General features: G+C 41.0%; 3 protein-coding genes and 1 long non-coding RNA gene across 10 annotated transcripts in view; 3 read left to right on the forward strand and 1 right to left on the reverse strand.

Annotated features, from left to right (window-relative positions):
* Positions 1-9,386: 9,386 nt before the first annotated feature.
* LOC142099560 (inter-alpha-trypsin inhibitor heavy chain H3-like) lies at positions 9,387-131,732 on the forward strand. Its single transcript, XM_075183107.1, has 21 exons — positions 9,387-9,852; positions 31,633-31,650; positions 36,520-36,686; positions 37,805-37,909; positions 50,323-50,485; positions 56,535-56,645; positions 57,049-57,174; positions 58,712-58,828; positions 62,979-63,147; positions 66,526-66,651; positions 76,421-76,602; positions 103,330-103,515; positions 109,133-109,272; positions 114,939-115,099; positions 117,310-117,369; positions 118,532-118,567; positions 122,369-122,482; positions 125,915-126,119; positions 127,573-127,745; positions 127,983-128,094; positions 131,514-131,732. The coding sequence occupies exons 1-21, from the start codon at positions 9,760-9,762 to the stop codon at positions 131,638-131,640; spliced, it is 2,691 nt and encodes an 896-aa protein (XP_075039208.1). The 5' UTR covers positions 9,387-9,759; the 3' UTR covers positions 131,641-131,732.
* LOC142099561 (uncharacterized) lies at positions 118,555-188,764 on the reverse strand. Its single transcript, XR_012678572.1, has 3 exons — positions 188,676-188,764; positions 172,343-172,442; positions 118,555-119,573 (listed from the first exon to the last, which is right to left on the reverse strand). It is a non-coding gene; the product is annotated as an uncharacterized LOC142099561 (long non-coding RNA).
* On the forward strand, positions 187,729-433,983 carry LOC142099559 (inter-alpha-trypsin inhibitor heavy chain H3-like). Of its 5 annotated transcripts, none has more exons than XM_075183103.1 (21): positions 187,729-187,848; positions 192,495-192,512; positions 346,494-346,660; positions 348,099-348,203; positions 358,973-359,135; positions 369,964-370,074; positions 370,484-370,609; positions 374,709-374,825; positions 376,407-376,575; positions 378,897-379,022; positions 392,157-392,338; positions 400,041-400,226; positions 403,323-403,462; positions 414,098-414,258; positions 417,330-417,401; positions 418,373-418,408; positions 420,638-420,751; positions 424,966-425,170; positions 432,213-432,385; positions 432,624-432,735; positions 433,742-433,983. In XM_075183103.1, the coding sequence occupies exons 1-21, from the start codon at positions 187,756-187,758 to the stop codon at positions 433,878-433,880; spliced, it is 2,715 nt and encodes a 904-aa protein (XP_075039204.1). In that variant the 5' UTR covers positions 187,729-187,755; the 3' UTR covers positions 433,881-433,983. The 5 variants fall into 5 exon arrangements, with proteins under 5 accessions (XP_075039204.1, XP_075039203.1, XP_075039207.1 ...); XM_075183102.1 differs by lacking the exons at positions 346,494-346,660; positions 348,099-348,203; positions 358,973-359,135; ... (14 more) ...; positions 432,624-432,735; positions 433,742-433,983 and adding exons at positions 202,537-202,703; positions 204,173-204,277; positions 210,110-210,272; ... (14 more) ...; positions 275,399-275,510; positions 291,316-291,557; XM_075183106.1 differs by lacking the exons at positions 346,494-346,660; positions 348,099-348,203; positions 358,973-359,135; ... (14 more) ...; positions 432,624-432,735; positions 433,742-433,983 and adding exons at positions 202,537-202,703; positions 204,173-204,277; positions 210,110-210,272; ... (14 more) ...; positions 275,399-275,510; positions 291,296-291,500.
* Positions 433,984-477,252: 43,269 nt separating this feature from the next.
* The window catches only part of LOC142099563 (inter-alpha-trypsin inhibitor heavy chain H3-like), a 185,038-nt gene continuing 114,790 nt past the window's right edge, over positions 477,253-547,500 (forward strand). For 2 of the 3 annotated variants that reach the window (XM_075183114.1, XM_075183116.1), the window contains exons 1-9: positions 477,253-477,385; positions 486,199-486,216; positions 498,309-498,475; positions 502,243-502,326; positions 523,993-524,155; positions 524,801-524,911; positions 525,466-525,591; positions 529,672-529,782; positions 537,993-538,161. In XM_075183114.1, the coding sequence (XP_075039215.1) occupies positions 477,293-477,385; positions 486,199-486,216; positions 498,309-498,475; positions 502,243-502,326; positions 523,993-524,155; positions 524,801-524,911; positions 525,466-525,591; positions 529,672-529,782; positions 537,993-538,161 (1,042 nt within the window). In that variant the 5' untranslated portion in view covers positions 477,253-477,292. The remainder of the gene's footprint in view (positions 477,386-486,198; positions 486,217-498,308; positions 498,476-502,242; positions 502,327-523,992; positions 524,156-524,800; positions 524,912-525,465; positions 525,592-529,671; positions 529,783-537,992; positions 538,162-547,500) is intronic. The other variant, XM_075183115.1, reaches the window with a different exon arrangement.

Consider the following 547,500-nt stretch of genomic DNA (forward strand, 5'->3'; position numbering starts at 1 on the left):
CTCCCTTCCTCCCTTCCCTCACCCTTCCCTCTCCCTCCCTTCCTCTCCCTCACTCCCTTTCCTCATCCTCCCCTCTCCTTTCCCTCACACTTCCCTCATCCTCCCCTCACCCTTCCCTCACCCCTTCCCTCTCCCTTCCTCCCTTCCCTCACCCTTTCTCCTTCCCTCACCCTCCCCTCTCCCTTCCCTCACCCTTCCCTCTCCCTTTCTCCCTTCCTCCCTTCCCTCTCCCTTCCCTCACCCATCCCTCTCCCTACCTCCCTCCCTTTCCTCACCCTTCCCTATCCCTTCCTGTCCTCACCCTTCCCTCACCCTTCCCTCACTCTTCCCTCTCCGTTCCTCCCTTCCCTCACCCTTCCCTCCAGTCCTTCCTCCCCTCTCCCTTCCTCCCTTCCTCCCTCCCCTCTCCCTTCCTCCCTTCTCCTCACACTTCTCTCTCCTCCCTTCCCTCACCCCTCCCCTCTTCCCTTTCTCCCTTCCTCCCTCCCATCTCCCTTCCCTAACCTTCCTTCCCATTCCCTCACCCATCCCTCTCCCTTCCTTCACCCTTCCCTCTCACTTCCGTCACCCTTCCCTCTCCCTTTATCCCTTCCTCCCTTCCCTCACCCTTCCATCACCCTTCCCTCACCTTTCCTCACCATTCCCTCTCCCTTCCCTCTCCCTTTATCCCTTCCTCCCTTCCCTCACCCTTCCATCACCCTTCCCTCTCCCTCACTTCCTCCCTCCCCTCACCCTTCCCTCTTCCTTCCTTCTCCCTTCCCTCACCCTTCCCTTCTATTCCCTCACCCTTCCTCTCCCTTACCTCACCCTTCCCTATCCCTTCCCTGTCCTCACCCTTCCCTCATCCTCCCCTCTCCTTTCCCTCACCCTTCCCTCATCCTCCCCTCACCCTTCCCTCGCCCTTCCCTCACCCTTCCCTCTCCGTCCTCCCTTCCCTCTCCCTCCCTTCCCTCACCCTCCCCTCTCCCTTCCTCCCTTCCCTCACCTTTCCCTCTCCCTCCCGTTCCCTCACCCTCCCCTCTCCCTTCCTCCCTTCCTCCCTACCCTCTCCCTTCCCTCACCCTTCCCTCTCCCTTCCTCCCATCCCCTCACCCTTCCCTCTCCCTTCCTCCCTTCCCTCACCCTTCCCTTTCCCTCACTTCCTTCCCTCATCCTCCCCTCTCCTTTCCCTCACCCTACCCTCATCCTCCCCTCACCCTTTCCCTCACCCTTCCCTCTTCCTTCCTCACTTCCCTCACCCTTCCTTCCCTCACCCTCCCCCTCTCCCTTCCCTCACCCTTCCCTCTCCCTTTCTCCCTTCCTCCCTTCCCTCACCCTTCCCTCTCCCTTCCCTCACCCATCCCTCTCCCTTCCCTCCCCCTTTCTCCCTATCTCCCTTCCCTCACCCTTCCATCACCCTTGCATCACCCTTCCCTCTCCCTCCCTTCCTCCCTCCCCTCACCCTTCCCTCTCCCTTCCTTCTCCCTTCCCTCACCCTTCCCTTCCTATTCCCTCACCCTTCCCTCACCTCACCCTTCCATCTCCCTTCCTACCTTCCCTCACCCTTTCCTCTCCCTTCCCTCACCCTTCCCTCTCCCTACCTCCCTCCCTTTCCTCACCCTTCCCTATCCCTTCCCTGTCCTCACCCTTCCCTCATCCTCCCCTCTCCTTTCCCTCACCCTTCCCTCTCCCTTTCTCCCTTCCTCCCTCCCCTCTCCCTTCCCTAACCCTTCTCTTTCCTTCCCATTCCCTCACCCATCCCTCTCCCTTCCTTCACCCTTCCCTCTCACTTCACTCTCCCTTCCCTCACCTTTCCCTCACCCTTCCCTCTCCCTTTCTCCCTTCCTCCCTTCCCTCACCCTTCCATCACCCTTCCCTCTCCCTCCTTCCTCCCTTCCCTCACCCTTCACTCTCCCTTCCATCTCCCTTCCCTCACCCTTCCCTTCCTATTCCCTCACCCTTCCCTCTTCCTACCCTCATCCTTCCCTCTCCCTTACCTCACCCTTCCATCTCCCTTCCTCCCTTCCCTCACCCTTTCCTCTCCCTTCCCTCACCCTTCCCTCTCCTACCTTCCTCCCTTCCTTCACCCTTCCCTCTCCCTTCCCTCACCCTCCCCTCTCCCTTCCCTCACCCTTCCCTCTCCCTTTCTCCCTTCCTCCCTCCCCTCTCCCTTCCCTCACCCTTCCCTTCCTATTCCCTCACCCTTCCCTCTTCCTACCCTCATCCTTCCCTCTCCCTTACCTCACCCTTCCATCTCCCTTCCTCCCTTCCCTCACCCTTTCCTCTCCCTTCCCTCACCCTTCCCTCTCCCTACCTCCCTCCCTTTCCTCACCCTTCCCTATCCCTTCCCTGTCCCCACCATTCCCTCATCCTCCCTCTCACCCTTCCCTCGCCCTTCCCTCACCCTTCCCTCTTTGTTCCTCCCTTCCCTCACCCTTCCCTCTCCAATACTCCCTCCCCTCTCCCTTCCTCCCTTCCTTCACCCTTCCCCTCTCCCTTCCTCCCTCCCCTCTCCCTTCCCTCAACCATCCCTCTCCCTTTCTCCCTTCCTCCCTCCCCTCACCCTTCCCTCTCCAATCCTCCCTCTCCTCTCCCTTCCTCCCTTCCCTCACCCTTCCTTCTCCCCTCACTCCCTTCCCTCATCCTCCTCCTTCTCCTTTCCCTCAACCTTCCCTCATCCTCCCCTTACCCTTCCCTCACCCTTCCCTCTCCCTTCCCTCACCCTTCCTTCCTTCCTTCACCCTCCCCTCCCCCTTCCCTCACCCTTCCCTCTCCCTTTCTCCCTTCCTCCTCCCTCCCCTCACCCTTCCCTCTCCCTTCCTTCTCCCTTCCCTCACCCTTCCCTTCCTATTCCCTCACCCTTCCCTCTCCCTTCCCTCACCCTTCCCTCTCCCTTACCTCACCCTTCCATCTCCCTTCCTCCTTTCCCTCATCCTTTCCTCTCCCTTCCCTCTCCCTACCTCTCTCCCTTTCCTTACCCTTCCCTATCCTTTCCCTGTCCTCACCCTTCCCTCATCCTCCCCTCTCCTTTCCCTCACCCTTCCCTCATTCTCTCCCCTCACCTCCTTCCCTCTCCGTTCCTCCTTCCCTCACCCTTCCCTCTCCAATACTCCCTCCCCTCTCCCTTCCTCCCTTCCCTCACCCTTCCCTCTCCCTCCCTTCCCTCTCCCTCACTCCCTTTCCTCATCCTCCCCTCTCCTTTCCCTCACACTTCCCTCATCCTCCCCTCACCCTTCCCTCACCCTTCCCTCTCCTTCCTCCCTTCCCTCACCCTTTCTCACCCTTCTCCCTCACCCTCCCCTCTCTCCCTTCCCTCACCCTTCCCTCTCCCTTTCTCCCTTCCTCCCTTCCCTCTCCCTTCCCTCACCCATCCCTCTCCCTACCTCCCTCCCTTTCCTCACCCTTCCCTATCCCTTCCCTGTCCTCACCCTTCCCTCACCCTTCCCTCACTCTTCCCTCTCCGTTCCTCCCTTCCTCACCCTTCACCTCCAGTCCTTCCTCCCCTCTCCCTTCCTCCCTGTCCTCCCTCCCCTCTCCTTCCTCCCTTCTCCTCACACTTCTCTCTCCCTCCCTCCCTCACTCCTCCCTCTCCCTTTCTCCCTTCCTCCCTCCCATCTCCCTTCCCTAACCCTTCCCATTCCCTCACCCATCCCTCTCCCTTCCTTCACCCTTCCCTCTCACTTCCCTCACCCTTCCCTCTCCCTTTATCCCTTCCTCCCTTCCCTCACCCTTCCATCACCCTTCCCTCACCTTTCCCTCACCATTCCCTCTCCCTTCCCTCTCCCTTTATCCCTTCCTCCCTTCCCTCACCCTTCCATCACCCTTCCCTCTCCCTCACTTCCTCCCTCCCCTCACCCTTCCCTCTTCCTTCCTTCTCCCTTCCCTCACCCTTCCCTTCCTATTCCCTCACCCTTTCCCTCTCCCTTACCTCACCCTTCCCTATCCCTTCCCTGTCCTCACCCTTCCCTCATCCTCCCCTCTCCTTTTCCCTCACCCTTCCCTCATCCTCCCCTCACCCTTCCCTCGCCCTTCCCTCACCTCTCCTTACCTCTCCGTCTCTCCCTCCCTTCCTCTCCCTCCTTCCCTCACCCTCCCTCTCCCCTTCCTCCTTCCCTCACCTTTCCCTCTCCCTCCCTTCCCTCACCCTCCCCTCTCCCTTCCTCCCTTCCTCCCTACCCTCTCCCTTCCCTCACCCTTCCCTCTCCCTTCCTCCCATCCCTCACCCTTCCCTCTCCCTTCCTCCCTTCCCTCACCCTTCCCTTTCCCTCACTTCCTTCCCTCATCCTCCCCTCTCCTTTCCCTCACCCTACCCTCATCCTCCCCTCACCCTTCCCTCACCCTTCCCTCTTCCTTCCTCACTTCCCTCACCCTTCCTTCCCTCACCCTCCCCTCTCCCTTCCCTCACCCTTCCCTCTCCCTTTCTCCCTTCCTCCCTTCCCTCACCCTTCCCTCTCCCTTCCCTCACCCATCCCTCTCCCTTCCCTCTCCCTTTCTCCCTATCTCCCCTTCCCTCACCCTTCCATCACCCTTGCATCACCCTTCCCTCTCCCTCCCTTCCTCCCTCCCCTCACCCTTCCCTCTCCCTTCCTTCTCCCTTCCCTCACCCTTCCCTTCCTATTCCTCACTCTACCTTCCCTCACCTCAACCCTTCCATCTCCCTTCCTACCTTCCCTCACCCTTTCCTCTCCCTTCCCTCACCCTTCCCTCTCCCTACCTCCCTCCCTTTCCTCACCCTTCCCTATCCCTTCCCTGTCCTCACCCTTCCCTCATCCGTCCCCTCTCCTTTCCCCCACCCTTCCCTCATTCTCCCCTCACCCTTTCCTCTCCGTTCCTCCCTTCCTCACCCTTCCCTCTCCAATACTCCCCTCCCCTCTCCCTTCCTCCCTTCCGCTCACTCTTCCCTCTCCCTCCTCTTCCCTCAGCTGCCATCCCTCTCCCTTCCTTCACCCTTCCCTCTCACTTCCCTCACCCTTCCCTCACCCTTCCCCTCTCCCTTCCCTCTCCTTTCTCCCTTCCTCCCTTCCTCTCTCCCTCCCTTCCTCCCCTCCCCTCACCCTTCCCTCTCCCTTCCCTCTCCCTTACCTCACCCTTCCCTTCCTATTCCCTCACCCTTCCCTCTCCCTTCCCTCTCCCTTACCTCACCCTTACATCTCCCTTCCTCCTTTCCCTCACCCTTTCCTCTCCCTTCCCTCACCCTTCCCTCTCTCTACCTCCCTCCCTTTCCTCACCCTTCCCTCTCCCTTCCTCCCTCCCTTACCCTTCACTCATCCTCCCCTCTCCTTTCCCTCACCCTTCCCTCATCCTCCCCTCACCCTTCCCTCACCCTTCCCTCTCCGTTCCTCCCTTCCCTCACCCTTCCCTCTCCAATACTCCCTCCCCTCTCCCTTCCTCCCTTCCCTCACTCTTCCCTCTCCCTCCCTTCCCTCACCCATCCCTCTCCCTTCCTTCACCCTTCCCTCTCACTTCCCTCACCTTTCCCTCACCCTTCCCTCTCCCTTCCCTCTCCCTTTCTCCCTTCCTCCCTTCCCTCTCCCTCCCCTCACCCTTCCCTCTCCCTTCCTTCTCCCTTACCTCACCCTTCCCTTCCTATTCCCTCACCCTTCCCTCTCCCTTCCCTCTCCCTTACCTCACCCTTACATCTCCCTTCCTCCTTTCCCTCACCCTTTCCTCTCCCTTCCCTCACCCTTCCCTCTCTCTACCTCCCTCCCTTTCCTCACCCTTCCCTCTCCCTTCCTCCCTCCCCTTACCCTTCACTCATCCTCCCCTCCTCTTCCCTCACCCTTCCCTCATCCTCCTCCCTCACCCTTCCCTCACCCTTCCCTCTCTCCGTTCCTCCCTTCCCTCACCCTTCCATCTCCAATACTCCCTTCCCTCTCCCTTCCTCCTTCCCTCACCCTTCCCTCTCCCTCCCTTCCCTCACCCTCCCCTCTCCCTTCCCTCACCCTTCCCTCTCCCTTTCTCCCTTCCTCCCTTCCTCCCTCCCCTCTCCCTTCCCTCACCCTTCCCTCTCCCTTTCTCCCTTCCTCCCTCCCCTCACCCTTCCTCCCTTCCCTCTCCAATCCTCCCTCTCCTCTCCCTTCCTCCCTTCCCTCACCCTTCCCTCTCCCTCACTCCCTTCCCTCATCCTCCCCTCTCCTTTCCCTCACACTTCCCTCATCCTCCCCTCACCCTTCCCTCTCCCTTCCTCCCTTCCCTCACCCTTCCTCCCTTCCCTCACCCTCCCCTCTCCCTTCGCTCACCCTTCCCTCTCCCTTTCGCCCTTCCTCCCTTCCCTCTCCCTTCCCTCACTCATCCCTCTCCCTACCTCCCTCCCTTTCCTCACCCTTCCCTATCCCTTCCCTGTCCTAACCCTTCCTCACCCTTCCCTCACTCTTCCCTCTCCATTCCTCCCTTCCCTCACCCTTCTCTCTCCAATCCTCCCTCCCCTTTCCCTTCCTCCCTTCCTCCCTCCCCTCTCCCTTCCTCCCTTCCCTCACCCTTCCCTCTCCCTCCCTTCCCTCACCCTCCATTTCCCTTTCTCCCTTCCTCCCTCCCCTCTCCCTTCCCTAACCCTTCCCTTTCCTTCCATTCCCTCACCCATCTCTCTCCCTTCCTTCACCCTTCCCTCTCACTTCCCTCACCCTTCCCTCTCCCTTACTTTACCCTTCCCTTTCGACTTCCCATTTCCTCACCCATCCCTCTCCCTTCCTTCACCCTTCCCTCTCACTTCCCTCACCCTTCCCTCTCCCTTCCCTCACCTTTCCCTCACCCTTCCCTCTTCCTTCCCTCTCCCTTTCTCCCTTCCTCCCTTCCCTCACCCTTCCATCACCCTTCCCTCTCCCTCCCTTCCTCCCTCCCATCACCCTTCCCTCTCCCTTCCTTCTCCCTTCCCTCACCCTTCCCTTCCTATTCCCTCACCCTTCCCTCTCCCTTCCCTCACCCTTCCCTCTCCCTTACCTCACCCTTTCATCTCCCTTCCTCCCTTCCCTCTCCCTTCCCTCGCCCATCCCTCTCCCTACCTCCCTCCCTTTCCTCACCCTTCCCTATCCCTTCCCTGTCCTCACCCTTCCATCACCCTTCCCTCACTCTTCCCTCTCCGTTCCTCCCTCCTCACCCTTTCCTCTCCAATCCTCCCTCCCCTCTCCCTTCCTCCCTCCCCTCACCCTTCCCTCACCCTTCCCTCTCCCTTCCTCCCTCCCCTCTCCCTCCCTTCCCTCACCCTCCCCTCTCCCTCCCTTCCCTCACCCTCCCCTCTCCCTTCCTTCACCCTTCCCTCTTACTACAAGTGCTTTGGGGTGTCCCGTATTCCCCAATGTTTTACACTAGTTTTTCTGGCTGTCAAAAAAAAGTCATATTTGTCAGCAGTATCTATTTAATACAATATTTTGCACTACAAGTGCTTTGGGGTGCTCAACATTCCCCAGTGTTTTACACTAATTTTTCTGGCTGTCAAAAGTCCTATATATATATGAGAAATGAGTTGCTTCCCTGGTCTCAGAAATAAAGATTTCCTTTACCAAAATATACATAATATAAAAAATAAGTGCATTTGCAATTATATAAATAAGCGCCCTGCGCTATTTCCTTTAAATAAATTTATAGCATAAGTTATTTATAAAAGATCCAGTGACAATTAGGTTACAACAGTTCTGTAGAATACACTTCAGAATGTTATTTTAATATTTATAAACAAACTCTTTGCATCTCAACATTCATTTTTGGAATAGGGGGGCCTGAGATTCATTAAGGAAAAGTAAGCAAGTAAGACAAAACCAAGTTGCATTGGAGGGGGAGGTAAATTTAAAATGTGATGGCAGATTTATGTTTGGGGTAGGGCATGTCCTAGAGTAACTTTAAGTTCCAGTGTACACAAAAACTAACAAGTATTTGTGTGCTACATGAAAAAGCAGGCAGTATATCCTTGTATGCAAAATAATAAACTTTATAGCACCCCTTGCATTACAACATGGTTTTGTACAGAAAACATAAGTAAGAAAACTTACTCTATTTTTTGCTTAACTTTCCTTAATGATTCTATACAGTTCGTAGTCTATGTTGAACTTACTGCTTAATATCCGTAGGTGTTCGAATCTCCATATAGCAATTTTTTTGCGCTTCGTAAGAGACTTGCGAATCGATTCATTTTGGTACCTATCTGGAGATCCGTTGCTTGGTGCATCGGTCATCACCTTTCTCCCGGATTTTTACTTAAAATGCACTGCACAAGTTGCGAACAGTTTGCGCCCGCTAATGAATCAGACCCTTTGTCAGTAATGTATTTATGTCAGCTTGTTTGCTGTTGGCTGAGGTGTGTGACATCATATTTTCTTCCAGCACTTTCATGTAAAGGAAATGTATCTGGTGTGGACTTTTTTCCATTGTAAGTATGATGGGCAAATCTGAAGAATTCAGGTTATTCATATGTGCACCTCCTCCCATTTCCTCCCATACAACCCATGATTTTGCCGCACATTTCAAAGAAAATATATTGACATATTTTGAAAAGATAATTCCTCATGCCAAATCCCACATACCAAACCAAAATATCATTCACTTCCTAATTCACCCTTAGTTCTTTCTCTCCAGAAACCAAGGACGAAGTCTCTGCACTCCTTTTATCATCTCACCCTATAACCTGCTCCCTAAAACCTATTCCCTCCCACTCCCTCACCACATGCCCATCACTAGCCTGTGTCTCCAGCCTGTCTTCTCTACTGCTACATTTCCATCCTCCTTTAAACACATGCTCATCTCACCAAGAAAACATCACTCAAACCAACCTCTCTTTCCTACCTTTCTCTACCGACCTAATTTTAACCTTTCCTTTGCCTCCAAACTACTCGAGCATCTTCTGTACGACTGCCTATGTCACTTTCTCTCCTCTCTCTCCATTATTGACTTTCTGCAATCTGGCTATCGCCCCCAACATTACACTGACAACGCACTCAAAAAAGTGATCAGTTTTCTACTTGCAGCAAAATCTAAGGGTTATTCCTGTATAGTCAACTTCCTGGACCAATCTACTGCTTTTGACACTGTTGATCAGCCCTTTCTCCTGCACACTTTTCACTCCATTGGCCTTCATGATACAGTTCTTTCCTTTTTAACTTCCTACCTATCAAAAAGCTTCTTTAGTGCCTCTACTTTGGCACATTCTCCCTTGGAATTCCTTTCCACACCCAATCAGACTTTCCAACAGCCTTCAAATCTTTAAATGCTTTCTAGAAACCCATGTCTTTATAAAAGCTTTCTCCTCCCCATATCTTTACTTATGTTACTGTCATAATGCATTTCAATTTTTTCCTTGAGCATCTGGGTCTGTGAGTAGTGCCCCTGTGACCTGAGCAAGTGTGACACCCAAGGGTCATGGATATAGTTTTCCCAGAACCCAAGTGATTAAATTGAGGACTCAGAAATCCCAAGAGAAAAGAATAAGAACCAACAGGAAATGGAAAACTGTGGGTTTTACTTTAAGGCTATGTGTCTGATTAAGTCATATTCTGAATTACTGCCCTTCAAATCTGAATATTTTCGGGCTAGCTGCTGTGTGATCGAGGATTTCTGAGTTCCAAGACGGAGGCTCTGGAACTCAGAGAGAGAGGAGAAGCTTTAATATTTAGTATATTTTGTATGTCACTCGGGATCCTTTAGCAAGATTCTTCTTACTCACAAATTTAATAGGAGTGACATGCAACAAACGTATCCCTGTTGATGGGGACGTGCAATATTTGACCTTCTATTAATTACATACTTTCTGTTACTATATATACTCCGTTGTCAGACAGACAAGGCATTTCCAAAATGGGTCATTTCTTGGAGAGTTATATTTTGTTGTTTTATGTTCTGTCTTCAGTTTATGGTAACTATCTGATTGAAGGACTGAGAAACATCCAGGTCAGTATATTTGTTTTTATGTACAGTTAACATTGGAATGCAAGTTCCAGAAACACTTCCTGTTTCTGCAGAGGTGCATATAAGCATTAAACATCACGTTAGGTATAGGAACAGCAGAGAGTACAGCAGAGGGGAAAGTTTACAGAGGGAGAGGATGATACACAAGAGAGCATAAAGGTTTAACACAGAAGGAGAAGGTAGCAGAAGGGTTAACCTGTAGGGTAAGAATAAAGTAGAAGAAGTGAACTCAAGGGTAGAGGACAGTAAAAATGTAAAGAGAAAGGTTAACATATAGTGTATATAACCTTGGGATTAAGATTGGAAAAGTGTAGAGAAAAGCAGACAGGAGACAACTGGTTAACAAAACGGGGTCAGGACATCATACAGCAATAATAAGGGGGTTTACCAATACTGAATGTGATCAGGTTTTGACAATCTGTAACTTTGCAGCTGTAGCAGAACTATAAGTTCCACGATTTCTTGTCATTACTAGTTACACATTCCATAACAGCAGGGAAGCCACAGTTTGCCTATCTCTTCCCTTCAGATGTATTTCCCCTTAGATTTAAAGCCCGTCAGCCAAGTTCTCATAGTTAAGGATACATTTAATGGTCTATTTTGATTTATATTTTGAATATCTGGAGTCTACCACTGCCACTGGAGTTCCCTGAATAAGTCTCTTTTCTATAAAAATTACAGGCTACTTAACCTCAGTGAATTACAGCCCATTTGCTAGATTTAAATGCACAAGTTGAATTTTTCACACAATGCGCAATAAAATAAGAAAAATGTGACTCCCAAAGGGTTGTGGATATAGTTTTCACGTTCTCAAGTGATTAAATTGAGCACTCAGAAGTCCCAAGGGAAAAGGAAAAGAACAAGAAGAAAATGGGTAATTGAAGTTCTACTTTAGGGCTATGAGTCTTATTAAGTTAGAGTCTGAATTACTACCCCTTTGTCTCTATATATTTGCACTAGCCCAGCTGCTGAGTGATCAAGGGTTTCTGAGTTCCAAGAGAGAGGCTCCAGAGTGCAGACTGTGAGGAGAGGTTTTAAACTTTAGTATATTTTGTATCTCACTCAGAATCCTTTAACAAGATTCTTCCTACTCACAAAGTTAATATGGGTGACAAACAGCAAACGTGTCCCTGTTGATGGGGATGTGCAATATTTGACCCTCCATTAATTACTAACACATTTTCTGATACTATTTATAATACTCTGCTGTCACACAGACAAGGCATTTCCAAAATTTGTAATATCCTGAAGGGTTATATTTTGTTGTTTTACGTTCTCTCTCGGGTTAATGGTGAACATGTGATTGAAGGACTGAGAAACATCCAGGTCATTATATATGTTTATATAAACAGCAACATTAGAATACACATTCCAGAAACACTTCCTGTTTCTGCATAAGTAAAAATATGCAGATATTCTGCACATAAACATGAGACATCACATTATGTATTAGAACAGGAAATCAGAGAGTACAGCAGAGAAGCTTACAGGGAACAAGAGGGTACCCAAGAGAGCATAAGGAGTTAACGTAGACTGAGAAGAAAGCAGAGGTGTTAATCTGTAGGGAAAGAGTAAACTAGAAGAGGTGAATGCAAGGGGTCTGATTCATTAAGGAAAGTAAAGCAAAGAAAATATCTTTGCACATTTGCAAAACCATGTTGCATTGGAGGAGGAAGGTACATTTAAAATGTAATGGCAGATTTATAGTTGGGATAGGGCATGATCTAGATCAACTTTCAGGGCTAGATTTACTAAACTGCGTGTTTGAAAAAGTGGGGATGTTGCCTATAGCAACCAATCAGATTCTAGCTATCATTTTGTAGAAGGTACTAAATAAATGAAAACTAGAATCTGATTGGTTGCTATAGGCAACATCCCTACTTTTTCAAACCCGCAGCTTAGTAAATATAGCCCTCAATGTAAAAATAAAGCTATGAAGTATTTGTGTCCTACATGGAAAAAACAAACAGTATTTGACTTATATGCTGAGACGCTCTGCAGTTAGCTCCGCGTGCCGACATTTGGTAGCAGCCTGGCGTGTGTGCAAAATAGAATAATTAATTAGGTACACTCTGGGGGCCTAATTACAGTGTCCATGTTTGCTATTGGCCAGATCTGGTATTTAAGGCAGTGTGCTTGGCCTGTCTGCCGGTTATAGCGTTCATGCTGTGGATTGCTGACCTGCTCTGTGGATACTTTGCTGAACTCCTGATTAACCTCTGTTGGGACCTCGGCTTGTTCTGGACCCTGCTTGTTTTCTGATTGTCCCTGACCTCTGCCTGTATATAGGATACTCCTTCCTTACAACCTGCCCTGACCTTTTGACCTGTTCTTGACTATCCTGTTTGGACCTGTGACCCTTGGACTGTTCCTGGTTTGTCTCTTGTATTACTGTTACTCCTCCCATCTCCTGCGTATGGTTTCTGTACATAAGCTCCCACTATGCTAAGTTTAAGACAAGGGGATTTAGAGTACCTGTGAGCGTAACAAGCTGTATAGGAAAGGTGGCTGTTAAAGGCGAAGGCCTCTAATATCTGTTCTGGGAATTCATGTCAGTACCGTCAGCCGTAACAAGCATATAAAAATAATATATTAAAGAGATATAAATAAAAAATAATAATAGAAATAAAAATTCTTATAAACTTACAGTGGGTATAGTTTGAAAGTTATAATGTGTATATGTTACGGTGAAACACCGAAATTGGAGAATGTCGACTTTCACCAGTGAATGTCAACATTCACATAGTCGCTTGGTGTATGTCCGAAATATTTGTTAAATATCCTTATTTCTGACTTACACCGGTGAATGTCGACATTCACCATGCACTAATGGTGAATGTTGAACATGTTCGAGATTCATATTTCTTTCTCTGTAGTTCAGTCGCAATTGTCTTCTCGTTTACTCGCAATTAATGCATTTTACTTTTCAAGAAAAAGATCACAATCCACTCCAGTATCCATTCTGTATAAATTAGGGTATCGGAATCACTCATTCCACCAGAACACGGGATTTGACAGGAAACAACCTGTCGCCTATATGTCGGCTCCTCCCTTTTCGTCCTTCACCAGAGCATGTCTGTGATTGTCGACATACACCAGTGAGGGTCCGAATGTACAAGAATGTAATGAAATATTCGATCTTTCACCAACGTATTTGGTGTTTGTTGACATTCACTGGTGAAAGTCGACATTCTCCAATTTCGGTCTTTCACGGTAACATATATAAAAGAAACTGGATAGTACACATAAAAAATATACATATACATATATATATATATATATATATATATATATATATATAGCAGCGAATGTCTTACAGTACCTTTGGGGTTCTTTCCATGTGTGGTGAGAAAGTAGTGAGAGGCCCTTTTTTGTATTATTTAAATGCTCTCTATTATCTTTTTCAATTTTTCTTTTAGTTCTTCCTACATACCGGAGGCCACATGGATACTCCACCATTTATATTAGTCCTTTGCTGTTTCAGGACATATGATTCTGGAGTTTGATAGTTCTTCCGTTTGTATTAGATATAATTTCTATTACTGGTTTTGACACCCTGTACAATTTCTGAATTTTGACTATTTATTCTTGCTTCTTGTAGAGGAACGTATCTGTTAGTGATACTCTTGTATGATGAAGGTAATTTCCAGGTCTTCATTCTGTGTTTTTTTCTTTGTATGTTAATAATTTGTTTCTGTCCATTTCACTTTTTCTAGGGCTTCTGTCCCCTTTTTTCCTTGTTGTTCTTTCCATAAACTTAAGTTTACGGTTCTCCCCTTGGATAACAAAAGTGACTGTGTGTGTTCATCAACTTTGCGGTTTTATGTGATTCATAAGTAGCTTTCATATAACACTTCTCTACTCACTCAAGCAGCCCCTGCAAATTAAATAATTAAAAGGGAGCTGTGATCTGCGGAAAGTAAAAAAATATCTTTAGGAACTACACTGTACAAAACTATAAATGTCACATCAAAGTCCAGCCTCCTGTTCCTTTAGTACAAGTCCTTGTAGTTAAATAAATGTTTCAATTTCTTTATTTAGTAACCCTTATTTTAATCATGATAGTGAGTGAAAATTGTGGGCCCGATTCTTCAAGGAACATAAATGACGATTTTGTGCATATAATCCGCAGATTTGATCTGCGCATGCCCAGAACCGGAACGTACGTGACTTAATGTAGCAACGTTCAATTCATCTTCGTACGCAAAGAACATTTACTACAGCTTATGATTTCTGGGAGGGAACGGGGCGGAAAAGGGGCATTTACCCACAGTCAATGTACCATAATGGAGTGCCAAACTCAAGCACACATAGCCATGTCCAATTCAAGCTTTGGACATCTGAAAGGTACTTGTTTTTCTACAGTATCTCTTGCTCCAGCTAGAGGGCTGGTCTAAATCCTGATTACTAGTGATGATAGTCGCAAATGCATGCTATAACATGTGTTTGCAATCAGGAGCAACTATAAAAATATATTTTGTGTTCAGTAGACAATAAGAACTTCCTAATAAATGTATTTCATGGAAAAAAATTAGATATAAAAAAGCTTATTTGATTAAACTGTTTTATCACTAATGCCTATATTTTTAACAGGTAACATTAATTGAACAGGTTTTTTTTCTGTGCGTCCTTCTGCGAATTTATATTCAACATTCAGTTGCACTTTGTTTTGTTATTTGTACTTTCCGATATGCCGTGTCCTGTTTTCTCCTATGCACTATGCATGGTGCTGCGGACCCTTTGTGGATCCATTTAAATAAAAGATAATAATAATGATAACACATAGGTATTGGACATATCCTGCAATGTCTCCTTGTTGAATTTAGGTGTGCGTATGCCCGAATTCCAAGCACGTTGCACTCAATATGCGTGTCTTGATGAATCAGAACCTGTCACATCATAATGCTTGAAGTGCACCTTAAAAACAGTATTCTCTGCTGAAGTGCAACATGGAGGTGCAAAATGAGTCTCATTACTTCATCTGAATCTTCTTGTGACCTCAGTCTTGATTTTGCAGGGCTGGCATTGTTAAAAGTAATTACTAAATTATGAAAAATGGACAGCATGCTCCCTTCCACAAATCTTTAACAGTCACCAGCCTGGGCTAGTGTCCACTGTAACAAGGAAGCCATGAACAATGAGTCCCATTGCCAAGGTTAAAATTGGGCAAAGGTTGTTGGGTGCAGGACTGGTGACTCCGTCAAGGGGGAAAAAAGTACTGGGGATCATCTTGATACATCTGGGCTGTGGTGACCAGGATAATTGAACCCCTGGTGTGCAGTCCATTTTACAGTACATTCATTAAGAAGTTAAGATTTGTGTGCAGTGGCCATTTCAATAGCTGATATGATGAACTAATGATAGAAAAGATGGCCAGAATGGTTAAATCACACTAAGTTACTCAGTGATAGAATGCCAGCTAACTCATATGCACTCAGCACCATCTGCTATAAGTAGAATTGGAGGCTACTGAGCACCGATGAGTTGCCAGTGTTCACAGCACCCTCTTGGCAGACAGTGTTATGGTGTTATTTGTACCAATAAGTTTGCTCCTAAATAAGTGACATAAGTAATATTATATTTTTACAACACCCCTTTTCCCCAGAGTGTCTTTGGGAGATTTGTGTTTTTCTCTTTCTTCACTAAATAGGAAAGTTCACCTTGATATCTTCTATGCAGTGACTCCACCTTCAGGATTTAGTAGTTTCTTTTTTTTGGCAATGTTGAGTGAATCTGCAGCACCAGAGGGGGATTAAGGAAACCTCTGCTCACCTACTTACGTTCTCAGACACGCCAATGAAATCTCAAAACTCCAAACTGGTCTTTAGAAGCCACACTGGCATGTTTATTTGCTGAAACGTGGACTACTGAACTTTTTAATCTAATTTTATTAATAAAAATATACTTCACTGTAGAAATGGTTAATCTAGATATATATATATATATATAACAAAATAAAGAATTTACGCTTCAGACAAGGATTGACAGAGCAATAGGCTAAGATAGCAGCTAAATATATATGAATAACTAAAACCACATGTGACTGGATCACTTATAAATAACATCTGGTATAAATTTATTTAAAGGAAATAGCGCAGGGGGCTTATTTATATAATTGCACATGCACTTATTTTTGATGTTGTTTATATTTTGGTAAGGGAAATCTTTACTTTCTTAGACCAGGGTAAGAAAATTTGTTTTTTCTGTTTTAACCTTTCTAGAGGAAATGTATTATTTCTTAAGGTATATATCTGATACAATAAGCCTTTGTGGATGGAAGTCTTTTGTGTATTGTAATGTGGGGAACTGGCTTGTTTGAGGTTTGTGAAGTTCTGTGGGAATGTGTATTCTGAACTGTGTGAAGAAATGCCCCATATGTTAATTAGATTGTCGGAATGCCTAGGTGGAGTTGGTGATATCAGCAGTTGGCGCTACTGAGTCGAGGAGTCTAACATGCCCCTAGTTTTCACCAGGGCCCCCCGCAAGAAGGTGAGGACTTCGCTGCAAGGGACGTGCAGGCCGCTGCCCTCAGTATCAGTCAGCTGGCCAGGTAACAATTGAGGCAGCGGTGATGGCCCACCAGGATGCAGGATGGAAGAATAGTCAGCAAGCCGGGTCAGAACTAGAGATACGAATATAGCCAAATCAGAAGCAGGAGAATGGTCAAGAAGCCGGATCAGAACCAATATTCACTCTAAGCTAAAATCAGGAACCAAAGGAGAAGTCAGGCACAAGCCGAGGTCAGAATCCAATAAACAGTAACACAGGAACTAACACTGGAGCAAGGCTGAAGACCAAATACTCTGGCAAGCAAATGGCCTCAGTGAGTTCCTTAAATAGAGGAGAGGGATCCCTGATAGGTGCATAAACCGGTGGGAAAACAGCAGCCAATCATTGGCTAGTCGCAGGGCGATGGAGAATGGAATCTTGCGCATGCGTACTGATGGCAAATGTAAACAGCGTTATGTTGCTAAGTAATGGTTGCCAAGCTCGGCGTACGCATGCGAATAGAACAGCAAGCGTATCTAAGCAGCGGGATGCCGATTCAGCAAGGAGACAGGCGTCCATCTAGAGGCAGATACAAGACGGCGCCTGACATAGATCTTTTGATGTGTGAAGGTCCAACATTGAAGGCAGGACATCACAGCATTTCTAGAATTTCATAGATAAGTGTAAATATTGTTGGATTTGCAATGCATGTAAATCCATGTTTTGGTAAACAAGTTACATCCTGATTCTAAAAATAGCTCAGACTTCAAGGGGGCTGGCTTATCCAGTGAGGCTGTGTTCAAATGTGTACAAAAACAGCACTGTTTTGTATTAAAAGTTGCTATTCTTGTTTCATCTGACCTGATCACTGATACCTTTAACCAGTGAGGAGCAAATAAACATCATTGCTTCAAAGATATGCTTGAAAATATCTTCCATGCTAAAAATCCTGTGACCTACAGATTAGACCCAAAATCTAATCTGTTCCCAACTGTTTCTGAGGTTTGGACCTAGCTTTTCTGGTGCCACCGCTCTGCCTGCTATCCTGCAGCTCTGGTCAGTGTGATAGGCCAGGGGGATCCATCCACATCAACCCTGATCCATAGTAAGAGGTCAGGAGTACAAGCCCAGGTACACCAGCAAGCGGGTACCCTAGCAATGACAGTTACCCAGAAGAAGCCTGGTACTGGATGCCGGATAAGGAGTCCAGTGGTGGCAGCATTGTAAGCCCCTCCTACTGTGGCAAGTGGGGGCACTTGGGATAACGTAAGGGAACGGTGGCAAAGTAAGCTCAGCCGGTTCCCAGCAGCAACAGACAGGGTGGCATAGGCGGTCCATCCTGTCACACCACAATTTGTACGTTTTCCCTCTTCTATGCTCACACTAAGAGGTACCTTCCCCACTTATCTATGAGTTGGCTGAAAGCATATACAAACTCAAATCACATAAAAAACTTTCTAAGATAATACACTATTATCACATTCAACCATGCTTTAAGCAGAGTAATAGAAAACATGCAATATATTGTGAGAAAACAGATATGAATGTTCACGTCTTTAGTATTTGTGACAAAGGTGTCTGTTCTTATTGGTTGTTTCTGGATTGGAAATGCACAAATACAAAATGTACGATTAAACCAATAACACAGTTCCTCTGGGTCACTTAGCTGCCAAAGCACATATTATCTTCTCCCGGTAAAACATTTTTCCTGGATATTTTACAAACAACGCCCTTTCTATTTCACATAAGGTAAATCTAACCTAAATGCAGAGGCATGTGTAATAAATGAGGAATGTTCACTCCTTTTTACTGTGATGCTGCAACTCACTGTCTCTTTCACTTTAACTTGTGTCACATTTCACACTTGTTATGTTCCCACTGAAATAGATATGCTTTTAGTGGTTTTATCACTCTTTCTCTTTAGTATCTCAGTTCCAAAGTTCCTATCTAAATCTCCCTGCACAACACCCTTGATACTAAAGCATAGTCCTGCAAAAGGGTTTTTACAAATAAATCTTCAGGTCTTCCCACCAGTTCCCTGTCTAACTAACAACAACAAAAGACTCAGTCCTTTCGAGTGTATAGCCTAGAAATTGGTTGCTACTTACTTAACTGGTCTCCAACTTCCACTTGCAGCAGGCACCCACTTCCACTCCACGCCAAACAATCTGTTTATCAGACGCCGTCCCCGCGCCTCCTCGCTAAGCAGGGATGGACGTCTGCTTTCGTCGGAGCGCCCCGTTGCTAAGCAATGGGGGCGCTTCTTCCGGTGGCGTGGTGCGCATGCGCGCCCGTCGCCATAGCAACGGGACGCACTGTTGAACTTCCTGTCGTCGGTCAGCGCTTCTGACCGCCGAACCACTGCCCACCAATGAGGGATGACCACTTCCTATAAATAACCTGCTCTGACACCACTAGGGTGCCAGAGCAACTAGTTATCTAGCCTCTAGCGTTACCAGTTATATATTATATATATCCTGTCTGATTCTCGTTACCGACTCGGCTCTCTGACCTCGCCTTTGGATCCTCCTATTTGTCCTGCATTGTATTCTCCGGTTTGACCTCGGCCTGTTGACTAGTCTTCGCTTCCTGATTTCGTACCTTATCTGCCCGTTTGGTTCCTGACTCCAGCCTGTACGAACACGAATATCTCCGCCATCTCGCAAGTAGCTACCTGGGAGGGCCGCGACCTGCACGTCATTCGCCGCAAAGTCCAAACTTCCTTGCGTGGGTCCCTGGTGAAAACCGGTGGCGTGTTAGACTCCGCGCCTCCTTGTGTAGTCGTGCCAATACTTGCAGGTGCTGATACCTTCCTCGTGAAAGCTTGCTCTGGCCATGTCAACCGAAACACCTGGCGAACCATCTGCTCGAGACCTTCTACTCCACCTGGCTCACAGAGTTGAAAAACAGGAGTCCAAGCAGGTGCAGTTGCTTCAATGTATTCAAGGAGTCGCAGCGTGCCTCGAGTCCCTTCAGGCTTCAGTGACATCTGCTCAGGCCGTTCCCGTGATGACTTCGGTTGCCGCTGCAACCTTATCTTCTCCTGTTGTGGCGTCCTCCGCTTCATTAAAACTTCCCCCGCCAGACAAGTTTGATGGGGAGTCCAAGAGATGCAGAGGATTCCTAAATCAGTGTCTTATCCACTTTGAGTGTAATCCAGCATCCTTTCCCTCGGAACGCATAAAGGTGGCCTTCATTATATCCCTATTGTCCGGACAAGCTCTAGCCTGGGCCTCTCCCCTGTGGGAACGGAATGACCCAATGTTGTCTAACGCCTCTTCCTTTATCGAGGCCTTCCAAAAAGTTTTTGATGAGCCCGGTCGCGTATCTTCAGCTGCCTCCAGTCTCGTAAACCTCCGCCAGGGATCTCTGACAGTTGGTCAGTACGCAATTCAGTTCCGCACCCTGTCCCCCGAGCTCAGATGGAACAATGAAGCTTTAGTAGCGACATTTTGGCAAGGACTGGCAGATCGAGTCAAAGATGAATTAACCTCACGAGAACTTCCTGCGGATCTGGACTCCCTGATCTCTCTATGCAATCGCATAGATCTACGCTTTCGGGAGCGTACTCTGGAACTTTCCGCCACCAGACGGACTTCTACTCGCCTTGCTCCCCTGTTCCAGAACCCTGCTCCTTTGGAGGAACCAATGCAAATCGGCCGTTCCCGGCTATCCCTGAAGAACGTCAGCAATGCTTCAAGCAAAATCTTTGTTTATACTGCAGGGATCCTGGTCATGTTATATCTTCCTGCACCAAGAGACCTGGAAATGCCCCCTCCTAGTCGGTGGCAGGGAGGCCGACTTAGGAGTTGGGGTTACTACTCCCTAATCTGCTTCTGGCACTGATTGCCTCATGCCCATCTTCTTGGATACTCCTGTCAGCCCCTTTGAGACCTTAGCCTTTGTGGATTCTGGCTCTGCCGGGAAATTCATCTCTGCCACACTGGCATCGCAACTCCAATTATCTACACTAAAATTGCCTCAGCCGTTATTTCTCACCGTGGTGGATGGGAATCGGATCTCTAACGGGTCGGTTTCCCATATCGGCTCTCCTATTCGGCTGACGGTAGGGGTGCTACATTCTGAAGTCATTGAGCTCTTGGTTCTCCCTTGCTCTGTGAATGCAGTCATTCTAGGATTACCTTGGCTCAAGCTTCATTCATCCCAATTTGATTGGAATCGTGCGATGGTTACCTCTTGGGGCTCCCGATGCTTCAATTCCTGCTTGTCTGGCCTAAAACCTGGCCAGTCCTCTTTCCCTTATCATTTGACGTCTCCTCAAATTGATTTACCATCTCCATAGAGACCCTTCCTCCTCACCGCCCCTGGGATTGCGCTATCGAACTACTACCAGATAAACCGCTCCCTAAAGACAGAATCTATCCATTATCTCTACCCGAGAATTCTGCTATGGCTTCTTATATATCTGAGAATCTACAGCGTGGGTTCATCAGGAAGTCTACCTCTCCCACTGGCGCAGGATTTTTCTTTGTTGAAAAAAAGGATGGCACCTTACGTCCTTGTATTGATTACCGGCGATTGAATGCCATCACCATCAAAAACAGATACCCGTTGCCACTTATCTCTGAACTCTTTGACAGGATCGCTGGATCAAAGATCTTGACTAAACTGGACCTGCGGGGGGGGACGTATAATCTCATTCGTATACGCCCAGGAGACGAGTGGAAGACCGCTTTCTGTACTAAAGAAGGTCACTTTAAATATCTAGTTATGCCCTTCGGATTGCTCCTGCTTTTTTCCTGTCTTTTATTAACGAGATTTTCAAGACCTCCTCTACGTTTCGGTGGTAGCTTACCTAGACGACATCTTAATCTTCTCCTCTGACTTGGTCAACCATTGTTGTCATGTAAGAGAGGTCCTATCCCGCTTACGCGCTAATAAGCTATACTGCAAGCTCGAAAAGTGTGTTTTCGAGGTGCCACAGATTCCCTTCCTGGGCTACATTGTGTCGGGAGCCGGTCTGCAGATGGATCCTGTAAAGTTATCTGCGATTCTGAAGTGGCCAAGACCTATGGGACTAAAAGCTATTCAGAGATTTATTGGCTTTGCCAACTACTACCGACAGTTCATACCACAATTCTCCTCCATCATCACGCCCATCACCGCCCTGACCAGAAGGTCAGCTAACCCTCAGGTTTGGTCTCCGGAGGCTGTCTCCGCCTTTGAAGTACTTAAGAAAGCCTTCTCTTCTGCTTCTGTGCTTGCTCAGCCCGATCAGAACAGACCATTCCTAGTCGAAGTTGATGCTTCCTCAGTTGGTGTCGGGGCAGTTCTGTCGCAGGAGTCTATTTCTGGGAAACTACTCCCCTGTGGTTTCTTCCCTAGGAGGTTCTCCCCCTCCGAGTCTAACTACGGCATTGCAGATAAAGAGTTACTAGCAGTGAAATCTGCGCTTGAGGATTGGCGTTATCTTCTGGAGGGCGCTCTCTACCCGGTTACTGTCTTTACCGATCACAAGAACCTCATCTACCTTCGGTATGCCCAGTGTCTAAATCCCCGTCAAGCCAGATGGTCCTCATTTTTTGCTCGGTTCAATCTAAAACTCACCTACCGTGCTGGTACTCTGAATTCCAAGGCTGATGCTCTCTCTCGCTCTTTTGACATCTCCGATACTCCACCTATGGTTGAACCTCCACCAGTCATAGAAACTTCATGTATTGTGGCTATCACTCGTACACCCCCTGTCGGTTGCTCCTTTCTGGAACCACACCTACGCCTGAAGGCGCTGCGTTGGGCACATGTCTCTAAATTTGCTGGTCATGCCGGTACGGAGAAGATCCTCTCGCTGCTATCTCGCCATTATTGGTGGCCAACTGTCCGTACAGATGTTCTGGAGTTCGTAGCCTCTTGCACTACCTGTGCCCAGAATAAGGTACCTAGGCAACTTCCCGCAGAACTGTTACAACCTCTTCCGATTCCTGATCATCCATGGTCTAGCATCTCGATGGACTTCATCACTGATTTGCCTCCCAGCAGTGGCTTCAACACCATTTGGGTCACAGTGGACAGATTCTCCAAGATGGCCCATTTTGTTCCACTAAAAGGTCTTCCATCTGCATCCAAATTAGCACAAGTCTTTATCAAGGAGATCTTTCGCCTCCACGGTTTTCCTCAGGAGATAATATCTGACCGTGGCGTCCAGTTCATTTCTCGCTTCTGGAGGGCCTTTTGCAAAGATCTAGGTATTGCCCTTAAATTCTCCTCTGGGTATTACCCACAGACCAATGGCCAGACAGAGCGGGTAAATCAAGACTTAGAATTATTTCTCCGCTGCTTTTCCTCACACAACCAGTCCAATTGGAGTCTTCTGCTGCCTTGTGCTGAATTTGCCCATAACAATCATAGTCATTCTTATTCTGGATATTCTCCCTTCTTCACTGTGTATGGGACCCATCCTATTCTCCCCACGTTTTCTTCCCCATCTCCCACAGTTCCTACCGCCCATGCCATGACTCAAGATATGGCTAAACTATGGGTTTCCACGAAGCAGAACCTTCTAAAGTCCGGACGTCATTATAAATCTTCCGCTGATCACCATAGAAGACTTGTGCCGGTCCTCCAGGTTGGGGACAAGGTGTGGTTGTCCACTCAGAATCTGAGACTACGGATTCACTCCATGAAACTGGCACCCCGCTTTATTGGTCCTTTTTCGGTGATTCAAGTGATTAACCCAGTTACTGTTAGACTCCAACTGCCTCCTGCGCTGAAGATCCATAACACCTTCCATATCTCCCTCCTTAAACCCCTGGTACTCAACAAATTTTCTCATGCCACTTCTGTTCCTCAAGCTATTCCAACCACTATGGGGGATGAATATGAGGTTAGTAAGGTCCTTGCTGAACGCAAATTCCGAGGACGTTTTCAGTACCTGGTGCATTGGAGGGGCTTCGGACCGGAGGAGAGGTCTTGGGTTTTTAAAGAAGACTTGCATGCTCCACGATTGTTAGCCGCCTTCCATAAGCGGCGCTCATTATCCGATGTTTCCCCCAATTGTGAGGAGGGGGGTACTATCAGACGCCGTCCCCGCGCCTCCTCGCTAAGCAGGGACGGACGTCTGCTTTCGTCGGAGCTCCCCGTTGCTAAGCAACGGGGACGCTTCTTCCGGCGGCGTGGTGCGCATGCGTGCCCGTCACCATAGCAACGGGACGCGCTGTTGAACTTCCTGTCGGCGGTCAGCGCGTCTGACCGCCGAACCACTGCCCACCAATGAGGGATGGCCACTTCCTATAAATAACCTGCTCTGACACCACTAGGGTGCCAGAGCAACTAGTTATCTAGCCTCCAGCGTTACCAGTTATATATTATATATATCCTGTCAGATTCTCGTTACCGACCCGGCTCTCTGACCTCGCTTTTGGATCCTCCTATTTGTCCTGCATTGTATTCTCCGGTTTGACCTCGGCCTGTTGACTATTCTTCGCTTCCTGATTTGGTACCTTATCTGTCCGTTTGGTTCCTGACTCCAGCCTGTACGACCACAAATATCTCCGCCATCTCGAAAGTAGCTACCTGGGAGGGCCGCGACCTGCACATCGTCCGCCGCGAATTCCAAACTTTGTTTGCGTGGCTCCCTGGTGAAAACCGGCGGTGTGTAAGACTCCGCTCCTCCTTGTGTAGTCGTGCCAATACTTGCAGGTGTTGATACCTTCTTTTTGACACTGTTTCTCTTTCTCTTCACCTCTTCCTCTAATCTCCTGCTCCCTCCCCCTGGTACTTCAGTAACCAGCTCGGCTTCTCTGCTCAGACTCTTTCGCCTTCTCTCTCTGTCTCTTGTCTCTTTGCATGGCTCACACTGGTTCCTTTCTCCAGTTGCAAGCTTCACCCACCTTCTTCTTCCCAGCATGAAATGCTCTCTTTCCCGCTCTGCATCATCTATGTGCAACTCTGAACGGCAACTCACACTTTTAAGTGTATCGGGAGATGTAGTCCACTGCCATCAATGCAGCATTCAAGTGCGCAAGCGTGTACTGTCCGGGACGCCGACACTACATATACATCAGATATCTATCAGATTATTACATATTAAACTACATATGAATGATGAATATGTATTCTGCCAACAATACAATTAACCATGAACTGTTTGAGGGTTTACGATATTTAGATGACATGTAAACAGGGCCGGACTGGGACTAAAAATCAGCCCTGGCATTTCAAGCATATAGGCCCATCTCTGTTGATGAGCATGGAAAAAACTGGGTGCCGCTAAGGGCGTGGCCACATTATGTTGGGGGCGTGGTCAAGATGGGGCATTGATACATACATTACATACATTATAATAAAACATTACATTTATCAGGCCCTCCCTATCATGCCACCCCTCCACCCCAGAAGAACATTACAACACCCCCAGTCCACTGTACTTATCTATGCTTCTGATGCTGCTGACATACATCAGGATGGAAACTTCCTGTAGAGTGAGCAGGGAAACTCTTAGGGCTAGATTTACTATCAGGCGTGTTTGTAAATCCGCCGACTTTCGGCGGATTTGGCGGCGGTTTAGCCATCGCCGGATTTACTAAGGCTAAACCCGCCGTCCAAACGGGCAAAAATGATGTTTCCAAACCCGCCTCTGTATACATCGCCATGACGGTTTCAACAATGTTCAACATACAAACAGCCGGATTTACTATTAGGGGGTTTATAAAGCCGCCGGAAAACCGCCATTCAAAAGACCAAAATGAAAGCGCTGCTTGTGAGCGGCGTGATGGTTCAAACAGTGTGCTGTTTCAGGTATTTTGCCAATCAGACCATAAGAGAAAGGCCTATTTCATGTCCAATGATTGCTCCATTAGGACTGTGTATAGAAAATGGGCAAAGTGTCATGAAATTTCAGGCTACTGTTTTTTTTTTTTCCATTATTTTTTCACCCAGTATGATTGCATAGTAAAATCTCATTTCACCTTTCCTTTTCTAGTTGTTTTGTACTTTCCAAAAAACCACTAGAATACTGTTGCCTCAAAGAAACTAGGATGGGAATTGTTGCATTACATAGTTAACCCTTATTTTAATGCTAATGCAATCCACATGTGAAAAATGTTTTTTCTGCCTGAAGCAATCACAGACAATCACCGTCTATTGCCCAGCAGTTAATCATGATGCTTACAAAAAGGGCCCCTCATTATTTGGCAGGTGTGGGTTTGTTGGAGAATGGCTTTTGCAGGTAATGTGGTGCATTCTTGCCAGTGTATGTTTGCAGCTTTTTACCTGATGGAGGCAGAAAGGCGCCAGGAGGAGGAGGATGAACAGCAGTTGGCATCTGTTCCGCGGAGCCTGCAAAGACCCCGCACTCCACGTGCATTTTCAGTGCGTTTGAATCTGGAGTCTTTGGCTGATGTGGAGGTAGTACAAATGTTTCGCCTCAATCGTACTAACCTCATGGCACTGTATGAGCAAGTGAAGGATGATTTGGAGCCTACAACCAGCCGCTCTAATGCAGTGTCAGGACTACACAAACTACTGTGTGCAGTTCACTTTTTGGCAACAGGTTCCTTTCAATCTGTGTCCTCCAGAGTGATTGGCATAACGCAGCCGACATTTTCAAGGCATTTTGGACAGGTTTTAGGTGCCCTTAAAAGAGTGTGCCCTAGCTATATCAGCTTCCCCAGACAGGAGTCACAGTGGCATGAGCTCAAGGGAGCTTTCTATAGGGTCGCAGGTATCCCTAATGTAATGGGTGCAATAGATTGCACTCATATTGCCCTGAGACCACCTCACCACAGGGCAGAGGTTTTTGTTAATCGCCATCATTACCACTCCCTGAATGTGCAGGTTGTCTGCGATGCTAACCAGCGTATATTGAGTGTTGTTGCAGGCTATCCTGGGTCATGTCATGATGCCTTTATCCTGAGACAGTCTACCCTTTATGCCAAATTTGAAAGTGGTGAAATGCCGGAGGGATGGCTTTTGGGTATGTACTTTGCATGTTTTATATATCCCTTATCCTTGCTCAAATGGACTCACATATGCTAACTGCTGTACAACATGCTCAAAGTAAATGGGAGCTAACATTTTACTTTTATTGCAGGAGATTCAGGATATGGGTGTCGCTCCTGGCTCATGACTCCTCTGCTGCATCCTCAGACTCCTGCACAGCACCAATACAATGAGGCACACATAACCACTAGAGGTATCATAGAACGTACGTTTGGACTCTTGAAAACCAGGTTCAGGTGCCTTGATAAATCTGGTGGGGTGCTTATGTATGCACCTGAAAAGGTATCTGAGATTGTCCTGGCTTGCTGTCTGCTGCATAACCTGGCTTTACATCAACTTACCCCACCGATTATTGCAGTAGACAGTGAAGAAGAAGGGGTACGTGTCACATCTGGTGATGTGCAGAGCACAGAGGGCGGAAGGGAGATTAGAGACCGTCTAATTACAAACTACTTTACGTGTAAGTACATAGTATGAAAAACATTTTTTGCTCAAAAATGTGTTTTATGTGAGTGCAATTTTAGTATTTTATTGTAAATTTTTTGTACATTGGAACCTTTAAAAACAGGATAGTGTGTACTCCTCATGTGGTAAATATGAACATCCCTGGAATGTGACAGTCAGAGGTCAATGTTTACATGAAATTAGTGCATAGTTGTTAAAAAATCAGAATACTCTTGTTTAATGTGCAGAAAAGAAAGACTGACACAATAGAAATTTAACTGCATTTATTGCAGAACACAATAAATAAAAACGTATAATCGTTATAGAAACTTGACAAAACATTAATAAATAACAAACATTGTGCTAGCGATGTCTTTTTGCAGGCATATCGCTATGCTTGGTGCCACTCTCTCCCCTCCCTCGCCCACCCCTGGTGCGAGCACCTCTCCTTGGAGGAGTACTCTGTAGAGATGTGGTAGGCGTGCTAGCGGCACTGGTGGAGGCCGATGAAAAAGGGGCCGGCAAGCGGGCAATCAGTTCCTGCTGGAGTTGGCCTGCCAGCCGGATAACGTTGGCATTCCCCTCGCGAATGGAGGAATGCATGGCGTCCACAGACCCAGACATTTGGGCCAGCTGCACATTTGTCTGCTCCAAAGCGCTCGCCAGCCGGTTTATTGCAGCAGGGATTTGGCTCGTGGAGCGGTGTATTCGCCTCAACTGGGCCGCAATTTGTGACATGTGCCCAGTTTGCCTGTCCATGAATAATGTCTGTTGCTGCTGGAATGCGCCAATAGACAGCGCCATTTCTCTGGCTGGGTCCATAGGTGCAGGTGCAGGTTGCTGGTGTGATGGTTCAGCAGGGCCAGGTGAAACTTCCTGGAGGCCAGACACAGGGGCATCCACTGTTACCAGGGTGATGGTTGTTAGATCCTCTGGCTCAGGGGACATTTCCAGGGACTCCGCCTGAGGTGGCTGGTATGAAGAGGGCCCTGTGTATGAAAAATGACGGTAAGTATATAGTATATAATATGTTTGTATATTGCATTCTGAACACTGGATAGGAAAGAATAATCTTTAGCAACTACAGATTCTTTCACAATGTTTGCATTCCTGATTTCTAGTCCTATGCTACCTGCTTACGGATGCACTTATTATCCTTTTAATACCCATTATCATTAGGACTGTGTAGTACATGCTGGGTTATTTTGACTAAAGTGCATGCTATCAAAAGTGGAGATGTTGCCTATAGCAACCAATCAGATTTTAGCTGTCATTTTGTTGAATGCAATAAATAAAGTAAAGGTATATTCTGATGGGTTTCTATAGGCAACATATCAGTTGAGTAAAATGTAGCCCTAACTTCTCATTGCAAACAATAAAAAGAAAAAAAAAAACAACATTGACAGCAACATTTGCACAGAAAATCAAGTAACTCCATTATTTCTCTCCTAAACAGAAATCACGCACCTGCTTGCTCGTCTGTGCCCGAATCTCTCGCTGAAGGTGGAGGTGTAGGTCTGGCACTGGGACTGAACTGCGGTCCTGGCGATTCTGGATATATTAGAAAAAGCATACAATGTATTTCCAGAAAAAAAAAATAATCAAAATATACTGTTTATTGCACAAATGTGTTTTCAATTTTTTTTTTTTTCTATGAGAAAAAAAAACCTTTACAAACTATTAGAGGCAAATATACACTTTGAAAAAGAAAACAAAAAATAAAAAAAAAAACGTTTGCAAAGAGAAAAGCAGTTTTAAAAAGAGAAAAGCAGTTTTAAAAAGAGAAAAGCAGTTTTAAAAAGAGAAAAGCAGTTTTAAAAAGAGAAAAGCAGTTAAAATACTGTTAGGGTAAAAAAAACAAATAACTCACCAACTACTTGGCCAAAAGAGGGCGAGTCGGTGTCCTGGACATTTATGCCCTCTACAATTTCTGCCGGCATTATCTGGCGCAGCTCCTCCTCGTACGTGGTGTACTCCATACGAAGTGGGGGGCCACCACCCGTGCGCCTTGTGGACCTCCTTTCCTGGGCCATTTTTTCCTTCAACCTCCTCTTAATGTCCGAAAATCTCTTGCGGCAGTGCGCCACTGTCCTCTTTAGTGGGCCCACCGCGTTAACAGCGTCGCACACTCTCCCCCACAATTGGTGGCGCCGCCTTAGCGGAGTCCGGGCTGCCAGGTTCCCCAAGATCACCTCGTAGCAGGGAATGATATTGTGCACCAACACACAATTCTCATCATGTGAGAAGCGCACATTCCTCCCTGTCTTGGTCTTCCTGCTCTGTCCTGTCTCCTCAACCTCTCCCTCTCCCTCCTCTGACCCCTCAACCTCCATCTCCCTCTCCTCAGCCTCTGCTCCCCTCCTATCTCTGGACATTTTTACCCAGAAGACAGAAAAACACAAAACACTGAAGGACTTACAAACACAAAGAACAAACTACACTACCTACAGACACACTCTCCACACAGTCACACACAAGTAACACAGACAGAGGACAAGTCAAATACAAAAAATACAAGACAGAAAATAAATGAGAAAATAAATGTACAAAACAGGAAAAAACCACAGGACTACTCACACTTCAATCAGATATCGCTCCACCAATCCACCAAACACCAACTCTCAGCAAACCACTATCCTCCAAACTCCTCTCACAAAACTCCTCTAAACCCTATCAGAGAAAAAAGTGTCAGGCCAGTGGTTTATATAGGGCTTGTGATGTCAAATCTCCTGAGTTTGAAAATAGCCAATAGTAACAGGCCAGGAGACAGGTGTAATTTTCAAAAAAACCGCCTTTACACAAAAGCGCCGTCATTTAAAGCAAAAGCGCCATGTTCTATTCAAAGCCGCCGGCGGCTTTGAGCATTACATCCCGCCGTTACATCGCCGGCGGCTTCAAATTGAAGCTGAAATGCGCCCATTAGTAAATCCGGCTGTTTGCAATGCAAACACGCCGGAAAACCGCCGCGATGCATGGCGGTTTGAAGCCGCCATGCATCACGCCTGATAGTAAATCTAGCCCTTAGTCTCACAAGATTAATAAATCTCATGAGACTTAGAGCTCCTCGGCTTGCTCTGCAGGCTGTGTCCTATCCAGGGACTGGGAGTAGCTATCCGCTCCCTCCTGCTAACCAGAGCTGGACTTAGTCTCAGGGGGCCCTAGGCACTTAAGACAGGGGGCTCCTATGATGTAATATGGTTATTAGACACATTTTCAACAAGTACATAGGCAATACTGTGAGCACTACTATTAGGTGCACACAGTTCTGCCTTCACAAGCAGTACAATGTGAAGTAGGACATACCTCCCAACTGTCCTTGCACTCAGACCAAATCCTGACTAAGCGGGACAGTCACCCACCAAATTCAGAACAGTTGGCAGACTGTCCTGGTCTCTCTTACCTGTCTTGTCATTGTCACCACTTGTGGCTGCTGGTGTCTTTAGATCAGTTGCTGCTTGTCTGGATCCTGGAATGTTTGGGGCCCTATTTGGAAAAAAAAAATGGGTACATGAAAGTTAGAAAACTCCAAACAGCTCCCATGTTAACTCAATATAGCACCCACGTTATAAAATTAGGCCTCACTCCAGCCCCAACATTAAAATAATAGTATTCCCATTTAATAAATAAATCTATTTCCCTCCCTCCAAACAACCTCAGCAAGAAATTAAATAGCATTTATGTTTAATAAAAATAACCATTTCCCACAAACATCCCAGGCATTAAATAGTTCATAATCACATTTAATAATTAGACCTCATTTTCCCCAAACAGCCCCACATTCACTTAATAGCACACATTATAGTCATAAACTGTCCTCCACACACATTATAGTCATATACTGTCCCCACACACATTGGCCATTTTTATTTCCCCCCTCCTACAGCCATTGCCCCCCCCGCAGACATTTTCAATCACCCCCTCTTCCCCCTGCAGACATTTTCAATCACCCCCTCTTCCCCCTGCAGACATTTTCAATCACCCCCTCTTCCCCTGCAGACATTTTCACTCACCCCCCCTTCCCCCTGCAGACATTTTCACTCATCCCCCCTTCCCCCTGCACTTTCACTCGCCCTCCCATTCCCCTGCAGACATTTATTGCCCCTCTCCCCCCGCAGACATTTATTGCCCCCCTGCAGACATTTATTGAACCTCCCCCCTGCAGACATTTATTGCCCCTCTCCCCCCTGCAGACATTTATTGCCCCTCTCCCCCCCTGCACACATATTCTGTTTCTCTCCCCCCCCACCCTGCACACGTATTCCGTTTGTCTCGCCCCCCTCCCTGCACACATATTCCGTTTGTCTCCCCCCCCTTCCTGCACACATATTTCGTTTGTCCCCCCCCCTCCCTGCACACATATTCCGTTTGTCTCCCCCCCGTCCCTACACACATATTCTCTACACTTACCTCAACACTGAAAGCTGCCTCCACTGCAGCTCGTCCTACGCGGGGTATCACAGGGAGCCGGACCGGCCCAAACTGCCATTGGCCCAAACTGCCATCGGCCCTTCTGGCATTTGCCAGAAGTGCCAGATGGCCAGTCCGGCCCTGCATGTAAATGAAGAATGAAGCATCTACCAGACTGCAGACTACTGCTAACCAATTGCTCCACTGGAACACTTTCATATTTTCATGTTTAACCCTTTGCTAAACTTCCACCTTAAATTATATCAATATACTTTGCTTTTCAGAGACTCAGTTGAAATAATACTCCAAGAACATAATTTGTATTGTCAAAACCTTTCTAATCAAGTAATTTTAACCTGTATAGTGTACAGTTTTATAATTGGTATAGCTGTCTGCTTTAAGAATGTTATTTACTGACATTCAAAAAGTGTTGCTAGAATTACATATTTTTTCTTTTGTTTACAGAAAAGAAGCACTGAAAAGGTAAGACAATTTTTTTCAAGATGGAAATGCCTAGGTAAGGATGCAGAATGTATTTTTGTCACTATCTACCTGTCTGTCTGTCTGTCTGTCTGTCTATCTATCTAGCGATCTATCACAACATTTTGGGAACACAATTGCTCTATATTGTCCTACAACTTAATATAGATGTAAATCTGTTTTTAGGTGAATTACAGCTAAGCACATTGCTTATATGCTGCATATCAGTGATCTCCCCCTAACAACCCGCTACACATGGAATGACCCCATAGATGCACATTTCGAGCACTTAAATAAATTTTAAATATCTTGTTTTCCAAAACATAATCTAATTTTTTCATCTTAGTGAAAAATTATCTGCATTAGTCCAAAGGTGCAGAGAGAAGCTGAGGGACAGGTACAGAGAACTTGGGCCTCTCTTGGGAACCTAGCAGTAGTAATGATGTGAGGGTGGGTGGGGTTTTGGCTCATTCTACCCATCCACTGCCACAGTTGAGACATATTGTTGGTGGGAAAAAGTGAAAGCATGGTCTGCATGGATTTTTATTGGTCTGTAAATTCCAAATCCATAGGCTGCACACACAGGTAGCTCTCAGTCCCTCTGCATTCGTGTGACTAATCCGAACTCAGCAAGAAATTGCAGCTCTTGGGAAGGATGTGTTTAACGGGACACCACTAGTGCTGACATTCCCTCACCTCCAGGCCAAGTAGCAGCTGAACCCCCTGCACCCATGGTAGTACCTTCACTGGCAACAGTGATATCAACAACAACAACAACAACAGCTATATAGTTCCGTACATTTCCCAAAGTGGAATGATAAACAAGTGCCATAATATATAGAGCAGACAGTTTCTATAGATTTCATTTTGAGCTGCAGAGCCAATAGTGCCAAAAAATGAACTGTTCATAAGTCCCAGAAACAGACATTTGATACCAGAGAGACAAAATGTTGACATTCTAAAAGAAAATATGAATTAAAACTACTGAACTTGTTTCATTGAGGTCCTCTGGATGCAACATACTTACCCTAATCATCCAGAAGGCCTCCCGGAGACCCAGACTTTTGAATCTATCACCTCCTCTATGTTGAATGTGTTCTATCCCAATTTAAATTAAACCCACAGTACTTCCTACCATTTGCTGAGGAAAAGTGCCTGGATACACTGTGCACACTAACTTTATTTAGACTTTTCCTCCTATGGTTTGTGGATTGGGTTCTTAAAGATTGAGCAGTCTGAGCCACGTATTGCAGTGTGCAAGGAAACTGCAACATATAGATGATAAAAGTGGCTATGCTACCTTCTTCCCCTTGTGTGTTCTGACTTTCTATGACTCATTGTTCTCTGTGTCTTGCTAACCTCTTTTTATTTTGTCTGTATCGCACCTTGTTTTCTTTTTCCTATCTTGTGTGCATGGCTGGGATGGATTGGCAGCTTTATCTTATTTATGCTGATTTTACAACCTGGTATATTGTGGTCAATGTAACATTTTAATACAATATTAATAAATAAATAATTATATACGTCAATCCCTTACTATTTACATTATACAAATACACAAGGAAAGTAAAACACCTGTCTTCTTTTGTAGGGCCAACTATGAAACTATGTCCTATAACAGTCTGCTGTGGCTATCGTTATGCCATTGGCTTTAAGCAATGTTGGGTGTTTTCATTTTGCTGAGTGAAGTGACAATTGAAACGGACCTCTTCACATCCCATACACAAATTAAAATTGTGAATCATTATTATAATACCAACAAGTTAGAAACAAGCTAATATACAATTCTGTAGCAAGAATATTTGCTTGGAATTTTTTGTCATACAGTTTACCGCCCCCCAAATCCTGCAGTCTATGAGAGCCGCTTCTGTTTCTCTCATCTCACACCTCTAACTTTGCTGTAATACCCTATCATTACTATGTACAGATTTTATCATGACTGTCATGATAACAAATAGAAATCTGTCACCAAATGCTGGTTAGTTGGATCCTAATGGCTGACTCTGGTGACGGATTCCAAAAGTCCTGATGATTTGAACGAGGTCAGAAATAAACCTAAGAATAAATATAGTTCAGTACACAGGTGCCAATAGCTGGAGAAAGGCTTCAGCTGTAGCAGTTGTCAGGAGTCAAGTGAAGTCAAGTTAGTCAAAGGGTCAGTCCAGAATTGTGGTCAGTAGCAAGCAATGGCAAGGTTTGATAGCAATTTTCAAGGGGTCATGGGTTTAATCCGGATTCATGGTCTAAGTCAAACAGTAGTTAGTATACTGGGTAGTTAAGAGTACTGCTAACCAAGAAAGCTGCCAGATAGAGCAGCAAGGTTGGTGCACAGCCGGTTTAAAATAGACAAAATTCAGGGACCAAGGAGGTATCCAGGAACATAATTACCTGGCAAAGCTGGAATGAATAAGAGTTACTTTTATAGTGCCTGTGAGCTGTCAGTTGCCACTTGATGACTTCAAACTGAGAATCCAGAGCTGTGCAACACAGGAGTAAAATGTGATCCCGTGGATCTAGGCACAGACAAGTAGCATCTTTTCAGTTTTAGGTGCTGAGATATAGCAGCAATGCAGTGATAAGAGGCTTGATCAATAGGGAAATTATGTCACTCCCTCCCACCCAGAACACTGCTGCTGACCATGACAATGACCTTTTGAAGTGTTTCTATGTCATTGTTGTTGAGATGAGCAGTTCGGTTTCTATTGAACCCAACAGTTCCAAGTTTTACCAATCTGAGTCAGAACTTGGATTGATCATTTGTCAGAAAATCCTTGGACAAAAGGGAAGCTTGGGCCTAAAGAAAAGGAAAAAGGATTCCAGTGACAAGAAGCGGTATATGGAACAGTGTGTAGGGTCATTGATATAACTGAGAATGTCCACAGCTGGATCAGACGTTAGAAATGTTTATGGACAGAGCAAGTGTCAGTGAGCTGGGAGGGTAATGTTCAACATGTCTCTCCACTGGCAAATTTCCCTCCTCTTTTAAACATGTGCTCACCTTACCACTTTTAAAGAAACCATCTCTCTATTCATACTCTTCCTCTAACTACCACCCTATTTCTCTCCTCTCCTTTGCCTTCAAACTACTTGAGCCTTGGGATACAACTGCCTGTCTCATTTCCTCTTAGTTCACTCCATTCTTGACTCTCTGCAATCAGGATTCCACCCCCAACATTCCACTGAAACTGCTCTCACAAAAGTAATCAATGATCTCCTTATTGCAGAGTCTAAGGGTCATTTCTCTATACTCATCCTCCTGAACCTCTCTGTTACATTTGACTCTGTTGAACACCGTCTTTTCCTACACACCCTTCACTCCATTGGCTTTTGTGACACAGTTCTTTCCTGGTTTACTTCGTACCTATCAAACCGATCCTTTAGTGTTTCTACATTTGGCATATCCTCCCCTCCACTCCCACTATCTTCTGTGGTCCCACAAGGCTCTGTTCTTGGCCCTTTACTTTTATCATGGTACACCTCTTTCCTTCAAGAACTAATTCACTCCTTTGGACTCCAGTACCACCTCTATGCTGATGACACCCAAATCCAAATCTCTTCCTCTTACCTCTCCCTTCTGTACTAACTTGTGTAACCAACAGTATTTGTGCTATTTTCACATGGATGTCCCAACTCTATCTAAAGCTTAACATGTCCAAAACAGAAGATATCATCTTCCCTTCTCCCAGAGTCACTACCTCCCCGCAAATCTCCTTCACCGTCAATGCATCAGCAGACTATCTTAAGATTTCTACGATGACTATCTCATGCCAACCATGTCACATAATCTGTAGCTGCATAAAAATGCTAGTCACCAATGGTGACTTTAATGTTGGTGGCTGGCAATGCTTCTACCTTGCAGTAGTCACACACTCTCCCCACCAATAGCTACAATTGTATTTCCACTACCTTATATGTATCAATTGTTACCTACACCACTTAGATTATCATCTCATTTGATAGAGACATCTTTACTTCTGTTTAATTTTATTGCATATTATTTATTTGTATTATGACTCCCTAGTGCTATGTAATGTGCTGGTGCTTTACAACTGAAAGATAATTATATATTTTAGCCATTTTTTTAAATAAAATCAACATTTTTAGATGAAATTCAAAAACGGAAACAAAACACAACACTGAAACACATCAATGGTTTTGTAAAGAATACCAAAACCAACCACAGGGTGGTTCACGTATGTCTTCTATAGTATACACAATGGGGTTTATGTCTGTGCTTTGCACTTCTTCAAGGCTCAGTGGGTACACTTCTTAATTCTAAACATTTGTCAAAGTTGGAAGGTCTCGTAATGTATTTATCCCACTTTCTATTTTGTACAGTGGCAAACTAGGTGATGGACTTGTAGTGGAAGACACAATTGGGTTCAGACTCATCTTACTTATTTACCTTAACTCACTCTATGGGGCCTGTGTGGGCTATATAGCTCACTGCTGGACTCCACTACTTTGTGTATACTGGACTTAAGGAACAAGCAATTTTTAAAAAAATGTTGTTCATTGTGATGACTAAAAGTATATTATTGTTATTATTATTATTATCATTATTATTATTATTATTATCATTAGTAGTAGTTGTATGAGTATTAATACTTTATTACATCCATAATAATCACTGCATTTGCCTAGTCAAACATACTTCACTTATTTTTAACTATGGTTAAGAAAAGGTGCACATATTTTTATTGACCAGTGATGTCATTCTGGAGGGGTAACATGAGTAAAGAAAGTGAATTGTTACAATCACAGACAAGTAAACACCTTCCCATTCTATACAGAAGGCCCACAGATTATACTGTGACTTTTGCATATGGTATTAACTTGTTTACATTCATTTACCTGTTTTGTGTTATTTAGCTGGTGGATGAAATAGAAGTCTACAGTATAGATATCAACTGTAAAGTGATATCTCGCTTTGCCCATAATGTCATCACCAGTAGAGCTGTTAATCGAGCCAACATATCAAAAGAAGCCTTCTTCGATGTGGATCTGCCAAAATCTGCTTTTATAACTAATTTCAGCATGTAAGTAATGCAATTGTCTTATCTGTGTTTGTATGTATGTTTGTGTGAATATTACTGGCATAGTTAAGCAAAAAAGTGTTTTATGTAAAAAATGTACATTATTGAAGCCTGTAGGTAGATAACCTTTGATGCCCTAAGACCGGCTCCTTCCACTTGCCACAATTTTTCCACAGAGTATTCTATAGCTTCCCTATTTGTGTTACAGAGCAAAATATAGTTTCACTATTCTGCGCAGTTCATCCCACCACAGTTATTAGGGGTGTTTTTCTGCTAAGAAAACTTGATATTTTACTCTGCATGCTTAGGTAGAGAAGAGCCTCCCTAGCATGTTATTGTTACAGCTAACTATCATGAGCTTGTAGAACCAGATGGAGAGGTCTTCACCTATAGCAGCCACCTTTCCCGTAGAACTCGTTACGCTCACAGGTACTCGAATGCCCCCAGGTCTTACACTCAGAGTAGTAAAAGCTTATGAACGTACCACAGCGCAGGATAGCGGGTGATGATAAACAAAGCGTGGCCAGGAAAACAGGCCAAGGTCTAGGATCCGAAGCAGGTATTGTGGTCAGCAACAGGCAAATTGTCAGTGCTGGCAGCAATCAAAGGAAGTCCAGAAATGAAGTAAGGGGTCAGGGAAACAAGCAAGAAATCAAATTCCAGGAAATAAAGCCAAGGGTCATACACAGAAAACAATTCCAGTGATTTAGCAACACAACAGGAGCAGGCAAGCTAACAGGAACTGAGCGCTATAACCGGAAGGGAGGCTGGGCCAGTCACAGAAGGAGATACAATTAGCCCTAATCAGCTCATAAAGCTGTAATTAATCACTAGCTGGTGCGCACGTGCTCAGCTGTCAGTTTAGCCGGGCTATGGTGGTGGAGGAGATAAGCATCCCGGCTGTTGCGCTGGTGACAGCCGGGACGTGTGGGCGGAAATGACGTGCCGGTCTTCATGGTGATGACCGGGGCGTGAGAGGCAACTGACAGCGAGCCGCGTCGGTCTGTAGTGTAGCAGCGGCTCGTGACAGTTATTTTTAGAAAGTGCTTAATGAAACACATTTCTTTGCCAACAATTAGCATTCTATATATGTAAATGCTCACTGTGTCAATCTACTGCAGGATAATCGATGGAGTAACATATGCCGGGGTAATAAAGGAAAAGGAAGTCGCTAAGAAACAGTATGAAAAAGCTGTTTCGAGGGGACAGACAGCTGGACTTGTCAGGTAAACCTTTATGGGAATATTGGAGAGCGGGCTATCCGTTTTGTTTTGTTACTACTAGTAAACATTTTAAAATGCTTTATGGATGGTTTAGGTTCTTTGCTATGCAATGAATGTACGATTTATAAAATTCAAAAATAGTAACAGATAGAAGATGAAATACAGACTATTGTACATATCCCAAGATGATGTGATTGATGCTTGACCATAATGTACAGGTTATGCCAACATTTTAGAAAGAGAACAAAATGAAACATAAGTACTTGTGACTATTCTAATATATGACGACTGGGGCAGTAGAAAAGTTTACCATCATCTACACCTCATATGTAGTCATACAAGATTAGATGATTCATTAACTGCCTGGCATTATAGGGATTAAGAAAAAGAAAAAAGGACAGGTGAAGGGGATATGAGTTACCATACGTATAGAGGAAAATGAAAGATATATAGAAAAAAGAGAAAATGTTACATAAAGTGGAATATTGCAGACAAGTGTATTAACCCTTTATAGGGTACATTTTTGGTCAGTTTTCATGAGCCACCAGGGCCTTTTAAAATAGTATTAGGTAAAGTGAGACAATTAAACTTAGCTGAGGTTAGGATACAAGTACTATGTGGATGTCTATTCATCCATTTTGTTTATCTGGTGGCATAATCAGGACCTTCTAGAGTAAGAAATTCATCTAAGAAGAAAATAACTACTTAAACTGCTCAAAATACATAATAGCACAGTACATTATATGAAAATTTCATCAGGGAAAGTGGAGAGACTGATGCAAGAAAGTTCTTTGACGGAGTATTTGTTCACCCAGGTTTCCAAGCATGGCATATATTAATCCTATCCTAGTATTATCTACCAGTAAGTGAAGATAAAGTATCTGCACTCATATAATCTCACCCTATAACCTGTCCCCTCGAACCTATTCCCTCCCAACTTCTCTGCTCCCTCTACCCCTCTGCATGCCCACTTCTAGTTCCCGTCTTTAATCTGTCTCTTACCACCAGCACAGTTCTCACCTCTTTTAAACATGCGCACTCATCTCACCAATTCTAAAGAAACCATCTATGTATCGAGCATCTCATTCCAATTACCACCCTATTTCTCTCCTCCCATTTTCCTCCAAACTACTTGTGTGATTGGTGTACAACCGCATGCCTCTCTTTCTCTCCTCTCACTCCTTTCTCGACACTCTGCAGTCAGGCTTCCAATCCCAACATTTCACTGAAACTCTCTAAAAAAATTGATCAATGAACACACACAACGAAGTCTAATGGTCACTTCTCCATTTTCATCCTCCTGAACCTTTCTGCTGCTTTTAACACTGTTGATTTTTCTCACTGCACACCTCTTCTCTTTGGGAACTAATTTGCTCATTGGCCTCAGTACCACCTCTATGCTGACGACACCCAAATCTCTTCCACTGTTTTCTCCCCTTCTTTACTCTTGTGTAGCCAACTGTTTTTCTGCTGCCACCATATGGATGCTACACTACTACCTATAGCTCCAAACCAGAATTTATCATCTTCCCTCCTCCCAGAGTCAACACCTCTCCTCAAATATTCCACACTGTCAATAACACCATAGTGTCCTCAGTCTCTCATGCCCACTGACTTAGTGTCACACTTGTCTCGACCCTGGACTTTATTCCTCACATCCAGACTCTCTCCCAGTCCTGTCAATTCCTCCTTTGAAACTTGCCAGAATACTCCCTTTTCTTACCCAAACTACAAAAACTTGTATCCATTATCTCATCATCTCCTGTCTTGACTACTGCAACCTCCTGCTATTTGGCATTCCCTCACCCATGTATCCTCACTACAATCCAAACTAAATGCTGCTGCAAGACTGCTCTTCCTCTCTCATCGCTCCACATCTGCAGCACCACTTGGCAAATCCCTACACTGGCTCCCTGTGTGCGCCAGAATCCAATTCAAATGACTCACCCTTGCCTACAAAGCCCTAAATAACACCATCCCTTCATACATCTCATATCTCATATCAAAATATTCCTCGCAAACTCTTAGATCTACCTCTGACCTATGGCTTTTCCCATCTGTAGTAACCTCTTCTCACTTCCACCTTGAAGACTTTTCCCGTGCTGCTACCAGCACATGGAATTGCCCAATCAGGCATTCCCACAACCTTCAGATCCTTAGACACTCTCTGAAAACCCATCTCTTTTTTAGAGCTTACTTTTCTTCAGATAATATACCCTCACAACTATCCCAATCTCCACTCTGAACCACACTCATTCCACTTGTTTCAACTGTGCCCACTTCACTTAGAATGTAAGCTCTCTCATGAGCAGGGCCTTCTATACCCTTTGTCTTCACGTCTGCTTTTATTTTGTCTACCTTTTATGTACATATTTTTATGTTTGTCCTGTTTTCCCTAGTGAACGGCACTGCACAGCACTGTGGCACTTTACAAATCTACCATAATAATAATAATAATAATAATCATAAGTAGAATAAGAATGTAAAATCTACATAAAACAATAGATATATGGTTACAGGGCCTCTTTAATAGATTAGTGGGTCCTGGGCAAAGACTACTCTAGTATGCACCCAAAGTCATTTGCAGGACATCACTTTTTATCCTAAAAAACTCAGAAGAAGACTAGAGTCATATATAGTCCAATTTGCCTTAAGAGGAAAATTATTTCCTGAGTATATCCTGGTAATTGAACAATTCTCTGGATCAACATACTATTCTCACACTTCAAACTGGGAAATATGATTCCTGTTTGTCAGTCAGGATTCGCAATGGCAGAGTCGAGGTGAAGTGTCTAATGGACCACTCATTCTTCACCAGAAACCACCGCAAGGAGGTATGGACTTTGCTGCTGGGAGCCCACAGGTCGCGGCCCTCTAACTGCCACACAATGTGAATAGCTGGTAAGACCAAATCAGTAGTCAAAAGCAGGTCACAAGCATAGGTTCTAAATGAGAGACAAATTGCAGACAGGGTCACAGGCACAGGTTTAAATTGAGAGACAAGCCGAAGTTGGGGTCACAGGCACAGGTTGAAATCGAGAGACAAGCCGGAGTCGGGGTCACAGGCACAGGTTCAAATCGAGAGACAACCAGAAGTCGGGGTCACAGGCACAAGTTCAAATCGAGAGACAAGCCGAAATCGGGTTCATAGTAAAATGTTCCAATTGAGAGGCAAACAAAGTCAATTTACAAAAGTTATTAAACGGCAGCAAACAGCAGGAAAAGCTAGAGCATGTTAGACCTGACACTTCGGCAGTGATTACTGCACAGAGTGGGGTTTAAATAGTTGAGGTGGTTTGTTATGTGACTGGGATCACATGATTGAGACCAAGAATTGGTGCAAGAGATCACATGAGTACACAGTATAAATGAGCTGGAAAGTCTGGCCAGAAATCACATGACTTAAATTTCAGAGAATCAGGAAGTGATAGAAGCAGAGAATGCAAGCCTGCATGGAAACACCCGGTGCTGAAACTGTTAAGTAAAAACATATACTGGTACTTGTGTGCGACAACTATATTGTGCTATCAATGCCAGTAGACTGGTATATCATTGTAACGCCAATGTCTGTGATGACCAGCACATGTGCTACTGGACGATTCCCGGCTGTCACAGAATTACATCTCCCAGCACACCTGGGGATAAGATCTGACATGCTGCCATGCAGAGGTGGTGAAGAGTGGGAAAGTGAGCAAGGGATGCTCGGTAGAAGAAAGACGGAGCTTGCAACCAGAGAGAGGAACAAATGTGAGCAAGGCAGAGATACAGAAGACAGAGAGAGAGGAGAAAAAGTCTGCCAGTGCAATAAAACAGAGTTGGTGACTGATGCACCAGGGAGAGAGAGTAGGAGAGTGAAAGAAGAGGTGAAGAAAGGGAGAAAGAGAAGAGTGGATGCAGCTGCCAAACTCCATACCTGAGAGGGGTCATGATGCCAGTGGAATTTGGAGACTAGTGAGACATACGAAGCAGATCATTTCTATATACTTGAAAGGACTGAGACTTTTGTTGTTCTTAGTTAAACAGGGAACTGGTGGGAAGCCTTGAAGATTTATGTGTAAAAACCATTTTAAAGGACTATACATTAGTATCAAGGATTTAATGCAGGGAGAGATAGGAACTTTGGGACTGAGACACTAAACAGAAAGAATGATAAAATCACTAAAAACAAATCTGTTCTAGTCGGGCCCGGCGCTACCATTAGGCAGCGTTAGTCAGCTGCCTAGGGCGCCGGGCTCTGGGGGGCGCCACTGAAATATTTCATATTGTGTAATGCTGTGCGGCAGCCATGGAAGGTAAACTCAGTAGCCACCACACGGCATTATACAATATGAAATATTTCAGTGGCGCAAATCCATGGTTGGGGTGGGGTGAGTGATCACCGCCTGTCCCCCGCCGCCCCCCGCCCCCCTCTAACGATGGGACGCTCCTCTCCCCTCACTGACTGTTGGGAGGGACGTCATCTTCACGTCCTTACAGTCAGTGTGCAGCCGGCAGAGAAGAGCAGCATCATAAAAAGGTCCAGCAGGTAAGTAAACGGGTGGTGTGCTGCTGCGGGGGGAAGGATATTTTTGAGCAAGGGGGGGTAGTGTGCTGCGCTGCTGCCGGGGGAGGATATTTTTAAGCAGGTGGGTGGTGTGTTGCTGCAGGGGGGAGGACATTTTTGAGCAAGGGGGTTGGTGTGCTGCTGTGGGGGAAGGATATTTTTGAGCAAGGGGGGGTAGTGTGCTGCGCTGCTGCCGGGGGAGGATATTTTTAAGCAGGTGGGTGGTGTGTTGCTGCAGGGGGGAGGACATTTTTAAGCAGGGGGGGTGGTGTGCTTTGGGGTGGGGCATTGTTAGCAGGGGGGACATTGTTGAGCAGGGTGGGGGCAGCGTACTCTGGGGGGGTGCCTTGTTTAGCAGGGGGTGCCTTGTTTAGCATTAGGGACATTTTTGAGCAAGGTGGGGGCATTGTTTAGCAGGATGGGGACAGTGTGCTGTGGGGGGTACATTGTTAAGCAGGGGAGGGCTGGTGTGCTGCAAGGGGGAGCATTGTTTGGCAGGGGAGGACTGGTTTGCTGCAAGGGGGGACATTATTATCCAGGGAGGACGGTGTGCTGCGGGGGGCAGTGTTTACCAGGGAGGTGCTACGGGGGCCACATTGTGATGCAGGGGGAACAGTGTGATGAAGGTGTTAGAGCATAATATATAGAAAAGAACTCAAATCATCACAAAAAATTGTCTGTTATTGGCTTACTGTGTCAATTTTTTTTTTCCAAAATCTAACACCTGTATACCTCTCCTCTAGAAATTGTGTGCTTGCCACTGGGCAGCAGTGGAGTTTGGACAGTGTTCTGCATGAAACATCACTGGACAGCATCTGGACTGCTGGTGGAGGTAAGGCTTATCTTGTTTTTTTTATTATTTTATTTTTTACAAAATCAAGTTTGTGGATCTGGGAACTAGGTATTTGGTGTGTGTGTGTGTGTGTGGGGAGGGGGGGGGGGTTGTAGTTGGAAACTGTGCCTAGGGCACCGAGACACCTAGCACTGGCCCTGGGTGTGGCTTCTAAAGACCAGTTTGATATTTCATTTGTGTGTCTGAGATCATAGGAAGGTGGGCAGAAGGTTCTCCCTCTGGTGTTGTAGATTTACTCAACATTACCCAATGAAGATTCTACTGAAGCCTGACTAAGGTGGAGGCACTGTGCCGAAGATATTAAGTTGAAGATTGATATTCTGTAAAAGTAAAGTACACACCCTCCTTCCCAAACACGCTAGGGCTGCTCCATCATATTTTGTTAGGAAACTGGACATTCATTTCTCACATTTTTCTACAATACAATAATACTGTTTAGTGTAGGAGAATTGTAAACAGGAAACTACTTGATGGGGCTTCTAGGTTAGGGATGACAAAACAAATAGCTCAATCCTTAGGCATTAAGGAAAGTGGAGTGTCAGAGAACAGGCTGAGGTTGATGGCAGGCAGCAGATAGTTCAAATTAAATCAAAATCCAGGGTCAATAGGGTGGAGATGATAGAAAATTCAGGACAAACTTAGGTCAAGCAGAAAAATCCACAGCAGGCAGGTACTGCTGGTTGTAGTGACCAAAAGTCAATTATTTGGCTCTGGTTGTATAGCAAATGATTGCTTAAATAGCTTGTGATTTGGGAAGCTGGAGGTGAGTGGAGTGCAGAATCCGTGCTGAGCAGGGGATTAGACAAATTGGTAAACAAAAGTGATGCCGAGCATGTTTAGGAACTAAAACAGATCAATATGGTGTGGTGGTTAACATCGGGGCAATAGTGGCCCAACCAGGTCTGTCAGTCAATGAGCCCATTCGTTTACACCATTCCACTACATTGTTAGTAAATTCCACCCAGTGGTCAGATCTTGCATTGCTTTGTATCCCAAGAGGGAGGGGAAGGTTGTCACAGGAAGAATGGAACAGCTGGAGCCCCTGTGACATCACAAAATAGTGAAATGGGTTACAAAATGGCCCCTATATGGGATTCTGGTATTGACTGGTCACTATCCTAAGCACGTTTATTACAGACTTTATGGCAGGGGAACAGCAGGCGGCTTCTGCTGAGGTCACACTCTTTTAACCACCCTTGTCGCCACCCAATTTCCCCTTGTCACCAATAAACATGGACTGTGCCCCGGGGGTATTGGCTCAGGAAGGGACCCACAACTGGGGGATTTTTAGACATTGAAATGGGGACTTTTCAATGTCTCCAAATCATCAGTTTGGAGAGTTGCTGTGGATTTTCTCAGGAGGAGAACTTGTACTGGGGTTTAGCTGTCGAGCTCTATCAGTGCCAGAGAAAACTGTTGGACTTAGAAACCTTAGGATTCAGATTGGGTATTGAACTTTATGAGAACTGATTCATCCTTACTTCATTGGGAGATGTGTGGCAGGTCCTGTTCCAGTGACATTTTCCTCTGCTCCCCCAGCCAAGCTAGCAGTCAGTGGGCGCCTGTGCACATGCGCAAGTTTGCTATTTAAAACCTTGGCTTCTTATTCATTAGTTGCAGGGAGCTTCTCCCTGCACTATTTAAGGCACCTGTCTTGAACCAATCCAGGGTGCATCCTGATATTGTCATCTATCAAAGTAATCCTGGTATCTGTCATCTCCAGAAATTACTGGTAATATCATCTTGCAGGGTATTCTTAATACAGTACATCTATCCACGGTACCCGTGGTTCCTGCATTTCATCTGAGTGCTTCCACGTCTGAACTACCTGACCTGCTACTCATGCCTTGAAGCTGTTCAGAGGGCACGGACCTGTGTGGTGCTAGCAGAAAAGCCATACCTCCATGCGGGAGTTCTGCCTGTAAACCTACACCAATTTATGCTCTGCGCCTTGACTGCAGGTAAAGCCAATTCAGGCTGATTGTCCAGCATCTACTTCCAGTATAGCCGTGACACAGTTTCTGTAAGTACCAGTTCTTGTGGCAATGCATGCCACAGTTTCAGCGCTCTTACAATAAATAATCCTTTTCATACCTGGAGATTAAATGTATTTTCTTCCAGCTGCAAGATGTTACTTTGCTTCTTCTGAAGGGGCCTTAAACTGAACAGATTGCCACAGAATTTTCGGTATGCATAATTAGTAGATTTATACACTGCATCCTAGTCCCAGTTATATTTATTTTCAATAGATAAGATTACCAGGGGATGTGATATTATTCCTTGATCTTCTCTAAAATAATTAAATATAATTAATGTCACGGTTATCTCAAATTCCCCTTGTTAATTTATTTACCCTTCTTTGCACACTCTCCACTTTTCAAAACATGTTTTTTGTGGATTGTTGTACAAAATTGAACCACATATTCACCAGTGCCTTATAAATTGTTAAAAAATAATAAGCATTTGTCTCGCGACCCCTGCTGCCGCTAGGCTTCACCAAAGTTGTTCCGACCAAGCAGCTACTCCAAAATAGTGGCTCCGTGGTTGCATCACTGCCTACATCTCCCAGCTGTCTAGTCTGTTGGAGAAGGGGAGAACTGAGGAGGAGTGCAGGAGCCCATTGGCTTGGATTAAAAGAGTAGAGGACATATATAGAAGGCAGGACATCACTGAAAGGAGGCCATATTGGATAAGTGTGGAGCGAGAGAGTGGATCCTGCAGAGAGAGATGAACCTGTCCAGGATATCAGTCTCAGTCTGAGTCCAGCCCGAAATGAGGACTGGAGAGAGCCAGAGTATATAGAGAGTTACTGAGATTGTCCAAAGTGAGGGACTCATTTCACAAGGGACCTGTGGCAGTAAAATTCCGGATGAGCCTAGTGAAGATCAAATATTATGAACATTCAGGGCTAGTCCACTGGACAAAGAGGGAGTCTCCTGCCTTGGGATTTGTGCTTCAGAGTTTACTAACTAAGCTGTGATGACCTCTCAGCTCCTTGTGTTATTCATATGAACTGCTATATTTATATTTAAGAGTTGTGCTAAAGAAGTTTATCTAATGCACTTCTTTTGTAATAAAGTCAAATCTATCTCATTGTGTCGATCAATTGCTTTTTCATCTAATCCTGTTCTACCAAGGTGATCAGTGATTTCTGACATGCAAACAGGTTTAGTTTGTGCTTGTTGCCTGTCAGGGTGTTAGTTCTGTAGGAATATATAATATAAATAGTGAGAAGTGTCTCATAGTAGTGCGCTGATGGATAACTTTTATTATTGCAGTGATTGAGAGTTGCATTGGAGATTAAACTGTATATTGCTGTGTATTGTCATAGATCTGGTTAGGGGTACTGTCTCCTGGGGTAGACGGCTGCACTTTACACACAATCAGACAAATATGTCAAGCCAGTCCAGTGCTTTGGTTTAAATAGCCTCAGCTAGTTTTATTCACTAGCATGTAAATAAAAAAACATAAACAAAATCTTTGCCTGTCTGGCTTCTAACTAAGACACAACAACTCCCTCTCTAAAGTGAAGGACCTACAGTCAAGGCCAAAAGTTTTGAGAATTACACAAATATTATTTTTCATAACGTCTGCTGCCTCAGTTTTTATGATGGCAGTTTGCATATACTTCAGAATGTCATGAAGAGTGATCAGATAAATTGCAATTAATTTCAAAGTCCCTCTTTGCCATTACAATGAACGTTATCCCAAAAACAACATTTACACTGCAATTGAGCCCTGCCACAAAAGGATCAGCTGACATCAGGTCAGTGATTCTCTCGTTAACACAGGTGAGAGTGTTGAAGAGGACAAGGCTGGAGATCACTCTGTCATGCTGATTGAATTAGAATAACAGACTGAAAGTTTTAAAAGGAGGGTGGTGCTTGCAATCATTGTTCTTCCTCTGTTAACCATGGTTACCTGCAAGTTACTGTCCTGGTATCAAACACAAAGTTTTATCCCTACAACAATGTAAAGAAAATGTAAGCTTTTGCATGTGGGTGTAAAACTATGTATGCAGCTTATACTTTAGGTGGAACACCTTTCTGCTGCAGAATATTATCATGTATAAAAAGAGGCATAAACTGAAGAAATGGTTACACACCCTCACTCCACTCTGAGTGGGTGTTGAAGATATGCTGTGTTCACATTACTCACTTATGATGGTGCAGTGTCTTCACCCACACTGAACTTTATAAATATGGGTAGCATGCTTTAACAATAGACGATTTGAGAGACTCCCATGAATCTACACAGATCTCTCAGTAATAACATGACACAGCATTTAATAAAAAACACTGTGGTACATTTATTAAAGAGAAGGGTAATTGGAAAGTAGATTTTAATTTAACCAGTGGCATAGCTTGAATAGTTTGTAACATACTGTGACAGAAGCACTGGGAAAGTACTAAATGGCAGGTATATAAGTCCTGAATTTCTTTAATTTGTGTTAAAACCCCAGGGAGATTGTTTTGTTTTTGAAACGTTTCTCAGTTTGTTTCAGCTATTGGAAAAGCTGGTGTAAGGTTTCCCTGGGGTATGGATGTAGAGAGAAGGGTGGGTTCTATTCACAAGGCCCATTCGAGGTCTTCCAAGTTACCAAGGCAATCAGGAGTTGCACCTGCATGGTGCTGGTAAAAGGCTGCAAGTAAGTTCAATCCCTCTCTCAATACCTGGGGAGCAAGTCAGATCATCATCATCAACATCATCATCAACATTTATTTATATAGCGCCAGCAAATTCCGTATCGCTTTACTGCAATTTGTGCAATTTATGTGTATAGATTCTGGCCTACACAATCTCAATACAATTATTGTATTACAAGACAATAATAATAAGAATAACTTTATAGGTATTGTGACGAAACGGTGACCCTCTGGACTGAGGATTTTATATTCATCATCTGTTTCTTGCAGTTTATTGTAGTTTTTGATCCTTAGCCCAGTCTAAGTATATACACCAGAGCATTGGTGTATCTTGTATATTGTTATTTCTTGTTATTAAGTAAATTTGCTATTACCTGCAATATTGTATGTAATAAAAATTTAAAGATTGCTGCCATATTGTGTAAAAAATAACAGGACAGCAGAAGTCATATTGCATGACAGGATGGAATGTTGTGTTAGCTAAGGTATTTGAGTTAGCTAAGGTAATTACCATTTGTCTCAAATGTCCATTGTTGTGAAGTGGGGCATAGATCTGGACTATTAGTAATCAGAACAATATCTGAATGACTGTTAATATAGCTATCTGGCAGCCCAAGTTAGCGATCTAGTTTAACAGGTAATCTAGGAGCTAATTAGGTTAGTACTTCCAGATTATGTGCAATGGGTCCCCACAGTACAATACAGACTAAAATAGCATTGGAAAATGTATTAATATGTATCAATATAAATATCAGTGTATCAAAATGTATCACAGACAGATTGTATAACACTAGAGATACAATGTGTCAAATGTTTTAATGTTTCACGCAAACATGAAGTTTCATTCCCTGGTGTTATATTGTAACCCTTTCTTAAGTGTATCCAGCCAAATAGTTAGACAGTATGTCTAGCAGTTAAACAATTTAAGTGTACACTGAGAGATCCCTGCTGAAAGGGGGAGGATTGAGACATTTGAGCCCACTCCCTGTGAAAACAGCCAGGCATATAAGGAAATGAGAATGCCAATAGATTCATTTTATCTTGGAGGATCCTGGTGTACAAGAAATACAAAGGATTCTGAGCCAGGCATTGAGTGCCTCCGGAAGAATCCCTATCGGCCAAGGTATATGTGAGCCAGTAGACCAGGCTGGGGGATACAGTACTGTCTAGAAAAACAGTAGTGGTAATACTGCGAGAGAATAAGACTCTGAGATTGTTACTTTGGGGGGCTGACTGCAAGAGGCTGCTGGAAAGTACACACTACCATTTACCCTGTACTTTTGTGAACATCTATGCTGTTGTGCTGTCCTAATAAAGCCTTATTTTGGATAAATAAAAAAATAAAGCCTCATTTTGTCTACATCGTTTTTTGAGTTGTACCAACAAATTTTCACCCATGACTTCAGAGTGTCATTTCACAGTGTTTCTGGATAGCTGATAATCCTTAAGAGCCAAAACTATTTCACATTTATTTTTAAAAATCTGGAACAAATTTTCAGTTGTATCTAAAATGCCTATGGCACCATTCCGCCGTCCTGGTCACCTAGAATGAAGCATCTGTTACAGCCTTTTGTTCCAGATTTAGTAAAAAATCACTTGTTGGCCCGTAAGTTGAGAGATCAATTTTTTAACCCTATTCTGTAGTTAACCTTTAGCTAGAAAATGTCTCTTATACTTTTTTGCACAGTTTTAAGATGCTACTTAATATTCCAGTTTCTTGTGAAGAGCTACATTTGTATTGCAACGCAAACATATTTTAAATTTGAATGATATCAAAGACTAACGTACTGGGTAAGAATTTGTTTTTTGGTATTGGGTTCTCCTGTTCCAAGTGTTCATATATATGACACACAACAGTTTGCACATAAAACCTGCTGTCACCCATGATCATAGTAACAAGTTAACTTACTTAATACAGTTAGTTAAATAAATTACATAAATATAGTAATTGTAAAATATTTTTTAGGGTTCACCTGTTAAATAAAGGGGTCTCATAACTACCTGGGATATCACTGGGAGATTGAGATTTAACCTATTTTCTACTCTCTGCTATCTGGGCTCCCTTACGACAAGTTTAATGGTGTATTCCCTGTCCGAGTGGTCCCAGGGAAATTGCCCTTTTTGTACATTTATTAAAGCAACTCTAAAATCCTCAAAAGATGCCAGTGTTCAGCACCACTTTACTGACCTATGTCCACTATTTCTATGAGGATGCAGTATCATCATCATCATCAACATTTATTTATATAGGACCAGCAGATTCTGTAGTGCTTTACAATTGGGCAGTATGCTGTCATCAGTGTTATACTAGATTAAATGATATATTACTTAGGATCTATGACATAAGAAATTAATAATGGGTTGTTTTTCATAGGGCCTCTGGCAGAAAGACAGAGAAGTTTACTGTGTCAGTCAATGTGGCGTCACAAAGTAAAGTTACTTTTGAGTTGATTTATGAAGAAATGCTGAAACGTCAGTTTGGGAAATACGAAATGTTCATCAAAGTTCAGCCGAAAACACTTGTCAAAACCTTCCAGGTACAGTATATGCTATACAATTTTGAAATGAAAATATATCATAAAGTAATGTTATGGAACCCAAATTGCAGCTAGACTTCAGTGGCCTCTTAGTGGCCACATTTTCAAAATTATAGAATGTTTTTTAGTTATTAAGAAGTAATTCCAATCTCTAATGGGTGGGAGTACTGTAGTTCCTGATTCACAAATCAAAAAGATCCACAGTCTGCAATATTCGTATGGGATATTTAATCCTGAAACCTATTTTTCAGAAAGTTCAAAATGCCAGAAAGGAAGAAAAGAGTATTGTTACTATTGTTCTTTGATTTTGTCACTAAGTATTCAGAAATGATCTCCAAGGGGATTGTAGAGTTGGAGGTACCCCTATTTTATTTGTGCAAAATATGCATTTCCATACTGTGCACGTCAACTGTAAAGCAGTCCTTTCATCCCCCAGTGATAATGCAGGGACAATATTCCAAATAGAGCTAGGTAGTTTACGTGTCTGCACAGTATGTTTCAAGTACAGAAGCCCGCAGTTTACAGGGTATGCCCATGCATACACCGTACATGCATTGTCACAAGTGTGCTATGTGCTGTATGCATCCACAAATGTGTGATATCATTATTCATATGTGGACACATGGTATCAGTTAAGTGCCAGACTGGTCCTTTGCTCCATGTGGTTTCTTTTTCTTGGTCACATACACTTCTTAAGCACCCATATTTTTCCCCTTCCCCACTCCTCTCTTTCTCCAGTCTTCTTCTTTCCCTTCCCCATGTTAATGACTACATGTGGGTTATTCACTACAGGTGGAAAGTGGCTCATACTGAGGCAGCAAAGTGGTTAATGGTTGCAAGTGGGTCAATGTTGATACTGAAAATGAGTTAATGCTATGGCTACATATTGGTGCATATGGCATTTATGGAGGACAGTGTGCTAATGGGACTAATGGGACCATGATGTTATATACCAGGAGCAGAGCAATGTGTCTAGGACAATAGTGATAGCATGTAGGGAGTGGTGAGCTAAGTGGGGATAGTGTTATATGTGATATGGGACAGTGATTGTGATTTGATATGAACCAATGAGAATATGTGGTAGGGGAGTGAGATATCATATACATGGGAGCAGAGACGTTGTTATATTTATGGTTATTGGAAGCAGTGCGATTACTGGGAGAAGTAATATTCACTGAAGTCATGGTTATGGTATGTATATGTGAGCAAGGATTCAGCGGTGGTTGTTATATTTTAATGCTACTATTGAGTGATTGCAGAGGTTTGTGTGATGTATGGATACTTGGGGCTCTCTCTATCTGCTATTTGCTCCCTCTCTCTCATCTGTCCTGCCCAGGGCCAAATTTACCACTAGGCAACCTAAGCACTTGCCTAGGGCTCAGCGGTCCCCAGGGGGCCCAGCAGCAAGGCGAGTGTTGGGGTATGCCAGCCAATAAAAAAAAAATATTGTGTCCGAGGGAAAAAAAACAAATAAAAAAAAAAATCACATGATTGCAGCGGCCCCCGGCAGCCTCCTCCCCTCCTCCCTGCTCTGTTGTGTTCCACTGGATTTCCGGTGTGAGTCATGCCATGTGACGTCATCACACCCGACATCATATTCAGAGAAGACTCATTGTGGAACAGAGAGGAGCATAGCACGCGACGGGGCAAGAAAGAAGACAAAACAGAACAGAAGATGAGAAAACAGAAAAAAAGAAAACAGAAGAGAAGAAAGCAATAGAAAGGTATGCAAACTAACGGAGGCACAATGGCACACTATGATAAAGGGTAAACAAGTTGTTTCAAACACAATTATGAAGGAACACAGTGGTGATTTAAAGGGACACAAAGGTGATATGAAGGGGCACCATGGTGATGTGAAGGGGCACAGAGGTGATATGAAGGGGCACCATGGTGATGTGAAGGGGCACAGAAGTGATATGAAGGGGCACCATGGTGATGTGAAGGGGCACAGAGGTGATATGAAGGGGCACCATGGTGATGTGAAAGGGCACATAGGTGATATGAAGGGGCACAGAGGTGATATGAAGGGCCCCATGGTGATGTGAAGGGGCACAGAGGTGATGTGAAAGGGCACAGAGATGATGTGAAGGAGCACAGAGGTGATGTGAAGGGCACAGAGGTGATATGAAGGGGCACAAAGGTGATATGAAGGGGCACCATTGTGATGTGAAGGGGCACAGAGGTGATGGGAAGGGGCACCATGGTGATGTGAAGGGGCACAGAGGTGATGTGAAGAGGCACAGAGGTGATATGAAGGGTTTACAGAGGGGATATGAAGGGGCACAGAGATGATGTGAAGGGGCACAGAGGTGATGTGAAGGGGCACAAAGGTGATATGAAGGGGCACCATTGTGATGTGAAGGGGCACATAGGTGATGTGAAGAGGCACAGAGGTGATGTGAAGGGGCACAGAGGTGATGTGAAGGGGCACAGAGGTGATGTGAAGGGCACAGAGGTGATATGAAGGGGCACCATTGTGATATGAAGGGGCACCATTGTGATGTGAAGGGGCACAGAGGTGATGGGAAGGGGCACCATGGTGATGTGATGGGGCACAGAGGTGATGTGAAGGGCACAGAGGTGATCTGAAGGGGCACAAAGGTGATATGAAGGGGCACCATGGTGATGTGAAGGGGTACAAAGGTGATGTGAAGAGCACAGAGGTGATGTGGATGGGCACAGAGGTGATATTGTGAAGGGGCAAAAGTGGCAATGAAGGGGCATAGTGTTATAATGGAGGGACAAAAGGGACAATGAAGGGGCAAATGTGTTATTGTGAAGGGGCACAATGTGATGATAGAGGGACAAAAGTTACAAGGGGCACATCCTTGGATTTATGCAAATTATTCAGCAGCACTAACTCACCCCAACAACACCTTACAGTGACAGAGCGGTTTTAGCAACGGTTCCTATAGAAATTGTTTTGTAGTGCTATACCCTTTCTGTATTGTGCTGCGGAATCTGTGGTGCCTCATAAACTATGATAGAAGGTTATGTACCTAAACAGATAATGTGTCATCTATGTTGAACTACTATATGTTCAACATGCTATAACATTAATGTAAAAGAAAGCGATACTATTTGTCAGTTGCAAGCTAATTACTAGTCATATAAATCTGCAAATATGTGTTTGTGAATTAATTAATAGTTTTAGCATGGTATGGCTCAGACGAACTCTGTGTCTAGCCAGGGGTTAAAACTGAGTTCGGGGAGAGTAAATTACGTTATCTATTTGATTTATTTTCTAAACTCTTCTGCTCTACCCATGAGGTAATAATGGATAGAGAGTTCGAGACACCTAGTTACAGATGCGTGTCCAATAATAATTTATGGGTCATAAAACTAAAGCTTGTGAAATCTCTAAGTATCAATAACATCAGTGATATCCAAGAAACAGACCCCTTACATTCTTGATAATTCTGTGATATCAGCATCATCATCATCATAAGCAGCAGCTATTTATATAGCACCACTAATTCGGCAGCGCTGTACAGAGAACACATTCACATCAGTCCCTGCCCCATTGGAGCTTACAATCTAAATTCCCTAACATACACACACACACACAGACAGACTAGGGTCAATTTGATAGCAGCCAATTAACCTACTAGTATGTTTTTGGAGTGTGGGAGGAAACCAGATATCTGTGATATATCAGGAGATCTCATATGGGTGACTGAGCAGCTCGAATACGTTTAAATGAAGGGGAATAAGGACACAGGAAAATGTCATATTTTCTCAAATATCATACCTTCAGGAACCATGTTTGGTATACAAATGATGGGAAACTTATGACCTGTTGTGTGGAGGTAATATCTTCTTTGTAGGGTATTCTGATAAATTTAGGCCAATGTAAATAAACCTTGACCAAAAGTGTTTGAAAAGAAGCAATAAAAAACTAATTTGTATTTACACACACTTTCTAAGGCAACGGTCGGGACGCTTTCATTGTGCAGCGCTGCGCTCTGGCATTTAGGACAGCATGAAAGGGGCCAGCTGGATAATTACCTCCCCTGGGACTGCCTCTCTCCCATTGGGCCATGCTGCTATTTAAGGCAGGAAGGGGCAAAGCCTTCCTGCCGGTTATAGTTCCTGCTTGCTACATACTGAGCCTCCTGTGTCCCTCACTCTCTGTTTGAATTCTATTCTGATAATTGTTGCTGACCCTTGCCTTGTTAACTGACTACGATTGATTGCCTGTGCCCCTTGACCTTCTGCCTGGACTCTTACGCTGCTGTTCTGCCTGTGACCTCTGACCACGGCTTGTCTATTGGATACTCTGTCTGCTGACGGCCCTCGACCCTTGCCTGGACTTCATTCTGCCTTTCTGGGTTCTCTCCAGCCGGTACGCATCTCATGACCCTCTGTTAGTCTACAGCCAAGTCTGTCCCCACCACTAGGGGCAACAGTGAATACCAGACTCTCAGAGCAGACTCCGGGTTTTGCCGTACCGGTTTGAGGGGTTCCTAACACAGAGAAGATAATTTGGTTTATGATAACTCTTATAAAAGTAAATAAGTTTAAAGGGAGAACCAAAGGCTTCCTGTGTAAGACTATCAGCTCTTTACAAAAAACCTTGGTGGTGGCATAATTAGGTAAGGTAGAGCTAGTGTGTGGGATAGACAGGGAAAGCTTTAATCACTTTTAAACAGACAACGTGGTTGTTTTTGATTAACCCTTTGTCACACACACATCACACATACTCAGGTGAGTGCTGGCTCATGACACTATTTCATACATATATATATCTGAATTGTGATTACAGTTTTTATACAGCTTTGATACAATAACTATTATACAGAGAACTCGGTGAGGGTTTTAGATTAATTAAAGTATTGAAAAGAACTGAAGATTCTTATTAGGAAAAGTGTGAGAGGTGGATGTGTGATTTTCATGACTATCTAGGAACAATATACAGGAATACAATGCACATAATAACATATTTAATATGCACAACTCTCCTATTACATGCACTGGAGATGCGTATACATGATTATCCAGATTTTGTTGCAAATTTCAATTGCCACCACTTACAACTGGAAAGACAGTATAGGGGAAGAAAAGTGGTGGGTGACTGTAGGCAGACTATTGTAAGGGTGTGTTCATGTAATTGCGACTTGGATGCAGACACACACATGCCAGATACCCTATCTCCTGCAGGTACTGGAAGGAACTATATGCAATGATGATGATGACAATCATCAGCACTATATAGCAGCTTTTGACTAGCTGATTGCAGATTGACCCCACTAGCGGATTTATTAGTGTGGCTGCTGTGAAGTTGCAGCTGTATATTCATGTTACTAAATTGATATTTCCACTTGAACTTTGGCAAGAAAGATGATTCCCATTTGCTTTTTATAGATGTTTGTAGTTTAATGTTACTTAATTTAAGTTAATTAGTATTTATGTTTGTATTTAATAAAATTTTAAATGGTAAACATGACTTTCACATTTTTATAATGACAGTTTAAAGACAATAATCTATTTTGCATATATAATTCATTACATGATTACATTGTGTACAAATAGAGTAATGCGAAAGTCGTCTTTATTACTGTTAATCCACATCTACAGTACGCTATAGTGGTACATAAGTTTCCACACTTCTTGTTCCTGAAGAAAACACATATGCTAGGGTTGAAGTGCTAAATGCATCATGAAAAGTGTCTGATAAATATGTTTTTTTCTTGATTACATCTATTCTACTAATGTTAGGGGAGCAAATGTGTCCAACTATTCATCAGTCCCCAAGTGTTTCTTCCTACAGTTACTATGAGGAACACTTCTAAACTAGCGAATAAGAAAGGGGATTCCAGGGAAGTGTTTGTAAAAGCAAAGGTCAATTTTTAAATGTTTGGAAAATAGTTTCCATTATTGTGTTTTCAAAATAAGTATTGTTTTTATTTTCAATATATTTTCCCTTTATATCAATAAAAATTGAGTTTATATTTAAATTGGTGTCACTGAAGAAAAAGGAGAACACATGATAAATATAACTTCTTTAAACAAGTAACATTTCCATTCTCTGTATCTTACATTTCAGATTGAAGTTGATGTACATGAGCCACAAGGCATCAGCTTTTTAGATGCTCAAGCGTCTTTCATAACAAATGACTTGCTGCCAGCCATCAAAACATCTTTTTCTGGAGACAAGGTAACATCTTAGTCTTTACAGGAAATATAATAAATCATTTACCTGTTGGGAACTTCCCTTATAGCTTCTTTTATTTTGTGTGTAATTTTGATACTTTTAGGTTTAGACACAACTTTACTTTCATTCATAATAATCTAGATGGGTCATGGTGGATATTTTCCCATAAATTATATTGTGACACACTTGGTCAGGCTTAGACAATCTGTCAACAGCTGTTGTGGATGATGGGTCTTCTAGATCATCAACAATTAGAGAGCCATAGGTTGCATACCTGCTATCGAAAATTTTGCATAACATCCTACTTGTACAGAGCGTATGGCAAGTTAATCATTAAATTGCACATAGTAATTGTTTTTATGGTATTCACAAGTAGATGATTGAGTTATTTATATTTTGCTTTTAGGGCCATGCCTCTTTTAAACCCACGATAGATCAGCAACGTTCTTGTGCTAACTGTTCAACTACTCTACTGAATGGGGACTTTACTGTGACGTATAATGTTAATAAAGAATCTCCTGGGAGCATACAGGTGAGTTCTATTTTTTGGAAAGTTTCAGATTTCCATAAAAATACATTCTGTCAATAGTTTAATTCATGTCAACATGAGAAAATGCAGTCTGATTGTAAATAGAAAGCATCAAAATATAATTACTAACGTAGAACTAATACTAGGAAAAGCGAGGACCTGAATAGGGAGGTGCATAGTTAAACGTCGGGCTTGTGTAAGGCACACTGATTGTTTATCCTAAAGGGTTAAATTGGTAAGTTTTCCTGGGCCAATGAGGTGGCTGGGGTGGAGTCTGGAGACTTGCTGATCCAGTGTGAAGAGGTGTGCTCTTTCTTTCTTCTCGTGGAACACCCGCGCTCCCACCCCTGTTTTATGTTATATGTAGTTTATGTTAGTACGTGTTATGTGTTCTAACCGTTCTTCTCTTTCTGCATTCAGTTGAGGCACAGTAGGCGGAAAAGCGGTGCAGGCAGCGGTTAATACAGGGCGCAGTTAGTTGGGTTCGCCGCAGGAGTCATCCTCCCTTCGATTCTGTCTCTTTAGAGGGTCACCTTTGTAGGTGCCCTGGGTATCATTTTAGTATGACTACCCGTGAGGCCAGAGGGGGTGGAGTCTTTCTGACGTCGTATGGTTTGTGTAGGGATATTTGGGCCGGCTGGCCACCCCCTTTTAAAATATTCTGATAAAATTCATTTTGACTGGTAGCCTGCCTGGATCCACTTTCGTTGCCACCTCTACAATTTCTAACTAATTAATAAACTGTGACCTTAGTTCGCCAAAATTTATTACTGTGTCCGTGTGATTTATTTCAGGTTCATTATGTGAGTCATTATTTAAAGGTATTTAGGGTTTAGAACAGTGTGATGGAATCAGCTCATTGGCGTTTAATATATTACTGTTGAAAATGAAAATGGATGATATATTTTAGAACTTTGAAGCAAAGCTGTTATCTTGATACATGCTTAAGCGATTGGAACTTGAGATGAATATAAGACAAAAGTACAATTCACCATTTATTTCTGTTCATACTGTATATATATTAATGCTTTAGAATAATTGCACTTTTTGTGTTTATCCAAATACAACCCAATGATGATTCTCACAAACCAACTACAACTTTGTAACATGGGGTAGCCTATTTAAGAAGGACTGCAGTTGTATCTGTACTGCTGCAAACCACTGATTGCAAACAACATCTCAGGATTGCTCCCATCATCGGCCCTATCATTAGTGGTAGACTTTCCCCTTACTCCTCCCTGCAGGGAACTTGTATTTGCTGCTGGACTTCACTGGCAGAGCAGCAGCGGAGTGCTATAACCAATGACACTGCCACTTGTTACTGCACCCAGTAGTGACAATGCAAAGTGACCATTCGGAGGAAAACCTCTCTGTGATGTCAGTACCAGAAACAAATATTAAGTTCAGCAAATGTGGCCACAATTGATTAGTCAGTCGGTTGCCGTATTATATCCTTTTAGTATTGCCTTTTTATTGTCTGTGCATTTTGTTTTTCTAGCCAGAATTAAAATATATTTGTAATGGTTATTTTTTATTTTAGATTGTCAATGGATATTTTGTTCACTTTTTTGCGCCCACTAAATTGACTGGTGTACCAAAAAATGTTATTTACGTCGTAGATAGAAGCGGATCAATGGCGTATACAAAATTGAAACAGGTAAGATAAGCACATTGTTACATTAATTGTAGTGTGTTTGCTGTGACATTAAACTTTTCAGGACAAAGAACTCTTATATTTTTAGCACTTACAAAAGTGTGAAAGAGGTGCCCAAACTGCAAAGTATCTTTTAGTGTGCCTACTATTTACTACAAACATACTAGAATATTTCATTAGAAATTGCTTATCTGTAATGGTAACACAAACAATAATCTCATCTTTCAAGTAAGAGAGTGATCAGAAACACATGGTATGAATTTTTAATAAACTTTCTACCATGTACTTCTGATTACCACCTTATTTGACATCTGAGATTATTATTGATACTACCATTAACTATACTTCACCATTTATTATGTTTGTCATTATTATCATTGTCATTTATTTATATTGCTGTAGAGAGAATATTTAATCATCCACATCAGCCCCTACCCCACATTCTAAATTCCCTACGATACAAACACACACACACATAGGCACACATAAAAACACACAAATTAGGGCTAATTTTGTTAGAAGCAAATAAACCTACCAGTAAGTTTTAGATTGTAGGAGGAAACGAGTGTGTGGCCCAAGATCAAAGTTATAATTATATCCATACATATTTGGGAAAATTCCTATGGAGCTTCATATTGGGTCATCTTGCTTGACGAACTATGTCAAATGCGACCTTTCATAGCAGCAAGATGCCATACCTTCCTTGGCCATCAACATAATGTAATTTTATTGCTATCTACTAAAAGAGATGGTTCCTACCAATGCATTGGCACCATACCAATTTTTGCTATATTCCATAAGCGGTTATAGTATATTTTTGAACACTGAATAGAAACATTCTGGAAGAAAGAAGACCACAAACCATTTAAAGTCTGATTGGTCAGCCTGAGGTCTAACCTGCTCCTATGTCACAAAGGAAGGGAATATGGACAGAGGGAAAATGGTTATTTAAACAACAAAAGATATTGAAAATTCTTATTTTCTGGGAAATTGTCCACATTGTAATTTCCTTTCCTTGGGGCACAGATTAGGCCACAAAGAACATGAGTATAGTTTTGAAGTTTCTGTGTTTTATTTACATTTTATTTTAAAACTGTTTTGCATTCATATTTCATTGTTATATTGTCAGTTGTTATAATTTTTTATTTCAATAAGCGTTTTGACTTTCTTTTCATATTGATCCCATTTACTAAAGTTCTGTCTTTTTGTGCTATTAAAGAATGCATGTATCAGAAGTTCTTGGCTTGTGTAAAGGTACATTTCTGCAGGGAATTGTTTAGTTTGCATTGTTAAATTAGGTTGTGATTGTGCTTTGAAAAGAATGTCAGCTTTTAAGTTAACTGTTAGTGGTGGTATTTTTTTATATTGAGTGTCAAATAGATTTTCAGGGGAGTGGTTATTCAATTTTAGATAACACAGGGTGTTTTGTATTGATTAACCCTTTTACACACCCATTTCATGCATGCCCAGGTGCTTTTTATTTTGTCATGGGTACAATTCCACTCCACAAAGGGGCATAAATTTTGCACAAGCTGTGAGCACATCCTATACTTTTAATTGAGCCCATTTTGCTCCTCCATTTTATAATTCCACACAGAAGCGCACTTCTATACACACTCTGAGCATTATAGCCAAAAGCTTCACATAGACCAAATTTCAACCTCTAATAAAGTTCCCATGTTTAAAGTAAAAATCAATAAATAATTAATATAGATTGCATGCTCTACTCCCCAGATCCCCAGCAAACCACAGTGCTAGACAGCTTTGGCTGGGTTACTCTATAACAATGAGTCCAAAAGCATGGAATGCCCCTACCATAGTAAAAACCAGAGCCCACTGGTCAGCTAAGGCCTGGTGCCTCTATGGAGGGGCAAAAAAATCTGTTTGATACCCACAGAGGCAACCAACCCTTCTCCAGACACGTGGTTTTTCCAGATGCCCCAAACAATCTGAAAGAGAATTAATCAGAGAAAATGACTTTACCCCAGTCCTCAGCAGTCCAATCCCTGTACCTTTTACAGAATATCAGTCTGTCCCTGATGTTTTACCTGTAGAGAAATGGTTTCTTGCTGGCCTTCTTGACACCAGGTCACCCTCCAAAAGTCTTCGCTTCATTGTGCGTGCAGATGCACTCACACCTGCCTTCTGCCATTCCTGAGAAAGCTCTGCACTGGTGGGAGTGGGCTCACTCACAATTTTGCCTAAGAACACAGCCATGAATAATGAATGGTACCAAAACTTCCTCCAAGAGCACCTTCTCCCAACCATCCAAGAGCAGTTTGGTGATGAACATTGCCTTTTCCAGCATGATGGAGCACCTTGCCATAAGGCAAAAGGGATAACTAAGTGGCTCAGGGATCAAGACATCAAAATTTTGAGTACATGACCAGGAAACTCCCCAGATCTAAATCCCACTGAGAACTTGTGGTCAATCCTCAAGAGGCGGGTGGACAAACAAAAACCCACAAATTCTGACAAACTCCAAGCATTTATTAGGCAAGAATGGGTGGCCATAAGTCAATATGTGGCCCAGAAGTTGATTGACAGCATGCCTGAGCGAATTGCAGAGGTCTTCAAAAAGAAGGGTCAACACTGCAAATATTGACTCTTTGCATACATTGAATGTATTGTCAATAATAGCCTTTGACACTTATGAAATGCTTGTAATTTTACTTCAGTATACCATAGCAACATCTGACAAAAAGGTCTAAACACACTGAAGCAGCAAACTTTGTGAAAACCAATATTTTTGTTATTCTCAAAACTTTCGGCCATGACTGTAGTACACGGCTGTGTAGTACATAGTGCCTCATGAGATTACATCTGGAAATACCTTTATCAATTTACAGTTTAACTGTGTTCACCAACTGCAAGGTATATTTATATATACTGTTCCCTGCATACAAGTTACTTCACTGCATTCTGTGTATCCTGTATTACAAATAAACTAATGTTCCTGGTTAAGTTTGCAAACGTGCGACCTAACATTCTTCTCACATTCCGCTGACACCTAAAACAGACATCGGCCCATATGTTTTGCCAATAGGTTATCCCAATAAAATCAATTTGTTTCACAATGCTTCATAAATACATTTCACTTCAAAATAACCACATTTAACTGCTGCTACCACACTGCATAAATGATACAGCTGCTTATTGTTTGTGATAAATTGACCACATGGCATTTTGGTTATGTGATGGTGACTGTTGTGTTGCAATTGAATCCTTTCTGTTCATTTTACTGATGCTATTGAGGGGGGTGTGGAATGGATTAATGGCACCACCAATGCCAACAGAGTTTAGAACTGCAAAATAACCCCGAAAACAATAATAGCCAGGCGCGGGCTGGCAGGTTTTGGCCCGGGGAGCGTACAGGCGGCCGCATCACGTGACACGCGATTATTTCATCCACCGGGGGGGGGGGGGGGGGGCGGTGGCCGGCCCGAACAGCCTCTAGACTGCCCCCCGATCCAGCCCGCCCCTGATAATAGCGCAAATAGGGAATGGCCGGACCCACCGCCTATATAGTGTAATCCAGGCGGTGGGTCTGGCCATTGCCGCTTCAAAATCACCATTTCCACTGTGTCTATTAGAAATTACGTAATTTCTTTATGTAGATATGGATGACAGTCGCATTTTTCATTTGTACATGATTAAACCTGCTGGACAGAGGAAGTGCTGGTATATGGTAAGTCCATATTGTCATCTTGCCGCTATTATTGTTTTCCGGGTTATTTTGTAGTTCTGAACTCTGTTGGCATTGGTGGTGCCGATGACACCACTACCACCTATTGAGGGCATTTTTGATCATCCTAATCAGGTCTGGTTTGCAAATTGTTCCGATTTGTGCACATTTTCTAAACTGAAATTTGGGTTTATTGTTTCACTTACAAACAATCCACAGAGACATTCATAAGAGTGATAAACACATATGACAGCAAATGGTGGCAAATGATGGAGCTCTTGAGTATACATTGAACAGGGAGGGACGGGGATCTTGAAAAAGTTCTTCCTGAAGTCCCATAAATGAAACGTGAAGGAAAAATTGTCTGGTACATAGCCATTATGAGAATCATCTTAACTTTATATACAGTATATGGCAATTACAAGGCTTTCTACTTTCTATATACTTAACATATGCATCTTAATTTAGACAAAAGAATCACTGCTTACAATTCTGAACGACACTGCGGAGTATGATTACATAAATTTCATACTGTTTGACCATGCGATTAAAGTGTGGAAAGATTCCTTAGTGAAAGCGACTCCAGAGAACCTTGAAGAGGCCAAACGGTTTATCAACTCTATCGATAGTGGTGGCTGTAAGTAATTTTATCAGTTAAAAAAATTATTTCCCTCTGCACAGTCACTGTTGATTAGTTTTAGAGGTTTATCACAAGATATGTGTAAGTTATTTCATTTCTGCATAACGACATATATTTGTATTTATACATAGACATGGAAGTCTGATTCTCATATTAAGGGGTTGATATACTGGAGTATGTATATATAATGTTTGCTGCCCTAGACACAGTAAATAATTGTGTTATACATTGTGTACCCTGAATGCTCACATTGCCTGGCCAAAACCCCTGACTTCATTGTTATGAGTTGTTATCACCAGAAACTGTAGCTTTAATCACCGCGGCGGCCCTAAATCTTCTTCTACAATATTAACTTTGTGAACATCTACTTCAATGGGTTGGGTACAATTACCTGGCACTTATAACACCGACACTTATTTTAACAACATGAATTGTACGATGGTGACATGACCAACAGTAACTCTAGACTTACCTCAATAATGACAAGTCAAGTATCCAACACTGTTCTGCTAAATTCCGAAGGCATTTAATCGCGGCACGGCCTTTTTAAGTAATTTAAAATGACGACCATCATATTAGTGTTTTTAAAGCAGCAATGCCGGTTCCCAATCCCTAACCCTAACCCTAACCTGATCACTAACCTTAACCTGATCCCTAGCCCTAACCCGATCCCTGACCCTAAACCTAACACTAACACTTAACTTAGATGAGACCCGGCATTGCCGCTTTAAAAGTGATAATATGACAGTAATATGCAGCGTTCTATTGCCAAACCTTCAATAATACGAATAGGCGAATTTACGTCTGGCTTGTCGAAATTGAATAATTGGCTGAAGTCATTTTAAATTAATAAATATTGGTTATTATAGAATGCTGTGCGATTGCGATTCATATGCACCAGCTAACGAATGTTAAAAACGCAATCTCATAGGAAGACACAGCAAATACAGTGACATTCACACGTACATTTGTAAATAGTTCACTATTAATAAAGTTCCAACACACATAATTTTGTTAGTAAGACCTATTTATACAAAGATAAATCTACATTAAAGGTATATATGGTTCAGGTCCAAAGAAATGTATGGTGTTTGGTCTTATATTAATCCACCTTTTACCAGCTGAAAAGCCGGTACCATCGGAGAAGTGATCATACATAGCGATCGCTATTTATGATTAATATAAGATTCATACTCAAAAATACTTTGTCAAAAGGATTAGTTCAAACCAGCTTGAATCTGTTCCCTCAGGCAAGACATGTGTTCAGCAAATGAAATGACTTGCCCCCACCTTTGGAGAGGAATCCTTTGAACTGATCTATGATCTGCATTGTACTTGACTATCTTACACCCTAAACCAATGAAGAAAGAGTTTAGTTTATCTTTGTGTACATTGTGACATCATCACTGTTTTTTTGTTAACTCAAACTATATATAAGCAAGTGCCTGGTTCAGTAACAGCCTCTTTGACTGCAAACTTCAAGATTGAAGCTGTACTTGGATCCAGGGGAGCTTGTGTAAAGTATTCGGTTATACTGTCTTGTATTTTGTTATACCTTCTTATACTTCATCAGAGTTTGCATTAATTCTGCTATATTTTGCTATTAAATCTCGTTGTAGGTTGGAACCACCTTAATAGCATTGGACAATATTTATTGATAGCGATAATACGGACATAACAGGCTGCAGCCATTTTTTTTAAAAACTTTGGAAAGCTCTGATAATTGTGCTCTGACTGTTTTTTCTTTGTTATAGTACCCTTCATGAAACCCCAATGCATGCTAATAACTTAGATTTTAAGCTTGGATAGTTGAGCCCCAGTCCTCATCCAGATCCGTATAAGTTTGTTGATCTTTACCAGTTAGATATGGCGCCAGCCTCTCAGCCCAAACTGCAGGAGCCAAATCAGTACTTTTTGTAACTCTCTCAAAAGTTGTCTGATGCTTTTGCTGTGCAGCGGCCACATTCACAAGGTCTCTCAAACTTCCTCCATGTTAATTTGTTAATTTCTACGTGGGTTAGGAAGTGGAAATTTGCCTTCCTAAGCATCCTCCTTCTGATACAAGCCACCTTCCAATGACACACACACAAAAACGTTTTGTTCTTATTTTGCACTTTTCTTCTAAGGATGGCAAAGTAGTTCCCAACACAATATCCCATACCATTTTGCTAAGTTTAACAGTGACCAACTCCCTATTCACCAGCAAACTTGATTGGCATCAATCTCCCTGCATAATGGATAATTGAGGCTTAAAAACTACACTTCTCTGGTTTGAAGAACAGCTGACACTCTCACCTTGTCTTTTTAGAGGAGGTCTCTTCAGGTGCTCTGTTTGATCAGTCTCACTGCAGCCACACCATGTCAGCTGCTAACTGTGGGAGAAAATGCATCCAAACCACCTGAAAATATAGTTGAATCACACTCCTTACTTTGTCACTCATATATCCTCCACCTGTATATCTTTAAGCTAGGTGCACTGCTGTACAAATCTGATCCCTTGCCTTGCAGACAATCATCTGAATACCTAACTTTTCTCTTAATGTCGTGTGGCAAGTACGTTTTCAAACAGCGCTCCGGGTTCAGTAAGCCAGTGTAAGGGTGGGTCCCAGGGGTTATGAATGAAGAGAGAAGGACGGGCTCCATTCAGCAGGCGCATTCCAGGGCGTTCAACCTACTAGACACTCTGCTAGTAATCAGGAGTTGCACCTGTAAGGTGTTGTTAAATAGCCGTGAGATTGCTTCCTCAGTCTCTCACTACCTGGGGAACAGGTCAATTTGTTACCAGTAAGTGCTTTTGTGTGTGTGGGACAATAGGTATTTTTGTATTATTTAGAAACCAGACAGGCTAGGACTTTTTTATGTTTTGTTTATTTTTTGGAGCTGTTAAATAAAACTTGATGTGGTTACTTGAATGAAGGCACTGGACTGGTCTGATATTGTTTGACTGATGTATAGGTAGTGCAGCCATTTACTCCAGGAAACGGCATCCCTAACCTGATCTTGCGACAATATATATATGTGTATAAGCATGTGTGTGTGTGTGTGTTTGTACGTGTGTGTGTGTGTTTGTGTGTTTAATGTGACTAGTGCAATGTCATACCTTTGTCCCAAATAAACCTGCTCTCTCACTTCATACTCCACACAATAGATTATAGGTGTCATACCCTGAATAAAAGTGCTTATACTTCAGCTTGGAAGGCACTATCCTATATATACCTTGATATGTTCACTGACATACATTTTATTCAATTCATAGTTAAAGCACTTTTATGTAGCGTTTCAGGTTCACTAGTACACCAATTGCTGCTTATAATGAACCTATACAATACATATCAATTTTTGTAATTAATTATTGAAACATATTGTTTATTCCAGCAACAAACATTAATGATCCTCTACTGAAGGCTGTTGAGCTATTGAATACAGTTCATAAATCTAAAAAGGTTCCTGAGAGAAGTGTTTCCTTAATTATCCTGCTTACTGATGGTGTAGCCAACACAGGTATGTAAAATACTGCAATGATTTTTTTCTTATTCACTACATTTCTAAGTTCACAACAGTAATTAATTTTTCTTTTTATCAATTTGTGGCTGGTTATTTGTATCTTAACGATACGAACGTGTATGGCAGTTCAATAACTACAACTTTTATAGCCTATTTCTAAAATATAATTTCTATAGAGACTTTTTCAAAGACCTTTCCTAGGACTAGGAATCCTTATACAAAGATATAAAATGCTTTTAAAACACAGCACCACTTATTACAAGGTAGTTTACTAATCCAATGACAGCCATGACATAAAGCAGTAGAGAGTAACAATCAGCAGCAAGTTAGAGACTTGCAGCATTCCGCAAAGAGTAGGAGGAATGTTGAGAAATGACACAATTATGTAAACCCTAATGCACACCATCTTACTCAGTTGTGATATTACTGCTGCCCGGCTACTAAAGTTGAACAGCATATGTAAAATAAAAAAATAAGTAAAAAAACACCAGCTTAATGAGGTGGGAGTTCTAACCCAGGTCATCCCGGTTGCGGAGGATACAAGAGGGGATTTTTCTAGCAGGCCTCAACTGGTGCAGTGTGGTAATACCAACCTGAAATGTCCTTGGGGGATTTGTCCCATTCTACTACTTAATTTATTCAAATATTCACCTGGATACACTGGCTATTGTGTCAGATAAAAGGGGCCCAAAACAATACCTTGCCTAGGGTCCCATTGAGTCTCAATCCAGCTCTGGCACAGTAGTTTTACTTTCAAAACCAATATCAGAACCACACCAAGACCGTAAATTAGCTTAGTTGGCGGTATCCCCACCAAGAGCGTGAACTCTCACATCGGTCCGATTCAGACTCCGAGCATCTTTCCGGTACGTGATTTTCAGCTAGAGGGCAGGTGTAAGTGCCAAGTGATAGAGCATATTTTCAATCAATTGCAACAGTAAAAATGCATTTTATGTACAGTAGGCATTAATAACATCCTGATAAATGTATTTCATGTAAAAGAAAAAAACAACAACTTTTTGTAATGTTTTTTCATTAATGATTATATTATTAACATATGTTAATGTCTTTGTTAATTTAATATTTTTTCTGTGCATTATGATGGGACTTTATATATACATATGCATTGTATGTATGCTGTAGTAGTTTGTTTTGTCTTCCTGCACACGGGAAGTGCCGTTTAGGCAGAGCGTACTTTCTCCGGTATTCAACTAGAAATATAGCTTGCAATCTTCTACTTGTTGAATAGGGTCATATCTGCTAGAATTTTGCGTCCGTTTTTAAACAACAGAGTTTCAATTCCTTAATGAATCAGGCCCACTATATTCAAAGATTTCTTCGCCTCTTAGAAAACCCTAAAATAAATGCGCTAGGTTTGTTTGCGGTGTCATTTTCTGGTTGCAATAGCTAGCTGAGAAGATACATTTTAGAAATCTTAGAGCATCTGGTGATATTTCCCCTTTCATACAACAAGGAAGAAAGAATGTGAAACTAGTTACTTGCTATATTTATCAGCTGTGGTGGTGACAAACTATAGACACTGGACATGTATGATGCAGGTGTTTGTTGAGGCAGAGGACTACATCATCATCATCTATTTATTTATATAGCGCCACTAATTCTGCAGCACTGCACTGAGAACTCATTCACATCAGTCCCTGCCCCATTGGAGCTTACAATCTAAATCCCCTAACATACACACACACAGACCGAGAGAGACTAAGGGCAAACCTAGCAGTATGTTTTTGGAGTGTGGGAGGAAAATGGAGCACCTAGAGGAAACCCACGCAAACATGTGGAGTACATACAAACTTCACACAGATAAGGCCATGGTCGGGAATCGAACTCATGATCCCAGTGCTGTGAGGCAGAAGTGCTAACCCCTAAGCCACCGTGCTGCTGACTACATTGATATATGGGCATGTAAACTGCATATTATACAGAATACATAGTCAACATTTATTGGGGAAGTCAAATCTTCAACAGAGTATGCATTATTGTTCCCAATACAGTATTCATATTTTTTTATTTGTTAAATGTTTGCAACATAACTAGTGAATAGGTATTGTGATTGTGAATCTTATGCAATGGAGTAAATTTCAGGGTTATCTATTGATGTTAATTTTTATGAATGCTAGCATGTCATCGCTTTTGGACATAAGCATATAATTGTCAAGCTCATCCAGCTTTTTCTCGCAGTATTGCAGCAGATCACAGTCAAGTTGCAAGTACTAAAGGGATAGTCTTGTAGGCCATCACCATTTTGTGTGCATAAATTATTAGATTATGTTGCTGTTGAGAATATATGCATCATACCCATCACAATAGATTTCTCTGTTCATTTGAGATAGTGTGCATTTTTTGTAAACATTTTTAAAAGTTTATGTGCCCCTATTGTGTCTCTAACATAATAATTTTTATCTGTGGGGTAAGTATTGTTTGGCAATACTCAAGCACTGAATCCATATTGAAGAGTTAAATTTGCACATTTTACATATGTGGCCTGGGGCAAATAGTTGCCTCCTTATGTGATACGTTATACATTTAATGGAACGTGGCTGAAGTAAAGTAATCAATAAATCTATCTATCCATATATATAAAACAAACAAGGATACTCTGCATTCTCCTAACAGATAATTAATGCTGTACTAACTACTTTTTATATTAAAAACAGGGAATGTTAGTTCCACATATTGCAATATATCTTAAGCTGACCAACTCACGCCAAAGTCTTCCCATTCTGGTCAGTCCTAACATAATCAAATGCTATGCTTTTTTTATCTGTGCTAAAAGCTTACCTACATACAGCTTTTGAAGGTAAGTATTTCCCAAGCACTAGCAGCCATGGGAGACCTGAGACTCACCAGACTCAAGTTGCAATTAATTAATGTAAAGAATGGTGTTGCTGAAGGCTAGGAAATGTGTGTGTCTGCAAAGCACAAGTTGGGTGTGGTAGGGTTCTGTGCATAAGCAAAGAACAAGAGACTTTAAAGAGAAATGTTTATTGAGAATTTTTTTCAGTGTAAAGTGGATGTTTTTGTGTTGAAACAACAAGAAGCATGCAAATGTGTTTGCAAAAATAATGAGCAGAAGTTAAAGGAGAAAAAAACAAAAACACTTTTGCCTCTGCAAAGGAAAAGTTTGTGACGTATGCTGGGTGTTGTAGTGCCACACATCTTAAGTCAAGTGAGGTGCTCCTTCTATAAAGAAAGTGCTTTGTTCGTATAAAGATAAAATTGGCTTCTTCTCAAGCTACAATGGGCAAGAAAAAGCAGAAGCCTACTGTCTCAACCCAAAAAGAGTGCATACAGGTGTGTCAAAGTGTATTAATGGAGAGAGACAAAAATCATAACTTGGAGCACGTTGGTGTGGCGGTAGTTGATGACCCTTTACGCTAATTTGAAAGAGCAGGATGTTTCTGATAAAGACTTACTACAAACTGTTACGGCCCAGCAGACAGCCACTAGGCAACCGCTGTTACAAGATGCTGCAGCTATGTCTGATAAAGGGCTAGATGCACATTTGTTAGGACTCTGGGAAAAGGCTGTGAGGCAGTGCCCTGAAAAGGAGGACATGCTTAATGACTTTCTACAAGCTGCTATGGCACACCACTCTGCTGTGGTCCAGCCATACGCCCTAAGTCAACAGTGGGTACAGGATGCCATGGCTCTGGAGGAGACCCAGAGGCAACAACAGGCGTCTAACGCAATTCAGCAGGCAGCCCTCAGACAACAACAGTTAGACTTAGAGGAGTCTCAGAGGAAACAGCAGCAATTTTTTGAAGCCCTCAGTAAAAAGTGAGCTCTATTAAAGCGGAAGAAAAGTCTCAGGAACAAGCCATAGAAACGCTAAAACAAGAAACAGAAATTGCGGAAAAAAGGTTTGATGCCGCACAAGTAGAATGTTTAAAATACCAGCAGCGTATGGAACAAATGAGAAGAGAAATAATTGAGCTACAAGATAATCTGAAAACAGAGCGGGGAAAAGCTCTGGTAACTGCAAAGACAGTGGCCCAGCATAAAGAAAAAGGGAACGGTGAAATACCGCAACTTCAAGCTAAGATGCAGAAGCTTGAAGCAAATATGTTACTGTTTCAAGAATCTAACTCTGAACTAAGTGAGAAAAGGGAGATGTTGCTGGCGGAAAAGAACTTGCTTGAGAAAGAGGTGTTGACGGGCCGGGGCCAAGCAGAAGTGTCAGACAAACGGGTGCAACAGCTTCAGACAGCTTCAGACTGCAGTAACGCAATTAGAAACCAGGTTGAGAGCATCAGTGCAAAATGTAGAAGAAGCCAACCTTCAGAAAGACCAGGCACTTCTCAGAGAAAAGCAAAAGGAGGAAAGATTGAAAAGATGACGCAGGCAGTAGCTAAAATAACTCAAGAAGCTGCTACGAGGACATGAAAAGAGGTAGAAAATGTCAAAAAACTTTGTAATGTGCAGATTTCACATTTAACAGATGACCTCTCAGCGCTGCAAATGGAATGTGGAGAGAAGCAAAGCCTTAATGAACGCGCCTTAAGAGAAAAGCGAGCTGCAGAGGAAGAGCTGGAAAAGGTGTATCAAGAATGCCTGGTGAATGAGAGAGATTATAGAAAGCAGGAGGAACTACAGCAGAGATGTCTGATTGCAGAACCCAGTAAAGATGACCTCAAGATAAGTCAAGGTCAATGTCAGAGTACAAAAGAAGAAGCAGTAAAACTGAGGGATGAGAAGGAAAATCTGCAGAAATAACTTGATGCCAAAGTCACAGATATACAAGAGAAAATTAAGATCATATCCCAGGTTGAAAATGTTGGAAAGCAATATAAGACTCAATATGAAGAATTAAAGATTCAGCATAATAATATTCAACCATGCACAATTAGAAGAGCGAGCTTGTCAAACAGAAGTACAAGAATTAAGAGAGTCCCATGTCCAGACTAAAATAGAGATATATGCACTGGCAGACCAACAAGAGTCAATAAGTGGAAAAGGAAATGAAGATAAAGGTCAACGGGAGCAAACCTCAAAAATTCTAGCAGAGTTGTCCACAGTTCAAAAAGAACTACAGTACACTACTAAATCTATTCAAGACAATGCCAGCAGAATACAAACTGTTAAGGATAACTGGGAAAGGTTTGCCTATGGCTTTGAGACACCTTCCACTTGGGTTTCAGGAATAGAAAGGCAGTCAAGTGATCTAGGATTATCCAAGATTTTACCTGAGCCTCAAGTTACAAGCACTTAGGAAATTAAGAATATGCTTCAAAAGGTACCGCAGACTGCGATTACTACCGACTTGCCTCAGCAACAGTTAAAGGAGTTGCAAAGTCAACCATGTCTGAAAGCGGCGTTCCTGTCCTCGTCTATGGCTCCATTGAAAGGAGTACAGACCAAGTATGTAGCTACAAAAGAAATGAAGAATACAACCCATCATCATCATCATCATCATCATCACCATCATCACCACCACAGGGAGAACATACAAACTCCACACAGATAAGGTCATGGTTGGGAATTTAACTCATGACCCCAGTGCTGTAAGGCAGATGTGCTAACCACTACGCCACCGTGCTGCCCAAATGAATGTTTTTAGAATGTTTTTTAGTTATTACAGAGTAATTTCAATCTCTAATGGGTGGGAGTACTGTATTTCCTGATTCACAAATTGAAAAGAGCCACAGTCTACAATATTTTTATGGGATAAATCTTGAAACCTATTTTTCAGAAAATTTCAAAATGCCAGAAAGGAAAAAAAGAGTATTGTTACTGTGATTTTGTCACTAAGTATTCAGAAATGATCACCAAGTGGATAGTAGAGTTGGAGGTACCCCTATTTTATTTGTGCAAAATATGCATTTCCATACTGTGCATGTCCACTGTAAAGGAGTTCTTTCATCCCCCAGTGATAATGCAGGGACAATATTCCAAATAGAGCTAGGTAGTTTCCGTATTATACAGAGAACTCGGTGAGGACTTTAGATTAATTAAAGTATTGAAAAGAGCTGAAGTACGAGCGGCCATGGTCGGGAATTGAACTCATGACCCCAGCGCTGTGAGGCAGAAGTGCTACCACTTCACCACCGTGCTGCCCACCAGCCTCTAGTTCGGAAACGGCGATCTCAAGTGGATTCTGGTAAGACTGTTTCAGGGGAAAAGGGTGCTGGGCGGTGGAATGAACTGATATGTGCAGAGACTGTAGGCTCAGAACCTGGAGATTGGCCAGTTATGCCAAGGAGGTTCCGGCCTCATAAAAGATATGGCAGAAATGTGATTACCTGTTTTAGATGTGGTGGCTTAGGCCATATTGTTGCTAACTGTTCACGTACCTTTGAATCTATGCAATGTAATTATGCTTATGTACCTCATAGAAGGTCTTTATATGCCCAGCTAGCCTGTAACACAGACAAACAGGCTGACAAATTGATGTGTGAAGTCACCATAGAAGGTAAAAAGGTAAAGGCTCTGCTAGATTCTGGCAGTATGATTTCCCTTGTGAAAGCAGAGTTAGTGAGCCCCTTAAAATGTCAAAAGAAAAATGTTGGTATAACCTGCAGTAAACATAAAAACACAGTATGGTTTTGGGGTAGTCACTGTGGGACTAGTTCCTGGTTTAAAATTTGACGCAATATTGGGGAGAAACTTTTCCCACTTCTGGAAGCTATGGGAGACCCACTTGGTTGCAAAAATAAATCTACCAGCCCCGCGTGATAATATTACTGATACAGTGGTAGCAGGAGTGTTCCCCAAGTCAAATGTGTTCTCTCTATCCAATGTGGTTGGTGAGTCAGGAAATGACAAGGGCAGCAGTAGAGTACAGGATTTTGTACCTCCTATTGAAGGGCGAAATATGGTTGAACCTGTTGACTGTGTACCCGGGGTTAAGGTAATGAAAAATGTTTTTGCCTTAAAGTAATTAAAAGATCCCACCCTGGTAAGGGCCAGAGAAAGTGTGAAAATTATTAATAGGAAGCCAGTAGAACCTGCTAATAGATTGTCGTACCCCCACATGGCAATAAACCAGGGGTTATTGTGTCAGTTATTTAAAAGAGGAAAATACATTTTGGAGCAGTTGGTAGTTCCTAAATTATATAGAAGAGCAGTGTTGAACTGGGCTCATGGTTCCACAACTGCCAAGCATCAGGGAGTAGGAAAAAACTTAGATAAAAGTTTACAGCAGTTCTTCTGGCCAGGGGTTTGAAAAGATGTCTTTGATTGGTGGTCATCCTGCCCTGAGTGTCAATGCCATGTTTCCAGGCCTCAGTGTAAAAGTCAGCTGGCAACTACCCCAGTTTCCCCTCTAACCGTTGTTCCTTTGGGTTGAAAAGGATCTGTAACCAATACACTTGCACTCAGTTTGCAGCATAAAGCTAAAACGTTTGTGGAAAAAACTAGAGGAGCATTTAGGGTTACAAGTGTTCCACCCGCAGATTGAAACAAAGAGGGGGATATGTGACAGAGTCACTGGAAGGAGGCTAAATGGGAGAGGTATGTGTCCCAGGCTTCCTGCATTGTCTACTTTAAAACACCAGGGAGAATATAGATGTGTGTGAATAGCTTCCCACAGAGTGTTTCCATGTGGTAACAAACCATGGTAAGGGTCCCTGGTGTTATGTATGGAGAAAGAGAAGGGAGGGCTCCATACATAAGGCCTAGTCTGGGTCTTCTGGTCTGCCAGTCTCAAAAGAGACTGATCAGGAGATGCACCTGTGAGGTGCCTGTGAAAAGCCAGCTAGAATAGGCAATCAGTGTCTCAGACCTAGGGAGGAGGTGAGTTGCCTCCTGAGACACTCTGCTATGGTGTTGACTGTGTGTTTGGACACAAGGTCCAACACCAGAGAGAGAGGGTCTTGCTAAATGTATTAGCCAGACGGCTAGGATTTTGTTTATCATCATCACCATTTATTTATATTGCGCCACTGATTCCGCAGAACTGTACAGAGAACTCACTCAGATCAGTCCCTGCCCCATTGGAGCTTACAGTCTAAATTCCCTAACACACACACACAGAGAGAGACTAGGGTCAATTTTGATAGCAGCCAATTAACCTACCAGTATGTTTTTGGAGTGTGGGAGGAAACCGGAGCACCCGGAGGAAACCCATGCAAACACGGGGAGAACATACAAACTCCACACAGATAAGGCCATGGTTGGGAATTGAACTCATGACCTCAGTGCTGTGAGGCAGAAGTTCTAACCACTACGCCACCGTGCTGCCCCGTGCTGTTTATATTTTGTTTTGTTTACAAGCTGGTGAATAAACTGGCTGTGGCTGTTATCCTGAAACCTCTGGACTTGTGCTGCTGCTGTTCACCAAGGAGATAGTACCTATTCCCCTGTTAATACTACAATATATATATATATATATATATATATATATATATATATATATATATATATATAAATGCGTGTGTGTGCTTTAACTAGTTAATACAAGTTAACTGAAGCCTAACAAAGAAGGAGATAAGACACATTCTTGTGTCTCACTCTGCCAAGTTACATGAGAACTATATCAAAACATTTGTATTGTGGACCCCTTTAAGGTCGAACTCTTTATAAGGGGGAGTCCAAAAACAGGGTGTGTTACTATAATCTGATAAGTAACAAGAAGGGTATATAAGATTGAGTCAATGCAGTATTTGCCTGTTCAGATTCTTGATAGAATGTTGTACCCATGCTTGCATATCTGAATTAAGGAGCTCAAATTTGAATATTTTCCATTTTTGACTTCATACTGATTTGTAAAGTTATAGTTTATATTTATAACAGATAGTTTGATTGCCCTTGTCATTTTGTAAACATTTTGTAAGCTTACTGGCCTATATGACACTGATATTGCCTTTAGTATTCAAATTCCTCTCTAACTAAAAACATTTACAGAATGGTGCTTCAGATCTCAAGAAAACCAGCACAGATTCAGCAATAGCTCTTAAGCCTAAGAAAATGCATAAGTATATTATACTCTATATAACTGAATGTCTAAGTATATTTTACTCTATATAACTTACATTAATCTACTCTAAGTCCATTCAAATCGAAAATTAGGGGGACAGCCATGGGAACCAGGTTCCCCCCAAGCTTCACAAGTCTCTACATGGGCCTCTTTGAGGATCAATATGTAGCGAGGTAGCCGGTTGGGGCGAACCTGGTTCTCTATGGCCGTTATATAGACAACCTATTTTTTGTTTGTGATGAGGATCGTGAATCGGTTTCTGTATTAATGTCTCACTTAAATGGTAATGATTTTGGGCTCAAATTCACTAGTGTACATAATTCTATACAGATCAGTTATTTGGATTTAATATTGTCTGTGAGTAATAACAGTATTCTCACTAAAATGTACAAAAAAGATGTGGATTCTTTTAACTATTTGCATTTCGAGTGGTCACACGAGGAACTGGAAAACCAATATTCCGAAGGATCAGTTCCATAGGGTGCGTAGGAATTGCACGGAAATCGATGATATTAGGATACAGGCACATATATTATGGTGCTATACATATGTGCCATTTAAAGGCTTGCTTTTATTAATGGAAAACTGAAATGACAATATATGCTGGAATACTGAATGTTTAAAGTATTGAATGTTTTTATATAGATATTTTATACATTTTTTTTACATATATACATATATATATATTTGATTATCAGTAAAATTATTCCGATTTATATCAGTGCTTCTAGAAATTTCTTGTGCTTAGTTTAATTTAAATACCATATATGTGTTCTAAAACATTATACTTCATAAAATGAAATATAACGAAGATTACTTTTCCCCTCTAAGGTGTATCTAACCCTACAAGAATCCAGGAGAATGTAAAGAAAGCCATTCAAGGGAAATATACCCTGTACTCTCTTGGATTTGGCCATGGAGTTGATTATGCTTTTCTAGAGAAATTGGCCTTGGAAAATTCAGGGATTGCTCGACGCATTTATGAGGACTCAGATGCAGCCTTGCAATTAGAGGTAAGTTCTTGATATTTTTATATCTATCTATAGTTTGCTTTATAGGTTTATAAGTGGGTACTGTGGTTGGATAAGCACAAAGACATATTACATTGAATATTAGATCTTGCTGGGCATACTTAGTGTATATATATTACATCCTAATAAGAAAGGCAAAATCATGCACTTGGTGTTCAAAAACTCAAAGACTGAATATAGAATTAATGGCTATAAAATATTGACTACCAAGGAGGAAAGAGATCTAGGAGTCACTATTTCAGGAGACTTAGAGAAAGGAAAACAATGCAATCAAACAAGGTGAAAGGCCAGATGGATGCTAGGTGGTATAAAGAGAAGATTTAGTAGCAGGAATAGAGGAGGTGATGCCACTATACAAGTCATCGGTGAGACCACACCTCGAATATTGGACCTGATTCAATACTGAACGCAACTTGACAATAAGTTGCATTTGAAAATAGAGCACGGAACTCACATCAGAAAACATAAAAAGATAGTTGTTTCATTTCATGATCAAAATTGTTATCACCATAATAATTTATAGAAACATTTCAAATAATATATATATATATTTATAGAGATGAGCGATTCGGAGAAATCCAACAGTTTCCAGATTTGGGGTTCCTGGTGAAACGGAGTCATGAATTAGTTTTGCGTGCCAATTTCAGATCTCAAAATGAGGCAAACATAATATCCAGGAAAATATTGATGCACAACTCAGAAAAGTTTATATCTTCTTTATATAGCCCTCCCTTATTTGTATCATGTGGCATTTTAGAACAGGCAGCATGAAGGGAGGATATTAGCTGCAGTGCTCTGGTCTGAAAATAGCATTTAAAGTACATTTAAACTACAGTATATAGCCTTAAGGTGAAGGAGTGACAGAGAAAATAATGGAATAGTTGTGTTTATTTTAAAGCAGTTTTGTAAGGATCAGTCAGCTAGAATAGTTTGCTGTTAGTTTTTAATTCAATTTGTCAGAGAGGTTATATGGAATAGTGGTTATTGGTTGTTATTAATGCACATATATAGTACAAGTATATAGACTGATTTAGATATCATTCTGAACTAACAAGTATATTTAGTAGAGATTTAGATTAGATTTATTTCTTTTAAAATGTTAGGTCTTTCTAATGAAAGTAATCTTTAGTGAGGCAGTGACAACTGTATTAAGTGGAAAAAAACTGGGTGTTTGTGTGTGAGGGTCAGCAGCAGAACCCCTCCAAAAAACGTCTATATTCCAAATTTCTTTGAATTTTTCAATACTTGTGAAGTTGTTAAGGATAATTTAGTGACATCTCTAGTGGGGAAAAAAGGGTGTTTGCATGTGAGAGTTTATTCTTGGCATATTTGACATTTAGCAACCACATGAAGAACATTATAGCGGCTGAAAAAAAATGTCACCTGCCATGCCACAAACTGAAGCAAGCCCATTAGATAAATTAAACACCCCCCCAAAAAATAGTGTAAGATGCAAGATATAAAAATATTGAAACACTTCAAAGACCAAGCACATATTACATTTTGAACGTTACAAGGCATCCATCATAGGCAGTAAAGCAACAGTAACAGGCAGAGGTCATTGGTTGGACAGTGGTATGAATGAATAGAGTTAGACAATTATAAAAGTAAATAGATGAAGGTAGCCTGCATCTGTACTAAAAACTTCAAAGAATAGTACTATGCACTTCTCGATGGGCAGAGCATTCATCGGTAGCCAAAAGCAGAGCTTTCAAATACCTTGTTTTGCTTATATGTTACGAGTAAGGTAGATCTGTGTCGCAATCCTGCTCTTGTGAATCAAACAAGGGGACTTGCTTGGTGGGATTCAATGTATGGGTCTGTAAGAAAAATAAATTAATTTCATTAGATGAATTGAAGAACAAAAAAAGATTAGTGTAAGGAGCAAGAGATAAAAATGTTGAAGCACTACACACACTAAATTTGGAATGTTAGCATGAATCATGGAGAGTGAAGAGGCAGTAACAATCAGATGTAATTAGATGGACAGAGGCATCAGTAGATATTTAGACAAATAAATACCCAATTATTAAGCACTACTTAATTTGCTGTCACTATAGCAATAAATATTGATGATGATAGACAAAGTTGGCCTGCACCTATACTACAAAATTTTAAAGACTAAGCACACATTACATTTTGAACGTTACAGAGTGTGAAGATACCAGGTTTTCTGGCCCAATTCTACCTACTTCACTCTGGTTGGCCACCCATGGGTGCCTTCCTATGCCAGGGAAGTATACCCAGTACCTTCTAAGATTCGTATAGTCACTCAGGCAAATGCAGTTAGAAAGTACAACAGTACATTTATTGTAACAGCAACAACTCACTAGGATATTATGTACACACAGTAAATAAATGCCAAGCAGGTTTACCACATCATCAGTCCCTTACCCCTCTAGCTTAAGGAGTTACAGTCACCTGGCTGTCCTGACCTGATGACCCATGAATCTGCAGATGTATTTCACTGGTAGAGCCACCAGCCACCCTGCAGTTTCAGCCATCAATTCCCAGAAGGAACATCACCCCCCCCCCCCTTCTCCTAGAGTGGCTCCTTATATCTAGGGTCAAATTTACACAGTCTTTTCTCCTCCCCGGCCAAACCCCTGGGTCTTTCCTTGTTAATCATTGGTGAGTACTGGACTAGGGTGTTGGAGAGGGGAGCTGTACTTCCATAGAAACTCCCCTGCCAGATTTTAGACCAAACGTCTGGAGTAATCTTGTGAGAACAATGGATACTAAGTAGCCTTCCCCCTCACCTGTATTTTGCAACCTGATCCCTACACATAACCCACCTGGCTTCACTTTAAGGACAATGAATAGCAACCTTACTGCCACATCAACAATATACAATAAACAATGTACATATTTACAATGAACTACAATGTCCCCTTATCCACATGTAATTAGACACTGCAGTTGTACTCTGTTGAGCTGGGGAATAAAAGCAAGGGCTATAAAAAGAGTTTGTTATAATCCACATTATGTGAGAAACGAGGGACAAGCTGGTTAAAGTGTTACCAAACTCGTTTTGTCACACAGGACATCCATCATAGTCAGTGAAGCTACAGTAACAGGCAGAGGTCATTGGTTGGACAATGGTATGAATGAATATAGTTAGACATTTATAAAAGTAAATAGATGAAAATGGCCTGCACCCATACTAAAAACTTCAATGCTAGTACTATGCACTTCTCGATTGGGCAGAGCATTCATCGATAGCCAAGAGCGGAGCTTTCAATTACCTTGTTTTGCTTACATGCTGCAAGTAAAGTAGGTCTGTGCCGTAATCCTGCCCTTGTGAATCAAACAAGGGGACTTGCAGGGTGAGGTGCAATGTATGGGTTCTGTAAGCAAAATAAATTTATTTCATTACATACATTAAAGCAAAATAACATATTAGTGTAAGGAGCAAGAGATAAAAATGTTGAACACCACGCACACTAAATTTGGAATGTTAGACAGCATGAATCATGGAGAGTGAAGAGACAGTAACAATCAGATGTAATTAGATGGACAGAGGCATCAGTATTTAGACAAATAAATATCCAATTGTAATGCAAACAAGAGAACGCAGATATATATGTCAGTTACAATGTATATCTACATCCAGTTACCATGTCCTGTTTGAGATTAAAATGTCAATCTCTATTCATCCTTTTGGCTAAGCTAGTATGGTTGGTTCGGGAAGACCTCAATGGGTGGGTCTCTTTGATCTGATGCCGGAAGGACGGTGGTGTTTGGAGCCTGAGGTGCCTGTGCCTCTGGGGGACAGGGCCCGTAAGTTATCTGAAAATGCAGTGGTGGTGGTGAAACTGGAACCCTCCCCTTGCACAATTCCAGGGTAAAGGGGACTGCCCAAGTCTTGCGGCGGAGGCGGTCCTGAAGACCCATGTATATAAATATGGAATGCATATAAATATGGAATGTATAAATCTTATATATATTTTATAATAGTGAAGTAATATGTAAAACAGACAGTTCAGATAGGCCAATAGTTTGCCTTCATTTAAATGTGTATAAATGACATTGATGCAGATTTGGTTGCTAAAAATATTTGTTTTGACAAGACAATGCAACTAAAAGTCCACATTGTAAGAAATTAAGAAGACAGAATTTGGCACTGGCAAAGAATACATGTATAGATGGAGATATGATGGCTGATGATTTATGCTATGTGATGGAGTTATAGAACCATATAGACAGGTAAATTATTTTTTTAATTGAATTGGAGAAGGCAAACGCAACAATGGCAGAGTTTCAAAATCTTTCATTAAGACAAGAGTGAACACAAGACTCAACTATGGACAGTGGCATTACTAGACATTCAAAAGACGATGAGAGGACACATGTTCAATGGTGCAAGTCAAGTTAGTATTGTCCTTGGGCCACCCACTCACCCATATGTTGAAAAGGACATGCACATAGTTTAACAAACCAAGAATTTCAGTGATAGTGACTACCGCTTTTGTGGCTAAAGTGCTTGATTTGTTTGGATCCCCACAAAAGCCATCATTTTGATTGTTGAACTGGAGAATAGATAGGGATGTTAACAAATAAACCATGGGCATTTGGATAACAATGGTCACTGGTCATCTTCATCAATGGTGACAAATGACAATGTTATCATCACCCTCGTCATCCTTATCAAAGATGTCTACATCAATTACAATTTCATTTAAACAAAAGAAGATACACCAAGTAGATAACTGTTGTGCAGCATGTGTGACACATTGGAGAGGGTCAACAGCAATACTGTGGTTAAAATTGGTGAAAATTTGTACCGTTGTGAAGAGATTATTAGAAAATAGACTGTAAATTACTGGTAATGCTGTAAATAGTAATATAGAAATAGCACAAAATCCCATAATTTTACCTATTTTTCACAATTTTGAAATAAATCCAGATACAAAACCAAAACCTTTCATGATTTTGTAGCAAAACGTGTAACAAAACCAAAACACATACACGTTTTAGAACCAAAATCACATCCAAAACCAAAACACAGGGGTCAGCGCACATCTAATATTTTACATTGTTTATATAACTAAAGATGCTTTCAATACATACTGTACATACAATGCATTTTTATAGACTAACTTGCATACAGTTGTTCTGTGCTAACTAGTGGCATGCATACATGTCCTTTTTAAATCAAAGGCTATGTTGTGACAGTAATCACTATCAGTCATTTCCAAAAGCTTTGTAGTCGGCGCAAATGATACAGCTGAATCCCAGAACTTGAATTGACTGCATCTGCGTACATGGTCTATGTTAGTCCACCCCTTCCCTCCCCTGTCCCACCTCTCAAGTCGTAGGCAGTATCAAGTATCATTGCGTTCAGACATGAATTGCATAGATTGGCGTAAATTCAGTTTTTGAGCATCTGCAGAGCTATTTCACACACGATACACTATGCAAATAGATGTACATCCGAACATGAATCAGACCCATAGTCTTCAGTTCTAAAGGCCATGGGCCTGATCCATCAAGGAATGCAAATCCAAATATGTGCCGTATTTTGCATAAAATTGGTCTGTGCATGCCCAGAACCAAACTATACACCAAAGAATGCAAGTGCATGCACTTGATCTGTGAACACAAGCGACACTTACTAGCACCTACGATTTGAAGGGGAAGGGAAGGGGTGATTGAATAAAGTACAGGAAAGACAACGTACAGTATATACCTCTACCAAGCAGATACGGGTAATTCAAGAAGAAATAGGCTCCTTTTCATCTTTGCACCTGCTCCAGGTCAGGTGTAAGTGAGTGATGACTAAGCTCGGCATTCACTCTAACAAATCTAATGGCATGATTGTTAATTTACCTAAATGTCTGACACCACTCATCTCATCACATAACATTAAAACATCCTGGCAGGTGGACACCATCGTGTTATTTTGATTCAAAATAAAAAGCTAAATAACATAAACTGCTACTGCCTACTGAATAGGTAGAACTGTTGCCTATGTGATGCAGTTTATACATTGTTGCATACATTATAATTTTTTGGGTGCATGTTTCAAGAAATGTCATTAGTCGCCTAGTGGTTGATTCCTTATTACTGTTACCCAAATGTCCTTAGCTTGTGTTCTCTGACTTAAAAAATAAAAGAACATTAGATTTGTTTGGCGAAGAAAAGATCACAAAATTTATTGAAATTAAATCAATTAAAGTGGTCCTGCTTTTATTCGCCACCAATCATCTACCAGCCATTACAAATTATGGCAACCAAACAAAAGCATACTCTGAAACGCCTAGTTAGCGATGCCCCACTTTCCCTTGTTTGGCTCAGCAGCTGGGACCTGCCCACCAAAAGCAGTGCCCCATAACTCACCAAGGGGAAATGTTACTAACATAAACCTCCCTTTTGAGGAAGAGTGCACCACTACCACCCAAATGCGTTATTGATGGCTGCTGATTGGCCTGCTTTTCCACTAAAGCTGCCTGAAAAGAAAACATCCCATACAAACGTCAAAACACACTGTTTCTGCAGGAGGCCCACTGGTTATTAATTGCCTGAACCACCTCCAGTTTATTACATCAAAACAAAATGTTCCTATCCTACAACCATTCCCCCCACAACTCGACAGCCGCTACGATTGAAAATAATTCCAGAAAGAGCAAGTTCTTTGTGAGTCCCTCCTCATGCCAAACAAGAAGTCAAGGCTCAGCATTGCCATCCAGGTAAGCCTTGAAGCTGGCAGACCCAGCCACGTCAGTTAACAGCTACAGGTCACCATTAGTTGTGGGATGAGTAACCCACAAACAAACCCCATTAAAGTGACAAATGAAAAACTGTCATATCATTAAATCTTCCTTCACGTCCCCGGACAGCCTGATAAAGCAGTGAACCTTCAACACCCCAACCGTAGCAATCTGCAGCTTTCAACAAACCATCATGCCCATCGGTCTGACTATACAGGAAAAAATGCAGAAAGACCAAGATGGACTGATCCTGCTTTAGAGTGACTTTTTTTGCTCAAACAAACGCCTCAAGGAGGCCTGTCAGTTTAGACACATTGTCCATAGGCAACCTGCAGCATCCTGCCTGCGTGTCAATTTCAATCCCCAAATATAACAACTTATGAATTGGACCCTCAGTCTTTTACTCCACTATGGGCCCACCTAGAACCGTGAACAAGGCATTTGTAGAAAACAAAACAAAACCAGTTATCCAAGCCCCATGGGCCTATCAAAAAAAAGTTATCCAGGTAATGGACCACACTGTGGTGCCCCTTACTAGCCACTATACACCAGTGAAAGAAAGAGCTGAAACATTCAAACAATATGCACGACACAGTACAGCCCAGGGCAAACGCTTATGAGCATAAAACCCATTGTCAAGCTGAAAACCCATAAAATCAAAGGAATCAGGATGCAGGAGGAGAAGAGGAACAGTCGATTTCACAACTAGCTTAGCCATCAGCTCACCTTTTCCAAAACCTTTAACCAGCACCAAAGCGACTTCAAATGGTTGATACACAACCTTGTAGAGCCATCAGTCGCATCATTCACAGACCACCCTGGAGGGTGACACAAATGCTGGATCAAAGCAAAACTTTTGGGCACTATCCCCACAGGAGACAATATTAATTCAGGGATTGGGGGGCGCTGTGTCACTCACCGGACTGTGAGTGCTTCTTCCCGGACATTTAGGAACCGTGGCCGTCCTCCATCCTGAGGGTCTGCGCATGCGCAGCCCTTTCCTATACTTCAGTGTATGTCCCTTTAACTCAATTGGCAGATCAGGCAACACTCCCTATATTAAGCACCTGTGGTCAACACCACGTTGCCTGATCTTGGAGTCTCATTCCCCATGAGTCTCTGAAGGTGTTCCTATGTCTCCTCGTGTATTCAGCGCTGCTGATTCCTGTGGTTTCCAAACCACTTCTACCTCTGTGGTTTCCAAACCACTTCTACTACTGTGGTTCCCATACCACTTCTACCATCAACTGTATCATCGTGACTGTTGGCTGATTCCTATCCGCTGCCTCCGTGCACTACAGTCTTCTATACCACTTCAACGCTATCATATTCCATTGTGACTGTTTGCTGATTCCTATCCGCTGCCTCCGTGCACTACAGCCTTCTATACCACTTCAACGCTATCATATTCCATTGTGAAGGTTTGCTGATTGCTATCCGCTGCCTCCGTGCACTACAGCCTTCTCTCCACATCCACTCACCTGTTCATCATCAAGTCTGTGAGCTGATTCCTATCCGCTGCCTCCGTGCTCTACAGTCTCCAGCTTGCAACTCGTCTGTGTTCATCATCGTGACTGTTGGCTGATTCCTATCCGCTGCCTCCGTGCACTACAGTCTCCAGCTTGCAACTCGCCTGTGTTCACCATCGTGACTGTTAGCTGATTCCTATCCGCTGCTCCTGTGCACCTCAGCCTCATCTCATCTCTCCCGTGTTTCCTCGAGACTGCTGCAATTATTACCATCTGCTTCTCTTCGTGATCAACAGCTCCTGGTCTACTCTGCTCTCCCGTGTTCCATCGCTATTGGTACCTGTTGGTTGCTACTGGTTACCTCCGTGTGTCCGCAGAGCCCTGCTGCTGCTGTCAGCGCTATCGTCCATCCGCTGCTGATCCGCTCTCCACGCCTTCCTGTGTCCGGCTGGTCTCTACCCTCCTGTCAGCATTGGATTCGTATCTCATCAGCTACTCCTCTGCTAGATCATCTCCATTTTCCTGGGTCCTCCACGAGTCCAGTTCCACGTTCTACTGTTTCCTGTGGATTCGTGTCCCTGTTGGTCTACTTACCTGTGCGCTGCACCTACTAGACTCTTCCTCATCCATCCAGGGACTTCTCATCCTGCCGGCCTCCTGCCGCTCAGGGATCGCTGCACTACTATCTGACTGCCTACTTCTAAACCACGGTATGCATACTTCTCATTGACTGTGCTGGTGTATTGCATACCTTGCTGGACTGTCTTGGTTCTCCTCTGGAGTCTGCTATCCGCTGAGTCTATTGCCATCATTGACTGTGTTATCTTGTGCTGGATTACTTCAAGAGACTTTCTATATTTGCAGACCTGTTCAGTCATTTATATATATTGTGCATATTATTGTGGATCGTGTTTAAGGTGCCCGTGTACATCCTGTGTTGCAGTCTCTCCCCGTACACCTCCTCACATATATATTCAGTGGTACAACTTGCTGAAGGCAGACCACTGATCCCTGTTTCCTGTATCACCTGTTCCAGTATCCTCTCACATAGCAGTGGTACAACTTGCTATCGCAGACCACTGACTACCCGGATACCTCCACTTGGATTCCATTCCTTCACTCAGACAGCGGTACAACTTGCTATCCGTAGACCGCTGACTCTCATCACCTCCTCGTTGCTGTTGGACATTCCTCCTCACTATAGCAGTGGTACAACTTGCTATCGCAGACCACTGACTACCTTCACGTGTCCTTGTCCATACAGTTCCTCGTGTATTAATACCTCCATATTACCAGTGCTGCTAGTCATAGACTTTCCTGAGCATCTCATCATCTACCATTACCTGTTCCGTGATCACCCTGCTACCAGAGTACTCTATTACCATCTACATTGCTCTGGTAAGCCTACCACCTGGTGATCCCTGGGTAAAGACTCCTAGTGCCCGTGACAGTAAGATCAGGCCATGACAGACCCAGATACGGAACCTACCGCCAAAGAGATGCTGCAGCATCTGGTCAGCCGTGTGGAGCAACAGGATGCCCGCCAACAGCTGTTACTTCAGTGTTATCAGTCATTAACCTTCCAAGGAACATCTGGACAGACTGTGACAGCTACTCCTGAGGCTCCTGTGCTTTCCTCCGTTTCCCCAGTGCCATCCCAGGTGTCTACAGCTTCCACGCTTCACCTGCCTACTCCGTCAAAGTACGATGGAGACCCCAAAACTTGTAGGGGTTTCCTGAACCAATGTTCAGTCCATTTTGAGCTCCAACCTCAAAATTTTTCTACCCATCGTTCCAGAGTGGCCTATCTTATCTCTTTGTTTTCAGGACAAGCCCTGGCTTGGGCCTCCCCTCTGTGGGAAAGAAATGATCCAATATTACAAGATAGTGCCAAATTCATTTCTACATTCCGAAGTGTGTTCGATGAACCAGGTCGTGTGACCTCCGCTGCTTCCAGCATCCTCCGCCTACGACAAGGATCTCATACAGTAGGCCAGTACGTCATTCAATTTAGGATCTTAGCCTCTGAACTTCAGTGGAACACTGAAGCCCTAGTTGCCGCCTTCTGGCAGGGGCTCTCCGATAAAATTAAAGATGCACTGACTACTCAAGAGCTTCCTTCATCACTTGAAGATTTGATCTCTCTATGCCATCGTGTTGATATGAGATTTCGTGAAAGAGAGGCTGAGAAAACAACTTCTGCTAAAGCACCTCTTCGTTCTAACCCTCAATTTCGTCCAGTTTCACCCTCTGTGATTCCCATGGAGATAGGACGTTCCAAATTATCTTCCGAGGAGAGAAAACGAAGAGTAAAGAATAGACTCTGTATCTATTGTGCTGATTCCACTCATATTCTCAGCTCTTGCCCTAAGAGATCGGGAAATGCCAGGCCCTAACTAGTTCTGGAGAGGTGAAGTTAGGGTCCCTGGAGTCCTCTCCATCTTCCATGAAATCTAAAGTCTGCGCTTTTGATGTTACGATTTCCTGTGCGACCAAAACCTTTGAGTCACAGGCATTGATTGATTCCGGAGCAGCAGGAAATTTTATTTCCAAATCGTTAGTAAATCAATGGTCTCTACCAGTGATCACCTTAAAAACACCCATTACTGTGACGGCTATAGATGGATCACGTCTCATCAATGGTCTCATCACCCAGAGTACGTCTCCAGTAACACTTCAGATTGGTGCCCTGCATCATGAAGAAATATCGTTTTTAATCCTTCCTGTTACGACAAGTCCGATTGTCTTAGGCCTTCCATGGCTTCAGTGTCACTCTCCCCAGATTGACTGGCGCACCCCTCAAGTCACGTCTTGGGGGCCTGAATGTCACCATCGTTGCCTTTCCCAAGTTATTCCTCTCAAAGTACAGCAATCTTCCATCTCATCTACCTCACCGGGACTCCCTCCTCAATATGCTTCATTTACTGATGTGTTTGATAAAGCTCAGTCTGAACGTCTTCCTCCTCATCGTTCTTGGGATTGTCCGATCGACCTTCTACCTGGCAAGACTCCCCCCAGGGGCCGGGTCTATCCACTTTCGTTACCTGAAACTCAAGCCACATCTGAGTACATACAGGAGAACCTCCAGCGTGGGTTTATTCGACCTTCCACCTCTCCCGCTGGAGCTGGGTTCTTCTTCGTCAAAAAGAAGGATGGATCATTACGCCCTTGCATAGATTTTCGTGGACTCAATGCCATTACTATCAAGAATCGGTATCCCATTCCGCTGATCACTGAGCTATTCGATCGCATCAAGGGAGCCCGTATTTTTACTAAGTTGGATCTTCGTGGTGCCTACAATTTAATCAGAATCCGTTCCGGTGACGAATGGAAGACAGCGTTTAACACCAGAGACGGGCATTACGAATATCTGGTAATGCCTTTCGGGCTGTGTAATGCCCCCGCTGTTTTTCAAGGCTTCATCAATGAGATCTTTCGGGACTTATTATATGTATGTGTCGTCGTCTATCTGGACGACATATTGATCTTTTCTCAGGACCTGCCTTCTCACCACCAACATGTGGCAGAAGTCCTCTCCAGGCTACGAAAAAATTCATTGTTCTGTAAATTAGAAAAATGTTCATTCGAATTGCCCCAGATTCCATTCTTGGGGTATATAGTTTCCGGAGTTGGCCTGAAGATGGATCCAGACAAGGTGAATGCTGTACTACATTGGCCCCAGCCAACTACTCTTCGTGCTATCCAGCGTTTTTTAGGTTTTGCCAATTACTATAGACGCTTTATTCAAGACTTTTCGTCCATTGCATCTCCTATTGTGGCCCTGACTCGGAAAGGGGCTAATCCTAAGCAATGGTCGCCTGAGGCTCTTCAAGCCTTTCAAACACTCAAAGAGTCCTTCTCTTCGGCTCCAATCCTTCGACAGCCTGATGTGACACTCCCCTTCTTTCTAGAAGTAGATGCCTCTAATGTGGGCTTGGGAGCCATTCTCTCCCAACGCTCTGAACAGCAAAAATTCCATCCTTGTGCCTTCTATTCTCGGGGTCTTCTGCCCGCAGAGAAGAATTATACTATCGGGGACAAGGAGTTACTGGCTATCAAAGCGGCATTAGAGGAATGGAGATACTTATTGGAAGGAGCTCGCCATCCGGTGACGATCTTCACGGATCATAAGAACTTGTCATATCTTCAGTCTGCCCAATGCTTGAACCCTCGTCAAGCAAGATGGTCTCTTTTCTTTTCCCGTTTTGAATTAATAATAACCTTCAAACCAGCTGCCAAGAACAAAAAAGCTGACGCTTTATCTAGAGCTTTTGTGACGTCCTCTGATATAGAAGAGGTTTCCAACCATACCATTCTAGACCCCAAATGTATCTCACTGGCTGCTTCATCCACCAAAACGCTACCATTTGGGAAGACCCTCGTGCCTCCTACTCTAAGGAGGAAAATCCTTTCGTGGTTCCATGCCTCTCGCTTTTCTGGACACGCCGGTGAACACAAGACCTTTGAGATTCTCTCTCGAAGTTACTGGTGGCCTTCAATGAGGAGAGACGTCAAAGAGTTCATTGCTTCCTGTGAATTATGTTCCCAATTCAAATCCTCCCGCAGAACTCCAGCAGGGTTGCTGCGACCACTACCCATTCCGTCCAAACCGTGGACCCATATTAGTATGGATTTCGTTACTGATTTACCACCTAGTAAGAATCATAACACTATTTGGGTGGTGGTGGACCGATTTTCGAAGATGGCTCATTTCGTCCCTCTGTCTGGTTTGCCTTCTTCGTCTATCCTGGCTGAACATTTCATTAAAGAGATCTTCCGCATCCATGGATGTCCGTCTGAGATTGTGTCAGATAGAGGAGTACAATTCGTTTCCAGATTCTGGCGAGCCCTTTGTAAAACCTTGGGCATACGATTAGCACTCTCATCGTCTTACCATCCGCAATCTAACGGACAAACTGAACGTGTCAATCAAGATCTTGAGACTTTTATAAGGATGTTCTCTTCAGCCAATCAAGACAACTGGGTAGAGTTGCTTCCTTGGGCTGACTCATGGTAATAACATGTACCATGAGTCATCATCCAAAACTCCATTTTTTGTGGTTTACGGTCACCATCCGTCTTTTCCGGAATTTCCTGCCCTCCCGCCCACCCAAGTCCCTGCGGTGGAGACTGCTTGTCAGACCTTTAAAAATATCTGGTCTCAGGTCAAAACCTGTTTAAAGAAGACATCTATCAAATATAAATCTTTCGCAGATAAGAAGAGGCGGGCTATTCCACCACTAAAAATTGGAGATCGTGTCTGGTTATCTACTAAAAACATTCGTTTGAAGGTTCCATCTATGAAATTCGCCCCTCGTTTTATTGGTCCATATAGGATCATTCAAGTAATCAATCCAGTATGTGTGAAACTTCTTCTTCCTAAGAATCTTCGGATTTCTAATGCCTTCCATGTGTCTTTACTCAAACCTCTTATTATCAACCGTTTCTCAAATCCTCCCTCAGCTCCGCAGCCAGTTCAAGTTCATCAGGAGGAGGATTTCGAAATTACTGAGGTACTAGACGCAAAAATTTCGCGAGGAGTCCTCCGTTTCCTCGTTCATTGGAAGGGCTTTGGTCCTGAGGAGCGCTCTTGGATCAAAGCTGAAGATCTTAATGCTCCTGCCCTTTTGAAGAAGTTTTATTCCAAAAATCCGGACAAGCCCGGTTCCAGGCGTTCTGTGCCCACCTTTAAAAGGGGGGGTACTGTCACTCACCGGACTGTGAGTGCTTCTTCCCGGACATTTAGGAACCGTGGCCGTCCTCCATCCTGAGGGTCTGCGCATGCGCAGCCCTTTCCTATACTTCAGTGTATGTCCCTTTAACTCAATTGGCAGATCAGGCAACACTCCCTATATTAAGCACCTGTGGTCAACACCACGTTGCCTGATCTTGGAGTCTCATTCCCCATGAGTCTCTGAAGGTGTTCCTATGTCTCCTCGTGTATTCAGCGCTGCTGATTCCTGTGGTTTCCAAACCACTTCTACCTCTGTGGTTTCCAAACCACTTCTACTACTGTGGTTCCCATACCACTTCTACCATCAACTGTATCATCGTGACTGTTGGCTGATTCCTATCCGCTGCCTCCGTGCACTACAGTCTTCTATACCACTTCAACGCTATCATATTCCATTGTGACTGTTTACTGATTCCTATCCGCTGCCTCCGTGCACTACAGCCTTCTATACCACTTCAACGCTATCATATTCCATTGTGAAGGTTTGCTGATTGCTATCCGCTGCCTCCGTGCACTACAGCCTTCTCTCCTCATCCACTCACCTGTTCATCATCAAGTCTGTGAGCTGATTCCTATCCGCTGCCTCCGTGCTCTACAGTCTCCAGCTTGCAACTCGTCTGTGTTCATCATCGTGACTGTTAGCTGATTCCTATCCGCTGCTCCTGTGCACCTCAGCCTCATCTCATCTCTCCCGTGTTTCCTCGAGACTGCTGCAATTATTACCATCTGCTTCTCTTCGTGATCAACAGCTCCTGGTCTACTCTGCTCTCCCGTGTTCCATCGCTATTGGTACCTGTTGGTTGCTACTGGTTACCTCCGTGTGTCCGCAGAGCCCTGCTGCTGCTGTCAGCGCTATCGTCCATCCGCTGCTGATCCGCTCTCCACGCCTTCCTGTGTCCCGCTAGTCTCTACCCTCTACATTGCTCTGGTAAGCCTACCACCTGGTGATCCCTGGGTAAAGACTCCTAGTGCCCGTGACACGCTGAAATGGGCCACACATCCTACTCAACTGGACTTCATGTGACACTTTGGTTTTATCCACTTCTGGTATCTGCTGGGCTTGTTTGATTGTAAGGAGAGCTGTACCAACATACCCCCTTAAATGGGCAGCAAGAAGCCCACTGAAAAACCCTGCAAGAACCGTGCAGCACTATTTTGTGGATACCAGCCCAACCACTTAGACAGCTCATCCAACATCACAGGAGAAAAAGCTTTAATGAGGGGTTTCACAAGACCCTGCACTTTCAGATGGCATCTAACCTGTATGTCTAGTACAATCTTTCCTGGGGTGGCCATCTCCACACCAGGCACAAGAATGCCGGACTAAAAAGCACATTTTAAACTCCTAGGTGCTAATTTGGGATTCTAATACTTCTATATTTAATTATCTTTATGTTACTATTTCTACTTTTATTTCCTTATTATTTTTTATTATTCTTTTTTATTTTAGATTCTTGTCGCTCTCCAATAAGGAGGATATACCACCTCCCCTAGTAGAAAAACAAAATAATAATAAACAATCAGGGGCGCCAAAACATAAATAAAATTACTATACAAATATATAATACTATAGAATATGGCAGAATTATACTCAAACCCACCTACAAGAATGCTGGAAGCCACAGTCCGAGCCTCTGACGCAATATCCATTGTGAAAAGGCAAAATACTGTCCTCTGGAATTACAATATGTGCCAGGCATCCCTTGCCCCATGATAATTCTGCAAGCCACACCATCAGGCACACCACCTCTATGCTGCATAACCTCCAGCCACAGCTCAACACCCTTGCAACCAAAAGCCATTACATGCATTCCATCCTGCATTTTACGGAAAACTTCATCATATTTCCGCCACATAATTCCCTTGGATTGCACATACATTCCCCGTATCATGTAAATGTACATGTTATTTTTATTATTATTTTTATTTTCTCATATATTAGTAAGGCGCCACAGTGCTCCGCAACGCTGTACAGTAGAGAAAGCAGTAATACATAAAAACAGGGACATCCAAGGTACACAAAAAAATACAGTCATGAAAACAAAGGGTATGAAGGACCCTGCTCATTAGAGAGCTTACATTCTAAGTGGAAGAGGGCACAGATGAAACAAGAGGAGTAAATGTGTGGAGATTGGGATAGTTGTGAGGATGCATTAGTGTGAATAGTGTTATCAAGCATAAGGTCACCTCTAAAAAAGAGATGGGCTTTCAAAGAGCATCTAAGGATTTGAAGGCTGTGGGAAAGTCTGATTGATCGTTGTAGGGAATTCCATAAGTGGAGACCAGCACGGGAGAAGTCTTGCACGCGAGAGTGAGAGGTGGTTACCAGAGATGAGACAAGGTGCAGGTCAGAGGTAGATCTAAGAGGGCGGGAGGGAGAGTATTCCGATATGAGATTTGAGATGCATGCAGGGGTAGTGTTGTTGAGGGCTTTGTAGGTAAGGGTGAGTTATTTGAATTTGATTCTGGAGGACACAGGGAGCAAGTGTAGGTGTTTGCAAAGTGGTGCAGCAGATGTGCTGAATAACATTCATGTGCTCCTCCGGCCTTATCTCCAAATAGCAGGTGGCAAAGACCAACTCCTGTGACACCAACTGCCCACTGTGACCTGCAGCCGGTCTGACCCCTGAGCACCCGCAGGATCCCACCATGCCAGGGCCGTGGGAGCAGGAGCAACTGGGACAGAAACCGAATGGCAGGCTGGGAGGGGTTAGCATGCAGATTGGGGAGGAGGAAATGTGGGCCTGGGCAATGGAACAGGAGCGGGCAACTGCAGTTAGGGGTGACATGGCAACTGTAGTTGCACAAGGTCAGGGTGGGAAAGGAATGGTGAAAGGGCGAAGGGGGGGAGACACACTGGAATGGGGGGTGTTACCAGGCTGGGCTGACAGGGCTGGGAGTGCAGCCATACAGGAATCAGGGTAAGCCTGACCAGGAAAGGGAAAAGGCTGAGCAAATGGGGAAAATCATAGACTGAAGAGGGGAACTCATTGTCCAGAATGGCAAAACCTGGGCTGTGTGGGGACCAGCCTTACAAAACACACGGGGCCTGATTCATTGAGGAAAGCTAAGTAAAAATTGAGTAAGTAGTCTCCTGCTCAAATGCATGTTACAATGCAAGGGGTGAAAATTAGTTTTCTGTTTTGCACATAAGGAAAATACTGTCTGTTTTTTCATGTAGCACACAAATACTTGATGACTTATTTGCACACTGAAATTTAAAGTTGATATTTGTGTGCTACATGAAAAAACAGACCGTATTTAACTTATTTGCAAAATAGAAAACTAATTTTCACCCCTTGCATTGTAACATGGTTTTGTCCAGGAGACTTCTTACTCAATTTTTACTTAACTTTCCTTAATGAATCAGGTCTCCGGCCACTGAGGACCTGGGAAAGGGGACACAGGAATATTGGGACCAGGGAAGTAAAATCTGGGAAACCAGGTATTGGGCGGGAGCACAGGGTATAAGGCCTTGCCTAGAAGGGGTTGGGTGGGGCTGGAGTTGGGGCCTGGAGGATAGGGTGGGGGACCTGAACAAAAGAGGGCCCATCGCACTGAGGGCCGGGAACACCAAGGGTTGTGGAGCAGCGGAGGCTGGGGGCAGTGGGGAAAGGGCCGGGGGGGCTGGAGGGAAAAGGGGCACAGGGAAAAGCCGAGCCAAAAGAATAGTTGAGTAGGGCAGCTAGGACAGGTGTGGGAGGGAACTGGGCAGGATATGGAGAACACAATGTGTAGGACAGGCTGGGACAAGAAGGGCAACCTGGCAGGGAAGTATGAGATGCGAAAGCTAGAGTCCTCCAGTGACAGGGGGGGACTCCAACGCAGGGCAGGACAATGATGGGGCCAAAGAACCTGCTGCAAGGGGATGGGAATCTCCCACACTAACACTAACTGGGTGAAGACCCATAAAGGCAGACAGCTGACCCCCTGCAGTGGAGCAAGCAGTGTGGAAGCAGCAGGGGAGAGGAAGTAAGACCCCAGTGATGGAGCTGTCCTCCTGACATGTCTGTGGGGTCTCTCAGTTTGTCCTGAAGACAAAGCTTAAAGTCTTGCCACCTGTGTGAACTGTTCAAAGTGAAGAAAATTGCAATGTATACTGGCAAAAACATTTTTAAAAAACTGTCGGATACATATATGTAGATATAAATGTATTGGGCCTAATAGTCTCACAATAATTACAGACTACTACACATCCATAATCAATATTTTACACTTAAAACAGGTTGCAATGTAAGCTTGAAATATTTAAATTGCTTTAACTATTTATAAAAGGTTTTAGCTTAGGTATCCCCCTGCCTTGCACAACATTTATGTTTGACAATTTTGAAAGAAGGTGGTGATTTTAGTAATGTATGTAGAACACAATACCGTTATTTGACCTCAGTCACAGACCTCCGAATAGGAGCCATGATATTGATATGGCTTTGCTGTGGTGGATAGCTTTCAGTTGGTATGGTGCAGCCTATACATCACCAGCTGCACAAGGATTTCCACCTTGCTTTAGATAAATTTGGTTGCCGACGCTTGGTGGAGGTATATTAGTTTTGCCCATCCCTCTCTTCATCAGAAGACATTTAAAATATACAGTCAATATCGGAATACCTGAAAAATATAAAGATAGACAAAGATACAACCTGGATCACAAAATTGATTGCCCCTATAGCTTTATATAGTGTCTGCAGAGGTATCCTCTCATGGCATTGGCTATGTGTGAACGCCCAGGCATTGTAATGGCCCTAATTGCCTGGATATGGCTCACTATTGTGATTAAATGACAGATGCTCCATTATGGACAGGTGAGAGGAAATCAGCCATTTTAAATATGATATAGAAGTGATCCATGACTTACATGCCTGCTCCCACAGATGGCATGAGAGCCATCTGATTAGTGAGGAGGATGTTGAAAAGTCTCATTCACTTGAAAACATGAGAGCAGCCAGGGTAATGGACAACTGCCTTGGTCTTGCTGCTCATTACATAAGTAACGAGCAGCAAAAATGCAACCTACAGGGCTTAACGAGGGAGCAGGCACGCCATTGTGCAGCTGCAGATGCCGCTGGAGCAACCTGCGGAGGATGCAACCGCAGCTCCTGTCTAAGCTAAGGGGTGAAATTGCAAGGCGTAAGTTCTCAATTAAAAAAAAACTTTTGTATGTAGAAGGGAAAGTATTGTATATAGTAATGTGACTTTAATAACCTTCATAGGGCAATGTACAAGGCCTTCTATGTAATAATGGTGTTTCAGTATGTGATTACATTCACTTTAGGATTCTGACGTTTCCAAGTCCAAATGCATGTGGTTTTTATTTTGCAAATGGTGGAGTAATGGTCCATGTGAGGCTTTTGATAATTAACATTAAAACCTAGCATTATATCTATGTATCTATGTATGTGGGAGAGAGATAACATTTAATAAATGACTATGGGCCTGATTTTTTGAGGAAAGTAAAGCAAAAAAATGTGTATCTTTGAACTTTGGCAAAACCATGTTGTAATGCAAGGGGTGCAAATGAGTTTATTATTTTGCACAGAAAAATACTGGTTGTTTTTTCAATTAGGGCGCAAATACTTGATAGCTTTATTTTTGCACTGACCCCTGCAAAATAATGAATTTTGATTGTAGAATCTAGTGATATATTTATTATCTTATTTTGCACCATAAAAGTGTAGACCTTAGAAATAATTTCTTTACTAAATGTTTCTTTGCCAGGACTAGGCAAATATTGCCATACTACAAGTGTCTGACACCATGGGCCTAGTAAGTGTTTGTTGCCAAGTAATACCCCTTGGCAACAAACACTTTGTGTAATGTTGTGTTAAAAATTATTTTTTTTATTCGAGGTGCAGAAGATATCCTGCCTCTACATGTCCTCTTAGCTGAAATTAAAAGTGTTTAGGAATAATAAGGTGAATGAGGATGATGAAAGAATTGCACGCCTCTGCATTCCTCTGTCAGTAAGAAGTAATAAGGTAGTATGCCGCGGCCTAAGGTGTCTTTGCTTGTAAATCACGTAGAGGAGCAAATAAAAACACATTTCTTGCAACATGAATTCGAATTTACGTCATGTAAGTGAATTACTACCGTATTCATCGAGGAACTTATTGCCTAGTTATGCTCAACCTTAAATACAGATGTGCTTATGCCTCATTTACGTGCGTTTAAAAAAAAACGTACATTGCGTTCACTTTGCATTTCTTAATGTATCAGGCCCTATGTCTACGGAATTACATAAAAAAAGAGATTTTGCAAAGAAGGGTTACTAAAATGGTGTTTCACAAAACTTATCAGGAAAAAAAAGGATCTAACCATGTGTAGTTTGGAACATACAAAGGAGATAGGTATCTGATTGAAACATTCCTCCAAATAATAGAAATAACAAGAGAACATGCAGTAAACCTGGAGGGTAGCAGGTTTAGGGAAATTTGAAGAAGACTTCCTTCACTGAAACAATAGGGGATAGGTGGTACATGCTAATATTGTATGGTAATTGAAATATCCGTGGGATAGAAATAAGGCTATCCGAAATCTGAAAAAAATTGAGACTCTGGTTAAGTCAAAAGATGGTAGGATTTGTGTATGCACGATTTACGTGCATTTTTTAAAAAAATACAAGAGGCCTGATTCATTAAGGAACTAGGCAATAATTTGAGTAAGTTTTCTGGACAAAACCATGTTGCAATGCAAGCGGTGTAAATTAGTTTATTATTTTGCACATAAGTAAAATACTAGCTGTTTTTTCATGTAGCACACAAATATCAACTTTAAATTTCAGTGTACAAATAAGCTATCAAGTATTTGTGTGCTACATTAAAAAAACAGCTAAAGAAACGTCTCTTGAATACGGGTGTAGGTACGCTCCGCAAAATCAACACGCAGTATTGAGACAGACACAACACACTGTAGCATATGAACAGTAAATATGTGCTATATCAAGTCTCGGCAGAAAGCACAGAAGAAAAAAAAGTATTCAATTATTGTCATCTGTAATATAGGGCCTGATTCTTTAGCGATCGGATCTGCCGTTTTTTGTGGATCTTACGAAAATCTTATCTGTGCATGCCCAGAAAAGGGAGATAAGAAGGAAATTCCGTTGCGTATGCTAAAAAAAATTTCAAGTTAAGATGAAAATCCATCATAACTGCACCTAAGACGTTTTCTGACCACTTAAGATAAAAGGGTTGGGAATTTGAGGGGAATGGGCGGAGATCCGAAATGAGTTAAGAAGAGTAGACGTTTTTTGTACTGACTTAAGAAGAGTAGGCGTTCCCTCCGTATCCGTCGGATAGTTAAGAAAAATTGCAGTGAGTTTTATCTTAACTCCTCGCTGAAACTTAAGGAATCTCAGGGTCATGTTTAAATCCAAAGCAGCTACAGTAGCAGCGCTGAGTAACAACAATACACTGTTCTAAAAGCATTGTTCATTTAAAACCCTCACAACTAAATATGCACAACATACATCTTAATACACGTCACCTAAAATTTTTTTTTTTTAGGGGGGGGATTTATTTTATATTTATATCAAACATTAAACATTGTGTACATTTTGTTAAAAGCGACCTCTTTTTAATTACAACCACCATTGTAATAAATCGCACTGTAAAGTGGCTGATGTGTCAACAGTTAGTTGCTGATATTTGTTAAAAACAGATAACAATACGCTAGTAATGATATAAAAGTATAACAGCTTAATTTATGAAAATGGTACGGACTTAAACCAAGCATACGCTTCCATAAAGGACACATAGGAAATCCACTCAAACATGGGAAGGATATATAAACTTCAAAGAAAAAAGGGCATTGGTGAGGATTCGAATTCAGGTTTCCACTGTTGAAAGGTGGATTGTCTAACCACTACGCCAACATGCAAGTGGAAACAATATGTGCATGAAATAGACTAGAAGGATAGGCTGACAAATAAACAGTTTTACTTTAATAATTCTAATTAATGATACTTTGAAGTATTATAGACATAAATCCTTGGTACATGCACAATTTAAATATTTGGATATGGAAATTCAGTCATCTATAATAATAATTATAATATTATTATTAATAGGAATTTAAATTGATTGTCTTCTTTTTTTTGGGGGGGGGGGGCACTTAGGTTGTTTCAGCTTTCATCTGTGGATGATTCCTTTGTCTTTGCAATCAAGTTATTTTGAACAGCTGCTTCTCTGTGTTGTAGCTGCACACAATTTTCAACATGCAATTTTGCCATATTCCACAAAATGTAGCAGGAATCAAACTCAAGAACCTACTGATGAAAAGTGGATTGTCTAACCACTACGCCAACGTGCAAGTGGAAACAGTATGTTCATGAAATAGAGTAGAAGGGATAGCTGAGCATCAACTTTTCTCATAACAAACAGTTTTACTTTAATAATTTTAATTAATGTAACAATCAATCATATTATTATTATCAATTCTACAAAGAAATATTTGAGCCTAAATCCTTGGTACATGCACAGTTTAAATATATGTATATGGTAATTCCCAACACAACACATGTATTACTGCCAACATGAAGGTTTAAGGATAAACATAAAGAATTACACATAACCATTCTCTTGTTTTCCAGCATTAAAACTGTGTCTTCCGTAAGTTTAAATTGTAAATAGCCGTGGATGCGGATGTAACGGATAATATTTCGCAATCATATATATATGCATGACACTAGCCATAGTAAATGATAAAACATATACTAGCATACTCTTCTATAAGTGAAACATTAGAGTACATCCACAGAAACATGGGGATATAAAAAGTCAGCACAGATACAGGCATGATTCTGGTTTCCAACTCATGACCCTGCTGTTGCAAGCTCATGTCTCTAGCCAGTAAGGCATACTTCAGATTGAAACAAACATACAACACAACACAAGCACTATTGGCATCCTAAAGTGTTAATGACCATAATTAAATGAACAATTGCACACACTTTCTTAGTAACAGACATAAGGGTTCATGTTTTGTTTTATAAATATTTAGTTAAGAAAGTCTATGCTAATGCATATCAGAATAATTCACTTTTAGAAATAAACACAATTTTTTTTAAATCAGTGTCGTGAACATAGAGAGCTTGCAGTTATTTATAAGGGATAATTCATAACTGCAGTGTAAATAGGTTGTAGCAATTGAATCCATTGATAAGTTAGTGTGACATGGTTCTCTTAGAAGCTGTTAGATTAAGGGGTTTTTGTGTGCGTTAAACCACCCAGAGGGGGCTGGTAGATAAGAGTAGCACCTTATACTATTTATGGCAGGACGCAAATGTGAAAGCCTTTGAGGATATCTCTTGCAAGACAATGAAATCTAACACATGTATGGGAGGCCCCAGACATGCCGACTGCAGAGACAGGGTTGTATGGTAATGACAGATTCAAGCTGAATAAGGTCACAGGAAGGGGGGGCTGTGGGTCCTGTAGCTTGGTTTTAAAACTGTATTGAAAATGTAACTCGTCGTTCACTCTGAGGGAGTCAATTCGATATTGAAGAGGTCCCATTTTTCCTGCTTCTCCCAGCAACAGAACCTGGATTATAAGTGAGGTATCAATTCTGTGTTTTATCCTTTTTATTTTATAAGAAACAATTGCACTATATTTGTCTGTCTTTTTTATTATATTTTTATCTTAAGCATTGTGGATGTATTTTCCATATTAAATTACACTTAATAAGTTCAAGTCTCTGTGTTCTTACGAATTCACGCGACAGTTTGGTCCAGACGCTACCTAATTGAAACTGTGCAAACCTTGTGGTTCATGTGAACTCTGATTAACGTAACTTGTGCTAGATTAATGCTAGGGAGAACCGAAGGCTTCCTAAATAAGAGTGTCAGCTCTTGTCCGAAAAACCTTGGTGGTGGTAATTAGTATCGCAAAGCTAGTGTGTGGCATAGATAGGGAAGGATTTAATCATTTTAGACAGACCAGGTGGTTGTTGTTTGGTTAACCCTGTGTCACATAAGCGTCACGCAGACTCAGGTTAGTGCTGTTCGTGACAATCAGTATAAAAGGAAGCAACAGATTTTTGCAACCAGCATTGCATAGACCCAACATCAGATTGCGTCATCCGATACCTCAGTGGTCCTATACACCTGCATATACTTGTCTCATTACAATCCACTATAAAAGGCTGCCCCATGCACACAAAGTTGGTTAGGACTTTATAATGTGTTTTTCTGCTGTGGATTTGTATAAACTGTATAACCTGGATGTGTTTCACTCTCTTAACCATAACCTCCTAAGACATATACGACTTACTTAACTTATCTAAGAATAACAACACTGAGACTTATGAAAGTGGCTAAAGAAGGTCACAGTTTAGTAATAGTTAATTGAATAGGTGGCGGTGAAAGTGCACTGTGAGGCAGCTAAATCAAACTGATATTTGGAACCAAGCATGGATGGCTAACGGCCTAATCCACTTAATGGAATAAATCCTTAACTACCTGGCTAGCGCTAAATCTGATGTCAGAGTGACTATGCCCCCTCCTGACTACACAATGACCGCCCTCAGAAGGGGGCCAAGGGATCCTCACCAAAAAGGACCATGAGTCACTTTACTCGAAGGAGGGTAGCACCTGCGGTCAATCAGCGATAACGCTGTAACGATCAGCCGCTGCCCACAGTGACTTCCTACCATGCTGGCTTTCCTTAGGGGACTGGTAGCCCGCCGCAACCTAGCCAACGCATAAACCAGCTAAATGACTGTAAATCCTCTTAATAAAAATAACAACCCTCAGGCCTGATCCTAGAAAAATGTTTTGTCAACTCCACTGGACAAATCTCCATATAAACGTGCAGATACATGTGTAACCATGAACCTTTACCAGCCTGGGGGTAAATGTATCAAGGTCCGATTTTTTCATCGTGTTATAACCGCGGCAAAATCTCGGGCCTAGTTCCCGGAAAATGCCCAGGTTCTTATGCCCAAATGTATGAAAGATAGAGTACAGGTGTGGGCCTAGAAGAGGGATGGTGAGAGGGCATTACCTGAATCAGCTTTTTTTGGCAACAGGGTGGAACCATGAAAACTCTTTTGCTTCCCCCTGTTGCTGCTTCTGGATGGTGCCTTCAGCAGTCTTCTGGTTGCATCCCGCAGCTCTCCAACTCTGCATTGTCTGTCGCCATCTTATTTCGTCTTTTCCTGTCTCTGCTGGCTTTTTCTTCTTTCCCGGCTTTTACTTCCTAAACCGCACCATCCAGAGTGCCATGAAGGTCTCTCTCCGCCGCCAAATCACTGAATCTGCGCTGCATAGGATGGCTATTATGCTATTACCACCCTTTACACAGTTCACACAGGACAACAACCCTCTGACCCCACTGACCAACATTGCTGTATGATTGGATCATATAGCATACTAATCACTTTTTACTTTTGCAATATGGCTGGACCGAAATGCAATATGTAAACTTAATCTCATGTATCTAACTCCCATTGTCCCATAGATTGTAAACTTGTGAGGAGGACCTTCTCACCTCTTTGTCTGTATTACCCGGTATTGTTTATTACTGTGTTTGTCCCCAGTTGAAATGCACTATGAAATTTGCTGGTGCTATATAAATAAATGATGAGGATGATGATGATAGTGTTTTGTGCTTGAGAGCGAGCAGTAGGGTGTTCTCTTCGTTGACTCTGACAAGTACAACCTCCCAAAAAATATAAAATTTGTTTGTTAAGAAATAATTATTAAACTGCCTTGTATTTTTGCCATTACTCTGTCACAAATTTTAGCCAGTCAGTTTGCTGCAGTGTTTGGCCAAAATTGGTGAAAATTTGGAAAGTTGTGAAGAGATCATTAGAAATTAATGTTAATGCTATAAATAGTACTATAGGAGCAAAACAGCTCAAAATCACATAATTTTACCTAATCTTCATAATTTTTAATTAAATCCAGATCTAGAACCAAAACCTTTCAGGATTTTTGGGCAATACTAGTAGCAAAACCAAAACACATAGACGTTTTACAACCAAAACCACATCTAAAGGCAAAACATGCACACATCTCTACTTTTAAATATGTCAGTCTTTCCACCGTGTGCATTTTCAGTTTCCATTTTCATCAAGACCCTGCTAAGCATAAACTAATTTTCTGAGGGTAGTGTCAACAACTGGGAAGCAGACATGTACCTTGAACTGTGCTAGGTGGACAAGTAAGTGCTTGTGCAAATAAAAAGGCTGTTCAGAAATTAGCCATAGCATTCAATTAATACCTTATCCTATTTCCTTTTATTTTTCTTCTAGAATGCAGCTGATCATTGTTACAAGTGGTGATTTTTTTTGTATCAAGCTTTTTATTACATTGTTTGGCATGCACCTGGAAGTGCAATATGAAATACAAATATGAAGGTGCAAATGGATCCCATTAAAAGTTTAGGTTGAGACACAAGGATGGCCCATTTAAATTATTTCTATAATGTCACTCTGTATAAGATAATATAATTTCTGAACTGCTCCACAAAAGAGGTGGAGTTCTTTGGTGGGAATACCTTCACTCCAACCAACTTTTCCTGTCTATCTATGCAAATGTCTGCTCCTCCTCAAACACCACCATCCTGCGTCATAAACCTATGTATATGTGCAAATAGAGGCACAAGGCTGCTTTTGTACTGCACAGCGGACATTTTGTACTTCATAGGTGACCTCCAATATCTTGAAGCAGTGAGTCCAGTGTCAAACAAATTTGTTAGGGGAAGGTCTGCATATACATAATTGTACTTAATGTATAATACAGGTGCCATCAATGAACTAATATTTTTTGTTTGTTTATTTTTTTGATCATTTTGGACCTTAGGGATTTTATAGGGAGATTGCAAACCCAACATTGCTAGATATTGAGATGCAGTATCCAGAGAATGCCATAACTGACCTCACTCGGAACAACTTCAAACATTACTTTGAAGGTGATGAAATTGTGGTTGCCGGTCGCTTAACCAATAATGACTTGGACTCATTTATTGTGGATGTAAAGGCACAAGGGGTAAGTACAAATCTGTGCTGTGTTTGGCAGAACACATATTAATGTATGTGACTAGATGCACAATAAAACAATAGGATACATATATTAATTTCCCTCCTTGATTATTGTAATGATTTATGCTATACAAGAAGAGCCAAAAGACTGGCACTTAAAATTACTTGTTGCACTGAATCATTGAGTTATGCTTTTTCTTATATTTTACAGTGATTGATAAAGTGGTTAGCATACTTTACAAACCTTTTTCTAGTAGCTAGTGTAAAATATAGACACCATTCTCTGGTGGCTTGTTTATAATAAAGAACCCATTCTCAGTTGGTTGGCGTACAATATAGGTCCTATTCTTTGGTAACTAACATACAATTCATATCCACATTTTGCTGTCTAGTGCACAATGCAGATCACATTCTCTGTTGGAAAGTGTATAATACACACCATTTTTCTGTTGACTTTTGTACAATACTGAACTCCCCCAGGGTGCCAGTGTACTATATTGAATCTGAATCAGGTGGCTAATATGTACAATACAGAACCTCCTTCCTGATGACCAGTGTACAAGCTAAAACTAAGGTGATCGGTGTACTGAAACAAGGAGAGGACTCCTTGTGGTCATTGTACAAAGCCGACTACATTTCTGGTGACTAGTACAAATCAGATCCCTTCCTGGTGGATAGCATAGTATTCTGGAGACGTTCATTTATATTTATTTATATATCTATATATATATATATATATATATATATATATATATATATATATATATATACACATATGTATATATCTATATATCTAAATGTATGTATATATATATGTATGTACATATATATATATATATATATATATATATATATATATATAATATAAAAGCCTAGTGGCGTGTGTTAGTCTGTGTGTGGGAAAAAAAACAAGCTGCAGCGCCACCTGCTGGGCTGAGTTATGCACTGACCTACTAAATTCTTTGCATTATCTAATATATAAAAGTAAAAGCCTAGCGGCGTGTGTTAGTGTGTGTGTGTGTGTGTGGAAAAAACTATTTTCTCAGAAAGGGCTCATCCAATTGACCTGAAATTTGGTATACTGACATTACTTGACAAAAAAATTAGAATAGTAAAGTCAGTTAACTTCCATCATTCCCCCTTCCTCCCGTGGGAGGGGTAGTAAAGGTAGTAAAGGCTAAATTTACGAGTTGAGGGGTCAAACTCATTTTCGTGCGGTAATTTTACCTCATGAACACACATTAAAAAGGGCGCTTGCGTCGGGAAGTAACGCTCTTCCCCTGAGGAGGCTTGGGCTAGGCCCAAATGCATGACAAGAACCTTTTTAAGACCATAAGTAGCTTGATTTGACTAGAATGCATGAGTATCATGCACGGGTTAACTTGTGTGTATATATATATATATATATATATATATATATATATATATACACACACCGTATATATTTTAAGGGTGTGCACCAGGCACTTTTAGTGTTTTGGGTTCTGATTAGCTTGAGGTTTTGGGTTCTGATATGTTTTGGCAAAACACCTGACGAAAGGTTTTGGTTCTGATTTAGGGTTTTGGGTTCTGATTTATTTTTAAAAAAGCATAAAAAGTGATAAAATCTAGTTTTTTGTTTGTTTTCACTCCTACGCAATTATTAACCTCAATAACATTCAATAACAATCATTTCCACTAATTTCCAGTGTATTTGGAACACCTCACACCTCACAATATTGTTTTTAGTCCAAAACGTTGGACCGAGGTAGCTTTCTGGACTGCGTAGTGGAGTGGCCCCGGTACCTAATTTGGTACCGGGGCCACTATAAAAAAACCTTAACTGGTCTCAATTCCACTGCACAGCTATCTGGACTGCGTAGTGTAGTGGCCCCGGTACACAATTTGGTACCGGGGCCACAATAAAAAAACCTTAACTGGTCTGAATTTCACTCTACAAATGGCTGATCCTACATCCTCTGCAGCATATACAGGGTGTAGTTCTAACACGTCAATACCTCTTGTTTTTGACGATGACAGGTCATTTTAATAAATTTTGTATTTGGCCCCAACATTGAATGTAGTTTAATATCTGATACGCATCTATCTGGACTGCGTAGTGGAGTGTCCCCGGTACCCAATTTGGTACCGGGGCCACAATATAAAACCCTCAACTAGTCTGAATACCACTGCACAGATGGCGGACACAGGATGCACGTCTAACACCAACATAGCAGTTAATGCCGCAGTTATTTTTTTTTGGAACTACAAAAAAAAAAACGAAGCAATAGAAATGGCAGTTCGTCTTTTTTAGAAATACAGAAAGAAAGAAAGAAAGAAAGTAGTAATAGAAATGGCAGTTCCTCTTTTTTTGAAATACAGAAAGAAAGTAGTAATAGAAACGGCAGTTGCTCTTTTTGGGAACTACATATAGAATGAAAATATCAATAGAAATGGCAGTTCCTCATTTTGGGAACTACATATAGAATGAAAATATAAATAGAAATGGCAGTTCCTCTTTTTGGGAACTACATATAGAATGAAAATATCAATAGAAATGGCAGTTCCTCTTTTTGGGAACTACATATAGAATGAAAATATTAATAGAAATGGCAGTTCCTCTTTTTGGTACCTACATATAGAATGAAAATATCAATAGAAATGGCAGTTCCTCTTTTTGGGAACTACATATAGAATGAAAATATTAATAGAAATGGCAGTTCCTCGTTTTTTGAACTACACAAACAATGAACGTAGTAATAGAAATGGCAGTTCCTCTTTTTGGGAACTTAACAAGAATTAGAGCATTTTTTTTATTCAGAAATGATGAGTCTCTCTATTAGAGTGTAATGCCCCTTAAAACTCCTTTAAATAAAATAGTACGTATTCTAGGAGACCCTGTTTATATATTTAAATTGGTTCTGCAAAAATATGCATGATGATCACTGTACAGAGATCTGTAATAGAGCAGCATTTAAAGTGGCCTGATTAAAGGTCATGTAAGATCTTAAAGCACTCACAATTATATAGATACTGTATTCTCGTTAAAGACGCTGCCTAACGTGTATAAAAGTTGGCACTTATATAGCGCTTGCTTCACTGGGTGATGTGAGCAAGCGGAGTGTGTTAATATGTAGAGACCCTATCTAAACAATAATATTATAGAACAAATAGCAGCGCTGTATACGCTGTGTGTAGGTAAGGTAAGGATCTGAAATACCATGACACTCTGTTTAGCCTAATCCCTGACAATGTAATATCACGGAAAGCCTATTTGATTATCAAGGCCAATGGCTAGCTTCTGCTAAATCAGACAGAGTATGCAGCGCACGTCTAACACCAACATAGCTGTGCCGGTGACATGGCCTGCAGGAATATCTCTGATGGAGATAGAACTAGGCCCCAAAGAGCACATAATGCCAAAAAAAAGAGTTGCAAGATGGTATTGTCCTTGGGCCCTCCGACCCACCCTGATGTTGTTGAAATAGGACATGCACACTTTAACAAACCAATCATTTCAGCGACAGGGCCTACCAAACTACTGTGGCTGAAATGATAGGATGTCCCTAGGTGGTCAAGATCCTTACCCCTGCTTATTTGAGCTTTACATAAGCTACATATGGCCATACATTTGTTGTCCGGTTTCGGATAAAAATAACTCCAAACAGAAGAGGTGGATTTTTGGGTCTTCTGACCAGGCATGACGATGGGCTTTTTCATCCCATGGACAACAACTGTTTCCCCCCCTGGTGGCTCATTTATGATAACCACATCAGCATCCTCCTCGTCAAGTTCCTCCACTACGCAAGCTACATCAATAGCCTCCTTGACACCTTGATTATCCAAATCTGAATCTACACTGTGGGTCATCCTTCCAGCATATGCAGAGGGTGTGCTGCAAATGGTGGATGGAGTCACCTCTTCCCGTACAGTGATGGGAAGGTCAGGCTTCGCAACCACCAACACCCTTGGACTCGCCTTGGGGATTTGTGATGTCATCTGTTTAGAAGACAGAGTTGTTTGCTGTTTTATTGTTGTTGCTGACAGCATAACTCTTACATTTTTTTGAGGGGGGGGAGGAGGAGGGCTTAGATCCTTGGGTGAAGCTGAACCACTAGTCCTGAACACGGGCCAGGGCCTAAGCCGTTCCTTGCCACTCCGTGTCGTTAATGGCATATTGGCAAGTTTATGTTTCTCCTCAGATGTTTTCAATTTTCTTTTTTTGCTAATTTTAGTCAACTTTGGGTTTTTGGATTTTACATGCCCTGTACTAGGAGATTGGGCATCGGCCTTGGCAGACGACGTTGATGGTATTTCATCGTCTATGTCATGACTAGTGGCAGCAGCTTCAGCATTAGGAGGAAGTGGTTCTTGACCTTTCCCTACTTTATCCTCCAAATTTTGGTACTCCATTATATGCAGCACAAGAGAGCGTACCCCTAAACCACACACACTGGGCAAAGCCTTTACAAATTATCTGCGGCACAGGAGAGTACCACTGGACTGTAGTTATACAGCAGTACCTATTTTTAGTGACAGCTGGAAGAGTGAACGTAATGTGACTTTGAATTGAAATAGTACTACCTATTTTTTGTGACAGCTGCAAGAGTGAACGTAGTGTGACTTTGAATTGAAATAGTACTACCTACTTTTTTCAACCTAATTTTTTTTTTTTCGTATAATTTTTTTATTTTTTTTATATTTATTTTTTTATAACTTTTTAATACATTTTTTATAACTTTGGAATAATTTAGAAATAACAATGCCCTTAGCAGAACAGAGCACAGGACACAGCACCACTGGAATCAGCAGGACACAGCACTGCACAAAGCACCACTGGACTCAGCAGGACAGAGCACAGGACACAGCACCACTGGACTCAGCAGGACAGAGCACAGGACACAGCACCACTGGACTGGACTGAGCAGAACACAGCACAACACAGCACGAGAAATCACAGGACAGAGGACCACCTAACACACCCTCCCTCTTCCCTGATCAATGCCCGAGTGAAGATGGCGGCGGCAAGCGGGGAATTTAAAGGATCCGGGTATCGCGAGATCCGACAGCGGCATTATGAGTCAGAGCATCGTTTTAAGTTTCGGAATCGGCGGGAATACCCGGACATCGCTCGGATCTGACTCGGAATCACACTGTTCGGGTGGGCTCGGATTCCAGACATTCGAGCCCGCTCATCCTTAATATATTTGTACAAATTTGAGATGTTATAGAAAAATTTATTTCCCTGTGCAAACTGGGTAAGGTAATGTTAGCATTTACCACTGAGACTTTCAAACCGCATCTTTGTATTGTCATTAGGTGTAAGTATACATACTTTTACATCTGATGTACATATGGAACAAATACAGTGTGCTTTGTACAAATCTTCAGAAAGGTCCGACTCAACATACACACTTAAATCTAAATGGTTAGACGTGACTTTGCTTGGGAATATGAGAGTTTCCTGTGTTTAACGCTCCGTGAGGAACACTGACCAGGAAAATCTATGAACATTGTAGATATGTATACAAGTGTTAGGACAGGTATAGCAGTTACACTACAGCGTTCAGAGGCACAGTTTTATATTCCACTGACCTTAATGAATGTTTTCTGTACTATTCATTTTTTTTTTTTTGCTGGAATAGGCTGATAAATCTCTGAAATACACTGAAAATGTTTTACTTGAAAAAAAGGACAGTGTGCGAAAACAGCAGGAATACATCTTTGGTGACTTCACAGAGAGACTCTGGGCTTACCTTACTATACAACAGTTGCTGGAGAAACGGTATGTAAATAGGTGAAATAGATGATAACTACCAATGTGGGGGCTTCACTCGGTTAGCAGCCAAATATGTATCACTGAAGATCCACTGGTACTTCAAACATTAACATATACAACACACAAATGTATACATACATGTGGCGCTGCCTCTACGCACAATGGGTATGTACTTTGAGGGTGGACGTGTCTGGTAAGGTCTCCCAGACAATTGATATGGGGTGCCCTTCACATACACTGCTGGATGATTGTGGATAGACAAATACAGTACATGTCCTTAGCAGTTATCTGAAATACAAGGTATTCGCATACCCAAAAAAACGGAGATGATAGTGCAATCTGTTTAACATATATCATCAAACAACATGTAACTGAGGTATCCAGATAAAATCCCATGTGTAGATATATTAGACGGCACCCTGATTCGTGACACCTCCCTTTCGGGTGTATGCTTACTCAAACACAGCTGTAATCACGCCCTCAAGTATTGAGTGAATTTTCCCTCGCCATCACAGTTCTCACTGACGAAGTATCTCACCCGGAAAAAAATGGAAGAAAACAAATCTAGCGTATTACCCTTTAATTAAAAACAATGTGGGTAAAAACATAGACAGATGGACCCGTACCAGGGAAAGGAGGTATAATCGCATTCAACAAGGTAAGTGTTTAGCATCAAAGTCCTCTCACCACCGCGAACTCCACCGATATCCCCCACTCTGTCGGGTCTCACTGTCCTCCAAATAAAACCCATTATTATTTGATTCAGATAACAGCTCACCAGTGCCAATAGCTCCCAGGAAATTTGACTTAGAGAGGATTGTCTTTTCAGCATCAAGCTGTGGTGAGTCTTCCATGTATGCTCTGGATAGCGCATCAGCTTTCCCATTTCGGGATCCAGGTCTATAAGAGATAACAAAATCAAAACTATTTAGGAATAAACTCCATCTGGCTTGTCGCGGAGAAAGTCTTTTCGCAGACCGAACAAACTCTAGATTCCGGTGGTCAGTAAGCATGGTAATTTGATGTGCAGCACCTTCAAGCAAATGTCTCCATTCAGTAAATGCAGCCACAATGACAAATAGTTCCTTATTTCCCACATCATAATTTCTTTCTGAAGCAGTCATTTGACGAGAGAAAAAAGCGCATGGATGTAATAACATCTTCTCTCCTATTCTCTGTGATAATATTGCCCCTACTGCTGAATCTGAAGCATCTGCCTCAAAGATGAAAGGTAGTTCTGGGTTGGAATATATTAATATGGGATCTGTAGTAAACTTTGTCTTAAGCAGAGAAAAAGCCCCTTCAGCTTCTGGAGACCAATGGAAAGACGATCCCTTCTTGGTTAGTTGAGTGAATGGCGTCACAATCTTTGAAAAGTCTTTAATGAAACGTCTATAGAAGTTGGCAAACCCTACAAACCTTTGTACCTCTTTTACGTTTCTTGGAGCTGGCCAATCTACTATAGCCTGGACCTTGCTAGGGTCCATTCTCAAACCTTGAGGTGAGATGATATAGCCCAAGGACTGAAACTGTGTTTGGTGGAATTCACACTTCTCCAGCTTAATGTCCAAACAGTGTCTGCAAAGACATTCCAGTACAGTTCGAACCTGTTGCTGATGCTCCTCTTGGGAATTTGAGAAAATTAGTATGTCATCGAGATAAATGACAACAAATTGGTCAATTAGATCTTTAAAAACATCATTCATGAAATGTTGGAATGTAGCAGGAGCATTGCACAGTCCAAAGGGCATCACCAGATGTTCAAAATGTCCATATTTACATCGAAAGGCAGTCTTCCATTCATCGCCAGATCGTATGCGAACTAAATTGTATGCCCCTCGTAGATATAATTTTGTGAAAATTCTTGCTGAGCGAAGCCTCTCCAGTAATTCTGAAATAAGTGGGAGTGGATAGCGGTTCTTGATTGTCACTTTATTCAACGCTCTATAGTCAATACATGGTCGTAATGAACCATCCTTCTTTTTCACAAAGAAAATAGGTGCACCTGCTGGAGACGTAGAAGGACAAATAAAACCTTTTTCCAAACTTTCATCCACATAATTTTTGAGGACCTTTAACTCTGGCTCGGCTAATTGATAAATACGTCCAAAGAGTATAACAGCCCCAGATAACAAATCCACAGGACAATCATAGGGTCTGTGAGGTGGTAATTTGTCAGCATTCCTCTTACTACAGACATCAGAAAAGTCCTTATATTGTGGAGGTAGCTGGTCCAAAACATGAGGAGGGGAATTATATAACTTGCTCACCTCTTCAACGGAGGATTCAGGTTTAGTCTCCAGAACATATGTTTCTTGTGAAAAAGAAATAGTCTTTGATTCCCAGTTAATGGATGGATTATTTGCAGCCAACCAAGGAATTCCCAGAATAATAGGAAACTGGGGAGAAGAAATCAGTAAGAATATCAGAGTCTCATGATGGTTTGGCTCAATTACGAGGTCCAGGGGTTCGGTTTCATGAGTAACTGGACCAGAGTTCAAAGGAGAACCATCCACAGTTTCCATTAATACTGGTATCTGTTTCTTTCTAAATTCAATCTTATTTCTCTTAGCAAACATAATGTCCATAAAATTGCCGTTTGCACCAGAGTCCACCATAGCTGTACTGGAAATGCAGTATGCACCGATCTGGAATCGAATTGGAATTGAGAAATGTGAGTTATTATTCTCCTTATTCTTCTCAGTTGATGCTAAAGAGGAGAGACAAGGAATAATTGCATTCACATGCTGAGGAATGTCGGAAATCACAGACTCCTGGTCTGAAAAGTCTGCATCTGCTAAGCTAGCCACTGTCTTCTGAGGTCTTCTAGGACAATTTGAGACATAATGTCCTGGTTTTCCACAATAAAGGCACAAGTTCTCTTGACGTTGTTGCTCCATTCTCTCATTGGAACTACGTTTGTGAAGTGTGTCTACTTGCATGGGTTCAGACTCAAATTCTGTAGTGGATTTTACCTCAGAATTCCCATAATAGTTTGAAGTTGTGGGTTCTCGATAACCGGGGTATGTCCAGGTTAAGGCCTTCCTTTCTTGTCGTCTCTCAATCAGACGAGCATCAATTCGAATGCAATGGATAATGAAAGGCTCAAGTTCAGTTGGTGCCTCTGCTCGGGCTAATTCATCTTTAATGGTCTCAGAAAGTCCCCTACGGTAGACAGACAGCTGTGCCTCAGAATTCCAAGTAGTATCAAGGACCCATCTTCGAAAGTCTGCAGTATATTCCACAACTGAGCGTCTCCCCTGAAGTAATTTCAATAATGTTTTTCAGCAGTATCTTTCCAGTTCGGATCATCAATGGTTTGTTTCATTACTTTGAGTAAGTCATCAAATTTCTCTAATATTGGACTAAAAATTTCAATATAAGGAGAGGCCCATGCAAGGGCAGTGTCCTTTAGTAGTAAAAGCATACACCGACTTTTCAGACTGGAAATGGGACTCATACAGTTGGAAATGCAGCTGGCATTGATTGATAAATCCGCTGAACTTTTGAGGGTCCCCTCCAAACCGGGCTGGTGAGAGAGGGAGAGCAGCAGGGGATGGTGAAGTTACAGGCACTTGTGGTGACCCCTTCTCCAACTCTGAGATACGTTCCTCATGTTGAGACAGTCTAATTATAAATTCCTGGTAACCACTATGTGCGTCACGGATTTTTTGTGAGATAACTTAAAACTCTTGATTAACCTGTGATTCAAGAGCCAAAAAACTGTCCTTCAGGAATTTCAGCTCTGCCTGACATTCAATTAGCACGGTGGTTAAACTTGCCACGCACCGCTTAACAGGTATATCTTCGGCGGGATCCATTTCAAGGCTTGAGTATCCTGTAACGATACTGGTGGTATTACCTGAAGCCCAATAGCCGAGTAGATATTCAGAGAGTAGTCAGATGTTTTTCCGGGTCGGTACACAAGAGGGTAGTCAGACGTTTGCCGGGTCGGTACACAAGCAGGTAGTCAGAGATGCAAGGTAGAGGAGCAGGTAGCAGGAGCTGAGCAAGCAGAATACTCAAGCATAGGTCTGAACCAGGAAGTGTCATTAATAGGCCCAAACAGGAAACAGAGTGAGAAAGGAGATGTACATATTTATTTTAGTGTTATTTGCAACTCAATTATCGTGCTGGAGTGAAAGGAAGTATAAATATAGCGTTCATTTGCAAAGAAATGGCCTTGTGCAATACCCACCCATGCACGCCAGGGCCACACACAGGAGATGGTGACAGGGGATTACAAATAAAGAGTGCATATTGATCCCTACATACATTAAATATAATAGAGTACAGTTAAACAGGTTATTTATATGTGTGTATATGTATATCTATATATAGACATATATATATATATATATATATATATATATATATATATATATATATATGTATGTACATATATAAATATATATATATATATACATGTAAATATATATATATATATATATATATATATATATATATATATATATATATATATATATATATATATATTGTTATCCAGGATCACACAGTGGACTTTTTAAGTGGAAACAATATTTGAATATTTGTTTAATGAGACTCACAGATCCAGTTATATATTTTTTTAAATACATCAATCTTTAAATAACTCCCAATGTGAACTGAATATATTAGAGATCAACTCCCTAAAGAATAGCTTGTCAAAGTATATTGATAGTTTCCATGCAGCCACATGAAAATAAACTGCCTGCTTAGATTAATGATGCTACTAAAGTTACAAGGACATATGACTATCACTGTCAAGTTTGGTGTGTACATACTAAATAAACAACAAAAGGAGAGGGTTATTTGTCACATTATACAACTTCCATTGATACATTTTGTCTTAAACAACTAAACACTTAAATAACAGGTATTTGAACTATATTTTAAATTGCAGTGTCATTGAGAAGTAAACATGTTTTAGAATATGTTATGTAGCACAAAAAGGGAAACATAAATATGTTCCCTGTCATATACATTTTGCAAATTCTAACTATTTATTGAATAATAATACCATTTTATATGCCTGATCTTTGCTTTTCACATTTACATAATTACATGGTTCTGTTTTGTTTTTTTAAATTGGTTTTGTTCGTTATCTTATGTTCAGCTCCTAGCATTCCTACAGTATGATTTATTTGTGTGTATAGAAATGTTCACTTCCAAGGCAGGATTTGGGACTGTAATTATATTTTAGGCATTTTATGTTCCATTTTTACATTTGGTTATTAATGGAGTTGTAAAATCTTTTTGCATATTTTGGGATTTAAATACAAATGTTAATTTATTTTTAGTCAAAGCTATATATTTTATATTAAGTAATAATAGTTTTATTTTTTATGGCAATTTGTGTTTATAATGGATTGGTACTGCAATGGGCACCAGGTCCACCCTTCGCTACACAAATTTATTTATAGACTATCGGGACTACAGACAAATGTATAAGCACTTGGGATATCAATTGATAAAAAACATTGTTTAACTTTTAACAATACTATAATTGTACTAAAATGTCTTTCACTGTCTGTCTCTCGTAAAAGGAAAAACATTTTTACCAAATGTTAATCGTTTATAGAGGCATTGCTGTAGAGGGTACATTATAATATATATAGCTGTGATTATATTTGTTCAATATGTGTTTCTAACATTATTTTGTTTTATCCAAGAATTTATGCTGATCCATCAGAAAAAGCAAACCTAACAGCACAGGCTCTTGACCTCTCCCTTAAGTTTAACTTTGTGACTCCTCTAACGTCAATGATAGTTACAAAACCAGAGGAGAAAGAGAAGGAATCGGAAACATTAATCGCCAATAAATTTGTGGATGGTAGGAAAATTCATTATGACCATAGCAAAAAAATACAGCAAATAAATCGCTTTTTAAAAAATTAATTAAAAAAAATAAATAAATAGTTTTTCTTTTAAAAACCTAATATAAATGCATCTCTGTAAATGCAAAAACATTGTGTACCATATATTCTGGTGTGTGCAAAAGTTAATGGAACAAGTTAAATTTTTCTGTAAATAGTAAAGGAAAGAAAATCTACAATAATTGAATTAGGATGTAGTCAATACATGACACCTTTTTTGTTTATGTCTGTGTGTTACATACCACTCTTGGTTCCACTGCCTGCGATGCTGAGCACATATTCAAATTGATGAGTCCCTTTTTACTGTTGATCTACAGGAACTGGCAAATCCTTATTTTTATAGCATCTCTTTAAAATATATGCACTTTCAAATACATCATCATTGGCCTCATTTCTTTCTCACTTGAGGAGCATTTGTGTCTCTCTGGATGACACTCTGGATGTCTCTCTGTCTCTCCGAATGAATTCACGGGCCTCATTTAGAGTTTGGTGTAAATATATAACTTTTGTCTGTATTTTGAGTTGCACGTATATTAACTCAACCCTAATATGCTATTATAACTGCTTTCTAGGGTGCCCAGAGCTGAATGACATTGTTCTCAATTGAAAAGGAGGTTTTACAAGCCACTCAGCCAATTGAAAGTGCTTTCACATAATAGCCACTTGTAATTGGCTGAGGATTGGGATAAAGTCATTTTCTGTTATGAATCCTCTTTCAGATTGTTTGGTGCATCTGGAAAAAGCGAAGCCCCCACTGGGATACCTCCATTACAATCATCTATCATGTCACCAATGCTGATATACCTACGCCTCCTGTATAAGACTACCAAGATTTAACATCTGTGTGGATCAGTTGGACCTTACAAGTATATTTGGGACTGTTGTTGCTTTAGGAACATATTTGGGATGCTCATTCTGGACTATTTTATATTGAAGGATGATATTTGATTAATTATATGATATATACTTCATCCGACATTGATGTTTGTTTAGAAGTGTTGATTGATTACCAGTGTGTTTTTCCACAAGATTGCTGCGTCAATAGGTGTGACACTCAGGTTGAAGTATTAGGATTAGAACCTTTATTATTTATGGTGAAGTTTATTAAAAAGAACAGTTGGGACACCAACTTCAGTGTTTTTAATTGTATTACCTCTGGACTAAGTCATGGAAGACAATTCTCATAAAAGTATGTTGTGGAAAAGTTTTAATTTTAATTTCAATTTAAATACATGTTTTTTAATCTTTTGTGTTTTATTTACTTATTTACTATATATTAGTATCCTGGGGTATGGGTCTTAGTGACCCGGATTCTATTACACTGGCACCACTGCAGAGTTGCCACTCCAGGTTCTCGATTTTTATTACCATTACCCTGGTATGAAAGGCCCAAAGGTGCCATGAAGATCCTAGTGCTTTTCAGAGTAGGTTTGGTAGTTTCTTGGAGCGAAAGGCACACAGTTGGTAGTAACGTTGTGCTGAGCAGGCTTTGTGTAGTTCACATTATGAAATAATGCTGCAGGGTTCTCTCTGTGAAGAATCCAGTGTTTGTTGCTGGTTAACACTTTTAAAGGGCGGCACTGTTCTCATTATTGCCCTAATTAGCTGGAAACAGTCAAGACTGTATAGCGCTTATGATGAATATTGACCCTATGGCTGGTTACTCACTAATGTGATCATTATCATCATATAAATAACTAGGATGCATCTCTGAATGGTAAGCTTAATTTTAGTGTGTTGACGAACACTGTACTACACTTTCACGTGAACACCCCCAATCTGCATCTTCAGGAGAAAGGGACCACAAGTGCAAGATACAGATAATTACATTTAGGTACAAGTTTTGGCGCATGCTCTGTGTGTCAAATCACGTTTTTAAATGGCGCAAATGGACTTATGTCCAACTCTAAATGAGACCCCATGTGTTTATTTTTGCACAGACATTTTGTGAGATAATTTACACTCAGAATTATTTTGATAACAACCAAAGACACTCATATAGCTCATACATTTGAACTATAAAACTGTTTGTATGGGCTTATAAAAACAGTCTATGTTCTAACTTGTGAAAGTTGTTTAAAAATGTATTTATTGTTAATATTGATTAACAACCTCCCTGTTACATAATCTTACAGTTTGATAATCTTTATTTTATTGGTGATTACAGGATATTCCTCTGTGAATGTACCTTCTTCCTCAGTAAATGTACCTCCTTCAGCATCACAGAGTAAGGTTTTACTTCTTTAAATATTATAAAAATTATATTATTCTTGTTCACTCTATGTTAGTGAATTACATTTGTTTTTTGACGTCGTAAAAAGTTGCAAAGTTAAAAAGGGTAATTTCCTGACTTGTAAAATTATACCTGGCATCGCATATGTTGTGTCACAGCAAGAGCCAATTTGTGTGTAAATGCACCTATGATTAAAGTAGAAAATTGATCTGCATGACATGTAGAGTTGTATGATGGGCTGTAATCGAACAATTTGCCAAGACTTAAAAAAGCTTTATGAGAGTGGTCACCAGTGTGCGCAAGGCAGTAAAATAGGTACATTAGCACCTAAGACTCAGCATACTCTGATTGTCTTCATAGGCTTCCCAGCTCTTCTGTGGCTAGAGCTAGGAAGAATGAATGCAGACTCTTTTTGCTCAACCAAGTATTTGGCAGTTGTGAAAGTGGGTACCACTAAACACCTGCAAATATGGACTGCCTCTTGGCACTTGGACCGCGTTAGATTGATCAATAGTTACTCCACTCTGTGGTCCACGATGTCTCTTCTCTTCTATGGCTGCTCTTCTCTATAATATCACTTTCCTCTATGTCAGCACTGCCCTCTCTGACTGTACTATCCTCTATGTCAACTCTCTCCTCTGACAGTATTTTCCTTCATAGCAGCTCTCTCTTCTATTCCCACTATCCCTACTCTGGAAGTTCTATTTTCTGTGACAGATCTTTCCTTTATAGCTGTTCTCTCTACTCTGGTAGTACACCCCAGCTTCTGTCTCCTCCCTTGCACCAAAGCAGCCTGTCTTGGCTGGCTCTAACGTCCCATTGCTTATAACACCTCGGGTATACTTGGGGGAGGTTGTCTCCAGCACAGCTCCCGCGGATGGACAAGACCACCCCAGACCACAAATTCCTCCTCCTTTCTCTCTCCGCTATAGGGTCCTGGCTCTTTAGTGCTAGTCACTCCCGGGAACGGGTGTTACATAGACATCAAGACTTTTTTTAATGTTTGGATAATCAAATACCATAGAGTAGATGTTAAAATTCTCTTCTGTCTCAGAAACTATAGCATTGGGTTTATAAATGAAAACATTTAATCAGACTATTAGTATAACTTATTACATTGTAATACATTTTGATATTTTAATATTCATTTTAACAGGTAACAAATATCAGTCATCTTCTTCATCAAACTGGGGTAAGATATTCCTTGTTCTTAAAAATAAAAATCACATTTAATCTGTATGTTAATTTTGTATCTGTGGTTGTTGATATTTGGTGTCCTCACAATAACAAACATAAATAATTGCTATTGCAACTTGGCTCTTACTACAGGGGTTGTTTACTGAATAACAAGGATCAATATAGTGATGTCTAATTAGATGGTAAGTATAAATCCTTTTGTGCAGTGTAGGGAGTTGTGATTAGTAGGGATTGATGGTGTTTGCTAAGTAAAGAAAAACTGCTTTCGAGACTCCCTCTTAACTGTCTTGCATTAACAGAAAATAATTAACCCATTCAATACATATTAATTAACTGCCCAGTGGTGGGCACTCTAATCTCAAATGCCTTGGTGCCATAAAGACATGAGATAATTTTGCTTGGATGCTCCCTATAATGCATTAGGCAATGGTACAAAATGAACTCACAGCCTAACTCTGGGGAACCTATTCTTATCCTTAGTAATGTAGTATATGGAAGAATAAGAATATGATATACCCTATGATTACTAGCCTAGTGTTTTGGGCAGTAGTCAAGGTAACCATTGGGGACTATAATATTAGCTGTATAAGGTGTAATTTAAACCCACCTGCATGGATGTTTCCATCCACCATGCTGTCAGGGGTTTGAGAATGTGTATGTTGGCCTAGGGGCTACGAATCCCCTGACTAGTATGCCTGTGTAAAAGAATAAAAAATAAACTATCCATCTTTACTTAACAAAATATTGTAATAGATCCTTAGCATATACCACACTTTGCATACACAACTGATTCTCTTCAGTCTCATTTTTTAACCCAATCGATCTTGAACAAAAGCCCTTGATGATCTGTTTACATCAGTTGTAATTAAATTTGTAAAGAAAAAGCAATGATTGAAGTCTTTGATTCGAAAATGAAAAATGCTCTTATTTCAAGCACCCAGACAGACTTCAAGAGATAGTTGGAAATGGTGCCAATGTATTTCTCACTGTTTGCGATGAATCTAATTGATAGAAAAAAAAAATTACTAATCAGATGCAAGGAAAATGGTATTAAGTATTTCAAACATTTTTATTATTATTATTGTTTATTTATATAACACTACTATATTATGCAGCACTGTACAGAGAATATTTATCATTTACATTAGTCCCTGCGTCATTGGAGCTTACAATCTAAATTCTGTAACACACAAGCATTCACACTCTAGGACAGTGGTTCCCAAACTTTTGCAGTTCGCGGCACCCTTAGAGTCTCCAAATTTTTTCAAGGCACCCCTCCAAAATAATTATTGAGCAGTCCTGTTTTAGAAGTAGTTGGGTCAAAGAATTGTAATAAGTATTTAGGTCAGGACAGAAATACTTATTTAGTTGTATGCAAAAATGCCCCCTCTGCATCCAGATACTCTGCCCTCAGGCACTCTGCCCCCTCTGCATCCAGACACACTGCCCCCTCTGTCACGCTGTCCCCCCTCCTCTGCTCTGTCACGTTGTTCCCCCTCCTCTGCCCTCTCTCACAATGTCCCCCTCCTCTGCCCTCTCACACGCTGTCCCCTCCTCTGCCCTCTCACGCTGTGTTCCCCTCCACTGCCCCTCTCACGCTGTGTCCCCCTCCTCTGCCCTCTCACGCTGTGTCCCCCTCCACTGCCCCTCTCACGCTGTGTCCCCCTCCACTGCCCCTCTCACGCTGTGTCCCCCTTCTCTGCCCCACTATGCCCCTCCTCTGCTCTCTGTCCCCCTCCTCTGCCCCGCTGTCACCATCCTCTGCTCTCTGTCCCTCTCCTCTGCCCCGCTGTCCCCATCCTCTGCTCTCTGTCCCCATCCTCTGCCCTCTGTCCCCCTCCTCTGCTCTCTGTCCCCCTCCTCTGCTCTCTGTCCCCATTCTCTGCTCTCTGTCCCCCTCCTCTGCCCCGCTGTCACCCTCCTCTGCCCCGCTGTCACCATCCTCTGCTCTCTGTCCCCCTCCTCTGCTCTCTGTCCCCCTTCTCTGCTCTCTGTCCCCATTCTCTGCTCTCTGTCCCCATCCTCTGCTCTCTGTCCCCCTCCTCTGCTCTCTGTCCCCATTCTCTGCTCTCTGTCCTCCTCCTCTGCTCTCTGTCACCATTCTCTGCTCTCTGTCCCCCTCCTCAGCCCCGCTGTCACCATCCTCTGCCTCGCTGTCACCATCCTCTGCTCTCTTTCCCCCTCCTCTGCCCTGCTGTCCCCATCCTCTGCTCTCTGTCCCCATCCTCTGCTCTCTGTCCCCATCCTCTGCTCTCTGTCCCCATCCTCTGCCCCACTGTCACCATCCTCTGCTCTCTGTCCCGCTCCTCTGCTATCTGTCCCCATCCTCTGCTCTCTGTCCCCATCCTCTGCCCTCTGTCCCCCTCCTCTGCCCTGCTGTCCCCATCCTTTGCTCTCTGTCCCCATCCTCTGCTCTCTGTCCCCCTCCTCTGCTCTCTGTCCCCATCCTCTGCTCTCTGTTACCATTCCCTGCCCCGCTGTCGCGATCCCTCTCACTCTGCCCCGAGCCAGGCGCCAGCCATTAAAAAAAAAGGAACACAGAAACTTACCAATCCGTCAGGCGCCAGGACCCAGCAGCCTCCTATCTCCCAGCAGCTTGTTACTGACGTCGATATTCAGTGACAGCTGCGGGAGAGAGGAGGCTGCTGGGTCTCGGCGCCCGGCGGATTGGTAAGTTTCTGTGTTCTCTTTTTTTTTTGTGGCTGGCCCGCGACACCCCAGTGACAGCGCCGCGGCACCCCTGGGAGCCGCGGCGCACAGTTTGAGAACCACTGCTCTAGGATCTATTTTAGTCAGCAAGAACACATGCAAACATTGGGAGAACATATAACTTCACACAGACAGGACTCTGGTTGGGAATCAAACCCATAATCAAGTGCAGTGAGGCAGCAATTCTAACCACTGTGCCACTGTGCTGAACTTTAAATAGCTGTTTGTTTGTTTTTTTACTTATGTTTGTAATTTTGTGTAACCTGGACAAAGATAAGTAGTTTTAAATAACCGAATGCCAGTAACAGCCACAGTTGTCTTCTTTGCACTAGACATGGCTTTGGGGATTCACATCCATTCAGCCACAAGAACATTAGTGAGTTCAGACACTGATGTTTGACAAAAAGACTGGCTTGCAGTAAGCGATCCAATTCATCCCAAAGGTTTTTGATGGGGTTGAGGTCAAGGTTCTGTACAGATACAAGAATAGAGAATTCCAAGTTTTCCTTTAGATTTTATTGTTTTGATTCACAAATTTTGAAAATCAAAGCACCCACATAGTACAATTAAATATGTTTCATGCTTGAATGAGGATACTGTTCCCTTAATCCTGAAAAATGAAATATTGAAATATGAATGCAGAGGAATCAGGATCTGGTTATGTGAATCACATCATCAAGGTCACAGCAAACTTCCCAAGAATGAGACATAGGATATGGTAGGCTGACCTAAAAAAAGGGAGTGTCCTGAACATTCCAGGAGAGTAGGCAAGAATGGTAAAGAGCAGCTGAGATGTAATGTATGCTTAGCTACTTGCTTTCAAGTCCAGTTATGGACATTTGTCTCCTATTATTCTTATGTTATTTACACATTGGTGAATTCAATCACGCAAACATATGATGTGGTGCAATTGTGAGTGAGACAAGATCGAGAATTTCTACTGCTTTAAAATGGAAAATACATTTTAAGACAATAAAAAATCTTTTGGTCCCATATAACAGACTAAACTTCCCCACAATTAGGTGTATGGTCGCATGCTAAGTCAGGAAAGAAAAGATGTTTTATGTTATATTATATTTGTTGACAGTTGATTCAGACCCTCATTTTGTGATAAATGTTCCACAAAAGAAGGATGCATTGTGCTTTAATATTCAAGAGGAGCCTGGTGTGGTGCTGAATCTTATTGAAGACCAAGAACTAGGTATGCAATATCTTTATTATAATCCTCTTTATTATAAATTATATTGTGTCATGCAACATTTTATAACAGTGATAGGAAAGCTGCATGCAACATGATATAGACATATATATATATATATATATATATATATATAAATTACCGATGAAGACTATAATATTTTTCAAGTCAGACAAAGCACGGATTGTTCTGCTTTTCAAGATACTTTGTGCAGTGCAGTGAGAACTTTGTAAGAAAGGCAGAAGCAGTGAAAGGAGCTACCAACTGATTTGCAACATTTTGTGTGTTGGTCGGATCAGAATTAGAAGTAGAGAGATAAATTTTGCATTCTGACCAGACTTGCTGCATGAAACAAATGTATTACAGTATTGAGCTTGGTTACCATCGTTCATTATGCACATGTGCTGTAGCAACCAATGTCAGTTTAGAAAATGCAGACACATTTTTGTCTACAGCAGTATGTGCTATTAATTAGAACACCTTCTATATTACAAATTAGACAATTTATAACAGATATCACATCCTGTATGATTCATAGCACACAATATAAAATCTTTATTAGACAGTACATCACACAGATCTTGCAGTATATAATAAATTATGATATAACATATTTTTTATATATACACTCTATACAGTGCCTGATCAGCCAATAGGCTGACCAGGCTGCAGCCTGGGGCGCTGGAGCCAGGGGGGGCGTAGCGATGCCAAGATGTTTTTTTTTGTTTGTTTTTTTTCTAAATGTGGCAGCCGGATTCATCGGGACTGCCCCTGGTTTAAAGGAGCGGTCCCGACTGTCACTATCACATGGTACAGTGTGGCCGCAGGCGCTTCTTACTCTGGTCACGTGAGATCAGGACTTCCACATCTCACGTGACAAGAGTAAGAAGCGCCCGCGGCCACACTGACAGGCGGCTAGCAACGATCGCTGCCTGTCATACACAGCGCTGAAGAGAGGAATCCACAGCAGGTAAGTCCGTTCTAATGTCTCGGGGGGAGGGGCAGTAGATGGGCAGGTGAGCAGGATAAAGGTGGCAGGTGAAGTGGCTGGATAGGGGGGGGGGCGCTACAGCTGAAATAGCCTAGGGCGGCCGGAACCCTTAATCGGGCCCTGACTCTATATAAGCTCACAGGAAAAATCTGTGGTTGCTGGATGACTGGGAGGGAAGGGCTAGCTAAAGCAAACCACATTTCTCCCCTCAATTCTCCTTTTTCTTACCCAGTTCTATTCCTTGTCCCATGTGCTCTCTCCTACATTCTGCAGTTCTGTCTTCTGTTCTTTCCTTTCTCCAGCTCTTGATTCTCTCCCAGCTGTTATGGCCGCCAGTGCGTCATAAACTTGTAGAACTAGCATAAAAGTTCTTCACCTATAGCAGCCGCCTTTCCCGTAGAGACTGGTTATGCTCACAGGTACTCGGATGCCCCCAGGTCTTATACTCAGTGTAGTACAAGTTTATGGTCACACGGCAGCACTCAGGAGTGGGAGGTAATACACGGAGTAGGGACAGGCCAAAGGTCTGCGGTCTGGAAAAGAGATGGTAATGTCTGACTGGCCTAACAGAGCACAGGCGGAAACGTCAGATACAAGCAGGGTCAAGGCCACAGGCAACGATGCAAATCTGGGTAACAGGCAGAAGTCAAGACAGCAAGCGATGGTTCAAGTCCAGGTAACAGGCAGAAGGTCAGGGCAACAAGCGATGGTTCAAAGTCCAGGTAACAGGCAGAAGGTCAGGGCAACTAGCAGGTATCAGGATCCAGGAAACAGGCAGAGATCATACACAGAAATCAATTCAAAGGTTTTCACCAAACAGAGCACAGGAGCAGGTCAGCAAACTGGTAACAGAACGCTATAACCGGCAGGGAGGCTAAGCCTTCCCTGCCTTAAATACTGAAGGGAGACAATCAAGGCTTAACCCTGAAACTATCCCCAGGACCTGGCTAATTAATTAAAGAGTAATTAATTAGCCCATAGGCTGTTTCTTTTACTCGGCGCGCGTGTCCAGCTGTCAGTGTTGCCGGGGTGCAGCGCTGTATCAGAAAGCTTCCCGACTGTTTTCTTGGCAATGGCCGGGACGAGGGGAACCTTAAATGACGTCTCAGCTGTTGCCATAGCAGCCGGGAGGCTGGAGGAGAAAGCAAGCCGCGGATCGCCACGGCTCGTGACACCCGCTCTCTCCTTTCTTCCACCTAGTTGCTCGCTTGCACTTCTTGCCACAACTGGTTCTCTATTTTCTTTTTTAATCCCTCTGCTATTCCTATTTTCCTCTCAGTCTATTTTCTCTTTATCTTTCTCTTAATTGTGGGTGCTGTGATTGGCCTCACTTATCACCTTTTAGTAGGATGGTAAAGAGAAGTACTGTTTTAAAGAAATTCACAAATCTAGACAATCACAGCAGCCACAGCTACAGGACGGCAAGCCTATCAGTTCTGGTTAATTAGATGTAGACCACCTTTGCCACTGCATCTCTGCAAGCTCTTAATGATTGGTTCCATCACTGTTTCATAGACTAACTGCGACTGCTTTCATTAGCTTAAACAGCTGCAGTTAGGTCTTGTCCAAAAACCAAGTCCAAGGGGTCGGACCTTTTATTTCGGGGCTGGGCCCGATTAGTATGCTTAGCCCACAGTCAGGTGAAAAAAAAATAAACAGTTTTTTAAAAACATGGGAAAAATATGTATCAAATACAACGGCCGGCCCCTCAAGGTCACTGGCTTATCAGGAAAGTCCCAGTAAAGTCTATAGCCAATCGGCTCTTGGGTATGAATGTAACAAATTTTTTATATGATCAAATTATAAAAAAACAAAACAAAAAAAAATCCTTAAGATAAAGAGAGCATATTAAAATATTTATTAAACATAAATAAAAATATTTAACTTATGAAATCAACGTATTGTGGTAATAAGAAGATGATCTATAAAAAGTGTTCCTAATTTATTAATTGAACTGGGTGAAACTACAACAAACTAAAGTGAAAAGAAAAAAATATATTCAATTATTAATTTTGTGAAAGTACATATTGATAAACTCAAGCCAATAATAGCAAAACCAGCATACATACAAATACATATGGCCACACACTGTTCATTGTTAGTTTTGTATCTTTTATGACTTTAATAAAGAACTTACAAATTTTCAATAAACCTGGAGCTTAATATAACTCTTGAAAGAACCTCAGATCTGCACTATACAGACCCAACTATCTCTAGAATGAAAACCCACCGACAACCAGACATATGGAGAAGATATTCATATGGAGAACAGATCAAATCCACCCTCGTAGGTCTTAGGGTATCACATAACTTTATGATTCTATAATACTTATTATTTTTCTGAAGAGGTTTCTAATAGTAATTAGTAATCACACAATACAGTCACATACATCACTCCTTAAAGACTTGTCCTGATACTAGTGTCAGTATATTTTATTCCTTAGGCATTGCAGTTAATGGGGAACTTATTGGAATGAAGAAAACAGGCAACAATGTGACAACACATGCAACCTATTTTGGAAGATTGGGGATTATAAACAGAGAGATGAGACTAAGAATTGAGGTGACCACTGAGACAATCATTATCTTGCATCATAAAAAGAGGGAAACTTTCACATGGGAGACAATAACATCCATAAACAAGAACGGGTAAGGAACTGAATTTTATGCAGAGTTAATTGTTCAAGTCAATAAATAATCAAATCTGTATAAACACATAAGGTGATGTCAACGAGAGAACAAAGCCACTCGCTCTCCAGAGTGTATTGTTGCAATATTAACAGTCATTTACAGAAATACAAAACTACTGGCCCATAGCTCAACATAGGCCTAATTATCCTGATTATATGCAACGCTCATGGAAAATGAGCATCATGTTTGTGGAATCTTTAGGGATGAAACATTTTGCATTAGAAACTTTCCTAACTAAATGTGGGCAACATAGATAAAGTTGTTTTGTAATTTGTGCTGTGGGATCCGCTATTTAAATGATATTTCCTGTTTATCAATTGGCTGTAGAAGCAGTCCTTGGAGGTTGTGGGAAACAAAGCCTCTGTCCATAATATCAATGGGATGCTTTTTGTACTTTCCAGATGCACTTTATATTTTTATCCTGTGCACTTTATATTATTATAGTGTTGAGTGTATTAAGATCATGATACAATCAAATTACATACAATTCCATTAAACAAAATAGGAAATATGTCCCTGCCCAAATGATCTTACAGTATAAAAGCTGTAGAGAACACTTGATACATAAGGTAGCAAAATAAAAATTATAGCTGGTGGTGGGGAAAGAGCACGTGGCTACTGTAAGGCAGAAACATTTTCGCTAACCAATATTAAAGTCATCGTTGTGAAATGCCATTTTTTGGCAGCTTCCAGTGGTTTGAAAATCAGAACATCCACTTTATACATAAAAGTGCATTTCTAACAGTGCATTAAAAACATTTAAACATACACTAACTCATGATTTATTTAACACATAAATGAAGCTAAACAGCATTTTTGGTAGAAAAAGGTTAAAATTACATAGTTATATATATATATATATATATATATAGAGAGAGAGAAGTGGAAAATAGTGGTTGCTATAGGCAACAACTCCAATTCTTCAAACCCGCAGCTAAGTAAATATACCCCTTTGTGTCTTACTTTTGCCTCTGTGCTCCTTTCCCCAATGCTTTCAGCTCAGTAAATATGCTAATATGTATAATAAAAGGGCATTTATGCAGAATTAGTGCACAGTGCTCAGATCATTGTGCCTCTCCCAGAGCACTTGGAATGCCAATGATCCATCCATTGTCCGGTGCAAAAATATAGTTGCTCTGCATTTCGCTGAGCACATCAATGCAATATTCTGTATAAATAGGAGCATAGTTCACACATTTTTTTGGGCTCATCCGGGACATTTGCATTGTGCCACCATTTTGTAAATGGCCCATAGTTTCTGTTGAAGAAAAGTATGAAGAATAGTGTTCCTTTAAGAAATCCAAGCCAAGATAAATTGAAGTCTACTCCTCAATTCAAAGTATGAGATTTTCTGCACTTTATCAAAACCATGTACAGTGTTGTCATACACTATTTATATTAATTCTTTCAGGTTTAATTTGATAATCAACAAGAAAAATAATGTGATATTTTCATTTGGAGAAGGGGCGACATTTCTTATTATTTTGCATGAAGTTAGGAAGGACCACCCTCTTCACAGAGATTTCTTAGGATTTTATACTTTGGATGATCATAAATTTAGTGCAAGAGTTCATGGACTACTAGGTAAGGATTTGTATTCTGTACTATAGTGGTTTTAAAAGTGTGTGGTTGTGCCTGAAATTCATTTGTCGCAGTATTAAGGAGGAGGGTATTTTTACTGCTTTTTAGTTTATTATATATTTTTGATAATTACAACAGACTTATAATCTGTGTTATGCATCATGAATTAAATACAAGTTATCCTGGCTTTTTAAACCACCCATTTACTGTATTTCAAAATAATGTTTAATGTTGTTTTAGGACAATTTTTTCATGGCATAACTTATAAAATTTCCAATGTCCACAAGACTGACAATACTGAAAAACCTGATGCAACAATGGAAGTGAAGAATAAGCTGCTGACAGTGACAAGGTACAGGATGATTTGCTTGTATATTTTTACTCTAAAATTACATATAATCTTTATTAATAAAATTTAAATGCAACATGTTGGTTGAGCAAGTATGTGTCTATTAGTAATATTGAAGTGCAACAATTTGAATATGCAAATTCTTGCTGTATCACTGTTTTGCCTTGTGGGTGGTATAGACAGCACCGGTGCTAGGGTCCTTGGCGCCCTAGGCACAGTGTGAAAATCGGCGCCCCCCTCCCTTTAAAAATCGGCGCCCCCCTGTCAAAATTGCCGCTGCGCTTCCCTCCCCTCAGCTCCCCATGTCTTTCTTTAACTTACCTGCATGAAGCTGCTCCTCTCTGCTCTGTCTTCTCCCCTCCACTCACAGACACTGTCGGGCCGTGATGATGACATCATCACGGCCTGTCACTGTCAGTGAGCGGAGGGGAGGAGACAGAGCAGAGAGGAGCAGCTTCATGCAGGTAAGATTCATAGCCTCTTCCCTCCTCTCCTCCCCGTGGATTTCCGTTTTAAATGACCATAGTCATTTTTTTTTTAATTTCGAGGCGCCCTGCAGAGCCCGGCGCCCTAGGCAATTGCCTAACCTTGCCTAATGGGAGCGCCGGGCCTGGGTATAGATGTATACCCTCAAGAACAGCTACCTGTAGAACACTATTGGGACTCCAATCCGGGTCTAGCTCATTCTCTCTAATGTAAGGATTCTGTAGGTTAGTCAGTAAACAAGTATCCCCCACACGTGAAGATTTAATAATGGTAAAGTTCTTGTAGAGCAAATAAAGCAGTGTACATTTACCATCTAGATGCATTAATCATTGTGCTTCCAATATACACAAACCAAATGCACAAAAACAGGTGCATTAGATCATAGCATATGCTCTGCTGGGACTCATTTGTGGATGTTCATAATTAATCTTTAATGTAATGATTTGTTCCCTTAAAGGCTAACTCCACTCAAAACTAAAAAGTAGTTTTCAGTGCTATTGGGTGACTTAAAATGAAATGCTTAAGTTTATTCTGTTGTAATAATGCTTAAGGTTAACAGCAATAATGTGGGTGAACCAGCAGAAACACTACACTTACTGGGGAGTAAAAGTTGTCGAATATGCATTGCATTAGAACACATACAGTATGCATTGGTTTGTAATAAATTATATGAAATGTGTACATAGTAAAGAGTAAAATATTTAAATCTTAAGATGTAATTCTATAGATGCTTAATCACAACCTGATAACAGTACCTGCTGTGCTGTTATATAAATTGAATAGCTATGTTTATGTTACCAGTATCTACATTAAAAATATGTTAGAGCAGAATATGTGAAAAGGAGTTAACAGAACCTCTGCATTGTGTGAATTTAAATTTAAATGTTATATTTCGGCACAATTACTATTTATTTGCTGAATTTAACAAATTGTAAAAATATGCTGAATGTGGTATGTGCAAACATTTGGGCACCCTGTCAATCAGTTAGGGAAATTACACTCAATCACTAGGACGTATCTTAAGATTTGAGGACTCCCCAGTGTTGAGAGTCCATCTACTCTGGTACTGTGCAGTGAAGCACTGTTTAGCATTTTGGTTCTAGAACTGAAAGCTCAAATGGAACATTACTGCATGTTTAACCCCTGTGCATGCTCAGAAAAGTAGAGCACCAGGCCCCATAACAGCTGCATGGACTGCTGTAGCGGCAGCTTTATGATTCAATACATGTGAGCTGATTTTCATTCAAAAGAATAGAGATGAGCTGTAGGAATGGGCCATATGCAAATTCTCAGATATAAGCAATAATTATATTTATTTGTACATATTTTAATTATCTTGGGGTGGAATGGGAGAGGGAAGATGTGGTCTGATGTAGGGCAAGTACATAAAGAGCTGCTAAAGGGCAGGTGCAAATACAAGCAGATGATAATGACTTGGCATAAATCAGTTGCATATACTGTTGACGCAAACCCGGAGGGATCTCGAGATGTGTACAGGTCTGCATATGGACAGAAACATGCCATTTTTGCATGCCCATCTTACAAATAACTGTGCATCAGTCCCATTATCAGTATCTAAACACCAAATTAACTATATTGTAAAGTATATAGTCTTTATGTGAAAAATATATGGAAAATTGAATGTGTCTTGCTGGTTAATATGAAAAATAATGTGCACAATGTTACCAGGAAATTACAAATGAAGGGATAATTTTAATGGATTTAAAGTAGAGAAACTATTTAAATGTATGCTTTTTCAATCCTGGAAATTGATATTGAATAAAAAATATTTCACTATCCTGCACCCCCCTTTGTGGTCTTTATTTGTTTCAGACTGGACTATAAAAGGAAGGGTGTAAAGAAAGGGAGTAGAGGACTTTTTGCATGGACTAAAAGCCATTTTGCTGAATTGTAAGAGTTTTAAGCTGTAAGAGGATAGCACAACTGAAAATATCTCCTGCTATTAAAGACAGAAAACTATTGAGAATCATCATCATCAGTTATTTATATAGTGATACTAATTCTGCAGTGCTGTACAGAGAACTCATTCACATCAGTCCCTGCCCCGTTTGAGCTTACAGTCTAAATTCCCTAACATACACACACAGACCGAGAGAAACTAAGGTCAATTTTTTTAATAATGACAATTAACCTACTAGTATGTTTTTGGAGTGTGGGAGGAAACCTGAGCACCCGGAAGAAACCCACGCAAACACAGGAAGAATATACAAACTCCACATGGTCAGAAATAAAACTCATGACCCCAGTGCTCTGATGTGCTAACCACTAAGCCATTGTGCTGCCCTATCAAAGATCACATGGTACCAAAGATTCAAAGATCACATGGAATCACAATAGTAAAATGGAATCACATACATTTCATGTAAAAGGCATGTTGATTAATCTGTATGGCAGCCAGAGGCTTATACTAGCCCAACCACAGTGTGCCAATGCTACCACTTAGAGCTGGATGATGAGCAAATGAAGGCCCTGCTTCTATCTCCAGCCATACCCACATTATTATCAGTATGCCAAACCTTTTGCCATTATACCCAATTGCACAAGCCTCAATTTCGCTGAGCCAACAGCAGCTATTGTCCCCTTCCCATTTCCTTACAAAACCACCACAATTAACATTCAGATCTCCCTGGCCAAAAAGAATGCCTGTGTTAGATTTCTAGTAGTCCAGCACTGCTACAAAGCCTGAGACCATATCATCATCAACATTTATTTATATAGCACCATATAGAAAACTTTCATAGTGAGAAAGGAAACCTTTAAAGATTGTGCAATTTTATAGGATACCATTACTCTGAAATAGGTCAAGAGGGAAACGCTCAAGATATTCTAGAGCAAGGTACTAATATCCCATGTTTTATACACTTTTTCTGTTGTTAAGTAATGTTTGTTAATAACCTTTACTATTGTAATTTTAGGCGTGTACAAATGGACTACAGGAAGGACAGTTTGGTTCCCTGCTGGCTTGTTCATTCCAATGGAGAAGGGCTGATTGACGGAAGCCATAAAGATTATATTGTACCTGATATCTTCAGCATCGCTTAAGAGAAACAATATATTGGAATCAATCAAGTAGATCCAGAATAATTCATTATTCAATGTATTGTATTCTTCTTATTAAATAACCAGTACATAAATATTGGTGTGATCAAATGAACTACCTTGAAGTGCACCTGCTTTACCCACATATAACCACACCAATATGTTATTTATCTAGATTTCTATTAAGAAAGAAAGCGGATCTGTTGTGTACACACAGTAAGGTTCATTTGGAGGTAGATGCAGAAAAGTCAGCTTGCATGCATATGTTGAGTGTGACAAGTGTGTATGCTTACTACCCACTATAGCGTAAAGATGTAGTTTTACAGTGTTAGTAGTAAATCCTGAAGGCTCATTACCCTATTTGTAAACATTATAGTTTTCAATGTAAAATGTAATGAAATACAAACACATCCACACATGTTGTTTATCCTTTAAAAAATCAAATTGAAATCATCTTTCCTGCAGCAGTCCAAATAGAAATGTCAATTAAATAATCTCCATGGGGAGGTCTAAAAAGTAGGCATACTCAGTAGAATAAAGCAGAATTTTGCATCTTCGAGTTGGACCTAAATTCTGAGGGCCTGAATTAGAGTTGAACATAAAGTTGCCCTGCCTGCGTATGAGCAAAGATGCATCTGCACACTCTCTTTTCTATTTCTGTATTTTCACTTACATGTATATTAAAATATATGTGCAACCTTAAATCCAGCATATAGATGTGTATGAACAAAGATGCGGCAGTCATCAGCTCCAGAACTTGCAGAAGGTTTATGTAAGTGAAAAACTTTGATCTTGTAGCTAACATATTTTGTGATCCTTGGAACTCAATATAAGATGCATCTCAAAAGGATATGGTTAACTTGCGTCTTGGCATTCTTACAGTAATGTACTTGCACATGAACACCCTTCATCTGCAACTTAAAGCAAATGGAGCTAGGATGTGCAAGATGAGCTCAGTTCTAGGTACAGACGCAATATAATGTGGTAAATTCGCGGCAAGGCACACAAATGCACTTATGTGCAAATTTAAACCAGACATTAAGAGAAGTTTTTAGGCACTTGATTTACCTGCCAGTAGCGTAGCCATGTCTATTAGGCCTAAGGAAACAAAAGTAAGTTTAAAATAGTGACACACTTTAAAGCATACTTACCAACTTTTTTCAGTTGGTGTCCGGGAGCCTCTCGGTGGCAGGTGGGCGTGCGGGGGGCAGGGCTCCAAAATTGCGTCATTTGGCCCCGCCCCCTGACGTAATGACGCAGAATGCGTCATTTGACAGCGGGGGCGGGGCCAAATGCCGCGCTTCTCAAGGGAATCGCGCCATTTTGGCCCTAATTCGGGCACATGCGGGAGATTGCCACATTCCAGGAGAGCTGGCAAGTATGCTTTAAAGATGGCAGAAAAGACAAAAGAAGGGACAGTGTCCTACCTTCACCTTCATAAACAAGTGGTGTAAAAATATTATCAGGCAAATTTCTTATACAATAAACTACTTATTATTATTCAGTAAACTACTTATTATTAAACACATTTATTGTATCAGATAATTATGTGTTTTAAATGTGATGCATTTAAACAAACACTCACCCTTTATGCTGTATAAACTATACATGAACAGTACTTAGTGCCTATGCCCTACCTACTTTACCTATGCACCCCAAACTATTTTTATCTTTGCCTATTTGTCAGGAGTTAAAGCCAGAAATGCCACTCTGCCAGACCGCATCTGTTCTAACTGAGCTAACTGGGATGATAGATGCTTTCCTAGGTTCTGTGTCAAGATTCACCAATGCTTGGTTTATTGCTAAGGTTCTAGAAATCTACAGCCCCATTCAATGATTTATTTTATAACCCTTTCTGTTTACCAAATTATGGCATCTAAATTACTGAGGAAAGCGAACAAAAATACATTACTGAAAAACAATAGCAGATTAAAGCATTGTGTCTGAATAAGGGTTCAAAGTTCTTTTTCATAGTTGTAGATAGCTGTTTGCATGAAAAAAACATTAAAAATATTATACAGTGTAGGCTTTTAAGCTTGAATATGTTCCAACCATCTGAACTATGTTTGAACCTGTTTGCTTTGACCATATTTGGCTAAAAAAAGTTTTTTTCCAAAGTCCAAGAATGTATTGTGAATTTTTGAGCTTTAGTGCTGGTTCGACAAATTGATTCAAGAAAAACAATGAAACAAATGTGAACAATATAAGTCACTATATGAAAATGTTCCAAACTAAGTGTCACACTGTCCAACCATGGGACTAGACAGGTGTATAGCTTAGTGTTTAGCACACTAAATGCAACCTCATCGTGCCACCAACAGCTCCATCGGGTTAAAAATAGCCCATTTGTACCAGTGAACCCCAACATACCAGATATAGTGTCACCATGCCATCAATAGCCTCACCATACTACACATAGACCATCACGCCTCCAGTAGTTTGATCGGGCACATAAAGTCCAATATGAGCCATATACAATTTGCAATCTCACTCCGCAACTCATTTTATGTGTTAGACATCTCAGACAGATACCTAAGTGTTGTGATTGGTTATAGCATTAAGTATGAGCTTCCTATAATGTGGTCAGTGGGAGTTAACTAAACTGATTGGCTACTTTTCACTATGGGAAGAAACCAGCTTGTCCTTTCGACTAATCACACAATTATATATGATAGTTTCTGCTAAAGCTTGTATGCTGTTTAGAATTATGACCTGATTTGAGTTGTGACCAGTATTACATAGAGAATATAACACAATGTTCATTGATAATGATATTTCTAAAGTAGTCAGTGATCAGATAAGATATAACGACCGGAGAGACATATCAAGACAAATCATCATCTCTTTAAAATGTTTAAGTCATGTAGACATTTTAGCACTGAACACTAATACAAACAAACTGAATTGGTGTGAAGGATGGAGATACATAAAACTGGTGACTGATATATATATATATATATATATATATATATATATATATATATATATATATATATTGGACTTGCTATATATAAGCAGCTGCACTTTTTGTTTTTTATTGTTTATTCATTTTCCATCATATTAGACATCAACAGATAGCCAACACTATTGTGGCAGTTAATGTGTGAACCATCAACTTGCCACTTATATAATCACAAGTTAACCCGTGCATTATACTCATGCATTCTAGTCAAATCAAGCTACTTAAGGTCTTAAAAAATTTCTTGTCATGCATTTGGACCTAGCCCAGGCCTCCTCAGGGGAAGAGCGTTAGTTCCCGACGCAAGCGGCCTTTTTAATGTGTGTTCATGAGGTAAAATTACCTCACGAAAATGAGTTTGACCCCTCAACTCGTAAATTTAGCCTTTACTACCCCTCCCACGGGCGGAAGGGGGGATGATGGAAGTTAACTGACTTGACTATTCTAATTTTTTTGTCAAATAATGTCAGTATACCAAATTTCAGGTCAATTGGATGAGCCCTTTCTGAGAAAATAGTTTTTTCCACACACACACACACACACACACACACTAACACACGCCTCTACACATGTGTGTTCATGAGGTAAAATTACCTCACGAAAATGAGTTTGAGCCCTACCAAATTTCAGCCCTTTTTGAATTTTTTTCCCCACACACACTAAGAATTTAGTAGGTCAGTGTATAACTCTGCCCAGCAGGTGGCGCTGCAACTTGGGTTTTTTTTTTCCACACACAGACGCCACTAAGCATTTATATATTAGATTATTGTTTGAGTGGCAATTTTATTATTATTGTTTGGGAGTTTTATGATTTTATATGTTTTATATATATATATATATATATATATATATATATATATATATATATATATATATATATATATATATATTGAAAGGAAAAAAGGGCGCTTCTTTAAATGAATGAAATGTGTACAAGTGTATAAAATCATTTGAAACGGCAGCCAAGGACAAATAGGACCAATGTGCAAGTGCAAATAAAAGAAAAATGTTGTCCGGCGCTCAGAAACAAACAGAATTTAAAAATCACTGTGTCAGCATAAACATAAAGGAGAATTTTGTGCACAATATAGCTATATTGGGTTAATGTATATTTAGTGTCTATTGAATGTTGAATGTTCATTTTAGCACTGCGCAAGAGTGAAACACAAAATCCAGCATCAACAAATATTACAAAGAACAAAGAAAGATATAAATGTCCTGTGAAACTGGACATAACTGTTGCAAATCATAGTTGCAGTTCTTGCATGTCCTTGGAACTTGTTAATAAAATTAAAGCCTATTGTGACTTGCAAAGCTGTAGGCCTGAACCCTGAACAATATTTTTAGGAACAAACCAAGTTAACTCTTTCAAATCCCCTCTTTTTGTTCAAAAAAAATCACCACTAACCTACCTCACCATGAATGAATTCTCTCATAGCAACCCACAATTTAGGAATCCTAGTGTACTCCCAAACCATGGGATCAATAGATCCATTAGTGATGCTATACGGTTATCAATCATATATACCTATCCTCTGTCCCTTTTTCACTTTTCAATCTGACTCTCACATATAATATCTACACCTATATTCAAAAATACCTACACACTCCTGCTTAGCTATTGCAATTTAAGCAAAATTGATTAATCAGTAATACGTCAATATATATGTGAGTTGCAATTAATTATTAAACAGCTTAAAGTCTGTAATGTAATCAGGTCATTATAAGCATTTCTTGTTTCTATTACTAATCTAGCTAGTGTCTCGCATGATCCTCTTAAAACTGGGGAAGTAGAAGTAGACAGACAACAAAGGTGGATGTAATTATGATTAGGATAAAACTGGCAATAATCAGCATATCAGACATTAGGGAACCCTAACCTTGAACCTTTTATGACATTCATTGGTTTAGCATAGCTAATTGCAAATGTGAAAACAAAAAGTTCATTTGAAAAGTCTCTTAAAGCACAAAGTATTCTTGTAGGTGACTGTTGCAATGCAGACAGGTAAGTGATACAATAAATGGTAAAGCATGAAAAGTCAGCAGAGTATGGCTGTTATAGCAAGAAGTACTTGGACTCTGCAGTCTCGAGGCACCGGATGCATCACAGGTAGCAGGACTCCAGGTAACTGGGTAGGCACGTGGCACCGGATGATCAGCAAGTCGAGATAGGGTAGTTGTCTGCGAAGATAGTGGAGATGACACACAGGGTGCAATAGTCTGTCGACCGATACACAGGACATACAGGAGACAGGATGCAATGGTCTGCCATGCGTTACCACTAGATAGTGGAGATGACACACATGATGCAATAGTCTGCAAATTGATACACAGGAGATACTGGAGACAGGATGCCATGGACTGCAAGGCGTTACCACTAGACAGTGGAGATGACACACAGGATGCAGACTGTAGGTGCAGTATTGCTAGAGGTGCAATGGAATGCAAACACTGTAAAGCAGGAGGGTCAAACAAGCCAGGGATCAAAGCCTGTCTGTCCACCATGATACCAGGGAGAAGCAGGTGCGGAGTCACAACAAAGATAAGTCAGGGGTCACAGGAAGAGATACCAAAACGCAGGGACAAGCAGAGGTCAAAACCAGGAAGTCAAACAAGGGTAACGCACAGAAAAGGCTGCTGGGAGAGGCAAGTTTATATACGCCAGGGACAGGTCCTTAGTCTCCTGGAGTAATGGGCCTAGCTCTTGCAGGTAGGGGAGATGTCCAAGTAACACAGTGACTCCTTTGGTGGAACAGTGGAAGGCAAAAGTCCAACATAGTTCTTGGCAGACAGGAGCTGCAGGAGGCAGATCGTGATAGATGCCAATTAGGATACTGTTCAGTGGTATAGTTAGTAAAAGATGAGATTTCTGTCACAAGCCCTATAACTGCCTCAGCTAAAGCTTTGGCAATTTGCTTCTGTTGAGCAAGCAGCACTTTGCAGTTAGTAGTTTCTTTATCAGATAGATTCCCAATTTAATTAGAATGAAACAAACAAGTCATTACCAGTGCATGAGTCAATGATTACAAAATACCTGAAAACCATACTTCAATACCCTTAAACCAATTAGCAGAGTTTAACCATGACATCCAGTCTAATTTCTCTAAATCATGCTCTGGATCATCATATTTTTTTCCTAAACTTGTCTTTTAATCTTGAATTTCCTCAATATGGGCAGCAATAGGATCACTGAAATTATCTAGAATATATGAACAGCATGTGAGGCCTACTATTAAGTACATGTCCCCTTGGGCTGCTGTAATATATTCAAGTGCCAGCTGATGTCGCCTAAGTACCTTAACATGAAAGCACAAAGGGTCAGTCTGAATTTCTAGAATATATAGGATCTGGTTTGTGACATTATCAAATAATTTTGTCAGATCCTTTACTTTGTTTGCATTTTTAACAGATCATCTAAAAAGGTTAAATGAATACCCCTGCTTGGTATATCAGGGTTAATAAACTAGATCATGGGCTTTGTATTTTTACAACAAACCAAGGAGCATGCATCCATCCTAAAAATCACCAGAGGCTTTCCAGCCCTTGTTAACACTTAGCTCCTCTGATGACACAGGGTAACTAGAAAAGGCATTATTTGTCATGAAATAGGAGAGTGAGTGCATAAAAAAGAGTCAGAAAATGTTCCTGTCTCTGCAAGTATATAGTGCATTTAAACAAGTCTATTGTCCCATTCTAGACTCAGACACAAATGCAAGGTTAACATTAGCAACAGGAAATACATCATTACTCTCCTTATTAATTTTCTTTCAGTGAGGTGCGCGAATCCAGGTATCTTGTCCAGCCACCTCAACAGAAGTTGGCCTGGTCAGGAGAATTTGATATGACCCCTTTCTCACATGATTCCCCATACACACCAAGTCACCTAGTTGGAGGTTATGAGTCTCATCAGATAGGTTGTGATCTGGAATAGAAGCATATACCTTGTAGTATATTTGAGTTTGTTCCTGTTGCAATCTTATCACATATTCATAGTCAAATCTGCAAGTTCATGCTGCAATTGCTGAGCAAAGTAACATCCTGTCCTAGAAGAAGTTCCATAAAGGATCTCATAAGGATTTAACTGTACTTTTTGCTATGACTATTTCTTATTGAAAAGAGAGTTAATGGGAGGCATTCTAAACAGTTTTTCTGAGTTTTAGCCGTTAACTTCTACAATTTTAGCTTGATAGTGCCATTTAGTCTTTGTACCTTACCACTACTTTTTGGGTGATAGGGGATGTGGAGAGCCCAAGAAATGCCTAGATCTGCTAATATGTGTCCCAATACTTCTACAGTGAAATGTGCTCCTCTGCCACTTTCTATTACCTGTGGGATACCATATCTGCCAACTATTTCTGACATCCTTTTTTTTTCAACGGTTCTGGTATTTGCTATTCTACAGGCCAAGGTTTTCGGCCAACTGGAGAAGAGATTCACACACACCAAAACATACTCGTACCTTGCAACTTTAGGTAGCTGTGTAAAATCAATCTTTAGTCTTAGAAATGGAAAATGAGCTTTGGGCATGGTTTTAGCAGGCACTGGGACAGTTTTGCCAGGATTATGCAAAGCACATATGATGCAGCTTGTAGTATAAGCTTGTGATGCCTGGATGAAGCCTGGTGCTATCCAGTATTTGTCTAAGGTGTTTCCCTTCATGTCCCTTGAAATATATGCCTTACCATGCAAGATCTGGGCCATTACTGGGTAGAGTGAACAGGGCAATTCTCCTATTCTGTCTTCTCTTTAACAGACGCCTGTTTCTGCATTTGGTTTAGTATGTCAAACTCAAATGTCTCAACTGTCACAGTTAGTATAATAACTATACAGGTATTAAAGGCGGTTTCCTTGGCTGTGTATTCCCTTTAACCTCTAGTTTATTGTCTCGGTATGTGTCCCCATCCTCACCACAGCCACCTGCCTAGGTAACTGAAGAGCAGCAAATAATGACCAAATGTGATCAACATTTTTGATTGGTTTCCCAGAGGACCTAATAAAGTCCCTGCTCTTCCAGATACCACCATAGTCATGTGCTACAAAGAATACATAACGAGAGTCTGTGTAAATGTTAACCATCTGTCCTTCTGCATATACAAGGCTGCTGCCAAAGCTTGCAGCCCGGCTTCTTGCACTAAGCTGCTGGCTGGCAACGCTTCCTGTATTAAAAGTTTCAGTTTCTGTGGTTACTGAATAACCTGTGCGTGGTACTCCATCTACATCTACATAATAACAAGAACCATCTACAAAATGCTGTAAATCAGCAATCAGAAAAAATTGAGTATCATTTGTATCTCCCCTTGCTCTGCCTACCTGTTCAATATCCCATCTTCCTGTCTCAATTTCCCCCTCTTTTGGACCCAGCGATAAAACACTGTTGCCACTGGGTCCAAAACTATGCCTCATTTGATGGCGATGTTGAAAGGTGTAAGTAAGGCTACATCATATTTTGTAAGCCTTGCAGCTGACAAGTGTCTGGTTTGGGCTTGATTCAGGATCTCTGTGACAGCATGAGATACCTGAATGATTAACGGGTATCCTAGTATAATGTCTGCAAATTTATAAGTGTGGCTGCTACAACTACAGTTCGCACAAAAGATAGCAAAAGAGAGCCCATCTGATTCGAAATGTAAGGAATAATATCTTAATGGCTTCTGCTTGTGTCCGTGTTCCTGGGTCAACACCCTTTGAGCATGACCTGAATTTTCATAACAAAAGAGTGTACATGGCTTGCTATAGTCCAGAAGTGTCAATGCAGAAACATGGATACTAGTCCGTAAAGTCTTAAGTCTTTTTCTCTAAAACACAGTGTCATTACTCAGCAGAGTCTATATCACTTAAATCCTTCTAGTGTCTACTTATGTTTGCTGTGGCTGTGGCCCAAAACATATTCCAACCCTCTATTCATTGGCATTTTAATAAAATAAGTAGATTAGCATTTGCTCATCAGGGATTACAATAATGCTACTTTGTCAGTTCTGTTATTCCCTTTGGACAACACATCCATGTTTGTAGTGTGTATTTGGTATTTAATGATGCTTATAACTTTTTGGAAGCATTAGTACATTCTATAGTTCTTATACCATGTTAGCATGTGCAATGGGTGTGTCATTTGATGTTAGGAAATTCCTTATTTTACATAACAACTCAAAATAAAGATTTGTCATATGTTGGGATACCCAGTGCAGGTAAACTGCATAGTGTTTGTTTCAGTTCAGTAAAACATTCCTTTTTTTTCTGTATATATGACTGGATCTGGAGCTGTGCACTTTGTGAGGTCCTACAGGTGGGCTGTTATTTGGGAACCTGGTGAAAGACAGTGGCCGATATATGTAACTTTTATTTCTTAGGTAGCTACCAAGGTATGTGAACAGTTCTTGAGCATCTGTAAAAGCAGTTGCAAAATTAGGTGAACAAATAAGAAGGTTATCAATATATAGAATCAGAATTAAACCACACTTGGAAGACAGGGCAACACAGTTATCAGCTATATTCTGATTAAAATGCTGAACTGTTGATGAATCTTCGGAAACGTTTGGCTTAAACAAATTGCACACGTCTGTAGAGGAAAACATAAGCCTTGATTCCCTTTATCTAAGGGAATAGAGAAAAAATGCATTCATTAACAAGACACAATTATGAAAAGAGAGTCCCTAAAGACGAATGCACTTGAGCAGCATACTTGTGTGTTTTTTTAATAGCTTGCACTTACCATTTAGGGTTAAATTTTCCCTGGACCAGGCCGCCAATAGGGGAAAAAGTGGGAGGGCTAGTCAGCTCATATATATCCCCTTGTAAAGAATCCAGTTCAGTCTACTTGACTCAGTGCACCCGCTGGGTCACAGCGAAGAAATGCAAGGGCCTCTGACCAGAATCATGGGGTGGCTTTTCAGACCGTCACTTCTTTCTGTTGATCTTGGCAGTGACAATCAAATATCACCAGGAGTTAGGGTCCACCAAGGTCAAACTGCTGATACCTGCCACGGAATGCCTAAGAAGTCCCCTCTCCTAGGTACAACAAGATTGCCTCATACTCCAAAATTTAATACAATCACATACACTCACACAATTAATTGCCTAGTGACAATTAAAGAGAAACAGAAACCTGATTACTGAGACTTACTACAAGATCCAAGATTTCTGTGAGGCCTGACAAGTTATCAGATACAGGAGGACAGAAAATGTACAACGTAGACAAAGTTCTACGCACTGTGGTATTTTGTACTTCTGTCGTCCGGTGGCTAACAGAGCAGCTGTCAGTGCCCCTAGGAAAGTCTGGATATCTCAGTGGTACCTCCATTGATTATAGCGATATTTCTTAAGTAGTCAGTGATCAGATAAGATATTTCATAATGGCCAGAGAGACATTAAATAAATGCACAGGTGGGGTGTAGTATATGCTCTGAGTTTATCAGGACAAATCATCATCTATTTATAATGTTTCAGTCACATAGACATTTTAGCACTGCGCAAGTGTGAAACACAAAATCCAGCATCAGCAATATTACAAAGACTAAAGAAAGATATACATGTCCTGTGAAGCTGGACATAATTGTTACAAATCACAGTTGCAGTTCTTGCATGTCCTTGAAACTTATTAATAAAATTAAAGGGCATTGTGACTTGCAAAACTGTAGAACTGAACTCTGAACAATTTTTTTTCTGAACAAACCAAGTTAACTCTATCATCATTTTTACTGTTCCAGTCAGTTACAAGTACTCAAATCTCTTTGTTAAAAAAAGAGATTATCCCAAAATAGGGTAAATGCCTTCAGTTCTTGTGCATGGTTCAACTTCACATGAAGACCAAATGTGCCACAATGCTTTGTTTTCTTGCTCCCCTCCATCTGTAGTGTGTGCTAGTATAGATGCAAAGTATGAAATGGCCAAGAAGGGTAATATAATTAAAAGGGGCAAACTTTACTTACATGTATATGTTGACTATCAACGTATTCTATTACATAACAATAACAGTGATAAATGATATCTCCCATGGAGAACTGCTGCAGAGAGGACCTGCCTGCCAAGAGTGGGAAAGAGAGGTGCCAAAAGGGAGGGGAGAGATGAGAAAGAGAGAGAAGAGGATGTAAGAGGAGATGTGGAGCTGAGATAAAGAGGGATAGAGATTGCAGGAGAAAGGGAGTGAACAGAGCTCAGATGGAAAGTGTCTGGAGACTCAGAGGGAGGAGATAAGGAGAGTTCTTTCCTTGCTTGTGTACTGCTATTTATTAATATCTGTATCTTTATAAAAAAAATACAAAAAAGGAATAACTGCTCCATTTGCAAGTGTGGTTTTTACATAAGTTTGTGACTCTGTGCATATGTTAGTGGTAGACAGTTACATGCATTTTCCATGATATACGCCCAGTTCAACTCAAACACAAATAAACCCATCATACGTTCTTTCTTTCATGTAGAAGAGTGTGGATTTAGCTCATTAAACACAATCCAAAGTCATTGTTCAAAGTTGACAAAATATGTCAAAAATGTAGAGGAAATTGTAAACTGAGTAAATTGCTTAGGATCCTTTGTATATTATGTTCCAATGCCTAAGGGACTGGAGGTGGGTGTGTATTTTGACGTTACTTATTTGATTTGCGAATATCCCGTTTTTACTTAAAGTACTATACGCAACTTACTATGAGGAAAGATAAGATCTGTTTTTTGATGAATCAGGCCCTCTGTGCATATTTTAGTGATAGACAGTTACCTGAGTCCCCCCTGGTGTTTGTGGCTCCAGACATTCCCTAATAACACATGTCAAGACTCAGGTGCAGGCACTGGCAGCTCCAGAAAATATAAGAAGAGTCTGATATACATTTACAAACACACCACCAGGGCAAGGGAGTTTTACAATGGAGGCACTGATGAGATTTTGAGTCTAACATTCAGAGTCCTGTTTAGCTGATCAGTGCCATGATGAGATTGTGACAGGAGGAAGCACATGATTGGTGCAAACAGCTGGGGAAAGCTCCTGAATGTTATTTGATGGTGGTGATCTGTCTGTAGTTACAGATGAAGAATTTTATGGAGCAGTAGTTTGCAGACATGTCAGGGATGCAAGCAAACAATGTCCTTGAAAGACTTTGTGATGGCCAGTTGGTAGGACAATGTGTACTACTGGAGGGTCAAACCCAGTTAGAAAGATAATTGATTCCCGCCATCCTTGCCGGTGGTGGAGTAGACATTGGAACATAGTCTTACCCCAAAAACAAGATGGAGAAGCAGCAGGAGATGTGGGAAGTCAGACTCTGAGGTCACCTGCAAAGAGGCAGTGTATAGTAAAGAGTTTGCGTGAGCCTGCAATGGAAACAATACAGGCAACTCACCAGAGCAATGACCCAAAGTAGAGGGAATTTGGAACTACAAAAGATGCTACTCATCTCCTGTACAAGTTTAAAAATGCTTTTTAAGAGCTGAGGGAAAAGTTGTCAAAGTACATTTATCGGTTGGATAAGTTAGTATACCATATTGTGGAAAGGGCAGGATGACCATGCAAAAAAAGATGAGAGTCGTATGTGACAATTGCTGTGTGGTGCATTGTCATTGGATCCAGTTGCATTGAAGTGATTATACAGGAAAGCCATCTCCCTCTTTTAACCAATTGATTCATGAGATGAAACATTAAGAAGCTGTGGTTGAGGCCAGAGATAGTGGTGAAAAAGAACAAAGCAGTAAGCTGGAAGGAGGAAGCCACTGAGAAAAAGAAAGCATTGCTATGAATCGCACATGAACTAGAAGAACAAATAGACAGTCTGTTTGTTCTTCAGTAGGCCAGGAAGGCACCAAAGTCACACCCTTGACAATGACCAGAGAGAGAGAAGAAGACAGTGGAGGTGACCTCAGAAAATGCTATAAATGTGATTGAATAGGGCACATCGCCCAACAATGTCCAACATAATGGAGCAGAGGAGAGTGACCACAATATACTCCATGATGAGAAAAGCCACCAGTGGCCACACTGGCCCCCTTAATGCCGTCAAAGGTAAAACTGTAGGGAAATTGTATGCAATCTGAAGTCAGTTTCCACATGGCCTTGTAGGCCCAGCTCCTCGTGTAAAAGATCATTGAATAGAAAGCAGTGCAATGCCCTGCTGGATAGTAGTTCACAAAAGTCCATTGTGTTTGAGAAATTGTATTGGAAGTATCTGTCTGAAGTGAAGATTCACCATTTGGGTCCTCAGTGAACAAAGTTAACCACACCTGGGGTACATCACTGAATTTCTAAGAATTCCTAAAGATGTGGCTGGAGTGGGGAGCGGGCAGAAAGTGGTGGTGTTAGTATACCTAGAGACTGGGTAAGAAAACAGAGGTGTACAGGTCATCAAAGGGGGCAATACTCACTTGTTCCATACCCTAGCCCAGTGGTGGTGGGAAGCTTGAGAGAAGGATTCAATATTCAAATATTTATTAGACACAAAACAGACTTATAAGCTGCTTTTTCTATTTATGTTGTATATTTTAACTCCAGATTTCATAATAATGTTTTTTAATATTGTTTATTTGATTTTTTGATTTTTAATAAATAAAACTTCTTTAATATTCTGTTGAGTGGTATCTATATGTACTGAAGAGAAAGTATTTTGCGCTCCTACTTTTCTATAAATTCCCTGGATATTATGCCTGCGATGGGATGGTGTGCTCCATGGCTAGCAGAGTATTTAGGGTTGTGTGGATAGTCAGAACATGGCAGAACAATGATGGCATGTATAATACAATATCGAAATGGAATATATAACGAATTTATCATTATACCAGTAAATCAGGTGTAGATAAGGTCCTTATAATAGGAATGTCACATGTAAATAACTTTTTCTAGTAAGTAATCAATTGAGTCTATTTACATTTGTCTGAAAATAAGCAAGTTTAGCCACTGTTGGATGCTTTTCCAGTTCCCACTGTACTAATAACAGTTGTTCCAACAAAGTAAATAACAGCTTGCCCAGTAAATATTTGAAGTTCCTCAGGTCCTTTTGTGGTCACACTATGCTATTGATAATCCAAAAGGGCAAACATCAGCAACTCCCCTTGAATCCTCCATCAGTGTGCATGAGTGTGTGAAAAGAAAGAGCCTAAATTAAAAGGAACACCCCCCCCCCAACACTTTATTGAATACAACAAACTGGTGATAAGAACTAACTGAAAAAATATCCAGTGATTTCAATGTCTTTTCAAACCATCTCTTGTATTGTGAGTGGCAGTTTGTGCACACTTGATCTGTGTGTGTTCCAACCTTATTATATTATATGCGTAAAGTTTACAGCACCAGGTATCCTAGTTCTCTGGAACATGGGCATTTTCAGAATGATATGGATGTAAGCATCTTGGCAGAGTAGCGGCTGATAGTCATAATTAATATAAACAGTTTTGACCCAGAAAATCAATGTTGAATCCTGTGGGTCTTCAGTGTATCAGCTCATACATCCATCTGGTTTCAGAGCGGTTTATGGTTTTGAGGAAATAACCTCCCCTCCCATTTGTATGCACTTTTCGTATTGCCATGAAATTCAGAGTAGATGGATCACTGTTTTGTGAATGTTTGTAATGATAGGTTGTGGTGACGTACTCCTTTTTTTATGTTCCTTATGTGCTCCCCTTTAGGGGTCTAATTGTTCAGCCCACATATTGGAAATGGCAGGGGAACTACAGAAGGTAAATTACCTATTGTGTGTCACAGGTGAGAACATTTCTCACTTCATACTGGGATCCTGTTGCTGTTAAGCGGAAAGTGGTGATAGGTTTTGTGCTTTTATACCAAGCGGTTCTGCAGCCACTGTATATAGACACAATGTCGACATAAAGGGTTAGATTTAAACTGGCAATACAGTGAAAAAAACAAATGGCAGTAAATATCTTAAAAAAGGCGTGCCCTCCCCAAACAGCTTAACTGAGCCTAGTGCTGCCGGCCTAGGCTCGTACTAGCAGCATCAGGTGTAAAAAAAAGTGCGGGGTCCCCCCGATTTCACGATTAGCAGCACTAGGCTCTGCCAGCCGGGATTGGTGGCACTATAGCAGGAAAACCCACAGCATAGGGTCCCTCTGCCATAATGATAAACCAGCCCCAAGTTGGTCAGCATGGGCCTGGATTCTCTAGAGGCTCGGCACCACACAAAAAAAGAAGAAGCACTTTTTTTCCCTCCTAGAGGTATCATGCCCTGTGCTGAAACACTAGGGGTTAGATTTACTAAGATGCGGGTTTAAAAAAGTGGGGATGTTGCCTATAGCAACCAATCAGATTCTAGCTTTCATTTATTTAGCACTTTCTACAAAATGACAGCTAGAATCTGATTGGTTGCCATAGGCAACATCCCCACCTTTTTCAAACCCGCAGCTTAGTAAATCTAGCCTAGGTCTCTTCTCTGGGTAGTGGGTTTGGTGTAATAGTAATTAATTTAATGTAACAAACCATTTTGTCCATGATGCACTGCAGGTTCCAGAATGGCCAGGCTGCCATTAACTGTCTGGGCATTCTGGCGCATATTTCACATATTTATACAAGGCTAATTTTTTTAAATCAGTGATGTCCCGTAGCATCAACCGTGAAGGTGGTTTGCACATAGGTTAATATATTGTTATCCAAATGCACCTCAAATTTAGCTCCATATAGATAATCAATCAGTTTGTCTACTATGGCCCATTTGAGAGCTAGGAACTCCAATTTTGGACTAGTAATTATGTTTAATTGACGATAATCCTTGGCTGACATAATATATAGCTCTCTGTTTCCCAGGGCTGGTGTTAGCGTGTCTGGCGCACCCCTGCAAAAAATAAATTTGTGCCCTCCTCTTTTATAAATTATTTGTTCTTTCAGTAATGCTTTTCTGCTTTCAATACAAATCATATAATAAACATTAATAAAGAGGGTAATACAAATAAATACATCAAACAGCGAGAATTTATTGCTATATGAATAATATAAATGAAGAATATATGTTCTTTGTAATAATATTTTACATTTTTGGCAAATTAATTTGGTTAGCAGTATAGAAGACAAAAATGCCCCTTCTTTCATCACACCGCGCCCCCTTCATCATCACACCATTCCCCTTTCATCATCCTACTGTGCCCTCCTTAATCATCATACTGCGTCCCCTTCTTCCTCACAGCGTATCATCCTACTGTGTCCCTTCTTCATCATTACACTGTGCCCTCCTTCATAATTACACTGTGCCCTCCTTCATCATCACACCGTTCCCATTTCATCATCCTACTGTGCCCTCAATCATCACCCTCCTCATGTAACCTCATTTATTATTTTACTGTGCCCTCCTTTATGTCTGTTCTGCCCTCCTTTATGTCCTTTCTGCCCTCCTTTATGTCCTTTCTGCCCTCCTTTATGTTTACTGTGCCCTCCTTTATGTTCACTGTGCCCTCCTTTATGTTCATTCTGCCCTCTTTTATGTCTATTCTGCACACCTTTATGTCCATTCTGCCCTCCTTTATATCCATTCTTCCCTCCTTTATGTCTATTTTGCCCTCCTTTATTCTTTCCTTACCTTTCTTTGATCTTCTCTTCCTCTTCTGTCTTTGTTTCTTCGGTGCCTGCTGCTCCCTGCACGGCTCCTCGCTCATTGTGTCGGCACATGATGATGTCACGTCCGACCCTGTCAGTGAGCAGAGAGGAGGGCGCCGGAGCAGCATGGCTGCCAGCAATTTTATTTATTGTTATTTTGCCGGCGGACTAGCGGGGAAGGCAGGTAGGGGAAGGGCCTCTCCAGCATGGTGCCCCCTGCCTTGCTTACCCCACTTACCGCGTTCCGCCGGCCCTGCTGTTTCAGCATACTGGTTTGGCCACTCCCAAAGATCGAGTTCTAGATGTTGTGATATTTTTGGCAGATCCTTTAAGACCGGGCTTCCAACCGGTGTATCAGATGTTGGCATGTCTGGCTTTCTGGCGTATGGGCATCCACAGACTGATATTGTGTACGATACGCTCAAAATCGGCAGGTGCGTGCCTTAATGACTCAGCCCCTAGAAGCCAGGCCTAAAACTTTCAAAATTACATTTCAAAACATTTTTCTCTCCTTATTAAATTATTTAGCGGTATACCCCACAGATGTAAAGCAGCTGTTATTAACTTTGTTAGGGGTTGCAGGGCGGGTTGCGCGTAGTTTCTAAACTGTCTGCCTTATGGTTTCAAGATAAAAGATCCTATGCTTAAATTTTATATTAACTACATAATACATTACTATATAGTTGCAAAGAGAGAGTGTCTGATTCATTAAGAAGCGCAAATAGCGATACGTGGCTTTTTTTTTGCGCACAATTACTCTGCTCATGCTCAATACCGGACCATACACTAGAGAACAAAGTAGCTTCCAATTCATCATTGAGTGTAAAGGGCACTTACTACAGCCTACAATTTCACAGGCTGAATGGGGAGAGGAATGGGCGTAGGCACATAGTCAATGTACAGCCAAGCACAAGCACAAGCGCACGCAGCAGTGTCTGTTTCAAGCTTTGGGCATCTCAAATATACATGATTTTCACTCTTATCACTTGCACTAGCTACAGGTCTGGTGTAAGTGCCGATTACTACTCTGTCAGCTGTATATGCATGCTAGAACATGTGTTTGCAATTAGGAACAACTGTGAAATGTATTTTACATACAGTAGACATTAATAACATACTAATAAATGTTTTTTGTGGGAGCGGATAAAAATTCATTTTTTCTGTGCGTTCTTTTGTGACTTGATATTCCACATATGTATGGGACATATCCTGAAGTCTCTTGTCTGTTAGAGCAGAGTGGACCTAGACCTGTATTCATCAGCAGACATATCTTTACATCCGCTCCTTGTTGGATATGGACATGTGTATACCCGATGTACTTGTGTTTTATAAAAGAACGCACTTTGCGTGTTTTTGCTTTTTGGTAAAGAATCAGACCCAGAAATGCTTGGTTTTGGGAAAAAGCAAAACAAAAATCACTTAATAATAAAGTTATAAAAGTTCTATGTATGTAAATGTAATAGCGTATGTTACATAGCTGCCTACTCTGCCGAATTTACGGGGCTTCCTCCTGGACCCTCCAGATCTTTATGGTGGCGGGGGTTAAATGACATGATCAATTCATTAAGCCCTGCCCTCGCTATATAATGCTGAGCCCCACCCCCACACGCCCACTTCTTCCCCCCCCCGAATCTCACGGAGACCAACTTGCCAAAGTTGGCAAGTATGGTATGTTAAATAAAATAAAAAAAATTAAGTATTAAGTAAATTGTACACTAAAAGCCTACATTAATATTAGAGATGGTCACTGACCCCCGTGTTTTGGTTTTGTAGTCGGTTTTGGATCTGGATTACCGTCGTGTTTTGGTTTTGCAAAACCGCCATTGCGTGTTTTGGTTTTGGTTTTGTTTGGTTTTGTTTTGCTATTTTGTTGGAAAATCAGTGTTTTTGGGCCTAAAATAACCAAATTTAGTGCTCCACCTGTTTCATGGATAAGAAATCTAATTGTAAAGCTAATAAATTATCAAAAAAATAGTTTAATTCCTGGTAGGTAGGGCTTCATTAATTTTACACACAAAATAGATTGTCTTCCTCTCCATCTATGCATATTGGCAATGCAGCCATCATATTTGGATGTATATTACACCCTACACTTATAGTTAAATATGTAAAGAAATGGAAAAAGGCAGTTTGGTTTCTGTCTCTATAGGCTCCCCTCCACTTGTCGAAAATACCAAAAAATTCAGCCGTTATAGACTGTACAATATTAATTGAAATGGACAAAGCCAGTTTGGTTTCTGTCTCTATAGGCCCCCCTCCACTTGTCAAAAATACAAAACAATTCAGCCGTTATAGACTGTACAATAATAATTGAAATGGAGAAAGCCAGTTTGCTTTCTGTCTCTATAGGCCCCCCTCCACTTGTTGAAAATACAAAAAAATTCAGCCGTTATAGACTGTACAATATTAAGAGAAATGGACAAAGCCAGTTTGGGGTCACTCTGTCTATGACACCCTACCCTTAAGGAGAAATTGCCCAAACAGCAGCCTTTCAAGACGCTACGTGATATGGAAATGCCATAAGTCCCTTTCCTCTTTGGGGGTAGATTGCACCCTACACTTACATAGAAAGTTTTAAAAAGATGTTATCGTCATCATCTTCAGCTTCATCCTCACCCTCATCAGTGTGTACGTCATCATCACAGACTATCAATTTATCGCCGCTTGAATCCGCCATTAGAGAACAGTCAGTGCTTGGATGTCTTTGATGGTGAAGGCCTTCCTCGTGGAAGATGTAGTTCATTTTTATAAACATAATTTTCTCCACATTTTTTGAAAGTAACCTTCGACGGCGATCACTGACTAAGTTCCCGGCTGTACTGAATACTCGTTCAGAGTACACACTGGAGGGTGGGCAGCTTAGGTATTGCAAAGCAAGTTTGTACATGGGTTTCCAAATGGCCTGCTTTTCCTCCCAGAAAGGAAAGGGACTGTCTGACATTTCCATATCAATTACCTCTTGAAAATAATCCTCCACCATCCTTTGCATGTTTATACTCGTATTGGATGGAGTTATGGGCAAGGTGACACATTTTTTTGAAAAATCCTTCAAACCAGCCTAGATGTTAAATTGATCTGGTCTGCCCTCTGCATCTTCCCTGCTTCTTTTTGGGAAATTTAATTTTTTACGAGCAGCAGCAGCTTGAGAAAGTGAAGGAGGACACGTCGTCAAGTCGAGGCCCAGTTCAGCGGCCAATTTGCTGAGCAATAGCTCCTTGCAAAAGTTCACATCTCGCTCATTTACAAGTAAAGACTCAATGTAGGTCTTAAACCTTGGATCAAGCACAGTGGCCAAAACGTACTGATCCGAGTTCAAGATCTTAATAACTCGAGGATCATTGTGAAGCGAATGAAGTACTTGATCGACAAGGCCACCATACTTTGCTGAATTGCTTGCTTTCAGCTCCTCCTTCAGTTTCTGAAGCTGCTTTTCCAATAGTCTAATTAAAGGAATGACTTGGCTCAAACTAGCAGAGTCTGCACTCACCTCACATGTCACAACTTCAAATGGTTTCAGCACCTTGCACAGCACTGAAAGCATTCCCCACTGTGCAAGAGTGAAATACATCCCCCCTCCTTTCCCAATGTCATGGCTTGTGCAATATGCTTGGATGGCTTTGCGCTGTTCCTCCATCCTCTGAAGCATGTACAGGGTGGAATTCCACCTAGTTACCACCTCTTGTTTAAGTTGGTGGCAGGGCAAGTTAAACTGCTCTTAGAGCTGCTGTAATCTCCTACATGCTGTGGCTGAATGCCTGAAATGGCCTGAAATTTTACGTGCCACCGAAACCATCTCCTGCACCTCACGGTTATTTCGTAGGAAGCTCTGCACCACCAAGTTGATGGTGTGAGCAAAACAGGGAATGTGTTGGAAATCACCCAGCTGTAATGCTCGCACTATATTGTTGGCGTTATCAGAAATGACATATCCTGGGGAGAGTCCAAGTGGTATAAGCCATGTATCAATGACATCTCTTAGTTTGCGTAACAAATTGTCAGCTGTATGCCTGTTAGTGAAGCCGGTGATACAAAGAGTGGCCTGCCTGTGACAAATGTTACGTAGTGGTGTACATGCTGCTGCTGTTCCTGCTAGTGAAGGTGAATGACCAACCCAGTGGGCTGTCACAGTCATATAGTCTTTGGTTTGCCCACTTCCACTTGTCCACATATCTGTGGTTAAGTGGACAGTGGGCAGAATGGCATTTTTCAGCACAATCTCTTCATTTTTACACACCTTTTGGTATAGTTGTGGAATTGCTTTACAGGAAAAATAGTGTCGCAATGGAATTCTGTAACGCGGACACAAAACTTCAATTAACTGTGAAAAACCAGCTGCGTTTATTGTGGAGATTGGACGCAGATCTAACACTAATATTGCAGCCATGGCGTCTGTGATTCGCTTGGCGACTGGGTGACTGCTGTTATATGTGCTTCGCCTAGCAAATGATTGTTTCACAGTTAATTGCTGAAATGTAGGACTGCTCATTTTCTTGACCTGCCTCTGGGCTGACGATTCACCCACAGCAGCAGCAACAGCAGCAGCAGCAGTGGGACTAACGCTTTCTTCAGAGGAATCAATAATAGCGCAGGAGTCATCCAGCCTTAATAAGTGGGATGCCGGGCTAACTCCGAGCGCTACTGAGGATATTGATGAGGAAGAGGGTGTATTTTGTAGCCGTCAGGATGTCGGTGACCGTAGGGTTTTAGCTGATGATGGAGTGCTTGTAATTTTTTTGGAAGAACTTTCAGCTTTTCCCAACACTTTGCCATGAACTCTCGTTAAATGGCGTAACATAGACGAGGTTCCAAGATGTTTAAGGTCCCCCCCTCGACTGACTGTGGCTTGATATACACTACAAATGGCTATACAATTGTTGTCTGGATTTGGGTAGAAATAATTCCACACATAAGAAGTGGATTTTTTTGTTATATGCCCAAGCATAACAATGGCCTTTTTCTTGTCACGTGCCAGAACTGCTGCCACTGGTGCAGGACTTACACAAATAACCTCATCCGCATCAACATCCTCATTAGCGCCCTCGTCGCCTACACAAATCTCCCCCTCATCCTCTTCTAATTCCAAAGTGGCATCCTCAATTTGTGTATCACCGGCTACACTCGGGCTATTAAGGCACACATCAGCAGAATGCTCACGATTAGACATCCCACTGTTGGATGGACTCTCCACAGGGATTGGTGTCATTTGTGAATCAGAGCAAACATTATCCTCTAGTGCCTTACTGTTATCTTGCAGCTCGGCTTTGACGCGTAACAGTAGTTGTGCACCAATTGTAGGCTCTGTAACTTTTTGGGATCTGCCACTAATAGCGAAAGGTGAAGGCCTCATTCTCTCTTTGCCACTGCGTGTGTAGAATGGCCTGTTGGCAATTTTTTTTTATTGGCACTTAAATTTTGCTCAGTTACACTTCTTTTTCGCTTCAACACAGTAAAAAAAAATTTGGTGTGTGTTTTTTGGATGGGTTTTGGGTGGGTTGCTACAACGTTACCAATGATGACATCATAATAGGGGAGGGCTCTCCCCTATAAATAACCAATCAAGCCATACCATCGACTTGCCTAGAAAAAGCATCTAGCGAAACGCGCGTCGGCGGACGCCGCGTTTGCTACTCCTCTATGATATTATCCTCTGGCAGTTTCATTTAGGCAGTATGTGCTAATCCTCAGTTGATAATTATTAATATTGACTCCTCCGATGCAGCTTGTCCACCAATTGTATAGGGCAATAATAGCGTTGTGTGAATGAAAAAATTTTTTTTTACGTATCCATTTCTCACAAGTGCCGCTCATAGGGAATAACCCATAAACGGATGGTCAAGGGCATATGTTAGCAGCCCAAAGAAACATACTGCTAATAATCACTATATTATAAGGAAATTCTAGAGTATAGTTTAGCTCTTTGTCCTGATACCACAAGAGGACTAGCAGTATCGATCACGTTCATATGAAGGGCATTATGGACCTAATTGGCAAGGCTTCATATTAATGTAGCCTGTTAATTAAGCCTTAAGTGCAGTCAGCGCATGCCTGCAACTAACTACAGGGCTTATACTTTTATTACATTGGGGCTCCTAAATATTCTAACAAGCGGGCTCATTAGAATCAAACCCACTGTGTCTTGATAGGCTTATGGCACTGGTTTCAATGGGAGTGAAGTCACATTACACCTTCAAAATATAAAAGGTTAAGTGTAAAGCATGGTCCAAACAATAAGTATCCAGGGGAATGAACAATCTATGGAACTAACATTACAATATTCATGGTCCAATAAAACAGTTTAGTTTCCTGGAGTAGTATCGCGGTAGGACAATTCATTTTGTCCTTTTTATCAGTTAAACACTTTTCAATTTCACTTATTATTTAACTTTTTATATTTCGCTATTTGAATGTTTTAAAATAAACTAATAAAAGAGTATTTAACAGAATTTATTATATATGCAATATATGATATGTCCATTTTGAGTGCCCTAATTGATCATTTCTTTCCCTCTCTTTACCTGTGTTCTAAAGTTACTTAATGATCAGGTGCACCTATCCTCATGATGTTCAGTTAAGCTAATGGAGCTAGATAGATACATACATCAATGAAGAAGTGTATGGATTACCTGGTGCGGTTTTTCTCTTCTTTACAGTTGTAATCAAGTTTCGCTTTGGAAAATCATGTCTGCTATTAATCTTTTGAACTTAGACCGCTGGCCTGCCAGTTGTATCTAGAAGTCAGACACTAAATTTGTGTGTTCTGGCTTTCTGCATGGTTTCCACCTGCCTATTGAGGTGTCGGTGGGGACTTCTGTGGTTAAAAATTTGAAGTCTGTCTTTTTGTTTACTGCTGTCTTGGCATCTTCCACACTGTGAAAATTGTTCAGGAATGGTTTGAGGAACATGAGAAAGAGTTCAAGATATTGATTTGGCCTCCAAATTCCCCAGATCTCAATCTGATTGAGCATCTGTGGGATGTGCTGGAAAAAACAAGTCCATGGAGGCCAATCCTCGCAACTTACAGGACTTAAAGGATCTACCGTTAATGTCTTGGTGCCAGAAAAAACAGGACACCTTCAGTGGTCTTGTGGAGTCCATGCCTTGATGGGTTCAAGCTGGTTTGGAAACACAAGGGATATCTACACAATATTAGGTCGGTGGTTTTAATTATCACTGTGGCATGGAACCTCATCACTTGCACAAGTGAAAATGGCAAAACTTTATTATCAATAATTTACACTTCTTTACTTCACTCCCAATAAACTGCTTGTGTTACTCTCATTCATGTTCCATGTAATGCTAGATAGCAAAGGACTGCTTTATTCCAAGTGAGAAATATTTTTCTCTTTTCTAAAACACATTGGTAAGACACGAAGAAAAGTCTTCATGTCTTACTTTTGCCTCTATGCTCTGTCCCACAATCCTTGCAGCTCATTTAAATATGTTATTATGCATAATGAAAGCACATTCTTGCAGAATTAGTGCACAGTGCTCATATCCTTGTGCCTCTCCCAGAGCACTTGGAATGCCGATGAACCATCCATTGTCTGGTGTAAAAATGTAGTTGCTCTATACTTTGCGGAGAACATCCATGAACTTTGCTGTGGAAATAGGAGCATAGTCTACATAAACTGTTGTCACAATGGCTCATCCAAGAACATTTACGCTGTGCAACCATTATGCAAATAGCTCATAGTTCCTATAAAACGTGTTAAGAATAATGTTCCTTTAAGAATTGCAGGACAATTTAAATTGAGGCTATTTCTCAATTAAAGTATGAGATGTTCTGCACGTAAACAAACACCAGTACACTGTTATCATACACTATATTACAAAATACTAAAAACGTTAGTTTGTCACAGTATTAAAGAGGGTGGCATTTTTTACTGCTTTTTAGTTTATTAAATGTTTTTAATAATTACAGTAGATTTATAATCTTTGCTATATATCAGAAATTAAACACAAGTGGCCCTGTTTATTTTAATCCAGTTATTTTATTCATCAATAAAATTTTATGTTTTCTAGGACAAACTTTTCGTGGCATCAATTATTAAATGTCCAATGTTCTCAAAGACTGACAATCCTGAAAAACTAGATGCAACAATTAAATTAAAGAAATAGCTGCTGACGGTAACAATGTACAGGATAATTTGTTTATATTGTCACTGTAAAGTATAATCTTTATTGATAAAATTGGAATGTAACATCTTGATTGTGCACATATGTGTCTGTATTACTAACATTGAAGTGTAACTACAGATATGCAAATTCTTGCTGTAACATTGAGTTGCCTGGGGCTTGGTATAGATGTATACTCTCAAGAACACCTACCTTTAGAACACTCTTGGGTCAGCCACTCAGCTCTAACTCAGTCTCTCTGATGTAAGGCTTCTGTGGGTTAGTCAGCAAACAGGTGTCCTCACACATGCAGGTTTAACATCAGTACAGTTCTTATAGTGCAAATAGAGAGTGTACATTTACCATTATTGAAATGGATATTGGACAATATATCTTCATGAAAATAAATGAGATAAGACTCTATTTACATTGTCCGCTTTCCTGCACAGTTCACTGCATTACTTTAGGCATTGTAGTTACTTGCCAAAAGAGCTGACATTCTTGTGTAGTGGATCTACGACTGCCACTTTCTTGTCTCTGCACAGTTGCAGTTATCCCAGTTTACTCGCCCACAGTGGGGTACCAGATCACATCCCACCATCCTCAGCTACATTTACATTTTTACACTGGCATGTGGAGTGTTAGATCTCATGGGCATCTCTAAGTGGGGAAATACCCACATTCACACTTCTAAGATCCCAGACAGGATAGAATAGGCATTGACAGTGCTCCTTATTTCATATTTTTTACTGTCTTTTCACCAGTTTTTATCTCAGAGTTCCATAGCTCCCTCACTAAAGCCTCCCCTTCTTAATAACCCAGTTTCAAACACACACAGCGCCTGGTTTACTCAGCATCACTCAACAATGTGTGGTTGAAAGGAGGCAACCCTTGAAAATTAGCCAATCACTTATTTCCTTCCCTCCAATCCCTATGCAACTGGCCTTGCATTTTTTTCCAGGTTTTACAATACTGGTACGCCAACACCAAGACCTGCATAACCAGCTTGCAGAGGTCTTCACCTATAGTAGCCCTTATAGAGCATGAGTTTTTCACAAATACTTGGGTGCCCCAGGTCTTAAGCTCTAATAAGTGCAGGCTTAGATTGACAAGTATCGTTCAATTAGGATGTGACAAGGGGAGTCCCAAGGAGAAAAAGCACCAGTGTCTAAACAAAAGTCCAGAAAGAATAGTGCCCAACAGAAGTCAATCCAAATTCAAAGTCAGGGCAGACTGAGTTCTAGCAAAGTTCAAAGCCCAATCCAAATCTCATGGCAAGCAGAGTTCATGTGAAGTCAAAATGCAAACCTTCTAAAAAGGACAAGTGTTGGTGTTGCCCATAGCAATCAATCATATTTGCGCTATAATTTTTCAGCACAATCTTGAAAATGATAGCTATATTTCAATTGCGTGAGGTTTGATAAACCTACTCTTGTCAGGAATCACACTGGAACTTCTAGATTCAAACAGCCATAATGATTTGACTTTACCTGTCGCGGAGATGCAGAGTTTAACAAAGAGTAGGCATTCAACATGGACCCCTGCAAAAGGGTATGGGTTTTGTTTCTATTGCTCCTAAAATCACAGCCTCCCATATAGGTATCATTCATGACTGACTGGCAGACAGAAACAGACATGAATGCTATGGAATATAAAAGAGAATGAATAGCCTAAAACTAATTGACATGGATGAAACAACTAGGAACACACTGTCGTGAATGGAATAACCATGAACACACTGTTATCACAACACTAGTGGGCCAGATAATATAATCATATCCATAATCAGGTCTATTATTGAAGACTGAGGCATCACACATATCTATTGATTAGGTATGTTGTACCCTGTTGCATTGTTAACTTTGCTTGGAGCCACTCAAATAGACTTATGACAGCCCAACAGATTCTGAATATGCCTTATTTAAAAGAATATAGAAGTTTTTAAAAATTTACAACACATTATGTTTCAGGAGCTGAGAGATCTCCTACTTGAACTATTATTAGCTAAAGCAGACCCACACCTTACAGATCTCAGTTACTTGGACACTGTTCATGATGTAATCCCAGTGGTGACAAATTCTTCACTTAGATGGACAATAGAAATGGGTATTCAATTTATCTGATTCTAAATTTTGCCCAAATATCAAATATTGCTTACTGGTTAATTAATTTTTGAATTGGTCCTAATTCCCCAAAAAAATCTGCAAATAAATAACACCTACTGGAGAATCTGGTAATTCGGTCCACATTTACAAAGCAGCAATGTCTTGCAATAGACTACCGCTGAAACAGAGCTGCATTATCATTATTTCCTATTCCTATTTTCCCACTGTTTAAACTACAGCAAAAAAAAGTAATTTATAAAATTAGCAGCAATACACATCTCCAAATTCTCAAAAAGCCCCAACACTGGACAGCTTCAGCTGGGTCATGCTGTAAAAGGGTGACCTCCTGCTATAATAAAAACCAGACACCGGTTAGCTCCCTGTGCCTCTACAGAGAGCACATAAAGAAACAACACGACCCTCCCCTTTACCAAGATGCTGCATTTCAAGAAAATGTAAATGCATTACTAAATACCTGGTCCTCTCTAGGCTCCCTGGCGGGGGCCATTGTGGTGCGCTGGCTCTATCAGCATCTGATAATAGTTGTAAGAACACCACTGTACAACTGAAAAACTGGGGCAGAATGAGAGAGGGAAGAAGTGCTCTAATGTAGGCTGAGTAAAGAAAGGGTGTGTTCACGCAAATGCGGCTCATACAGATTTGCAGAAACACATTTATATACCTTTTAGGAGGTGTATCTTTTGTACCTGTAAAAGGCAGGTGCAAATACATGCTGATGATGATGATGACTTGGCATAGAATGATTGCATAAACTGCTGGTGTGGAGCAGAACGTGTCTCAAGATGTGCTCAACTCCGGTGGTAATTGTTTTTACGATTACCTCTATTCCGACATGGAGAAACCCTACAATGCAAATCCGAAATTATGAAAAATCGATTGGAAAATAAACAGACTTATCTTCAACCCGACGCTGGAGATCTCCGATGGGAGCACCGTGCTGACAGCAAGTGATTCTGATTGGGGAAGTGTTCGGCACTGCAGGCTGTCGTCATCGCGACGTCTGTCCATAGAAATTTAAAGTGGCAATGTGGGGACCCCTAAGGTTAAGTGTTTAAACACTTAACCCGACATTGCAGCTTTAAATAACGCCAGCCTGCAGTGCCGAACACTTCTCCAATCGGAATCACTTGCTGTCAGCATGGTGCTCCCATCGGAGATCTCCAGCGTCAGGTTGAAGGTAAGTCTGTTTATTTTCCAATCGGTTTTTCATAATTTCGGATTTTCTTTGTAAGGCCTTCTCCATGTCAGAGTAGTGGACATTGGTAAAGCGTTCCCAACCCCTCAACTCTGCATATGTGTGTGGAAATATGCTATTTTTGCCTGCCCTTTTATTTGTGAAATGTATGCCCATTTTGTAAATAATTCTGCATCAGCCCTATTATTAATATCTAAACTCCAAATTAATTATATTATAAAGTCTATAGTTCTTACGTGAACTAAATACTATTGAAAAGTTAATATATGTGAAAATTATAGCTTTGAAAAGTTAATATATGTCTTACTGGCTACTATGAAAAATAATGTGTACAATGCTACCATGAAATTACAACTGAAGGGATAATTTTAATGGAGATTTCAAACAGGCAGGCATTTTGTTGTAACTGAAACCAGTATCTCTGCTGTGAACTAGAGGTTAAAATTATTTGTGGACATTTAAAATAAGATAAAGGCTGTGTTGCTCACTGGACAAACAGCTAAGTCCAAGGACCTTAAATGTATTTAACCCAGAATAAAGAGAGCTGCATGGCGAACTTACTGCCCACGTTAATGTTACATATTGACATAATTCATCTGTACAAAGTCCATCTAAGTTTCTGAGTGAAGCCAGAGACAATTACTGAAATGAACATTGGGCTTTGTAATACAGAATGTATGTGTAATAAATGATTTTTGTTGGATTGAAGCTCTACAAACTTTGGTGCTTGTCTGTTCTAATCTAAGAACTTTGTATATTTGTAAATTGTATATTTACTATTTTAAATTTTTGTGTGTAGTGTGTGATCCTTTCCTGGGACATATACTGTATACAGCATCGGACTGGCCCACCGGGATACTGGGAGAATCCCCAGTGAGCCCCAATGCCTTAGGATCATACCCTCTTTTATTTGTAGGCGGAACCTGGAGTTTTATCCATAGGACTGGCCTGACTCAGAAACTACTAGGGTCCATGAAGAAAATGGGGACGCGGTGCAGAATGGACAATTCCTGGTGGCTGGATTCTTCCCAGGAACCTGCCACCCTTGTACACGTGCGGCAGCACGGATCAGCCCATCCTTTCCCTTCTCAATCCCCATTTTAGGTAGAGTAAAAATGAATAATCTCTCAGAAAAGTTAATGCGGGCGGAGTGATCTCGCAGGGCGCAATGCCCGTGTTATGACTCACCGGGCTCTCTGTCAAAGTAACTAGATAAAGAGATAGGTAGATGGATAGTTAGTTAGAGATAGGTAGATAGAAATGTTAGTTAGGGATAGGTAGGTAGGTAGTTTGATAGGTATTAGATAGCCACTTGGGTGTTTAGATAGGTAGTTAGTTTAGTTCTTAGATAGATTAGGTAGATTACTTTAGGTAGATCAGATAGGCAGATAGATTAGATAGGTCTTAGATTGGGTCAGTTAGGTCTGTTCTCTGTCAGAATCTGCCCTCATTCAGGCTGTCATTTCTATGTAATGCACCAACTGGCCAGCCTGTTTCTCTGAGCTCACTCACCTGGCTCCTCATTATCACCTACAGTTCATTGGTTCTGCTCTCCTTAAATAGCCGGCTTATCCTCTGCAGGATTGCTGGTAATATGTTTACCATAGTGTTCTGCTCCCTTGTGTTTTCCCTGTTACCTATTCCTGTTGTTTTTTGCCGGCTCGTGGTATCACTGTGTACCAGACCGGTTCAGTTCCTGTCTACTCTTCATTGGATTCCTTGTGTACTAACTCGGCTCTGCTTTGACTCTTCACCTGTGTGGATTTCCTGTGTACAAGACCTGATTTGGTTCCTGACTTTTCTACTGTCTACTCACCAGTTCCAGTCAGCTATCGCCAGGACCCCGGTAAAGTCGTTCTCCCAGGCATGGCTCCGGCGTGACCTGCAGCTCCTCTGCTCATCATACCTGTATTCGGAGATGCAGCCACTTCAGCATCACTGCGCTCAGATTTCAACAATCTCCCTCTGGCTCCGGACTCAACCTTGCCACAGGCACTTTTGACTGTGTACATATTATCACTGTGTGCCTGTAATTGTAGTTACCCCTGGCAAATGCCTAACAACTTTTTCCCCTAAATCTCCAGACTCTCACCGGTACTGTGGGTTGTAGTTAACCCTGGCAACTGCCTACGTTCAGTTTCATCATCTTTACCTATCACTGCAAGTTCCATTCATTTCCAGGCAAGCACCGGTACAGAGGTTGCTGTGTATCAGGGAACTTCTCTATCAGCTGTTCCTTTATTTATTCCAGTGGCCACGAGTGATATATCAGTCTTGACACCATCCACTCAGTGTCTCACCTGACTCCCTCCTGCACTTCCTAATCTATGGCCCCGGTAACTCTATTCCTGGGTTCTCCCCAGCCAGTGCACATCTCGCAACCCTCTGTTTTTCTGCATCCAAGTCTGTTTCCACCACTAGGGGCAACAGTGAACACCAGGCTTTCGGAGCAGACTCCAGGTTTTGCTGTACTGGCTGGAGGGGTTCCTAACAGCCCACCTGCTACTTAGCTAGCTATACTGCACTGGTCTGCATTGCAGTGCTGTTGAGCACCTCATTTTAACAAGCGTCATGTGATCGGCTCCTGGCAGTGAGGTCACGATGAAGTCAATGAGAGGAGCCAGGCAGCCAAAGAAGTCAGAAGAGAGAAGTAGAGTAGTGGACAAGAGGTGAAAAAGAAGAAAAGGTAAGTACATTAATACAGAGAAAATGAGGCTAAAGGAGACTACAGAAAACTGGGAGTGGAGGAAGAAGCTACAGAACTTTGGGGGGGTTGATGAAGCTATAGAACTTGGGGGGGTGAAGAAGCTACAGAAAACGAGGGGTGATGAAGCTACAGAAAACAAAGGGGGGTGAAGAAGCCACAGCAATCTGGGGTGGGTGTGAAGAAGCTACAGAACTCTGGGGGGCTGAAGAAGCTACAGAACTCTGGGGGGCTGAAGAAGCTACAGAAAGCGTTGTAAATTTCTGTAAATTTTCTAGTAGAGAATGAGCATTAGACAATAAGGCTTTTAAAATTAATAGACAAGTATGGCGCTTATACTCTAACAGATGAACAAAAGCATATAAATTCAAAAGCAGATAGTCACTATCAAATTGCCGAAATCGATCCCACTCAAGTCCAGAAAAGTATTGTCCAGTACAATATCCTCAATATTCCTGAATTCAAAGTTTTTGGTTCATAGGATAATAATATTTGTCCCAGTATTATGTTCTCCACCGATGTTCATCCATACAAAAAGTGCAATTCTCTTTAATCAATGCATATGTAGCACCAGTGTGGTATTAAATTTAAATTAGTCACCACCATGTGTAATAAATGACCTTTCATTAGGTAATACACTTACATAAGAAGAGACTTCTTGTCCAAAGTCAACATAAAAGCACGTATGGAACTCTTCAATAATTTTCACATTGATCTTTGGATTTTATCTCAAAGAGAGCAAAAGAAGAGAAAAATGCTCCACATAGTGCATTATCCAAAATAATTCTATTTAATGTTTGCACACCATAAAAACAAATAAAATGAGTACATGAGAGGATTGTCGCAGACGGTCCCGATAAAGCTGGACCCTTACCCTGTGTAAGATGGTATCAGGCGTGTAGGGAAACCTCTCTCTCCCTCTCCATAGATTAGAAAGCCGGCTGGTTACCGTTCCGCGCTCCACAACACTCGGGTTTTGGATTCCAAACAATTCCAGGTAATCCGCGGCTTTCCTCCCAGTCACCACCTCTGCCACCAACGCGTTTCAATTTTACAAAATCTTTATCAAGGCTGTGTGGTGAATACAATCAACAAGTCTTTAAAAACACTTCCATCCAATCAGGGCTTCCCAAATTAGCATAGAGTTGCTATGGTGACCCGTCCGAGCTCGGGTTATTATACATAAGAATGATGAATCCCGAAAACTTTATGAATGCCTTCTTAATTATTGACATTCAACTAACATAATAAATCACAATGAATAATAAGTTTATACATACATAAAACATCTAAATGATATAAAAACTTTGTCCCGATTGGCCCAATGTTACCATGGCAACCCGTTTAAACCCGGGTTTTAGCATATACAGTGAAAACCAAATATTTGAATATATCCTCTCAAGGAGGGTGTGTACACAGTATATTTAAACAAAGGACTTAAAATAGGGAACAAAACTGTATAATCATTGAGCTTATATGTTCCTGAGTATTATGTTCCTTCCTAATCTTATTCTCGTTCCAATTGCTCCCTTCAAAAGGTAAGTAAAAAATATATGTAATGGCTTATATATCAGGAAAAGAGGGGGAGGAAAATAAATACATAAAACATATAAAAGGCATTAGTGTTTAGAGTTTTTTATGTACATAGTACAATATATGATGTAACCTAGATGATTATGTGGATTTTTGAAGGATTGAATTGTTGATAGAAATGTGAGGAATTATTCTTTCCGAGATCCTTCTAAGTTGAGTAGTATAGATCTAATGGGTTACCATGGTAACCATTTGTGGACCTACATATATATATAGAGGAAGGCAATACACGAGTTTTAGTGTTTAGAGTTTTTTATGTACATAGTACAATATATGATGTAACCTAGATGATTATGTGGATTTTTGAAGGATTGAATTGTTGATAGAAATGTAAGGAATGATTCTTTCCGAAATCCTTCTAAGTTGAGTAGTATAGATCTAATGGGTTACCATGGTAACCGTTTGTACCTTTTCCATTTATTGGTACTATGCCTTTTATATGTATTATGCATAATACTCAGGAACATATAAGCTCAATGATTATACAGTTTTGTTCCCTATTTTAAGTCCTTTGTTTAAATATACTGTGTACACACCCTCCTTGAGAGGATATATTCAAATATTCGGTTTTCACTGTATATGCTAAAACCCGGGTTTAAACGGGTTGCCATGGTAACGTTGGGCCAATCGGGACAAAGTTTTTATATCATTTAGATGTTTTATGTATGTATAAACTTATTATTCATTGTGATTTATTATGTTAGTTGAATGTCAATAATTAAGAAGGCATTCATAAAGTTTTCGGGATTCATCATTCTTATGTATAATAACCCGAGCTCGGACGGGTCACCATAGCAACTCTATGCTAATTTGGGAAGCCCTGATTGGATGGAAGTGTTTTTAAAGACTTGTTGATTGTATTCACCACACAGCCTTGATAAAATTTTTGTAAAATTGAAACGCGTTGGGGGCAGAGGTGGTGACTGGGAGGAAAGCCGCGGATTACCTGGAATTGTTTGGAATCCAAAACCCGAGTGTTGTGGAGCGTGGAACGGTAACCAGCCGGCTTCCTAATCTATGGAGAGGGACATAGAGGTTTCCCTACACGCCTGATACCATCTTACACAAGCTAAGGGTCCAGCTTTATCGGGACCGTCTGCGACAATCCTCTCATGTACTCATTTTATTTGTTTTTATGGTGTGCAAATATTAAATAGAATTATTTTGGATAATGCACTATGTGGAGCATTTTTCTCTTCTTTTGCTCTATTTGAGATAAAATCCAAAGATCAATGTGAAAATTATTGAAGAGTTCCATACGTGCTTTTATGTTGACTTTGGACAAGAAGTCTCTTCTTATGTAAGTGTATTACCTAATGAAAGGTGATTTATTACACATGGTGGTGACTAATTTAAATTTAATACCACACTGGTGCTACATATGCATTGATTATAGAGAATTGCACTGACCCACGGTAATGTGATCTTTTCATTTTTTGTATGGATGAACATCAGTGGAGAACATAATACTGGGACATATATTATTATCCTATGAACCAAAAACTTTGAATTCAGGAACATTGAGGATATTTGCTGGACAATACTTTTCTGGACTTGAGTGGGATCGATTTTGGCAATTTTATAGTGACTATCTGCTTTTGAATTTATATGCTTTTCTTTATCTGTTAGAGTATAAGCGCCATACTTGTCTATTAATTTTAAAAGTTTTATCTATATACATACATAGATGGGTTGTATGCCAATAGACAGGGGCAGCTAAATACTAGTCAGTGCAGACATATCCACAATTTTATATAATATTAGACAATAAGACTTTGTGTTTGTTGAGATTTTAAAAATACCTGGAAGTTCATTAAAAATGTTTACCACATTGTTTTGCTTATTTTTGACTTTCAGACAATTTTTTTTAATCTTTACTGATTGTAACATATCCTCTTCCTTATTAACGAAGCCCATAATTTTCATTGTCACAGACTGGGGGCACTACTGTGTGGCATAATACGATTTGGGGGTACTACTGTGTGGCATAATATACTTTGGGGGTACTACTGTGTGGCATAATATAATTTGGGGGCACTACTGTGTGGCATAATATAATTTGGGGGCACTACTGTGTGGCATAATATAATTTGGGGGCACTACTGTGTGGCATAATATAATTTGGGGGCACTACTGTGTGGCATAGTATAATTTGGGGGCACTACTGTGTGGCATAATACAATTTGGGGGTACTACTGTGTGTCACAATATGATTTGGGGGTACTACTGTGTGTCATAATATGATTTGGGGGTACTACTGTGTCATAATATGATTTGGGGGTACTACTGTGTGTCATGAACAGAAGGAAACACATTGAGAATGTCACGACTGAGGTTTTTTGCAGATCCCCCGCCTCACTATCGAGGGTGGTGGAGGTCGAATACAATAATATTCACAGGATAAGTTCACGGTTTACAAGCATCAATGATGACACAAGAGAAAGTAGTAGTGCTCCAACGTAGTGTATTGAATATTAGTACAATAGGAATATATATATATATATATATATATATATGAATACACAGCAATTCATAGTAATGCAGACAAAATTCACATATGCATCTTCATAGTTGGTAGCCCTTGGCAACAGCATGAGATGAGATACAGTTCAACGCAGTGATGATAACCAAGAATACTAGGATCCAATAGAGAACCATACAGCAGATGAATGTTAGTCACTGGTACAGAATACAGTCCAGACAGAGTAGTGTATAGAACTTAGCTGATCCGAGAGTAGAGATGACTCAACATAGCAGTTGGTTCTGGAATCGCTGATTCTATTTAAGTAAAGCAGTGAGCGTTAAACATCACCCAAGGACTTGGATGAATACCGACACATGCAGTAGAATGTTGCCTAGAAGTAGCAGAGACGTGAGTAGTATCTGAATCATGCGTAGAACTACAGGTAACAGGATTCGTTGTAACTGCAATGTTAAGGTTGATGTAGTATGGAGCAACTGAACAGAGACAGGCAACTTGAGCCCAAGTACTAGCCACCGGCACAACAAGTAGTTCACAATAACAGTCCAGTAACCAGGTAGTAGCAGAGTAAGGATAACCTGTGTCAGACATGGAACTACAGGTGACAGGTGACTTGATAGTAGCTCTAACAGTGAGATGCAGCGATCTTAGCCAGCAGATGAACAACAGTAGTAGATTCAGCAAGCAGCGTGGAACTACAAGTACCAGGTATAATGGCTGTAGATGTAGAAGTCCAGTACACAGGTAACAGCAATAGTAGATTCAGCAAGCAGCGTGGAACTACAAGTACCAGGTATATGGTCGTAGATGCAGAAGTCCAGTACACAGGTGACAGCAATAGTAGATTCACCAAGCAGCCTGGACCAAGGCAAACTGAGTAACACGAAGAACAGGCCATGAGCCTATAACCATGGGAGGTTAATATAGTGCTCCAGGACCAATGAGGTTTAGGGAGAGGTCCAGATCACAGTAACTAGGAACACCTGAGAATGTAATGTCTCTGAAGCAGAAGCAAGCAGAATCATGGTTCTTAAAGGGGAAAGTCACAACACCGGCACCTGACTATGGGACCGGCCTGTGACAGAGAAGTAGAAGTGCCATTTTTTATTTTTCTTTAGATTTTGTATGTTCTATAATTAAATTAAGAGGACAGGGTAACAGGCTTCAATTAGAGAACCAGGGATGGTATTATGAAATAGGTGAGGGAGTTTGTTTTGGAGAGAACAAGTAATGGAGAAAGATGATCAGAAAAGAGCTACAAACCATCTATAAAGGCCATCATTGCGCAAGTTAAAAATTAAGCCATATATTGTTCACACCATATAAATTTGGAAATCTACCCTGATATATACAGCAATCCTATTGCTTAATGTCCACAGATCATAATGATCTGTTCGTCCCCTACTGACCTCATCACATGAGGCATCACATGAGGCATGTACCACAGGCATGTGAGCTGTCTCACGTGTGCAAGCAGCAAGAAAGTAGACCGAAGACTCTGCAGCGCTGGAATGAAATAAGGTAAGTGTGGAGAGAGTGTGGGGGATGATTTCAATGTAGTTTAAGTGGGGGCGTAGGCTATTAAATTAATAGTGTCACAAGGTGATGACAGGGAGGACTGGCAATTGCTACAAGGTGTGCTGGAGCACATGGAACTGGGTCCAATTTGTCTTCATAGTATCCTTTCCCTCTATAAGAACCCAACTGCGCGTATTAAGATTAATGGCTCTCTCTCTGAGCCATTTTCCATTTACAATGACACACGTCAGGGATGCCCATTGTCCCCATTTATTTTTGTCTTATGTATAGAGGCACCTGCCCAGTCGATTAGATGATATTTCTGGGGTGTGGGTGACGACAGAGCACAAATTGGCTATCTTCGCAGATGACCTATTAGCGACGATAACCAATCCCTTAATCTCACTACCCAATTTAATGTTTGAATTTGAAAGGTTTGGGACACTGTCCATTTTTAAAATCAACTATACAAAATCTATGGCTCAGGACCTCTCCATCCCACCGCTCGTTGCGGAAGGTTTTAAAAGCTCATTCCCCTTCACCTGGCATCCCTCTCAAATTAAATACCTGGGGGTACTGCTATCGGAAGACCTCTCCATTTTATACAAAATTAATTTTGTCCCATTGATCCCCAAATTTCGAGCAAACATTGGCCGTTGGCATTCTTGGGGCTTCTCATGGCTAGGGGGGATAAATATTATCAAAATGAATATTCTTCCAAAGATCTTATACCTTCTCCAAACTCTCCCAATACATATGCCTTACCGATTCTTCTTAGATCTACAAAGATTGGTACCCAAATTTTTTTGGGCTGTTAAGCCACCTAGGTTTTGCCATGACATTTTATATAGGCGGAAGACTCAGGGGGGCTTTCAGCTCCATCATTTTGCTCAATATTATCAGGCCGTACTTCTAAACAGGTTGTTGGAGTGGACTAGAACAACACCCTTTAAGCAGTGGACTCATATTGAAGAACAGGCAATGGGGGTCTCCACAACTATATTTCCCTGTTTGCCCAAACTTGCACACAATTCACATCCTACAATTGGGCCTATTCTTTAATGCTGGGCCAGACTCAGAACTTTAAGATTTATATCATTCCTACTATCGCCTCTTACTCCTCTGACTGCCAATCCTGACTTTACACCTGGACTCACACCAGGGGCTTTTGGAACTTGGTACACAGACAAGACGCTTTGGAGTGGCCATCTGGTGGTTAATGGACGAGTACATGCCTTCTCTCTCTTACCAGACAGTCTAGGCCTACTTGCTTCAGAGTTTTGGTCATACCTGCAAATTAGACACTATTTACAATCGAGAGATGTTATGGAGGGTGCGAGTAGGTCTGACTGGCTTTAAAGAGTTGTGCTACGTCTCCACCGAACCCAAACATACCATCTCAAAGATATACCAAATACTCATTGTTAACTTATACTCCAAATTACATGTTTATGCCAGAATTGAGGAGAGAAACCTATGAACAATTTTGGACCAAAGCTTTCCAATACATGATGGCGAGCTCCTCTAGCCTCTCTGTGGTGAAGATGCAATACAAGGTCCTCTCCCGTTGGTACAGATGCCCTTCTCAACTTAGCAAAATGCACCCGGATGTCTCGGTGTCGTGTTGGAGATGTGGTTCTGGTCCAGGAACCACCTTCCACATATGGTGGTCCTGCCCTGTGATAGCGACATTTTGGAGTAAGGTGAAAACTGTTCCAGAGAAGATTTTAGGCACCTCAGCCCCAGAAGGACCAGACTTCTGATGATTTAGTATCTCAAATCTACCACTTTATCAATACAAAAAATCCTTACTTCGGCATCTGTGTAATGCCACCTTAGCAGTTCTCCCAGTCCACTGGCGGTCTCCTGTGCCCCCTGACATAAGGGAGTGGTTTAGACGGATTGACCTTTATTGGCTTATGGAGGACATATACTTCTCCAGCCAAAAGAAGGTCACTGAATACACAGCAATTTGGCTACGGTGGCTTGAATTTAAAGAATCCACGTCTTACCCCTCTGTTATCGACTCAACTATTCTCCGTTGAGATCTGAATGTTGAAAGATGCTTATGCGAGAGGTCACGTTACATGTAAACACTGTGGACACTATCTCTTTTATCTGGGCTTTATACACCTCAAGGAGTTACCCCCCTCCCCTATCCACTCTTACCTCCCTTCTCTTTAACTTTTCTTTGTCTTCTTTTATGTCTATATCATTACATCTTTATATAATTGTTCTGTATTGTATATTCGTAAAAAGTGAAGCTACTTTACTGTGGCTTAGATTATGAATCTTATCTGTGACTCTAAGTTTGAAACATGCCTTACTTGACTTGTTATATGTACTTCATGTTTGTACTAATTTTGAAGATTTAATAAAAAACAAATTACACCAAAAAAATGAATAGTGTGCAGGAGATATTAATTTATTGGTGGGGTGACGGTGGTGCCTATGGGATAATTTTATGTGGTGTGGTTTTGGGTCTAATAATTTAATGTGTGGTTAAGTCTGTTTGTTCAGTGAGAATACTTATCATTTATTGTTGGAGCTGTTTAGGGAGGGTAATAGGTTTATTTATTACATGCAAATACCAATTATTTAATGTCTGGGCTGCTTGGGGGGATTATGTGTATTTGTTAAATGTAAATACTATTAAGTAATGTCTTTGGGGGGGATATGTTTATTTAGTAAATGTGAATACTATTAATTTAATATCAGGGCTGTTTGCCTAATTATTAAACATGGGAGCTATTGATTTAACATTGAGATGGGTTGGGGAAGGGGGCTAGAGTGCCCTCATTGCTAAGCTTTCCATATTTAATGTACCTATCCCTTTTTCCAAACAGGACCCCAACATTCCAGGGTCCAGACAGCAACTGAGTTTAAGATATCAGCAGCAGCAGGTAGTGAATGCTGCAAGAACAGGTATGAGAGAGCAGGACAGTCTGGCAACTGTTTTGATTCTAGTGGGGCAAGTCTTTGTCCCGATCTAAGAATTGGGGCCCAGACTATGCACTCTTTATATGCACTGCAATCTTATTTATACTACACTATGCCGCTAGCAATGTCCTTCATAGGCTAACCACTCTCCCTCTGATGTCTGATCTCACCTCTATGGTGGCTGGCCACACCCCCTCTGTTGGGCCCCTATCTTGAAGTCCCCTGGTGGACCCTGCATGTCCCAGTCCGACACTGACTGTATACTATTTATAGTTTATTTATTTATATGACTGTGTGCTAAATTCAGAAGGAATGTGGACCTGTTGTGTACTTACTCTAGGGTTGATTTATGTAGATGCATTTGCCAAACGTAAATCAGGCGCATCAAGTATGTATACTTACTTCTCACAATAGCGTAGTCTAACAGTGTTAGTAGTAAATGCTAAAGTTACATTACCCTATTTGTAAACAATACCTTAATGTAGAAATGTGTTGGTTTTGTTTCTAAAACCATCTTCATGTTTTGGTTTTGACCAAACATTGCATTTACATTACTATATATATAATTGACATTCATTTACAGTCATTTACAGTTTAATTTCTAATGATCTCTGCACACCTTCCCAAATTGTAACCAATTTTGACCAAAGGCTGCAGTGAGCTGGCTGACTAAAATTAGTTACAGAGCAGTAGCACAAATACATGGCAGTTTAATAAAATATACAATACCTATGAAACATAGTGGCACAGCAGTGTCATTAAAGTATCTGTATGCCGAATGCAGAAAATGCACCAACCTCTCATTTTTAAAAAAATTGTTTGCCAAGTTTATTGTGCATGCAAAGCATGGTGCATGCTGAAATTCACCCAGTCGTAATACACACACAATGTTCGCTCTGTTATCAGCAATGAGGAATCCTGAGGAGAGTCTTAGTGGGGTGAGCCATTTTGCTATGACATTTCTGAGTTTTCTCAACAGATTGACACTGGTCTGTGAATGATCTGGCATTGGGTGCTAGCACTACTATGCTGAAAAGATGAGGCATTGTGACTGGCGACATTGTGAATGTCGCCAATCACACTATCAACATTGTCAACCTGTCAGCACAACGGAGGTGTCAGCATTTAGGCTGCCAACATGTTCATGTTGACAGGTAAACTACAGACATTTCCATTGTCGGAATTATGACTGCCATCGGTTGAATTATGCAGTCTAGTTCATGCTGTCACCTGCGCTTGATTTCCACCTTGAATGTGGTAGTGGAAGAGAGAGAAAAAAGTTGTGGCAAGAATACACACTCATTGAAAAATAATCTAAGCATAATAAAGCATGTAGATAAGATGAGGTGTAAATAAAGAAATAAATTACAGCACTACATTTTCATACAACATGTATAATTGTATAAAAGTCTCCCAAGGATCAAGGTCAATATTGTATACTTCCTGGTCTGCAACCTCAACCTCCCTCCCAAATGACACCCCACACATTCATGACAAAACCCACAGATGGATCAACAATGGAAATAAGCTTTGAGAAGCCCAAAAATTCTTTTCATGACTGACCTGGTGGAGGTATGTGTGGAATTGTATGCAACTTGTTGCTCTGTGACTGGACTCAATATAGGAAGGAGGAGCTAAGGTCAGAATGGGTAGGCATTGACTCCTAAAAGTAGACAAAACACATTAACAAAAACCTTCCTATGTGTGTGTTTGAATGTAATGTGTAGAATTACAGATGTAACAAAATATGTACAATATATTGAAAAATAACATGCTTTTCCAAAGGTTAGCTGCAAAGTAAAATTGAGCTTCAAATTCATGGAGCATTGTGGCAACTATAGTGCTGTAATACTTATATAGCCATAGTCATGTTTATTAACTTTATGAAACAAAAATAATAATTTCTGCCATATGATTGATGGTCTCATAACAGTCATGAGAGTTATTGGCACTCACTGGAAATTTGGCAACAATACCATGGATGAGGAGAGATGTATTTATAAAGCATGGAGCATGGACATTGATGGAATGAAAATGTATCCAATTCTGAAAAATGATAAATTTCTTGCTAATAGTAGCAGGGCTACATAGGCTACACCCACTGACTCTAGGACATACAAAAAAATAAACATTGTTAAAAACTTGCTCTTTTAAAGGAAAAAATGGTTTATTCCTCCAATGGCACATAAATAAAGTTTGTCATGTGCATTAGGAATGCCTGCAGTACACGTTAGAGTACCTGACTGAAAGCAGTAACATGAAATGGCATAGTACTCATTTTGTATCAGATCCTAAAATTTGGCATCCTATCTGAAAACAGAAAGATACAGTACGGTCACTGTATAAGTCAACCAAATCCCTCTACTAAATTGTTGACAGCCATAATAGTGAGCATGAATTCTTTGTATGCAGATAAATATATATCGGAGCCGGAAAATATGCTGGACAAACAAAGATGCCACGGTTCGAGCACAAGGTAACCTGGCCAGAGGAATGAATTGGGCCATCTTGCTGAACCGGTCTGCAGTCACCCAGATGGTATTATGGCCTGACGACCAGGGTAAGAGTACAATGAAATCCATGGTTAGGTGTATCCATGTTTTTTCGGGAATGGAAAAAAGCATCAATTGACCTGATGGGCAACGGGCGGATTATTTTTGGGGCAGACCTTACACGAGAGAACAAATTCCCTGATGTGAGCAGATAAGGAGGGTCACCACACAACATGGGACAAGTTCTCGATGGTTTTGGTAACACCAGGATGTCCAGAGGTTTTACTATCTTGAGACATAGAAAGAACTGCCTTCCTTAGGTGTTCGGAATGAACAGTCTCTCAGCAGGGGTCTCCAGAGCTGCCAGGTCCTGAAGTTTACGGAGAGTCATGCTCAGGTCTTGGGCCAGGCCTGTAATGATGAAGGAGGCACAAACTATTGGTAGAGGTTCAGTGGCAGGATGGTGAAATGAAATGAAACTGTGGGACAAGGCATCAGCCTTATTGTTTCTTGACGTAGATCAGAGTGTGATGACAAACCTGAAGTGAGTGAAAAATAGACCCCATTGTGCTAGTCTAGAATTCAATCTCATGGTAGACTCTATGTACAAAAGGTTCTTATGATCGGTGAAGACAGAAATCACATGGACTGCCCCATCAAGCCAGTGTCGCCATTCTTCTTCGACGGCCTGTTTAATATCCAGAAGCTCCAGATTGTCCACGTCATAGTTGGTCTCCACAGGGGAATTTCTGGGAAAGATAAGCACAAAGGTGTAGTCTATTATCGCGAGAATCCTACAGGGATAAAATGGCATCTGTGACTCCCCATTGAGGTGTTTACCTCGACCACAAAAAGGTGATCAGGATTCGATGTCTGAGAACTGGAACAGAGACAAAGGCGTGTTTAAGGGACTCGAAGGACGCCACGGCAGAAGGAGGTCAGTTGGCAGTGTCTGCCCCTTTGCAGGTTAGGGTAGTAATGGGAGCCACCAGAACAGAAAAGGAATGGCTAAATCTTCTATAATAATTTGCAAAGCCCAAGAACCTTTGGATAGCCTTCAAATTAGTGGGAAGCACCTAGTCCTAGATTGCTTGGACTTTGCTGGGATCCATTGAGAACCCACTGAAAGAGATGACATACCCCAGGCAGGAGAACTTGTTGACCTCAAACTTGCACTTCTTAAGCAAAGAGATGATTTTGACGGAGCTTGAGGAGTACTTCTCTGAGGTTCAGGTGGTGTTGTGCCAGGGATCAGGAGTAAATCAAGATATCAGCTAAGTAGTCTACAACAAATTTGCCCAGGAAATCTCAAATAATATTGTTAATCAGGACTTGGAATTGTAACGGATTTCTGGATGTACTACAATCTAATATAGCTGGCTTTCCTGAGGTGTGGAGTCTAACGATCTCCCCGGTGTTCACCAAGAACCACCGCAAGGCGGGGTGGGCTTTGCTGCCAGGAGTCGCAGGTCGCGGTCCTCAGGTCCACCCTTAGATGTAGTGCAGCGTAATAGAGCAGGAGTAGTGTGGTCAAAGGGCCGGGTCGGTACACTGGAAGGCAATGCAGACGGTTCAGAAGGCAAGCTCAAAGTCAATCAGGCCAGGTCGGTACACGGGTCACCAGAGCAGAAGCGTAGTCAGCAAGCCGGGTCGGTACACAAGGACTGGAGATCAAGAATAGTCAAAACAGGCAGGAGTAATACACAGGAGTCAGCAGAAGTCTAGGAGTCAGGATTCCACAGGGAACATTAGCCAAGAAACAATAGATGTTGCTCTGACACTCACCGAGTGTCAGAGTGAAGATTTTATGCTGGCAAGTTTGAATTCCCCACCCCCGGGTTGCGGTCATGTGACTGCCGAATCCGGAAGTGTGACATCCGGACCAGTGGCGGAGAAGGTGAGTCCGTGACAGGGATACAGCAGGCGCATTACAGAGACCAAACGGCATAACCAGATATTTGTAATGTCCAGACAGGGTGTTGAAAGCTGTCTTCCATTCGTCACCCTCTCTAATACGAATGAGCTTGTAGGCCTGCGAATATATATTTTGTAAAAGATCATGGCCTCCGTAAGTTAGTCGAAGAGGACTGAGGTGAGAGGCAGCGGATAAATGTTCTTGATAGTTACCTTGTTCAGACCTCAGGCTACCATCGGTTTTGGAGACAAACAAGAAACCAGTTCTGGCTGGTAACTTAGAATGTCTGATGATGCTTTTTTGTAAGTTCTCCTCCACATAAATTTCCATAGCCTCTGTTTTCGGAACAGAAAGAGCATAATCTTTGAACCTGGAATAAGGTCTATGTTGCAGAATATTCTCAATGAGGAGGTAAAGTAAGAGCCGCCTTTTTCGAAAAGACATCCTAGGACTTCCGATATGGAATGGGAAGCTGCTCAGATATGGGCTGCAGGACCCCGAGGGGCGGGGTCAGGCAGGCATATGAACAGGATGGACTCCAGTGTATGATTTCCCCCTTGATTCAGTCAATGAGGGAATTGTGACCCTGGAGAGAGGGGTGCCCCAGGATCAGCAGACTTGAAAGACAACTGATCAGGTACAGAGACAGGGTTTCAGAATGGAGGGTGCCTACCATGAGTTAGAGTGGTGGAGTCCTGGAGGAAAGCTTGGCACCGGTCAAAGGATTCTTGTCCAGACCACAGACTGATCACAGAGTCAAGCTCGACTGATGGAACACCTAAGATCTTTGTGAAATCCACATCTAGGAAGTTTCCAGCTGCACCACTATCCAGAAAGGTGGAAGCAGAAGTAGAATTAGCACCAAAGGAGACCTGAGCAGGCAACAATAATGAATTTTTGGAAGAGATGATCTGAAGATCTAGATGGAGTTCTCCCCCATTCATTAGGCCTGATCTTTTCCAGCCTTGTTTAGGTGAAAAAGGTGGCCCTTGTCTTCTTGCCCTTTCTTCTTGCCCTTTCTTCTTGAGAGAAGTGGTGCAACCCAGCTGTATGGGTTCTATCATATCCAGGGGTAAAGGAATTGAGTCTGAAGGAGTAATGGAGTATGGTGCTTACTTTCAAGCTTTCCTTGATACACCTATCGATCTTATTGGTGAGCTGCATAAGGCAACAATGAGTCGCCGATGCGATCTTCACTGTAATCCTGCCGGGGTAAGCAGTGTTGGGATATCCAGCATTGTAAAATATTACCCAACCCCTTAAATCAGCCTCAGGAGGCTGTTAATTAATTAGACTTCACTGCGACTGTCAAACTACTAGCCGGGACAAGGCAGCAATGAAAAGAGCCTTGGCAATGGCTGGGATGATGAGAACGGAAGTGACGTCTCAGCTGCCAGGACGACAGCCTGGACATGGCCATGGACAGGAGCAGGCGAGACATCGCGGCTAGCTCATGGCACACCTCCACAATCACAATATTGTGATGGACATGATTGTACACTGTGCAGACAGCATGAGAATGCTAAAGGAATTCTGCTGTAAGTGCTGTTTTCCTTGTACATGCCGCAAGTGGCTGATAACATCACAGTGCGGACACCAATGTGTGGAGCTTCTCCACATGTTAGCGATGACATCATAGCACATATGATGTGTGCCTGACTAAGTCTCAGGGGCATAATTACTATGCGGCGATTCTTTAGAACTGCCGATTCCCGACGCTTTGAAGGTATTTTCTTCAAACTGCAATTTTATTAAAGACAAAACCCGAAGGCCTTTGTCATTAATAAACGTGCCATGTAAAAAATGCCTTCAAATTGCTTGGAAACAGCGATTCTATTAACCGCCGCATAGTAAATATACCCCTGAGTCTAAATGATCTTGAAATACTCCCCTTCAGGGTCTGACTATCCAATAGGACAACTAGGCTGCAGCCTAGGACACAAGCCTTTTGGAGGGGAACAACATTTTTGTTATGTAAAATTGTTACAGGAAGAGGTATAAACTGAAATTCATTTTAAAATATAAGAGAATAGTTATTCTCCAAAAAAAATAAAAAATGAAAAAAATTGTATTAAAACTTTAATCTTGTTGTATTCCTGAGTCATCAAATTTTATAAACAATGATTTTTGTTTTTCTTTCTTGAAAAACATTTATTAGGGTGTACTTAATGTCTACTGTATATAACAGACATGTTTAAAGTTGCTCCTGATTGCAAATACATGTTATAGCATGCATATGAGACTGACACTACTAGGACTCAGGACTTAGACTAGACATCTAGCTGGAGCATGATATACGTCAGAAATCCAGCTTACTTCTGCGTTGCTTTAACCTGACTTGGACATTGCAGCATGGGAACGCCCTTACTGTAAATTGCCTCCATGCATCTGCCCATTCCCCACCCCATTCCCTCCCAGAAATAGTAGGCTGTAGTGTCACTCACCGGACTGTGAGTGCTTCTTCCCGGACATTTAGGAACCGTGGCCGTCCTCCATCCTGAGGGACTGCGCATGCGCAGCCCTTTCTATACCTCCAGTGTATGTTCCTTTAACTTAATTGGCAGATCAGGCAACCTCCCTATATTAAGCACCTGTGGTCATCACCACATTGCCTGATCTTGGAGTCTCATTCCCCATGAGTCTCTGAAGGTGTTCCTGTGTTTCCTCGTTTATTCAGCCCAGCTGATTCCTGTGGTTTCCAAACCACTTCTACCTCTGTGGTTTCCAAACCACTTCTACTACTGTGGTTCCCATACCACTTCTACCATCTACTGTATCATCGTGACTGTGAGCTGATTCCTATCCGCTGCCTCCGTGCACTACAGTCTTCTAACCACTTCAACTCTACCTTGTATCATTGGGACTGTTAGCTGATGCCTATCCGCTGCCTCCGTGCACTACAGTCTTTCATTCACATCCACTCACCTGTTCATGATTGTGACTGCCAGCTGATTCCTATCCGCTGCCTCCGTGCACTACAGGCTTCAACCTGCAACTCGTCTGTGTTTCATCATCGTGACTGTTTGGCTGATTTCTATCCGCTGCCCCCGTGCACTACAGTCTTCAACCTGCAACTCGTCTGTGTTTCATCATCGTGACTGCTAGCTGATTCCTATCCGCTGCCTCCGTGCACTACAGTCTTCAACCTGCAACCCGTCTGTGTTTCATCGTGACTGTTTAGCTGATTCCTATCCGCCGCCTCTGTGCGCTTCAGTCTTCAGCCCTTGTCAACTCTCCCGTGTTTCCTTGAGTCTGCTGCCACTATTGCTACCCGCTACTCTCCGTGATCAACTGTTCCAGTTCAACTCTGCTCTGGTGTCCCATCGTTACTGCACCTGCTGGTTGCTATTGGCTACCTCCGTGTTCCCGCAGAGACCCGCTGCTGTTACTTCTCAGCGCTACGCATCCATCTACTGCTGATCCACTCTCCACGCCTTCCTGGGTTCCCTGCTGGTCTACCTACCTGTGCGCTGCACCTGCTAGACCACCGCTTCACCCATCCAGGGACTTTGCATCCTGCCGGCCTCCTGCCGTTCAGGTATCTCTGCACTTCTGTCTGACTGCCTTCTCCTGAACCACGGTATGCATACTTCCCATTGACTGTGCTGTGTATTGCATACCTTGCTGGACTGTGTTGGTTCTCCTCTGGAGTGTACTATCCGCTGAGTCTATTGCCATCATTGACTGTGTTATCTCATGCTGGATTACTTCAAGAGACTTTCTATATTGGCAGTGTTGTTCAGTCATTTATACATTTATATTGTGCATATTACTGTGGATCAAAGTCAAGGTGCCCGTGTATATATTGTGTTGCAGTCTCTCCCCGTGCACCTCCTCACATATATATTCAGTGGTACAACTTGCTAGTGGCAGACCACTGACCCCTGTTTCCAGTTTCACCTGCTCCAGTATCCTCTCACATAGCAGTGGTACAACTTGCTAACGCAGACCACTGACTCCCCGGATACCTCCACTTGGATTCCATTCCTTCACTCAGACAGCGGTACAACTTGCTATCCGCAGACCGCTGACTCTCATCACCTCCTCGTTCTGTTGGACATTCCTCCTCACTATAGCAGTGGTACAACTTGCTACCGCAGACCACTGACTACCTTCACGTGTCCTTTGTCCATACAGTTCCTCGTGTATTACTACCTCCATATTGCCAGTGCTGCTAGTCATAGACTTTCCTGAGCATCTCATCATCTGCTATTTCCTGTTCCGTGATCACCCTGCTACCAGAGTACCATATTACCACCTATACTGCTCTGGTAAGCCTATCACCTGGTGATCCCTGGGTAAAGACTCCTAGTGCCCGTGACAGTAAGATCAGGCCATGACAGACCCAGATACGGAACCTACCGCTAAAGAGATGCTGCAGCATCTGGTCAGCCGTGTGGAGCAACAGGATGCTCGCCAACAGCTGTTACTTCAATGTTACCAATCATTAACCTCCCAAGGAACATCTGGACAGACTGTTACAGCTAATATTGAAGCTCCTGTGCTTTCCTCCGTTTCCCCAGTGCCATCCCAGGTGTCTACAGCTCCTACGCTTCACCTGCCTACTCCGTCAAAATATGACGGGGACCCCAAAACTTGTAGAGGTTTCCTTAACCAATGTTCAGTCCATTTTGAACTCCAACCTCAAAATTTTTCTACCCATCGTTCCAGAGTGGCCTATCTTATCTCATTGTTTTCGGGACAAGCCCTGGCTTGGGCCTCCCCCCTGTGGGAAAGAAACGATCCAATTCTACAAGATAGTGCCAAATTCATTTCCACGTTCCGAAGTGTGTTCGATAACCCAGGTCGTGTGACCTCCGCTGCTTCCAGCATTCTTCGTTTGCGACAAGGCTCCCATACGGTAGGACAGTATGTCATTCAATTTAGGATCTTAGCCTCTGAACTTCAGTGGAACACTGAAGCATTAGTTGCCGCCTTCTGGCAGGGGCTCTCCGATAAAATTAAAGATGCACTGACTACCCAAGAGCTTCCTTCGTCACTAGAAGATTTGATCTCTCTTTGCCATCGTGTAGATATGAGATTTCGTGAAAGAGAGTCTGAGAAAACAACAGCTGTCAAAGCACCTCTTCGTTTAAACCCTCAATTTCGTCCAGCTCCATCCTCTGTGATTCCCATGGAGATAGGACGTTCCAAATTATCTTCAGAGGAAAGGAAACGAAGAGTAAAGAATAGACTCTGTATCTATTGTGCTGATTCCACGCATATGCTCAGCTCTTGCCCTAAGAGATCGGGAAATGCCAGGCCCTAACTAGTTCTGGAGAGGTGAAGTTAGGGTCCCTGGAGTCCTCTCCATTGTCTATGAAATCTAAAGTCTGCGCTTTTGATGTTACGATTTCCTTTGCTACCAAATCCTTTGAGTCACAGGCATTGATTGATTCCGGAGCAGCAGGAAATTTCATTTCTAAATCACTAGTGAATCAATGGTCCCTACCAGTGATCACTTTAAAAACACCCATTACTGTGACGGCTATAGATGGATCACGCCTCATCAATGGTCTCATCACCCAGAGTACGTCTCCAGTAACCCTTCAGATTGGTGTACTACACCATGAAGAAATTTCGTTTTTAATTCTTCCAGTTACGACAAGTCCGATTGTCTTAGGCCTTCCATGGCTTCAGTGTCACTCTCCCCAGATTGACTGGCGCACCCCTCAAGTTACGTCTTGGGGGTCTGAATGTCACCATCGTTGTCTCTCTCAAGTTATTCCTCTTAAAGTACAGCGATCTTCCATCTCATCTTCCTCCCCGGGACTCCCTCCTCAGTATGCTTCATTTGCCGATGTGTTTGATAAAGCTCAGTCTGAACGTCTTCCTCCTCATCGTTCTTGGGATTGTCCGATCGACCTTCTACCTGGCAAGACTCCTCCCAGGGGTCGGGTCTATCCTCTCTCGTTACCTGAAACTCAAGCCACATCTGAGTACATACAGGAGAATCTCCAGCGTGGGTTCATTCGACCTTCCACCTCTCCCGCTGGAGCTGGGTTCTTCTTCGTCAAAAAGAAGGATGGATCATTACGCCCTTGTATAGATTTTCGTGGACTCAACGCCATTACTATCAAGAATCGGTATCCCATTCCGCTGATCACTGAGCTATTTGATCGCATCAAGGGAGCTCGGATATTTACTAAGTTGGATCTTCGTGGTGCCTACAATTTAATTAGAATCCGTTCCGGTGACGAATGGAAGACCGCGTTTAACACCAGAGATGGGCATTACGAATATTTAGTAATGCCCTTCGGGCTGTGTAATGCCCCCGCTGTTTTCCAGGGTTTCATCAATGAGATCTTTCGGGACTTATTATATGTATGTGTCGTTGTCTACCTAGACGACATATTGATCTTCTCACAGGACCTGCCTTCTCATCACCAACATGTGGCAGAGGTCCTCTCCAGACTACGGAAAAACTCGTTGTTCTGTAAATTGGAAAAATGTTCATTCGAGTTACCCCAGATTCCATTCTTGGGGTATATAGTTTCCGGAGTTGGCCTGAAGATGGATCCAGACAAAGTAAATGCTGTACTACATTGGCCTCAGCCAACTACTCTTCGTGCCATCCAGCGTTTCTTAGGTTTTGCCAATTACTATAGACGCTTCATTCAAGACTTTTCATCCATTGCATCTCCCATTGTGGCCCTAACTCGGAAAGGGGCTAATACTAAGCAATGGTCATCTGAGGCTCTCCAAGCCTTTCAAATCCTCAAAGAGTCCTTCTCGTCTGCTCCCATTCTGCGACAGCCTGATGTGACACTCCCCTTCTTCCTAGAAGTAGACGCCTCTAATGTGGGCTTAGGAGCTATTCTCTCCCAACGCTCGGAGCAACAAAAATTACATCCTTGTGCCTTCTACTCTCGGGGTCTTCTGCCCGCAGAGAAAAATTATACTATCGGGGACAAGGAGTTGCTGGCCATCAAAGCTGCATTAGAGGAATGGAGATACTTGTTGGAAGGAGCTCGCCATCCGGTGACGATCTTCACGGATCATAAGAACTTGTCATATTTGCAATCTGCTCAATGCTTGAACCCTCGTCAAGCAAGATGGTCTCTTTTCTTTTCCCGTTTTGAATTAATTATAACCTTCAAACCAGCCGCTAAGAACAAGAAAGCTGACGCTCTATCTCGAGCTTTTGTGACGTCCTCTGATGTAGAAGAGGTTCCCAACCATGCTATTCTAGACCCCAAATGTATTTCTCTGGCTGCTTCATCCACCAAAATGCTACCATTTGGGAAGACCCTTGTGCCTCCTACTCTGAGGAGGAAAATCCTTTCGTGGTTCCATGCCTCTCGTTTTTCTGGACACGCCGGTGAACACAAGACCTTTGAGATTCTCTCTCGTAGTTACTGGTGGCCTTCAATGAGGAGAGACGTCAAAGAGTTTATTGCTTCCTGTGATTTATGTTCTCAGTTCAAATCCTCCCGCAGAACTCCAGCAGGGTTGCTGCGACCACTACCCATTCCGTCCAAGCCTTGGACCCATATTAGTATGGATTTCGTTACTGATTTGCCACCAAGTAAGAATTACAATACTATTTGGGTAGTGGTAGACAGATTTTCGAAGATGGCCCATTTCGTCCCTCTGTCCGGTTTACCTTCCTCGTCTACTCTGGCTGAACATTTCATTAAAGAAATCTTCCGCATCCATGGATGTCCGTCTGAGATTGTGTCAGATAGAGGAGTACAATTCGTTTCCAGATTCTGGCGGGCCCTTTGTAAAACCTTGGGCATACGATTAGCACTCTCATCGTCTTACCATCCGCAATCTAACGGACAAACGGAACGAGTCAATCAAGATCTTGAGACTTTTATTAGGATGTTCTCTTCAGCCAACCAAGACAACTGGGTAGAATTGCTCCCTTGGGCTGAATTCGCCCATAACAACATGTACCATGAGTCATCATCCAAAACTCCATTCTTTGTGGTCTACGGTCACCATCCGTCTTTTCCAGAATTTCCTGCCCTCCCGCCCACCCAAGTTCCTGCTGTGGAGACTGCTTGTCAGACCTTCAAAAATATCTGGTCTCAGGTCAAAACCTGTTTAAAGAAGACATCTAACAAATATAAGTCTTTCGCAGATAAGAAGAGGCGGGCTATTCCACCACTAAAAATTGGAGATCGTGTCTGGTTATCTACCAAAAATATTCGTTTGAAGGTTCCATCTATGAAATTCGCCCCTCGTTTTATTGGTCCATATAGGATCATTCAAGTTATCAATCCAGTATGTGTTAAACTTCTTCTTCCTAAGAATCTTCGGATTTCCAATGCCTTCCATGTGTCCTTGCTCAAACCTCTCATCATCAACCGTTTCTCGACTCCTCCCTCAGCACCGCAGCCAGTTCAAGTTCATCAGGAGGAGGATTTCGAGATTACTGAGGTATTGGATGCAAAAATTTCGCGAGGAGTCCTCCGTTTCCTCGTTCATTGGAAGGGCTTTGGTCCTGAAGAGCGTTCATGGATCAAAGCTGAAGATCTTAATGCTCCTGCCCTTCTGAAGAAGTTTTATTCCAAAAATCCGGACAAGCCCGGTTCCAGGCGTTCTGTGCCCACCTTTAAAAGGGGGGGTACTGTCACTCACCGGACTGTGAGTGCTTCTTCCCGGACATTTAGGAACCGTGGCCGTCCTCCATCCTGAGGGACTGCGCATGCGCAGCCCTTTCTATACCTCCAGTGTATGTTCCTTTAACTTAATTGGCAGATCAGGCAACCTCCCTATATTAAGCACCTGTGGTCATCACCACATTGCCTGATCTTGGAGTCTCATTCCCCATGAGTCTCTGAAGGTGTTCCTGTGTTTCCTCGTTTATTCAGCCCAGCTGATTCCTGTGGTTTCCAAACCACTTCTACCTCTGTGGTTTCCAAACCACTTCTACTACTGTGGTTCCCATACCACTTCTACCATCTACTGTATCATCGTGACTGTGAGCTGATTCCTATCCGCTGCCTCCGTGCACTACAGTCTTCTAACCACTTCAACTCTACCTTGTATCATTGGGACTGTTAGCTGATGCCTATCCGCTGCCTCCGTGCACTACAGTCTTTCATTCACATCCACTCACCTGTTCATGATTGTGACTGCCAGCTGATTCCTATCCGCTGCCTCCGTGCACTACAGGCTTCAACCTGCAACTCGTCTGTGTTTCATCATCGTGACTGTTTGGCTGATTTCTATCCGCTGCCCCCGTGCACTACAGTCTTCAACCTGCAACTCGTCTGTGTTTCATCATCGTGACTGCTAGCTGATTCCTATCCGCTGCCTCCGTGCACTACAGTCTTCAACCTGCAACCCGTCTGTGTTTCATCGTGACTGTTTAGCTGATTCCTATCCGCCGCCTCTGTGCGCTTCAGTCTTCAGCCCTTGTCAACTCTCCCGTGTTTCCTTGAGTCTGCTGCCACTATTGCTACCCGCTACTCTCCGTGATCAACTGTTCCAGTTCAACTCTGCTCTGGTGTCCCATCGTTACTGCACCTGCTGGTTGCTATTGGCTACCTCCGTGTTCCCGCAGAGACCCGCTGCTGTTACTTCTCAGCGCTACGCATCCATCTACTGCTGATCCGCTCTCCACGCCTTCCTGGGTTCCCTGCTGGTCTACCTACCTGTGCGCTGCACCTGCTAGACCACCGCTTCACCCATCCAGGGACTTTGCATCCTGCCGGCCTCCTGCCGTTCAGGTATCTCTGCACTTCTGTCTGACTGCCTTCTCCTGAACCACGGTATGCATACTTCCCATTGACTGTGCTGTGTATTGCATACCTTGCTGGACTGTGTTGGTTCTCCTCTGGAGTGTACTATCCGCTGAGTCTATTGCCATCATTGACTGTGTTATCTCATGCTGGATTACTTCAAGAGACTTTCTATATTGGCAGTGTTGTTCAGTCATTTATACATTTATATTGTGCATATTACTGTGGATCAAAGTCAAGGTGCCCGTGTATATATTGTGTTGCAGTCTCTCCCCGTGCACCTCCTCACATATATATTCAGTGGTACAACTTGCTAGTGGCAGACCACTGACCCCTGTTTCCAGTTTCACCTGCTCCAGTATCCTCTCACATAGCAGTGGTACAACTTGCTAACGCAGACCACTGACTCCCCGGATACCTCCACTTGGATTCCATTCCTTCACTCAGACAGCGGTACAACTTGCTATCCGCAGACCGCTGACTCTCATCACCTCCTCGTTCTGTTGGACATTCCTCCTCACTATAGCAGTGGTACAACTTGCTACCGCAGACCACTGACTACCTTCACGTGTCCTTTGTCCATACAGTTCCTCGTGTATTACTACCTCCATATTGCCAGTGCTGCTAGTCATAGACTTTCCTGAGCATCTCATCATCTGCTATTTCCTGTTCCGTGATCACCCTGCTACCAGAGTACCATATTACCACCTATACTGCTCTGGTAAGCCTATCACCTGGTGATCCCTGGGTAAAGACTCCTAGTGCCCGTGACATGTAGTAAGTGTCGTTTGCAGTTAAAGCTGACGTCAACGTGGCTGCATTCTCTTGTGTACTGTCTGGTTTTGAGCATGCACAGAGTGATTTTGAGGGTGATACGCACAAAATTGGCCAATTTCTTCATCACTCAGGCCCAATGAGTCATCCTGGGCAGGCGCACTGCCACACTCTAGGGTCTGGAAGAACCCGTATGGTCTGCTTGGGTTGATGCTACCCTCCAAGAAGCACAGAGTCTAACAGAAAGGGAGGTATTTACGCGGCCCCCCGCAAGGGAGTTGGGAATTTGCGGCTCCCTAATCAGGTTAATGCAAGGCGTGTTGAAAAAGGCTGGTTCTCAAGGAGGGTCACAAGCGAGATGAAAACCAAATCACACAAGTAAGATGGTTGCTGATAGGAGTAATAATGTGGAATATATTCTGCTGGTAGATGAGTCACAGAGGTCCTGTGGAGCTTGGAAGCCACTAGGGACAGGATCATGAGGAAGTGCGATGATCTGCAGGTAGATAGCAAACAGAAGCACTGATGTGCAGGAGATGGAGACTGGTAGAAACACCCTGCAGTAGGATGATGCTGTAGCACCGGAGAGCTGTGAGCAGGTGTAGGTCGTAACACTCTGCAGCCGGATGACATTGTAACACCATACTTGCTAACTCTCCTGGAATGTCCGGGAGACTCCTGCATTTTGCGAGAGTCTCACGGACTCCCGGGAGAGTGTGGCAATCTTCTGCATCTGCAGAATTCTGCCCACTTCCTAGTGAAGTGGGCAGAATTAGGTCCAAAACGCAGCGATTCACCGGGAATCGCGGCGTTTGGCGAATTTTGGAGCCCCGCCCCCATCACACCCATATTTCCTGGGAGGCTCCCGGAAGAAAAATTCAGCAACTTGGCAAGTATGTGTAACACCAGAGAGCTGGAAACAGGTAAAGGTGGTAATACTCTGCAGCAGAATAATGCTGAAACACCAGATAGTAGTCAGCAGGAGAACAGGAGCCAGACTGGAACATGTCTAGACAGAAGAGGAGACTTGAATATCCGGCACTCAAGTAAGGAGACAGGTGATTTAAATAGACAGGCAATCAATCAGGTGAATGCAAGGCATGTTGAAAAAGGCTGGTTTTGCACATGCGCAGTCCAGACAGGCAAGATGGTGCCCACCAGAGCAAGCGATGGAGACCCGCTGAGAGAGGAGAGTGGCGATCAGAGGTAGGTGGGAGTGCCAGACCCCAACCAGGTGGTCAGCGGGTCCTATGCCTGACACGCAATGTTTATAAGTGAGTAGTTGAGACAAGGATGCAGGTGCAGGTGTGACAGCCCCCATCCCCTTCACATCTTTACACTCAGTATTGCTCATTCATGCTTATGTTCTGCTATACAGTTTTGATTTTAATGAAAACTAAATGAGTAACAACATGTGCCATGATTCTTTTAAAAAGCCAAGTGGAGCTGAGTTTTGAAAACACGTGAACATAATCATTGCTGGGGGGGCATGAAGGAAACCAGAATTTAAATTAAGGATGACTTCACTTGTCCCTACCACATATTACCCTGCAATGGAAGGAGGACGGGGGGGGGGGGCGCTAGGAGCTTACTAGCCTATGGCAGGTTAAACCCTTAATCAGGTCCTGCAATCCCTTCAACGCTGTATGTGTGCAAGCTAACTCAGCTGCTAAGTGATCAAAGGTGTCTAAATTCCAACAGTGAGAGAAGAGACTATAACCTTTAGCATCTTTAGTTTTCACTTAAGATCCCTTGGTATCTCTCTATCATACATAAAGTTCCACAAGAAACCAGACACATGGTATTGTTTGCCCCTGTTCCACATTAATTTCAAATTAATTGCTGCAGTTGCACTGAAGACATTTTCCCAGAAACTATATGGCATATAGTTATATGACATACATATTCCGAGTAGCATATAATATATGCTGCTAGGAAACAAAAAGCAAGATTTTTATCACTCCCAAATTTAATAGGGGCTGGTGTACAAACTTTTCCCTGTTGTTTGGATGTGCAATATTTGAACTTCCATTAATTATTAACCTATATTTTGATACTGTTTATAATATTCTGTGGTCAGACAGACAATTCATATCCAAAATGGGTCATTTCCTGGAGGTTTATATTTTCTTGTTTTCTATTCTGTCTCTGGTTAATGGTGATTATCTCATTGAAGGACTGAGAAACATCCAGGTCAGTATATATATTTATATGTACAGTTAACATTGGAATACACGTTCCAGAAACTCTTCCTGTTTCTGCAGATGTGCAAATAAGTATGAACCATCACATTATTGGGTCAATGCATCAAGCTAATTTTCCACTTAAAAGATGCGAAAATGTCTGTTTCTGCATGTATGTTTGCTATGCATTACATGCCTAACGGAGGAGATTTCACTGAAATCTCCTCCGTTTAGGCCTACACCATGCAGCATTGAAGTCCCCATAGATTGATAATCTTCGCATTGCATAGACAGGTAACGCCATCACAGGATGGTGTTACCTCTCATTTTTTATGGGATTCTGCAGAAGCTTCTTTGACTTCGCAGAATCTGGTATAGTGTTACAGCTGTGCGCATGCATATAAATAAAAATGACAGTCACGTTAACCTCAGTGAATCACAGCCCATTTGTTAGATTGAAATGAGCTAGTTGAATTTTCCCACAATTCACACAATGCACATAATATTCGAGGCACACCAGATACACACTGCAAAACACCTCAGTTTTGCACAAGTGTGCCTCAATGATCTGCCCAATGCACATTAAAGTGCATTCCTGCTCTCCCCACTCAGAAGCAGCCTCTGCAAATTAAAAGGAAGCCATGATGTGAGGACAATATAAAAAAAAACCTTTAGGAAGTGCACCATAAATTATAAACATTGCATCAAATTCCAGTCTCATATCCAGTTCGTATCAGCCCTTTCAGTTAAATAAATGTTTCTGATCTTTTCCAGTTAACTCTTATTTTAATCATGAAGGTGAAAGGGCATTGTTACATTACATTGCTTGAAGTGTACCATAAAATGTCATTCTCTGCTGAAATGCAACATGGAGTCTGATCGATTTGGCTGATTCCAGAAATGTTTCCTCCTAATCCCAGTGACGGTCTTGATATTACAGGACTGGCACTGGATAAAATCATACTTTTAAAACCTTTCCCCCAGGAGATCCCAGAGGGATGGTTATGTGACATCTGCAGGAGTGGTCATCTCCATCGCATCACCATGACCAAGACACCTGTGAAATGGCGAAAATAACTGCATTGCATAGCGGGGGGGGGGGGACTTAATATCACATCATCAAACCCCGTCTTCACAAGGATCAGCGAGTTCCGGATGTCCTCAAGGACTCCCCGAATTTTGGGAGCTTCACAGATATTCCGGGAGAGTAGGCAAGTATGAAGAAAATAAAGAAATAAATACATCATCATCACCATCATCATCAGCAGCAACTATTTATATAGCTTACATACATATATGAAAAATGAACAGCATGACCCCTCTCACAAATTCTTAACTGGCCCCAGACTGGGCTAGTTTCCACTATAACAAGGATCACAAGCGAGGTTGGTCAGCATAGACCTCATTGAGGCAGGCACAAACAAAAGCTCTGGGGTTCATCTTCATCCATCTGGGATGTGAAGGCCAGGATAACTAACAATATTGGAGCCCTGGAGTGCAGTACCATTATAGCAAAATAGTAAAAAAAAAAATAATAATAAAAAAAATAAAAATAAACTTCAGTTGATAAAAGAGTTCCCAAACTGTAATTATACAAACATATTTTCTTTTTTTTTCCAACATAGTTTTAATGAAAACAAAAATCCTATAAACAGTGACCCACCTGCACACTACCATTTTCCGACGCTGACTGCTTGTGATTAACTGCCCACTGGATACCGCTTATGATTGGCTAGTGAAAGGGGAGCTCCAGGGTTTTCTGCCTATAATTATTTAGCAGAAATATATTTGCAATTTAAGGCAGGCATTTTGCGCTTCATAAATCATCTCCCATCACTTAAACTAAGAGAAAAAATAAGTAATATGCCTTTTCAACTCTTATGCCATTTTACAGCACATCCATTAAGAAGTTAAGATTTGTTTGCAGTGGCTATTTCTATAGCTGATGTGATAAAATAAAGCATGCATAGATAAGAGGGCCAGAATGTTGAAATTACACCAGCTCACTGACTTCATAAGCGGAGTGGTGAAATACCAGCTAATGTGCACTCAGCTATTAGTAGAGTTGGAGACTGCTAAGCACAGGTGAGTTGTCAAAATTCACAGCACCCTCTTGGCAGAAGGTGCTATGGTGTTATTTGTACTAGCAAGTTTTCTCCTATATAAATGACATAAGTATTATTACATATACATTAGATATCTATCAGATTGTTCAAATTAAACTACATGCGAATAATAAATATGCACTGAGCCACCAATACAGGTTTCCCTGAAGTATACGAGGGTTTATTATATTTAGATGACATAACATAATAAGAAATCTTGTCATGTACTTTTAGCCTGCATACTGTATGTACTTTATGATTGCTATAGCTCATACTTGCCAACTCTCCCGGAATGTCCGGGAGACTCCCGCATTTTGCGGATCTGCCTACTTCACTAGGAAGTGCCCACTTCCTAATGAAGTGAGCAGAATTAGCTCCCAAACGCCGCGATTCCCCGCACATTTTGGAGCCCAGTCCCCATCACGCCCACCTCTCCCGGAAACCAACTTTGTCAAGTTGGTAAGTATTAGAGATGGGCGGGCTCGGTTCCCCGACAACCGAACTCACCCGAACTTTGCCTATCCGAGTACCGAGCCGAGTAGGCTCGGTACTCTCCCGCCCGCTCGGAATTCAAATCCAGGCCGAATGTCATCATGACGTTGTCGGATCTCGGAGCTCTGTTTTCGCGATACTTGAAAATTATAAATACACGCCTCCACAGCAATCCATCACCATTTGACAGAGGGAGAGACCAGGGTGTAGTCACAGGCTGATTAGAGCAGGGACACACAATACAATTCTGATTCCAATTGTGCTAACAATCGATAGAGAAGAGAGGAGGATAGAGGAGTCTATTTTTTCAATATTTGACACTCAAAGTGCTTTTTGTGTGTCCCTCATTATTTGGCATAAATATTTGTGGCTGTGAAAAAAGAACTATATTGCAGCACATTAATAAGAAATATATTTATATATTTAGCACTTCCATTTGCTATTGGGGTGTCCCCCATTATTTTGCAGAAATGTATCTGGCTGTGAAAAAAGAACTATATTGCAGCACATTAATAAGAAATATATTTATATATTTAGCACTTCCATTTGCTTTTGGGGTGTCCCCCATTCTTTTGCAGAAATTTATCTGGCTGTGAAAAAAGCACTATATTGCAGCACTTTAATAATAAATATATTTAGCACTTCCATTTGGTTTTGGGGTGTCCCCCATTCTTTTGCAGAAATTTATCTGGCTGTGAAAAAAGTACTATATTGCAGCAGTGCCAAAAACAATTTGTAGCACTACAAGTGCTTTGGGCTCAGAATGGATTCAAAGCAGTCCACATATGAGCAAAATGAGCAACCAGGTTCTGTCACCAGTCCTGATGGTAGTGTTCCCAGTACGTCATCTGGGAAAGGCGATGTGAAACTACACCGTCTTTTGAAATCATCCAAAAAAACACACACCCAAATAATTTTTATGGTGTTGAAGCGAAAACGAAGTCTAACTGAGGAAAAGTTAACTGCCGATAAAAAAAAAATTGCCAACATGCCATTCTACACACGCAGTGGCAAAGAGAGAATGAGGCCTTTGCCTTTCTCTATTAGTGGCAGATCCAAAAATGTTACCGAGCCTACAAGTGGTGCACAACTACTGTTACGCGTCAAAGCCAAGCTGCAAGATAACAGTAAGGCATTAGAGGATAATGTTTGCTCTGAATCAGAAATGACACCAATCCCTGTGGAGAGTCCATCCAACAGTGGGATGTCTAATCATGAGCATTCTGTTAGTGTACCCATAAAGAAGGGCCCTTTCAGCAGTTCTTCTGATGTGTGCCTGAACAGCCCGAGTGTAGCCGGTGATACACCAATTGAGGATGCCACTTTTGAATTAGAAGAGGATGAGGGGGAGATTTGTGTAGGGGACGAGGGCACTAATGATGATGTTGATGATTATGATGCAGACAGATACCAAATTGCCTTTCTCAATCTCTATTTATATTCTAGACTCTATAATGGCTGAATAGTTTTCTATTTTTCTCCTATTGGAGAGGGGGTCTGGTGCAGACAGATACCAAACTACCTTGGTCCATTTATTTTTACTTTCTAATTCCACAGTCTATGCAGGCTTTTTTTTTCTATTCAACTACAAGTGGAGGGTGTGATATACACCTAAAGACGATGGCTACATTGCCAATAATCAAAGATGGGGGAGATAGACAACCAGGTTTGTCTGTATAATTTGCAGGCAAGTGTTCGCATTAAGGACGGCCTACCAAGGATTAAACTGTTTTTTGGATAATTTATTAGCTTTAGAATTACCTCACTTATCCAAGAAACTTTTAGCACTAAATTAGGTTATTTTAGACCAAAAAATTGTTTTTTTTTTTAAAAAGGCAAAACAAAACCAAACAAAACCAAAACACGCAATTGCGGTTTTGCAAAACCAAAACACGAAGGTAATCCAGATCCAAATACAAAAACAAAACCAAAACACGGGCGTCAGTGACCATCTCTAGTAAGTATGCTATAGCTGTATGTATTAAGACATTTTTCTTGCTGACATTATAAATGTGTTGCTAAAATTATTTATTTTTTCATTTTTTTCTTTTGTTTACAGAAAAGAAGCACTGAAAAGGTAAGATACTTTAGATTTAAATGCCTCTAAGGTAAAGAGACATAATTAGTCTGTCTATCTATCTATCTATCTATCTATCTATCTATCTATCTATCTATCTATCTATCTATCTATCTATCCACCCATTGCAGGCAAACAATTGCTCTATTATCATATATATCTCATTTTTTAAAATGACATTGTTTCCTGTGTGTATAACAGTTAAACACATTTCTTCTATATACTGTATATCAGTGATCTCCCCCTCAGCAGCCTCCTAAACAGAGAATAACCACATAAATTGACATTATCCAGCCCTTAAATCTAGTTTCATTTTGTCCCGCAAACGAAATCACATTTTTACATCTGGATGAATAATTAGACACATTAATCCAAGGGAGCATAGAGAAGCGGTAATGATGATGTACAGCTATGGCCAAAAGTTTTGAGAATGACACAAATATTGTTTTTCCACAAAGTTTGCTGCTTCACTGAGCCCCAGTGCTGGGTGAGGGGAAACATGAAGGGGTGACAACATTCATGGTAAACTCCATGGAGGCGCCAATAGGGCTCTCCATAGGAGCAACTGCGGCAGTAGTAAAATTAAACAACAGAGGGGAGAAAGGGGAATAAATGAACAGTGAGAGCAGGTGATAAACTACAGGGAGTGGTGTGGGGGATAAAATAACAGACTAAATAACACACACTAAATAGCAGCACAAAGGGGTTAAAATATGTGGAAAAACACAGGCAAAAAAAGGCAGCAAAGGGCACAAAAAAGGCAGAGAAGCCTAGACAAAGTAAAGGCAAAAGCAGTGAAGGCAAAACAGGGACAGAATGAAGGAGCACAGTGTACTTATTCACAGCTTTTCCTGGATCCAAGAGGCCAAATTCACTTTTCCATGGAGCTTTATAGCCTGCCCCTTAAGCCTTCTCACTGTGACGCCCACAATGGGCGCACCCAAAATCTTCCATTGTTTCTTAACCATTTAGTAAGGTCCAAACTATTTATGAACACAAATCTCAGCTTTTAACTTTCCTCAGGCTTACTTCTATCCCTTAATTATAATACTTCAATTGAGATTCATCTATCTATGATATGACACAAGTATTGGTTTTCACAAAGTTTGCTGCGTCAGTATTTTTAGACCTTTTTGTCAGATGTTGCTATGGTATACTGAAGTAAAATTACATGCATTTCATATGTGCCAAAGGCTTTTATTGACAATTACATTAAGTTTATGCAAAGAGTCAAAATTTGCAGTGTTGACCCTTCTTTTTTAAGACCTCTGCAATTCGTCCTGGCATGCTGTCAATCAACTTCTGGGCCACATACTGACTGATGGCCGCCCATTCTTGCCTAATGAATGCTTGGAGTTTGTTGAAATTTGTGGGCTTTGTTTGTACACCCGCCTTTTAAGGATTGACCACAATTTCTCAATGGGATTAAGGTCTGGGGAGTTTTCTCGCTATGGATCCAGCTGCAGTATTTGTCCGAAAGTGTATGAAAATAATATTGTGACCTGTGAGGTGGTCAAAATTGACTGCAAATGACTTAAATTAGTGTTATTGAGGTTAATAATAATGTAGGAACGAAAAAAAAAGAGCAAAATTATGTGATTTTAGCATATTTTAGCAATTTTTCTAAAAAATACAGATCCAAAACCAAAACCAGTTCGCGGGTGTCAGTGAGCATCTCTACTTTACGTAGTTACCTATGTAAGCAGAGTCAATCAATGCAGCAGTAATTAACTGATGGTTACCAAAATTTAACTGAAGTTGCAAAGAGATGTAACAATGAGGTATTGTCACTGTAGTGAGAATTAATTTATTGTGAGAGTGTAAGAAGAGATGACACTGATCCCCTCTCTTCAAGAAGTTGGGGTCATCTTCATCATCAACATTTATTATAAAGCAGCAGCAAATTCCGTAGTGGTTTACAATTGGGGACAACCATGGTAAGATACAATATTGGGTAATACAGACAAAGAAGTAAGAAAGCCCTGCTCTCAAACTTACAATCTATGGGACAATGGGAGTTAGATACATGAGGTTAAGTATAAATACTGCATTTCGGTCCAGCCAAATTGCAAAGGTAAGAGTGATTCATATGCACACAGCATTGTTGGTTAGGGGATCAGAGGGTTGTTGCTTTGTGGAAATTGTGTAAAGTGTGGTAATAGGGTGACCTTGTGAGGAATATTATAAGCTTGCCTGAAGAGGTGGGTTTTCAGAGAATGTTTGAAGGTTTGTAAATCAGAGGAAGTTTAATTGTGGGAGGGAGGGAATTCTATAGAGTGGATGCAGCTTGAAAAAAGACCTTTAAACTGGAATGGGAGCATGTAATGAGTGACACAGATCTTGTGCATAATGGAGGTCTCGAGATATTTTGAGATATGTTTGTGCAGTTTTGTTGATGGTGCCTTGTAGGTTAGTAGAAGTATTTTATATTGGAGTCGGGACAAAATAGACAACCAATGTAGAGACAGAGGGGCTTAGCAGAGGAAGAATGATTTGCAAGGAAAATCAATCTAGCTGCTGCATACAGAATAGATCGTAGGGGCGAGAATCTGTTTTAGGGAAGACCAGTAAGGAGGGAATTGCAACAGTCAATGTGGGAAATGATGAGTGCATGAATTGAAGTTTTTGTGCATGAATTGAAGTATCTGGTGTAAGATATGTGCGTATTCTGGAAATGTTTTTTAAATGTATGCAACATGACAGCAGGCAGAGTAGGAAGATAAGAAAAGAGTAGATACTTCATCTTCATTTGTGGGATCAAATGAAGAGAGGGCGTCAGAGGGTGCTGGAAAGAAATTGAGCTGATTCCTTGTCAAGGAAGTTGCTACCATTCATAGTCTGATCTTGTCCTTGAAGTAGGAATTATGATCCTGGGTACTGATAGGGTTTGAGGTGGGAGGGTTGAGAAGAGATTTCAATGTGTTAAAACGGTGTTTGGGGTTAGAGGCCTGAGCAGAGATGAGCAATTGAAAGCACGTTTATTTTGCAGTGTCCAGAGCATTTAGAGAGGAGTGATCGTAGTATACTGTATGTGAAGAAATCTTTAGAGCCGGTGATGTTCTGCTTTCTGGCAAAGTTTTTCAAGATTTTGTATTACTTTAGTGTGCCACGGCTGACATTGAAGTCGACATGGAGTATGAAGAGTTGCTGAAGCCGCTTGATCAAAGGCTGTTGCTAGGGTTTGATGAAAAGGAGGTATTGCCATATCAGGGGAGGAGAATGTAGAGATTGTGGAGAGATTTCCACCTCTGTCCAACACCCTGTTGGACAAAGGTGGAATTCTGTTAAAAATTAAAAATAGATTTCTGTGAATATTAGGAGAAGCTTGGTAGCGTTTAACAGCAGATAGGTTAAAGTAGTGGGAGTGAGTGGGAGAGTAATTTCCATGGTTTTAGGGTTTCTTCCCCAAAGTACACACTTGGTTCAAAATAGCTTAAGATCAGGTAGCAAGGAAGTGTCTGGGAAGTGTTCTTTTAAAGTGCATGTGAGTTGTCAGATACCCCGTGATGACAAAATTTTCAAACTGATAAGAGGGTCCATAGCTGTGCCCATGTGCAAAGTAGGAACAAGTGCTACCATGGATCAAGGCACAGGTAAGCAACATCTCTTTACCCTTAGATTGTACGCTCCCTTGAGCAGGGCCATCTCTCCTCCTGTTTCCTGCACCTTTTACTCTGCTCTCCAGCTTCCTTTCCCCCCACCCCTCTGGGGGTCTCCCCGTCATCCGCGCCCTTCCTCTTGGGCTCCGGCGCCTGCCGGTCTTCCCTCCCCCCTCTCTCTAGCTGTGCTCTGAGCTTACTGAGTTACTGTGCTTATTGTTTACTGTATTTTGCCGTCCCACCTTGTACTGTACTTGTTTGTCCCTGTACGGCGCTACGGACACTGAGTGGCGCCTTATAAATAAAAATTAATAATAATAATAAAATAGGTGCTGCGATAGAGTGGCAATATACTGCGATGCATAATAGTGGGCAAGCAATGAGAAAAGGCTTGCCCGAATAGGCGAAGTGCGGCATGTCACTGCCAGCCAGAACACTGCTACCGATTGTGACAGTTACCATTTTTAAGTGTGAAAATTACCTTGTTGCTAAGACGGACAATTTGAATTCTATTGAATCCAACAGTTCTAAGTTTTACCAATCTGTGTCAGAACTTGTATTGATTATTTGTCTGAAACTCCCTGGATGCAAGGGAAGCTTTGGTCTGAAGTACAGGTGTAAGGATTTCAATGGTGAGGGGAGGAGTAGGGATCAATGAGCAGGGTCACAGATGATCATTTCTGCAGCTGGAGCTCAGGTTAGAGACGTTGGTGGACAGACTGTGGGTCACTGAGCACATTAATGGCTGAGAAGCACAATAATATGGAAGTTTGTAAAATTAACTAACTGCCAACCTAATGTACAGCCAGAAGCAGAGGATTGGTTGCAGACAGGAAGTGGATGGTAGATTGAACTGAGCATGCTCCATAGAATTTCATAGGATACAAGATATATAGAAAGAGACAAACAATTGCCGATATGACAGCACCATATTCACAAGACCAGGGATCAAGTCCTGTGTAGTCCTTCTGTATTTTTATTCTCAGAGTATACAGAGGTCACCATCTAGGTGTGTGTGACACTATTAATATGAGATTCAACTCAGATCTGTAATGAGGCAAAATGTCACTTTCCTTGGACATCAGAGTCTTGCAAGCTTTGAACCCTGTATTGGGTATATATACAACTCCCTCCACGTGATGGACATCATTTAGTGTTGGACAATGGGTGGGAGAAGGTCTAGAGCTTAGAGCACTGCAGCAGAGAGCACTGTAAACTAGCCAATAAACAACTTTAAAATGAGTAATATTATTATTATTATTTGTATAGTTACTTAATTAGAGAATCTTAATTAATTTAATGGGAATCACAGGACTAAAGACTGGAAGTGATAAGTTATAGTTCGAAGAGCTATCCCTCTGTTTGCTATGTAAGGTATAGAAGAAGGGTATTGTATCTCCTACTGCATAATGGAAAGTGGTACCATATGTCACGAGCCGCGGCGGTACTCACAGCCGCCGCGGCTCGCTTCTCATGCGCCCCAGCGTCCCGGCTGTCACCTTGACAACCGGGACGTCATTTCCTCTTCCTGTCCGGCCGTCACCAGGGCAACGGCCAGACGCTAGTACATTAGCGCTGCGTCCCGGCGGTGCTGGTAGCCGGGCGCATGCGCATAGCAGGCAGCCTGTGGGCTGATTCTATTAGGCTTATTAACAGGCCTGCAACTGTGTAGGTCAGGGGCAAGCCCTGATTGGCCCTGCTGGATACTAGTAAATTAGCCTGCAGGAGTGTGTTCAACTGCTGATTGGTCTGTGTCTGTATTTAAGGCAATGAGGTCTGCTGCCTCATTGCCGGTTATAGCTTCTGTGCTCCAGTCTGCTGACCTGCTTGTTCCAGTTCCTGTATCCTGTTATCTACATTTTGACTACCTGTGTTTGACCCTTGGCTTTGTATTGGACTTGGCTTGTGTTTCCTGTGACCCTGATCCTTGGCTCGTTTACCCGTTCTGCTTCTCTGCCTGTGACCTCTGACCTCAGCTTGTTCATCGATTCTGATACCTGCTGCCGGCCTTTTGACCTCTACGTGGACCTGACTCTTCTTGCCTGGGTTCTCCCCAGCTGGTACACACTTCACGACCCTCTGTCAGTCTGCAGCCCAGTCTGTCTCCACCATCAGGGGCTCCAGTGAACACCTGACTGACAGAGTAGACTCCGGGTTGTGTTGTGCCGGCTGGAAGAGTTCCTAACATTATAACCGGCCCACTCACGGAGACAAGATTAGGATGGATGCAAGTGGATCCACACCGTCTCCGGCACAAACCCTAGCAGGCCATGTTGAGTCTTTGTATCAGATGATGCAGGGATTGGCTGAGCGTATGTCTGTTCAAGAAGAAGCCACAAAAGCTTCACAATCTCCTCCAGATCACATCTGTGAGCCCAAAATGAATTTACCGGATCGGTTCTCCGGAAATAGAACCTTGTTTCAGAACTTCAGGGAGAGCTGCAAGCTCTATTTTCGGATGAGACCCCGCTCCTCCGGTTCAGAGCAGCCACGAGTTGGGATTATTATTTCCCTTCTACAGGGTGACCCCCAGTCCTGGGTGTTTTCTTTGCCACAGACCAGTCCGGCCATGCAGTCCGTAGACTCCTTCTTTGAGGCATTGGGTTTACTGTATGATGACCCGGATCGAGTGGCCTCCGCGGAAGCTCATCTACGGTCCTTGAAACAAGGCCGACGGTCGGCAGAAGAATACTGCGCGGAATTCCGTAGATGGTCACCTGACAGTGGATGGAACGACCCTGCCTTACGTCAGTCAGTTCCGTGTCAGCCTATCCGAACAGATTAAAGATTCGCTGGTGCAATACCCGTCTCCTAGCTCTCTGGAGAATCTGATGCACCTCTTCATTAAAATTGACAGGAGATATAAAGAGCGGAAAACTGAAAAGGAAACGTCATCACCTCCATCCACCTTCGTTCCTCTCTCCCAGGATGGTGAGGAACCAATGCAATTGGGAGCATACCGTCTTTCCTCTGAGGAAAGAGACAGGAGACGGTCACAAGGCTTATGTTTATATTGTGGCGCAAGAGGCCACTTCTCCCGTTCTTGCCCAAAGAAGTCGGGAAACGAGCATGCCTAGGGAACGAGGGGAGAGTTCACTTAGGTCTACAAATTGTCTCCCCAAAAAATGCGGTATTGGTTCCTGCACAGCTCACGTTCAGTGCTTGTTCTGTGGGTCTGGCGGCCTTCATTGATAGTGGAGCTGCAGGTAACTTCTTGGACTTCGAGTTTGCCCGCTCTGCTGGAATTCCGCGGGTTAAACTCAAATCTGCCATCACGGTATGTGGCTTAGATGGTGCTCCATTGCCAGGCGGTAAGGTTACCTGGGAGACCCCGCTACTACAATTGAGGATTGAGGCTCTCCACTCCGAATCTATAGTCTTTCATCTCATTGAATGCCCGTCAGTGCCTTTGATTCTAGGTCATCCTTGGCTATCCTGTCATAATCCTGTCATAGATTGGGCAAAAGGAGAGATTATCCAGTGGAGCTCTCATTGTTCACAGTCCTGTTTGACATTACCTCTACGTGTGGATCGGTCCATTCCGGAGCAGCTTCCCTCCCAGTATCATGACTTCTGGGATGTCTTCTCTAAAAAGGCTGCTGATATTCTACCACCGCACCGGGAGTTCGACTGCGCCATCGAGTTAATTCCAGGTACTAAACTACCCAAGGGACGTTTGTATTCTCTCTCCGGTCCAGAGACCAAATCCATGCAGGAATACATTGATGAAAATCTGGAGAAAGGCTTCATCAGGCCATCTAAGTCTCCAGTAGGGGCTGGGTGCTTCTTTGTGTCCAAGAAGGACGGTGGACTCAGACCATGTATCAATTATCGGGGACTGAATATGATTACGGTTAAAAACACCTATCCGCTTCCTCTCATCTCTGTACTCTTTGATCAATTAAGAGGAGCAACGTTCTTCACAAAAATCGACCTTCGTGGTGCTTATAACCTCATACGCATTAGAGCAGGTGATGAGTGGAAGACGGCGTTCAACACGCTCTCGGGCCACTACGAATACTTGGTCATGCCGTTTGGCCTTAGTAACGCTCCTGCTGTGTTCCAGGATTTGATTAATGAGGTATTACGTGAGTTCCTGGGACACTTTGTTGTTGTCTACTTAGATGACATTCTCATATATTCCAATTCATTGCCGGCACATCGGAGTCATGTCAGACAAGTCCTACAGAAACTACGAGAACATCATCTCTACGCGAAACTTGAAAAATGTGAGTTTGAGGTTAAGAAGGTATCCTTTCTTGGCTATATAATCTCTTCAGAGGGTTTCTCCATGGACCCCACCAAGGTCCAGGCAATCCTGGATTGGGTACAACCCAATAACCTCAAGGCGGTCCAGAGATTCCTAGGATTCGCCAATTATTACAGGAGATTTATTGGCGGTTTTGCTGACATCGTGGCTCCTATCGTTTCCTTGACTCGCAAAATGGGTGATCCGGCTGTTTGGTCACGGCAAGCAATAAATGCATTTAAAACCTTAAAGGAATCTTTTGTGTCCGCTCAGGTCCTCAGACACCCGGACCCAAAGGTACCATTTATTCTCGAGGTAGATGCTTCTGACGTCGGTGCTGGAGCTATCTTGTCACAAAAAGATCCTCAGACTCACCGCTTGCATCCATGTGCCTTTTTTTCCCGCCAATTCTTCTCAGCGGAGACCAATTATGACGTGGGAAATCGAGAATTGCTAGCAATTAAATGGGCCTTTGAGGAATGGCGACACTGGTTGGAAGGCGCTGCACACCAGATCTCCGTTATAACGGATCATAAGAATCTGCAGTATATTCAGTCAGCTAAACGTCTAAACCCCCGTCAGGCTCGGTGGTCACTGTTCTTCACCCGATTTAACTTTATTATCACTTATCGTCCTGGTTCTAAAAATATTCAAGCGGACGCCCTGTCTAGAAGTTTTCTGGCACATCATGCCCCAGTCACTAACCCAGAGCCTATTGTTCCTGTATCCATGGTCCATGCCGGATTAACTCAAGATCTGAGCTGTACCTTACAAAGGTTTCAGAAGTTGGCTCCTGACAACACTCCGGTAGGACGGTTGTTCGTCCCAGTTCATTTAAGGAAGAAAGTTCTTGCTGAAGCACACAACAGTCGGACTGCTGGACATCCTGGCATCTACAAAACACTAGAGATACTTTCCCGTACCGTATGGTGGCCGTCTCTGTCTGCCGACGTCAAAAGTCACGTCCTGTCCTGTGAAGTTTGTGCCAGGAACAAGGTTCCCAGGACTTCGCTTGTGTTTCCTGTGACCCTGATCCTTGGCTCGTTTACCCGTTCCGCTTCTCTGCCTGTGACCTCTGACCTCAGCTTGTTCATCGATTCTGATACCTGCTGCCGGCCTTTTGACCTCTACGTGGACCTGACTCTTCTTGCCTGGGTTCTCCCCAGCCGGTACACACTTCACGACCCTCTGTCAGTCTGCAGCCCAGTCTGTCCCCACCATCAGGGGCTCCAGTGAACACCTGACTGACAGAGTAGACTCCGGGTTGTGTTGTGCCGGCTGGAAGAGTTCCTAACACCATACAAGTGCCTACTATATCTGAAAATAATTATATTTAAGAGTTACAGTGGTTATTATTAGTTATGGTGACTCTTTTAGTCTTTTACAAATAACTTGTAATGTTACCTTTGATATAGCGTAGTTGATACAGCAGCAAAACATTAGCTATGCAAACACTAAAAGAAATTTGTGACATGCTAAACAAAGTAATCAGAGAGCAAAACAAGTTATTCAAATCAAGAACTATCTTGTCGTGGTATAGGAAAGAAAAATATGAATATAATGACAATGTGTTGCCAATGACTCGATATATTAAACGGTTTTGCCTTGACTGAGCTGGCAATGTTTTTCTAGGAAAATTTAAATGAAAGGACAACATTAATGACACATGAATTGTTCTTACTTTTTCCACTCTTCTGTTGAAAATTTGCATAGAATATTTTGGTGAAACCAATAAGCAGCAGTAAACATTGTCAATTGTTAGAAACTACATTATAATTTGTTTGTTTTTTTGTGTTTTTTTAAACGTTAATAACCGCAATATGCTTTTTTGTGAAAAAAGTATTCAGAAACATTTAGTTTAAAATAATGTGTTCGCAATTCAATTTGGATCATAGATTGTTGATGAGGCAGAGTCCTTTGCAAATTCTCTAGCAATGTGCCGTCATTCACTCACCAACATTAACATCAACTCCTGTCAAATCATAGACCTGTACAAAAGTACTAAGATTCAGCATAGCGATCAGTGAGGTCATTCTGTAAGGGCAACATAAGTAAAGAAAGTGTTACAATCACAGACAAAAGTAAACCTTTCAGTTCCACATAGAAAGATTATACTGAGACTTCTGTAAATGGTAATAATTTCTTCACATTAATTTAACTGTTTTGTGTTATTCAGCCTGCAGGTGATATAGAAGTCTACAGTATAGATATCAATTGTAAAGTGATTTCTCGCTTTGCCCATAATGTCATCACTAGTAGAGCCGTTAATCGAGCCAACATATCAAAAGAAGCCATCTTCGATGTGGATCTGCCAAAATCAGGTTTTATAAGTAATTTCAGCATGTAAGTACTGCAAATGTCTTATATGTGTGTTTATGTGTGTGTGTGTGTGTGTGTGTGTGTGTGTGTGTGTGTGTGTGTGTATACTATAAGCATGATTAAGGAAAAAACTTTATATAATAAAGCACCTTGAGTTAAGCTGAATTTACATCATTGAAGCCTGTGATGTCCTAAGACCCACCTCATCCACTTGGCACAACTATTACACAGAGCATTCTATAGCTTTCCCATTTGTGTTACAGAGCAAAATATAGTATCACTACCTTACACAATTCATCCCAACCTCAGTTTAAATTCCATGAGTTAATTTGATTTGAGTTTGTAAAGTAAGTTTCTCCATCTCAACATGGCAACCAGCAAAAGAGAGCATGTGATGCTTAACAAAATGAAAATTATTATTAGTTCTAGAAAAAAGTAAGAAACACAGAACAAAACTCTTTTTATGTGCACTTGCCTACTCTCCGAGAATGTTCGGGAGACTTACAAATTTCGGGTAGTTCTCCCGAATCACCTGGGAGTGTCTGCCTTTCTCCAAATTCTTAGTGAAGTGGAGGGGATGAGGTCTCAATAATGCAATTCATTTGCAAATTGCCTCATTTTGGCCCAGCCACCACTGCTCTCTAAGACAATTGCATCATTTTGACATGGGAATCAGGATCAAAATGTCGCAATTTGCTGAGTCACGTCCCAACTGTTCTTTCCACTTGAGATTTTTATAGTTGGCAAATATATCTTAAAGCAAACCATGATGATTTGTGTAAAGAAATCTAAAGCCTTAAGCTATAAAGTTATTATCAGAAAGTACTTTATAAAACAGATCACATTTCTTTGCCATTTATTAGCATCTAATATCTAAATGCTTAGTGGCGTCTGTCTGTCTGTGTGTGTGTGTGAAAAAAAAACAACCAAGTTGCAGCGCCACCTGCTGGGCAGAGTTATACACTGACCTACTAAATTCTTAGTGTGTGTGGGGAGAAAAATTCAAAAAGGGCTGAAATTTGGTAGGGCTCAAACTCATTTTCGTGAGGTAATTTTACCCCATGAACACACATGTGTAGAGGCGTGCGTTAATGTGTGTGTGTGTAAAAAACTATTTTCTCAGAAAGGGCTCATCCAATTGACCTGAAATTTGGTATACTGACATTATTTGACAAAAAAATTAGAATAGTCAAGTCAGTTAACTTCCATCATCCCCCCTTCCCCCCGTGGGAGGGGTAGTAAAGGCTAAATTTATGAGTTGAGGGGTCAAACTCATTTTCGTGAGGTAATTTTACCTCATGAACACACATTAAAAAGGGCGCTTGCGTCGGGAAGTAACGATCTTCCCCTGAGGAGGCCTGGGCTAGGCCCAAATGCATGACAAGAACCTTTTTAAGACCTTAAGTATCTTGATTTGACTAGAATGCATGAGTATCATGCACGGGTTAACTTGTTTTATATATGTAAACAGTGACTGCATCAATCTATTGCAGGATAATTGATGGAGTAACATATGCCGGAGTAATAAAGGAAAAGGAAGTTGCTAAGAAACAGTATGAAAAAGCTGTTTCAAGGGGACAGACAGCTGGACTTGTCAGGTAAACCTTTATGGGAATATTGGAGGGTGGTCTATCCATTTTGTTTTGCTACTAGTAGATATTTTAAAATTCTTCATGAACACTTTAAGCTCTTTCCTTTGCTATGAATGTATGAATGGGGAACATTTCTTCAAGATGAGCATTAGTTTTTCTTTTAGTTCTTATTTTCATATAACATTCAAAGGCAGTAACAGATATAAGATAAAATATAGATTCCTGGACGTATCCCAAAGTCCTGAGATTGATGTTTGGCCATAATGTACTCATTACGCTAACATTTTAGAAACAGAAAGTGTGAAACATGATATATATCATGTTTCTATTCTAGTATACGATGGCTGGGGCAGTAAAAAGTTCACCAGCGTCTACACTTCATTAGTAATTATACAAGGTTAGATTATTTAATAACTGCCTGGTATTATGGGGATTAAGGAAAATAAATAAGGACAGGTGAATGGAATAAAAATTACCATAAACATAGAGGAATATGAAATATATATATATCCATGAGCCATCAGGGCCTGTCAAATTGGTATTAGGTATAGTAAAACAATTCAGTTAAGCTGAGGTTAGGATACAAGTATTGTCTAGATGTCTGTTTATCTATTTTGATTATCTGGTGGCATTATCAGGACCTCCTAGAGTAAGAAATTAAGCTAAGAACAGGAAGAACTATGTTATCTTCTGAAAATACATAAGTAGGGCAGCACAGTGGCCTAGTGGTTAGCACTTCTGCCTCACATCACTGGGGTCATGAGTTTGATTCCCGACCATGGCCTTATCTGTGTGGAGTTTGTATGTTCTCCCTGTGTTTGCGTGGGTTTCCTCCGGGTGCTCCGGTTTCCTCCCACACTCCAAAAAAAAATATACTAGTAGGTTAATTGTCTGCTATCTAAAATTGACCCTAGTCTCTCCCTCTCTGTCTGTGTCTGTGTGTGAGTGTGTGTCTATAATAGGAAATTTAGACTGTAAGCTCCAATGGGGCAGGGACTGATGTAAGGGAGTTCTCTGTACAGCGCTGCGGAATTAGTGGCGCTATATAAATAAACGATGATGATGATGATGATGATGAACAGTACAGTACATCATCTATAAACTTGCCCCACAGATTCTGAAAGAGAGATGGATGCAGGAAAATTGGTTAAAGGAATATACACTATATGAACAAAAGTATTCGGACACTTGTACACTACACCAACAAGGATTGTAATGACATTGTATTCAAAGACATATACTTAATTATAAAGTTGGTCAACCTTTTGCAGTGTTAACAGCTTCCACTCTTCTTGGAAGACTTTCCACAAGATGTTGAATTGTTTCTGTGCAAATTTGTGCCCATTCATTCTGTAGAGAATTTATGAGATCAGGCACTGATGTTGGGCGAGAAAGCCTGGCTCGCAATCTCTGTTCCAGTTCATCCCAATGGTTATCAATGGGGTTGAGGTCAAGGCTATTTGCAAACCATTCAAGTTCTTCCACACAGAACTCATCAAACCTTGTCTTTGTAGTTCTTACTTTGTGCACTGGGGCACAGTCATGTTGGAATAGAAAATGGCCTTCCCCAACTGTTGCCACAAAGTTGGAAGCATAGTATTGTCCAAAATGACTTAACATACTGAGCAGAGCCGGATTTAAACCTCATAGGGACCTAGGCAGGATACTGTTTTTGGGCCCCCTCCCTGAAACAATCCATAGCACTATATTTTTGCAGCCTACCATATACCCCTATAGTTACGTAGAAGTGAAAGCATGTGCCGCCGCATGCCTACCATATACCCCTATAGTTAAGTAGATATGAAAGCATGTGCCGCCAAAGGAGGTGAGGGCGTGGCTTGCATCTTTGGGGGCGTACCTAACATGTGAAAAGAGCAAGGCCACCCTGCTGCAGAAAAAAGGCACCCCTAAATAATTACCAAGCAGTCCCGTTTTTTTAAGTAGTTGGGTCAAAACAACTTAATAAATATTGAAGATAGGGCAGAAATACTTACTTAAGTTGTTTGCAAAAATAATATGCATAAATCCAAGTATGTGCTCTTGTCACTTTTGTCCCTCTATCATCACACTGTGCCCCTTCATTGTCACTTTTGCCCCTTCACAATATCCCATGTGCCCTTTCACCATCACCTCTGTGCCCATCACCATCACCACCTCTGTGCCAATCACCATCACCACCTCTGTGCCAATCACCATCACCACCTCTGTGCCCATCACCACCTCTGTGCCCTTCACCATCACCACTTCTGTGCCAATCACCATCACCACCTCTGTGCCTCTTCACCATCACCACTTCTGTGCCCTTCACCATCACCACTTCTGTGCCAATCACCATCACCACCTCTGTGCCTCTTCACCATCACCACCTCTGTGCCCATCACCACCTCTGTGCCTCTTCACCATCACCACCTCTGTGCCCTTCACCATCACCACCTCTGTGCCAATCACCATCACCACCTCTGTGCCAATCACCATCACCAATTCTGTGCCCCTTCACCATCACCACTTCTGTGCCCTTCACCATCACCACTTCTGTGCCAATCACCATCACCACTTCTGTGCCAATCACCACCTCTGTGCCAATCACTATCACCAATTCTGTACCCCTTCACCATTACCACCTCTGTGCCCTTCACCATCACCACTTCTGTGCCACTCACCACCTCTGTACCCATCACCACCTCTGTGTCAATCACCATCACCAATTCTGTGCCCCTTCACCATCACCACCTCTGTGTCCTTCACCATCACCACTTCTGTGCCAATCACCATCACCACTTCTGTGCCAATCACCATCTCTGTGCCCTTCACCATCACCACCTCTGTGCCCATCACCATCACCACTTCTGTGCCCCTTCACCATCACCACCTCTGTCCCTCTGTTGTTTTATTTACCTTTATATTGCCTTTCTTCTCCGGCGCGCTGCTCCTCCTCGGTCAGTCCAGATTTAAAAAAAAAAAAAAAAAAGAGAGTCACGTGATCGCTCGTCGGGTCCCGGCAGCCTCTCCTCCTCTCTCTATCACTGAGACACTGAGAGGAGAAGAGGCTGCCGGGACCCGATTCGCGGCACCCGACCCCCCCTCCACCGATTCGCGCACCATATACTGGTAATTGGACAATTTTCTGTATTGTGCTATTAAAGCCAGTAGACTGGTATATGATATTTTGTTTGAGCAAAATCCATTGCTTTCTGAAATTTTTCTACTGTGAGTCATTATCAGAGGTGGAACCAGACTGAGGTACAACAATACTGTTTATTGCAGGAGAACTGTAAATAAGTCCATGATCTACAATCATTCCTAGATCCAATTCCATTATAGATTCACCCAATTGTGTTCCACCTAAAGTGTAAGTTACATGCATAGTTTTATGCAAAAGCTTACATTTATCCACATTAAACTTCACTGGTCATGTTGCAACCCAATCTCCCAATTTATCAAAGTCCCTTTGAAAGGTTAAGACATGCTGTTCCCGTTCCTTGTGTTGCGATTTGCCTCTTTAGTGTACTAGTGCTACCCACCTGGTGCATCAGTGACAGTGCCCTTGTTTTGTTTACAGGCTTCAGCCTCTGCAGAGATATCTACACTTTTTTGTTTGTCATCCTCTCCTCCGCCTCTCCCCTTTCCTTATATTTAGCCATGGGCAAGTCCAGTCAGTCCACTGCTATGGCGGTTCTCCTAGAGAGGTTTGCCAAATCTTCTACACTGGTCAATTCTGGTGATACCTCAGGCACTTCTCAACAATCTCCATCCCCTGCCGACCTTGCAATATCTCGTCCAGAGCCTGAAACTTTGCTTCATTAAGTGTCGCTGGCTATTTGAGCATCGGAGAAACGTGTGAGTGACTGTATTGTAGAAGTCCAAGCAGTTCTATCCTTAATCCGGCAAGATTTCCAGAAAATGACAGAAAGCGTGGGTGAGGCCAAACATAGGATTTCTACTTTAGAGGTTGCCCCCATGAAAGGTGAAATCTCCAGTCTCATTACTCAATTTAATGTTTTCGAACAAAAGCTTATAAAAGAAGGCAGGCACCGTAGGAATAATATATATTTTGTTAGCCTGTCTGAGCATGCTGAGAGCTCCAATCCAAAAACCTTTCTGGCACGCTGCCTAACGCAAATGTTTTGGAGAAAGTCGTTTTCACAGCAATTTGCCCATTGGCTGCCTGTTTAGCCTCCACAACCTGGTCCTTAACCTCGTACTTTTATTGTGAAATTTCTGCACTACAAAGACAGGGATACTAATATGAAATTGTCCAGGCAACAGGGCCCATTAAAATTTGAAATCAGACTGTAGCTGTGTTCCCGGACTTTGCCCTGGATGTACCAAAGAGCCGTGCACAAGTTATTCAAGTCAAGAAACGTTTTCCAGATCTTCAGCTTCCGTATTCCATGTTGTTTCTATCCTGGCAGCAGCAGACAGAGCCCACTTTTTCTTTCTCCTCAAGATGCCATGGACTGGCTGGACCACTGCTCCCCTTGAGAGGGTTCGGCATGGACAGTGAAATGATTTAACCGTGAGCTGTTTCATGTGGGAAGTCTGTACTATGTACTAACTGTTAATGGTTACCTGTGTTAAGTTGAGTGGGGGAAGTTTGGACGACTCTATACATGTGAGGATGCCCCATTCAGACGTTTAAGCATCACACTCTGTTTAATTACTTGAGGCACCAGTTGTTCCTATTGTGCTGCCCTAATGCTTCTGATGTTGCGTGCATGTCTACTTCACTTACCAGAATTTCCTTTAATGAGGAGAGGCACATGCTCTCTGGCTTCTAAGAATGATCTCTTTTGCCTCCGATTTCTTGATTAGTTACCCCCAGGGATTTGCCATCACTTGCATTAGTTAATTTAATTAACATCTGATAAGCTATTGTATTGTTGTAGCTTGGGTATGTGGTTTCCTTTGTTCTTTTTCCTAAGGGGCACTTTTGGGGGTGTTTTTCTTTTGTTTCTTGTTTTGTTTGTATTTTCTAACCTTCAAAACTTCAATAAAAAATTTGTTAAAAATAAAAATAAAAAAATGAGGGATATTCCTTTGTGACCTAATCAAAATATTTTTTATTTGGCCCAGGAGATGTTAGGATTGCTTTGGCCAAATACTTTTTTTTTTTTTTTTTAAATAAATTGTATAAAAAATTTTACAGACAAATTTGAATGGAAATAGGAAGAGAAAAAGAGATAAACAATGTAGTCACCCATAGAGTGGAAGAGAGTCAACGTCAAAGCATCCCAGGCAGCAACCCTGGTAATGAAAACCTAAACCAACAAAATATCACAGATATAGTAAGACCACTATTATTGTGACAGTAAAAAAGTAAGAAAAAAAAAGAGAAAAAGTAGAGAGGGTGTGAGAGAAGGGATAGAATAGGAGGGTAGGTTAATACAAGGGAAAGAAAAAATGAAAAAGGAGGGGTAGGGGTCCAGGTCAGCGACATAAACATACCAGATATTGGGTTCATTGTGGATTCATGAACAACAGTGGGAGACGGAAACAATTAAGTATCGGCCTCATAGTGCAAAAACCAAGGGCTCCATAATATGCATTCAATTTGTTAAGGTTAATGATGTCTGTAATAGCACAAATAGCTTTAATAAGAAGATTCACCTCTTAAATCAACAGGTCTCTTATCTTCTTAGACATCAGCGGAAAATAGAACCGGATTGTCTCCTTATCCTTAATCTGGGCTCTCTAACTAGAAAGTTTAATAGTCATATCCACTATCTCTATGAGTTGACATCAACATGCTGTGTATTGTCATCTGTGTTGTATTGGATGAAATGTTATTTTACTTATGAACTATCACATAAGAAATTAATGATGGGTTATTTTTCCTAGAGCTTCTGGCAGAAAGACTGAGAAGTTTACTGTGTCAGTCAACGTGGCATCACAAAGTAAAGTTACTTTTGAGTTGATTTATGAAGAAATGCTGAAACGTCACTTTGGGAAATATGAAATGTTCGTCAAAGTTCAGCCAAAAGCACTTGTCAAAAACTACCAGGTCCAGTATATGCTATAATTTTTTAAAACATAAAATATATCATGAGGTAATTTTACATCCATTTTATTTCTTTATAATATTATTCCTCTTCATGTTTTAAATTATAAATAGTAGAGGAAACTTGCATTTAGGCTCCAATGACCCCTTATTTGCCACTTTTTCAAAATTATAGAATGTTTTTTAGTTATTGCAAAGTAATTTCAATCGCTGATGGGTGGGAGTGCTGTAGTTTCACAAATCAAAAAGAAGCACAGTCTGCAATATTGGTATCATATATTTTGGAAAATCTGATATATCTGGAAACCTATTATCTAGATTTTTATTTTTTTAATAAAGTAATTTTTCTTGAGGTAGAAAATGCAACACAATGTAATAAAGCTAGTCAAAGTCATGCAAAAATATGTTACATAATGAACTTTGTCCAAAATGTATAAACAGCAAACAGTATAACCATTTTGCGCAGCCAGCTCTTAAATCCAGATGGCTAAAATAGAAAACAGATATCACAGATAGAGGCATGTGCCGTCATAGATTGAGGTGTGGATGTGTCATTGGGGTGGGGACAGTGCGAGGGATCACACAATCCTCAACAATCAAGGGATTATCAACACCAATACTCAACTCATACTATGTCGTGTGATGGAAGCTTTTCCAGAGTTGCATTCTAAGAGCCTGAGAAATTAGATCAGTCAGACTTTCCCAAGTGTCAAAAACTAACCGTTTTACTCTGAATTCCTTCCGTAAGGAGGTCTCAATCCAGTCCATGCTGAATATAAGATAAAGCTTTTCCTGAAATATTGCGAACACAGGAGGAGTATTCTGGACCAGACCTGCTTTTCTTGTCCACAGCCGAGATTGCAAGTAATAATTTTCTGCATCCTCTACCAATCTTACAGTCCGGAAGGAGAATCCCAAAGATCGCTCATTCTGGGGTTAGAGGTGCAAAATTCACCAAATGCGCTACAGAAAATCTCCAGATCTGGGTCCAAACACTTCATTTAGTGTCGTTAATCTGCATTTGGACCAGTAGGTAGTGGCCAACAGTGTCTGCGACCATGTCCAGAACAGTGTATTCGAGGTATCTTGCGACTATTATGGATCCCCTCTAGACTTGGTGTCATAGAGGACTGAAATACAGTCCCCAATTCAGCCAGCATGCAAAGTGAAGCCATCTGCTTCTTTCCAATGGGTCTCCTGCAAAAAAACACTTAAGATGGACAATGACTTTCTTATGTTTGACGGGGGAGTTAATGTCACTGTTATTCCAAGAAACCAGAGAGAAGCTCTGTAGAGGGGTTGAAAGACGGTCTGGATGCGAGGACTGCATGGCAAGCCTATCCCCACCAACGGGTAGAGTATGAAACAAACAATGTGTGAGGAGACCATAGAGTCTCCTCAACATCTATCAATGAGTAGTGAAAGTGTAGGGTAGGGGCCACATGCCTCTGTGATTAACATATAAAATATTGGACATTTAGTAACATTGTGAAGATTTATGTGGGAAACACTATAATGCAATTGTTAAACTTTAAACCATTTTCTAAAATTTTCCTACCCCAATCAAATGACATAAGATCTCTATTCTACTATTTTGTGTTCATTTTGTGTCTTAGCAGCAGTACCTCTGCTCATCAGAGGTGCTGCTATTGTGCCTGTTGTGCTCCTAGTACCTTAGGAGTTAACACTGTTCACTAATTATTCCATGCACCTGGGTGTGTCTCATTCCCCTTATATATATCTGTCACTCCCAGCACACATTGCTGGTTATTGATGTCATATCCTGTGGTTACACCCTGTGATTCTTCCTCCTGCATTGTTCCTGTAATTCTACTGCATTAGGATCTCATCATTCATTCTGCTGATCTGTTTCATATGTGAACCTGGGACTTACCTGTGCATTTCCCTGTATATGCTGCCTGGAATCTTCCCTCACCTTCCATTTACCTGCAACTGCTGAATATCTGGTATTTCTGCAAACTTATGATTTCATCACCTGTTTATATTTGCCAGCAATAAACATTGTTTGTTTCTTCACCTATTCATGGCTCTTTAGCTGTATTTCTACATTGTATCGTGACAGTATAACCAGCCCAAAAAACAGCTTAGGAGTCAGGTGAAAGTTTTTTATTCTGGGACCTTTTTGTTCTGCAATTCATTGCTCGTTTACTTTTGGAACATGTCTGCTTTACCAGCTTTTGAATTGCCACAGCTACAGGCTTTACAAATGGACATAATCCTGTTACGCTCCCAGCTGGCTAAATTTTCCATTTTTCTTATGGACCCACTCAGGAGACTGTCAGATTTTGTCTCTCCTAATTCAGAGCTGCTGATCTGTCTCAATCCACCTTCTCTGCTGATGAACCTGTGCAAATAGCACCTCTTAAAAGTGCTTCTACACATTTGCTGTTTTCTAAGAACTATGGGGTAACCAATTCCCAGTTCACAGGTGGTCCACGCCCCCATCTGACCGAAGAGGAGCAACAACGCAGAATAACAAACAAGTTGTGTCTCTACTGTGCCAGCAATGCACATTTCTTGCTGGACTGTCCTATCCGTAGACCACGTCAGCTTACGGAACCATCTTCTGTTGTTTCCTCTCTGCATTCCAAATCTGTTTATGCTCCACCATTCCTGTTCTCTGGGAAGAGACCCAATCTGCCAGCTCCACCCGCCTGTCCTGAGGCGCCAGCTCCACCCGCCTGTCCTGAGGCGCCAACTCCCTCTGTCTCCTGTTGCGAGGTGCCAGCCTCTGTCTCCTGTTGCGAGGTGCCAGCCTCTGTCTCCTGTTGCGAGGTGCCAGCCTCTGTCTCCTGTTGCGAGGTGCCAGCCTCTGTCTCCTGTTGCGAGGTGCCAGCCTCTGTCTCCTGTTGCGAGGTGCCAGCCTCTGTCTCCTGTGCCGAGGTGCCATCATCTGCCTCTTGCTCCAAGGTGCCATCATCTGCCTCTTGCTCTGAGTCTCCTGCCACTGTGTCCGGTCCTGAGTCTCCTGCCACTGTGTCCGGTCCTGAGTCTCCTGCCACTGTGTCCGGTCCTGAGTCTCCTGCCACTGTGTCCGGTCCTGAGTCTCCTGCCACTGTGTCCGGTCCTGAGTCTCCTGCGACTGTGTCCGGTCCTGAGTCTCCTGCGACTGTGTCCGGTCCTGAGTCTCCTGCGACTGTGTCCGGTCCTGAGTCTCCTGCGACTGTGTCCGGTCCTGAGTCTCCTGCGACTGTGTCCGGTCCTGAGTCTCCTGCGACTGTGTCCGGTCCTGAGTCTCCTGCGACTGTGTCCGGTCCTGAGTCTCCTGCGACTGTGTCCGGTCCTGAGTCTCCTGCGACTGTGTCCGGTCCTGAGTCTCCTGCGACTGTGTCCGGTCCTGAGTCTCCTGCCACTGTGTTTCCGGTCCTGAGTCTCCTGCCACTGTGTTTCCGGTCCTGAGTCTCCTGCCACTGTGTTTCCGGTCCTGAGTCTCCTGCCACTGTGTTTCCGGTCCTGAGTCTCCTGCGACTGTGTATCCGGTCCTGAGTCTCCTGCGACTGTGTATCCGGTCCTGAGTCTCCTGCGACTGTGTATCCGGTCCTGAGTCTCCTGCGACTGTGTATCCGGTCCTGAGTCTCCTGCGACTGTGTTTCCGGTCCTGAGTCTCCTGCCACTGTGTTTCCGGTCCTGAGTCTCCTGCGACTGTGTTTCCGGTCCTGAGTCTCCTGCGACTGTGTTTCCGGTCCTGAGTCTCCTGCGACTGTGTTTCCGGTCCTGAGTCTCCTGCGACTGTGTTTCCGGTCCTGAGTCTCCTGCGACTGTGTTTCCGGTCCTGAGTCTCCTGCGACTGTGTTTCCGGTCCTGAGTCTCCTGCGACTGTGTTTCCGGTCCTGAGTCTCCTGCGACTGTGTCCGGTCCTGAGTCTCCTGCGACTGTGTCCGGTCCTGAGTCTCCTGCGACTGTGTCCGGTCCTGAGTCTCCTGCGACTGTGTTTCCGGTCCTGAGTCGAGTCTCCTGCCACTGTGTTTCCGGTCCTGAGTCTCCTGCCACTGTGTTTCCGGTCCTGAGTCTCCTGCCACTGTGTTTCCGGTCCTGAGTCTCCTGCGACTGTGTATCCGGTCCTGAGTCTCCTGCGACTGTGTATCCGGTCCTGAGTCTCCTGCGACTGTGTATCCGGTCCTGAGTCTCCTGCGACTGTGTATCCGGTCCTGAGTCTCCTGCGACTGTGTTTCCGGTCCTGAGTCTCCTGCGACTGTGTTTCCGGTCCTGAGTCTCCTGCGACTGTGTTTCCGGTCCTGAGTCTCCTGCGACTGTGTTTCCGGTCCTGAGTCTCCTGCGACTGTGTTTCCGGTCCTGAGTCTCCTGCGACTGTGTTTCCGGTCCTGAGTCTCCTGCGACTGTGTTTCCGGTCCTGAGTCTCCTGCGACTGTGTCCGGTCCTGAGTCTCCTGCGACTGTGTCCGGTCCTGAGTCTCCTGCGACTGTGTCCGGTCCTGAGTCTCCTGCGACTGTGTTTCCGGTCCTGAGTCGAGTCTCCTGCCACTGTGTTTCCGGTCCTGAGTCTCCTGCCACTGTGTTTCCGGTCCTGAGTCTCCTGCCACTGTGTTTCCGGTCCTGAGTCTCCTGCCACTGTGTTTCCGGTCCTGAGTCTCCTGCGACTGTGTATCCGGTCCTGAGTCTCCTGCGACTGTGTATCCGGTCCTGAGTCTCCTGCGACTGTGTATCCGGTCCTGAGTCTCCTGCGACTGTGTATCCGGTCCTGAGTCTCCTGCGACTGTGTTTCCGGTCCTGAGTCTCCTGCGACTGTGTTTCCGGTCCTGAGTCTCCTGCGACTGTGTTTCCGGTCCTGAGTCTCCTGCGACTGTGTTTCCGGTCCTGAGTCTCCTGCGACTGTGTTTCCGGTCCTGAGTCTCCTGCGACTGTGTTTCCGGTCCTGAGTCTCCTGCGACTGTGTTTCCGGTCCTGAGTCTCCTGCGACTGTGTTTCCGGTCCTGAGTCTCCTGCGACTGTGTTTCCGGTCCTGAGTCTCCTGCGACTGTGTTTCCGGTCCTGAGTCTCCTGCGACTGTGTTTCCGGTCCTGAGTCTCCTGCGACTGTGTTTCCGGTCCTGAGTCTCCTGCGACTGTGTTTCCGGTCCTGAGTCTCCTGCGACTGTGTTTCCGGTCCTGAGTCTCCTGCGACTGTGTTTCCGGTCCTGAGTCTCCTGCGACTGTGTTTCCGGTCCTGAGTCTCCTGCGACTGTGTTTCCGGTCCTGAGTCTCCTGCGACTGTGTTTCCGGTCCTGAGTCTCCTGCGACTGTGTTTCCGGTCCTGAGTCTCCTGCCGCTGTCTCCAGTTCCGAGTCTCCAGCCGCTGCCTCCAGTTCCGAGTCTCCAGCCGCTGCCTCCAGTTCCGAGTCTCCAGCCGCTGCCTCCAGTTCCGAGTCTCCAGCCGCTGCCTCCAGTTCCGAGTCTCCAGCCGCTGCCTCCAGTTCCGAGTCTCCAGCCGCTGCCTCCAGTTCCGAGTCTCCAGCCGCTGCCTCCAGTTCCGAGTCTCCAGCCGCTGCCTCCAGTTCCGAGTCTCCAGCCGCTGCCTCCAGTTCCGAGTCTCCAGCCGCTGCCTCCAGTCCCGAGTCTCCAGCCGCTGCCTCCAGTCCCGAGTCTTCAGCCGCTGCCTCCAGTCCCGAGTCTTCAGCCGCTGCCTCCAGTCCCGAGTCTTCAGCCGCTGCCTCCAGTCCCGAGTCTTCAGCCGCTGCCTCCAGTCCCGAGTCTTCAGCCGCTGCCTCCAGTCCCGAGTCTTCAGCCGCTGCCTCCAGTCCCGAGTCTTCAGCCGCTGCCTCCAGTCCCGAGTCTTCAGCCGCTGCCTCCAGTCCCGAGTCTTCAGCCGCTGCCTCCAGTCCCGAGTCTTCAGCCGCTGTCTCTGTTCCTGAGCTACAGTCTGCTCCAGAAGAGTTGCCTGTCCATGCGGTTAGGCCCGAGTTGCCTGTCCATGCGGTTAGGCCCGAGTTGCCTGTCCATGCGTTTAGGCCCGAGTTGCTACTCTATGCGGTTCGGCCCGAGTTACCACTTGGCGCTGTCTGCTCTGAGGCTTCTCACAGCGCTGTCTGCTCTGAGGCTTCTCACAGCTCTGTTCCCCCCGAGGCTTCTCACAGTGCTGTCCCCTCCGAGGCTTCTCACAGTGCTGTCCACTCCGAGGCTTCTCACAGTGCTGTACCCTCCGAGGCTTCTCACAGTGCTGTCCCCTCCGAGGCTTCTCACAGTGCTGTCCCCTCCGAGGCTTCTCACAGTGCTGTCCCCTCCGAGGCTTCTCACAGTGCTGTCCCCTCCGAGGCTTCTCACAGTGCTGTCCCCTCCGAGGTTTCTCACAGCGCTGCCCCCTTCGAAGCTTCTCACAGCATTTTCCCCTACAAGTCTGCCGCCCAGTCCGGGCTTGCTCCCAAGTCTGCCGCCCAGTCCGGGCTTGCTCCCAAGTCTGCCGCCCAGTCCGGGCCTGCCCCCAGGTCTGCCGCCCAGTCCGGGCCTGCCCCCAGGTCTGCCGCCCAGTCCGGGCCTGCCCCCAGGTCTGCCGCCCAGTCCGGGCCTGCCCCCAGGTCTGCCGCCCAGTCCGGGCCTGCCCCCAGGTCTGCCGCCCAGTCCGGGCCTGCCGCCAGGTCTGCCGCCCAGTCCGGGCCTGCCGCCACGTCTGCCGCCCAGTCCGGGTCTGCTGCCAAGTCGTCTGCCACGTCCGAGCCATCTGTTGCTGAGGGTGCCAAGTCTGAGCCGTTGCCTTTCTTTGAGGGGCACATTTCCCAACTTTGTGCCCTTCTGAAATTTGCTGCCTCTTATATGTCCTCCATACCAGAGCTTGTTAACAACCCTAAAGAACGGGTACTGTTCCTTATTTCGTATTTAAAAGGAGAAGCTTTGGAATGGGCAAATCCATTTATTGAAGCCCAAGATCCCATCCTGTTTGACTTACAACGGTTTGTTGAGGAAGTAATCAAAAAGTTTTCTCCAACCCCTGCAGTGCCATCCTGTGGGTCACCTGTGCTTTCAGCAACACTACCCAGCACTACAGTCCGAGAACTACCCTTGTGCTCCACCCAGTTGGCGCAGGTTCCAACTCTAAGGAAGTCTTGTAAGAGAGGAGGACGTAAGAAAAGAGGTGGTTCTGCAGTGCTTGAACTGGCAGCTGGCATGGCCTCCTTTGCCCTTTTACCCATGGATGAGGACTTTTCTGCCGGGCCCCCAATTCTGGACTATGATTCTGATGAACTCAGACATTTCTGGTAATTGGGCGTCTGGAATCCGCCCTTAAGAGAGGGGGTATTGTCACGATCTGCCTGCAGCATACTGCTTTGCATGGTAGCTCCTAACCTGGACTATCAGACTTTACTATTTTGTGTTCATTTTGTGTCTTAGCAGCAGTACCTCTGCTCATCAGAGGTGCTGCTATTGTGCCTGTTGTGCTCCTAGTACCTTAGGAGTTAACACTGTTATTATTCCATGCACCTGGGTGTGTCTCATTCCCCTTATATATATCTCACTCCCAGCCCACATTGCTGGTTATTGATGTCATATCCTGTGGTTACACCCTGTGATTCTTCCTCCTGCATTGTTCCTGTGATTCTACTGCATTAGGATCTCATCATTCATTCTGCTGATCTGTTTCATATCTGAACCTGGGACTTACCTGTGCATTTCCCTGTATATGCTGCCTGGAATCTTCCCTCACCTTCCATTTACCTGCAACTGCTGAATATCTGGTATTTCTGCAAACTTATGATTTCATAACCTGTTTATATTTGCCAGCAATAAACATCGTTTGTTTCTTCACCTATTCATGGCTCTTTGGCTGTATTTCTACATTGTATCGTGACATACTCAAGGTGACATGCAAGGAGATGTGCAGGTACAACTTGGTGAGCCAGGAGGTGAAGTGAGCGATGAAGGTGACGCTTGGCCACAGCCGGGTCATCAAAAATAAGTGCTCAGCCATTGTCGAACAAGTCTGAGTTTGGCCGGGTACGATAGTGCAAAGTGTCTATTGTTTGCTGACAGAAACTTGCAGACTAGTGTAAATTCTTTATGGTTCTGTGCAAGCATGGCCGAACAGTCCTGAAAAATCAATAAGCTGCTGTAATTAATCACAGTGTTTCAAGCGCTTAAAAGCTATCAAGATTTTTTCTTTGTATCTAAAATTTAAAAATCTTGTTATAACAGGGCGAGGCATAACATTGACATAGGAGATCATATACTCTGCTTCCCCTACTGAACTCATATATTTTAATATTTTTATATTTCTATTTTAGTTTCAGTTTTAACTATGATGTATAAAAGTTAATTTTTATAATGAGTGAATGTTTTTTGACTTACCATTTGGGTGTCACATGAGCAAATCTTTCCATTTTCCTTTCTCTTCCTGTATCTGATTACATTTGCTGAATCTAATTTATTGCAATAGGTGTGCCTCTCACAGGTAGTGTTCTCTCTTTTCTTTGTGTTATTGAGTTCTCTAAGCTATTGTGGTGCATAGGTATACACACTTGCTCCTGAGATAAATGCATCATGAAAAGCATCTAACCGTTTTTTCCACATGTGCATCTTTTCCTGCTAATGTTGGGGAAGCAAAACCATCCAACTCTACATTGACCCCCAAGAACTCGTTCCTACAGTTCATAGGAGAAACGCTAAATGAGTGCATAGAAAGGGAGTTTCCAGGGTAGTTAAGTGTTTGGAAAATAGTTCCCATTACTGTGTTTTCAAAATAAGTATTAATATTTTCAATATATATTCCCTATACATCAATATAAATTGAGATTATTATTAAATTGGTGTCATTGAAGAAATTGGAGAAAAATATGATAAATATAACCTCTTTAAACTAGTAACATTTCCCTTCTTTTTATATCACTTTTCAGATTGAAGTAGATCTACATGAGCCTCAAGGTATCAGCTTTCTAGATGCTCAAGCGTCTTTCGTAACAAATGACTTGCTACCGGCCATCAAAACATCTTTTTCTGGAGAAAAGGTATTATTTACAGGAAGTAGAGTAAATCAAACTTCAGATTTACTTGTTGGGAATTTCCAACATAGCTGCTTTTGTTGTGTGTGTAATTTTGATGCTTCTAGTCACAAGTTTACTTTCCTGCATAATAATCTAGATGGGTCATGGTGGATATTTTCTGATAATTAATATTGTGACACCCTTGGTCAGCCTTAACCACCCTGACTCTCCATCTGTTTTGGATGCTGGCTCTTCTAGACGATCAACAGTTTGCAAGCCATAGGTTGCATACTTGCTATTGAAAATGATGTATGTAAACCTGTGGCAGATAATATGGCAAGTTAATCCGTAAACTTAACATACTAATTGCTATACTGAGGTTTTGATGGTATTCACAAAAACAGTAGATAATAAAGTTTTTTATATTTTGATTTTAGGGTCATGTCTCTTTTAAACCCACATTAGATCAGCAACGCTCATGTCCTAACTGTTCAACTACTCTACTGAATGGGGACTTTACTGTCACGTATAATGTTAATAAAGAATCCCCTGGAAACATACAGGTGAGTTCTATTTTTTGGAGGAGTTTCAGATTTTAATGAAAATACATTCTGTCAACAGTTTTTTTTTATCATTAATCATTTTTATTAAGGTTTATCAAGCATTTTTGTCAATAGGTTAACTCATGTCAACATGAGAAAATGTAGTCTGATTGTAAATAGAAAGCAAACAAATGTTCTTACTCATGTAGAACAGTAATATATTAGTATATGTATTATAAAAGCAGTCTGTATCTGACACTGGTAGTGATAATGGATGAGATATTTTACTTTAGAGTAAAATATAATTTTAATATATACTAAAGTGTTTTGAATTTTAGATTAATGTAAGGCAAAAGTACAATACAAAAAGTCACCATTTATTTCTGTGCATGTAAACAATATAAAGCTTATATAATTGCACTTTTTGGGCCTGATTCATTAAGGAAAGTAAAGCAAAAAATGAGTAACTTTGAACCTTGACAAAACCATATTGCAATGTAAGGGGTGCAAATGAGCTTATTATTTTGCACATACGGAAAATACTGGCTGTTTTTTCATGTAGGACGCACATACTTGATGGCTTTATTTTTACACTGACATTAAAACTTGATCTAGGACATGCTCTACCCCAACTATAAATCTGTCCTCACATTTTAAATTTAGCTTCCCCTCCAATACATGATGGTTTTGCCAGGGTTCAAAGTTACTCTTTTTTTGCTTTACTTTCCTTAATGAATCAGGCCCTTTGTGTTCATCCACATAAAACCCAATGATTATTCTTGCATCCCAACTAGAACTTTGCAACTGAGACATTAAAACATTTAAAAATGAAATGTGTTTTGTTGTGATAATCCTCCTGTGATAGGATGGACCGCCTATGCCACCCTGTCTGTTGTTGAGGGAACAGGCTGGATTTACTTTGCCATCGTTCCCTTTCTTTATCCCAAATGCGCCCTTTAAACATAGTAGGAGGGGCTTAAGCTGCTACCACCACTGGACTCCTTAGCGGCATCCAGAACTGCGTCTTTCTGGGTAACTGTCACTGCTAGTGTATCCCCTTGCTGGTACCCATGACCTCTTGCCTTCAGATCAGGGTTGCTGTCAATGGTACCACTGGCCAAAGCTACAGGTAGCGGCAAAGCGTTGGTACTGGAAAGCTGGATCCAAACCTCAGGACAGCCGGAAAAGGATTAGACTTGGGTTTAATCTGTAGGTCACAGGAAATACAGCAGGGAAGAAGTAGTCGTCAAAGCAGGTTCTTGAAGCAAAAGATGGTTTATTAGCTCAAGTTGCCCTAACAAGGACAGTTCACATGCCAGTCTGTGGTACTAGTGATCTTTCCAGAAGTATAGATGGTACAATAATGATACATTTCAGTAGAAACCAGTGCTGTTTTATACAGTATTGGACATAGCCTAACAGGAAGTAAGTCAGCCCCCTGAACTCTTTGCTGGCCCCAAGAAGTCTGACTTATTTTTAGTATCAGGATGCAATGTTTCCTAAAAATTGATTTAATGCAACTTTTACTTAAAAAATGTACACTTATTTGTGATATCCTACATCATGTGCTGTTTACAATGTTCAGACAGGTTCTAACACTCTGGACAAAAGGCCAATCAGGAACACCAGTAACGACCTCCTTTGGTGCATTTAGACTAAAAAGGGCATGTTGGTTACTCACATAAATAGAGTTTATTAGCCTTAATGAGGACTTCCTCTCGAAGATACACAACAGACAATCTCAACAAATGCTTATTGCATCTGAGATCAAAACCTCAGAAATGAATGCATTTCCTATACAAAATGCCACACGATAGAGTAAAATCAGCACATTGCAATAATATAAATAAGCGCACTGCACTATTTTCTTTAAATAAATTTAAACCATAAGTTATTTATAAGTGATCCAGCCACACCTTCTCTTTAGCTACTTGTTACCACCGGGTAGATTTTAGTGAAAGATGAAGGGTTTCATTCAGAGTAAGACATGTATCTGTTTGTGTAGCATATCTTTGCTTTTTTCCGCCACGAGCATGCTCAGAATGTGTTTGAGCAATTGTGTATGAACTCAGGCTGAGAAATAGCTGCAGATACAGTTAAAATAGTGGTTTTATTTGTGGGTGGTTAGGGGCAGGTGTAAGTAATGATAATAATGATGACTTGAAGTTGCAAACTGCTTATACATAGAGGTTTGTGAATAATTACTGGCTGCAAAATGGTCTGAGGTGTGTCTGTTGTCAAGCAGATGTATCTGCTGCTCAATCAGACCTGAACATATCTTCAAATCTGAGTATGTCATACATACGTATACACTTGAGTGCAAATATTTCTATTGCAAGTTATGAATACACTTGTATTCACCTGTTAATATCTGAACAAAAGAAATAGTGAAGGTTATTTACAAACGTTATAATTTATGCAGTGCAGAGTATTTTTGAAATTGTACATAGATTTGCAGGTTACTGCAAGTATAAATGCATGCCCCTTACCATATGCCTTACTTTGATGTTCTACAGGAAGCTATATGAAGTTATGTAAACTTTTAATGACCATGGCCCAAAAAGCAAAAAGTCATCACAAATCATTGGCTATTACCATTTCAGAAACCCCCATTCATTTTTCAGTGGACACTAAGGAGCCTGGATTACTTTAACCCATTTTTAGGGTTTTTGTTTCTTACAAATTGAGGGGGAAAGGGGGCTCAAACCAGTACCTTTCATAGTTCCCCATGAGGTCTTAATCAAGTTCTGTGCCTTTGTATGACACATACAGTATGTATTGCATATATTTTACTGCATTTTACAAAAAATATGTAAAAAGACGATCTGGTCCATTTTAAATACTGTAATTGAAGCAATATTTCCATAGACAAAGTCAAATATGAAACAAATACAAGTATGCTATTAAAAAAAAAAAGACTACAACATTAAAAGAAGAATCAAAAAATAAAATAAAGCCATGTCTTTCAAGCCTAGGTTTCCATTTTTTGCCCATTGGATTTTTTGTATCTCCCTCATCCACGTTTGCAATTGGTGGCTAGCGCAGAAGGTAAAACCCACCATAAATCTGATGGCTAATTTAGAAATAGACTGAAGTCATGGTGGCTATTGTTAAAAACAACCACATTCCAGATGTCATTACCTGTTTTATTACATTGATTGCTCCCCGTTTCTTGCCCATTGCTCAGCTCAGGGACTCTATAATCTGCCCTATCAGACTTTCCCTTGCTCCTCTCACAGTGAACTTGCATTTGCTGCTGGAGTTCAGTGACAGAGGAAAAATCAAGTGCTATCACCTATGATGGTGAAACTTGTTCTTGCACCCAGTATAACCTTTTAGTATAACCTTCAAATTGTATGTGTTCAGATTTTTTTTAAAAAAACTTTTTATTATACAGATTTTACATATTACATTGAACCATACAATTATGCAGACAAATATACACTGTACAAATTGGATTTTTACAATGTTTTAGAAGAGAAAGAAATATATAGAGGAAGAAATAGCGTGCCAGGGGCAAAAAGGGAGGGGCAAACATGAACGAGGATAAGATAAATGTATGGAAGGATGTAAGAGAGGGAAGAGGAGGAGGAAGAGGGGTGAATTGCAGAATATGACAATAGGTGTTCAAGCACTGATAAAATGCTTACAATCACCATTCAATAAACCATATTACATTTCTGGTTTTACAGATTGTGTGCAATGTAACATAAGACCTTATGAGAATAAATTAGAGTAGGAGAAGAAGAAGAAGAGCAGAGGGGGAAAGGGGAAGAGGGGTAAAAGAGTATAGTGAAGCAAAGCCTCCGAAACCTTCTTTTAAGCGGAGGTGTACAATTGGTACATTATAACATAACATAACATTGACATACTATATAACATAGCATACTTTCTCCCTCTGGATCTGTTACATCACAACCGTCTCAGTAATGACCATTTAGTACCCTCGAATACCCGCATAACGTAAGATTGTGAGTGACTATCCAGTGTTTCTATATACGCACCCCACTTTGCATGAAAATTGTTAACCCTCTTCTCCAAATCAGAGAAGGTAGCGCGTCTATCAAAATAAAGGGTATCTAACAATTCTGTCTTCAATGCCTGTACTTTTGGAGACGTATGAAAAGTCCACCTGCCAAGATAGCTTGTTTAGCTAATGTGACAACAACTGTTAACACGGGGATAATCTGAAGATCCCTCAGATTATTTTTCCACATATCAAAATATGTATTCAGATTTAAAGTGTAAATCTGTGCAATTTTTCTTTTATTAACATGAATTAAGATATTTTTGTTATGGTGAATTTCATTTTAGATTGTCAACGGATATTTTGTTCACTTTTTTGCACCAACAAAATTGACTAGTGTACCAAAAAATGTTATTTACGTCGTAGACAAAAGTGGATCAATGTCGTATAGAAAAATGCTACAGGTAAGATGAGCACATTTTTACATTAATTGTAGTGTGTTTGCTGAACTCTTTCTTCTATTTTAGGTACTTGTGTATTATTCTGAAAAGAGGCACCCAAATCTTTCAGTGTCCTTGCTTTTTCCTATGTGTACAAATATACTAGAATATATAATTGAAAATTGCTTATCTGTAATGGTAGTATCAGCAAAACTCTGAGCTTTAAAGTAAGGGGGTCACCAGAAGTATATGGTATAAACACTTTATAAAACGTATACCTTGTACTTCTGATGACCACATTGTTTGAGAGCAGAGATTATTGTAGACACTAACACTAGAGATACTTTACCTTTTATTATTATTATTATTATTATTATTTATTATTATTAATAATTATTTATTTAATTACATTGCACCACCATATTATGCAGTGCTGTACAGTGGAAATTAAATCACCCACATCATTACTTGCGCCATTGGAGCTTACAGCCTAAATTCCCTACCATGCAAACACATATACAGGTTAATTTTGTCAGATGCCAATTTACCTACTGGTATGTTTTTGGACTGTCAGAGGTAACTGGAGCAAGTTGACGAAACCCACACAAACACGGGGCAAACATAAAAGCTTCACAAAGATAGTGGCCTGGTCGAGTGCAAATGATGATGATAAATGTGTTCAATACTAACCATTGTAACACTGGCAGTCCCTGGAACATGAGACTCATCTGATAATATTGACTTGAACTATATGGGTTGGGTACGAATTAATGACAGTGAAAATAACGACAACCAATAGTAGAGATGGGCGGGCTCGGTTTCCCGAAAACCAAACCCACCTGAACTTTGGGTATCCGAGTACCGAGCCGAGTTGGCTCAGTACTTTCGCGCCAATTCGGATTCCAAAACGAGGCAAAACATCATTGTGATGTCGTTGGATCTTGCGAGTTTTGGAATCTATAAATACTGCCCTCCACGGCGATCTAGCGCCATTTGAGAGAGTGACAGAGAAGTGGTAGGACAGATTATAGAGCAGTTGGGCAGGCAAAGTGATAGAAGAGAAAGAGGAGGGTGGTAGCAGTGTTAGAGAAAGCTCCATTGCTGAATTTGTTATTGCTGAAATACAAATATACCAGTCCTTGCAGTCTTTTTTTCTGAATTTGCACTAATAAGTGTAGGGTCAAATATACACCTTTATAAAAGAGCTGCGTTGGTAATTTGGTCATTGCTGAAATACTAATATACCAGTCCTTGCAGGCTTTTTTTCTGAATTTGCACTAATAAGTGTAGGGTCTAATGTACACCCAAATAGAAGAGCTGCGTTGGTAATTTGGTTATTGCTGAAATACTAATATACCAGTCCTTGCAGGCTTTTTTTCTGAATTTGCACTAATAAGTGTTGGGTCTAATATACACCCAAATAGAAGAGCTGCGTTGGTAATTTTGTCATTGCTTAAATACTAATCTACAAGTCCTTTTTCTGGATTTGCACCAAAAGGTGTAGGGTGTTATCCAAATGGATTCACAGCAGCACACATATGAGCAGGAACAGCAAGTAGCTGCTGCCAACAGTCCTGATGATAGTTATCACTGTACGTCATCTGGTAAAGCCTATGTAAAAGTACATAGTCTTTTGAAGTCATTAAAAAAAACAAAAAAAAAAACACCTTTTACCGTGCTGAAGAAAAAAAGAGCTGTAATCCAGGAAAAGTTAACAGCTGATAAAAAACAAATTGCCAATATGCCATTCTACACATGTAGTGTGTTTGTGTCGTTGCTCTGTCGCTTAACATCCATCCACCTCGCTGCAGTATTTGGCTGAAAGTTTATGAAAAGCATATTGTGACCTGTGAGATGGTAAAAATTTAAAACCAAAACCCGAAGGTAATCCAGATCCAAAACCAAAGCCAAAACACGGGGGTCAGTGAGCATCTCTAACCAATAGAAATACACGAGAATGCCTACAAGTGCATTATCGCAACAGCTGCATAGTAGTTGCTATATAAAACAGACGCGAGCTATGTCTCCACATAATAGAACGCCATACATAAAATCCTTACTAATTTTAAATAACAATAGCATAAATGACTACAATAAAGGTGAACGACAGTGCTAAATGTTTACATAAAAAATGCCTACTGAGAAATATTACCTACAAATATAAAAATCACAGCAAAAATTTATCCGACAATAAATATTACCTACACTACATAAATGCCTACCAAAATAAAAATAACTCAGAAATACTAACTACAAAACCGAAATTACTACTAAATATATTCCTACATCCTTTATTAATGACAGAAAATTAATGTCTACACATATTTTTTGTAAACGAACCCAAATTGATAATCTATTACTATAAATAAAAACTCCATTTACTCACACAAAAAAGGTGTATGAAAACGGTAAGAGTTAAATCGATTTCATTAATAGTTATGTAATTCCATATGTACCCAATTACTACATTATATATTAGCTTCATCAAACATTACAGTCTCTGTATTTTTTTTTAACATATTCAGTTTATTATTGACAATTAAAGGTGTTAGGGCCATAATAGTTTAACATAACTTTGAACTTAGATGAACATATATACCTTTCTGGACCATGCTTGCTATTACTATATGTTGTCATGTATTCTGTAGCCGTGTTTGCTACTAGCCTTTTCTGTCATACTCACAAAGCATTGCGCCAGTTAGTATGTTTTTAATACCAATAATCGGTCAGATGTTTTGTTCTGTTCATAATTGGTATTTAATTAGACCTTAATCTTTTGTTCTTGGAGCAACTGTTATTATTAACCAATATTTTATTTTAACTGCTACCGTTTATAATGTATAATTGTCTATGTTTATATTAATTCAGATGTAAATTAAAACAAATTGATGTATACCTTGTAATGTATGTATTTTAAAGAATAAATATAATTATTTATTATTTATATATTCTCAACCATTTTTATTCATATTGTGCAATACTGTTATATAGATGTTACTATAATTCTTTCTTATTTTTACATTAACATTTTTTTAACTGTTTCACATACAACCAATTATTTATTATTTGAATCATAGTTCATTTCCTCACGTAAGCATTGCACAGACATTCTTTTGTATATGTGGTAATTTATTGTTAATTTATTGATATTGTCATTATCAAAAACAGTAGGTTTAATGTTGTTAATGTAAAATTCACAGATCACATCCATAGATTGGCCAGATAAATCTGTTCTTAATTCTTCACTTCCACTGTATTAAATATTATATTTTCATAGTCAAATCTAATATATATACTCACCCTGGTTGTCGTCCATTATGAATTTATGTTCATATTCTTCTACATGTGTATTGATTAATCCTTTAACGTAATCTTAAAGACACTTGCCTATTTGCTGCGTATTTTCTTCTCTATAAGCAAAAAAATGAAAACACACAATTTAGTTGAAAATTAAGGAAAGTAAGTTGGTCATTAAATACTTTGCATCCACTGTATTTTATAGATCCTTTCTATTGGTGAAATTCTCATAGGCCTGAGGTAATTCTTATTCAGCACCCTCCTTTTCTTGGCATACAACATGTCCTTTATTTCCTAGGTATAAAAAGGTCACAGTTAATATAAAACTAGCATTAAAAAGTAGTTTGTAACATGGGGTCGTGCAGTGCTCAGACATTGCTCTAAGTGCATACTTATGGGCAATTTGCGGGAGAGCAGCTTGATATCCAGACTTGTTTGAAAACCACCTCAGGCACACGATTTCCTACAGGAAAACAACATTTTAAGCAAAAAAACACCAATCTCCTGTTCATTTTGGTCGCGCAGCGGTCAACATTGCTCATGCTCAGACATTGCGGGCAATTTGAGGGAGGGAAGCTTGCATTAGATATATTTTATTGACACAGCCAACTTGTTTATAAGTGGTAGGCGATCCCTCTTAAATATGTCATGAGGTCCACTGCATCCCTCTGGCCGATGAACTTTGTAATGCAATTTCCCGTTCTTTTTGATCCCGTCGTGGCGGTGTCACCTTCTGAATTTAGGCTTTTGTGGTGTTTTGCTCTTTAATGAAGTAGGTGATCAGTTTGTACACACCTAACTTATTCTCGACCAATATGCTGTTCCATTGTCAACCTTCCAATTTATTTGTTCGCGGGATGCCCAACCTGTTATTTTCATGCTCTGACCACATTCTGGGAGAAAACAATAGTGCTGTTCTTGTAGATTGTCTGCGAGTTCTTTTGCGTCGTCTACCAAGAACATAATTTTCTTCAAAATATTTTGCCATCATTTCTGCATTTTTTGGTAAATGTCTTTTCAATTCTTAAAAGGCATCTGAGATCTCGTTCTTTGGCAAAAAGGCAAGAACTTGCAAATGCTTCATGCGGAGTGCAAAAGCTGGGTCAGTGCCATACAGCTGAGCTAATCCTCCTGTCTGTATGCTACGATAAAGGCTCTGACCCAGGTGAAATAAGCAACATTTATGCTGGCAGGTACCAAATTCTAGCTGAGTGGCATTTATTTCAGCTATCTCGAAATCGGTGAGGATATATTGGGGTGTCAGGTCAATGTCAAATTCCATGGCATAATCCTGTAGTTCTTGTAGAAACTTTTGATAGCACTCCTGGCTTTTACTGGAATGTAATCCATAGACCAGTGGCACAAAACATCTGGGGGTAAATGTATCAATCTGCGGGTTCTTCAACACCCGCGTGTTCAACCTCTTCCGCGATTAAATTTCAAGCGGCGCTGCATTGTAAAGGGTTAACTTCCCTTTACAATGCAGCGCCGCTTGAAATTTAATCGCGGGTGTTGAAGAACCCGCAGATTGATACATTTACCCCCTGGTGTGTTCATTAGTACCAACCATAGCATGGATGGTGTATATCTGCCTAAATAATGTTGGGCATGTTTTGAAGGTGCCATCCATCACCCAATATGCGGCCTCCTGTAGTTTTTCCAAATTGTCACGTGTTGCAAACAGTAAAATAAGTTCGCTGCCAAATGTGTTGTCCTGCCCGAGAAATTGCTCTCCATCGATTTGTTTTAAATTGTCGGGGGCATTTATATCATTTATAGACGTTGGCTGTGCCTGGCATGTCAGCGAGTCTCACTCTCTTCACGGATTGCCTGAGAGCAGATCGATTTGGTATGTTGCTTGTTGATGGCATTTCACCTGTGACATGCTGAATGATCTGTGCCGGGCTCTCCATCATATTACGTGCCCGTTCCCTGATGTTGTGTCTTGCTCTGGCAACATCAGTTCTTTCTGCCCTCGCTGCGTGGTTTTGTTCAGTGTGTGAGATGAGTTTGTGGCTATTGGCAGATTCTACGGTGATGGCCCATGCACGACAACTTCCATTCTCAAACTCGTTATAACGCCAATAACACCTTTCTCTGCGCTGTTTGTTCTTGGTGAAAAGAAATCCATCGACGTTGAGTAGATTTCCACCTTTCTGAGATGGCACTAGGGAAACAGATGCAGTCGCCATAATTTCGGTAGTAGTATAATCCGCTTCTAAACAAGTTCCTAGAAATTGCAGAGATTTGACACAAAGGTGGATAACAGCAGAATGGAAAGCAGGTATCCCAAAGGGGTATTGTCAGACGCCGTCCCTGCGCCTCCTCGTTAGGCAGGGACGGACGCCTGTCTCCTCCTGAGCACCCCGTTGCTAAGCAACGGGGACGCGTCTTCCGGCGGCGGGGTGCGCAGCCGCGCCCGTCGCCATAGCATCGGGACGCGCCTCTGGACTTCCTGTCGGCGGTTAGAGCGTCTGATCGCCGATCCGCTGCCACCAATGAGGTCTGACCACTTCCTATTTATACCCTGCTCTGACACCATTAGGGTGCCAGAGCAACTAGTTTATCTAGCCTCCAGCGTTCCTGTTACTCATATAGTATCCTGCTTGTTTGACTTCTGTTACTGACCCGACTTCCTGACCTCGCCTTTGGATTCTCCTTTTGTCTTGTCCTGCTACTCTGGTTTGACCTCGGCCTGCTGACTATTCTCTGCCTCCTGATTTGGTACCTTCTCTGCCCGTTTGGATTTGACCCTGCCTGTACGACTACGGATTTCCCTGTTACCTCGCAAGTAGCTACCTGGGAGGGCCGCGACCTGCACGTCGCTCGCCGTGAAGTCCAAACTCCCTTGCGGGGGTCCCTGGTGAATACCGGCGGCGTGTTAGACTCCGCGCCTCCTTGTGTAGTAGTGCCAATACTTGCAGGTACTGAAGTCACCATTGTGACAGTTTGCTCTGGCTAACGAACCCTCTGCATGAGACCTTCTACTCCACCTGGCTCATAGAGTTGAAAAACAGGAGGCTGAGCAGGCGCAGTTACTTCATTGCATTCAAGGAGTCACTGCACGCCTTGAGATCCTCCAAGTCTCTGTGACTTCAGTTCAGAATGTTCCCGTGCCTACCTCCGCTGCTGCAGCCACCTCCTCCTCTCCTGCCGTGGCGTCCACTGCAGCTTTGAAACTTTCCCCGCCGCATAAGTTTGACGGAGAGCCCAAGAGATGCAGAGGATTTCTGAATCAGTGTCTTATCCACTTCGAGTGCAACCCTGCATCTTTTCCCTCTGAACGCATCAAGGTGGCATTTATTATTTTCCCTATTGTCCGGACAAGCTCTTGCCTGGGCCTCTCCCTTGTGGGAACGAAATGACCCGATGCTTTCCAACGCCTACACCTTTATTGAGACCTTCAGGAAGGTCTTCGATGAGCCCGGACGCATATCTTCAGCTGCCTCCAGTCTTTTTAACCTCCGTCAAGGATCTCTGACAGTCGGTCAGTACGCAATACAGTTCCGCACCTTGTCCTCTGAGCTCAGTTGGAATAATGAAGCATTGGTAGCGGCATTTTGGCAAGGACTGTCAGACCGGGTTAATGATGAGTTAACCTCTCCGGAACTTCCTGCTGATCTAGATTCTCTGGTCTCCCTATGCAACCGCATTGATCTACGTTTCCGTGAGCGTACTCAGGAACGTTCCGCTTCCAGACGGACCTCCACTCGCCTTGCTCCCATGTTTCAAAATCCGGTTCATCAAGAAGAACTGATGCAAATCGGCCGATCACGGCTTTCTGCTGAGGAACGTCAGCGACGCTTCAAACAAAACCTTTGCCTGTATTGCAGGGATCCTGGTCATAACATATCCGCATGTACCAAGAGACAGGAAACGCCCCCTCCTAATCGGTGGCAGGGAGGCCGACTTAAGAGTTGAAGTTATTACTCCCTATACTGTTTCTAGCAATGACTGCCTCATGCCTATCTCCTTGGATACATCTGTCGGCCCCTTTGAGACCTTAGCCTTTGTGGATTCCGGCTCCGCCGGAAATTTAATCTCTGCCACTCTGGCATCGCAACTCCAATTAGCTACAATAAGATTGCCTCAGCCGTTATTTCTCACCGCGGTGGATGGGAATCGGATTTCCAACGGGTCGGTTTCCCACATCTGCTCTCCTATTCGTCTGATGGTAGGGGTGCTACATTCTGAAGTCATCGAGTTCCTGGTTCTTTCTCGTTCTGTCAACACTGTCATTCTAGGATTACCTTGGCTCAAGCTTCACTCACCCCAATTTGATTGGAATCGTGCGATGGTTACCTCTTGGGGCTCACAATGTTTCAAGTCCTGTCTGTCTGATCTAAAACCTGGCCAGCCCTCTCCCTTGTCACCTGACATCTCCTCACATTGAATTACCATCTTCATATATTACCTACCAAGATGTGTTCTGCAAAGCCGCCGCCGAGATCTTACCTCCTCACCGGCACTGGGATTTCTCCATTGAATTATTACCTGATAAACCACTCCCTAAAGGCAGAATCTATCCTTTATCTCTTCCCGAGAACACTGCTATGACTGCCTATATATCTGAGAATCTACAGCGTGGATTTATCAGGAAGTCCACCTCTCCCGCAGGAGCGGGATTCTTCTTTGTTAAAAAGAAAGACGGCTCCTTACGGCCTTGTATTGATTACCGGCGATTGAATGCCATCGCTGTTAAAAACAGATACCCGTTGCCACTCATCTCTGAGCTGTTCGATAGGATAGCCGAATCCAAGATCTTTACTAAACTAGACCTGCGGGGGGCCTATAACCTCATTCGTATACACTCCGGAGACGAGTGGAAGACTGCATTCTGTACTAAAGAGGGTCATTTCGAGTACTTAGTGATGCCCTTCGGACTGTGCAATGCCCCCGCTGTTTTCCAATCATTTATTAATGAGATTTTTCAAGACCTTCTCTACATCTCTGTAGTAGCTTATCTGGACGACATCTTAACCTTTTCTTCAGATTTGGTCAGCCATCGTGGTCATGTAAAAGAGGTCCTGTCCCGTCTACGAGCCAATAAGCTGTACTGTAAGCTCGAGAAATGTGTTTTTGAGATGCCACAGATTCCCTTCTTGGGCAACATCGTGTCGGGAGCCGGTCTGCATATGGATCCTGTCAAGTTATCTGCAATCCTCAAATGGCCTAGACCTATGGGTCTGAAATTCCAAGGCTGATGCTCTCTCTCGTTCCTTTGACATCTCCGACTCTTCATCCACTGCTGTACCTCCACCAGTGTTTGAACCTTCCTGTATTGTGGCCATCACCCGTACTCCCCCTGTGGGTTGTTCCTTTCTAGAGCCTCATCTACGCCTAAAGGCACTACGTTGGGCCCATGCCTCCAAGATTGCGGGTCATACAGGTACAGAGAAGACCCTCTCGCTGTTATCACGACATTACTGGTGGCCAACTGTCCGTACAGATGTTTGAGAGTTCGTAGTTTCTTGCTCTACTTGTGCCCAGAATAAAGTGCCAAGGCAACCCCCCGCAGGCCTGTTGCAACCTCTTACTATTCCTGATCATCCATGGTCCAGCATCTCGATGGATTTCATCACTGATTTGCCACCCAGTAGTGGCTTCAACACCATTTGGGTCACAGTAGACAGATTTTCCAAGATGGCTCATTTCGTTCCTTTCAAAGGTCTTTCATCTGCATCCAAATTAGCACAAGTCTTCATTAAAGAGATCTTTCATCTCCACGGGTGTCCTCTAGAAATAATCTCTGACCGGGGCGTTCAGTTCATCTCTCGCTTCTGGAGGGCTTTCTGCAAGGATCTAGGTATTGGCCTCAAATTCTCCTCTGGGTATCATCCCCAAACTAACGGCCAGACTGAGCGGGTAAATCAAGATCTGGAGTCTTTTCTGCGCTGCTTTTTATCACACAACCATTCTAATTGGAGTCTTCTGCTGCCTTGGGCCAAATTCACACACAACAATCATATCCATTCTTCTTCTGGATTTTCCCCCTTCTTTACTGTGTATGGGACTCATCCCACTCTTCCCACGTTCTCTTTCCCACCCTCCACGGTTCCTGCCGCCCATGCCATGACTCAAGAGATGGCTAAAATATGGGCTTCCACTAAACAGAGCCTCCTCAAATCCGGACGTCATTATAAATCTTCCGCTGATCATCATAGAAGAGTTGTGCGGGCTCTCCAGGTGGGGGACAAAGTGTGGCTGTCCACCCAGAATCTGAAATTACGGGTTCACTCCATGAAACTGGCACCTCGCTTTATTGGACCTTTCTCAGTGACGCAAGTAATTAATCCAGTTACTGTTAGACTCCAACTCCCTCCTGGGATGAAGATCCATAACACCTTCCATATTTCTCTCCTTAAACCGCTGGTCCTCAACAAATTTGTTCATACCTCTACTGCTCCTCAAGCCATTCCAACTACTATGGGCAATGAATATGAGGTTAGTCAACTCCTTGCTGAACGCAAATTTCGAGGTCGGTTACAGTATCTAGTACACTGGAAGGGCTTCGGCCTGGGAGAGAGATCTTGGGTCTTTAAAGAAGATTTACATGCCCCTAGACTGTTGGCCGCCTTCCTTAAACGTCGCTCAGTACCTGGTGTTTCCCCCAATTGTAAGGAGGGGGGTACTGTCAGCTGCCGTCCCTGCGCCTCCTCGTTAGGCAGGGACGGACGTCTGTCTCCTCCTGAGCGCCCCGTTGCTAAGCAACGGGGGCGCGTCTTCCGGCGGCGGGGTGCGCAGGCACGCCCGTCGCCATAGCAACGGGACGCGCTTCTGGACTTCCTGTCGGCGGTTAGAGCGTCTGACCGCCGATCCGCTGCCACCAATGAGGTCTGATCACTTCCTATTTATATAGAGTAGAGTTTTGGATCACCGCACTCACTATAAGATTTTACCCAATATTAATACACATATCCCTATAAATATCTCCTAAATAGGGTCTCTGGATTGGTAATTGGGGTGTAACCTTGAAACTCCAGGTGTAATCTGAACAAAAGGAGAAAAAGGCAAAGTTTCTGAAATAAGGTGCACTAAATCTTCTAATTGATAATATCGATAATTGCCATCCTATAAAACATAACTTTTATTAGGTAGTAAATTAAGAGCGAAATATACTAAAATATAGCAATTAAAATCCCATGGATATAGATAAAAAGCTGGGTACACTCAATATCTATCAATCCCACTATAAGTTATATGGTACAGAGGTATAATAGTGTGATTAATATGAATAAGTCAGATAGTAAATAAAGAAACATACGCCATAATAAGCAATTGTTATGTCTCTAATATAATGCCTGTTAAATAACAGGCTATACAGGCTTGATGATGTCCAGCTAGCAGATAGAGGTTGAAACAAATATCCCAATTACCTCTTATATAAATCACAAACGCTGGTACGTAATCCCTTCTGACTAAATCCTGCAGATCAACATTCAGTTGATATGCAAACTACCCTGCAGCACACTCAATAGCGTAACATGAAAAGTATATCAGAAACGCTATTGCAGAATAATTGTTGCTAGTATGCAATCCCTTCTGACTAGTTCCTGCCGATCTATAATCGGTTGTTGTGCAGACTACCCTGCAGCACACTCAATAGCGCTGCATGGTAGATGTCTCAGAGGCGCTAACATAAATTGATAATAGCTGTTATGGGGAGTGTATTGCTAACTGGCTGCTAGGTTTCCCCTCTAACTCTGGGCTTATAGGGGTAGTTAAATAATCAGACTGCTCTTAGTACAAACATCAAGTGTTGCCAGCTAATACGCCTGCTAAGCAACGGGGACGCGTCTTCCGGCGGCGGGGTGCGCAGATGCGCCCGTCGCCATAGCAACGGGACGTGCTTCTGGACTTCCTGTCGGCGGTCAGAGCGTCTGACCGCCGATCCGCTGCCACCAATGAGGTCTGACCACTTCCTATTTATACCCTGCTCTGACACCATTAGGGTACCAGAGCAACTAGTTTATCTAGCCTCCAGCGTTCCTGTTACTCATATAGTATCCTGCTTGTTTGACTTCTGTTACTGACCCGGCTTCCTGACCTCGCCTTTGGATTCTCCTTTTGTCTTGTCCTGCTACTCTGGTTTGACCTCGGCCTGCTGACTATTCTCTGCCTCCTGATTTGGTACCTTCTCGGCCCGTTTGGATTTAACCCTGCCTGTACGACTACGGATTTCCCTGTTACCTCGCAAGTAGCTACCTGGGAGGGCCGCGACCTGCACGTCGCTCGCCGCGAAGTCCAAACTCCCTTGCGGGGGTCCCTGGTGAATACCGGCGGCGTGTTAGACTCCGCGCCTCCTTGTGTAGTAGTGCCAATACTTGCAGGTACTGAAGTCACCATTGTGACAGGTATATAGCAAAATCCGTTCTCTGTAAAAGAGTCAGGCAAAGCACAACACAAGCTTATTCAGTAGTAAGTGGCGATGTGAGAAACTTGCAGATGTCAGACTGTATGTCTCTGCAGTAATTTACTGTTTGTTATTCAGTTAGTTAACACTTGTAACAGATACATTGTCAATTGTCATGTCAACTTTATTACCTTGTAAATTTGGTGACATGTTTTCTGTTTGTTAATACGTGGAGACTGTATGCCACAGACAATAGCACTATCTTAACAAACAATGTGGGGAAGTAGTATAATTAATTTTACTGTTGAATCAGATGGCATATATGTTTGTAATACAACGTTATTCCATATGTAATAAATGTACTTTCTACAGTAAATTTAACGTTGTGTTTTTATTTATTATTAATTACAACTCTTGCAATTTTTAATTTCACAATAAAAGACACATTCATAACACTGGGGGGTTACTGACCATGTTATGTTAATGAATGTTACTATCAATGTTATGTATTGTGTATTAGGTGATTTTTATACCTGTGTTTTTTTTAAAAAATACATAACTATTGCAAGTAATGCCCGTTCTTGCAGGGCACACTATAGGATTTATACTGTTTAAATTTGATTACTAGGTAGGTAATATACTTTGGGATTCAGACTCTATTTATAAAGCGATTGTTTCCCAACTTATGTCATAATGTCCTATTTTTTACTTTAAAATATATATTTGTGTATTGTTAAAAGTTTTTATTGGCAAATTTACAACGTATATTACACTATTTATCGAGTTAACCAGTAAATTAAGCAAAAATTGACATTCTATTGTAATACGGATGTTAATATTCACTGCAACCACATTAACCATAGACCCCTTCATAAGTATTTTAATTAATTGCATAGAAAAATTTAATTAGAATGAATTCAGACAGTGTAATTGCAAAACATAAAGTTTTTATTAGAAATACAATCATTAACAATATATAGTGAAAAACCACTGTTTGCAATATACAGTATATGAACATCATTTATTTTATGACGATAATAATGTACAATGACTTTGGCCAATTTTTTGGGGGAACGTGTTCAAATGGTTGATAAAGCTTTGTTGGATGCTATCTAGGTCACTCTCTTTTAATTTCAACTACTGCATGTTTCCTTCATGAAGATATTCAGTCAAGGTTTTGTTTTCACGGTGAAGCTGACTTTGTAACATCTGTTAAATGAAACTTGTTGAAAACATCGGTTGAAACTTAGATTTAGAAATGCTGTTTAATTTACATTTATTCATTGTGTATCCTGAGAGTTGAAGAGTTTATCTTACAAAACACTTGAGTATACAGTCTGTAGTTGAATTTACAATGTCTGTCAATAGATTATACAACCCACTGTAAAAAAAAAAAAAAAATACTATACATGTCCTAAAAGTTAATTAAAGAGGGAGAAAAAATAAGAAGGCTGTTAGAGTCCAGATAAGGGTGAAACAGTCACAGAAAGAAATAGAGAAAAAAATAATTTATAAAGAGGACCAAAGTAGAGATATTTGTTGGTTGACAATTCTAATTACTTGATGTTCTGCTGTGGCGCAGGGCAGGCGATTCTTCTGTCTTCAACTATGAGGCATGGTTGGCAACTGGCACTGTTACAACATGAAACCTACAAAGAGTGGCCTGGGACCAAATGCATTTTTGCAACAGGAAAAGAGGAGGGATAAGGCAGAAACAAACAAAGAAAGCCATGGTCAAGGAAAATACAAGATAGAGCCAGTAAAAGATATGTCGGTTGACAATTCTAATTACTTGATGTACTGCTGTGGCAGGCAATTCTTCTTTCTTCAACGATGAGGCGGTTCTTTGGTGGAAGTTGCTTGGTGTTCACTTTCTGTTTCATCTGTGTGCATAGATGTTTCCGGAGTTGGTACCCAAGCAGGTTGGAAATGTGTTGCAGTACTTTCTTGGGCATTTCTTCTCATCATTTCATTCACCAGGAGTTGCAGATTTGTGGAAACTGCAATGCTCGCTGCAACCGCCTGTTGCTGCGTTATCCACATTTAATTCACAGTTGCCCACATTTGATGCTGTGACATTTACATGTTCCTGAGTGCTGTAGAATGTTCCATTTGATGCATTACCTGAGTCAAAAGTGTTTGGGCAAAGAGATTCTGATTGGCCAAAATTTGTCTCTGATTGTCCAAAAGCATGCGAATCACCAAGGAACAAGTGGCTTGGTCCTGTGAAGTTGCATAGTCACGCCTTTCTTTTTCAAGCTGTGTTGGTTCAGGTGAGATGTTAGGAACTTCAGCATGTGATGTTGGTGTATTCACCCGTTCTGCGGTTTCTTCAGTTGTGTCCGTTGCCTCAATTATAGAGGGGTCCACCTTTTCAGATTGCATGGTGTCCTGAAACTGAACTGTGGCTTGCTCAGATTCAGTTTGAGTAGCGTCCTCTGCTTCTATTGATGCTTGGTGGGCTTCCATTTCTACTGTATGTAAATCTTCTGTTGGATGGACTTCAGTGGACACATTCGCTAAATAATATTATGCTCAGGTAGTTCCTCAATAAACAGTGTTCTTCTCTTAGCTGATAACAGAGAGGACAAATCATCATCATCACCATTTATTTATATAGCGCCACTGATTCCGCAGCGTTGTACAGACTCACTCACATCAGTCCCTGCCCCCATTGGAGCTTACAGTCTAAATTCCCTAACATACACACACAGACAGACAGACTAGGGTCAATTTTGATAGCAGCCAATTAACCTACTAGTATGTTTTTGGAGCGTGGGAGGAAACCGGAGCACCAGGAGGAAACTCACGCAAACACGGGGAGAACATGCAAACTCCACACAGATAAGGCCACGGTCGGGAATAGAACTCATGACCCCTGTGCTGGGAGGCTGAAGTGCTAACCACTTAGCCAACGTGCTGCCCAAATGGTAAACTATTAATTTCAATTTGTGGCAGGACATGTGAAAACATTACAGGTTTAACGGTAGTATGTACTAAATTTTAATACCTTGCACAGAGTAAACTGAGGAAGCTGACGATTCTTCGTGTGCAAAGACTTCACGGTTTTCTTCTGAGTCATGGACAGACTCCTCAATTAACCCTGAAGTTGGGGTATCTGAAATTATAACTTAGTTCAGTTCATCGCGCAACTTCTCCTGCCTTTTCTTCCAGTCGACCTTGTGTCTCTTCTTACCATCAGGCAGTTGGGAGGTCTTTGCAATCTTCGCCTTGGTACTACTCCGGCAATCATGAAACCGCTTCTTACAAGTCTCCTCATTGCGAGGGATGCCACGGACCGCAGACACAGCTTTGTCGATGGAACGCCAGATCTTCCTTCTGACATGGTGGATGGTTTTCATACCCTCTTTGCCAAGGATCTTGTCCTTGAATCGCAAAACCTAAAAAAAAAAGAAATATCAGTATTTTTTAAAACTTTCTTTTTCAAATGTAGCATTATACATTATAACACAACACTTATCTTCAGTGTTACATTGTGGGTGACACTTAAGGTATTTTATGGCAGGGGGGGCGGAATTTAAGTACATTTAAAAAGATAGTTGTATTTACAAATGTACATGTATACAAACAGTCAAGATTAGCTAGATAGACATGGGGTGAATTGATACTTGACTGAACAGATTACAGATAGAAAACAGCCCTATTGTAAGCAGTGTAACAGCCATAAAATTAGTGTGCACAGCTCTAATTTAGACAGAAAAGATACAAAAGATGCAGGTCATCTCAAGAGCTTTTGTTTGAAGTAATTGTTTCTAATACAAATTCCATTAAATGTTAACCCCCCCATAAAATAATTTTATTTATATATATATATATATATATATATATATATATATATATATATATATATATATATATATATTATACTATGCTATTCATACCATGTTTTTAGCTATGGTGAAATTAAACAACATGATGTAAAAATAAAAAATATTAAAAGGGAGGATTTTTAGTGGTTTGTGTATTTAAAATGTGTAGGGCCAATATTTAGTAGCAGTCAAATTAATAATAAAATACATTGGGGGGGGGGATATTAGTATTTAAGGCGTATTTGGGTGTGGCTCACAAGCCAGCCCATGCTACATGTAAGCCCCTATACCTTGGAGGTGAGTGCATCTGGTTGTAACATCATTTTAATGGGGTTCAAAGTATATAGAAATATAAGTTGCTTTTACAGTGTACATGGATGGAAAACGATAATTAAAGTAAACATATGTGAGCATTAATACCGAGGTGTTTTCAAGTGTACATTTTGCAAGAAAATTATTACTATTACAGGTGACTGTTTATATGAACATTTACATTGGGCCTGAGGGGTTAGGGGAATAAAGGAAAATATCACTTTTTTACCTGAGAAACCAAGACTTTATTTTCAGGCTCGCTAAACCGTGGGCCGCGATTTAAAGTGCTGGGCCCCTCGTCACCGTCATCATCCTCGCTTGATTCCTGGTCCCCCATGTCCTGTTCCTCTTATGCCTCTGGAATGGCAGATGTTGATGGAGCTGGTACGGGTTCGGGACTCTGACCCACTGCTTCCTCTTCACTTGAGTCTTGAAGTCGTCGGTCTTCCTCGGCCTTGTCCTGTGAAGAAATACACCTCCTACGATCCCTAAACATACTGTGAGATTAGAGAAGTACAGAAGAAAAAAGTATTTGTGCTTTTAAAAAAGCAGTTTTTTATCCGTAATTCGATGGCGAATGAACTGCTATACAAACTCTGCACCACTGGTAAAGGAATTCTGGAACCAGTAACCGGGTCAGCAAAGCCAGATCCACCACAACAACCAGCAAGCTCATCAGAATCGTAAAAAAAGTGGCAGCGTGCATTTTCGCACTCAAGATTTTTATAGCAGGGGTTTCGAGGCGCGAAATGTATCAATTTTCTGCTAATCATTTTCATTTGATAGCATAATATTAATATATTCATATTTCTGTGACATCATCAGTGTATTAGGAGTTTAAGTTACTATTTTTTTTTTTTTAACAACCGTGACTTTATTGACAAGACCATTGCAATGGCTTGTTTCAGTACCTGTTCTTTTATTTGAACAACTATGACTTTATTAACAAGACAATTTTAATGGCGTGTTGTGTTTAATGGACGGTTTCATTGATAATTGTGTTTTGACACCAGTAAATATAAATGAGCATCAAATAAATAGTATTGACATATGTAAATCATGGGTGCGTTTTTGTTTGTTAACTATCAGCATAGTGTTCAACCATTTGCGTGTGTGGATATTTTACATTTTAAAATATTATACATGTGTTTATTAATGTATGTAATGTTTTGGTTGATGTTTAATTTATTTGTGTCAATATTTATGTATGTCGTGTTCATTGATATTTCTTTATGTAGGGATCGGAATTAGGTAAGTCGTGATTTCTATAAGTAGGTGTTATTCCGGATTGTTCATTAATTTGGTCGTGTTCATACATATTTTGGTTTTTCTGTAGTTATTTGGGTGTGTTCGCAATTATTTAGGTCGTGATTTGTTTTGATAGCTGTTTTAATATTATCGTGTTTTATTTGTGTAAGTATGTTTTGATATAGATTTTTTGAATGTGTCATGATTAAATATGTCGTGATTGTCATTTGGTAATTGTTTTAAAGTCATTATTTTTGTACTGTCTTAATTTAGTTGGTCGGGTTATGAATCACGTCTAAATATTAACGCTCGCTATTTTCGTGTCTGAATTATTGTAGTTGTGTTAATCAGCGTAGGGAATGTGACTACCACCAAACTATATATTTGATGTATAGATAGATAGCTAGATAGATAGATAGATATTACAAGGATTGCTGCTTTATCAAACCAGGACTAAGTACCAATGTGGTTTATAATCCATTTTTTATACACTTAACCTTTGGTTCATTTAGGAAGGGAAACAGACAGAAGCAATCATTGTATGAGAAATCATTTGCATTAAAAAAGATTCCCAGAGAAATGCTTTTGATCAGTAAGGTTTCATATATATCCCAGGTATAATATAATTAATATGCATTTTTCAGTGGGTAGAGGTTAAAAAATCTAATAATCTGCTCATCAGTAGTGTAAAATGTACATAGAACATTTTGAGGTTCTGGATGGTACAAGTTTGTAAGGGCAGTTTCTGCAAGGAGTAAGTATAATTTTACACTTCATGATAAACTTTTACATATAGATCTTTATAAATAAATATATCCTTAACTAATACTATACTTAACTAATGTATCTATATTTAGACAAAAGAATCTCTGCTTAAAATTCTGAACGACACTGCAGAGTATGATTACATAAATTTCATAGAGTTTGACAATGAGATTAAAGTGTGGAAAGATTCTTTAGTGAAAGCGACTCCAGAGAACATTGAAGAGGCCAAAAAGTATGTCAACTCTATCAAGTCTCGTGGCCGTAAGTAACTTTATCAGTTAATAAAATTATTTCCTTATACATAAACTGCGTAACCTGGATGTGTTTCACTTTCTTAACCATAACCTCCTAAGACATATAGCACTTACTTAACTTATCTAAAGAATAACAATACTGAGACTTATGAAAGTGGCTAAAGAAGGTCACAGTTTATTGATAAATTAATTGAATAGATGGCAGTGAAAGTGCACTGTAAGCCAGCTAAATCAAACTGATATTTGGAACCAAGCGTGGATGGCTAACGGCCTACTCCACATAACGGGACAAATCCTTACTGTCTGGCCAGCGCTAAATATGACATCAGAGTGACTACGCCCCCTCCCGACTACACTATGACTGCCCTCAGAAGCGGGTCAAGGGATCCTCACCAAAAAGGACCATGAGTCACTTTCCTTGAATGGGGTAGCACCTGCGGTCAATCAGCGATAACGCTGTAACGATCAGCCGCTGCCCACAGTGACTTCCTACCAACTGTGCCTGCTCTGTGGCGTAGGAAAAAAACAGGTTAAAACTCGCCCAACATGGGAGCAGGGCAATCCAAAAAGGGGCATGGGTGGGAGGGACCTCGAGAAGTGAATGAGAAAGGGCATGTGACATGCTAGGACTTATATAACAAAACTCCAGGCACTCCACTTCGTCACTCATTGGTCAGCCTGGGATGTGGAAATTTAACTCCTGCAGGTAAAGTTAACTTCACTTACATTACCCATGTATGCGTTTAAATACTTTTGTCCATATGGGACTCTATTTTCATAGCCACTGTTGATTAGTCTAGGAGGTTTATCACAAGACATTTGTAAGTTATTTCATCTCTGTATAATAAAGTATATTTATATTTCTTTGTCCGTTTGACATAGGCATGGAAGTCTGATTCTCATATTAAGGGGATAATATACTGGGGAATGTATATGCCATATTTGCTGCAAAGGCACAGTATATAATATTGGTCTACATTGTGCACCCTGCATGCTCACATTTCACTGGCCAAAGTCCCTCACTTCATTGTTGTAGTTTGCTATTGCCAGAAACTGTAGTAGGAATAACCACAGTAGCCCTTCATCTTCTTTTACAATATTATCTTTGTCAACAGCTACATCAAGAATTCTGGCTCTCAGATCCCTACTCACATATGATTACAAACTGTAACTGACCTCTGATCACATATGATGTCCTGCTCTGGCTCCCACACCTCTGATCACATACAACGACTTGCTATGGCTCCCTGACCTCTGATCAAATATGATTATCTGCTGTGACACCTGACCTTTGATCACATATGACTACCTGCTGAACTAACAAGTGATTATCCTTTAAATGTTCTCTGAAATCCCACTACTTTAATAGAGTCTACCATACTTCCACCTATACTATTCACACTGGTACACTGGGCCTGATTTAGAGTCGGACGCAAGTCCTTCTGATCAGCGCAATAAGCACTTTTGGCCAAAGATCCATCTCAGTTTGCACTCCGACTGAGATGGATCTCCCCGTTGCACCTTTCTGCGTTTAGATAGGTGGAACAGGGAAGGTAGTGGGCGAGCCTAGCAATGTAAAGTTGTGTTCATGCACTTTACATGCTATTTTGAGTTGAAAGCAACCGCAAATAGGTCTCTAGGAGATGTATCTTTTGCGGGTGCTTTCAACTGGCACAAGAGACCTTGGTGTATTAAAAAATATTTAAAAGTGTGCACCTCCTCCCAAACAGCATAACCAACCCTTGTGCTATGTGTGTGTGGGGGGGGAGGCACACATTTTCTTTTTTTTCCATTATTTTTCTTTATTTAATTATCTGCTTTACAGGGCGCTGTCCATGATACACTTGCGCACCGGCCCATAAGGCCGATAAAGAAGCATGCTTGTGCAATTTGCACAGTATTCTAAGTCGCACGGATTTACAGATCCATGCCACTTTAAATACTGTGTAAATTATGGGATGCAATTTACACTTACAATTTCAGTGTAAATTGTGTCCAACTCTAAATTAGGTCCCAAATCTCCACTCTTAGACACACTCACTCCTCTTGTATGTGTTCTGCCATTTTATCACTAACATGGTCGTTCTCTTCTTTTGTCTTCATGTCTGCCTATATTTTTACTACCTTTGTATGCGCCTATTTTGTGTATGCTCTGCTTTCGCCCACTGTCCAGCGCTATATAGCACTGTGGTGTCTTACAAATCAACAACAGCAATTAAAAAAAACAAAAGAATAATAATAATAAAAATAATAATACACTATCCTGCCACCCTTTACTGACACTTTGCTACTACCCAGTGGCAGAACTACCGTGGGTGCAGGGGTGAGGCTGCTACAGGGCCCGAATGTGAGGGGGGCAGAGCAATGCTGGTGTCTCCACTCCAAAGCCCCAATGGGAGATCCCCTGAACCCTTGGAACCCCCACATCAACCCCCTGTGTGCCTCAGAAGAGGCATCCTGTCTGCTGTTTTTAGCACAGAGAGTGAGCCCAAGAGGTTACTGCAGCATTGCCAGGCCAATTGCACTAGCTATATAATGCTAACACCCCACACTATCATTAAAACTTTTCAATGCTTCTGCATAAGCTACACTGCCATTCCCAGACATTAATTCTATTTTGCAACCTACAGTACACATTACAGGCACTATATGTATAAAACATAAGTTTTCCTCAAATGACAAGCTGCTTAATTACTACTGAGGAAGAAGTGACTTTCAAATTTCTATTTTAATAATTATTTATACAATTTATAACTTCACTGTTGTCTGTGTATCATATGTTCCATTGCATACAGAAGCTAAGATAAACACACACAAAAATGTTTTAGTTTTACACTATTATTGCACACATATAAATACACAGTCATATTGGACACATATTTACATGGACTCACATAATTGAAACATGCACTTGTATCAACAGGAAAGACCTGGGGGTGACCTTCAAGTTTGGAATGCATTATCCTATATACTGTATAAGTAGATATGTACATTTGAAATAACCAGTATTTGTAACTAATTATTGAAACATGTTGTTTTATTCTAGTCACAAACATTAATGATCCTCTACTGAAGGCTGTTGAGCTATTGAATAAAGCTCATGAATCTAAACAGGTTTCTGAAAGAAGCGTTTCCTTAATTATCCTGCTGACTGATGGTGAAGCCAACACAGGTATGTCTAAATACTGTAGTGCTTTTTCTAATTCAATACTGTTTTAAATTAAGAACAGTGTCTAATCTTTCTTTTTACCAATATCTGTTTATGGCTGGACAGCTATATCTTGACGATGTGGACATGGACACTAGTTCAATAACTAGCAACTTTTATTACCTACTTCTAAAATATAATTTCCAAAGAGACTTCTTCCAAGACATGTTCTGTTTCCAGCTTCTAATTAGATGTCCTCATACAAAGATGCAAAATGCCTTTTAAACTATTTATTGATTGGCCTGCACCACCACTTTTTACATGGGTAGTTTATTAAACCAATGTTAGCCATGCAATAAAGCAATGGTGAGTAGCAATCAACAACAAATTAGAGCCTTGCATCAATCAGCAAAGAGCAGACGGAATGTTGAGAAATGGCACAGGTAGTATGTAAACCCTAGGGCACAGCCTCTTACTCCATTGTGATGTTACTGCTGCCCAGCTGCAGAATTTGGACAGTGTGTGTAAAAAATAAATAAATAAATAAAGTAAAATAAAAAAAATAGCCACCAACCTAGTAAACCAATTGGTATAGTCAACTGGATACACTGACTACTATGTCAAATTAAAGTGTCCCAAACCAGTATCTTCCCTAGGGCCCCATGGAACCTCTCATCCAGCTTTGGTACAGCAGTTTTACTTTTGATAAAACAAGTGAGTGATTTTTTAAGCATTTGGTGACTGTATGCAATTTCTGAGCCAAAATTTGGAATGTAAATTTGTTGGTGGTGATGATCAGATATGGTTTGAAATTTTTTTGGACATTTAAGCACCTCCCAGTGAAAACCATGTATCGCCATATTTACTTTTTGGTTGTGAACCTCATTCTATGATTTTTTGAAATGTGCATTGTCTTGTTGACATTGATAATAAACTCTCTATAGGGGTTATTTATGAACCACAAAACGTTACTTTCATTTGCAAAATTCCATCCATTTATACATAAAATGGCATAGATCTGTGGGCCAAGATGATGTCTGTCGGAGTGCAACAAATTACTGGAAAAAGTGGGGGAGATTGGAGACATTCCCTACAGATCAAGATTCATAGATTAAGCACAGGTGCACCTTCTTTTGCACCCACATTCAAAACATTTTTCCCTTTCCTAGCCTCGCCTGGGCAGGGGGAGACATGTTCTTCTGTAAATTGATTAAATTTTTCAGCCACTTCGGAGATGATGATGATTGGTTCTCATACCTGTACTTCTAATGGGATCAATTTGTACTTTCCGTTTGAACTTATACAGAAAAGTGAATTTCTATTTTCACTTTGACCAAGGTAATAAATAGCTTCAAACACGCAAAGTGACATGAAGTAAAGCCAAAAAAGTTTAAATTAATGAATTTGGTGGAAGAAGGGGGATTTTGATGTACTGATTCCATCAAGCACATTTTCAGGTGCACTGCAAACCCATACAGCTAGATGGAAAATACCCACCCAGTGAGCAGTAAAAGCTTTATAATGCTACTGGACAATTATTTGTATATAGGGATTCTGTGTTTTAGTTTTACCTGCAAAAACGACATCAAGTGCTTTCCTGGCATTTTCGTCGAGTTTTTAGTTCAGTGATGCGGTGAAACTTGAAGAGGGCAGAACGATGACAAAACGGGTCCTAGAGGTTCAACACCTAATCTGGTTGAGCAGGTCCCTGGTTCAAACAATCCTCTCTGGCACTGATAGAGTACAACTACTCAATATCAGCACAAGTGCTCTCTTTCCAAATTGACCAGCATCAACAACCCCTCTCTCCTCAGGGTTTCCCTTTTTGCCCCTGCCTAAAATCACCCAATCCTTGCCCCTTTCCTTGGGCAACCCCCCGGGTCATTATTCATTTTCATTGGTAGTGGATGGAATCTGGGTGGGAACAGGGGTGGAGGTAGAATATGACCACAGCAATAGCCCACCTACTGTTTCCCTGCCATCAAGTCTGGTTTGGGACATGCTGGGACAATGGTCAGTTTTCAAAATCCCACCTCATGATCTTAGATAGAGTCCAGACCTACCTGTTCTTAACCACTTCCACTGCTTTGTGATGTCACAGGGTCCCCTGCTTTTTCATGCCTCCTCTGGGCTGCCTCCCCCTCTCTCTTTGTTCACCAAAACAATGCTGGATCTGAGCCCCAGGTGGCATTTAAAAACTGGGTGGACTGATGTCGCCCAAATGGCCCACTGACTGACAGACTCAATGCATTATTTCCACTGTGGGGCCCAGTTTCTACACAGTTGCATAAATTTGCATTGTAGTTGTGTGTTTTTAGATCTTGTGAATGTCTTTCCAATGTCATCTATGTATGCCCTTAACCCTTCTTGTGGATTCAGCTTCATTCTGTCTGCTGCTGAACAGACTTCAGCCATTAACCCTTTATGTGGATTCAGCTCCTTCTGCTACTTCAGTATTACTATCTGCTGCTGTACAGATTTCAGCTTTCAACCCCTTGTGTGGATTCAGCTATCTTCAGCATATCCCTCTGACTCACCTACTGGCAATTTGGGGTAGTGGGTTACTGCTTTGAGTCTTCCAACTTCTAGAGCCACCTCTGTGTCTCTGGGTACGGCTTACAATTCCAGGCTTGACACAGGTTGTGAGATCTGAGTTGCCCGAGGCCAGTTTCAGGCTTATCCAGTTCAGGAGGTAGCCCCCCCTGATAATCTATTGCCTGAGTTTTGAGCCTTCCCAATCCCAGTTTTGGTACTCTTGGGGATTACTGAGTCTCTGGCCGTGGGTTCAGTTTCTCTGTTCCTACGTCCATGTTCCAGTCCACCAGGTCCAGATTCCAGTTGTTTATTCCAGTACGGAGTCCAGTTCAGCATTTCTCCTCCTGTTATCTGGTAGACACAAATAGAGCACATCCTCCGTCTATGAGCAAGAGCTTCATCTGGCCTCCTAGTTTCCACTCCACCCCTGCCACAGCTAGTCCCAACAGGGCCATCTTTCCAGCTGGACACGATGGGCAGGTGCGCGGGTGCCCAGCGGACAAGTGGGCCAGAGGGAGTCCCAAAAAAAAAAGCAAAAATCAGTTGTGTGCTGGAGGTTGTGCTGTAGGCTTTACTCTCATGCAATCAGCACTTCATCCATCTGCCACTCTAAGAGAAGTCCCTTCTGCCAATAAAGAGGCAGTTTTCCACCATAGCCAGCTTTTCGCATGTTCTAGAGGCAGTGGATGGTACACATGTAGCCCTGGTCCCGTCAGGTGAGAATGTTTCTATTTATTTGAATAAAAAGCATTTCCACTCGATCAATGTCCAGGCTATATGTGACATACCTCTCCAGATTCGATGCCTTGGTGCTAGATGACTGGGGAGCAAACATGACTCCTTTGCATTCAGGCATATGGTGCAGATTGCAACAGAGGCAAGGAGATGTAAGGCCAAAAAAACAAATTAACTGTGTTCCCTTACCATTCCTTGACCTCAGTCACGGATCAACTAATTAGAGCCACGGCACTGACCTGCACTGTGTCGTCCGCCTAAATGTGTTGATTAGCTAGGTAGCTACCAGTTTGTATTATGCAGCCTATCCACAACCAACTCGATTATTACTTCCACCTCATGTTGGCTAAAGAGGAGGCATGTTATCATTTGATAATGGAACTCCAACAGCAATCCAAGATGCTGAACAATCTCAATAGCTTGAATCACAAAATGGCAAGACACAAGACTGGTCTCTCCAGATTATTATAGTGTCTGCAGAGGCGTTCTCTCCTGCTGCTAGTTGTGTGTTAACGCCTAGGCATTGTAACGCCCCAAATTGCCTGGTTACAGCTCACTTTTGTGATTGAATGACATGTGCTCCATCAAGGACAGGTGAGGGGAAATAAGCAATTTTAGATATGGCATAGAAGGGATCCGCGACTGACGAGCCTATGCCCACACATGGCTGGTCAGCCAATATTTGAGGATAATGTTGAAAAGTCTAATTTATTTGCAAACATGAAGGAGAGCAGCTTCACCAGTGTTGAGCTCCGTGCCCTCACAAGCACAATGGACAGAATACTGGGTCCTTCTCCTAGTACATTAGTAACAAGGAAAAATATGCAGCTATAGGGCTGCAAACCTTTGCCAGCACCACAGGAATGGCAGCAGGTGCTCCATCATCCAACTACAGCGACGATGAAGTGACCTACGCATTAGCTAATAATGAGGCTGAACAGAAGGTTTAATTTCACACTAATATATACTTATGATTATAGGTATATCTGACCCATTTAGTTTAAGACAAAGCTAGGAAGAAGGCTCAGGAGGAGACGGTCCTTTCCCCACCCTCCCACCAATCACTTTTGCCATTCACTGAACAAAACCTTCCCCCCCCCCCCCGCGACCAATCCCTTTCCCTACTACCAAATAATCCCTCTCCTCTCACCAATCACTCCCCCCCCCACCAAACCCTTACCCCATTCACTGAACAATCACTTTCCTCACCCCACGACCAATCCCTTCAGCCACCCTAGGATTCTGAGTTGGTAGGAAGGGACCACTTATTGTAATAAAGGTGTCCCAAACAGAGCCTCAACTGGAGGTAAAAGTGGAGGAGCCTGGAGGAAAGGGACATCCCAGGTCTCTGTAGAAGAAAATGATTGAATAATCTAGTATTATATTAAATATTTTGTTTTGCAGCATACAAGTGTAAGCTTTTTTTTTTACTAAATATGTCTTCCATTACTGTCTGACACCATGGACCTAATAAGTGTTTATTAAAAATATATAAATTGTGTGTATGTTTTTTTTATAAGTAAATAGTATTGTGATAGAGGGAGGGATATGTTCTATATGGGTTTTTAATGTCATAAAATATCATGTAATTACACCTTGGAACAGTCCAAGTTGATGTAGTAATGCATGATACCAAGGGTTAATATGAAGGGTTTGTATGACAATTATGTCAGGAGACAAGAGTGTATAAAGTAATAAGGTGAATGAGGGTAAGGGCGGTATTGCACCCTTGTGTGTTCTTCTGTCAGTTGTTAATACATATACATGTAGTGCATAGAGGTACGTCAGCTCAAAAATCAGATGGTGGAGCAAATAGAAATGCACCAGTATGTATGTTTGATTTTATGTCACGAACGTGAGTTGCTCCCGTATTCATCAAGGAACATATTGCCTACATACACTGGACCTTGACTACGGACATGCTTATGCCTGATGTACTTTTTAAAAAAATGCACATTATGTTTGTTTTGTGTTCCTTGATGGATCAGGCCCTAGATCTAAAGATTTCCTCATCTCTGACGAAACCCCCCAGGCATATGGAGAAATGTGTTAGGCTGTGTGAACATCTGTTTACAATAGCCAACTGAGAATATACATTTGGGAAATCTTAGAGAATCTGGGGGAATGAGAGACATCCCCCACTTTCATACAAGAAGGAAGAATTTGAAACTAGTTACATGCTAGTTTTACCAGCTGTATGGGTCATTGTTTTCCAAAAATTGCAACTTATACACACAAGACATGTATTTTGCAGGTGATTGTTGATCTTTGAGTACATGGAAAAATTAGCATGTTAAATACAAATTATACACAATACGTAATCAATATTTTTGGGGGCCGGCAAATCTTTAGCATTATACGCATTATTGTTTTCTGTGCATAAATGATTAGGTAATGTTAGGTCTCCTTCTCAAATAATGTATTCACCAATCCCACCAAAATAGATTTCTGTGTTCAGTTGGGAAAGTGTGTGCATTTAAAAAAAAAAAAAAATCAAAAATTTTGTACAACTATTGATTCTCCAACATAAGTCTTAATAATTTCTCACTATAAAAGTATAAAGTATTTGGATAAGCATTGCTTGACAATACTCGAGCATTAGTTAAATTTGCTCATTTTACATTTGTGGCCTGGGTCATACAGTGTTGCAATCAAATTGTTTCCTCTTTGTGTAATGCTTTTAATGCCCTTGTCATGTTATAAACATTTTGTAAGCATATTGGCCTGTTTGACAATGATGTTGCATTCAACTTTTTCCCCAATAAAAACATTTTCAAAGTAGTATTCAGATGTTAAGGAAACCAGCACAGGTGCAGCAACAGTTCTTAAGCCTAAGAAAATGTCTAAGTATATTATACTCTCTATAAATGTGTTGTGTACTCTATGTCAACTTTTTAAATAATATATATTTGTTCTTAAGATTATCCGTCATACAATGGAATAGAACTAAGATACTTAAAATATCTTTTCCACTCTAAGGTGAATCTAACCCTACAAGAATCCAGGAGAATGTAAAGAAAGCCATTCAAGGGAAATATACCCTGTACTCTCTTGGATTTGGCCATGGAGTTGATTATGCTTTTCTAGAGAAGTTGGCCTTGGAAAATTCAGGGATTGCTCGACGCATTTACGAAGACTCAGATGCAGCCTTGCAGTTAGAGGTAAGCTCTTGATAATTTTTATATTTATCTATAGACTCCTTTTTTTGTATATGTTTACAAGTGTGTACTGTGGGTACATTGTTATATATTATGTACTGAGACCAGGGCCGTAACTAGGGCTGTGCGACAGGGGCGACCGCCCAGGGCGCAACGCTGAAGAGGGGCGCAATTTAGCAATATTTTAGGTTCATTTGGTTAAAATTGAGGGCTAGGGGGGCGGCATTTGTCTTTCTCGCCCCAGGCGCTAGATTTCTAAGTTACGGCTCTGACTGAGACTACACCCTCATTTTTGCTTTTTAATGGTGTATCTGAGCAGACACTTGCACGACATGCAAATAACTGCGATTAAGGTACAGTCCCAATTTATTTTATTTTTTTCATTTCTCTATTACATTTGTTGATGTATGCATAGTAACATGCTTCCCATGTAAATTGCACCTAGATGGTACCAATGATCACATCTTGCAAGCTGGGCATAACTATTTTTGCCTTAGGAAACTCCACAACCATAATCAGGCACAGATAATTAAATGTGCACTCTCCAAACCTTGCTTTTGTGTTGCAAGTGAGGGAGACAAGACTAGTAGTGAGAAGGTGGAAAAACCCAGGGTATAAAAGGATAATAGTTAATATCAGATACCGACTATGGTACAGAGATAAACACAAAGGGCCTGATGCAGTGTTGTTCTCAAAATTGTTAATAAATTATGCTACAAAACAGCACACGCAAAAATAGCATATTTCTGTCTATATTTAGAGCTGTAAGATAACGAGATGTGTCTGGCTGCTCATTGGCAGCAAATGCACCTGGTTTACGTCATCATCATCTGTTCTTGTATGGCAGGTGCAAAATATACACACGTCTTCTTTGTAGGATATGTATCCATTCTGTTTGTGAGCATGTACAGTGTGAATTTGCACAATTTACGCTATGCAAACTGGCATAGGTTAAATTCAGCTTCAGGCTGAATATGGAAAATTAACAAGACAGGTGAAAACTAGACAAGGAGTAATGTAGAAGATATCACAAGACATGAATACAGATCACTATGGGATTGCAGCTTATCGTACTTAGATAGTTAGCATTGTAGCTATATTATATCAAGTAGTGGCCATATATTTGCTTTAGTTATATAACATTTCCATTCGGGCTATTGCAGGGAGGAATATTCTCTTTTGGTTTCTGAAGGGATAAACAACAGATGTGGAGGTGTTTGTATTTAACTACATTTTATATGGAAAATGCAACTTCAACATTTATATCAAAACGTACATTGACAATACTGTTGTGTATATGAGAAGTCATTACATTATTAGACATGTATAAAAATAGCAATTAGTAGTAACTACTACTAATGTTGTCAAACCACATGTCTATTTTATCATGGGAAGTATGTACACATGTTTGTATGATTTTTATATATATATATATATATATATATATATATATATATATATATATATATATAGATAGATAGATATATAATGACTTGAGCAACTTATATTATTTTTGAGCTGGCTGCATCTTTAAATTCATATATCTCAACAAATGTTCATAAACATGCTTTTGTTGGTGTGCACCTTTTCCTATGTACGCTTGGTGTGCAAATGTTTCCAACTCTTTATAAACACTTATGGGCCTGAGTCATTAAGGAGAGCAAAGCTTAAAAAAGGAGTAACATTGGAGTAACAAGACCATGTTGCATTGTGCATTGGAGGGGGAGGTAAATTTAAAATGTGGGGTTAGAATTATAGCTGAGGTAGGGCATGTCCTAGGTCAACTTTAAATTTCAGTGTAAAAATAAAGCTAGCAAGTATTTGTCTGTTAGATGTAAAAACAGCCAGTATTTAACTTATCTGCAAAGTAATAAACTAATGTATTGTAACATGGTTTGTCCCAGAGAACATTTACTCCTTTTTTTGCCTTACTTTCCTTAATGACTCAGGCCCTTATATGCATACTTACCTACTTTCTTCAGCTCCCTTCCGGGAGCCAGCCAGTGGAGGGGGGCGTGAAGGGGCGGGGTGGCCGAAATCGCGTCATTTCGGCCCCGCCCCCTGTGACGTCATGACGCAAATTGCGTCATTTGACAGCGGGGGCGGGGCCAAACGCCGCGATTCACCGGGAATCGCGGCGTTTGGGATCTAATTCTGCCCACTTCACTAGGAAGTGGGGCACTTCCTAGTGAAGTGGGCAGAATTCGGGAGATTGCCACACTCGCCCGGGAGTCCGGGAGACTCTCACAAAATGCGGGAGTCTCCCGGACATTCCGGGAGAGTTGGCAAGTATGCTTATATGTTTATCTTTGAACTTTAGTATGTTTCAATTTTGTTATGTGACTTATGTGTTATGTGATTTGTTTGGATGTTTAGTGAACTTTGATCAAAGAGTTTTATACACCAAGAACTATCACTAGGAAACAGATAAAAAAACATTTTTTTTTACAGTTTCATCCAGCACTTAAATGTGGCCTACCTTACTTGCAGCTTGTTGGAGTTGTTGGTTTGACCTATGATACTGTAAAGTTACCATATGCTCTTGAAGAAACAAACAATTGATTTATTTTTAAGGGCTAGGATATATGTCATACCTACCAACTGTAACAATTTTGGTGGGATGTCCCGATTCACCCCAGAATGTTTTTTTTACCAAATATAGCCATTTGTGGACAATGTTTCACAGTGGCTTAGTACTTAGCACTTTTGCCTCACAGCACTGGGGTCAGGAGTTCAATTCCCGACCATGGCCCTATCTGTGTAGAGTTTGTATGTTCTCTCCGTGTTTGCATGGGTTTTTTCCAGGTGCTCCAGTTTCCTCCCACACTCCAAAGACATACAAGTAGGTTAATTGGCTGCTATTAAATTGCACTTAGGTCTCTGTGTGTATGTTAGGGGATTTAGATTGTAAGCTCCAATGAGGCAGGGTCTGATGTGAATGAGTACAGCGCTGCGGAATTAGTGGCGAATGTTTGGGTGTGACTGGGTGGACTTTACATGGGGCGGAGGCAGGGCTTATTTTGTCCTGCTTTCGGGATTCTGAATTTTGGGAACTTTGTATACATGAAGTTCATGAAGTATTTTTGTGTTCGCCTGTAAAAAGGTTTATGTTGGTAAAACTAAACTTATGGTTAAGAAACATATTTGTCTACATCATTTGTTCATCAAAAAGCTCTACATAGCTCTGATATGACTTTGGATAGGTCCACTTCCCTGGTGGCTCATCACTTTGCAGGGCATAAAATTTTACATTTAAAATGTTTGCCAATAACACTAGTTTGCAGGAATTATGACCTGCAAGCTATATTTGTTCTAGGCAATAGGACTGCTAAAGCTCAAAGGTCATGTGAACGGTCACATGGGTAGGGCCATGCCCTCTAGTGGTTACATATTTGAAAGCTTGCTGCTGGCAATCCAAGCCTATACATTATTTTCATATATCAAGGAAGGAACAAAGATAGTAATCATGTGTGCAGGGAAAAACACACTATTTTTTTTTAATCCTTTGTAAATGTTTGTAAACTGTAACTCATGAAGTTAAAGGATACATACAGGCACTCTGTCCAATTGAAAGAATCAACCAGACATATATGCATGAAAAACAAATCTTATCCTTCCTTGACAAAACGTAACTATTCTGCTTAAGGAATTTGATCTGTGGAACTCGTGGGTATATTAACTTTCGATGTTGGAACTAAGACTGTAATGATTAAAAAATGTCACTTTGAGTCTTTAGTCATGGTTTTCTGAGTATTCTTATGGCCCCTTGTTGCGCGCAGTGGGAATAACTGAAAAAACAATATTACATGTTGTCACCCATTACTCCAGAGGAAACCACAGACCTAGCAATAGATGTATTGGTGGGCAGCCTAGGAGCTGTTGCTTGGTGGCAGTCCTATTCAGGGCCAGATTAACCCGGGGCATTCTGGGCTAGAGCCTAGGGGCTTCGGGCATCTGGGGGGCCCTTGAAACTATTTTATCTTGATTTGATTTTTTTCTATGTACTACCTGCATCCCCGCCCCTGGCTCAGACTGTCAGGTCATGGAGAATGGTAGGTAACAGCAAATGTTATGCCTGCTGTCACTCTAGTGCTTCTGCTGTGAACAGTAATCTCCTTACTGTGGAGATCTCCTGAGAGTGAAACTATGAGACAGTCATAGTCTCACTCTCATGAGATCTCCTCAGTAAGGATCTTACCGCACACCACAGAAACACTACAGGGAGTGACCAAATAACGCCTACTGCAGCCTTCAGTGAAGAAAGGATGGATCTGGACCACAAGAAATAGGAGGTAAGCGCTCTGGGGTGGGGGGAGTACAGGAGGAACGGAGCAGAGCTATTATATTATGCTGTATAATAAGTACCCTTAGCCTCAATTCACTTAATCCAGCCCTGGTACTATTACTATTATTATTATTATTATTATTATTATTATTATTATTATTAGAACAAATCCAGTTTGCAGGTCATACATTCCTGCAAACTAGTATTTTATTCATCGGAAGGTGTGGCCGTCCCAAGTACACATCTTGAAATGGTCTCCAGCGCTGGGAGGGTTAATACCTGGCGGTGTAGGGGATAAAGCACTGGCCATAGGCGCCACGGGCCTAAGAGAGTTTTTGAATGTATGTTTCAAAATAAAAAATTTTTTTTACATGTGTGCTGTGGAGCTGGGGAAGGCATACCCAATGCCAAAGCAAGGAATGGGTTAAATTCCAGCACTAGGTACCGGAGAGTGTAGGGACACCTACTTAGGTGTATTAAGTATATTTTAATAAAATAAAAGTAAAAATGTATATAAATAAATGAATGTGCATAGGCACTGCTGCTCCTTAGTTAACCGGCGTTCAGCAAGGGCTAACACCGGCACTAGGCGCCGGGAGGGCAGAAATGTACATGTGTATATAGTAAAAGAAATGCAGTTATCTGGTGCTGAGGCTGCAGGAGCAGCCCTGATTCCCCTTTACCCCCTAGTAGCCAGTTTCAGTGACTGTCGTAGATACTTCCACAGCAGCCTCCTGGATGCAAGTAGATCCAGGAGGTGCAGCTCCTCCTGGGGGACCCAGGAGGCTAAGCCGCATAGCTAAGCTCAAAGATCTTCAGCTAGCAACAGGGCAGGGACTGCTGCTCTGGGATCTGGATGTTCTTCCCTTGTTTTATTTTTAGCCAGGAGTAAGTACCAAAGACTGTCCCTGGAGGTAATTTTCAGCGGGAGATTTAAAAGATAAATCTCTCGCCCCAGACAGGAAGGCACCAGGGAGGAGCATTAGATGAGCCCCTCTCTCCCTGGCAGCTCGTGGACAGGGGGAATGTACACTTCCCCCTGCCACCAGCTTCTATAAAAAAAGGTGTTAATCTCTCTGGGCTGATACATGGGCAGGCTGCATAAATCAGGCCAGATTGGTTAAAGGGACAGGGGGCTGGATTGCCTCCTGCCATGGTAAATCTCAAAAACTGTATAAAAAGATCACTGGTTTACATTGAAATGTATTATTGTTCCATCTGACTTTCTGATAACTGGTACCTTTAACCAGTGTGATCTGTACTTGTCAGGACACTTGAGCAAAATAAACATCACTTGCTTCAATACCTGCTTGACAACTTCTTCCCTGCTGTAATTTCCTGTGACCTACAGATTAGATCTAACTCTAATCCATTTCCGACTGTGCTGAAGTTTGGACCCAGCTCCTAGTACCACCACTCTGCCCGCTACCCAGCAGCTCTGGTCAGTGTGATAGGCCAGGGGGGATCGATCCACAGCAACCATGATCTATAGGAAGAGGTCCGGAGTACCAGCCCAGGTGCGCCAGCAAGCGGGTACACTAGCATCGACAGTTAGCCAGAAGGAATGCGGTTCCGGAAGCTGTTAAGTAGTCCAGTGGTGGCAACAGCTTAAGCCCCTCCTACTGCGGTTAGAGGGTGCAATTGGGATAAAGAAAGGGAACGGTGTCAAAGTAAGCCCAGCTGGATCCCAGCAACAACAGACAGGGTGGCAAGGGTGGTCCATCCTGTCACAGGAGGCTTGCCACTTAGTAACAGCTGGTAGGTACACTGCCACGTCCCTGCTTCCAGCAACGAGTGGCCTCTTAACTAATTAGTGTGTCCTTTCAAAATAATATGGTATCCACCTGGAGTCTGGGTCAACCAATACTGCAATTTTAGCTGTAAGAGCTAATGTCAATCAGATTTATACTACTAGAGAGTGCAGAACCATAAGATTTAATTGTAGACAAGCTAGGCTTGCATCATATTTATTGGCTATAAAGTCCGAATCTAAATGCTGAACGGAAGAAATGTGTTCCGAGTTCACTTGAGCATGTCAAAGATCAAATTCTCTGATTGTTATGTAGCCCTAGTGCGAGGACTCAGGGATGCATTAAATCAACACCTTTGTGGGTGACGCTAACACTAAATCTGTTAGCAATCTAGTAATGTTGCCATCCACATGCAATTAAAGTAGTGTCCCCAGCAGATCTAGGGTGCCCTAGAAGCAGTACTTGAGGAACTTAAAGGTGGGACCCTTGCGGAACTGACTGATCAAGGAAAGCAGACTCTCAATGGCCATACTGGGTATACAAGAACTCTCTGCAATACCCACTCCTATCTAATTTTGTGTAGGACTTTTAGAAAAAAGCTGGTGGGGGAAAGGCATAGGGATGCATCAGGTCCATCCATTTTCCACACTTGCTTCCACTATATTCTCTACAGAATTCAAGGGACTTGTGAATTGGAAGGGTTGGGGAAAATGATCAAATCTGGACTTCTGAAGGTATGTACAATCTATCTTTTTAATTCCATTATGGGAAATTCGGTATTAAGGTCATGAGTGTCACATTTTGTTTGAATGGGATAACCTTGAAGGTAAGGAAAGGATTTTTAGGTAATGATGAGTAATTTGAATTGGATTCTAGAGGACACAGGGAGCCAGTGTATGAATTTCAAGGACTGAGAAGTAGGGCTGGACATTGAACTGTGCTTGGTTGACAAGTAGGTGCTTGTTGAAATAAAAGGCATAAATTAGCCTCCGTATTCAGCTAATACCTTACACAATTCCTTTTCTATTTTTCTTCTAAACTACTGCTCATCTTTATGGCTTCAAGTACTGAGAGTAGGGAGGGGGGGCAAGGGTACTGTCTTACATGTGGTGATTTTATGTGTGTAAAGCTTTTTATTACATTGAAATGCATTTCTCCAAAGTGCAATAAGGAATGCAAATATAGAGGAGCAAATGGTTCCCATTAAAAGTATAAGTTTTACAAAGATGGTCAGGTCTTCGCACTGCAAGGAACAACCCAAACAATGCCCCTCTCCATCCATTTATCTTATTTTTATAACCTTACTCTGCAGAAGAAAATCTAATTTCCGCACTGCTCAAAAAAATAGGGACATGGTGAACCTACTCCACACTTTGCTGGTAAAACCTTCATTGCACCCCACCATTCCCCTCTGCTTGTGCAAACATCTGTTCCTCTACAAAAACCACCAAAGACCTCCTATATCTTGCCCTTAAACAAATATATTAGTGGGAGGTCTGCATAAATTGTTGTACTCATTGTATAACACAGATGCAATAAATCAACCAATACTATTTTTCATTTGTTTTTTTTGTTCTTTTTGGACCTTAGGGATTTTATAGGGAAATTGCAAACCCAACATTGCTAGATATTGAGATGCAGTATCCAGAGAATGCCATAAGTGACCTCACTCAGAACAACTTCAAACATTATTTTGAAGGTGAAGAAATTGTGGTTGCTGGACGCTTAATCGACAATGACTTGAACTCATTTATTGTAGATGTAAAGGCAGAAGGGGTAAGTACAAATTGTGTGCTGTATTTGGCAGAAAACACACTCCTGTCGATAAGTGACTAGATATACAACAGAACAATAGTGTACATATATCAATTTCCCTCCTTGATTAATGTAATATTTTATGCTGTACAAAAGAGCCAAAAGACTGGCACTCAAAATAGGTTTAGTTCCTGGGCATGCGCAGAACTATTTCAAGAAAGATACACTTTAGAAACGGACTAATGTCCAAACATCAATCAGGCCCTCAGTCTGCAAACACATCCATAACTCTACATAAGGCCCTATGACCATTCTGTAAATTACCAACAGATTGCAGATGTGTACATAGAACCAGCATTGCAAATCTGTTTGATTTACAAAATTCTGACACTAAAATACATCAGCTCTGTTGCGTCCTTAAGTATGTGTCATGCTAGTAGTAAAAATTCTATACAAAGATCACTGTAATTTAGTGAGATGATTGATCAGTGGTTCAGTGGACCAGTGGTCGAAGTAGGGGTGTGTACAGTGGTATGCCATACCGCCACCCTCTCCTACTTCCTTCATTGTAAAACTATCAAATTCCATTCACTTACATTCTCATAACATTTTTCATACCGCCACTTCTAAATTTCTATACTGCCACTTTTAAATTTCCAATTTGACCACTGTGTATGAACATATCACGTGTTCCAAGCACATTGAGGTAGTATGACCAGGAGAATCTATGCACATTGTAGGAATTCATCTAAGTGTGAGGACAGGCATAGAATATACACTACAGCATTCCACTGTATAACTTTGCACACCACTGACCTTCATGGATGTGTTCCTTGCTATTTAATTTTCTTGTTTGAACAGGCTGATAAATCCCTGAAATATACTGAAAATGTTCAGCTCCAAGAAAAGGACGATGTGCAAAAGCAGCAAGAGTATATTTTTGGGGACTTCACAGAGAGACTATGGGCTTACCTCACTATACAGCAATTGCTGGAGAAACGGTATGTAAATCAATTAAGTACTGCAGATTGGCGCTGATGCTGAGTTGGGCGTACACTTGTTTGTTTAGCATAAAATATGATTTTTTTGTACAGTGCATATGCGCAAAAATGTTGTACACTTACATGCATATCGTGGCTTATTTGCATTTCACAATTGCACCTCCTTAAGACTGAAGACTCAGAATGGGGAAGGGAATGGACAGTCTACTGTAGGCAGAGTACAGTAAAGGTGATGTTGTGTAATTGCAAGTAAGGTGGACCCACACAGAGACTCATGTACTTTTGTCAGTAGCTGTATCATTTGCAGGTGCATTAGGACTTGTGTAAAAACACATTGATAATGATAACAGTCACCACCACTAGCTAGCCGCTTCTGAATGGATGATTGCAGATTCATCTCTGAAGCTGATAGTCAGGGCCTAATCAAGGCTTCAGGCCAAGCTAGGCTAATACATTCGTAGCACCCTTGGACATTCCATTACAGTTAAAAGGTGAAAAATAAATTGTCCTTATTTTAAAATCTGGCTTACTTTATTCCTACCACCAACATTGTTTAAGTTTGTGTGTTTTTTGAAATTTGTCTCCACGTGACTTTTTAAACAGGTTACAGCAATCTTTGTCACTCGTTTGGTTTTCATTAAAATCAGAACTGTATAGCAGAACGGAGGTGTGTAAGAGTGCTACTGGGTGTGAAGGTGGAAGGGAGAGGCTGTCGCACTTGGGGCTGCTGCTGTCCCTGTCTCTCCTACTCACACATCCTCAAGCAATGACCATTGCCATGGGAATATGTCAAGATTAAAACCTTACCACATCTTTCTATCATGTTTTATTTTTACTTTGGGGAACAAATATTCCCCTAAATTTCAAAATTAAGTTCAGCTTAGACCTCTCCCTGTCACACCTCCAAAGATCTTGCAGCACACAAAAGTTTTCACTTTGTGCTACTTTAATTCTTTAATATATATATATATATATATATATATATATATATGTATATATGTATATATATGTATGTATGTGTGTGTGTGTGTGTGTGTGTGTGTGTGTGAAGTACCCAGCGTGGCTCGGGTTTAAATCTTTCAACATTTTAAAAATAATTAGCAGATAGGATGTCATCCAAATCCATCCAGTGGATGGCCCAGAACAGGGTCCCTGTGTCAAAGTTCTGCCCAGCGTACATCAACGGGAGGTCCAAATGGGTCAAAACCACTCCATTAGGCATTCCAGAACAATTGCCACCCCTCTGTAAAGTCTTCATCCAAATCCATCTGGTGGAAGGGGCAGAACAGGCTCCCCAGGTCAAAGTTTTGGCCAGCGTACATCGACAAGAGGACAGACTGGGATCCCAACCTCTCCATTAGGGATCCCAGACCAATTGCCAGCCTTCTTTGAAGTTTTCATACAAACCCATTCAGTGGAAGGGGAAGAACAGGCTCCCCGGATCAAAGTTCTGCCCAGCATACTTCGGAGGGAAGTCCGACCGGGACCCTAACCCCTGCAAAACCCGGCCAGGAGCCAACCGGACCACCTCATGTTGGTTTCATCCCAATTTGTGCAGGGGTGTTGGAATGCATAACCAGACAGACAAAAAACAAACAGACCAATGAATTTTAATATATATATACACATAAAAATATATATATATATATATATATATATATATATATATATATATACATCATTGGTCTGTTTGTTGCCAAGTAAAATGCCCTGCAGACAAAATAAGGTTTGCCCCCTGTTGTTGTATCTAAATAAGATATAGTAATAATAAATGAAATACCCTTTATCTAATCCGTTAAAGAGGTCTGCGGTGGTTTACTTGATATATTTAAATGTTATGGTATTAAAATAATACTCACAAGCTAGTGAGGACATAATTATATCCATACTATGTCTAAGGCAGAAACCCAATGGATTTATAGTCTCCTAACAATTGATACTACATTTTTGAAAATATTATTCAGGATTATTGCTTTAGATAATCATTTCTTATTAATCCTGGAAAAACATTTACTTAAAGTGTAGGCTAGGCAGTTTGTACTCAGCAGTTTAAATAGACTATAAGAGAAATTATTTAGCAATTGGTGGTTACTATTATTGTTGTTATTATTTGTATATATTGAGACTGACATTCATATTAAATTATTTTTTATGATTTGTTAAATAACTAGAGAAATAGGGTAATATGAGATCAATTTAGGCATATCCATATTATACATATTCACAGAGACCAGCTTCTAATTTTAATATGTATTTATATATTTATATAACTCCATTAACATTTTTATGGGAATAGCTTTCTGGGACAATTCTGTTGGGCATTCAAGCTAAGCAGTAATTGGTATGATATATAATTGGATGGGAGACTATGATGGTTTGTTAGTTTTTATGCATTGTGGAGAACTGATGCTATAGTTAGGTATAGGTAGGTTATTTTTATGCACAATTAGGATTTTAATATCTGAGTTAACGTCTTGGTTTGACAGCCGATGCCTCCTCTTTTACATCAGGATTACTGTTCTCTAATTTTACCTACTTTTTTATTTTTTATTTATGTTTTGTTTTTTTTGTATATTTCCTAATTATATTGGTTATGGAACTATTCTTACAACAATCAAAATAAATTGTGATTTGTTCAAGTACATTAAGGATATTTTCATTTATACTTGTATTTTTAAGCATTTAAAGACCTTATTTAACTATTTTACTAATGTTTTTGTATTATTTTAATAGTAATATTATTTTCTGAGTTGCATAATATTATATAGAATGTAAATATTTCTTGTAATATTACATTGTTTGTTGCAAATTATATATATTTCTGATGTTACATTATCTGTTGTAATAAAAGATCAAAAGTAAATTAATTTAAATTGAGTTTCTTGACTGGTAATTGGAGTCCCTTGAAGACATCATAATGTTCCAACATAACACTATACTTACTTACTTACAATTATATAGGCATTTATATATACTGTTTTTTGTTATTCAGAAGCGGACTGATTTTGTTAGTTTTTTATTGTTTGAGTTTGTAATAAATGTTTTTTATTATTATTTAAAAGGCAGCAACATACTCACCCCTTTATAACTGGGAACAAACACAGTAAAAAAAATAAGACTGAGTATTAACAGATAGACAAACTGGTAAGACGGTCTTGATAACTAGCTTGCAATCTATAGAAAATAGTAGTGATACATGAGGTTAAGTGCCACGTACTGCATTGTGGTCCAGCCAGACTGTAATAAGAAAGGTGAAAAAAGAGCTATATTATCCAGTTGCATACCAATGTTTGTTTGGAGGTCAGAAGGTTTTTGAGTATAGAAGGAGAATTAATGCAAGATTTATCTCTGATTGTTTAAATGGTTTGTAATCAAAAAGAATAGCCTAGGGAAGTTAATAAGATTGCCTAGAGAGGTCAGTTTTCAGGAACACTTGAAGTTTTGAAGGCTAAGGTAAAGTCTTGTTTTATGAGAGAGAAAATTCCACAGACTTGATGCTGTCCAAAAAAGTCCTATAATCGGGTATTGGAGCAGGTAATATATGCAGATGAGAGGCGCAGATTTTGACAAGATTGAAGAGGTAGAGTTGGGAGATATATTGAGACAATTGTACAAGCACTGGATATCAATTAATATCTTAAAATTGTACTAACATGTTTTCACTTTTGTCTCTCATGTAAGAAAAACATTTTTTTATCTAATGATAATCTTTTATAGAAGCATTAAGAGTAAATACCTCATTAATTGCTGTAGAGGGTACAGTACAATTTAAATAAATGTGATTATACTTGTTCAATATGTGTTTCTAACATTGATTTGTTTAATTCAAGAATTTTTGCTGACCCATCAGAAAAAACTAATCTAACAGCACGGGCTCTTGACCTCTCCTTGAAGTTCAACTTTGTGACTCCTCTAACATCAATGATAGTTACAAAACCCGAGGAGAAAGAGAAGGAATTGGAAACATTAATTGCTGATAAATTTGTGGACGGTAGGAAGATTAATTATCACTGTTAAAGAAAAATACAAGAAATAAAGACCTTTTACAACCAGGAAAATAGGTTGCCTTTAAGTAATATATAACATAATAATATATATATATATATATATATATATATATATATACATATATACATATATACATATATATAATATATGGTGTATATATATATATATACATGTGTGTGTATATATATATATATATATATATATATATATATATATATATATATATATATATATATATATATATATATATAGTGTGTAGAAAAGAGGAGGTAATAAGGTTCATTGTACTGTTCATAATAAAAGACAATATCTACAATAATTTAATTAGGGCAAGGATGTAGCCAATACATAACACTAATGTGTGTGAGTTACATATCACTCTTGGACCCTCTGCCTGAAATGCTGAGAACATATTTGAATGACTGAGCCCTATTTTTAAAGCATGTTTTTTGCACACTGATTAAAGAGCACTGTTCATCATTGGCCTCAATGTAGTTTCCTTGTTAGTCAAGGAGCATTAGGGTTTCTCTGTTGAGGAATTTATGGACCTCATTTAGAGTTGGACTTGAAGAGGTACCATTTGCACACATGTAAAAGTGTGTCTCCACACTTGCATTTTTAAGTGTGTATTTTGACAGTTGTGCATATCTTAAATAAACCCTAATATGTTCTTATAATTGCTCCTTAGGATCACCCAGCACTAAATGGCTTTGTCTTCAATGAATTAGGAGGTACAAAAGCTGCTCAGTCAATTGTAAGCGGTTTACCAGGCTAGCCGCTTGTAATTGCCTGAGTGGTTATTGAAAGTCCCCCTCAATTGAGGATGAAGTAATTCAGTGGTAGGGTTATAAACAGAGCAGATATTATTGCATATTACTTTTTATAGTTTTTTATTTCCTCTAAAATAAATTGAAAGGCAATTCTAATTGGAGTATGTTGTGGAAGAAGATTTTTATATTTAATTTCGGGAAATCTTTTTACATTTTTTTAATATTATATTATGTTTTATTTACTTATTATATATCAATATACTGGGGAATGGATATTAGTGACCCTGATCTCATTATACTGTTATATAAATTGTCACTCCAGGGTCCCAATTTTTATTACCATTAGCCTGATATCGAAAGTTCAAGGGTGACATGAAGCACCCAACGCTTATCAGTTGGTGTGTTAGTCTCTTGGAGAGAGGGGTACACATTATTTTTGTAGTGCCCACCCATAGATTCTATAAACTTGTACTGAACACTGGTTCACATTATGAAAGGTATACTACGATCATACGGGTTTCCCTGTTACAGTGTGAAAAGCCCAGCCTTTGTAGCTGGTTAACACTTTAGAAGGGTGACCCTTTACTCATTGTCACTCTGCTTTAGTGTTTTGTTGTGATGGTTGTTGACTTTATTGGGGGGTTATGCATTTTATCTTAGCAGTACAAAATGTGACAATTTGTATCACGTAAATTCCACCAGACTAAAAATCTAACTAGGACGCATCTCGAAAAGTCAGGCTTATCTTCAGTGTGCACACCCTTGCATGTGAACTACATTCATGTGAGTGCCCTCCGATCTGCCTCTCGAGGAAGAGAGGACCTCAAATTCAAGATGCTCCAAATATAGGTGCAAGTTTTGGCACATGCTCAGTGTGTCAAATCACATTTTATATGGTGTAAATGTGTTTATTTAGGCTAAGGCATTTTGTGAGAGGGTTCACACTCAGCATAATTTTTCCAACAACCCCAGACAATCATAAAGCTGTACTCAGCTGTGCTACTTTTTGTATGGGCTTATAAAACAGTCAGTATTCTAACTTATGAATGTTGTCTAAAATGTATTTATAGTTAATATTTAATAACCACTTTTCTGTTACATAAGTTTACCTTTTAGTTATCTTTTTTTGTTGATTACAGGACAAGGACAAGCATATTCCTCTGTGAATGTACCTTCTTCCTCTGTGAATATACTTTCTTCAGCATCACAGAGTAAGGTTTTACTTATTTAAATGTGATAAAAATAATGATATTCTTGCCCATATTAGTAAATTCAATTTGTTTTGTGAAGTAGTAAAAAGTTGTAAAGTTAATAAGGGTAATTTCCATGCAAAATTATACCTGGCAGTGCATATGTAGTTTTGTGATGTCAAGAGGCAATTTGTGCATAAATGCATCCATGTATAAACTAGTGAACCGATCTGCAGGACATTTAGAGTTGTATGATGTATTGTAATCCGACTATTTTTCAGCCCCTTAAAGGCTTTATGAGGGTGGTCCCCAGTGTGTGCAAGGCAGCGAATTAGGCACATGTGCCCTTAACAATCAGGGGTTCTGACTGCCTGCTTAGGCGTCACAGCTCTCCTAGTTTAGGGCTAAGCAAAATGAATACGGACTATCTTTGCTCAACCAAGTATTTGACAGAGTAGTGAAAGTGGGCACCGCTGAACACCTGGGCTAGATTTGGATTCCGCTGGACCTCTGTACTGATAAGTAGTTACTCTTCTCTGGTAGTGCTCTCTTCTATGGCATCTCTTTGCTCTATGGCCAATCTATATCCTCTGGCAGTGCGCCAGTGCTTCTCTCTCCTCCTTTATATCAAACCAACCTGCCTCAATGGACGTGAATGTTTCTTTCACTTTTGCACCGGGCCAGACCACAAACTCCTCCTCCCCTCTCTCTCATCTTCGGGGTCCCCCAAATGCAGGTAAGCACCAGTTACATAAACAGCAAGACTTTTATTAATGTTTAGAGGAATGAATACTATACCGTAGCTGTTACAATTCTCTTCTGTCTTAGAAAAGATAGCACTGGATTTATAAATCATCATCATAATCATCATCATTTATAAATGAGAACATTTAAAAAAATATATTCTTTTTATATTTTTATACATTTTAATATTTTCATATTCATTTTAACAGGTTCTAACTATCGGTTGCCTGCACCATCAAACTGGGGTAAAGTATTCCTTAAATTTAAAATATAATATATTAAATACATTTAATTTATATATTATTTTTGTTTTTATATTTGTTGAAGTTTGATGTCATCATAAAAAACAGCATTAATAATCGCTATTGCACCTTGGTTCTTACTATCGGGTTTGGTTACTAAATAGCAATGGCCAAAAATAATGATGTCTGGCGAAATAGTAAGTTTAAACACTATTGGTCAGTGTAGGCAGTTGTGATTAGCAGGGAAAATTGGTGTTTACTAAATAAAGAAAAACTGCTTTGGAGACTTCCTCTGAACTGTCTAGCTTTGACATAAAACCATTAAAACATAAAAAAAACTCATTAATAAACTGCTTCCATAAGGACCTAAGTTGATTTTGATTGGACGCTCCCTCTGGTGCATTAGGCAATGGGCACAAAAAGTCTCCCAGCCTAATTCTGGTCAACCTATCTTTAGTAATGTAGTATGTTGAAGAGTTATTCAAATACATACCTTCCAGACTTGAACTAAAAGGCTTCCCTCAAGCCTAGTGTTGGGGGTTGTAGCCAAGGTAACCATCGAGGACTATAATATTAGCCCTCTAGGTGTCTTTTAATCCCACATCCATTATTGTTCCATCCTCCAAGCTCTCAGGGATTTGAGTATGTGTATGTTGGCCTAGAGGCAACAAATCTCTTAACCAGTATTCATGTATAAAAAAATGAATAAATAAACCATCCATATTTACTTTATAAAATATTTTATTATCCCCTTAGCACATCCCACACTCTTCATTGACAACTGTTGCTCTTCATTCCCATATCAGTACGATCCCAATGAGTATTGATTAATAGCCTTTCATCCTCCATTTACATCAGTTGTAGTTAAATTTAAATAGAAAGTAAACAATAATTGAAGTATTTGGTTCTCAAATGTTGTTCCAAAGAAATCCAAATGATTTGAAAAGGAAAATGCCCATATTTTAAGATCCCAGATTCAGGCTTCAGAGGCATAGATTTGTTGCAATAATTAAGCAGTTAGTGGGAAATGGTGCAAAACTATTTCTCATTTTTTCCCCATCAATCTAATTGGCAGAAATAATCTACCAATCTGATACAAGGAAAATGGAGTTAAGCATTTCCTTAAAATTGAAATTTTCTTTTACCTTTCTTTGTAATTATGAATGACCTGATCATGGATATGTAGTTTTGAATATCAGAATGCCAGTAGCGGACACATTTGTCTTATTTGCACTAGATTGGTTGTTTTATTTGCATTCAGTTGGTTGATATGGGTTAGAGAACGTGCAATATGACCTATGTGCTGTTATCAAATAGGTCTGTTAAATAATAGTCCTCTGCTGGTCTCTAGGCAGCTTTTCAGAAGTATCATGAGGAAATGCTAAGGACATGGCACATATTATTTTTTTGAAGAAACTATATCTCAGAGAGCCAGATAACTAAACCAGAATAACACTGGCACCTCCACATGCACATGGCTGTCTAGTGTTTATGACAACCGGCTGATGGCTACTTGCATAGTAGCAACCAAGATTTCAATACTTATCAAACTGTAATATAAATACTCTCGCACTGCATAGCAAGAGTTTTGTGCCAATGATATCAGGATAGTCTTTCTTTATATTTTGCTGCTCTATTTCACCAGTATAACAAATCAAATGCCATCTACATGGCAGAGAAGAAAATGTTTCATGCTTGTAGTAGTATACTGCTCCCTTAATCCCGTAAAATCAAATTTTCAAGCATGAATACAGAATGCATTGTTTGATCTTTGTATTTACTCCTACCTGCATCACAATCGACCAAAGATAAATCACTCCAATTAATGAGTTAAGAACTTCAGAGATGGATTAAAAAGTTCAAATAGCAAAATAAGGTACTTGCTTTCAATTTCAGTTATGTATTTTCCAACATCTTTTGTCATGTTCTTGCCTTTGGCTTCCTGGGTCCTGGATAATGCAAATGCTGTGTACACATTGGTGAATTCAATTGCACAGACATAAAAAAAACAGTACACATAGAGAAGCTCTACTCCTTTAAAATGGAAAATAAATTTTATAATTATAGAAAATATTTTTGGCCCATATAATAGAGTAAATTTCACCCCAATTACGTATATAACTGCATACTAAATAAAAAAGGAAATAGTGTTTTATGTTATATTTTATGTGTTGACAGTTGATTCAGACCCTCATTTTGTGATAAATGTTCCAAATAAGAAGGACGCATTATGCTTTAATATTCAAGAGGAGCCCGGTGTGGTGCTGAATCTTATTGAGGACCAAGAGCTAGGTATGTTATAGTTTTATTATAATCCTCCCTTTTCTAAATGATATTGTGCCATGTAACATTTTATTTAAGGAGTCAGTTGACAGATATAGTTTAGAATTAAACCCACTTATTATTCACAAGTCTGTAGTATGACTTACTTCATAAAATTACATTATAATATATTATATTATATGATATATCTTACATCTTACATTCTGTATCTTATAGCATATCTTCTACCTTTTAAAATATATACCATATAAATCAAATATTATATCTTATAACTAATATACTATACTATATATTAATATATTTTAACTAATAATAATATGGTGCCTTGTTGTACTAGGGTTGTAAGCTCCATTCTGACCAGTGAACCTTGAATCCTTATATATAGAAATACCCAAACAGAGAAACAATGCTTATTAAATAAACCCTTGTTCCTATAGAGTTCATATTATATTAATCTCTTCCATATTTGGACCATAGGGGTGCTCTTGAGAAAACTAATATAGAATACAAATATACAAGGAAAGAAGAATGAACTTTGAAAGGGAGGTACTCAGTAGAGCTCCACAATTAATTTATATAAATAATATTGTTAAAAATGATCTTTTATTAATAACATATTGAAACAAAAATCGAAAGAGATATTGTTCTTTCTCTTTACAACAATAAGCTAAAATGAAATATTAAAAACATGTGAAAGGAGTTTTTGTGAATTGGGGAAAAATGACAAATGTGAAAATTTATAAAAATTAAACAAACGCCCTCATCAGCTAGGTGATATCAATATAATAACTGGATAGTCCACTAATTTACCTCTCATTATAACATTTATAAGGTGAGTAACTTTGAGAAAGAATCACCTTTTGTAACTGTTCTATATTCAATTACAGAGTCTCATGTCATATTGATTTCTGTGTATTCCTCATATGTTGTAACATCTAAAAGCATATTGAATTATTTGGTCACTAAGCTGCAAAAATATAAAATTGATACAACTATTGTCATTGCTGCAAACAGAATGTAATTGTTTGGGTAGTGAGTAAATAGTAATTCCAAGTAACAATTATCCACTTGTGTATTTTATTTTATCAGATATACAGAAACTTTCTACTTTAATTATTATCCAATATAAATATGTTTTTCTCTCTTGTAAATCACAAGTGAAAGTCCAATTGTCTTATTATCTCTTGAATATATACAAATATCTTCATAGTATTAAATTGTCTCCTCTCATCAAGGTTCCTAAGCTACTCCCTTAGTACAGTTCAATACTTTTATAGACAAGATAGACATGAGGACATATATTTTATATTTTGGTGGTAGCGGCGGGTTCTACTTGGCTAAACTCCATGAGAATATAGAGACATGTGCTGTACAGAGAACTCACTCACATCAGTTAGTGCCCCTACCAGTATGTTTTTGGATTGTGGGAAGAAACCGGAGCACCCGGAGGAAACCCACGCAAACTCCACACAGATAAGGCCATGGTCATTAATTGACCTCATGGCCCCAGTGCTGTGAGGCAGAAGTGCTAACCATTATCCACTGTGCTGCCCACAGTGATAAGTATAGTGGAAAATTGGGAATTCAAAGTAGCACTAAAAAAAATTCTGAAAGTGACCTCATGTGGGTGGGACTAAATTTACTTTGGCGTTATCACACTGTTATCCCTAGCCACATCAGGGTAGGCGAGGCCAATGCAGTATGCAATGGTAAGCTATGTAACATCAATGGTCGACGGAGACGGTCACAGTAGGTAAATTTAACACAGAAGTAGGCCATGTATTATATTGATTGGGAGAGCAAACATAAATAAGCAGGGTCTACACACTAGTAGGTGTAGTACATACATTGGCTATGTGAATAATGGATCTTAATCCAGCAGCAAGGAGTCTCCAGGCTTAGCAGTGAAGTGACAATAGTTGAATATGGGGAATCCTTGCTGTTGCATGAAGTCTGACCACCGTAAGATATATAATTCTTACTCATCCACTGTCAATCTTTCATTCCTCCACAAATCACATTGCCTCTGCCTACCTGTACCCAAAAGTTTAGGATGTGCCAGTCATGGTGGTCCCCAAGAAGAGGTACCACTTTTTCAATTCCGTCTGTAATTTCCTGAGGGCAGGGGCTGCTTTCAAAGCAAAAAAACACTTATGTTTAAGTATAGCTGTGATTAAGTAACAATGAACACTAGCATCAACATATCAACAAATGCTTTTTTGTTGGAATTAAATGAAAATACTTCCATGCATGCACCATGCAAAATGCATTGCAAGTAAGACAAAGCAGGTGGTATTATAATGTTTTGTGTGATACTTTGGCGAGTACACTGAGATCTAGAACAACTGGTGTACACTTTGTAAGATAAGCAGATGCAGTGTAAGGAGGTACCAAATGATTTGGGGTTTCACATAAATGTAGAATTCTACAATACTCTTATTACGCAACTCTTAATATTCTTATTACACTTACATAATACACTATTAAATAATGAACGTGTTTCTAATAGTAATTAGTAACATCACTCCTTAAAGACTTATCCTGATGCCAGCTTCCATTTATTTTTCTTCCTTAGGCATTGCAGTCAATGGAGAGCTTATTGGAAACAAGAAAACAGACAACAACGTGATATCAAATGAAACCTATTTTGGAAGACTGGGGATTGTAAACAGAGAGATTAAACTGGGAATTGAGGTTACCACGGAGATGATCACTATACTAAATCATAGAAAGAGGAAAACATTCACATGGAAGAAACAAATCTCTGTAAATTACGAAGGGTAAGGTAGTGAAGTTTACTCTGTCAATTGTTCAAGTCAATAAATAATTAAATCTGTATTAACTCATAAGGTGAAGTCCATGACAAATCTAAGCCATTAACTCAAGCTCTCTCTCCATTGTACAGTGTTGCAATCTTAATAGTAATTTGCAGAACTACAAAACTGCAGCTCAATTGATGGCTATTTGTTTAATGTAATGCTCATAGAATATGAACATTATAATCTTGCCACTTTTAGAGGTGTAACCAGTGATCGAAGTGGGAGTGTATATGGTGATATGCTATACAGCCACTTTTCCTACTGTCTTCATTGTAAAACTATCAAATTCCATTCACTTACATTCCCACTACATTTTTTATACCACAACTTCTAATTCTCCATACTACCACTTCTAACTTTCCACTTCGACTACTGGGTGCCACATTTTGCATCTTGTGATGAGAGGACCATTGGCCAAATCGGGGCATGTGGGCCAGACACTTTATTTTGCACCCACATATAGAAAGTTGTTTAGTGTTGTGGGATCTGATACGCGTTTTGCCCTAGTTGGACTTACTCATGGATAATAGCAGCAAATGTCAGACATGGACTATACTTGGTATCATGATATAGTGGTGTCAAATTAACATATCTATAATATGATTGGTTCATTGCTTAATGAACCAATCAATAGGACGAAACACGTTGGAGTACATATTGGACCATATTAGACCAACATCCACAACATCCACACTACTGTATCATCTTTGATCTTTCATTTCTATGGCCATTGAAAGTGATTGTGGTTTATTTCTGCTACGAACGCATGCACATGCGCATGCGCACCATAGACTTTTCACACTGCCGGGAACTATACACCACATCTATAAGGACAAGTCGGCGTGTGGCTAACATCAGAAGAGTCATTCTAGGACCAGAGTATCCGGGGAATCAGCTGAAGAAAGGGGTAAGTTCGTGTACCCATACCCTCAGACCAACTATTTTCGCCCATGTTCCCTCCTTACATACACCAATTTCTTGGACATGAGAATTGGATTTGAGTGACATTTCATCAGTTGAGCACACATGGACTTTCTTTGTGCTCAAGAACTGTTACCGCTGATTCCACTTCACTTATCTATGTTCATACGGCATATTTAGCATACTTGGACTATTTGTTTTGCTTACAAGCTGCTACTATTTAGTTTATCCATTGATTGGATTTATTAGGATAGCGATTTTTCACTTTGTGGCAACTCACACTCATAAAGCGCATGGTTTTGTTTTTTGGATTATTGTTCATTTGATTATTGTTCTTGCTATGTTTTTTCTCCGTTTGCCTATGTTTTTAACCTCCAGAGTGACCACTCATTTTTGTAACATTCATTTGTTTATATAGATTTACACCATTTTCAATACAACTCTTTTACATCCAACAGATATCTCACTAATTATTTTTCAGAGGGCAATAGTATCCTAGTATTGCGCCGAGGAATCCATTTTTCTTTCCAGACTATTAGGAGATTGGGATTTTTTCTCCTTTAGAGACCCCAGTTTCCCCTGGCTACGTACACGTTACACAAGGAAACACAGGTCTCCCATTTCTTTTGTTCTGATCTGGCTGAAATTCTATTTGTACATTTTAAACCATGTACATTTCCAGCCAGACCTACAAAGCTGTAAAAGGTCATGCAGAGGGTTTCTCCAGGGGCAGTTCCAAAAACCGGAATGTAGATATGCTCCTCTTCATGCTCGACGCAGACAATTAGGTGTATTTTGCGCAAAATTAAGTGGTCTGCGCACCTGGATATTTTGTGATTCTTAAATGACTCTTAATAGGTAACAGGCAGTAACACAGTTAGGATCAAGAACAAAGCTTACATGACATACCGAATCTATTCGTGCGCAACTGCACCAGTTTTTTGAGCAATGTCATGTTCCATCTTTACATCCAGAGTGTACAATCATTGCTGTATGGATGCTCATACTTTGCACAAGTGAAAATGACAAGACTGTTTTAGCATATTTGCCTCACCCTCATCATTTATTTCAACTTCTCTGTTTCACTCCCAATATAGTGCTTGTTTTACCCTCATTCATATATTACATAATTTCTGATAGCAAGGGACTACTTTATTTCAAGTCTATATCTACAGGGTTTTTGTTGTCTTACTTTTCCATGGATCAAGACACTATGTAATAATTTCCTGCAATGCACTGATTTTCACTGCTTCCACTATGGTATATTGCAGTGCACATACATGCACTACACTGTAGAAATAGGAGCATAGTTCACAAAAACTGTTGCGATCTGTTGTTCCTTTAAGAATTGCAGGACAAGATGAATTGAGGCGATTCTTGAGTTCAAAGATGTTCTGTACTTTATGAAACTCCTGTACACTGTTGTCATACGCTATTTATATTTATTCTTTCAGGTTTCAGTTGATAATCAACAAGAAAAAGAATGTGACCGTTTCGTTTGGAGAAGGGGCGACATTTGTTATTATTTTGCATGAAGTTTGGAAAGATCACCCTCTTCACAGGGCTTTCTTAGGATTTTATACTTTGGATGATCATACATTTTCTGAAGGGGTTCATGGACTACTAGGTAAGGATTTGTATTCTGCATTAGTTAGTGGTTTTAGAAGTGTATGTTTGTATGTAGTCTGAAAATTTGAAATGAATTGCACAGAATATTAAAGAAAAGGGCATTTTTACTAGTTTATTATATGGTGTGCATTAGTGCCATAAATGTAAGAAATCAAATACAAGTTATCCTGTTGTTTTGAAATCCATCTATTATATTCCAAAAATAATGTTTAATGTTTTTAGGACAATTTTTTCACGGCATCAATTATGAGATTTCCAATGTTCACAATACTGAAAATCCTGAAAAGCCAGATGCAACAATGAAAGTGAAGAATAAGATGCTGACTGTCACAAGGTACATGGTGAATTTCACTGTAAGGCTGGGTACACACTACCAGTGGCGGATCCAGGGGGGGGCGATCGGGGCATTCGCCCCCCCTAGCAGCAAAAAGCTAGGTCCCAGCCGCCGATTAAAACGGGAGGGGCGGGGCTAAGCGCGGGGGGCGGGGCTAAATGTGGGCCAGCCAATCAGAGTGGTTCCAGCCGGCGACCACAATGGGAGGGGCGGGGCCAATCGCTGGCGGAAGGCGGGGCTAACGCAGGCCAGCCAATCAGAGCAAAGGAGGGGGCGTGATTATGCAAAATCGCCCCCCCTAAACATAAATTCTAGATCCGCCCCTGCACACAACAGTAAATTTCTCCCAATGCAATATCGTTAATGATTTTACCAACGACTGAAAGTCCCAATCTGCATGTCGATTCACACTAACACGTTACAAGATATACCGTCAGATATGTGCTTTTCATCTGTCATAGCCACTGGCTGAAAAGATCGTGACTCTGTAAACTCTATGGAGATCTGCCTACACTGCTGGTTGTGAATGCCTACACACTTCACAATTTGCCCAACATTGTTCCATTGTTTATAGATCTTTTTAGTCTGTTTATAAAATCAAATCAAATGATACGATAGGCGATTGTGTTGTGTTTCCAACGCACAAAGTGATTTATTTTAGCAGATGTAAATAGTTAACAATTCAATACATTATTATATTAAGATACAGTACAGAACAGCCAATACCAAAAGATACATACATACCGCTGCGCTAACCACGGGCACCAGTGGACAGTAATTCACCCTTGAATACTGTGATCAGAGTAGACTGAGACTAGTGGGGGTCCTTAATAAACTTTTGTATATCAGTATTGAGAGGAAGACAGGTCTTCAATAATACTCGCCAATCGTTATAAGTTGACTCGTACACATTACCATAATATCTAATAAACTTCTGATATTTGGTCAAATCCTTCCTAGGATCAGGGAAATCAGCCAAAATTGAAAATATTTCAGACTTAGTCCATGGATCATGCTTTGCTACATGTTTTAAGGGAACGTCACCATCTCTGTCCGCTTTCCCATTGGGAACTGCTGTTGTGCAGACAGGATGTAAGTCTACCAAATCACTATGTTCTGAACTAGTTGCTGAAATTGCTGCTGCAGTACAATGGATGTCTCCCCCTGTGTTAACCTTTACATTATTTTCACGACTTTCAGCTGCTGCCCCTGCTGGTGGGATTGTTCCTTTTCTTTGTCCTGAAACATTACTTTTAACATTACTTAAAACAACATACAAGTTACTAGTTACAGTTTTTACATTTTTGGTACTGGCTGTACTTTCCGCCTAGACCGAATTTGTCTGGGGTGTGCTTGCGCTCAGTTCTCCACGCTTTGCAATGCACACTTCCGGAACGCTCATTTCCGCTGTTCGCACACTTTTCGCCACACTTACTTCCGCTGTGCATTCGCTGCTCTGCCACATGTTACCTTCCATTTGCCACAACTTTAAACAATCCTCATGTTTATTTCTCACTTTCGTTGACTTAATCAACCACACTTTATCTGTTACGTTATTTAGTACCTCTGCATTAAAACTGCCTATTGTTGGGAAAGGCCTAACACAATCTTTGGTCATCTCGACCCACGTGTCGCAATACGCCGTTGGGTATGCCCCATACTTCTTACACATGAGAAACCTTGCTGAATCAATAAGGACTTCCTTAGGCAGTACATTGGCCATCTCTAGCGTATGCTTAGCACCCATGTTGAACAGTACCTTCTATGCGGAACACAGATACACCGCAATGCTCTTTTCCTTCCAGCAAACAATACCCTTTTATGCGTAACACAGATATACTGCAATACTCTGTTCCTTCCAGCAAACAATTTCAACCTTGTTGCTACAATCACCGCTAGAGATCTCTAATGCCCGGTGGACATATTTCCACTAACCGCGTCCACTCGCTTCTTTCTCGCACCAGGCAAGGACCCCTAACACAGAAATATCACTGTGGGCCCCAAGGGCTATCAGCTCCTCGATACCCTGGCTCAACCACAAAATCTGCTGAGTTTATTATTGCTGGGAGCGCAAAGTCGATACAATCAACCTGCCTTTCCAGTATAATTCCTCCTAGCTGCTCCTCCAATTCGCATTGACGGTTGTTGTGCGGTTAGATCACACCGCCTACTAATACTAACTAGCAGTAAACTTTGCGATCTATTTGTGGCGCTTTTGCGAAAACCCCCTTTGTCTTCGCATTCGGTATACCTGCCCCATATACCGTCCTTCAGTTGGGCAACCTGCCGCGTCAGACAGCAACTGAGCACAATCCACAATAAAACAGTGTATCTACGTTACAAAATCACACACTATACACCTTTTCTGCGCAGAAAATCAAAAGTTCCCAACAATAGTAATAATGTATCAGAGGCTTTCACAAGTAATTATACTATGCACATATAATAACTATCAAAACGATTGTTTAACTACGTGGAAAATCTTACCGGAAGTTCACATACGCTAAGCAGGAAGTACACATACGCTATGCAATACAATACCTTTTAAAACGCAAAACGACAACAAAAAGAAACATTTTTCTTTCTTGTTCCTAGATTCTAGTTAGCGTTCCTTCAGACTATGCAACAACGGACATTCGGTTTTCGCAACACAAAGTGAACCACAGGGCTTAAACACATTGCGTTCTTTCCCGTATGAGACGCGTCTGTCAATCCACCCTTTGTTGAGGAACTGAAAACCGTAAGCGTTGCATACCTGCCGATAATGTAACCTCCAACTCAGAGCCCCCAAATTATTAAAGTAATTCTATCGTTTTCAAATAAGCATTGCATAGGCGATTGTGTTGTGTTTCCAACGCACAAAGTGATTTATTTTAGCAGATGTAAATAGTTAACAATTCAATACATTATTATATTAAGATACAGTACAGTACAGCCAATACCAAAAGATACATACATAACGCTGCGCTAACCACTGGCACCAGTGGACAGTAATTTACCCTTGAATACTGTGATCAGAGTAGACTGAGACTAGTGGGGGTGCAGCTATGATTATATATACAGTCAGTGTTACAGAGTGAACAATAGAGATGACGTGGCTTGCTTCTATAGGTCCAGACATCAGATGGGTCCAGGGTAAACAGGTCATAGGCTGGTTCAATCTAAGGAATCCAAAGGTTGGGGTCATCTCTCCAGGGGATGAGCTCTGTTCTTCCCGCCTGAATCTCCAGTTACAATTAGTCTATTAGCATTTTATGGTCAGTATCATATTAAAGGTTTATTCCCTAACATCAATAACTAGGGTATGCAATGTGCGATCTCTTCGCCGAAGGCACCGGAGAGCTGCTGGTGAATAAGGGTTTAATATGATACTAGACATGACACCTTTCCTATAACCTGAACCTTAAATAACACTGAAGTGTACATATAATTTTATTATATAAACTAATATTAAACTAAATACTATCTGCTCATAAATTACAGTGTAATGGAACCAATATGAATATGAATTACATAAATAACTAAATGTTGTAATGCGAGTGTGTACATGCGCATTTTACCGTGCGATCGCAATATGCCATGTGTAGCGTGGCATACTGAGTGCAATCGACCAATAAAACAATATCAACCAATATACTTTCATTCATCCAATTATACGACTTCGACAGAATGATAAAACAGGATCATGGAAGTGTACACACTAATGCGATATCGGACCTAACGGTTATTTATCGTGTGATTGACATGATGATCAGGTGAGAAACCTGTAGTGTGTTCCCAGCCTAAAAGTGTAATATAATCCTCTTGAATTAAAATGAAATGTAACATGTTGGTTATAGAAATATGTGTCTGTTTTGAGAACATTGAAGTGTAACAAAAAGGATTTACAAATTCTTGCTGTTGCACCGGTTTGCCTGTTGGGGCGTAAAATTATTCTCTCAACCACACCTAACTATAGAAAACTCTTGGTGTAGCCACTCGGCACATGCAGGTTTAGTAACAGTAGTGTAGGTAGAGCAGTATACAGAAATTTGGCCAAACTTTAGAAATTTCTTGCTGGTGAATTAATTTGTGAATTGGTACCACGCACATATTAAATAGCAGCCAATGGAGAGTTTTGCAGCAATAATGGGACAAGTCTCTACCCCCATAGATGGATAGTAATCATTAAGACACCTGTACATTTTAAGAAAAAAGTTAAATATATAAATATACACACATCATTTTCAAATACACAGAATAAAAAAAAACTCTCCATAACCACTTTTGTTTAAAAAAATCTAGTAAAACCATATTTTCTTCTTACTTCGTCCAAACGGAAAACAAAATCTTCTTTTCCTCTTATTTTTTGATCCATCCTAGCCCAAATGGATAAAGGTGGATAAAGGTGGAGAAGAGTCCAATCACTTTCAGTAGTAGACTCCTGGCGATTTTGACTCCCCCCCCCACCCCCCCCCCCCCACCCTATAGCAACACCAGGTTTGCATTGACAATGCTGGGGATTGTTTTCACTATAGCAACCTCCCTATTATAATGGATTCAGCTCAGACTCTCTAGCTCAGAGGCAAGAGGACTTCGGGAGGAGCACACTGCACATTTTGCAATTGTTTAATAGACTTCATTATGAATGAGAACTATTTTAATACAGGTGGGCAGTGTGGATGCCTCTCTGCTGAAGAAATTCAATTGAAAGAATAAACCTTTTTATTAATTAATTTTTTTATTCATTTATTATCTTTACACAGGTCCAGCCTTGTGAGTCTTTTGTAATATTTTCAGCAAAATTCTCTGTGATTTGTGACTTAAATCATAACAAAAAGTATAACCCTTCATTTAATCCTATGAGCAATACTAGCTACAATATACAAAAAGGAGAATTAAATCTCCATTAAACCTTTCTTCTAGTTTTGTGAAATAATTGAAGACTTAGCCAGGACCAAAAGCACAATCTAAATAGAATATTCACTAAATCTAGCTAGCGTGGCTCACCTTCCATGAGGCATGAGAATTTAAGCAGTAAGTACAAGGACTTAAGGGGTTAAGAAGTGGTTAAAGAGTCAGTTAAGGAAAAACAAAATCTCATTTAATACAATCACATCCTCTGATGAGATTACTGGGTGAGATGATTGGGAACCCAACAACAGTGCCATATCGATGAGAAACCACATCTTCTGAAACAAAAATATGTTTATAGCAAAACGCTTGCAAAATATAGAGTACTTATTCTGAACTATTTTATCTGCTATAAGGGCTGTGCGTCACTTTTGGCTCCAGAAGACAAATTCACAGTATAAACCTCAGTTATGTTTTTTTTGCCTCTGTGGAAGACGCAGGACTTTCTGGACCAACTACCGTTTGCTTGAACTGCTGATTCTACAGCAACCAAGAATGCAGAAGTGTATTTGGAAACCAATTGTGGAGGTGAAAGCTGACAGATTAGTCAGACCATGCGGAAAGGGAGCAACGGGCACCCTGCTCAGGAAAGCCACTGAATACAGCCTTTAGTGGACTTCAGTAATAAGGAGACAGCAAAACAGACTCACAGTAGTATGTAAACTGCACCTATAAGGGACAGTGAAAAATGAAGATACCTGCACTGAAAAATTGAAGACAGTCAATTCTTAGGACCCAAGACCCAGTCTCCAGATTCAGTTGTAGTGTGATCATGTAATCTGACTGCAACTACTACCCCGGCTGCTCAGAGGCAGACTAGGTTGGGGGGCAGGGGGACATTCTTAACCTCCTCAAAATTCCAGCCCCATCACAAGATGTGGTTGGTGTAATGAAGTTTATAGAAAATACCTTCACAATGGGTCCTGTTCTGAAATTTCTTGCAATGGCGTATCCTAAAGTGTAATTAGAGAACCTTGATAGAATGTACAGTCCATTATCCTAGGCAAACAAAGGAACTGATCACTGGCAAAATTAGACTTTTTCAACTTGTTCAACTTTCAGAAGCTGTAAAAATGTCTCTTCACAATCCAGACAACTGCCACCACAGTACCATCCCATTCATTAATTACATATTTAAACTTTTTGTCCTAAAATACGATTATTACTATCCTTGTCTATGTCTTAAATAAATTATGAGATTAAGATGGCATCAAGATTTATTTTACATGTCAAATTTACATATTTGAATGTTTTTGTTGTACAGATATTTCTGAGCATTCAATGCCCTTTTCAGCTTAAAAAATGACCATAGATGGTACAAAAGGTGTCCCATTAAAAGTATAGCACAATAAACTCCTCCAAGTCAGTCCTCCTTACTGGTCTTCCCAAAATCAGACTCAGACTCCTACAATCTATTTTGCACGCAGCAGCTAGATTGATTTTCCTTGCAAAACGTTCTTCCGTTCTGCACAAGATCTGTGTCTCTCTTCCACTCTCATCACATCCTCACATTTCCAGTTACAGGACTTTTTTCAGGCTGTACCCAATTTGTGGAATTCCCTCCCTAGCACAATAAGACTTTCCTCTAGTCTTCAAACCTTCAAGCGTTCTCTGAAAACCCACCTCTTCAGACAAGCTTATGATATTTCTCAACCACCATCTTAATCTCCCTAGGTTACCCTATTTTCACCCTCTACACAGCTAACACAAGACAACAAACTCTGACCAACATTGCTGGTCAGATCACACAGTCCACTTAATACTTTTCAGCTTTGCATTCTAGCTGAACCAATGTGCAAGCTGATGTAGCAAGTGCCCTTTAGTATCAAACTTCCATTGTCCTATAGATTGTAAGCTTGCGAGCAGGGCCTTCTTACCTCTCTGTCTGTATGTATTACTCAGTATTTTTTTTTTTACTGTTTGTTCCCAATTGTAAAGTGCTACGGAATTTGCTGGTACTATATAAAAAAATGTAGATGATGATGATGTTGTAGCTGTCTGCTAAACTTTGTAACATAAAACAAAATTAAATTTTCTGACGAGGACATTGTGTCCTTAGCTGGTCTTTAGCAATGAATCCCGCAAAATTCCCCCTCCACCCAAAAGGAGTGATATTATGCAACTTCACCAGCATAGGCTCTCCATTTGTACATGTTCATAAGTAACCTTTAATATATTGTTTTGTTGCCTTAAAGGTAACTGCACTGAAAACTAAAAGTGTAGTTTTCTGTGTGAATGAGTGATCTATAATAAAATGCTTACATATATTCTGCTTCATTAGGGCTCAGTGGATTCAGCAATATGTCATATCTCCTGATGCATCTAATAGCCCAAGCTAGAGATCATCTCATCTTATCAAGTGAACCTTATTTGGGATTTTAAAGCCCCTCAATTTTAATCTTCCAAATAATGTGAAATTAAATGTTCATGAGGGGGAAGGGCTCTGCTCCAGCAGGAGGGAGGATACCTTGCTCAGACCACTAGATGAATCGGTGAACAAACTGAGCTGCTGCATCAACTGAGTACTGGGAAGTAAAAGTTGTCAAGCGATCATTGTATTATTGCACTTATGCATTAACTTCTAATAAATTATAAAGTTTGTACATAGTGCCGAGTAAAATATTGATATATCAAGTTGTAAATCTATGGAGGTTAACACATAGCATCATAATAGTTTCTGCTGTCATTTCATTTGAATAGCTTTGTTTACGAAACCAGTGAAATATCGAAACTGATATGTTACAATAGAGTAAAGATTAGAAATACAGCAATATATTTTAGTAGTGGAGTCGCACATTTCTAGGAACACTAAATAATATATGAGGCTAAACTAAGCAATATTTTAGCATAAAAAACAAAACATTTTATTTAATGAAAGTGGTGGTTGTGGGGGCGTGGCTAGGACGCCATCTAGGAAAGTCGCAGATACCGGGCTCTCCCGGGTATTGGACTCACATTCAACCCCACTTGTCGCTTTCTGCCAGCCACTACCGCTGAATAGTGTGAAAACACTTGCTGGGATCACCGTCCAGACTCGCCTGCCCTTCAAAATACCTGGAGCTTCCCTGCAATCGGCCAGACAGTCTGTGCCAAGTGCCCACTGATAGGCCGTGTGGATTACCTCCCCGACAGGCATCGCGCTCCTGGACTTCCCTGCCTGCCCTCTGAAGTCTCCGCTGGCTCCCGTCAGAACCTTCTGCCCATCGGTGCGCCGACAACGATCCCCGCGGCCTACTTCCGGTAGAGGCCTGGGACTGGGGTTGGAGCCGCCCTGCAGATCATCTCCTTCCGGTACCGCGGCGGGACTTCCGGTCGGCCTGAAGTGAGCGGAGCTGGCACCTAGTCAACGGGACCTCCACAGCAAGGTATCTCCGCTACCCCTTCTTTACTGCACGGCCAGCACTCTCCACAAAAACGTCTCCTGCAGGCCCCTCTCATCCCACCCCTGCTTTCTCCCTACTATATTTGACACGCAGCTGTCCACATCACTACAACACTCCCTCCACTACCCCAGACTTCCTCCCCTGCGAGTTTTCCAGTGGTCTGAATGAAGTAATACCTGTTGGGTAAGAACAGCTGGAACACAGAGAATTACACAGCAGTGTCCCTACAAGAAATATATAAAAAGGGTCTTACAACAGTCACTGGCGGTGGGAAAAAGAGGGATCAGTGCTCTGTATTTAGGAGAACTGCCCGGATCGTGGAAGACAAAGTCTGTGCTCTCCTCCAAATATAATCCACCAGGGCAAACTGTATAATACTGATGTTGCAGGGGCATCTGTGATTTTAATTTCCTCCTGATTGCCCAGCTCGAATTACCCATGTTCTAATTCTACTTGGCTCGTGGGAGCGGGTCATTCTCTGTAGTACTACCCCGAAAGTAACCACACCACTTCTGCTGTTATTCACTCTATCCGATAGTGTAATCGCTTGAAGCAATCATGTCGCACAAACCAAAGAAGAACCCTCCACCTCAAACACCCGGTATGTTCTCCAGAAGCGGAAAGGCTGCCCTACCGTCTACCTCTGCCCCGGCATCTCCGAGTTCTGATGCTGACACTCCGCAGCCCTCTATGGCTGATATAGTGAAACAAGTGAAGGCCACTATTCAGTCAGAATTTCGGGCTTTAGTTACAGAGTTACGCACTGAAATCGCTGCCCTGGGTGTTCGCACCGACTCTCTGGAAAAAACAACTACCGATCTCTGTGTCTTCCAAACCCAAACTGACCAGGATATAGTAGCTATTCGGGCCGACTTGGACTTTCTCAAAGAACAGTTTGAGGATCAAGAAAACCGCTCCCGTCGGAACAACATTAGGCTCAAGAATGTTCCATAGTCTATCACATCTGAGGAACTACCTCCATATCTGCAGGGTCTATTCACTTCTTTGGTTCCAGACCTACCTCCTGACGATTTCTGCTTAGACCGTGCACATCGGGCTCTCCGACCTAGGCCCCAGCCCTCTCAACCTCCTAGAGATGTCATCATACGCCTTCATTATTACTCCACCAAAGAGAAGATTCTCGTCGCTGCTCGGGACCATCGAGACCTTTCCTACTCCGGGACCAATCCTCTCTTCTTCCAGGACCTCTCTCCTATCACATTGAAGAAACGTCGTGACCTAGCTGACATCACCCAACGCCTACGTTCGGCCGGCATCCGATATCGCTGGGGGTTCCCCTTTCAGCTTTCTTTCTCCCATGATAACCATGCATACTCAATCAAGACCCCGGAACAAGGTCGGGACCTGTTACAAACTCTGAAATTCTCAGATCTCCCGAGCTCATCCTCTACCTCGTCTGCAGTGACCCGTAAACGACCTCCTCAAGCTGAATGGTCTTCTACGTAAATATTGCTAATTTAAATGTTCTTTATCCTACTGTTCCATATTTGTTACTCTTGATATAATGCTTTCGGTGTGTATCCTATGTTTTACTGTTTACATTTGCTCGGGGTCTTGCCCTGACGGGGAGGATCCGAAGACTCTACTCCCACTTGTCCGTGGGCCACTCTCGGGCCACTTGCCCTTTCCCACCGGCTCTCCCCCCGAATGGCTAGACCTCTGACCAAACTCACTGTTTATAACCTAGGAGGCGATCCCACATGTTTCACACTCTGTTAAAGCTATGTTAGTTCATTTCCCTTTTGGATTTGCTTATTTATCTCGTTTTCCTAAGATTTGCAACAACACATGATGCTGTACTACACCTGTCCATTGTTTAGCATATAAGTATACATGTGTATATATATATATATATATATAAGCTGTCCATACACCTTGTTATTCCTCCTCTTGAGGGAGATTGCCATTTCGGCGGACATTGAGCGGCGAGGTTTCGCCTCTGTGTAATGGTTTTCTATTTAGATTCCACTCAGTTGCTGCTGGGTGGCCGTCGACATGGTTTTGTTCCACTCCTATGTTCTTTGTAGATTTAACATAATTCATAATCTACTTGTTTTTCACTGTGGTGATCTTTACTCAGTTTTTTGTTATTTTACTTGTGTTTGGTTTACTTGTAAAATGTTTCATTGTTTCTCATTGGGTAGTCTCACTACTCCTTACTTGACCTGCTATCCCGCTCCCGCGACCTCTTAGCGGTCGATTTTTCCGTTCATTTTTGGCTGTCTATGCCTTGCCCCCCTTTTCCGGTACCTATGTTGTGCCTCTCGTTTCAAATCCGGACTGGCTTCCCTTCGGGGAAATTGGTCTCCTTCTTTTCCTTTTCTATCCCCTTCCTGTCCCTATTCACTAGCCCTCTCACTCGCTCCAAGCCCCCAGACCCGCCATGACTCTCAAAATTATCTCCCTTAATACTAATGGCCTCAATTCTCCCACCAAACGCACAATGGCCCTTCAACACTTTAAACGTCTTAAGGCAGATCTCGTTTTCTTACAGGAAACACACTTCAAGATTCCCCACCCTCAATTGACATGCAAGACATACCCTCATACTTACTATGCATCCTCTGATTGTAAACAAAGAGGTACTGCCATCCTCATACATCGCAACACTCCTTTCTCACTGGAATCTCAATACTCTGACCCTCTAGGCAGATATCTAATTTTGGTTGGATCTCTAGGTTGCGCCAAGCTCACATTAGTGTCCCTATACGCTCCTAGTGTGGGGCAGGGTGCCTTTTTTCCCGCATTTTTTGAACAACTTGGCTCCATATCTCAAGGTCAAATAATTGTAGGTGGCGACTTCAATTCCACCCTGGTCCCCGGGATGGACCGCTCCTCTATCTCCTCCTCCTATTCCTCCGCTCACCGAGAATCTAAAACTCTGGTATCCCTACTCAAATCTTACGACTTCTACGATGCTTGGCGCCTCGCTCACCCCTCTGGCAGGCAATACACTCACTATTCAGCTCCACACAACATCCACACTCGCATTGACCTCATTCTTATAGATCGCCTTACCACCCAGCAACTTGTTGATTCCGACATCCTTCCAGTTAGCTGGTCCGACCATGCTCTGGTCCTGCTCGAAATCGCCTTTCCCCGTCCGCGCTCTTCTCCCCCAAAATGGCGATTGGATGACTCCCTACTTCTAAAACCCGATCAGATCTCTTCCATTTCCGAATCCATTAAGGAATTTATCTCTCTGAACTCCTCACCAGATATTTCGCCTTCCATTCTCTGGGAAGCACACAAAGCCTCCATACGCGGCACACTTATTGGGCTTTCCGCCTCACGCCGCAAAGCTGAACTTTCTCGCATCGCGGATCTTGAATCACAAATCGCAGCTCTAACGGCACTACACGAGCGCTTTCCGAAACGCAAGACCCGACTCAAGCTGAGTGCTCTTCGCGGGCAGTTACAGCAAATTCTCTCCAAAAAGGCGGCCAAAACTCTTGGTTGGCTCCATCAGAAGTTCTACGAGAGGGGAGATAGAGCGGACAGACTCTTAGCCCAGAAGCTACGAGATAAGCGCACCCGCAACCGTATTGACTCTATCAAGAACCAATCCGGAGTTCACACCTATGATCCCAAACAAATAGCCGACACCTTTAGAGACTTTTACGCTTCTCTCTATAACCTCCCCTCTCAAATTTCTGACCCGGTATCCTTACACTCTAAAATTAATGACTTTTTATCCTCAATTGCCCTACCTTCACTTACCACTTCACAATCTGATTTCCTTAACAAACCGTTTACTGCCAATGAAATTGCCCAAACCATCAAAGAACTCAAAAACACTTCAGCCCCCGGCCCCGACGGCTTCACGGCCGTGTACTATAAAACTTTTTCCAACTTCCTTATGCCCATGATTCTCGAGCTCTTCAACGCCATACTCCTCGGCTCTAAGTTTGATCAGGCTACAACTCGGGCAGACATTGTGGTTATACCCAAGCCTGGACGCGACCCTCAACTCTGCGAAAATTATAGACCTATTTCCCTGCTCAATGTTGACCTCAAATTATTTGCAAAACTCCTCGCTAATCGCCTGAACTCAGTCATCACCTCTCTCGTTCATCCCGATCAGGTCGGTTTTATTCCGGGCCGTCAGGCATCGGATAACACCCGGCGAGCAATTGATCTGACCTACGTCTCCAACTCACGCAAAATCCCCACCCTACTTATAGCTTTAGATGCGGAGAAGGCTTTTGATAGGGTGGCCTGGCCTTATATGCAGCGGACCCTCGAGGTCATGGGCCTGAAGGGCCCCTTCCTTCGGGGCGTTGCCTCCCTGTACTTTAACCCGACCGCTTCTGTCCTGGCTAATGGCTTTCAGTCCTCTCCCTTTGAAATCCGAAATGGTACGCGTCAAGGGTGCCCATTATCCCCACTTATCTTCGCACTTATGATTGAACCTCTCGCTCGTAAAATCCGTATTAATCCTGACATCTCCGGTGTTCGTGTGGGTCCCTCCGAACATAAAATATCTCTATATGCGGACGATATTCTTTTGTCAGTCACAAACCCTATCATATCTCTTCCAAACCTACTCAAGGACATTGCTCTCTTTGGCACTCTTTCCAATTATAAAATCAATGCCTCCAAATCAGAAATCCTGGACCTTAATATCCCCTCTACTCTTCTATCAACCCTTAAATCCAGCTATGATTTTAGATGGCAACCCCACAAACTAAAATATCTCGGGATCTATCTTACTAGACTCTATGATCAATTGTACGCGGCAAACTTCCCCTCTTTATTCTCGGCCATTAAGGCTGACCTTTTAAAGTGGGATAAACTCATTATCTCCTGGACTGGCAGAATAAATTCCCTTAAACTGAACATCCTCCCTCGACTTCTATACCTGTTTCAGACCTTACCCCTCAAAATCCCTGCTAACTCCTTTAAGCTCCTTCAACAAATGGCCACCAAATTTATTTGGTCTGCTAGGAAGCCTAGAATTCGCATGCAGATTCTCCACAAATCTATTCAAGAAGGGGGCCTGGGCGTTCCTCACTTTCTCAAATATTATCGCGCTACTCACCTCACCCAGTGTGTACTTCTTCACTCTCCTCCAGGACAGCGAGTTTGGGTCGACATTGAATCCGCTCTCTCAGACACTATCTCGCCCTCCTCGCTTCTTTGGCTTAAACCCCAACATCGGCCTCCTTCCTCACGTCTCCCCCCTCCATTAGCATTTTCACTGGCCTCTTGGACCCACACAGTCTCCTCATATAATTTAGCTCCCAACTCATGGCGCATGACGCCTCTCTGGAACAACCCCGCCTTTCCCCCTGGACTCCGCCCTATTCAATTTTCTCACTGGACGCGTTGTGGCATTAACTTCCTCTCCGACATCAGGCCATTGCCAATCTTCCCATCTTTTACTGATATTCAAACGCGATTTCGTTTCCCTTCGTTCTGCTTCTTTCAATATCTACAACTTCGGCATTTCTATAACTCTATCTGGTGTACAGTCGCTGATATACATCTAACTTCTCCCTTGGTCTCTTTTTGTAGCCTTCGCTCCTCTTCTCAGGGCCTGATTTCCACATTCTACCGCCTCATGGTAAAATATAATTGCCCCCCTAAAGATTCTCATGAGCTCAAGTGGGAGGAGGACATGGGGGAGTCACTCTCTCCCGGGGAATGGGTTAAGATTCGCCTGAATCTCTCTAAGACCTCTATTTGCATCAAGATCAGCGAAAACAGTCGCAAGATCTTTTACCGCTGGTATCTGGTCCCTCACCGTCTTCATATGATATACCCAGACTCCTCATCGCTATGCTGGCGCCAATGCGGTCGGGAAGGTACCCTGTCTCACATATGGTGGCATTGTCCAAAACTACTTCCTTTCTGGAAGTCGGTCCATCGGTTAATTTCTGATATCACTCAGATCTCCCTTCCGCCATCTCTGTCGTATTCCTTACTTCCGCGCTCTATTCCCAAGATATCAAAATCAACTCAGAAACTCATCACACATATACTCAGTGCTGCTAGATGCCAAATTGCTCTATTTTGGAAAAATCCGAGCCCTCCCTCTCTGCCATCGGTTATTAACCGCACATGGCAGGTCTACCATATGGAGTATATGACTAGCATTCTCCGCCACACCCCCGTTCAATTTAACAAGGTCTGGAGTCCTTGGACTGAGCATTACGGAGCCTCCTCCCCTCTCGCATTTTAAGGCCCTCAAGCCCCTACTATTATTCCTAAACCGTGTCATGGTTCTCCACCTTCTCCTCATTTTACTTTTCCTTGCTCTGGCTAGTGATTCCCCCCGTCCCTCTCACCCCTATTCTTTCCTCTCTCTTTCCCCTCCCTTCTTTCCTCTCTAAATCTATTTTTGCTTCTTCATATCATTAATAATATACTGTTTATATTTCGTGGAAACTTCGTTGCAGCTTTCTGTCACCTGTATTGCCTGTTTCCCTTTTTGTCTGTTTGGAAAAACTCAATAAAATATCTTTTCAAAAAAAAAAAAAAGAAAGTGGTGGTTGTAAAGTGGTAGGAGATTGGACTGTTGATCTACATCTCTGCACACTTTGGTACACTTCTAGCCTGTGGAAATGTTTCCAGTGAGTGTAGTGTAAGCGTTCACCTTGATGTTCGCACACTGGACACTGTAGGCACATGGACGTTATTTTATTTGCGCCGCGTAAAAATGCAAATTGCAATATTTATTGCATTGCACATGTTCTAAGTTCAGCATATCTTATTCTTGCGTCTCCTTGCCTTTGGAGAGGTAGGTCAGGAGCATTCATGTGTAAAATAAGTGCAGTAAGGGCATGTAGACAAAGATCAACCTTACCCCTTAGAGATGCACCTAACTTTGACTTACACGTATCTTTAAGATATGCCTCTTAAGAAGCATATCTTTTTGTGTTCCATAGGCATAGTGCAAGTTTCCTGGTTGATGATAATGATGACCCCATCTTTGTGCCAGACACATCTATAAATTAAATTTAAAGTTGCATGTATATAAAATCTACAGTAGCATGTTTAAGTTAAATTCTAAATTTGAGCCCTGAAATCAGGTCCGGAGGTTCAATCAAACACACACATTTACTCGTAGCAAATTGACAAAAGAAGATATCAGTCTCTAAACTGTTAATGAAGTCTACTAAAACGTTTACAGTTCTTAGGTGAACTAAATCTATAAGAAAACTTAGAAAAAGGCTGTGCTGCTCGCTGGACAAACACCCAAGGACAAGGACATTACATCCATTTAACACAGAATAAAGCTTACAACATGGTTAATATAATTTCCGTTACAGGTTGGCTAATTTTATCAGCACAAAGTTCATCTAGGTCTCTCAGTATAGTTGGAATTGTTTTATAATCTTTCTACATATATTCATAGTTAATGCAACTTTATGACCAGTGAATTCCATTAAGTATATTAGATCCAAACATCCAGGTCCTTATCTCCAATGTTTCATATACAGCATTATTGTTAAGTATTTTGACAGATATAATGTGTATTAATAGATTTTACTATCTGATTATAGGGGTGTACAAAAAGACTACAGTGGCAGCTTATTGAGTGGAAATAAGGTTTCCTGCTGGTTTGTTCATTCCAATGGAGAAGGGTTGATTGACGGAAGTCATAAAGATTATATTGTACCTGATATCTTCAGCATCGCATAGAAAAAGCAATATATTGGAATTAAACAAGGCGATCCAGAATAATGAATTGCTCAGTGTACTCTTCTTATTGAATAACCAATAAATTAATCATGATGTGATCAAATTAACTGTTTTGAAGTGCACCTTCTTTTCTCATATGTAACCCCATTTATATTATATTTAACTAAATGACTGTGTGCTAAATTCAAAAATGAACTATTGTAAATTTTTTGACCAAAAGCCATAGAGGCCATTTTTTTCTCAAAGTAGACCTGTTGCAAATACACAATGGAGCTCATTTAGAGTAGAGATGTGCACTGACCCCCGTGATTTGGTTTTGGATCTGGTTTTGGTTCTAAAACATCTTTGTGTTTTGGTTTTTTGACAGGTTTAATTAAAAATTGAGATCGGGATTTAATTAAAAATTGGGAAAAATAGGTAAAATTACGTGATTTAGAGCTGTTTTTTCTCCAATTTTTAGCATTAACATTAATTTCCAGTCATTTCCAGTCTATTTTTTAATGATAACAACTATCCAAATTTCCACCAATTTTTTAACTTCAATAGTATTTTTCTTTTTCTCCAAATTTAAGGGATACAGGAAAAAAAAAAAAATTAAGTGAAAAGGGGAGGGAAGGCCAGAAAAAAGATAGGGGAAGGGGGGTTACATAGTAGGGTATACACATTACACCGCACCGCGATAAACAGTACTTAATATTATAGAAACTAAAAGATCTGTAGGTCAGTTATACATCAAAAGAGAACGACAACATGGGGGTCAAACACCCTTTGGAGTATCCCCTTCTGAAGACTATATGGATCCTGGCAAGGGTTCATTCAAGGAGAACTGTGACAGGGGTATCAACGAATCAGTTTGCGCTCTGGATGCCCCCTCACCCTCTGTAGTATACACATGCTAGGCAAACCACTTTATTAGTGGTGATGAAGGGGTAGAGGAATATGGCATCCCCCATGTCTCCATCTCGAAGCTAAACTGTACTTTAGCAATCACTTTGTTTAATACGGGCAGATCAGGAGATTTCCAATTTTGGGCCAACGCTGCTCTAGCAGCTATCAAAATGTGACAGAACACATATCTAGCATGGAGAGGAAATTGTGGAGGAAAGTGTTGTAGCAAAGCCACTTCCGGAGTGGGATCTAATCTTTGAGAAGTGACCTTATTGGCAAACTTGAACCCCTGCTCCCAAAATGGACGGATGATGGGACAGTCTCAGAAAATGTGCATAATATCCCCTATTGAACCACATTGTCTCCAGCAGAATTTGGACTGAGCGGGCCACATTTTATGTAACCGAGTCGGCGTAATGTAAAGTCTATTAATTAGCTTCACCGTCATTTCCAAATGATTTACACATTTGGACATTTGAAAAGAATTAACGAATATCTTCCTCCATTGCCCAGTGGTGAGCGTAATACCAAGATCTACTTCCCATTGTAGTTGGGAACTGGACTTAGTATCTAATGTGGGAGGAAAGAGAAATTTATACCAAAAGGTAATACCTGCCCTATTAAGACCTTTCGTCAATCTCGTATATATTAGGGCTGGGGCAAGAGCCATTTCCAATCCCTGCCCAGGGAGGTAGAGAACCAATGTCTAATATGCAAGTATTTATAAAATTCCTGGGTGGGGAGACGAAATTTATCTCGTATCTGCGTAAATGATAAAAGCTTCTGATCCTCAAGCAAATCAGACCAAGATTTAGCCTCATTCTCTATCCAACGATTTAGATTTAGTTCTGGGATAAGTTTAGCTACAGTCACTAACGAGATATTTGTAGTAGGGATCGTGAAATTTTGGCTATTGGCAGTAAACCTATCCCACACCACCAGGGAGTCCCTAACTATTTTGGGAAGAAGGGCAGATACCGGACGCCAAGACTTAGGGACCCAGATCAAATCCCCTAGTGGGAACCTTAAACACAATGCTCTCTCTAAATCAACCCACGGTTTCTGGTTTGGGGGTAAAGACCAATCTCTAATTTAAGACATTAAACAAGCGTGATTATATTTATGTAAATCAGGTAATGCTAAAGCACCATGTTGCTTAGGTAAGCACATCCGAGAGCCAGCTATACGAGGGGGTTTAACTTTCCATATATAGGTCAACATGATTGACTGCAGTTTGTTAAACAATGGCTTCGGGATGTAAGCAGGTATAGTCCGAAATAGGTACATCATTTTCGGTAACACAGACATCTTAAAGGTTGCCAACCTTCCCAGCCAAGAGATCTCGCAACAGGCCCATGATTTGCTTAATGCAAGCAATTGCTGTATCAAAGCTGTATAATTTAGATTAATTGTGCTATCTAAAGATGGGGTGATCTTTATGCCTAAATATGGAAGGGCTACTGTTTTCCAAGAGTATTGAAAAGTTTTCTTAAGATGCTCTGTCTTCAAAGGGGGGATATTTACTGGAAGGGCCTCAGATTTGGTTGAGTTTAGTTTGTAATATGACGCTCGACTATATGCATCAAGGATATTGTGAAGGGCCGGTAGCGAGGTCTCCGGGCTGGTCACAAATAGTAAGACATCATCCGCAAACAAACATAGTTTGTGAATCATGTTCTTGATATTAATACCAGGGAACAATAGTGAGGATCTAATAGCAATCGCCAGAGGTTCCATTGCCAAAACAAAAATCAGAGGCGACAGCGGGCACCCTTGTCTAGTACCATTTGAAATCCTGAAACCGTCTGACACAAAACCATTACAAAACACCCTAGCTGAAGGGTTAGAGTATAATGCAGAGATATCCGAGAGAAATTTACCCTGGAATCTGAACCGGAGGAGGACCCTGTCCATATAACCCCAATGTAATCTATCGAAAGCCTTCTCAGCGTCAAGAGAGTCACCACTTCTGTCTGAGAACTCGACACCCATTCTAAAATATCAAGCACTCTTCTGGTATTATCTGAGGCCTGATGCCCCAACACAAACCCCACCTGATTAGGGTGAGCTAGTCCTGGTAGAAGACCATTTCGTCTATTCGCTATAAGTTTTGCGTAAATTTTAATATCTGAGTTCAAGAGGGCTATTGGTCTGTAATTGAGACACGAGGAGGGGTCCTTCCCCGGCTTAGGAATGGTAACTAACTGTTACTCCAACATCTCAGGCGGGAATGACCCCTGCAATGTGCCTTCATTGAACAATTGCTCAAGCACTGGGAGGAGGTCCTCCTGGAATGTCACATAAAAGCCATTTATGTACCCATCTGGCTTTATCTGAAGGGAGATTCTTTATAACTACCTGAATTTCGGCTAGCGTACAGGGAGCTGCCAGGGCTGACCCAATCTCTCAGTCAATTGTCGGAATATTTAGGCTATGTGAAAACCCCTCTATGTCAGCTGGGCTAGGTTGGAGAGTAGAGCTATTGTCCTTCAAGTTATAGAGCTTAGAATAGTATTGTGCAAACATGTTGGCAATATCCCTAGGATTAGAGAGCCTCTTTCCTGACGCATCTATCAGAAATTTAATTCTATTCTGAGCCCTTTGGCCCCTTAATTTCCTAGCTAGAAGCTTCCCTGCCCGGTTCCCCGCCACATAGTATTTTTGCCAAAGTCTTATTAACGCTAATTAGGTCTTGGACAGTAGCATTTTCTGAAGTTGAGCTCTTACAAGAGTAATTTCTTTCCTCAGTTTCTTGGAGGGACATACTTTGTTCTGAAAGTCTAATTTAACTAGTTTTTCTTCAAGTTCTTTTTGCAGAAAAGCATTGGCTTTTTTTAAATGAGATCCCGTCTGGATCGCTACCCCTCACAAGACTGCTTTTAGCGCACACCAAAAGTTAAAGATGTTTGTGTTTGAGGGGGTGTTAGTTTGGCAGTACTGTTCAATCACTTTCTTAATATCCAGCCTGGCTTCTAAGAGGGACAGAAGATATGATGGCATACGCCATGGTCTAGGGGGGGCAAAAGTGTTAATGCCCCTCCACGACCACAGTACTGGATCATAATCCGACCAAGTTATTGGATGGATCTTGACTAGCTTAGTAGCTAGTAATGACCATTTATCTGAAATAATCAAGTCTATGCGCGAGTAAGAATTGTGAACAGGAGAAAAATATGTAAAATCTCTGCCATTAGGGTCTGCAGTTCTCCACACATCATATAAGTCAAATTCCCCCAACAACCTGAAAAAGGCTAAGGAGGGGCCCGAAAGATTCCTGTCCATAGCGGGAGATGAGAATTGTGAGGATCTATCCAGTTTTGGATCTGCTACTATATTAAAATCTCCCATAACTATCAAACCTCCTTCTTTATATTTCTCTATTTCTTGGAAAACCCCTCTCAAGATGGGAACTTGTCTGGTGTTAGGGGCGTACAGCGAGACTATAGTGACTAGTTTATTGTCTAGTGTACCAATCAAGATCATATATCTGCCTGCCTTGTCTGCTATGGTGGATTTATGGATGAATTCAACTCTATTGCTAAATAAGATGGCCACACCATTCCTTTTATGAGGACAATTAGCAGTAAAGCATAGTGGGAAATGTCTATCTCTTAATACCAGGGGGGCTGCCGCCTTAAAGTGCGTTTCTTGTAGGGCCACTACATCTGCTTTGAGCTTGTAGAATGATGACAATCTTCGTTTATTAGGTGAGTTTAAACCTCGTGCATTTCGCATCAGAAATTTAACCATTTGTAAAAAAGAAATAGGCTATTAAAACTCTCCTCTGACTACTTGTTTCTGACCAGACAATCAATCTAGTAGGTACCAGACCATAATCAAACTTAGAACAGTGACAGCACAATAGACCAACTGAGTGTATTAATGTGTACCCTGGGTAAAGAAGATAGGAGGGAAAAGGAAATTTAAAAGAAACAGGAAACATGGGGGAAAAAAACCCCAAAATAACCCTGAATAGAGGGTTAGAGTATTTGCTGGAAGGGGAAGGAAAAAACTCCAGCAACATGTACATATGGGGGGCGCCCTGAGATGCAGAAAGGGGCCACTCAACCCCCAAAACCCACCAGACCCTTTAAATACCAACATACATTAATCTTAAACAGATAACTCGCTCTAACTAGGCAAAGAAAACTAGAAAAACTAATATATAGCAAATGTTATGTTAACATCACCGCTTGGTATATAGAAACCTAGAACCTCCGAATCTTGCGCCATCCACAGACCTGCAACCTGCTGGCCTTCACGTGTATCATTCAGGACCTGTAGGGAGAGAGAAGACACAGACACACACGAACAGTGGGGAGACCACATAATGATAAAAGTCCACTTCTGCATCTTGGGGCAAGACTGCCATTCTTGTCTCCACCTTCTCCCAACACCATAAGGCCAGAGTAATGCGTGAATTCCTAGTATAAAATAATTTCCACCAATTTTGACCAAAGTCTGCAGAATCTGTCTGGCTAAAATTAGTGACAGGGCAGTGGCACAAATACATGGCAGAGACATCACTTTCGACCAAATATCTCAGCGGATATCTTATCTTATCTATATCTTTTTTTCCTGGTTCACTTCCTACCTATCGAACTCCTACTTTAGTGTTTCTACCTCTGGCACGTCCTCCTCTCCACTCCCAATATCTATTGGGGTCCCACAAGGCTCTGTTCTTGGCCCTTTTCCTTTTTCATTATACACCTCTTCTCTTGGGACATTAATTCGCTCATTATGCCTCCAATACCACCTCTACACTGAAGACACACAAAGCTATATCTTTTCCCCTGACGTCTCTTCTTCTGTACTATCTTGTGTAACCAAGTGTCTTTCTGCTATGTCCACATGGATGTCCCAATGCTACCTAAAGCTCAACATGTCCAAAATAGAGCTTATTATCTTCCCTCCTGCCAGAGTCACCACCTGCCCTCAAATCTCACTCACTGTCAATAACACCACAATTTCTTCAGTCTTCCAAGCCCATTGCCTTGGAGTTGAACTTAACTCTGCCCTCTGCTTTATTCCTCACATCCATAGTTTCTCCCAGTCCTGTCAACTCCACCATAAAAACATTGCCAGAATACAGTATTTACTTACTCAACATGCTACCAAAACTCTTTTCCACTCTTTCATCATCTCCCGTCTTGACTATTGCAATCTCCTGCAATCTGGCATTCCTGACACCCATATATCCGCACTTTAATCCATCCTAAATGCTGCTGCAATACTGATCTGATCTTCCTCTCTCATCACTCTACATCTGCTGCACCAATTTGTAAATCACTATACTGGCTCCCTGTGTCCCCCAGAATCAAATTCAAATTACTCACCCTTACCTACAAAGACCTCAGCAACACCACCCCTGCATACATCTCAAATCTCATATCAAAATACACTCCCTTCCGCCCTTTTAGATCTACCTCTGACCTGTGCCTTTTCTCGCCTCTTGTAACCATCTCTCACTCCCGCCTACAAGACTCCTTCTGTGCTGCTTCCGACTTATGGAATTCCTTACCACGTTCAATCAGACTTTCCCACAGCCTTCAAATCTTAGATGCTCTTTGAAAACCCATCTCTTTTTTAGAGTTGACCTTATCCTAAATAACACTATTCACACTAATGCACCCTAATAACTAACCCAATATCCACTATATGAATCACATTTACTCCTCTTGTATCAGCTGTGCCCTCTTCCACTTAGAATGTAAGCTCTCTAATGAGCAGGGTCCTTCATACGCTTTGTTTTCATATTTGCATTTATTTTGTCTACCTTGTATGTCCTTGTTTTATGTATGTACTGTTTTCCCTACTGCACTGCGCTCCAGAGCACTGTGGCGCCTTACAAATCTACGATAATAATAATAGCTGAAGTGCAGTTGGAAGGTGCAAAATGATTCATATAAACATATGAAATAAGACTCAATCTCTGCCAAGTCTGAGCTGGTGCAAAACCCCATTTATCTCACTTCAATAATCTTGCTATGCAAACTGAAATCTCATTTTGCACTTGTGCACAAAACCAAACAAAGCTTGACACACTGGAGAGGGTCAGCACCAACACATCAGAGAGGGACAGCAGCAATACATTTGGAAGTTTGGTCCTTAATAGGGCATCCATCATAGACTGATGCTACAGAAACAGAATGGACAGAGATAGAATGCATAGTTAGACATTTATAAAAAAAATATATAATATAAAAAATCAAAGACTAGTACTAAGTTGGGCAGAACATTCATCGAGAGCTAAGAGTTGAGCTTTTTCTGCTACAAGTTAGGTAGATCTGGCTGAATAGTAAAATGTGCTGTAATGCTGCCCTTGTGTATCAAGCAAGGGCATTCATATGTTTGCCAGTTACCATGTATCTACATCCAGTTAGCATGTATATCTACATAGTTATGTCCAGTTTGAGATTGAAATGTCAATTTCGATTTGTTCTTTTGGTTAAGTTCAAGTGTAATATCTAAACTAGTACGGTTGTTTGGGACACCTTGAATGGGTGGGTCTCCTTGGTCTGATGCCGGAAGGCCAGTGGTGTTTGTAGCCCAAGGTGCCTGTGCCTCAGGGAGACATGGCCTGGAGCTGACCTGAAAATGCACGGGTGGTGTCTTGTTTATTGTAGTATGTGGTTTATGGAGGGTGGGGTGCAGCCATAATAAAAAACCGTCAAAGACTAGGCACACAATAAATGTGGGACATAATAGAGCATCCATCCTATGCTACAAAAGCAGGCAGAGGTGATTGAATGGACGGTGGTAGAATTAATACAGTTAGACACTGATAAAACTAAATAGATGTAGGTGATCTGCATCTTCATTTATTTATTTACTATGCATTTCTCATTGGGCAGAGTATTCATCGGGAGCCAAGAGCAGGGTTTTTGTTTATAGTATGAGTAAGCTGATCTGACTGAATAGTAGTAATATGTGCCGTAATGCTGCCCTTGTACATCAAACAGGGGTACTCGGCACTCATATATATTTATAAGTATATAAATATGTCATATATATAATGTCATGTATAGCAATATAAAATGTATATATATATGGAATGTATAAATAATGCATATGTTATATTAGTGAAGTGTAAAAAGTATGTAAATCAAACATCTGTTTTGACAAGACAATGCAATTGAATTTGAAAGTCCACATTCAAAAAAATTGAGACAGAATTTGGGACATTATATTCTATTGCAAATTACGTCAGAAAAACTGAAAATTACAGCCCCAGGCTGCTCACTAGAGCCCCAGGCTGAACTAGAAACCTACAGAAAACAATTAGACATTGCAATAAGTTACAAAAAGCCCCCCCCCCCCAAAAAAAGGCATTTTAGCGCCAGAATGTAATAGAACGAAGGCTTCAGGAGATTCTTGAGGAAAAGTGGTGGAGCCAAAAACAGACGGGTAGAGTCCTATAAATAATTGCTGGCTGTCAGTTGTGCTGTGTGACTGCTGACTTGGATAATGAAGGATCTTCCCAGTAAGAGCAATAGAGAGCTGTTGATCAACTTTTGCTTGAGGGATGTTTGCAGCAAAGGTTTGTAAAAGCCAGCCCAAAAGGAAGCATCTTTGGAATTGGGGAAAAGAGTTAACTTGCCACTGCCCATGAGATGTCAGCAGGACTCCTATCAAGACCGATAAGTTTAAGGTTTATTTTGCTTTGCTATGTTCAACTTATTTAAGAGAAACAAGTGAGACATCATGACCACACTGTATTGTATCTCTGACCCGGACTGTAATATTGCTAATTTAGAGGTTATATGGTGCTGTCTTAAAGAAAAATGTATTCCTTATCTACTTATCTGCTGATTTGGTAAAACCTTATGCCACAAGCAAAGACAATAAAAAATTCATGAGTTTATGCAATTGGGCGGGACTCAGGGACCTTTGCCTCTCCTCTATACCACTGGGCCTGTAGAATCCTTCCTTACTGTTCTTCTGAGGTGCCAACTATTGGCCCATTACTGTGGTATCAATAGACATTTAAAAGACGATGAGAAACCTAGGATAAAATGTTAAATTGTCCAAGATGGCACCCACCCACCCATATGTTAAAAAGGACATGCACATATTTTAGTAAACCAACAACTTCAACGCCACGGCTGCCACTTTTGTGGCTGAAGTGTTTCATTTGTTTGGGCCCACACAGAATCCAACATTTTGATTATTGGTTGTTCAACTAGAGAATAGATAAGGATGTTACCAAATGAATAATGGACACTTGAATAACAGTGGTCATCTTCCTCAATGGTGACAAATTATCACCCTCATCATCATCATCCCTATCAAAGATGTCTACATTAATTACATTTTCCTTTTAAAATAGAAGGTACACCAAGTATCTACCTGTTAGGCATCATGTGTGACACATTAGAGAGAGTTAGCAGCAAATGCTTTTAAGAGAGTCAGCAAAAGTAAATTGGAGAGGGTCAGCAGCAATACAATGGAGAGGGTCAGCAGTGGCAGTATCAAAACTCACTAGACGGACAGCTTCTGCATCAGTAGACATTATTTAACAGGTGTTTAGAGACTAAAGGCACAATGCTAAATGATGCAAGATGACATGGTCCTTGGGGCCACCCATCCAGGTATGATAGATAAATGTGTTCAACAGCTACAGGATTGACATAATATGATTGGTGGACATATGAACAGACAGGGTTGTAAAGTCGACAATATAATGACATTGACAATATTATTAGGACAACAATTGAAATGTAGACAGTATTTATTAGGTTGACAATTCAAATTTAGATAGTATTATCCCTAACACTATCCCTGTCCTTATCTGTCCCTATCTGATAAGGATATTCCATTTCCCAACATATTATCTCCACATTCAGCCATGTTTGAATTAGTATTAGTGAACAAATGTAAGTTCCCTCCCTCACCTCATGGCATGAGGCTTGTGAAATCCTGAGAAGTTTGTGAGTCACTTCCTGTGGCAGGTTGGCTCCACCCCACTGCTATACCTCATGGAAACTGTAAGTTGAATGGAATGGAGATTTTTGTGTGTGAGAGGCCTGGAAGGCCATTTATATTAGAGGATGGCTAGTATGTGAAAATCGATTAAAGTGTATTTGAATCAAAGATGAAAGGAAAATATGTAACTGCCTGTCTTGTAATAGAGTTGTAATGTTGTGAATACAGTTTGTAAGGCAATGTAAAGTTCTGAATGAGAAATATAGTTCTTGATAATGGCGATTGTGTGATTAATATGGAACTGTGTGTAGACTGCTGCATAAATAGGAATTGCAGTATGGCTGGATATAGTGGTAAGATGGCCGACAATGTGCCATCTTGATGTTAACTCCTGTAATGCTGTGCAGTTGTGAGACTAGACTATACTATATATTCGATTTATGAGACACAGTGAGAAGGATTATGGTGTTTGAATGGAATATATAGAGTTTGTATTATTTGTCTTTGGTTTAAACTGTAAGGTCCTATGATATTTAGAATGGATCATTGAATGAATGAAGGTAGTTAGTTATGTGATATTTTTTTTTTTAAATAATACAGCTTAGTGATGGAGAAACTTAGTTTATGTGATGGTAGCTACTTTGGCACAAAGGTGATATACAGTATGTGTTTAGAGGAGGCTGAGTTTCAGACAATAGAGAAAATGGAGGTTGATTTAATCCCTCCATGCTTCAATATGGTTGCTATTGTGATTATCATGATTAGACAAAATATATCCTGTGTGAAGTAAATAATATCTTTGCTGTAATGCTATGAGTTTCTATGTGAGTGGAATGTGGATAGTGAGTAATGGATGAATAAATGGTATAAGTTTATATGTGTGATAAAGAGAGTTTATAGTGTGATAATATGATTTTGGTTCAGATTTTAGGTTTATATTGTTGTTGAATTTATGTGGAAGCTTGAAATGTGTGTTTTGAATGCTTAAAATGGAGTCCAGCCTGATGGTCTCTCTCCCCCACAGTTCCCATCCCAAACACACACACCTTTAACAATAGGTAAGACTGACACACACACCACTTTGTACCACACAGTAGCCTAGAAACACACACATACAATGAATTGTATATGTATAGCACAGGCGATGAATGTAATGTATTGTATAAACATCTATGCTATACCACCCATGTTAATAGAGTAAACAGAACCTGTTGAGTTTGTATAAATATACTCTGTTCACTGTTTTATAATAGATATATAGGAATTTTACACTTAGAATGTTAATTAAGAATACAAAACATTTTAAATGAAGCTACATCTTGTGTGCAGTTTTTCTTAAAAATATAAGCAAAAATGTATTATATATAAATTGGTCCTGTGGCTTTATGGAAAAATAAGAATGATATTTCTTAGGTTAAATCAGAACTACCTTTGTGTGTAGTTGGTTGACGGCAATAGCCATAAATAACATTGTTAAATTGTCCTCCATACATTTTTCAGACTCTTAGGTATCACATACCCCAAGAGCATCCTTTTACACTATCCATATCCCTAACCCTGCTCCTGTCCCTATCCCTAACCCTGCCCCTATTCCAGTCTTTCACCTTTACCATGTTCCTATACCTAAACCTGTTCTTAAACATATCCCTTGCCCTATCCCTAAATAATAGGGATAATAATAATTGCCTAACCCTATAATAATATTGTCAACATTTCAATAGTCCACCTAATCATACTGTCCACCATGTGAATTGATGATCTAATAATACTGACAATACCTGAATAGTCTACAAATGTTCTTGACTTTATGAATATCAAATAAATTATTGTTTAACTGTCGAAGGCATAGTATTTTTACTATTACAGAAGCTCATAGACCGAAAGGCCAAAATGTAAAATAGTGCAAGATGGAATTACCCATATGCTAAAAAGCACATAGTTTATCAAACCAAGCACTTCAGTGGCAGGGGCTGCCACTTTTGTGGCTGAAGTGCTTGAATTATTTGGGCCCCCACAAAAGAGAACACTTTGGTTGTTGTTTGATGAACCAGAATAGATAGGGATTATTTTTTAAAAAACAAATTACTAATGGGCATATTGCTAACAGTGGTCATGTCCCCTACTATTTGTTGACAATGTCACCACCCTCATCATCATTCTCATCACTGATAAGCACAATAATCACAATATTAACTCACAGCCACTGGAATCTATACATTCTGTTGGTAATTGGAAGCAACAATGGTATTCCTCATTCGATTTGTAGGTCATTTTAGTGAACACCAGTTTTTCAAAATTTTTGGCAAGTAGTCTCCTCTGACGAGCACTCAGAATGTTCCCGGTTTAGCTAATCACTCTTTTCGAGTACACATTGGAGAGTGGGCAACTTAAGTACGCCATAGCTAGTTTGTACAATGGGCTCCAAATTTCCTTTAGTACCTCCCAGAATTCAAAGGGACTATCTCAGATTATAAGTTCTTCTTTATCATTAAATTATTCCTCCACCATTCTACTAAGACAAGGTGTATCTGATTGAGACATGCTAGAAGTGTCAATATATTTGGGAATTCTTTTAAGATTGACCAGATGTAAGAAACGTTCACATTGTGGTGCTGCTGTGCTGTTGACTCATCATCAGTGTGACTATCAGAAAACAGAAGTTTTTTTCTGGCAGTAGCATTTGGAGGAGAAGCTGAGGCAGTGAATGTGTCAAGTGCGACTTGTGACAACATCTTGCTCACAAGCAGTGCTCCCATCAGAAAATATTCTAATTACGGCCCCAAGCTTTCCGGGTAAAAGACCTCATATCCGTATTGTCTTAAGAATTATATTTTGGTAAATGTTCTGTGCTTTTTACCTGAAAATATAAACATGTAATAAATAATTAAAGGTTACATATGCAAATCATGTATCAAATCATTCTTTAGGGAAATATAGTGACATTACATGCAAAGAAAATAAGTAAGGATTAGGATGACTGCACAAAGATAATCCAATGGTATGGTACACGGCTGTACAATGTGCTTTACAAAGGCTTGTACATTGTACAGCTGTGTCCTCCTTAAATTACTACCTTAACAGGAACAAGCATACCATTGGGATAAAAAGTGATGTCACTGTAGGTGCCCGGCATCTTTATTCATCAGAATCCTTTGAAGTCTGGTTTTGAAGCAGTCAGTCTGAAGAGTGTGCCGGGAATGACACAATCGCTGTCATGATGTTGTGGTATGTTCTGTCGTGCTTTTCACTTACACCTCCCTAACCCGACATCAGAGAGACCAACCTTGCCTATATCTGAAGACAATAAGGAATGAGGGACGACCATCCCAATTGCCTTCAACCCAACCATTTCACGACTATGGGATGTGCAAATGAGACCCAGTTGTGTGCCCAGTGATGCCTAGATTACCCAGTACATGTGTGAGTGTCCGACAACTCATATCCTTATCTTTTCCTTGTGCGCATCTAGAAGCAAAACAGAGCAATTGCACATCAAAGCTCAGCCATAGTTCTTCCATATACCATCCACCACTGCAACCAGGTGAGGCCGGAAACCAAACAGGTGGTTTGAGAAGGGGGGTTGCGGTAACCCATATGAAGGTTAAAACCTATAAAAACCCTGGAGGCAAGTAGCTAATCAGGCGCGGTCCCTGAAAAAAAAAAAGGGAAATTCCCTTCACCCCCTCGCTAAATGTGACAAGCAGAAAGGCCCTGGGTTACCTAAAGAGGGGGTATAGGGAGAAAGACAGTGCTTACAGCCATCACCTCTTTTCTCTAATGTATGTGTTATCTGCATCCAACTTCCATCTTCCCAGGGACGTAAGCACAGCAATGGAAGATCCTATGTTGACTGTGTCTGTAGCCGCCCCAATCTGGAGGAGTGGGAGAAACAGAGGGACTGGTCAATATCCATAAGCAACAAGGAATGGTGAAAACACCCTTTTCACCATTGTTCTGTCATACCTGGAGAACCTGCTAACTAAACCTGCTAACTAAATGCTGCAGCAGCAGATAATATAGACCAATCAATCACAATACTTTTAGTGCACTTATACAGATCATACATATCACACAAAAATCAGTAAAGATGCAACATGGAGTAGTCCAGCTAGTTCAGGTTAGATGCTTTCTAGTTCACTTTACGATATATATACAAAACCCAAGGGGGTAAATTATAATCCATAGATTTAAGCGAAGTTTCAGCTGACACATAAAGCTTATTTACTTGTACAAGGTGAAATCAGTAGTCAACTTGACGCATGTGTGACTCCCGAGCTCCGTAAACAACAGCAATTCTGCACAATAAATGGTTTCAAGTGTAAAGGACAGTGTCCACTTAGTAATCCATCCAGTTTGATGTCTCACTTAAATAACGGGAACATAGCACAGCAAAAGAAACGTATCTGTCTTCATATGAATCCTGCTGACATCTCATGGGCAGTGGCAAGTTAGGTCTTTTCCTATTCTGCAAAGATGTTTCTTTCTGGGCTGGCTGCAAACATCCCTCAAGACAACAACTCAGTTGCTCTTGTTGGGAAGATCCTGTATTAGCTCAGCCAGCAATCACACATCACATCTCTCACTAGCCAGTGCATTTTTGCCTTCTCCCCTTTTTCCCCAAAACCTCCTGGAACTTTATAGTTCATTCACTGCAGTTTGGCCATCCCAAAATAGCAGATGTAATTTGCATTTAAATTCCCAAAGGCACTCTGGGGAACTGTAGTTTTCTGAATGAGTGCATACAGTAATATGCCTGTGATTTGCAGGGTATTACACTTGGTGGTAATCGTTTTATCGTGACTTACATTTATGTTAATTTACTGCAGCAATGTTTGGACCCCTCAGGTTAAGTTTTTAAACACTTAACCCGAGGGGTCCATACATTGCCCTTTAAATTAACATAGATGTAAGTCGTGATGACGTGACTCTGAAGTAAAGGGAAACTGTCAGAAGAAAACATTGTATAAGAAATAATTTGCATTACAAGAGATTTCATGAGAATTGCTGTGGATCAGGAAGGTGTTGATATACTGTATATTCCATGTATAAAATATGAAAGTATGAAATTCTCGGTAATATATTTTATATGTAGATTTCAGTGGATATTTGGAACAGAACAATATTTAGTAGAGAGTTTAGTAATCTAGGGCCTGATTCATTAAGGATCTTAAATGAAGAGGATTCTTATTTCAGTCTCCTGGACAAAACCATGTTACATTGCAAGGGGTGCAAATGAATGTTCTGTTTTGCACATAAGTTTAATACTGACTGTTTTTTCATGCAGCACACAAATATCAACTTTAAACTTCTGTGTACAAATAAGCTATCAAATATTTGTGTGCTACATGAAAAAACTGGCAGTATTTAACTTATGTGCAAAACAGAACACTGTGGGAGAGGGGGTGCCATGATTTTTGCACAGGGGTCGCGGGGGATGCAGCGATTTTTGCATGGGGTCGAGGCGGGGTGCCGCGATTTTCGCAGGAAGGGGGGGTGCTGTGATTTTTGGGAATGTCAAGGAAGCAGCCATCATAAAACACAAGTAGTAATGAAGAATGGGAATGCACAGAGGGGACAAATGTTAAAAGAAAATAAAAAATCAAGCCTTCATACTCCATTCACTTATATTTTCCATACCCCCACTTATAAATTTCCACTTTGACCACTGCCCTCAGCCCGTGCTCCCGACTGGCTGTGTGAGCTGACAGCTGAAGATCCCTTCTCGCCCAGCGCGCCCAGTAGGAGAACAGAACACAGGATGCCATAATCAGGTAAGTTCATAGATTTTCTCGTGTGCAATGTGTTTTTAACCATCCTTCGTTGAACTGGGGGCACTACTGTGTATCCAATGACGTTTAAAACACTATGCATTGCTCCCTATTGCGCTGTAATTTTCTTGCATATTTATCTGTACAGAGACTTTTAATTAAGAGGAAAAAGCACTGCTTGTCATAAATGTTATCTGTGATTATGTCAATATATCTATTTTTGTTTGCATTGTAAATGGTGTATTAAGCTGCTCCTGGGACTCACACTCTCAGTATCTGATATGCTGTACCAATTTTTATTTCTGAATGAGTTTGGGGGCACTACTGTATGGTATATGATTTGTGAGCACTACTGCATGGCCAAATATGAATTGAGTGTAATATTATATGGCATAACATGACCTGGGGGCACTACGGTGTGATATAACATGAACTGGGCGCACTACGGTGTGGCATAATATGAACTGGGCGCACAACGGTGTGCCAAAGGCAAGTCTCTCATTGTTGAATATGACGGGGGCCCAAAGAAGATGCTGTACTAGGGCACAAAATTCCTCTTGTCAGCCCTGCCTGTGAGTCAAGGGGTAGATGTCTCCAGGTAAATAATCTAAATGTTTCCTATCTAATCAAACTGATGGATCACATCCAATTATCTCTCACTCCCCTCCTCTATCCCCCTTAATTTATATACTGTGTTATTTAAAATGAATAGAAGAGACGCATATCCTGTTACTGTAGTATAAAAAATATTTTTCTCTGACATTTTTCTGTAGATGGAAATACTTTTAATGCGGCCGTGTGGGTTCAAATGATCATTCAATAGTTATGTTTTTTCTGATATATTTGTTAGAGTTTTATTTCATGTGGAATGATTCATGAAAATTCTGCCATTACTATTTAATTGAGGGAAAAGGGTACCTGTTACCTATATGTGTGTAAGTATTCTGTTGTTGCTATTTTGTGGGAGATTTGAAAAAAGCAAAACATTGGTTTCCTACAGTGGCGACTGTATAATTGGTGGTATTGCTGTAGTATGGGGTGGCGTGGTGGCATTGTTATAGTGTGTTTGGGGTTTAGTATGGCTAATAAGTATGATAGGGTATTGCTGTAATGTGGGGATGATGCCGGTTGCTGTAATGTGGGGATGATGCTGGTAGCTGTAATGTGGGTGGGTATCGATGTAGTTGGAGTGTTGTGTGGGGGGTTATTTATTGCTGTAATTTGGGTACTAATAATATATTGTCATGGTATTTATTGATGTAATATGGGTGCTAACTATATAATGTTGAGGGATATTAGGAGAAATAAATACCCCCCCACACACACTCATACTACATCATGTTGTACAGCAGCAGCAACGCACACTGCGCCAACATCAGTGTGCAACAATATCACGCATGGAGCCCACAACATGTGGGCCTGTGTGCTTTAAATGCCAGGGCTGATTTTAAGTCTCAGTCCGGCCCTGTTTCCACTGCATTTCAGCCCTGCCACAAAAGGACCAGCTGACATCATGTCAGTGATTCTCTCATTAACATAGGTGAGAGTGTTGACAAGGACAAGGCTAAAGATCACTCTGTCATGCTGATTGATTTATAATAACAGACTGGAATCTTTAAAAGGAGGGTGGTGCTTGAAATCATTCTTCTTACTCTGTTAACCATGGTTATCTGCAAGGAAACACATGCAGTCAACATTGTTTTGCACAAAAAGGGCTTCACAGACAAGGATGTTGCTGCTAGTAAGATTGTACCTAAATGAATCATTTATCGGATCATCAAGAACTTCTAGGAGAGGTTCGATAGTTGTGAAGAAGAACATCCAGTAAGTGCCAGGACCTTCTCCTAAAGTTGATTCAGCTGTGGGAACGGGCAACCACCAGTGCAGAACTTGCTCAGAAATGGCAGCAGGCAGGTTTGACTGCATCTGCACGCACAGTGAGGTGAAGACTTTTGTAGGATGGTCTAGTGTCAAGAAGACCAGCAAAGAAGCCACTTCTCTAAAGGGAAAAAAATCAGGTATAGACTGATGTTCTGCAAAAGGTATAGGGATTGGACTGCTGAGGAGTGGGGTAAAATCATTGGGCTAGATTTACTAAACTGCGGGTTTGAAAAAGTGGGGATGTTGCCTATAGCAACCAATCAGATTCTAGCTGTCATTTTGTAGAAGGTACTAAATAAATGAAAGCTAGAATCTGATTGGTTGCTATAGGCAACATCCCCACTTTTTCAAACCCACAGCTTAGTAAATCTAGCCCATTGTCTCTGATGAATCCCCTTTCAGATTGTTTGGGGCATCTGGGGAAAAACGCTTGACTGGAGAAGGAAAGGTCAGCGCTACCATCAGTCCTGTGTCATGCCATTTATGTGTGGGGTTGCTTCTCAGCCAAGGGAGTGGGCTCACTCACAATTTGCCTAAGAGCCATGGAACCAAAGTATCCTCCAAGAGCAACTTTTCCCAACCATCCAAGAAAAGCTTGGTGACAAACTATGCCTTTACAGCATGATGGAGAACCTCGCCATAAGGCAAAAGTGATAACTAAGTGGCTCAGGTATCAAAACATTGAAATTTTGGGTCCATGGCCAGGAAACTCCCCAGACCTTAATCCCATTGAGAACTTGTGGTCAATCCTCAAGAGGCGGGTGGGCAAACAAAAACCCACAAATTCTGACAAACTCAAAGCATTGATTAATTGGTTAAAAATGAATTTGATTGACAGCATGCCAGGGCGAATTGCAGAGGTCTTCAAAAAGAAGGTTCAACACTGCAAATATTGAATCTTTGCATAAACTTAATGTAATTGTCAATAAAAGCCTTTGACACTTATGAAATGCTTGTAATTTTACTTCAGTATACCATAGCAATATCTGACAAAAAGGTCTAAAAATACTGACGCAACAAACTTTGTGAAAACCAATACTTGTTTCATATCATAGATGGGCAAATCTCAATTGAGGTATTATAATTAAGGGATAGAAGTAAGCCTGAGGAAAATTAAAAGCTGAGGTTTGTGTTCATAAATAGTTTGGACCTCACTAAAGGGTTAAGAAACAATGGAAGGTTTTGGGTGCGCCCATTGTGGGCGTCACAGTGAGAAGGCTTAAGGGGCAGGCTATAAAGCTCCATGAAAAGTGAATTTGGCCTCTTGGATCCAGGAAAAGCTGTGAATAAGTACACTGTGCTCCTTCATTCTGTCCCTGTTTTGCCTTCACTGCTTTTGCCTTCACTTTGTCTAGGCTTCTCTGCCTTTTTTGTGCCCTTTGCTGCCTTTCTTGCCTGTGTTTTTCCACATATTTTAACCCCTTTGTGCTGCTATTTACTGTGTTATTTAGTCTGTTATTTTATCCCCCACACCACTCCCTGTAGTTTATCACCTGCCCTCCCTGTTCATTTATTCCCCTTTCTCCCCTCTGTTGTTTACTTTTACTACTGCCCCAGTTGCTCCTATGGAGAGCCCTATTGGCGCCTCCATGGAGTTTACCATGAATGTTGTCTCCCCTTCATGTTTCCCCTCACCCAGCACTAGGGCTCAGGGGCACTGGCCACCGCTATCCTGTCAGAAGAAACGGCCAAATTGCCAGACCAACAGCATGGGTCTACATGGAGGGTTATCCCTCTACTCTGCGCATGCGCACAACTGGAATTAACTGCTGTCACTTCCAGTGCAGCTCCTGTGACCTCAGTGCAGCCTGGGATGTGACATAGCCTCGGTCAGTGCTGGCATTAGGTAGAGCCAGCTAGTTGCCCTCCAGTGCTGGCAGGGATGCAGTGGAGTGGCTCCCCCACCTCGACTAGGTCTATGGACTCAGACCCCCACTGCCACATATCAGCATTTGAGGAGCACTAGGTTCCATTCACTTTCTATAGCTGAGCACTTCATTGGCCAAAATGTAGCAGTAAAGGGCTCCGTGAAGTGGATTTGGATGGGAGGAGTAGTGTGGTCTACTAACTCCCAACTGCCACCAATCATGACATGAAGAACATTAGGTTCTGTTCACATTCTGTGGCTCGGTAGTTTAAATTGGAACCACACCATACAGATCTTGGTTACATGGACACAGATCATGATGTAAACCCAGGGGTAACAAAGTCTTCAAGAAGATGGGCAATAGAAATGGGTAAGTCAATTTGTCTGATTCAGAAATTGTTTGCTGGTGAATTAATTTTTGAATTGGTCCTAATTTACCCCAAAAAAATTAACTCCAAATTAATTATATAATAAAATTTATAGTTCCTACTTGAATTATATAAGGACAATTAGAAAATTGCAAAATTAATGTGAAGATACCGGATATTCTGGCCCAATTCTACCCACTTCACACTGGCTGGCCACCCAGGGTTGCCTTACTATGCCAGGGAAGCCTACTGTCACGTTCACAAAGATCTGAAGAATGCCTGTACGATCTGCTCGAATTGATGCTACCCTCCAAGAGGCGCGCAGTCAAGCAGAGAGGGAGTTTAGAATACGCAGCTACCAAACCGCAGGTTATGGTTTTCTTAAGAGGTAAACAAGACCAAAATTAGAACCAAAGACACCAAAGGGAATAACATGGATAAGCAGGATCAAATGACAGAAGAGCTTGGAGAGTGTTACCACATAAACAGTGGAGTAGACACACAGGGTGAGATAGCCTGCAGACCAGTGTGCTGGAGACTCAGGAGGCAGGTAGCGATGGTCTGCAGAGCTTACCAGAGTGACAGTGGAGTAGACACACAGGGTGAGATAGCACAGGAATGCAAACAGGAGCCAGGGTTCAGGATGTCTGAATAAGAGAGGAGACCTGAAGATCTGGCAACATACTAGTGCAAGAGGTGTGGTTAAATAGGGAAAGCAGACAGCCGATTGGCTGGAAAGAATGAATGGAGAAAAATGCTGATTCGCGCATTTGCAGTTCACCTGGCAAGATGACGCCCTGTCAACAGAGGCGCGGCATGCATCCCGGAGGAGTACATCCCCCGTAGAAAAGGTAAGTGACAGCGGGATCCCGTCAATCAGTGTGTCTCATACGTGATACCTACCCAGTACCTTCTAAGGTTCCTATAGTCACTAAGGCAAATGCAGTTAGAAAAGTACAACAGCGCATTTATTGTAATAAAATCAACATTAGAAAATTATATACACACAGTAAATAAATGCCAGGCAGGTTTACCACATTATCTGTCCCTTAGCCCCCTAGCTTAAGGAGTAACAGTCACCTAGCTGCAGGGCCGCCATCAGGGTAGGTACAGCCAGTGCAGCTGTGAGAGGCCCAGACAGACTAGGGGGCCCGGACAGACCTCTCCATCTGTCCCTGCTCCCTGACTGTCCAGGCCCTCAGTCTGACCGACCATGCTGCAACTTCTTCTCCGTGGTGCTGCAGTTCCCAGGCTCTGATAGGCTGGGAGCGCGGTGCAGTGATGTCATTACTGCTCGCTGCTCTATCAGTGACCGGGACCTGCAGCATCGGTGAGGAGAAGACAAGTTAATTGGGTATTCATTTGATAGGGGAGGGGAGGGGCAGATAGAATAGGAGGACATTTATTGTGATTGCAGAGAGGGGAGAGGGGCACATTAACTGTGATTGGGGGGGAGAGGTTCACATTAACTTTTATTGGGGGGGCACATTACCTGTGATTGGGGAGGATAGAGGGGCACATTAACTGAGATTGGGGGGTGAGAGAGGGGCACATTAACTGTTATTTTGGGGGAGGGGAACATTCACTTTGGGGCGAGTGTACATTTACTGTGATTGGGGGAGAGGGGAACATTTACTTTGGGCGGAGGTGAGAGGTGTACATTTACTTACTTTGGGGGGAGGGGGGAGGAGAGAGAGGAATATTTACTTTGGGGGGAGGGGAGAGTGGTACATTTGCTGTGATAGAGGAGAGAGGGAGACATTTACTGTGAGGGAGAGAGGGGAACATTTACTGTGATGAGGGAGTGGGGGGGCATGTACTGTAATGAGGGATAGGGGGCGCATGTATGGTGAAGAGGGACATGTATAGGAAAGGGGGCCCTGCCATATTTTTAGTACTGGACCCCACAGTTTCTGTCATCAATTTTCAGAATGAAAAACTCTCCCACCTGGAGTGGCTCCTTATATCCAGGGTCAAATTTCCACAGTGCTTTCCCCTGAGCTTCACCTAGCTCTCTCCCTCTCTCCCTCTTGTTCTGTTTTGCACATATGTTAAATACTGACTGTTTTTTCATGTAGCACACAAATACTTGATAGCTTATTTGTACACTGAAATGTAAAGTTGATATGTGTGTGCTATATGAAAAAACAGACAGTATTTAACTTATGTGCAAAACAGAACACTCATTTGCACCCCTTGCAATGTAACATGGTTTTGTCCAGGAGACTAAAATAAGAATCCTCTTCATTTAAGATCCTTAATGAATCAGGCCCTTTGTGAGAAACAAGGGACATGCTGGTTGAGGGGATATCAAGCTAATTTCATCACAGTTACTATATGTGAAAATTATAACATTGAAAAGTTAATATGTGTCTTAAGGGCTACTATGAAAAATAATGTGTACAATGCTACCGTGAAATTACAACTGAATGGATAATTTTAATGGAGATTTAAAATAGGCATTTTGTTGTAACTGAAACCAGTATTTTTGCTGTGAACTACAGGTTAAAATTATTTGTGGACATTAAAAATAAGATAAAGGCTGTACTGCTCACTGGACAAACAGCCAAGTCCAAGGACCTTACATATATTTAACTAAAGAGAGCTCTGTAGTGAATTTACCACCCATGTTAATGTTACATATTGGCGTAAGTCATCCGTACAAAATTCATCTAGGTTTCTGAATTAAGTCAGAGACACTTACCTACAGTATATATTTGTAAAAAATATTTTGTTGGATTGAAACTCTACAACCTTTCGTACTGGTCTGTTCTATTCTAAAACTTGGTGAAGTTTTATCTTTACTATGAACCCTGCATAGGGGATTTTTAATTTGTGTGTGCACTTTCCTTGGACATATATACTATATATATTTTATTTATCTAGATGACTGTGTGCTAAATTCAGAAGGAAAGTGGACCTGTTGTGTACTTAGTATAGGGTTCATTTATGTAGATGCATTTACGAAATATATATCAGGTGTAACAAGTATGTATACCTACTCCCCACTATAGTGTAGTTTAATAATGTTATTAGTAACTGCTAAAGTCATATTACCTTATTTGTAAACAATACCATAATGTAACAATGTACACAGACCCGGTGTTTTGGTATTGTTTCTAAAATCATCTTCGAGTTTTGGTTTTGCCCAAAAATCCTCATGTGTTTCGGTCTTGGTTTTGGATCCGGATTTCATGAAAATTGTGGAAAATTAGGTAAATCATGTGATTTTGAGCTGTTTTTGCTCCTTCATTACTATTTATAGCATTCACATTTATTTACAGTCTATTTTCTAATGATCTCTTCACAACAGTCCAAATTTACACCAATTTGAGCTGGCTGGCTAAAATTAGCTACAGAGCAGCAGCACAAATACATGGCAGTTTAATAAAAGATACAATCCCTATGAAACATAGTGACACAGCAGTGTGCATAAAGTATCTACATGCGGTGGCTGAATGCCAAAAATGCACCAAACTCTCATTTTATAAGAAATTCTTTACCAAGTTTATTGTGTGTGCAAAGGATGGTGTGTGCTGAAATTTACCCAGTCCTAATGCCCCGTAATGTTCACTCTGTTATGGACAATGAGGAATCCTGAAGAGAGTCCTGTTTCTAAGTGTAGCACCCTTTTTCTAGCACTCTGAAGGGTATGGTGAATTTTTCTCTCTCTCTTCAGTGCCTCCACACAAGTCTTCTGTACAGTATGGTGGGATGCAGACTTTAACTGAATCCACCAGGGGTTGTGTGGGAAGCCCCTCAACCCTCTGAATAATAATGTGCCACGCATTTTTGTTAAAAACAATCAACTGTGGGGTTTATTTTGGGGGGAAGAAAATGGGTAAGGCAGATTTAAATAGGGGGAGGATTGGGACTGGGTAATTGGAACAATGGGGAATACAATAGGCAAAGGCAACAGTACCATGAACATTAATGGCAAACAAGATGGCTCCACACGTGCATTTGCTGGCACCCAAATTCTCTGCCAAATCACTCACACACAGTGTGAAAAATATAAAGCAACAATGATTTAATACCATAATCACAGACCTGGCAATATTAACTAGTTTGTAAGATTAACTAGTTACCATTTGTGCATTTATAGAAATGTTGGTAACTTGCATTACATCTCTGTTAATGTCTTTTTACATCTAGCAGGTAAAACATTTCTGTGATATATATAAAGATTTATGTAAGGAGGTATTTCCTGTGGAATTAGAGGTGATCCAGAAGGAACGTGGTTCTGTGGTGGCAGCAGGCTCCTCCTACTGTGGCAGGAGGGGCGTATTTGAAACAACAAAAGGGGACGGTGGCAAAGTAAGCCCAGGCGGTTCCCAGCAACAACAGACAGGGTGGCATAGGCGGTCCATCCTGTCACAGATTTCTGGTGGCAAGCGGCGGGATAACCCCGGTCGACTTTTTGTGCATCAGTCAGGAGAGCCGAGTTATTCAGGAGAGGAATAACTGCAGCCAGGTGAACGCACAGGATGTCTGAATACAGTAAAATATCCAAGGTGGACCTTGAGATACTGTGCCAAACAAAGAAGCTGGAAATTTCTTACACAGCGACAAGGAGCGAAATGGAACAGGTGCTGAGAGCCTGGGAGGCGCAGTGCGGGTCAGCAGAGGAGGAGGCTGACAGTGACCAGTAGGAGATGTTAACTTCAAACCTAGGAGTACCTGCAGTAACATCCCAGAACATAGCATATGCTTCCAGCAACAGTCCCCTCCCACAGAGTGAACCAGTGATGCAAGTTCGACAGCGTGATGAGGGTAACTTTTCTGTACTAATGCAGCAGCTGGGGTCCCTGGGAGACAAAACAACTGAGGCAGAGAGGTTGCTTATCATCAAGTTGTGGGGCAATCGGTGGGCACCGCCTCCAGCAGCAGCCCGAGAACCGTCATGTGCTGTGCCCAGATTGGAATCTCTTCACTTTACCAAATTTGTTGATACTGTTGGAGATATTAATGGACATTTGCAGGTGTTTGAAATGACTTGCCCAAACAGGAGTGGGTAAAATATCTGGTTCCCGCGCTACAAGATCTGCAATAGAAGCTTATCGCGGAGTGGCCCCATAGAACTGTTTGGACTACTACGTGGTAAAATGGGCCCTCCTTAAGCGCTATGTTATTACCCCTGAGACCTGCCGAAGTTTTGGGACTTGGCTAAAATCACCCATATTAGCCATGAGGAATTTGCCAACTAGTTGCGGCAGTTATCAATAAGATGGATTAATGGATCTGACGCCAAGTCCTGGGAAGAATTAGTGGATTTAATTTGCACGCCGGAGGTGAAGGAGTGGGTATTGGACCATAGCCCAGAAACCCTGGAAAAAGCGGCCCAGTTGACGGATTAGTATGTGGCAGTTAGGACCACCCTATTAGCAAAAGTGCCGTGGAATGGCGGGTGGCTTTAACATACATCTGCAAATGTGTTGTCACTCACCGGACCGTGAGTGCCTCTTCCCGGACATTTAGGAACCGTGGCCGTCCACCATCCTGAGGGTCTGCGCATGCGCAGCCCTTTCCTATACTTCAGTGTATGTCCCTTTAACTCAATTGGCAGATCAGGCAACACTCCCTATATTAAGCACCTGTGGTCAACACCACGTTGCCTGATCTTGGAGTCTCATTCCTCATGAGTCTCTGAAGGTGTTCCTGTATTACTCGTGTATTCAGCGCTGCTGATTCCTGTGGTTTCCAAACCACTTCTACTACTGTGGTTCCATACCACTTCTACCATCAACTGTATCATCATGACTGTTTGCTGATTCCTATCCGCTGCCTCCGTGCACTACAGTCTTCTATACCACTTCAACGTTATTTTATATCTATGTGACTGTTTGCTCATTGCTATCCGCTGCCTCCGTGCACTCCAGCTTTTACCTCACTCACCTGCTTCTCATCAAGTCTGCTTGCTGATTCCTATCCGCTGCCTCTGTGCACTACAGTCTCCTGCTTGCAACTCGCCTGTGTTCAACATCGTGACTGCCAGCTGACTACTAACCGCTGCCTCTGTGCACTACAGTCTCCTGCTTGCTACTCGCCTGTGTTCAACATCGTGACTGCCAGCTGACTACTATCCGCTGCCGCTGTGCACTACAGTCTCCTGCTTGCAACTCGCCTGTGTTCAACATCGTGACTGCCAGCTGACTACTATCCGCTGCCGCTGTGCACTACAGTCTCCTGCTTGCAACTCGCCTGTGTTCAACATCGTGACTGCCAGCTGATTACTATCCGCTGCTTCCGTGCACTATAGTCTCATCTCATCTTTGCTGTGACTTCCTCGAGACTGCCGCTTTCATTACCATCTGCTACACTTCGTGATCAACAGCTCCTGCCCTGCGCTGCACTCCTGTTTCCCATCGCTGTTGGTTCCTGTGGTTGCTACTGGTTACCTCCGTGTGCCGCTGAGTCCTGCTGCGGTGGTCAGCGCTATCGTCCATCTCCTGCTGATCCACTCTCCACGCCTTCACGTGTTCCACTGGTCTCTACCCTCCGGTCAGCATTGGATTTGTATCTCATCTACTACCCTCTGCTGGATCATCTCCATTCTCCTGGGTCCCCTATGAGTCCAGTTCCACGTGTTGCTGACTCCTGTGGATTCGTGTCCCTGTTGGTCTACTCACCTGTGCGCTGCACCTGCTAGACCGCTGCTTCACCTATCCAGGGACTTCCTATCCAGTCGGCCTCCAGCCGCTCAGGTACCGCTGCAATCCCATCTGACTGCTACTGCTGAACCACGGTATGCATACTTCCCATTGACTGTGCTGTGTATTGCATATCTTGCTGGACTGTGTTTGGTTCTCTCTGGAGTCTGCTATCCGCTGAGTCTATTGCCATCATTGACTGTGTTATCATTGTGCTGGACTACTTCAAGAGACTTTCTAGATTGCAGACCTGATCAGTCATTTATATATATATATCTACATTGTGCATATTACTGTGGATCGTGTATAAGGTGCCTGTGTATATCCTGTGTTGCAGTCTTCCCCCGTGCACCTCCTCACATATATATTCAGTGGTACAACTTGCTGATGTCAGACCACTGATCCCTGTTTCCGGTATCACCTGTTCCATTATCCTCTCACATAGCAGTGGTACAACTTGCTACCGCAGACCACTGACTACCTGGATACCTCCACTTGGATTCCATTCCTTCACTCAGACAGCGGTACAACTTGCTACCCGCAGACCGCTGACCCTCATCACCTCCTTGTTTCTGTTGGACATTCCTCCTCACTATAGCAGTGGTACAACTTGCTATCGCAGACCACTGACTACCTTCACGTGTCCTTGTCCATACAGTTCCTTGTGTATCATTACCTCATTATTACCAGTGTTGCTAGTCATAGACTTTCCTGAGCATCTCATCGGCCATCATTTCATGTTCCGTGATCACCCAGCTACCAGAGTACCCTATTACCATCTACATTGCTCTGGTAAGCCTACCATCTGGTGATCCCTGGGTAAAGACTCCTAGTGCCCGTGACAGTAAGATCAGGCCATGACAGACCCAGATGTGGAACCTACCGCCAAAGAGATGCTGCAACATCTGGTTAGCCGTGTGGAGCAACAGGATGCCCGCCAACAGCTGTTACTTCAGTGTTATCAGTCATTAACCTCCCAAGGAACATCTGGACAGACTGTGACAGCTACTACTGAAGCTCCTGTGCTTTCCTCCGTTTCCCCATTGCCATCCCAGGTGTCTATAGCTTCCACGCTTCACCTGCCTACTCCGTCAAAGTACGATGGAGACCCCAAAACTTGTAGGGGTTTCCTTAACCAATGTTCAGTCCATTTTGAGCTCCAACCTCAAAATTTTTCTACCCATCGTTCCAGAGTGGCCTATCTTATCTCTTTGTTTTCAGGACAAGCCCTGGCTTGGGCCTCCCCTCTGTGGGAGAGGAACGATCCAATATTACAAGATAGTGCCAAATTCATTTCTACATTCCGAAGTGTGTTCGATGAACCAGGTCGTGTGACCTCCGCTGCTTCCAGCATCCTCCGTCTGCGACAAGGATCTCATACTGTAGGCCAGTACGTCATTCAATTTAGGATCTTAGCCTCTGAACTTCAGTGGAACACTGAAGCCCTAGTTGCCGCCTTCTGGCAGGGGCTTTCCGATAAAATTAAAGATGCACTGACTACCCAAGAGCTTCCTTCGTCACTTGAAGATTTGATCTCTCTATGCCATCGTGTTGATATGAGATTTCGTGAAAGAGAGGCTGAGAAAACGACTTCTGCTAAAGCACCTTTTCGCTCTAACCCTCAATTTCGTCCAGTGTCACCCGCTGTGATTCCCATGGAGATAGGACGTTCCAAGTTATCTTCTGAGGAGAGGAAACGAAGAGTCAAGAATAGACTCTGTATCTATTGTGCTGATTCCACTCATGTCCTCAGCTCCTGCCCTAAGAGATCGGGAAATGCCAGGCCCTAACTAGTTCTGGAGAGGTGAAGTTAGGGTCCCTGGAGTCCTCTCCATCGTCTATGAAATCTAAAGTCTGCGCTTTTGATGTGACTATTTCCTTTGCTACCAAAACCTTTGAGTCACAGGCATTGATTGATTCCGGAGCAGCAGGAAATTTTATTTCCAAATCGTTAGTTAATCAATGGTCTCTACCAATGATTACCTTAAAAACTCCTATTACTGTGACGGCTATCGATGGATCACGTCTCATCAACGGTCTCATCACCCAGAGTACGTCTCCAGTAACCCTTCAGATTGGTGCTCTGCATCATGAAGAGATATCGTTTTTAATTCTTCCTGTTACGACAAGTCCGATTGTCCTAGGCCTTCCATGGCTTCAGTGTCACTCTCCCCAGATTGACTGGCGCACCCCTCAAGTCACGTCTTGGGGGCCTGAATGTCACCATCATTGCCTTTCCCAAGTCATTCCTCTCAAGGTACAGCAAGCTTCCATCTCAGCTATTTCACCGGGACTCCCTCCTCAATATGCTTCATTTACCGATGTTTTTGATAAAGCTCAGTCTGAACGTCTTCCTCCTCATCGTTCTTGGGATTGTCCGATTGATCTTCTTCCTGGCAAGACTCCTCCTAGGGGCCGGGTCTATCCACTCTCGTTACCTGAAACTCAAGCTACATCTGAATATATACGGGAGAACCTCCAGCGTGGGTTCATTCGACCTTCCACCTCGCCCGCTGGAGCTGGGTTCTTCTTTGTCAAAAAGAAGGATGGATCATTACGCCCTTGTATAGATTTTCGTGGACTCAATGCCATTACTATCAAGAATCGGTATCCCATTCCGTTGATCACTGAGCTATTTGACCGCATCAAGGGAGCCCGTATTTTTACTAAGTTGGATCTTCGTGGTGCCTACAATTTAATCAGAATCCGTTCCGGTGACGAATGGAAGACGGCGTTTAACACCAGAGACGGGCATTACGAATATCTGGCAATGCCTTTCGGGCTATGTAATGCCCCCGCTGTTTTTCAGGGCTTCATCAATGAGATTTTTCGGGACTTATTATATGTATGTGTCGTCGTCTACCTGGACGACATATTGATTTTTTCACAGGACCTGCCTTCTCACCACCAACATGTGGCAGAAGTCCTCTCCAGGCTACGGAAAAATTCATTGTTCTGTAAATTAGAAAAATGTTCATTCGAATTACCCCAGATTCCATTCTTGGGGTATATTGTTTCCGGAGTTGGTCTGAAGATGGATCCTGACAAAGTAAATGCTGTACTACATTGGCCCCAGCCAACTACTCTTCGTGCCATCCAGCGTTTTTTAGGTTTTGCCAATTACTATAGACGCTTCATTCAAGACTTTTCTTCCATTGCATCTCCTATTGTGGCCCTGACTCGAAAAGGGGCTAATCCTAAGCAATGGTCTACTGAGGCTATTCAAGCCTTTCAAACATTAAAAGAGTCCTTCTCTTCGGCTCCAATCCTTCGTCAGCCTGATGTGACACTCCCCTTTTTCCTAGAAGTAGATGCCTCTAATGTGGGCTTAGGAGCTATTCTCTCCCAACGCTCGGAACAGCAAAAATTCCACCCTTGTGCCTTCTATTCTCGGGGTCTCCTACCCGCAGAGAAGAATTATACCATCGGAGACAAGGAATTACTGGCTATCAAAGCCGCATTAGAGGAATGGAGATACTTGTTGGAGGGAGCTCGCCATCCGGTGACGATCTTTACGGATCATAAGAACTTGTCATATCTCCAGTCTGCCCAATGCTTGAACCCTCGTCAAGCAAGATGGTCTCTTTTCTTTTCCCGTTTTGAATTAATAATTACCTTCAAACCAGCTGCCAAGAACAAAAAAGCTGATGCCTTATCTAGAGCCTTTGTTACGTCCTCTGATATAGAAGAGGTTTCCAACCACACCATTCTAGACCCCAAATGTATCTCACTGGCTGCTTCATCCACCAAAACGCTACCATTTGGGAAGACCCTCGTGCCTCCTACTCTAAGGAGGAAAATCCTTTCGTGGTTCCATGCCTCTCGTTTTTCTGGACACGCCGGTGAACACAAGACTTTCGAGATCCTCTCTCGAAGTTACTGGTGGCCTTCAATGAGGAGAGACGTCAAAGAGTTCATTGCTTCCTGTGAATTATGTTCGCAATTCAAATCCTCCCGCAGAACCCCAGCAGGGTTGCTGCGACCACTACCCATTCCGTCCAAACCATGGACCCATATTAGTATGGATTTCGTTACTGACTTACCACCTAGTAAGAACCATAACACTATTTGGGTGGTAGTGGACAGATTTTCGAAGATGGCTCATTTCATCCCTCTGTCTGGTTTGCCTTCCTCGTCTATCCTGGCTGAACATTTCATTAAAGAGATCTTCCGTATCCATGGATGTCCATCTGAGATTGTGTCTGATAGAGGAGTACAATTCGTGTCCAGATTCTGGCGAGCCCTTTGTAAAACCTTGGGCATACGATTAGCACTCTCATCTTCTTACCATCCACAATCCAATGGACAAACCGAACGTGTCAATCAAGATCTTGAGACTTTTATAAGGATATTTTCATCAGCCAATCAAGACAACTGGGTAGAGTTACTCCCTTGGGCTGAGTTCGCCCATAACAACATGTACCATGAGTCATCATCCAAAACTCCATTCTTTGTGGTCTACGGTCACCATCCGTCTTTTCCGGAATTTCCTGCCCTCCCGCCCACCCAAGTTCCTGCGGTGGAAACTGTTTGTCAGACCTTTAAAAATATCTGGTCTCAGGTCAGAACCTGTTTAAAGAAGACATCTGTCAAATATAAATCTTTCGCTGATAAGAAGAGGCGGGCTATTCCACCACTAAAAATTGGAGATCGTGTCTGGTTATCCACAAAAAATATTCGTTTGAAGGTTCCATCCATGAAATTCGCCCCTCGTTTTATTGGTCCATATAGGATCATTCAAGTTATCAATCCAGTATGTGTGAAACTCCTTCTTCCTAAGAGTCTTCGGATTTCTAATGCCTTCCATGTATCTTTGCTCAAACCTCTTATTATCAACCGTTTTTCAACTCCTCCCTCAGCTCCGCAGCCAGTTCAAGTTCATCAGGAGGAGGATTTTGAGATTACCGAGGTACTAGATGCAAAAATTTCGCGAGGAGTCCTCCACTTCCTCGTTCATTGGAAGGGCTTTGGTCCTGAGGAGCGCTCTTGGATCAAAGCTGAAGATCTTAATGCTCCTGCCCTTTTGAAGAAGTTTTACTCCAAAAATCCGGACAAGCCCGGTTCCAGGCGTTCTGTGCCCACCTTTAAAAGGGGGGGTACTGTCACTCACCGGACCGTGAGTGCCTCTTCCCGGACATTTAGGAACCGTGGCCGTCCACCATCCTGAGGGTCTGCGCATGCTAGCCCTTTCCTATACTTCAGTGTATGTCCCTTTAACTCAATTGGCAGATCAGGCAACACTCCCTATATTAAGCACCTGTGGTCAACACCACGTTGCCTGATCTTGGAGTCTCATTCCTCATGAGTCTCTGAAGGTGTTCCTGTATTACTCGTGTATTCAGCGCTGCTGATTCCTGTGGTTTCCAAACCACTTCTACTACTGTGGTTCCATACCACTTCTACCATCAACTGTATCATCATGACTGTTTGCTGATTCCTATCCGCTGCCTCCGTGCACTACAGTCTTCTATACCACTTCAACGTTATTTTATATCTATGTGACTGTTTGCTCATTGCTATCCGCTGCCTCCGTGCACTCCAGCTTTTACCTCACTCACCTGCTTCTCATCAAGTCTGCTTGCTGATTCCTATCCGCTGCCTCTGTGCACTACAGTCTCCTGCTTGCAACTCGCCTGTGTTCAACATTGTGACTGCCAGCTGACTACTAACCGCTGCCTCTGTGCACTACAGTCTCCTGCTTGCTACTCGCCTGTGTTCAACATCGTGACTGCCAGCTGACTACTATCCGCTGCCGCTGTGCACTACAGTCTCCTGCTTGCAACTCGCCTGTGTTCAACATCGTGACTGCCAGCTGACTACTATCCGCTGCCGCTGTGCACTACAGTCTCCTGCTTGCAACTCGCCTGTGTTCAACATCGTGACTGCCAGCTGATTACTATCCGCTGCTTCCGTGCACTATAGTCTCATCTCATCTTTGCTGTGACTTCCTCGAGACTGCCGCTTTCATTACCATCTGCTACACTTCGTGATCAACAGCTCCTGCCCTGCGCTGCACTCCTGTTTCCCATCGCTGTTGGTTCCTGTGGTTGCTACTGGTTACCTCCGTGTGCCGCTGAGTCCTGCTGCGGTGGTCAGCGCTATCGTCCATCTCCTGCTGATCCACTCTCCACGCCTTCACGTGTTCCACTGGTCTCTACCCTCCGGTCAGCATTGGATTTGTATCTCATCTACTACCCTCTGCTGGATCATCTCCATTCTCCTGGGTCCCCTATGAGTCCAGTTCCACGTGTTGCTGACTCCTGTGGATTCGTGTCCCTGTTGGTCTACTCACCTGTGCGCTGCACCTGCTAGACCGCTGCTTCACCTATCCAGGGACTTCCTATCCAGTCGGCCTCCAGCCGCTCAGGTACCGCTGCAATCCCATCTGACTGCTACTGCTGAACCACGGTATGCATACTTCCCATTGACTGTGCTGTGTATTGCATATCTTGCTGGACTGTGTTTGGTTCTCTCTGGAGTCTGCTATCCGCTGAGTCTATTGCCATCATTGACTGTGTTATCATTGTGCTGGACTACTTCAAGAGACTTTCTAGATTGCAGACCTGATCAGTCATTTATATATATATATCTACATTGTGCATATTACTGTGGATCGTGTATAAGGTGCCTGTGTATATCCTGTGTTGCAGTCTTCCCCCGTGCACCTCCTCACATATATATTCAGTGGTACAACTTGCTGATGTCAGACCACTGATCCCTGTTTCCGGTATCACCTGTTCCATTATCCTCTCACATAGCAGTGGTACAACTTGCTACCGCAGACCACTGACTACCTGGATACCTCCACTTGGATTCCATTCCTTCACTCAGACAGCGGTACAACTTGCTACCCGCAGACCGCTGACCCTCATCACCTCCTTGTTTCTGTTGGACATTCCTCCTCACTATAGCAGTGGTACAACTTGCTATCGCAGACCACTGACTACCTTCACGTGTCCTTGTCCATACAGTTCCTTGTGTATCATTACCTCATTATTACCAGTGTTGCTAGTCATAGACTTTCCTGAGCATCTCATCGGCCATCATTTCATGTTCCGTGATCACCCAGCTACCAGAGTACCCTATTACCATCTACATTGCTCTGGTAAGCCTACCATCTGGTGATCCCTGGGTAAAGACTCCTAGTGCCCGTGACATGTGTGCAGCTAAGACTTTTGCATTTTTATCTACAGTAGAAATGGCAGATATGTTGCTGGCTATAGCAGTATGCTGGGGAATCTCTCTGTGTATTTGTTCCTTTTAGGATAACCCCACCCTTTCAAGCACCTGCTATAGCCTATAAATTGATTGAGCAACTTCCAGTCCTTTATTTTCCCAAAGGACTGTACAATCAGGGGGACATCCCTCTTCTACTCACCCCCAAAAGCAAGTACCTAACCCTTCGGGTACCACTTGCCATCCACCGCCCCACCCTGTCCCTGTAAATTAGACCATCGGAGCCCAGGCTGGAGAGGAAGTGCTATAGCTGTGGGGAAAACAGTCATTTAAGGATGGACTGTCCCACAGCCCCAGCACTCGTGCCCCTAATCTGAGTCCTGAGGCCCGGCTGACTTGCTTAACTGGCAAAGGTGATCTATTAGATAATGTTTCCACCCCTGCCAGCCCAATGGAGTATGGCGTGTCTGAAGTTGACTCAGCAGAGAGAGTCACCTGTTTGTCCAAAAGACCCCCCAAAAACATGTGGAGGAACCTGCAGCCGGTCCAAGTAAGACCCTGCAGAGAGAAGGACTGAGAGACTCAGGGGCCTCAATTACTGTTGTGAGTCCCCATCTTAATGATCCTGCTACAGTATTGCAGAATCGCACTGCCAAATTTACCATGGCAGATGGACTAGAGAAAGAAGTGCCTGTAGCAAGAGTGTATCTGGACTGGGGAGATGGTCAGGAATTGCGAAATGTTGCCATTATAGATGGCCTCCAAACTGATGTGATTTTGGGCAACAATGTTGGGGGTGGAATTGTGACCGCATTTCTCAACTCTATTACACGGAGCAAAGCGGCTAAACTACAGTCTTCAGGATCTACACCTGCACAACCCAGCCGAGAGAGAAAAGAACACAACTGCTAGAATACAGCCATCACCAGAAACCACAGCTTCAGCCAGCCCAGAGGAAAAGACCCAATCTGCTATTTCTTCAAGAAACAGACAGCCCTTTGCCTCTGGAAAGACTGTGCCCCCTAGCAATGCAGAGTATGTTTTCTCTTACCAGCCTGAACTTGTGGGGGTGCCCGGTGATGCTCCTGTCCCTAACAGTATGCCAGTTCCAGTGGTGAGTATAGCAGACCACAGTGACCCCCCTTTGACTGACCCCACATTGACTGACCCTAGTCACCCAAACATAGACCCCCCTGCAGCATATCCTGACTTAGACAATAGTGAGGGCCACAGGGAAGAGTTCAGGGCAGCATAGCTCTCTGATCCCTCACTGGAGGGCATGAGGTGATGGAGGTGGGGAGTGTGACCTGGCGTTGTTGTACCATGCAGTTAGGAAGATAGATGGGGATAGACCAGTCCAGGAACAAGTTTAAATGGTGGTACCATGTGGCTTATGCACGCAACTAATGTCTGTTGGCCAAGAAATCCCTATGGCGGGACACTAGGGAAGAGACTGAAGCACCTGACACAGAACTTTTTCTGGACTGGAATGTTGGCTGACGTCCGGGCCTACTGGAAGTCATGTGATTTGTGTCAGCATCTCAGGTGCCCCAGTGCTTGTGCTCCCCTCAGCTCCTTGCCAATATTTGGGGAACCTTTTCAGCGAGTGGCTGTGGACATAGTAGGTCCCGTGCATGTGCCCAGTAGATCGGGAAAGAGATACAGTCTAACTGTGGTGGACTATGCTACCCGGTATCCAGAGGCTGTAGCTCTGTCCTCCCTAACTGTGGAAAAGTTACCGGATACGCTCCTAGGAGTATTTTGCAGAGTAGAGTTCCCTAGTGAGATCCTAACCAATCAAGGGAAACAGTTCATGAGTGAACTGGTCCAGTGTCTCTGGGTAAAGTGTGTCGTGCGGAAACTCCGTAATGCCCCCTACCATCCCCAGACTAACGGACTGTGCGAGCGGTTCAGTGGCACTCTGAAGCACATGCTACGGGCCTTTGTAACTTCGTTGGGGGGGACAGGTAACGCTACTTGCAACACCTCCTGTTTGCTTATCAGGAGATTTTGCAGGAGTCTACCGGATTCTCCACTATATGGCCAGAGTGCTTGGGCCTCTTGACCTGTTTCGGGAGTCTTAGGAAAGGGAACTACCCACCCAGGATGTCTCTGTGGTGGAGAATGTGTTGAAGCTCAGATATTGGTTAGAGAATCTCATGGGGCTAGCGCAGGCTAACCTAGCGGAAGCACAGGCAAAACAGAAGACTTGGTATGATCAGGGCGCACATGCCAGAGTGTTTGAAATAGGGCAGAAGGTCCTTGTTCTGATGCCCACGTGCCAGAACAAGCTCCAGGCTGCCTGGGCTGGAACATACACGGTCTCAAAACGCCTGAGTGACATGACTTATGTTGTGTCATTTGATAGCGATGGTAGGCGGCAGCGGACCTACCACGTAAATATGTTGAAGGCATACCAGGTGCGTGTGGAGTCGGTAGTAACGTTTTGTTACTTATCAACTGAGGAATCAGGAAGTGACCCACTACCTGACCTCCTCGCGGATGCCAGAGAGGAAGGTGGTGTAGAGGAAGTAGGCTGGGATGAGCAGTTGAGTGTCTGCAAGTGGGAGCAACTTGAGGCAGTACTGTGGCCCTTTGTAACTCAGTTCAGTAGGAAGCACGGTTGGACTTCCTTGGTGATGCACCATGGGGACACTAGTGACCATAGGCCAGTTAGGCAACCCACTTATCGGGTCTCACCAGAGGCCAAGGAATGTATTCACAAGGAGGTACAGGAAATGCTTGAGCTAGGGGTGATCCATCGCATAGTCCCTGGGCGTCCTCCGTTGTATTGGTTCCCAAGAAGGACAAGACAGAGCAGTTTTGTGTAGACTACCGCCGGTTGAACGAGGTGACCATGTCTCATGCCTATCCCCTGCCCTGAATTGACGCTTTGTTAGATAAGATAGCTGTAGCAAAGTATATTTCCACCTTTGACTTGAGCAAGAGGTATTGACAGATACCGCTGACCCCCGAGGCTCAGGAATGGTCGGCATTCATCACCCCATTTTTCCTGTTCAAATTTAAGTTCATGCCATTTGGGATGAAGAATGCCCCAGCCACCTTCCAGCGTGTGGTTGATTACCTGCTGGAAGGATGTAAAGGCTTTGCACAGGCGTGCTTGAATGACATTGACATTTTCAGTAAATCCTGGGAGGATCATTTGAAACATGTGGGGTGAGTGTTAGAGAATATTCAGTGGGCAGGTCTGACTATCAGAGCAGACAAGTGTCAAATGGGGATGTCTGAGGTGCAGTACCTGTGTCATCGTGTGGGGGAGGTAGGGTTAAGCTAGTACCAGCTAAGGTAGAGACCATCCGAGACTGGCCCCGGCCCACAACCCAAAGTCAAGTACTGGCCTTCTTAGGGACCTCAGGGTACTACCGACGTTTTGTCCCAAACTTTAGCACTGTAGCGAAGCCCCTGACAGATCTCACTAAGAAAAAACTCCCCAAAGTAGTTGACTGGACTTCCACTTGTAAGCTGGCATTTCAGTCATTAAAGGAAGCCCTGGTTCGTGTTCCAGTACCGTTGGCGCCTAACTATGACTTAGAACTTTAATGTGCAAACTGACGCATCACAGTATGGACTGGGAGCAGTACTTAGCCAGGTGGGGCTAAATGGGCAGGAGCACCCTGTGGCCTATTTGAGCAGAAAACTGCTAAACCAGGAGGTGGGGTATGCCACAATTGAGAAAGAATGTTTGGCCATTGTGTCAGCAGTGAAAAAACACCAACCTTATTTGTATGGACAACATTTTACTGTGGTAACTGATCATAATGCTATAAAGTGGCTACAACACACCTCAGGGGAAAATGGGCATTTGTTGCGCTGGAGCCTTGCACTTCAAATATATGACTTTGACATAATTCACAAGCAAGGACAGGCTCACAGCAATGCAGATGGACTGTCTCAGCAGGAAGAGCCGGATCCTCCGGGTCACTTCCGGAAACCCTAGGAGACTGCAGACCAGGAGCCAAATCGTTCGGACTTGGCACACTGGCTGCTGCATGGACAAGGGGGGGAGGAGTGTGACTGGATCACTCATAAATAACTTATGGTCTAAATTTATTTAAAGGAAATAACGCAGGGTGCTTACTTATATAGTTGCCAATGGACTTATTTTTGATATTTGTATATTTTGATATAGGAAATCATTATTTCTGAGATCAGGGTAGAAACTTTGTTTTTTCTGTTTTAACCTTTATAGAGGAAATGCCTTATTTCTGATGTATATAACTGATACAATAAGCCTTTGTTTTTAAAGCCTTTTGAATATATTGGTGCAAGGGAATATCTTGTTTGATGTTTACAACTGTTCCTGGGGAATTATTTTCTTTGGAGGAAATGTGTATACTGCAACTGTTGGAAGAAGGACTCATGCACATCTCATGCTAATTAGACCTTTTGATGTGTGAGGGTCATAGGAAGATGTAATTAGACCTGATGTGCACTGTAAGATGCATGATATTACAGCAAGGTATCACATATAAGCGTAAATATTGTTAGCTTTGCAATGCATGTAAATCCATTTTTGTGTAAACACATTGCATCCTGATTCTTAAAATAGCCTGTGTCCAAATCAGTATAAAAAGCCCTGTCTTGTACACTGAAATGTATCATTCTGATATTCCATTTCACCTGATCACCTAGTACCTTCAACCACTGTGAGTGCAAATCTACATCACTCAGCTTCAAGACCCTGCTTGACCATGTCTTCAATATTGCTGTAATCCTGTGACCTGCTAATTAGACCCTAAATCGAATCCGTTCTCCGGCTGTTTCTGAGGTTGGACCCAGATTTTCCGGTACCACCACTCCGTCTGCTACCCTGCAGCTCTGATCAGTGTGATAGGCCAGGGGGGATCCATCCACAGCAACTCTGATCCATAGTAAGAGGTTTGGAGTATCAGCCCAGGTACACCAGCAAGAGGGTACCCCAGCAGTGACAGTTACCCAGAAGGAACGTGATTCTGGGTGCCATAAAGGAGCCCAGAGTAGCAGCAGGCTCCTCCTATTGCGGCAGGAGGCGCATATTCAGAATACCAAAAGGGGACGGTGGCAAAGTAAGCCCAGCCGGTTCCCAGCAACAACAGACAGGGTGGCATAGGCAGTCCATCCTGTCACAATTAAATATTAGTTTATTATTTTGCACAAAAGTTAAATACTAGCTGATTTTTCATGTAGCACACAAACACTTAATAACTTTATTTTTATACTGAAATTTAAAGTTGATCTAGGACATGCTCTTCCCCAACTATAAATCCATCCCCACATTTTAAATTTAGCCTCCCTCCAATGCAACATGGTTTTGCCAAGGTGCAAAGTTACTTGTTTTTTGTTTCACTTTCATTAATGATTCAGGCCCTCTGTCTTTCCAGCAGACTCTCCTGTTAGACCTCTCTCTTCCTCTGCTGCTGTCACACACATCTCATGTTGCTAGTACCTCGTACTGTCTGCTTTCCCCTTCCTTCCTACTCTCCTCCCAGCTCAGACACACTGCAGGGGCTGACCTCCACTTCACCCTGCGCTTCCATGGCAACATGCTGTCCTGGCTGCATAGAAGAATAAGCCAGCCTTGCTACATTAGCATCCTGACTGTGGTTCCTGTTTCTCCGTGTAACAACTTGGCTGTTCATACCTGATCACCCTCATGGATCAACCCCTTGCTACTTGACTACTATACCTTTCTCCCTTGTTTACTGAGATATCGCTTACCTCTGACAAAGTTCTTGATTTAACCCTTTGGAACCTTGATGTTGTCAGGAGCTGTCTGGCAATTTTTATCCCTGGAAGGGGGAAGCGAGAGTTGGTTATAGTAGCCTATAAGGAACGTTTTAAGGGAAAAATACAGGTAGCTCAGTGACCCAACCCAAGGTAACCCACTATGAGACCAACCCTGGGGCAAATCCTCCTGCCCCCCAGCCCAGCTAGCTCCTGGATGTTGTAGCCTGCAAAGCCTCCATGCTGCTTTCTAAAGAAGATAACAATTTGAAGTTAACAAGAGTTATGCACATCATAGATGAAAACATCAAACTCTAGGGCTAAAGCTTTACAAAGTCCATTTTGGACTTCTCTCGTTAAACTTTCATTTTTCATGGACATGCCCTCAGGAGCAAGGGCCCTTTTTCCACTTGGGTTTAACTTGGATGTTTTTCCTATTGAGTGCCAAATCACATAAGGATTATTCAGCACTTCCATTTTCATTGGGTAGAGTAATAAGTGGTGATCATTGGTTTCCCACTCTCTATATCTGTTTTTTCTTTTATATTTTTTACGTTTAAGAAAAGTTATAAATGTTTTATATAGATGGAGACTGAATGAGAACAATTAAAACACTAAGTTGCATCAAATAACTGTAGGTTAGATTTCAACTTTCAATATTGGTTTTCCAACAAAAGGGTATGGAGAAGGAGTGCTCCTGCCGCACCAAACTTCTGCTCTGTGAACCGATGTCTCCTCAATTACAATATTGTAGGGGGAGCAGTTGCACGTTTTGGCGGAAAAATTATATAAAAAAAAAACTTTAGAACAGTGCATGCCCTGTGAAAATTATTAAGCATGCTGACATTTACAGTGCTTCCACTTGCGTGCAACTACTTCATGTCCAATATCTTGCCCAAACCTGCCGCTTCCAGCTGCGCAATATCGCTCGGATCCGGCCCTTCCTCTCACAAGACGCCAGCAAAACTATCATCCACGCACTCATCATCTCCCGCCTCGACTACTGTAACCTTCTCCTCACTGGCCTCCCCCTCTCCCACCTCGCCCCCCTTCATTCTGTTCTGAACGCGGCTGTCCAACTCATCTTTCTCTCATGCCGCTCCTCCTCTGCCTCCCCTCTCTGCCATGCCTTACACTGGCTCCCCTTCCCCTATAGGATCCTTTTCAAACTCCTCACCACCACTTACAAAGCTCTCTCCCAGTCTACTGCCCCCTATATCTCTAACCTCCTCACCATTCACACCCCTGCCTGCTCCCTGCACTCGGCCAATGACAGTCGCCTCTCCTCCACTCTGATTACCTCTTCCCACTCCAGAATCCAAGACTTCTCCTGAGCTGCTCCCCTGCACTGGAACGACTTCCCGAGCTCCATCTGTCTCTCACCCAGTCTCTGCTCCTTCAAACGGGCACTTAAAATGCACCTGTTCCTCAAAGCCTACCCTCCATCCACTTAACCCTAACCTTCTTGCTCCTTCGCTAACCTCCCTCTCTCGTTCTTCCCTCTCTCCCCTAGCCCCACCTTATTCTCCCTTACTTTAATGGCTCCCTCCTGTGCCTGTTTGTTCACCCTCCCATAGGATGTGAGCTCGTATGAGCAGGGCCCCTCTCCCCTCCTGTCTCCATACCTGTTCTTCTGCTCCGTCTTTAGCCATATGTCTGCCCGGAGTACTGAAGTATTGGTACTTTGTGTTTATTGTTCTGTACATTGTCACCCTGTATGGTCTACTGTTTGCACTGTGTACGGCGCTGCGGAAACCTTGTGGCGCCTAATAAATAAATGATGATAATAATAATAATAATAATAATACAAAGCCCTGTGGAACTCCTCATGATGTGAGCACTTCCTGGTATTACAGCCAGTGGTCAAAGTGGAAATTTAGAAGTGGTGGTATGGAAAATTTAATGGGAATGTAGGGAATAGAATTTGATAGTTTTACAGTGAAAGCAGTAGGGGAAGTGACGGTATAGCATATCACAGTATACCAGCACACTTCAACCATTGAGTACAGTAAATAACGAGGTGCAAACAAAAATCAACAATGTTTTACTGCTCAAACATCTCTCGGATCCTAATCATGGGAAATCACTAGGAATTGAATGTCCCCTATGGTGCTGGGCTCTCTCACCCTTAAAAACCATTGATGAAATTTTCCCTATCTCTCTCTCTTCATCACTTGTTACCACCAGAAATGCTGCACTGTATACTAGGTAAACAAACTAGGAAATGGAGAAGAAGCAGTAACAAGAGAGAATAAGCAGTGTACACAAAGAGGTAACGAACAAACCACAGACTAAGAGGCTAGAATGACAGAACCTATGAAAGAACACTAAGAGAAAGTAGGAAAAGAGATTAAGAAATAAGAACCTCGGACAAGAGACTAAAAAAATTAGGGAAAGAAGTTAAATGTTTACAAGAGTTAGTATATAACCAGAGTAAAGTCTATTTAGAACTGACATTGCACCACAAAGGTATAGAGTGGTAGTTTCAAATAATAACGGACCTTCCAATAATGTAATGCAATTATTTAGTTTATTTATGGAGAGTTTTGTACAGTTTAGGATTGAGGGCAATGTTATCTAACACTAAAGAAACATGGGGTTTGTAGAATTTAGATTCTTCAACATGTAGTTAATCATCAATTTTTTCCATATATCCAAGGTATCAGACAATTTATTTAAGAACTGAGATGGAAGGATGTTCAGCTTGTTTTCAATTTTTGTCTATCTATTTCGGACCTGATTAATCAAGGGGCGTAAACTGCAATTTTGTGCACATAATCTGTACTCTGTACATGCCCAGATCCGGACAGTATGCCACAGAACGCAGCCACGTTAAATTCATCTACAAGCGCAAAGGACACTAACTACAGCCTATGATTTCAGGGAGGGAACAGGGTAGGGAAGGGGTGTATGCACGTAGTTAATGTACAGTAAGGATATGTGTGACGATAATGTATTATTGTTATTTTCCATTAATATTCAGGTATGACAATGTATATTGTATGTAACCTTGTAATGTAATCTCAATGTGTGCTTTGTTGGATGACACGAGTCCGAACATATGCAAGTGTCAATAATCTTTTGAAACTAGCCAGGCCTGGGATAGATAATGATCTTGGAGGAGTTTGAAGCCCCAAAGTTGTAAACCATCTAGCCACTCATCTAGCCCAAACATATCTATTTTAGTGATAGATAATTTACTTCGGAAAGCTCTGTGTCATTTTGGCAATCAATCTGACTTAACTGAAAATGTAATTCCTGAAGTGGAACTTATTGTATGTATTGTCGTTAACTTTTTGTAACTAAGTCATACTTGCCAACTTTTCCTCATTGGCTTCAGGGAGATTCCGGGGGAGGCGCGTGGCTTGATGAATCGCATAATTTGGCCCCGCCCCCTAGACGATTGTCACAATTTTGACCAATTACAGCAGGGGGCAGGGCTAAGATGATGCGATATTTGCGCCATTAAGCCCCGTCCCTGCCATTTATCTATTGGGGAGGTGAGAACCGGGAGGTTGCCCTGCTCTCCTGGGAGCCCGGTAGGTCTCCCAGAAATGCGGGAGTCTCCCGGACATTCCGGGAGAGTAGCCAACTATGCGTTAAAGAAAATCAACTAATGAATCTCTAGAGACTGAAGTGTGTTTTACATTTCTATCTCCTTTATTGAAGTCATGTTGTCTTACCTGTCAGTCTTTGATTAAATCTTGCTCTCCATGGAAATGGCCACCTCCATACTCATCAATACATGGACATAGGACACAGATGGCGAAGCCAACCATGTCTTGTACTGGCTCAGCATCAGGGAGAATGCCAGACTCTTCAGGGAGTGAGGGAGATCATCCCTATTTCAGGGAGTCTCCCTGACATTCAGGGAGAGTTGGCAAGTATGAACTAAGTCTTGGAAACATTTTTTGGATTAAAATACATTTAATATTGCATTTTCTCCGTTATTATTTGTTAACATATGAGGCCCAGGAAGGCTCATGCTACATGTGGATGTGATTTAAGTGTGAAACATTAATAAGTGGTTTTGATAAACATAGGAACACCATAATAAATCCTTTGTGGTGGCAGAAAAGGTGTATTCATTGCTAAGTGACTAAGGTGACTCCAGTCACGGCCAGCTGTTCAGATTACTGTATCTGGAACAGACTGGGCATTCGTGACAGCGTGCCAAACTCGAGTGGACGCAACAACGTCCGATCCAAGCTTTGGGCATCTCTCAGGTACATGTTTTTCAGCCGTATCTCTTGCTTCAGCTACAGGTCTTGTCTAAGTGCCGATTACTAGTGATGACAGTTGTGCATGCATGCTAGGACATGTGTTTGCAATCAGGAGCAACTATAAAAAGTTATTTTATGTACAGTAGACATTCATAACATCCTAAAAAATTATTTCATGGAGAAAAAAAAACAACACTTTTCTTTATATTTTAATGTTTTATCATTAATGCCTTTATTATTAACAGGTGAAATTAATTGTTTTTTTTTTGCGCGTTCTTTTGTGAGTTTATTCCTCATATGTATTGGACGTATCTTGCAACGTATTCTCTAGTAGAGAAGGGCAGAGCTACACCCGTATTCATCACCACACATATCTATAGTTCCGCTTGTTGAATTTGAGCATGTTTATACCCGACTTATGTGAGCTTACGTTTATACCCAACTTACGAGCTTACTATCCTATGGCTGCATAATCCTTTAATAAGGTCCTGCGACCCTTTTAACTCTGTATGAGTTAAAGCTAACTCAGCTGCTGTGTGATTGAGAGTGTCTGAATTACAAGAGTGATAGGAGAGGCTACAACCTTTAGTATCTTTAGTTTCTCACTCAGGATCCATTAGTATCTTTCTATCAAAACAACAAGGTTCCACAAGAAACCAGACACATGGTATGGTTTGCCCCTGTAGCACATTAATTCCTAGTTAATTACGGCAGTTGCATTGCAGACATTTTCCCAGAAATTATAGATTCTTCTTACTCCCAAATTTAATAGGGGGGGGGGGTGTACAACAAACTTGTTGGTGGGTGTGTGCAATATTTGAACTTCCATTAATTATTAACCCTTTTTCTGATACTATTTATAATACTCTGTGGTCAGACAGACAAAGCATTTCCAAAATGGGCCATTTCCTGGGCGTTTATATTTTCTTGTTTTATATTCTGTCTCCTGTTAATGGTGACTATCTGATTGAAGGACTGAGAAACATCCAGGTCAGTAAATTTGTTTATATGTACAGTTAACAATGGAATACACATTCTAGAATTCTTCCTGTTTTTGCAGAGGTACATATAAGCATGAAACATCACATTAGTTACAGGAATAGAAAATCAGAGAATACTGCAGAGGAAAAAGCTTACAGGGGAGAGGATGATACACAAGAGAGCATAAGAGGTTAACACAGAAGGAGAATGGAGAAGAGGGGTTAACCTGCAGGGTAAAAGTAAAATAGAAGAGGTGAACAAATGAGGGTAGAGGACAGTAAAAAGTTCAAATGCACGGTCAACATATATAGCATTAGAATTAAGAAGGGGGATCAGACTGAAGAGAAGTAGTTAATAAAATGGAAGCAATACAACATACTCGCTTATATAAGGAAGTTTACAAGTACAGGATTTGATCAGGCTTGGACAACTTTTGACTGCTATAAGTGTCAGCATTCCTTTTCATTACGAGTTACTTGTTCCATAACAACAGGGTAGCCACAGTTTGCCTTCCGCTGCCCTTCAGATATACTGATCCTTTAAAATTTATCTTTTAAAAGCCCTTCAGCCAGGTTCACATATTTCAGGATGCATTTACTGGTCTTTTGTGATTTATCTTTTGAATATCTGAAGACTCGTACTGGAATTCCCTATGTCTCTCTTTTTTATATAAATGAAATGACAGGCACGTTAACCTCAGTGAAGAATCAAAGCCCATTTGTTAGACTGAAATGAGCTTTTTGAATTTTTCCACAATGCACATCATTTTTGAGGCACACCAGAAACACACTGCAAAACACCTCAGTTTTGCACAAGTATGCCTCAATTATCTACAGAATGCACATTAAAGCACATTCGTGCTCTCCTCACTCAGAAGCAGCCGTGCTAATTAAAAAGGAGCCATGATGTGAGGACAGTAGAAACAAATCTTTAGGAAGTGCACTTTAAACTATAAACTTCACATCAAAGTCCAGCCTCATATCCCTTTAGTATCAGCCCTTTCAGTTAAATACATGTTTGTGATCTTCTCCAGGTAACTCTTATTTTAATCATCAAAGTGAGAGGTCATTGTGATCAGAGACACAACTAACGAGCTGTGGGCTCTGGTGCCGGGAGGAGGGAACCGATGCCCCCTATTTTCTGTATCTGCCATGCAGAGGGCCCCATTATCTCCATGGGCTCCGGTGCACGGGACCTGCTGCACCAATGATAGTTCAGCCACTGATTGTGACATTACATTGCTTAAGGTGCACCTTAAAAATGTGATTCTTTGCTGAAGTGCAGCATGCAGTCTGATCGATTTGGCTGATTCCAGAAATGTTCCCTTCTGATCTCAGCGATGGTCTTGATTTTACAGGGCTGGCACTGGTTAAAATAAATAGATAAATACATAGATACATAGATGAAAAATTAACAGTATGCCCCCTTTCACAAATCCTTATCTGGCCCCAGCTTAGGCTAGTTTGAACTATGACAAGGAAACCACAACTGAGTTTGGTCAACACAGGACTGATGCCTCACTGGGGCAGGCAGAACAAAAGCTCTGGGGTTCATCTGAATCCATCTGGGCTGTGAATGTCAGGATAATTAACAATATTGGACTCCTGGAGTGCAGTCCTAGTATTGTAAAATAGCAATAATAAAAAAAAACAAAGGTGCACATAATTTTCAAATAAACTTCAATTGATAACAGAGATCCCAAACTATGATTATAAAAAAATCTTCTTTTCTTTGTTTTTCATCCGACGTAGTTTTAATGAAAAAAAATCCCATTAACAGTGACCCACCTGCACAATAAAATTTTCCCACGCTCTCTGCTTGTGATTAACTGCCCACTGGAAACAGCTTGTGATTGGCTGGTGAAGGGGATGCTCTAGGGTTTTCTGCCTATTATTATTTTGCAAAAATGTATTTTTGATTTAAAGCACGTATTTTGTACTTCGTAAATCACCTCTTGTCATTATTAAAATAAAAGAAACAAGACGTAATATGTTTTTTCAACTCTTCTGCCATTTTACAGCACATTCATTAAGAAGATAAGATTTGTTTGCAGTGGCCATTTCCATAGTTGATGTGATTAAATAAAGCGTGCATAAACAAGAGAGCCAGAATGTTGAAATCACACCAACTCACTCACTTGAAAAACAGAGTGGTGGAATACTAGCTAATATGCACTCAGCACCCTCTGCTATTCTTAGATTTGGGGGTTTATTTATCAACCTGCAAGTTTGAAAAAGTGGAGATGTTGCCTATAGCAGCCAATCAGATTCTAGCTGTCATTTTGTAGAATGTACTAAATAAATGATAACTAGAATATGATTAGTTGTTATAGGCACCATCTCCACTTTTTCAAACCCGCAGTTTAGTAAATATACCTCTTGGAGTCTGCTGAGCACAGATGAATAGTGAGACATCACAGCACCCTGTTGGCAGATAGAGTTAGGGTGTTATTTGCACCAGCAAGTTTTTTTCTTCATAAGTGACACAAGTTATATGACACATACATCAGATATCTATCAGATTATTGCATATTCAACTACATACGAATAATTACTATTCATTGCTCCGAAATACAAGCTTCTCTGAGCTGTATGAGGGTTTATGATATTTAGAAGACATAGCGCTTTCCTGGCCCTTCACATCACAATATATCAATAAACTTTGCTTCTCAGAGACGCAGTGGAAATAATATTCAATGAACATTATTTTTATTTTCATACAAATTCTAGTCAAGTAGCTTTAGCCTGCATACTGTATGTTTTTTTTATGATTGCTATAGCTGTCTGTATTAAGACTTTTTTTTCTGAGATAAATGTGTTACTAAAATTATATATTTTTTCTTTTGTTTACAGAAAAGAAGCACTGAAAAGGTAAGACATTTTAGATTTAAATGTCTCTAAGGTAAGGAGGCAAAATTAATCATCATTATCTATTTATATAGCGCCACTAATTCCGAAGCGCTGTACAGAGAAGTCACTCACATCAGTTCCTGCCCCATAGGAGTTTACAATTTAAATTCCCTAACATACACACACACAGACAGACAGAGACTAGGATCAATTTGATAGCAGCCAATTAACCTACTAGTATGTTTTAGGAATGTGGGAGGAAACCGGAGCACCCGGAGGAAACCCACACAAACACGGGGAGAACATACAAATTCCAGACAGATAAGGCCATGGTCGGGAATCGAACTTATGACCCTATCTATTTTTGGCTGTAATCAATTTACACTGAGGATGTCCAAAGCTTGAGTGAATGCAGCCATGTCCGAATCAAGCTCTGGCCATCTCAAAGTCACTTGTTGTTCTGGTGTATCTCTTTGCACCAGCCAGGGACTGATTAAGGGTTTCAGCCGCCCTAGGCTAATACACCAATTGACGCCCCCCTCCGCCACCAAGGTGTGTGGATATATATATATATATATATATATATATATATATATATATAAAACATATAGTAGCCAAAATGTAAATTTAGAATAGTTGGCGGTATGGCATTCCATCGTCTACCAGCCCACTTTGACCACTATATATATATGTTAATATGTAATAAATGCAAATGCTATATGTGTGTGTGTGTGTATATATATATATATATATATATATATATATACATATAATATTCCACATATAATATTACATATATTATATTACATATAATATATGTAATATACATATACATATAATATTCCACAGACAAAAAAACGGTTTAACATGTCCGATTAAGGTTTGTATACTTACACACCATCTAAAACATAAAAAAACTATTGAAAATCTTTCACTCAAACTCCAAAAAGCAGTGCTGGCAGGAACCTTAATGGACGTGTTACTTGCGCAATACAGACATGGTTTACCATCACATCCTGTGGTTAGCTGCAGATTCAGCACTATCAGGTAGTGAGATTGCTGTCACTCACAAAATGGTGGAGCTGCTAATTCACAGATTTGTGTGTTCACTGGAATACACACATGCAGTACTATTACATTTTCTTACTGTAGCTTTATCGTAGTTTAGGGCCTGCGTGTCTTAGAAAGAGACATTAGAGCAACTTCATAAAAAAGTAGTTTTGAATGGTGGCCCCTATCAATGAGGAGGTGAGTGCCGACATATTAAGGGAGGTGGGGATATATTGGCTTTTTTTTAAAAAAAAATTGCTTAAGATCGCCGGCACAGTGCCATCCAGGACCCAGACTAATGTTTGATCAGGCACTGGCACCAGCTATAGTGTTGTCTTGAGTCCTAGTGATGTCAGTATCATATGCATGCTATAACTAGTGTCTGCAATCAGATGCACTGTAAAAATGTCTTTTATTTACGTTAGACATTAAGGACTGCCTAATAAATGTTTTTTCAAGGGAAAAAAATTATAAAAAAACATTTTTTTAAAGTTCCATGTATAATTAAAACATTACTATGTTATTAACAGGTAACATTAATTGCTTAATTATTTTTTTTGTGTGCGTTCTTTTGAGTTTTATATTCTACATTGGTACTGTACGTATTCTTCAGTGTCTAATCTAGTAAAACTGCACCCGTAGGCAAAACCACACATATCTTTAGATCCGTTCCTCAGTGACTTCAGGAGTACTCAGAGTCGATTTACGTGTGGTTTATAACAAACGCACAATGAGCTCAGTATGCGTGTCTTAATGACTCAGGCCCATTGCTTCTATATATTGCATATAAGTGATCTCCCCCTCAGCAGCCTACTAAACAGGGAATGACCACATAAATGGACATTATCCACGCACATAAATGGACATTATCCACTCCTTAAATTTAATTTAAATAATCTTGTTCTGCAAACAAAATTATTTTTTTTTGCATCTGGATGAATAATTAGGCTCATTAATTCAAGGGAGCAGAGAGAAGCGGTAATGATGATGAGGGTAGAGCTTAGCAGTCCTGCATTCTTGTGACTAATCAGAACTCCACAAGAAATGTCCTGTTCTGACCAGCTCTAGTGTTAGCTAAAAGTAATCAGAGAGTAAAACAAGTTATTCAAATCAAGAAGATTGCTAGTTAATCTTTTAATGAATATTGATTACTAAGTTTTACTAATCTTCTCACATTGTGTATGTGTCGGTGGGAGCACAAAATACTGCTGTTGATTTTAATTCATTTTCTCATTGCAAATGTGTCAAATTGATTATATCAATATTGTATGGCAGATGTGTCGTAACAATCGCAAAGAAGTGGGTAGGAGAACTGAACAACATATAGAGAGAGTTCAGCTGACCATAGACAAACCAAACGTAAACATAACGTAACACAACGTAAAAATAAACATGATGCTCTCAGAAAACAAAAGTATTCAAAGAGCAAATTCAAAAAAACTGTTATCCATTATTGTTTAGCAGTGCCTGATTTGCAAGGTAACACAATATTGTAGTCCATACATTACCTGTGGTGACAGCTAATATAAGAGAACATACTACTGTCATAGGATTTGTGTAGTGACCTTCACTACACAGCTTGACTCATACTTGCCAACTCTTCCGGAATGTCCAGGAAACTCCCGGATTCCTGGTGGGTCTCCCGGTCTCCCACATATGTCCACTTCCTAGTGAAGTGGGCAGAATTCAGTCCAAAATGCTGCAATTCTCCTGGCAGCATTTGGCCCCGCCCCCGCTAAAAAATGACACGTTTGCGCCATTATGTCACATGGGGCGCGTGAAAAATTATGCGATTTTTGGAGCCCCGCCCCCCACACACCCATCTCCCCCCGGCAGCTCCTGGACGCCAACTAGAAGAAGTTGGCAAGTATGGCTTTACTGCTGTTCTCATTAATCAGTCTATTGAACAGTAGCAACAGCAGACTTAAGATTTCTACAATGACTAGATCACCTTTCATGTCTCCAGCTTTACTGTCTCTCCTCATTTCAACCATACCACACCATCATTAGCTGCATAATAATTCTAGTTGCCAATGGCAGCCATAATATTTGTGACTGGCAATGCTTATACCTTGTACTAGCCAGACATTCTCACCTCCAACAGCAACAATTGCAATTCTACTACTTTAGATTGTAATTTGAGCAGGGCCATCTTTTCAAGTTATTGTGTGTTATTTATGTTTATTATGACCCCATCAATCTGCAGTGCAATGTAGTATTATGGCGCTTTATAAATAAAGAATAATACTAATACTAATAATACCAGCACTAGTACTGGCAGACGTACTGTTTCTGCTATTAAAGGTTATGTAAGAAGAATGTCTCATTCAGGGCCCTCCCAAAAATGTGTGATAATCTCTCCAAAATATCATCATCTTTGGTTCCATCATTCTCTACAGTTTGTGGAAGTGCAGGGATACAGAGGAGCAAGAGTTTGAGCAGGTTGAGTCTTTTTGTATAGCAACTTCATTGAAATGAGGATAAAGGGCTGGAGTGGTCCCATATTTAATGTAATCTGGAGGGATGCACATCCATTTCCACTCTGCAAAAGGACTTTAATTTTGCAACAGTTCACATCTGACTGTGCTCATACCAACCCCCCTAATTGGTGACCACACAAAATGATAGAACCAACATCTGGAATGTCATGAAATAATAATGACAATGGATATATGCAAATACTGCAAATAATATAATGTTACAGTGAACAATAACAGAAATGGTAAAGTGGTGACCAGCACAACGTCACTATATTCCGGGATGTATTTTACCAAAACCAGTTGGAGAAACGTTCATATTAAACCGTAAAGTCAGATGAATGTCCAATGTTCTTCTCTTTAGCGTGATGCATCTCTAGTTCTTAACACTTCTATGGGAGAATGATAACCTAAAGGAAACTCAAATTGCCAGTAAATTTGTCATGTAATGTACTGCAATGTAATAAAAACTTCATATGCAAAAAGTGACACAGTCACTATGCCCCTTCAGTCTCATAATTAAAACTGGAATACTGAAAAGTAACTTTGATAGACTTTGATATTGTGATATTTACATTTTTTTCACAGTCCGCTAGATAATATTTTTCTGCCACATTGAACGTCTAGGCACAATTCCAGTTTGCGGAGGCATCTCCTGAGAGCGGAAAGGAGTCATGTACCTTGATGAGTGCTGGGCAGTCCATTTAGACACACCAAAGAACAGATTTGGACTGACCCGCTGGGGAGCCGGGGTATTCCCCAGTGGGCCCCAATGCTTCATAGTAGGTAGGGGGGGCACAATCACATGTGCGCCCGGGGGGATATCATGCTGGGAGGGCTTGGCGTGATCACAGATGTGGGAGGCACAGCCACAGAGGAGGGGGGTGAAGAAAATGCTCAAAAACATTGGTGATCAGGGGGAGAGCAACAGGCAGCCAATCGCTAGGCTGCCTGCTGCTGTATGGGGTCCTAAAGTGCTGTGCTTCACTTCCTGTCTGCCTGATGTGAGAAGCGATGGCGAGAGCAACTACAGGTAAGTGAGGGAGGCTGCCTTTCCATACTAAGCTATAGGGAGGGGGTCTATACTAAACTATAGAGGGGGCTGCCTATCTATACTAAACTATAGGAGGGGCTGAATATACTAAACTACAGAGGGGGCTGCCTATCTATACTTAACTATAGGGAGGGGGGCTATTCTAAATTATAGGTGGGCTGCCTATTTATACTAAACTTTAGGGAGGGCTGACTATACTAAACTATAGGGGGGCTGACTATACTAAGCTATAGGGGGGGCTGACTATACTAAGCTATAGGGGGGGCTGACTATACTACACTATGGGGGAGGACTGACCGTCTATACTAAACTAAAGGGGGGGTAACTATCTATACTAAACTATAGGGGGGCTAGCTAATTATACTAAACTTAAGCTTATCTATACTAAACTATAATGAGGAGGGCTGCCTATGCTAAACTATAATGAGGGGGCTGCCTATGTTAAACTATATTGAGGGGGGCTGCCTATGCTAAACTATAGGGAGTGGGGTCTACCTATGCTAAACTAGAGTGAGGGGGGTGCTGCCTATGCTAAACTATATGGAAGGAGGCTGCTATAATTTGTGAGGGAATGGGGGGCTGTCTTAATAGTACATGGGTGGAAGGTAGGCTATTAATTTAATGGTGAAGTTTTGGTGGGGGCTAATTATTTAATGGATGCTATTTTATTTTTGGGTTGATAGTGGTGCAATTTAATTTATTGGTTTGGGCCTATTAAATTAAGATGGGGTGATGGTATCTTTAATTTAATGCTGGGGTGGATTTGGGTCTATAATTGAATGTGGGGCTGAGTGCGGGGAGGAGGGCTATCTATTAAATGTGAATATTAATTATTTAATGACGGGAATGGTCGTGGGAAATGGTTGTATTAAACGTAAATGCTATTAATTTATTGCTGGGGCTGCTTGGAGGGAGGGTAAAAGGTTTATTTATTAAATGGGAATACAATTAGTTTAATGTTTGGGCTGGATAGAGGCCTCATTATTAAATGTGGGTGCTGTTGATTTAATGTCGGGATGGTTGAAGTTTTCTAAATTTCATGTACCCATTTTTTTCCCCACCAATAAGGCCTCCAAGGATCCATACAAGCAGCAACTGATCTGAAGACACACAAGTGGTGGAAGTGGCATGACAGGTAGGAGAGAGCAGGATAGTCTGCCAACTGTCCTGAATCTGGTGGCGCAGTCCCGAATTTGGATGACTGTCCAGCTTAGTCAGTATTTGGTCCGACTACAAGGACAGTTGGGAGGTATGTCCCACTTCATACTGTACTTCTTGTGAAGGCAGAACTGCAAGCATCTAACAGAAGTGCACACAGTTTTGCCTGTGTATTAGTCTAAAATTTGTCTAAAATGATAATAAATGTCTTAAGTGCACCAGGCTCCCCAACACCCCCTTTGCAGTGCTACATGGCATTAGGTGGGCCTCAGTCACTGGTTTCCCTGGTGGACCCTTCATGCCCCAGTCTGACACTGCCAATGAAACACCAAGTTGTTCTGTGGTGGACAAGTGCACTTTGCAAATGAGGCAGACACCTTCTTAGTAATTAGGGGGAACATTGACTGTAGCATCTCTCTGCCTCTTTGTCCATCTGTACTTCATGTGTCAGTTTTCTTCTAGATTCATTGTATGTGTTGCATAGGGGCCATATCATTGATCTATGCCCTAGTCCCATCTAGTCTAAATAAAGATCCCTTTTACAGATTTATGAATTTCAGTCCAAAATTAGCAACAAAAAGTGCACAGGCAATAAATTATGACGTAGAATACAGTTTGCGCAGTGTATGTGTATAGCTAAAAAACTAAGCAAGTTTGCTCAAAAATGAAGGAACTCTAATATCCTAGGAACTCAGGAGGGGAAGGACACTGACATGGAAAGATAGTATTTATTTTAACTAAAATTTCAATTTCCAATAAAAAAAACTATTGCATTATTTATGTGATAACAACACACTATAGTTAATCGATTGTACAGTAGATTAGTTAAAAAGTAGTGTTATACGAAAAATAAATCTTTCTACTGTACTGTGCTACTATACACCATGCTATCACAATCCTTACTTTTCAAGCCTAGGAGCAACTCTACACCAGCAACCGCTGTATTTATATCTAGATGCCTGTTTAATAAGGAATGAAAAACTGGCTACCTATCTCGTTTTACCTTTTTAAAAACCATTTAATATTATTTTCAGTATTTTTTGTTCAATTTAATGACATATTTAAAATCCTCAGCAGAGTAAACCAACTTTGTGACTTCCATAATCATGCAAGTCAGTTTAAGATAGCATAAAATAAGTAAAAAAATAGCGATAAAGCAAAATGAGAAGAGAGCAACATCCATTTTCTGTAAAAAAGAAAAAGAAAAAAGGATAAGTCCATTGTTGTTAAATTACTGGTATTGTACTGATTCTAAATTACAAACCCCACCTATCTACAATAAGCCCCTATATAGAATCTTTTACAAAAACCTTAATTTGGCCTGCTGAAGGTACCAGTTGTGGTATAGGAAAGAAAACTATGAATATAATGACAATGTGTTGCCAATGACTCCCCATATAAAATGATACATTTTGCCTACTCTGAGCTGGCAATGTTTTTTTAAGAAAATTTAATTGAAAAGGCAACATTAATGCCACATCAATTCTTGCTAAATTGGTTGAAAAATTGCATAGAATGTGGAATTGACTTTGATACAATATTTGGGTAAACCAACAAGCAGCAGTAAACATTGTCAATTGTTAGAAACTACATTACAATTTGCTTTTTTAGATAAATAAATAAAATAAGTTACAACCGCAATATGCTTTTTTGTGAAGGAAGTATGCAGAAACATTACTTTAAAATAATGTGTTCCCAATTCAACTTGAATCATAGATTGCTGATGAGGCAGAGTCCTTTGTAAGTTCCCCAGAAAAAAGGGAAGTCATTCACTCACCAACATTAACATCAACTCCTGTCATGTCATAGACCTGTACAAAAGTACTAAAATTCAGCATAGCGACCAGTGAGGTAATTCTGTAAGAGAAACATAAGTAAAGAAAGTGCATTGCTATAATCACAGACAAAAGTAAACCTTCCCATTCCATATAGATTATCCTGAAACTTCTGTAAGCGGTAATAATTTCTTCACATTAAATTAACTGTTTTGTGTTATTCAGCCTTTAGATGATATAGAAGTCTACAGTATAGATATCAACTGTAAAGTGATTTCTCGATTTGCCCATAATGTCATCACGAGTAGAGCTGTTAATCGAGCCAATATATCAAAAGAAGCCTTCTTCGATGTGGATCTGCCAAAATCAGCTTTTATAACTAATTTCAGCATGTAAGTACTGCAAATGTTTTACGTGTTTTTGCTTATGTGTGTGTGTATTGTGACACCATCAGGGGAGCAGGTACCATCTCCTGGGGAAGATGGTGATGAACAGCAGCAGTAAACCACACAAGTCCAGAGGTTTCCGGTTAAAAACCAGAGCTAGTTTATGCACCAGCTTGCAAGCAAAACAAAACATAATCAAAATCCTAGCCTTCTGGCTACTAGCTAGCCAGTAGCCTTCTGGCTACTAGCTAATACATTTTAACCACATCCTCTCTCAGGTGTTGGCCCTTGTGTCCAAACACACATTCAACATATCATTGCTCACCACAGCAGAGTCTCTCAGCAGGCAACTAACCTCCTCCCCAGGTCTGACAATGATTACATATTCTAGCTGCTTTTTCACAGGCACCTCACAGGTGCATCTCTTGATCAGTCTGTTTAGAGACTGGCAGGCCAGAAGACCTGGACTGGGCTTTATGTATGGAGCCCATCCTTCTCTTTCTCCATACATAACACCATGGACCCTTACCATGTTTTGTTACCGCAGGGAAATACCCTGTGGGAAGCTTTACCCCCACATCTACACATTCTTCCTGGTGCTTTAATGTACACAATGCTGGAAGCCTGGGACATTTACCTCTGTCATTTAGCCTCCTTCCATTGACTCTGTCACAGTATACTATAAGCATATTTAAGAAAAAAAGCTTTATATTAAAAAGCACCTTGAGTACAGCTGAAGCCTTTAGGTACATAACCTTTGAAGTCCTAAGACGCACCTCATCCACTTGGCATAACTATTTCACAGAGCATTCTATAGCTGTCCCATTTGTGTTACAGAGCAAAATATAGTGTCACTACTCTGCACAATTCATCCGGATCCTCAGTTAAAATTACATCAGTTAATTTAATTTGAGTTTGTAAAGCAAGTTCATCCCTCACGTGACGCTTAACAAAATGAAAATCATTAATAGTTACAGAAAAAAGTAATGAACAAAACACTTTTAAAGCATACTTGCCTACTCCCGTGGAATATTCGGGAGACTCACGAAATTTGGGTAGTTCTCACGGAACACCTGGGAAAGCAGGTCTTTTTCTAAATTCCTAGTGAAGTGGGCATGTTGAGGTCCCAGTGATGCAATTTGTCACAAATTGCCTCATTTCGGCCCTGCCCCCACTGCACTATGATACATCGCAGCATTTGCCATGGGAGTCATAGTCAAAATGTTGCAATTTGCAGAGTGACACCCAATTGTTCTCTCCACTTGAGATTTTTAAAGTTGGTAAATATATCTTAAAGCAAACCAGGCTGATTTATGTAAAGAAACCTAAAGCTTTAAGCTTTAAAAAGGTAGTATCAGAAAGTGTTTTATAAAACAGATCACATTTCTTCGCCATTTATTAACATTCTATATATGTAAAAACTGACTGTATCAATCTATTGCAGGATAATTGATGGAGTAACATATGCCGGAGTAATAAAGGAAAAGGAAGTTGCTAAGAAACAGTATGAAAAAGCCGTTTCGAGGGGACAAACAGCTGGACTTGTCAGGTAAACCTTTATGGGAATATTGCAGGGTGGGCTATCCATTTTGTTTTGTTACTAGTAGATATTTTAAAATTCTTCATGGACACTTTAAGCTCTTTCCTATGCAATGAATGTATGAATGGGGAGCATTTCTTCAAGATGAACACTATTATTTCTTTTGTTTCTAATTTTCATATAGTCAAAGGCAGTAACAGATATAGATGAAATACAGATAACTGTACATATCCCAAGGTCCTGTGATTGATGCTTGGCCATAATGTACCGGTTACGCCAACATTTTAAAAACAGAAAGTGTGAAATATGATATATATCAGTACTATGACTATTGTGGTATATGATAGCTGGGGCAGTAGAGAAGTTGATCATCATCTACACTTAATATGTAGTCATACAAGGTTAGAATACAAGTATTGTCTAGATGTCTGTTCTTCTATTTTGCTTATCTGGTGGCATAATCAGGACCTTCTAGAGAAAGATCTAAGAACAGGAAGAACTATGGGCCTGATTCATTAAGGATCTTAACTTGAGAAACTTCTTATTTCAGTCTCCTGGACAAAACCATGTTACAATGCAAGGGGTGCAAATGAGTGTTCTGTTTTGCACATAAGTTAAATACTGACTGTTTTTTCATGTAGCACACAAATATCAACTTTAAATTTCAGTGTACAAATAAGCTATCAAGTATTTGTGTGCTACATGATAAAACAGCCAGTATTTAACTTATGCGCAAAACAGAACACTCATTTGCACCCCTTGCATTGTAACATGGTTTTGTCCAGGAGACTGAAATAAGAAGTTTCTCAAGTTAAGATCCTTAATGAATCAGGCCCTATGTTATCTTCTGAAAATACATAACAACAGTACAGTACATCATCTACAAACTTGCCCCATAGATTCTGAAAGAGAGATGGAAAATTGGTTGAAGGAATATATGTTCACCTAGGTTTCCAAACATGGTATATTTTTAACCCTAGTATAGTCTACAAACTACATTAAGTATAAGATATATGATAATAGAGCCTCTTGAATAGATGAGTGTGTACAGAGGAAAGGCTACTGTAGTAGCCCATGACACTCATCTGTCATTGTCATTTCTGATAATGCCACCAATATTGTGCGAGCATTACAGCGGGGTGAATTCCATCACATTCCCTGTTTTGCTCACACAATAAACTTGGTGGTGCAGAGCTTCTTGAAAAATAACCGTGAGGTGCAGGAAATTCTTTTGTGGCCTGTAAAATTTCGGGACTTTTCCGGCATTCTGCCACAGCATGTAGGAGATTGCAGCAGCTCCAAGAACTATTTAATTTGCCCTGCCACCAACTTAAGCAAGAGGTGTTAACAAGGGGGAATTCCACCCTGCACATGTTTCAGAGGATGGAGGAACAGTGCAAAGCCATACAAGCGTATTGCACAAGCCATGACATTGGGAAAGAGTTTTCAGCACAGCCGGGAACCTTGTCAGTGATCGAGGTAGGAGGTTTCTTCCTAAAAATGTGGAAAAGATGATGTTCATCAAAATGAACTACATCTTCCACGAGGAAGGCCTTTACCAGCAAATACATCCAAGTACTGACACTTCTGTAATGGCGGATTCCAGCGGAGATGAATTAATAGTCTGTGATGATGATGTACACACTGATGAGGGTTAGGATGATGCTGAAGATGATGATGACAACATCTTGGCAGTGTAGAAATCATTTGTCAGCACTGTTGGCCTAACCTGCCTTTAGGGCATCGATAGCTTGTTTAGTGGGGGCCCAAACAAACCAAGCACTTCAGCCACAAAAGTGGCAGCCCTTGTCACTGAAGTGCTTGGTTTGTTAAAGTGTGCATGTCCTTTGTAAGATCCAACATATGGGTGGATGTGAGGTCCTAAGAACAATTTCATCTTGCACCATTAATATTTCCTGGCACTGATGTGTATTTCTGCCATTACTCTAACAAGTCCATTTTTAGCTTGTTTAGGGAGGGCTATGTTGGACTTACTCTTCAGCCACAAAAGTGGCACTTCTTATGGATGAACTGCTTGGCTTGATAAATTGTACATGCTACCTCTGCTAGTTGTGGGTGACATTGTTATCTTGTGTATTGAGGGACGAAAGAAAATAAGTACTTCAGCCACAAAAGTGGCACTCCTTGTGGATGAACTGCTTGGCTTGTTCAAGTGTACATGTCCTTTTTAAGATCCAACATAAGGGTGGGTGAGAGGCCACAAGGACAATTTCATCTTGTATTACTTTTCTATTGTGAGTTTGTGACACTGGTGTGTGGCAAAGTTTTCTAGATGTGATATAAACTGCAGTGTGTTTGTGTTGTTGCTCTGTAGCTTATCATCCAGCCAGCTCGCTGCAGTATTTGGTGTATGAAAAGCATATTGTGGCCTGTGAGATGGTAAAAATTGAATGGAAATCACTGGAATTTATTTTTAGTGAGGTTAATAATAATGTAGGTACAAAATAATACCTAAATTATGTGATTTTAGCCTAAAAAATGGAATTTTGTAAAAAATGGCTAAACAACACCAAAACCAAAATCAAAAAACGCAAGGGCAGTTTTGGCAAAACCAAAACCCGAAGGTAATCCAAATCCAAAACCAAAACACGGGGGTCAGTGAGCATCTCTAGTTGCAACCCAATTTCCATATTTATGAAAGTCCCTTTGAAAGGAGAAGACATTGTGTCGGACCCCAGGATAGTACCCTAGGTTACATCACTTATACCCTAAGTACAGTTATATTATGAGCCATTGATAACTACCTTCTGGACACAATCTTTTATCTATCCAGTAAACTATTACATTTTCTAGGCCAGGAGTGCTCAGAGTTTTGTGACATGGGATCTACTTTTAGTACAGTCTGTATGGTGAGCTACTAATTTATGTATTGCTGCTAAAGCCCCATATAACTAAAGTTCTAAGTTAATTGATTTCATTCAAAATATGGACCCTGGAACACTAGCACCCCACCAACCAAACAAAACATGATCACGGTGTAAACCCACCTTTTTTTTAAGACATTTTTCATTTTTGTCATTAAATATAAATAAATATCAAATAACCATGTTTGAGGTAGGAAACAATGCATAAATAGAACATATAGGCCCAGTTGCTGCTTTACCAAACCTGGTTCAGGCAAGTTCAAATGAAAACACAATTACAATGGTACACAAAGGTGCTAATCAATTTGGTTACAAACCTAAACAATACTTCATATGTAAACCATTTTTACCACTAACTCTGAGGATACTGAGTCAGCAGTATCACAGTGTGGATTAAATAAGTCACCCAGGCAAATAGTGGGTGAAAGATTTATTATATATAAAACACAGCATTCAGTAAAATGTGACAATACCAGGGTGTTCACACAACAGTGCAAACTACACAGTATTGTACCTCACCAGCATCTTTTTCACAGTCACTATGATTTGCAATCCCTGATGCTGAGCCACACTCTTCACTCCTCTAAACTTTGTGGTAGGGACTATTCTCAAAATCCTCCTGCATTATGTGGGTCCACAAAGAGAGCATAGTCTGTGGAGACTTAATGATATCCACAAAGGCATGTCCTGAACTTGTCCATCAGGAGAAGTGACTGCTAATCAGCCTGTCAAGCAGCACTTTCTACTTGCATCCCCTGTTTGTCTTTGTCCTCTGTTGTTCTCATTTACCAGGGCCTGCCTGTGAACCTCCCCAAATCTTCAGCTTGCTTGCAAATACCCCCGCCTTTGGAATGTATGAACAAAATTTAATTTTTTCTGCTGGCTAAAACACAGGCAAATCAACATAGTATGTGTGTATATTCTCTCTTACAAAATGTTAAGATACCTATACAATTACTTTATTGCAAGACAATAATAAGAAGATTAACGTTATAGTTATGGACCCCATCTGGAATCATTTAAGAAAAGCTACATGTTTTGCAGCACCATTCTCTGTAAAAAAAATACTACACTCAATGGCATCTTTTTTTCAGTTGCTCCAATAAATCTTCAGCCATGATTTCACAGTGTCATTTCACAATGTTTCTTGACAGCTGACTATCCTTAAGTGTGGAAACTATTTAAATTTTATTTTTGAAAGCCTGGAACAATATTTTTGCTGTATATAAACATGCCTCTTTGACAATTTTTCTGTCCCGTTTTGCAAGTATATGTCTTAACTGGAATAATGCATTTGTTGCAGCCTTTTTGTGCTTGATTTAATACAAATATTTGTTGAAACTTAAGTTGTCATTTTTTTAACTCTATTCTGTAGTTATATCTTTTCTAGAAAATTACTCCCATACATTTTGTGCACAGTTTGGAAATGCTTCTCCATCTTCCCCTTTCATGTGAAGAGTTACATTTGTATAGCAGATTACACGCTTTTTGATTTGGACAATGTATAAAAAACTTTCCAATTACTCAGTGTGAGATCGGGAACTTTATGTTTTGCTAGTATTGGGTCCAGCATTCATTTTGATACCATGGTATAATTTTAATACACTTACAGGGAAAGTTTAGTGAAGATTTGTGCAAAAATTTTGTTAGATATGCACCCACTATCAGAAAAATAAATTGTAGTTCAGGATGAAACTAAAAGAATGATATCCGGTGGGAGTAGCCTGCAGGAGCGTGGAGTTGGGTGTTCTTGATCGTCTCTCTTGGATCTCCAGTTCTACCTAGATCTTCTTGCATCAAAGTGGATATTCTGACCCCTACTGCTTTTCCGCTGCTCCAGTGCAAATTAAAACCGACTTGCTAATGCTAAGCCCTCCTGGTAGCTATGCAGGCTGAAGAGTGGGAGCAACGAATCCAGTGCTGAGTCCATTATTCTGACATTGGGGGTGGCTGTACCAACAGGTGCTGATACTTATATAGCCTCCCACAATCGCTGCCATTGTGTGACCCATCACCTGGACATAGAGTTGATTGGTTGCAGTGTTGAGGGCTCCATGGGGAAGCTGAAAGTGACTCTGGCTGGATGGCTTTTACATTTAAATACCACATCACTGCATTTCACAATGTTTACCTGTGAAATTGCCTCCAGAGATAGCACCTGGCTACTTATTGTGACAGACTGCTGGGAGTTGTCACCTTTCCATGACCATCTAACTGTGCTGCAGCCTCATTTGTGTTATTAGGTTTTTCCGTGGAGTTGAGCGACTCTTTGTGGCACCGTTGCTTACCTGTTATATTTGTACTTCCACCCTGGTGCACTGGTGTCAGAATACCCCATTTGTGGATACTTGCCTCATCTACTGCAGGTGTGCTTTTTAGTGCAGTTTCTCCCTGCTGTGTACCTGTGTAGGACCTCTATCCAGAGTACAAACATTAGGAATTATTTTTCTGCCTTGTGTGCCCCAACAGGCTGTGGGCTGCTCCCGTCCCCTGTGTTGCAATTTGCCTCCTTACTGTACTAGTGCTACCCACCTGGTGCATCGGTGACAATGCCCCTGCTTCCTGTACAGGCTTCAGCCTCTGCAGAGACATCTACACTTTTTGTTTGTCATCCTGTATTCCACCTCTCCACTACCCTTATATTCAGTTATGAGCAAGTCCAGTCAGTCCACTGCTATGGCAGCTTGCCTGGAGAGGTTTCAAAATCCTCTACATTAGCCAATTCTGGTGATATCCCAGCTACCTCTCAACAATCTATACCTTTGTATGACCTATTACTTGTCCCTGGATTCTGAGCCTCTGCCTGTGACCTTGACCTATTGCCTGTTTCCTGATTCTGAACCATTGCCTGTGATCTTGACATATTGCCTATACCCGGACACTGAACCATTGCCTGTGACCTTGACATATTGCCTTTTTCCGGATTCTGAACCGTTGCCTGTGACCCTGACCATGCTGATACCTGACATCCCCTCCGATGCTCCGTCCAGTCTGCAGATCGCTGGCTTGCCTCTTTTCCGTTTGTCATCTTCTGTACCTGTACGCAGCCGTGTGAGTATAAACTTATACTACTTTGAGTTCAAGACCTAGGGGCATCTGAGTACCTGTGTGCATAACCAGTCTCTATGGGAAAGGCGGCTGCTAAAGGTGAAGACCTCTTCTTCCAGTTCTATAAGTTTATGCCGCACTGGTTGTCGTAACATTATAACCGGCCATGAAGAGTGGGAAACTATTCCCATGGATGAAAGCGGAACAAATATTTCCCCAGCTCAAGTTTTGGTGAGCCAAATCCAAACGCTATCTCAGATGGTCCAAGGCCTGTCACATAGGTTTTCTGCGCAAGAGGAATCTGCCAGAACCTCACAAACCCAGCAAGCTCCCTTGTCTGGTACTGCTGAACCTAAATTGAACCTGCCGGATCGGTTCTCCGGAGATAGAAACTTATTTGCAACCTTAAAGAAAGTTGTAAGCTGTACTTCCGCCTTAGGTGTCGTTTATCTGGATGGGAACTTCAAAAAGTTGGCATCATTATATCTCTTCTACAGGGTGATTCTCAATCCTGGGCATTTAGCCTTGCTCCCACAAGTCCTCCACTCCAATCTGTTGATGCGTTCTTTGATGCCCTAGGACTCCTTTATGATGATCCAGACAGAGTCGCCTCGGCTGAATCACATCTCAGGGCCCTGAAACAGGGTTGCCACACTGCTAAGGAATACTGTGCGGAGATCAGGCGCTGGTCCACAGACAGTGAGTGGAATGACCCGGCACTCCGAAGACAGTTCCGTTCGGGTATTTCAAAACAAATAAAAGATTCCCTGGTGCAATATCCAGTACCAGCTACACTGGAGAATCTCATGCAACTGGTCATCAAGATTGACCGCAGGTTTAAAGAAAGGAAGGCCGAGCGGGACACCTCTGTTTCTTCAAGTTCTTTTCTTACTCCTCCTGTTGTACATTATGAAGCTGCTGAGCCCATGCAGCTAGGTGCTTGTCGTCTCACTTCAGAAGAGAAAACCCGGAGACGTACTTTAGGTCTTTGTCTGTATTGTAGAAACAGGGGGCACCTTCTCCAAGCTTGTCCCAACAAGTCAGACAAATCGGGAAAAGAGCAAGCCTAGAGAACGTGGAAGAGGTTCGTCTAGGCTTGCAAATAATATCTTCCAAAAATGCACTCATGGTTCCTGCGGTTATCTCCTTTGGTGCACAATCTGCTCCTGTCTCTGCCTTCCTGGACAGTGGCACTGCTGGAAACTTTCTGGATCTGGACATTGCCCATTCCTTGGGAATACCTATCATTAAGCTTGAATCGCCCATCACTGTCTGTGGTCTGGATGGAGGTCCTCTACCAGGCGGAAAAGTGTGTTCACAGACACCACTATTACAACTCACCTTGGGGGCGCTACCCAATGCCCAAACTCTGGCATCATTATTCATCCGTCATATCTTCCGTCTCCACGGTTTGCCTGAAGATATTGTTTCTGATCGTGGGTCTCAGTTCATCGCTCAGTTTTGGAGGTCTTTCGGCAACCACCTTGGCATCAACATCAGTCTGTCTTCTGCCTATCACCCACAGTCAAATGGACAAACAGAAAGAGTCAACCAGTCATTGGAACAATTTCTCCAATTCTACATTTTAAAAAATTTAGGGATCGGCATGGGCAGTGCAACAACTTAATCATGAGCTGTATCATGTGTGAAGTCTGTACTATATACTAACTGTTAATGAGGAAGCCTCAGTTATAGAAGTGAAACGCTTTAGTGAGACTGAATTGACACCTCGAGACATCGATAAGATTTGCCTGAGGGAAGTTTGCACTTCACACTTCATCAGAGCAATATGGAAGTTATGAGTTACATCCCCATGTTGGAAGTAAAGCAATTTCTCAGTGCACATGTACAGCGACACTCGGCACTTTCACAGACTTCCAGAAACACCAACGTATACCTGTTTACTCACATAAGTGATTTGGAAGCAGCTGATCCTTTCTTCTTGATATTGGACTGTGACATTTCAGATTAAGCACGATTTGAATAACGTATCTTCAGCTGAGACGTTACATACTCGTGGATTTTATCATATTATTATTGGTTTTATTGGGTTGTGGACGTGGTATATTATTCAGAACCACAGACTTCTTTGTATTCTATATGGTATATACCTATATCTATTGCATGCAATTTTATACTATTGACACTTGTTTGTTGTAGCATTGCTAAATAAATTTATATAACCCATATTTAATTTCAAAACATATATTGATACTAAGTGGAGCACCAGTGACAACATTGATTTTAGTTTATTATGACGATAGGAATACTATCCTCCCCCCAGAGGCAGCAACAGCACCATTCACATTTGATATTTAACATAGGACAGTGCTGGGTATTTTCCTTTGCACTAACTGTTAATGATGACTTGTGTTGAGTTGGGATGGAGGAGGTTTGGATATCTCTATACATGTGAGCATGCCCCATTCTGATGTTTAAGCATTGAACTCTCTTTATTAACTTGAAGCACCACTTGTTCCTATTGCTGTCCTAAAGCTTCTGATGTTGTGCACATGTCTACTTCATTTACCAGAGTTTTCAGAAATGAGGAGAGACCCAGTGGCATACGCAGGAATCAAGGAGGGGGGTTTCCACGCCATGATACCAGTGGACGTGTCCAGCATGTGTAGGGGCGTGGCTACAAACACACACACAGGGTCAAACACACAGACATGTAAACTGTCCTATACACAGATAATCACAGACACAAACAAACACAGGATCAAAAACATAGACATGTAAACTGTCCCATAAACAGACAAGCACAGACTCAAATATACACAAACACGCAGACATGTAAACTGACACATACACAGATAAGCACAGACACACACATACAGAAACACACACAGGATCAAACACACAGACATGTAAACTGTCATTTACACAGATAAGCACACACACACATACACAAACACACAGGATTAAACACACAGATATGTGAGCTGTCATATACACAGACAAACTGTAATGACCTGCCTCCTGGACTTTATTATTTGTATTTCTTTTTATGTGTTGCTGCAGTACCTCTATTCACCAGAGGTGCTGATATTGTGCCTTACTTGTTTGTATCAGGGGTTAAACTGCCCTGTAATTATTCCTTGCACCTGGGTGTGTACCTTCTTAAACCTGTCTCTCCCAGCATTCATTGCTGGTTATTGTTGTCACATGCTGATGTTATACTCTGTGGTCACTTCCTCCTGTTGTGCTCCTGGATTTATGCTGCTGGAGATCTTTCTCAACATACATTCTGCTGACCTGTTTCTTATGTGAACATGGGACTTACCTGTGCATTTCCCTGTACATGCTGCCTGGAATCATTCCTCATCTCCCATTTACCTGCAACTGCTGTATATCTGGTAATTTCTGCAAGCTCATTATTTCATCATCTGTTATACTCTCCAGCAATAAACATTGCTTGTTTTTTCACCTTATCCATGGCTCCGTGGCTGTATTTCTACATTGATTCGTGACACAAACATAGACTCACACACATACACACACACATTCTTACCTTCTTCTTCTGCTGCCTCCTGCATAACATCCATGCTGGCCGTGTGGGAGGAAGGAGCAGGGCCAAACCGCCAGCAGAGAGCTGTGCTCACACAGCAGGGGACTGACTGGGAGACAATCCATCGCAAGCTACAAGCAGTAGTGGCTGGTCCCGGGAGAGGGGCCAGCCACTGTAAGCATGCGGCACCCCAGGTAGGACAGGGGTTTCTGGGGACTAGGAAACCTGCCATGGGTGCGCCCCTGAGGCCCGTGCTCTATGGCTTCTAAGAAGGGTCTCTTTCACCTTCTATCCCTTGATTAGTTACCCCCTGGGGATTTCTACTCTGCTCATTAGCGATCGGTTTTTCCATTTCTTGCATTAGCTGATTTAATTAACATGGGATATGCTATTGTATTGTTGTGCCTTGGGTATGTGGTTTTCTTTGTTCTTTTTTTTAAGGTGGGGTTTGGGGGGGTCTTTTGTTTCCTGTTTTGTTTGTATTTTCTAACTTTCATAAAATATTTGTTTAAAAAAAAAAAAAAAAAATTATATTCCTTTATGACCTAATCAAAATATATTTTATTTGGTCCATGAGATGTTAGAATTGCTTTGGCCAAATAGCTTTATTTATTTTTTTTAAAATGCATTTTATTAGAGTTTTTACAGAGGTATTCAAAAGCAAAGAGGAATGGAAAAAGAGATAGACGATGTAGTCACTTATACAGTGGAAAGGACTCGATGTCAAAGCATCCCAGCCAACAACCCTTAAAAAAAAAAACTAAACCGACAACATATCACAGATATAGTAAGTCCACTACTATAGTGACAGTAAACAGTGACAAAAAACAGAAAAATCAGACAGCGTTCAAGAGAAGGGACAGAATAGGAGGGGAGGTTTATACAAGGTAATGAAAAATGGAAAAAGAAGGGGTGAGGGTCCAGGCCAGTGCCATAAACACACCAGATATTGTGTCCATCGTGGATTCATGAGCAACAGTGGGAGAAGGAAACAATTAAGTATCGGCCTCATAGTGCAAGAGTCAAGGGCTCCATAAAATGCATTAAATTTGTTAAGGCGGTCGTTAATGATGTCTGTGATAGGCCAAATAACTTTAATAAGGAGATTAACCTCTTAAATCAACGGGTCTCTTATCTTCTTGGACATCAGCAGAAGATTGAACCGGATGGTCTCCTCTATCTAGGCTCTAATCCTAGAAAGCTTCATGGTCCTATCCACTATCTCTATGAGTTGACTTCAACATGCTGTGTGGTCATCAGTGTTGTACTGGATGTAATGTTATTTTACTTATGAACTATCACATAAGAAATTAATAATGGGTTGTTTTTCATAGGGCCTCTGGCAGAAAGACCGAAAAGTTTACTGTGTCAGTCAATGTGGCGTCACAAAGTAAAGTTAATTTTGAGTTGATTTATGAAGAAATGCTGAAACGTCATTTTGGAAAATATGAAATGTTCATCAAAGTTCAGCCAAAAACACTTGTCAAAAACTACCAGGTACAGTATCTAATATATAAAAGAGAAAATTTGTCCTTCTTTCCTTCTGTCCTTCTGTCTGTCTTTCTGTCTGTCTGTCTTTCTATACAAATCCACATTTTTCAAGCGAAGATCATGAAATTTTGCATACGAGTGTATTAAAACATGACGAAGGCAACTAAAAAAATTTAAAATTGAAATTCATTACGGGGTGGGGGTGGCGAGGGGGGTAACACCTAAAAATCATCGAAAACGACCATAACTCTGGAATGTCTGGAACAATTTACACCAAACCTGGTACACATATGACTTACAGTCTGACAACAAATATTGTGGGGGCAAGACACCCCTAGCACTCCTAAGGGTGGGGGTGGCGAGCGGGGTAACACCTAAAAAACATCGAAAACGACCATAACTCTGGAATGTCTGGAACAATTTACACCAAACCTGGTACACATATGAATTACAGTCTGACAACAAATATTGTGCGGGCAAGACACCCCTAGCACTCCTAAGGGTTCCAAAAAAAAGGGGAAATATATTTTTTCTGGATGCACCCGGAGGAACAGGTAAGACGTTTCTCATCAAGTTGTTACTTGCTAAAATTCGAGTACATTCCAAGATAGCTATTGCTGTGGCCTCTTCTGGAATTGCTGCAACTTTGCTCCCTGGTGGAAGAACAGCACATTCAGCTTTCAAGTTACCGCTTAATCTGGCCCGAAGTGAAACTCCCGTCTGCAATATCACTAAACGAACAGAAAAAGCTCAGATTCTGCAGCAATGTCAGGTCATTGTATGGGATGAATGCACCATGTCACACAAAAATGCTTTACAGGCCCTCAATCAAACACTTCAATTTTTAAGAGGCAATGATTTACTAATGGCTGGAGTCACTGTTGTATTGGCTGGAGATTTTCGACAAACATTGCCAGTCATTCCAAAAGGAACAATGGCGGATGAAATCAATGCATGCCTTAAATCATCACATCTTTGCAGGCATGTTCGCACTTTGCGACTAACCACAAATATGAGAGTTTCTCTGCATGGCAACACAATGGACGGTCAGTTTGCTGATCATTTGTTAAATATTGGGAATGGTTTAATGCCACTTCATCCAGTAACTGGTCTCTTCAAACTCAGAGAAACACTTTGTAACACAGTTGTGTCTTAAAATTCTTTAAATCCCGGGCAACGCGGGGTATTCTGCTAGTATGCTATACAATTTTAAAGCAAAAAAAATAATCATATGGTAATTTTACATCCATTTTATTTCATGTTTTAAATTATAGATAGTAGTAGGAACTTACATTTAGGGGTATATTTACTAAACTGCGGGTTTGAAAAAGTGGAGATGTTGACTATAGCAGCCAATCAGATTCTAGTTATCAATTATTCAGTACATTCTACAAAATGACAGATCAATCAGGCTTTCCCATGTGTCAAAAAACTTATGGAATATAAGATAAAGCATTTCCTGAAATATAGAGAACACAGGAGGAGTATTCTGAGCCCAGACGTAGAGTATGCTATTCTTGGCTACAGCTGAGATTGCAAGTAATAAGTTCCTGCATCCTCTACCAATCTTTAAGTTCATAGGGAGAATCCCGAAGATCGCTCATTCCATGGATAGAGGGACAAATTTCACCAAATATGTTATAGAAAATCTCCAGATCTGGGTCCAGAAACGTTTTATTGCAGGTGGGAGTCCGATAAGCCTATCTGGAAGCATTGTGAAAATAAATATTCAAGAACATCTCTGTGTAGGTCATATAGCTAGCAGTGTCCGTATTGAGTGAGCTAATGCTTTTAAAGCGATATCAGGTGATAAGTTGGAAAAGCAGTCTTGCCACTAAGAGAAACCTGTTTTAGGGTTAGCATAATCAAAATGGTTACATTACAGAGAATACTGATCTGAGATGGCTTGATGTGTTGAGACAGGCTGTGACACTATATCGTCTAGTGGGTTGACCCAATCATGTGGGGAGAATTTATGTATAACAGCACTAATTTAAAGTTGGTACTGAAAAAATGCCAAGTGGTGAGGTCGAAGGAATGGGGAAATAGCAGAAGCTTGATCATGGGTTATAGGTTTGCGTGCAGATCTATTGATCAGTGGTCTTATCTTACTGACACCTAGCTTTTTCCAGTCCTGAAAATCCAGGTTACAGAGTAAGGGGAAATGAGTAGAGGCATGGGGATTTATGCAATAAATGTGGCAGATCTGTCGCCAAAGTTTACGTGTGGTGAACAGTAATAAATTGTGTAGGATATGGTCAGGTATCTCCGGGTTGTGTAGGTGGAGGAACACCATAAGACTGAGATCAGGAAAGGAGCTCTGATCAAGTATGGTACAAGTGTCATTGTCAGTATTGTGCAACCAGTCTCTAAGGTGGTGCAGTTGGGCGGCTTGTTTATATCGAGTGACGTTCGGCAGATTAAGGGATATTTCCTGATTGGAAATGTAGATCATAATATTTTCAGCCGGCAATTTGAGCTGTTTGCTGCCAACCTTGATCCCTTTGAGGAGACTCCATTTATGCAGAACCCTGAGCATTGTATCCAAAACCAAATTATAAAGTAGTGGCAAAAGAGGGCATCCCGGCGGCTAAGTGGTTAGCACTTCTGCCTTACAGCACTGGGGTCATGATTTCAATATCCAACCATGGCCTTATCTGTGAGGAGTTTGTATGTTCTCCCTGTGTTTGTGTGGGTTTCCTCCGGGTGCTCCGGTTTCCTCCCACACGCCAAAAACATACTAGTAGGTTAAATGGCAAATTGACCATAGTCTGTCTGTGTGTTTGTGTGTGTGTTAGGGAATATAGACTGTAAGCCCCAATGCGGCAGGGACTGATGTGAGTGAGTTCTCTGTACAGTGCAGTGGCATTAGTGGCGCTATATAAATTAATGGTAATAATAATAAAATAATAATCCCTGTTGAGTGACTCAGGATCGCCAATGATAATATTGACCAACAGAGATGTAGTAGGGGAGGTGTAGAAGAAAGCAATTAGTAGACTTCGTGGAGGTACGGCCAGACAACTGAATTAAATGATTTTTAAGTGTCTAAGTTAAGAAACACATTTGATGTGGATTAAGAGGTGGAGGCCACAACCACCGAGATTGTCGATCAAATGTTCCCTTGACCGAGTGTCGGCCAGTAATAGACCCCAACTGATGGGTAGTTAACAATTGGGGAAGAATGGACTGCAATTTGTCAGCCATTATCTTATTGTCATTCAGTGGTAATCGTTTTTACAAAATTTAAAGCGGCATTGTGGGGACACCTAAGGTTAATTGTTTAAACACTTATCCCGACATTTAAATTTCTATTCATTATTACTGTACAGTTGTCTTTGATTAATAACTTACCCAGTGTCCTATTTATCCCATTCAGAATATCCATATATTTAAATCTCCCATTAATTTTCCTCAAAATAACTACCCAGTTGATTGTTTGCAACCACAGTGTGCAGTACATTATTATTCAAAGGGTTAGTGCAGTTGGGTACAAGGGGCTTCCCGAGCCAAGCCATGGTGGATTCAGTCACAGTTCGCATCATAAAATACTGTGTAGAAGACTCAGGTTGAGGCACTGAAGAGAGAGAGAACATTTCACCACCCCTTTCGGTGTGTTAGGGAAGGAGTGTTACATGCAATATAACAGAAATAGTAGTAACACTTCAGTTAGTGTAGATTTGTGGCTCAGCAGGCTTAGTTAAACAGATAGATTATGGCAAATACAAAATACAAATGTTAAATATGTAAAGTAGCAAATTATAGCCCAGAGGCGACCTCCAGATGATAGGCTGATCAGGGTAGAATGGATCGGCCAGTCCCAGGTGGAAATCTATTGGTGTACTACTAGAGTAAGCGATGAGTCAGACAGGCGACGTTGACCAATGCCATATGTGACAATCCAAACGGGATGGAGTCCAATTGCCAATATATGAAGGGGGCCTGGAAGCAGGAGCAGGTAAGTCTAAGGTGTGGTTATGGATGGGGCGATAGGACGGGAAAGGAACTCACACTTACCCTACACACCGCGCCAGTCTCTGGTCATCCTCAGGAGAGTCTCCCTCCTCCTCAACGGCATCTGCGCGGAAGGGGGGGGATCGCAGAGTACCTGAACGCAAAAGGGGAGAGAGACCCTTGTCAGACTATACTTACGGATACTGTTCCACTACGACGACTTCCTCTGCCCCTGCTACTTCAGGGGGTTCTCACTGGCTGGGGTCTTACAGTGTCCTTGTCTGCTGACCGATGCCTGTAAACAGAGCTCAGACTCCCTACCTAGGCTGTCCCTATCACAACTAATGCTCGCGCACCGAACCCTGACAACTATCTGGCATACACAATTCGCAAAAAAGAGATACACAACACAGCAATGATACAACCAAGACGACAATCAGTGATAGAGGGAGACGGTATAATATACAGTTAATATATAGCGTATAAACACATGGCAATTCAATAAAACACACTCACTATGGGCGTTAGGCTAGTGGTGGCCTATTAAGGTGTTCCTGGGGTAGGAGTACAGGCCGGGGGACCTAGAGAGGCCAAGGGGCTGAGGTTGAGGCCTAGGAGTAGTGGCTGTGGCCTAGGGGCAGTGGCTGGTTATCAGGCCTGTGACTGTCGTTCAGACCTGTGACTGTGAATCAGGCCTGTGGGCAGTGGCTGTGGACTAGGACTAAGCTTAAGGGAGAGGAGACTAGGAATGGCCAGTTTAAGGGTTAAGAGGCCAGGAATGGGAGCTGGGGTGGGGGCTTGAAACTATGCTGGGGCACACACACAGACAAATAGCACTTACCTGTTTCTTCCTGGTCACTGCGAGTCCTTCCACAGCTGCTCTCCCCTGTGGACCGGCTGTACAGTCTTCTTCCATCCCTTGTGGCTGATGCTAGTGTGGCACTCCTTCACTGCTGTTTTTTCTTTACTCTGCTGGAAAACCCTTCTGTTGCTGCTGTTGCTTCAGAGCTGCCTCTGTGTCTCACAAAAGACTGCTCCTTTGTTCTCACTTCCTATCCTCTTTGAAAAGCCCGCCTGGATACGTGGGGGTGAGCTCTGGCTGGGCGGCACATGATTGGTGGGTTGCCGGTTGACGACACCAAGGCACCACCCACCAGCCGGGGATGCAGCCTAGCAACGCTGGCCCCGGATCCCACATTCCCCCGCTGGCCCCGGATCCCACATTCCCCTTTGCTTTGTCCTTTGTAGTCCCTACAAAATGAGGGCACAATCACACACAATCCGCATATCTGGGATATTCTGGCAAGCTTGGTGGCTTGAAGGGGGCAGATGGGGCTGTCTCCTATGGGGACCGGGAGAGGGGCCTGGGTAACTGCATTCTCGGCAGGGGGAGGAATCGGTGCATCCGCCATCTACACAGGTGGGTCGGTCCGGCCCTCCGCTGTTGGTACCGCCGAGTATGGATACTCGAATAAACAGGGTCGCAGCATGTTCCAGGGTAGTACCAGCATCCGTCCATCTCCATGTTCGGGCACCTCGTACACTGGTCCATCTGAATACACGTGCCTCCAGACTACATGAGGCGTCACCTCTCAGCACGCACTCAATTTGTTGCCTGACCTCTTCATCCAGACTAGCACCCTCTGTCCCGCGTGGAGTGGTCCTGCCGGGGAGGCCGCCTGACCTTGGTGCAAACGTGACTGCATCTGCTTCTTAACCACGTAGTGTGCTACCCCCAATTGCTGCCGCTGCACTTCCCCCCAGCTTGCCGTGATCTCTCCTTCTTCATATTCTGGGGGAGTGAGTGACAGGTCCTGCATCATCCTGCCCTGTCGGCCCAACATTAAGAACAATGGGGGTGTACCCGGTGGTGTGGTGCACGTGGTTGTTGTAGATCAACACCATTTCTTGTACGATGTCTGACCACTGGTGTCGCTGATCTGCTTCCAAGGTCCGCAACATCTGCACCACGGTACAGTTAAACCTCTCACATGCGCCATTCCCTTGGGAATGTTACGGGATAGTCCTTGACTGTTTGATGCCATAAATCTGGCATAGCTCCTTTATCATCTGCCCTTGGAAGCAGGCACCTTGATCAGAGTGGATCCGCTCCGGACACCCATACCGCCTGAAGAACTGCTTTGTGGTGGCTTTGGTGGTGAATTCTGCAGTCTGATTGCGTGTGGCCACTATTACTGTGAACCTGGTGAAGTGATCTGTCATCACCAGGGCGTATTGGTGACCGCTGGCGGACACATCGATTAGTACATAATCTGTCATCAGAATCTCCAGGGGTTGACTGGATACAATGGACCGCGATTTGCCACACCAGACGGCCCACCTCTTCTAGATATGCGTACCGGTATAATACTCCTTCCTGCTGTTCGAACCGGTCCCAGTTGTTCAACAGTCTACGACCATTGAAGTCAGGTGACTCCGCTCAGTCGTAGAAGTCCAATGTCCCTCTAGCTTCCACTGTCTGATGATGTGGATGTTGGCACCTTCCCTTGCTCTTGAGCCCAGTCTGGGACAGTCTTCCTCGCTGTGATGGCATGTACTGTGTTTGCGGCCTCCTCAGAATGGGTTTGAGGCATGGGCTTTACTCGGGTGAAATCCAGGATTTCAACCTCCTCCCATTCTTCGTCCCCGCACCCTGCTCGGGCCTCCACTGGGAAATGGGAAAGGGCATCAGCATTTCCATTCTGCTTACCGTGACAGTAGTGCATTTTGTATTGGTACTTGGCCAATCTTGCCTCCCACCGTTGCTCCTAAGCTCCTAGATTAATGTTTTTCAGGTAGGCTAGGGGGTTGTTGTCGGTGACAATCTCAAACGTGGCCACAGCGAGGTATTCTGCAAATGTCTCTGTCACAGCTCAGACCACCACCAACAGCTTCAACTTTAAGAAACTGTAGCTCTCTGGGTTCTGTTCGGTCTCCCGCAAGCTTTTGCTGGCATAGGCAGTCATCCTCTCCCTCCCATCTTGCACGTCTTGTTGAACGCTGCCTCTTGGGCGGCGCCCCAAGCAACAGTTTGGTTCTTTGCTCCCGCCGTGGCTCCTCTGAGTAGTTCATTTAATGGTCCCGCAATGTTGGCGATGATTTTGATGAACCGCCAATAGTAGCCCACTAGTCCAAGGAAGGTCCGCAACTCTGTAATGGTAGTGGGTGCTATCCAGTCTTGAACCTCGGTTACCTTGCCTGTGGTAGGCTGCACTCCTTCCCCAGACACGAGGTGGCCCAAGAACTCTAAGCTGGACTTTAGGAGGTGACACTTCCTCTGCTTCAGTTTCAGACCAAACACTTCTAGCCGCTGTAAAACCAGATCCAGTAGCGCCAGGTGTTCCTCCAGGGATGGGTCAAACATAATGATGTCATCAATGTAAATCAAGATGGCGTCAAAGTTAAGGTCGCACATGCAACACTCCATTATCCATTGGAAGTTGGCTGGTGTATTTCGGTGAGACCGAAAGGCATTCAAAGGAATTCGAACAGACCCATGGGCGTTACGAATGCTGTTTTCTCCTGATCCTTTTTCTGCTACAGGGATTTGCCAATACCCGCTTGTGGCCGAGGGGAGCCAGGGACTCTTCTATGTGGGAGAACGGGTACACATCCCGTACTGTGCAGCTATTGCTACTCAGCGTGCTAATGCACATTTGGATCTCCAAACACATGGATATATCTCTACTCCGTATCACCGCGGGACGGTAAGACTATCTATTCCCTTTACATTCGGGATAAGCATTTGGACAGTGACTCTGTTTAAGACTTTTAAACAACTAACAATATGGTATATTGAGAGGTAATCTGGATCCATGATACCAGTACTCTAGAGATATATACAAACGGACCTCTCTGTTATAAATACCGCACTTGACGAGTAAGATATAGATTATACTCCCTCTCATTATCGGAATCAAACTTTGGATATGCCAATCACCACAGCGGTGTGATGTATTACGGAATACCTTTAATCTGTGCTACCGATATATAAGAGAATCTGAGACATTTTTCTTTCAGTCAATATCAGGGGCGGATTGGGAACTTAAAGTGGCCCTGGAAAAAATTATTGAAGTGGCCTCATGTGGGCGGGGCCAACTTAAATGTAGGTGGGGCCAACACAAAAGTAGGCGAGATTTAGAACTTGGAATTTGGTTGGGGAAACATTTAGGAAAACCTAGATATGATGACTTAATACACAATGGGTCATTTCTAAAGCAATGCAGGAAAAAAGCTGTAGCCCCCTCACATATAGTTTTCCCAGATATAGCCCCCTCACATATAGTTTTCCCAGATATAGCCCCCTCACATATAGTTTTCCCAGATATAGCCCCCTCACATATAGTTTTCACAGATATAGCCCCCTCACTTATAGTTTTCACAGATATAGCCTCCTCACATATAGTTTTCACAGATATAGCCCCCTCACATATAGTTTTCCCATATGTAGCCCCCTCACATATAGTTTTCACAGATATAGCCCCCTCACTTATAGTTTTCACAGATATAGGCTCCTCACATATAGTTTTCACAGATATAGCCCCCTCACATATAGTTTTCCCATATGTAGCCCCCTCACATATAGTTTTCACAGATATAGCCCCCTCACATATAGTTTTCACAGATATAGCCCCCTCACATATAGTTTTCCCATATGTAGCCCCCTCACATATAGTTTTCACAGATATAGCCCCCTCACATATAGTTTTCCAAGATATAGCCTCCTCACATATAGTTTTCCCATATGTAGCCCCCTCTCACTTACCTTAAGTGTCAGGGCCAGCGCGCTCTGCAGCGTTGCTCCGCACACATGATCAGACAGACAGGAAGTGCTTCCTGTCTGATCGATGCACAGCGCTGAAGGACCCACAGTGATGCAGCACCAGGCAGCCTCGCGATGCGCACCGGATGACCCCAAAAAAATAAATAAATAGAAGGCGGCCTCGTTAGGCCAGCGGCCTCCCGGGGAGCTTCCCGGTAAAGGTAATGGCCAATCCGCCCCTGGTCAATATTAATTTACATCCAATATTCTACTAACTATAATTGAAGTTTCCCTCATTTGATCAACCAATTTATATCTTTCCCTCATGGGAAACTACCCAGCTGATCTAACGTATAACTCTACTATCTCCACAGTGTTTTTATTACATATGGTTTATACTTTAGTTCTAGCCATTTGAGATGTTTATCTAGTGAGAGCATTTTTATTAATTTTATTTTTCATATTGTATTAGAGACCGGTCTCCAATGTTGGGAATTTATGCATGTTTTATTATTATTTTTTAATATATTAAACCTGATTTAGAAGATCACCTAGCCCTGTCAGATGTTGTTTTGTTTTTTTTCTCTTTATGTGGCTATTATAGGTTTTGGCAATTAGCCCGTTTATCTGATTCAGCTGCTTTTGGGATCTTATATCTATCTCTTTTTGCTTAGCGCAGGAATATTGTTTTTGCCTTTGGAGTTTTTTGCAGCTATTGAGGCGGCGATAATCCACGCAGAAGTGCAAAGTCCTGTCCTTCTTGCGCACTTGCACGATGGGAGCGGCCCGTGGACTCTTACTCTCTGCAACCACTTGGATGTCCAACATCTGTTTTAACATGTTCTTCACCTACTGATAGAGTTCAGGAGGAATTTGTCAGTACCGTTCCCAAATGGCTGCAGCTTCTCCCATGTAGAACTCGCGCTCTAGCTTGGTGGTGCACCCAAAATCCTCTTTGTGTCGCGAGAAGGCCCGCTGCCTTCTCCACAACAGTTGCTCCACCTTTGCCACATCCATGGCGCTGAGCCCTTCCACAGCCACCTGCATTTGTTCACGGATCTCCCAACCGTTCCACTCCTCGGTGGGACGCTCTTCCTCGTCCACCTTCATTGAGCGGGTGGGACTCTTCTCTGATGTCCCTAGCTGGAGCACGGTGCCACTGCTGGGCCATAGTGGGCCATAGTGTATGGATCTTCTCTGTCCTTTGCGATGATTTCCATCATAATTTTCCTGAATGTCTGCATCTCGTCTGTGTTCACCATGTTCAGCATCACCTGCTTCAGGGCCATGTTGCCAGATTCGGTAAGGATCATGCAGGGCCTGACGGAACTGAAGGTTCCTTCGTCGCAACTCCGCCTGCAGCTCTTGCAGGGCTTTGGCAACCTGTGGGATGGTCTCGTTCTCCCACTGTACCAGAAGAAAGAACCTCGTTCAAACTGTTAACACTGACACAGCCGATCCATAGGTGTCTTCCAGGATCTTAAAGACACACTCCAGGATTGCTCGCTCCAGTTTTGAGACCAACATAACCGACCGACGAGCGACTCCCTCCAGGACTTGCAGTGCGAGGTCTGCCTGCAGCCCTCCAGTTACCTGGTACAGGCGGGCCTCTCCGCTGACTCTCTCTCATTAATCAGACAACATCATATTATGCCCATCAAACTTCGGCAAATGAGCCAAGAACTTTCCTGCTGGGAAGTAGGCAGGGGAATGATCAGGTGCGTGGACCTGCGATAGGTTGGTCCTGTTGCTCTGGTCGTTTGCTTCTTGGGCATTCTCCTTTACGGGGTCCATCCTGACGACTACGCCAAAATGTAAGGTGGGGTTATGGATTGGAGCTTGGGACAGGAAAGGTACTCACACTTACCCTACACACTACGCCTGTCTCTGGTTGTCCTTGGAAGAATCTTCCTTCTCCTCGACGGAATGCTTACAACAATAGCAGAATTATATTAATAGATAAAATCATTTACACAAGATCTATGTATTTTAGAGTTTGTAATTCTATTCACATTAGAATTCATCATCTCTAATATAGAGACGTACATATAAGAGATTTTGATAAATATAACTTCTTCAAACAAAAAACAATTCCATTCTTTTTATATCACATTTCAGATTGAAGTAGATCTACATGAGCCTCAAGGTATCAGCTTTCTAGATGCTCAAGCGTCTTTCGTAACAAATGACTTGCTACCGGCCATCAAAACATCTTTTTCTGGAGAAAAGGTAAAACCTTTTTATTTACAGGAAGTAGAGTAAATGAAACTTCAGATTTACATGTTGTGAACTTACCTTAAAGCTGCTTTTGTTGTGTGTGTAATTTTGATGCTTCTAGTCACAAGTTTAGTTTCATTCATAATTATCTAAACGGGTCACGGTGGATATTTTCAGGTAAATGATATTGTGAAACCCTTGGTCAGGCTTAAGCAGTCTGACTCTCCACCTGTTTTGGATGCTGCATCTTGTAGATGATCAACAGTTGGAAAGCCATAGGTTGCGTACCTGCTATTGAAAATGATGCATAGAATGCTACTGTGAGTTAATTGTTACACTGAACATACTAATTGTTAAATTGTGGTTCAGAATGTATCCACAACAACAGTAAATGAAAACATTATTTTTATTTTGATTTTAGGGTCATGTCTCTTTTAAACCCACAATAGATCAGCAACGCTCATGTGCTAACTGTTTAACTACTCTACTGAATGGGGACTTTACTGTGACGTATAATGTTAATAAAGAATCTCCTGGAAACATACAGGTGAGACCTATTGTTTGGAGGAGTTTCAGATTCTCATGATAATATATTCTGTCAATAGTTTAACTCATGTCAACATGAGAAAATGCAGTCTGATTGTATATAGAAAGTAAACAAATGTAATTTCTCATGTAGAATTAACAGTACTACTAATATATTAGTATATGTATTATAAAATTAACCTTTTTTCTGACACTGGAAGTAATAATGGTTGAGATTTTGTGGGAGGAAAAAAAACTAAATTGAATACCCCCTTTGTGTTCATCCACATAAAACCCAACGATAATTCTCACATCCTAACTACAACTTTGCAACAGACATTAAAACATTTAAAAATCTATTTTTATTTTTGTTGTGATAATCCTACTCTTTAGATACTTGCTACCAGTGGGTAGATTTTAGTCAATAACTAAGGGCCTGGTTCAGAGTGAGATGTCCGTCTGCGTAGCATATCTTTGCTTTTTTCCGCACCACGCATGCTCAAAATGCGTTCGAGCATTTGCATGTGACCCCAGGCTGGGAAATAGTTAGAAAAGTGTTTTTATTTGCGGGTGGTTAGGGATGTTGATGATGACTTGAACTTGCAAACTGCTTGTAAATAGATGTTTGCGAATGATTCCCAGATGCATATTGAGACTTTAATAGTCACTTGACCATAGATTAGGATTTGCAGAGTGTGTTGTAGCAAAGGTACAAAGGCATCTTCAAATCTGAGTACGGCTTACAAACATATACACTTACGTGACACTTTTCTATCGCAAGCTATGCATATACTTACATTCCACTCTTGTTCAAGCCCTAAATCTCTGTACAATAGAAACCGTGAAGGCTATTTTCTAGCTATATCATTTGTGCAGTGCAGCGTATTTTTGGAATTGTGTATAGATTTACATATATATATATATATATATATATATACATATATATATATATATATATATATATATATATATATATATATATATATATATATATTAATGAGCATGGCCCAATAAAAGTGAAAATGTCATCACAAATCACTGGCTATTACCACTTTAGGACCCCCAATTCATTATTCTTTGGACACTGAGGGGCCCAGATTACAGTAACCCCTTTTTTTTTATTTTACAAATGGAGGGGGAAGGGGGCCCAACCAGTATATTTCCTAGTTCCCCATGAGGTCTTAATCAGGTTCTGTGCATTTGTATGACACATAAACAGTATGTACTGCATATATTTTACTGCAATGGTATACCTTCAGCGGCTTCTTGTAGCAATTCCAAATTACTTACACGTTGAACCATATTTGTTTTTATTTCTCCTTTAAATCAGCATTTATCCATAAATTTTGGTAATGGATTTTGCAGCCCCATTTGTGGTGTTAAAAACCCTGCCGTATCCTGTACAGTTAGATATAACTTAAGATATATAGAATGTTCACTAGTAACAGTTAAGTTATATATCTTATTCCATAAAATGATGCAGATATTTGTAACTGCCAATCTTGCACCCAAATCCCCCTACTGCTGAACTCATCAATAAGTGCCAGTTTTGCTCATTGTGACAGTAGCCATCTTGTTTCCCAAGTGGATTCATAGTTCTGTATATTGAGCACCTTGATCACAATTCATAAAGGAACAATACCAATTTGTGGGTCTCATGCTGTGTGGATCCATTTTGTAAGTGATCTTCTATGACACTATAAGTATCAAAATACAGTATATTAGCATCAGAATAGAACAATAAGCAAAACAAAAATTGTGCTGTTTTTCAAATAAAATAAAGTTAATATTTTACAGAAAATATGTAAAAATATGATATGCTACATTACTGTATAAATACTGTATATGAAGCAATATTTCCATAGACAACAAAATCAAATATGTAACAAAAGCAAATATTCTATGAAAAAAACAAAAAAAAATAATTGTGACCTTTATTGCACTGCACCACAAAGTTACATCACCTGTGTCCCACCATCTACAGAGAGACTTTGTATAAAAATACCTGCATGTGCAGGTACCCATTCATCATAATCATCATTATCATTATCATCATCGGCAACATTTATTTATATAGCACCACCAAATTCTGTAGCGCTTTTTCAATTGACAAACACAGTAATAAACAATACTGGGCAAAAAAGACAAAGAGGTAAGAGAGCCCTGCTTGCAAGCTTACAATGATTTACACCCAGTGTCAGACTGGGGCATGAAGGGCGCACATGGGGAATACAGTGGTAGAGGCCCACCAGAGGGGGTGTGACTAGCCACTAGCGAGGTGTAACAAAACCGCTAAAGGGTGTGTGGTAAGCCCACGAATGACAGATAGCACCATAATGTAATATATAAAGAACTCAGTGTGTATATAAAGAGTACCTAGTTTTGACCTGCCCCTTAGATTGGGCATAACAGTCACCAAAAATCGGGATTGTCCTACTAGAATCAGAAGATTTCACAGACTATCCTGCTCTCTCCTACTTTTGCTTGTCACTGTTACCACTTGTGGCTGCTGGTTTCTTTGGTTGCGTTTGTCTTGATCCTGGAATTTTGGGGTCCTTATTTGGAAAAAAAATTGGGTACATTTAGAAAATTCCAACCAGCCCCGGCGTAAAATCAATAGCACACATGATTAATAATTAGTCCTTCCTCCAGCCCCAACATAAAAATAATAGTATTCCCATATAATAAATAGATCTATATCCCTCCAACCAACCCCAACATTAAAGTAATAGTATTCCCATTTAATAAATAAACCTATTTCCCTCCCTCCTAACAGCCCAAGTAATATTTAATAGTATTTACATTTAATAAATATACCTCATTCTGCCCAAACTCACCCCCACATTCAATTAATAGCTGCTAATCCACCCCATCTTAAATTAATAGTCCCCACTATTAAATTAAATTGCTCCACCATCACCCCCCAAACAAAATAGCACCCTTTAATTAACCATCACCTACCTCACACCCACTACATTGCCACAAGTCCCCTGTGCCATCACACACTACTTTGCTAAAAGCACCCTGTGCCATCACACACACACATTGCATTGCCAAAAGCCCCATATGCCATCACACACACACTACATTGCCACAAGCCGCCTGTGCCATCACACACACACACACATACACACACACACATACATTACAGTGCCACAAGCACCCTGTGCCATCACACATATTACATTTCCACAAGCCCCCTGTGCCATCATACACACATTACTGTACCCCTTCATCACCATGTTGTGACCCCTTATAATCACACTGCATCCTCCATGCTGCTTTTGTTCCCCCCTTCACCTGCACCCCTTCATCACTCTGTGTCATGTTGCTTCCTTCCCCCATTATCACTCTGTGCCATCCTGCTCCCCCCTTCATCACTCTGTGCCACCCTGCTCTCCCCGTCATCACTCTGTGCCACCCTGCTCTCCCCTTCATCACTCTGTGCCATCCTGTTCCCCCCCTTCATCACTCTGTGCCATTCTGCTCCCCCTCATCACTCTGTGCCATTCTGGCCCCCCCAACTTCATCACTCTGTGCCAGTCTGCCCCCCCTTCTTCACTCTGTGCCATTCTGCCCCCCTTCATCACTACGTGCCATCCTGCTTTCCCCCATTGCCTCCATTCTTTTACTTACCTTTATTGGCTTCCTTCTTCTCTTTTTGTCTCTCGTTCACTTCTGACTTCTTGCTTGCTGGCTCCTTTCTGCACCACTCCTCACTGAATGTCTGGCGTGATCCCTCGACATTCAGTGCAAATGGAGCAGGGAGGAGGGGCACCGGCTCTGTGATCAGGTAATTTTTTTTTGTTTGTTTGTTTTTTAGTACCCTGCTCATCCCCACCAATAAGAGGGCAGAGACATCAGGCATCTGGGCCCACCGAGGAATATCCCTGCTCCCCGACGGGACCCTGTTTACACCCATGCCCACGCGCTAGCCAGGGCTAGAAAAAGAGGTGCACTGCCTAACCTGTGCACCTCACACTACGCACCAGGACAAGGGGTTACATAACCTTTTAGTATAGCCTTTAAATTGTCTTTATTCAGATTTAAAGTGGAAATCTGTGCACTTTGTTTTCTTAACAGGAATTAAGATATCTTTGTTATGGTGATTTTTTTTTTAGATTGTCAATGGATATTTTGTTCACTTTTTTGCACCAAGTGAACTGACTGGTGTACCAAAAAATGTTATTTACGTCGTAGACAAAAGTGGATCAATGTGGTATAGAAAAATGCAACAGGTAAGATAAGCAGATTTTTGCATCATTAGTTGTGTGTTTGCTGAAATCTTTCTTCTATTTTAAGTTCTTGTGTATTATTCTGAAAAGAGGCACCCAACTCCTTCAGTGTCCTTGCTTTTTCTTATGTGTACAAACATGCTAGAATATATAATTGGAAATTGCTTATATGCAATGGGAGCATCAACAATAATCTCAGCTTTTAAGTAAGGGGATCATCAGTCGTACATGGTATAAACACCTTATAAACTTTATACAATATACTTCTGATAACTATATTGCTTAAGAGCTGTGATTATTGTTGACACTACCATTAGAGATAATTCATCATGTAGTATTATTATTATTATTATTATTATTATTATTATTGCTATTTAGTTATATTGCACCACCATATTATGAAGTGCTGTACATAGGATATTTAATCATCCACATCAATCCTTCCACCATTAAAGCTTACAATCCAAATTCCCTACTAAACAAACACACACAGGTTAATTTTGTCATAAGCCAATTAATCTACTGATATTTTTTGGACAGTGGTAGGAAACTGGAGCACCCTGAGGAAACCCACGCAAACACGAGGAGAACATACAAGCCCCACACAGATAGTGGCCTGGTTGGGTCCAAGTGTTGTTGATGCTAAATGTGTTAAATACTAACCACTATACAGTCCCTGGACCATGAGAAACCTCTGGAGATATTGACTTGAACTAAATATCTATCTATATTTATCTATGTATATCTATATCTATATCTATCTATCCATCCATCCATCCATCCTTATGAAGTAAACAAATGGGATAGGGCGCCACAATAGTGTAGTAGTATAATATCAACAATACTAATCAGACATACAGATATGTTTCTCACATATCAAAAGTATATAAATATACATATCTCATAACAGAGACAGTGTGATTGTGAACACATAAAAGCAGAGAGTTGAAAAGAAGCCTTCATGCATATCCCAAGAGCACCAATCCTCTCCAGTAGGAATAATGCGTAGCAGATAGTAGATCTTTGTTGCTTATCTGTTTAAATATGCTGCTCCTTCACCTATTCATTGCTGTTTCACTCACATTTAAAATAGAAAGACAGGCTTATCTGTATTTGTGTTGAAAACATGGATTCTAGCACAGATGAGTTTTTAATATAGGTTACCAGTCCACTCACGATCATGAGCAAGTCCTAAATATAGTGCACATCCCCAGTGCGCAAGGGCAAAATGGCACAAATTGCTTTTGATAAGGAAGGTGGAGGGGTCACATTTAACCAGTTTGATATATATCCCATGTATGAAATGCTCTGTGACATACTTAGATTGTATCCTTCAGTGGGTATTGAAACAGAACAATATTCAGTAAAGAGGTTAGTAATCTAATGTGCTAATCAGTGGTGTAAAATGTAAACCGAACACTCTGCAAAATAGAAACTATGAGGCTCTGGATGGTACAAGTTTATGAGGGCAGTTTCTGCAAGGAGTAAATGTAATTTCATACTTGATTAATGATAACATATAGATAATTATAGATAAATATATATTTAACTAACACTATACTTAACTAATGTATCTATATTTAGACAAGAGAATCCCTGATTAAAATTCTGACTGACACTGCGGAGTGTGATTACATAAATTTCATACTGTTTGACCATGAGATTACAGTGTGGAAAGATTCCTTAGTGAAAGCGACTCCAGAGAACCTTAAAGAGGCCAAACAGTATGTCAACTCTATCGATTATGGTGGCCGTAAGTAAAAAAAAATATTTCCTTCAGCAAAGTGACTGTTGATTAGTCTAAGAGGTTTATCGCAAGACATGTGCAAGTTATTTCATATCTGTATAATAAAGTTTAATAGTTTATTTATGTTTGTTTGTCTGTTATAATTAGACATGGAAGTCCGACTCTCATATTGAAGGGATAATGTACTGGGAAATGTATATGTCATCTTTGATGCAAAGACACAGTAAATAATATTGGTCTACATTGTGCACCCTCCATGCTCACATTGCACCAGCCAAAACCCCTGACTTTATTGTTGTGGTTTGTCATTACAAAGAAACAGTAGCAGGATTGACCGCAGTGGCCCTGAATCTTCTTTTATAATATTAACTTTGTTAACAGCTACATCAATAATTCTGGCTCTCAGGTCCCTAATCACATATGATTGCAAGCTGTAGCTGACCTCTGATCACATGTGATTGCCTGCTTTAGTTCTCTGACCTTTGATCACATATGATGACCTGCTCTGGCTCCCTCACCTCTGATCACATATAATGACTTTTTATGGCTTCCTGACCTCTGATCATATATGATTACTTACTGTGACACCTGACCTCTAATCACATATGATTACTTGCTCTGGTTCCCTGACCTCTGATCACATATGATGATCTGCTCTGACTCCCTCACCTCTGATTACATATGTTGACTTTCTATGGCTCCCTGACCATTAATGATATATGATTACCTGCTGTGACACATGACCTCTGTTCACACATGATTACCTGCTGAACTAACAAGTGATTATCCTTTAAATGCTCTCTGAAATCCTTTAATAGAGCCTACCATACTCCCACCTGCTCTAACAGGCCTACCATACAGCCTCACTGCTGTCTAAATCTCCAGTCTTAGACACACTCAATCCTCTTGTATGTGCTCTGCCATTTTTCCTTGTGAATGTAAGATCACTCACTAACATGCAATCAGTAAAGAGCAGGAGGAATGGTGAGAAATTACAGTTAGTAACCCTACGCCTATTTTATGTATGCTTTGCTTTCCCCTACTGTCCAGCACTATATAGCACTTTGGTTCCGTAAATATCAACGGCAATAAAAATAATAATAATAATAATTAAAAATAATATGTTGACTTCTACACTGTTCTGCCAACCATACACAATGCTACTACCCAGTGACAGAACTACTGTAGGTCCAGGGGTGCGGCTACTGCAGGGCCTAGATATGAAGGGGCAGAGTAATGCTCGTGCCTCCCCTCCAGGCTCCCAATGGGAGCTCCCATGCACCCCAACATCAAAGCCTCTGAGATCAGAACAGAGTCCTCTTCTAAATGGCACATGCGCAGTTGTCTCATGCGCCTGTCTCGCATCCTCAGAAGATGACCTCTCTCTGCTGTTTTCAGACCAGAGCAGGAGCCAAAGAAATTACTGCAGAATTGATGAGCCCCTTGTACTAAATATACAATACTTAATTCTGCTCAATACTGTTGTATAAGCCACCTTTTTTCCCCCCAGACATCTATACTCTTTTACAACCTACACATTACAGACACATGCACTATATACATATAAACACATCAATTTTCCTTGTATACCCTTCTACTGTGGAAGAAGTGACTTTCAAATTTCTATTCTAATAATTATTTATATAGTTTATAAATTCACTGGTGTCTGTGTATCATATATCACACGGCATACAGAAACTAAGATAAACACACACAAAATGTTTTTGTTTTATACTACTATTGCACATATATAAAGACACAGACATACATGAGCAGGGCCGGATTAACCATAGGGCTAACTGGGCTACAGCCCAGGGGCCTCGGGCATCCAGGGGGCCCTTTTAAGTGCTCAACAGCAGTATTGATCAGTCGGGAGCGGGAGCGCCCCCGGCGCGATCAATGCTGCTGAGCACTTTCACTGCGGTCCTTCCCCGGCGCACTGTAGTCTCCTTACTGAGGAGATCTCGTTAATCTCACTCTCAGTAAAGAGCGTACAGCGCACCAGGGAAGGACTGCATTGCCAGGAGAAGGAGGTAAGTGACATGGAGGGTGGGGGCGGGGCGGCTCGGCTCACTGGGGGGGACCCTCATGGGGGAATGGAAGCCCCCTTAGCCCAGGGGCCTCCATTCCCTTAATCCGGCCCTGTACATGAGCCACATATTTACAGAGACACACATAATTGAAACATGCACTTGTATCAACAGGAAAGGCCTTGGGGTGACGTTCAAGTTTGGAGTGCATTATCCTATATACTGTATAAGTAGATATGTACATTTGAAATAACCAGTTTTTGTAATTAATTTTTGAAACATATTGTTCTATTCTAGTCACAAACATTAATGATCCTCTACTGAAGGCTGTTGAGCTATTGAATAAAGCTCATGAATCTAAACAGGTTCCTGAGAGAAGCGTTTCCTTAATTATCCTGCTGACTGATGGTGAAGCCAACAGAGGTATGTGAGATACTGTAGTGCTTTTTGTCATTCAATACATTTTTAAATTAAGAACTGTGTCTAACACTTCTTTTTACCAATACCTGTTTATGGCTGGTCATCTGTATCTTAACAATGTGGACATGGACAGCGGTTCAATAACTAGCAACTTTTATTACCTATTTCTAATATATAACTTCCAAAGAGACTTCTTCTAAGACATGTCCTGGGTCCAGCTTCTAATTAGATGTCCTCATACAAAGATGCAAAATGCCTTTTAAACTAATTATTGATTGGCCTGCACCACCACATTTTGCATGGGTAGTTTATTAAACCAATGTCAGCCATGCAATAAAGCAATGGTGAGTAGCAGTCAGCAACAAATTAGAGCCTTGCAGCAATCAACAAAGAGCAGAAGGAATTGTGATAAATGGCACAGGTAGTCAGGGCTGCCATCAGAAATTGTAGGGCCCAGTACTAATGAAAAGACAGGGCCCCCCTCCCTGTCGCGACACCCCCACATGTGTGCCCCACCACCCCTGGATAACTTATGTTTTTGGGGCAATGTAATAATGCCCAACGTCCTGTCAACTCACGCTATACCACACCCTCACCTTCCACTACAGGATAGTAAGCAATAGGTAAAAAATAAACTCGTCCTTAATTTAAAATTCAACCTCCTTCCCCAACACACACCAATGTTTATTTTACAGAACTTTGCCATGGAAATATATCAAGGGTAAAACCTTACTACATTTTACTTTCTTTTTACTTTGGAGAACAGCGATTCTCTTATATTTTAAAATTGATTTCAATTTTACCGCTCCCTGTCACAATTTTGCACCCCCAAAAATATTATCCTATAAATTCACTTTAGAAAAGGAATAAATAAAAAATAAATAAATGGTGAGGATAATGGGGAAGATTCATGTCAATAATTGGCTTTACATGCTCTTTGATCACTGTGATGTTATAGAAGAATTGGTTGATTACATATTTAAAGGGGTTTGCAACCTAGATGCAACTTTAATGCATAGGTTTGTACATGCTCCCCTGCAACATTTACTCAATATGTGGCATTAGCTTTGTGGCTTCCTCTGCCCTTCTTTGTGTTTTGTATAAAGTAGTATCCACAGGGCAGTTCTGTGTCATATCCAAGGGCAAAAAAAGCAAAGGGCTTGAAGTAAAAAAAAAAACACAGATGGAAGATAGAAAAGTAGGAAGCCAAAATTATAAAAGAATGTATTTAGTGGAACTTGCAGGAGAATGTGTACAATTCAAGTTGTTTGAAAGTGAAATGAAAACAACAATTTTATATAGAATGTTCGGTGAGGTACACGCGATTGAAAAACTACATTTGAGGCATCAATCAAAAGAACAAAGCATGCTTGCCTACTCTCCCAGAATGTCCTGGATACTTACGGATTTTAAAGAGTCCTCCTAGACCCCAGGCTGATTAGGTCACCTCCTTTTCTGAAGTGGGCAGGGACTAGATGACACAATTTGATGCAAATTGCATCATCAATGCTTCCATCACCCACTGCAGGTTGCCAAGCCTACTTGAACTCCCAGAGGTTCAAACAGTGGGCAAGTATGGAAGAAAGTGTATGTTGTGTACTTATAAGCCCCTGCTAAAACACCCTTATCTCAAGTACCTAAAATTGTTCCACATATATTGAATGTTTCAAGTATCTCTTTTATCTGATGAATAAAGCTGATTTAGTAATTTTCTAGTGTTAGAAGTGAACTTTTAATTTCTAAAATCTGATAAAGCCCATTAAGGACAGTTACTGCTTTTACTGTATAATGATATATTATACATATATTATATATATATGATTGTATGCAACAAATAATAACTTACAGAAATTGCCATAAATCGCATGCATAATAAAGATAAATGTTACCTACAACATAACCTGCAAATTGCCTGGCAATCACATTTACAATTGCAGCACTCATTCATTAGCAACAAGAATCCAAAATCTTAAAACAAAATCACAAGTTGACACAGGGGGGTATATTTACTAACCTGCGGGTTTGAAAAGGTGGAGATGTTGCCTATAGCAACCAATCAGATTCTAGCTGTCATTTTGTAGAATGCACTAAATAAATGAAAGCTAGAATCTGATTGGTTGCTATAGGCAACATCTCCACTTTTCCAAAACTAGCAGTTTAGTAAATCTAGCCCAGGGAGTTGGCTGTGTTTATGTCAGCACACAGATTAATGGCATGGTTAAAGAGTGATGTAGATCATTTATGAAAAGAAAAATACAATTACTTAAGCTAGGTACACACTACAGCAAAAATAAACAATGAGCGATTTTCCAACAACATGAAAAAAAAAAATCCCGGTCAGCCTGCCGATTTATGTGTACACACTGTACACGATCACCTACAGATGTCTGCCTCTTCCTCTGTCATAACAATCGTCTGAATGGTGACAGCAATTCCTGTTTTGAATGACAGGGTGTAAAACAGGCTGCACACAGGAGAGAGAAGAGAAGGAGAGGTACGGGAGAGGGAGGCTCCTGCATTCACGTTATCCGAGCAGGATAATTACTCGTTTTAACTTTGGTGCAACTCTCCTTCAAGGCTGACAGGCCATATTTCAGTGAGAGGTTTCCCTGCACATGTCTCTCCCTGCTCCATCCTCCCTCTCTGTTGACGAGTTGAACCATTGTGCTGCAGTAAAGTCACGCTTAGACTCCCCCTAGCAACGGCCAGGCCGGAAACCGGAAGTGACGACATGGTCGTCAAGGAGGTGGCCAGGATGTAAGCAGCTCAGGGGAGCGAGTCGCAGCGCTAGGGGAACCACCACAGCTCATAGCAACAGTTGCATAAATTTGCATTGTCGTTGTGTGTTTTTAAATCTTGTGAATGTCTTGCCTATGTAGTCTATGTACGCCTATGCAGTAGCATACATTTGTAATGCGGTTCTCTATTTTGAATTTATTTATTTTTATAAGTTGACATGCTTTTCATCTTGTGCACTTTTTTGTGTTGTCTGTTAAAGAAATTTCGTCATTCAATGTTATTTGTAAGTATGTCTAATTTATAATGTCCAAGAAGACCCACAAATCTGCAAGGCATTAGGAGATATATATATATATATATATATATATATATATATATATATTAGAGATGAGCGCACTCGGATTTCCTGAATTCGAGCCCACCCGAACGTTGCCGATCCGAGTTGGAACCGAGACAGATCCGGGTATTGGCGCCAAATGAAAAATTGAAACCGAGGCTCGGAGTCATAATCCCGCTGTCGGATCTCGCGATACTCAGAACCTATAAATTCCCCGCTAGTCGCCGCCATCTTCACTCGGGCATTGATCAGGGTAGAGGGAGGGTGTGTTAGGTGGTCCTCTGTTCTGGTAGATCTCGTGCTGTGCTGTTTAGTTCTGTGCTGTGCTGTGCTGTGCTGTGTTCTGCAGTATCAGTCCAGTGGTGCTGTGTGCTGTGCTCTGTCAATTTTGAGGTCAGTGGTGCTGCTGGGTCCTGTGTGCTGTGTCCTGTTCAGTCCAGTGGTCCTGTGTCCCGTGCTCTGTGCTTCTGAGGGGATAGTTATTTCCCCAACATTCCCAAGTGTTTAAAAAATGTAAAAAAAGTTATAAAAAGAAATACAAAAATTTTTTTTTAAAAAAAATTAAATTACAACAAAATTTGCAAAACCAATCATGCAGTATAAGCCCATTGGTACTGCAATATTACCAAGTTCACACATTCTGCAGTATCTTGTGCTACATATAATGGAGAGCAAAAATTTGGAGGATAAAGTAGGGAAAGATCAAGACCCACTTCCTCCTAATGCTGAAGCTGCTGCCACTAGTCATGACATAGACGATGAAATGCCATCAACGTCGTCTTCCAAGCCCGATGCCCAATCTCGTAGTACCGGGCATGTAAAATCCAAAAAGCCCAAGTTCTCAAAAAAAAGCAAAAAGAGAAACTTAAAATCATCTGAGGAGAAACGTAAAGTTGGCAATATGCCATTTACGACACGTAGTGGCAAGGAACGGCTTAGGCCCTGGCCCGTGTTCATGACTAGTGGTCCATCTTCACCCAAGGATCTTAGCCCTCCTCCTCCTCCCCCCCCACTACAAAAAATTGAAGAGAGTTATGCTGTCAGCAACAAAACAGCAAACAACTCTGCCTTCTAAAGAGAAATTATCACAAATCCCCAAGGCGAGTCCAAGGGTGTTGGTGGTTGTCAAGTCTGACCTTCCCATCACTGTACGGGAAGAGGTGGCTCGGGAGGAGGCTATTGATGATGTAGCTGGTGCTGTGGAGGAACTTGATGATGAGGATGGTGATGTGGTTATTGTAAATGAGGCACCAGGGGGGGAAACAGCTGATGTCCATGGGATGAAAAAGCCCATCGTCATGCCTGGTCAGAAGACCAAAAAATGCACCTCTTCGGTCTGGAGTTATTTTTATCCCAATCCGGACAACCAATGTATGGCCATATGTAGCTTATGTAAAGCTCAAATAAGCAGGGGTAAGGATCTTTCCCACCTAGGGACATCCTCCCTTATATGTCACCTAAATAACCTTCATAGTTCAGTGGTTAGTTCAGGAACTGGGGCTAGGACCGTCATCGGTACAGGGACACCTAAATCCCGTGGTCCAGTTGGATTCACACCAGCAACACCCTCCTCGTCAACTTCCTCCACGCTCTCCATCAGATTCAGTCCTGCAGCCCAAGTCAGCAGCCAGACTGAGTCCTCTCCAATATGGGATTCATCCGAGGAATCCTGCAGCGGTACGCCTACTACTGCCACTGCTGCTGTTGCTGCTGTTAGTCGGTCATCTTCCCAGAGGGGAAGTCGTAAGACCGCTAAGTCTTTCACAAAACAATTGACCGTCCAACAGTCGTTTGCCATGACCACAAAATACGATAGTAGTCACCCTATTGCAAAGCGTATAACTGCGGCTGTAACTGCAATGTTGGTGTTAGACGTGCGCCCGGTGTCCGCCATCAGTGGAGTGGGATTTAGAGGGTTGATGGAGGTATTGTGTCCCCGGTACCAAATCCCGTCGAGATTCCACTTCACTAGGCAGGCGATACCAAAAATGTACAGAGAAGTACGATCAAGTGTCCTCAGTGCTCTAAAAAATGCGGTTGTACCCACTGTCCACTTAACCACGGACATGTGGACAAGTGGTTCTGGGCAAACGAAGGACTATATGACTGTGACAGCCCACTGGGTAGATGCATCCCCTTCCGCAGCAACAGCAACAGCTGCATCAGTAGCAGCATCTACAAAATGGCTGCTTGTGCAAAGGCAGGCAACATTGTGTATTACAGGCTTTAATAAGAGGCACAGCGCTGACAACATATTAGAGAAACTGAGGGAAATTATCTCCCAGTGGCTTACCCCACTTAGGGCTAGATTTACTAAGCTGCGGGTTTGAAAAGGTGGGGATGTTGCCTATAGCAACCAATCAGATTCTAGCTTTCATTACTTTAGTACTTTCTACAAAATGACAGCTGGAATCTGATTGGTTGCTATAGGCAACATCCCCACTTTTTCAAACCCGCAGCTTAGTAAATCTAGCCCTTAGACTCTCATGGGGATTTGTGGTGTCAGACAATGCCAGTAACATTGTGCGGGCATTAAATATGGGCAATTTCCAGCACGTCCCATGTTTTGCCCACACCATTAATTTGGTGGTGCAGCATTACCTCAAGAGTGACAGGGGTGTGCAGGAGATGCTTGCGGTGGCGCGCAAAATTGCTGGACACTTTCGGCATTCAGCCAGTGCCTACCGCAGACTAGAGGCACATCAAAAATGCATGAACCTGCCCTGCCATCACCTCAAACAAGAGGTTGTGACGCGCTGGAACTCCACCCTCTATATGCTGCAGAGGATGGAGGAGCAGCAAAAGGCCATTCAGGCCTACACAGCCACCTACGACATAGGCAAAGGAGTGGGGATGCGCCTGAGTCAAGCGCAGTGGAGACTGATTTCCGTGTTGTGCAAGGTTCTCCAGCCGTTTGAACTTGCCACACGAGAAGTCAGTTCCGACACTGCCAGCTTGAGTCAGGTCATTCCCCTGATCAGGCTGTTGCAGAAGCAGCTGGAGAAAGTGAGGGAGGAGCTGGTAAAGCATTGCGAACCAACAAAGCATGTAGCTCTTGTGGATGAAGCCCTTCGTACTCTTTGCCAGGATCCGAGGGTGGTCACTCTTTTAAAGTCAGAGGAATACATTCTGGCCACCGTGCTCGATCCTCGGTTTAAAGAAAATCTGAATCCAAAACACAAAACACGAGACACCAAAAGTCGCAGGTGCACATCCCTAATATATATATATATATATATATATATATATATATATATATATATATAATATAAATGCTTAGTGGCGTGTGTTAGTCTGTCTGTGTGTGTGTGTGTGTGTGGAAAAAATAAAACCAAGCTGCAGCGCCACCTGCTGGGCGGAGTTATACACTGACCTACTAAATTCTTAGTGTGTGTGGAAAAAAAAATTCAGGAAGGGCTGAAATTTGGTATACTAAGATGTTTTTAATTTGTTAATTTAATTTGTTAATTGTTAAAAGTGTTTATAAATATTTTAAAAAAATATATATATATTTCTTGAAGGAGAAGTGACAGTTGGGAGTGGTTGGTGGTTGCCAGGGGTGACAGTGGGGAGTGGTTGGTGGTTGCCAGAGTGAGAGGAGTGTGATACTCAGGACCGCTGAGAGAGATCCCTGTGTCTGGATAGACATCTGGATAGATGTGGCGATGAAAATGAAGGATGAGGTGATGGAGAAGAATGATGAGGTGGTGACATGTGGACAAAACCACGTTAAAAAAGGGCGCTTACGTCGGGAAGTAACGCTCTTCCACTGAGGAGGCCTGGGCTATGGCCCAAATGCATGACAAGAACCTTTTTAACACCTTAAGTAGCTTGATTTGACTAGAATGCATGAGTATCATGCACGGGTTAACTTGTATATGTATATATATATATATATATATATATATATAATATTTGTATTTATTTTTATCCATCCATCGTTCTCAACTTATAACCAATCATGGGTCAAGGAAGGAATGTGGAGGATGACAGACGTTATTCCCGCCAAAATCATTAGCTGGTACACAATTGCCAGCTCAAGGAGTGTGTCTTCAGGCCGCGTGTCATCCTCTTTGGTATGTCAAATGCTGAGGTGATCTGTCACTATCGGCTTCCGCCTCATGTCATCATGGACATCCTGTGCATTGTGCAGAGTGTCCAAGAGCCTTTGCACAAAATCCCAACACCAATAACTCTTCTGACCAAACCCTTGTGTCATGATTCAGGGTCTTAGCAGTGTTTACGCCACTCAGCGGTATCATATCACCGTACATCTCCATCCTGTAAGAATGCAGCCTTCTAAAACCTGGGACAAAGTGAGATTTATGTCTGCTGCATTGAAGGCTGCCATCTTGGGTGAGATTTAATCCAACAATTAGCTCCCTCTGCAGACTATAAAAGTCACCTCCTACACTCAACTAATTGCCCGTGCAACACTTTTCTAGTTCCAGCTTACTACTGTTGCTGTTTGTTTGCTGCTATATTCTGCCTGCTGCTGTACAGACTTCAGCCATTATGCCTTCGTGTGGATTCAACTCCTTCTACAGATTCCAGCTTTCAACACCTCATGTGGATCCAGCTCTCTTCAGCCTATTTCTCTGACTCACCCACTGGCTGTTTGGGGTGGTAGGTTACTGCTTTAAGTCTTCCAACTTCTGAAGCCATCTCTGTGTCCCTGGGTACAGGCTTCCAGTTTCAGGCTTGATGCAGGGTGTGAGTTCTGAGTTGCCCAAGGCCAGTTCCAGGCTTAACCAGTTCAGGAGGTAGTCACCCCTGAAAATCCACTGCCTGAGTTCTGAGTCTTTACAGTCCCAGTTTAGGTACAATAATCTTCTGAGCATCTGGACCCTTGGGGGTTACTGAGTTTCGGCCGTGGGTTCAGTCTCTCAGTTCTTGCAGCCAGGTTCCAGTTCACTAGGTCCAGATTCCAGTCATTTATTCCAGTATAGAGTCTAGTCCAGCATTCCTCCTCCTGTCATCTGGTAGACACCAATAGAGCACATCCTCACTCTATGAGCAAGACCTCCATCCGGCCTCCTAGTTTCTACTTCACTCCTGCCACAGCTATTCCCAAGGGTCCTGAGACGGATCCAAGAAACCCTATTGCCAAGACACCTTAGCTGTATTACAACTTCTGTGCATCTGGATATTTCCAGACCACAGTGGGTGTTGTGGCAGGATTGTCTCAAGCCACATTCAGTCGTGTGCTGAAGATCGTGCTATAGGCTTTACTCTCGTACATCCAGCACTTCATCTATCTGTCACTAGCTGAGGAGTCCTTTATACCCATAAAGAGGCAGTTTGCCACCTAGCCAGCTTTCCACACATTATTGGGTCAGTTAATAGAACACATGTAGCTCTGGTCCCATCAGGTGAGAATGTTTCTACTTTGAAAAGAAAGCACTTCCATTTGATTAATGTTCAGGCTATATATGATGTACCTCTCCAGATTCGCTGCCTGGTTGCAAAATGGCCGGGGAGCAACCGTGACTTCTTTGCCTTTGGGCATTCAGGCATGTGGCGCAGATTGCAACAGAGGCAAAGAGATGTAAAGCCAAAATAAAACAAACAAATTAACTGTGTTTGGTTACCATTCCTTGACCTCAGTCACAGATCAATTAATTATAGCCACGGCATTGACCTGCACCGCGGGGTTTCCCCCAAACTTGTTGGTTAGCTAGGACGGTTAACTGGCGGTTTGTATTATGCAGCCTTTCCACAACTAACTCAATTAGTGCTTCCACCTCATGTTGGCTAAAGAGGAGGCATGTTGTCACTTGAAAATGGAACTCTAACAACAATCCAAGGCACAGAACAATCTCAATAGCTTTAATCACAAAATGGCAAAACACCTGACTTGTCTCTCCAGATTAATATAGTGTCTGCAGAGGCGTACTCTCCTGCTATTTGTTGTGTGTGATCGCCTAGGTGTTGTAACTCCCCTAATTGCCTCGTTACAGCTCATTTTTGTGATTGAATAACATATGCCCTGTTAAGAATGGTGAGATGAAACCAGTTATTTTAGATATGGCATAGAAGATATCTGAGACTGAAAAGCCTACGCCCACACATGGCTGGACAGCCAATATTTGAGGAGATGGTTGAAAAGTCTCATTCACTTGCAAACATAAAGAAGAACAATCTCGTGAGTGTTGAGTGCTGTGCCCTGACATGCACAATGAGCAGAATACAAAAAAAAATGCAGCCTACAGGGCTGCAAAGGTATGCCAGCACCATAGGTATGGCCGCAGATGCTCCATCATCCAGCTAGCATAACGATGAAGTGACCTATGCAGAAGGCAACCGCAGCTCCTTGCTGAGCTAATGAGAGTGATTAGAAGGTGTAAATTCACACTAATAAAATGTTATAATTATATTTATATCTGGCTCATTTAGTCTAAGACAAAGCAATACTTTGCCTTGTACTAACTATCATTGGACAACGTCCAGGGCCTGCTATGTAATAGTGATGTTTCAGATTCAGTATGTGATTAATATAAACCTATATACAGAAGTGGAAGTTGCTCAATCAATTTATAGGTTTATAGCAGGTGCTTGAAAAGGTGATGTTATCCAGCAATGAACAAATACAGAGAAAAATCTCCCAGCGCACTGCTATAACCAGCAAAAGAGTTGCTATTTCTACTTGTGCATAAAAATGCAGAATTCTTAGTTATACACATTTGCAAATGCATGGTAAGCCACACACCACGCCACAGCGCTTCTGCTAACAGGGTGGTCCTAACAATGACAGTCCCTATTTTTGAGCCATACATATATGTGTTTTTAAATTGAGAGCTAAGTTACCAAGAGGTACCCCAAAAAGACTACAATGGCAATGCAGCAGCAGCACTCCCCATAAACTACTGATAGCATAGCATTCCTCCAGGATTTTTCTCTGTACTAATATAAACCTCCAAGGTCAAGGTCATATGCAAGTCATGTAGTGGTGTATTTATTTGGCCAATAATGGAGTAACTGTCCATTTGTAATATTGGTTTTTAACATTGAAGCCTAAGATATGTATGTGTGAGACAGAGATAACATATCCCTTCCAACAAAATGCCTCCGCCACCGCCGTCTATGCTGTCAGGATGAGGGAGCTAGGGAGAAGCCCTAGGAGGAGGCCCTGGAGGAGACGGCACTTTCCCCAGCCCCCGAACAATCCCTTTCCTCACCTTCCCACCAAACACTTTCCCATCTTTTCACCAAGCACTTTCCCCATTCTCTGAACAATACCTTTCTGCACCCCACATCCCTTTCCCTACCCTTGGATGCTGAGTCGGTTGCACCATCATGGGAGAGACCACTTATTGTAACGAAGGTGCCCCTGACAGGGCCTCAAGTGGAGGCCAAAGTGGAGGAGGCAGGGACATCCCAGGTCCCTGCAGAAGAAAATGATTGAATAGTGAATAGTCTAGTATTATATTAAATATTTTGTTTTGCAGCATACAAGTGTAAGCCTTTCTTTACTAAATAAGTCTTCCATAACTTTCCGACATCATGGACGTGATAAGCGTTTATTGCAACCCCACCCCCCCTCCAAAAAATACTATTACAAATTTCTTGGATGGTGTGCAAATGTATTGTAATGTCATAGAGAGAGAGACATGTTCTTTATGGGTTTTTAATCTAATGCAATATCATGTAATTACGCCTTGCAAAACTAAGAGTTGATGTGATAATTCAAGATACAAATGGCTAATATGAAGGGTTAGTATGACAATTATGTTATGAAACAAGAGTGTATAAAGAAATAAGGTGTATGAGGGTACGGATGGAATTGTAAAGGTACGTATTCTCATGAATCAGATGTTGAATCAGGTGGAGGAGCAAATAAATATGCACCACAACGTTCGTTTGATTGTACGTCACATAAGTGGGTTGCTCCCGTTTTCATCAAGGAACATATTGCCTGCATATGCTTGACCTTGAATACAGCCATGCTTATGCGAGATGTATTTGCGTTTTGTTTGTTTTTTAAAAATGCACATTACATTTGATTTGCATTCCTTGATAAATCAGGCCCACTATATCCAAAGATTTTCTTTGTCTCTGATGAAACCCCCCTAAAGCATGTGGAGAAATGTGTTAAGTTCATTAGCTGTGTGATCTTCTGTTCACAATAACCAGCTGAGAACATACATTTGGGAAATCTTAGAGAATCTGCAGAAATGAGAGACATTCCCCCTTTCATAAAACAAGGAAGAACGAATGTGAAACTAGTTACATGCTAGTTTTACCAGTTGTGCAGGTCTATGTCATAATGTTTTCCAAAAATTACAAACTATACACACAGGACATGTATTATGCAGGTGATTGTTGAGGTAGAGTACATGAATAAATGGGCATGTTAAATGCAGATTATACACAATATGTAATCAACAATTTTGGGGGGCAGGCAACTCTTCAACAGAACATGAATTATTATTTTCTGCATATAAATGATAAGGTAATGTTAGTTCTCCTTCTCAAAGAATGTATTTATCATAAACATCAAGAGATTTCTCTGTTCAGTTGAGAGAGTGTGTACATTTAAAAACAAATCAAGACTTTCTGTGCCACTATTGATTCTCCAACATTTATCACTCTATAAAAGTATACCGTATTTGGGTAAGTATTGCTTGGCAATACTCAAGCAATAGTTAAATTTGCTCATTTTACATTTGTGGCCTGGGTCATACAGTGCTGCAATTAAATTGTTGCCTCTTTGTGTTATACTTTTAATGCCCTTGTTATTTTATAAATATTTTGTAAGCATATTGGCCTGTTTGACACTGATGTTGTATGCAACTTCTTTCTCATTAAAAAGATCTTCAAAGTAGTATTCAGATGTTAAGGAAACCAGCACAGGTGCAGCAACAGTTCTTAAGTCTAAGAAAATGTCTAAGTATATTATACTCTCTATAAATGTGTTATGTACTCTATGTCAACTTTTTAAATAGTATATTGTGAAAATACATGGTTCCAAAATCACTCGGTATTTATTCTGCAGAACAGGATTAAATACAGCACAGCCCCGTAACGATAGCAGGTCCAACAAATGAGGAAATCAGTTCAAATAAATCCAGTGAGATATGTTCCACAGCGTATCTCTGGCAGAGCATCACCTCTTGGCCAAAAGTTAGTCACATATGTCCAGCTCCCAGTGTAGCCTCTTTTATCACCTCCTAATCCCACCTTGGGAACTGCCTGCCCAGGGGAGCTGCAAAAGGTCTTTATTGGTGCAGAGCCAGATTTAGACCTCATGGGGCCCTAGGCAAGATACTGGTTTGGGGCCCCCTCCCTGAAAAAATCCATAGCACTATAGTTTTTAGCATAACATATACCCCTATTCAGGGGCTGGCTGGCAGACTTTAGCCCAGGGGGGCAAGTACATAGCACTGGCCCATAAGTAGCGGCCCATTTTTAAAGGTTGGTCTCACCGCCGGCCCTGGGAGGGCCCTTTGGGGACCGCTGGGCCCTAGGCAATTGCCTAGGTTGCCTAGTGGTAAATCCGGCCCTGGATTGGTGGGCTGCTTGCACTATACAGCCCCTCCCCTACCTCCCCAGGTGTCTTCCCTCAGGTGACCCCTGCTGGGTCAGGCTCCTGGCTGGCTGTAGAGCTCACTAGTGGACAATAGGGAACAAACAGAAATAATAATTATGGCTTAATTCACTTAACTCCTGAATGTTCTCTGTGGAGGTGGAATTTAACCCCTGAAGTACTTTTCCAAAGAGATGTTATAGCAGTGTTGGCTAACCTGTGACAATTCAGGTCTTGTGAAACTGCAAGTCCCAGCATGCTTTGCCAATATATAGCAGCTTATTGCTGGAAGGGTATGCTGGGACTTGTAGTTTCACAACACCTGGAGTGTCACAGGTTAGCCAACACTGATTATAGTTACATCACTGATACTTCCTGATAACAACATGGCTAAAAAATGCAGTTCAGGTATGGATAAGATTAAGAGGTTGTAACACCATACACCATGTCCGTTGCTTTACATATATATTTGTTCTTAAAGATTATCCATCATATAATGGAATAGAACTAAAATACTTATTTTCTCCCCTCTAAGGTGAATCTAACCCTGCAAGAATCCAGGAGAATGTAAAGAAAGCCATTCAAGGGAAATATACCCTGTACACTCTTGGTTTTGGCCATGGAGTTGATTATGCTTTTCTAGAGAAGTTGGCCTTGGAAAATTCAGGGATTGCTCGACGCATTTACGAGGACTCAGATGCAGCCTTGCAGTTAGAGGTAAGTTCTTGATATTTTTTGTATTTATCTATAGACTACTTCTTTATATAAGTGTGTACTGTGTTTTGGCACACATTTTTATACAGTATATACTAAGACTACTCCATAATTTATACTTTTTAATGGTGCTTCTGAGCAGACACTTGCACAACATTTTGCAAATGTATTAACTGAGACTAAAATACATATGTGTCACAATTGTATATGTTTATTTTTCAATTACATTTGTTGATGTATGTATATTCACATGCTTCCCATGTAAGTTGCATCTAGATGGAACAAAAGTATTGGTGAAATACCAGTTATCATATCTTCCAAACTGGACATAACTTTGTTTGCATTAGGAAATATTTTGAAAAATTTACATTTCCTAACAATGGGCCTGAGTCATTAAGGAGAGCAAAGCATATAAAAGGAGTGTTGGTTTGGAGTGGGGAGGTAAATTTAAAATGTTGGGACAGATTTGTAGTTGGGATAGGGCATGTCCTAGATCAACATTCAATTTCAGTATAAAAATAAAGCTAACAAGTATTTGTGTGTTACATAAAAAAAACAGCCAGTATTTAACTTATGTGCAAAATAATAAACTAATTTGCACCTCTTGCATTGTAAGATGGTTTGTCCCAGAGAACAATTACTTATTTTTTATGCTTTGCTCTCCTTAATTACTCAAGCCCAATATGTATATGTATTTTTACATGTCTGCATGAGTCATTTTTGGTGGAATACGCCCCTACTGTACTCAGCTTACATCAAACTGCCCCTTTGTACCCCTGTTCCGTCTCTCCAGTGGTAAGGAATGCAAGTGCCAGATATGCACACATCGGGCCTGAGTCATTAAGGAGAGCAAAGCATAAAAAGGGAGTAACATTTGCACCTGGGCAAAACCATGTTGCATTGGAGGGGGGGGGGGATTTAAAATGTGTGGACAGATTTATACTTGGGGTAGGACATGTCCTAGATCAACTTTAAATTTCAGTGTAATAATAAAGCTAGCAAGTACTTGTGTGCTAGATGAAAAAACAGCCAGTATTTAACTTATGTGCAAAATAATAAACTAATTTGCACCCCTTAAATTGTAACATGGTTTGTCCTGGAGAACATTTACTCCTTTTTTGCCTTAATGACTCAGGCCCGTCTGCTTTGTCACATATGTGTCCATTCTGTTTGTGAGCATGTGCAGTGTGAATTTACATAATTTACACTATGTAAACTGGCATAAGTTAAGTTTAGCATCAGGCTGAATATGAAGAGTGGTCAAGTCTAGACAAAGAGCAATGCAGAATGTGTCACAAGACATGAACACAGATCAGTATGGGATACCAGCTTATAGTACTTAGATCATTAGCATTGTAGCTATAGTATAGCAAGTAGCAATCATCTATTTGTTAATTGACATTTCCACTTGGACTACTGTAGGGAAGAAGATTCCCATTTGTTCTTTAAAGCAATAAACAACAGATGTGGAGGTGTTTGTATTTTACTACATTTTATATAGAAAAATGGAGCATTCACATTTATGTCAAGACTTATATTAATTGTGTATATGAGAAGTCATTATATTATTAAAATTCATATATCTCAACATATGCCCATAAACATGCTTGTTTTTGTGTGCACCTTTTCCTATGTACGCCTGCTGTGCAAATGTATCCAGCTCTAAATGAGGCCTTATATGTTTAACTTTGAACTTTAATGTGCTTGAATTTTGTTATGTGATTTATGTATTATGTGGATGTTTAGTGAACTTTGATCAAAGAGTTTTATATACCAAGAACTATCACTAGGAAACAGATAAAAAAACACTTTTTACAGTGTCATTCAGCACTTAAATGTGGCCTATCTTATTTGCAACTTTTTTTGAGTTGTTAGTTGACTTACTGTAAAGTTGCAATATGCTCTTGAAGAAACAAACATTTGTTTTATTTTTAAGGGCTAGGATATACATTATACCTACCAAGTGTCCCAATTTTGGTGGGACTTTTCGATTCACAGCCGGAAAAAGGAAAGGACCTTATTGGGAAAGTGGGTGTTTTTTTGACCAAATATTTGTGGGCAATGTATGGGCGTGACTGGGTGGACGTTGCACGGGGCAGAGACAGTGCTTATTTTGTCCCGCTTTCAGGATTCTCAATGTTAGGAGCTATGTACACTATATGGACCACAGTATTAGGACCCTTGACCATTACACCAACAGGGACTGTAATGACATTTTATTCAAATACATATACTTTAATGTGGAGTTGGTCACCCTTTTGCAGCGATAACAGCCTTCACTCTTCTTGGAAGGCTTTCCACAATATGTTGGAGTATTTCTGTGGGATTTTATGCCCATACATTCTGTAGAGCATTTATAAGGTCAGGCACTGATGTTAGACGAAAAGGCCTGGCTCGCAATCTCCATTCCAGTTCAACCCAAAGGTGCTCGATGGGGTTGAGGTCAGGGCTCTGTCCGGACCAGTCAAGTTCTTCCACACCAATCTCATCAAACCATGTATTTGTAGTTCTTGCTTTGTGCACTGGGGCACAGTCATGTTGGAATAGAAAAGGGCCTTCCCCAAACTGTTGCCACAAAATTGGAAGCATAGCATTGCCCAAAATGACTAGGTAGGCTGAAGCATTAAGATTGCCCTTCACTGGAGATAAGGGGCCTAGCCCAAATCCTGGAAAAAACAGCCCCATACCATTATCCCTCCTTCATCAAACTTCACAGTTGGCATAATGCAGTCAGGCAGGTAACGTTCTCCCAGTATCCGCCAAACCCAAACTCCCCCTTCTGACTTCCAAACAGAGAAGCATGATTTGTCACCCCACAGAATATGTTTCCATTGCTCCACAGCAGTGTGCTTTACACCACCACAACCGATGCTTGACATTGGTCTTGGTGATGTGAGGCTTGCGTGCACCTGCTTGGCCATGGAAATCCCTGCCACACAGTTTTTGTGCTTACATTAATGCCAGTGGAAGTTCGGAGGTCTTTAGCTATGAAATCAGCAGAACATTGATAACTTTTACGCACCATGCACCTTAGCACTCGTTGACCCCGCTCTGTGATTTTACGTGGTGTTCCGCTTCATAGATGAGTTGCTGTGGTTCCTAAAGCTTCCACTTTCTAATAATATAGCTTACAGTTGACTGTGGAATATCCAGCAGGGATGAAATTTCACAAACTGTCTTATTGCAAAGGTGGCATCCTATCACAGTATCATACTTGAAGTCACTGAGCTTTTCAGAACAACTCATTTTGTATCACAAATGGTTGCACATGGAGACTGCATGGCTAGATGCTTGATTTTATACACCTCTGGCAATGGGTCTGATTGAAACACCTCAATTCAATAATTAACAGTTTTGGGCAAATACTTTTGTCCATATAGTGGATATATGAAGTTCATGAAGTATAATTGTGTTCCCCTGTAAAAAGGTTTATGTGGGTAACACTAAACTTATGTTTAAGGAACATATTTCATTATATCGGTCGTTCATCAAAAAGCTCTACATAGCTCTGAAATGACTTTGGATAGGTCCACTTCCCTGGTGACTCATCGCTTTGCAGGGCACAAACTTTTGGATTTAAAATTTTTGCCAATAACACTAGTTTGCAGGAGTTTATGACCTGCAAGCTAGGCAATAGGACTGCTAAAGGCTCAAAGGTCTTGTGAACGGTCTCATGACTGGGACCATGCCCCCTAGTGTTTAAATATTTGGAAGCTTGCTGATGGCAATCCCATCTTTTATATTATTTTCATAAATCAAGGAAGGAACATAGATAGTAATCATGTGAGCAATGACAAACACATAAATGTTTTTTAATCTTTTGTAAATGTTGACTGATCTGATACGCAAGAAGATAAATGTGTCAGGACCTGCCTGCATTGGCAGCTCTTGCCTTCTGGACTTTGGACTTATTATATTATGTTTATCTGGCAGTACCTCTGTTCACCAGAGGTGCTGCTATTGTGCCTTTTTCCTTTGTTATTGCTAGGGGTTTACCTGTGTCACTAATTACCTCCTGTACCTGGGTGTTCTCTATTTATATATGCCTCTCTGCCTCCTGTGCTGGTCATTGTTGTTTTGCTGCCTTCCCCTTTGGTTTGTCTCATGGTTCTTCTGTGCTTTTGGACTTCACATCTCTACTCCGGATCCCTCTTCATCCTACCATTCTTCCCGTATCTTCAGTGTTCCTTGCAACCAATATGCAGTCATCTCAGATATTCCTGTATAGTTTCAGCATTATTTGGTTTGTAATATATATCTGCATCTTGATCAATAAACACCTATATTCTTTATCACATCCTGGGCTCCATAGCTGTTACTTACTTTGAAGCGTGACAGAATGATACAAGCACTCTGTCCAAATGAAAGGACCAACAAGTGATATATGCATGAAAAACAAATCGTATCCTTTCTGGAGAAAACGTAATTATTCTGCTTAAGGAATGTGATCTGTGAAACTGGTGGGCATATTATGTTTCGATGTTTGTAATGACGAAAAAAAATCACTTTCAGTCTTTATTCATGTCCTCTTCTGGCCCCTTGTTGCACACAGTGGGAATAACTGAGAACACAATATTATATGTTGTCACCCATTACTCCAGAGGGAACCACAGACCTAGTAAGAGTTGTATGGTGGGCAGCCTGGAAGCTGTTGCTATTTTGCAGCCCTTTTACTATTATTACTATTATTATTGTTAGAGCAAATCCAGTTTGCAGGTCACACTTTCCTGCAAACTAGTGTTTTGCTCATCAGGAGGCTTGCCATCTAGCAGCAGCTGGTGGACACACTGCCATGTAACTGCATCCTGCAATAAGTGGTCCCTTAACAAGATAGTGTCTCTATCCACATCCTTCATAGTTGTAATCATATGCCCCGTAATAGTGAAATATCTGGTAGGCTAGAAAGTTGTTCAGCAGGTTAAAAACAGTTGACAGATATTCCTTTTCAGTGGAACAGACAGGGTGAGATAGGCAGCCAGACATGAAGCAATACAAAGATCATGCTCTGATGAATCTTCGATTAGATCAATTCCCCTTTGTAATGCTTGGAAGAAATTTAGTGTGTCCTTTCAAAATAATATGGTATCCACCTGGAGTCTGGGTCAACCAATACTGCAATTCTAGCTGCAAGAGCTAATGCCAATCAGATTACTAGATAGTGCAAAACCGTTAGATTTAATCGTAGACAAAGCTAGACCTGCATCATATTTAGTAGCTAAGAAGTCCACAGCTAAATGTTGAAGGGAAGAAATGTGTTCCAATTTCTCTTGAGCGTGCCAAAGATCAAATTTTCTGATTATTATGTAGCCCTAGTATGAGGACTCAGGGATGCATTAAATCAACACCATTGCGGGTGACACTAACACTAAATCTGTTAGTAATCTGGTAATATTGCCATCCAAATGCAATGAAGCAGTGTCCCCAGCAGATCTAGGGTGCTCTTGAAGCAGTCCTTGAGGAACTTAAAGGTATTTTGGGACCCTTGCGCAACTGACTGATTAAGGAAAGTATATACAGGGTATACAAGAACTATCTACAATACCCACTCCCATCTGATTTTGTGTATGACTTTTAGAAACAGGGCTGGTGGGGGAAAGGCAAAGGGATGTGTCAGGTCCATCCAAGAGAAGGACATTACATCCATCTTCCACACTCCTTTTCACTATTTTCTGTACACAAAGAAAGAGACTTGTGAATTGGAAGGGTTGGGGAAAAGGTTCACATATGGTCTTCTGAAGGTATGTACAATACTTCCTTCTAATGCCACCATGGGAAATTCAGTATGAAGGAAATGAGGCTCCCATTTTGTTTGAATGAGAACACCTTGAATGTAATTGTAGATCTGGTAACAATATGTAGGTAAGGATGTGTAATTTAAATTCTGGAGGATACAGGGATCCAGAGTAGGAATTTGCAAAGTGGTGTGGCAGATGTGGAGTGGTGAGAGAGGAAGATCAGTCTTGCAGCGGCTTTTAACTTGGAGGAGGAATTTGTGGTTGGACAATGAGGGAGTCATGAAGGGAAGTGGTTACTCTGAGAAGAGGGAAGATAAGTTTTGTATTGGACATGTTGAGATTTAGGTAGCACTGGGACATCAATGTGGAGAAAGAAAGTTGGTTAGATGAGATAGTACAAAAGAGGAGAAGTCAGGGGCAGAGATGTAGATTTGGGTGTGGTCAGCGTATAGCTGGTTCTGGAGGTCGATTGAGCGAAATTAGTTCCCCAAGAGAAAAGGTATACTGTGACAAAAGTAGAGGGCAAAAACAGAGCCTTGTGGGACCCAAACAGAGAGTGGATATTGAGTGTAGAATATGCCAGAGGTTAAAACATTAAAGGAGCAGTTTGATAGGTAGGATGTGAACCTGGAAAGAACTGTTCCATGAAGGCCAATAGAGTGAAGGGTGTGTAGGAGAACAGTCAGCTTGTTATAATGTAAATATTTAATTCCAAATAATAGGTAGACATGACCAGAATCTGTTATTATTTCTTCACTAGAGTTATGTTATTCTGAATTGATTTTTTTTAAAGCACAGTAAGGCTCATTTAGGATGAAGCAAAAGTGGAAAATACACAGTTTAAAATTTGTTTTGTGATACTTTTGTGTAAATGCCCTGACATTTTTATGGGAAAAGCAAAACTTTCAGGCCAACATGTCACTGTCTAGCAATGCAAATTGATGACAATCCTAGTTTGATGAGTTTATTTAAAGAGATCATCATCATCATCTTTTATTTATATAGGACTTCCTTGCTTTGCTCAGCCTATATTTTACTGCAAAATGTCTTGATCTGTCCAGGGCTCATCCTATACTTTTAATGCCTTCCAAAAACATTCAGACGCAAATATGACACACCTAATGTCCCCTCACTCTCGGATTAACCTAAACTGAGATGTACTTTAGGAGAAAATTACAAAGTTTAAATTAATAAAGGGATGGTACCAAAGTGTAAGTAGCTTGTACTTTTCAGTATCTTAGTCTTTCCACCATGTGCATTTTCAGTTTTCATTTTCAATTTTCATTTTCATGAAGAGACCTTCAAAACTAGGCACAGTTTGATTTTCTGAGCGCAGTTGCAAGGATTGAGAAGTAGGCCTGCACATTGAACTGTGTTTGGCTGACAGGTAGGTGATTGTGCAAATAAAAAGGCATAAATTAGCCATTAGTCAGCCAATAAATTACCCAATTCCGTTTCTATTTTTCTTCTAAAATACTGCTCATCTTAGCCTAACTTTTATGGTTTCAATCAATGAGAGTGTTGGGGGGGGGCGGGCAAGGATACTGTCTTTGTTACACGTGGTGATTTTATGGCTGTGAAACTTTTTATTACATTATTGGCATACATCTGGAAATGCATTTCTCCAAAGTGGATCCCATTAAAAGTATAGGTAAGATAGTCCGTTCTCCATCAATTTATCTTATTTATATAATCTTACTCTGCAGATGAAAATTTAATTTCAGTACTGCTCAACAAACATGGGAGCGATGGTGAACCTACTAGATACTTTGCTGGTATCACCTTCACTCCACCGAACTATTCACCTCTGCTTGTGCAAACATCTGCTGCATTACAAACACCACCATTGAATATGTTAGGGGAAGGTCTGCAAGAATAATTGTACTCATTGTATAACACAGATGCAATTAATCAACCAGTACTATTGTTTTAATTGTTTTTTTTTTCCATTTGTTTGTTTTGGACCTTAGGGATTTTATAGGGAAATTGCAAACCCAACATTGCTAGATATTGAGATGCAGTATCCAGAGAATGCCATAGCTGACCTCACTCAGAACAACTTCAAACATTACTTTGAAGGTGATGAAATTGTGGTTGCTGGACGCTTAATCGACAATGACTTGAACTCATTTATTGTAGATGTAAAGGCAGAAGGGGTAAGTACATATGTGCTGTATTTGGTAGAACACATACTCCTGTCCCTATGTGACTAGATACACAACTGAACAACAGGATACATATAATAAATTCCCTCCTTGAGTAATGTAATATTTTATGCTGTACAACAGAGCCAAAAGACTGGCACTTAAATTTACTTGATGAACTGAATCATTGAGTAATGTTTTATTTCTATTATACAGTGATTGATAACAAAGTGATTAGCATACAATACAAATCTGTTTCTAGTGACTAGTGTACTACTGGTGGCTCTTGTACAATTAATAACCAAATCTCAAGTGGTTAGTGTACAGTAGAAATCCTATTCTCTGGTAACTAGCATACAATTCATATCCCCTATTTAGTGACTATTGTACAATGCACATTGCATTCTCTGTTTGTAGGTGTACAATGCACACAACTTTTCTGCTGGCTAGTGTAGCATATAGAACCTTTCCTGAGTACTAGTTAACAGAACACCCTTCTTAGGGAGAATTCAATTGGCTTCCAGGTGCCACAATGTTTTTCCAGAACAGTCTGTGGAGACACATCATGGAAGAGATTTTGCTAAAATCTCTGCTCATTATCTCTTGCATGTCTATGGGACGCGGGAAAATGAGCAGAGATTTTAGTAAAATCTCCTCCATGATGTGTCTTCACAGACTGTTCCAGAGAGATTTTAGTACTAGCCGGTAAGGTGCACAGCAAGACAACTCCTGCTTAAGGAAACATCTACCTCAGCTTAGTCCTATTAACATTAAGGGGAGAATTCAAGTGGCTGTGTTACTCATGAAAGTAACGTTACCCATGCACTATTATTGTTACTACGGTAATTGTCGGCAAGCAAAAATGTGGGTTAAAATTACTGTATGAATGGTAATAGCGCGCAGGCCACGTTACTCTCAAGAGTAACACAGCCAATTGAGATCATCCCTAAAAGTTTAAATGTTGCCTAAAAACACACCCTTTTAAGGAAGTTGATTAATATCTAGTCAATAGGTATCCACACACTTATGACTAAGGGTGAAGTATAGCTATTGCAGCTTGACAATACTATCGGACAGAGCAGAATAGGAGGTCTAGTATATAGGAAAAAATAGAGATGCTCTGGCTCATTTTTTTGAAAACCGAGGCCACCCAAACTTAGGGGATCCAAGCAGGCTCACGAGCCGGCTCAGTACTTTTGCGCTTCATCAGATATGAATCAAGGCAATAGGTCATCGTTGTGTTGTCAAATCTGGCAGGTTTTGGATTCCATAAGTACCTTCCTCCCCAGGAGATCCAGCGCCATTGCTCACACAGAAATAGGGGTAGCAGTGTTCTTGTCACTCTCCAATCTCCAGTGCCATTGCTCACACAGAAACAGAGGTAGCAGTGTTCTTGTCACCCTCCATTCTCCAGTGCCATTGCTCAGTGCCATTGCTCATACAGAAACAGGAGGGATAGCAGTGTTCTTGTCACTTGGCAAAAATGTACTGGAAATGACTGGAAATTAATGTTATTGAGGTTAATAATAAGTAGGAACAAAATAAGAGCCAAATTATGTGATTTTAAAAAAAAATTGGGATTTTAGAAAAAAAAATAGGAATCCAAAACCAAAATCAAAACACACGAGAGCGGTTTTGCCAAAGCCAAAACCAAAACATGAAGTTAATCCAGGCCCAAGCCTAAAACCAAAACCAAAACACAGGGGTCAGTTAACATCTCTCAAAAAAAATAAGGTCTGCGTTTGTGAGGTGCATATGAAGTAGGATTAGTAAGACCTATTCTTAAATGATAATCTCCAGGTAAAACAACCACTTGACTTACAGATTTTTAGAAATAAATTGTCACCAGGAAGCTTTTGAAGTGAACACCAACATTAGGATGGAAGTGCAGGATTTCAGGATTTATGCTTTTTGTCACAATTTTTATATCCTCTGTACAAATTTGACATTTCTATAGCAAAAATAATCATTACCTATACAAATAAAGTAGTATTTACTACTTGGACTGTTAAACTACGCGATTGTTAGATGTAAGTATACACACTTGTATACCTGACACACATCTGACTAAAAACAATTTTTTTGTATGCATCTCAACACACACCCAACTCAACATACACATGTAAAAATGTGGGTTTTTATTAGTACATATTTTATATAAATGTTCAGGGTCTGATTCATGTCTGATCGCAACTTGCACGTAAGTTGTTTATTTATATATATATATATATATATATATATATATATATATATATATATATTACAATATATTACATGCAAAATGATGTACATAAATATGATTTCAATGCATACTGTACATACAATGTTTTATAGTCTATCTTAGCTGCATACAATTGTTCAGTGGTAGCTGGCAGCACGTATACGTGTACTTTCAAAAAGACTATGCCGTGTCACTCATCACAATGGGTTGGGATTTATACCTGCCCTGTAGTGGGTGCAAATGATAAGGGTGAAACCAAATATACTTACAACAAACACAGGACTTGAATCGGCCGTATTTGGTGTTGGTACGCCCTTACTGGACATGGACTACATTACTCCGCCCCTTCCCACTCCTGTTCCTCCTCTCAAATTGCAGGCAATCGTAAGCATCATTTGTGTACAGGTAAGAATTGCATTGGCAAAAGGTTCATTTCTGGGCATGTACAGTGCTATTTCAAGAAAGATACGTTACAGAAATGGACTAATGTCCATTTCAGGCCCTCAGTGTGCAAATATATCCAACTCTACATAAGGTCCTATGACCATACTGTAAATTGCCAGTAGATTGCAGATATGTACATAAAGCCAGCATTGTAAATATGTTTGATTTACAGGATTCTGACTCTAAAATACATCAGCTCTGTTGCTTTCTTCAGTATGTGTCATACTAGTAGTAATAATTCCATACTAAGAGCACTGTAATTTTATAAGATGGTTGATCAGTGGATCTTCAGAAGGGAAGTGCTTGAGGTGCTTGGGCGCATGATTGCATCCAACTGTGAGGGCAGGCATAGAAAGTACACTATAGCATTCAGCTCTATAGTTTTGCAATCCAGCGACCTTCATTGATGTGTTGTGTGCTATTTAATTTTCTTTTATGAATAGGCTGAAAAATCCCTAAAATATACTGAAACTGTTCAGGTCCATGAAAAGGATGATGTGCAAAAGCAGCAGGAATATATTTTTGGTGACTTCACAGAGAGACTCTGGGCTTACCTCACTATACAGCAGTTACTAGAGAAACGGTATGTAAATCCATTAAGTACTGCACATTGGGGCTGATTTTGAATTGGGCATATATTTGTTTGTTTAGCATGAAATATCCTTTTTAGTACAGCGCATGCTATGAAAATGTTGTACACTTACATGCATATAGCGGTTTGTTTGCATTTGACACTTGCACCTCTGAAGAGGCAGAACGGGGAGGGGCAGGCACAGTCTATTGTAGGCACAGTACAGTAAATGTGAGTTTGCGTAATTGCAAGTAAGGTGGACTCACAGAGAGGCTCAGATATGCTTGTCTTTAGCTGTATCAAATCAATTGCAGGTGCTTTAGGACTTGTGTAAACACACACTGATGATGATAACAGTCACCAGCACTACCTAGCCTCTTCTGAATGGATGATTGCAGATTCACCACTGAAGCTGTTAGTCAGGGCCTGGTTAAGGGTTCAGACCACACTAGGCTAATATGTTCATAGCGCCCTCTCACATTCCATGACAGGCTAAAGGTAAAAAATAAATTGTCCGTATTTTAAAATATGTCTCCAATCATTCCCTCCACCACCATTGTTTAAATTTGCATGTTATTGAACCTCAGCTCCTCTCAGGCTTTTTAAACAGGTTACGGCAGTTTTTGTCATCCAGAACTGTATAGAGGAACAGAGGTGTACAAGAATGCTACTGAGAGAGAAGGGGCAAGCGGGGGGCTTTTTCATCTGCTACTGTTGCCTTCCTTGTCTCTCCTACTCACATATCGTCAATTAACTGTCATTACCATGGGAAATACGTCAATATTAAAACCTTACTACATTTTTTATCATGTTTTCACTTTACTTTGGGGAACAACTATTCTCTTAAATTTTTAAATTAATTTCAGTTAGACTTTGCCCTATCTAAACTTTACACCTCCAAAGATATTGCACCCCCAAAAAACATTGCACCTTAGGCTGTAGCCTAGTCAGTTTTTTTAATAATCAGGCCCTGCTGATAGAGCTGTATTTATATAGTCTATGTCACGAGCCGCAGCTGTACGCCGCATCCTGGCGTGATCTAGCTGCCGGGCACGTGCATTAGTTACTATGCTCTGTTATTATTCTTTGGGGTTATCTTTGTGGCATAGAGTAGGAGGGTGTAGGGACATCCTCCAACTCCAGGGGGAGCTCTCATATGATTTAAACTGGTTAATTTATATTTTTATACATGCTTCCTGGTTTATGTTATTACCTATGCCAGTTCTAGCTAGTAATTAATTAGCAGCCTCCTGAGGCTGATTGTCAGCCCTGTTCTCCTCTGTCCTGATTGGCTCTTAGTACTATTTAAGACAGTGAGGTCTGAGCCTCACTGCTGGTTATAGCGTCCAGTTTCCCTGTCAGCTAACCTGCTCCTGGGCTGTGTTTGGTGAAAGCCTTATGGATTGACTACTGTGTATGACCCCTGCCATTACCTTGGACCTTGCCTACTTGCCTGTGACCCTGACCTTTTGGCGTGTTTACTGACGATCCTGCTTGCCTGTGACCCTTGACCTCGGTTATCGTCTGACTATCCGCTGCCTTCTATTCAACCTCCTGGCCTGCCGCTACGGGCCTGTATTACCAACTCACACTACGCCTGGAGTAAAGTCCTGGGGGCATCTGAGTACCGGTGAGTGTATAATGCTCTAAGGGAAAGGCGGCTGCTATAGGTGAAGACCTCCGCCATCTGGTTCTGTGAGTTGGTGATCAGATTGGCAGCCTAACAGTCTATATAGTGTATTTTAGAATTCACTTTTGACTACTTCAATTCCTTAGTTTGACATATATATATATATTGTAACAAAGGGAGGCATTTATCTGGCAAGATGCAGAGAAAGCATACAAGCAGAATAAAACATTGGCGCAGTTATGTGCCTAGATTGCGGTTAAACCAGGTAAAAACGTATGTGTAGTTTAAAGTTTGGTTAGCTTACATGATTTGAAAGCTCCTTCCTCTCAGCAAACAGACAGGGTGTGTCTGTTAGTGCAAACAGAGCCTGTGATGGGAGTTTCCTCTTAAAGAGAAGGTGGGTGTGTCACCTGCCCATCAAGCTAAGGCTGGGGGAGGAGCATCATGTATAAAAGCTTGATTGTGTCATTTGTTCACGGAGACCAACGCTGGGGACGCTGGCTGGTCTTGAGAGAGCTGGTCTATGTCTAGCTAGTGTTTAGGGTCTCGTTTTAACCATCCTGACAATAAAACTGCATAAAAAGAAGTTGTTCACGTGTGCTTCAGCAATAGCGGGCTCTTGCCACAATATGAACATATATATATATATATGTGTGTGTGTGCATGTATATATATATGTATATGTATATATATATATATATATATATCTCAAAAATAATCTTTGTATTATAGAGGTTTTTTTCATTTAAACCCCAACATTGGCCTAGAGCGACAATGGTTAACCTACTGCGCCTTCTGGCATGTCTATGTTAATATGGACATGTGGGGTTGGGGAAGGAGATGAGGCTAGCCAGCTTGTGCATGTTCAGATTTGGCTTTCGGTTCCCTTGATTTAAAAAAAATGTTACAAATCACTAAAAAAATAAACAAATGTAGAAATTTTTTTAACTCTTTAAACACTGAAAAAATGTGCTATACAGAGAATAACTAATTCTTTCAATGTTTTTTTGCCGTTATCACCATTCTCAGATGGTGAAAACAGAACAAGTAGTGGTGGTACATGCAGAGGCATGTGGAAGCTATCACCAGCACCCGTTTTAATCAGCAACAGGGCTTTTCGTCCTCTAATACATTTACACTTGAGTTACAGTCCAATTAGAGCAGTTTTAGTTCAGATACAGTTCTTATGAGTCTGCAGAACTGACAATGAGGAAGCAAATTATTAGTATTTAGAAAGAGACAAATTGTTTAATCCATATCACATAAATTAAATTATGCCACAATGTTGAATTTTAGTATGATTTTAATATACAGATTACTTTTAAAATACTGACATCTCTCAGGTTCAGGAACTGACAAAACAATGAGGGCTTCACTTGGCATGCTCAGAAGCAGTGCCGTAACTAGACATTTTAGTGCCCTGGGCGAGACAAGGCACCGGCGCCCCCCATCTAAGTGGGAGTGGCATTTTACAAGTGGGTGTGGCCAACCTAATGTGGGGGTGTGGCTAGCACCTTACTGAAATAACTCTGTTACACATATTTGCAAATGCATGAGATATATATATATATATATATATATATATAGATATATATAGATATATATATATAGATATATATATATATATATATATATATAGACCAATGGGACACCCCAGTCCCCATTGAGTATTATGGGGACTGCTGGATTGTGCGATAATTTGCTTAATGAGGAAGATATCTCCGATATCTCCTGTTAGACTTTTGTTAAATGGCCACATTACTTAAAAATGTCTAAGCCATTCAGAAAAATCCATTTCGCATAGTTTAGGGCTCTGTGATTGTACAATTCATTATCCTTTATTGGATATTAATTACATATTACTTCAAATGTTTGGTTAAATTCAACTTACATAATGTACAATTCTGTCCAGAAAAAAACCATACATAAAACACAATTGTATACATTTATAAATCTCTGTGATATTATGCACCACATGTAATGAAAGTTATTTCTTATCAGTGTTCAGCACTGAGGCAAACATGTGAAATGGTTAAAAGATGATAACCAGTTAAAATTCACAAAGCTTCTATTTATAAACAATGTCCTGAATGAACATTCCTCCTAATGTTTGTAAATCCTGAATATTGGCATAGGTGTCCAGGAATAGTGGAAACGTTCACTTACAGTTAGTGGCAGTATATCCCTTTCCGTGTCCGGTTTCTATCTGCAGAGCTTGTTACCTCTCCTATATAAATTGGAGGGTGATTAACTCCTGGATCTGGCGTGACTGCAGCATTCCATCCAGCTTCTGAAAGGGACTAATACACACGGACGTCATGAGAGAGAGAGATTAACTTTCCGCAGTGGAACGCATGTGCGTTCCACCGACAGGAAGTTCGGCATTTGGAACGCAAAGCGTTCCAAATGCCGAACTTCCTGTCGGTGGAACGCACATGCGTTCCACTGCGGAAAGTTAATCTCTCTCTCTCTCTCATGATGTCCGTGTGTGGACGGTAAAAAGGCAGAAGATAGGGCTAGGTAGCGGGCGGCTGCTGCGCCCACTTGGGCTTGCGCCCGGGGCGACGGCACCGTCCGCACCACCCTAGTTACGGCTCTGCTCAGAAGAGTAGTCCAGGGGGCCCTGCCAGCAGATGGATTGATATCACCAGGCCCACTCCACCTCTGGTCGCATTATCCCCTGCACCTTCTGCTACTTCTGCCACTGCATCATGTGGCATATAAGCTATTAACATCAAACTTCACCAAGAGACTGTTCCCATAAAGTTATAGAGTCTCTAAAGGTAGCCACAAATGCTTCGATATTACAGCAGATATTGGACAAATGACTTGCCATCGCAGGGTGTGTAGAATGTAATTGACATTGAAGCCTGATACTTATCCTATCAAAATTAATAGGATCATTTGTAGCCATGGTGGAAAATTTGGTCAGACTGTGACAACAACTGGTCTGTGTGTGTAGTTGCCTATTAACCACACAAACAGACAATGCAATTGAGCTAGAAGGGATTTTGATGTTGAGTCTGATTTTTGTCCCTATGTTATTCCCATAATTCAGCAAAGATCTTCCTATTAAATGAAGGATAAAACATTGTCCATATGAGATTTAAAAAATTTAATCTTATTGAATAAGGATGCTAATTGCAGGGCAAATTCATGATTATCTATTAATAACTATTGCAGTTATTAATTATTGGGAATAATACAAGTTGCACATTTTCCACTATTTTAAGTCACGATGCATAAGTGGACCTGTTACTATCCAATACAGATGTTTTGAGAGGCGTCTTTCTATGCAACAATGGTTTTGCCCCATGACAACCCATAGACAGGTAATCTCTGCTGATATGCATAATACATCCCAATGAGAAGCCTATTATAGTTACGCAATTTCCCTTTTCATCCAGGCCAATCCACCTATTTAACACAGATCTCTTAGCAAATTCACAAAGTAACTTACCATTACATGTCAATCACTATATGAACTCAAATCTATCTTGAACTATTTTATGTGAGGACATAATTGACAACTATTTAATCATAATCAGTTATCATGAACATACAAATTGCTGTACCAGAAAACGTTGCGGTTATATAAAGAGTGCATATATATCCTTACAAACAGTAAATATAATACAGTACAGTCCAACAGCCAAGATAATAAATGTCTCTACTAAACAACTCAGAGTTGTGAGTTTTCAGCTAATACCCAGTGTGACAGGATGGACCGCCTATGCCATCTGTTGTTGCTGGGAACTGTCTTGGCTTACTTTGCCACCTTCCGCTCTCGTTATACCAAATCCAGTCTTCCTGTTGCACTAGGAGGAGCCTGCTGACACCACAAGGCTCCTACAATGGCACCAAGAACTGCTTCTTTCTGGATAACTCCCATTGCAAGGGTACCCCCTTGCTGGTGCACCTGGGCTGGTATACCTGACCTCTTGCCTTCAGATCAGGGTTGCTGTGGATTGTTCCCCCCTGGCTTATCACCCTAGCCAGAGCTGCAGATAGCAGTCAAAACGTTGGCACTGGAATGCAGGTTCCATCTCAGAACAACTGGAGAACGGATTAGATTTGGGTCTAATCTGTAGGTCGCAGGAATTTACAGCAGGGTAAGTAGTCGTCAAAGCAGGTTTTTGAAGCAAAATTATGTTTATTAGCTCAAGTAGGTGTAAGTAGCTGTACAACTGTCATTTATTCCCCACATCAACTCTATATCTAAATCATGTTACATACACCTAAAGAACATTTCCAGAATACGCACATATCTAACACAAGACACCGCAAAAACGTTAATTCATGCACTCATCATCTCCCGCATCGACTATTGCAATTCCCTCCTTACTGGTCTTCCCAAAGTCAGACTTGAACCCCTACAATCTATTTTGCACGCAGCGGCTAGATTGATTTTCCTTGCAAACTGTTATTCCTCTGCTGAGCCACTCTGTCAGTCTCTACATTGGCTGCCTGTATTTCAACGAATCCAATATAAAATTCTTCTACTAACATACAAGGCCATCAAAAAAATTGCACCGATATACATTTCCCCACTTGTCTCGAAATATCTCCTTACTCGACACCTCCGTTCTCCTCAAGATCTACGTCTCTCCTCCACTCTCATCACATCCTCCCATTCTCGGTTACAGGATTTTTTCCGGGCTTTACCCACTTTATGGAATTCTCTCCCACGCACAATAAGACTTTCCTCTAGTCTTCAAAACTTCAATCGTTCACTGAAAACCCACCTCTTCAGACAAGATTAGGATATTCCTCAATCACCATCTTAATTTCCCTAGATTACCCTATTACCATTCTCTTCACTGCTAACGCAAGACAACAACCCTCTGACCAACATTGCAACACACACAGTCCACTTAATACTTTTACCTTTTGCGTTCTAACTGGTCCATTGTGCAATATGATGTAGCACATGCCCTTGTGCTTCTAACTCCCATTGTCCTATAGATTGTAAGCTTACGAGCAGGGTTCTCTTACCTCTCTGTCTGTATGTATTACCCAGTATTGTCTTATACATTTTTGTTCCCAATTGTAAAGCGCTACGGAATTTGCTGGCGCTATATAAATAAATGATGATGATGATGATGATGAAGTAGTAGTCCTAACAAGAACAGGTCACATTCATTAGTTGAAGTTACTAGTGACATCCAGAAAGGTATAGATGGTATGAGCATTACATGCTCAAACAGCACTTTTTATACAGTTCTGACATAACTCTTGGCAGGGGGTAATGCCACCCCCTGATCCTCCCCAGCCCCAAAAAGTCTGAGTTATTTTTAGTATCGGGATACAATATATTTTCCAATACATGGATTTACATGCAATGCAAAGTTAGCAATATTTACACTACTCTGTTATATGCTAAAACTTGTTGCTTGCATTATCTGAGATGCAGCCACACCAGACAGGTCCACTGTTATGTATACAAGCTAAACAGACGTGTTGGCCACAGGGCTAATTAGCATGAGTTTACCTGTCTCTAGACAGTTTCAAAAACAAATCCCCTCCACTCTATTGCTAACTTGGTAATTCCCAAAAAAAAGTTACAACCCCAAACCAGACATTTCCATAAAAAACATGTTCCATTGTAACATGATAAGTGCATTTGCAAATATATACATTGGTGCCTGCACCACTAATTGAAATACATTTCGACAATAAATTAGTTCTATATGATCCAGCCACAAAAAAGTTATTTATAAGTGATCCAGCCACACGCAGAAATTGTGTTCTTTTTCTACTCTTTGGTAGGAATTCAATTCCCCGCCATGTGCAGTGGAGTGCCTCCAATGTCATGAATACACTCACCAGCGAAGAATCTTCACTGATTTTTGCTTGCACCACATAGGGTTGTACAGGAAAATCAGTGATTTTTGGGTAGTACCCGGAAATGACCAGAGTCAGACATCACCATGATGGCACATTGCAGGAATTGAATCAACCCTTTGTTTTAGACAAACTGTACATGTTTGCAGTAAATATGCATATCACTCTATAAAATTCACAAAAACACAATAGCAGCTATGCTATATGTGAACCCTACATTCATATACACTGTACATATAGTCTCCTTGCAGTCACCAAATCCTGCTATACATTTGTTCAAATCAAATAGATAACCATATAAACTTAGATACATATAACACATTTATATCAGGAACTATCTCACACATATGGGGAGCTTCATTTAAGATGTTATATTCTCATTAGCATATGATCTGAACTAAATATAATAATTGATCTGAATTATGTGCCTCTTTTATATATTTGTGGGCTATAGGTCATCCTATGTCTTCTTGTAATTTCCATATCTCCATATCCATACATAAATCATGTATCAATATAGCATTCCCTTATCTCAATCCCATATCAATGTAGCATTACTATAGCTCAGTCAATTATAAATATGGCAACATTCCCATCTCAATATTTCAGCATATCCCAGGTTCCCATGTCCGTATTGCTAGGGGCATACCGGCAGATATAAGATCCAGTCAGTGTAAATGTGCCTTGCCAGATTACTGACTACTCCTGGCCAGTCTCAAACCTTCTCTTCTATTGATTCTTGCGTACCTGCGCTTGGCTTCCGTTCTTTACAAATGCTTGCCTGCCACCACTTTATTCCATTTCAACACCCCGGTATTCCTAATATGTTTCATTTGTGTATATAGAAATTCTAACTTTCAAGGCAGCATTAAGGACCACAAGTATCACAAACAAGATACTATTTATACTACAATTCATCAATATGATTGAAAAGTATATATTATAAAATTATATTTAGCATATTATATAGTTGATGCATTTTTTATTTGGTTATTAATGAAGACTTTACACTATAAAATATTGTTGTGTATTTTGGAATTTAATTCTAAATTATAATGTTTTTTTAGTCAAAGCTATAGATGGGCTAATAATAATTTTATTTTTTTATGACCTGAGCTACAGGAATTTATATATAGGGTATTGAGGACTAGTCACCTCCCTCTGCAGCTCAGGACAGTCTTTGTGCTCCACACAGTGCTACATAGCATTATTTTTATATGAAGAAAATATATTTACTTATAATGCAAGTGAATAACAGTAAATTTAATCTAATTTTCACTCCTTTCTGTAACAGAACTTTTTTTTATTTTTGAGATCTTACTATTTCTGGTGAACAAGACAAACTCAATAAAAAAAATCATGGAGAAGGGGAAGACACTAACAATGTTAACCTTTATGATGTAGCCTACTGTTTAGATGGCTATTAAATAGACCAGGGGACCAATCTGATATATTAGGAAAATATGTAGTAAAGTAACTAATAGCAGAAGCTATTTTAAATAAACATCTGTTGAGAAAAAATATGAATAGACCAATATAAACAAAGCCTAGGGGGTAAATGTATGAACCTCTGGATTCTTCAACTCCGGCGAGTTCAGCGTCTTCAGCGCTTAAATTTAAAGTGGCGCTGCCTTGTAAAGGGAAGTCTCCCTTTACAAGGCAGCGCCACTTTAAATTTAAGCGCTGAAGACGCTGAACTCGCCGGAGTTGAAGAATCCGGAGGTTCATACATTTACCCCTAGGAGTGGGTTCAATATATAGATGGAAACACCTCAGTAAAAACCAAACTTTTTAAAGACACTGCTAGGATATATTTTTACTTTTTTAAAAAAAACCTTACTGTGCTGAATTTGGTCTTCTATTACCAAATCATGCTTGATTCATAATAAGTTATATTAACACAAGATTAAAACTAAATAATAATGGAGGAATCACCGTATGTGGTAAATGTCAACAAAATGCCCTGTAGACAAAATAAGGTTTGCCCCTTATTGTTGTATATAAATGAAATTCAAATAATATGACATTGTATAGGTTTAGTGGATTGTGGTTGGTAAAAAGAAAATGTAGTATGTACTAAATGGACCGTAAAATATATTTGTTCTTGTATCTTTAAGCGTGTAATGACCTACACTATTTTACTTCTGTTTTTGTATTATTTTAATAGTAATATTATTTTCTGAGTTGCATAATGTTATATAGAATGCAAATATTTATTGTAATATTACAATGTTTGTTGCAAAATATATATATATATATATATATATATATATATATATTTATATATCTGATGTTACATTGTCTGTTGTATGAAGGGATTACTTTGCATAATTTATCAAAATTAAATTCATTTAAATTGCATTTCCTGACTGGTAATGGAAGTCCTTCTAAGACATCAGAATGTTCCAACACAGAATAACACTATACTTATTTGCTTACAATTATATATGCCTATTAATGGCATTTATATATACTGCATTTTGTTATTCAGAAACGTTGGACTGATTTTGTTGGTTTATGATCTTGTTTTAGTTACCAATCTATACATTATTTGCTTTGTAAGAATACGTAGATCCTATGACATTATGGACGCATCCATCTGTTTTATCTGGACAAATGAATACTTTGTTGTCTCATATGGTATTTGTTAGATACAGTTTAGTATATTATCTTTTGCAAAATAAAAAATGATATTAAAAATTATATTTTGGTACATAATTTACAGTGATTTACAAAATATAGTATGTTTGCAATAAATGTTTATTATTATTATTATTATTATTATTATTATTATTATTATTATTATTATTTAAAAAGCACCAGCATACTCATCCACTTTGATTTATGAGGGAGGAAATTACACAGACTTGGTGCAGTCCAAAAAAGTCCTGTAAACGGAAATTGGAGCAGGTAATAAATGTGGATGAGAAGTGCAGATTTTAACAAGAGTGAAGATATAGAATTGGGAGATATATTCAGACAAGTACTGCATATCAATTGATACCTTAAAATTGTACATATCTTTCACATCTTTTTTTATCTAATGATAATCTTTTTTAGAAGCATTAAGAGTGAATACCTCATTAATTGCTGTAGAGAGTACAGTACAATGTAAATAAATGTGATTATATTTGTTCAATATGTGTCTCTAACATTGTTTTGTTTCATTCAAGAATTTATGCTGACCCGTCAGAAAAAGCAAATCTAACAGCACAGGCTCTTGACCTCTCCTTGAAGTTTAACTTTGTGACTCCTCTAACGTCAATGATAGTTACAAAACCAGAGGAGAAAGAGAAGGAATCAGAAACATTAATCGCTGATAAATTTGTGGACGGTAGGAAAATTCATTATGACTCTCGCAGAAAAATGCAACAAATGAATGACTTTTACAAGAAGAAAAATAGGTTGCATTTTAAGTAACTAATATGAATGCATCTATGTAAATTCTTAGGGCTTGAGTCATTAAGGAGAGCAAATCATACAAAAAGGAGTAACTTTGCACCTGGGCAAAACCATGTTGCATTGGAGGGGAGGTAAATTTAAAACTTGGGGAAAGATTTATAGTTGGGGTAGAGCATGTCCTAGATCAGGGGTCAGGGAACTTTTTTACCTTTTACCCCAAAATATATGTAGAAATGCCGACGTTACCTCTTTGATTAGAAATTAAGGAAATAATAATAATAATAATTAAGGAAATCATATATTATTAATTATTTGAATTCAAACCTGTATGGAATCAGGTTCAGCTTCAAAACTTCAGGCTTTGGAGAAATGATGTTGCTTCATTGTTGATACAAGAGCATCAATATTGGGGCATTTTGATGTCAGAGCAATTTGGATACAGTCTTCAGCGTCCAATCGATTTCTCTGCTTTGTTTTAATGTTCGTTAAAGTTGAAAATCCTTGTTTGCAAAGGCAGACTTGATGATGATGAGACTTGCTGAAAGCTGTACAAAATGAACACATGGAAATTGATTTAAGCACCAATGTAAAACTATCCAAAGAGAGACAAAGACACCAAAGCACCTCTAATTGAGCACCAGGTGGGGCCTGATTGTTGCGCAAGGCTCTAGTTTAACATCTAATAATAATGCGATTGACTATAATATATACATATATATATATATATATATATATATATATATATATATGCCTCCATACTTTTGTTTCTACTTCGCTTTCCTCCCTCACCTTATGTGCCAGCATAGTTTTGTTTCCCCCTTCTCTTTCCTCCCTCACTTTATGTGCCTGAATAGTTTTGTTTCCCCCTTCTCTTTCCTCCCTCACCTTATGTGCCTCTGTGTTTTTTTTTCCCGTCTCTCACTTCTCTCACCCTATATGCCTTTGTTATTTAACTTACTTTTCTATTGACTTTCTCTCTTTTTTCTTCTTTTCTGTTCTTCTACTCTTGTTTTCTTCTGCCTCTTCTGCCGCTGCTCCTCTCTGCTCCTCACTGAAATTAGCGTCGGGCGTGATAATTCAGTGGGAGAGAGCAGGAGAGGGGTCTGCTGGGAGCTGTCCCTCCGTGCGGTCATGTGATTTATTGAAAAAAAAAACCCGCTTTGGAGCCGCAGTGGTTACCCCCGGAAAAGTCATTTTTACCCCATTTGGGATAATTTACCCCTGTTCGCCGACCACTGTCCTAGATCAACTTTAAATTTTAGTGTAAAAATAAAGCTATAAAATATTTGTGTGCTACATGAAAAAAACAGCCAGGATTTAACTTACGTGCAAAATAATAAACTAATTTGTACTCCATGCATTGTAACATGGCTAGTCCCGGAGAACATTTACTCCTTTTTTTGCCTTACTTTCCTTAATGCCTCAGGCCCTTAGTGTGTACAAAAAGTGGAAGTAACAAGGTTCATTGTTCTGTAAATAGTAAAGGAAAAAAATCTACAATAATTTAATCAGAGCTAGAATGAGGACAATACATGAATGTGTGTTACATATCAATCTTTGTCCCATTGCCTCAGATGATGAGAATATATTCATATTGGTGAGCCTTTATCTAATGTTGCTCTACAGGCGCTGGTAATTCCCTAATTTTATAGTATATGTTTGTTGCACACTGATTAAAGTGCACTGTCAAACACATCATCATTGGCCTCAATGTTATTTCCTTGTTAATCGAAGAGCATTAGGTATCTACGTTGATGAATTTATGGGACTCAATTAAAGTTGGATGTAAAGAGGTACATTTTGCACACATGTAAGTATGTCTCCACACTTGCATTTTTAAGTCTGTATTTTGAGTTGTGCCTATCTTAAACCCTAATAGCCTCTTATAAGTGCTCTTTAGGATCACCCAGCACTAAATTGATTTGTCTTCAATTAACTAGGAGGGTCAATAGCCACAAAGCATTCTCCCATGCTATCCGCTTCTAATTGCCTGAGTGATTATTGAAAGTCCTTCTCAATTGAGGATAACGTAGTTCAGTGGTAGGGCTATAAACAGAGCAGATATTATTGCATATTTCTTTTTGTATTTTTTATTTCCTCTGGAATAAATTGAAAAACAATTCTCATTGAAGTATGTTGTGGAAGGAGATTTTTATTTTTGAGATTTTGAGAAGTCTTTATTTAAATTAATATTTGCATGTTTTATTTACTTATTATATATTAATATACTGGGGTATGGATCTTAATGATCCTGATTCCATTACACTGTTATAAAAATTGTCACTCCAGTATCCCGATTTTTATTACCATTACCCTGGTATCAAAAGCCTAAGTGTGCCATGAAGAACCTAATGCCTTTCAGCCCGTGTGTTAGTTTCTTGGAGTGAGGGGTACACATTTTTTTTGTGGAGCCCACCCATAGATTTTATAAACTTGTACTGAACACTGGTTCACAGTATGAAAAGGGATAGTATGATCATACGGGTTTCCCTATTACAGTGTGAAAAGCCCAGCCTTTGTAGCTGGTTAACACTTTAGCAGGAGCACCGGTTTCTCATTGTCACTCTGCTTTAATGGGAAACAGCCAAGGCTGTATAGTGCTAGTGATGTTTGTTATCTTAAGTGTGTATATCCTTGAATGTGAACTACTTTAATGTGTGCACCCCCCCATCTGCCTCTTGAGGAAGAGAGGACCGTAAATGCAAAATACTCTAAATATAGGTGCAAGTTTTGACACTTGCTCAGTGTGTCAAATCACATTTTTACAGAGTATAAATGTGTTTACTTAGGCTCAGGCATTTTGTGAAGGAGTTCAGATTAATTTTGCCAACAGCTTCAGACATTCATAGAGCTGTAATACTCATCTGTGCTACTGTTTGTATGGGTTTATTAAACAGTCATTGTTCTAACTTATGAATGTCTAAATTGTATTTATAGTTAATATGTAATAACTACTTTTAGGTAAATTTTAGCTTTTAGTGATCTTTTTTTTGTTGATTACAGGACAAGGACAAGCATATTCCTCTGTGAATGTACCTTCTTCCTCTGTGAATACACTTTCTTCAGCATCACAGAGTAAGGTTTTACTTATTTAAATGTGATAAAAATTATAATTTTCCTGCCCATATTAGTGAATTTAGTCTATTTTTGAAGTTGTAAAAAGTTGTAAAGATAATAAGGGTAACTTCCATGTAAAATTATACCTGGCAGTGCATATGTAGTTTTGTGATGTCAAGAGGCAATTTGTGCATAAATGCATCCATGTATAAACTAGTGAACCGATCTGCTTGACATTTAGAGTTGTATGATGTATTGTAATCCGACAATTTTTCAGCCCCTCCAAAGGCTTTATGAGGGTGGTCACCAGTGAGTGCAAGGCAATGAATTAGGCACATGTGCCCCTAACACTCAGGGGCTCTGACTGCCTGCTTAGGCGTCACAGCTCTCCTAGTTTAGGGCTAGGCAAAATGAATACAGACTATCTTTGCTCAACCAAGTATTTGACAGAGTAGTGAAAGTGGGCACCGCTGAACACCTGGGCTAGATTTGGATTCCGCTGGACCTCTGTACTGATAAGTAGTTCCTCTGGTAGTGCTCTCTTCTATGGCATCTCTTTGCTCTATAGCCAATCTATATCCTCTGGCAGTGCACCTGTGCTTCTCTCTCCTCCTTTATATCAAACCAACCTGCCTCAATGAACGTGAATGTTTCTTTCCCTTTCACACCTTGGGCATGCTGGGGAATGTTGTCATTGGCACTCAAAGATAGACAGGACCGGGCCAGACCACAAACTCCTCCTCCCCTCTCTCTCATCTTCGGGGTCCCCCAAATGCAGGTAAGCACCAGTTACATAAACAGCAAGACTTTTATTAATGTTTAGAGGAATGAATACTATACCGTAGCTGTTACAATTCTCTTCTGTCTTAGAAAAGATAGCACTGGACTTATAAATCATCATCATCATCATTTATAAATGAGAACATTTAAAAAAATCTATTCTTTTTATATTTTTATACATTTTAATATTTTCTTATTCATTTTAACAGGTTATAACTATCAGTTGCCTGCACCATCAAACTGGGGTAAAGTATTCCTTAAATTTAAAATATAATATATTAATTACATTTATTTTATATATTATTTTTGTTTTTGTAGTTGTGGAAGTTTGGTTTCATCATAACAACAAATATTAATAATCGCTATTGCACCTTGGTTCTTACTGTAGGGGTTGGATGCTAAATAACAATTGCCAAAAATAGTGATGTTTGGAGAGATAGTAAGTTTAAACACTGTTGGTCAGTGTAGGCAGTTGTGATTAGCAGGAGAAATTAGTGTTTACTAAATAAAGAAAAACTGCTTTGGAGACTCTCTCTAAACTGTCTAGTTTTGACATAAAACAATTAAAACATAAAAAAAAACCATTAATAAACTGACCAGTTGTGGGCACTGTAGTCTCATATGCCCCTGGTTTCATAGGGACCTGAGTTGATTTTGACTACACGTTCCCTCTGGTGCATTAGGAAATGGCACAAAAAGTCTCCCAGCCTAATTCTGGTCAAACTATCTTTTAGTAATGTAGTGTGTGAAGAGTTATTCAAATACATACCTTCCAGACTTCAACTAAAAGGCTACTCTCAAGCCTAGTGTTGGAGGCTGTAGCCATTGAAGACTATAATATTACCCCTTAAGTGCCTTTTAATCCCACACCCATTAGTGTCCCATCCGCCATAATCTCAGGGGTTTCAGTACGTGTATGTTGGCCTAAAGGTCACAAATCTCTTGACCAGTATTCATGTGTAAACAAAATGAATAAATAAACCATCCATCTTTACTTTGTAAAATATTTTATTATCTCCTTAGCACATACCACACTCTTCGTAGACAACTGTTGCTCTTCATTCTCATATCAGTACTATCCCAATGAATATTGATTCATAGCCCTTCATCCTCCATTTACAACACTTGTAGTTAAATTTTAAAAGAAAAAAAACAATAATTGAAATATTTGGTTCTCAAATGTTGTTCCAAAGAAATCCAAATGATTTGAAAAGGAAAATGTCCATATTTTAAGCTCCCAGATTCAGGTTTCAGAGGCATAGATTTGTTGCAATAAATAAGCAATTAGTGAGAAATGGTACAAAAATATTTCTCATTCTTTCTCATGAATCTAATTGGCAGAAATAATCTACCAATCAGATACAAGGAAAATGGAGTTAAGCATTTCTTTTAAAATTAAATGTTATTTTACTTTCCTTTGTAATTATGTATGACCTGAACATGGATATGTAGTTTAGAATAACAGAATGCCAGTAGCGGACAGATTTGTCTTATTTGCACTAGATTGGTTGTTTTATTTGCATTCAGTTGGTTGTTATGGCTTACAGAACATGTGTAATATGACTATGTGCTTTTATGAAATAGCTTTGTTAAATGATAGTCCTCTGCTGGTCTCTAGGCAGCTTCTCAGAAGTATTATGAGAAGATGCTGAGGACTTGGCACCTGCTATTCTTTTGAAGAAACTATATGTCAGAGAGCTAGAAAACTAAACCAGATTAACACTGGCACCTCCACATGCACATGGCTGTCTAATGTTTATGATAAGTCATATTGAGAATGGACTCAGCTGATGGCTACTTGCATAGAAGCATCCAAGACGTCAATGCTTATCAAACTATAATACAAATACTCCTGCACTGTATAGCAAGAGCTTTGTGCCAATTATATCAGGATAGTTGGTTCTCAGTCTTGCTTTATATTTTGCTGCTGCATTTCACCAATATAAAAAAAATCAAATAGCACCTACATGGCAGATATGAAAATGTTTCATGTCTGTAGTAGTACACTGCTCCGTTAATCCTGTAAAATCAAATTTTCAAGCATAAATGCAGAATACATTGTTTGGTCTCTGTATTTGCTCCTACCTTCATCACAATTGACCAAAGATATATTACTCCAAGTAATGAGTTAAGAACCTCAGAGAAGGATTCAAAAGCTCAAATAGCAAGATAAGGTACTTGTTTTCAACTTCAGTTATGCATTTTCCAACATCTTTAGTCATGTTCTTGCCTTTAGCTTCCTGGGTCCTGGATAATGCAAATGCTGTGTACACATTGGTAAATTCAATTGTGCAGACATATAAAACAGTACACATAGAGAAGTTCTACTCCTTTAAAATGGAAAATAAATTTTTTAATTATAGAAAATCTTTTTGGCCCATATAATAGAGTAAATTTCACCCCAATAATGTGTATCACTGCATACTAAACAAGAAAGGAGATAATGTTTAATGTTATATTATATGTGTTGTCAGTTGATTCAGACCCTCATTTTGTGATAAATGTTCCAAACAAGAAGGATGCATTATGCTTTAATATTCAAGAGGAGTCCGGTGTGGTGCTGAATCTTATTGAGGACCAAGATCTAGGTATGTTATAGTTTTATTATAATCCTTCCTATTCTAAATGATATTGTGCTATGTAACATTTTATTTAAGGAGTCACTTGACTAATTTGTTGACAGATACATTTTAGAATTAAGCCCACTTTAATCACATAATTCATAAATTTAGATTATAATATATAATATATTATATAATATATCTTATATCTTACATTCTGTATCTTATAGCACATGTTATAGCTTTTAAAATATATATCATATAAATTATATACTATATCTTATAACTAAAATACTATACTATATATTAATATATTTTAACTAATAATATTATGGTACAGCACAGTAATTAGCTTTGCTGCCTTGTTGTACTATGGTCATGAGCTCAATTCTGACCAGTGCACCTTGAATCCTTATATAGAAATACCCATGGAAAATAATGCTTATTAAATAAACCATTGTGTCTATAGAGTTTGTCTCATATTAATCTCTTCCATATTTGGACCATAGGGGGTGCTCTTGAAAACACAAATATAATATGGGCCTGAGTCATTAAGGAAAGTAAGGCATGTTACAATGCAAGGGGTTCAAATTAGTTCATTATTTTGCACAGAAGTTAAATACTGACTGTTTTTTCATCTAGCACAAAAATGCCTGATAGCGTTTACACTGAAATGTAAAGTTGATCTAGGACATGCCCTATCCCAACTATAAATCTGTCCCCCCATTCTAAATTTACCTACCAATGCAGCATGGCTTTGCCCAGGTGTAGAGTTACTGATTTTTTTATGCTTTGCTCTCCTTAATGACTCGGGTACATAGAATACAAAGATGAAAACAAAGAAGAGTATATTCTGAACAGGAGGCATTGACTAGTACTTCACAATTAATTTATATACATATCATTGTTAAAAAAAATTATCTTTTATTAATAATATATTAAAATGAAAATCAAAAGGGATATTGTTCATCCTCTTTACAATAATAAGCTAAAATTAAATACTTAAAACATATAAAAGGTGATTTTGTGAAATAGGAAAAGACGCAAATGTGAAAATGTATAAAAATTAAATAAACTTCCTCATCAGCTATGTGATATAAATATAATAATTGGATATTCTGCTAATCTACCTCTCATTCTAACATTTCTAAGTTGCGTAACTTTGAGAAAGAATCACCTTCTATAACTGTTCTATAATCTATTACAGAGTATCGTGTCAAAATACTATGTATTCCTGAAATGTTGACATCTAAAAGCGTATGGAGTTATTTTGTTAATAAGCTGCAAAAATAGAAAATTGATACAACTATTGTCATTGCTGCAAACAGAATGTAATTGTTTGGGTAGTTACTAAATAGTAATAATAATAATTTCAAAAAACAATTATCTATTATTGTGTTTGTTTTTATCAGAAATAGAGAAATGTTCTTCTCTAATCATTATCCAATATTATTATTATTATTATTATTATTAATATTTATTTATAAGGTGCCACAAGGCGTCCGCAGCGCCGTACAGAGACAAACAAAATTACAATACAATGGGAGACAGCACAGTACAGTAAACACAGCAACTCAGTAAGCTCAATGCACAGCTAGAGAGGGCGGGGAAGGGGGAGGGAGGATCCGCAAACGACGGGGCCCAAGAAGGAGGGCGCAGAAGACAGGGAGACCCCCAGGGGGGAGGAGGGAGCGAGAGTGGACGTGGGGTGGAGGACCCTCGAGGAGGAGGGCTAAGTAGCTGGAGAGCAGAGTTAGAAGTGATGGAAACAGGAGGAGAGATGGCCCTGCTCAGAGGAGCGTACAATCTAAGGGATAATAATAATATAAATAATATGAATAATAATAATAATGATAATATAAATATGTTTATCTCTCTTATAAATCATAAAGGAATGATCACTTTTCTTAGTATCACCTGAATATATAAAAATATCTTCATAGTATTATATTGTCTTCTCTTATCAAGGTTCCTAAAGAAATTTATAGACAAGATAGACATAAGGACATATTTTTATATTGTGGTGGTAGCAACGGGTTCTGCTTGGATAAATGCCAGGAACATACAGAGACATGTCTTAGTGCTGTACAGATAACTCACTCACATCAGTCCCTTCCTCATAGGATGTTATAGTCTAAATTAGCACACACACGCCAATTTAATAGCAGCCAATTAACTTACCAGTATGTTTTTAGAGTGTGGGAGGAAACCGGAGCACCCGGAGGAAACCCATGCAAACTCCACACAGATAAGGTCATGGTCAGGACTCGGCCTCATGTGAATGGGGCCAGATTTACTTTGGCATTATCACACTGTTATCCCTAGCACATCAGTGTAGACGAGGCCAAAGCAATATGCAATGGTAAGCTGAGTAACATCAATGGTCGACGGACCTGGTCACAATAGGTGAAGCTAACACAGAAGTAGGTAAAGCATTACACTGATTTGGAGAGCAAGTACACAAATAAGCAGGGTCAGCACACTAGTGGGTGGAGTACCTGCATTGGTTATGTGAATAATGCAGCTTAATCCAGCAGCAAGGAGTTCCCAGGGTTAGCAGTGAAGTGACAATAGTTGAGTATTGGGAATCCTTTCTGTTGCATGAAGTCTGACCACCGTAAAATATATAATTCTTACTCATCCACTGTCAACCACTGTCAATCTTCCACTCCTCCACAAATCACATTGCCTCTGCCTATCCGTACCCAAAAGTTTAGGGTGTGCCAGTCATGGTGATCCCCAAGAAGAATTATTACCTTTTCAATTCCCTCTGTATTTTCTTGAGGGCAGGGGTTGCTTTCAAAGCAAAAAAAAACACTTATTTTTAAATATAGTTGTGATTAACTAACAATCAACACTAGCATCAACATATCAACAAATGCTTTTTTGTTAGAATTAAATGAAAATACTTTCATGCATGCACCATGCAAAATGAAATGCACGTAAGGCAAGCAAGTATCATATTGTTTTGTGTGATACTTTGGCCAGTACAGTGAGATCTGGAACAATTGGTGTACACTTTGTAAGAAAAGCAGATGCAGTGTAAGGAGGTACCAAATGATTTGGGGCATCACACCATCATCATTACCATTTATTTATATAGCGCCACTGATTCCACAGCACTGTACAGAGAACTCATTCACATCAGTACATGCCCCATTGGAACTTACAGTCTAAATTCCCTAACATACACACACACAGACAGACAGACAGAGAGAGAGAGACAGACTAGGGTCCATTTTGATAGCAGCCAATTAACCTACTGTCACGAGCCGCGGTGGTATGCCACATCCTGGTGTGAGGTAGCAGCCGAGCACATGCATTAGTTACAATGCACTGTTATCTTTGTGGCATAGAGTAGGAGGGTGTAGGGACATCCTCCAACTCCAGGGGGAGCTCTCACATGATTCTAATCTGTCATTTATATTTTCATACATGTTCCTCGTTTGTGATATGACCTATGCTAGTTCTAAGCTAGTAATTAATTAGCAGCCTCAGGAGGCTTATTGTCAGCCCTGTCCTCCTCCTTTCTGATTTGTCCATTAAGATATTTAAGGCAGTGATGACTGGGCCTCACTGCCGGTCATAGTCCCTGCTTGCTAGCATACTTCTCCTGCTGTTGTTGGTCTTGCTGTCTTCTGTGTTACCGTTGCTGACCCCTGGCCTGGATTTTGACATAGCTGATTTGCCTGTGAACCTGACCCCTTGCTTGGATATTGATGGTGCTGATTCGCCTGTGACCCTGACCCCTGGCTTGAATACTGACTTTGCTGATTTGCTCGTGACCCTGAAACCTTTGCCTGGATACCTGATTCCTCCTCTTTGTAATACCTGGGCTACGATCTCAGGTTATCAGCTCCTACTACTAGAGAACAAGACCTGGGGGCATCGGAGTACCTGTGAGCGTGTCTAACTCTACGGGAAAGGCGGCTGCTATAGGCGAAGACCTCTGAAGTGGTTCTAGGAATTGATACCTGGGACGTGAGCCGTAACACCTACTAGTATGTTTTTGGAGTGTGGGAGGAAACCGGAGCACCCGGAGGAAACCCACTTAAATACAGGGAGAACATACAATCACTTAAATGTAGAATTCTACTATACTCTTATTACGCAGCTCTTAATACTCTTATTACACTTGCAAAATACACTATTATTTTATGAACATGTTTCTAATAGTAATTAGTAATATCACTCATTAAAGACTTATCCTGATACCAGCTTCCACTTATTTTCTTCCTTAGGAATTGCAGTCAATGGAGAGCTTATTGGAAACAAAAAAACAGACAACAACGTGATATCTAATGAAACCTATTTTGGAAGACTGGGGATTGTAAACAGAGAGATTAAAATGGGAATGGAGCTTACCACGGAGAAGATCACTATATTAAATCGTAAAAAGAGGGAAACATTTACATGGAAGAAACAAATCTCTGTAAACTACGAAGGGTAAGGAAGTGAATTTTACTCTGGCAATTGTTCAAGTCAATAAATAATCAAATCTGTATTAACTCATAAGGTGAAGTCCATGACAAAATTAAGCCATTTACTCAAGCTCTCTCTCCATTGCACAGTGTAGCAATCTTAACAGTAATTTGCAGAATTACAAAACTTCAGGCCCATAGATCAATTGAAGGCTGTTTCTTTTATGCAATGCTCATGGAATATGAACATCATAATCTTTGCACATTTAGGGGTGCATTCAGTGGTCAAACTGGGGATGTATATGGTGGTATGCCATACCGCCACTTTCTTACTGCCTTTATTGTAAAACTATCAGATTCCATTCACTTCCATTCCCACTACATTTTCATACCGTCACTTCTAAATTTCCACTTCGACTACTGGGTGCCACATTTTGCGTCTTGTGATGGGAGGACAACTAGACAGATTGGGGGCATGTGAGCTAGACACTTTATTTTACACCCAAATACAGAAAGTTGTTTAGTCTTGTGGGATCTGATATTCAAAAGATATTCCCTGTTTAGCAGTCGGCCATAGAAGCTTTTTGCTCTACAAGTGCTCGGAGGTGGTGGGAAACAAAGCCTCTGTCCATACTTGCAATGTGACACCTTTTGTATTTTCCATGTGCGCATCATATTATGATCCTTGATTTATAAACTGCTGACATATTACACAGTGCTGTGCATTGAGATCATGATACAAACAAATTAATAAAATGCCATGAAATAAAAGATAAACATGGCGCTGCCCAAATGAGCTTACAGTATAAGAGGTGTGGGGAACACTTAATGCATAAGGTAGCAGAATGATAATTGTTGCTGTTGATGGGTTAGTGCATGTGGCTGCTATAAGGCAGAAGCATATTCAGGCAGCAATACCAGGTGGATAACCTGGTCTAATCAATTAAGGAGTCAGCCAGAGCAAGGCCTGACAGGAAGCTTATAAAGTTGGGTTTGATCTGTGTGTGGGAAACTGAAGCCAACAAGTGGCCAGTGACCAGTTAGGGATCTAACTGTGATAGCCAGAGTTTAGGGCTATAGGACTGTTTATTTCTGTGAATATTTCATTTGATTGCTGAAGACACTGCCAAGACTGTTTATCCATTCTGTCAAGTAAATAAACGTCAAAGTGCTTCAGAAAAACCTGTGTGAGGAGCCATCTGTTTGCACGCTTTTCAAAAGTGGTGTCATCGTGGGATGTGCAAAAGACAGCTAGATCGTTGCTGTCCCCCAGGCCAACAAATCCAGGGTGGTGAGTAATGCAAAACCTCCTGACTATAATGCTTGTTTGCTGCATGCAAAAGGTGTTGCAATCTCTGAACTCAAAAGCAAATGCATAAAGTTTTTTTGGGGTGCTTGCAAGTACAGCAAAAACCTGCTTATTTCAAGTGTTTGTTTGCAAATGTGTAAAACTGTTTACTACAAAATCTTTACTGCTAATGTGAGGGATTTATACTTGACACATACCTTAATCACAAAGCAAATGTGTAAAACTGTATATTATAAAATATTTGCTGCACATGTGTGGAGTTTATACGTGATTCAAACCTTAATCACAAAGCAGGTGTATGGAATTGATTGATGCTTGTTTGTTGTGAACTGCAAGTAACATGCAGCCTTTCCTACAAACAAGTCTGTTTAATTTATTTATTTAAAGTTTCATTTTCCTCCACACCAAAATAGCAATATGGAGGAGCTCTTGAGGGCTCTGGTGAATGTGACCACTAGGCAGCAGGAACAAAAGGGGGCATTACTAACTGTAGCTGCTACACAACAAGCACAGAAGGCCCAAATGCTACAGGTTGCAGAGGCCCAGATAGAGAATACCAAGCTCTTGCGAAAAGAGCTAGCACAAGTGAGGCAGGTGCATGATGTGTCTGAGGTGCCTGTCTTGCATAAATTGACCGCCTCAGATGATATGGAGGCATATCTCTTAGCCTTTGAGAAAGTCACCACAAGATTTAAATGGCCACCAGGGTCCTGGGCAGAGAAGCTGGCGCCATATTTGAGCTGTGAAGCTCAGCGTGCTTACGTTGATTTATCTGATGAGCAGGCTGCTGTCTATCAGGTAAAGGCTGAAATTTTGGCCCGGAAAGGTGTGTCTGGAGCAGGAAGAGCTCAGCGCTACCATGACTGGCGTTATCTCCCAGGAAAATTAGTTCGCTCACAGTTGGCTGATCTCTCTAAAGTGATAAAGAGTTGGTTCCAGCCAAATACCAATACACCTGGCTGCATGGTGGAGATACTGGCAATTGACCATTGTGTCCGTGGGCTGGAAAGGAGCTTACAGAGATGGGTGCTGCAAGCGGATGCACAGTCTTACAAGGAACTTGCTTTGGCGATAGACCATTACTCTGCACTGCAACACATGTCTAAGGCTCCAGAGGAGAATCCAAAGCTTTTGCTCAAGCCAAAGTGGACACCACAGCTGGCGGACCCAGTAAGAAAAGTTTCTCCACCTGTTTGTTTTGAATGTAATGTCCAAAGCAAAAGGAACCAATGGACTGTACTATGGCTCAGTGGTGTTACGACTCTTCCTATATCTTGTATGTCGCAGCAGTACCTAAATTCCACCAGAGGTGCTGCTGTTCTGCTCCTGAACCTTACACCTTGCCTGTAGGAGTTAATCTTCTTACCTGATGTGTATTCTTTATTATTGATATGTATGATGTTTTTTGTGCAATAAAGTGTTTTTTGATATTTGAGCATCAGTTCATTTAGTTTTATTTATGCACACCAACTGATATATTTTATTGGTTATTTACCAATGATCCCATCACTTTTTATTGATTATATTGCTTGGGCCCTCTGACTCTCACATTTGTTTACTTTGAGGGTTGTGGACATCCATTCGGGCAACATCCCATAAGGCTTCCGGACATACTACGTGAATTCACTGTAGAGCTTCGTAAGGAACAGTGCACATCAATCTCCATTGGGACATTCTCGATATTTGAACTCATGGTTACCTCAACAGTAATGATGCTTCTGATTTCTTTACTCTAAACCATTGGTTTTTGAGTATTTTGGGACATTATTTATACATCAATTTATCTTTACTTTGGGTCATTCACCCCTTTGGTTTGTTTTATATATGATTGAAGGGTTTTAGATGTTAAGTATTGATTTTTATATTTGTGTGTCTATATTGTAATATTGGAACTTAGAGGCTAATACTCACATTAAACAGTACACTTTCCTCTCTGTTTGTCACTAATTAATACAAGCGCGGATGGGACACCCCATATTGTTTTAGATTGAATACTCAAAGAGGAATACTTTGGTCCCACTGCTGCTGCAGTAATATTGTATTGTCTTGCATTTTGTGTAAATATACTTTACAAGTGCCTTTAATATTGGAAACCGCACACACATATCTTTGTGGGGGTCATTTAGGAGAGGATAAGACTTGGGAGTTTTACTATGCTGTTACTGGCCAGGAATATATATGGCTGTTGAAAGCTATTGCTTATCCTGCCCAGAATGTAAAAATACCTCTCCAAAACCTGACTACAGGGCTCCATTCTTGAATAGAATGATGAAATATAGAATCCGCTGGTTGGATAAAAGTCAAGAAGGACAAGTTAAACATGTCGCTTTACTAAAAACCTGGCATGAGAAGACCCCACTGAGAGGGCATAGACTAGGACCTAAACTTAAAAGTGCAGATGCCCACTTATATAAAAAAGCATCTCCCGCAGTGTCCACTGCACTGGGGTTGATGAAGTCAAAGGGAAGGGTGTATGACAAAGAGGACAGTTTTGCGCTTCCTGTGGAGTCTGCTTTGTGTAACTAGACAAAGCTAAGGGGAGGGGTATGTGGCAATAGGGACAACTTTGCCACCTTCTAAAAGAGGAAAGAGTGATAGTTTCTGTCACGGGCACTAGGAGTCTTTACCCAGTATCACCCGCTGATGGTCTTATCAAAGCAGTAGAGTTGGTATATGATACTCTGATGGCAGGGTGATAATGGAACTGGAAACAGCAGATGGTTAGAGAATGCTCAGAAAGTCTATGACTAGCAGCACTGGTAAACAATAGGTAACTGAACACGAGGATCTGGATGGACAAGGACACGTGAGGGTAGTCAGTGGTCTGCGCACGGCAAGTTGTACCACTGCTATAGTGAGACAGAATGTCCAGGAGTAATAAGGAGGTGGAAGTCAGCGGTCTGCGTATAGCAAGTTGTACCGCTGTCTGTTGTGAAGGAATGGAATCCAGGTGAAGGTAACGGGGAAGTCATTGGTCTGCGTGTAGCAAGTTGTACCACTGCTTATGTGAGAGGATATATGCAACTGGTGACACAGGGAAACAGGAATCAGTGGTCTGCCTCTAGCAAGTTGTACCACTGAATATATATGTGATGAAGGACACGAGGAGATAAATGCTATGCAGAGTCTACACGGGTACACTGAACTTGATCCCACGTTGAACTGCACACAATAATAATAATGAATGACCAGCACTGCACAGATAAACAAAGTCACTAGAATAGTCCAGCAAAAGGAAACACAGTCAATAATAGCAATAGTCTCAGAGGATGGAAACTCCGGAGGAGAACAACTCAGTCCAGATGGATATGCAATACACCAGCACAGTCAATGAGAAGTATGCATACCGTGGTTCAGATGAGCAGGCTGTTAGAGATAGCTGCAGGGATACCTGAGCGGCGGGGAACTGACGAGATGAGAAGTCCTTGCAGAATGGAAGCGGCAGGTAGGTGCAGCGCACTGTAGGTAGGCCAGCAAGGACGACAAATACTCAGGAAGCAGTAGTATATCGAATTGAACAGCAGGAGACCACGGGAGAGCTGAAGCGATGTAGCAGAGCTGGAAGCCGAGGAGCGTAGACTCAATGCTAACAGGCAAGTTGACACAAATGGACACACTGTAGAAGCAGTAGGCAGCGGGTCAGCTGACGGCAGGTAGAATGCAGACTGGAGCGCTGAGACGAGCAGGACTCTGTAGACACGCTGAAGTAGCTAACAGGAATCAGCTGGAACAGTAGCGATGTAACACAGGAGAGTAGGAGAGATCCGTAACTTGTTAGACACACGGAGACATCGAATAGGAATCAGCTGCTGGAGTCACAATGAAACACAGGAGAGTTTGCAGTAATCTGTAACTGTAGATACACGGAGGCAGCGGATAGGAATCAGCTGCTGAAGACACTAGGAACACGAGGAGTAGAAGTGGTCTGGAAACCACAAACGGCAAACAGGAATCAGCATCAGCTGAACACACGAGCAGGCACTGGAACACCTTCAGAGACTCATGAGGAATGAGACTCCAAGATCAGGCAATGTGGTATTGACCACAGGTGCTTAATATAGGGAGTGTTGCCTGATCAGCCAATTAAGTTAAAGGAACAGAACTGAAGGTTAAAAGGGACTGCACATGCGCAGTACCTCATTATAATGGACGGACACGGTTCCTAGCTACCTTAGAAGTAGCACTCACAGTCCGGTGAGTGACAGTTTCCCTGCGTAACTACAGCCTAAAGGTGCAGAGAGGGTTAAGTCTGCACACACACACACATACATACAGCAGGAGACCAGGTGGAGCACCTGGTCTAATCAATTAAGGAGTCAGCCAGAGCAAGGCCTGACAGGAAGCTTAAAAAGCTGGGTTTGATCTGCGTGTAGGAGACTGAAACCAATAAGGTAGCAGAATGATAATTGTAGCTGTTGATTTGGAAAGTGCATGTGGCTACTATAAGGCGGAATCATATTCAGGCATCAATATCAGGTGGAGAACCTGCTCTAATCAATTAAGGAGTCAGCCAGAGCAAGGCCTGACAGGAAGCTTAAAAAGTTGGGTTTGATCTGTGTGTGGGAAACTGAAGCCAACAAGTGGTCAGTGACCAGTTAGGGATCTAACTGTGATAGCCAGATTTTAGGGCTATGGGACTGTTTATTCCTGCGTGAATGTTTCGTTTAATTGCTGAAGACACTACCAAGATTGGTTATCCATCCTGACAAGTAAATAAGCATCAAAGTGCTTCAGAAAAACCTGTGTGTGAGGAGCCATCTGTTTGCACATTTTTCACAACAATATATATATATATATATATATATATATATATATAATCTTACATACATATCTCAATGGCCTATCACTCATGATGTATTTAACACATAAATGAAGCTAAATAGCTTTTTTTGGGAGAGAAAAAGTTGAAATTACATAGTTATAGATATTGAAGTATAAAATAAAGACCATGAAGTTTAGCCTTCTGCTTAGGTGGCTGTCTTACTTTCGTCGTAAACCATGTGCATTTCCGGCCAGACCTACAAAGCTTGAAAAGGTCATGCAAAGAGCTTTTCAAGGGTAGTTCCAAAAACCAGAATGTGGATGTGCTCCTCTTACTGCTCGAGGCAGACAGTTAGGCGCATTTTGCGCAAAAAATTAAGTGGTCTGCGCACCTGGGTATTTTGTGATTCTTAAATGACCATTAATAGGTAACAGGCAGTAACACAGTTATGATCAAGAACAATGCTTACATGACGTACCACATCTATTCATGCGCAATTGCACCAGGTTTTTAAGCAATGTCATGTTCCATCTTTACATCCAGAGTTTACAATCATTGCTGTATGGATATCATACCTTGCACAAGTGGAAATTACAAGACTTTTTTAGCACATTTGCCTTGCCCCCATAATTTATTTAAACTTCTCTGTTTCACTCCTAATATAGTGCTTGTTTTACCCTCATTTATATGTTACATAATTTCTGATAGCTAAGGATTACTTTATTTCAAGTCTATATCTACAGGTTTATTTTGTCTTACTTTTCCATGGATCAAGACACTGTGTAATAATTTCATGAAATTTGCTGATTTCCTCTGCCTGCTCTATTCTGTAGAAATAAGAGCATATATCCCACATACAGTTGTGATTTGTTGTCCCTTTAAGAATTCCAGGACAAGTGAATTAAAGTGATTTCTCAATTCATAGTATGAGATGTTCTGTATTTTATGAAACTCCTTTACACTGTTGTCATACACTATCTATATTTATTCCTTCAGGTTTAATTTAATAATCAACAAGAAAAAGAATGTGATAGTTTCGTTTGGAGAAGGGGCGACATTTGTTATTATTTTGCATGAAGTTTGGAAAGATCACCCTCTTCACAGGGCTTTCTTAGGATTTTATACTTTGGATGATCATAAATTTTCTAAAGGAGTTCATGGACTACTAGGTAAGGATTTTGTTCTGTATTAGATAGTGGTTTTAGAAGTGTGAATTTGTGTGTATTCTGAAAATTTGAAATTTATTGGGCAGAATAATAAAGAACGGTATTTTTACTAGTTTAGTATATGGTTTGCATAGGTGCAATATATTTATAGTGCTTGTCATTTATCAGAAATCAAACACAAGTTATCCTGCTGTTTTGAAATCCATCTATTATATTCCAAAAGAATGTTTAATGTTTTTAGGACAATTTTTTCACGGCATCAATTATGAAATTTCCAATGTTCACAAGACTGATGATCCTGAAAAGCCAGATGCAACAATGAAAGTGAAGAATAAGATGCTGACCGTGACAAGGTGCATGATTTGCTTGTATACATTTTACTGTAACTTTGCATTTAATTCTCATTGATTAAATTGTAACAATGTTGGTTGGGTTTTGCAGAAATAGTGGGACTAGTTTCTTCCCCATAGATGGATAGTATCATTTATGAAAGTGAAATAGAGCAAAATAAATAAATAAAACCACACAATTTTTAAATATGCTGAATTAAAAACTCCCCAAGACCACTTTTTTAAAAAAATATCTAGTAAAACCATATTTTCTTCTTACTTCATCCGACATAGTGTAAACAGAAAATAAAATCTTCTTCTCCATTATAGTCCAAATGGAAAAAACAAAAACTTTCATGGTGCAAGTTTCCTAGTTGATGATAATGATGGCCTCATCTTTGCGGGAGTCGTATCTCTAAGGCTGCATGTATATAAAGTCTAAAGTAGCATTTTTATGTTAAACTCTGAATTTGAGTCCTAAGTTCAGGTCCTGAGTGTGCCTCATAGATGAGTCCCGGGGGTTCAGTCACTCACACCAGATTAACAGAAAGGATAACATTTACTTATCGTAAATTGATAAAAGAAGATAATATCAGTCTCTAAATTCCTAATGTAGACTATTCTTAGGTGAACGATATAAGGAAACTTTGATCATTGGATTATTGTGCCTTTGTGGCTAATATGAGAAATAATGTATAAAATTATTGGTGGAGATTAAAAATTAGATAAAGGCTGTGCTTCTCACTTGACAAACAGAATACAATTTGCAGCATGGTGAATTTAATGTCCATTACAGGTTGGCTAATTTTTTCCGCACAAAGTTTATCTAGGTCGCTCAGTATTGCTGGAATTGTTTTGAAATATTACTACATATATTTAAAGTTTTATTCAACTTTAAGAACAGTGGCTTCCATTAAATTTATTAGGTCCAAACATTGAGGTCTTTATCTCCGATGTTTCATATAAAGCTTTTTGTTAAGTAGTTTGACAGATATAATGTTTATTAATAGTCTTTACTATCTAATTTTAGGGGTGTACAAAAAGACTACAGTGGCAATTTACTGACTGGCAATAAGGTTCCCTGCTGGTTTGTTCATTCCAATGGAGAAGGGTTGATTGACGGAAGTCATAAAGATTATATTGTACCTGATATCTTCAGCATCGCATAAAAGAAGCAATATATTGGAAGTAACCAAGGAGATAATAATGAACTGCTCAGTGTGTTCGTCTTATTGAATTATCAATAAATGAATCGTAATTTGATCAAATTAACTATTTTGAAATGCACCTTCTTTTCTCATATGTAACCCCATTTATATTATATTTAATTAAATGTAGTGTGCTAAATTCAGAAAGATTTTTTTTTCTAGCTTAAGCATGGTACACACTACACTGATTATCGGGCCAATCAGACGATCTACGACTGATTGGCCCGATATCTGTGTGTGTGTATACTTACCCGATGGTCCAAAGTCGTCCCAACGTGCCGATCATCGCTTCATCTCGTTGGTCGTACTGGTTTGATTTTTGTCGTTTTGCAGCTAGTGAACTGTCAGAGGCTGCTGACAGTTCAGTGTAAATCTGCACTATCTGCATCCTGAGTGAAGGAGAACGGAGACAGCGAGCAAGCACACGGATCAGCCTTACAGATAGTGAGAAATGCCAGCCATTTCATTCATTCTGCTGCAGCACAAGTCATTGATGTATGCTTCACTAGGTTAGCTAAATAAACGAAGAGTGGTCTTTAAGAGCAGAGCTGACACTGCAGGCCATTTGCATGCTTCAGTTCCTCGCCATAACATCTTCCAGGCTGACGGTGACAGGCTGTAAATCTGAAGGTAAATCATGTGTAGTGTGTACACATGAATAGGCATGATGATCATTTTTTTTGTCTGTCGTTAATAAATTGCTAATTGTTAGCATTTCATGTAGTGTGTACCCAGCTTTAGTACTACTTAACAGTAGTACTTGTGCCCGATGTGCGTCATACATAACAAGTGTATTTACTTACTACTCCTGAGTGGTAGTAGAGATATGGCATGATAGTGATAGTAGAAAATGCTAAAGTTATGCTATTACTATTTCTACTGCTATGCACGTCTAGTTGCTATCCAATAACGATTGTCGATTACTGATATGTGGTTCCAAAGCACAATGTGATTTAATAGCCAAAAGTAGCAGAATAACAATCAGAATAAAATAAGTACAGCCGTTACTTATTGCAGGCTCCCTGAATCCAGTGTACAGTCATTCAGGTCTGAAGGCTGTGGTCAAGTAGACTGTCCACTAGATCCAGAGTGCCTGCTTATATACAGTCAGTGAATACAGTAAAACAATGCAGATGATGTGACTTGCTTCTATAGGTCCAGGCTTCAGGAGGGTCCAGTGTAATGCAGGTCATAGGCCAGTTCAAACTAAAATATCCAAAGGTGGGGGTCAGCTCTCAAGGGGATGCAATCCGATTTTCCTGCCAAGAATCCAGTTTAAACTAGTCTATTTACATTTGTTATGTGCGTATTGTCGCTAACCAATAACGATTGTCGAACCTCGGTTTGTGTTTCCAACGCACAAAGATTTATTCGCAAATAGTAGAATAATATGTTCAAGCGAAGTGATAATAAATACAGCCGTTACTTATCGCAGGCGCTCTGGATCCAGTGTGCAGTCATTCAATCCTGAAGTCTGGGGACAAGATGTCTGAACACTAGATGTGAAGCTGCTGCTTATATACACATAGAAATACAGTAATACAATGAAGATGGTATAGCTTGCATCTATTGGACCAGGTCTCAGGAAGGTCCAAGGGGTTGTCAATCATTGGCTAGTTCATCCTAAGGAATCCAAAGGAGGGGGTCACCTCTCCAGGGGGTATGCTCTGCTCTTCCCGCCAAGATTCCTTAGTCTTAAGTAGTTCATAATTCCCTATCATTCATAACTTGTGTATGCAGTCTGCGATTCCTTCGCAGAGTGAACCAAACAGTAGGAAATGTAAAGAGGTTTACTATGATACCACTCATGATATGATTCCTTCAACCTGTTCCGTATATTTCACTAATATGCATGTAACTTTAATATAACATATAAATACTACTACATTTCGACATAACTGACTATGTGTTGCCACTACCATTAATGTGTACTGTTTTATAAGTATGCGTGTTTGTGCGAATGTATGGTAAAAGACCAATTACTGTTGCTGCCACGTGTAGTGGATGCGTACGCCCTTTCACGCCGTAGCGTGCCCTTGTACGCCGTAGCGTACCGTACGCATCTTTTCAGACAAAGACAACCAAGTTTGCTCGACTTTAATTGAAATGACTTTATCCAATTTGCTGACTTCGACACATTACACAGACAGTATCATTTTAAACATTTATTCCCTAACATCGCTAACTAGAGTATGCAATGTGCGATCCCTTCAGCTAATGAACCGGACAACTGCGGATAAATAGTATATTAAAATTATACTAGACATGACATATTTCCTGTAATCTGAACCTTTGATTTCACTAACATGTTTTTAACTTATAATATTAACCTTAAACCTTGCTACATTTTGACATAAATAACTATGTGTTGCAACTACAATGAGTGTGTACTAATTACAAATGTGTATGTTTGTGTGAATGCATGTAAATGTGTAAAACCTGTTATTGCCACGTGTTGTGGCTGGATACGCTTCTCCACACCGTAGCATGCTCTAAGCATTATTTTCAGATAAAAACGATCAAGTTTGCTAGATAATAATTGAAATGACTTATCCAATTAGCTGACTTCGACACTACACATATAATAATATAATAAACTGTCATATACTCAAGGGAGAATACTATCTGGACGTATTTCTAAACTCACAATTTCAATATAAAATGTAATAAAATACAAACACCTCCACTTCTGTTGTTTACAACTTTACAAATCAGATGGGAATATTCTTTAATATATTATCCAAATGGAAATGTCAATAATATAATAGGAATAGATGACCTGATTATAATATAGGCCCAATGCTAATGATTTAAATACTATAAGTTTGAGGGGCCAATACATAATTAGCTAATCAGAAGCAGCTAGGTAATGCTGCTAATAGTCATTATCATCACTTTGTATGGTTGCAATGGCACTCCAGTATACACAAGAGATATAGACTTCCTAAAAGACATATCTAGGGACAATTTCGCATTTAAAGGAGTTGCAATTATGTGAAAACACCCATACTGTACTCAGATTATACATAAAAAAATTAAGTGAAAATGATTAAATTATACTTTCAGGGAGGTCACTGTGGTCAACTATACTCACTGCCTGGCATACTGCTAGTGACAGGTGCATCACTGGGCACCTCCACAAGATCTGGTTGGCAGGAGACAATATCATCTGCGTTGTTAAGGTACGTAGTCTTTCCAGAGGCAAATAACTAGCTGTTTCCTGAAGAAATAGTAGATGGAGTCTTTTCCTCTGGGCTGCCTGACACTGTGATTGCTGTTGTCTAGCAGATGTGGTCTTTTCCTCTGGGCTGGGTTGTGCATGTGTAGATCCTGAAGACTGTATTCTGGCAACTTGGCTCCAGGTAATGGAATTGAGAAATAGGGTCACAATTCCACCCCCTTCATCATTGCCCAAGATCATATCAATTTGAGGCCAACAATAACGGCAACATCTCCCAACTCTTGGCAATCTCCCCAGTCCAGATACACCCTTGTGACAGGAAGTTCCTTCTCCAGTCCATCTGCCACAGTAACTTTGGCAGTGCGACCCTGCAATACAATAGCAGGATCAAGAAGATGGGGGCTCACTACAGTTCTGGAGGCCATAGAATCTCTCAGTCCTCTCTCAGGTTTCTTCACATGTTTTTGGGGGGTCTTTCGGACAAAGAGGTGACTCTCTCTGCTTAGTCACCTTCAAACATGCCACACTCCATTGGGCTGGCAGGTGTGGAAACAGTCTCTACTCAGGATTCGGATTAGGAGCACAAGCCTAGGGTTCTGGGGATGTGGGACAGTTCATCCTTAAATGACTGGTTTTCCTGCAGCTGCAGCACTTCTTCTAAAGCCTGGGTTCCGATGGTCCAAGCACAGGGCGTTGCGGTGGCTGGCAAAAGGTACCCTAATGGTTAGATACTTGCTTTTTGGGGTGAGTAAAAGAGGGGTGTCTCCCTGATTGTGCAGTGTTTTGGTGTTGGCTGTTAACCTGGCGCTTTTGCCAGTGTGGCCTCACTGCCACATACTGACCCACCAACTGGGCAGCTGCTTTCAAGGTCTATTACCTCCTCCATCGTCTGCGCACCCACTTCCTGACCTACTCCCACAGCAGGTTGGCAAACTCCTTGGTAAGGTCCCGGAACTTCAGACGATAGGTCTTTGGGGTAAAAGTGTACCGTTTAAGGAGTGCTCTTTTCACTATATCATAGACCGCACATTCCTCTGATGGCACTCCACAGTAGGCATTCACTGTGCGTCCTTCTAGTGTGGCCAGGAGATGCCTAACCCATTCCTCTCTGGATACAGCATGTAGCCTGCAGGTCCTTCCAAATACCTGCAGGTGGTCATCAATATTCACAACACAGTCCTCCAATTTCGGGCAAGGTAGTGATGACAGTCCTGATTCCCTAGGCGGCATCTCCCCCCTAGGCTCTATGGCTGGCATCCTTTCCTCTTGACACCATACCTCGATGACCTGTGCCTGCTCAGCTTCCTTTGTCTTGTCTCCTAAGGCCGCCAGCTGGATCTTTATCCCAGCAGCTTTGCGCTCATCATAGGATAGAGGAGCTGGTTGAGCAGGTACAGTCTGCTGATAGAGGTGTCTGCTGCCTGGGCGTCTGGTTTACCTAGTTCCTGGTTGTCAACTGGGCCACTGACTTGGCCACTGCCGTCATCAGTTTCATCCGCCTGGGTACCATGCTGTCGGTGCCATTTCCTCAGCGCCTCTCTCATCACCGCCGTGTTTGGCAAATGACTGATGTCAATGCACTTGGCACTGAACAGAATCTCAAGGTCTGCCCTGGACACGTTGGTGTAATCAGACATCCTGTGCGTTCTCCTGGCTGCAGTTATTCCTCTTTTGAATAACTCGGCTCCCCTGACTGGTGCACGAAAAGCCGCCTGGGGTTATCCCACTACTTGGCTCCAGAAATCTGTGACAGAATGGGCCGTCTATGCCACCCTGTTGTCACTGGGGACCAGCTGGGCTTACTTTGCCACCATCATGGTATGATCATTACATGCTCAAGCAGCCCACGTTTTATACAATTCTGATATAACTCCTGGCAGGGGGTAACGCTGCCCTCTGATCCACTCCAGCCCCAACACATCTGAGTTAATTTTAGTATCAGGATACAATATGTTTTTTTTTGCATTGTATGTAAACATGGATTTACATGCATGTAAAGTTAACAATATTTACACTACTCTGTTATATGCTAAACCTTGCTGCTTGCTCTGAGATACAGCCACACCAGGCAGGAAGGCAGCGGCCCCCTGTTGTGTATACAGGCTAAACAAACATGTTGGCCACTTTGATAAACAGGGCTATTTAGCATGAATTTACCTGTCTCTAGACAGTTTCAAATCCCCTCCATTCTGTTGCTAACTTGGGAATTTCCAATTAAAAGTTTCAGCAAAAAACAAGACATTTCCATACAAAACAGATTCCAATGTAACACGATAAGTGCATTTGCAATTATATACATTGGTGCCTGCACCACTAATTGAAATACATTTCTACAATAAATTATTTCTACAATATCCAGCCACAAATAAGTTATTTAGAAGTGATCCAGCCATACAGCCTGATTCATCTTCGAATGCAACCCGAACGCAACTCGCATTTTAAGAACACACACATAACTTGCACGCACCCGATTAATACGTTTGAATGTGAATACAGTATTAAGTCACTTATGTAACATAAAATCGAACCTAAGTGTCATTGTGTTTTTATTTGCTCTTCTACTTGATTTTGGAGGAATTGCACCTTTTTGTGCTCTTCATCTGTCTTTTTACTCCTAATTCACAACTGACCACTTATGCATGCATTTCCTTAATTACCTTCATTGACCAAATATAATATATAATAATATAATATAATAATGTGCAGGGGCAGGCGCTCGCAGGGCTGTGGGGCAGGATTGCATATATGTATCTGTAAGTGTAGCATGTCCCCGGACATGTGGCCTAGTTAGACTTGGCCATATCTCCCAATCCATCTTCATGGAGGTGATAGCACTCCTGGCTTTTACTTGAAAGTAATCTATAAACCAGGGGCACAAAACGTCTGGTGTCTTCATTTGTACCAATCATAGCATTGATGGTCTGCCTAAATAATGCTGGGCAAGTTTTGAAGGTGGCATCCATCACCCAATATGAGGCCTCCTGGAGTTTTTCCAAATTTTTACCGAGGCGCAAACAGTAAAATGCATTAGACCACAATGTGGTGTCCTTCCTGAGCAATTGCTCTCTGTCGATTTCTTTTAAATTGTCGGGGACATTGATCTAATTTATAGAAGATGACAGTGTTGGCATGTCAGTGAGTCTCACCCTCTTCACCGATAGCCTGAAAGCAGATCGATTTGGCATGTACACTGTGCTTGTTGATGGCATATCTGCAGTCACACTTTGAATGATCTGTGCCGGGGTCTCCACTGCATTCCATGCCTGTAGCCTGATGATATGTCTTGCTCTGACAACATCAGTTTTTTCTGCCCTTCCTGCGTGGTTATGTTCTGTGTGTGAGATAACTTTGCAGCTAGTGGCAAATTCGACAGTGATGGCCCATGCTCGACAACTGCCATTCTTGAACTCGTTACATCGTCAATAGCACCTTTCTCCACGCTGTTTGTTCTTGGTGAAAAAAAATCAATGTTAAGTAGATTTCCACCTTTCTGAGAAAGCACGAGGGAAACAGTTATAGTCGCCATAATTTCTATATAATAATAATTTGTGTCTAAAGAAGTTCCTCTAATTTGCTGATATTGTTCACAAAGCTGGATACCAGCGGTATGGAAAGCAGGTATCCCAAAGGGGTATATAGCCAAACCCATTTTCTGTAAAAGAGTCAGTAAAAGCCAGATATTCAACACGAATTAGCAAGCTTATTCAGTAGTAATAAGTGGCAATTTGACTGTGGTCGCAAAGACTTTTTATAGCCAGTGAGGAGCGGTGCGACTATTTACCTACATTACGTAATTATTTAAACAATTACAGATTGTCTGATCGAAAGCACAAAGTTGCAGATGTCAGCCTTTGTGTCTCTGCAGTAGTTTGTTTCTTATTCAATTAGTTTACACTTCTAAGAGACATGGTCAATTGACACGGTCGTGTGAACCTTATTACCTTGTAAATTTGGCGATAGGATTCCAGTTTGTTAATACGTGCAGACTGTAACGTACAACTTGCTATTCTTCGCAAACAATGTGTGTGATTAGTATAATAAAAATAAATAAAGATCAGATGGCATACATGTTTGTAATATAATGTTATTCCATATATTATAAATGTACTTTCTATAATAAACACACAACTTTGTGTTTGGATTTATTATTATTTATAAATTGTAATGTAGATTTTAAAACATAAAATACACATACATTACACTGTGGTGGATTACTGACAATGTTATGTTACTGATTATTACTATAAATGTTATGTCCCTTGTTTTTTGTGATTTCTACACAGGTAATATAGATAGTATTAATCAATTAATAATTTTACTTAATGTTATAATTTAAATTGAGTACTATTGCAATTAATGGCCATATATATATATATATATATATATATATATATATATATATATATATACACAGAGATGTGTTCTCTCAAAAATGACTAAAAGCATGGTATTCATTTTGATTATGGATGTTAATATTCACTGCACCCACATTACAGTTTGCATGATTCATCCATGTAGTATAATCCATTGTGTTCATATAGTGTGTTGTATTGTATTGTATTATGTTATGTTAATATAGTGTGTGTGGGCAGTATGTAAATATAGTGTGTGTGTGTATGTGGGTGCAGTATGTTAATATAGTGTGTGTGTGTGTGCGCAGTATGTAAGTATAGTGTGTGTGTGTGTGTGTGTGTGTATGTGTGTGCAGTATGTAAATATTGTGTGTGTAGGCGCAGTATGTAAATATAGTGTGTGTGTGCGCAGTATGTAAATATAGTGTGTGTGTGTGTGGGTGCAGTATGTAAATATAGTGTCTGTATGTGTGTGGGCGCAGTATGTAAATATAGTGTGTGTGTGTGTGTGTGTGTGTATGTGTGTGGGCACAGTATGTAAATATAGTATGGGAGGTAAACTATTTAATGGTGGTGGGCTAATTATAATTATTTTTAATATTAACAACTGTTTAATGGGTACTATTTTATTTGCGGGATGATGGTGGGGCAATTTAACTTATTGGTTTAAATTCATAGTGAGGTGATGGGATCTTTAGTGCTGGGGTGGTTTGAGGCTAATAATTGAATATAGGGACTTTTGGGAGGAGGGCTATTTATTAAATATGAATATGAATTGTTTAATGCCGGGGATGGTTGTGGGAAATGGTTATATTTATTAAATGTAAATGCTATTTAATTTATTACTGGTGCTGTTTGGGGGGAGGGAAATAGGTTTATATGTTAAATGGGAATACTATTAATTTAATGTTGGGGCTGTTTGGAGGGAAACAAATCTATTTAGCAAATGTGAATATTTTTAGTTTAATGTTGGGACTGAAGGGAGGCCTAATTATAAAATGTGGGTGCTATTGATTTAAAGCCTGGTTGAAGTGTTCTAAGTCTCATGTACCCATTTTTCCAAATAGGGCCTCCAGCATTCCAGGATCCAGACAAGCAATCTGAACTGTGGCTTGCTCAGATCTAAAGAAACCAGCAGCCACAGCTGGTGAAAGTGACAAGAACAGGTAGGAGAAAGCAGGACAGTCTGCCTGAATCTGGTGGGACAGTCTCAAATTTGGGCGACTGTCTCGCTTAGTCAGGATTTGGTCTGACTACAAGGACAGTTGGGAGGTATGTCCCGCTTCATACTGTGCTGCTCATGAAGGCAGAGCTGCGTGCACCTAACAGAAGTGCACACAGTATTGCCTGTGTATTTGTCTAAAATGATAACCATGTTACATCATAGGGGCCCCCCTGTCTAAAGTAATCCAGCTCTGGGCCAGGCTGTCAGATTCCCATCTAGTGTTCTGGTCCTTCTCCCATATTATTTGTTTTAGGTTAACCCTAAAACAAATAATAACCCTATTAGTATATATGGGGCGAAGCAAAAACAAAGCTTTTTGCATTCTGATAAATCAGCCCCTGTATTCAGTATTGTAATAAAACATTATTATATAATATATTGCTATAATATGCTTTGTAACCCATTATAATCAGTCAGTTATGTAAAAAAAAGTGCTGTAGGGAGAAGGAATATGTCAGGATAAAGCATAGATCTGATATGCTGAAATAGAATATTGGATGTCAGGACCCAAATAAATCTTTGCATGAATATCTAAATTAACCTGATGGTCAATTCAGATAAAGGTGTGACCAAATGAGGCCAAGAACATGTAATTGAGTTAGGTAAACCCTTTGTGCAGAGACCAGCTTTAGATATGCAGATCACAGACATCCATTGTATTTGATCATGTATTTCCCTAGCTAGTACTTCCCTTCAATAGGTAGTATAAACACAAACTAACCCCAAGGTGTAAATTAGAGAGCTTGCATTTATTTACAAGGGATAATTCATAACTGCAGGGTAAATAGGTTGTATCAAATGAATCCATTGATAAGCTAGTGTAACAGTAAAAGACGCAGAGTCTGATGTAATGGTGTTTGGAGGTTTTTACATCCCAGTGTGAGGAGATAAGCCTGCCACTTTTAGCAGCTTCCAGGACATAGCACTGTTTGCTTGTGACACTTGAATAGACTTGTAGGTACCGCTCAGCATGTGGTCTGGCTCAATGAGGCCAGGGGATAACATAGCCTATATGTAATACTGTATAGACAGAAAGAATTCCGTTTTAAAATATGCCACTTAAAATCAATAAAAGCAGAGATCAACCACCTATTCCTCAATAGCATGAGGAAGGGCAGCTCATATGTTAAATTAAGAATTCTGCCCCACAGAAAAATGAAGAAAAGGAGTGGAAGCTCTGCGAATGCCCTGTACTTAGGCATGTTTGATATGAAAAGATGTACAAAGTCATAGGGGATTGGTTAATGATAAAATTGGATCGATGTAACGCTGTCCAGGACAAATATATCACATTGTAGAATTGGTTAATAAATCAGGCAACAGGTAAATTTGGTTTGAAAAAGTGTCCCAGGACACAACCCCGATTAGCATTAACCCTGTCCCTGTGAATGCCGCACCCATTTGAGGTTGCTTAAAAATCTGTGTTCTGAGGGAACACAGACTTTTGGGGATCAATCTAATTGAAGGACTGTCCATTATTTCTGCCTGCCCCAGGCATACAGATTATTATATGTAAGTAATGCTCTGTAGGTTATCTCTTTTATTTTAAACTGTTTTTGCTTGTTATGTCAAATTGTCAGACTTTTGGGGATCAATCTAATTGAAGGACTGTCCATTATTTCTGCCTGCCCCAGGCATACAGATTATTATATGTAAGTAATGCTCTGTAGGTTATCTCTTTTATTTTAAACTGTTTTTGCTTGTTATGTCAAATTTATTATTTGCCTATTCATTATTTTTTCTTTTTATCTGAATGCCCTGTACCTTTTGTATATTAAATCTAAAATTTAATAAGTTGCGTCCTTGATACTCTAAATAATCCATAGCCTTTGTAGAGGAGATTGCTCGTCCAGGTAAACCCTTGGAATGCCAGTGTGTGATTGGTTGATACATTTGATTAACAAGCTGTGTGTGCTTGTATGTACATTTGTGTAACAGTCTGGAGGTGTGAAGAGTTAACCCTGTGTGTGCTGGTGGGAGTCTTGCTAGTTTGTGGAACTAGGAGCCTGTGTGCCAGTGTGGGATAGTATATTGGGGTCCTATTGCCCGTACCCAATAGGTGGTGGCTGTACCTGAAGTGTCTGGGGGTGTGAGAGCGCTGTGTTTGGGGGCGATTCCGTAGGTCTAAGAACCTGTGTGATAGGTGAGAGAGACTGCGGGCTGAAATCGTGTGTGACCTCATACAGCATACACCCCAACGTCACGGCAGCTGGGAGCGCGTTCGTGACAGAATATATAAAATAAAATGTAATATCAAGTGAGTTTTTTCTGTTGTATTATTTGTTTTAATTTTTTAGATTTATCATTTATAATAAAGTATCGCTGAGTTAAGCAACACTAAAATAGCCTCTTTTTAAATCGATAAATATTAATTGTACCGAATACCACCCTTTAAGGATGGGCCAGTGCTGTGTGCTTGCCCCCGGGCTAAAGTCTGCCAGCCAGCTCCTGGTCATGACTTTTTCCTTGCACTGTGTTGGTTCAGGTAGACTTGTAACTTCAGCTTCTGATGGAGGTGTGTTCATCCATTCTGATCTTTCTTCAGTAGTGTCCGTGACCACAATTGTGGTGGGGTCCACCTCTTCAGGTTGCATAGTGTCCGGAATCTGAACTGTGGCTTGCTCAGATTCAGCTGCTTTTCCAAAAGTCTAATTAAGGGAATCCCTTGACTCAAGCTAGCAGTGTCTGAACTCAGTTCACAGATGACTACTTCGAATGGTTTCAACACCTTGCACAACACGGAAAGTATTCTCCACTGCGCTTGACTAAAATACATCCCCCTCCTTTCCCAATGTCATGGCTTGTGGAGTAAGCATGGATGGCTTTTCACTGTTCCTCCATCCTCAGAAGCATATATAGGGTGGAATTCCACCTTGTCACCACTTCTTGCTTCAGTTGGTGGCAGGGCAAATTAAATTGCTGTTGCAGCTGCTGCAATTTCCTACACGCTGTTGCCGAATGTCGGAAATGTCCAGATATTTTACAGGCCACGGATAGCATCTCCTGAATGTCCCTGTCATTTTTTAAAAAGTTCTCCACCACCAAGTTTATTGTGTGAGCAAAATAGGGAATGTAATGGAATTCACCCAGCTGTAATGCTCTCACAATATTTGTGGCATTATCAGAAATTACATATCCTGAGGAGAGTCCAATCGAGATAAGCCATGTTGCAATGACATCCCTTAGTTTTTTTTAACAGATTGTCAGCGTTATGCCTCTTAGTGAAGCCGTTGATACACAGAGTAGCCTGCCTCTGAAAAATGTGACGCACTTGGGTATATGCTGCTGCTGTTCCTGCTGGTGAAGGCGAATCACCAACTCAGTGGGCTGTCACAGTCATATAATCTTTAGTTTGCCCAGTTCCGCTTGTCCACATATCTGTGATTAAGTGTACAGTGGGTAGATTGGCATTTTGTAACCCAATAATTACATTTTTATGAACCTTCTAGTAGAGGTGAGGAATAGCTTTTCTACTGAAATGGTGTCATGATGGAGTTTGGTAATGGGAACACAAGACCTCAAGTAACTGTCTAAAACCAGCTGCATTAATAGTGGATATTGGACTTAGATCTAATACTAGCATAGACGTCATGGCGTCTGTGATCTGACCTGCGACTGGGTGACAGCTTTCATACTTGCTTCCTCTTGCAAAGGATTGTTTAACAGTCAATTGTTGTAAACTATTAGTAGTCTTTTTCTTGGTCTGCTTCTGGGATGAATATTCACCCCCAGCAGCAGCACCAGTGAGACTAACGCTCAAAAATTCTTCTGCGGAATCCAGGATAGTGGAGGAGTCATCTAGCCTTAGCAAATTGGATGCAGGACAAACTCCGATTGCTACTGAGTATATTGATGAGGACGGTGTTGTGGGTGTAGATTGCAGTCATCGGGATGTAGGTGAGAAAAGGGTCTTAGCTGATGATGGACAGCTTGTTGTTATTTTTTTAGCATAAGTTTCTGATTTTCCCAACAGTTTGTCATAAACTCGCTTCAAATGGCGTAAAATGGATGAGGTTCGTAGATGGCTAAGTTCCTTACCTCGACTGACTGTGGCTTTTTTTTACACTACAAATCGCTAGACAACTGTTGGCAGGATTTGTGTAAAAATAATTCCACACATAAGGGGCCTGAGTTATTAAGGAGAGTAATGCAAATAAATGGGTAAATGGTCTCTGGGGCAAACCATGTTACAATACAAGGGGTGCAAATTAGTTTATTATTTTGCACAGAAGTTAAATACTGGCTGTTATTTCATCTAGCCCCACAAATGCTTAATAGCTTTATCTTTACACTTTAAATTTATTTCTAGTACATGCCCTACCCTAACTATTAATCTGTCCCACATTTTAGATTTACCTCCCCACCAATGCAACATGGTTTGCCCAGGTGCAGAGTTACTCCTTTTTTATGCTTTGCTCTCCTTAATGACTCAGGTCCAAGAAGTGGATTTTTTAGTCTTATGTCCAGGCATGACAATGGCCTTCTTCTTCTCACGTGCCAGACCTGCTTCCACCGGTGCAGGACTTACACAAACAACATCATCCTCATCAACATCCTCATTAGCGCCCTCGTCGGCTACAGAAATATCCCCCTCATCCTGTTGCAATTCCAAAGTGGCATCCTTAATTGGTTTATCACCGGCTACACGCGGGCTGTTCAGGCACACATCTGCAGAAATGCTAAAAGGGGCCTTCTTTATGGGTACACTATCAGAATGGTCACGATTACACGTAGCACTCATGGATGAACTCTCCTCTGGGATTTGTGTCATTTCTGAATCTGAAAATACATTTTCCTCTAATTTCTTACTGTTTTCTTCCAGCTCGGCTTTTACACATAAAAGTATTTGGACACCACTTTTGGAATCCGAATGACAAGGTCTTGCTTAGTCACGACTGACCTTACAAGAAGATGCCTCAGTGACAGTTGCAGAACTCGCACTCATAGAGAAAGGTGAAGGCCTCATTCTTTCTTTGTCACTGTGTGCGTAGAATGGCATGTTGGCAATTTTATTTTTTTCAGCAGATATCTTTGCCTGAATTACAGGTCTTTTTTTTGACCAAGGTAAAAGGTGTTTTTTACATTTTTGTTTCCCCGACTAAAAAACACTATGCACTTTTACATAGGCTTTACCAGATAACGTAGAAGGATTACTATCATCATGATTGGTGGCAGCAGCTGCTTGGTGCTCCTGCTCTTCTGTGTACTGCTGTGAATCCATTTTGATAACACCGTACACTGCAAATTCAGAAGAAAAGCCTGCCAGGCCTAGTATTTGTATTTCAGCAATGACAATTAGCAATGGAGCAATGGACCTCTTCTCTTTGTGTGTAACCTATATAATACCGTACAATTTGACTGCAAAGTCAGAAGACAAGCCTTCCAGGCCTAGTATTTGTATTTCAGCAATGACAATTACAATGGAGCAATGGAGCTCTCCTCTTTGTGTGTTACCTATAACACTGTAAATTACAGGACTGCAGATTTAGAAGACCAAGCCTTCCCTATTAATTCTATTTCAGCAATGAGAATTAGCAATGGAGCAACGGAGCTCTCCTCTTTGTGTGTTACCTATATAACACAGTAGAATGTGACTGCAGAATTACACCAAGCCTGCCAGCCCTAGGATTTGTATTTCAGCAATGACAATTAGCAATGGAGCTCTCCTGAATGTCACCGTAGACTTGGTCGAACACTGCTACCCCCTCCACTTTCTATTCTATCTATGTTGCTGCCCAACTGCTCTACACACTGTGCTACCCCTTCTGTGTTCCTCTGTGAAATGGCGCTGGATCGCCGTGGAGGGTGGTACTTACAAATTTCAAAACTCGCGAGATCTGAGATCCGACAATCCAACAATAACGTTTTGCTTCGTATTCAATTCCAAAAAGCGCAAAAGTACCGAGCCGTCTCGGCTCGGATATGCCAAGTTCGGGTGTGTTCGGTTCTCGGGGAACCGAGCCTGAGCATCTCTACTGTGCTACTGCTGAGGCTATTTTTCCCAATCTATGCCATGAAAAATGACATATATTAGTAAAAAATAGCCACAGCAGTAACACAGCAATTTGGTAGCACAGCTGGATTTCAGGGTTGGATTGAGATAAAACATGGAATCATCATACAGGATACAGAGGACTTCCCTTGATATTTAAGTATATTTTTTAAATTCTATTTCAATCTTTAATATTATTATAACTTAGTTAAAACATTCAGAAACATTTATTAAATATAAATAAACATATTTCAATAAACTTTAATTGCAGTATAATAAAATAAGAACACTTTAAAAAGCTTCCAAACTACTGATTACCTGAAAAAAATCATGCATATGCATTTATTAAAAAATAGAAAATGGTGTATATATATATATATATATATATATATATATATATATATATATGCATATATGTAAAATCGATTAGTCAGATGATGTTGCATGAAATTTGACACTATTACAAAGAAACATACAGGAGCCAACAAAAAATAACTCTACACTATCATCAAATAATGCCAAGCAATATAAGGGAAATAGATTAAAATTAGAGAAAATATTTTTTGTTGCATTATTTGAGTAAAAATATAAGAATAAACATTTAGTAAAAATCCTGCAGGACCTTGCTATTTTTTATATAAATCCAATATTGTGTTCTTTTTTAAATGAAGTTGATCTTTTCCACATATGTTAAGTTTAATATATTAAATGCCCACATATTTCAAATGTGATGGGTCACAATTTTGGATTTTATGAAAATGTAGGAGCATGTGTGCTAAATTTTTTGCTTTGTAACTTTTTTCTTAGGATTGTTCCTAATATTATTAATATGTCCAGTAAACATAACTTTATCTCGTGAAAGTCGTCTGTGACGATAACTTTAACTTGTGATATGTCTTTCCAATATGCTGCTTGTCATAGGAACATATCAATAAGTTAACAACATGGCAGTTTGGCAATTAATAAAGTTGTCTTTTTTATTGTCTTCTATTTTATCTCATATCATTTATATTATTCTATAATAGTGTAAATTATAGAAGAAAACCCTTAAATAGTCATAACAAATGAAAAACCTTTGCAAAAAACATTTGTAACAAGGTATGCTACTGTTTGATGTTATTTTGTTACTAGTCAGTAATAGGCTAGAACATACTTATTGTTGTGTTAGGGCCTCTAATATAGACAATGGACAAAAGCAGGCCCACGTTTGTCATATAATGAAATCCTCTATCAGTGTATAAAAAGAGTTGTGTAAATGCCATCCCATGAACCATAGAGAAAAGATACTGAATCTGCAGAACTATTCGTTGATGTCACTGGAACACAGGTATTACTTCCATTTTTTGTTTATCCACTTCTAGTTCTGGGTACTGGCAGCAAAGACAGAGAAGGTCACCTATCCTTAGTAATGCACTTTGACATTGTTTTAGATTCATGTCAGTTAGTAAATTTCTTTAAATTCTGTAATTTACAATTATCTTCTTAAGACTGGAATGCTGCTATTGGAGGACCAGCACTCTAGATTGTGTAACAATCCCCTACATGAAAAAATAGTCAGCATTTAACTTATGTGCAAAACAGAATACTAAATTTCACCCCTTGCATTGTAACATGGTTTTGTCCTGGAGACTTAAATAAGAAACTTCTTAAGTTAAGATCCTTAATGAATCAGGCCCATAGCTCTTAAACCTAGGATCAAGCACAGTTGGCAAAATGCAGTGATCCGATTTCAAGAAGTTGATAACTCTTGGATCCTGGTGAAGCAAATTAAGTACTTAATCTACAATGACAATATAGTTAGTGGACTTGCTTTGTTTCATTTCCTCCTTCAATTTCTCTATCTGCTTCTCAAAAAGTCTAATTAGGGGAATCACTTGACTCAAGCTAACAGTGTCTGCACTCTCTTCACAGGTGACTACTTCACTGGACTAAACTACATTCCCGCTCAAATTCTATTCTTGTTGCAGCTGATAAATTCTCCTACATGCTGTTGCACAATCCCGAAAATGACCCTAAATATTTTGGGACACAGACAGCATCTCCTGCATGTCATTGTCATTTTTTAAAAAAAGTTCTGAAACACAAAGTTGATTGCGTGAGCAAAACAGGAACTGTAATGCTCTAACAATACTGGTGGCGTTATCAGAAATCACATATCCTCAGGAGAGTCCAAGCAGGATAATCCATGTTGCAATGACATCTCTTACTTTTTCAAACAGGTTTTCAGCGGTATTACCTCTGACCTGCGCCTTGTCTCATCTCTGATAACCACCTCTCACTCCCGCCTTCAAGACTTCTCCCATGTTGCCCCCCACTTATGGAATTTCCTACCACTATCAATCAGACTTTCCCACAGCCTTCAAATCTTTAGATGCTCTGTGAAGACCCATCTCTTTTTTAGAATTCACCTTATCCTTGATAACACTATTCACACTAATGCACCCTCACAACTAACCCAATCTCCACTCTGAGCCACACCCGCTCCTTTTGTTTCTGCTGTGCCCTCTTTCCTTTAGAATGTAAGCTCTCGAATGAGCAGTGTCATCCATACCCTTTGTTTTCATATCTCCATTCATTTTGTCTGCCTTGTCTGTTCTTGTTTTACGTATGTCTTGTTTTATGTATGTCCTTGTCTTCCCTACTGTACGGAGCTGTGGAGCAGTGTGGTGCCTTACAAATCTATGATAATAATAATAACAATAATAATATGCCTCTAAGTGAAGCAGATGATACACAGAGTAGCCTGCTCAGAAAAATATGACGTACTTAGGTACATGCTGCTGATGTTCCTGCTGGGCTTTCACAGTCTTATCATCTTTAGTTTGCCCAGTTCCGCTTGTCCACATATCTGTGGTTAAGTGTACAGTGGGTAGAATGGCATTTTGAAGCCCAATAATTACATGTTTATAAACCTTCTGGTAGAGGTGAGGAATAGCTTTTTTAGTAAAATGATGTCGTGATTTAATTTGGTAACGGGGACACAAGACCTCAAGTAATTGTCTAACACCAGCGGCATTAATAGTTTATATTGGACGCAGATCTAATACTAGCATAGTCTGTGATCCGCTTTGCGACTGGGTGACAGCTTTCAATCTTGCTAAGGATTGTTTAACAGTCAGTTGTTGTAAACTACTAGTAGTCTTCTTTTTGGTCTGCGTCTGGGTTGAAATTCCACCACCAGCAGCATGAGCAGCAGCAGTGGGCGTTGCTACTGGGGATGGATCTTCAATCCAGAAGGATTCTGGGATTCTTCTGAGGAGTCCTGGATAGGGGATAGGGGAGGAGTCATCTCGCATAAGCAACTTGGATACAGGACTAACTCCGATCACTTGTGAGGATATTGATGATGAAGGTGTTGGGGGTGTAGATTGTAGGCGCTGGGATCTAGATGAGAAAAGGGAGGTAGCTGATGCTGGACTGCTTGTTGTTATTTTTTTAGCATAAGTTTCTGATTTTCCTTTCTATGAACTGGCTTCAAATGGCATAACATGGATGAGGATCCTAGATGGTTATGGTCCATACCTCTACTGACTGTGGCTTTACAAACGCTACAAATGGCTAGCCAACTGTTGTCAGGATTTGGGTAAAAATAACTCCACACATAAGAGGTGGATTTTTTGGTCTTATGCCCAGGCATAACAATGGCCTTTTTCTTATAACTGGCAAGAACTGATGCAGTCTTTGTTTGAAAGTGTCTGAAAATAATATTGTGACCTGTGAGGTGGTCAAAATTGATCGCAAATGACTTGAATTTTGTGCTATTGGGGTTAATAATAATGTAGGAACAAAAAAAGAGCAAAATTATGTGATTTTAGCTAGAGATGAGCGGGCTCGGATTATCGCAATCCGAGCCCACCCGAACAGTGCAGATCCGACGGCGATCCGAGCACTGTTCGGGTATTTCCGGCGGGGAGAAACACTGAAAGCGAGGCTGAGCTCCATATCCCGCCGTCGAATCTCGCGAGACTCGGATTCTATAAATTCCCCGCTTGTCGCTGCCATCTTCAGTCTGGCTCAGATCAGGGAAGAGGGAGGTTGTTTTTTTTAGTGCTGCTGTGTCCTGTCACTCTGTCCTGCTGAGTCCAGTGGTGCTTTGTCCTGTGCTCTGTCCTGCTGAGTCCAGTGGTGCTTTGTCCTGTGCTCTGTCCTGCTGAGTCCAGTGGTGCTTTGTCCAGTGCTATGTCCTGCTGAGTCCAGTGGTGCTGTGTCCTGTGCTCTGTCCTGCTGAGTCCAGTGGTACTGTGTCCTGTGCTTTGTCCTGCTAAGTCCATTGTTATTAAAAATGTATAAAAAAATCATAAAAAAATAAAAAAAAAAATATACAAAAATAATTTAAAAAAATTATAAAAAAAACTATAAAAAAAATTCTACTGCAATATATAAATACGTTCACTGTTCCTGCAGTCCAGAAATATTAGTACTGCAATATTAAACTACGGTCACTGTTCCTGCAGTCCAGAAATATTATTACTGCAATATTTAACTACGTTCACTGTTCCTGCAGTCCAGAAATATTAGTACTGCAATGTTTAACTACGTTCACTGTTCCTGCAGTCCAGAAATATTAATACTGCAATATTAAACTACGTTCACTGTTCCAGCAGTCCAGAAATATTAGTACCAGAGATTAAACTACGTTCACTGTTCCTGCAGTCCAGAAATATTAGTACTGGAATATATAAATACGTTCACTGTTCCTGCAGTCCAGAAATATTAGTACCAGAGATTAAACTACGTTCACTGTTCCTGCAGTCCAGAAATATTAGTACCAGAGATTAAACTACGTTCACTGTTCCTGCAGTCCAGAAATATTAGTACCAGGGATTTAACTACGTTCACTGTTCACTGTGCCAGGATCCGAGGGTGGTCACTCTTTTAAAGTCAGAGGAATACATTCTGGCCACCGTGCTCAATCCTCGGCTTAAAGGGTATGTTGTGTCTCTGTTTCCGGCGGACACAAGTCTACAGCGGTGCAAAGACCTGCTGGTCAGGAGATTGTCCTCTGAAGAGGACAGTGACATGCCAACAGCTCCTCCTTCATTTTCTTCCACACCTGTGGCTGCGAGGAAACAGCTGAGATTTCATAAACGACCCGCTGGCGGGGATGCTGAGAACATCTGGCCTGGACTGAAGGACCTGCCAACCATTGCAGACATGTCTACTGTCGCTGCATTGGATGCTGTCACCATTGAAAAAATGGTGGAGGATTACTTTGCTGACACCATCCAAGTTGACATGTCAAACAGTCCTTATTCTTACTGGCAGGAAAAAAAGGCAGTTTGGAAGCCCCTGTACAAACTGGCTCTATTTTACCTGAGTTGTCCCCCCTCCAGTGTGTACTCCGAAAGAGTTTTTAGTGCAGCGGGGAACCTGGTCAGTGAGCGGCAAAGGAGTTTGCTTCCGCAAAACGTTGAGAAGATGATGTTCATAAAAATGAATTATCAATTCTTCAATCAAGACCAGCAATGGCCTCACAGAGGGACATGTGATTGTGGAGTCCAGCGGGGACGAATTGATAATGTGTGAGGATGAGGAAGTACACACTGAAGGGGGCGAGGAATCAGAGGATGAGGATGAGAACGACATCTTGCCTCAGTAGAGCCAGTTTACTTTGTACAGGGAGAGATGAATAGCTTTTTTGATGTGGGGGCCCAAACAAACCAATCATTTCAGCCACTGGCAAAACAAATCAGAACCCAAAACCTCAAGCTAATCAGAACCCAAAACACAAAACACTAAAAGTGGCCGGTGCACACCCCTAATTTTAGCATATTTAGGCAATTTTTCTTAAAAAATAGAGATCCAAAACCAAAACACACAAGAATGGTTTTTCCAAAACCAAAACCAAAACACGAAGCTAGTCCAGGTCCAAAACCAAAACCACTTCACGGGGGTCAGGTAGCATCTCTAGTCCCAACCCACATGTAAAGCTTGACTACATGACTAGTGTACATTATTGTTCGTGTGAAGAACATGCTTTCTAGATGAGGGCAAAGCAAAAATCCTCCCTCTGAGAACCTTTGTCATACATCATTCCAAACAATAACCATCTGCCCATAAACCCACACATACGCACACTACACGCATACAAACATAATCATATATACAATTCCCTGCACCTAGGCAACAAAAACCACAGGAGCCAAACACAGGGCTCATGGCTCAGGTCCTATTAGGATCACTCAGACAGAGGAGTTGCTGCGTCCCTATAATTAAATCACCAATATAACTGAATAGCATAGCCATGTTTGTTCTTACATTTCCTTCCTGGGTACACAAAGGATGCAAAAACTGAGATATCCTTCATACTATTCTGAGATTGTAATAGACATCATCTTCATTTATGCAGTCTTCCCTGCCTTTTACTATCCATTACTCTGCATATCACTGGAAATATTCTCTCAAACACAAACCATTACCACTGGACATTTCACATTTTGCAGCTTTGCATGCTCGTGTTTGTTTTCCAGTATAATGACACTTTGGACCTGCATCTCTGAGTCAGTCACCTTTAACTCGGTGTCAGTCACCTCTGATTCTCTATGACTATGTCACCTGGTGCAGTGGTGAAGCTAATAACAAAATTCTAAGTAATCTAAAACGAAAGAATAAACATTAGGGAAAAAAAAATGTGAATTTCCACATTTTTCCCTTTAAAATGGCAGTAATATATTTAAATATGTATTTCGCATTTGTACAATGTACAGAATTTTTACACTGTTAAAAAAAACATATATACATTTATTATACTTGTACAAACACAGACACCTGTAAATATATAGAGCCTCAGTCATTAAGGAAAGTAAGGCAAAAAAAAAAGAGTAACTGTTCTCTGGGACAAATCATGTTACAATGCAAGAGTTGAAAAATAGTTTATTATTTTGCACATAAGTTATATACTGGCTGCTTTTTCATGTAGTACACAAATACTTGATAGCTTTATTTTTGCACTGAAAATTAAAGTTGATCTAGGACTTACCCTACCCCAACTATAAATCTCTCTACACATTATACATTTACTGCCCAATCCAATGCAACATGGTTTTGCCCAGGTTTAAAGCTACTCCTTTTTTATGCTTTGCTCTCATTAATGACTAAGGCCCATAGTGTACATGCATACATTTTTTGTTCTGCAAAAATATACTTATATTTACACATCGGACCGGATTTACAGTTTATAAAAAAAAAATTTACTTTTTGCGTGCACAGAAAAATATGTCTCTACACTTAAGTTTCTACTTCTAGATTTTGAGTTGCATGTATCTTGAGGTTTGTCCTCAAGAAAATATGTGTGCGTCATCTTCAACAATCTGAGGCTTGCACCAGGCCTATAGGACATGCAAAGATAAGCCTCCTAAAAGGCATATGCTTGATATATGTGTAAATGAAAATTGGATGCTAAGGTGTGTTGTTGAGGTGAGTCTCCATGTCCATAGTATACAGAATTTACATGTTAACACTCCTGACTCTGCCTATATAATATGTGCGCTGACCCCCATGTTGTGGTTTTGTTACTAGTTTTGCCAAAATTCCTGAAAGGTTTTGGTTTTGGATCTGGATTTAATTAAAATTTGTGAAAAATAGGTAAAATTATGTAATTTTGACAGTCATTTACATTCTATTTTCTAATGATCTCTTCTGTCCAAATTTTCACCAACTTTCACTAAAGTATTGCTGCTGACCATCTCCAATGTGTCACATATACTGCCTAACAGTTAACTACTTGGTGTATCTTCTTCTTTTAAAATGAAAATGTAAATGATGTAGACATCTTTGATTAGGGTTATGATATCATTGTTATTTGTCATCATTGATGAAGATGACCAGTGACTGCTGTTATCCAAATGTCCATGATTTATTTGTTAACATCACTATCTATTCTCCAGTTCAACAACCAAAATGATGGCTTTTGTGGTTGCCCAAATAAATCAAGCACTTCAGCCACAAAAGTGGCAGTCCCTGTCGCTGAAGTTCTTGGGTTGTTAATAATGTGCATGTTATTTTTAACATATGGGCGGGCGGATCTTCCAAAGGACAATGTCATTATCACTTTCACCATTCCCTTGCATCATCTTTTAAATGTCTACTAAGGCCGCTGTCCATATTTGAGGTCTTGTGTCCACTCATATCTTAATGAAGGATTTTGTAACTCTGCCATCATTGCATTTGCTTTCTCCGATTCAATTAATAACATAATTAACCAGTCTATAAGATTCCCTAGCTCTATCACAGAGCGTAAATCGTCAGCCTTCATATCTATATGAGTATTCTTTGCTAGTGACAAATTCTGTCCTCTTAATTTCTCAGAATGTGGACTTTCAATTGCATTGTCTTTTCAACACATATGTTTTTGGTAAACAAATCTGCATCAATGTCAGTTATGCACACTTACTTGTGTGGGAAGACACCCTTTTGGTTCTCACTTAATACAGATGTCACTACCTTGCACAAGATTACTTTCACTAGAATTTTTAAAAATAAATAAATAAATAAAATAGTTTTTTAAGTTTTGCTGCAAACAGTCATAAAGCAAAAGCACGCTATTTTTATACTAGTTAGTTCAGAATGATATCTAACTCATCTATATACTAGTACTATATATAGGCATTAATAACAACCAGTAGCTACTACTCCGTCTAAACTCTCTAATGGATTGAAATGAAAACAAATTGATTAGTAAACTTTTCCAGCTTGCTGAGCCATACTGAGCTACTTTACAATAGTCACAACTATTCTATTGTTTTCTATGTCCGTTTCAACCTGATAGCTATTTTCAAAGCAGAACAATGCAGCTAACTTCCTCCCTACAAGCTGAATGTTTAAAGTGGCACATTAAAAAATGATCTATCCCTTAATTATTAAGGGATAATAATATTAATAATTAATTAATTATTATTAATTATTTATCCCTTAGGTCTATCTATCTATCTGTATATATATATATATATATATATATATATATATATATATATATATATATATATATATATATATATATATATAAAACAAAGCATAGAAGGACGGCGCCTTCAGGTATATAGCTAATTAGGTAGATGACAAGTAGATAGTAATAGCAGTCAATCAACAGTAAAAACAGAACAGTCCAGAGGGTATCTTGCTATTCGGTGCCAGTATGGGACACCACAGAGAGTTTGTATAGCCGATAGCAAATAATCGAATATTTCAGTGTTGAATCAGCATAAATCTCATATATAACACCGTGCAGTAAAGTGATAAGATGGCGTGCTTACCAAATATAAACAATTTATCAGCTTATCTGTATATTGGCTCCTCAGTAATCCCGAACGTAATCTCTAACCATGTCTCCTTCGACCGCAGATTTAGATTGATAAAAGAGTATGTTCTTATAATAATCACAGCTGCAACACCATTCTCAACCGCTCAGCATTGGGAGAAAATATATAAGAGAGCCATATGGTGTAGTATTTCAAGCAAAATAATTTATTCAGCAAGTAAATGTATAAAATGCAAACTCACAATAAATATATAGTATAAAAGCTCATCTGTATAGAATACAGGTGAGAACACTGGTCTGTTGTGGTATCACCTGGGTGCTCAAAGATGTCCCTCAATAGGCTCCATAAAAAAGCTCAGTTCAGTGTAAGATCTAAAAGTATGTCCCACTGGGTATAGCAGTGTCTCCAATTGGGTACAGCAAGGGTCTCAACGTGTTTCGTTCATCTACAGAACTTCATCAGGAGGAATAGATTGTGTGTAGAAAAATGTGCTTACTTATAGGTGCGGTGTGCGGCGCCATCTTGCGGTGACGTCGTGAGAACCCGAGTGACATCACTGCGCATGCGCAGTGCGTTATCATGAGTTTGAAAAACATCAATATAACTACTTTTAGATTCTAAGGGGAAGAATTTTGATGTAGGTTTTAGGCCAGACTTGGATCTGCTATCATAGTTGGTGAGGATGGCCTGATCTTTTTTTGCTAAGTGTCGTTTAAGAGAAAGTTTCTGCGTAAATTTGTGGATATCAATGTATAGCTGAAATTTGTTGGGTTTCTGTGTAGAGGCAAATGAAAGTCCTTTGCCCAGGACTGATATTTCAGGTTCTGATAAGGTATGGTCAGAGAGGTTAAAGATCCCATTTTCTTTTAGTTTTAGGTTCCTATAAGTTAATGTACGGGCCTTCTTTTTGATAAGATGTTCCCCCTTCATTTTCCTCGTCCTCTGCATATCTTCGTTTTAAGGGGGATGCTAGTCTTATATTTCCTCTTAAAGGGTGCTTTCTGTGTAACAGCCTTTCCTTTGGTGTCGGGGCCGGGGATAGAAAATCATCCATATCACTATTTTCTCCTTTATCTAGTATGGCAAATCTATTTCTAGTTTGTGTTTCAAATCTCCTAGGGAGTTTTGGGCTATTCTTGTATTGGTGTCAGGATTCGAACCCAGGGCTTCTGCCTCCGTGGACTGCTGCTCTGCTGACTGAGCTATTCTGGCTGCTGGACAGTTCCTTGCCTTTATTCGGTGTTCTAGATCAGTTCCAGTGATCTCCTGATCTTCCAGCATGCCTTAGCTCCACTCCTTGACTTCCTATAAAAGCCTGCCCAGTTCCTGTCTCAGATGCCTGATTATTGTGCTCTGTGCCTGTGATCTAGCTCCTGCTCCTGTTGCTGTTCCTGTCTACCCGCATCTATTACACGTGTACCGACCTCGGCTTGCCCTCCACTACGCTTCTGCCTCAACCTTGGGACCTCTACGCCTCTCTGTGTACCGAACCTGGCTTGTTTGACCTTTCTTCCATCTAATCTCCTGTTAGACAGCCTTCCTCCCTGCCACTGGGCTCCTATCCAGTCTCCGGACTGTGACAGAATAATCAGGCCCAAAGATGGATCCCGTTGGAGTAGCTGCGCTAAATACTCTGAAAAACCAAGTAGAGGAGTTGCAAGAGTTTGCCTGCATTTCTCAGAACAAGATCAAAGAACTAGAAGCCCTTGCTAAAGCTCAGCAGGAACAAATAGCTCAATTGCATAAAGAATTAAAGGATTATGATGCCACTGCTGCACAAGTTTCGCATCCATCATTGCCTACAAAAGTCAGTGGCGATCGTTGTTTATATAGAGGCTTCTTAAACCAGAGCAACATTTATTTTCACATGCTACCTACAAAGATGATAAGATGAAGATTTTCTTCATAATCAATCTCCTGATAGGGGAAGCCATAGCCTGGGTCTCGCCTTACATTGAGCAAGACAGTGCTATTCTGAAAGATCTGGAATCATTTACATCCACTATGGAGCAAGTCTTTGATGATCCTAACCGATGTGCCCCCGCTGAAGCTAAACTCCATAGACTGCGACAAGAAAGACGCTCGGTGGCTGAGTATACCGCTGAATTCCGATGCTTGGTTGCAGACACTACATGGAATGATTCTGCAAAAAAAGCCAGTTCTGTCGCGGCCTTTTCTGAGCAAGTAAAGGATGAACTGGCCAGAGTAGACACCCCTGATGATCTGGATTATTTTATCCAGCTGTGCATTCGTATTGATCAAAGGCTAAGTGAGAGGAAAAATTAAAGATTAAGAGCCTTCGATATGAGCAGTAATTTGCATCAGTTTAATAGATCTACAGTGTTCAAAGCTGCACCATCAGACAATCCAAGCGTCTCTCCCGAACCAATGCAAATTGATGTAATTAGGAAACCACTCAGTTTTAATGAGAAACAGAGACGTCGGGAGGAGAATCTTTGTTTATTTTGTGGTGATCAAGGACATTTTGCCTTCACTTGCCCAAATAAGATTCGCCAGCCCATCACTATGACTGACTTTAAGCAAATGGACTCCAAAGATTCTAGTCAATCCAGTTCCATCTCGCAATCACTTAATCCCTTAGCTCATGAAAATGAAGATCCTCTGCCACAACAATCATTTTGTTCTCCCAATAATGCTTTCATCCGGGTATCTTTTAATTTGCAGTTTGGCTATGCTTGACTCGGGTGCTGGTGAAAATTTCATGGATATCACCTTTGCACAGGAACACTGCATTGAATCAAAGAGTAACAAGCTCCTGTAAATCTGTAGATGGATCCCCTTTGTCTTCTGGGCCAGTAACTCACAAAACAATACAGCTACAAATGACTATTGAACCAGGGCATCAGGAGGCTATAAGCTTTCATTTGATTGCTTCACCTAAATTTCCCATAATACTGGGAATCCCCTGTCTGTGTACCCATAATCCCTCTGTCAACTGGGATACTCGCACTTTATCCTTTCCTTCTGAGCACTGCAAACTAAACTGCCTATCTACAACTGTGGTATTTGTAAACCAGCAGGTCACCGAACATTCTTCTAAAAATTTGAAATTGCCTCCGCAATACAGTGAATTCTCAGATGTCTGTTATAAAAAGACATCGGAGACAGTCATCGCCCTTATGACTGTCCCATTGAGCTGTTACCAGGATCATCCATACCTTTTGGGCGACTTTATTCTCTATCCGAACCGGAGTTAAAATTCCTTCAGGAATTTCTGGATGAAAACCTAAACAAAGGCTTCATTCGCCATTCTACTTCTCCTGCTGGTGCCGCCTTATTCTTCGTTGAAAAGAAATATTCTACCTTACGCCTCTGTATTGATTATAGGGAACTCAATAAGATTGCAGTCAAGAATCGTTATCCACTCTCCTTAATTCCTGATTTGTTGGAGAGGCTACAGAAGGCAAAGATCTTTACAAAGCTTGATTTGCATGGGGCATACAATCTTGTTCGTATTTGACCCGGGGATGAGTGGAAAACCGCCTTCCGCACAAGATATGGACATTTTGAGTCTTTGGTCATGTCTTTTGGCCTATGTAATGCCCCTGCAACTTTTCAGCATTTCATCAATGATGTCTTAAGAGACTTATTAGATCAATTTGTTGTTGCCTATCTGGATGACATTCTTATATTCTCTGATAATCTGGAGGAACATCGCAAACATGTCTGTACTGTATTCGAAAGACTTCGGAGGAACCAATTGTATATCAAATTGGAAAAGTCTGAATTTGAACAAGCCAAGATTCAATTCTTAGGATACATAATTTCCCCTGATGGTCTGAACATGGATCCCAGTAAGATTGATGCCGTCATTAACTGGCCTGTACCTAAGAACGAAAAACAAGTACAACAGTTTATTGGTTTTGCCAATTTTTATCGAAAATTCATAAGAAACTTTTCTGGAATCGTTTCTCCTATTACGCAACTTACAAAGAAGGGCGTTCCTTTTGAATGGTCAACTGAAGCTCAAGAAGCCTTTACCCAACTTAAGACTCTTTTCACATCAGCACCAATCCTGATACATCCAAATCCTGAATTACCCCTTTATTGTCGAAGTTGATGCCTCTGATTCTGCAGTGGGAGCAATTCTTTCTCAACGTGTCGGCGAGAAGATGTTGTTGCATCCTTGTTCTTATTTTTCTCGCCAGATGACATCAGCTGAGAAAAACTATGATATTGGGAACAAGGAATTACTGGCAATTAAGTGTGCTTTCTCAGAATGGAGACACCTTCTTGAGGGTTCTATCCACCCCGTGACAGTCCTTACTGATCACAGAAATCTCAAATTTTTACGCACTGCTAAACAATTGTCTCCTAGACAGGCCAGATGGACTTTATTTTTCTCTCGCTTTAACTTCATAATTTCTTACCAACCCAGATCCAGAAATGGCAAAGCAGATGCACTCTCAGGAATGTTCTCCAAGCCACATCTAGAAGAAGATTCTGGAAAGACTATTCTACCTAAGCACAACTTCTTAGGGGCAACTGTTCCTACAAATTTACTCTCTCTTTTGAAGTAAGGTTATGACACTGATCTTTTCCTCAGAAGTCCTTCTTCAGATGTTAATTTAACTTTCAATAATGGCTACTGGACTCAGCTTCATCGCCTTTAAGTACCCGAGTCAGTACGAATTGAAGTATTAAAATTAGTCCATGATTCCAAACCTGCTGGACATTTAGGAGTATACAGGACTCAGGAATTATTGACACGTTCCTTTTGGTGGCCAAAGTGTAAAAGCGATCTTAAAAATATCTTTCATCGTGTCTGACATGCGCCCGAAAGAAGACTCCTGGCTCCTCACCACTAGGTTTGCTACAACCTCTTCCCATTCCATCCTGTCCCTTGAGCTCTATCTCGATAGATTTCATAGTTGATCTACCTCCTTCAAAAGGGATGACAACAATTCTGGTGGTAGTGGACCATCTAACTAAGATGGCTCATTTTATTCCTGATAGAGGAGTTCCCACTGCTGAACAGACTGCAGAGCTTCTAATTCAGGAAATATTTAGGCTTCATGGCATCCCTGATGACATAGTCTCTGATCGAGGTGTTCAGTTCACTTCTAAGCTCTGAAAATGTTTTTGCATCGCTTTGAGAATAAAAATTAATCTGTCCTCGGCTTTCCAACCTCAGTCTAATGGACAGACTGAAAGGACTAATCAGACACTTGAACAATATTTGAGATGTTTTATTAGTTACCTTCAAGATGATTGGATGAATTTTCTACCCACTGCTGAATTTTCTTACAATAACTCTGAACACAGTTCAATTTCCCAGACACCTTTCTTTGCCAACTTTGGACGCCATCTAACGTTTATTCCAAATCTCCCGGTTTCCCCATCAATTCCAATGGTGACTGATAGAATCAGTACATTACAAGAAGTTCAAAAAAGGCTAATTGAAAATTTGAGAGAAGCTCAGGAACATTACAGACAAGCTGCCAACAGACATCGTAGAGCTGGAGACAAGGTCTGGCTATTCACTAAAAACTTTAAACAGCAGATACCCACACCAAAATTGGGTCAAACGTTTATTGGGCCATTCAAAATTCTATCCCAAATTGGTCAAGTTGCCTTCCGCTTAGATCTTCCTGCCTCTATGAAAATACATCCGGTATTCCATACTTCCCTGCTCAAACCCTTTCGAGACAATCCCTTCTCTGGCCGGATTTCAGCCCCACCACCACCAGTCATGGTGGAAAGAGAAGAAGAATTTATTGTTGAAGAGATCCTGGACTCCAGAATGCACAGAAATAGATTACAATATTTGGTAAAATGGAGGGGATATGGTCCAGAAGAAAATTCGTGGGAGCCTGCAGAAAATGTCCATGCCTCCAGATTGACTGGACTGTTTCACCAGAGACATCCTGGTAAGCCAGCTCCTGAGACATCCACAGGACATACTGGAAGGAGAGGAGTACTGTCAGGATTTGAACCCAGGGCTTCTGCCTCCGTGGACTGCTGCTCTGCTGACTGAGCTATTCTGGCTGCTGGCCAGTTCCTTACCTTTATTCGGTGTTCTAGATCAGTTCCAGTGATCACCTGATCTTCCAGCATGCCTTAGCTCCACCCCTTGACTTCCTATAAAAGCCTGCCCAGTTCCTGTCTCCAGTGCCTGATTATTGTGCTCTGTGCTCCTGTTGCTGTCTCTGTCTACCCGCATCTACTACACGTGTACCGACCTCGGCTTGCCCTCCACTACGCTTCTGCCTCAACCTTATATTTACAAAACACCTCCACAAATTTGCCTGTGGCAGCCAATCTTCAAAAACGGATGGTTAACCCGGATAGAAATAACAAAACAAGCATAGAAGGACGGCGCTTTCAGGTCTATAGCTAATTAGGTAGATGACAAGTAAATAGTAATAGAAGTCAATCAACAGTAAAAACAGAACAGTCCAGAGGGTATCTAGTTATTCGGTGCCAGTATGGGACACCACAGAGAGTTTGTATAGCCGATAGCAGATAATCGAATATTTCAGTGTTGAATCAACATAAATCTCATATATAACACCGTGCAGTAAAGTGATAAGATGGCGTGCGTACCAAATATAAACAATTTATCAGCTTATCTGTATATTGGCTCCTCATCATCCCGAACGTAATCTCTAACCATGTCTCCTTCGACCGCAGAGTTAGGATGTGAAAAGAGTATGTTCTTATAATAATCACAGCTGCAACACCATTCTCAACCGCTCAGCATTGGGAGAAAATATATAAGAGAGCCATATGGTGTAGTATTTCAAGCAAAATAATTTATTCAGCAAGTAAATGTATAAAATGTAAACTCACAATAGATATATAGTATAAAAGCTTATCTGTATAGAATACAAGCGAGAACACTGGTCTGTTGTGGTATCACCTGGTGGTGCTTAAAGATGTCCCTCAATAGGCTCCATACAAAAGTTCAGTTCAGTGTAAGATCTAAAAGTATGTATATTTATAATATAGTAAACTTTAGCAAGTTTTTTATCAATATTTTTCCAGAAATTATGTTTTGACTCATGTTGAGATCCAAAAATGGCGTTTGATACAGAGTCATTGCCAGGCACCGCCTCCGCACTGTCACTAAGTGCCTGGCTTGCCCGATCTCTGCGGCCCTATGCCTAGCAACGGGATGCTTCTGGGTTCTCGCCCGGGTCACACTGCCCGCACAATGCGCGGATAGGCATCGCGTCCCGTTGCTAGGCAATGGGACACCTCACCTGTCGGCGACAACCCCACTGCACACCAATCAGGGCCCTCGGATATATATATATATATATATATATAAAATGGCCTCTGGCACCACTAGGGTGCCAAAATATTGGTTCCACCCTGCTCCAGCACCTTGTGTGTATCCAGATACTGCTCCTGTTGTGACCCGGCTATTTCCTCTGACCATCCTTTGGATTTAGTTTTGGTACCTTGCTGCTAGTTCTGGTTTCCTGATTCCTTGCTTGCCTTTGACCATTCTTCGGATCTCCCCTTATACCTCACTGCCCGATTGGTTCCAACCCGGATTAATTGACTACGCTCCACCCACTCTGTTACTACTCTGGTGGCTGACTCAGAGAGCCATAACCTGCGCACCCTCCTGCAGTAAAGCCTAAACTCCCTTGCGGGGGTCCCTGGTGAACAGATTTCTCAGACTTTTGATTTATTTAATCCGTTTTCACCTTATTTTTCACTCCTTTGTTGTTTTTAAATGAATGTCTTACCAGTTTCTTTTAGCATTCACTTTTATGAGTGTCTTATCACTTTTCCATCCAGTTTTTATTATCAATTACTATTTATTTACCTTTTTAATATTTCTTATAGCAATTCTAGTTAATGTTTATTTATGGCCACAATATAGATTTAAATTAAATATACATTTTTTTTCTATCTTACAAATATTAGTATAGATTGTTTTTAACAATGTCTGTATAATTATTATTTTTTTGCTCAAGTTATTATTATCATCACCGTTATTTAGTTTGGTTTATATTGAAAAAAACCTTTTATGATCATAAAAGATATCAAACAATATATAAATGGAAGACATTTAATAGTATAATATAACAATACAATATTTATACAGCAATGATGAGGTTATTCTTTAATATAAAGGTTAAATCCATCTCCATTGTATACGACTGATATAGTAAATATCAGTATCTGTGAATTGGGGAACTCACACTGTGCCTCAATGGTCATTTGAAATGTCAAAGGAATTACATATGATTGGATGTGAGATATATAAAAGCAGTCCATGGTAGTTAATCGGGTTACCTCTTGAAAAAGCGTATAGTGAAAGGTACATTGAGGTAGTAATGACGTCATTGATGACGTCTCAGAATCCGGAAGTGTCGGCCGAGAGCAGCTATGTAGCTACAATAATCAGCTAAAATTATGTGCTAGCCTGATTATCTAGTCTTATTATACAGTGATATAGTAACATTTCAATAGAAGTTAACCTTCATAATACTCTATGTAGATGTCAGCATTTAAGGAATGAGACAACACTTCTAAAGAGGCAGATTCAGAATTTGCATATTATTATTATTATTATTAATTTTTATTTATAGGGCGCCACAAAGTATCCGTAGCGCCATACAAGTACAAACAATGGCACAGTACAAGGTGAAACAGCACAGTACAAGTAACAGTAAGCACTATAACTCTGGGGGCTCAGGCACAGCATGAAAGAGAGGGAGGGAGGGGAAAAGTGAGTATAGGCAGGTAACTATGGCCCAAGAGGGTGGGCACAGATGACAGGTTGAGAGTCACTGAGGGGAGCGGAGAGAAGCGAGAGGAGACAGAGGGCAGAGGGACTGAGAGGAGGTGAGCTGAGTAGCTGGAGAGCACAGTTAAAAGTGATGGAAACAGAAGGTAGGAGAGCCCTGCTCAAAGGAGCGAACAATCTAAAGGGAGGGGAAGACAGACAGACACATGGATGAGACGGGAGAAACGGAGACAGAGTCGAGGAAGGGGGAGAAGGGATGAGAAAGAGAGGTAGCCGACCGGTGGGAGTTTAGGCATGAGACTGGAAGGCTTTAAGGAAAAGGTGGGTTTTTAATGTTCATTTGAAAGAGGACAGATTAGGGGAAATTCTGATGGAGCGGGGGAGCTTGTTCCAATGGAGGGGAGCGGCGCGGGAGAAGTCTTGGATACGTGCGTGAGAGGAGGTAATCAGAGGGGAAGAGAGGTGATGATCGTTGGACGATCGCAGTGAGCGGGAGGGAGTGTGAATAGAGATAAGGTTAGAGATGTAGGAAGCAGTGGAGTTGGCGAGGGCCTTGTAAGTCAGAGTGAGGAGCTTGAAAAGGATTCTGTAGGGGAAGGGGAGCCAGTGAAGGGCTTGGTAGAGTGGGGATACAGAGGTGGAATGGCGAGAGAGGAAAATAAGCCTAGCAGCGGCGTTAAGTACAGATCTAAGGGGAGCGAGATGAGAGAGGGGGAGGCCGATAAGGAGAAGGTTGCAGTAGTCCAAGCAGGAGATAATCAGAGAGTGGACGAGAGATTTGGTGGCATCCTGGGAGAGGAAAGGCCGAATGCGGGCAATGTTGCAAAGCTGGAAACGGCAGGATTTGGCGAGAGAGTGAATGTGAGGGGCAAAGGAGAGAGAGGAGTCGAGGATGACACCTAGGCAGCGGAGTTGGGGAACAGGGGAGATAGATGAGTTGTCAACAGTGATGGAGAGGTTCTCTGAGTCATAGTGATAACAATCCCTCAGTTAACCAAAAAGGGAATCCTTATGCCCCATAAGATACTATACAGCAAATTTGTGGGTATATACCATATCAGTCAAGACAATTTTATGTCAAACAATAAATTAAACTCAGTGTGAATGTGTAAAATCACTTTGTGTGAATGTTACTGCTTTAATTTCTCTATATTGTTATAACCAGCATTAATTAGTGGCAAATGAAAATACATTCAGATTAACAATATTTCTATATATTAATCCTTCAGAATTATTATGATACATTGTATCCATGTCTCATGACAGTAAAAATGTAGGAGGATAACTCATTGGAGTGTGAAACTATACATTTCCCCATATCGGATATCTTATATACATAGGGGGAAGAAAGTACAGCTACAGGATTGGCAATCCAAATAATTACGGAGACTAATATAAACTCATACATAAACTTAGACATCATTGTTAAATATAATAAGAGAAAAACAATTAGGCGTTCATTAGCATGTAGACGTTAAAGCCTATTATGGATGATAGTGAAATATGAGTTCTGAGAGAGTTTAGCAATCTCAATCGTAATTTCCTTGTAGAAGACATCAAAATGGGAAAAGATTTAGATATACTCTCTTAACAATAATTCTCCATATTTTCAACAAGTATTTGATGAACACTGAAGGGTTCTGTTGTTTTTAATGTTCACAATTTATTTTTCTTTCACACATTCTTTTTGTATATTTTTAATATTTCGCTAATATTAATCTCTGGAATAAAGGCAAGTTTGAAAGATAATGAGAAAAGATATGCTGATTATAGGTAAAAGATTTTATTGAAATAATTCTTACTAGTGGACTGGAGTGTTTTTTGTCTTTTTGAGTTCCAACTCTCGTCTTTTTGATAATAATGTTCAATTATATTGGAAAAGCACCCCCTCTCTTATACAGTTTCTACAATTGTTAGTGGATAACATTATTAAAGAGACTGGTCCCCATTCCTTCTGCGGTAACAATTTTTGCAGAAAGATTTCCCAGAATCCAAACTGCATGTCACTAGTTTATACTATAATTTATCTTCTTTTTTATTTTTTTAAACTTTATGTTTTCAAACCGTACAAAAACATATTGCATAAAAAAAGAAGCAGAGGAACAGTTCAATGACATAGTACAATTATTACCGTTGGACAGAAAGACAATATAAGGCAGCAGTTTTATATCCTTGTACAACTAGCGGATCAGGAATGAACAAACAGATATGTGATTGAAAAGAATGATCCTTAAATTGAAACAGGGTTTTAAATTTTGTATGAGGGAGAGCAAGGAATAAGGGATAGGTGGGTATGTGTGTGTGGTGGGGGTGTCTTAAGCATTTCCAGGAACTGGAGAGTAGTGTGTGCGGAACCAAGGGGTCCACAACGCTTGGTACTTGGGTACACTATTGTTCAGAAGGGCAGTAATGTATTCCATGGAAGAAATGTACAATATGCAGTTGACTAGCTCAGCTCTTGAGGAAGGCACTGGCTGTTTCCAGCCTCGGGCAATAAGCAATTTAGATGCCTGTCATATATGTAATATTAATAGGTCCGTGGGTTTGCTAAGACCAGGGGCTGGTTGGTTAAGTAAGACTTTGAAGATGCTCTGGGTACTCGTAACCTAGTTACCTCACCCTTGATATTAAGAGTGAAGTCCCAAAAATCTCGAATAATTAGACATTCTCACCAGATATGAAAAAAAATGCCCTGAGCTCTGCATAGCTGCCAGCAACGGTCCTTTACCGACAGGTACATACGCAGGAGTTTATCTGGAACCATGTACCAACGGGCATACATTTTGTAACAATTTTCTTTAATGCCTGCATCAATGGAGACCTTGGTTGCTTGAGTGTGGATGATAGACCATTCCTCACTGTCCAAGGTAATCTCAAGCTGGTCATAATCATTTTAACGATTACCACAAATCCGACACAGAGGACACCTACAAATAAAATCCAAATTAAGCAAAAAACTATTTAAATATAAACAGACTTACCTGAAAACCGATGCTGTAGATCTCCGATGGGATCAGCATGCTGACAGCAAGTTATTCCGAATGGACAGCTGTTCGGCAGTATAGTTTGACGACCTCTATGAATGTTAATTTAAAGCGGCAATGTCGGGTTAAGTGTTTAAACACTTAACCTGCAGGGTCCTGACATTTCAGCTGCTGGTCCCATCGGTGATCTGCAGCATTGGTTTTCAGGTAAGTCTGTTTATATTTACATCAGTTTTTGCTCAATTCAGATTTTATTTGTAGGTGTCCATGGTGGCGTACCCAACCCTTCCAAGGTCATGTTCCCACTCCCAAAGTGGAGCGTTAGTGGAGTTTTTTGGTCTGAGATTGAGATTGTATGAATCCTCAGATTTGAAGATATTGGAAATGTGTTGAAGGAGGAGGATGGCATGTGGTGCGTATATCTTCGTAGAATGCAGGGGCTTATACACCAGTGATGTGGAGGAATAAGTCAATGAGTTATGTTCTTTACATCAGCAGGAAATTGTATCTGAGAGACCTGGAGGGAACAATGGATGAGTCCAGATTGGTGTCAGAGTTGACAGGTAGGGGGCTAAAGCATGATGAAGGTTGGCCAAATCCCAGATAGATAAAGTGAAAGAAATAGAGGGGCATGTGTAGATAGAGGCTCGCCTACAGGTCCTAGGAAGCCATGGCAAATGGTGTAAAGGTAAGTCTGGGGTTGGGGCATTTTCTATGTATAACCATTTATTATGTCCCGGGTTGATGTGTCAGGAGATACTGTGGCTGAGTTGGATGACTAAGCAGTAATTGTTTAGAAATGGGAGACCAAGACCCCCGGATTCTTTGGGCTGAGAAAGTATTTACTCCATCTAGGTTTCCTTCCACCCCCATATGAAGTGGTTACATGAAGATTGTAGGGATGCTAAAATCCGGTGTTGCACCTGTACTGGAAGTGTTTTCAATAAATATAGGAGGCATGGATGTACATTAATTTTAATAGCCGGGATTCTTCCCACCCAAGAAATATTCATTGAGTGTCACTTGGAGAGGTCTTTTTAGATGCATGCCAGTAAATGTGAATAATTTATTTGATAAGCCCAGAGTAGTGTTTAGTGATGTTCACCCCCAAATATTGGATGGAGTGGGGGGCGCCATTGAAAATTGTAGGACAACTGAAGAGATTCCCGGGTCAAATGGTGGATGTGGAGCAACATAGCTTCGGACTTGGTATCATTTATTTTATACCATGATAGTAACCGAAAGCATGACAATTCCATCATGAGATTTAGGATGGAGACAGTGATTGTGATCTTTCTTGAGGTGGGTCTCCTGTAAGTATACAATATCAGCATGATACTAGGGGGGGGGGCAGCGAAAAGGAAGGTGATTGAGGAATGCATGGGAGTTGTAGTCCATTCTGGGAAGTCTACTACCAAGTGGGAGCCCAAGGGCTGGAGGACTCAGGGTTGAGACTAGAAACCACTCTCTGGGCAGATGAGAGATAAAATATAGTAAAAGGTAGTGGATATGGTAGTCCCTGTGTGGTGGGTGCGTGCTAGGGAGGTGGCAGACTGCAGGAGTGGTCACCGTCCAGAGCATTTATAAATTATATAATAGGGCAAGGTTATTTGGGCATCTAAGGGCATAATGCGTCTTCAACAATGATATAAAACTAGGGGGGACCAATACCAATGGAGACAGCTGGTATCAAACAGTATAGGCAAGTGCAAGATAGGAGAGTGTGTATCGCCAAAATCCCAGTCTTATAACTGTTTTATAAAAGAAAAAAAATCCTAGAAAAATTGAGGTAGTCCAAGCGACACACACACATCAATGAAAATAGGCAACATTATTTAAAAAATGCAATTAAATATGCATTAAAAAGGGGGCGTATCCTATCAGCAAACATGGACGAACACAGATTTTGTTAGCTCCTGACATAGTAAGCATAATTTGTAAAGTAAACATCTTTAGCCTCACAGCTGACACCCGTGCAATACCTGTCCGGACGGCGGATCCCCATGCTTGGATTTGGCAGCAACCTGGCATTTGGAAGCTGAATTTTGACAACGCTAGATTGATTACAGTTTTTGGCGCAAAATCAACAACACTGCTATGATAGTCGTGTATATGGTCCTGCACAACTTCGGGCCCAGACGCCTGGAGCTAAGCGAATACCGACTAATGGCTGTCATCCATATGGTAGCGCACATCTGTTGTTGTTACAAGATTACTCAACGGAGGTGTCTAGGACACAGAAAGAAATGGTACCGTTCTGCATGTGCCTCATCAAGAAGGGAAGAAAATTTGCGCTTATGTATCCGGCAAAGTTGCGTTTGTTTCAATGAAAGGAAATCCAAGACTTTAACTCTGTTGAAGACACTCAAGCATACCTTGACAAAGAAGTCTCGGAAAGACTTACACAGTCTATGGACATGTAACTTCAGACTAAGATTTGTGGTTCTGGGGAGAAGAGTATGAGGTTTTAATGTCTGTTTTCTTAACACAATGGGGTTTCTTATTGTTGCTTCCTATAAGACTTGCTGAAATTGGAGATAATAATGGCCCTTAGTCAGAAGTGCTCATAAGCATCCAAATGCCAATTACATAGATAATGTCCAGACCTTCTTGAACCAATCACTAAGACTCTCCCTAGTTACTTGTTAGCTGTATGTTACAATTTATTTATAATTGATTACTAACTTTCTATAAGTTACATAGAGCAAAATATTTCTGATAAGGTGTTCAAGCTATTTTTAATGTTCTATGCTTAAAATATTTTCAGGTTACACCTAATGTTACTTTACATTTAGATTTGCATTGTTGCACACTACATAATTGTATAAGTTAAAGGTATACTATTCTGGTGTACTCTATTTCTAGTTGTGTTATAATGGAGACCATCGCTTTCTCGTATTAGATAAAGCAAAGAAGATGGTATTTCCGTTTCACAGAGGATCATGGTTATGTGGACTTCAATACCCCTTCTCTGTGTCCACTTTTCTTTCTGTGTCCCTGTCATGAATCAATGCAGGAATACAGCTAAGGAGCCATGAATAAGGTTAAAAAAAATTCAAGTTTATTGCTGAAGAGTCTGAACAGATGATGTAATAATGAGCTTGCAGTTATTAGCAGGTATACAGCAGTTGCAGGTAAACAGGAGGTGTGGAAAAATTCCAGGCAGCAAGTACAGGGAAATGCAGAGGTAAATACCAGGTTCACAGATGAAACAGGTCAGCAGAATGTAAGTAGAGATCTCAAGCAGCATAAACCCAGGAGCACAGCAGGAGGAAATGACCACAGAGTATAACATCAATAACCAGCAATTTCATAATGGTTCATAGTATATACACAGATTTTTCTTAGAATGCAGAGTACACTAAAGATATTCTCTTGGAATGTACAGGGTATTAACTCTCTAATTAGAAGGAGAAAACGGTTGACATACATTAACAAACTCTGCTCTAATATTATGTTTTTGCAAAAAACACATCTTACAATTCTTGAACACGCGAAACTAAATATGCTTGGTCAACAGGTGGTTGCATAATCCTCCTACTCTTCCAAGTCTAGAGGAATTGGGATTTTAGTGCGTAAAAACCTCCCTATCACTATACTCAACAAACAAACATACTGAAGGTCGCTTTGTATGTCTCGAAGCATCCATAGCCGGGAACAAGTACTTTTTATGCAATATATTTGCACCAACGGTGTATCATAAACCCTTTTATTTTAAGGTAGTTAGTGAACTACAAGGTCAACCACGAAAATATAAGATTGAGGTAAAATATGTAGGACAACAACTACAAATTACAGATGTCTGGCATTTTGTTACAACTCTGTCTGTTGTTTGTACCTAGCAGCAGTGCCTCATACCACCAGAGGTGCTGCTGTTCTGTTCCTGAACTCTTCTACGTGCCTGAAGGAGTTAATCTCCTTGCATTATGCGTGATTAGAACTGCACCTGTTGCACTGCTTTAAGTCCCTGCCTCTAGCTGTGCTCTGGGCAGTTCATCCTGTTTGTTCCTGGCTGCTGCTAACCTGCTCCTGTGCTATTTAGTATATACCTGCTGGACTGAACTTCTGTGTATGACCCCTGCCTGTACCTTGGACCTTGCCTGCTTGCCTGAGACCCCGAATCATTTGCCTGTACATTGGACCACGCTGTTTTGCCTGTTGCCCTGACCTTTTAGACAGACTTCTGGACCTCGCTAATTTGCTTGATCTCTGCCTGGCTATTTGGATTTGTTTGTCTGATCACTGCTTTATCCCTGGACTCTGTCTGCTTTCCTGGACAGCCTTGTGCCTTCTGGACTGGGGTAAACTTATTATTCTTGTTCCTGCCATTTTACTATACAGTCTCTTTTGGAACTTGTTATCTGTGGATTTTAGTTATCTTTGTTAATATATTTACCAATCTATAACGCCTTCTCTAGGATAGATTATTTTGTAGTATCAACGTGAATTATCCATTGTGTTGTTGATACGGAAATTGAACCCATTTGTTTATCAGACCCACCTGGTTTAGCTCGGAGGTCAACCCAAACATGAGAACTCATAGACAGTGATGTTTCCCTTTGGGATTAGCGTCATAACAACAATTTAAAAATATGTTAGATGCTGCGTAGCCCATGTATGAACAACAAAATGAAGAACATGTTTGGAGTCCAATTTTATACTGGCAAACTGCTAAAGCAGTGCTTAGAGGGGACATTATATCATATGCCAAAAAAGTTAGGAAAGACCAGTCCGAGTTATAATTACAATCTCAGAGAGATCTCAAAGCAGCTTTTAAGAAGTGGAAACCTACTCCTAATCATATCAATAAGGCACACTTTGATGAGAAACAGGTACACATTGACAATGTGGTTACAGAATTGGGAAATAAATACACTAAAAAAGGCAGATATAAATTCTATAGATATGGAAACAAAATAAGTTGCTTATTTTCTAATTTGTTACAGGGAGCTAAACCTCCTACATATATCATATCTTTACGTGATGTTTCTGGAAATTTGAAATATTCGGGAAATGATAATCTGAATAGTTTACAACTCTTTTATAAAACATTTTCCTCCAGGAATCACTAAATTTAGAGGATAAATATAGCTTTTGGTCCCAGATTAGCTTAACTCAACTCACGGACTTACAGATATCTACCCTGACTGCCCTGATCTCGGAGGAGAAAGTAGTTGCAACAACCTGAAACCTAATAAAGCGCCAGGGCCAAATGGTCTAACTGGGGAATTTTATGGAATTTTACTCTCTCGAATTTCCAAGACTATACAAACCTTCTAAAACACAATAATAACAGACAAACTCCTACCACCTCATTTCAACACGGAGGGGGGCACACAGGCGGCCGCATCACATGACAGGGGATGCGGCTGCGTCATTGATGTCATCAGATGCGGCCGCGGGGGAAAGTGTTGAATTTTGCATCCGGCGGCCGGCCGGCCGGCCTACCCCTCCGGCCCGAGTAGCAGTCTGACCGAGCGGCCCGGGGGGGGGGGGGACACTGCTCCCTTGTCCCCCGGGCCAGGCCCGCCCCTGGTAAACGGCCACCTTTCAACACCCTGCTCCATCTATAGAGGGACACACCAGGGATGCCCCCTATAGCTACTTTTATTCGGTATTGTACTAGAATTATTGGCTGTAGCTCTTAGGAAAACTGAATCGTTCTTGGGGATCACAGTTAGGAATATGGAAGTAAAACTCTCTCTCTTCACTGATGATATGCTACTTTTCATATCTTCATATCCATTCCAGAAACTACTATCCTGGTAATTCTTGACGTTATAGAAAAATTTAACTCTTTCACAGGTTATAAAATTTATTTCCAGAAATCAGAAATATTCTATTTAGGCAACCCCCAAAGAAAAAGCAACAGCAACATGACTCGGGTATTCCAAATTGTGAAACCTGCGTTCAAATACTTAGGATAAAAATAACCCCCTCCCCACTTCAACTATATCAATAAAACATCTCTCCTACCATTAATAAAATTTAAACACAACTAAACAATTGGAAAAACCTAAGAATTTCATTGATGGGAAGGAAGGCAATTACTAACACACGATTTCCTAGGGAACCACCTCGACGCTAACAGTCAAAAGCAATAATCTCTTTAATAAGAGTGTCACATAGGTAACCCTGCAGCTTGAACCATGATTCATCAGATCATTTATCCAGAAAGATATATACAATATGTCAAGCACTGGGAAAACCTATAATTTCTGTTTCCTTCACATGGGGTACAATATAACATCAAGCAGATTGGTAATCAAAATTTATTAAAACAACATACCGCTATAATACACCACACAGATTGATATATTTTGATGCATAAATTGAAAGATGCTACAATAATCAGCAAACTATGGCATCACCATAATTTAAATCAGTAGTCCTAATAAAGATGAGATATATATCTCTATTCACTTTGCTGGGTGCAGAAAATACTAGATTCCTGCAAGTCCTATGTTATCCCTGCAGAATTAAATAAAATCTTGAAACATAAAAATCAACGACCAAATAATAAAAATATTTATATTAAAAATTGTTCAAAAACGAATACATGCATGATTCGAAAAAATAGAGCATAAAATGAAGTTTTCCATATATATGGTAACCACTCCGTTCTTGTTCACAAAGTCGAATAGTCTTCCAGAAAAAATATATATGAGTCCCAATGATATATAGGTAATGTAGAGTGACCCTGTTACATACTGGGCAGAAATATCGCAATGTCCTCATTTTAACATATGTTCATTATGCTCATTACATCCAAAGACAGCGGGATATAACCATCCGCAAAAGTTCTTACCGCATCCTGGAGCCTCCAGAGGATAAGCGGGAGTATGGTTGTTCCGACAATTGTTCGTAACCCTGAGAATGGACAAAACGCCAAGTTTTACTTCCGCTATACATGTTACAATGCATATGTCTTGATGATTCCGATGTTAAGTTATATTTGTTCCACTTGTCTGCAAGAAAAGAGGTATACGAGCATCAGTGGCGGATCCAGGGGGGGGGGGCAGTCGGGACAATCGCCCCCCTACCAGGGGCTTGCTGCCGACAGCTTCACACTGTGCAGGTCCGTTCAGCAGTGACAGTGTGCTGCCCGGCTGCTCTGATTGTGTTTAAAACACAATCAGAGCAGCGGGACAGCACACTGCCACTGCTGAACGGACCTACACATACTGTGCAGCGGCCGGCAGCCTTAGACATCAGAAAGGGGGCGGGGCCTATACCGCCCCACCTAAAATCGCCCGGGGTAGGACAAATGTCTAGATCCGCCCCTGCAAGCATAGTTACCTCAATTAGCTCTTTCTCTCCACACAGCACTGTGTTCAAAAATTTATGCACACAAATACTTGATAGCTTATTTGTACACTGAAATTTAAAGTTGATATTTGTGTGCTACATGAAAAAACAGTCAGTATTTAACTTAAGTTTGTCCAGGAGACTTAAATAAGAAGTTCGTCAAGTTAAGATCCTTAATAAATCAGGCCCCTTGTTCTCATTCATAAATTTAATAGGAGAGTAGTGTGCAACCAACTTCTACATGTTGATGGGATTGTGGTATATTTGACATTCCATTAATTATTAACCTAATTCCTGATACTATCTATAATACTTTTCTGTCAGACAGACAAGACGCATTTGCAAAATGGGTAATTTCCTGCAGGTTTATACGTTGCTTTTTTATATTTTGTCTTCAGTAAATAGTAACTACCTGACTGAAGGACTGAGAAACATCCAGGTCAGTATGTGTTGTTATATGTATACATAGTTATCAATATTTGAGTTACAAAAATATTATGTGCTTCAGCAAATGTGCTCGTAAAAAATGAAGCATCACATCAGATATAGGAGAGTAAAGCAAAGAGTACAGCAGAGGACAAAATCTTACAAGGGGAAAGGAGGAAAATACAACAGAGCATAAGTGGATAACACAGAGGAAGAAGAGAACAGAGGGGTTAACCTGCAGGGTAAGAGTAAAGTAGAAGAGGTGAACATTGGGAGTTGGGACAATACAAAGTTCAATGGAAAGGTTAACACATATATGGCATTGGGATGGAAGCAAGCAGACAGAAGGTTAGTGGCTAACAAAATGGGTACATGACAACAGATAGCAAAGGAGTTAGCCAATACTAAATGTGATCAAGTTTGGACTATCTCTGACTCTGCAGCTGTATTGGAATTATAGGTCCCAGGATGACCTGTCATGATAGGACTTATACTTCCAGCGGAAGAGCCACAGTACGCCTACCTCTGCCCTTCAGATTTATTGCGCCTTATCTTTTAAAAGCCTGTCAGCCATGTTCAAGTAGTTAAGAGTGCATTTACTTGTCTATAGTGACTTATATTTTTAATATCTGGAAACTGGAATTCATTAAGTCTCTATCTTTTGTATTAAAAATGAAAGGTTGCTTATCCTCAGTGTCTCACAGCCCATTGGTTAGATTGTAATTAATTGGTTGAGTTTCTCAGACAATGCGTTATGAAGTGTGCAATCTGCCGATAATTTTAAAGCACACCTAATGCAAACTGCAAACACCTTGGTTTACAATTTGAATTTGACGGCAGATAAGAACCACTTGGCCCATATAGTCTGCCCATTTTTTATCCTATGGAAACCTCCAACCCTATTTAATCTTTATTTCTTTTTAAGGATTTCCTTATGTCTATCCCAAACATGTTTAAATTGCTCTACATTATTAGCCTCTACCACCTCTGATGGTATCAGACCAAGGAGACCCAGCAATTTAGAGCAATCAGAAACAACCGTACTAGATCAGATGCTACACTTGAGCTTAGCCAAAAGGACAAATTGAGATTGACATTATAATAACAAACTGGACATTAGTATGTAGCTATACATGGTAACTGGATATATATATATATATATACATGGTAACTGGCAGATATATTAGAGTCCCCTTGTTTGCTTCACAAGGGCAGCATTTCGAGACATATTTCTATTCATCCAGATCTACCTTACTTGTAACATAAACAACCACTTATAAGTAAAGCAAGGTATTTGCAAGCTCCGTTCTTGGCTACCAATGAATGCACTGCCCAAGGTGAAGTGAGTAGTCTCAACATTTTTATTATGAATGCAGTCCATCATCATCTATCATCATTAGCATTTACTTATATAGCGCCACCAAATTGCGTACCACTTTACAATTGGGTATCTACTTGAACTCTGCTTCTTAACGCCTCTTCACTTTCCATGAGGCATGCTGCCTTATATTAAAAATATATTGTTTGCGTGGTCTTTCCACATTTTTATTATGAGTTCAATTCTCTGTCTTCTATTTACTTTACTAAATGTCTATTCATTCATACCACTCTACGTCCAATGACCGCTGCCTGTTACTGTATATTCACTGTCGATAAGGGATGCACTGTAATGTTCAAAATGTATTGAATTATTGTTATTAGTAATAGTAATAGTACTAGTCTTTGAATGTTTTAGTATGGGTGCAGGCAACCTTCGTCTATTCACTTTTATAAATGTCTCACTCTTTTCATTCATACCACTGTCCATCCAATCACCTCTGCCTGATTCTGTAGCATCAGTGTCTATGATGGATGCTCTATTATGTTCCAAATTTATTGTGTGCGTAGCCTTTTAAGTTTTTTTAGTATGGGTGCAGGCCACCTTAGTTTATCATCATCATTTAGTCATATAGCGTCAGCAAATTACGCAACACTTTACAATTGGGTTCTAAATGTAGTGTGTGTGTGTGTAGATTTTCAACATTTTTATCTCTTGTATCTTACACTTAAGTTTTGTTTTGTTTACATTACCTAATTTCACCCTTATTTTTTCCACTTAAAATAGATGTCACTGTATGAACCTTAACAACAACTTCACAAGTTTTGAAAAATACAAAAAAGTTTTGAATATAGTTGTTTTTTGGAGAAGTTCTGCTGCTGACCCTCACACACAAACACCAGTATTTTCCTACTTAACACAGATGTCACTGTTCCACACAGGCTTACTTTCCATAGAAAATTTAAAATTTTTCAAAGAAATTAATCTGATTGTTTTTTGGATTCTGCTGCAAATGCTCATACAGCAGTAGCACATTTTTTAGCCACTAAATACTAGTCAGTTCTGAATGATGTTTAACTCTATATAGTATTATATATGGAAACATTCATCTGCAAAGTATTCTACCATACTGATCTCTGGATAACTAAACTGCAAAAAATTTATTATAATCAATCATAGCTATTCTATTCTTTCTTCTGTCCCCTGCACCATGTCTAACACTGTAGTCTAGTTTAAATGCGTTATTCACAGCAAAGTACTGCAGACAACATCCTCCCAACATGCTGTCTGTTGTAAAATGGCAGATGAGAATACAAAGGAAGGGCTCTATATAGAAGATATCAATCCAAAACTGGCGACAACTGACATTTTTCCCGAAATTATGTTTTGCCTCATTTTCAGATCTGACTGTGGCACGAGGAATCAAGTCATGACTTGGTTTCATTCAGTATTTCTGAATCTAAATCACTCATCTGTAATTATTAAATTACATGAAGTGCACATTAGAACTAGAGATGAGCGCACTCGGATTTCTGAAATCCGAGCCCACCCGAACGTTGCCGATCCGAGTCGGATCCGAGACAGATCCGGGTATTGGCGCCAAATTCAAATCTGAAACTGAGGCTCTGACTCATAATCCCGTTGTCGGATCTCACGATACTCGGATCCTATAAATTCCCCGCTAGTCGCCGCCATCTTCACTCGGGCATTGATCACGGTGGAGGGAGGGTGTGTTAGGTGGTCCTCTGTCCTGGTAGATCTCGTGCTGTGCCGTTTAGTTCTGTGCTGTGCTGTTTAGTTCTGTGCTGTGCTGTGCTGTGTTCTGCAGTATCAGTCCAGTGGTGCTGTGTGCTGTGCTCTGTCCTTCTGAGGTCAGTGGTGCTGCTGGGTCCTGTGCTGTGTCCTGTTCAGTCCAGTGGTGCTGTGTCCTGTGCTCTGTGCTTCTAAGGGCATAGTTATTTTCCCAATATTCCCCTGTGTTTAAAAAAATAAAAAAAAGTTATTTAAAAAAATACCAAAAACTAATTTAATTTTTTTTTAATTACCACAAAATTTGCACAACCAATCCTGCAGTATAAGCCCATTGGTACTGCAATATTACCAAGTTCACACATTCAGCAGTAAAAGTCCAGTGGTACTGCAATATTACAAAGTTCACACATTCTGCAGTATCAGTCCAGTGGTGCTGTGTCCTGTGCTCTGTCCTGCTGAGTTCCGTAGTGCTGCTGGGTCCTGTGCTGTGTCCTGTTCAGTCCAGTGGTGCTGTTTCCTGTGCTCTGTGCTTCTAAGGGCATAGTTATTTCCCCATTATTCCCAAGTTTTTAAAAAATAAAAAAAAAGTAAAAAAAAATAAAAAATAAAAAATTAAAAAAAATATATATAATTATAACCAAATTTACAAAACCAATCCAGCAGTATAAGCCCATTGGTACTGCAATATTACCAAGTTCACACATTCAGCAGTAAAAGTCCAGTGGTACTGCAATATTACAAAGTTCACACATTCTGCAGTATCAGTCCAGTGGTGCTGTGTCCTGTGCTCTGTCCTGCTGAGTTCCGTAGTGCTGCTGGGTCCTGTGCTGTGTCCTGTTCAGTCCAGTGGTGCTGTTTCCTGTGCACTGTGCTTCTAAGGGCATAGTTATTTCCCCATTATTCCCAAGTTTTTAAAAAATAAAAAAAAAGTAAAAAAAAATAAAAAATAAAAAATTAAAAAAAATATATATAATTATAACCAAATTTACAAAACCAATCCAGCAGTATAAGCCCATTGGTACTGCAATATTACCAAGTTCACACATTCAGCAGTAAAAGTCCAGTGGTACTGCAATATTACAAAGTTCACACATTCTGCAGTATCAGTCCAGTGGTGCTGTGTCCTGTGCTCTGTCCTGCTGAGTTCCGTAGTGCTGCTGGGTCCTGTGCTGTGTCCTGTTCAGTCCAGTGGTGCTGTGTCCTGTGCTCTGTGCTTCTAAGGGCATAGTTATTTCCCCATTATTCCCAAGTTTTTAAAAAATAAAAAAAAAGTTATAAAAAAAATTAAAATTAAAAATTAAAAAAAAAAAAAATTATAACCAAATTTGCAAAGCCAATCCAGCAGTATAAGCCCATTGGTACTGCAATATTACCAAGTTCACACATTCTGCAGTATCTTGTGCTACATATTATGGAGACCAAAAATTTGGAGGATAAAGTAGGGAAAGATCAAGACCCACTTCCTCCTAATGCTGAAGCTGCTGCCACTAGTCATGACATAGACGATGAAATGCCATCCAGGTCGTCTTCCAAGCCCGATGCCCAATCTCCTAGTACAGGGCATGTAAAATCCAAAAAGCCCAAGTTCTCAAAAAGTAGCAAAAAGAGAAACTTAAAATCATCTGAGGAGAAACGTAAAGTTGGCAATATGCCATTTACGACACGTAGTGGCAAAGAACGGCTTAGGCCCTGGCCCATGTTGATGACTAGTGGTCCAGCTTCACCCAAGGATCTAAGCCCTCCTCCCCCCCCCCACAAAAAATTTAAGAGAGTTATGCTGTCAGCAACAACAACAAAACAGCAAAGAACTCTGCCTTCTAAACAGATGACATCACAAATCCCCAAGGCGAGTCCAAGGGTGTTGTTGGTTGTGAACCCTGACCTTCCGATCACTGTACGGGAAGAGGTGACTCCATCCAGCATTTGCAGCACGCCCTCTGCATATGCTGGAACGATCACCCACAGTCCAGTTACAGATTTGGCTAATGAAGGTGTGAATGTTGTACACTGGGAGGAGGATATTGATGTAGCTGGCGCTGAGGAGGATGTTGATGATTATGATGCAGACAGATACCAAATTGCCTTTCTCAATTTCTATTTATATTCTAGATTATATAACGGCTGAAAAGTTTTCTGTTTTACTCCTAGTGGAGAGGGGATCTGATGCAGACAGATACCAAACTGCCTTTGTCCATTTCTTTGTATATTTGAATTTCTAGTTCTACAGTCTATGCAGGCTGCTTTATTTATATTCAACTACAAGTGTAGGGCGGGGGGGGGGGGGGGGCATAGATAGCCACCAAAGTAACGTGGTCCATTTAATTTCACTTTCTAGCTCCACAGTCTGTGCAGCCTGCTTTTTTTATCTTCAAAGTATTTATATTTACAAGCCTTGCAATCTAAATTAACTAGAGGTAGTGACGTGGTAGAACTCCAAAAGGCAGTTTGGAAGCCCCTGTACAAACTGGCTCTATTTTTTAACTGAGTTGTCCCCCCTCCAGTGTGTACTCGGAAAGAGTTTTTAGTGCAGCGGGGAACCTGGTCAGTGAGCGGCGAAGGAGATTGCTTCCTCACAACGTTGAAAAAATGATGTTTATAAAAATGAATAATCAATTCCTCAATGAAGTACAGCACTGCCCTCCAGACAGTACAGAGGGACTGTGGTTGTGGAGTCCAGCGGGGACGAATTGATAATGTGTGAGGAGGAGGAAGTACACACTGTAGGGGGAGAGGAATCAGAGGTTGAGGATGAGGACGACATCTTGCCTCAGTAGAGCCTGTTTAGTCTGTACAGGGAGAGATAAATAGCTTTTTTGGTGTGGGGGCCCAAACAAACCAATCATTTCAGCCAAAGTTGTTTGGTAGGCCCTGTCGCTGAAATGATTGGTTTGTTAAAGTGTGCATGTCCTATTTCAACAACATAAGGGTGGGTGTGAGGGCCCAAGGACAATTCCATCTTGGAACTTTTTTTTTTGCATTATATGACCAATCAACAGTCGTTTGCCATGTTCAAAAAGTAAAACCAAATTTAAACAAATTCAAAAAATTAAACCAAAAGTGAAATGCCCTGTCATAATTTAAAACAAGAGGTATTGACGTGCTCTAAAACTACTGTATTGTTGTTTATATTTTATAAACACTACACTTGAAAGCTTGAGTCTTTCAATAAAAAAGTAACTGTCCATTGCACGAATATTTGCAACAGGGACAATTTTAGGGTTAAGAAAGTCAACTAATAACACTTCGACGCTGTCTGTCTTTATAAACACTACACTTGGAAGTTGGAGGAGGTATTGTGGCCTCGGTACCAAATTGTGTACCGGGGCCACCACACTACGCAGTCCATACCCTTTTTTGGTGGAATTCTGACCCGTGGAGGGTTTTTTAATTATATTGTGGCCTCGGTACCAAATTGTGTACCGGGGCCACCACACTACGCAGTCAAGATAGATAGATGCGTATCATAGATAAAGTACATTCAGTGGTGTGGGGCAAATTGAAAAATATTCAAAATGCACTGACATTATCAAAAACAAGAGGTTGTCACACGCTGAAACTCCAACATGTATATGATGGAGAGGATGGAGGAGCAGCCGTATGTGCAGTGTAATGCAGACCCGTTGAAGGTTTTTTATATATTTTATTGTGGTGCCCAGTGCCCACTACTCTACGCAGTCCAGATACTATTTTTGGGTGTAATTCTGACCTGTTGAAGGTTTTCTCTATATTATATTGTGGTGGCCAGTGGCCAGTCCTCTATGCAGTCCAGATACTATTTTTGGGTGTAATTCAGACCTGTTGAAGGTTTTCTATATATTTTTTATTGTGGTGCCCAGTGCCCACTCCTCTACGCAGTCCAGGTACATTTATTGGTGCGAATCATACAAGTTCAGGGTTTTTAATATATATTGTGGTGACCCACTCCTCTACGCAGTCCAGGTACATTTATTGGTGCGAATCATACAAGTTCAGGGTTTTTAATATATATTGTGGTGACCCACTTCTCTACGCAGTCCAGGTACATTTATTGCTGCGAATCATACAAGTTCAGGGTTTTTAATATATATTGTGGTGACCCACTCCTTTAGGCAGTCCAGGTACATTTATTGGTGCGAATCACACAAGTTGATGGTTTTCTTATTATATATATTGTGGTGACCCACTCCTCTACGCAGTCCAGAAAGATACCTCGTTGCAACGTTTTGGACTAATAACTATATTTTGAGGTGTTCAGAATACACTGTAAATTAGTGGAAATGCTTGTTATTGAACGTTATTGAGGTTAATAATAGCGTAGGAGTGAAAATAAGCCCAAAAACTTGGTTTTTAAACTTTTTATGTTTTTTTCAAAAAAAATCCGAATCCAAAACCTTAAATCCGAACCGAGACCTTTCGTCAAGTGTTTTGCGAGACAAATCCGAACCCCAAAAATAATGAAAATCCGGATCCAAAACACAAAACACGAGACCTCAAAAGTCGCCGGTGCACATCCCTAATTAGAACTGCCATTCTCTGTCGAAATGCAACAGTGAGGCACAAAATAAGCCTATTCAATTCAGCCGAATCTAGAAATGTCGTATTCTGGCCCAGTTAATAAAAACAAATTGAAAAATGGACAGTATGCTCCCTACCATACATCCAAGATTGGACACCTGGAAGGTAGACCCAATATAGCAGAAGAGAACAAAAAACTCACACACACACACACACACACACAGCATTTTCAAATTCACTTTAAAAGAATAAAAGAGCTTCAAAACCCTAAATATATATGAACTAAAAAAATCTTCTTTGTTTATGTGATAAAAAGCAAAACATAAAAGTGATTCATCTGCACACTACCATTTTCCCACACAAGTTACTTGTAAACGGTTGTCCATGAGTTCTGGGAAAGTCAGGCTATATTTTTTTAGCATTAGGTGGTAGTAGTGTGCCCGTAAGTTGTTTTTTTATGGGATAAGATAAAGAAAGGTTTGTTTTCGGTGGGCATTCCAGTGGCTTTTATGATGAAATGATGTCACTAAAGTGGGCATAGAAAAGAAGGCGAGAATCTCAAAATCACATCAACTCACTCACTGCAAGCAATAGTGGCAAAATGCCAGCTTACTTATATGCACTCAGCAGCCTCTGCTACCAGTAGATTTGGAGGCCGAGCACAGATGAGTTGTCCGACATACCACCTCCCTATCCCCGACCTCCTCCACGAGATAGCTCCTTTGGTCGTGGTTCTACCTTAAGCAGCCACAGAGTCAATTCCTTATTCCCTATTACCCTATCCTCACTCCTCCCACACTCCATTCCCCATCTTTCCCTTACACACTCATGCTATTTATCATTATTATTATGCATCGAATTGCTTGTTTTCTCTGTGGTTTTCTAATTCCAGCTTATCATGTCTTTGCTGCAATATTCATGATTCTCTAAACTTTGCTAAGATAAAAATTTGTTATCTTGATATATCACATATCTACATTATGGCTCTTTATATTTCAACGCATTTGTAAAATTTGTGACTCACTTCTCTTCTATGTAATACATTGATGATTTTTGATGCCTTCAATAAAGAGACATTCCTTTTCAGAGTTTCAGTGAAAAAAGTACTCCATGAACAGAATGTCACATGTATGCTGTCAATTTTTATAATTACTATAGCCGTCTGTCATAAGGACTTATTTTAATAACAATATACATTTTGCTAAAAGTATATATGTACAATAAGTACAATATATAAAGATATATTTTCCTTTTGTTTACAGAAAAGAAGCATTGAAACGGTAAGACATCTTACTTCATATTTGTCCCCAAGGTAATAGGGCAGAATGTCTCTTTGCATATATATATATATATATATATATATACATACATACATACATACATACATACACACACACACACACACACACACACACACACACACGTTATTGCTGCTAGATATGGAACTGCATCTTGCTCAGGGGGTTTAAAGCTAAACACATTGCTTGCATTTTGAATGTCAGTGATCTCCATCTAAAAATGGAATGACCCCATAAATCTCATAAATGCACATTATTCTCTTCTTCAATCTCATTTATACTGTCCCATAAAGCAAAACAAAATGATTTTGCATCTGGGTGAATAACTCTCACACCCTTAGGCTGCATAAGGAAGACTTGTAATTGCCGCGCTGCAATCATGCTCATAATCCACACTCAGCAAGAAATGCCCTGATATGACCGACTCTCGCATCAGTAGATGAAACATGTTGCAGCCCTACAAAGACCTGAATTTCCCTATATAAATCCTGTAAGCATTGTCTAAAATGGGGCACATCTATGCAAAAACAGTGGCCAAATGAAATTGGTGATTTATTATTCAAATTAGCTGTTTGTGAAAGCTGAAGATCCTGTGGCACTAATATCAGGTAACCATTCAAAGCCAATCAGGTTTTCGGTCTTGAAATATAGCAGTTGGGTGATATACAGAACATGTCAGCTCTTGCCAGTATACATTAGATGTTCACTTTCTCATTAAAACCCAAGAACATTTATAGCTGCCCAGAACATCCTATCTTCATGCAGCAATATATGTCAAAAACACACAGTAAGTGTAACATAGGTTTACTTCTCAGATACCTGCACAATGTATAATTGAGTGTACTGTAGGTAATATTTCTGCTTAAATATGGAAAGAATACTAAATATAAAGTAAAAGATTTACACTAATGGCACATGAATGGCAATAGCCCAATGTCACCTTATTAGAAATGAAAACAGGAAAAGTTAAATTTATTAAGGCATACCTCTCAACATATAGAATCCTGAAAACAGGACAAAATAAGCCCTGCCCTTGATTTGTCCAAACTCCACCTACAAATGGGACATAATTTGGGTAGAGCTCCACCCACTTTCTTATAAAACACAGACCGCTTTGCAGCCTGCAATTTTTGATGTCCTGCCAAAATCCGGACAGTTGGAAGGTGTGATTAATGGAATGGTCCAAATGTGATCTTAGACAAAACTTTGAAGTTAATTTTTATTTTTGAAGAAGTGTAGTTTAGGTTAGAGTTGCCAAGTTATCCCTTTAATAAGAGAAACATACAGATGTATGTGTGCAAATGTTAACTTGACAGTCAGCACATAATAATATTAACAATTTCTATTTATTCTGTCTGTGTAATTCTGATAGCTATGTCTATGTGTGAGCATGTTTGTACTGAATGTTTTGTCGTACCCACATGTCTGACCGTACCTGTGTTTGAATGTCTGTTCGTTCTCTTTGGCCATCTACTGATCTGAATATCTTATTTATTATTAGTGTGTCTATCTGCTGCCTACACCTGCCTTTCAGTTATCAGTTGGTGTGTTTCTGGGAACATACTCCACTGCAGTTTAACATATGGCTATAGAGTGATGCTTTACAATATGTTTACTTGGAGGTGACCATAGCTTGATTGTCAAACAATGCCTAGTAAACCACAAAGACAAACACTGTTATAATAGTCACTACAATTTTAACAAACACTAGACATATCAAAAATGCTAAAAGATTCGCCCCTTGCCTTTTGGTGCTTGTTAATCCTGCTGTAAGCAATGTAAACACACTAGGTAGTGTTATAAATTCAAAACTGCCCACAACAACAAGCAAGAATGAGTATCAATATATAGTCCAAATATTAGTGCAAAAATAAAGGATTCATGTCTTCAATGAGAGAACAGCTGCACCTTCTTGTAGAGCAATATGGCAATGTCATACAATTGGGAATGATGCAGAATCAAAGAGAAGGAATGGGCACGAGATAAAAATATAGACAAAAATGCATGATATAGAAACACAATTAATTAATAAAAATATATTCAGTTACTATAGTGCCATTTATTGCAAGTTTTGGACAAGCTTCTCAGCCAAGGCAGTGGGCTCACTCACAATTTTGCCTAAGAACACAGCCATGAATAAAGAATGGTACCAAAACATCCTCCAAGAGCAACTTCTTCCAACCATCCAAGAACATTTTGGTGACGAACAATGCCTTTTCCAGCATGATGGAGCACCTTGCCACAGGGCAAAGTGATAATTACGTGTCTTGGGGTTCAAAGCATCAAAATTTTGGGTCCATGGCCAGGAAACTCCACAGACCTTAATCCCATTGAGAACTTGAGGTCAATCCTCAAGAGGCGGGTCGACAAATAAAAACCCACAAATTCTGACAAACTCCAAGCATTGATTAGGCAAGAATGGACGGCCATCAGTCAGTATGTGGCCCAGAAGTTGATTGACAACATGCCAGAGTGAATTGCAGGGGTCTTAAAAAAGAATGGTCACCACTGCAAATATTGACTCTTTGCATAAACTTAATGTAATTGTCAATAAAAGCTGTTGACACTTATGAAATGCTTGTAATTTTACTTCAGTATACCATAGCAACATCTGACAATGAGGTCTAAAAACACTGAAGCCACAAACTTTGTGAAAACCAATATTTGTGTCATTCTAAAAACTTTTGGCCATGACTGTACAGTGCAATATTACAGACAGCAATAATAAACAAGGAAATATCTGTTTAACATATCTAGACTGGTGTTGGAAGTTGGTAAAAATTACATGGCATTTCATAAACATGATGAGCAAGTGACAGAAGCACAGACACTACATAGTTGCTAACAATCTAATATAAGGGACACTGCTAGTGTATATAAGGATGCCATAGGCAGTACTGGCCATGCAGAACGCGGCGTATCACCATGACATGGTAATTGAAGTTGGTTATAAGCTAATTATACTAAACTGTAATGTAACCTCTGGACCCAGTGCTCATCTATAATAGGGAGGCCAGGACCCAGGAGTTTAGACATAGGGGAGGAGTCGCTGGCAGATGGCAATCCAACGCTGCCTCAGGCACTTGAAAGCCTGCCAGATGTAGAGAGATTTGCACCATAGAAGGAGAAGCAGTGCAAGAGTGTGGCCAGGGGAGAAGACGGGCACGTCCTTGGCTGGGAATGCCTCACCAGGTGGTGCCAATGGAGGGATGAGAGCAGTGCGATAGCACTATAAAGCTTCTTTGAAGGATCAGAGCTATGAGGCACCGCTGACCGAACAGTGATTTGAGGCACCGCTACCCAAACAGCCCTGGTGGACACATGGGGCTGACCAGCTCTGAGTGACACCTCCTTGGGTACTGGGACCTCAGGTTTACACAATTGGGTGCTCTCATTTATAGTGTTTACTAGGCCCCTCAGAGAGGATGCCAAGGCCACAACTTGGTCATGTTCCTTGGCATAATTAAGTGAAAGAGTCTTTTCTTGGATGTATCTACATGTAATTGTTCATGTTTTTCACACTCGACAGCCAGATGAAGCTTCTCTAATTTGCACTCCACAAGTTCCTTTACAGAGTCTCTTAATGTGTGTACCTCTTGCTAAACCATAACAAGTTTTTATTTTAAAACAGCAATTTCTTGGTCTTTTTCTGCTGCTACCTCTTTAAGAGCACTGTTTTTTTTCTCTTTCTTCATACAATTACTGCAATGCCTGGAATTAATTTTTAAAAGATTCAAAACCCACAATTTCATGCTCTCTGCTGCAATCTCTCTGCAGTTTCTTCAAGAGCCTCCACTACTTTTTCCATTTCTTCACAAGACTGTTGCTTTGAATTCCGTACTTCTTTTACAAGACAGTAATTTTCCTCTGTAAAAAAATTCTCTAAGCAATTATACTCTTCCTGGTCACTTAAGCTGATGCAGGTAACACCAGGTTTCTGCAGAAAGCATGAGATTTTTCAAATTCATCTCTACTCTGTACTCTCCCATGCAGGTTTCCAATTTTTCCTGCAGGTACTTCTTTTCCGCAGCACCTGTTTCATCATCATCATCATCATCATCATCATCATCATCATCAACATTTATTTATATAGTACCAGCAATTTACGCAGTGCTTTACAAATGGGAACAAACAGCAATAAAACAATAATGGGTAACACATACAGGCAGAGGTAAGAGGTCCTTGCTCGCAAGCTTACAATCTTTGGGACAATGGGAGTTTGATACACAAGGATAACTGCTATATCATATTGCATATTTTTCCAGCTAGATTGCAAAGGTTAAAATTATTGAGTGGGCTGTGTGATCAGTCACACAGCAATGTTGGTCAGAGGACTGTTGTCTTGCATTAGCTGTGTAGGGTAACCTAGGGAGATTAACATGGTGGTTGAGGAATATCGTAAGTTTGTCTGAAGAGGGTTTTCACAGAAAGCTTGAAGGTTTGAAGACTAGAGGAAAGTCTTATTGTTAGAGGGAAGGAATTTGTTGAGTCTGAGTTGGCGAGAGGACATCCAAGATGAAATGGCAGAAAGACAGTCAGTAACGTGAGACAACACAGATGGAGTTAGATCAGGAGAGGATAGATAAATTTGTGTATCATCCGCATAGAGATGATATTGAAATCCAAAGGAGCTTCTTAGTTTACCCAGAGAAGTGGTGTAGATAGAGAATTGCAGAGGACAGTCTATTAATCCGATCCTTTTGGGTCTCTCTTGGCTGAGAATGCACTCTTCACAATTTGCTTGGATTCAAGCACAAGTTATTTTCTGGCGTTCGTCCTGCAAGGGACGCTGCCTGAAGTCTGTACGACCTCCTGGATCCTCTATTCCGTGCCTCACCATATCCTTGCTCAAGACTCTGACAAAACCATACTCTGAATTTCTTGAAGTCTTCAGTAAAGCTGCAGCTGAGGTTCTGCCTCCTCATCAGCCATGAGAGTGTCCTATAGATCTGATTCCCAGTAAAAGCATTCCCAGAGACAAGGTGTACCCTTTATCCTTATCTGAGACCCAAGCTATGTCTGAGTACATGAAGGAGAACCTCAAATGAGGGTTTATTCGAAAATCCTCCTCCACGCCTGGTGCAGGCTTCTTCTTTGTGAAGAAAAAGGATGGTACCCTTAGACCATGCATAGACTACCGTCAGCTAAACGCAATTACGGTAAAAAAAATCGCTATCCTCTTCCTCTCATTCCTGAACTCCCTGACAGTCTCGGTGGGGCGCAGATCTTCACCAAGTTGGACTTAAGAGGTGCCTATAATTTGATCAAAATTTGAGTGGAAGACCGCATTTAACAGGACGGTCACTATGAACATCTTGTGATGCCCTTCGGTCTTTGTAGCGCACCAGCGGTCTTCCAAGAGTTCGCTAGTGAGATCTTCCGAAATCTTTTATACAAATTGGTAGTCATTTACTTGGACGATATTTTGATTTTCTCTCAAGACCTCTCATCCCATTGTAACCACGTTAAGTAGCTACTCCGTCGCCTTCGGGGAATCATTTGTACTGTAAGCTAGAGAAATGTCTTTCTTGAACAGTCAAAAGGTACCATTTCTTGGATATTCTCTCACATAGGTCTGCAGATGGATCCAAGCAAAGTAGAGGCCATTCTCAATTGGCCCCAACCTGTCAGTTTGAAAGCTATTCAACGCGTCATTAGTTTTACCAATTATTACCGACAATTTATCAAGAATTTCTCTACCCTTATACTTCCCATTACCTCTCTTACCCATAAGGGAGGACAAGTTAAATCTTGGCCTCAGGAGGCTATCCTTGCATTTAAGGCCTTGAAACAGGCTTTCTCTTCCACCCCTGTTCTGTGTCAGTCGGATCAAAGCAAACCTTTCTTCTTGGAAGTTGATGCTTCTGCGGTAGGAATAGGGGCAGTGCTCTCTCAAAAGGATTCCTCCACTAAGCTCAGACATTGTGGATTCCTGTCTAAAAAAAATTCTCCTACTGAAGCCAATAACTGTATCAGTGACAAAGAAACTATTGGCCATCAAAGTTGCCCTTGAAGAATGGTGTTACCTATTGAAGGGGGTTCTCTTTCCTGTCACAGTATTTAACCTACCTTTAGTCTGCTCAATGCCTAAATCCTAGACTGGCTCGGTGGTCATTGTTTTTTAGCAGATTCCAATTGATTTTGACCTTCCGTCTAGGCATCAAGAACATCAGGGCTGATGCCCATTCCAGGTCCTTCATCCCCTCTGACTTCAATTCTTCGAATCCTCTGTGCCAGCAGCTCAGAGTTTGGATCATGATTTTACCCAGGTTTGCTCCCAAGTACAGTCCAAACTGCAACAATCCTCCGATCTCTATAAACGTTTTGTGGATTGCCACCGAAGAAATCTCCTGGTTGTCCATGTAGGGGATAAAGTATGGCTGGCTACCCGCAACCTTAAGCTCAATGTCCCTTCCATGAGGCTCACACCCCACTATATTGGTCCTTTTCCTATTTATCATATAATCAACCCTGTTACCTATAAACTCCGGTTACATCCTTTCCTCCGGGTCCATATTACATTCCATATCTCCTTACTGAAGCCACTCATCCTGAACAAATTTACCCAGGGTTCCTCTCCGCCTCCTCCTATCAAGACTGTCCAGGGTGAAGAGTTTGAGGTAGAACAAATTTTAAAATCGTGCCTTCTTAGAGGCACGCTCAATTCATGGTGCACTGGAGGAGTTACAGTTCCGAAAAGAGATCTTGGGTCAACAAAGAAGATCTTCACGATCCTCGTCTCATGAGGGAGTTTCTGAAGAGTCAAGTCATCCCCTCAGATAGGAGGGCGGGAGTACTGTCAGTCGCCGTCCCCGCACTCCTCCTAGGTGCAGGGGACGGTCGCCTGTTCAGTTGTGTTCCATTGCCAGTTCCTCACTGCGCGCGCATGCACAGGAGCAATTGTGTCCAGTTGCCAGGCAACGGGGCACACAGCTCTGATGTCTGAATCAGCTTTTCCCGACTTCTTTTTAAACTACATTCTGGCACCATTAGGGTGCCAGAGTATTGGTTTAGACCAGCTCCAGCACTTCCTGTTTGTATGCTCCATCGTGTTTTGCTGACTCCTGGCTTGTTCTTTGGCTCATTCTCCTGGATTTTGTACTGCACAGTCTGTTTGGCATTGACCTTCTGCTTGTTTTTGACGCTTCTTCTGGTTCTCCCTGTGTTCTGTGCTACTGTTTGGCTTGACCCGAACCGCCTAACTATTCCTACTTCTACCGCGCTGGTAACTGACTTGGAGAACTGCAATGTGTGCATCCCACGCAGCCATGACCATACCTCCTTGTGGGGCTCCTGGTGAAGAAAAGCGGTGCGTTAGACTCTGCGTCTCCCTGTTCAGTTACGTAAATACCAGCCGGTGCTCCTCTATGGTGTCTATAACCGTGACACCACTAGCTGGCATCGGTCGCAATGCATAAATGCACAATACTGTCTTTTGTAGTTGGGATTCTTCCCACAGCCTCAGCTTGATGGACAGGCGACACTCCCACCTTGCCTTCAAAAGAAGTTTCCTCAGGTGCTCTGTAATTACTATCTTTCTTGCAGACACACCCCACCAGCCTGCTGTTAACTGTGGAAAAGACACTGTGAAAGCATGCAAGTAAAATTACATTTTATACTTTTACTTTCTCACATGTCTTACAACTGTATAATCTCTGAATTTAGTTGCACTGCTGTACCTGTGTGTAACCTGGTCTCTAGTCTTTCCTTGCAGACTATCAGCTGCATAGCCGATTCCACTCTTAGAGGCTCGTGGCAAGCCACTTTCTTTGCCACACACCATAACCAGCTTTCCGCACGTTACATGGGCCGTAGATGGTCTACATCTAGCCCTGGTCCCATTGAGTGGAAATGTTTCTATTTATTGGACTAGAAAGTATAAATTCGATCAATATTCAGGCTATATGTAATGCATCTCGCCAGATTTAATGCCTGGGTTAGCTCCTAGTGGGGGAGTACTCTTGACTCCTTTGTCATCAAGCAATCAGGTATGTATCACAGATTACAACAGAGGCAAAGAGATGCAAGGCCACATGGTGATGCGCAGTTATTAGGTACTATTTTCTATCACTATCACTATTTTCTATCACATAAAGTTTTGCAAGTGACCCTTTGTTACTCTAAATATATTGGTATACACTGTAGTCATAAATTGAAGGTTTAGCACCTTTGCCAAATATTATCACTCTTTGCATTATGGTGTACTTGTAGAACCAATTGTCAAATATTGTAGCATTACAAACGCACCATATCATGTTAAAAATTCTCCCTAATTGTTTGTATGTATAGCTACTCATTACTATCTTTTTTTTCTTTCTTGTTACTCTTTATAGTAGACATCACGTACCCTTTCCGCCCATAGTTACTCACTCCCATTTTATATCCAGCAGGTAGTCGCATACAATTTGGTTCATACGTATAAAGCAGAATTTTGGACTTTAAAAGGCCAGATTCCGCTGCCTTGACCAGTCTGGTGGAGCTCTTATGTAATCGCCCAATATTATATGCAACATAATTGCTCTGTGTGTGGTATTCCATAACATCGCTATCAGGAATGGGTGGAAGAGGCTGAGGTTGCTGGCCAGGAGATGGATGATGTTGATCCTAGTTCTTCAGATTCACAAGACTATTCCGGCATTAAAGAATAAGTAATTTCATCAAACTTTATATGTAAGTACTTTTTGGTACTTGCTTTAAATGTAATCCTTAAAGTAAATGGACAAACAAGGATATATTTTTTTGTTTTAAATTGTGTAATATGTGATAACACAAAACAACAAAAATTGACAAATCAAACCACACATGCAAATGTGTATAACAAATGAAACTATCTCGTCTTACACTCATGCGTGCCCCCTGTGCCAACATTTTTCGCAGTGGGTCTCTTTAACTTCACTCTGTGTTACTCGTGATGTGGATTACATCAGTGTGGAGGAGCAGGTGCTGCAGCAGAAGGTGGCGTGGCAGTGGGGCAGCAGAGGGTGGAAAGGCAAGAGAGAGCAGTGGGGCTGGAGATGGAAGTCGGGCTACGAGGTAAACGTGGGGAGGATAATGAGAGAAAACTTGAGGCATAGGGGCCTGAGGAGAGAAATTTGGCAGAGGGGCAGGAGTGAGGAAATGTTGTACGGGGAAGCAGTATGTCATAGGCAAAGGAGTGGTATAATGTGGCATAGGAGCAGGAGGGGAAATATGTGGCATAACGGCAGGAGGGTTAGTGTTGATATATTGGGCAATGAGGTCCATGAAACAGGTCAGGGAAGTGTCAAAGTGTTGGAAAGTGTCAAGGATAAGGATGAGGACGGTGGTGTTACACACTTACCTGTCCCCGTTCCAGCGCCGCGATCCCCTTTTCTTCCGGGTCTCCACAGCACTGTCACATGACCAGTCAGGGCGGGGATTCAAAAGCTGCTACTGCTAAAACCCTGCTCTGACGCCTTGGCAGCGTCAGAGCAACTTCTTCCTGTTCCTGACTTAGCGATTCTGTGCATTCCAGTCCACCAGACCAGGCTTGCTGACTTTCCAGATTATGCGCTCCAGTGTACCAGACCCAGGCTTGCTGACCACGTATATCTCTCCACTCCAGTGCACCAGACCCAGGCTTGTTGAATACGTTTATCTCCCTGCTCCAGTGTACCAGACCCAGGCTTGCTGACCACGTATATCTCTCCGCTCCAGTGTACCAGTCCCAGGCTTGTTGACCACGCTACATCTGTATCCAGTGTGCCAGACCGTGGCTATCCTGACCACGGAGTGGTTCATATTTATCTTCCAGTATCAGTGTGATCGCGAGTTATCTCCTACATCCTTACTTCTTGAGGCAGACCAGTGGACCGCGACCTGCGTTCCTCCACAGCGAAGCCCATCCCGCCTTGCGGCGGTTCTTGGTGAACACCAGGGGGTTCGTTAGACTCCGCACTGCCGGCCGGCCAGCGCTGATCTAGAGTAAGGCAAGTACTACATATTTATTACCTACATTACCACATTGTTCACACGTTACATAACTGTTACAGGTGGTAGTTGTTTTCACGCCTCTCAAAATACAGACAACGAACATACCTACAAAAAATAACAGAGGTCTTTGACACTGACAGGGATATAATCAAGTCTCACCTGAAAAACGACATCTGACATTCCGAAGACAGCACCATGCTGACAGGTACTGAATCCTATGACACTGCTAGCCGGCTCTTGACTTACACAAGCAACCTACAGAAATCTGAATTTAAAGAGGCTATTTCCGGACCCCGCAAATACACACTACAATGATAAAGCGAAGATATGTTTAAAATATGTCAAAATATTGTGATTTTCCCTCACTTTTCCTTTTCCTCCTTTTCCTTCCCCCCTAAAAAATAAGTTAGCTTTATAAAACCACCGCTACTTTTTGATTGTCTCATGTTTTAATTTTGCTCAGCTATTTTCATCTCCGTGTGGTTGAATGTGCTTCTTTTCACCATTGTTAAAATGTCACTATACCCATGTCTCAGCTATATCACAGTTCTGTTTAACCTGAGTATGCCTATTTACTTGTCTATGCGGTTTCAAAATAAAAATAAAATAAAAAATATTGTGATTTTAAAATCTATTTTTTTTTTATTTATTTTTTTCAGGTGGCGAAGATTCAACCACCTAAAAATGATTAAAAAAAATTGAAAAGAATAAAAAAAAATGAGCTAAAAAAATATTTTATCATTTTAATATATTTTGTTTTCGGTTTATAAAAGTTAATTTATTTGATATTTATAAAAAAAGTTGTTAAGTTAATAAGAAAGTGTGTATATTTTATTTTTTGTAAACAAAGGTATAGTAATCTGATAGAGGTATCTTCTATATGGGTTTTAGATATCAAGCAATATTATACAATTGCACATTGCAACAGTACAGGTTGGCGTGATAATGCATGATACACAGAGTTAATATGCAGGGTTAGTATGAAAATAATATAATGAAATGTGTGTGCAATAAGGTGAATGAGAAAAAGGAAGACATTGCAGGCTTGTGTGTTCCTCTGTCAATAGGTAACACAAATGCATATCGTACACAAACATTCGTCTGTCAGTGAATTGTAAGTGCACTGCTACTTGCTCTAATTTTTATATCATGCAAGTAACTTATTTATGGTATTTATCAAAGAATGTACTGCCCCTATACACTTGAATATGTATTCAACAAAATAAGTTTCTTTAGATTCGATCCTTGATGAAAATGGATGTGTGTAAGCCCGATGTACGTGCATTTAAAAAAAATGCACATTAGGTTCACTTTGTGTTCCTTGATGAATAAGGCTCACAATCTTTTTTACTACTCACACCTGTGGGTGGAGCCCCTGCACAGGAAATGGTCAGTTCTATTCATATGCATCCAAAAGGTCAAAGAGGGGTCTAACAACTCACACAGTTTAGACAAAGACTGGCATCATACCACATGAGGTGAGGGAGGAGATCTGTCCATGGAAACTATTTATTTTTTTGTAATAGCTAACTACTAAATCTACTTATGTGAATTCATGGAAAATGGAACACTATAATCTTTATCAGATATATTTTTTAAAACATATTCTAGAATATGCCATTTTTCTAACATTGTTAAATGTAAATAATTGTAGAGTATTTATTCTAAATCACAAACCCTACCTATCTACAATCATTCCTTGCTCTGAGCATAAAAGTCCAATTGGAATTGACTTTGATGCAGTTTTTGGGTGAAAACAATAACAGTAATAATCTTGGTCAATAATTGCAACGGAAAGTACACTGCAATGTGCTTTGTTACATAGTTGAGTAACAGCAATATGGTTTTTATGTGGAAAGCATGTGGAAACACCACTTTGAAATAATATGCTCCCAATTTATCATGGATCACAGGTAACTGGAGAGGCGGAGCTCTGGACTTTATAAGTAACTTAGAAATGTGCATTCATTCATTGTGATGTCATTGTAGAGGGGTAACTTAAGTAAAGAAACAGACATAGTAAAAACCTTCCCATTCCATACAGAAAGCCCAAAGTTTATCTTGTTACTTTTACTTATGTTAATAACTTGTTTATATTCATTTACCTGTTTTGTATTTTTCAGACAGTTGAAGACATAGAAATCCACAGTATAAATATCAACAGTAAAGTGATTTCTCACTTTGCCCATAATGTCATTACGAGTAGAGCTGTTAATCGAGCCAACATATCAAAAGAAGTCTTCTTTAATGTGGATCTGCCAAAATCAGCCTTTATAACTAAATTCAGCATGTAAGTACTGCAAATGTGTTATCTGTGTGTGCGTATATGTGTGTGTGTGTGTATACTATAGACATAGTTAAGCAAAGTGAAAATTTTTATATTAAAAAGAACCTTGAGTAGAGCTGAATTTACATCATTGAAGCCAGTAGGTGCATAATCTGTGAAGTCATAAGACCTATCTCATCCACTTGACAGACCTATTACACAGAGCATTCCCATTTGTGTTACAGAGCAAAATATAGTGTCACTACATGACATGAGTTGATTTGATTTGTGTTTGTAAAGCAAGTTTCATATCTTACTCTGCATGCTTACCAAGAAAGAAAATCTCCCTCTTAACATGACAACCAGCAAAATAGAGCATGTGACAGTTAACAAAATGGAAATCATTAATAGCTAAAAAAAAAAAAGTAAGGATAACAGAACATTTCTGAATGTCTGGGAGACTCACAAATTTCAGGTAGTTCTCCCGGATGCCTGGGAGAACATGCCTTTCTCCTAATTCCTAGTGAAGTGGGCTGGATGAGGTCTCACTGACGTAATTCACTGTAAATCGCCTCATTTTGGCCCTGCCCCCATTACTCTATGATATGATCGCAACATTTTTCCATGGGGATCAGAGCCCAAATGATGCAATTTGCTGAGTTATGCCCAACTGTTCTTACCACTTGATACCTCACTTTGTCTGTAATGACATCATGAAAAGAGTCGTTAATCATAAGTCATAATATCAAAACTTGCCGTCTTTGAGGTGTATCTGCCAAAATCAGCCTTTATAACTAAATTTAGTATCTAAGTACGTGTTTGTGTATTTTTCATAGCTGAATTAAGACTCTTGGGGGCATGGGGTACTTAAGACAGGGGGACCTCTATGTTCTAATATGGCTATCATATTAGACAAATATACAGGCACAACTGTTGGATGCACACAGCTCTCCCTTCATGAGCAAAGCAGTGTGAAGCAGAACATACCTCCCAACTGTCCTTTCAGTCAGACCAAATCCTGAGTAAAAGGGATAGTCACCTAAATTTGGGAATACACCACTAGATTCATGACAGCTGGCAGGAAGTCCTGCGCACTCCTACCTGTTCTTGCATCTTTCACAGGCTGCAGTTATTGGTGTTTTAAGTTCAGTTCCTGCTTGCTAGGCTCCCTGTTCTCTGTTCCTGCTCCTGTTCTGAGTTCTCTAGTTTGATTTCCCGTGTATGACCCCTGGCTTACTTCTGGACCTTGTTGGATTGCCTGTGACCTGACCTTAGCTTGTTCTCTGGATTCGTTTGCTTTCTGCCGCCCCTGACCCTTGCCTGGACTTCACCTGTCTGCTATTGCCCTCTGACCTCTGCCTGTTTACTGGACTCCATTTCTAACTCCTATCTGGCCCCCGCCAGCGCTGTGGCGACATCATAAACTTGTACTACTCTGAGTTCAAGTCCTGGGGGCATCGGAGTACCTGTGAGCACGTCCAGCTCTACGGGAAAGGCGGCTTCCTATAGGTGAAGACCTCTTCTGCCTGTTCTACAAGTTTATGGTGTTCCCTGTCAGCCATAACAACCCCAACAGCTTCAGTTCGAACGCTGCTTTACCGACAAGGACCCATGGCGACTCTTCTGTGAAGTGACTACAGCCAATCACGATGAAGGAAGATGCCGGTGGAACTTGATGACGTCAGTGAGATAGGCGACGCTGTTAATGCTGCTCTTAAGGGGGCAATATAAGTATGTGGCTATGTACAATGTACAACCCTTTCTAAAGTACATTGTACATAGCCGCATACTTGGATTACCCCGTAAAGAGCAGCGTTAACAGAGTCGTCTATCTCACTGACATCATCAAGTCCCACTGTCGTCTTCTTTCATTGTGATTGGTTGAAGTTGCTTCACAGAAGAGTCGTCATGGATCCTAGTCGGTGAAGCAGCCGTCTGGACTGAAGATGTCGGGGTAAGTGTTGTCGGTGTACTCAGCACCGTTAAGCCGTACCCCACCCAAATAATTAGCTTTCACCTACACTCCACCATTAAATGAAATAGTCCACCACCCACCCACATTACCTCACAATTTCTTCCATCTGATGTTTCTTGGAGAATCTCTTCTGTTTGCCTCTCTTGCAGTCTGCACAAATGGGATGATAAACCTGTCATGTGGTGCGTGTCTCATGTAACATATGCCAGCGAGGGAGATAGCAGGTGGTGGGCATACACATCAGGGGAGGGAGGGAGGGAGGAACGGGTCACAAGACCATACAGTATCCTGCTGTCATCCTTTTAACCTGTACTGAAGCGTGTACAGGTTCAATGGGTGACAGCAGGTCTTATGATCCTCCCTCTCCTTAATCTTGCTCTGGTATAATATTTTTTAACTATGCTTGTAGTATACAGAAATAGGTTTATATAAAAATAGAAGGATACTGCTGGTGATAACACTGATTTTGCTGGCGATACATTTTTATAGCTATTGATAAATAGTCCCTATAGTATCAACACTCACATTTCATCTTCACTTCAGTTAAACTAAATTTGAAAACAAATTTGCCAAGCTGTTGCTCTTAATCTGCCTGCTCAGTTAGAGGAGGACATCTAAGTCAAAAAATGTTAATTCACTTGAACATATCTGCTGGTTTTGCCATTAATAAATGGCTGCTACTTCGAGAAAACTCAGCTTGAACACATTTGCTTTTCAGCACTAAAGCTTCTTCCTGAGGAGTGAGGTAACAGGTCTTGAGTCAGAGCACTTACTTCATGTGCATCAGTGATTGGCAGCTGGCACCCCGTGAGCTTCACCTATGACCTCCATCTAGCTGCGCCCAATCTGACTTTGTTACAAAGGAAAGAGCGACTGAATGGGTAACGTGACCTCCTATGCAAAATGCAGGGAGACCATTCAGCACATCAGAGGAGGAGGGAGTGTAATGTGATTTGCACTGAATGTTCTCCCTCCTTTCTCTGCAGGCTTTAGCTGTTAAAGTATTTTCAGTAGATTAGCCAGTGTGTGGGAAATGTATGAGTGCTATGTGGGGGAGGTCTTATGGGCATGTGAGTGGTATGTGGACAGATCTGAACGGCCAGCCAGGGGCATGTGGGAAGGTCTGGGGTGCATATGAGGAGGTCTGAGGGGTATGTGGGGAGGTCTGTGGCATGTTAGGTGCATGTCGGGAGGTCTGCATAGCATATGGAAGACTTTTGAAATGAGATCTGATGGCTTGTGAGTGCATTTTGTGGCAAGGTTTGACATGAGGACACATGGGGCTATTATGTGGGTGTTTCTAGTTCACTTTCATTCTTGACATTAATGTTAATGTGCGGCCCTTGAATATATCAGGTTGTCCATCACTGATGTAAATGATTGCCAGGTAAGAAATGATTTGTGTGCCTTGTGAATAAGCATGCTGAGAAGATGGACATTCCAAAGTCTGTTTACTTATTATATCATATGTGTCTTCTTACAGCAAACTATAGTGAATTCTGGTTACAAAAACATATTGTTTTATACAATGTTTAAACTGGGGGTGTATAAATGGTGGTATGCCATACCGTCACTTCTCCCACTGCCTTCATTGTAAAACTATTCAATTCCCCTCATTTACATTCCAATAACATTTTCTATATAGCCACTTCTGAATTTCCATACTGCCAACTCTAAAATTCCACTTTGATCACTGGTTTAATAGGATTGCAGCTTTAAGCTTTAAAAAAGTTGCTATTGGAAAGTGGTTTATAAATATGACATGTTTGCCAGTAATGGGCATGCTGTAAACACCAACTGTTTCAATGTACTGCAGGATAATCGATGGAGTAATATATGCTGGGAACATTAACAAAAAGGGAGCTGTCATCGTAAGTGGAAAAGTAGACCTTCTTGTCAGGTAAATTTTTATGAGATTATAGGAGGGTGGGAATCCATTTTGTTTCATTATTATTAGATATTGCAAAATGCTTGTGTATCAACCAGTCATTGAAGCTCTAAGCTCTTTGCTATGTAATGCATGGAGCATGGGAATAATATTTTCAAGATCTTTAACACAATTTTATAAATGCAAAGAAAATTTCATTGTGCTATTCTCCCACCATTCAAAGATAGTAGTGCAACGGTCTTTACATTAAAAAAAAGTCTTTATATCAATAAATATAGGTGCATTAATCCTCTGCTCCATTTCTTATAATCCCTCCATTATGGGTCCAATCTGGAAAATAAAAGAAAGTAAAAGGGGAGTATGCTCTTTTACAAGCTACCTCAGGCTGTTCATGGATAATGGGCCTGATTCATTAAGTAAAGTTAAGCAAAAGTAAGCAAGTAAGGTAAAACCATGTTGCTTTAGAGGGGGAGGTAAATTTAAAATGTGATGATAGATTTATATTTGGGGTAGGGCATGTCCTAGATCAACTTTAAATTTCAGTGTACAAATGTGCTATCAAGTATTTGTGTGCTGCATGAAAAAAAAAGCCAGTATTTTCCTTATGTGCAAAATAATAAACTCATTTGCACCCCTTGCACGGCTACATAGTTTTGTCTAGAAAACTTGAGTAAGAAAACGTACAAATTTTTTTTCTTAACTTTCCTTAATGAATAATGCACAATATCCTTCAGTAAGGGGTCAAATTTCAACACCTTCCAATGTTTGATTAGTATCTGTTTGATTTCCCACTCTTTAGTGTTAAAAGATAATATCATCATCATCATTTATATAGCGTCAACATATTCCATAGCGCTTTACAATTGGGGACAAACACAGTAAACTAATAAACAAACTAGGTAAAACAGACAAAGGTGAGAAGGCCCTGCTCACAAGCTTACAATCTATGGGACAATGGGAGTTTGATACATGAGGTTAAGTCCACATTTTGCATTTTGGCCCAGCCAGACTGCAAAGGTAAATGTGACTCATAAGCTAAATGATCCTGTCACACAACAATGTTGGTCAGGGGGTAGTTGTCTTGTGTGAAATTGTATAACGGATGGTATTTGATCAATTCTATTATCTTCTGAATTTTGTTTCTTTTTAGATTGTAAAAGATTCTGGTGGTTCATTGCTTTAGCTCTAGCTTTACTACTTTGAACTAATTCAAAAGGATATTGTCTTTCTAACAATCTCACTCTAGCAAACTCCACTCATTTGAACAATTTCTTTTTTTTATTGTGAAAATGGCATATTTTGTATCCAAGAGTTAAGATGACCACTAATAAAAGTGTTGGTAGCTATTGCTATCTACCGGTGCAATACTTATCCTCGTCTCTATGTTTTTCTCTGGACTCCATTCAGTGGAATCCAAATTAAGGTCTAAAAATTTTAATTTATAATCCTGAATTAGACATAAAACTCAAATTGTATGCATTATTTTGTAGATGTATATAATTCATCAAACTCTTCTTTCAATCCTTCCCATACTAAAGTATGATCTTCATATCTCTTCAATGCCTTAATATCTTCTTTAAAAGGATTATTATTAAGAATATCTTGCTCTTCCCATATCCCCAGGTACAAATTAGCAAAACTTGGCACAAAGTGAGTCTCCATCGCTGTACCACATATTTGTAGATACAAATTATCCTTTAAAGTTAAAATAATTATTCTTAAAAATATTTAAAGAATTTCAAAATAAAACATATCCATCACCTATCACTATTAGCATCCAACAATAAAGAATGGTCAGTGGCTTCAAAACATTTGTCATGTGGGATGCTGGTATATAATGATCACACATTAATTGTATATCAGTTAAAACTTTGGTTCCAATCAAACCCCTCTACCCAATTTAGGACATTTGTGTAATATTTTTAAAATAATTGAAATTTATAAACATAAAAGCAGGCAATTTTGAACATTTTAAAGGAAAAAAATGTAGGTAGCCTGTTATGTACTTGCCCTTAGATTTGCCCTCATTCAAGATGGCCGTGATTGCCTCATGAAGTTTCCATGTTGGATCTCTGTTATGAACTTGCCCTTATAGTAGCCCTTATCCAAGATGGCCGGGACTGTCTCATGAAGATTCCATCTTGGATCTCATTTCCTGTTTGGGCCTAGAAAAGGCACTTCCTGTTTTGAACCCTTTGCTTGAGTATTGTGTTTCTGAACCAGATGCTTCCACAGAACCTTGCTCTCTTGTGATTTTGAGTACAATTACTTGATACTTCCACCAGACTTTTATCTGTCTTGAGACTTTGGACTTTTCTTGTTGGACATTTGAGATTTATTTATATATCAAAATAAATCCTGTTACTACAGAACTACCGGGCTATTGGGTTCCGTTTGTGATACCAGAAGTGTGACAGGATACTCAAGCCCAAAATGACGGACCCCGCCGGTACAGAACCAATTTCTTTACAGCGACTTTCAGACCTGAGTTTCCACATGCATTCTGCCTCAAGACATCTACAGGAATTTCAGGCAAAATTACAAGGACTTGAGGCCCAGTTTACAAATAATTTTCAACTGCAAAACCAACAGGTAACTGAGTTGCAAATAAATGTTTGGGAACTTAAAGATCAAATAGCGCTCCAAAATGGAGTTATTACAGAACTACAGACACGACTTCAAGAAGTTAATGCTGTAGCACCTTCAGCTGCATTACATCAACCCACACTCCCATTACCTCCGGCTCGATTTTCAGGTGATCGCAAGAGATACAGAGGTTTTATTAACCAATGTAATATTCATTTTGATTTACATTCTACTTATTTTCTGAGTGAAATACGTTGTATTCTTTTATTGTTGAAAGATGATTTCTTGGCATGGGCTTCTCCTTTGAAAGAAGCAAAAAGTCCAATATTACAAAATCTTTCTAATTTCATGGGTGCAATGAATCAGATAATTGATGACCCAAATCGAAGTGCTACTGCTGAGTCGGTTTTATTAAAGATGCGTCAGGGAAGACGTTCAGTGGCTGAATACATCTCTGATTTTCGAAGATGGGTCTTGGACACTGATTGGAATTCGGCAGCCACACTGTCTGTTTATCGAAAGGGGTTATCTGAGTTTATTAAAGATGAATTAGCTAGAGCTGATACACCCACTGAATTTGAAGCTTTTGTTAAACATTGCATTCATATTGACGCTCGTCAAATGGAGAGGAAACAAGATAGATGGGGCTCCATGTGGACTCGTCCTAATTATCCAGAACCAGCAATATCAAATTACTCTGGAACTCCTGCAACACAACAAATTGAGGAGTCTGAGCCAATGCAAATAGATACCATTTGCAAACAGATTTCTATTGAAAGAATAGATCAACAACGATAAGAGAATCTCTGTTTGTATTGTGGTAAATCTGGACATTATGTATCTAATTATTCTCAACGACCTCGCAAGACAGTTGCTACATTAATGGAACCTAAATATTCTAACCAGGAATCTATTATTTCATGCTGTTCACATCAACTGAATGCTATTATTCCTCAAATCTCTTCGCTGTCTATAATTGAGAAAGAGAACAGAAGAATAAAGAATCATTTTACAATTCCAATAAAACTTGAGATAAACTCTCAACTTATTTCAACCATGGCAATGCTGGATTCTGGAGCCAATGGAAATTTCATGGATATAGATTTTGCTAAACAAAACCATATAGTATTTCAAGAAAGAAAGACTCCTGTATTAAAGGAGACAGTTGATGGATCCCCTCTGAATTCTGGTCCCATCACTCATGAGACAGAACTTATATCCCCGATGATAGAACCCAATCATAAGGAGGAACTCACTTTCTTTCTCATCTCTTCTCCAAAATTTCCCATAATTTTGGGTCTCACTTGGTTCACTAACAATAACTCAGTCATTAATTGGGAGTCTCAAAACCTAAAGTTTCAAGATACTATCAGTGTGGTCCCTCTTGTACAAAAAGAGAATCAGATCTCAGTGTCCCCCTCTTCTGTGGATGAACAATTGCCTGTTCAATATCAGGATTTTGCAGATATCTGTAACAAACAAAATGCTGACAAATTACACCCCCATCGATCATATGATTGTCCCATTGACCTATTACCTGGGGCTGCTATTCATTTTGGTCGCATTTATCCATTAGGTGAACCTGAATTAAAGACACTAAAGACTTACCTGGATGAAAATGAATCTAAAGGTTTTATTCGTCCTTTTAAATCCCCAACAGGGGCTCCTATTTTTTGTGTGAAAAATAAAGATGGTTCTTTGCGTCCCTGCATTGATTATAGAGAATTAAATAAAGAATAGACATCCACTTCCTCTCATCCCAGAATTATTAGAAAGACTTCAGACAGCAAGTATTTTCACAAAGCTCGATTTAAGAGGAGCTTACAACTTAATACGCATTCGACCAGGTGATGAATGAAAGACGGCTTTCCGAACAAAGTATGGACATTGAGTATCTTCAATATCAATACTGTGTGATAATATTGTCATCAGTGATGACGATGACCGCTGCTACCCTAAAGCCCATTATTACATTTTTTAAATCGTTATCTATTCTACAGTTTAACAAGCAAAATGTTTTATTTTGTTGGTGCCCAAACAAGTCAAGCACAAAACAGAAGTATTCCCTTTCATTCCAGTGCTTTGTTTGTTAAATTTCCTTTTTAATATACAACATAGTGGGAGTGGGAGGGAGAATGATTACATCTTGTACTATTTTATATTATGGCATTTTGTCCAAATTGCTGTATCATTTTTTCTAAGTTTACCTTTTTTGTTTCTGCCATTGCTATCTCTCTAATGACTTTTTATTACTCGTGCTGCTATATCTCTCCATGTCACACATGCAATATATCTTTGAGAATGAAATAGGATCAAATTCTTAAACCATATCCACTTGTGGAGTGTACCCACCTTGGGACATCTTCCTTTCTAACATAACCCTCCTATCAGTCAGTGCTTTGATAGTATGTTTTTAAAGTTGTTCTTTACTCTATAAAACTGCCATCCTTTCTGAACTGATGTGCCACTATGCTTCATTGGTGCGGTATATATTTTTCAACTGCTATGTGTTTGTGCCGTTGTTCTGTCACTAATTTTCTAGTCAGCTTGTTGCAGCCTTTGGCCAATATTGGAGATAATAGACCTCAAATGAATGCAAATTAATGTTAATGATATAAATAATAATGTAGCAACAAAAAAAACCAGTTAAAAATTACTTGATTTCACATGTTTTTGATAATTTCTTATAAAATCCAGATCCAACAAATGAAGATGGTTTTACAACAAAACCAAAACATGAAGGTCTGTGCACATCTCTAGTGACAAGTTCAGTGTTTCAGAACTCCATACTGACTGTTGCTGATTATAATATTTTCTAGATCCCTTTTTTTCATTGCGGTCCTTTAACAATCCCCGCAGCCAACTTGTTTTCAAACTATAAATGTTAAATTTACTTTTCTGGATTTTAGAGGAAAAGATCTCAGTTCCAGTTAGATAATTTAATGGTAGATAGAGGTAGGAGAGAATTTCAAACTGTGAGTTTATTTGAATATATTGAAAACACCCAGAGTAAGCGATGATCATATACAGAGAAAACACACCTTGCTACTGATTGAAAAGCACAGAACAAAGTCTCTACTAATGGCAGTCTCTGACAGCTGTAGTGAATTAATGGTCTGTAGTACTCCAAACAGAATAAAGTTTAGATTTGTAGAAAAAGACACAGTACTCACTATCACGCATCTCACCAGGTTGGCTCAGTGTTGTGGATGGTGCAGCTCATCGCTACTCAGCATTACCTGTGCTGTTTACTGCTTTTCAGCAATTACCTGTGCAGCTCATTGCTACCCACCAATTATCTGTGCAGCTCATCGCTATTCAGCATTACCTGTGCAGCTCACCACTTCTCAGAAATACCTGTGCAGCTCACTGCTTCTCAGCATTACCGATGCAGCTCATCACTATTCATCAACACCTGTGCAGCTGACCACTTCTCAGCACTACCCGTGTAGCTCATCGCTACTCTGCATTTCCTGTGCAGCTCATTGCTTCTCAGCAAATACCTGTGCAGCTCATCGCTTCCCAGTATTACCTGTGCAGCTCATCGCTTCCCAGTATTACCTGTGCAGCTCATCGCTTCCCAGTATTACCTGTGCAGCTCATCGCTTCCCAGTATTACCTGTGCAGCTCATCGCTTCCCAGTATTACCTGTGCAGCTCATTGCTTCCCAGTATTACCTGTGCAGCTCATTGCTTCCCAGCATTATCCCTGCATAGCATCGCTCATCATTGGTCCTGTTCCAGCATTATAACACCTGTGTGGAGCTCAGTGCTTTTGCTCTCTGTAACTCATCGCTTCACCACCTATTTGGCTCAGCTTATCTCACAGTCAATACCTGTGGCAGCTAAGACCATATTCCCTTCAGGAAATCCCTGGTGAATACCTCTCCTCCGTTAGACTCCGCACCTCTCTGGGGGTAAGCTGTCACTCGAGCAGAGATCAAGACCATTGCCATTATCTGACTTTTGGGACACTCACAAGATGCAATCTTTGTAATGAAGAATATACAATATTTCTGATCACCTGAAGGCAGCAAAATCCAACCACAACTGAGATGAGCCCGGATCGCCTCAAATCTGGAACCCAGCTAAATAGTCTTTTGTGGAATCAGAATATCCCTTATAGACAGCCAGACATTATCTCTAACATAAAATTTAAAATGTCTATTATGTAAATCAAAAATGTTTTTAGCTTGCACTGATGCATGAGATATATGAATACGACATATTTCCAGAGGTCAACTTGGTAGGTTGAGGAGAAATTGTTCACGTCATTCGGACTAGATAACTTTATCAAGAGGGGATATCCAGACCAATTATTAGGAGAAGCTTTGAGATTTACTAATAGTTTAAATAGTGATGATCTGTTAATACCGAATTCTATGAAATTAAATAGTAGAAGAGAGAGTAGTACGGATATAGGTGGTGACAATTGGGTGCCATTTATTTCTAAATATAATTGCAAATCTTATCAAGTAAGGAAAATCTTGAATAAAAATTTCACTATATTGAAACAAGATCCGGTCCTTGTGAATATACTAGGGGATAAACCGCAAATAATTTTCAAGAAGAATATGAATATTGGATCATTCTTCGCACCCAGTAAAATTAAATCATTAGAGAATTAAGACATAATGAGAAAGGATTGGCCCCGGAAGAAACTGATGGTATGCTTTAAATGTGGTAAATCGGTTTGCTTAAGCTGTAATTTCATTGCTAATAAGGTATATTCTGTTACGTCAAGGGCAAAAGGGAGGATTTTTTAGTTAAGAGATTTTATCAATGTCACGAGCCGCGGCGGTACGCCGCATCCTAGCATGAACTAGCAGCTTGGCGTGTGTTTTAGTTTCTGTGCTCTGTTATTATGCTTGTGGCATAGATATAGGAGGGTGTAGGGACAGCCTCCAACACCAGGGGGAGCTCTCATATGATTTAAACTGGTTCACTTATATTTTTATACATGCTTCCTGGTTATGTTTTTACCTATGCTAGTTCTAGCTAGTAATTAATTAGCTGCCTCCTGAGGCTGATTGTCAGCCCTATCCTCCTCTGTCCTGATTGGCTCTTAGTACTATTTAAGGCAGTGAGATCAGAGCCTCACTCCCGGTTATAGCATCCTGTTTACAGTTCTGCTGCCTGCTACTTTATCTCTGTGCTTGGTGTTTAACCTATGATAGATTTCCTGTGTATGACCCTTGCTTGTTCCCTGACTAAGAACCTATGCTTCTGACCCTGACCAATTGCCTGAACCCAGATTTTGCTTCTCTGCTAGTGCCCCTGATCTTTCGCTTGTCCCTGGATTCCGAACATGTGCCTGTGACCTCTGGCCTTGGTTTGTTCTGTAGATACGCTGTCTGCTGCCGGCACCAACTCTGGCTGAACCCCACGCTGCTGTCCGCCATAACACCCTATCCCTGGGTTCCCCTTAGCCGGTACACAACTCTCGACCCTCTGTTAGCCTGCGGCCAAGTCTGTCCCCACCACTAGGGGCTCCAGTGAACACCTGGCTTTCGGAGAAGACTCCGGGTTTTGTTGTACCAGCTGGAGGAGTTCCTAACAATCAACTGTGATTCTATATATATAATTTATATGTTAGAATGCCTATGTTTATTGCAATATGTAGGTAGAACTATGAGGAGTTTAAAAGAAAGGTTTAGGGAACACAGTAAAAACATCATTAAGCATGTACAGACCCACAGTGTTGCAAGACATTTTTCAGTGGCTCACAATGGTGATTCAAAGGGGTTGAAATTAATAGGTTTGGCACAAAATAAAGCTACCAATACAGGAGGAGACCAGTTTTCTAAATTATGTAAAATCGAGACTATCTGAATATTTAAACTCCAGACTTTGTACCCGGAGGGTCTGAATGATAAACTGGAGTTTAATGAAGATTGTTAAACTTGGCATTTGAATATTTGAGATCATATATGTGATACTAAAAATTAATTCAATTATCTAGGGCTATTTAATATACTTAATAGATAGGTACTATGAGTGGGGATGAGATATGAGTGTGCTTTACTCCTACTTATAGTCTTTGCAATGGTACTATATTAAATTTGGACTCCTATGAATTTACACGTATTTCGATTATTATATATTAGTGCTACTCTAATGCTGATAGATAAGGTATTTTGAATTGGGACAAGCTGTTAGTGTGTTTTTCACGTTTTGTATTACTATTTTCTATTAATGTTTTTATTTTTTTTTATGTATTTTTATGCATGTTATTTTATGAATTGAATATATTAATTGTATATTTATATAAAAATAATTTTGTTTGCTGAAAAGATTGTTTGCTAATTGAAATCTAATAAATACTAATAAGAATTACTGGCTGGACTCATTGAGAGGGAAACTGATTGGTTGTGGAGTTTGATAAAAGGAGCAGTATTTTGTACCTTCACATATGCTTTAAAAAAGTTCTGTAGAATGAAATGCGTCAGCAGGTTGTTTGTCCCTACTTGGATCCAAAAGACAGTTTGTCTATTTATTCGTGACACAGAGGTGGGAGCCAATTTTGCAGGAACCCGGATACAGGTCTTTGTTTGCGTCAGGACTGTTTAGTGTGGTGCGCACCACTCGTCATTGGGATTAGTTTATACTGGAGAGCCGCGGGACAAAGAGGAGAAGGTGGAGGTCGTAAGTGATCATATTATACCCCTGTGCTACTTATCCACTGTTTCGCATATTTTTGGTTTGTATATCCAGAGATTTCATCTACTGCATCATGCTTTCTTACAAATAGTACTCATTTCCTCCCTAGGGGGCACATTTATCAATATTCGCAAAACATGAAAAATAGTTTTCAATCCTTATCGCATTCATAAGGATTGAACTATTTCTCAAATTTATTAAAAAACTAACACAGGAACAGCAGTTCCGATAAACTGCTGTTCTTGTGAAAAAAAAACTTACTTACAACTCCATCTTTGTAATGCGATCCTAGGTGACTTCTTCATTCCTCCTGTTAAATCCTGTGCACATGTGCTGATTGATAACTCGGGCATGCACACAGGCATCCAAACAGCACAGACCCGAAGGAACTGGATCATGTGACAGGGCTGCACATGTGCTGTAGCAGAGCATTACAGTGCTGAAAATGGTCAGAAATGGTATTGTATGCCAGCCTGAGCTGGCGTACATTACCACAAGTGTAAAAGTTTTTACAAAAGTTGGTAAATTGCGGTACATAGCAGTCCCCATAGACATCTATGGGGACTGCTATGTATTTCGAAAAAAATGCAAAGCTATTTGCTGTGATGCACAAATAATAAATTTGAACAGTAGTTAGATTTGCGGCAAAAAAATGATTGATAAATAGGACCCTAAGCGTGGGCTCCTTTTTTTGCTGCAAAGGTCTGGATCTGGATTTTGGTGACTTTCAAATTATATGGTTTGCTCCATGTTGCAATTATCTTTTTAGCAGATTTTTTGGGTTTGTCTCATTTATTATAGTAGTGTTATTGATATGCATGTTTTGTCTTGGAAATTTTTATTGCTTATTTGATATTTATCTTTTTTATCTATAAGGATGAACATTGTATTTATTCACTACATGGCATCGTCTCAAATGAGTAAAGAAGAGAATAGGACTGTATTTTTTAACTTTTTTCTATTCTATTAAAATATTTATTGTTATACACTTCAGCTTGTGTCCAAAAACTTACTCTGCCATTTGTATATGGTTCTTCTCTTTTTTTTGTTACAAGGGTTTAGAGCACTGTCAATTTTGTTTAATTTGTGATGCATGAGATAAAGCCTTGTAAACCCTTCTGAATTTTTCTTGGTGATATCAAAGATTTCTGAGGATTCAGGAGCACACGGAAATGAATGGACCTTGGGATAAAGGCCATAGTGTCACAAAGCTCAATGTTGAGATTTGTTTCCCCCGAATCTGTCTAGTTTAGCACTACTCTGCCCAAAGGCGTGGAGTCTAGCGAGGCAGGTTGTCTTTGCCAGTGACCTCCACAGGGAGATATGGACTTTGCAGCCTCTGCCTCGCAGGTACCAGCCCTCTGAGTGAGTACTAGACAAGGTCCAGTAGGACATCCCAGTGGCCTAGTGGTTAGCACTTCAGCCTCACAGCACTGGGTTCATGAGTTCAATTCCCGACCATGGCCTTATCTGTGTGGAGTTTGTATGTTCTCCCTGTGTTTGCGTGGGTTTCCTCCGGGTGCTCCGGTTTCCTCCCACACTCCAAAAACATACTGGTAGGTTAATTGGCTGCTATCAAAATTTACCCTATTCTCTCCCTCTCTGCCACCCTCTCTGTCTGTCTCCCTCTCTGTGTGTGTGTCTATATCAGGGAATTTAGACTGTAAGCTCCAATGGGGCAGGGACTGATGTGAATGAGTTCTCTGTACAGCGCTGCGGAATCAGTGGCGCTATATAAATAAATGATGATGATGATGATGATGAATAAAGAATAAGATGGCAGGCAGCTGCAAACAAAGTCACTGGAGCCAAGCTACACACAGGAGGTGATAGCCTGCAAAGATATATAACATATATAACTATATAACAAGCTGCACATGAGGAGCTGACAATCTGTGGAGGAGTTCCACTGAACAGGAAAGTGGAGAGTCACTGGAACAGAGAGCGGCACAAAGGTGGTGATAGTCTGAGGAGAGGATGGTACACAGCCGGCAGGTAACAGTACAGGTAGAAGAATGGTGAAACTTTTGTGGCAGAATGAGGAGAATTATTATTGAAAACTCTACTCATGGTACATGCTCTGAACAATCAATATAGAGTTGTGCACTGTAACATCTCATAAATTGTTGCAGGTCCTGATTCACCCTCTCTGTCTGTAGATTAGTTTGTGTGTGATATGCAGAAGAGTAACTGAGATTAGTACCAAGGAGCCTGAAAAAAGCTCACCAAAGCTGAGCAGAAACTGCAGCCCTCTGTCTGAAATGTTTTGACCAAAGGAAGTATGTGTAGTTTTACAATATGCAGAACAAAGAGGTCAACATCTGTGTTATAGTTAATCGGGTTAGTGGTATGAAGTGAGCCATCTTGCTGAGCCTGTCTACTATGGCCTAGTGTCAGGATTCCCAATATGAATTCTATAGAGACTAGTTGTATAATGAAACTAAGCTTGGATTTGCAAGTGATGGGGCAAACTCTTCAATTACTACATCAGTAAAACTTGTAAGTTTGAAAGAAGGGGATCTCTGGACTCAATCAAGGGGTATGCCCATTCTAAAGATTTCCATGTAAAGTTAGACAACAAGAAGTATACTTGTTTCTGTGGGTTATTGGCAATATCGTACAGAAGGAAAATAAAATAAACAAGACTTAATAAGGGCCCCAAATTGTGCGATGTCCCCATCGAAGCTAGGCGATAGGAATTCTAGAACAGAAGATGAACTGGCAGTCTTGGAAAGTTTGGATGATGGGGAAATAGGATCCTTGGATAAAGAATTGGATATGGAAAGCTTCTGAACCACACTGGAAGAGGAGCCGGCAGATGAGAAAGGTGTCTTGGCGATACTAAAGGACTCAGACTAAGCAAATAACCCAGAAGTCCCGGATTGGGCACACAAGTTGGAGAGATTGGGTTGAGCACATAAGTCAGAAAGCCCGAGATGGAAACACCTGGCAGAAGGCCCGGACAGGGCTCACAACTCAGAAGGTTCAGGTTGAGCACATATGTCATAACACCCGGACTGGGCACACAATTAGGAACGCCAAGTCTGGGCACACAATTCGGAAGACCTGGACTGTGCTCACTAGTCAGAAAACCTGGACTGGGCTCAGAACCTGGATTGGGCAGCACTATGAGGCACCTCTGACCGAGCAGAAACATGAGGCACCTCTAACCAAACAGGGCCGCAAGACACCTTTGACCGATCATCATTGTGGAGCACCTCTGATCGAACAACACCGTGAAGCACCTCTGACGGAATTGAACTGTGAAGCACCTCTGACCGAACAGAACTGTGAAGCACCTCTGACCAAACCGCATTATGAGGCACATCTGACCGAGCAGCATGACGAGGCATCTCTGACCAAACAAAATCGCAAGGTTATCCTGACCGACCAGAGAATCTCTGGCTGAGCAGTGCGGTATCTCTGGAGCACGCTGAAGTGACAGTCACTGGAGCAAGCAGGAGGGACTGTCACTGGAGCACGTTGAAGGGACGGAACCCTCTCTTGAGCGGACTGGAGGGACAAAACATTCTCTGGAGCAGGCTGGAAGGACAGAATCCTCTCCAGAGCAGGCTGGAAGGACAGAAACCTCTCCGGAGCAGCCTAAGGCAGATCGTAACAACCAGTTAATATTGACATAAATTAGACATATCCTGCAGTGTAATGTCTGTTAGAGCAAAATGTACCTAGTCCCTTATTCAGAAAGAGACATTTCTTCAGATACGCTCTTTGTTGAATAGGGACCTGCATATGCACGATATAAGTACATATGCATAATGCAATATACATTCATTTTGCGTGCCTTAATGAATCAGGCCCTCTATGTTTACCCAGCCAGTGCCCATCTGATTGACAGCAACTCCTTGTTTCCAACATCATAATTGTGCTCCACTGTAGAGAAACTCCTGAAGAAGAAGTATGCACATGGATATAATTTTCTTAGTTATAGTATCAGTTTTAGAAAGAATGGCTTCAGATCTTCTGTCAGTGGTGTCCATCTCTACAATAAATGGATATTGATTTTGATGACGTAACACAGAGGCAGACATGAAAGCTTACTTTAATGTAAGATAGACTAGCAGAATCTGAGAAGACTGGGAGGTTGGGACTACACCCTTTTTAGGTTAATGCTGTGATAGCAGCCACAATTGAGGAAAAAGATGGAATGAACCTCCTATACAAGTTGGCAAATCCCAGGAAATTCCTTGGCACTTAGGCAATAAGTATGGAACTAGAAAAATGAGGAATGTGAATGTGAAGGCTGGCAAGTCCTTTCTAAAACAAGTATTTATTTTTAACAAATAATATGTATCCTTTTATAAGTAGAGATACAATAAACATAGTTCTGGCCAGAACAATTCAAGTAAAAACATAATGTACATATGAAACTGATGGTATGCTTTAAATGTGGTAAATCGGTTTGCTTAAGCTGTAATTTCATTGCTAATAAGGTATATTCTGTTACGTCAAGGGCAAAAGGGAGGATTTTTTAGTTAAGGGATTTTATCAATGTCACGAGCCGCGGCGGTACGCCGCATCCTAGCATGAACTAGCAGCTTGGCGTGTGTTTTAGTTTCTGTGCTCTGTTATTATGCTTGTGGCATAGATATAGGAGGGTGTAGGGACAGCCTCCAACACCAGGGGGAGCTCTCATATGATTTAAACTGGTTCACTTATATTTTTATACATGCTTCCTGGTTATGTTTTTACCTATGCTAGTTCTAGCTAGTAATTAATTAGCTGCCTCCTGAGGCTGATTGTCAGCCCTATCCTCCTCTGTCCTGATTGGCTCTTAGTACTATTTAAGGCAGTGAGATCAGAGCCTCACTCCCGGTTATAGCATCCTGTTTACAGTTCTGCTGCCTGCTACTTTATCTCTGTGCTTGGTGTTTAACCTATGATAGATTTCCTGTGTATGACCCTTGCTTGTTCCCTGACTAAGAACCTATGCTTCTGACCCTGACCAATTGCCTTAACCCGGATTTTGCTTCTCTGCTAGTGCCCCTGATCTTTCGCTTGTCCCTGGATTCCGAACATGTGCCTGTGACCTCTGGCCTTGGTTTGTTCTGTAGATACGCTGTCTGCTGCCGGCACCAACTCTGGCTGAACCCCACGCTGCTGTCCGCCATAACACCCTATCCCTGGGTTCCCCTTAGCCGGTACACAACTCTCGACCCTCTGTTAGCCTGCGGCCAAGTCTGTCCCCACCACTAGGGGCTCCAGTGAACACCTGGCTTTCGGAGAAGACTCCGGGTTTTGTTGTACCAGCTGGAGGAGTTCCTAACAATCAACTGTGATTCTATATATATAATTTATATGTTAGAATGCCTATGTTTATTGCAATATGTAGGTAGAACTATGAGGAGTTTAAAAGAAAGGTTTAGGGAACACAGTAAAAACATCATTAAGCATGTACAGACCCACAGTGTTGCAAGACATTTTTCAGTGGCTCACAATGGTGATTCAAAGGGGTTGAAATTAATAGGTTTGGCACAAAATAAAGCTACCAATACAGGAGGAGACCAGTTTTCTAAATTATGTAAAATCGAGACTATCTGAATATTTAAACTCCAGACTTTGTACCCGGAGGGTCTGAATGATAAACTGGAGTTTAATGAAGATTGTTAAACTGGGCATTTGAATATTTGAGATCATATATGTGATACTAAAAATTAATTCAATTATCTAGGGCTATTTAATATACTTAATAGATAGGTACTATGAGTGGGGATGAGATATGAGTGTGCTTTACTCCTACTTATAGTCTTTGCAATGGTACTATATTAAATTTGGACTCCTATGAATTTACACGTATTTCGATTATTATATATTAGTGCTACTCTAATGCTGATAGATAAGGTATTTTGAATTGGGACAAGCTGTTAGTGTGTTTTTCACGTTTTGTATTACTATTTTCTATTAATGTTTTTATTTTTTTTTATGTATTTTTATGCATGTTGTTTTATGAATTGAATATATTAATTGTATATTTATATAAAAATAATTTTGTTTGCTGAAAAGATTGTTTGCTAATTGAGATCTAATAAATACTAATAAGAATTACTGGCTGGACTCATTGAGAGGGAAACTGATTGGTTGTGGAGTTTGATAAAAGGAGCAGTATTTTGTACCTTCACATATGCTTTAAAAAAGTTCTGTAGAACGAAATGCGTCAGCAGGTTGTTTGTCCCTACTTGGATCCAAAAGACAGTTTGTCTATTTATTCGTGACACAGAGGTGGGAGCCAATTTTGCAGGAACCCGGATACAGGTCTTTGTTTGCGTCAGGACTGTTTAGTGTGGTGCGCACCACTCGTCATTGGGATTAGTTTATACTGGAGAGCCGCGGGACAAAGAGGAGAAGGTGGAGGTCGTAAGTGATCATATTATACCCCTGTGCTACTTATCCACTGTTTCGCATATTTTTGGTTTGTATATCCAGAGATTTCATCTACTGCATCATGCTTTCTTACAAATAGTACTCATTTCCTCCCTAGGGGGCACATTTATCAATATTCGCAAAACATGAAAAATAGTTTTCAATCCTTATCGCATTCATAAGGATTGAACTATTTCTCAAATTTATTAAAAAACTAACACAGGAACAGCAGTTCCGATAAACTGCTGTTCTTGTGAAAAAAAAACTTACTTACAACTCCATCTTTGTAATGCGATCCTAGGTGACTTCTTCATTCCTCCTGTTAAATCCTGTGCACATGTGCTGATTGATAACTCGGGCATGCACACAGGCATCCAAACAGCACAGACCCGAAGGAACTGGATCATGTGACAGGGCTGCACATGTGCTGTAGCAGAGCATTACAGTGCTGAAAATGGTCAGAAATGGTATTGTATGCCAGCCTGAGCTGGCGTACATTACCACAAGTGTAAAAGTTTTTACAAAAGTTGTTAAATTGCGGTACATAGCAGTCCCCATAGACATCTATGGGGACTGCTATGTATTTCGAAAAAAATGCAAAGCTATTTGCTGTGATGCACAAATAATAAATTTGAACAGTAGTTAGATTTGCGGCAAAAAAATGATTGATAAATAGGACCCTAAGCGTGGGCTCCTTTTTTTGCTGCAAAGGTCTGGATCTGCATTTTGGTGACTTTCAAATTATATGGTTTGCTCCATGTTGCAATTATCTTTTTAGCAGATTTTTTGGGTTTGTCTCATTTATTATAGTAGTGTTATTGATATGCATGTTTTGTCTTGGAAATTTTTATTGCTTATTTGATATTTATCTTTTTTATCTATAAGGATGAACATTGTATTTATTCACTACATGGCATCGTCTCAAATGAGTAAAGAAGAGAATAGGACTGTATTTTTTAACTTTTTTCTATTCTATTAAAATATTTATTGTTATACACTTCAGCTTGTGTCCAAAAACTTACTCTGCCATTTGTATATGGTTCTTCTCTTTTTTTTGTTACAAGGGTTTAGAGCCCTCTGAGTGAGTACTAGACAAGGTCCAGTAGGACATCACAGTGGCCTAGTGGTTAGCACTTCAGCCTCACAGCACTGGGTTCATGAGTTCAATTCCCGACCATGGCCTTATCTGTGTGGAGTTTGTATGTTCTCCCTGTGTTTGCGTGGGTTTCCTCCGGGTGCTCCGGTTTCCTCCCACACTCCAAAAACATACTGGTAGGTTAATTGGCTGCTATCAAAATTTACCCTATTCTCTCCCTCTCTGCCACCCTCTCTGTCTGTCTGTCTCCCTCTCTGTGTGTGTGTCTATATCAGGGAATTTAGACTGTAAGCTCCAATGGGGCAGGGACTGATGTGAATGAGTTCTCTGTACAGCGCTGCGGAATCAGTGGCGCTATATAAATAAATGATGATGATGATGATGATGATGATGATGATGATGATGATGAATAAAGAATAAGATGGCAGGCAGCTGCAAACAAAGTCACTGGAGCCAAGCTACACACAGGAGGTGATAGCCTGCAAAGATATATAACATATATAACTATATAACAAGCTGCACATGAGGAGCGCACCACATGAGGAGCGCACCACACTGAACAGGAAAGTGGAGAGTCACTGGAACAGAGAGCGGCACAAAGGTGGTGATAGTCTGAGGAGAGGATGGTACACAGCCGGCAGGTAACAGTACAGGTAGAAGAATGGTGAAACTTTTGTGGCAGAATGAGGAGAATTATTATTGAAAACTCTACTCATGGTACATGCTCTGAACAATCAATATAGAGTTGTGCACTGTAACATCTCATAAATTGTTGCAGGTCCTGATTCACCCTCTCTGTCTGTAGATTAGTTTGTGTGTGATATGCAGAAGAGTAACTGAGATTAGTACCAAGGAGCCTGAAAAAAGCTCACCAAAGCTGAGCAGAAACTGCAGCCCTCTGTCTGAAATGTTTTGACCAAAGGAAGTATGTGTAGTTTTACAATATGCAGAACAAAGAGGTCAACATCTGTGTTATAGTTAATCGGGTTAGTGGTATGAAGTGAGCCATCTTGCTGAGCCTGTCTACTATGGCCTAGTGTCAGGATTCCCAATATGAATTCTATAGAGACTAGTTGTATAATGAAACTAAGCTTGGATTTGCAAGTGATGGGGCAAACTCTTCAATTACTACATCAGTAAAACTTGTAAGTTTGAAAGAAGGGGATCTCTGGACTCAATCAAGGGGTATGCCCATTCTAAAGATTTCCATGTAAAGTTAGACAACAAGAAGTATACTTGTTTCTGTGGGTTATTGGCAATATCGTACAGAAGGAAAATAAAATAAACAAGACTTAATAAGGGCCCCAAATTGTGCGATGTCCCCATCGAAGCTAGGCGATAGGAATTCTAGAACAGAAGATGAACTGGCAGTCTTGGAAAGTTTGGATGATGGGGAAATAGGATCCTTGGATAAAGAATTGGATATGGAAAGCTTCTGAACCACACTGGAAGAGGAGCCGGCAGATGAGAAAGGTGTCTTGGCGATACTAAAGGACTCAGACTAAGCAAATAACCCAGAAGTCCCGGATTGGGCACACAAGTTGGAGAGATTGGGTTGAGCACATAAGTCAGAAAGCCCGAGATGGAAACACCTGGCAGAAGGCCCGGACAGGGCTCACAACTCAGAAGGTTCAGGTTGAGCACATATGTCATAACACCCGGACTGGGCACACAATTAGGAACGCCAAGTCTGGGCACACAATTCGGAAGACCTGGACTGTGCTCACTAGTCAGAAAACCTGGACTGGGCTCAGAACCTGGATTGGGCAGCACTATGAGGCACCTCTGACCGAGCAGAAACATGAGGCACCTCTAACCAAACAGGGCCGCAAGACACCTTTGACCGATCATCATTGTGGAGCACCTCTGATCGAACAACACCGTGAAGCACCTCTGACGGAATTGAACTGTGAAGCACCTCTGACCGAACAGAACTGTGAAGCACCTCTGACCAAACCGCATTATGAGGCACATCTGACCGAGCAGCATGACGAGGCATCTCTGACCAAACAAAATCGCAAGGTTATCCTGACCGACCAGAGAATCTCTGGCTGAGCAGTGCGGTATCTCTGGAGCACGCTGAAGTGACAGTCACTGGAGCAAGCAGGAGGGACTGTCACTGGAGCACGTTGAAGGGACGGAACCCTCTCTTGAGCGGACTGGAGGGACAAAACATTCTCTGGAGCAGGCTGGAAGGACAGAATCCTCTCCAGAGCAGGCTGGAAGGACAGAAACCTCTCCGGAGCAGCCTAAGGCAGATCGTAACAACCAGTTAATATTGACATAAATTAGACATATCCTGCAGTGTAATGTCTGTTAGAGCAAAATGTACCTAGTCCCTTATTCAGAAAGAGACATTTCTTCAGATACGCTCTTTGTTGAATAGGGACCTGCATATGCACGATATAAGTACATATGCATAATGCAATATACATTCATTTTGCGTGCCTTAATGAATCAGGCCCTCTATGTTTACCCAGCCAGTGCCCATCTGATTGCCAGCAACTCCTTGTTTCCAACATCATAATTGTGCTCCACTGTAGAGAAACTCCTGAAGAAGAAGTATGCACATGGATATAATTTTCTTAGTTATAGTATCAGTTTTAGAAAGAATGGCTTCAGATCTTCTGTCAGTGGTGTCCATCTCTACAATAAATGGATATTGATTTTGATGACGTAACACAGAGGCAGACATGAAAGCTTACTTTAATGTAAGATAGACTAGCAGAATCTGAGAAGACTGGGAGGTTGGGACTACACCCTTTTTAGGTTAATGCTGTGATAGCAGCCACAATTGAGGAAAAAGATGGAATGAACCTCCTATACAAGTTGGCAAATCCCAGGAAATTCCTTGGCACTTAGGCAATAAGTATGGAACTAGAAAAATGAGGAATGTGAATGTGAAGGCTGGCAAGTCCTTTCTAAAACAAGTATTTATTTTTAACAAATAATATGTATCCTTTTATAAGTAGAGATACAATAAACATAGTTCTGGCCAGAACAATTCAAGTAAAAACATAATGTACATATACAACAAAGATATGCAATGGAAATGGATTCGCTGATGAACAGAGAAGTCCTCTTATAACTTTAGCTGAAATCCCAAGTGGATAGATGTAAATATCATGCATACACCAGCTGTAGTGTATGGATTCTGGCAAAGAAGCTGAGTTCAAATCCAATGTGTTAATACACTAAGAAGACCAAACTGTTCAAATTCCAAATGATCACTATGGCAAACTTACTCAGAGTGACGGTGCAGATCCGAGGCTTGCAGAAAACAGTCTCATCCTTACCTCCCCATGGTTGGAGGGCAGCGTGTATCCGAGTCGTATGTGCTGTGACCGTGACATCTCCAGGTGGTGTGCGCATCAGACTGTCTACACATGCACACATCACCAGGAGAAGCCACGATCACAGCTCATACCACTTGGATACACGGTGCCCTCCAACCATTGGGAGGTAAATCTCAGAGGATGTAATTTCTAAGGTCTTGAAATACCACAGGATTATTACAAATGCAAATAGGAAAAACAAGGTACTCTTAGTGTCCAGTATGAGTGTTGAAGGCTATTTTCCACCTTTACTGATCTTTATTAGAATGTAAGCTCCTCACAGGTACATTTTAGAGAAGATGGTAACTCCTCTTAATTGGTCAAATAAGTTTGAGGTTAAAGGTAGCAGATTTTTTCTGTTTTTGCCATATTGGCACTTTAAATACTGAAATCCCTATATCGCTATATTATTTGACTATATAATGGATACATATATGTGTATATATATTGTGTGATCTTAACAACAACACATGGGAGACAATGATACATAGAAACCCACACTTTCAGATCACTTCTAATAGAGACATACAGTATTTAACCACCTTTTCTATTCTCCATCACCTTCCTAAAGAATTTATAACTACTGTAAGTCTATTAACAGCCCAGTTTTGTGAATCATATAACCGTGTTCAAATCAATCAAATCTTCACCAAATCCTCGATAGCCAATAACTCGAGCTCTTTCATTTTGCTTGCCAACTAGCGTATGTGAATATACACTTAATCTGGCTATTAGTCTGTTCAATTTTATGGTTGCTTTTTCTGAGATTTGTAAACCAAGTAACAATTTTCTGTTTAATATAAGAGATGGATCTCCCTGCCAGCTGCCATAGCCCATCTTCTCTCACTGTACCCATCACTAACCCTTCTCTGTCTTATCTTTCTTAACACACTATCCTCTAACTTGCCCTTCACTCACTCACCTGGTTTAAATACTCACTTCAGAAATTTCTCCCTCAGCACAGCTGAACACTTTCAATTTAGGTTCAATGCATTCTATGGATAAATATTATACCCCAATTAAAAGTCAGGGCATTGCTTTAGGAACCCAAAACTTGACTTTTTGAATGACTTTAGTGAAATCTTCTATCATGCTGCCATTTATTATCCAAGTTATATGTTGATATACTTAAATGCAGTTAAATACAGATATTTAAAACATATTTTTATTTTTCTTATTTGGTTCAGGAGATCTTAGGGCTATCATTTGTTAGAAATTTTTAAAGAGAGACTTCTCTTCCTAAGGTCCCATGGATATGAGATAGAACTTGTTTTATGATCCCCCCCCTTGTCCTTGCGGGCTAAGGGCAATTGACATTTTTGCCACTTTTTAAAACAGCCCTAATTGTTTTACCATTCTGTGGCCTTTGTGGTACTGTAGCTTTTTTCCTTTTTTTAACCTTTCTTAGCTTTTTATTGGTACTATTTTTTTAATGGGGGGATTCCAGGAGCTTAAAATCTCCCAAACAAACCTGGTGCTCAACCCCACTTTGCTAAGACTAATCCACTATATCTATGAGCTTACCTCGCAATGCAATGCGCTTTCATTTTTGATGTACTAGGTGACTTGTAATATCACTTTTGAATTATAACATCATTAAATAATTATGGGTTGGTTTTCATAGGATTGGCAGCACAAATGAAGACATGTTTACTGTGACAGTCAATTTGCCGTCACAAAGTGAAGTTACTTTTGAGTTGGTTTATGAAGACTTGCTGAAACGAGAGCTGGATAAATTCCAAATGTCCATCAGAGTTTGGCAAAAAACACTTCCCAAAAACTTCCAGGTACAGTATGTACTATAATTCTGAAATAAAACATATTGGAAGATAACATCCACTTTATTTATTTTTAAAATATTATTCTTCTCCATGTTTTGCATTGATAAATAGAAGTGAGCACTAGGGGTAGACTCCAAAGTTCCCCTAGTCACCACATTTTCAAGCAAAATTATTGGATGCTTTTATTAGCTATTATAAAGTAATTCCAGTCTCAGTTGTATTTCTTATGCATACAACAAAAATCACACTACAAATTGTACAATACAGTTATGGAATATGTGATCTGGGACCCTGATAGTTATAAAGCAAAAATACACAAAGAAAAAAACGTGAGTTGATGCTGCTGTACAGTGATTTTGACACACACAGGAATGATCAGCAAGTGTTTTGTCTTACAGTTACTACAGGGATCAATGTTCAACTATTGAATGAGAAGGAGGATTACTGGGGTAGTGTGTGTATACAGAGGTCATTTCAAAAACTTTATTTGGAAAAACATCAAGCACTGGAAAATAAATCCCATTCCTGTACATTCAAAATTAATAATGTTTCAATATATTTTCCCTTTAGATCTATATAGATTGAGATTTTTTTAATAGACAACCTTATTTAAACAAGTAACATTTCCATTGTCTGTATCTCACATTTCAGATTAAAGTTGATATATATGAGCCACAAGGAATCCGCTTTCTAGATGCTCGAGCGTCCTTCATAAAGAATGACATGTTAACAGCTATGAAAAAATCTTTTTCTGGAAAAAAGGTAGAATCTTAGTATTTACAGGAAGCATAGTAAATCATTCTGGATTTACCTGTTGGAAACTTTATTTAAAGTTACTTTTGTTGAATGTGTAATTTTGTTACATTTAGGGCTAGATTTACTAAGCTGCAGGTTTGAAAAAGTGGGGATGTTGCCTATAGCAACCAATCATATTCTAGCTATCATTTCGTAGAAGGTACTAAATAAATGACAGCTAGAATCTGATTGGTTGCTATAGGCAACATCCCCACTTTTTCAAACCCGCAGCTTAGTAGATCTAGCCCTTAGTCTTAGTCATTCATTAAAATAATTTACCTTTGTTCTTAATGATCTAGACGGATCGTGGTGCATTATATCTCATAAATGATTTTGTGACACTCTTGGTCAGGCTTAGGTAATCTGGATCTGCAGCTGTTACGGAATGCTGGGTCTTGCAGATCCACAAGCGACTATGACAAATCATATTGTTACTCCCTAAACTGGCAATTTTAATTGTTATATTGTGGTTTTGATGGCATTCCAAACAAAATAGATAACCATTTTTTTTTTGTCTTTAGGGCTATGTCTCTTTTAAACACACAACAGATCAGCAATGCATATGTGCTGACCATTCAAGTACTCTACTGTATGATGACTTTATTGTGACATATGATATTAATAGAGAATCCCCTGGAAACATACAGGTGAGGTTTACTGTTAGAATGTATTTTCAAAAGAATCTGAAACTTCTTCAGTCAATAGGTTAACTCATGTCAAAAAATATACAGTCTGATTGTAAATAGAAAGCAACAAAATGAAATTACTAAAGCAGAACTAATAAAAATACTAATATATGAATAATAAAAAACAATATCTTTCTGACACTAGAAGTGATAATGCATGATATTTAGTGAATTTAGTTAAAAAATGTTTTAATATGTGTTTTGTATGATTATCATCCACTTTATCAATGTGTTACCAGGAAGTAGATTTTAGTAAAAGGCTAAACCTCTGAACAATAGAAACAGTGAATATTTTTTACTAACTGTATTATTTATACTGTGCATAGTATTTTTATTTTTACAATTGCTCATAGATTTACAGGTTAGTGCACGTATAAGTGCAGGGCCATTGCTATATTCACCAACTTTAATGCTTTGCAGGACGCAATAGAAACTTATGCTAAATTTCAATGTGCATGGCCTTGAAACTGTCATCACAAAATACTGGTTATTACCACAGTAGACCCCCAATAATTATTAGTGTTTTTATTTTATTTTTAAATTCAGCTTGTTTCTCCCTCATACTACATGGAAATAACCAGCCATTGCTGCTTGGCTTCTGCTTAGGGCACATTGAGTACTGTGGGGCCCAGATGACTCTAACCCATTTTCCGTGTGTTTTTTTTACAAGTGGAGGGGGAAAGGACCAGTATCTTCCCTAGGGTCCATGGGATCTTAATCAGGTTTTGTGCCTTTTTATGACACATATATTCAATGCATATATTTTACTGCATTGGAATACCTGCGGCTTCTTTGAGCAATTAAAAGTACTTATACATTAATGCACATTTGGACTTGTTTTAAATTCCACTGTAAATCAGCACTTACCTGTCAATTTTGGTGAAGGATTTTTCAGCCCCATTTAAGGACAAAAATGGCTCTATTTCAATCTATTCAGACCACACTCTGATCTGCCCAATCACGCAGCCTTTCAGGCCTATATTTAGATTATTTAAACACATAGGTCCCTCATGCACACTTGCAATTGTTGCATCAACACAAATCAATAATGGTGGCAAGTGTAGATACCAGACCCCAGTGGCAGGGACGAGTATAGAAAGCTGTGATCAGGCTGGATGGTGTTTGTTAAAAGTATAAACCAGGCCTGGTAAATAGTATAGAAATAGATCCTGGTCCAAGTGGATAGAGTAGAAAGTAAACCTCACCACAGTCCTGGTGTCTTTTCTAGAAATAGATCTAGTCATTGTGTCTAGTGCTGAAAAATGGTAAGAGATGACATCAGGACTGGTGGACTTTTTCAGTGCTGAAAAACGTCCACCAGTGCAGATGTCATCTCTTACCGGTTCTATTGCATTGCTTACTCTCATTCCCCAGCTAAGGAACTCTATCACTAATGATCATGCCAATAATAGAGTTCCTATTGGTCCTCCATAATAAACTTTCATTGGCTTTTGGAGTTCGACTTGTTCCTGCACCAAATAGTAACAATGCATTCAAAGAATAGCCCTCTGTGATGTAAGTATGAGAAATGCATATTAATTAATCCACTGTGGCCACAATAGCTACAAGTAAGTTTTGGAAAGGGTTTCTTTTGCCCTTTCTCTCCTGCTGCCCTATAACTGAGCCTATGTACTATTTTAAAAAAATATGACTACTCTAACAAATAGGACAGTTGGGGTTCACTGATGGATTTAGTCTTTTTGAGGGCAGTCTAATAAAAATGGATTATGAGTATGGAAGTTTTCTTTCCTTTGTTATGGCTACTGATTATTATCATAAGCTTACAGAACTAGTAGCAGAGGTATTTAAAGCGGCAATGTCGGGTGTTTAAACACTCAACCTTAAGGGTGGCCACATTGCCACTTTAAATCTGTACTGACAGCCAACGTGATGACGTCAGTCTGCAGTGCTGAACACTTCTTCAATCGGAATCACTTGCTATCAGCACCATGCTTTCATCGGAGATGTCCAGCGTCGGGTTGAAGGTAAGTCTGTTTTTTTTTTTTTAAATCGGTTTTTCAGTATTTCAGATTTTATTTGAAGTCCTTCTCCATGTCGGAACAGTGGTAATTGTAAAAACGATTACCACCAGATAAAAGGATCATACCATACTATTAAGTCATTATTGGAAGAGAGTTTCCAGTTTGTCTGAAGTAATGTGTTATCCCTTTTTGTTATGTTAACGTGGTATATTATAAGTTCCAGGGTTTCTTTAATATGTGTACATGTATGTATAATTATATGAGTGTGGAAAAGTGAGATAAAATAGAAATAATGTATGCGAGATATCAGTAGGTCCCCTCAGTGTGTCAATGTATGTTATTTAAGTGTGTGAGAGAGGGGGAGTGCCCGAGAGAGAGGGGGCGTGCCCGTGAGACGATGGTGGATACACCATGTGAGAAGACAAAGAGATATTTACAAGATGGAGGATTGCAATGTGTGCAAGAAGACAGATTTAAAATGGTGGACAGACCGTGTGTGTGAGACAAAGAGAAATGTGGTGATGGTGAAAACAGACCTTGTGCGTGTGAGAGAGAAGACAAATATAGAATGGTGGACAGACCGTGTGTGTGAGAAAAAGAGAAAATGGTGGACATGGTGTGCGTGGGGAGACAAAGCAAGATTTACAAGATGAATATCAGGCCTTGTGTGTGTGTGAAGGCAGACCGTGTGTGTGAGACAAAGAAAGAGTTAGCCACATTAGCAGGCCTTGTTTAAAAGTATGTTCCAGGCATATTATATTGCACATTATAATGAGGTTAATGTACAATATAATAAAGATAATTACAGTCTTAAGGAGTATATTGTAGGAATATATAGATATAGTACAGTGTTAGATAAGATAGATACAGGATGGTATAAATACAGTATATGAATTGTACAGTAAATAGATTGTAGAATTGTATAAAAAACAGAATATGTTGCAGGGTTAGATGTGCGCTAAAATAATACAGTATATGCTGCAGGATTAGAGAATATATAGATTGCTGGATAGAGTAAAGTGTAATATAGATTGTAAATTGCAGTATAGTAGGCTAGTATAGAAACAAATATAGATATGGTATTTGGAGGTAGTTTTAATGTAGTTATAGTATATATAATGTAGAACTTGGTTATATACCTTGAAAGGTTGCAGTGTGCGCAGGGAAGCGTGACCATAATCCAGGTAAGTTTTCTGTAGTGCAGTGTAGGGAGTCCAGAGAGGTGTGTGTGTGTGTGATTGCACGAGCTTGGGGGATTTTTAAAGCCCCCAAAGCCTGTGCTTTCCTTCCCCCCTGCAGGGTTGCATTGCGCAGCTCTTAGATATGAACTGGCAGGAAGCCGGTTCATATCTTGTACTGCGCATGCACTGATCAGCGTATGCGCAGTCCGTGTCTTAAGATGCTGCGGCCATCACTGGCCATGGAATCCTTACTATGCATGCGCTGATCGACAAATTCGCAGAGTGATTTGGGGACACGATGGCCATTACAGGGAATCCCTCAGGTATTCCCTATGGCCAATCACGCCCCCATGATGACATCATCATGGGGTGTGTGTGAAGGAGCGATGTGTGTGAAGGAGCGATGGCTCCTTCACAGAGGCTAAGTCCTCCCTGCCTTAAATACATAGAAACAAGAGTGAGGATGCCTTAACAACGGCCATGACAAAATCGGAAGTGACATCCCGTGCGGCAGTGACATTATGGAAACAGCCGGGATGCAACCAGAAGGGTACAGTGAGTAGCGGCGGCTGGAGGCACCACTGCGAATTGTAACATCCTTCTTGTAATCCAGCACTAGAAAATTAGAAACTTGCATTCTGGTGTACAAACAATGCATAATGTTCCAAAGAAGGCAGCAATTGATCCCTCAAGTAGTCATTTTGTCCTGTAAAGAATGTATTTTATAAGAGGCATTCACCCCTTATTCCAGATTCAAAGATATAGACCTTTATTCTGCAAAGCTTTCTCTAGTCTAGGCTCATATTTAAAATAGAAATCTGTGTACCTTTTTTTTAACATGATTTATAACATCTTTGTTATTGTTATTTTTATTTTAGATAGTGAACGGATATTTTGTTCAATTTTTTGCACCCATAAAATTGACTGGTATACCAAAGATTATAATTTACGTCATCGACATAGGTTGGGCAATGAATTATAATTCCAAGGTAAGGTGATAATTTTTACATGAATTATAATACATTTGCTGACAGTGAGCGATTCAGTATAGTGAACTCTTTCTTAGATTTTTGGGTTATTTGTGTATTATTCTGTGTTTTTTTTGTACAAAAGTGGAAAAGAGGCACCCAAATGTTCCTACTATTCTTCTAGTGTTCCTACTATTTGCTATGTGTACAAATGTCCCAGAATAAAATTACAAACTGCTGTAATCTTAGCACCCACAATAATACCAGCTCTTAAATTAGGGGACCATAAGAAAGTACATGGAATAAACGGTCTACCATGTACTTCTGACAGCCCCTTTATTTAAGATCAGGGGTTATTGTTGATGTTACAATTTAAGACATTTCACAGACTGACATCTGACAAGCAACAGGATTTTTAGAAGGCAGAAACTATGTTGTTGAGGGAGTAAAGAGTTAAATGTTTCCCCCAAAATTGTGATTGTTGTAATTTTTGTGGGACTGAAGATATTTATATGTATATTGCTGTAGCACCAAACTTTCTACATTTTGCTTATCCTGTATATTTGTCATTTATAATGCAGTTGTAGTTATTGGTGCAATAATAACTGAACAGTGATGTTCATACCTTTGGCTCACCAAAAAGTGGAGCCCTAACTAATATATGCAGCATAGTACTTCACTAGGAAGATGTATAAACTGGAGATCAACACAGCTATTACCATTTATATTAAGAGATAAAACATATACTTAATAGCAAAAAGCAAAGAATGAGGTTTGTAATTGGTGGTTGAAAGAAACTAATAGTATAACTAAAATATTGTTTCGCTCCCTCCTCCCCCCTGGGGGTCTCCCTGTCTTCCGCGCCCCCCTTCTTGGGCCCCGTCGTTTGCGGATCCTCCCTCCCCCTTCCCCGCCCTCTCTAGCTGTGCATTGAGCGTACTGAGTTGCTGTGTTTACTGTACTGTGCTGTCTCCCATTGTATTGTGATTTTGTTTGTCTCTGTACGGCGCTGCGGACGCCTTGTAGCGCCTTATAAATAAATATTAATAATAATAATAATAATTGTTTAGAAAATTATATTTAATTCTAAAATAGTTGAGAGCCAAGCTAAAAGGGATGTGGAGTTAGGAGGTAAACATATTTTCAGTTTTAGACACAAAAGTTAGGAGTGTCACAGAGCTTCCACAATGTATTTCATTATAAGTTTTTAATTCTTAAGATAATACCATTTGGTATTGATAAATATGAAAAATTAACTTCACTATTAGCAACTGTAATATAGACTAAACACACAGAAAAGGTGAAATGATGAATACTTAGCAATCAAGAAGATTCTAGCTATTATACAATGTACTAGATAAATGATCAACGAAATGTGATTGGTTGCTAGGGGCAACACCTCCTTTTTTCTTTCTAAGAAGTTTTAGTAAATCTGCCGCTAAGTCCTCAGTTTGCAGCCGTATACGTCCCGCAAGCGGGCAATTCTTCATCAGTTGCAATAGAGGTAGCAATTGAGGCGTAGTTCTTAGCAGTAGAGTGTAGCCTCTTATGAAGTGTAAATTAAGTGGGTGACAATTAAGTAACCAACGTTTCACCTCATGTGTAGAGGCTCCCTCAAGGATAGGTCAATAAAAATAGTAATCTGAGGAACCAAAAATTAGGAAGAACAGTAAATTCCAACATTCTTGTAATTGTCTGCCATAGTGATATATGTTTAAAAAAATATCTTTTTTTGTGGGATTTGGGCTTTAATTAAGGTTTATGGGCAAGAAACCTTACAACTTTGAATTGCAAAATATCTATGGAAAGTTACCTAAGGCTTTATAAAATATTAGACAGACATAAATAATACATTGATAACATGTCCTGAAGGGATACGTTACTCACAATTGTTTTGAAAGCAGCATTTAAGATCCGGTGTTAGTCCTTAAAACGGAACTTTAAATGCTGACACACTTTATAACTACAAAACAATACCGATTACCATAACACAGACAACCTGAAAATATGTACTTGCCATATAACAGACATGCACTGGATCCGACATCTTCAATCGCCTCCAAATGAAAAATACGACTGAAATAAATATGTACTGTCACAAATGACGTCAGTAAGAATGGACATAATTGCCAACAAGTATAAACATACTTGCCAACTCTCCCTGAATGTCGGGAGACTCGCTGAAATAGGGGCGATCTCCCTCACTCCCTGAAGACTCTGGCATTCTCCCTGATGCTGAGCCAGTACAAGATGTGGTTGGCTCCGCCATATGTGGCATGGTGACACAGTTCAGAAATTGTGTCCTATGTCCATGTATGTATGGAGGTGGCCATTTTCATGGAGACCAAGATTTAATCAAAGACTGACAGGTAAGACAACATGACTTCAGTAATGGAGACAGAAATGTAAAAGACACTTCAGTCTCTAGAGATTCATTAGCTGCTTTTCTTTAACACATAGTTGCCTACTCTCCCGGAATGTCCGGGAGACTCCCGTATTTTTGGGAGACCTCTTGGGCTCCCAGAAGAGCAGGGCAACCTCCCGGTCCTCGCCCCCGTAATAGATAAGTAGTGGGGGTGGGGCTTAATGATGCAAATATTGCATCATCTTAGCCCCACCCCCTGCTTTAATTGGCCCAAAGTGTGACAATCGTGTAGGGGGCAGGGTCAAATTGATGCAATTAGTCAAGCCCTGCCCCCGCGCACCCACCTCCCTCGGGATCTCCCTGAAGCCAATGAGGACAAGTTGGCAATTATGGTTATAAACTATATCTGCATTTAAAGTGCCGTTCAACCCTACCACACTCTTAAGATCAGGTTGGTCAATGGTAATTTTGCCTAGTTATTATATAGAAGTATACCATAAATTATTACTTGATCAAACAAATGTCAAGCTTCAGTTGAATATTTTTGCTGAACAGAACTTAAACCTTCCTGCCACACTGAATGGTCTAAATTTGCACTCTAAGAGCTCTTTTATATGGTTTATGGTATGTTGTAAAAGCACAAAGCTGACCAGTAGTTAAAGTTGATGAAATAGTGAAACAATGTTTATGATATAACATACATGTGAAAACAAACATAGAGATATAGTTTGACGACAGATAAGAACCACTTGGCCCACCTAGTCTTCCCATTTTTTAACCCATGGTAACTGCAAATCCTATTTGATCCTTAAATCTTTGTAAAGATAACCTTATGTCTATCCCAATCATGTTTAAATTCCTCTACTGTATTAGCATCTACCACCTCTGATGGAAGGTTATTCCACTTATCCACTACACTTTCTATGAAGTCATTTTTCCTCAATTTTCCTCTGAACCTACTTCCCTCCAGTTTCAGTGGTAATATTTCTCTTCCTTTGAAGAATGTTTCCCTTCTGTACATTATTAAAACCCTTGACATATTTGTAAGCTTATATAATTTCCCCAAACTATATATATTAAGTTTACGTTTAAGTTTTCTGCTGTAGGCCATGCACCATTTTAGTTGCCCTTCTTTGTATAGTCTCTTATGTATTTATATCCTTCTTTAGATATGGACTCTAGAATTGAACACAGTATTCTAGATGAGACTGTACCAATGAACTATACAGTAGCATTATTACGTTATTTCTGCTACCCTATCCAACCAAGCATCTGTCTTGCCTTTCTCAATGCTTTGTTACATTGCTTACATGCCTTTAGAAAACAGGAATACAGACTGTAGTAGTTGTAGGTTAGGCAAATGTCCACATAGCAAGATAGTAGGGATACAGGCTGTGGTCAGTTCACAGGTAACTGTCATGAACACGCTCCCAGCTGCTGTGACTTTGGGGTGTTTGCTGTATGAGGTCACACACGATTTCAGCCCGCAGTCTCTCTACCTATCACATAGGTTATAGACCTACGGAATTGTCCCCAACACAGCGCTCTCACACCCCCAGACACTTCAGGTTTTGCCACCACCTATTGAGTACGGGCAATAGGACCCCAATATACTGTCCCACACTGGCACACAGGCTTCTAGTTATCCACAAACTAACAAGACCCACACCAGCACACACAGGGTTAACTCTTCACACCTCCAGACTGTAAAACAAATGTAAATACAAGCACACACAGCTTGTTAATCAAATGTATCAACAAATCACACACTGGCATTCCAAGAGTTAAACTGGTCGAGCAACCTCTCTTCGAATAGGCTAATGGATCCGTTAGAGTATCAAGGAGGCAACTTATTAAATTATAGATTTAATATACAAAAATACAGGGATTTCAGATATAAAGAAAAATAATGAATAAACAATTAATATATTGACATACCAAGGAAAAACTGTTTAAAATGAAAAGGATTACATTCAGATTTGCACTTACATGAATTGCATTCTGGCCAAGGGGAATTGGCTAGGAAGATGGATAGCTTATCAATGTAACTTGATTTCCCCAAAAGTCTGACAATTTTTCCTTTCCACACACAGGTTTTTAAGCAAACTCAAATGGGACAGCATTCACAAGGGCAGTGTGAATGCTAATGTGGGGGTGGAAATGTCCACTGGGTGTCACCTCAGGTTTGTTCAAACTATTCCTAAGTTTTGACCGGTCTTAGCTTTCCTCTGATATCTCCCAGAGACATAAATTTCCCTTCAATAAACCGATCATAATTTCCCACACATTTAAATACCAAATATGATGAGATTACAACAATATCCAATCTCATCCTGAAATACATGTGACTATGGCTGTTCTCTGTGTAGTTGGAATCTATGTTTTAAGACCCTTGTGTGGTTTTTGACCCTCAGTACGGAGTGCCATCCAGATTTCCTAAAATATGAACTATGACAACATTTTCCTTTGAAGGTCATATTTCTATATATCTGTCTAGGCTTTCACATGCTGTCTACCAGGATCTCCAGCTGTGATTGGCAACACAAGGTCTATTCAAGTGTCTAAAGCGAACAGTGAGACATCCTGGCAGCTGCTAAAAGTGACAGGCTTATCTCCTCACACTGGGATGTAAAAAGCCTTCAAATGCAATTACATCAGACTCTTCGTCTTTAACTTTTACACTAACTTATCAATGGATTCATTGGATACAACCTATTTACACTGCAGTTATGAATTATCCCTTATAAATAACTGCAAGCTCTCTATGTTCACGACAGTAACAATGAAATGATCTACACCACGCAAAGTGAAAGCAAGGTATATAATGCATTCAAACAGGTGCTGCAATCATGGAAGAGTGAGGAGATTAACTCCTTACAGGTAAAGTGCAAAACGTTCTAGACTTCAACAAGTCTGGTGAAAAAAATTTCAGGACACAAGTTCTACCACCTTTCACACGTGCAAAAACATTGTTTGTAAATATCTGTATTATAAAACATTTTCATATGTTATAATGGGTAAATATTCCCACATTAGGTTTTATGTGCATCTGGAGGGCTTCAGTGTATAAAAAGTATGCTACTCCTGCTGAAATCCGGCGCTTGGAGTATTGGTGCCAAACACAGAGCCACCCGAAGATCTCGCCAGGCCATCTCCGCTGCTTCCGACTAGACCAACTTGTCTGGACAAGCTTTTTTAGGAGTTCTGTCAGAGGAGCAGCCCTAGTGGCAAAATTAGCCATAAATCTGCGATAGTAGCCCACTAGGCCCAGAAAGGTTTTCGGCTGGTCTTCCACACAGGCTTTGGCCAGTCTCTGAAAGCCTTTATTTTATCCACTTGGGGTTTGACCTGACCCTGTCCCACAACATACCCCAAGAATTTGGCCTCACGCATGGCCAATGCGCATTTCTCTGAATTGGCGGTTAGACCCGCCTCCCTAAGTGAGTATAATACTGCCTCCACTTTGATTAGGTATGTCTCCCAGTCCTGGGAGTGGATGACTACATCATCCTGGTATGCAGCTGCATACTCATGGTGTGGTTTTAGGAGATGATTCATGGCTCTTTGGAAGGTGGTGGGAGCCCCATGTAGCCTGAAAGGCAGAATTTTATACTGGAACAACCCCTCTCCCCTGAGCGGGATACCCGTCATCTCCTCACGGAGAAGTCGAGTATTTTCCTCCTGCACTGCTGCCACATTCACTAGGGTTCTTAACATGTCTTCCATTCCCACAGAAGTTTGTGCTGGTAAATGAAACCTAGATTCTCTCAGCATTCAGGTAAACAACAAAAGTTTGTTGACCACACCTAATTCACAACTAGGTGACCCACAAGGTGTGGCACTACAATTACCAGAAAAATAAATTTGTTTTTGTTTGCTTTTTTTCCAGCTGACATGTGCTCTAAAAACCTTCACTGGTAAATAGCAAACAAACCAGAGGAAAACAAAAAAAAATTATATTTTTTGGACCACACCCAACTCACAGTTTGGACCTTTAAGAAGTGTGGCACTACAATGGCCAGCAGTGTTTAACTTCTGCTATCTTTTGCAGCCAAGACAGCTGCTAATAAGTTCCCAGTACAAAGGTTTGTCTCTTCACAGCAACACATTTGAAACAAATCATTGCAACAGTTTGATGCATTATAGTGGTTTTTAACAGGATCCACTCACAACCTTTGTGTCTGGAGGCTGGGAGGACGGCTGTGTTTTAGCTGTCCCACAGATTCCACGATGACACCACATGTGAGAAAGTACAGCATTCACAGGAATCTGACACAGGTATGCTGACCTTGAATATCCATAACCAGTAAACAAAAATCCCCACCACCTACATCTGGCTAGACATTACTTCCCTGTCTGCAAGCCGGCCACATACTGGCATCGGTGGTCCCATCCACACATACAAACAGTGTTTTTATCCTCCACCCCAAGCGCTACAAACACATCACAGCAAAGCATAACCAATCACACCCATGTGGAACACCTGTGTGTCTGCTAAAAGAGGATCCTAGGAAATCTTTAACCCTGTCTGCAGCCTTCTGCTGCAGACTAACTGTGTTCTTATCAGCTCCCTTACAGGGGAACTGTGGCAAATATGCTTCTTTGCCACAATATACATACATACATACATACATATATATATATATATATATATATATATATATTTATTTATTTATATAAATATGTGTGTGTCTGTGTGTATATACATGTGTATATATACGTACGTATGTATGTATGTATGTGTGTGTATGTATGTGTGTGTATGTATATATATATATATATATATATATATATATATATATATATATATATATATATATATAGTAACAAAGGGAGGCATTTAGCTGGCAATATGCAGAGAAAACATGGAAGTGGTTCCTCTGTTTTTGTTTTGTCTGCTGTTCAATGAAAATCTGTCTTGAAAAAGGTCTGGATGTAAGACCAAAATGTTGACTGTAATATAAAGGAACTGGATTGAAAATAAAGAATAATCTATCTGTTTTAAATGGTGAGTGCCCTCTATTTTTTGATTATGTACTACCTACTATGGAAATGGGAGCTATTGTGGAGAACCCCAAAGAGGATTAATTTGAAGGTGTAAGTGCAGTCTTTTCCAATAATTAACAATGTATATTTGTATTTAAATATAAATGTGTATGTGTGTGTGTATGTATGTGTATATATATATATATATATATATATATATATATATATATATATATATATATATATATATAGATGTGTATATATATATCATACTTACCTACTTCTTCAGCTCTCTTCCTGGAGCCTGCCGGTGGAGGTGAGTGTGAGGGGGCGAGGCGCCAAAAATCGCGTCATTTTGGACCCGCCTCCTGTGATGTAATGACAGCGGGGTGCGGGGCCAAACGACAAACGACAAACGCCACAATTCACCGGGAATCGCGGCGTTTGGGACCTAATTCTGCCCACTTCACTAGGAAGTGGGCACTTCCTAGTGAAGTGGGCAGAATTCAGGAGATTGCCACACTCTCCCGGGAGTCCGCGAGACTCTCGCAAAAGTGAGTTGGCAAGTATGATATATAAATAGATATATATATATATATTTTTATATATATATATATATATATATATATATATATATATATATATATATCTCATCTTTCAGTGGGCACATGGGGCAGAACACTATTCAGTTCAGAGGTTAGTAATCTAATAATCTGCAATATAGGAACTATGAATTTCTGTATGATACAATATGGTTCGAGTTTAAAAGGTCAGTACCTGCACGGAGTAAATGTAATTCATCACTTACTGGTAAATCCTTACATGTAGATGATTATAACTATATATACACACTTAACTTATGTATCGTATCTATGTTTAGATTAAAAAAAACCTGCTTAGTATGCTGAAGGACACTACGGAGTATGATTACATAAATTTCATTCTGTTTCATCATTTTACTGAAGCCTGGAAAGATTCTTTTGTCAAAGCGACTCCAAAGAACATTGAAGAGGCCAAAAACTTAATCAGATCTATTCATTTTCATGGTGGTAAGTAACTTTCAGTTAATAATAAAAAAAAAAAATCCTTCTGCGACTAATAATTAGTCTAAGCAGTTTATCACAAGACAGGTGCAAGTCATTTCATTTCTGTATAATAAAGTGTATTTATATATTTGTCAGTAATACATAGGCATGGAAATCTGATTCTAATATTAGGTAAATAATATCCTGGCTGAATGTAAATGTCGTTTGAACTGCCCAAAGCACAGTAAATACTTATTGTCCAGATTGTTATATGTATACCGTGCATGCAGTATATTGTACTGGCCAAAACCCTTGACTACATTATTGTGAATTGTTATCACTATGAAGAGTATTATGAATGACTGCAGCAGCCCTGAAACTTCTTATGCAATATTAATTTAGTGAGCCGTCACATAAACATTTCTGGTTCTCTGATCCCTGATCACATATGATTACCAGCTGTATCTGACATTTGCTCACATACTGTATAGATGTTGATATGTCCAACTCTATATGTCCAACTCATAAACAAAAAATACACTTTTCCAAAATGAAAATTAGAGTCGCTCAGGCTCAGTTTTCCGAAAACCGAGCCCACCCCGAAGTTAGCAGATCCGAGTGCCGAGGCAGCTCGGTACTTTTGTGTGCCCTCAGAACTAAAAATGTGGCAAAACATCATTGTTGAGTCATCGGATCTTGCACGTTTTGGATTCTATAAGTAGCGCCCTGCACAGGGATTTAGCGCCATTTCACAGAAAGACACAGAAGGTGTAGCAGCGTTACTGCCCATCTCCAGTGTACTGGGCAAGTGTCATAACTAAGACAGAAATAGCAGGGGTGGCAGTGTTCTTGGCAGTCTCCAGTGACATTGCTCTGTGCCATAGTTCCTCACATAGAAACAGAAGGGAAGGCAGTGTTCTTCTTATCAATCTCCTCTCTGGTGACATTGCTCTGTGACATTGCTCATGCAGAAACAGGAGTGGTGGCAGTGTTTTTGTCACTCTCCAGTCACATTGTTCTTGTCACTTTCCAGTCTCAGTGCAGTTGGTCACACAAAAACAGGGGTAGCAGTGTTCTTGTCACTCTCTAGTTTCCAGTCACATTGTTCTTGTCACTCTCCAGTCTCATTGCTCTGTGCCATCGATATGGATTCACATCAGTCCACAGAATACCATGAGCACCAAGCAGCTGCTGGCACCAGTTAAGATTATATTAATCCATCTATGTCATCTGCTAAATGTGTATATGTTTAAGTGCATAGTAGTTTTAAGTCAGGGAAATAAAAACGTAAAAAAAAAGCTTTTACCCTTCTAAAGAAAATACACCTCTATAATAAAGGTGAAAGTTAACTATAGAAAAACATAAAATTGCCAACATGCCATTCTACCATACCAGCATTAGCTATCTCCCTTCTCTCAGCTAGATCCCAGAACCTGCATTCTACACGGTCATCACCCTCACCCTCATCAGTGTGAACATCATATTCGCACAATACTAATTCTTACCCGCTGGAATCCACCATTACACAAGTCTCTGTACTTTGATGTAATTGCTGGTAATGGCCTTCCTTGTGGAAGTTCTATTTAATTTTACGACAGAGCTGTCACGATTTTTGGGAAATTCTTTCAGACCAAACCAAATGTCAAAATATTGTGCTGACTCATCTGCATCACCTCTGGGTGTCTTGGGAAAGCTAAGTTTTTTCCTAGCAGCAGTTGCCAAAGGAACTGAGGGAGGAGATTTCTTCGTGTCATGTACCACTTGAGCTGTCAGTTTGCTCACTAGGAGCTCATTGCATTTCTTGAGATAAATAGAAGACATAGCTCTTAAACCTAGGATAATTGCACAAAATGTAGTGATCTGATTTCAAAATGTTGATAACTCTTGGATCTTGGCAAAGCGAATAAAGTGCTTGATAACTCTCGGATCCTGGCAAAGTCCTACATAGTTAGCGGAATTGCTTTGTTTCATCTCCTCCTTCAATTTCTCTAGCTGCTTTTCCAAAAGTCTAATTAGGGGAATCACTTGACTAAAGCTAACAGTGTCAGCACCTTGCACAACACAGAAAGTATTCTCCCCTGCGCTGGACTAAAGTACATTCCCCCTCATATTCTATTCTTCTTGCAGCTGCTGCAATCTTCTACATGCTGTTACAGAATGCTGAAAATTACACAATTTATTTTGGGACACAGACAGCATCTCCTGCATGTCACTGTAATTTTTTAAAATCTCTGTACCCAAGTTGACTGTGTGACAAAACAGGGAATGTGATAGAATTCTTCTCGCTGTAATGCTCTCACAATACTAGTGGCGTTATCAAAACTGACATATCCTCAGGAGAGTTCAAGCAGGATAAGCTATCTTGCAATGACATCCCTTAGTTTTTGCAAACAGGTTGTCAGTGCTATTCCTCCTAGTGTCGCCGGTGTTGCACAGATTTAGTATACCCCCTTTGTATTTGCAACAGGATGAGTGGGATATTTGTGTAGCTGACGAGGGCGCTAATGAGGATGTTGATGAATATGATGTTGTTTGTGTAAGTCCTGCACCAGTGAAAACAGTTCTTGCAAGTGAGAAGAAGGCCATTGTCATGCCTGGGCATATGAACAAAAAATCCACCTCTTATGTGTGGAATTATTTTACCCAATCCTGACAATTGTTTAGCCATTTGTAGTGTTTGTAAAGCCACACTGACAACACCTTCCTCTTCAATATCCTTACTAGTGACCGGAGTTAGTCCTGCATCCAAGTTGCTAAGGATAGATGACTTCACCCCTATATAGGATTTCTCTGAAGAATTCTTGAGCGTTAGTCCTGCTGCTGCTGCTGCTTGGCGTGGATCTTCAACCCAGAAGTAGACCAAAAAGAAGACTACTACTAGTTTACAACAATTGACTGTTAACAATCCTTTGCAAGAGGAAGCAAGTATGAAAACTGTCACCCAGTCGCAATGCGGATCACAGATGCCATGGCGCATAGCTATTATTAGACCTGCATACAATATCCACAATTAATGCATCTGGTTTTTAGACAGTTAAAGAAGGTCCTGTGTCCCCATTACCAAATTCCATCACGACACCATTTTACTAGAAAACAATTCCTTACCTCTACCAGAATGTTCCATAAAATGCAATTATTGGGCTACAAAATGCCATTCAACCTACTGTACACTTAACCACAGATATGTTGACAAGCAGAAGTGGCAAACTAAAGATTATATGACTGACAGCCCACTGGGTGGATGATTCGCCTTTAGCAGCAATAACAGTAGCAACATGTACTGGTGGTACTGGTAATGGTGGATTCCTGTGGGGATGAATTAATATTGTGTGAGGATGATGTACACACTGATGAGGGTGAGGATGAGGCTGAAGATGATGACAACAACATATTGCCACTGTAGCACTGTTACCTTAGCTGCCTTAAGCCCATTGTTAGCTTGTTTTGTGGGGGTCCCAAACGATCCAAGCACTTCAGCCACAAAAGTGGCACTCCTTGTCACTGAAGTGCTTGCTTTGTTAAAGTGTGCATGTCCTTTTCAAGATCCATTATAAGGGTGGGTGGAAGGGTCTCAAGGACAATTCCATCTTGCACCACATTTCCTTTTAGTTACCTCTGTGTGCCAATGTTACTTACATGTGCTATAAGTGCTGACGTTTGTTTTCAATCATCCTTTCAATTGCTTCTCTCTCATATATGTGAACACATACTTAGTTTTTCACTGGGTTCACCATATTTAATCCACTGGGGCACCCTGGATTGTTCTTGGTCTGATAAAATGCACGCATCCTGGGGGGTCAGCGCTCATTGCCATGTATTAGCTGTAGAATTACTACAGTTATCCAATTAACAGGTGGAGTGATCAAAGGACCCACATCTGATTTAACGAGCCATTCGTAGTTTCACTGTAGCGGCCGTGTGCTCTGGGTGACGGCGATCTCCTCATCTTCATCTTCCAAATCTATGTCTGCAGGGACCAGTGACAAACCCATTTGTTTTATAAGTTTAATTAGCTGTTCTTTAAACTGGATATATTTATCATCCTGTTCTTCTGAATCACAGTGTATCTCTCGAATACAAGCTCTCTTAAATCCGGAATCTTATCCGGTGGGTCACGTTTTAATTTAAGTACGGTCTCCTCAACTGCGTCTATATGTTGGTTTAAATCTCTGTTCAATGCAGTGTATTCCAACAAAACAAATTCCATGCTGCTCACATGTTCCGTGTCACAGTCTGTCTGAAGCAGATGTAATTCCACTCCAGTTGTAATATCCATTCCTGTGTCTACATAGGTTTGGCAGTTCTTCAGGGATGAGAGGGAGGTCTCCAGAGAGGAGAAGGAGATTAAATATGCAGCATGAGCAGACATGGTTTAATAATATAGCGTTCATTGACAGGGCTTACGGTAGCTAAGCTATTGGTATCTTGTTTTATGGGGGCCAAAACAAACCAAGCACTTCAGCCACAAAAGTGGCACTCCTTGTCGCTGGAGTGCTTGCTTTGTTAAAATGTAGATGTCCTTTTCAATATCTTACATAAGGGTGGGTGGGAGGGCCCAAGGACAATTGCATCTTGCACCACTTTTCTTTTCTGCCACTGCTGTGTGGCAATGTTTTCTAGATGTGCTATGAACTGCCGTGTGTTTGTGTCATTACTCTATCACGTAGCATCCAGCCAGGTCATTGCAGACTTTGTCTGAAAGTGGATGAAAATAATAATGTGACCTGTGAGATGGTGAAAATTGACTGGAAATAACTGGAAATTAGTGTTATTGAGGTTAATAATAATGTAGAAACAAAAAAGAGCAAAATTATGTGATTTTAGCACATTATAACTATTTTTCTAAACTATACAGATCCAAAACCAAAACATGTGAGGGCGGTTTTACCAAAATTAAAAACAAATCCAAAACATGAACTTAATCCAGATCCAAAACCAAAACACAAATTTTAGTGAACATGTCTAGTAGAAACGCGTTATAAAGTGATTGAATTTTTTTATGGACTATTATTATTATTATTATCGTAGATTTGTAAGGCACCACAGTGCTCTGCAGCGCCGTACAGTAGGGAAGACAAGGACATATATAAAACAGGACATAGCTGTGTGACTCAGAGTGGAGACTGGGATAGGTGTGAGGGTACATTAGTGTGAACAGTGTTATCAAGGATAAGATCACCTCTAAAAAAGAGATGGGCTTTCAAAGAGAATTAAAGATTTGAAGGCTGTGGGAAAGTCTGATTGAGCGAGGTAGGGGATTCCATAAGTGGGGAGCAACATGGGAAAAATCTTATAGGCGGGAGTGTGAGGTGGTTATCGGAGACGATACAAGGCGCAGGTCAGAGGTAAATCTAAAAGGGCGGGAGTGAGAGTATTTTGATATGAGATTTGAGAAGTATGCAGGGGTGTTGTTGTTGAGGGCCTTGTAGGTAAGAGTGAATAATTTGGATTTGATTCTGGGCTATACAGGGAGCCAGTGTAGGGATTTGCAAAGTGTTGCACCAGATGTGGAGTGGTGAGAGAGGAAGATCTTTAAATGGAAAGAGGTTCCAAATATTTAATACAAGCCAACATTAGAGATTCAACTACTTTGAATTGTTTCAGCACCTTGCACAACATGGAAAGTAGTCTCCACTGTGCTGAACTAAAATACATTCCCCCTCTTTTCCCAATGTCATGGCTTGTGGAGTAAGCTTGGATGGCTTTTCGCTGTTCCTCCATCCTCACAAGCATATAAAGTATGAAATTCCACCTTGTTACCACCTCTTGCTTCAGTTGGTGGCTGGGTAAAATAAATTGTTCTTGCAGCTGCTGCAATTTTCTACATGCTGTTGCAGAATGCCGAAAATGTCCCGAAATTTTTCGAGCCACAGACAGCATCTCCTGCACATCCCTGTAATTTTTCAAAAAGTTCTATTCAACCAAGTGGATTGTGTGAACAAAACAGGGAATGTGATGGATTTCACCCAGCTGTAATACTCTCACAATATTGGTGGCGTTATCAAAAATGACATATTCTCAGGAGAATCTAAACTGGATAAGCATTGTTGCAATAACATCCCTTTGCTTTTCAAACAGGTTGTCTTCGGTATGCCTCTTAGTAAAGCTGATGATACACAAATGTAGGATACCACTTTGTATTTGCAACAGGATGAGAGGAATATTTGTGTAGCTGACGACAGCGCTAATAAGGATGTTGATGAGGATTATATGAGGATGAGCTTTTTAAAAATTGACAGTGACATGCAGGAGATGCTGTCTGTGTCCTAAAATAATTTAGATAATTTTCAGCATTCTCGAAGAGCATGTAGAATATTGCAGCTGCTGCAAAAAGAATTGAATTTAAGAGTGAATGAACTTTTGTCCAGCGCAGTGGAGAATACTTTCCGTGTTGTGCAAGGTGCTGAAAGCACTCTAAGTAGTCATTTGTGAACTGAGTTCAGACACTGTTAGCTTTAGTCAAGTGATTTCCCTAATTAGACTTTTGGAAAAGCAGCTAGAGAAATTGAAGATGAAACTAAGCAATTCCGCTAACTATGTAGCACTTTGCCAGGATCCGAGAGTTATCAACATCTTGAAGTCAAATCACTACATTTTGAAACTGTGCATAATCCTAGGTTTAAGAGCTATGTCTTCTATTTCTTTCCAGCTGACCCAGACCTCAATAGATGCAATGGGCTCCTGGTCAGCAAGCTGACAGCTCAAATGGTACCTGACATAATGAATCATCCTCCCTTAATTTCTTTGGCAGCTGCTGCTAGGAAAAAACTTAGCTTTCCCAAGACACCCAGTGGTGATGCAGATGAGTAAGCACAACATTTTGACATTTGGTCTGGTCTTAAGAATTGACCAAAAATCGTGACAGTTCTGTCGTAAAGTGAACTACATATTCCATGGGAAGGCCATTACCTGCAATTACATCAAAGTACAGAGACTTGTGTAATGGTGGATTCCAGAAGTGGAGGAATTAGTATTATTTGAGGATGATGTACACTCTAATGAGTGTGAGGATGATGACAGTGTAGATTGCACCTGCTGGGATCTAGCTGAGAGAACAGAGCTAGCTGATGCTGGTATGCTTGTTAATATTTTGGGTAGAATGGCATGTTGGCAATTTTTTTTTTCTACAGTAAACTTTCACCCTTATTAAAGAGGTGCTTTTTTATTTATAAATGTACATGCTTTTTTTTTTATTTTTGTTTTGTTTACATTTTTGACATAAAACCACTGTGCACTTGAACATAGGCTTTAGCACAGGACGTAGAGGGATTAGTACCATCTGAGACTAAGACTGGAGAGTGACAAGAACAATGTGACTGAAGACTGGAGAGTGACAAGAACAATGTGCCTGGAGACTGGAAAATGACAAGGACACTGACAATTCTCCTGTTTCTGTATCAGCTAAGGCACAGTAAAATGTTACTGGAGATTTTTAAAAACACTACTAGCCCTAATATTTAAATTTCTGTTTCAGCACTAAACACTGCCACCTCTCCTATTTCTGGGTCAGCTATGGCACAATACAATGTCACTGCAAATTTTGAAGAACATTGACAGCCCTATTTTTCTCTTTTTCAGCAATGGCAATTAGCAATGGAGCAATTTCACATAGACTGTAGACTGGCAATAAAACTGGGACATCTCCTGTTTCTGTGTTTGCCATAATAACACAGTACAATGTGACTGCATATTTTGAAGAACACTGATAGCCCTATTATTTCTATTTCAGCAATGACAATTAGGAATGGAGCAGCGGACCTCTCCTAGTTCTGTGTGAACTATAACTCAGTAGAATGTCAATGGAGACTTTTAAGAAAACTGCCACCCCTCCTCTTTCTGTTTTAGATATGATGCTGCCCAACTGCACTAGAGACTGCAAAGAACTGTGCTACCCCTACTGTGTCTCTCTGTGAAATGGCGCTGGATCACAGTGGAGGGCGGTACTTATAGAATCCAAAACTCACATGTTAGATTATATACCAATTTCTACTTTTTCAATATAAAACAAGTTTTTATTACAATCCTATTCATGAACATACTTGTTAGATACCCAATTAATTTATTCTTGTAAACCATATAATTTTTTATTTACATGATAAAAAATATATATAATAAAGTAAATTAAAACCAAGAGTGCACATTCTGAGCTATCAAATCTGATCTATTTTATCTTATATCATCCAAAACTTTATTATAATACTCCTCTTTGTCCTGTTCAGTTTATTATGATTTTTTTATTATTATTTTTTATTATTTTTTTTAAATTATTTTTATCTTTAAATTGCATAACAGGGCAAATCTCAGTATTATTTTGAACTTTATAGCAAATCAAAGAACATTTTTTATATATAGAGTACTTCAATATGTTATTTTGCTAACAAGTTGCTATTTCTATGACAAAGAGTAGATATCCATAATTTCATACATTATAATTAAAGTATATTTACTCTTTTTTTTTATAATACACCTTCTAAAAAACCTGGTTAAAAATGTCTTGGAATCTGAGCATCACAAAAATTTTCTGTGTAAAATTACTTTATAACATCATCTTGAATTACTCTATTTCTTAGCCTTATTTTAAATAATTCCTTTGTTTTTTTGTCTTGTATAGACAAGAAAATATATCTATCTAGCAGTGATCAAATTGCTGTCATATTATCTCTCTAATACATTATGAAATAGATGGTTTGCAAAACTATATTTTTTACAACTTATTAAGAACATATCTATATCTTTCAAGTTTTATTGCTTAGTGTCGCGCTTCAAAGTAAATCACAGCTATGGAGTCTGGAATGTGATGAAGCATAAGGTATTTATTGATTAGAAAATACAAATAAATAGTACGAACCATATATAGTTGAAACTGCACAGGGATTTCTGATAAGGCTGAATTCTGGTTGCAAGGAATACTGCAGACACAGGTAGCAAGGTAAGTGGAGAGAGATCTGGAGAAGTGGTGCTAGCAGCAAAATGTGAGGGTCCGAGGGCACAGGAGCAGCAGGAGAACAAAACCATAGGAAGAGCAGCAAAACAACAATGACCACCACAGGAAATAGAGAGAGACAGGTATAAGTAGGGAACCACCAAGTGTAAGAGATGATTAGTCCAACGTTTTAACCTCTAGTAGGGAGAAGGATAAAGCACAATATCAAACCCTATGGTGAATTAGAGGTACTGCCATACTATATATAATAAACACAATAATAAAGTCCAATAGTCCTGAAGGCAGGGGTGGTCAATACAAAGCAGCAAGCTGCAGACAGATGCTGATACTTAGACTTGAAATCTATAGAAGAGCCCAAAAATAATTTCATACCCTTAGCCTAATTAATTTTCCATATAGATAAACCCCTCTATTGTCTA

Source organism: Mixophyes fleayi, chromosome 8, assembly GCF_038048845.1.
Source record: "Mixophyes fleayi isolate aMixFle1 chromosome 8, aMixFle1.hap1, whole genome shotgun sequence".
Classification (NCBI taxonomy): domain Eukaryota; kingdom Metazoa; phylum Chordata; class Amphibia; order Anura; family Limnodynastidae; genus Mixophyes; species Mixophyes fleayi.

Bases quoted from the DNA above. Each gene is read 5' to 3' on its own strand.
- LOC142099560 (XM_075183107.1), top strand. From the start codon at position 9,760: ATGGGTCATTTCTTGGAGAGTTATATTTTGTTGTTTTATGTTCTGTCT. The intron at 118,568-122,368 runs GTAAGATATTCC...ATTTGTTGACAG, and splicing joins ATCTTCTTCATCAAACTGGG to TTGATTCAGACCCTCATTTT. The intron at 126,120-127,572 runs GTAAGGAACTGA...TAATTCTTTCAG, and splicing joins ACATCCATAAACAAGAACGG to GTTTAATTTGATAATCAACA.
- LOC142099559 (XM_075183103.1), top strand. From the start codon at position 187,756: ATGGGTCATTTCCTGGAGGTTTATATTTTCTTGTTTTCTATTCTGTCT. The intron at 370,075-370,483 runs GTAAAACCTTTT...TTTTGATTTTAG, and splicing joins CATCTTTTTCTGGAGAAAAG to GGTCATGTCTCTTTTAAACC. The intron at 403,463-414,097 runs GTATGTAAATCC...GTTTCATTCAAG, and splicing joins CAGCAGTTACTAGAGAAACG to AATTTATGCTGACCCGTCAG.